The sequence below is a fragment of the Centroberyx gerrardi genome, chromosome 22 (genome assembly GCF_048128805.1).
Source record: "Centroberyx gerrardi isolate f3 chromosome 22, fCenGer3.hap1.cur.20231027, whole genome shotgun sequence".
Taxonomy (NCBI): Eukaryota; Metazoa; Chordata; class Actinopteri; order Beryciformes; family Berycidae; genus Centroberyx; species Centroberyx gerrardi.
Genome location: NC_136018.1, coordinates 24091979 through 24517777, shown reverse-complemented (window position 1 = coordinate 24517777; position 425799 = coordinate 24091979). Strand labels below are relative to the sequence as shown.

The following is a 425799-nucleotide window of genomic DNA, read 5'->3' as shown; positions in this document are numbered from 1 at the left end:
TTCTTTTACATAAAGTCATCTCCTGTGTTCATTGAGTGATTTAAATCAAACTCATAATTCAGTCCTTCAGATGAGACCTGTTGATGCTGTCTGTTATCTGGTGTTCCGTTCTCAATTCTCATTGAAGCTAACTCTAAATTATATTGATATCAGACACCATCAATAACTACTCACACTACAGCATCCAGCTAACTATGTTCCTTGAATGCATGTGGTGGATTGATTTATCATTCCAACATTTTACCATTGTTGAGAGTTACTAAGAAGCTGTGAGTTTTAATGTTTTTGTTAATGAATGGAATGTCTTTATGAGTTCTTGAGTGTAGTTATATGTAAAGCCACGATGGGTTTACATCAGACCTAAAGCCTTTTTTCTGACGGGTCTCTCACTGTCAATTTGTAAATAGACCCTATGTTTCTCTGTATTGTATATTTGTATGTAATTGCTTGGTCACACCACCAGGCTATGCTGATTGTGTCCTCACCGAACATCTTTGTAAGTATAAAACTAATGGAGGACTTGGATTACCTAATTTCATACTCTGTTACTGGGCTGCTAACACCCGCTGTGTTGGTGCAATCATTTTATCTCCTTTCCACTTAGTAAAGTATGCTATAGATACAATCCCATCATTCATAATACAGTTTAGATTTGGAAACAAATGAGGAAGTATCTCAAACTCAAGGCAGTGTCCTTCTTGTTACCCATATCATCAAACCCCTCTTTTACTCCCTCCACTCTGGATGGGACCTTTGATACTTGGAGAGATTTAGGGATACAGAATATTTGGGACTTATATATAGAAAGATCATTAGCATCTTTTCAGCAACTTCAAAGTTACAATTTACCAAAAAAACATTTCTTTAGATACCTTCAGATTAGAAATTATGTATGTTGGGCCAGGCCATGAGGTTGAACAAAAGAAAACTAGTTAAGACAATAGAGTCAGCATCTGCGGCCTAACAAGAGAATCAGAGGCCTGTCTAAAACATATTCTGTTCGGACATAACAGTGGTCATGTCCGCCATCTTGCCCTCTCTCTCTCTCTCTCATCTCTCTCTCTCCCACACACACACACACATACACACGCATACATACGTGCCATATGCTGTTTGTGCCTTTATGCTTGCTAGTTTAGACCTATAGTTATAGTTGTGTAATAGTTGTTGATTAACTGAAGTGTTATTGATTATTTATTAATATTGCTAAAGTTAAATAAACTCTGTTATACTTTTAAAGAGAAGTTGTCTATTATTTCTTGTGCATATGTGTTGCAATAACGGCTGGTTGTGAGGGCCTGTGTACGAATTCACCCTTCACTGTTCACTCATAAATGTACAGTGGTACTTAACCGCTGTCATTTGGGGGTGAACAGCCATTTTGAGACTATATTAAAGATTCGGTTATTGGTCCCTGATTCCAGGGTGGTGCCCCGTTAATATTGACTCCCGTCAATAATTTTATGAATATTAATAATTCCACAATTATTAGTTATTGATTGCTAATAACTAGGGCTGGGGCAACTCATCGACATCATCGATTACGGAAATACGTCGATTTGCATAACGTGTTGGCGCGTCGCAATGATGGCTGCGCCCGGTCAAAGCATGGATTCCCCCGGAGAACAAGCTGCAGCTAAAAAACCTCGCCCACGATCATCTAAAGTGTGGGAGTATTTTAGAGACCCAACAATGTGGTGCTCTGTAAGCTCTGCAAATTGGAAATGGCTTATCACAGCAGTACAACTGCTGTGCACGAACACTTGAAGCAAAAGCATCCCGGAGCGCTTTGTCAAGACGGCAGCAAGACAGCACCGTAAGTCCTGTTTACTTTTTGTCCCCACCCAAGCATGATATATTAGGATTATCAACACGCGGAACGTGTTTCTGTTAGTAGTAGTCACTTGAAATTGATTTTCTAAATGTTTCTTCATCGCCCCATGTTAAAAGTAATTTCTGCACCGCTGCTAACATAACGTTACACCATGCGTCATCTAACGTTGTTATTCGGCCGTTTTATATTTTCTGTTTACTTTAACAGCCATGTATGAGTGAGAAAATGGCTTAAACTAACGTTACAGACCGTTGTTACAGTCTGTGACTGTTGTTACAGTCTGTAAATCATTTCAATTATTTTCCTTCCCCCACACTGATCCAAAAATACATTTGCCAGTGATTATCTTAACTACATATTACTCCAGTGATGAAATAAATCCATGTCATAACCGTTTTAAGTCAAGTGCTTAAGTAAAAATACTGATTCTCCATGTTCAGGGAAAGGGTTGACATACAGTGATTAAATTAATCTTTGTGTCACAGCAATCCTTTTGAATTTGAGGTCCAGTATTTTTCTGATCAGGCATCTGACAAATAGGGTCTATTATTATTAATATCATAACAAAGCAGTGACGTGGAAATTAGACTAATTTTAAAATATGCCACTATTATCATTATTCTAATGTGCTTTATGTGTCTCTTTTTCAGGATGAGGCAAAGCAGTGTGGAGGACTTTTTCCACAAAAGGAACCCAAATCCATGCACACCCCAGATGGCTGCTGAGCTTTCTGACAGCATCGTACAGATGATCATCAAGGACATGAGATGAGGGGCAGGGAGAGAGAGAGAAGGAGGGAGAGAGATTGTGTGTATATGCTTGGGTGTGTGTGTTACTGAGAGTTGATTAAGAATGCACTAGTTTTAGTTATTCCTGTTAGAAATTTTTTTAAGTGTTACTCAAATTGCACTAATTTTACTGTAAGATGATTTTATGTTGGACTGCTAAACTCGAGGTTGCACAATGTTTTGGTATTCCTCCTGAAAGTGACTTGAATTTTACATCGTTTCATTTATTTGTTGTTGGATTGCTAAATGTAGATTGCACTATATTCCTTTTACTTGAATTGAACAAGCTCTTGCTTTAATTTTATTTTGGAGAGATTTTATGTTGGACTGTTTTTAAGAGAAGATGATTGAATAAAATATTGAAATATTAATGAGACAAGTTTTTGATATTTATTTTGGGTAAATTAATTGTTATATTAATCGAGTAATAAAAAAATAATCTTTAGAATAATCGATAAATTAGTCTATAGATTAATCGACTAATTGAAAAAAGAAACGTTAGATTAATCGCTAAAAAAATAATCGTTAGGTGCAGCCCTACTAATAACCAAACCTGCCCCTATCAAAGCCCAACATGTAAGAGTACATCTTCCCAACTTTGAGAACGCAAAGCCAGATGACCTGGACCATTGCTTAAAGCTGATTGCAGGATCAGACCATACAATATCCCATCTTTATGGTATGCTACAAGACATCTGTCATCCAGCTATAAATAACATAAAAGCAGAATGGGAAAAAGAATTAAGTTTCTAGATACCAGATGAGAGTCTGGAATATATACATACGTGATCAATTAATGCTTAATACAATTAAAGTCCTGCATAGACTACATTACTCAAGGGTAAAATTACATAAAATATTTCCGGAGGTCTCACCTCTTTTACGGAAAGTGTGATTCAGCTGAAGCTAATTTATCACATAGCTATGCCCTATGTACCAAAGTACAGGAGAATTTTAATGAGACCCGATTTTAATAATTCTAGGTATGTCTGAAGATCTAAGAAAATTCTGAGCGGCTCAATAGCCTATGGTCTGGTTACTGCAAAAAAGCTTATTCTGCTATTTTATTCTCGCTTTTGTTGGCTGTAATGAGGGAGAGTGGACTAAAAGCAGCTGTGCAGGCAGCATTTTCGGGGTACATAGAGAGCATGCGCCAGGTCTTGCAGCAGTCTCACCAGATGAACAAGAGAAGAGACAGAGGCTGTTCCGCTACAGACTGGAAGCTCATGCCATGACAGGCTCGGTGGTATTGGGTGAATCCGGTGCTGAGGAGGGACTAAGGCAGGAAGGAGAGTTGGTGGGAGAAGAAGGCGATAGCTGACATGACGGCGGCAGAGGAGAAAGAGACTCAGCTCTCCCACCCTCTCCTCCCCCATCAATGCAGCCAATTCGCCCTCTATGCAATCTATGAACTCTTCTCGTTCTCGATTCGCACGTGCAGCCCTCTCTCTCATTGCTCTGATGGCCAACTTCTTCCTTTCCCTCCTCACTTTGTTCCTTTCCCAGTTTGTTCCCACTGGGAAAGGAACAAAGTGAGGAGGGAAAGGATTCCTTCCTCACTTTGTTCCTTTCCCAGTTTGGCCTCCTCCGGGGTCCTTGACTGGCCTCTCTCCATACTATCTCAGGTAGGATGGAAGCAGTACACAGTCCAGTCTGGACCCATGCCCCATGTGCCCCACTTTCTCCAACAATGCACATCTGTATTTGTCACAATATCATTGTGCGTTTTTAATGTCAGTTAGTATATGATGGCTGCATCACTCTTTCAGTCTCAAAGTAGCTTCAACCCTGCTGCTCTCAAACATTGAAGACTTTGTGTCTTCCACAACTACAATTACAATTATAATGTTCCATTTGGCAGACGCTTTTATCCAAAGTGACATACACATGAGATTTTAAGCAAGGATCTAGTCAGGAGAGAGTAAGTGCCATAAAGCTAAGTTCTGGTCCGACAGGACAGAGGTACTACGAGGCAGTGCATAGAGGCAATGGATAGAGTGCATAGAGGCAGATAAAGAATTTATTTATTTATTTTTAGCAATTACACAGTCCATCAGGTGAGAAGGTGTTCGCTAAAGAGCTGGGTCTTTAGCCTTTTTTTAAAGATTGAGAGGGACTCTGCAGACATTCCAGAATAGTTGAAAAAAATGCAAATATAGCTATACTTGAAATTAGCTAAATCAACTGATTGACTAACTAGCTGTATTTAGGATTAATAGGAAAAAACTCCCTACTGTATAAGTGTAGTCATTCTTTTTTATACAGCCCTTTATCATAAGCATGGCTCAAAGGGCTTACATCATACACATCATATACATACTTCATCACTATATACTGTACAACATCAAATATACATACTATATAAACATCATATACTACATCATATAAATACGTCTATATCATGTACTACATCATGTACTACATCATGTGACGCCCACCAATGTGTGGTCACATTTGTGTTAATGTATTTTGTTTCCATGTGTAGTCAACATGTTTTCACAATATGTACGCTATGTACATTCTAGCTGGTAGCCAGCCGGGGGCAGTGTGACGCTTTACTTCGCTCTAGGACGGTCTTTTTGATGGGAGTGGCGCTTTACTTCGCTCTAGGATGGTCTTTACGACGGGATTGGCGCTTTACGGTGTCCTCTTTCTGCTGAGCATGGCTAAACGAACAGAAGTGAAGTTGCCCTGTCTCATTTATTTCTCCTGTTTGCAGAAATTATTATCTGTCTATTTGGTACCAGCCGGTACCTGTAACAGATTTTTGGGGGCTCGTCCGGGATCGGCACCACCTGCTGCATGGGAGCTGATCCAGTGATTGCTGAAACCTTGGACCGATGAGGAGCTGATGCTTCAGTCTGTGACACATGCAACAGGAGCAGCTGCTGTTGTAACAACTTGCACGACTGATGAAGAACCGAGCCAGGGTTGTATCCGCAACCTACTAATGACTAAGGGCAGAGACTGAACTGTAATACATGATACCTGCCATCCACTGAGAACAGAGACTGTGACTTTGGGTTTTGGACTGTGTGACCATACGTGAGGAATAGGGAAGAAGTAGTCATGTCGGACGGTGAGAGGAAAAGCCTGGTGTGGACCATCAGGAAGAGCCTTCTCTCTCTTTCATCTGATGAACTTTTCCAGATTGCCAAGAGTGTGGGTCCAGCGCCAGACAAGGACCAGTTGATGCTGGAAGTGGGAGATGAAGAAGGTTGCTTTGAGTATATTCAAGCTTTCATGTACAGTAAGTCTTTACTTGAGTCGGAAGATATGGGGATGGTTGAGTAGTTAATGTTGAAAGATAATGTTGATTTTGTGATACAGAGTCATGCTGACACCTCACATGATGGTACAGTTGGTAATGTTGAGTTATAACACACATTTCATAACCCTCAACCTATTGATGAAGACATCACAGGGAGCACAGTTAACACAGTTTCTAAGGGTACATCTAATATTGCTTCCACTGCTAACACCTCCACAATGATCATGGCTAATAATTTTAGCTCCACCCCAACCGTTGATTTGGTTTCTCCAGCCATAACTAATGTCGCCCAACCTATACCAGACACCGAGTTGAAGAGTATGCTTGCAAGCTACGAGGAGCTTAGTAACAAACTCAGTCAGTACATGGCTATCCCGACCCCACAGCCTGTGCTACCAACACCTCCACTGACAACGTCACTTAATCACGGCAACACACCACACATCAGCAGTCAGTCTGTACAGGCCACACATGCAAAACACGAGAATGTAGTCTCCCTAAGAGATCTTTCATACCTCCACCGCAGAGAATTTAAGATTCAAGGGGGTCAGATTGGTGGCCAAGGGTCAGACATCAGCTATAACAGTGCCTGCAGACAAATTGATGAGGGTTTAAAAGAACAGTTCAGCGAAGCAGAAATAATCAGAAGTGTGTTGAAGGCAGTTAAGCCAGGAAATTTCAAGGAGATGCTAATGAATAAAGATGACTTAACAGTAGAGGAGCTCAAGGGATTTCTCCAGTCCCACTTAGGGGGCCAAAGTAGCATGGAACTTTTCCAAGAACTAATGTGCACCAAACAAAATGATAGGGAGACCCCGCAACAGTTCCTATACCGAGTGATAGGACTAAAACAAAAGATCCTGCTCACCTCAAAACATGCTGGTACAGATGTGAAGTACAATGCAGACACAGTTCAAGATGTCTTCCTTCACACCGTTTACCAAGGCCTAGGGCACAAACATGATGACATCCGTCGAGAACTCAAACCACTACTCTCAGACTGCAAAGTACCTGATGAGATAATACTGAGGCATGTGATGAAGATAACAAGTGACGAGAATGAGAGACAGCGTAGGTTAGGCCAGGCCCCACGTCAAAGACAGGCAAATGTGCACAACGCTGAGCTTGAGGTTAACGCTACACATGGCTCAGGTACCAGGAGAGATAGGTCTGAGCAGAAGCCCACGTCAGACATAACAGCTCACAGAGAAAGTAGAGAAGCTTTCCAGCATAATTGAATCGATGACAGAGCCATTCCAGACACGACGGCAAGAACATATGTTTCAGGGGTACCCAGGTAGAATGCCACCCAGAAAAGACAGATTCTATGGCTGTCCAAATTGTATTGAAAAAAACATTCCGAACTGCCACCATTGTTTCTACTGCGGTGAAGAAGGCCACAGAGCGGTTGTCTCAAGAAACCAACACGTCAGGGAAACGGGAGCCGGTCTCTGCCAAGGGACACCCAGTGACCGGGCCTCAAGCGCTGTCCCAACCTGACAGTACCAACAGAAACAATCCTAGCCTAGAGGGCCTTAACACTAGAAATACTGGGTCAAATGACAACAAAACAGCTGGAGGGAAAAATAAACATAGGCCGGGAAAAATGTCACTTCCATCCTCTCTTGACCTACCAGTGACTAAAAATGAACAGGTCGCAAGGCTTGTAGGAAAAAAAACGCTCACCCAGTGTTATCTAAACGGTCTAGCCATGAGTGCTCTGCTTGATACTGGAGCTCAAGTCAGCATGATAGACAGGGAGTGGAAAGATAAGTACTTACCTGATACTGATATTAGACCACTCGCTGAAATCATTGAAGATGAGGAAGAGCTTGCAGTGTATGCTGTAAACGGAGACCCCCTTCCATTTGATGGCTGGGTCACTATCACCGTAAACTTACCTGGAAACGAGGACCCCAACCTGTCCATCAGTGTTCCTTTCCTTGTGAGCAGCTTCACCCTTGAACGCCCACTGCTAGGGTTCAACGTGCTTGAGGAAGTGATCCAGGGGCAACCAGAGAAACTGACCCCACTCCTCATCACTCTCCTGTGGAGCAATCTCAATACCTGCTGAAAAAGCAAAGACTCTTGTGAACCTCATTCAGACCGGCAAGCCCAAAGTGCAACAGGGAAATTTACGGACTGGCAGACAAGACATGGTCATCCCAGCAGGCCAAGTAGCTTGGTTGAAGTGCAAAGTCCCACCAAACATGGACCTGTCTGATCCTCGGGTATTGTTTGAGCCACGATTCACGACCAGCGCAACTGGATGTAGGAGAGGGCCTGTTGGAAGTTCAGAACCAGAGGAAACTGTATGTAGCCGTGCCTGTGGGAAATAATACAAAACACGCTATCACTCTGCCAAGAAAAACCGCCCTTGGCAGCATCCATCCCATCGAAAGAGTGATAGAGACAGACTCAACTGACAAACATAAGACCAATGTCAAAGTCAACAGTGTTGCTCCCCCTCCCAATGACACCAAGCAGACACTGTGGCAGCCTCCCATTGATGTCAGCCACCTAGACGAGGTGCAACAAGAGAAAGTTAAGAGAATGCTATCTGAGGAATCAGCCGCCTTTGCTCAAGACAGCGACGACATTGGAAGTATCCCTAGTTTGCAGATGTCGATCAGCCTCAAAGACGATGTTCCTGTACAGAGAACATATTCATCAGTGCCAAGACCATTGTTCAAAGAAGTAAAGGAGTACATTCAAGAGCTTATGGTAAAAGGCTGGATAGTGAAGTCAAAATCTCCATACGCTGCCCCAGTGGTATGCGTTCGAAAGAAAGATGGAACACTTTGCTTGTGTGTTGATTATCGCCTCTTGAACCAGAAAACTGTCCCAGATCGGCACCCCTTACCCAGGATACAGGACCTGATAGACACCCTCGGTGGATACTCCTGGTTCAGCATCTTGGACCAAGGCAAAGCGTACCATCAGGGCTTCATCGCAGAGGGTTCCAGACATGTCACTGCCTTCATAACTCCGTGGGGACTCCACGAGTGGGTTAGAATCCCATTTGGCCTTTCCAACACTCCCGCAGCATTCCAGCGGAGCATGGAGGAGATGCTTGGCTCCCTCATGGACGAATGCTGCATCCCTTACCTTGACGATGTTCTCTGCTATGCAAGGTCATTCGACGAGCACCTGGAAGGAGTCTGCAATGTCCCTAAGGCCCTCCAACGCCATGGAGTCAAGCTGAGGCCAGAGAAATGTGAACTCTTCCAGCGTGAAGTCAGATATGTGGGACGCCTCGTCTCCGCTGAAGGAGTAAAAATTGACCCGAAGGACCTGGAAGCTGTACACTCCCTTACCAGGAAAACACCGCAAACAGTTGGCGATATCAGGAGACTCACTGACTTCCTTGGCTATTATCGCTCCTACATCCAGGATTTCTCTAGGATAGCCAAACCCATCTATGAGCTACTTCAAACTAAACTGGGCATGCCGCAAGTCCAGACACATGCAGGAAAGGGCAGGGGCCCACAGCTGCCTTCCAGGACGTCAGTGGACTGGACAAACGAACAGCAGAAAGCACTTGAGAAGCTTGTCAACCTCCTCACTAATCCACCGGTGTTGGCATATCCTGACTTCAACCTGCCTTTAACGCTGCACACACATGCATCAGACCAGGGTCTCGGGGCTGTTCTTTATCAACATCAGGATGGCAAGTTGAGGGTCATTGGGTACGGTTCGAGGACGTTGACGCCAGCCGAAAGAAACTATCATCTGCACAGTGGAAAACTGGAGTTTCTTGCGTTAAAATGGGCTGTGTGTGAAAAGTTTAGGGATTACCTTTACTACGCCCCACACTTTACCATCTTCACTGACAACAACCCACTGACTTATGTCATGAGTACAGCAAAACTCAACGCAACGGGTCATCGATGGGTCGGAGAGCTGTCAGATTTCCAGTTTGACATAAAATACAGACCTGGAAAGTTGAACATTGACGCGGACACTCTGTCTCGGATCCCGTTGGACATAGACAGATATGTGGAAGCATGTACGGAGGAGCTATCGCAAGATGTGGTATGTGCCACGTGGGATGGATGTCGAGCAGCTAAACGGAAAGATGTGGCCTGGATTGCCGCTCTGCAGATTTCCTCTCAAAATGCCCACCCGCAGCCTTGCACAAGCTTACCCACTATTAGTCATGATGAGCTTGTGAGAGCACAGGAAGAGGACCAAGCTATCAGTGAGGTGATAAAGTTGAAAGAGTCAAATACAACGCTGACGGATGACATACGGAAGGCAGTTGGTGGTGTCACCCAGAAGATATTGCACGAGTGGAGCAAGCTACATTTGGAGGGGGGACTCCTTTACAGGCGAACAAGTGAGAGGAAACAGCTAGTCCTTCCTACAAAGTATAGGAGCCTAGCCCTGAGACATCTTCACAATGAGATGGGACATGTTGGGAGAGAGAGGCACCTCGCTAGGGAGAGGTTCTACTGGCCCTATATGGCAAAGGAAATAGATGAATATGTGACCCGGAAATGTCCTTGCATCAAATCAAAGACGCCAGTAATACATGTTCGAGCTCCCATGGGCAGTGTCACATCTAGTTCTCCCCTTGAGCTCGTCTGTATCGACTACCTACACCTAGAGACCAGTCGAGGAGGGTATGAGTATATCCTGGTGGTGGTTGATCATTTTACAAGATACGCGCAAGCATACGCTACTAAGAACAAGAGCGGGCGGACAGCTGCAGAGCGTATTTTCAATGATTTCATACCCCGCTTTGGGTACTCCTCCAAGTTGCATCATGACCAGGGCCGTGAGTTCGAGAACAGACTCTTCCAGACTCTCCAGCAGCTGTCAGGGGTTGGCCATTCAAGAACATCGCCATACCACCCGCAAGGGAACCCAGCTGAAAGGTTTAACCGCACGTTACTCCAGATGCTGAGAACACTGGCTAACAAAGAGAAAGAGCGCTGGAAAGACCATCTCCCCCATATTGTACATGCATACAATTGCACACGACATGAATCGACTGGGTACTCACCTTTCTATCTTCTTTACGGCCGTCACCCTCGCCTGCCTGTCGACCTGCTGTTTGGGTTAACCGACGACACAGAACCAGAACCAGTCTCAACTAAAGGGTATGCTGACAAGTGGGCTGGGAGAATGGATGAAGCATATCGAATAGCCAATGAGAACAGCAAACAGTCCAGTGCAAAAGGGAAGTCGTACTACGACCAGAAAGTGAAAGGAGCTGTGTTGCAGCCTGGCGATAGGGTTCTGGTGAGGAACCTTGGTGAGCGAGGAGGGCCCAGCAAGTTGAGGTCATACTGGGAAAAGGCCATTTACATGGTGAAAGAGCAGGTAGCTGAGAATCCAGTGTACATAGTCTATCCTGAATCTGGAGACAAGCAGAAGACCAGGACACTGCACCGTAACCTGCTACTTCTGCAGGTCACATTTGTGTTAATGTATTTTTGTAGTCAACATGTTTTCACAATATGTACGCTATGTACATTCTAGCTGGTAGCCAGCCGGAGGCAGTGTGGCGCTTTACTTCGCTCTAGGACAGTCTTTACGACGGGATTGGCGCTTTACGGTCGTCCTCTTTCTGCTGAGCGAGGCTAAACGAACAGAAGTGAAGTTGCCCTGTCTCATTTATTTCTCCTGTTTGCAGGTTTGTGAAGTAGTAATCTAAGTTAACTAACTAAGTTTTGCTATATAAACATGTTGCTTAATATCTGAGTAACCGGGAAATAGATTCTTGTAAGGATACATTGATGTGGTTGTGTGTAATTGAGTAGTTGGATTTTCTGGTGTGCCGTGTTCGTTATAAGATGGCGCCACGATAAACTTTGTTCTTGATATTCAAGTCACGTCAATCAGAGTTTTATTTCTGGCTCTGTGAACATTTGGGTTGACTTCATAATATTTTCCTAATGTGTTAGATTGTTAAAATGTTTAGGTAGATTTGAAAAGGTTAAAAGTAAAGTTAAAAGCTGTAAGCTCATATACTTAATGGCCATATACAAATAGTAGCAGTATGCTAGGTTTTATTTTAAGGTTACATGAGACAACCTAGAAGTGTAACAATTATTGTTATTATTTTATTTTGGTTGGCTGAACCAACAGAACTCATAACTCAGTAAATAGACTGAATGTTGAAATGTGGAAATAGACGTGTGTGACTCTGTATTTTATTTTTTAAGAGTATGTCTTTTTCATATGAGAGACACAGTATGACAATGCATAAATGAACATACTGAAACAATGTAGTAAAAGAAAAAGGTTTATATTGCATATGGTGAATAAACTTTTTCTGCTGAGCGAGGCTAAACGAACAGAAGTGAAGTTGCCCTGTCTCATTTATTTCTTCTGTTTGCAGAAATTATTATCTGTCTATTTGGTACCAGCCGATACCTGTAACATATACATACTAGAAATACATAATTTAGTACATCGTATATGTGACATATACTTCACTACATCATAAATGTACTACATATACATCATATAGGCTACCATATTACACACAAACACAATATTTTTTTTCCATTGTTTCTTGGGAATTTTTTTTGACCATTGGGTGGTTACTGGGTTGACCAGTGGGTTGTTGTATTGTAAGTTCAAGGCATTATCAAAGTTAGAAGAAGTTCGAAGCACACAGGACACTTTATGACCATTTTTGCCAGTGATATGACATTTATAATAATTGTTTGTGACATGTTAGTTTGTTTTGTGAAATGTTGTGTTTTGTGAATTGTTGTTGTGTTTTGTGAATTGTTGTTGTGTTTTGTGAATTGTTGTGTTTTGTGAAATAATGGAAACCCGCTGACTTTAAACAGCTAGGCTGCTTACAGCTTTACAGCTTTAAACCCGGACTGCTATCAGCAACTACTAGACACAGATAAACCAAGAATACCGAGCGGGAAACTTCTTTTATCTCCTTGTTCTTCTCTCATCAACAGTCGGCCGCCATGTTGCTTTACACGGGTGATACTAAACGCACCCATGATGCATTGCGCGAACAGCCAGAGCCGAGTGGAGTCGAAGTGCCGAACGGAGCGTCAATATAACGGTGTTGTCATGGTGAGTCCTGGTTTTTGCCAGTAGACTGTAACGACTGCAACTTTTGTCTATATCAGTGAATTGACAGTCGCTGTTGTGATGTTGAAGTTTACATTTTGAGGAATTGTAATATCCTGCTGTCCTTTGTGGTTTGAAATATAAATAATAATAATCGTTCTTCTCTCATCAACAGTCGGCCGCCATGTTGCTTTACACACTTCTTCTTGCAGCAGACTAGCCGCTTAGGCGTGTTGCTGCCTTCCACAGGAAGTCAAAATTACTACTCTTATGAGATTGAATGAGATTGAATCCATGGGTAAATTCTTCATGAAACTGATTCTATTCCTGTTTCAAACCCAGCTGACCTCCCATCACAGGGAAAAGTAAAAGACTCAGTATTAAAACACAAGAGAAAGTTTGCCTCATTTTCCAGATTGGCCTCTCTCCCACCAACACCCGAGGAATCCTTTCAATGCCAAAAGCTATAATATGTGCTGCTTAATAATTATGACACAATAAAGTATAAAAGTGAAAGTTAAACTATAAACAGCAAAACTGAAATTCAAAAGAGAAAAGATAAAACTGCAATTTGAAATAAAAAGTTAAATCTTAAACTTGTGAAAGCAGCAAATTCAATAGTAACACCAAAAATAAATATTTCTATAGAAATTTTAACAAAACATTAAAGCCCCTGGCAAGGCAATTCCGTGATTTTCTTGTAAATATGTAATTTGTGGTCTTGAATGCATATAAAAATAAAATATGAAAATTCAATTATACTCCGATCATTCTAAAAATCGATTTAACCAGCATTTTTCTGATACTTGATGTAAAGTGGGCGGAGTTATCTCAGGAGGTAGCCGACGTCGGCAATCTCCAACCAATCATAATTAGGAGAAAGCTGGCGTCATATACCGCATTCCCGCTATAATAAAATAACTCCTTCTCTTTGCGTCTGAGTAAATTCACCCTGCGTTTTGTTGTGCGACTAGCTAGCTAAATAATAATAATAATAATAATACATTTTATTTGAGGGCGCCTTTCAGGACACCCAAGGTCGCCTTACAATGCATAAAAAAAGAAACACACTCGAACAGGTAAAAACAGCGAAACATGGCAACAACACCAGCATAGCCAAAACAAGTGACATAGGGTGGGCAGACACGTATAGGAGGGGGAATAAAAACAGTAAAACTGTAAGGATAAAAGGGGAAACGCACAGTATGGTGAGGATTACAGTGAGTAGGCCAGTTTGAACAGGTGAGTTTTGAGGTGGGATCTGAATGCTGTTATGGTGTCAGACTGTCGAATGTGTGGGGGCAGGGAGTTCCAAAGCCTGGGAGCAGTGCAGCTGAAAGCCCTAGCACCCATGGTGCTGAGGCGGGGGGTGGGGATGGTCAGGAGACCAGCTGAGGATGAGCGCAAGGAGCGGGAGGGGATGTAATCCTGGAGGAGGTCAGAGAGATAAGTGGGGGCTAGGTTGTGGAGGGCTTTGAAGGTGAGCAGGAGGTTTTTATAGTCGATTCGGTATTGAACAGGGAGCCAGTGTAGTTGGATGAGAATGGGGGTGATGTGGTCGGATGAATTGGTGCGATTAATGATCCGGGCAGCCGAGTTCTGAATGATTTGAAGCCTGTTAAGCAGTTTGGTGGGAAGGCCAGAGAGAACAGCATTACAGTAGTCAATCCGGGATGTGACGAATGCATGGACCAAGACTTCAGTGCTGGATTGAGACAGGGATGGGTGGAGTCTGGAAATGTTGCGAAGGTGGAAGAAAGCAGTCTGGGTGATGTTTTTTATGTGAGGTGCAAAGGAAAGGGTGCTATCCAGAATGACACCGAGGCTCTTGACTTGGCTGGAGAGGGGTACAGGTAAGCCATCAATGATGATGTTTAGAGCTTTGGTGTTTTGGGCTTTGGAAAGGGTGGTTTTGGAGCCAATGAGCAGGGCCTCAGTTTTGCTGCCATTGAGCTTCAGAAAGTTCCTGCTCATCCAGCTCCTGATGTCCTGATGGTGGGTTTAGTGGAGATGTAGACCTGAGTATCATCAGCGTAGCAATGAAAGTGGACACCATGGTGACGGAAGATTGTGCCCAGGGGAAGGAGGTAGATGATGAATAGGAGTGGACCCAGTACTGACCCCTGGGGGACACCCAGTGGAACAGCAGAACACCTTGACCTGTGGTTCCTCAGTTAGACATACTGTTGTCTGTCAGTGAGATAAGACGAGAACCAGGAGAGTGCAACACCAGTAATCCCAATGTCAGCCAGGCGCTCCAGGAGTAGTGGGTGGGAGATGGTGTCGAAGGCAGCACTGAGGTCAAGGAGGATAAGGATGGTAAGCAGTCCAGAGTCAGCTGCACGGAGGAGGTTGTTGGTAATTTTAACCAGGGCTGTTTCAGTACTGTGTTTGGGGCGAAAACCAGATTGGAAGGGTTCATGGAGGTTGTTTGAGTCAAGGTGGGACTGAAGTTGAGCGGCAACCACCTTCTCAAGAGTTTTGGAAATGAAAGGAAGGTTGGAGATGGGCCTGTAATGGTTCAGGTCAGCACCGGGTTTTTTGAGGGTGGGTGTAATTGCAGCCATTTTGAGAGTGGGGGGTACAGTTCCAGAGGTGAGGGAGGAGTTAATTATTTTTGTGATCATGGGGGAAATGGATGGCAGACAGGCTTTGACGAGGGTAGTGGGGAGGGGATCAAGCTGACAGGTAGTGGATTTGGCTTTAAGGATGAGCTCAGAGATGGTGTGTTCCGTTGCTAGGGTGAAGTTGGAGAGGGAGCTGATGAGTGGTTGGCCCGTGGTAACCATCCAAGGTGGGTCCCCTGGGGAAGTGCATGACGAGGCCAGCTGTAGGTGGATGGTGTTGATTTTGGTGTCGAAGAATTGCAGAAAGGCAATGCAGTGGTCAGTGGAGATATTTAGAGGGAGGGGTCTAGGAGGCTGAAGTAGGTGGCTGACTGTCGAGAAGAGGGCTCTAGTGTTGCCTTTACCAGTACTGATGAGGTTGGAATAGTACGAGGATTTGGCAGTGGAGAGGGCGTTCTTATAGTGGCGTAGGTGTTCAACGTAGATTTGGATGTGCACTGAGAGTCCGGTCTTTTTGCACAGCCGCTCGAGTCGACGACCAGTGGTTTTAAGCTGGCGAAGGTCAGCGGTGTACCAGGGAGCGGTGTGGGCAAAGGAGACTGTGCGGGTATTCAGGGGGGCCAGGGCGTCAAGGGAAGAGGAGAGACAGTCATTGTAGTGACTCACCAAGTCAGCAGGGGAGGAGGATGGCGGAGGGCTGGGGTAGGAGTTAATGAGGGTGATGAGATCTGTGGGGTTGATGTGTTTAATGTTTCTGAAGGTGATGGTCCGTTGCTCTTTTACTTTGGATAAGGGGGCATAAACCTCAAAGAGCACAACTTTGTGGTCGGAGATGGGGAACTAGCATGTGACCTTTGTTATGTGTTGGGAAATTAACATGTTGTGTGATACCAAGACAGTCAAGGAGTGAAGTGAAATCATTGGCAAAAACACTGGAAGGGTCATCAATGTGGATGTTAAAGTCACCCAGGAGGATAACAGTAGGGGACATTGCACATACAGATGTTAATAACAATAAAAATTGAGTGAGAAAAACAGCGGAGGGCTTTGGTGGTCTGTAGATGGTAACAATAATGATGGGTTTAGAACCTGTGAGTTTTACAGCTAAACATTCAAAAGAGGAGTGATGGGGGACAGTGACAGCATTGACTTTGATGTTCTCACGATAGAGCACAGCAAGACCACCCCCCCTCCCGGTAGCACGGGGTATACTAATATAGACAAAGCCCGGTGGGACAGCTTCGTTAAGCTGGGAGAAGTCATTTGGCTGTTGCCAGGTCTCAGTGAGGCATAAAAAGTCAAGCTTTCTGTCCATAATAAGCTCATAAACCAGCAGGGCCTTACTGGTAAGAGATCGTACATTAAAAAGAGCCAGTTTTAAACAGTCAAGTGCCGCATAGGTGGCTGCCTTGGGCAGGGGGGATAACACACTGTGATTAACAGTACGGGTGGCAGTGCAAGGGGGGCAGGGCTCAGTGGACCAAAAAGAGCGAATGTTTGTGTTGCTGTTGTGTTGTGCGTATTGAAAGTTCCGACGAGATCCACGACGTACATATCTTGGTCATTTGAGAATGTCACAATGGGCAAGCAGAGCTGGAGGGGTCCTAAAGTGGGATCGGAGACGCAGCAGCTCCGTTGCAGAGTACTTCAGCGGCAGGGAGGTGCTCGTGACGGTGAAACACAGCGATCCATATGAAGAGTTTGATAATCCACATGATGGTGAGAAAAGTTTAAAACAGTGTAATCCAACAGTTTGATAATCCAGATGATGATGAGGGAGCTACAAATCCAGCGTGGCAGAGGCGGAGGAGTAGAGTGTATTGGCTGTAGCCACAAAGCTACACTCGGGGCGGGGAGACCAGACACACGCCGCCGGGCCACGCAACAGGTTAGCCGGCAGCACCATGCACGCGATAATCCACGGGAACGACTTGATACCCAGGAGAGCAGGCAGAAGAGCAGCAAACAGTCCCAATCAAGCGTGCATGACGAGGCACACCAGATCAGAGTATCCAGCCACAGAGAGCACAGAGGAGACCCGACAGTCCCATACAGGCAAGCCCTTACCGGCGAGGTTAGCTCCAGGCTACCGAGTGTCAGTCCCATACAGATGAGCCCTTTACCGGCGAGGTTAGCCGAGTGTCAGCACATAGCGCCAAGCACGCATAGAGACAGCCAGACTGTTAAACTGCAATTTCGGCGTCACAAGATGTCAGACCGGACAGGCTAAGCAGTTAATAACAGACAGATTTAAACAAATCAAACAAAACACAATAAATCACAGTGGAGGCGCGGCAGCAACTTGCCAGCGGTCCCTCCCCCGGAAGTGATCCACCATGGCTGCCTTACCTTGTCTGAACATCTATATATCTAACTATCTATCTATCTATCTGTCTGTCTGTCTGTCTGTCAGTCCGTCTGTCTGTCTCTCCTTGATCTCTCCACCTGCCTCTCTGTCTCCCTCTACCTGTTCCTCCTCTCTCCTTCCCCTCTCACTTGTTCACCCCTCGTTAGCCTCATCTCGCCCTCGTCAGTTGTCTGTGCTGTCTGTCCCTGATGCCCATCCTCGGATAAATTGAAACAAATGTCATTCTTTCCTATCCCAATCAGTGTTTCCTCTAGGATTTTTTTTAGCAGCGGGGGGAAAGGGTTTTGTTGTACCTGGGTGGTGCGCGCGGTCAGAGTGAATATCAATAGGTAATTAAAAAATATGAAATAAATTGACACTTGACTGCAAAACAAACTTTAGAACATTCTCCACTCTCCTCACTTTCTACCCTCTCTCCTGCTTTACTCTGCTCTCCTGCTCCACTCGCCTCCACTACTCCTGCCTGTCTACTTGTCTAATAAGGTTACATTTGAGAATGAGTAACGTTAGAATTCTCCCACATCACAAATATGTGATCATGCAACCAGTAAGAACATTAAAATATTGTAGTAGCCACCACTAACGTTACATATTTTAGAACCAGAAGGCATTTCTTTCCCTTCAAAACTTCGGGACATAGCTAAGAACCTTGAGCCCCTCCCTAGCTAAAGTAACGTTACCTGACTATCTTCCTCATCGACATCAGGCATCTTTCTCTTCTTGGAGAAATATTTTAACAAATTCATCTGAAAATGCAATCAGGGATATTTTAATACATTGCTTACATAAACATCGTTGGCAATTATTTTACCAACGTTTATTGAAGTAAGGCTGCATTCACACAGCATTTTTTTCCCAACTGCCAGCGCCCTTTTCTCATTAAAAGCAATGGGAAGCGGCCGCAAGGCGCACAAAAGGCGGCCGCTCCCGAAAAGCGCTGCAGCGGCGTTTTTTTCGTCAGAGCGGAGCGCTTTCAAAAGTTGAGAAATGTTCAACTTTTCAGAAAAGCGCCGGGTGACTTGAACCGCTTTTTCCCAGCCGACCAATCGCAATGACAGAGATGCTGGCCATTTCCCATAGCAACAACAAATATGGAGAAAGTGAAAGTGCATAATTGAATTTCCGTTACCGCAACAGCGATCTTAAAGGCAGTATGGATTATACCGGACATGTATTGGAAAAATCTGGTAAGCCTTTGCTTGTTGCACAACACTGTTTTGTCTGTTAGAAGTGCTAACCCGCAGGTTAGTGAGCTAGCAGCTGCTCAGCTAATGTCAGGTGACGTTGCCGTGATCCGCTTTTTATTTCTCCTCACAAAAACCGCTCCAGGCAGCGCTATTTCCACATCAAAAAACTCTATGTGTGAACGCAGCCTTTTAATCTACCTTTCTCTCTCTTCTTTCTTTTTCTCTTCTTTCTCTCTCTCCCTCTCACCTCGGCCAGGTGTCGCCACGTGTCGCCACTTCTGTATCCGTCATTTCAAATTAAAAGCCCTCTGCAGAGTCGTGTAATTGTGACTTCATGACATTTCATAAAATTCTGAAGCAGCGGCGGCAATAATTTTGCAGTGGCGGGCCGCCGCTGCAAAATGTATATAACAGAAACTCTGCCAATGAAAGAAGTGGAGCGATAGATCGCATTTCTGGTGAGTCGCGGCCACACCGGAGATATACATGAAAAAACCCACGTATGCAGCGCTCATTTCCCCCAAGACCACTTCAAAAACTTCACGGTGAAAGCTCTTGGTTTTCCAAGTGGTTTGCTCTGGTGGACGGAGCGGTTCCTTCTCTCCCTCCGCTTCAGTCTCTCCCTCTCCCGACATCAGACGGCGCTGGTCGGAGCCTGAAGCCAGAACATGCAAGTTGCTAGCCGGTTTCAAAATCCAATTCATTGTACTTTCAATCTAGCTCGCTAGTTAGCTCGCCTTACGTTTGGCTCAGCTTACTAACGTTAATTTTGCAAAATGTTCCATATGTCGTCACGGGTGGGGAGCATTTACATATTTGGGCAGATAATTGATAGCGCTAGGCCTACCTAAGTTGCTGTTGAATATGATTGTGCTATAATACTAGCTAAAATTTAGCTTTCCAGTGAGGCTAGTTAGCAGCTTGCTATCTAGCCTTTTGGTGACGACGAGCTAATCAAATTGTTAGTTTAGGTGGGCAGTTGTATTTCACCAACGTCTTGAGAAGGGTCCAGCTGCAGACCTCCCTCCAGAGGCCTCTTTCCAAGCCTCCTGCAACACGACATCTTTCGTGTAATAGTCTAAGAATCTGACTATGATGGATCGTGGTGGGGCTTGCTCCGCTCTCGGTTTGTCAGCGAGGGACCGGTGTGCTCTCTCTATGCAGATAGTTAAGTCTTCTGGCAGTTCTAGAGATTCCTTTAAGAGTTCAGTCACAAACCGTAGCATGTCATTTTTTTCTTTTCCCTCTGCAACTCCGTAAATCCGCAGGTTCTTATGCCTCGCTCTATTTTCCAAGTCCGAGCATTTCTCCGCTAGCTTAGCCTCTCTGTGTAGCAGGTACTTGATAGCCCTCTCGTGTCACATTCCTCTGTCCTCTGTTGAGCTCACTGTCCTCCATTTCCTTCGATTTCCCCTCCAGCTTTTCAGTTCGAGCAGTTAAATCTTTCATATTATCCTCCATTCTCGTTAGCCTCCGTTTAGTATCTTCTGAGGCCTCTTTGTGTTCTTTTCTCAGTTCACGGATCTTGGAGAGAATTAGCGATTCTTCCTTGTCAGACTCACCGCCATGTTGGGGGGAAAGGTGGGATGGTTTCTCTATCTGCTTTTGTTCGTCGCTCCTTCCCTTTTTCCCGCGTTAATTTACTCTATGTCGGCTGTTATGTTCAGTTAATCGTTAATACTTGAAAAGTAGCGTATGCCTCGATATCTATTTTATATATGGCTGGTTTAAAGAGGGTTTCTTGACGAGCGAGTTGGCTACACAGCTACCGCTATCATGGCGTCACCGGAAGTCGTGGGCTAAGTATTAATGATGTCTGATATCAAACCATTTAGAGTTAGTTTAAATGAGAATTTAAAGAATGGGCAGCAGATAACAGACAATATCAACCGGTCTCATCTGAAGGATTGCATTCCGAATTTGCTTGAATTTAAACCCACACAATGAACACAGAAGATAACTTTATGTGAAAGAATAGATTTATTTCTAACTAAGGCACACAACAATCAGTGAACTGAATCAGTGAAGTGCAACTAAACAAGCACATATGAGGTAGATATGACTGAAATGTGGTGGCGAATGAATAACATGAATAGAGGGAATAAAGGGGCGACAATATGACTACCTGAAAACACTGAACAAACTGAATAATCACTAGCAACAGAGCTATAAATCATTGCACAGACTTGCAGAGCGCTGAGCTGCTAATTATGGGGAGCCAATATGTGAATGAGATGTGATATGGAGTGTCATGTAATAGAGTAACTACGTGTAGTGCATGAATGATGCCCAGCAAACAATGACCATACATACACCACAGACGGAAGTCTGAAGGGAGACGAGGCACGCAGTCTTTCTAGTGTTATAGCGGGAAGAATCTCATTACAAATGCACAAAACTTTAGTTTTGACTCCCAGTTCTATGCAATATAATTCACCATCATAACATTAACATCATTACATTCAGTATTTTGATATTAAACATGGCTATCTAAGCCCCATGTAAAGATACAAAAATTGAATAGTATGTATAACTATTATATAAAACATCACAGTTACACACAAAATAAGAGACGTACATGAGACTTCACCACGATGTGATACCCAAGGTTTCATGAGTCGGTATCACAGATTTCTTCTGATTTGGGAAACATTCTGACCTTGGTGCTTATCAGAAACAAGGCTGTCGCTCTGTTTTAGGGTTGTTTACCGAGTCTGTTTCTTGGTATCATCTGTGAGGAGTGAGAATTAAGTAATTTACCAAGAGGTTAGTGGCCTCCTTTGGGATCCAACTACTTTACCCCCCCCCCCATCACACAAGATGCAGAGGGCCTTTCCAGATGTGGGATGACGATGATGAATTGGCTGCATTCACTACACAAGCACATACGTATACATGCACATCAGTATTGATTCAGGGCATTTCATTAACCATCTATGGTTAATTGTGGGAGTTAAGGGGCTTATGCACCTGTGCAACATGTCAAGTTGATTGTGATTTATAAAGGGAAAATTGCATGGCCGTATGCATATTATTTTTGTCTGTAGGCATTTTTTTCTTATGTGTGAACGTAACCTAAACCTAATAAATGAGGCCCCTGGTTTGGTGTTGTGACCTGAACACTTGAGCTTCCTGGATTGGTTGGACAGAGATAAGCTTGTTTCTCCTCCAGACAGTTGAGGCGCTCTTCAGCAGTTTAGATGCACCGGTGGTTGTTCAAGTCAGATGACCGAGAGAAATGTTTCTTACACCGGTCACACCAGTATGGTTTCTCTCCAGTGTGGGTACGCTGGTGTCGCCTGTATGTACTTGAAGCACTGAAACTCTTCCCACATTGGTCGCAGTGGTATGGTTTCTCTCCAGTGTGGATACGCTGGTGTCGCCTGTATGTACTTGAATCACTGAAACTCTTCCCACATTGGTCACAGTGGTATGGTTTCTCTCCAGTATGAATACGCTGGTGACGCTTGTAATTTTCTGAATGACTGAAACTCTTCCCACATTGGTCACACCAATATGGTTTCTCCCCTGTGTGGATATGCTTGTGTGCCTTATATTTACTTAACTCAATGAAACTCTTCCCACATAGGTCACACCAGTATGGTTTCTCTCCAGTGTGAATACGCTGGTGTCGCCTGTAATTATATGACTGACTGAAACTCTTCCCACATTGGTCACACCGGTAGAGTTTCTCTCCAGTGTGGGTACGCTGGTGTAAACTGTATGTACTTAAATAACAGAAACTCTTCCCACATTGGTCACAGTGGTATGGTTTCTCCCCACTGTGAATACGCTGGTGTCGCCTGTAATTATATGACCGAATGAAACGCCTCCCACATTGTTCACAGCAGAGTGGTTTCTCTCCAGTGTGGATACGCTGGTGTCTTGTTAGGTTACCTGGCTGACTGAAAGATTTCCCACACTGCTGACAGGAGTAAGGTTTCTCTCCTGAGTGAACTCTCTGATGATCCTTTAAGTATTGAAGTCTTGTGAATGCTTTGTCACACTGCTGACAGCGGTGACGTTTGGGTGCGTTGGCGTCTCTCTGTTTCATAGAGAAAGATATAAAGAAAGAGATCAGGACAGAGAGACAAACACACTATAAAGGGAGGGGGGTAGTGGAGCTAGCAAATTAGGGTTTTAACACTTAATTACTACTTCTGACATGATACTATCAGCTATGAAACCATATCATAACTGACAGCAGGGTTTCCCACACATAGAAAACTTTGTGGCGGCCCGCCACAATATCAGCACTGACCGCCACAATGTTTTTCTTTTTTTTCACTATTTAATTGTAGAACTGCGTGTAGCACATTGATTCGCTCACGCCCTAATGGCTCCACGCACTCTCTCTCTCGCTCCCTTTCTCTGTCTCTCGCTCTCTCTCTCGTTTGCTCTCTCTGTTGCTCACTCTCTCTCTCTCTCTGTGTCTCTCGCTCATTCACTCTCTTACCGGACCCGTCTGTTTGCCTCACATTACACACGCGGGCGTAAGGGATATTTTTTTTTCCATGCCAAGAAGACGGCCGGCTAAATTCCCGACAAGAACTAACAATTAACGTTACTCGGAATACAGCTGTGTTTCTGAGATTAGCACGCGGTCTAGCTGCTAGTCAGTGTTACATTAATATTACCTTTTTAACTCTGACTCTGAATGTTTGCTCCCCAATACAGATTAATATTGAAAAAAATTTCAAAGAAGGAAAAGGGCTCATCTTGAGGAGGAGCAGGGACAGTCTGGACCAGAGGAGCTGCTAAGCAGTAAAACAGAGTAAATAATGTAACAATGTTAAAGGCTAGTAATTTAACGATATAAAGATACAGGTGAGACTGACAGCACAGAGAGAGATTTCTCTGTAAAAGGGGCTTCATTTCTATTCTTCTGTACCTTGTAGACAAAAGCAAGCAACAAACTTTATATTTTGAAGTTATGTTATCTTTGACACAAAGTACTTTAGATATATACACAGGTTAGTTATTTGTTTGACAAATTGAACTATTTAAAATGGAGTACATTAGATTATGTCAGTCATCCAGGTATTGGGATCCTTTATTGATAATAGCCTACGTTTAGCTCATAGGTTTAGCTCAGCTATTAGCCTTTAGCCTACATATTGACAATATAAGAGAATACAAGAATAAAAAGGCACTCAACAACACCTGATTCCACTATTGAATTATATTAAATATTATATGCTTTCGTTGACATATTTCTGATAGTAGGACTTCAATCTCAGAGCTGATAGTATTCTTCTTCTTAGTCTTCCATGCCATTTTTATGAATGAAGCTTCCCGACAAATGGTGCCAGATGCCTAACCTTATATACTATTATTGGGACATCAAATATGCTAATTCACAATTCTCATGAACATGCGTTCATTTAGAACAGGTGGCATTCATCATGTTTACGCAGGTCATTTACGACAGTTTTCTGAAGATACGAGCGTTTGATGAATGTGTCGTGGCATACGCTGGCATGTATGAAAAAAGTACAAGAAATTTAAGATAAGAATACGAAAATGTTCTTGCATGAGGCCCGATATCTCCAGCAGGGAGCCTCTGTACTGACTCTGCCTTTTCCCATCATCGTCCTACTTCTAGGACCGCTACACTACCTCATGTTTCTTCTCAGGGGAACAGCAGACCAGGCATATTGCCTTATGTCTCTGGGAAGCGTCGACCTTCTCCAATTAGTTCTGACAATTCGATCCATATTCCCTGCATTCGCACACAATCAGTTAAGCCTGGCATTTCTGTAAGTTTTGCATTATTTAATGCCAGAACCCTGTCTAATAACACTTTTATCCTCAATGATTTAATCTCCTCTCACAAACTGGGCTTTATATTTCTGACGGAGACCTGCGAGCGAGTAAACATGTTAATTAAACTAGTAAACTTGCTACTTACTGTACCTCTTCACTTGTCTTTTGGAACATGTAACCTTCAGCGGGAGTAAAATGTAGAAAAGTGAGACTGGTAACCGGTGATACTTCTCCGTAAGTACGTTTAGCTCAGCTATTAGCTTTTATGCATGGTTTGTCCTTAGGGGCTTCCATAGTCCAGTAGCTTTGCTGTGTTTTATTTACAAATGTGTTGCGGTTTCTGTCACCCTCTAGTGGTCAGAAAATCACTTAGTGCAGCTTTAAGGAATATCGCAAAAATTAGATCAATGCTATCAGTTTGCTGCCTTAGCCAGGCAACGTTGGCTCAGTTTCAACTGGTCCAAAATGTAGCAGCTAGGCTTTTAACTAGGACTAACCTCAGGGCCCACATTACCCCTATTCTCGCCTCACTGCATTGGCTCCCAGTCAAGTTTAAAACAAGTGGCCAAAACCACGGGTGAATTTTGAAGCCAATAAGGAAGTGGCTGAAAGCTGCAATTCTTCTAACTTCCGCTAGATGCCGGCTCCAAAAGACTCCAAATCTCGCCCAACTCCATGCAAGTCAATGGCACCACAACCCAACTTTTCACTCAAAATATAAAGTCAATAAAGTTTTTTCGATGAGGTTTTGGTCTCAGTAGCTAATTTAACTTCTTCTAATATGTGTTCATATGGTGATTTTCAAAATAATCGCGTCATTAACGGGATACAACGGTTATAAAAACTCCATGCAACAAACCCATTTTTATAGGCTTGTGAAAAGTGGCTGTATGGGTCTCTTCTGATTCTTACGATTTGCATGCGTGTATGATTTTGTGTGTGTATGTTATAGGTTTACCCTTTTTATCATGAAGGTGTTTGTTTTATATATATATATATATATCTATATATATCTATATAGATATATATAGATATATATATGTTTTTACATCTTTCATGTATTTTCTTTCTTTTATCCTCTTGCTTTCTTTCTTTTATCATCTTGTTGTGAAGCGCTTTGTAAACTGTGTTTTAAAAAGTCGCTATATAAATAAAGCTTCACTTACTTACATAGAAAGAGAAAACCATGAGCAATCATATGTATTGTCAAATATCACATTAAGATATAAAAAGAGAAGCTAACAGGCTAAAGTTACCAACAGATTAACATCAGCGTTACAACAGTGATATTTTTTCTCACCTCTTCTGAAGAATTCATCTTGCCTCCTTAGCGGCGAACACCAAATTCATACAGTTGTCCTGAACCGAGACAAAATAGCCGACAACGTTCCTCTCCTCCTTCACCAGATGCTTCTCTTCCCACCAATCAGCTCTGACATCATCAAACAGAGACAGTCGGTAAGAGAGGGAACACCCACAGAAACGGCAATAATAATACAACTGCTAACAGTGATTGTAGGATCCAAGCAGCTATATGAAGACTTAAACCTATTGAGAAAATATTAAGGTTTCATTAGTGTTAACATCATGAGTTGTTTTGACCAGATATCTTCACAAACTCTCTTGGATATTGTGTCATATCTGAAATCCTCCACTTGTTCTCTTGATATCGTACCAACAAGGTTTTAAAAAGAGGTAATCAGAACTATCTGCCCACATATCCTTTTCATAATCAATTGCTCCCTGGCTACAGGGCTCTGTTCCACCATATTTTAAACCTGCACTAAGCGTTTTTCCGACCACTAGAGGGTGACAGAAACACATTTGTAAATAAACCCACAGCAAAGTTGCTGGACTACGGAGGCTCCAAAAGACAAACCTAGTGAAGGACTGTGCATAAAGGCTAATAGCTAAGATAAATGTACCTACGGAGAAGTGTCACCAGTTACCAGACTCACTTTGCCAGATTTTTGTCCCTTACATGTCCCACAATGACAAGTGAAGAGGTAGGTAGCAAGTTTACTAGTTGAACAAGGTTACTCGCTCGCTTCATCGATTCCGCCATTCCGAGAACTTTTTTCAGGAATGGGAGGGGGAGAGCGCAAATTTTAAACAGCGAGGGAGGAGACAAGCTAGTTTTGAAAAAATGAAAAGCTACTGAATGGGTCGGGAGGAGCTTCGAGTCAGTTTGAGTTTTGACAACAAGCTTTAGAAAAGAGGTGAAAACAACAACATAGCTGGCTCTCATGTGTGGCTATTTGTTTATATCATATCTGAAGGAAATCTCCACATAGCACACGTTAGTTTCAGGATTGGTTATAGGGTCTGAAATCACTTATTGCAGATTTAAACCTGTGCCGTGTTAGCAACTATCGACCTATCTCAAAAATTCTTGTCAAAAGTCCTAAAAAAAAAGTTGTTTATAATCAATTGACAAACTACATTTACAATTACAAAAAAACTGGGTAACGCTTTATTTTACAGCCCACTAATTACTGTAGTTACAGGGTAACAAAACGATAAGTCCGGGAATTAATGGGTAATAATTTTGTAATTGTGAGGTTCATAAGTAGGGATGGGAATTGATAAGATTTTATTGATACCAATGCCATTATCGATTCTGCTTATCGGTCCGGTTCTTTATCGATTCCCTTATTGATTCCTGATCAATTTTCTGTGTGGAAAAAAAAGTAGGCCTACACAAGTTTTCAGCGTCAACGCTGCTGTTTTATTATCTCTTGAGTCTGAACACAGTGTAGAATGTCTACCTAATAACATTTGAACATGTTAAAATAAATTACAATGCTCCTTTTCTTAAAATGATATAATTTGGAAAACAAATAAGATGGTTACCCTAAGATGTTTCAACATATTGCTGGTGTTTCCACCCTAGGCTGCGTTCACACAACGTTTTTTCCCCAACTGCCAGCGCCCTTTTCTCATTAAAAGTAATGGGAAGCGGCCACAAGGCACACAAAAGTATACTGGACATGTATTGGAAATATCTGGTAAGCCTTTGCTTGTTGTACAACACTGTTTTGTCTGTTAGAAGTGCTAACCAGCTGGTTAGTGAGCTAGCAGCTGCTCAGCTAATGTCAGGTGACGTTGCCGTGATCCGCTTCTTATTTCTCCTCACAAAAAGCGCTCCAGGTAGCACTTTTTCCACATCAAAAAACGCTATGTGTGAAAACAGAAATGATAATTTTACAGACATTACAAGTAGCACTGTTGTCATCTTTCTTCGTGAAATGAAGCCACGCTTTGGACCGTTTCTTCCTCTCCGCCATGACTCCTTCTTGTTGCACGTTTCCAGCAGCGTAGATGCAGAGTTTGATGTCATGACGCATGAGTTTTTGCAATGTGCATGCGCAACTGTCAGAAAAACATGCCGGCATCGATAAAAGGAATTGATAACCTCGGAGGCATACGATTCCGATGGATCAGACAATTTGGAATCGGTTCTCAACTGGAACCGGTTCCCACCGGTATGTGAGATAGTTTGCCCTTTTGTTGGCTTGTAATAGTGTAATACTACTGGGACAGCGGCTTCCGCGAGGTGCATGCCTTTCCCGGCAGGCATGCAGAATTCGGCATTACACCTGAACAACTGGTAAAGCAAAGCATTATGGGAAGGGCTAAAATCCTCTATTGTTCCGGACCATCGAACTGTAAAATTCATAGGTGGAACTTTAATAAAAATGTTTGAGTAACTCTGCTCTACTGTAAGAGTGAAGACATCAGAAGACAGATTTTAAAGGCCGTTTTAAAGTACTCTAATGAGTTACTGTTATTAAAGACTAACTTAGCAAAGTAACTACCGGTAGTTACTATTTAGGACAAGTAACGAAGCAAGGTGACTAGTTAGTTTCAAAAGTAACTTTCCTTTAAACTAATCTGTTGTTTTTTTTTATTCGCTTCTCTACCGGTAGCGAAAAATACATTTTTCTTCATTTAAAAGCAGTTTTTCCATTCCTCAGACTGCAGCCCATCAAATCAAAGTATTGCAACCAGTAGCAGAAAGCTTGTGTGTCCCGTCGATGTGTTCATATTGTTGAGTTCCTACCTGAAGCAGTCCGAGGGCCGTGAGCCTGAGCTGCTTCTTCATCAGAGGAAGACAAAGGCTTTTCCCTGGTCGCCAAGGCCTCTATCTGGCCTGGAGTCTTCTGGTTGGAGTTACTGGACGCTCTCCGCGGCGCTACAACAAGCACAACCGTGCACATCTACCGTAGGGCTAACACAGTAGTAGCCTAGCATAACACATCCGAGCTAAGACTGAACAAAGTTAGCACCGAGGACCTGGAAGAAACCCGCTGACTTTAAACGGCTGGACTACTTACAGCTTTACAGCTTTTAATCCGGACTGCTGTCAGGAACTAGCCTACTAGACACAGATAAACCAGGAATACCGAGTGGAAAACTACTTTTCTCTCTCTTCAGCATTCGTCCGCCATGTTGCTCTACACGCGCTTTCCGCTTCTTCTTCTTCTACTTTGTCTTTGAAACAGTCTATAGCCGCTTAGGCGTATTGCTGCCCTCTGCAGGAAGCCAAAGTTAGCACATTTATGAGATTAAATGCGTGGGTAAAGTTTGCATTAAGCTGATTAGAAGACTAAAAGATACCTTAATAAAAAAGTAGTACATCATATTACACTTTATCATAATGAAGTACATAACTGTATAGTGTTAATAGATATGTATGGTATATGATAGTGTGGTAAGCCCATCTCACGTAGTGTCTCCCAACAGAGGATCATGATGGAAAGCAAAGTGGTTCTACCGGTCTGTAAACACAGTCGCCCTGCTAGCGGCCCTTCTCACTATCTGTTCATTCAGTAGTTTCCCCTGTTCTGTTCTTTTTATTACTTGTCACTTTGATTTGAATGAAATGTTTCTGTTCCTATCGGGATCCTGTAGGAATGGTGACTCCAGACAGCTAATTGGTCAGGAGGCGGGCCTATGGGTACGACTTGGGCCCAATATGTTTGAGTTGAAAAAGAAAAAAGTTGCAAATAAAAAAACAATAATATAGCAACACAAAGCTCTGAAAATTGCAAAATATGTCAAAGTGCTAAAATGTGAAAGGCAAAGAAATCAGATTTGCTTCCAAACTCAGTCTTTGCAAACGTAATAAAAAAAATTAGTTTTCATGTCTTCAGTTTCACTCAGATTGCAATTCAATTCCTCATGAGACCGCAAGTCATCATTTTTGATGTGAACAGCAGATGGCGCTGAAGCGCGATTGCATTTCCTGGATTTTGGTTTGCGTTTCTGATTTTGCCTTTGCATTTCCTGGACAACGTTCAGGGGGCGGGGCTTTGGAGTGGTATGCTGCTCTTCAATTGGTCGGATCAGAGATGGATGGAGACCAGTGCAGTCATGTGCGTTCAGCCCCGACAAAACGTAGCAAAACGTTTATTTAAACGGAAACGGTGGTGCGTTGAACACCCTGTTGTGTTACGCAAGCGTTGCAACTATGGCAGCTGAGAGGGCCATTATTTGCATTCTTTTCGAAGAATGTTTGGAGCCTGATGAAATCGGTTTAAATACGTGTTTAATACTACAAAATACGCTCGATGTTACAGTCACTGCCCTTGCTGTCCAGAATAGCAGAGAACATCCCAGTCGAGTGAAGGGGTATGTGGAAACTGTGGTTCCTAATTATAGTGATCCAACATTTGCCTCGCATTTCAGGATGACAAGGCAAACATTTCAGGTGAAGGATAATCCACTTCTTACCTTCGAGACTGTGTTACGATCTATATGAGCTAATTATTTTATTATGAGTATTAGGCCTATCATTATTGCTGATCACTGTTGTTTTGATATGATATTGTTGTGGCAGACTCTATGGACATTATTCACCATAATCTGTGGTTTGGGTATGTTTAACACACGCAGTTGTATTGTGTGCTTCTCAGGGTTAAGGAGACACGGTCCCTTTAAGAAAGTCTGGTTTTCTGAGTGACGTCAGCTCAAAGTAGTGTTGTTGGTTTTTGGGCAGCGCGATGTAAATGGTCTTGCTCTGTGGGTTTCAAATAAATGACACACGAGTTGGTGTAGTCAACGAGAGAAGTTGTCCGTCTCCACATTCCTGCCACTTCTACACTGGTGACCCCGATGTTTGTCTGCTGGACGTTTCCAGTGACAGCTCTTCACAAACATGGCGACTAACGCAGTTTCCCTCAAACTGCCGGAGTTCTGGGAATCGTCAGCCTCAGCCTGGTTCGCCCAGACGGAAGCGCAGTTCGCACTTCGGGAGATCACCGCAGACGCCACAAGATACTTTTACCTGGTGTCAGCCCTTGGGAGTTCAACTGCATCCCGAGTGGTGAACCTCCTCAAAACTCCCCCGCAGCAGGATAAATATGAGACACTCAAAGCCCATCTGTTGAAAGCTTTTGAACTTTCCGACGCCGAGCGGGCTAGCCAGCTCTTCTCTCTGCAAGGCCTCGGCGACAGCAAGCCGTCTGAGCTCATGGACAGGATGCTGGATCTCCTGGGTGGGCACAAACCTGATTTCCTCTTCGTCCACCTGTTCCTGAGACAGCTGCCTTCCCAGGTATGGGCTGTCCTGGCCAACACTGCCATCACTGACCGCCGCGCTCTGGCCGAGGAGGCTGATAAATTTTTCCTGGCTGGTCAACAACACTGCACGGCCGCGCTGTTTCCCGCCCCAGCTCTTTCACCACTGCCTGGAGGCACAACGGTTGCCGCTGTAGCAACAGCTCCTCGTCGGCAGCAGGACCCCGGCCTGTGTTTTTACCACGCAAAGTTTGGGCCCAAAGCCAAGCGGTGCCGATCGCCATGCAGCTTCAGCGTGGCGGGAAACGCCAGGGCCGGCGCTCAGTATGGCCCTGAGCATCAGCCGAACAGGCAGGCTGCTGTTCATCCAGGACACCATCTCCAGACGGCGTTTCCTGTGCGACACGGGCACGCAGAGGAGTGTCCTGCCCGCATCAGGAGTGGACATCCTGGCCGGCGGACACGCCCCCCCCCATGGAAGCCGCTAACGGCAGCCCCATCCGCACCTACGGCATGAGGTACGTGGTGCTGTGTTTCGGCAGACAGAGGTTCAGCCTTAAGAATGCCGCACAGACCTTCCAGCGCCTCATGGACTCAGTGCTACGGGACCTGTCTTTACTTTTCGTCTATCTGGACGACATCCTCGTCACCAGCACCTCCAAAGCGGAAAACCTGTCCCACCTTCGGAATCTCTTCAAGCGGCTCAGCCAGCACGGGCTGATCGTCAACCCAGCCGAGTGCCAGTTCGGGCTGACCACCATCGACTTCCTTGGTCACCACATCACCGAAGACGGGGCAATCCCCCCCCCGTCGAAGGTGGACACCGTCACGACTTCTCGCGCCCGCTCACGGTAAAGTCCCTGCAGGAGTTCCTCGGCATGGTGAACTTTTACCCAAAGAACTTTTACCCCCCGAGCTCCTCGGCCTCTTCCTCGCCATTTGACATTTCTGTTTCCTGCTGGAGGGCCGCCAGTTCCCGGCTTTTGTAGACCACAAACCGCTGACGTTCACCATGGCTAAGGTGGCTGAACCGTGGTCCGCCCGCCAACAGCGGCAGCTCTCCTACATTTCGCAGTCCAGCACGGACATACAGCATGTCGCTGGCAAAGCCAACCTCGTCGCCGACTGCCTCTCCCGGGCCATCGTGGGGGCCATTCACTTGGGACTTGACTACGCTCGCATGGCAGCTGATCAGGCCGCCGACCCGGACGTGCAGGCTTACAGGATGGCTGTCACAGGGCTGCAGCTGGAGGACGTGGTTTTCGACGACGCCGGCACCACACTCCGATGTCTCCATGGGTCAGCCCTGGCCCGTCGTTCCCTCTGGGTGGAGAAGACGTGTGTTCGACGCCATCCATGGCCTCTCCCACCCAGGCAAAAAGCCATCTATAAAGCTGGTGGCGGCCAGGTTCGTCTGGCACGAGCTCAAAAAAGACGTGAGAGACTGGGCTGGCACCTGCGTGGAGTGCCAGCGCTCTAAGGTGCACGTCAACGTCAACGTGGACCTGGTGGGCCCCCTTCCCCCGTCCCATGGCTTCACTTACCTCCTCACCATGGTGGACAGGACCACTCGATGGCTGGAAGCCGTCCTGCTGTCGTCGACGACGTCCACCGAGGTGGCCCGGGCGTTCATCGGGTCCTGGGTCGCCTGGTTCAGCACCCCATCTGACCTCTCCTCTGACCGAGGCCCACAGTTTACGTCCAAGCTCTGGAACGCAGTCGCAGAGGGCCTGGGGGTGAAGCTCCACCGCACCACCGCACCACCGCACCACCGCACCACCGCACCACCGCACCACCGCACCACCGCACCACCGCGTACCACCCACAGGCCAACGGGTTGTGCGAGCGGTTTCATCGCTCCGTGAAGGCCGCTCTTCGGGCCAGCCTCAAGGACAGCAGCTGGGTCGACAGGCTCCCGTGGGTCATGCGGGGCCTCAGGACCGCCCCTAAAGAGGACCTCCAGTCCTCATCTGCCGAACTGGTTTACGGTCAGCCGCTGCGGGTCCCAGGGGATTTCGTCCCTAACACCACGGCTCCCTGGTCTGCAGCCCGCCAACGGGCCACGCTCCGGGACAACATCAGTGTTTCCGCACCGGTCCCCATTTCGCATCACGGCCTCCCACGGTCTCACATGCCCACAAGTCTGCAGTCGGCAGGGTACGTTTTCATCCGCCACAACACCCACCGTGGGCCCCTGCAACCTCCCTACGACGGCCCATTGCCTTTTTAATACGGCGGGGTTTATATACACGTCGCTGCTGATTGGGTAACACCTCTGACACACCCACCAAACGAGAGACAACGTACCTCAAAGCCCGTTGCACACATTGATGTATTAAACTATGGATGAGGCATTCAAAGATGGCGGCCCATTCATTCCAATGACAGTTGCTCACCCAGCGCATACGCCGAAAAAGTTTCTATGACTCCTACTTCCGTGTCCACAGCACCTGCGCAGTAGTGTTTTTCTTGGCCCCGCCTATCCCACATGAACGAGTCTAGTGGCGTTCACGTAGCGACCGTGACGACGGCGCGTTCATGTGCAGCTTTCTAGGTTCTAGGTTCTGATTGACTGTTGCTGCTGCAGACTCGGCTCTTCGGGGAAACCATCGTCCAGGTATGACTATCATTTATTCAATCACAGAACATTTGCTTTATTTGTAGAAATCTTACATCCGATGTGAAGTGATTCAGTCTGGATAAAGTTGAGCTAAGCTAACGTTGGTAATAACGGTTAGCATAACGAGACGGAGTCAGCTAACACATCCATGGGTTAACATCAAACAAGTTAACTTAGTTAAAGATAGAAATGTTCGCTAACGTTAGATCATAGACTAAACTTTGCATTTGTGATTTATGCTCCACTCGTGTTGCTCCACTTGTTGTGTTGAACGTTGTCTTGTGTTTCTCACAGGGAGTCAAGTTCATGCCACACATCGCTAACGTTAGCCAGGTCCATGTCAAGGGTTTACTCGTGCTTAACCAGGTGAGATTTATTTTGAACATAATTTAGAGCATTTTCGATGTGAGATGGTTCACATCGGCCACAGATAGTAATGACTTGGTAGCACCTTTTTCACCTCTACTAGAGCCAGTGCTTCACAAATTAAGTACTTTTCACCCTGTGCTGTAATCATCATCATGATGTATGCTAATTGTTTTCTGTAAGACACTGAGCTTACTGCAGTTTCTTCTGTTACAAAAACTCCTGCTCTTCAAGAACCACCTGACACTTCTCTGGAAAATGCTCCCAAAGAAATTAACTTATTTATGATGTGTTCTGGCCTTTTCACTAGTTTCTTTCTTTACTAGATTTCTTAACCCTTTGCTTTTACTTAATCTTACCTTGTACTGACATATTACAGCTGCCCTCTGTGGGCCGAGGCTGTCTAAATATCCACCTGTTATAAACTAGTGTTCCAGTTCAAAGATGATTGTGTTTTTGTTTTTTGTCTTGTAATGCTTGATACTCCTGAGAATGTTTCACCCATATAAAATGGAACATGTAGAATGGAACGTATTTTGAAATAAATGTTTACTTTACATATAACAGTTTGTCTTGGATCATCTCTTAAATAAGTCTTATTTGTCATCACTCTGTAGTCCATTGCCCTCAAATTACTTTTCTCCATCTTACCTTGGTTATTACATTTTACCAGCATTATGTTTTTCTAGTCACAAATATCAATATTATGTTACTAACAGTGTTTTTATTTATACAAATCTTACAGAATATACACTGATACATGTTTTGAATGTCTCTTCCTTGTGAGTAATTTCTGACAATATTGACTAAAGCCACACATCTAGACCACATAGTCCAAGTTAACCAACATGCTGTTGCCTCAGTGTAGAGATAGTATTACTTGTAGCCATTATTATTCTGCTGCATGTATTGATTTAATCCATGGGACTGAACTACACTGGATCAAAGGTGGGTCACCTCACAACATTTAGTCATGACATAAATATTAGTACTCTGATCAAACACAGTCCTATATAAACAGTGTATGAAGATAGGTTTGCATTATGCAACTTAGATGCAAGGTTTGCTAGTGAAAAAAAAAAATCTTAAATTATTATCATTGGGAATATTCTAGGTTCGTTTGGTGTCACACCAAGGTTTACTTGAGTTTGCAAGTGTTACACTATCTAGACTCTGTCATAGCAAAATTTCTATAAACTTGATCTCCCTATGCAGTGCCCAGAAACACACCTGGTTGGAAGAAGACTCAATTCCATTTACATAATAGACATTATCAGTAACTCAAGCAGGTTAACTCAAATTGGACATCTAAATATAAATTTACAGACAGTAAAAGAAATTAGAACAACCATCAAAACCCAAATACATTCATAACTTTAATAGGATAAAGAAAAGTACATAGGCCTAGTCTGTAAACTGAGAATTTCGAGATGTAAATAAATATATAATAGTAAGTAGGTGCATAGAACTGCTTATGCTACATGTAGCTGGTTAACTACAGCAATGTTATAACGTTAGCTAGCTAGCTTGCAAGTGACCTATTTAATCAAGAGAGAAACAAAAACAAAATAGAAACCATCCGTTATTGTTCTTAAGTCTTGCCTGTTAAACCTAAGTGTCGGCGGACGTGTAGGTTGAGTTTAATGTAATCTAGTTTGATCACATACAGCTAAAAGCCTCCGCTAACAATCAGCTAGCTGTCAACAGTGGAAGTAGAAGCGGTAAATGCGCACGGAGCGTTCCCGTGGCCTAGAGGCGCGTTCACGAAGCTCCAGAAAATACAGCTTGATACGGCTCTTGGTGGCTTCCAAAGAAAAATGGACCCAATTATTTAAAAATTGATAATTCAAAGAGTCGTTTTTGACTTTGAGTGATACCCAGAAAAATTTTCCCGGAGTTTTACAGCTGTTTCTTTCCCCATGTATGTCTATGAGAAAAAGTCTTTTTGGGCCCCATGGCGTCACGTGACTTGCAATACCGAGGCTACTACGCCAAAATCGCCGCACAGCCCAGAGCTCTTCCTGGGGGCTTGGTGCACACCGTTTTCAGATTGAACGTGCGTGGTCGACAAGGGCAGCAGGCGGCTGAGCGCGGGTGAGCTGAGGATCATTGTGTGTTTTAATACCATAATTGTGGAGCAGATTGGTGAGGACCATGAGGGAAAGGACGCGGAAGAAGACGACCAGCTGGGTGCAGAGCTAGGAGGAGGATTATCTGATATATTGTACTGTAATGCATACATTTGATAAACTATTGTGGTTTTACATATTGAGTATTTTTGTTATCTCAAATGTTATCTTATAAATTAATGTTTTCTGTGATATATACCATAGTATATGCACTTTTAGTATATGTGCTTTTAGCTTTTCCTAAATAAAATGTGTTTAATTCAACATATAAAATATAAATTTCAGTGTAGGTGTCTTGATTTCAAATTATAGTCAATGATGTCTAGCAGTTGTCAAGCTGTATAGAGAGGTGGCTATGTGAAATGTCCCAGAAGTTAGAATTTATATTCAATAAATATTACAATTTTGGAAAGTTTATACGCTCTTAAGTTTCTCTCTAATTTGAACATAAAATGGTGAAAGGTGGTAGTGCAACTAGTTTAGAGGGAACATTGGTTCCAATGTTCTCTGATGGCATTTTTCTCATTTTGCTTACAATTAGATTTATGGCAGTTTGCTTGATGTTTGGTCTCTATTAGAATGATAAATATTATGTGAAATTTGGATTTACACAGGCTGAGGTATGGGAAATGCAAAACCTTTCCATGTCCAAGTGAGGCCTGTGGCTGTGCGTAATGTTGTGCTGCAGACAGTCTGACAGTCACTTGATGACACTAACAGCTTGTATACATTCAACAAGTAGCCACGCAATGAATGGCTCCATTTTTCAAGTTCAAGTTCAAGTAGTTCATTGTCATATGCATTAAAAAAGCAGAGCATTCCAATGCAATGAAAAACTTGTGCTCTGACTACTCTCTGGATAAAATAAAAATATTGTATGTCAATCATACAACTATACAGTATATACAGTACTATACACACCATACATCATACGCAGAAACACGTTAACAGAACACATATCTATGATGATCTACCCACATACCCTATGTATATACACATACACAAACATCCAACTGTGTATACATACACGTATATACCGCTGCGGGTCCCAGGGGATTTCGTCCCTAACACCACGGCTCCCTGGTCTGCAGCCCGCCAACGGGCCACGCTCCGGGACAACATCAGTGTTTCCGCACCGGTCCCCATTTCGCATCACGGCCTCCCACGGTCTCACATGCCCACAAGTCTGCAGTCGGCAGGGTACGTTTTCATCCGCCACAACACCCACCGTGGGCCCCTGCAACCTCCCTACGACGGCCCATTGCCTTTTTAATACGGCGGGGTTTATATACACGTCGCTGCTGATTGGGTAACACCTCTGACACACCCACCAAACGAGAGACAACGTACCTCAAAGCCCGTTGCACACATTGATGTATTAAACTATGGATGAGGCATTCAAAGATGGCGGCCCATTCATTCCAATGACAGTTGCTCACCCAGCGCATACGCCGAAAAAGTTTCTATGACTCCTACTTCCGTGTCCACAGCACCTGCGCAGTAGTGTTTTTCTTGGCCCCGCCTATCCCACATGAACGAGTCTAGTGGCGTTCACGTAGCGACCGTGACGACGGCGCGTTCATGTGCAGCTTTCTAGGTTCTAGGTTCTGATTGACTGTTGCTGCTGCAGACTCGGCTCTTCGGGGAAACCATCGTCCAGGTATGACTATCATTTATTCAATCACAGAACATTTGCTTTATTTGTAGAAATCTTACATCCGATGTGAAGTGATTCAGTCTGGATAAAGTTGAGCTAAGCTAACGTTGGTAATAACGGTTAGCATAACGAGACGGAGTCAGCTAACACATCCATGGGTTAACATCAAACAAGTTAACTTAGTTAAAGATAGAAATGTTCGCTAACGTTAGATCATAGACTAAACTTTGCATTTGTGATTTATGCTCCACTCGTGTTGCTCCACTTGTTGTGTTGAACGTTGTCTTGTGTTTCTCACAGGGAGTCAAGTTCATGCCACACATCGCTAACGTTAGCCAGGTCCATGTCAAGGGTTTACTCGTGCTTAACCAGGTGAGATTTATTTTGAACATAATTTAGAGCATTTTCGATGTGAGATGGTTCACATCGGCCACAGATAGTAATGACTTGGTAGCACCTTTTTCACCTCTACTAGAGCCAGTGCTTCACAAATTAAGTACTTTTCACCCTGTGCTGTAATCATCATCATGATGTATGCTAATTGTTTTCTGTAAGACACTGAGCTTACTGCAGTTTCTTCTGTTACAAAAACTCCTGCTCTTCAAGAACCACCTGACACTTCTCTGGAAAATGCTCCCAAAGAAATTAACTTATTTATGATGTGTTCTGGCCTTTTCACTAGTTTCTTTCTTTACTAGATTTCTTAACCCTTTGCTTTTACTTAATCTTACCTTGTACTGACATATTACAGCTGCCCTCTGTGGGCCGAGGCTGTCTAAATATCCACCTGTTATAAACTAGTGTTCCAGTTCAAAGATGATTGTGTTTTTGTTTTTTGTCTTGTAATGCTTGATACTCCTGAGAATGTTTCACCCATATAAAATGGAACATGTAGAATGGAACGTATTTTGAAATAAATGTTTACTTTACATATAACAGTTTGTCTTGGATCATCTCTTAAATAAGTCTTATTTGTCATCACTCTGTAGTCCATTGCCCTCAAATTACTTTTCTCCATCTTACCTTGGAAACACGTTAACAGAACACATATCTATGATGATCTACCCACATACCCTATGTATATACACATACACAAACATCCAACTGTGTATACATACACGTATATACCCGTATATCACTACTCACTACTGGCTGTTAATGAGTCTTACTACATGCCTGTGGATAAAAGCTGTTTTTGAAACGTGTGTGCTTTTATAACCCTACCTAAATTCGTCTATCTTTTTCAACACATCCCTGTATTCATCCGTAAAAGTTTTTTTTGTCAAACTAGATAAGTGTGTTTCTTCATTTCTTTGGGGTAATGAACCGGTCTGCATCTGTAAAGAAACTCTACAGCTCCACAAAAGTCTGGGCGCTTCCCAACTTTCCACAATATTACTGGGCGAGTAATATAGAGAAAATGTTACATTGGCTAGACAGCAGTAGTGATGGCTCTGTGCTGTGCTCTCAGTTGCCTCTCCCTATCAACATGGTTAGTACTAACCCAATAGTCAATCAATCCATCAGAATCTGGACTCAATTCAGAAAGCATTTCGGCCTCCATAGATCCTCCACCCTAGCACCAGTATGTAACAACCACCTTTTTAAGCTATCAATTACAGACCCAACATTCTCTACATGGTCTAGTAAAGGCATAGTAACTACTGATGATCTCTATAACAAAGGGATCTTCTCCTCATTCGAAGAACTCTCACTAAAGTATGGCCTACCCATGTCAAACCTCTTCTGTTTCTTCCAAATTAGACATTTGTTCAAAAACAGTTCCCCCATTTCCCAAATCGTCCACCTGAAACCAACTTTGACACTGTTCTGACACTTGACCGACACTGTTCTGACACTTGACCCTAAGCGGTATGTCTATCATTTATGACTCTATTGACTCCATCAATCCAGGTCTTTCCCCTTGAACTAAAGAAACATGGGAACAGGAATTGAGAATGGAGATAACAGAAGACCAGTGGGACCGTATCCTCAACGGTGTCAACTCTTCTTCTATATGTGCAAGACACAGTTTATTGCATTGTAAAATAATACACAGAACTTACTACACGAACGCCAAACTGGCAAAAATATTTCCTAACATTAGTGACACATGTAACAGGTGTAACCAGTCACCTGCCAATCTTACTCATATGTTTTGGTCCTGCCCCAGAATACTGGGCAAAGATATTTGACACCCTACAGACCACATATAAATTGATCATCAACCTCAATCCCCTTGTAGCCATTTTTGGTATCTCCCCTGACAACACATCTATAGTAGTACAACGAGCCCTGGCCTTCACTACCCTGACCCTGCTGGCAAGACATCTCATACTGTTAAAATGGACACACATTTTGCCCCCCACACACAACAGATGGATCGCAGAGGTCTTGTCATGTATAAAACTGAAGAAAATAAGATTCTCACTGAAGGGCACACTGAAATCATTTCACAAAACATGGCAGCCCTTCTTGGATTGTCTGACAGTGGTGCCCAAGGGCTGAGGGAACTTGCATTATTCTTAAATGTTATTATTGTAATGGGTACTATACACCTATGAATGTATTTTTTATTATTTACTTATGTATTAATTATTTTTTGTTTGTTCTTAAATTTGTCTCGTGGTGTCCTGGGGGAGTTGGGTGGGGGGAGGACGGGTGTGGGGTGGGTCGGAGTGAGGGAAGACAAGGGGCAAAAGCACAGTCACTTTTCTGTCCTTGTTGAATTGCTGAAGATACTCTTGTCTAAATTCTGTGCGAAAAACAATAAACAGATTTAAAAAAAAAAAAAAAAAAAAGGAATCTTTTGAGTCTTCTAATCAGCTTAATGTAAACTTTACCCACGCATTTAATCTCATAAATGTGCTAACTTTGGGTTCCTGCAGAGGGCAGCAATACGCCTAAGCGGATATAGACTGTTTGAAAGAGGAGGAGGAAGAAGAAGAAGAAGAAGAAGAAGAAGAAGAAGAAGAAGAAGAAGAAGCGCGTGTAAAGCACCATGCCGGAGGAATGCTGAAGAGAGAGAAAAGTAGTTTTCCACTCGGTATTCCTGGTTTATCTGTGTCTAGCTGGCTAGTTCCTGACAGCAGTCCGGATTAAAAGCTGTAAAGCTGTAAGTAGTCCAGCCGTTTAAAGTCAGCGGGTTTCTTCCAGGTCCTCGGTGCTAACTTTGTTCAGTCTTAGCTCGGATGTGTTATGCTAGGCTACTACTGTGTTAGCCCTACGGTAGATGTGCACGGTTGTGCTTGTTGTAGCGCCGCGGAGAGCGTCCAGTAACTCCAACCAGAAGACTCCAGGCCAGATAGAGGCCTTGGTGACCAGGGAAAAGCCTTTGTCTTCCTCTGATGAAGAAGCAGCTCAGGCTCACGGCCCTCGGACTGCTTCAGGTAGGAACTCAACAATATGAACACATCGACGGGACACACAAGCTTTCTGCTACTGGTTGCAATACATGATAGTCTGCATTCTGGAAGAATAGAAAAACTTGTTTTAAGTAAAGAAAATGTTTCTTCACTGCAATAGAGAAGTCGCTAGCTATTTATTGGTTTATTATGAACAGTGTTGGGGAAAAGTTACTTTTGAAACTAACTACTCACTTTGCTTCGTTGCCCTACATCGTTACTTTACTATGTTAGTCTTTAATAACAGTAACTCATTAGAGTACTTTAAAACAGCCTTTAAAAACTGTCTTCTGATGTCTCCACTCTTACTATCTGAAAGAGGAAAGAGGGACGGAAGGAAGTTACTGCAGTGTTGAGGGTGGTGAGGTAGGAATGGATATCGTTTAGATTTTTTCCAATACCGGTGCTAAAAGGATACCATTAAAATGGTACCGGTGCCTGAACCTTTACCTTCTTTAATATAAAGCGTAAACAACAACATTAGAAATTAAACAATATATTAACTCTTAACTGTTTAAATTATATTTATAAATAAATACAAAATACTATTAACACATTTACATCATAAATAAGTCAACTACAATAATTTAACAGTAAGTAACAGTTACAATACTAATAATAAATAACAGCAACAGAAATACCAAGTGTAAACTTCTAGACTTCTACTTTTCTGCAAACTCTTCTACTCTCTTCTACTCCTCGTGACGTCAGCATTTGCTATTTATTGTGACATTCTAGTTTTTATCATTCTGCTTGTGGACGTGCTGCATTTCAACATTGTATTACAATGTTTACAATGAGCCCTGTCGTTTTTTCGGGTGTAATGCTCCTCCACTGGACTTTTCGCCTGCTTGCTTGGCTTTCTTCTTCCTCTGTGTAAAATTTAAATTGCGCCCTCGTGGTGGTAAATGATTCCAGCAAAAAATGAGAAAAAGCACATAGCCTACATTGTCGATTAATCAGTTAATATATTCTTGATCGATCAAATTCTTAAGCACCGCCTCAGTGCTGTGACCTGATGTGAAACTTTTACCTCCGCCAAGGAGGTAGCGTAATGTTTACACCCTCGCCTGTGTTTGTCCGTCTGTCTGTTAGCAGGATATCTCAAAAAGTTGGGCACGGATTTGCACAAAACTTGGTATGAAGGTTAGTTATGGGCCAAGAATAGGGTTGTCACGATACTAGAATTTCTAACTTCGATACAATACCCAGGAAAATATCGATATTTGATACCATTTTTTATAACACGGGGAAAAAATGACAACACATTAAAAGGCACAAAAATAGATTAAAAATCAATTTCCAATCTTTTTTTTTTTTTAAATATTGTTTTCATGTTAAAGTCTAATATATTCTAACATGAAAACAACAGACAGACGCACACACGCTTCTCCATAACGTAGGTCCAATACTCATTCAAAACTTTGCACTTACACAGTAGATTACCCCTGCTGTAGTCATGAGCCTATCAGAACGCTTTTAGCTTGTTGAAGCAACTCAGCAGGGCTAGAATTAGTGGATTGACAAAATGATTTTAAATCAGACATTTCAGCGTCCGGTCGAGCCTTCTGACCGGACCCGGGAAATGCATCTGAAAACCGGACGGTCCAGTCAAAAACCGGGCATCTGGCAACCCTACGTGATAACGTTAGCTAGCTCTATGTAGCTACCCTTTGGTTAGCTAGCTAAACTACAACGGCTAATGTGCAGGGTACGTTAACGTTTATGATAAATGTGCAGTGCTCAAATGCTTCAGAGATGAAACTGGAGCTTTCGCTAACCTCACAAAATTCTTTATAAAGACTGGGGTGTCGGTCCTTAAGGTGCTTCGGCAAGTTTGCTGTGTTACCCCCTTGGTCAGCACCACTCTGTAGCATTGTTTGCTGACTGAGGCAACAACCCAGCTGACTGCTAGTGAGAGGAGGGGCTGTGGGAAGCGGTGCGGGGTGTATGTGTGTGGCTAGTGGAGGCAGAGAAATAAAATGTTTGATTTTTCATTAAGAGAAAGCTGGTATCGATACTGTTGCAAATGAGTATTGTATCCGTTTCAAAGTTTTTAGTATTGATATTTATCTTAGTATTGATATTTTTGACAACCCTAGCCAATAAAGCACTGATTAACTTTTCATTTCATTTGGCCAAAAGGAGGCGTTGTGATGGGCGTGGCATATCTCCAAAAAGTGCATAAGTTCCTTGCCTGGTGTTGTCAGACATGGTGTAGGTCTGTGTTCTGCTGAGCACATTTTATAGTTAAAACAGTTTTTTTGTAATTGTAAATGTAGTCAATTGATTATGAACAACTTTTCTAGGATTTTTTACAGGAATGGCAGTTTTGAGATGGGGCGATAGTTGCTAAGAATAGATTGGTCAAGGCTATGTTTTTTAAGGTGTGGCTGCATCGGTGCAGGTTTAAAATATGGTGGAACAGAGTCTGTAGCCAAGAAAGGATATGTGGGCAGAGAGTTCTGATTACCTCTTTTTAAAACCTTGTTGGTAGGATATCAAGGGAACAGGTGGAGGAATTCATATGCAGTGTTTCCCACACATAGACTTTACTTGGGCGGGCCGCCCAGGTATATTAACAGCCGCCAAAGTATATTTGGCGACCCATTTTAGCATTTTTTATTTTTATTTTTTTATCCGTCCGAGAGAACGACGCCATCTGTGATCGATTAACTAGTGGACAATCTCCCCTCGCTCTAAGTTACCCCTCCAGGGTTTCCCACACATAGAAAACTTTGTGGTGGGACGCCACAATATCAGCACTGACCGCCATAAATTTTCTTTTTTTTCACTATTTAATCGTAGAACTGCGTGTAGCGCTTTGATTCGCTCAGCCCCTAATTGCTCCACGCGATCTCTCTCTCTCTCTCTCTTGTCTCTCGCTTTCTCTTTCTCTGTCTCTCTCTTGCTCTCTCTGTTGCTCCCCCCCCCCCCCCCCTCTCTCTCTGTTGCTCGGTCTCTCTCTCTCTCGCTCACTCGCTCTCTCACCGGACCCGTCTGTTCGCCTCCCACTGCACACGCGTGAGGGATATTTTTTTTCCATGCCAAGAAGACAGCCGACTGAATTCCCGAAAAGAAGAACTAACAATTAACGTTACTCGGAATACAGCTGAATTTCCGAGATTAGCACACTGTATAGCCTAGCTGCTAGTCAGTATCCACAGAGTGGACCGATAACGTTAATATTAACTTTTTAACTCTGAGTTAATATTAACTTTTTGACTCTGAATGTTTGCTCCCTCAATCCAGATTAATATTGAAAAATATTTTCAAAGAAGGAAAAGGACTGGTCCTGAGGAGGAGCAGGACAGTCTGGACCAGAGGAGCTGCTGAGCAGTAAAGTAGTAGAAGAGTAGATAATAATGTCAAAGGCTGTAATGTAATGATGTAAAGATACAGGAGAGACTGACAGCACAGAGAGATGTAGGGCAGAATAGCAGATTTATCTGTAAAAGGGGTCTCATTTCTATTCTTCACCTTGTAGACAAAGGCAACAACAAACAGAACAGTGTAGCACTGTTTATATTTTTAAGTTCTATTATCTTTGACACAAAGTACTTTAGATATCTACAGGTTAGTTATTTGTTTGACAAATGGAACTATTTAAAATGGAGGAGGCCTACATTAGATAATTTTTCAGCCATCCAGGTAATGGGATCCTTTATTGATATTAGCCCCCCCCCCCAACCCACCTACCACCACAAATGCATTCAAATTCTGTGGGAAACACTGATATGTGACACAATATCTAGAGAGTTTGTGAAGATATCTGCTCAAAACAACTCAATGATGTTAACACTAATTTCCTCAATAGGTTTAAGTCTTCATATAGCTGCTTGGATCCTACAATCACTGTTAGCAGCTGTATTATTATTGCTGTTTCTGTGGGTGTTCCCTCTCTTACCGACTGTCTCTGTTTGATGATGTCAGGCCTGATTGGTGGGAAGAGAAGCATCTGGCAGGAGAGGAGAGGAACGTTGCCGGCCATTTTGTCTCCGTTCAGGACAACTGTATGAATTTGGTGTTCGTCACTAAGGAGGCAAGATGAATTCTTCAGAAGAGGTGAGAAAAAATATCACTGTTGTAACGTTGATGTTAATCTATTGGTAACTTAGGCAAGGCAAGTTTATTTATATAGCATATTTCATACACAAAGGCAATTCAAAGTGCTTTACATAAATAAAATAAAAAATTAAGACATAGATAAAAAGACTGTGCAAGAAGATTAGAAAAGTGAAAAGTGCATTAAAATCACACTTAAAAGAAAATATAAAAGATAAAAATAAGTAAAAATATTCCAGTGCAGATGAGTGTTGCCCTAAATTACTTTAAAAGCCCTGGCGAACAGAAGCGGTTTAAGTCCTGATTTAAAAGATTCTAAAGTGGAGGCAGACCTCAGATTTTCTGGAAGTTTGTTCCAGGCATGAGGAGCATAAAAACTAAAAGCTGCTTCTCCATGCTTTGTTCTGACCCTGGGAACAGTAAGCAGACCAGTACCTGAAGACCAGAGGGGTCTGGCGGGTTCATAACATTGAAGGAGATCAGAAATGTATTTTGGCCCTAAACCATTAAGTGCTTTATAAACATGCAACTCAATTCTTTGGCACACAGGAAGCCAATGCAGTGATCTCAGCACTGGAGTGATGTGGTCCATTTTCTTAGTCCTGGTTAGAACCCTGGCAGCAGCATTCTGGATGAGCTGCAATTGTCTACAGATCTCTCTAAAAAAGCTATTAAAGACACTGTTACAATAGTCAAGCCTACTAAAAATAAATGCATGAACAAGTTTTTCAAGGTCCTGCTTGGGCATGAATTCTTTAATTCTTGCGATATTTTTAAGGTGATGGTAGGCACATTTTGTAATTGTCTTGATGTGGCTATTGAAGTTTAGGTCAGAGTCCATAACTACACAAGATTTCTGACTTGGTTTTTAGTCTTCAGTGAGAGGGATTCAAGGTGAGCAGTGACTTGACCCTGTCTCTCCTCTTTGGCACCAAAAACAATTATTTCAGTTTTATCTTTATTTAGTTGCAGAAAATTGTGGCACATCCAGTCATTGATTTGTTCAATGCACTTATTTAGTGAGTCTATTGGACCATAGTCATCTGTTGATAAAGCTATGTAGATCTGAGTGTCGCCTGCGTAATTATGATAGGAAATGTTGTTTTGCATAATTTTAGCTAGTGGCAGCATGTAGAGATTGAACAGAAGAGGCCCAAGGATCAACCCCTGGGCAACTCCACATGTCATTTTTGTTCGCTCAGATACGCAGTTACCAATAGGTACAAAGTAGTCATCTGTCTTGTAAGTAAGCTTTAAACCAGTTTAGGACTGTGCCAGACAAGCCTACCCATTTTTCCAGTCTGCCTACCAGTATGTCATGGTCTACTGTATCAAACACAGCGCTAAGGTCCAATAAAACTAGAACTGAGATTTTTCCGCAGTCCATATTAAAACGAATGTCATTTAAAACCTTTACTAGAGCGGTCTCAGTGCTGTGGTGGGAACGAAATCCCGATTGGAAGATATCAAGTGTATTGTTGGAGGTTAGGAAACCAGTGTTTCCTCTAGGTTTTTTTTTAGCAGCGGGGGGAAAGGGTTTTGTTGTACCTGGGCGGTGCGCGCGCGTAGTACGCCGGCGGTCGGAGTGAATATCAATAGGTAATTAAAAAATATGAAATAAACTGACACTTGACTGCAAAACAAACTTTAGAACATACTCCAACTCACACTTTCTGCCCGCTCTCCTGCTTCACTCTGCTCTCCTGCTCCACTCGCCTCCACTACTCCTGCCTGTCTACTTGTGTAATAAGGTTACATTTGAGAATGAGTAACGTTAGATAATTCTCTCACATCACAAATATTTGATCACGCAACCAGTAAGAACATTAAAATATTGTAGTAGCCACCACTAACGTTACATATTTTAGAACCAGAAGGCATTTCTTTCCCTTCAAAACTTCGGGGCATAGCTAAGAACCTTGAGCCCCTCCCTAGCTAAAGTAACGTTACCTGACTATCTTCCTCATCGACATCAGGCGTCTTTCTCTTCTTGGAGAAATATTTTAACACACTCATCTGAAAATGCAATCAGGAATATTTTAATACATAGCTTATACAAACATTGTTGGCAATTATTTTACCGACGTTTATTGAAGTAAGGCTGCGTTCACACATAACGTTTTTTCCCCAACTGCCAGCGCCCTTTTGTCATTAAAAGCAATGGGAAGCGGCCGCAAGGCACCCAAAAAAAGGCGGTCGCTCCCGAAAAGCGCTGCAGCCGGTGTTTTTTTCGTCAGAGCGGAGCGCTTTCAAAAGTTGAGAAATGTTCAACTTTTCAGAAAAGCGCCGGGTGACGTGAACCGCTTTTTCCCAGCCGACCAATCGCGATGACAGAGACGCTGGCAGTTTCCCATAGCAACAACAAATAGGGAGAAAGTGATAAGTGCCGGTGGAGAAATTGGACGTTGTAATAAGTGAATTTCCGTTACTGCAACGTCAGGTGACGTTGCCGTGATCCGCTTTTTATTTCTCCTCACAAAAAGCGTTCCAGGCAGCGCTATTTCCACATCAAAAAACGCTATGTGTGAACGCAGCCTTAATCTACCTTTCTCTCTCTTCTTCCTTTTTCTCTTCTTTCTCTCTCTCCCTCTCGCCTCGGCCGGGTGTCGCCACTTCCTGTATCCGTTGTTTCAAATTAAAAGCCCTCTGCAGAGTCGTGTAATTGCGACTTCATGACATTTCATAAAATTCTGAAGCAGCGGCGGCAATAATGTATATAACGGAAACTCTGGAAACTGTTAAGTTGTAGGAAGACAACCTTTTCAATTATTTTACTTAAAAACAGCAGATTCGATATGGGCCTGTAATTACTAATTATTGACGCATCAAGATTATTCTTTTTCAGAAGAGGCTTAATAACTGCAGTTTTCAAGGCCTTAGGAAATCACCTGATACAAGGGAACTGTTGACTATCTGCAGTAAATCTGATGCAATACAATCAAAGATATTCTTAAAAAGGCTTGAAAATCGAGGTGCTGACTTCTTGTCTAATCTTCTGAATCTTTTCAGTAAAAAAGGAGGCAAAGTCATTACATGACTGAGTGGAGAGCAGTTCAGGGGCTACTTTCACTTGGGGGTTAGTCAGCCTATCAACAGTGGAGAATAAGACGTGTGCATTATTAATATTTTTGTTGATGAGGTCAGAAAAAAATGATTGTCTAGCTCTCTTCAATTCCAAACTGTAGATGCGTAGTTTTTCTTTGTAAATGTCGTGATGAACCTTGAGTTTTGTTTTTCGCCACCTGCGTTCAGCTTTCCGGCACTCTGTTTTTTGGAGCTTTACTAATGTGGCATTTCTCTATGGTGTCTTTCTCTTACCAGAGATCGCTTTAACTTTTGCAGGTGCAATGGCATCAATGATATTTGTAATTTTCAAATTAAAATTATCCACAAAATCACTGACAGAGGCCAAAGTGAGAGCAGGTGACGTGGAGAAAGCCTGGATATATTATGTACTGGTGTTGTCTTGAGATTACATCTGTCCTGGTATGGATCTCAGCAGTGACAGCCATCTCAAAGAAAACACAGTAGTGATCAGAGAGAGCAACATCAGTAACCACAACCTTAGAGATATTAAGACCTTTTGACATAATTAAGTCCAGTGTGTGGCCCTTGCAGTGGGTGGGCCCTGACACATGCTGAATCGGTCCAAAATTGTCCAGAATAGAATGCAGTTCTCTGGCACTACTGTCCTTAGTGTTATCAATATGAATGTTAGAATGGAGGGGGAAGACGCATGCTCCTTATCAATGTTTTTGTCCTTCACATTTGTCCTTATTTCTTTCTCTGGCTTTCTTTGCATTTTTCCCAGCAACCCAGAGGAGGGATTTTGAAGTCCATGTATCGTGTTGGCCCTAGCACACGAGTCCCAGTCCAGTTTGGATGAATACCATCTTGTAAAAAAAGACTTTTTCGCTCCCAGAAAATGTTAAAATTGTCAATAAAGTTCACCCTGTGAGCAACACAAGCTGATGCCAGCCATGTGTTAAGACTGAGGAGCCTGCTGAAAGTTCCAGCTCCCCTGTTGAGTGTCGGGATGGGGTCTGAGATAAATGCCTGAACAGGCAGCTTGCCTAGCAACTCCATCAAGTGGGTGAAGTCCTCTTTCAGTAGTTCAGACCCATATGGTTTCCTGGGGAGAACATCATATGATCCCACGTGAACAACAATCTTCTTCACGTTATGTTGGCTGGAGAGGATCTCCGGTAGCAGCTCAGCAGCTCGGCTACTCGCCTGACCATAGCGTTAGGGAGAATGCAGTTGACCATCGTCGAGCTCGGGATATCTCTAGTTATTGAATCCCCGACAAGTAAAGTTTCACGAGCTGTAGCTTAGGTAGTGGCTTGATTGCGAGATTTTTCCCGACGATAGGTATTTGCCGACCTAGCATGGATAGCATGTGAATTAGCAGGCGGCATTTTCCGCCTGGGGGTAGCCGGCCGTGTTGAGTGCCTGGGGGTAGCATTAACATTAGCATCGGGACGAGTGCTGGCATTAGCTCTACGGCTTGTACTAGGCTGCATCCCTTGCATGGAAGTGCCGTCATTAGCATTAGCAGTCACTAGATCCGGCTCACTTTATTATTGTATTTTTTTTCACTGTATTTTGTAACTGTTTTCCAGTTGCAGTCCTGGTGGGGGAGTGTATTGGTTTTGGTCCTCTTGTTTTTGTTCTTATTTCCTCCTCTGCCCCTACGGCGGACAACGTCCAACCACAGCTCACCAGGAGTAGAGACTTTTGGTCTAGCACCCTTGCTGTGCCAACAGCCCATATCCGTGGCGAGTAGCAGTGGGGATGCCTCCGGGGCCAGTCGACATTGCGGCTCGGACATGGTGTCAGTCGGGTCTGTAGCGAGTGGTGGAGGGGATGCCTCCGCGGCTGGTCCATTTGCGGTTGGGTCAAGCCAGGGGAGAGTGTCGGCTAGGTCCGTAGTATGGGTCGTAGTGTCGGAGTCTGCACTTTTGCCAGATGTTTTTACGTGAGGAATGCAGGCTGAAGACTCAAACAGTGTGTCAATGAGCTGCTCATCCTGGTTTATTTGGTAATGTGTGAGAATCCTTCCTTCCACTTAAACAACAGTTAGCCTGTTAGCTTCTCTTTTTATATCTTTATGTGATATTTGACAATACATATGATTGCTCATGATTTTGTCTTTTCTATGTAAGTAAAGCTTTATTTATATAGCGAGTTTTTAAAACACAGTTTATAAAGCGCTTCACAACAAGAGGATAAAAGAAAGAAAATACATGAAAGATGTAAAAACAACTTTAAGAGAGGACAAACCTGTAAAAGCCAAAAATAAAATAATGCAATCATACACATATAGATAGATAGATATATAGATATAATCCTCTAATATTGGCCCGGGCCTTTATTTACCACAACTGCAGAGGGTACCAGGCCTTTATTGGAAGCAGGCTTATATTAGAGACAGGCCTTCATTTCTAATTCCCTGTTTGATGTATGTTTGAAGTATATTTGCTCATATTTTAGTATATAGTTTAGTATAAACAAAACCCCTTATGATAAAAAGGGCAAACAATAACATACACACATAAAATCAGACATGCACGCAAATCCTAACCAAAGAAGATACCCAAACAGCCACTTTTCACAAGAAGGCTAGCCTATAAAAATGGGTCATTCCATGTCAAATCAACCAAATTTCAGGAATTTCACCGGCTCAAACTTTTGATTTGGATCATTTTTCTCCTCCCAAATATTAAAGCTCTGATCATTATTTACTGAGTTTCCCCCAACTTGTAGAGGGTCAAAACGATAATTTTCACCTATGATTTGGAGCAAGTTTAGGAGTTTAAAAGCGACACTGAGAAAGGTAGCAGCTCCACTGTTATTCTTTTACATAAAGACTTGTAGGTAGACTACAAGATTCTGGCATTTTCTGCACTTTATTTTGTGATATGTGCTTATGGCAGTAGCTGAAAAATGAAAAAAAAAACATCACACGTTTTTTTTTTAAGAGTTAAAATGTTAATCACTCCAAATCTATCAAAGATACCTCAATATCCTTTTTACTTTCTCTCGTTTAAAATAAAAAATATCTTGGTGTCTATGCATTTGCAAGGCCCTGAGATAATGGCCTGTGAATATGCCTTAATTTTTTTTTTTTATGAAGGAAAAACATACATACATTTCCAAATTTTATATATTTTTATTTACTTCAGAACATCTTTATGGACACAAAAGACTAACTTCCTACCGTGTGTCAAACACCTTTGGAAACATGTCACATTTGACAGTTTCATTCTGGAGTCATATTCACAGACCATTTGTATGAGTGGTTCTTGCATGAGGCCCATTGTCCATTGTGGCCCATTGTGAAGCACGTGAATGAGAGAAAATGTTGGCCGAAAACCTAATTGCCCCAGAACTGTTAGGGTGCAGAAAAGTTGTCGCTATATGAGTCTCTCTCTCTCTCTCTCTCTCTCTCTCTCTCTCTCTCTCTCTCTCTCTCTCTCTCTCTCTCTCTCTCTCTCTCTCTCTCTCTCTCTCTCTCTCTCTCTCGTACATCAGCTACTGCTGTTCAGATCTGGATGAAATTAAAATGCTATGACATCATATTTATTGTGTAATGTGGAACATTACATGTGATACTACACAGTACATACCACAAGATATACATGTTGTGTCTTTGTTATGGTATGGTTTCATAGCTGATAGTATTATATGTCAGAAGTAGTAATTAAGTGTTAAACCTGTTTGCTAGCTCCACTATCCCCCCTCCCTTTATAGTGCGTTTGTCTCTCTGTCCTGATCTCTTTCTTTATATCTTTCTCTATGAAACAGCGAGACACCAACGGACCCAAACGTCACCGCTGTCAGCAGTGTGACAAAGCATTCACAAGACGTCAACACTTAGAGAACCATCAGAGAGTTCACACTGGAGAGAAACCCTACCGGTGTGACCAATGTGGGAAGAGTTTCTGTTATTTAAGTACATACAGTTTACACCAGCGTACCCACACTGGAGAGAAACCCTACCGGTGTGACCAATGTGGGAAGAGTTTCAGTCAGTCAGAAAATTACAGGCGACACCAACGTATTCACACTGGAGAGAAACCATACCACTGCGACCAATGTGGGAAGAGTTTCAGGGATTCAAGCGTATATAAGGCACACAAGCGTATCCACACTGGAGAGAAACCATACCACTGCGACCAATGTGGGAAGAGTTTCAGTGCTTCAAGTGTATACAGGCAACACCAGCGTATCCACACTGGAGAGAAACCATACCACTGCGACCAATGTGGCAAGACTTTCAGCCAGTCAAGTATATACAGGCGACACCAGCGTACCCACACTGGAGAGAAACCATACTGGTGTGACCAGTGTAAGAAACATTTCACTCGGTCATCTTACTTGAACAACCACCGGTGCATCTAAACTGCTGAAGAGCACCTCCACTGTCTGCAGGAGGAACAAGCTTCTCTCTGTCCAACCAACCCAGGAAGCTCAAGCATTCAGGGGCCTCATTTTTTTTTTTTTCATAAATGTATTTATTCATTTAACAGGTACAATGAAATACAATGTACATTAAGGACTCATTTAAAAAAAAAAAATTTCCCCACCCCTGGTCCCACATAGAATTTCTACGGATACAATAAAAAAGAATAAATAATAATAATAAAAAACAAAAACCAACCCTTCCTTCTTAACATAGTGGTTAAGTCAATGATAAAACAAAAGAACATGCCAAACGACAACACTGTAAATGATTTGAAATGTATTAACATGTATTGACAGAGTGTGCATCAATGGTGAGTGCTTCACTTGTCCTGTAGTGTCTTTAATTTAACTATGTAATTAATCATAGGGCCCCAAACAGACTCAAATTTTCCAGATGACCCCCTCAGGTTGTACTTAATTTTCTCCAGGTTTAAGAACATCATGAGGTCTTTGAGCCATAAAGATACTTTGGGGGCAAATGGTGACTTCCACTCCAACAATATTCTTCTACGTGCTAATAAGGATGCAAAGGCAATACTGTCGTTTGTTTTCCTCCTAATTATTTGATGACCTGGTAATACTCCAAAAATGGCCATTTCTGCACACAGTGTCAACACCATGTTTAAAGCCTCAGCAAGGTGTTTGAAAATAGCTGTCCAGTAACCTTGTAGATGAGGACAAGACCAAAACGTGTGTCGTGTTTGCTGGTGACATATGACATCTATTACAAGTATCTGTGACACTGGAATATATTTTGCAGAGTTTGGAGTTGGTAAAATAGATGCGATGGACAACCTTAAATTGTATCAGATTGAGCCTGGAACAAGACGTACTGTCATTCACTCGAACTAATGCACCATCCCAGTCATTGTCATCTATAACTTTACCAAGTTCATCTTCCCAATCTTTTTTGATTTTATCAAGAGAGGCCTCTGTGAGATGGGAGATTAAGGTGTATATTTTTGAGATGAGGACCTGGAAGTAAGAATAGATGAGATTTTGGGAGGTAAAATTCAGAGTTCACTGAAGCTACAGAAGACATTGTCAATGTAAAGGTCCCTTTGCCTGACAAGGCCTGACCTCTGCCATAGAGAAAAGGCCATATCAGTGCCGCGAGGGAGAAAGAGATGGTTATTGCGAATGGGACTGTGGTTAGACAATCCCTGGAGTCCAAAAGCACATCTAAATTGAAACCAGATTCTTAAAGTGGAAACAACAATTGGGTTACATGTAAACTGGGTTGGCCGAATGGGCAGTTTAGATGAAAGCAAAGCCAAAAGTGAAGTAGGACAAGATTTGGCTTCAAATTCACACCAACTTAATGTCGGTTCCTGGATCCAGAGTCATTTTGTGTATATTGGCTGCCTAATAATAGTTTCTTAGTTTAGGAAGCGCCAATCCACCAACAGATCTATGCCTTTGTAAAAACTCTCTCCTGATCCTGGGGGTCCTGCCTTTCCATAGAAAAGAGGAAATTAGTTTGTTTATTGTGCGAAAAAAGGATTTGGGTAAAATGACTGGCAGACATTGGAAAAGGTACAAAAAGCGTGGAAGCACATTCATTTTAATACAATTTACCCTCCCAGCAATAGTTATATGCAAACTATTCCACCTTTCCAGGTCCAATTTAAGCTTGTCAATTAAGGGTGGGAAATTGTTTTTGTAAAGATCTGATAATTGTCGACAGATATTCACACCTAAATACTTGAAATTGCTTCTAGACATCTTAAAGGGAAGTACTTATCAGGGATATGAAGGGCTAGATTGTTTACAGGAAAGCATTCACTCTTTAAAAAGTTCAATTTATAACCCAAAAAAGTTCCAAATCTGTTTAGCAATTCGATTGTCTGGGGCATGGTAGATATTGGGTCAGAAATAAACAATAATAAATCGTCAGCGTATAAAGAAAGTGTGTGTTCCGAACCACATCTGAGAATTCCTTGACTGAAACTGGCAGATTTAAGCGCGACAGATAAAGGTTCGATCGCCACGGCAAATAACAACGGGCTCAAAGGACACCCCTGGCGAGTTCCTCTACCAAGTGCGAAATATTGGGATTTCATCCCATTAGTCCTTACGGAAGCCTTAGGTGAAGAATATAAAAGTGTTATCCAGGATATAAATTTAGAACCAATGCAAAACCTCTTAAGGACCTCAAATAAATACTCCCACTCCACCCTATCGAATGCTTTCTCCGCATCCAAAGAGACCACCACTTCTGGTGTCTCAGTGGATGCTGGAGAGAAAAGAATATTGAGAAGGTGACGAATATTAGAGAAGGAGTGTCAGTTTTTCATAAACCCGGTTTGGTCTGGTGATATAATGTTTGGCATGACCGATTCAAGCCGTAGGGCTAATGCTTTAGCTAGAATTTTATAGTCCGCATTTAAAAGAGAGAGGGGGCGATAAGAGCTGCAATCAGAATTTTCTTTCCCTGGTTTTAATAGTAATGTTATTGAAGCCTCAGTGAGAGTTTGAGGCAAGGCTCCCCGGTCCAGAGAGTCACTGAACATTTTTAAAGGAGGGGGGGTTAATTTATCAATAAATTTTTTATAGAACTCTATTGGATAGCCATCTGGACCAGGGGCCTTGCCACTTTGTATTAGTTTAATCGAGTCTGCAATTTCACTAGGTTTTAGAGGTTGATCCATCTCACTCACATGAATAGGAGTTATGGATGGAAATTCCAGGTTGTCAAAAAACCTTATCATGTCTGTATCATCAGCAGGGGATTGTGAGGTATATAACTCAGAGTAGAATGTTTTAAAGGTTTCATTAATGACAGATGGGATTACTGTGAGTTCACCTGAGGGGGTCCTTATTTGTTTAATTTGCTGGGATGCCGATTGGCTCTTAATTTGGTGTGACAAAAGACGTCCTGCCTTCTCACCATGCTCATAAAGAAATCTGCACGATTGTAAAAGTAACTTTTCACTCTCTTGCGTTAAGAGTAAATTGTAGTCCATCTGAAGATTTTGCCTTTCTTTATCTAATTCAGGGGATGGAGACACTGACAACTTGCTGTCCAATTCTGTTATACTTTCCATAAGCTGTTCCTGTTTTTGTTTTTTCAATTTTGTTTTGCCTTGCAGAATAAGATATTATCTCTCCTCGGACTACCACATTTAATGTCTCCCAAAGTAGAGATGGGGATATGAGGTCAGAGTTATTAGTTATAAGGAAATCATCAATCAATTGTTTCACAGAATCTATCATCACTTAACAGTGTGCAATTCAATCTCCAGGGGGGGCGTGTTTTTTGTAAGAGTATGAACGAGAGGTCAGGTAACAATGGAGCGTGATCAGATATCACTATAGTTGAGTATTCCGTGCTATTGACAGCAGAGAGAAAGTAATTATCAATAAGAAAGTAATTGATTCTTGAAAATGTTTTATGGACCTGAGAGTAAAAAGAAAACTGTTTTTTATTAGGATAAAAAAACGCCATGGGTCCATACTTCCTATTTGGTTCATAAATGATGAAATGGCTTTGGCCATTTTAGAAGGGGAATCCCGTTTTCGACAAGACTTGTCTAACAATGGGTCCATTGCACAGTTAAGGTCACTACCTAAAATTAAATGGTGGGAGTTTAGATCAGATAAAAATGAGATTACCTTTCCAATGAATGCTTCATCATCCCAGTTGGGTGCATAGAGATTGACAAGAACAACAGCGACATTATTGAGGGAACCTGAAACTATCACAAAACGGCCCTGAGGGTCAGCTATAACATTAGTTGGGCTAAACTGTATTTTTTTATGTGTTTTAATGTGTATTATGCTGTACCCCTTGCTTTGCTACTAAAATTGGAGTGAAAGGTTTGGCCAACCCATGACGCCTTTAACCTATGATGATCCTTGGTGGTCAGATGAGTCTCTTGTAAGAAGGCAATTTCGGTTTTAAGATGTTTTAAGTGGGAAAATATTCTACCTCTCTTGACTGGGCATTAATCCCTTTAACATTCCAAGAGACAAATCTTAGACATGCTCCTCCATGTTTTGTTACATTAGCCATAATCAAACATTAGGGTATATGAAGAGGTAACATAGTGCCTTGTTGAAGGAAGGAGAGGGAAAAAAACAAAAATAACAAAGACAAAAACAAAAACAAACCTAAAAACACCCAAATTCCCCAAAAAGAAAACTCTCAGAACAGAGAACAAATAAACACACCTAAACATTCCTAAGCTTGTTCTAAGAACTAGAACTAGCAGCAGGACCCCAAAAACAGTGTCACTTCCGTATGACATAAACCTGTAACCTTTAACATTCCTGAGCAGACAGGGCTCCTGTATCTGCAAATATGTCTGTAATGTAAAATAAACAGTGCAACTTAATAGAGGGAATTAGCAGAGGGCAACAGCTCACCCACCACAACACCTGGATTACAAAAGAAGTAGCCTATGACAGCCATGCCTAGACCATACCAAACAGACAAATAAAAATGTTACAGTAGTAACTTCAAAGAAAAGGAAATTGCAATGCAACTGCTGACTGTCAAATATATCCATACCTCACACTGGTTCCACACCAGGTTGTTTAGTTGCAAACAAACTTGGAGAGACGTTAAAGACCATTGTCTTTCAGGCTCTGATGTCCGGGTATACTCTTAACTCGGAGCCGCGGCAATCCAGTTTGTGTTGCCTGGCCCATCTTAAAAATTTATCTTTCTCCTGGAAACGGAAGAATTTGACGATAAAAGCCCTCGGTTTCACCGCGCCGACATCTCCCGGTCTGGGACCGAGGGAGCGGTGGGCTCGCTCTATCTCCAGAGGGTTGTTGAAAACACCGGGACCCGTCACCCCCATTAGCAAATCGGACACAAACTTTGTCGGGTCCTGATCCTTCTCGCTTCCCTCGGGTATGTTAATTATCCTCAAATTAGAACGCCTGGACCTGTTTTCGAGGTCATCCACCCGTTCCAGGAGTACCGTGGTTTGAGACAGTAGAGATTTAATAACGGCTTCCATCTCGGTGAGTTTTTCGAAGTTTCCACCCACCAAAACTTCAGTTTTAGTGAGACGGTTGTTAAATGATGTCACTTGTTGTCCCAGTGAGTCAACCGACAGCTTCAGGGATTCTGTTGATTGTTGTATCAGGATAGCCATGTCGGCTGTGAAGCTATCATGCTGTTTACTGAGTAGAGCCTCCAGGTCGTTCTTGGGTCAGCGTTGCTCCCGCTGTCGGTAGGTAATCGTCCGCTGCCAGCCGAGGCGTTGGCGGCCATGTTAGCTAGCTTAGCCGAAATGCTCGAAGCTCGAGTTGCTGTTGTCGGCTGTTTCTGCTTTGAGTTGCTCATTGTGCCGCAGCACCCTTATATATAAGTGCAAAAATGTGAATCGGTCGAAGAAGTGCTGACAGTTTGCTAGATTTGGAAAGTATATGAAAAGTTTAACCGGAGCCCCCCGCTCACACGTCTGCTCACTGCCTCATCAAACCGTAAGTCAGGGGCCTCATTTATAAAACATTGCGTAGATTCCACATGTAAAAGGTTACATTCACACAAAAGAAGAAAGATACCTACGGACAAAAATAATCGGATTTACAAAACTGCATATGCATATGGCAACACAATTTTCCCTTTATAAATCACAATCAACTTGAAATGTTGCACACGTGCACAAGCCTCTTAACTCCCACAGTTAACCATAGAAGGTTAATGAAATGCCCTGAATGAATACTGATGTGCATGTAAATGTGCATCTGTAGTGAATGCACCCACATCATCATTGTCATCCCACATCTGGAAAGGTCCTCTGCATCCTGTGTGAGCCTCTTCCCTGATAACAGATCAGTATGCTGCTGTACAAAGGCAAACCGCAGTAACTACACTTTTGGTCAAAATTGAGTTAGGATCATATTTGGGCTCTGTACTTATTTGTGTACTTAGATTATTTATCTTGTGGCAAAGTGTCTGGGCTGAACTAATCACCATTTTAGAGAAAAAGGACTGTCAAATTTGCAATAACTACAAAATCCATGAGAAAACAAAGGCAGACCGCAGTATGGGAAGTTATTGCACTCTGGCTTGGTTTCACCGCGCTCCAGCTGCAGTTACTACGACTTCAAGCTATGCAGTAACGCACTATCCAGTGGAAAACTCATGGTGGAACTTGCATTAAAAAACAAATACCCAGATAATGGTAAGAAAACTGGCAAGCCAGCATTACATACATAAAATCCAGGCTAAGTTAACAGCACTGTCCTCTGCTGTTAAAGCAGAAATAGCCACCGGCTCACGTCATCTAATAGACTGAAAGAATTATCTGATTCCTACCTGCTCCCTTGGAGACGTGCTTGTAAATCCTCTCTGATATCTCAATGATAATCCTTCAGTCAGTTCAACACCCCGATTCATTCTTCTTGATTGGGACATTACCACACAACGTGGCTAGCTAACCCAGCTCAAACGTCCCTGCCAGCTATCCTAGCTGGCTAGTTAGCGCTAGTTTCAGTCAAGTCCGCGATCTGTCTTCTAAAATGTTTTTGAAGCGGGGGAAGAGGCAGCTGTCAGCTGGCATGGCTTGAAAATTGTGTCAACATTGAATTGATGATTATTATAATGCTGAGAGGAGCAGAAACTACACACATGATGCTGACTTACTGACTGGAAATGCCATGTAACCTATCAAAACATCACTGGCTCACCGTCAGTCTAAATGATGTGAGATGACTGATGAATCCAACCTGCAACTTGACAACACTCATATTCTCTTCTTTTAGCCCAGCTCCTACGCAGTAAATGTAGTTAATTTATTTTTATTCAATAATCATATTTATATTCTGATTCTGAAACCTGATTACTTCATTGATTAATTTTACAGATATAGGGCATTTCTGAATATATGTGACCATTATGTTATATTTAGTTTTCTATTCTGAATAAAATGGAAATATATTATTAATATTTTATATTACCCAGCACCTGCCCCACTCTTCCCCCACATCCCTCCTATATCTTGTTAATGAACTAGCTGGTTTCAAACAATTTCCATGAAACTGATAAAATAAAAAATAGTACAAATGCATAGATATTGGTAGTTACAGCACTTCTCCTTTGCATAATCCATACAGTTGCATCAGGTGGTACAAAGGCAAAGTGCAGTAACTGCATTCTAGGGGTCATAGGTCAAATTTATGGTCAGTGTTTATATATACAAAAATTTACTTTATAATAATACAATACTTGAGCACATTATCACTTGTCTACATATAACCGATTTTCCTGGACTTTGGATAAACTTTAAAGTGATTTTTCACAGTTTCACTGTTTGCGTAGTTACTGCACTTTGTAGGGCAGTATGGTGGGGGGTAAAGTGGTTGGATCCTAAAAGGAGGCCACGGACCTCTCTGTAAATTACTTGTCACCCCTCACAGGTGTCACCCCTAGTCACCCCTCACAGGTGGTACTATCACCACTACTACTACTATTACCCAGACTCGGTAAACAAGAGGATAATCTGCTTCATCTTCCAACTGGTGAAGTGTGCCTGCTACATCTGCCTGACAAACACACACACAAGCGCCTGTTCAGGGTGCGTGTCCCTTGCCTGCTACGACACCGCAACTCAGCTAACCCGCTAAATTCAACTCCGAACAATCATCGGATCTTAGCTGGTTCATATCTTCCATTGTCCCGATTTGTGCAATTGTGTATGTTGATTTCATTAGCGTATGCTCATCTATTCATGTTATTCATTCACCACATTTCAATCGTATATCTACCTCATATATGTTTGTTTAGTTGCTTCACTCATTATTGAGTGTCTTAGAAATAAATCTATTCTTTCACATAAAGTCCTCTCCTGTGGTCATTGTGTGGGTTTAAATTCAAGCAAGCTTGGAATTCATTCCTTCAGATGAGACCTGTTGATATTGTCTGTTATCTGGTGCCCATTCTTTAAATTCTCATTGAAGCTAACTCTAAATTGTTTGATATCAGATATCCTCAATACTTATCAGCACTACATTTGTCATTCAATTCTCTGTATGAGAAAATGGCAAAGCTGGAGCAAGATGGAAAAGAGAAATTTGTTTGGTGCCCTCAGTTCACCAACCAAAAAAAGTCCCAGCAGCAGTTTGATCTTTGTGCCAGGTGATGTCACCTTCCATAGAGTACAAGAGGTGGTGACACCACCTGGTACCACCAGCCAATAGCAGATAGCCAGTGCAGTACCCTGCTTTTCACCATTAGGTGTCAGGCTTCACCACAGATTTGGGTGGGGTTTAGTTACTCTTTAATGACAGGTGGCAGTAACTGGAGCATTGCGTGGGGTCTTTATTTGGTTTCCAAAGGAGAGTGATGTATATTGTATAGTTGTATGATTGACATATGGTATTTTATGTGATACAGTATGGTAGAGTTGTGAAGGGTTTTGGATATCATTTTGAGAATTCCATGTAGAACTCTGCTGGGTAGCTGTCTGGTCCAGGTGGTCATGAGATGAAGTGCTTTCCTAAGTTCTTCTGAGAGGAGTGGTTTGTCCAGGTTGTCTGATTGAGCTTTGGATAGTTTAGGTTGGGTCTTCTTCTGGTAAAGGTCAGGGGTGTAGAGGTTGGAAAAGAAAGATCTGAAAGTGTTGTTAATAATGGAGGTGTTTTGTGTAATGTTCCCAGAGGCATCTGTGACCTGAACCTTTCAATCACCAAAGGATCTTGGTGGTTTCTTCTAAAAATTATAATGGCACCTTGATCTATTGGCTCCTCTTTAAAGAAAGGAGCAGCCATTTCTTGAAATGACTTCATGAATGGGCTAAGTTTAAAAAGGCCTGATCATAATCCAGATAACTCTGACTAAACCTGCATTTTTGTAGGATTGAGGTTGAGGAGATTAAGTTGGTCTGGTGACAAGTTAGACAAAATTTTAAGTTTACTTCAAGGAACAGAAAATCCCGGGCGTATGTCAAATTAACATCAAAATTATCCAGCTAACTCAGTTATCCATGTTCATGGAATGAGGCCCTGGACATTAAATACAGCTGGGTTTACATCAGCCATAAGACAAACTAAAGCACAACTATAATGGAATCTATGAGTAATCAATCCAACTAAACTAGAACTGTAGATTATATAGATTGAATCCATCAGCAATTGGATCAGACTTTTAAGTCACTGGAGAAGAAAGCATTGATACTTATTTTTGTGTTTGTGTTTAGAAACACACACATTATTTGTTGAACCAAATGTTAGCTGTTCTCTGTAATTCCAACTATTCTAAATGAGATTACTTTTAATTTTGAATTTTTTGAAAACTTTTATCCAGGTAGCTCAGTGGTTTAAGGCGCGTTATATGTAACCAGGATGTCCTGTGTTTGAATCCGACCTGGGGTCTTTGTCGCACATCGTCTCTCTCCCTCTCTCTCTCTCTCTCTCTCTCTCTTTCTCTCTCTCCCAACCTTTCCTGTCTCTCTCTACTGTAAACTATTGAATAAAGGCTAAAAGAGGAAAAATCTATTCTATCTTTTACACCAGTGGTTCTGAACCTATTTTTACTAATGTTCCCTCTCTCTGATTTTTTTCAGCCAAGTACCACTTTCACCAGCACAAAACATTTGGGAACAAAGGAAAATGAATATAAATGAATGTGCATGTTATATGGCAGTATAAACAGGAACATTAAATGGGTGGTGCAATTATTTACAATTTAGAGGGATTCATGGGCTTGTGCTTAACATGATTTTTATCATTCTGGGTGGCAGGGAGGCAACTGCAGTGATCAGGCTCTTTTCCAGACAGAGTTTGTTTCTTTGCTTCGTTTGGTAACCCTTAATTTTACAGGTCCCTAACAACGTATGAACTATTCCTAACTAGACGTTAACAAAAAAAATAGTACACAGTAACGTGGCTGCATTTTTTGTAAATAATTATACAACATTTTTGCGTTCATATGTATTTACATGGTACCGGACCTGTAATATGAAGTGGGTCTATTTTCTACAATTCAATAGTAATTCATATGTATTTACATGGTACCGGACCTGTAATATGAAGCAGGTCTATTTTCTACAATTCAATAGTAATTCATATGTATTTACATAGTACCGGACCTGTATTATGAAGGGGGTGTAAGTGGACAATAATTCATACAATGTGACCATGTTTATTTTCTTTATTGGCATTTAGCCTAAATGGTACATTTAAACGGGACAGCATCTTACATTTCATACAGACCAGACCATAAAGTGCTGGGGGATCAATTTTACAGATTTTGGGGCTAATTCATGAAACTCAACAGTCAAACAGAATAGTGGCACGCAAATTCTGCACCACGGTAATATTCCCTGATTCATAAATTTACCACACAAAACCAAAAAAACCTCAAAACCAACAAGTTAATTAAGCTCTACATAAGCAACACCTGTCCGCCTGTGTGTCAGTGGGCAGCAGAGACACATTAGAACGGCAGATGAACCTCTTCCTCCTCAGTCACTCCTACTGCTGTAACTGCAATTTTGACCATAAACCGAATGTTTATCATGTCAATTACTGAAATTATAAATTGGCCGCTGGTGATTGTCAGCTGATGAAGATCTATCAAAACGTTGTAAGATAAATATATGGGAGCATTGGCAGCAGTGTGCAGCGTTCTCTTTCTTAAATACTTTGCTCTACTTCACTCCAACACCTGCTAAAATATTTATGGGATGTGCGTATGGTCATCTTCTCTTTTTTTATCATGATATACTGAATCAAATCAGATGGAAACTGGCATTCACAACCGCTATCACAGCCAGTGTGTGAGTCATATTTATTAAACATTTTCACGTTTCCAATGATAATTAATCCCCCAGGACACAATGTGACTTTATCTATTGATTTTTAAATAATTTACATTCATTTTCATTAGATAACATTCATTTTTACAATATACCGTCTGACTAGAGCAGGTGGTATTTTTTGCGGCGCGGTGTGCTTTTATGAATCGCTTTCCCAATATGTAAATGATCAAAAGGGGTGGAAGAACGGGGAAAACGGTAACGCAAATAACGTCCCAATATTTCACGTTTATGAATGAGGAAACACCCTACCGTGACGGTATCTGCCCCTAACGTCACGCTAAACCTGCCAGTAAGTTTTATGAATGAGCCGAACACCGAAGCTCCGAAGTGTGATTCAAACTCGGAAGTCCTTTCAACTGAACCACTGCTTCGGAGCGTGCTTCGTTATGGAAAATGTCACATGAATGATGACGTCCAAAGCAGACACAGCTTCATTCCCTCAGTGAATCACATGACTGCTTCCATTTGCCGAGTAGCGGGTTTGTCAGGTTTGAAATGTATTGGCAGCTTTCCCTATACAATGAACTGTAAGAATGAACAAATCATGGGTTGTAGTAGTAGCAGTGCTTAATTTGTAAATGATGAGGTCCCGGAACACCAAGTGGTCGGTGTTCCCGCAAGTCGGTCTGGAGGGAAAAGGTTCCGAAACATATCAAGACAACAAGCGCATTAGAGGCACGGTGGTACTCAGTGCAGCCATATAGCTTACTGTACACCAACAGCCTAAACATTACTAAATGACTGACTATATGACCTTAGAGCTCCAACTACTGGGGACCTATAACAATATTTGATTATTGCATAGGATACATAATGCTCATTTTGTCCAAAACAATGGGTTTTTACAAGCCTGCCCTTCAAGAAGTGGACTAAATATATAACCGCGCTGTGCACAACATAAAAATGCCTACATACTTGGCTATGAGACATCCTAATCATACATAAACACATCAAGGAAACTGCAATGGCTTCAACCATTTACCAGACAAATTCTGGCTCGAGTAGTTACGCATCAATATTCAATACAAATACTTTCATAGGATATCTATTTTGAATGTAGGAAACAATGTCAGCGAATAATAAAGTGACAGCAATAAAACATATCATGGTCATGCCATGCAGCTAGAAGTAGACCTAAATGCGACACTCAGCTGGACCGCACTGGTTTTGAAATGCCCACATTGATGTGAGGCTTACAGCCCTTCACGTCAACCAATTATATTACCAATTATTTCTGGACACTCAACATAACATTCGCAATTGCCCACATATTTAACTGTGGGACTTACAGGTCCGCACTCCAAATATTTTCTGTTTTAATCTATGCAAATATGAATTTAGATGTTATTGTCCCAGCAGAGAACTGTAACGAAAAAAAATTAGCCAATTCGGTTTTTGGAAGGGAGGGGAAAGGAAAAGTCAACTATTGGGATTATTACATGATTATTACAAAAAACCCAACTTTCATGCCACCAGAGGTGCTGGGTCCACGCAAATAAGTACCGGAATGCAGGTAGTCCAAAACCGCGAGGTGCCGGATCCTGTTCCGGCACCTCGCGTTTGGCACAAATTAAGCACTGAGTAGTAGGTATAGTTGTCGATGTGGAGAGTCGATTAGATTGCATTTATTTCTTTATCATGATGGAGCCAGAAAGAAACAGGACCTGCCATTCCCCAGCGTGGGAATACTTTGAAGTGATCCTAACAAGGTTGCCATATTACCCAAATGCCTTTGCCTTCCGGTTTAAGTGGTGGTGAGCAGATGTTGCAGTGAGTTACTCTCTCTTAAACCTTACCTTAAAAGTGGCTAATTAATGCACTTCATGGTGTATTCAAATCATGAAGTGAATCAGGGACACATTCTTGTCACATAAGCCTCAACATCACATTTCATGTTTGGCCAGTAAAATCGGTCTCTGGCTAGGCCCAGGACCCTTTCAGTTCCCATATGACGCATGTCATCATGGAGGTGCTTCAAGACAATAGACCGGTACTGATCAGGCAAGACAAGCTGACTTCTCTGGCTAGTTTTTCTGTATAGCAGACCATTTTTGAGGTGAAGTTTCTCCCACTGATGTCGAGGTTTCCTTGCAAGACCACTAACTCCCCTCCTGATTTCACCAGTCAGAGTATTGGTAGTCTCTTTCAGTCTGATGACTTGGCTGATGGCAGGATCTCCCTGCTGAGATTTCATGAGCTCATCATGGCTTATTGTTGGGAGCAGCTCTGATGACTGTGAGATTCTGCTAGTTGACCGACCCATCGGTGGCCAGTGGCATTTAGCTTAGCGATGCTCATCACATAGGTTAACAGATTGTTATCCGTATACACAATAAAGTGGGGCGCATAGAATAGATAATCTTGGAATTTCTCACATATAGCCCACCTTAAAGCCAGAAATTCAAGTTTGAGTGAGGGTTGTAATTTTGTTCTGCAGACGTCAGTGTTCTGGACCCGTATGCGATGACTCTGAGCTTACCTCCCTGCCGCTGGTATAGCCCAGTACCAAGCCCTCACTCTGATGTGTCTGTGTAACACAAAAGGGAGATTGAAGTCAGGGTAAGCAAGTACTGGTGGACTGGATAGCAAATGTATGAGCTGGTCTAGGATTCATTGGTGCTCTTCATTCCACTGTATAGGGGTCCTGAATGACAGCTGGGTCCCTTTTCCCTGTCTGGGCTGTGGCAGCACAGTGGCAGTGTTTTTCACCTGCAAGAGCTCATACATTGGCTTGGCAATCTTAGAGAAACCCTGTATGTACGTCCGATAATAGCTAAGGAACCCTAGTAGCTTACGCAATTCTCCTACAGTGTTTGGGGTTTTACCTCTCAAGGCCTGAATGGCTTCCACATCCTTGGGGTCAATCCGAACTCCATCAGCAGAGACCAGCCTTCCCACATAACTGACTTATTTCTGGAAGAGTTCACATTTGGATGGCCTGAGCTTAACGCCGTGGCGTTGAAGAGCCCTTAGGACGCGTGTCAATCCTTCAACATGATCTTCAAATGTCCTAGCATAGCAGAGGATGTTATCCAAGTATGGGATGCAGCAGTCATCTTGTAAGGAGTCGAGCATTTCCTCTAAGCTCCTCTGAAATGCAGCTGGAGCATTCGAAAGCCCAAAGGGGATGCGCACCCACTCGTACAAACCCCATGGAGTGATGAAGGCTATCATATGTCGCGGCCCCTCTGCAATGAAGCCTTGATGATAGGCTTTTCCTTGATCCAAAATTGAGAACCAGTTGTACCCCCCAAGCGTGTCAATAAGATCTTGAATACGTGGTAGGGGGTGTCTGTCTGGGACTGTCTTTTGGTTCAGAAGCCTGTAATCAAAACATAACCGCAAGCTCCTGTCCCAGGCGTCGTTTCCTCTCAATCTCCTAGCTTGTTGTTTGGTGACCTGCCTTAGGAGTGCCACATCGGTGTCTGTAGGGTCTTATAGGAGGGGCTTTAACTCTCACTTAATATCATCATGCTTCTCATTCAAACCCTGATAGACTGTGCGCAGGAACACATTCTGCACTGTTTGGGCCTCATACTTAATATCTGAGTCTGTCTGCCATGACGTAAATATCACCTTTTGTTTAAGCCCCATCATTCTGTAGAGAAACTGCTGTGGTGTTTCATGCTCGTGCTGTTTGGTGTTAATCAGTTCCTGGAACAGTTCAGTACTACTTTCGTAGAAAGCTCCTTAGCTCTGCTACTGTCTTTTCATCTTTGCTAGCAAGCATGTCCTTGAAGTTCCCAGGCTTGATGATACGAAACACTGCTCGGATGATTTTGCCCTCAGTGTGCTTTTCTCTCAGTCCTTGATTAATCTGTTTACTGATATTGCTGTAACTTATATCCGATGCATTATCGCCAATTTGTCCACCATGAATTTTAAATTCTTTCCTCTGCAGCAGAGGAAGGTCTTTGAGAGCGATCATGCTTTCAGTGGGGTGAGTGGAATGTTGGGAAGCTTTTGAATGAGGTGACTGCATGACCCGTCGCTGTGGGTGGGCCTTAGGGGGCCGGGCCCGCCCCCAAAAGTGCTAGTGCCCCCCCCCACTGGCGCCCAGATATAGTTTGAAAATTACTTTTTTTTTAAATTAATTATAGTATTTTTCTGTTAAAAAATTAAAAATATGTACTAACTTTATATTCCTTATAAATGAAGACATTAAAATAGAGAAACAATGGTGTGTTTTTGTTTGACGGGGTTCTGTTATGTGAGCAACAGCCTATCATGCGCGGCCGTACTGAAAAAGGAAGTTACGCCAATGTAGCGGTTACCGCGCAATTTCAGTTGGGAGTCGAGCCGAGCTGTTTTTCCCAGTAGGATTGCTCTTGCTATTTGCTTAACAATGGACATTACAGTGTTATCGATACTGTGCAAGGAGAGATGGATGCGCGTTTTGGAGAGCGCAGTAGCGAGCTCATTGGCGCGCTGGCTGTTTTGAACCCAGAGGCCGAAGATAATTTCATGGATCCATCGAAGGTAACCCCTCTCCTGAGATTAGCTGGCACTGAAATGGTTGAATCGGAATATGCTGTGGCTTGTGAGTTCCTGGTGAAGAAGATGACAGAGACCTCGATTCCCCCCAAAGATGGAAAATGGACAATAGCCAACATTTTCAGTACATTCCACCGTGCACTCCAGGCCATGCCGACTGTCATCACAGCTTATACCCTTGCCCTAACTTTGGGGGCCTCTACCGCAATGTGTGAAAACTCCTTTTCAACACTTAAAAACGTTTTCTCCGAGCATCAGCGTAGTATGTTGCACAAACGCAAGGCTCAGCTTATTCAGCTTGCCTTTGAAAAGGATCTTATACTCACAACTTCAAGGATGAATGGGAGGACATTTTGATGAGAAGATTCAACACTCAGAAACGCCGCCTTCAACTTTACTGAGACAGAGGGAGAACAAGAGAGCTCCATTAAGTTCAGATTGTGTGTGTGTGTGTGTGTGTGTGTGTCTGTCAGCACCCGCCGTGGTGTTTTTTTTTTTAAAGAGTGGTCGGCTGCGTTGCACTTCTGATGTTCTAGTTAAATGTTGTGTTTGGTGCTTTGCATATCCCTATGTTGACTGCTATAAATTATGACGACATGATATTAGCCTATAACGCGTCAGCATCCGCCGTGGTGCTTTTTCAATTCGAGAGATGTGGGCTGCTTTGCACTTCTGGTGTTATAGTTAATGTGTTGTCTAGTGCTTTGGGCTGGTCGTATTTGCTGTTGATGGTTTAACGTGATGATCGCATCGGTCATACTGTATCTTATTTGCAAGTGCACTGCGGTGCCAACCTCCCCCGTTTAGTCATTGTATCCCTGGCATCTATTCATTTTCTAAAGCCAATTGTTTACAAAACCTTGTAAGTACGCCTGGTTGGTGCCAATTTTCTAATGTGAATGTCTGCATTGTGAATGCGGCAGTTTTGTTGCCGCTCTCCACATTATAATCGTAACTTACTGCATTCGAATAATTTTAGTACATATTAAACATATCTGAGACCAATTTGGTTAGTATGCGACCTCAGTACAGTTATATGCGTCAGTGCTGCACGAATACAATAGCATATCGGATTATCAAAAATATTTAATAATAATTGTGCCCCCTCATGCAGTTCATATGCCCCCCTTAAGACTGAGCCTTGGCGACGGGTCTGGGGGGGGGGTTGTTCCTATATAATAAAAGGGGGGCCTGACAGAAAAAGTTTGGGAACCACTGATCTAACTCCAGCAAAGCTGTACTATCCATGTATGAACACGCATAATCGATACAGCCCCTTGGTCAGGTAACTGTGGGATGGCAGATGCAAACTGGAACAACTCGTCAGTAGAAAGGTGGAACAGCTTCTTCCTCTCTTTGTCTGCCATTGTGAACAGTAATCAGCCGCCCTCGGCCCTTGAAGTCACTCACTCTGGCAACAGTCAGACGCCCTGGACCCTCGAAGTCCCTCACTCTGATGGCGTGACACACCACAGGTTCAGGAATCACTGGATCGACGACCGTCTCCAACCATAGGTGGGGTTTCAGTCACTGAAACACTCCAATATTAGAAACCTTGTAGTTTCACAAGCGACAATAACTGACCATTATGGCTCATAATAAAACATTTGCTTCTTAGCAAGAAAAATATTACATAAATATATTCACAGAAGAAAACTAAATCACAAACAAAATAGCATAAATTGTGACCACACAATTTGTGTGCGTCACATGTGCGTGCAATGCAACTCTTGCACATTTGGAACTGTAGCTACAACAACAAAGACCCATGGAGCAACAATTAAATATATCGACATAACCTGTTTATTAACAATTTTATGAATATGGACATTAACACTTAAGAGTTCCCCAAAAAACAAACAATACAAATTAATATGATTAAAAAAGCAACAAAAAAACAAAACAAAACATAACATAACAGCATCTTGAGAAATAATACGTTTGAAAAATTTAAAATCTTGTATGAAAATGTGACAAAGTAGAAGCTACAAACATTTTCATTAATGTTCACATGTTAACAGTTCACAGTTGACCGGCTCTGGACATTGGGTTGCTTGTCTACTAAAAGACTAATTATTTTAAACTGGAAGGAACGTAAGCCAGCCTGCTTCTCTAGGGATTCGTGGCTGGAGGAATACCTGGACTTGCTGAATATGGAACGGGCAGCCTGCCTGTTAAAAGACTTTGACAAGGGCCTGGAGGACCACTGGGACACTGTCCGCAAGTTCCTTGTTTGACCATATAGTAAATAGTAACTGATTACACTCGCCCTAGCAATTAAGACTTGTTAAGTAACACAATATATATTATTAATATATATATTATACTTTATATATCTCAGGTACCTGTCTTCGCTTGAGAAGGCTTGTATAAAGAATGTATAAGAAAGAAAAGCCTGTCGAATGCTGTTGCGGGCTCTGGGTGTCACCCTTGCATCCCCCCCCCCCCCCCCCCCCCCCATGTTATCTTTATTTCTGTTTTGTTATGCAGTGTTGTCTTTTGTATTACCTTGTCTATTGCGTGTTTTGTATAATGATGAAAATGAACAATAAAACTCTTAATATATATTAAAAAAAAAAAAAAATCTCACGTTAACAGGAACTTTAACATAACAATATGTATTAAAGTCACACTGAAATGACAAATGACTTTTCACCTTTTTAGCTCATTCTAACCACCTATATTTACCTAATACACCTATTTTACAATCTGTGCCAAATTGATTTAAAAAAAAAAAAGTATTTTTATATCAAATTCTCATTACTTTAACCTCCTAGAAAATAGAAAATATTTAGTGGTGACTAAAAAAATCCAACCAATAATTTTCAAAAGGTTACATAAAAATCAGTCAAAATGTATTTGGAATCTCATTAAAATAGTTTGGACCACAAAGAAGTAACATTTCATTGAGTCTACACCAGTCACACCAGTATGGCTTCGCTCCAGTGTGAATGCGTTGATGTATTGTTAGGTGACCTGAGCAAGTGAAACTCCTCCCACATTGGTCACAGCATTGTGGTTTCTGTCCAGTGTGAATGCGTTGATGTCTTGTTAGGTTACTTGACTGACTGAAAGATTTCCCACACTGCTGACAGGAGTAAGGTTTCTCTCCTGTATGAACTCTCTGATGTTCCTTTAACATTTGAAGTCTTGTGAATACTTTGTCACACTGCTGACAGCGGTGACGTTTGGGTCTGTTGGTGTCTCTCTGTTCCATAGAGAAAGATATAAAGAAAGAGATCAGGACAGAGACAGAGTGTGTGTGGGGGGGGGTTGAGCTAGAGAATAGGTTTAACACTTAATTACTACCTCTGACAAAGTATTTTAAGATATGAAAGCATATGATAACAGACAAACATATATCTTGTTGTATGTACTGTGTAGTATCAGACTATCATAACATATCCCACATCATACAATAAATGGCATCATATTTTATTTCATCCAGACCTGGACAACAGCAGCAGCTGATGTACTGACATATCATGTATTGTAAAATATCTCATCATAAATGTATGAATAACTAAGCCAACAGGCTAATGTTACCAAAAGGAAGGAGGGAGAGAGAATAATTAGCAATCATATGTATTGACATACAGTATATCATATAAATAGACAAGCTAACAGGTTAATTTTAACAACAGATTGAAATTTTCTCACCTCTTCTGAAGAATTCCACACACCTTTCCTGAACTGAGACTGTGGTGGAAGTTTTCTGTAATAAAGAGACTTGGAGATGAGAAGTTGTCCTTCTGTTATCTTTATTGCTTGCAAGCAAGGCACCCAACGAGTGTGTGAGACAAAGAGCGAACCAATGTGTTTTGTTCACCCTTTTTATAATCATGTAGTAGAAACAGCTGAGTCATGCGATGTCCGACACATTCTTATACTTGAAACATTATGCGATTAGGGTGCATCTGTGCATAACAAAATCCAGTTCCTACCGGACACTCAAGGCCGTCTCTGGGCAGAACCTTTGTTTATCTCAAACTGGTGGAGAATGGGAAATTACTGAAGGCAGAGACAGCAATCAACTGAGGAATGAGATCGTGCTTAATACATAATGAATAGAATGGTATATAATGGTATAATATAATTTCCACAACAGAGACAAAATGGCTGACAATGTTGCTCTCCTCCACCAGATCTCTTCCTGCCAATCAGCTCTGACGTCATCAAATAGAGACCGTTGGTAAGACAGGGAATACCCACAAAAACAACAATAATTAAAGCTGCAAGCAGAGATGATCGGGCCCTCGCACTTCGCGCACGTCGGGGTGTGCCGCAGCCGCGGCATCGTTACTGGACACTGACCTGTCGACGCGGCTCAGAATTTTCAGTATATAACGTGTCATTTCCTGTGTTGCCAGTAGGTGGCGCTATGACTATAACTGAATATTGGCATGTCGATGTCTTCAGCCGGGACTCTCATCAAACATGTGAAGTTTGGGGCAGATTTGACCATGTACAGTGGAGTTACAAACCACTTCCTGTGTTGCCAGTAGGTGGCGCTATGACTATAACTGAATATTGGCCTGTGGATGTGTTCAGGCTGGGACACTCATCAAACATGTGAAGTTTGGGGCAGATGTGACCATGTACAGCCGACTTACAAACCACTTCCTGTGTTGGCAGTAGGTGGCGCTATGACTATAACTGAATATTGGCATGTAGATGTCTTCAGGCCGGGACTCTCATCAAACATGTGAAGTTTGGGGCAGATTTGACCATGTACAGTGGAGTTACAAACCACTTCCTGTTTTGCCAGTAGGTGGCGCTATGACTATAACTGAATATTGCCATGTCGATGTCTTGAGGCCATGACACTTAGCAAACATGTGAAGTTTGAGGCAGATTTGACCATGTACAGTCGAGTTACATAGCACTTCCTGTTTCGTGGCGAAACATGGAAATTCAACGCCTCGCCATGACCACGCCGTTGGACGAAAACTCAAGCTTATCATAACTTTTAATCGTCAAGGTCTGTTATATACGCTGAGCAAGTTTGAGGTGGATCCGATTAACCTCCTAGGAGGAGTTCGTTAAAGTATGACCCCTGTAAATGGCCAAAAATGCCACAATAAATGCAAAATGGCTGACTTCCTGTTGGGTTTAGGTCATGGCACCCATTGACCTTTTTTTTAAGTCTGGACATGATACATGTGACTACAAAATTTGGTACATGTAGGTGAAACGTACGGCGAGGGGTATTTAGTTGAAATTTTGTAGGGGGCGCTATTGAGCCATTTTGCCACACCCATGCGCAAGACCCATAAAATATTAAATTTTTCAGCACTTGTGAGGCATGTGCAAAGTTTGGTGAGCTTTCGAGCAGCTTTAGCCCCTCAAAAATGCGATTCACTGGAGAGAATAATAATAATAATTAAAGCTGCAAGCAGCGATGATCGGGCCCTCGCACTTCGCGCACGTCGGGGTGTGCCGCAGCCGCGGCATCGTTACTGGACACTGACCTGTCGACGCGGCTCAGAATTTTCAGTATATAACGTGTCATTTCCTGTGTTGCCAGTAGGTGGCGCTATGACTATAACTGAATATTGGCATGTCGATGTCTTCAGCCGGGACTCTCATCAAACATGTGAAGTTTGGGGCAGATTTGACCATGTACAGTGGAGTTACAAACCACTTCCTGTGTTGCCAGTAGGTGGCGCTATGACTATAACTGAATATTGGCCTGTGGATGTGTTCAGGCTGGGACACTCATCAAACATGTGAAGTTTGGGGCAGATGTGACCATGTACAGCCGACTTACAAACCACTTCCTGTGTTGGCAGTAGGTGGCGCTATGACTATAACTGAATATTGGCATGTAGATGTCTTCAGGCCGGGACTCTCATCAAACATGTGAAGTTTGGGGCAGATTTGACCATGTACAGTGGAGTTACAAACCACTTCCTGTTTTGCCAGTAGGTGGCGCTATGACTATAACTGAATATTGCCATGTCGATGTCTTGAGGCCATGACACTTAGCAAACATGTGAAGTTTGAGGCAGATTTGACCATGTACAGTCGAGTTACATAGCACTTCCTGTTTCGTGGCGAAACATGGAAATTCAACGCCTCGCCATGACCACGCCGTTGGACGAAAACTCAAGCTTATCATAACTTTTAATCGTCAAGGTCTGTTATATACGCTGAGCAAGTTTGAGGTGGATCCGATTAACCTCCTAGGAGGAGTTCGTTAAAGTATGACCCCTGTAAATGGCCAAAAATGCCACAATAAATGCAAAATGGCTGACTTCCTGTTGGGTTTAGGTCATGGCACCCATTGACCTTTTTTTTAAGTCTGGACATGATACATGTGACTACAAAATTTGGTACATGTAGGTGAAACGTACGGCGAGGGGTATTTAGTTGAAATTTTGTAGGGGGCGCTATTGAGCCATTTTGCCACACCCATGCGCAAGACCCATAAAATATTAAATTTTTCAGCACTTGTGAGGCATGTGCAAAGTTTGGTGAGCTTTCGAGCAGCTTTAGCCCCTCAAAAATGCGATTCACTGGAGAGAATAATAATAATAATTAAAGCTGCAAGCAGCGATGATCGGGCCCTCGCACTTCGCGCACGTCGGGGTGTGCCGCAGCCGCGGCATCGTTACTGGACACCGACCGGTCGATGCGGCTCTGAATTTTCAGTATAAAACATGTCATTTCCTTTTGCCAGTAGGTAGCGCTATGACTATGATTAAAAATTGGCCTGTAGATGTGTTCAGGCCGGGAGTCTCATCAAACATGTGAAGTTTGGGGCAGATTTGACCACGTACAGCCAAGTTACAAACCACTTCCTGTGTTGCCAGTAGGTGGCGCTATGACCATAACTGAATATTGGCCTGTCGATGTCTTCAGCCCAGGACTCTCATCAAATATGTGAAGTTTGGTGCAGATTTGACCATGTACAGTGGAGTTACAAACCACTTCCTGTGTTGCCAGTAGGTGGCGCTATGACTATAACTGAATATTGGCCTGTGGATGTTTTCAGGCCGGGAGTGTCATCAAATATGTGAAGTTTGGGGCAGATGTGACCATGTACAGTGGAGTTACAAAGCACTTCCTGTGTTGCCAGTAGGTGGCGCTATGACTATAACTGAATATTGGCCTGTGGATGTGTTCAGGCTGGGACTCTCATCAAACATGTGAAGTTTGGTGCAGATTTGACCATGTACAGTGGAATTACAAGCAACTTCCTGTGTTGCCAGTAGGTGGCGCTATGACTATGACTGAATATTGCCATGTAGATTTGTTCAGGCTGGGACTGTCATCAAACATGTGAAGTTTGGGGCAGATTTGACCACGTACAGCCGAGTTACAAGCCACTTCCTGTGTTGCCAGTAGGTGGCGCTATGACTGTGATTGAAAATTGGCATGTAGAAATGTTGAGGCCGGGACACTTATCAAACATGTGAAGTTTGGGGCAGATTTGACCATGTACAGTGGAGTTACAAACCACTTCCTGTTTTGCCAGTAGGTGGCGCTATGACTATAACTGAATATTGCCATGTCGATGTCTTGAGGCCATGACACTTAGCAAACATGTGAAGTTTGGGGCAGATTTGACCATGTACAGTCGAGTTACATAGCACTTCCTGTTTCGTGGCGAAACATGGAAATTCAACGCCTCGCCATGACCATGTCGTTGGACGAAAACTCAAGCTTATCATAACTTTTAATCGTCAAGGTCTGTTACATACGCTGAGCAAGTTTGAGGTGGATCCGATTAACCTCCTAGGAGGAGTTCGTTAAAGTATGACCCCTGTAAATGGCCAAAAATGCCACAATAAATGCAAAATGGCTGACTTCCTGTTGGGTTTAGGTCATGGCACCCATTGACCTTTTTTTTAAGTCTGGACATGATACATGTGCCTACAAAATTTGGTACATGTAGATGAAACGTACGGCGAGGGGTATTTAGTTGAAATTTTGTAGGGGGCGCTATTGAGCCATTTTGTCACACCCATGCGCAAGACCCATAAAATATTAAATTTTTCAGCACTTGTGAGGCATGTGCAAAGTTTGGTGAGCTTTCGAGCAGCTTTAGCCCCTCAAAAATGCGATTCACTGGAGAGAATAATAATAATAATAATAATAATAATAATAATTCCTTGAAATACAATAGGGCTTCGCACCGGTCGGTGCTCGGGCCCTAATTAAAGCTGCAAGCAGCGATGATCGGGCCCTCGCACTTCGCGCACGTCGGGGTGTGCCGCAGCCGCGGCATCGTTACTGGACACCGACCGGTCGATGCGGCTCTGAATTTTCAGTATAAAACATGTCATTTCCTTTTGCCAGTAGGTAGCGCTATGACTATGATTAAAAATTGGCCTGTAGATGTGTTCAGGCCGGGAGTCTCATCAAACATGTGAAGTTTGGGGCAGATTTGACCACGTACAGCCTAGTTACAAACCACTTCCTGTGTTGCCAGTAGGCGGCGCTATGACCATAACTGAATATTGGCATGTCGATGTCCTCAGCCCAGGACTCTCATCAAATATGTGAAGTTTGGTGCAGATTTGACCATGTACAGTGGAGTTACAAACCACTTCCTGTGTTGCCAGTAGGTGGCGCTATGACTATAACTGAATATTGGCCTGTGGATGTGTTCAGGCTGGGACACTCATCAAACATGTGAAGTTTGGGGCAGATGTGACCATGTACAGTGGAGTTACAAAGCACTTCCTGTGTTGCCAGTAGGTGGCGCTATGACTATAACTGAATATTGTCCTGTGGATGTGTTCAGGCTGGGACTCTCATCAAACATGTGAAGTTTGGGGCAGATGTGACCATGTACAGTGGAGTTACAAACCACTTCCTGTTTTGCCAGTAGGTGGCGCTATGACTATAACTGAATATTGGCATGTCGATGTCTTCAGCCCGGGACTCTCATCAAATATGTGAAGTTTGGTGCAGATTTGACCATGTACAGTGGAGTTACAAACCACTTCCTGTGTTACCAGTAGGTGGCGCTATGACTATAACTGAATATTGGCCTGTGGATGTGTTCAGGCTGGGACACTCATCAAACATGTGAAGTTTGGGGCAGATGTGACCATGTACAGTGGAGTTACAAAGCATTTCCTGTGTTGCCAGTAGGTGGCGCTATGGCTATAACTGAATATTGGCATGTCGATGTCTTCAGCCCGGGACTCTCATCACATATGTGAAGTTTGGTGCAGATTTGACCATGTACAGTGGAGTTACAAACCACTTCCTGTGTTACCAGTAGGTGGCGCTATGACTATAACTGAATATTGGCCTGTGGATGTGTTCAGGCTGGGACACTCATCAAACGTGTGAAGTTTGGGGCAGATGTGACCATGTACAGTGGAGTTACAAAGCACTTCCTGTGTTGCCAGTAGGTGGCGCTATGACTGTGATTGAAAATTGGCATGTAGAAATGTTGAGGCCGGGACACTTATCAAACATGTGAAGTTTGGGGCAGATGTGACCATGTACAGTGGAGTTACAAACCACTTCCTGTTTTGCCAGTAGGTGGCGCTATGACTATAACTGAATATTGCCATGTCGATGTCTTGAGGCCATGACACTTATCAAACATGTGAAGTTTGGGCCAGATTTGACCATGTACGGCCGAGTTACAAAGCACTTCCTGTTTCGTGGCGTAACATGGAAATTCGACGCCAGGCCACACCCACGCCGTTCGAGGAAAACTCAAGCATTTACCAATTTGTAATCGTCAAGGTGTGTTATATACGCTGAGCAAGTTTGAGGTGGATCCGATTAACCGTCTAGGAGGAGTTCGTTAAAGTATGACCCCTGTAAATGGCCAAAAATGCCACAATAAATTCAAAATGGCTGACTTCCTGTTGGGTTTAGGTCATGGCACCCATTGACCTTTTTTTTAAATCTGGACATGATACATGTGACTACAAAATTTGGTACATGTAGGTGAAACGTACGGCGAGGGGTATTTAGTTGAAATTTTGTAGGGGGCGCTATTGAGCCATTTTGCCACACCCATGCGCAAGACCCATAAAATATTAAATTTTTCAGCACTTGTGAGGCATGTGCAAAGTTTGGTGAGCTTTCGAGCAGCTTTAGCCCCTCAAAAATGCGATTCACTGGAGAGAATAATAATAATAATAATAATAATAATAATAATAATAATAATTCCTTGAAATACAATAGGGCTTCGCACCGGTTGGTGCTCGGGCCCTAACTAGGACTGCAAGCAGTCATGGACAGGGCCAACAGATGCAGCATAAGAGGAAAAAGAGAGTTACATCAAAAAAATACATTTACTCAGCATCACACAGAACTCAAACTCACAACCTTTGACACCAAGGGCAAGTCATGAATTTGTTGAGCAATCTGTTGGTGGTTTGAAGAGAGGAGGCGTCACACTATGACTAAGGCAGGGTGCATGATAAGATCTGTCCATCCACACAAAGGCAGATTTCAAACTAGTGTCAAATATTCAGTAGAGCCATTTTTGAAATCTATTTTGTGTATGAAAATATATTGGTGCCAGGCTGAGTCCTTGGGAGGCACTACGTGAGATGGGCTTACCTCACTATCATATACCACACATATCTATTACACCATGCAGTTAAGTACGCCATTATGATAAACTACTTTTTTTTAAATTAAGGAATCTTTTAGTCTTCTAATCAGTTTAATGTCAACTTTACCCACGCATTTAATCTCATAAATGTGCTAACTTTGGGTTCCTGCAGAGGTCAGCAATACGCCTAAGCGGTTACAGACTGTTTCAAAGACAAAGAAGAAGTAGAAGAAGCAGAAGCGCGTGTAAAGCAACATTGCGGACGAATGCTGAAGAGAGAGAAAAGTAGTTTTCCACTCGGTATTCCTGGTTTATCTGTGTCTAGTTGGCTAGTTCCTGACAGCAGTCCGGATTAAAAGCTGTAAAGCTGTAAGCAGTCTAGCCGTTTAAAGTCAGCGGGTTTCTTCCAGGTCCTCGGTGCTAACTTTGTTCAGTCTTAGCTCGGATGTGTTATGCTAGGCTACTACTGTGTTAGCCCTACGGTAGATGTGCATGGTTGTGCTTGTTGTAGCGCCGCGGAGAGCGTCCAGTAACTCCAACCAGAAGACTCCAGGCCAGATAGAGGCCTTGGTGACCAGGGAAAAGCCTTTGTCTTCCTCTGATGAAGAAGCAGCTCAGGCTCACGGCCCTCGGGCTGCTTCAGGTAGGAACTCAACAATATGAACACATCGACGGGACACACAAGCTTTCTGCTACTGGCTGCAACACTTTGATATGATAGTCTGCAGTCTGAGGAATGGAAAAACTTGTTTTAAGTAAAGAAAAAACAATTTTCACTGCCATAGCAAACTCGCTAGCTATTTATTGCTGTTTATAATGAACAGTGTTGTGGGAAAGTTACTTTTGAAACTAACTACTCACTTTGCTTCGTTTCCCTAAATAGTTACTTTACTATGTTAGTCTTTAATAACAGTAACTCATTAGAGTACTTTAAAACAGCCTTTAAAATCTGTCTTCTGATGTCTCCACTCTTACTATCTGAAAGAGGGTCTGAAGGAAAGTTACTGCAGTGTTGATTGTTCTATTGTCAAGTCAGCTGCATTTGAAGGCGATTGCATAGGTCTTCATCAACTTTCTGGAGTAAAGGTCGACTGTAGCGAGGAAGTTCTGCAGACTGAAGATGCTCTGAAAGCACTCTGAGACCATAAGCCGGGACATGTTGGAGGTGACAGCTTTGTTCTCTGATGTCTTGAGGGTGGTGAGGAGTAGGGATGGGTATCATTTAGATTTTTTCCGATACCGGTGCTAAAAGGATACTTTTAAAATGGTACCGGTGCCTGAACCGATACCTCCTTTAATATAAAGCGCAAACAACATCATTAAAGAACGCCATTTTTATTGCAAAGGCAGAAGAAATTGAACAATATATTAATTCTTAACTGTTTAAATTATATTTATAAATAAATACAAAACACTATTAACAAATTTACGTGATGAATAAAAGTCAACTACAATAGTTTAACAGTAAATAACAGTTACAATGCTAATAATAAATAACAGCAACAGAAATACCAAGTGCAAGACTTCTACTTCTCTACAAACATAATAGAATGAGACCAAGAATTGAACCTCGGGGTAGCCTACACCACAGCTCAGTTTGGCAGAGGAGGAAATGGAGCTACCTAATGCAACGGAGGAATGCCCGTCAGAGAGATATGATCTTAACCAATCTAGAGCGAAATCATTAATTCCTACATAATTCTTAAGGCGATGAAATGTTATGATCCACAGTGTCAAAAGCCACACTGAGGTTCAGCAGGACTAACATTGAGCAATGAGTGGCATCAGCAGCTAAGTGGAGGTGATTTGACACTCTGAGTAAAGCGGTCTCAGTGTTGTGACCCGATCTGAACCTTCTACCTCCGCCAAGGAGGTAGCCTACTGTTTTCACCCTTGCCTGTGTTTTTCCGTCCGCCTGTTAGCAGGCTATCTCAGAAAGTTGGGCACGGATTTGCACAAAACGTGGTATTAAGGTTGGTTATGGGTAGGGATGCAAATTTGAATACATTTCCGTAATCGATCGTCAGTCACATCAGATCGTCGGATTTAAAAATCCTGACTCCCAACAACGGACCTGTGTGTTTCCCACAGGCTGAAAATGTACTTTGTTTCGGGTTAATTACTTGTCTTTACATTGTGTCCAATGGAACCCAACTGGTGGAATATGCAATGAAGTCTCTGCACTGCACTCATGTTAACTTTCTGAGTGTTGAGCAGTGTTAGAGTTGTCCAATTAAAAAGTATCAAGCTACTCTTTACAAATACCGTTAACACATGCAACTTAGGAGAAAATGTTTTGTTTTTTTTCAGAATGGGAGACAGACTGTCAGGTTGAGTACAGTGCTGCAGCATCGCCACATGACAGACATGACGTGATGCGCACATTAGACGCATTACAGAGCGATTTAGATCAATTTCTATACATTGACTAACTTTTTATTTTATGCCGATATTGTGGCGCTGCGCCACAGCTTATGTATTGAAAACAATGGCACCATAATCTACTCGTTTATCTAAGAAGAGCATATCTACATGGTCACGGATGAGTCCAGTGTGCAGCCTGGTGACAGTCAGTCCAGCCGCTGAAACACACGCTCCGATGGAACAGCTGTCCAGAGGTCGGGAGGCAGAAATAGTGTCGCGCCAACTTTGTCAGCCAGGGGAATGCTTTCTCTTTCATTGTGCTTGTAGACGTGCTGTATTTCAACATTGTATTACAATCTTTACAATGAACACTGTGGTCTTTTCGGGTGTAATGCTCCTACACTGGACTTTTCGCCCGCTTGCTTGGCTTTCTTCTTCCTCTGTATAAGCGGTGAAAGTTAAATTGCGCCCTCGTGGTGGAAAATGATTTCAGCAAAAAATGAGAAATAGCACATGGCCATCATTGTCGATAAATCAGTTAATATATTCTTGATCGATCAAATTCTTAACAGTGATTAATCGATCGTCGATTAATCATTAACATCCCTAGTTATGGGCCAAGGAAGAACTGATTAACTTTTCATTTCAGTTGGCCAAAAGGGGGCGTGGTGATGGGTGTGGTTGCACCAAAAGGTGCATAACTTCCCTGCGAGGTGTTGTCAGACATGGTGTAGGTCTGTGCTCTGCGGAGCACATTTTCTAGTTAAAACTGTTTTTTTGTAATTGTAAATGTAGTTGGGCAATTGATTATAAACAACTTTTTCTAGGACTTTTGACAGGAATGGCAGTTTTGAGATGGGGCGATAGTTGCTAAGAATAGATTGGTCAAGTCTATGTTTTTTTAAGGTGTGGCTGCATCGGCGCAGGTTTAAAATATGGTGGAACAGAGTCTGTAGCCAGGGAGTGATTGATGATGGAAAGATATGTGGGCAGATAGTTCTGATTTCCTCTTTTTAAAACCTTGTTGGTAGGATATCAAGGGAACAAGTGGAGGAATTCATATGACACAATATCTAAGAGAGTTTGTGAAGATATCTGCTCAAAGCAACTCGATGTTAACACTAGATACCAGAAATTTGGTAGTCGATACCAATACCATTGAAATTCCACGATTCTCGATACCCAATTCGATACCACGGTAAAAAAAAAAATGTACTTGTACTTGTACAAGTACAAGTACACATGTACTTGTACATGTACTTCAACATACACTCCTTTATTTAAGAAAACTTTGAACATTACAAAAAGCAACAACATTGGCATGTAGCCTTCAAGTTATAAATAACAACAAACAACTATTAACATTACAAAAAAATGAATGGAAATAAGCCTTAAAGGATAAGGCTGGTATTTTTTAATGCATTGCTTACCTTCAACAAATCCTATGAAAATAACAAAATCAGCAATGATTTTGTTTTGCCAGCAAGTCTCGTCCATGTAGCCGGTGCCCAATGCAGCCATGTCCCAGCAGCCATAGAACTCCATTGTATTAAAAAAACGATTAAAAACACATCAGAGAGCCATGCCGTTGCTCTGGGCAACGTATTTCATCATCACGATGCACCGGGCCAGCCGACTTTTTCCCCAAACAACTTAATAAGCCGGCTGTAAAGACGTTTGCGATCTCAGGAAAGTAGTTCTGTAGCACCGAAAATAGTCCCCGGCGTAATGAAGAATTTGTTCCCATTTGAATTTGATTTGGTAATAACTACAACAGCCTGACTTTTCGTGGTAACAGTTTTTTAAAATTGAAACTATGTCTTTGTGAGCTGTATTTCAAGGTTTTTAGCTTACAATTGGAGCCAATGACTTCTGGGTTGACGGCTAAAAACGGTACATGGGAAGTCAGACAGTAACGGGAGTAGAGCAAACGCATTGTTGATTTTGTTATTTTCATAGGATTTGTTGACGGTAAGCAATGCATTAAAAAACACCAGCGTTATATTTATCATCTGCTGACTTTGCTCCTGTCTCCCCTGCTGACATCCTCCTCTGGCTGATACTGTGAAAAGAAAATTAGGGGATTTCAGTTATTAGGTATAGCTCAAAGAAAACAGCAGAGGCTGCTGCACACACAATGTACTCACACACACACACACACACACACACACACACACCTCTATATACTCAGTGTGCAAGCAGTCGTTTAAATTGACTAACATGGTGTCAGACCATTGGTGTGGAAATATTTATTTAAAACGTTAACGTTATATTTTGATGATGGACTGAACGGTAATGACTGTAGCCTACTATGAGCTATCGCTACGTTAGCCTAAACAAGATAATGTTAGCCTTAGCGTTTAGCCATTGCAAACGACGTGTGTGGAACATTGCTACAACAGATGCCAGCTGTCGTAAACAAAAATAACGGTAACATTTCAGGATAAGAACATTTTGACGACATGTTGAAACTCACTCACCTTGAATTCTTTGTATAAATCTTTGAGGTGCTTTCGACAAGTCGCGGCGGACCTGCTGTCGCTGTAGCCGCAATTGTCGCGATTGCACATGCTGTTGTTATTCTCCCGTGTCAGTAGGCGTTCCTTCTTCTTCTTCCTTTTGCGGTTAACGTCAGACTAGAACACTTGTAGGCGTATATGCTGCCCCCATCAGTTCCGGAAGAATCACATCTCCAGTACCTACGACATCTACGGTACCTACGGTACTGTAGAAAAACAAGTACCGTCACGTTTTCAGAATTTTGGCATCGACATGGTACCGAAATATCGGTTCTTGTGACATCCCTACTAATTGTGAAAAAGGCCCCTTCTTGAGGCTATTCTTGCCATTTTCCCCTTTATTCCCCCTACACTCTCTCTTCCCTCACTTGGACTATACCTCTCTCCACCCGGACTTTGAGTCAATCACAGCGCAGATTGTGGTTTATTCCAATCTTCCTCCGTCAGACTGAAGGTGGAAAGTTGTGTAGAAGGACACTCGTCAGTAACGTCAGACTTAATAATTGTAAATACGACCAATTATCACCTGGGGCCGTATCCACAAACATTCTGAGAGTCCTCTCAGAGAGCTCTTATCTTATCCTAAAACCTCTTAGTAAGGAGTCCTAGCTTAGGAGTGACTTAGGAAAGTTCTCAGAGCAACTCTGGGTACAAGAACTTTGAGGAGGTGTGGTTGACCCCGTATGATGCTCTCTTTTGGATGCTGTCATTGGTTGAGCAAGAAAAATCAACACGCCTCTTTTTGTCATCCAGAATGCACACAAGGAATCACAAGATAAATCACAATTTACTCGATATTAACGTGTGGTTTGCTTATGCTATCAAAAATAAAAGAAAATAGAGCTGATTGGACAAAATCTTTGAAAACCATACGAACAGTACTTTTTAATACTTGTACAGTCCGCACAGGTTGACGCATTCTGCCTTTATTTGGATGAATGCAGTAATGTTATTATACTTTACTAATTTCATGTTAAGATTTGGTGAAAATGGCTCAAGACTTAGTAGTATTAGTATACTTTATAGACTATATTGGCAAGCCTATATGAATAGGATTTTTGAACAAGAGTAGGCCTATATATTGCAGATGATGCGGACATATGTCCCCATCAGTGACCAGACAATACAGAGAAAACTCACTGTATCCATAGCTGCTGTTTTGTTGGTGCACGGTGCGCACATCCAGTGGGAATTAAATAGGTTGCTTCACAATATGAGTCTGTGAAGGAGCTGTGATTGTTTGTGTGATTATTCTACTATGTGGTTGCATAAAGCTAAATCATCACTGCTGCACGGTTTGCCTGTTGCTAAATATCTTAACATTGTGATAACTTTCACAATAATAATAGCATTAATGCGTCTTTTCTGCATCTTTTCCTCCTCTCCTTAAGAAACTCCTAAGCTCCTAAAAGTCCTCCTCTCTGTTCTTAACAGTTTTCCACCTTAGGAGCTCTCTTAAGGGCTAAGATGCTTTGTGAATAGTTTTTATCTTTACTAGGATTTAGTCTTAATTTTAAGGGGAAATTCTTAGAAAATGTCATCACTCTAAGAGTTTTCTTAGAATTTCACCACTAGGACTAACTCTTAGTACTAGGAAGCTTTGTGGATACGGCCCGTGGTGCGCAGTGTGTATAGAATAGTTGTATGGTATAACTTCAGTCACAGTTAATGTTAGTTAACTAACTAGTTTATTACTTGTGTTCGTACTAGCATTGTTAGCTCACCCAAATTCACATGCTAGTTCACTCCAATTCATAGCCACTATTAGTTGCATCTGTGTACAGTGAATTGTGACTGATTACATTACCCTTGTGTGTTCCCAAGTTAATTCCTCTCGGCTTTTAGTTTGTACTGTCGCGCGTGCCTTGAAGTATTACATAAGCCTCGCAACGCCCGTCAATCATCCTGGCCCGCGCATGCGCACTAGTCCCCAGACATCTCATCTCCTGAGCATGGTCCTGCTCATATATTTATTGGCCACTAGAGGGCATGAGTGCATCATCAATGCATAATGATCTGCTGTTACTGTCTGTTGGGAGATAATTTCAACATTTGAACTGACAATCAGTTCTGAATCACCCTGCTGCCTTTCTGTTGAGATTGCGTTGCATTTCTTTAAACTATGCACGTTTATTTGCAATCAAGTTCTTTACCTTTTGCTGTGCATTTTAATTCTATTAGTTGGTTACCAATGGTGTATATTCTTTATTCAAGTTACTTGTTCTGTATTCATTACCTTCTACCTACAGAACCATTGATACACCAAGCCAATTGCTATGTGCCAACAAAGTGTGGTTGTGGTGGTGGATTAATAGTTTGAAGTGAGATGGCATCTGAGTGATTCTAACCGATCACCTGCAGTGAGCTAGCCTTCCGACGCAGCAAAAGTCAGATAGAAGAGAATCAGCCATAGTCAGCTATTCCTTCATCACACTAATGGAACTTTAATATTTCCTCAATAGGTTTAAGTCTTCATATAGCTGCTTGGATCCTACAATCACTGTTAGCAGCTGTATTATTATTGCTGTTTCTGTGGGTGTTCCCTCTCTTACCGACTGTCTCTGTTTGATGATGTCAGGCCTGATTGGTGGGAAGAGAAGCATCTGGCGGGAGAGGAGAGGAACGTTGCCGGCCATTTTGTCTCCGTTCAGGACAACTGTGTTGAATTTGGTGTTCGTCACTAAGGAGGCAAGATGAATTCTTCAGAAGAGGTGAGAAAAAATTCACTGTTGTAACGTTGATGTTAATCTGTTGATAACTTTAGCCTGTTAGCTTCTCTTTTTATATCTTTATGTGATATTTGACAATAAATATGATTGCTCATGATTTTGTCTTTTCTATGTAAGTAAAGCTTTATTTATATAGCGAGTTTTTAAAACACAGTTTACAAAGCGCTTCACAACAAGATGATAAAAGAAAGAAAATACATGAGAGATGTAAAAACAACTTTAAGAGAGGACAAACCTGTAAAAGCCAAAAATAAAATAATGCAATCATACACATATATAAATATGTGTGTGTAAAGAGTGTTTTTATATATATGTATATATATATATATATGTACATATATATATATATATATATATATATATATATATGTATATATATATATATATATATATATATATATATATATATATATATGTATACACACATATATAAAACAAAGCCCCTTATGATAAAAACGGCAAACAATAACATACACACATAAAATCAGACATGCACGCAAATCCTAACCAAAGAAGAGACCCATATAGCCACTTTTCACAAGGCCAGCCTATAAATATGGGTCATTCTGTGTCAAATCAACCAAATTTCAGGAATATTATAACAAATACAGGATATTTTTCGCCTATGATTTGGAGCAAGTTTAGGAGTCTAAAAGCAACACTGAGAAAGGTAGCAGCTCCACTATTGTTCTTTTACATAGAGACTTGTAGGTAGACTACAAGATTCTGGCATTTTCGGCACTTTGTGATGTGTGCCTATGGCAGTAGCTGAAAAAAATAAAAATAAGAGTTTAAATGTTGATCACTCCAAATCTATCAAAGATACCTCAATATCCTTTTACTTTCTGGTTAAAAATAAAAATATCTTGGTGTCTATGCATTTGCAAGGCCCTGAGATAATGGCCTGTGAATATGCCCTCTTTTTTTTTTTTAATGAAGGAAAAAGATACATTTCCAAATTTTATATATATATTTTTTTTACTTCGCTATATGAATCTCTCTCTCTCTCTCTCTCTCTCTCTCTCTCTCTCTCTCTCTCACTCTCTCTCTCTCTTTGTTATGGTATGGTTTCATAGCTGATAGTATATGTCAGAAGTAGTAATTAAGTGTTAAACCTATTTGCTAGCTCCACTACTCCCCTCCCTTTTATAGTGTGTTTGTCTCTCTGTCCTGATCTCTTTCTTTATATCTTTCTCTATGAAACAGAGAGACACCAATGGACCCAAACGTCACCGCTGTCAGCAGTGTGACAAAGCATTCACAAGACGTCAACATTTAGAGAACCATCAGAGAGTTCACTCAGGGGAGAAACCTTACTCCTGTCAGCAGTGTGGGAAATCTTTCAGTGAGTCAGGTAACCTAAGAGCACACCAGCGCATCCACACTGGAGAGACATGCTACCGGTGTGACCAATGTGGGAAGAGTTTCAGTCATTCACATTATTACAGGAGGCACCAGCGCATTCACACTGGAGAGAAACCCTACCGGTGTGACCAATGTGGGAAGAGTTTCATTGATTCAAGGAGACATAAGGCACACAAGCTTATCCACACTGGAGAGAAACCATATTGGTGTGCCCAGTGTGGGAAGAGTTTCAGTGATTCAGAAAATTACAGGCGACACCAACGTATTCACTCTGGAGAGAAACCATACCACTGCGACCAATGTGGAAAGAGTTTCAGTGCTTCAAATGCATACAGGCAACACCAGCGTATCCACACTGGAGAGAAACCGTACTGGTGTGACCAGTGTAAGAAACACTTCGCTCGGTCATCTTACTTGAACAAGCACCAGTGCATCTAAACTGCTGAAGAGCGCCTCCACTGTCTGCAGGAGAAACAAGCTTCTCTCTGTCCAACCAACCGAGGAAGCTCAAGTGTTCAGGTCACAACACCAAACCAGGGGCCTCATTTATAAAACTGTGCGTAGATTCCACACACAAAAGGTTACATTCACACAAAATGAAGAATAATACCTACGGACAAAAATAATCTGATTTATAAAACTGTGCATACTCATACGGCAACGCAATTTTCCCTTTATAAATCAGAATCAACTTGAAATGTTGCGCACGTGCACAAGCCTCTTAACTCCCACAATTAACCATAGATGGTTAATGAAATGCCCTGAATGAATACTGATATGCATGTAAATACGTTTGTGTAGTGAATGCACCCACATCATCATTATCATCCCACATCTGGAAAGGCCCTCTGCATCCTGTGTGAGCCTCTTCCCTGATAACAGATCAGTATGGTGGGGGGGGTGAAGTAGTTTGATCCTAAAGGAGGCCACTGATATCTCTGTAAATTACTTAATTGTCACTTCTCACAGGTGGTACCAAGAAACAGACAACCACAGTAAACAACCATAAAACAACCATAAAACAACAAGACACAGCTTTGTTTCTGATAAGCCCCTAGGCGCAAGAGAGTCTGACATGACACACATCGGAATGTTTCCAAAATCAGAAGAAGTCTTTGATACAGACTCTTGGGTATCCAACCTTGGGTATCACATTGTGGTCGACTCTAATGTATATCTCTTTTTTTGTGTGTAACTGTGATGTTTTATATGGTAGTTATTCATACTATTCAATTTCTTCATCTTTACATGGGGCTTAGATAGCCGTGTTTAATATCAAAATGCTCAGGAACGTGCGCTGAATGTAATGATGTTATGACAGTGAATTATATTGCATAGATCTGAGTCAAAACTAAAGTTTCGTACATATGTAATGAGATTTTTGCCACTCTAACGCTAGACACACCAGCACACACACACACACCCTTACCTGTCATGACAAAACCACATACACACATTCGTAACACAGATTTCACACCTATGTGGTCAGATTTGCCTCAACATCAGCTCCACAAGCCAAGCAGAGAACACACACAAACGCCTGTTCAGTGTGTGTGTGTGTGTGTCCCTTGCCTGCTATGACACCGCTAGTCAGCTAACCCGCTAAATTCAACTCAGAATAATCATCGGACCTGCTGGTCGGCGTACGCCTTGAGAGACCAGCACATTACTCATCCAGAACCTCCAGAGTGGGTCAGCTTTGAGAGACCCACACAACACTCCGCCAACTCGCCAAGTGTGCAGCCTGTGCTCCCACCCTGCTGCGACCCTGCCGAGTTCAACTCCGAATCGTCGTTGGATCTTCATCACCTACCGGGGCCTGCTGAGCTGAGATTCTTCACAGGCTCCCAGACTCTGCGTGCCTCGTCTCCCTCCGGACCTCTGTCTGTGGCGCATGTATGGTCATTGTCTGCTGGGCATCATTCATGCACTCCACATAATTACTCCATTACATGACGCTCCATATCACATCTCATTCATTTAATGGGCTCCCTATAATTAGCAACTCAGTGCTCTGCAAATCTTTGCAGTCATTTATAGCTGTGAGTGATTATTCAGTTTGTTCAGTGATTTCAGATTATTGAGTCATATTGTTGCCCCTTTATTCTCATCTCTTAGCTGGTTCATATCTTCCATTTATGCAATTGTGTATGTTGATATCATTATCATATGCTCATCTATTCATGTTATTCATTCACCACATTTCAATCGTATATCCACCTCATATGTTTGTTTAGTTGCTTCACTGATTATTGAGTGTCTTGGTTAGAAATAAATCTATTCTTTCACATAAAGTCCTCTCCTGTGTTCATTGTGTGGGTTTAAATTCAAGCAAGCTTGGAATTCATTCCTTCAGATGAGACCTGTTGATATCTGGTGCCCCGTTCTTTAAATTCTCATTGAAACTAACTCTAAATTGTTTGATATCATCAATACTTGGCACACTACATCACCCCTACTAAATGCAGTCAAAGCTAGCTACTACTTTACCAGGCACAAATCAATATTGATGTCATCTACTCAAAATCCAAAAATGGTATTTTATGTCTACTTAGCTAAGGATAACATCTTGGGGTACGTTACCTCAGGGGTTCTCTTTTGCTTTGGTCCTCTTTTCCAAACACAGAGGGAAGGTACTGCTGTTGCCTTCAACATCCTTTTCTCCTTCCCCTCAAAGCAATTCTGCTTGCATGTCCTTCTCAAAGTCCGCCAGCATAATATTCAAGGAACATACCCAAAGACCTTTTCATTTCTTGCTGTGGTGTTCTCGTCATGTTTAAGGTTACTTATTGCTCTGATCCACCATTTGCAGCATTCAACGTCATTTGGAAACCGATGAAAACTCTCCTTCTCTCGACCACCTGTTGTCAGAATCGCATCAAGGTACAGCACAATTCGCAAGCATGTTTCTGGTCCTAGTCTTTGATAATTTTACTTTTTGGGCATTTTTGCCTTTAATAGAAAGTATATATCGAAAGACATGCGGCAAAGGTCAAAGGCCGGATTCAAACCCAGGGTGTCGTGGTGACATGGTATGCGCTTGGGCTGGTTTTGAAGGTTGGGCGCAATGCCTGCTGGTACATAAAGACGCTGTGGGACAGGCTCTCTGAGCAGGAAGGCTCAGATTTCTCTCTCAATATGATTAGCACCTAAGTGATTATAGTTTTAATAGAATGCATAGACCACCAGCACCGACTGGATGTCCACATAATTAGCTGCAAAATGTTCCTTTAATCTTAAGTCATGTGTGGGTCCCGTCCCTGCTCCTAGATGAGGGAAGATCACAAGTCCTACAGTGGACCCAGTCACTGCTTCTCCTGAGCCTGTGTCACAGTTCACTGATCGTGAGTGTGTAGTGATAGAAGAGGCCACTTTCCCAAAGATAGGAGACAAGGTAAATGTCCAATCTGAGGGAGGGAAACTTTGAACCTGAGAGCAGTTCCGATAGTGATGCCGATAGATAGATAGATACTTTATTGTCCTATAAGAGAAAAATTGGTTCCACCCTTTGTACAAAGCCTCACATACACATACCCACCACACAATATTCATACAAAACAGCAATACATTGACACAAGACATTCAATGCAATGAGTTCAGAGCTTCAATGGCAGAGGGGACAAAGCTTTTTTTAAAGCGGGCCCGTCTCCAGGTGAGGGACCTGCACCTGCGACCAGATGGAAGCAATGTGAAGAAAGGATTAAGGGGGTGAGTGGGGTCCTGAGTTATGGTTAGTGCTCTGCGTATTATGGCTTTGTTATTGAGGTCTGAGAGATTGGGGGCGGTGCGCGATGCGGGTGAGCCAGTTCCTATTAGTGACTGTTAACATGATGAAGAAACAGGGGGAGCAGTAGAGTAATATGGGCTGAATTATATTGTGTTGTAGTGTTGCAGTGCTTGAGGATGCTACTGAGCCAGAGGAGGCTGATTTGCCTGATGGTAAACTGGAGGTAGCTGTGCCATTTTCCTCCTGGCAGGCCAATGTGTGATTCCCAGGTTTTAGTTGGGATGGTTTTGTAGGCCTTAGGGAAGCAGGGAGTTTCCAACTTGTAGTACAGGATGCTGAATTACTAGCTACGTTTACATGCACATCAAAAATGCGATTAAGGCAATAATGGCAAGCAGAGCCCATGTAAACATCATACTCTATTATCTAAGATTATGATCTTTATTGAAGTAAGCATAATTGCAGTAACATATGTGGAGTACTTCGATTTTAATCGTATTAATAGACACTGTTAGGACATGTATACACCTTGGTGGCATTTCTTGAACTGTGGTCAAGTTGTGCATGTGTCCATGTTCTGTTCAGTTCAGTTCAGTCACTTTATTATCCCAGATGGGAAACTTGACTTGCAGTCAGGGGCACAAGATAAAAAACAACACAAGTACAAAAACAAAAACACAAAGTACAAAAACAAAAAGCACAAAAATGTTTCCTGTACATACAGTATACAGAACACAATAGTATAACAAAACAATCTCTAAAATGCAAAATTACATGTGTAGATTAAGCAGAGTTATTGCACAGGGAACAAAGGAGTTTTTACTTCTATTGCATTTGAACCGGGGTACTCTAAATCTACGGCCTGAGGGAAGAGTTTCAAACTCAAAGTGAAGGGGGTGGTTTGTGCAGTCTAATATAGACCTGGCCTTACGGAGAACCTGCTGGTCAAAGATTTTCCTATCTACATTAAAAGCATTTAACTTCCTAAGGAAGTACAAACGTTGCTGTCCCTTCTTACAGACCGCATCAGAATTTGTATCAAATTCTACAGTCATTGGTGTAAAGAATGTACAGCAAGGGGGACAGGACACAGCCCTGAGGAGAGCCAGTGGAAGAGGAGCGCCGTTCTGACAGAAAGCCATTCACTCTCACCCTCTGAGACCTACATGTTAAAAAATCTACAATCCAGCCCACAAAATTTACATCAAGATTAAAATAAATAAGCAATTTCCTAGCTAAAACATGTGGTTGGATAGTATTAAACGCAGATGAGAAATCCAAAAATAAAAGTCTAGCATGTGTGCCAGGACCTTCAAGGTGTTTATACAGGAAGATGAGTAATGTGATTGAGGCATCCTCTACTCCCATCCCAGCCCTATATGCAAACTGCATGGGGTCCAGAGCCTCCCCCACCATTTCCAACAGTTCCCTTTTGACCAGCCTTTCAAATGACTTCATGACCAGTGATGTCAATGCCACTGGTCTGAAGTCATTTAGCTCCTTAGGGGTTCTGCTTTTAGCCGCCGGGACAACAATCGACTCCTTCCATATCTTTGGAACCCTTCGCTGCTCCAGAGACATCCTAAATATATAACAGAACACTTCACAGAGCTGTTCTGAACAATACTTAAGCAGTCTTCCTGTGATACAATCCGGCCCTGGGCTCTTATTTATCTTATTTTTCTGAAATACTGCCTTAACATCCTGAGCATCAAACATCTGGTTTGACTTTGTAGGGGGGGCAGACTCTTTGCATATTTCCCTAAGTTCATCTACAAAATCATGGGTATCAAATCTTAAATAAAAAGTATTTAGTGCTTCAGCTAGGTCTTTGTTGCTATCATAGCCTGTAATGCTAACTTGCTTGTTTTCAGTTTTTTGCTGGCCTGTCATTTTCCTCATTCCGTCCCACGCTGCCTTCAAATTGTTGCTGCTTAAATTTTCCTCTAGCTTATTTTTATATTGTAACTTGGCCCTCTTTATTTCCGCTCTGACCTCTCTCCTTGCCTCTCAGGGATTTAGTAACCCATGGCTTGTTATTAGGGTACACTTTAACATGCTTCTTAGGAATGACAGTATCCTCACAAAATGTGTTTGTCTTCACCTTCTCCCTCTTAAGCGTTGGCCTATATACAGGGGTGAGGTAGATGGTGCTGTGGTCAGAGGAACCAAGGGGAGGGGCCTAGGAGAAGCCTTGTATACTCCTTTTATAGAACCATAACACAAGTCTAGAGTCTTATTTTTCCTAGTTGGGCAGGTGACGTACTGGTAAAGATTCAGGGATTTGTTCAGTTTGCAATTATTAAAATCTCCCATTACCAAGCACGGGGCATCAGGGGAAAGGGACTGGAGTCTTTGTGTCACTCTGTAGATGGTGTCAGCAGCAATTTGGGCATTTGCTTTTGGGTGTATATACACTACTGTCACAAATAACTGGGGGAACTCCCTGGGGAGATAAAATGGACAGACAGAGACAGACAACAATTCAATGTTGGCTGTGCATATGGACTCCCTGATGGTGACATTATTGCACAACTGCTGATTTATACATACACAGACTCCGCCTCCTTGGGATTTCCCTGTAGCATTCGTATCCCTGTCCAGCCTGACAGGCGCTCCGAAGCCGCTGATTGTCAGATCCGAGTCGGTGTCTGTAGACGTGAGCCATGGCTGCGGTCGAATAGTCAAAAAAATACGTCCTAACTCCTATTCCTAACCACTTTTCCTTGACCTCGTTGGAAAACGTCATGAGGTCAAGGAAAGATGTGAAGGAGAATTCATAAGGACTTAGGAAAAGACAACCGCGGTGCTAAGAGAATCCGACTGCACTTACACTAGGCTACGTAATTATGCGACGGCGGATGTTAATGACGTGGGTCTGCCGTGGTGAAACTACAATGTTCCGGAGATGGACTACTAAAAGCGCATCTTAGATACTTCACCCCGTGCGTTCTTACCGTGTTGTTTCATGCAGGCTATATAAACGTGGACAACCCAGTGAAAAATATTGCTTCATCACCAAGGTTGGAATTGAAATAAAAAAGGAATATAGGCTACCAGTCACACAAGTGAAACGAAATGGTTGTCACATTGAGAATGGTTGCTCACGCTCACCCTCCTGTCCACTCATATTTATCGACATGAATCCCAATTAGTATGATTGTATGAAAATTATTGTTAAATTCATGCAAGATAGGCATAACTTGTTAGGCCTACAAATCTGCTACTGTACATATCATCATTCTTAAGTTTCAAACATGTTGAATTAAAAACATAATCTGGCTAAAAACGTCTCATATCCCTTTTTCTTGAAAGACAGACTTCTGTGTTATGGTTAATATGCTGATTATGATCTGATTATAAGCCTATGCATATAATAGCTTAAGAACCACCACACAACTCAGTAAACACCTTGAAATGTTGACTTGATTGTGCTTTGAAGTTGTTATGGCTGATACAGGCCTTTATTAAGGCAAGGGTTTCAGCATCTGTGACTGAAGTAAAATTAATTAATGATATTCCTAAAGGCTGGCAATACAACAACGCTCAGAATGAAGAAATAACTAATGCAAACTGAGCATAGGTTACGCTACAACGTTAACTTCACTTTGATCATTTTACGACAGCAGCGTAACGTTCATAGTTCGCCTCTAAGGGTTTAACATATTGTTGACAGTTCAAAACATATAAGCATATTAGCAAGCTATGGCATGAGATGGAACATGCTTAATAAGCAATGGTAACTTGCTTGATGATCTGCGTCCCTTGTCGGTCATGATCGTTTGTTTTCGTGAACGGCCGAATGGTGCGTCGTTGCTGCCGCAAAGAATTGAGGGACGGCATTATCTCCTTTCCTTTCGTAAAGGATGGTCCAGTGTATCCTATGCTAAAGGAGCTAAGTAAGGAAGCATTGAAGCACCTTTCCTTAGCATGTAGAGAATTCGAACAGCTCTTATCATGGCTGCCACTTAGGTACTTCCGGGTCATTTCACTCAGTTAGGAACCTTCCTAAGCAAAAAAGACTATTCGACCGCAGCCCCTGTCTCACTGAAGGCCATAATGCAGGCATCTCTGTATTCGTGTAGATGGTTTGTGTTTGCCTGCAACTCGTCAGTCTTGTTTCTGAGCGACTGAACATTTGCAAGGATTATAGAGGGGAGCGGAATGCGCCTCAGTTTCTGACGTTTTAATCTAAGTCGGACGCCTCCTTTTCCCTCGTCTCCTCACCTTAGCGGAGTAAATTCTGTCTCGTTCATGAGTCTTGTGCCTAGAGATCTCCGTGTTTAAATCTTGGATGAAAAGCGGATCCATATGCATGTCCACACGGTTCGGGTCGTCCCATTGCATTAAGAATTCCCAAGAATATTGCCTTACCGGGTGGCGTGGATGAGGTTGGAAGCTCTGGGCGTGATAGAGCCATAAAGTCCATAGTATAACCACGTAAAGTATCTCCACGATGACTGTTTGCATAAACAGTCATAGACGGTCCAAAAAACATGGTAAAACAATCACGGCAAACAACTTTAGACGACAAAAACACACAGACACAAACACACCTGCTGCAGGTCGCTACAAGAGCAGTGCCCCCTTGGAAGTGTGGAAGTGGAAGGGAACTGTATAGTCTGTACTGGGCTAGATTAAGGGGTGATTCTTAACAATATCTGTCACCCACAACTGCTTGTAGGATATATTTGGGTCGATTAAATCCCTATATCCATCTGAAGGTGGCAGGACAGGTATGTATCCTCATCTGAAGCATTGCATTTTTTAGTTACAATAGAGATAGGCATGTGGCTGCCATAAGCAACATGATGTGGTAGAGCAGAATCAAAGCTGTAACTGTTTCCTGGGCCAGGAAACGAGTTACATTTTTCGCCCCAAAAAAATCTAATTTCCACAATTCTCTCAGGATAATCGAAATATATACTTAAGTCATGTAAATGGAATTATTATAGGGAGTTAGAGTCAGTTTATACAATCATGTAAACGGCTTAATCAGACTATTGCTTTAATTGCAGTATCAGCAATAGTTGTATTATTGTGTGTGTAGCCATTGACAGGGGAGAATGTATCCAAGTGGAATTAACATAATATTTAAAATGTCCAGTAGATGTCACTGGCCCCTATGAAATCCAGTTGGTGACGGTGTGCAAAGTATGGTAGGTATTGTATATGCATGGCACTGGGTTCAGAATTCAGACAGGCTACTACTATTGTCTATGTACTTACACGTTACTGTAATAAATACCTGAAATACCACTCTATGAATATATGCACTTAGCATTCAAAGAGAAAAGACCAGGACATTTAGGATTGATTAGCAAACAGACTGTTCACCTTTATCTTGAACTTTTAAATTGTAATTAATACTAAATACTCAGATCCCAAATTTTACTTCCTGTTCTCACCTTTTCCCAAGCTATATTAGTATTTGAACAGCAACATAAAAAATGGTCTGCAAATGTTTGTTGTATCATTTGATGAACACATATCTCCAAAACGTCAGTTTTGTCAAGAATGCCAAGAATACAGTACAATACAATACAATACTTTATTGTCCCTCAGAGGGAAATTTGTTTTCACAGCTTTGCAGGCCTCACATAAATACATATATGTGGTACACTCAAAATGTGTAATCACTTTTGTGTTTATTTTTGGAATTATTGTTTACATATTGTTATTATTATTATTGTTATTATTTTAAGTATTGTTGAGTACTTTATTTTTGCTGGTTGTAACAAGCAAAAGCATTTCAGTATTGAGGTTGAGACTCAAAGTAATTAATTTCACATTTGTTGCGAGACAAGCCTTAGTTTATTAGGAAAGAGAAGAGCGGAACCAATGAGCCGAGGTGGTGTCGCGCCCCGGTTTCCTAAGGTGAGGATGTTCGGCCCCCCTCCTCAGAGGAAAATTGGGAAGAGAAATGTGTGGTTCGTGTCTTCATTCCTTTGAACATTTCATCTGTGTTTTTCAGGTCAGTACACTGTGAAAATCACAAAGAGAACTACCTCCTAAAGCTAAACTTTATGTAGCACGAGTGTGATGAGTTTAACGGATTTGAGTGTTCAGCGTCAAGTTTAAAAGAAAAGAAGCATGAGAGTGTAGAGCTGCGTACGGCGGCATTGTTAGAAAATGGCGATTGTCACGTTGTGAGCGGAGCACATCATTAACATCAGTGTGTACATTGTATAGCGACATTTTCAATGCTGGGGTTCTGAACACCTGACAAATATTTTGAATAGGGTTATTTCTGTTGATAGGATGCTAATAAGATTTGTGAACAAGTTCATTGCAGAAATGTACTTAGTTAAAGTTTAAGGTGTGAATCCTCAATTTTGTGAGTTTGAATCGAACTGATACTGTATTTTGATTTAAGTAACATTCCCTATGTGATGTGTTGAATGTCTTTTAAATTACTAGTAAAAGTAGCTTAGAGTGAAAGTATGTTGATTTATGTTGCTCAGTGAATTAATAGTACATGTGAGGTGTAACGTGATGTAATTGCACTATATGATAGTAGCCATGGGACCAGCACAGATGCTGAAAAGATGCACTTGAACAAATAGTAATGTTCATTTGGTTAAAAGAGTGTGGTGGAACTGACAATGAGTTAAGAAGGAAGAAAAAAAAGAAAACATATTAATGTACCTTATTGAAAAGTAAGGACAGTGAACCAAACAATGGACATTGAAACAAAGAGACACTAGTGCACTAGGGAAAGTTTTGAATATTTATTTCATGTTTTCACAATTTTGTAATAAACAGGAAAATTGGGAAGAGAAATGTGTGGTTCGTGTCTTCATTCCTTTGAACATTTCATCTGTGTTTTTCAGGGAGCTGAACGACATTGAACCCAAATCATTTATTACTGTGGTGGTTTATTACCCGTAACATATACATATAACACACATAACATTCAGCGTGGCAGTTTGTTCAGTGCCTCGATAGCAGAGGGGACAAAGCTCTTTTTAAAACGGGCCCGTGTACCTGCGACCTGATGGGAGGAGTGAGAAGAGTAAATGAAATGAATTTCAGACTGTTTATCATGTGTTTTGAATAGGTTTCATGCGCCTAATAGCCATAAAACGTGCTCTGCTAATAAAGGATGTATACACTCTTAAGAAGGATGTGTCATTTTAACACATCTGTGTGTCTTCTTTGGGACAATACACACTTGTGTTACTTTTCAACACAAGATATGTTAATAATAACACATGTTGTGTTGCAATGTATTGTCATTAATGTTATGTTGAAAACTACCACAAGTGTGTTGTCCCAAAGAAGACACATAGATGTGTTATGACACATCCGTTTTAAGAGTGTACCTGCATTTAAAGTAAAAAAAACAACAACAACTAAAAAAACAATGACCTGAATTACACAAATGTCCATATCTCACTCTTCTGTGGGCACTATGCTTGAACAACAGGGGCAGAGGTGCAAGCATAAACATGTTCAAAGATTAATGCTAGAGGACAGACAACACACTTTCCATGGAAAATATGTTTGCAGACTGCAAAGTTAGATGAAATTATGTTTTAGCCATGGAGACCTTCATAATCCATCTGTGAGTTAAGGATCATTGTGAAATGGTCGATATGATTCATTCGCTGTGCAGAAAAATTGATGGAATGACACCCAGGGTCAGAGTCTTGACATGGTGTCCGTGAAGGCCTTAGTAATTAAGCTTTTTAAAGACACCTCGTTACCTGACTGCTTTCAACTCACCGTTCCTATGGAAACCTGAGCCGTCAGAGAAAGAGGCTCAGAGAGGTGAGAGGAGGGAGGTAAAAAGACAGAAAGGAGAGAGAGGAGAGGAGGGGTGGGAGGGTGGTGGTGGTGTGTGTGTGCGTGTGTGGGGGGAATTTGCAGTTGTCAGCTCTTTTGAAAAGCTCATCAAGAGAGACGGCCAGAGAATGAATGAAGAGAGAAGTGAGGTAACCCTTTTTGTTCACACACTTCTATTTACGCATTCATTCACCCATTCACTGTCACTCATTCACTGCCATTGACTCACCGATTCACTGTCATTCTTTTACTCACTCATTCACTGCCATTCACTCACTCATTCATTTATTCATTCACTGTCATGCATTCAGTGTTATTTCCTAATTCACTGCCATTCTTTCACTGTCATTCACTCATTCACTGCCATTCATTCACTCACTCATTCACTGTCATACATTACTTCATTCACTCATTCCCACACTTATTTACTATCATTCACTCACTCATTTACTCACCCATTCACTGTCATTCACTCACTCATTCATTTATCTGTTCACTGTCATGCATTCAGTGTCATTCATGCACTATCATTCACTCATTCACTGCCATTCATTCAATGTCATTCATTCACTCATTCACTATCATTCACTCATTCACTGCCATTCATTCAATGTCATTCACTATCATTCATTCATTCACTACCATTCATTCACTGTCATTCATTCACTCATTCACTATCATTCACTCATTCACTGCCATTCATTCAATGTCATTCATTCAGTCATTCACTATCATTCATTCTTTCACTGCCATTCATTCAATGTCATTCATTCAATCATTCACTATCATTCACTACCATTCATTCACTGTCATTCACTCATTCACTGCCATTCACCTAGAAAGTGTACCTTAACTTGACATTGACTTACTCATTCATTCCAGGCTCCACTCATCTTTCATATTAGCCCCATCATTATGCTGTTCTCTTCAACTGAACCTGAGTGTAGGAGGAAATTTCACTGCCTGATGTTGGTTTTAGTGATGAAAAACCTGAAAAATCTGCACAGTTAACTGCTTGTAATGCTGTCAGCTGGAGAGCTGTGTGTCACATCTCGCTGACCACGGCCGAGTGTTCATGCAAAATTCATTTCACAGGTATTTCATTTTTCTGACTGTATTTATTGGAAATTGGATGCAAATTGCATGGCATCCACATTGCATGCCCCCCCAATAAAACAATATAGCATTAACAAACTCTCTCTGTCTCTCTCCCTCTCCCCCACTCTTTCATACACACAAAAACAAGGTACCATGACACAGACATATGCACTCATCAACCCTGACAGATGGCGCTAGTGTCAAGACACACAGCTAGAAAGACATGCGCAAGAGAGAGAGAGAGAGGATGTAGGGGATCATCTTTCATTCAGACCTACTTTCATATTGAACACTACTCAACAGTAGGGACACAGATCCATGGTCAGCTCTGGTCCACTTTTTTCCCACGGCGTAGCCGAGGGCATCACAAGGCAAATTCAGGTCAGCTTCATCAGATGGCCTCTAGAGGGCGTTTTTGACTGTGAGATGCAGTGTTTCCCATACAGAGGCACAAAATCAAATCAAAAGTTTGTCAGTGTATAGCAATAGATCTAAATCGATCTCTAATGCGCCTGATGTGCGCATCACGTCATGTCTGTAATTTGGAGATATACAGACAGCAGACCAGCAGCACTGAACTCAATCCACAGTCTCCCGGTGTGAAAACAAAAGTGAAACTTAACATTCCACAGTCAGTAACGGGGATTTGCAGACAGTAACTCATCTTCGCTGAATACAAACTTTAACAGTAGGTGCCTTTAACGTTACCTTGTGGTATTTCAGTAACGTTAGTGGAATTAGGTAATTTAACTGTGTCGCAGTGCTTCAGTGCGACATGTGCCATGGGTACAGGATCTGTGCTTGCTATGTTTGTAGTAAGTAGCTCAGACAACAAGATTGATATATTAATCAGGGTATTATTTATAGTTGACTGAGGAAACCATCCATTAATGCATCAAGAATGTCATGCAAAACGTATCATGTGCTCCATTTTGTATAATAAAGTTACATTTTAAACTGGAAAAGCTACATGTTTCATGATCTCTGTATAGCTAAGGCTACTATTTAAAACTATCTTTAACTACAAGCTTGTGAGATAACTGTTACACCTGATCAACCAAGGCAAGATCAAAATAAGTTTGTTTTCAGTTACGTTATGCTGCTGTTATAAACAATTCTTTGAAAATTTTCTGACCTCTGTGCTGGCTGCCTGGATGGATAAACACTTGGCTCACTAACAAAGACCACACCACAATGAGTTATAATTAGACAATTTATTGATCGAACGAGGGGTTGAGAATGAAGTGATGAAACGAGGGTCAAGGGTGGAGGGATGAATCAGGGGTCAAGGCGAGGGGGTGAATCGAGGGGTCGAATATCAGCTCAAGGAACCCAGGGAATCGAGACTCAGGGTGGGGGCACTGTCTCGCTGATGGGAAGTCTTCTGGCTCCATCATCCCCCTGTGGTTCCTGTAGTGAGAGAGAGAAGAATGCGAAAGACAGAGAGAAAAAATGGGTTTGGGGGGGAGGGATCTGCGAACTGAGACCTACGAGAGAGAAAGGGTAATGGTTAGGCACGTTTAAATAGAGTGGAACAGGAAATTGAATGTGTTTGAGGCGTGGTCTTTGTTCCCGAACCTTAGTTATAATGATAATAATTTTGTTTAACAACATCTAGTGTTGAATCTTGACAGTTTTTCAATTTGTTAGTGTAAGTTACATTCTTAGAATTTAAATTTTTTAATTTTTAAGTATATTTGTCCCATACTTTGGATTCTGTGTAGTCTGAAATGTGCAGATAAATGTGCACAAACTACAACAAACTAACCGGTTCATGTCTGTAAATGTCCAAATTGACATGTACATTGACATTTTTCTACATAAACCGTAACATATACAGTACGTTGTCTAATTGACTCCAAAAGGACAATATAATACGACTGATTGACTGATTGATTGATTTAACGCACAATAAAGTCAAGAAGACTTATTTCCATTGTGGTCCTCGTTGTACAATGCAATGGTCAGCATGGGCAGGTCTTGACAATGCATGAATCACTTAAAACATAAAAAACATATTATACATTATATAAAGTAACACACTGAAAGAACACATTAATGATTGACTGTCAGCAACTCAGCAGCCATCCCTTCACTGCTCTTTTAAAATGGTTAGCAGTGGCAATTTCTTTGATATGGGATGGCAATAGATTCCATTCCAAATGATTTTTTAAATACTTGGGAACAGAGTCATTCATTACTCTGTGGGTAAGACCCAGCTTCAAATGTCTGACCCTGCTCTCAACTGACAAACATTTTAGTTCTGTGAACTGGGAGCTGTGCTGGCTCATTTCACAAACTAGGCTATGTTTGACTCCCAACCAACAAATTAACAAAGCTACTATTGCATGAGTGCAAGGTATCAGTTAAATGTTTACCACAATTAGTTCAGTCAGAGACACTTACGTCAAAGGAGTTTGGACCATTTATAGCACAAATGGTTATACAGTTGTGTTGGGCTTTGATAGGGGCAGGTTTGGTTATTAGCAATCAATAATTAATAATTGTGAAATTATTAATATTCATAAAATTATTGATGGGAGTCAATATTAACGGGGCACCACCCTGGAATCAGGGACCAATAACCGAATCTTTAATATTGTCTCAAAATGGCTGTTCACCCCCAAATGACAGTGTTTAAGTACCACCGTACATTTATGAGTGAACAGTGAAGGGTGAATTCGTACACAGGCCCTCACAACCAGCTGTTATTACAACACATATGCACAAGGAATCACAGACAACTTCTCTTTAAAACAAGGCCGTAGCCATGGAGTCAACACTGGGGGGGACCAAATCTGCCGGGGGGTCTGGGGGTCCCCCCCCCAGAAAAAATTCAAAATTTGAAAACTCATTTCCTGCCATTCTAAAATATTTAAAAATTCACTAACACATGGGATGAACTTTTTATTTATTTTTTACAATAATGTCTAATAGTGTATTGTATTACATTGCTCTGTTTTTTCTTTTTTCTTTTTTACCTTTTCTTGTTTCATTGAATGTAATGGCAGAGATTAGGGATTAATAAAGTACAACCATAACCATAATCATATAAACAGAAATCTATGCATTGTTATATGAAGACAAGTCCAGATATTGTGGCCAAGGTTTAGCAAATTGTTGTTTTTATTTACATATTTACAAGTAAACTTGGGTGGGCAGAAGGGGCGTTTTCTCCTCTCGTCCTATTTTCTCCTCTCCAGCCCTCTCTCCTCCTCTCCTCTGGTCCTATATTCTCCTCTCCTCTCCAGTCATCTCTTTTCCTCTCCTTTCCTCTGCTGTCTTCTCCTCTCCTCTCCAGGTCTCTCCTCCTCTCCCCTGCTCTCCAGTCATCTCTTCTCCTCTCCTCTCCTTTCCTCGGCTCTCCTCTCCTCTTCAGGTCTCTCCTCTTCTCTGCTCTCCAGTCATCTCTTCTCCTCTCCTCTCCTTTCCTCAGCTCTCCTCTCCTCTTCAGGTCTCTCCTCTTCTCTGCTCTCCAGTCATCTCTCTCTCTCTCTCTCCCTCTCTCTCTTTACTCTGAACGCACCAGAGTGAACATGAAATAAATATTATCAGTAAACAAGTGACTAGAAAGAACGTTGATACACATATGGGGGCCAACAGGAGTCTGTACATTAGGATTAGACTGTTGTGATGTCATTATTCGGTCTTAACCATCAATATTTGCTCCTTTTCTCACTCACCTCCATGTCACCTGCTCTCCCTGCCCTGTCAGCATCCTCTTGCTCTCTCTCTCCCTCTCTCTCTTTACTCTGAACGCACCAGAGTGAACATGAAAGAAATATTATCAGTATTCAAGTGGTGTTTCTTGCCATGATGTTCAGGAATGGATTACTAACCATTTCTGATCTGAATCGCAATGATTATTATATCAAGAAACATTGACTCATCTCTTGTACTACTGTATACTTCTATCATTTGACTGGTACTCATTTTCTCACTGCTCTCAACTTACTTTCCTTTTTTTCTGAGGCCCAAAAAACTGACGAATGTCACTGCCACCCTTCCTCTTGCTCATGATGACACTTACTGTGAATGAAAGATGACTGTAATAAAACTGCTTGCACTTTAATCAAACAAACACTAAAAATTCTATTTATCATAAGCAAGTACAGCTATACAGTATACTATACGAATATGCAATAAATGAAAGCTACTACTGTCTACATAAATTACACATGCAGCGCAACATAAATGATTGAAACTTTACTCAGACTTCACGTGGGCTTTCTGACAAATATAACGTAATAAAGACCTTAACGTTAGTTGAATACGCCTGTGAGCACCATTGTTGGTCGCTGGGTGAATGTGTGGCTAATTAACTTTGCAGAAGTGTGGAGATAGGTCTGGCTATGCGAGACTACTTTCCAGGTAACTTAGCTATGATAGCTAACGTTAGTGATGGTTGATTGATTAGCACTCGCAAATCGGCCCGTTTTCACCAAAAACGTTTGTTTCCAATCTCGGAACCCATCGTCTATCGGTCTGACGACGATTAGACTCTTACAAAATATTATTTATTTCCACAATTACAGTTCCAGCGCAAAATGACATTGATTGTACCTACCCACAGCGGTCGAGCACCGGCTTCTGCTGGGGTACGGCAACACCACTTGGACAAACCACACGCAGAACTGCAGTAATACTAGAACCGATAGTAATAATAATGGCAATTTGTTAAGTTTAGTTATGATTATGATTACATTTGCTAATGATTTGTGATGGCTGCTACCCTAGGTAGAGGGCACCGCCTTTAGTAGGCGGGCCATTGGAACTGATTAGCAGTCCATTCTCCTCATAAGGACAGGTGTGTCAGCCAGCCTTCCTTTGTTTGAGCCTGACAAAGGTTTGGTGTGTAGGGTACTTCTCCTTCTTCTGCAATACAGTTGATGCAGGTAATGCAAGTCTAAGATTGAGAATGAGAAATTGTAATATTTAGTTCATAGTCTTATATTGTTTTGGTGATTCAGATTTTAGGGTGGCTTTGTCCCTCGGTGATTCCTGTGTGGCCTGTGCTGTAGCCCAGTGGTTATGAGGTAGGCGGTGAGTTTATTATACCTGCCCCTCCATAACATTCATATATATGAATGTGTTACCAATATGCACATGTTCAATACTGTAGGTGTGTTCCTATATGGTGAGGATTCAGACTGGTCCCGTGCTGTAGGCCTTTGACAGACATTCCAGGCAGCGATAGGCCAGTCACCCTTTCCTGTGTCACACCAGGCATAGCCTACGCACCATGCAGGTAACCTATGGGTAGTGGTAACAGTAGGAGGATTAATCCCTCCAAGGTAATGTATAAACATCATCCCTCCAATATAGAGGATTGACACCTGCATTCTTTTCCCCTAGGATCCAGTGCCAGGCTGCTGTTTTGCCTAGTGTTGTTTTGCCTAATGTGGCTTTGTCTAGTGACTTATTTGATCAAGTGTTTTATTTGAACTGTTTTATCTGAATAGCATTGGAAATTATATGTTCTTACACTGTGTACGAGACCATTCCTGCTTTAGTGCTGGATTTTTATACTGTTGAAGACTGTTTGTATTGTTAAAAATAAGCTTGTCTATGAACCAACAATTTCCTAATGTACTAGACCTTGCATTTGTATATCTTTCTTTCTTTTGAGCAGAGGGAACGCGCTGCGGGGAGTAGACTGGGTCCTAGTTTGTGTTCACTGCATGCGGTGTGGTAAGCTTTCGGTATGGTGAGCTTTAAAGTTTGCAGTTAACCCTCTTCACCTAGCGTTCATTGGATCTGCCGTGTACTAGTGTGTCTTGGTGTATTGTGTACGTGGTGTGTCGTTATTGGGGTTGTAGTATCTCCCTGCGGTACGTGCCCTTGTCTCACTCTGCCCCCTAGTGGTGGCTTTCCTAAATTATTGCTCTCTGCTGTTACAACCTGCATCAGGCTAGTCGTATTTTATCCATATTTATGATTTGTAATAAAGAGATTATTGTCGGACTAACCTGTTTTCCTTTTAGTTTCTTTGCAGCAGTTTTCCTCTTTCCCTACAGCAAATTAAATAAACATTTTGTGTGTACCGAATGCACGTCTCCCGCTCTGTCTGTAACCTTTTAAATCTAATATTGTGGTAAGGCCCAAGTATTTGGTTGAGTCTGTACATCCTAGGCCATAGGTGGTACAGGACAATTTCCTATTTCTACTGGGCCCGGTCACAGATTATTTCGGACGGCGGTGCGTGGTTGCCTGTCATAGCATAGCAAAAAAAAAATTTTATTTATGTTTTTTCTATCAATATATTGGGGGGGACATTTTGAGCATATTTGAATATTGGGGGGAATGTGTCCCCCCCAATATATATTATAATTACGGCCTTGCCTTAAAAGTCAATAATCAATAACACTTCAGTTAATCAACAACTATTACACAACTATAACTATAGGTCTAAACTAGCAAGCATAAAGGCACAAACAGTTATGGCACATATGGATGTGTGTGTGTGTATGTGTGTGTGTGAGAGAGATGAGAGAGAGAGAACAAAGGGGCTTTGGAACCAAGATGGGGTTGGAGTTAGGCAGCTAAACCAACACCATCTAATCCTTAGGTAGCAATGAATGTGTAATGAGACCTGGGTGTGAGTATGTATGTGGTGGTTAGTAAGAGAAAGGGAAAATAGGGGGGAGCACTCAGGGTAAACCTAGAGGTTCTACTCGCCGTCTAGAGACACAACAATAGCCTTTTACCACACAGAAACTCGGGGTACGACTAGAAAATAGTACACCGGGTTACTGGTCTTTGAACTGGTAAAATGCAGTATATTGGCTTTATACGGTGGCTATTAACACAGATCCAAGCTCAGCGGCATGCAATTGAACACAATCAGCTTTACGTTAACACAATCAAATCAAGCAGCAAGCATAATGATTGAGGTATCTTCACACAGCATAATATGGACGCGGCGGTCCGATGTGCTTCCCAATAAGCACAATTATAGCTTCTGATCAGTCAAGCTTATTTAACACACCTATTCTAGTCTCTGCCCAGAACCAAAGCCTCTTACTTGGGAATCACTCTCGAGTGATTGATGTGTGTTTCAGTCCGTCTTATCGATCCGGTGGGTTCTCCCAGGCGGGTCGGCGGGACCGTTATCTCTCCGTGCACGGAACAACGGCCAGCTGGCTTTCCTCATTGGCAACAATAGATGTCAGCCAGGAGTCGACTTGATTGAAGAAACGCATCCTTACGTCGTCTTCTTGGAGGGAAGGAGTGTCCTTAGCTGTATTCTCTTCCAGTCCACTTCTGCAGGTCTGCTACCCACGGCAGTGCGTGTAAGGAGTTAGAATGCCGGATACACGAACAGCTAGTCTAATCCTTCTGGATCCAACAATGTTACAGCTAACACTAAACAGTCTGGGCTCATCCAGCGAGTTGAAGACTGCGCCTCGGCTAAACAAAAGAACAGTTTGAACGTTTCAAGTACCACCTTGTTAGCAACGAAGTCGCAAGGAAGGGGCGCAGCGTAAAGGTAGCTCTCGAATTTATACTCTTAAGGCCCTGACACACCAAACCGACGTCAAAGAACCAGCGGCGACGAAGGCCGACTGTTGCGTCGCCTCACGTCGCCTGCGTCTGGTCCAAAAAGTTGCACTTGAACACACTGCAAAGACTACAGCCGACGGCCAACTAGCACGTACGTTCTGCGCCTGCGTGAGGGGAAATAACCATATGTCTGATAAGAAGTTGCAAATGGCACTGGCATTGTCAGCCCTTGGTCTTTTGGTTGTGGAAGAAGAAAGGAAGAGGCGGAGGCGAAAAATAAGGAGAAACCGCACTAAATGGGTGAAATCATGAATAACGTTTTCGCTCGGCTCTTTCCTATTCAGTTCCACATGTTGAAGGAATTTATCAGTCCAATCAACCAGAGGCAAAACACGAACTACCTATCAGAGTGATCTCTCTCACCGACGGGCTCCGACGCCAATTCAACATGCTCAATTGGCCGAAAAGCCGCCGACAGGGTCCGACTAGTGCCGACGGTGTGGGACACACCGCAAAAACTAGGGACACCGACACTTACCGACGGCCCGACATTGGCCGACGGCCGACCGTCGGCCTGGTGTGTCAGGGCCTTTAGTGACGTCATGGGGACATCCCGGGGCTCGTCCGAGTCTCGTCCAATGAGAGACCGGAGGTTGGGTTCCAGCCAGTTCACACCTAAATGTGAACTTCAGGGCCTGTTGGATTTGTCCGAGTCTCGTCCAATGAGGGACTGGAGTTTAGATTCAAACCGGTTCACACCTAAGTGTGAATTCTAGGGCCTGCTGGAATCTATTGTTTGAGGCTTTTAAGTTTCCAGGTAGGCCACAGATTTAGGCTTTTAATTTTACAAGTAGGCCTTTCCTTTGTTTAACCACATGGCCTGGCCCAACAGTTGTATTTGGCAGAAAAGGCTCTGCTCTTGAGGATGCTCCCCAAATGAATCCAAGCAGCATTAGAGAGATTCTGCAAGGAGCGCAATAAACCCCCCAAGGCATAGCAGACATATTAATAATATGAAAACCAACATAAAACCAGATATAATTTGGAGATAGCTTGCACAAGCATCCTGTGTACAGATAATAGTAGGAGGAGGCTGGGGTGATGGAGGGAATTTGCATCGACTTGGGTCAACAGCAGCAGAGGCATGAATGATCAGCAATGTGAGCTGTCAGATAATAAAGACCGTCTCATTGACTTGTTTGAATGTGATTGGTGAAGAGAGTCAGCTGTTGGATTGGATATCAGCTGATAGTGTGCACGACTTCAGTGTTCTGCCTGAACTAACGTGATGCTCCATTTTAAGTATCAGCCTTATTACAGTTCAGTGTTAGCCCAATTATGTTAGCATAATTACACTTGCACTTTGATGGATTGGAGTCATAAAAATAATATTCACAACACAAAAACACTGTGTCTGCTGGACTGAAGCTATACCAACAACAGCTGTATGTTTGGCTTTCCAGCGGTGATGGGCTTTGCTGGTAGCAATAAAAGCTGCCTACGTCTGGTCCATATGCCCTTGTTTATCCTAAAGTCTATATAAAACATGGGAGCCATGAGGAAAGCTCTGTGGAGACACAGGTAGAAACTGTAATGTCTGGAAGCAACTTCAACAACACCCATTCAGCTGCAGACAGACAGCAGTTTACATGGTCCCCATACAAGATGATTACAGTAGTTTACATGGTGTCAAGTTGCTGCAATAGTACTTCACAGGAATAGATAGCACATAAAGTATTTCATAATTTTTCTGCATATTACAAAGTGCAGTGAGGAAGTTGGTAAGTAAAAATTCTTTGAGCCAGAATTCCGTCTTAGTTTTAACTACTGTAGGTATCTGCTGTTCCTATATTGTAATGCATTTGATGTGCAAATCCAGTTGCAGAACAGGATGGTGATGGCAGGGCCTGTTCTCCAACCCCTGCCTTGGATACTGAGGCCCAGATTCGCAGATTTGTGTAGAGAAGAGAGCGCTCTATCACAAATGACCTAACCAGAAAGCCATGCTATTCACTAAACATGTGCAGTGGAAAGTGTGATAATAAAGCATCTTTGTGCCTGTCATGGTCATGCATATGTAAATTATATATATATATCTTATTTTGCCAATAAAATATTTATTTTTAGGTGAGGCCACGCAAATCAAGATAACACCGAATTCACTAACACTTTGCAACACCAATTCCCAAGGAACTAGTGCCCTTCAGCCTCTTTCACCTCAGATCAACTCTCCACCACAACACCAAAATTACTCTGCACTGGAGACACAACTTTTTCAAATCAGAATGGATGTGCCAAGGTCCCCAATATCTTGTCAAAACTCAAGAATGTGGGCCAGTTTGGTGAAATACTTTTCACAAAATGAAGAAATGACTAAAAAGGTTAAGGACACTGATAGCTGCCAGTTGGGGCTCATGCAATGTATTTCTGCTATAAACTCCAATGGGTAGGTTGAAGGGAAATTACAGTTGTGCGACAGCAGATGTGTGTGAGAGAAATAATCTATATATAGAGAGACTAATGCTTAACAGGGTGGCTCTGTGACGCAGTCTATACACCCTGGTGGTTCACACCTCTGTGGAAGTGCAGAGCACCCAGACACCTGAGAAACACACTGACAGGATTTACTAATGAGGTCTCTTTGTAAAGCAGAATGGAGTTCATCTCCACTGAGCTGCAAGGAAAGCTAGAGCAGCTCTAGCCTGTCCCACTCAGCCTCTGTCAGAGAATTTGTTTTTCTGGGCAGCAGATACAGACTCCTGAAGGCCAAGATGAATAGAATGAAAAACTCCTACAATACATGTGCAATAAAATTGCTGAATTGCACTACGAAGGCTATGACTGATTAACTGATCAATTTATCTATTGATCAACTATTAGTATTGTTTTCTGCTGCTGTTGCCAGAAATAACAGCATCAGATCTCCGGTACTTGTTTGATGGTGACCTTACCAGTAGAGAGGCAAGTCAGGTGGCTACCAGCTTAACATTAGCATTTCAACCAAACCACAGCACATGTACAGTGCCTACATGACCATACTACACACTGATACCAAGGCTACAACAACAAAACCTTATGCCTCCAATTTCAGTGGTATTCATTTAATGTTGACCTGGTTCTCTGTGTGCTGAGCAAATTTCATGACCCAAGGACCTGTGAAAACAAATTCAAATCATATTCACTAATGTTGAAAATACATGGGCATCAAGTGGAAAATGAGTCTTCTAGAAAATTTGATCACATTACACCTGTTTTGACAAACCCTTCACTGGCTCCCAATTCAAGCCAGATCTGACTTCAAAGTGCTTCTGCTAACGTATAAATCATTACACAGGCTTGGGCGGTCATAATTATCTGACCTAATCATCCCTTATGTACCAAGGGCAGGAAATTAAGCTTGCCTGATTGTCCAAGGCGAGTGATTGAGTGAATGGGTGAGTTCAGAAAAGGGAAGTGATTCCTCACGTGAATTAAAAAGTGTATAAAAGATCAAACCATGTCTCAAACCATGTATTTCACACAAACATTGAGTCAAGGTGCCACTAAAATGTCAATGGCTCATTGCATACCAATGTATTGCTTGTGTGTCACTTCTTCCACACAAATGCAATGCAATCCAAATGCTTGTCGCTACCTGAGCCTGCCAATCAGAACTCTGCCCTGTTGCCATAGCAACAACACTCAAAGCTGAGGCGACAGACAGGCAGTAAGTTCTTTAGGTCACTGACAGAAGTAGACAACATAAACCGCAGCAGCACTACTAACGAACCTTAACTAAAAAAGAGGGGAGTAGGATACAATTTTAAAGCACGGTTAACTCTGCCAACGAAGTTGGAATGAGGTTTTTGCTTTCATCCCTGTCTGTTTGTCTGGCAATTTGTTGGAACATCACATTACTGTGATCACTGATCTAGTAATGAATATAGCCACAAACGGCAACTGTAGGGGTCCAAGCACAATATGCCAATATGACTGAAGATGACTTTTGAAAAAGAAGAAGAAGAAGGATTTGGAGGATATCAACATGTGGGATGTGGTCCACCCAGGTGATATTAAGGATTTTCTGGAGGTAGTGAATGTGAAAACCCTCCAGACGCCTGAGGTAAGAGCGGTATACTGTCCAGACCTCAGCACCATATAGTAGTGTGACGAGACACACCAAAAAGTTGGCCAAAAGCAGCTGAGGCTTTGTTGATGTGGGCCTCAATGTCCTCATCAACCAGGCAGGATGGAGTCAGAATGCTGCCAAGGTAGCAGAAACGGTCAACAACATTGAGAGGCGTACCAGCTATGGCGAATTGAAGAAGTTGAGTGGCTGGAGACTGCTGCTGGACAATTAGCTTGGTTTTTTGAGTGTTTACCTGAAGGCTGAGTGAGCGGTACACTGCAGACACAATGTCAAGTGCTTTTTGTATGGCTGAGGGGGAGTGACAGTCGTCTGCGTACTGCAGCTCATGGATGGTGGAGATGTTGCATTTGGTGAGAGCTTGCAGCTGTCAGAGATTGAAGAGACTGCCGTCAAGACAAAACTGTATCTGTATGCCATCATCAGGGATTTGTGGGAGAAGAGAGTGACTGCAGCTAGGAACAGGTTGAATATTACCGGAACTAGTACACAGCTCTGTTTAACCCCCACCTTCACTGGGAAGGACCGTGATTATATCCCACTGGCAAGGACTCTTGCTTCCATGCCATTGTGGAGTTGCTTGAGGTTGTTTAGAAACTGAGATGCAATTCAAATTTGTTCAGTAGTATCCACAGGATTGTTCAATCCACTGTATCGAAGGCCTTGTCACATCTATGAATGCAATCAATGTCAATGTATGAATGCAATCCTTGTTTTGTTCTCTGTGCTGCTCCTGGATTTGGCGGATGACAAAAATCATGTCAGATGTATTCCGGTCTTTTCTGAACCCAGCCTGAGACTCTGGAAGGATGTTATTGTTAATGTGTGTTGTAAGGCAGAGCAGCATGACACGTGCTAGCACTTTGCTAGTCACAGAGAGTAGAGAGATGCCACGACTGTTTCCACACACTGATTTGTCACCTTTCTTTTTATATATGGTGACAATGTCCTTCCACTCTTGAGGGATGGTTTCCTGTTGCCAGACCTGCAGGATGAAGTGATAAAGGCTCCTGGTAAGGAGGTAATCGCCATTCTGTAGAAGCTCAGCAGGAATTCCATCAGCGCCAGAGCTCTTGTTGTTTTTCAGGCTTCTTATAGCTGACAGAACTTCTGTGAGCTGTGGTGGTTCATCCAGTGAGAGGACCTTTGGGAGGTCTGAGTGAGTCCAGGGCTGATGTGTTGGAGGGGTTATTGTGGTTGAGGAGGTTGCTGAAATGCTTGGCCCAGTGCTCCAGGATCATGGTTTTCTCCTTGAGGAGCACTGAGCCATCTGCTGACTGAACAGGAGTGATGTTGCATTTCGGAGGGCCGTACAGGGTTTTGACAGCGGAGTAGAAAGCATAGGTGTTGTTTGTGTCAGCATGGCTATGGATTTCCTGAGCTTTTCTGAGCCACCACCCATTATGCTCTTTTTGTAAAGCACTTTTTATTTATATATTATTTATTTAACCTTTATTTAACCAGGTAATATCTCATTGAGATTAAAAGGAAATCTCTTTTACAAGAGCGACAAGAGGGCCGCATTGAACAGTTACATATAAGGACAACATAACAGCCTAACAAGAACAATAGTTAACACACACATACATATTCCATTAAAACAGGTGAAGAAGATTAATGGTGCTGTTGATTCACGAAAATAGAGCCCATCATGTTTCTCTTTGTCTTATGGGCAATGACAATGAGAAAGGGAAACACATGTTATTGTCGATTTTATTGTATTGCACGGTCCCCCCTGGTGAGGGATCACTCTTTGAATTGGGGCACCCAGGTTTCTTCCATTTTTTTTCCTAATAAGGTTTTCCCATCATAGGATGTGTGACTTGGTAGGGTTTAGATGTAGCATGTAACTTAATCTTCTGAATAGAAAAGGGATATTGATGGTCGTGTGTGATGTAAAGTAGTGTTGCTGATAACAAGGGGCAGGTGACAGCGAGTGTAGTGGACTTGGGTCTGCTGAGTCTGTTTCTGGTGGGATGCTGGAATACACTGTTGAGCCTTCTTGAGGTGTCGTGGGCCTAATTCAACGAAACAATGGTGAAGGATGGTGCCCACTTAATAACCCCAATGATTTGCCTACACTCACCCTGAAACTAGAGTAGGTACCTGGTGAATGTTGCTGCCTGTCTTATGGTGCTGTAGATTTATGACGGTGTAGCCTGATGTTTTCTATGGTACTCATTGGTATGGTAGAATACCATTCTGTTAAACTCTGTGTTGGGCCTCTATATGAATGCTCACCTTGGAGTATGGCACAAGGGATATTAATATCATATCCTGTGTATTGATAAATCCCTTTCTTCACTGAGGGTCTAAGGTTGGTGGTGCCAGTTAGGCTAGGCTAGGTAGGTTAGGTAGGCCTGTTATGTCTTTTCAGCATGCTATATTGTGTCTTGTGCTTTGTGTCCTTTGAGACATGCTTTGTGATGATGGGCTGTAATAAATAAACTAGGGCTGTGATTGTGTTTTTGTTTTTTTTTACACGCCGCAGCCGAGGGCAGAGGGCATCTGTGGCTGGGAGATGCAGTGTTTCCCATATATAAAATAAAAAGTTAGTCAATGTATAGAAATTGAACTAAATCGATCGCTAATGCGCCTGATGTACACATCATCATGTCTGTCATTTGGCAATGCACAGACCAGCAGACCGGTTTTGCAGTCAATCCGACAGTTGCCCCCGTTGTGAAAATGCAAGTGAAACACGTTTCAAACTCACATATGTTACAGGTCCTGAATGAAGCGCTGGGCACAAACTGGTGCAACACATTTATTTACAGGGGGGTTACCTGTGCAAACCATTTAACACAGTGGTCAGCAATGCTCATCATCTCTTCGAGGCACTAGCTCTATCTCTGACCTCTGAACTTCCCTGTATATACTTGAGCTTAGAGTCCTGCTTTACACATACACTCAATGGACTTCACTTATTTTAGCCATCTAGTACGCCATGCTACCAACATTTACATGTTTAGGCTGCACCTTGACATCTTCCACATAACACAGAAACAACACTGAACATATATATCAATAAACATATTTTAAGTTCCATAAATGTCTCTTGCTCAGCTAACTAATTCAGAACATCACATTACACATTAACCTCTATTTACAGGATGACCTAGCCAGTCTAACTAGCCCTGCTACCCATTATATCTGCTGGCAGGGAAATACAGTAAACCTAGCTTTCCAACCTATATTTCTACAGGCTTAACGTTACAGGTCTGACTTGGCTGGCTAACTCTCTGTATTCTAGCAATATTCTTACTTTTAAACGCTCTGAACACAAATAACATCATCTACAAGACACAGTAAATGCTATTAACAAAACATAAACATTTCACGGACTTTACCTAAACAAAATGGCCGCTAACGCTAACCCTTGCTAATCGCTAATTCTAACCGCTAGCGCGAGTTGCTAATGTTAATCGCTAGCGCGATTCACTAATACTTTCAGCACATACTCACATCCCGGCCCCACACATTCAAATTTCCTTTGTATCCAACCCCAAACCAATGTCCATAACACTTACACTTAAGAGTTTACTTTTGTCAGTTCTTACGTCTGTGCAAAACATTTAACACAGTGGTCAGCAATGCTCATCATCTCTTCGTGGCACTAGCTCTATCTCTGACCTCTGAACTTCCCTGTATGCCACGAAAGTGATGCGTGCTGACTGCTAAACTCAGAGCGCCCTCTGCTGCCCTTTTACTGTCCTAGCACAGACACATATAATAGTCTTTGGTTCTGCCACTGGCACAAATAACAATAAATCCTCACAATGTCTAGGCTATACTTTTTGAAATGGGAGGGGGGGGGGGGGGGGGGGGTACTACTATGCTTCAGTGTTTTGCTCTATAATATAGTCTGTTGAAACTCCTTATGGGCCACACATACATTGGTAACAGTATTTGTAAACAGTAACACGTCTGCTTCCCTACAAACTTTAACGGTAGGTAACATTATTACTTTTTGGTTGACCTTTGAGTATTACCTTTGAGTTTTAGGCAGAAGGTTTCAGCTGGCACTTGGACATGTAGCTTTTGTTATTATTTCAGTTAGTGCATATAAAGAAATATGCCTTTTAAGCTGAATTTTGATGGTTTTGATGGAAATTACTGATCCGTAGTTCACAGGGGAGAGTCTGTGTTTTCAGTTAAAAAGATGCCATTAAACAATAGTATTAAAATATACTTCCTTTGTGTTGATGCTACATTAATTTGGTAATTTAATGATTAATTTGGTCATTCTATGTTTAAATATCTATGATTATAAGCTCCAGTCTCAAGAAATAAAGGAGTGATTAATCGCGATTAATCGTTATGTATTAGTTATGTATTTTTGATCTATTCTATCTATTCACAGCCCTAAAATAAACTCTACTTGATTAGACTTTACCATTTGAGAAGCTGTAGATTCATCCTATTTGCCCAAATTAAATTCTGATATTGGTATGGTCACTGGTGGTAAAGCTTCTCCACACAGGAAGTGATGGATCCAAACTTAAGAGTGAAATCCAGTGTCTGCTAAACAGCAGTGAGCGAGCACTCCGTCCAGAGAAAGTTGGGCTCACCAACGTTAGATCTTTTGCCTCTCTGGTCCTTTTGGTATCCTTTGGTATAAAGCATCACATTCCAGCTGGGGTTGTGGTAGTTAACTAATCAGTCTACATCTTACAGGATTTCTGGGTATTGAAATTAAAAATGTTCAACTGTTACCTCTTGCTACCATTTAGAGTCATGGACAAGAAAAGTTGCCTAGTGCAGTTCTAACATTGATTGCAATGAAAAGTTCTAACAGTGTAAAGGCCACTTTGAACTAAAGTGCATTAAAACATGGTTTTGTTGTGAGAGAGGACTTGTATAACTATATCTGGGCCTATGAGTTCATGTTGGGCCTTGGCCAGATAGCATTTGCAATGACTTTTCTGGTTTGTTTTGGTCTACTTCAGTACCACATGGCTACGGTTTCCCACATAGGACAAACCAATGACTGTCAGAAAGTTTAGACAATCACAGCACAAAGTATTCAAAAGTCAGCATACTTCTGTGACTGAAAATGTACCTGCACCTACAATGCAATAAATCCTACCCATCTGGTAGTCCAAGCAGGTTAAAACAAACGCTATGAAGCTATGAATTATGTGCAACTGCTGTTTGATGCCGGTCTGGTTCATTTGTATGAACCTTCACTGGAATTTAGAAATGTGTTTATTTATACGTATATGTGCTTTTATATGTGTTCATGGTGTGTGCATGTGTGTCTGTACATGTACATTCGCTTGCTATGTATGTGTGTGTGTGTGTGCATGTGTGTTGAGGCAGAGTAAATATTTTGCTGAATGGGAAACAAGGCTGTTGTGATGCTTTGTGCATAGATGGATGACCAATTACAGTACATGATGACATCACTACACACATACACACACACACACACACACACACATACTGTACACACGGCTCATGTGCTCTGACACACTGTATGCACACACACACATGAATTCATCACAGTTGTGGAGAGAGTCTTGCACATAAATATTAATATAGCCTACAGCTGCCCTCAGAGAAACATTTACATTCATAATGCTAAGTTTTTGGAAAGGGAGAGAGAGATAGGTGGAAATATAGAGAGGTATTGGGAGGTAGAGAAGGAAAGATGAGAGAGAGAGGTAGAGAGGTGGAGAGAGAGATGACAAAGGGAGGTAGAGGTGGAATGAGAGGAAGCTGCTGAGAGGGGAGGAGTGGTAGAGAGACTAATCAACTGGCTTTAGCGTAGAAGTGGGGAGGGCCATACAGAAGACCACAGGGGAGAAAGAGAGAGAGCGGTTTCTATAATTTTTCCCTCCACATATCTGATTCTGAGGAAGCTGTGTATGGTTCAGTTAGGAGACAGAAAAATAAAGAAGTAAATGAGAGAGAGAGAGAGAGAGAGAGAGAGAGAGAGTGAGAGAGCTGTGTATTGTCAGTGCTCTTGCAGGATCACAGTGGCCTTGAAGGATGAAGAGCAGGGAGGAGGAGGAGGCGGGGGGCCAGCCTTCCTCCTGAACGCAGCAGGCAAAACCTCCACAGCACCGCCAGCCTCCACCAGGACTACCAGGGTTACAGCCCAGGGAGAGCAGTCTCTGGCTTCACCCCAGTAGGGAGCTCCTCTCCGGGGAGAGCTCTGAGGGAGAGAGCACTTTCCCCTCTCCAAACACACCTACTGACAGAGCGAGAAGAGAGGATTGTACATAAAAAGCTGAAATGACAGAGCCCACGTCAAAGAAACAGGGATTTAAAAAGTGTCGGAGTGCCACTTTCAGCATTGATGGCTTCAGCTTTACCATCGGTAAGAGGCTGTGTGTGTGTGTGCTGGTGTGGTTTGGTTTATTTATGTGTGTGTGCGTGTATGTGTGTGTGTGCGGTGTTTTGTAGGTGCCACTGTGTAGCTGAACAGATGGTGTTCTTTGCTCTTGTTTTATTATATTTGAAGTGTGTGTGCTCAGTCTGCTGGTATACATCTCACTTTATCCACTGTATCTGCAGCAGCTCTTTGACCCAACATCCTTTACATCATCTTTCAACTGCACTTTTTTTCTTTGCTTCAAAAGAAACAAAACTAAAACAAAAGATGCAGTAATTGTGTTGTGGAACAGTACTTTCAACATTTCCATACCGATGACTATTTCTGGTTTTATTAAATAGAAAGCGACAGAAAAGATTGGAGAGAGAGGATGTTGTCAGTTAGTACACAGTGTTCTCTGCAAAATTATGATTTAGTAAAATCTACTAGATTTGGTTATTTATTTTAACCAGTCTATATTCAAGGAATATTGACAGATCTCACGTTCATACTGGGAGCTGACCAGTACAAACATAGTCTTTTAATGTTGGTCAGTGGGAGATGCCCAGCACAACCACAGTTTCCAACAGCAGCTTTGGAGGGAGGAGAGAGTAGAGGTTGTGTACTTTAATAGTTACAGACAGTAGAGGTTGTGTACTTTGTGTACCAAGTGTGTACCAAGGACTAAATACATCTAAATGGATTGTGCGTGTACAGTATTAATACAGTATTAATTTTCCTTTTCCTTTTTAAAGCACCTGATTCCTTTATGTTTGTAGCATGTTAAACCCATATCTAGCATCATCATTCACTTCTGCCTGTCAGCTCCCTGTTTTCAGTTGGACATTGTGAGAAGGGAAATAATGACCATGATGCACTGGGGTGGACGTCTGTGTCCTCCAATCAGATCTCTCCATTTCAACCAAATGCAGTGTGATTGGCACAGTGCATATCTGTTGCATAATACTCTACACACTACATAGAAATGACTCACAAGCACTTTTTCATCTGCTTGTTATTTTATTTTATTTTTTTCAACCCCGCCCCAAGCGTTATTATGACTGTCAAATGGGAAGACATGGAACAGCTGAACACAGTGTTATTTTCCTCAATATGAGTTGAACAGAGTTATCACCGGCATCCATGTACAGAGGTTAATCTTAGGTTCAGGTTAATCTGTTTACATCAACCTTTAATACCCTGTGATTGAGTCTCCCTGTTGCCATGAGTAAACCAGTTAACAGAATATTACCCCTCCCTCTTTGACTGAGAAATAGCAGCTTATTTCTAATACAGGAGAAAGAAATCATGATCCCAATAGTATTTGTAATAGTAACTCATGGTGTCACTGACCTGCAGCAAGGCAGGTGCATTACCAAACGCATAACTTTATCTGGCCCAGGGGAGTCATTCTCCGTACATATGTAGCCTAATATGTAATTTGTGACCAATTATCTGATCATCTAAATAGGAGCAAGTTTTCTACTGAAACTGCCAATTGTTACTTTGTCGAATAAATCAAATCTAGTGCTGACAAAGTTGCCATGGTTGGTGCACTTGTGAACCATAATGGTCTTCTTTCAGAACTGTCAAAATGTACTTTCACTACTAATGCCTTGGCATGAATGTCATATTTAACCATTAGGATGCAGTGTACAAAAACTGGTGATAACAGCTCTTCTGTTGTTAATTGCTCGATTGGCGTTCCGCAGGAATACATTTTAGTACCTATTTTATTAAGTGTTCTTAGATGTTAATATTCAAATGTATGCAGATTACACCGTTATTTATATTCATGCCAAGACCAAAGAACAAGCAGCTACCAAATTAGCAAGAGTCTTGAACAGTGTCAGAACAGCTCACACACTCCTATTTAACCCTTAATGTGAGCAAAACTGTTTGCATGTATTTTACTACAAGGGACAATGAGCAGTGGAAAAGTGATAAAGGCCTGTGACAAAGTGGTCAGGAGGCCAACACTTGTCACGCATATATCTTCATTTCCCATTCTAATCTGTTTGTATTTATATATTCATTCAACATATTTATCTGTTTGTTTGGTTCCAATTCCTTAATCAGTAATCCATCACTATAACAAACCGTAAGACTGCTATACAGTAACTATCCTGGGTCTGTTTATGTTTAGTATTTTGCTGCATTGACATCTACACATTCTCTGATTAACTGGGGGAAAAGGTTACACAAATATGGTTTCAATTTACTTTCTATTTATCGTTTTTGCGTTACAGAGTAATTGTTGATTTGTACTAATTTTCATTTCATTTCAGTATCAAACCATACTTACCGCACTTCAGCCGCGGGAGTTCTGTTTGGGAAGGGGTCACCCAACTCCTGCCGCATAAATATGGTTTTGATTACCTCAGAGCTAGTATGAAGGAAGATACCATTTGTGTTTTATTTTTTTTCATTTTCTAAAGACTGGTTGTCTTGCTGTATGGGAACTGTTTTGGAATGAATGCTGTAATTCGAGTGTATGCTGAAAGGAGATTTAAAGGGACATTGTGTGAAGTATTCCATAATGGTAATAACACAACCTAGTAGAAATATAATTAAGTTAAACCTCCTGTCCTGTGGCCAGATGGAACAGTCCAGGCAGAGGACTCTGGGTAATTTACCTGGATATATAATCTTGTCTCTAGCCTTAGGAGGGGAAGGTTAGGCCATGCAGCTGTGTACATGTGCCTTATTTTGAGTTGACTTTATTTGTTCCTCAGTTTTCTTATGTTGCTGTAAGAAGATTTTGTTATTTTTCATTTCCATTCACCTATGTTTACATATGTAACGGGAGCACTTCTTTGGGTGTTATGAGGCTCAGGAACCAAATGGTTGCATTAGCATCTGTGGCGACTGTCAATATAACTCTATCTGACTCAGAAATTATAAGAATTCTGTCATTCAGATCTGTCTCTCAGATCTGCATGGCCGAATGGGCCAGGCCAGCGGCCGGCGGCCGTCCTGGAACAAGCGGCCGTTCTGGACTTCTCCAGAACTTCCAGATGGCCAATCCGTCTCTGCCTCCAACCACTTCCTGGATCCTTTGGCTGGGCAACACACTGGGCCACACAACGATTTAAATATCTGGGATTTGTTGTTGACTCCAACTTGTCCTGCAAATATCAAGTTAAAAAGCTCTGCAGAAACGTGAAACTTCATTAGAATAATTTAAAACACATTAGACACCAACTGTCTTTATCCGTTCACTATCGTCACTCCCTGCTCTCATTTGGCTAGCCAGGTTTATGCTTGCAGGGAGTGACGAGATCAGAGCCTAGATCTATATTTGCATTCGTTCTCTATAATCTGTTTACGTGAGTTGGCTGGCTGCACTGCAGATATAATCAATGTGTTTGGATGTATGTTGTATTGATTCAATCTTCTGTCTCTGAAACTGGGAGCGAAGCAGCCCCAGTTTGACTCCAATGGTCCAGTGGTTAGACAGCCCCTGTTGGCCTGTGTGTGTGTGTGTCTATGCCAGTCATGATGATGTCACATTCATCTACAATCTCTTCTCGTCCCCATAGTGACAGTAGTCAGCCAACACACACACACACACACACACACACACACACACACACACACACACCATCACCACCACCACCAAAGGTAGTCAGCTGCCCATGGTTTGTCTGGGGGGCTGGGGTAAATGTAGTTACCTGGTTGTGTGTGTGTGTGTGTGTGTGTGTGTGTGTGTGCGTATGTGCGCACGTGTGTGTTGTCAGTTGTTAGGGTGCTGAGCATAGGGAGTCATTATCACTAATGAAGTGGCCTCTCCCATCACTGTCACCCAAACACACACAGGCTGCTCTCTCTCTCTCTCTCTCTCTCTATGTCTCTGTCGTTCTCTCTCTCTCCTCCTCCTCCACTCTTTCTTGGCTTGTCTAATGGTTGGAGATCTCTGGATTTCTACCTAATTACCAGCCGCCCTCCCCCATCCCCCATCCCTCAACACACACACACACACACACACACACACACGCACACACACACACACACACACTTTAACAACCTAGGTAAGCTCCTGAGTCTCTTGGGTCGCTATGGTTGACTACATTTACCTCCTCTCTCTGTCTCTTACTCTCTCTCTCTCTCCCTCTCTCCATTTCCAGGGTTCCAGTTCCATCGTCTATAGGAAACCCAGTACCATATTGTAATGACATTTTTGATTACTTTACCAACAAAATCCATAATATTAACAGCATATGATACTAATTTATCATTAACTATTACATTTTTTCACAGCTTATTTGTGTTTTGCCTATGAGCAACTATAATTTCCTCATTTCCTCTTTGTCAACTTTTGTCTTTTGTATTTACTCCAAAGAAAATTAACATTGACTTTTAGGTATTAAGAAAAAAGTTGAACTTGATTTCACCCAAATCAACACAGTTTACTCCAATTGTTGTATCTGACTGTTTTGGGATTTATGTGACCAGATAAAACTATTGAAATCGTTTCGGATTTAAATACATTTCTCATTTACACAACTAATAAAACTAAGTAAGATATTTGAGATGTATTGGCATCATAAGCACAAATTGCATACATTTAAAATCACTCACTAAGGGTCCAAGCACCCTGAGGATTTTTCTTCTGCTACTTCTTTTTCCCATGGCGCAGCCGAGGGCATCACAAGCCAGATTCAGGTCAGTCAGTCACTCAGTCAAGTAACGCTTAGTGAGATGATGTGCTTCGTCAGATGGCCTCTAGAGGGCGTTTGTGACTGTGAGATGCAGTGTTTCCCATACAGAGGCACAAAATCAAAAGTTGGTCAGTGTGTAGAAATGGATCTAAATCGATCTCTAATGCGCCTGATGTCACATCACGTCATGTCTGTAATTTGGAGATGTACAGACAGCAGACCAGCAGCACTGAACTCAATCCACAGAGTCTCCCGGTGTGAAAACAAAAGTGAAACTTAACATTCCACAGTTAGTAACAGGGTTTGCAGACAGTAACTCGTCTGCGCTGCCCTACAAACTTTAACGGTAGGTGCCTTGAACGTTACCTTGTGGTATTTAAGTAACGTTAGTGGAGTTAGGTAATTTAACCATGTTGCAGTGCTTCAGTGCATAGAATTGAACACACGCGCCGTGGGTCGGTACAGGATCTGTGCTTGTTCTGCCTCAGAGACTGGTGGACAGGTTTTAAATCTCCCCCACTAGTCAGCCAAAAAAATACGTTGTTTGGCCAGATGATGGCACTTTACATTTTAGCCAATATCTCCTTAACCGGATGGTGTAGAGTCCAAATCCATTGCACATACTGGTATTAATTTCTGCCATAATTCTGCCAGTTTTTCTGACATTTTGAATTTTATGCAAAACTTATTTTTTGCTATTTCTCCCATAAAGTTGATTGAATCTCCATAAAATTTAAGTGAATTATGTTTTTCTGTGACAGTGTCCTTTGAAACAAATTTTAATGCATGTTGTTGACAACACTCCATGTTGTTGACAATTCAGTGTTACTGATGGCCGCTATGAAGATGGCGCCGGAGTAGGATTTTGCTGGCTTGTAAACACAACTCTCAAAGTTAACCCCTCCTCCCTGCAGTTAACCCAGTAAAAAAGTACAGTGAGGCAAAACGCCAAGCAGACAAGGCTTGTTCCAAAATGAGAGTGAATCTGGGGTTGGCTTTCACCCGTTGGAGGTTGAAGGAGAGGATTGGGATGAAGAGCGACACGGAGTTGGCATATTTTCTGTTGGAAATGTAGGTGCCGGTTAGCTTATCTATCAGCTTTTCAACTACAACGAAGCTACGCTAATGGTAGCTAGCTGCCAGCTCATGACACACACTAGCCCTGACCAGTTGCTCTGTTTTAGAGTTCAGGACCTGGCTAGCGGTCCTGAACTCTAAAACAGAGCGTGGCTTTTAGATATTAAATGATTCCGCAGTGGTTTTGGTTGCAGCTGGACACACCTGCTCCCAAAAGGTTGACGCCCAGAAACATCTCGAACATTCAGAAATAAGAAAATCCATGCAGAATGCAGGCTCTCTGCAGACACAGACGCTGTCACACACTACCAATGGGCCATAAGTAATGATTGAGTAGATCATTTTTGGATGAGTTTATGCTATTTCAAGGGGGAAAATCCTGCTCAGTATCTTGCAATAGGACCTATTGTTTTTTTTAATTTCTCCTACAAAGTTGACTCACAAATTTTACACACACCTTATTTGAACTGCCTGCATCATGCCTGTTACCGAATTTGGTATGTAACTGATGATGAATGAATAACGTTCATGTCTATGATGTGCAAACAGGAAGGGAGGCATAATTCCTAAATGCTTCATGCTAGAGCAATCAAATTTGGTGCATAGTTTTCAGATCACCCCCTACTCAGGCAAAAAAAAAATATATATATTAGCTGGTGGCGCTATTAGAAGCAACTTTTACATATTGGCCAATAACTCTTGAACGTATAGCCTAGGATAATTTCTTTTCTCAGATTCCTTCACTGAACATGACTCCATTGCACATACAAGGGCTGTCACTTTAACAAAAAATCGAATAAAATTTTTGTAGGAGAAATGTAGATGAAGTCGAAATTAATTTCAAAATTGAGTCAAAAATGTAAATTTTCAAGGCCAAATATTCAGTGGTCAATAATTAGTATACATTGTTATGACGTGCTATATTGTGAAGATGACGAATCAGAAACTACCATATGCCATAAGTTTACTTACTTAACCAACTGAGATACTTGGACTAGCCCTTGCCTGTTTTTTAAAAGATTGGACTACATTACTAGTAGCTATAAGTCCTACAGACAGTTCTTTGGACTTCATGGCAGAGTTTCTGCTCTAATGTGCACTCATCATCTGTGGGACCTCATAAAGACACATGTATTTCCCTCTAAATCATGTCCAGTCAGTTGAGTTGGCCACAGGTGGACTCAAACCAAGTTTATTGAAAGAAATCTCAAGGACATAGAATTCGGTTGCACCTTAACTCAGCTTGGAGTGCCACTGACTGCAAAGGGTTACTGACTAAAAACATTTCTGCTTTTCATTTTTAATTCATTTGTAAAAATGTGTAAAAAAAAAAAAAATCCAGTTTGTTGTAATGGATTATTGTGTGGAGATCAGTGACAAAAATCCTAATTTAATCCATTTTGAATTCAGGCTGTAACAAATCAAGGGGGTTGTACACTTTCTGAAGGCATTGTAGAACATTAATAGTATGACTGGAGGTGTTAATGTTGAGGTGAGCTGGAATGGAGGAGGCTAAAGAAAGATCCATGAAATACATAGTGGTCAATGTACTTTTAGAGCTCCATTGTATTTATAAATCAGTTAGTTGCTTTTGAATATTATTTTGATGCTACAAAGGAATATCCTGCTAAAAAAAATCTGTTTTATTGAAGCCAATATTGTGCACTTTCTACTCCTAAATACTTTATACTGTAATTTTCATTCAGTATCGCCTTCAGCTTTTGTCTGTATTCTATTAGCCTTCAGTTTTTGCTTTTTATCTGTTTTGACCTTCCTCCCACTCTGTCGTTTTTATGTTCTCTCTCTCTTTCTCTCTCCCACTCAGTGCATTTTTACTGCTTTACATCCTCTCATCCCATTCATTCCATTCTCCAGCCTTACTCACTGGTTCAGCTGAGTTCCACTGGTTTGTTCTAGTTCAACAGGTGGGATGTTGGGGAGGTAAAATACTCTTGTCTCTGGAATTATTGTGTGTGTATGTGCACGCGTGTGTGTGAACTGTCATGATGTGAATAAATTAAAGCCATCTACTTTCAACCCCCACTAAATGCCTTCCTTGCTCTGCCTTCCCACTCTCTATTTTGGAGTGAAGTGTATTAGGGTTCGACCGATATGGGTTTTTGAAGGCAGACACTGTTACCAAATTATTCTTATTGAAGCTGCCAATAGCTGATATTTTGCTCAGAGTATTCACTGCTTCCCCCAGAATTTTATTCTTGCCAGGGTGGAAAAGCCTCTGAAAGAGCATTTAGACCATGGGAAACTAAAACTCCCTATTGAAGATAAGAATAATTGTATGAGCCAAAAAGTCATAAATATGTATGTGTGTGTGTGTGTGTGTGTGTGTGTGTGTGTGTGTGTGTGTGTGTGTGTGTGTGTGTGTGTGCGTGTGTGTGTGTGTGTGTGTGTACTAATGGCTGTGAGAGAAAACTATAGGGTTTTATAGGTTGAGGGGATGGCTGGCAGGCACACAGTCCTTTGATCATAGGCATACTGTTCCTTTGTTTGAGATACGTTCATGAGCAGTGATTGCTTCAGTTTTTAAACTTTTGAAAGTACTTCATTTGGGATTTTGCATCTTTAAAGAACACTCTGGACATTCAAATCTCACCCATGCATAATGCCAGTCATTTCCCACTGTGCCTAAGGAATGCTATACATACTTTATTTGTAGTGTGCACTAACACAAAACTAATTTTACAAAGTGCTTTACAGCATAAGAAAAGGCAAAAATTGATCAAGGGAAAAGTACAAGTGAATAAATAAATATCAAGGTAGATACAAGTTTAAATTATAAAATTTTCATTTAGAAAAGGACTGTACATGGGTGCTAGAAAGTAAAAGAGAATAAGAGATAGATCAATAAAATGAAAGAGGCCATTATAAAAATTGGCAGTTACAAAAAGGCTTGTTCATAAAAAATTTTAAGAAGAGATTGAAAAGATAAAACCCAGTCACCTTTGGTCTTTAGCCTGGACTTTGGAATGTCCAGGAGCATGGGGCTGCGCAATGGCTCATGAGGAATGAAAAGGTCAGATACGTAGCTGGGGGCCAGACCGTAAAAGTTATCAGTAAAATCTTAAAATCAACTGTAAAACAAACTGGCAACCAATGTAGGGAGGCTAGTATGGGCGTAATATGTTCTTGACTCTTAGATTTGATTAAAAGTCAAGCGGCTGCATTTTGGCAACATTTGCCAATCTTTCAGTCAACAAATGCAACTCCTTCCTGTCATTCTTTCAGTCTAAAATAGAGACCATCGATAACAATTTGGGCACTCCTACATCTGTCCCCCCTTCTCTCAATTTTCGCCCTTTAACTAGCCAGTCCCTGTCTCAATTCTCCCCAGTCTCCCCTACGGACCTTTCCCACCTCATGATGGGAATGAAAACTTCCACCTGCACCCTGGACCCCATCCCCTCTAGTCTTATCAAGGCCTGTCTTCCCGCTATATGTCCGCTCATTACCACAAAGATCAGCTACTCCCTGACTACTGGCTCCATCCCTCTCACCCTCAAACTTGCTGCTGTCACCCCCATCCTTAAAAAACCTGGGCTCAACCCAGACATCCCCAACAATTACAGACCTATCTCCAACCTCCCCTTCCTGTCTAAAATACTGGAACGTGCAGTTGCTTCACAACTCAAAGCCCACCTATCTTCCAATAACCTGTATGAACCATTCCAATCCAGATTCAGATCCAAAGACAGCACAGAAACAGCCCTCCTTAAAGTCACAAATTACCTTCTCCTTTCCTCTGATGCCGGTTGCCTCACTATTCTCATCCTGCTTGACCTCAGTGCGGCATTTGACATGATCAACCACTCCATCCTCCTCACCCGCCTTGAAACCTCTTTCAAAATCACCGGCACTGCCCTCTCCTGGTTCAAATCCTATCTCTCCGACAGACACCAGTACATCAGCATCAACAACTGCAAATCCTCCACTGCTCCTCTCTCCCAAGGTGTTCCCCAAGGTTCAGTGCTTGGCCCCCTCCTGTTCATCCTCTATATGCTCCCCCTTGGCCACATAATCCCCTGTCATGGGCTTTAGTTCCACTGCTACGCCGACGACATCCAACTCTACATCTCCATTAAAGCAATCACCGCTGCCACTCACTCAACGCTGACCAACTGCATCACGGAAATAAAGTCCTGGCTCCAAACCAACTTCCTCAAATTGAACTGTGATAAATCTGATATCATCACCATTGGCCCTAAAGCTCTCATCAAATCCACCCACAACTTCTCCTTCACCATTGACAGCTCCACTGGGCTCACTTCCCCTCAAATCCGCAACCTTGGCATCGTCTTCGACCAAACCCTCTCTTTTGAACATGTCAATTACATAAGCAAAACAGCCTTCTTTCACCTCAGAAACACATTGCCCGTCTCTGTCCATCCCTCTCCTTCTCAGCCACGGAAACACTCATCCATGCATTCATTACCTCCAGATTGGATTACTGCAACAGCGTCCTCTATGGTACATCCTCCAAAATCCTCAGAAAACTTCAACACATCCAGAACTCCATGGCTCGTCTGCTCACTCATCACATCACCCCCGTCCTGCAAAACCTCCACTGGCTCCTTGTCCCACAACAAATTCATTTCAAACTCCTCCTCATCACCTATAACCCTCTCCACAACCTGGCTCCCCTCTATCTGACTGAGCTCCTTCACCGGCACACCCCCATCTGCAGCCTCCAGTCTACACAAATTGTAGATGGTAGAGAGAATTCTGTCTGAGACCAGAGTAGAAAGAGTTACAGTCAGCTTAAAATTATTAGAAGAAGAGCTGGTATCAACTCACAAGTACTACCCTCACTTCAAAATAGGAGGGAGGAGGCTGTTATGAATTTGATAAGGGACATGCAGAAACCGCAACATCCCCTGGATGATCTATTGCCACCAATGCGAGGCAACTGTACTGCCAGAACATTAAGAAACCAAAACAAACTGGCGGAGTTCAGGGCCAAAACAAACCGACTGAAAAATGTAACTCTGCATACCGGCTAGGCTAATTAATCAAGCATCTTAAAAGAGCTTGTCAATTTTTTTAAAGCAGGTGATGAGAATATAGTCTGTGTATACTTGCCTCCTTTTTGATCAACTGTGTAGGAAGTAACTATTTAAATCTATTTACTTATTTATGTTTTTGTTTTATCACTTTGAACAGCTCTCTAGAGCCTACATTGTCATGTTTTAAAATATAGTCGGTAGCTCCACTTATTCTTAGTAATCTTGTATGTAAACATACTTCTATTTTTTTTTTTTTTTTTTATCTTGTCTCGTGTACAAATGTGCCCTTTTTATGTTTATGTCTTATGATCTTAATGTTTTTGATGTAACATTCTGCGTCATTTTCAGTGTACCTTACTTCAAGCATGAATTAATAAAAGTCAAAGTCAAAGAGATGAAGGTATGGATAACCTTCTCAAGGTCTGTAAAGACCTTAAGGTAGGATAAGCTGCCGGAGTCACTGGGTTTTATGGGAACATAGATTTGTGTGTCATCTGCATAACAATGGAAGGAAATGTTATGATTAAGAATTATATAACCTAGAGGAAGCATATACAGTGAGAATAACAAGGGACCAAGGATTGACCCCTGGAGGACAATGCACAAAAGGTGTGCTGAGGAGGATGAGGCACTCCCTATTATAACAGAGACAGTTCTATTTGACACGTAAGACTGGAAACATTTAAGAGCATCATCTGTGACGCCAACCCAAATTTGAAGTCAATCAAGTAGAATGGCATGGTCTGTAGTGTCAAAAGCTGTGCTAAGATTGAAACAAATTAAAATTGAGCAGTCACTCAAGCCGCATCAGCCGCAAGGAGGAGCTCATTAGAGACTTTACTTAGAGCAGTTTCTGTGCTGTGAAGAGCTCTAAAACCTGACTGAAATTTCTCAAAGATGTTATTGTGTAGTCACTTCCTTCTCTAAAACCTCAGATAAAAAAAGATAGTTTTGAAATAGGCCTATAGTTGCGAAGAGTAAGAGAATGCAGATTGTTCTTTTCAGGACTGGTCAAGTAGGGACTGAGCCAGTGGTTAAGGAGCTGTTTAGAATTTTTAGAATGTTAGGACTAACTGTACCAAGGCCCTCTTTTAGGAAGTTAGCTGGGATAGTGTCTAGAGGGCAGGATGTGATTTTCATATGGGATATTGTTTTCTCCAACGCTGAGAGAGAAATAGGTTTACTGAGAGGTCATGGGGATCTAGCACCTGATATTATCGATCTTTTCTTTGAAATAATTTAAAAACTCCTCACACAGTTAGCTTTTAGCAATGATATCAGCAAAATATTTAGATGTGGTGTCCCTGACAGCATTCTGATAAACAGTTATTAGACTCTTCAAGATGTCTAAATGAATACGCAATTTATTAGCTCTCCATACCATGGCATAATAAGAGATAAGAGATCAGAGAATTCTTGAATAAAGTTATCAGTCAGTTTTGGAAGTCTGTAAACTAGAACACAAAGATTAGGGACCTTGCCACCAAAGAAGAAGCTGAAAATTTAAAAAGTGGAGAAATTGTCAAAAGAAATGGGAGAGCACTTGAAATTACTTTCATGGATAACTGCTAGACCACCACCACGCCCCTTTATCCTGGGCTGGTGGAAACATGAATAAATGAGAGGGGTGGCTTCATTTAAGGGTGCACAGTTATCCTGACCATGTTTCAGTAATCATAAAAAAATCTATGCTGTTGGACATAATGAAATCTTGGCAAATTGTTAGACAGGAATCTTACATTCAATAGAGCAACCTTGAAAGATTTGTTAGATGCAACAGGAAGAGTTACAGGGAGGCTCTTGATAGTAATTAGATTGTTTTTGTTAGCAGATACGGGTCTGAATGATGAGTTAGTTCTTACAGTTCTATAAGAGGAAAGGAGTGGTTCGATGGGCAGTTGGTCAGTGGGCACATAGTGTGGGAAGAAATCAGGCACAAGGCTTTTACTATTAGGGTTATCAGTGGCAGAATGTCAGTCCCTCAGCCTCGTCAAAGTTACTGACCAGGAGCATTTCCCTGTGGTTATGATGCAGAACATCCCTCTTGTATGCATGCTTCTGCCTCTAGAACAGGTCAAAATTGTCTTTGTAACGTAGACCAACAGCAGTGCAATAGTTCTGTATCCAAGTATGGAGAGGAGGCGGCTGAACCTCTCTGAGCCATGTCCATCAGTCAGGATAGGGCTCAACAATATGCAGTTCTTCCCAAGGCTCTCAAAAGTTGCCGTCAATACCTCAAAGTCATTCCTTTAAAGAGGAGCTAAACCCCAAAACCCAAATCTGTGTAAAGCCTGGCATCTAATGGTAAAAAGCATGCTACTGGCACCAAAGATCAGCCAGTAACTTCTTAGCATTTTTGATCAGCAAATAAGAACTTTTTTCTTGAGATTTTGACCACCACCCAGCAGCCCCTGGAGTCTGCCTCTGGCTGTGCTAATGTTGTGTTATTGGGGCATGGTCAGTGCTTACTCTTATGAGAGGATCATTCTCTCCAAGACAACTTGGGAACAAAATTTTCCATAAGGCCAAAAGTATCTACGTTTTGTTCCTGGATATTGGCCATTTACTTACATTCCTGAATAAATTATGCATAGTTTTCCAACCAGTGTTTCTAATGTTTTCTCAATGTTAAATTTTGTATTGTACATCTAAGGTAGGCACAAAATAGTAACATCTAGCTAATATAGCCCACATTAGCCTACATTAATAGTTCGCTCATACTTCTGTCAGCTGAGAAACATCTCAACGATCCGGTCTTTTTTGTCATACCACAACCTTGAGAGAGTTATTCATGCTTTTAATTGTCTCCTCCCGCCTGGACTACTGTAATTCTCTGTACTCCACCCTCAGTATCAAGGCCCTCTCCAGGCTACAACTGGTTCAAAACGCAGCAGCCAGAACATTGACGAAAACTAGGAAAAGGGATCACAGCTCTCTCACGGCTTCTCTACATTGGCTCCCAGTGAAATTCAGAATTGATTTTAAAATTCTAAATTAATTACTAATTAATTACTTTTAAAGCTCTTAATGGTTTAGAATGCATTTCCTTCAGTATCAACAGGGCCAGTTTATATATACAACTTTTCCTGAATCCAGTAGGGAGAATGCAAAAAACATCTCTCCCTTCAAGAAAGGATTTTAATGCACAATTGGGGCTCATTCATAAAACTTACCGGCAGTTTGGCGTGACGTTAGGGGCAGATCCCGTCATGGTAGGGTGTTTCTCATTCATAAATGTGAAATATAATATAATAAAATATAATCGTTATTAGCGTTATCGTTATCATACTTCCACCCCTTTTGATAATTTACATATTGTGAAAGCGATTCATAGAAGCACACCGCTGCAAAAAATACCACCTGTTCTAGTCAGATGGTATATTGTAGAAACAAATGTTAACTGATGAAAACAAATATGAATTATTAAAAAAAATCTATAGATAAAGTCACATTGTGTCCTAGCGCATTAATTATCATTGGAAACGTGAAAATGTTTAATAAATATGACTTGCACACTGGCTTTGCAATTATTAATTACCGCTCTGATTGCGGTTGTAAACGCCAGTTTCCATCTGATTTGATTCAGTTTATCATGATAAAAAAGAGAAGATGACCATGCGCACATCCCATAAACTTTTTAGCAGGTGCTGGAGTGAAGTAGAGCTGAAGTATTTAAGAAAGAGAACCCTGCACGCTGCTGCCAATGCTCCCATATATGTATCTTAGAACATTTTGATGGGTCTTCATCAGGTCATGATCACCACTGATCAATTTATAATTTCAGTAAGTGACATCATAAACATTTGCTTTATCATATCAATTCAAAACAGATATGGCATACAGTGAATGGTTTGCTTGGTAGGTCAAATAGTACAAGTCCTGTTAGTGTGGAGGTTGATGGAAAGATTAGAACAAAACCAGTAGACATTGCCAATTACTTTGCTGACTATTTTGAATCAAAGATAAATGATCTCAGGTCCAATATGAATAACAATGCCTCAAATGAATTACTGGTAGGTGAAGTAGACAAAAAGATTATGAAGGGGAAAAATTGCAGTTTTGTATTACCAGATATATCATTAGATGACATTGAGAAAATCTTGATTTCACTTCCTGATAATAAATCCCCAGGGTACGATCTTATTGACAACAAATTGTTGAAATCTGCAGCCCCATATATTGCTAGACCTGCAAAGTATCTATTTGATCTTTCTTTGCAACAAGGAAAGTTTCCCACAGAATGGAAACATGCAAAAATCTGCCCCATTCCTAAGGATGCTAAAATAGCTTTTACTGCACCCAACAGTCGCCCAATTAGCTTACTCTCCTCCTTAAGCAAAATTTTGGAAAGAGTAGTAAGTGATCACATTTGGAAATATATGGAAACTAATAACCTTCTAACCCATGCTCAACATGCATATCGTAAAAATCATTCTACTGAAACCGCTCTGTTACATATGACGGATGAGTGGCTAAGTGCCCTGGATCAAGGTAAACTTGTGTCGTTACTTCTTCTTGATTTCACTGCAGCGTTCGATTTGATAGATCACACAATTCTACTTAAAAAATTAATTCATTATGGCTTCAGTAAGAATGCTATTAATTGGATGAAATCTTATTTAAACGGTAGAAAGCAATCTATTTATGTTAATGGCTCCTTTTCTTCTCCACGTATGATTACCTGTGGCATCCCACAAGGGAGTTGCCTCGGACCATTGTTATTTATTATATACACAAATGATCTTCCCTTAGTGTTAGCCAACTCAAATGCACATATGTTTGCAGATGATACAACCCTAACCCATCACTGCAGTGGCAGATTCACAAACTCAGTTGCATGAATATTTATCAAATGATTTTAAATGTGTCATCAAATGGGTGGAAAACAATAAATTGGCATTAAATGTAAATAAAACGAAAAATATGATTATATGTACTACAAGAAAGAGGAAGAAATTGAAGCCATGGTATTTAACATATGGCAGTGTTCAAATTAAAGAGGTTACAGAAGTCAAATTATTGGGAGTTAAAATACAAAACAATCTCTCATGGACGGCTCATATTACAGATCTTTCTAAAAGAGTGATGAAAATGGCAGGAATGGTTGGACGAATTGCAAAGTTTTTATCTAAAGACATTCTAAAGGTAATATCTCATAGTCTAATCTACAGTCACATTAATTATTGCTGTGCAGTGTGGGGCAATGCAGCTCAGAGAGATATGAGGAGACTGCAGATCACACTTAACAAGGCAGCAAGAATGGTCTTAAGGTGTGGGTTTGAAAAAGGAGTGAGTGAACTACATATTACAATGGGACGGCCCACAGTAGTAGAGCATGTGAGACAACATTCTATAGTACTAATTTCAAAAATTCAAAAGTTTAAAAAGCCAGTTAGTATTAAGGACAAACTGCTATTAGTACGTGATAAACATCAAGTTAACATAAGAATAAGAGATAAAAATCATTATGTACTACCAAAAATAAAAACTGAAATGGGAAGACGGACTTTTATTTTCAGAACTGTTAAATTATGGAATTCATTACAATAACTCACTCAAGAACAGTACGGCGGTTGGATTGTTGATTGCAAGATTTCAAGATTTAAATGTAGTTATCATCACACTATTGTATTGCACTGTCAATAGGTTTGTAGAGTGAACACATGTAGATTAATATGTGTATATATGTAGGTCCATACGGGATAAGTGTCAATGTATGTAGGTTATATGTGTCATGCATGTATGTATATGATATATGTGTGTCAATAATTATGTGTTGTATAATATGAATTATTGTATGCTTAAATGTTTTTAATGTGGACTCTTGGAAGATTAGCCAATAGGCTAAAAGAGATCCAAATAAAATCAATAAAATCAAAATCAAATCATGGCCAACATTGCAATTACAGCACTGCATGAGGGGGAAGAGGTTTATCTGCCATTCTAACACGTCTCTGCTGCCCATTGACACACAGGCGTGGACAGGTGTTACATATGTAAAGCCTAATTAACATGTTGGTTTTGATTGGCTGTCACCTGGGCTACAGCTGAGGATAACACAGCGGTAATGTGGCACCTTCACGGTATTCACGGGTGTGGTAAATTTATGAATCAGGGAAAATTACTGGGGTGCAGATTTTATGAATGAGCCCCATTGTTGTTCTGGTTTTAGAGCATTTACTCCTGTAAATTAAAGTCTTTTCAAAACAACTTCTATTGTAGGGTCAAATAAGACATCATTCTACTCACCTAATCCAATGTTTATGCGTGTGTGTGTGTGTGTGTGTGTGTGTGTGAGTGTGTGTGCGACTCAGCGTGAGTGTGTGTGTTCCCTCCAGTCCTATGATCATTAGGTGTAAACACAGGCCATATTGGGAGGCATGGTGTAGCTTTGGTCTCAGCATATCGCCTTTATCACATCCAAATGTCAGAGCAACAGAAGGAAAGGCCATGACAAGGCTGATTTATTAGCAACCTGCTGGACAACGCTGTGATTAAAGACAGCCACATTCAAGCAGTGCTGAAGGCAGAAAAGGCAGAACACACACCTTCTGCATTTAGGCATTAACACTCCGATGCAGAGGGAGCAGACAGGATTCAGTATCTTGCTCAATTTCTTCAACAGAATACATGGTTGATGATGGACACATTGGTTGTTGCCAGTGATGTAGTATTCCACCCTAAATCACTGTCTTAAACATCAACGCTAAAAGTCATCTTTTGATGTCAGCCCCTCAGAATCAAAGAGCAAGGGCTTCTTTCTAGAGACGTGACATTTGACAATCATATGGGGAAGAGATACCAATTTCTCCACCGACAGTAGCCTCAATAGACCAGAATGCAATGCAGCCACAAGACATGTAGCCACCATCATAGACAGTCCCCAATGTTCACAAACTAGTTGGCTGGCTAGCTATATTTATATGGCCATACACCCAGGGGTGTCATTGGGCAGGATACACCAGAACGGCATCCAGGGAGTAAATTTGACGACGGAACGCGTGTTCTGGTTCTAACAAAATAAATACAGAGCAGCGCTGGTGGTTGTACCAGTTTTGGGTGCTTAAACAACTGGTTCGGTTCGTTTTTACATCAAACTTTGCTAGCTGGGCAGTGCTTGGACCTTTGGGACAATCACAGTGGTTAAAAATGGAAAACTCCACCCAACGGGGAAGCTGGGCCATTTAAACAAAAATTTGACAAGTGCAGACAGGTTAATCTGAGCGGCAGAGCAAGCAAGTTGTGGTGTGAAAATGTCGGGTTGTAGAAGTGGCAGGAATGTGGAGACGGACAACTTCTCTCGTTGACTACACCAACTCGTGTGTCATTTATTTGAAACCCACAGAGCAAGACAATTTACATCGCGCTGCCCAAAAACACAACAACACTACTTTGAGCTGACGTCACTCAGAAAACCAGACTTTCTTAAAGGGACCGTGTCTCCTTAACCCTGAGAAGCACACAATATAACTGCGTGTGTTAAACATACCCAAACCACAGATTATGGTGAATAATGTCCATAGAGTCTGCCACATACGTCCCCCCAGAATTCACCATAACAGAGAAAGTCAACGTGGAGGGGGACGGATAGCCCGGCCGCAACGGCTCCGCAGAATGGGAGCGGGGGCCTGGGTGCCCGCAGGAGGAGCCTTGGGGACCCTGCGGCGGCGTGGGGGCAGGATGGGGGGTGGAGGCAGGGCAGGGGGGCGCCCCCGCCGCGGGGGTAGGGCCAGGCCAACGGGTCGGTCCAAGTCCAGGTGAGCTGGTTTGAGGCGGTCCACAGAAACGTGCTCCGGCTTGCTGCCGACGTCCACCACGAAGTGCTTGTCCCTGGTCTCCAGGACGCGGAACGGGCCATCGTAGGGAGGTTGCAGGGGCCCACGGTGGGCGTCGTGGCGGATGACAACGTACCCTGCCAACTGCAGACTTGTGGGGATGTGAGACCGTGGGAGGCCGTGATGTGAAGTGGGGACCGGTGCGAAAACACTGGCGTTGTCCCGAAGCGTGGCCTGTTGGCGGGCTGCAGACCAGGGAGCCGTGGTGTTAGGGACGAAATCCCCTGGGACCCGCAGCGGCTGGCCGTAAACCAGTTCAGCAGATGAGGACTGGAGGTCCTCTTTAGGGGCGGTCCTGATGCCCAGCATGGTCGACCCAGCTGCTGTCCTTGAGGCTGGCCCGAAGAGCGGCCTTCATGGAGCGATGAAACCGCTCGCACAACCCGTTGGCCTGTGGGTGGTACGCGGTGGTGCGGTGGTGCAGTGGACCCCCAGGCCCTCTGCGACTGCGTTCCAGAGCTTGGACGTAAACTGTGGGCCTCGGTCAGAGGAGAGGTCAGATGGGGTACCGAACCAGGCGACCCAGGACCCGATGAACGCCCGGGCCACCTCGGTGGACGTCGTCGACGACAGCGGGACGGCTTCCGGCCATCGAGTGGTCCTGTCCACCATGGTGAGGAGGTAAGTGAAACCATGGGAGGGGGGAAGGGGGCCCACCAGGTCCACGTTGACGTGGTCAAACCTCCTTTCGGGCACCGGGAACTGCGCCAGGGGGGCTTTGGTGTGGCAGTGCACTTTAGAGCGCTGGCACTCCATGCAGGTGCCAGCCCAGTCTCTCACGTCTTTTTTGAGCCCGTGCCAGACAAACCTGGCCGCCACCAGCTTTATAGATCTTATAGATCTATAAATCTATCTTTATGGACGGCACACACGCCGTCTCCACCCAGAGGGAACGATGGGCCGGGGCTGACCCATGGATACGTCGCACAGGAGTGTGGTGCCGGCGTCATCGAAAACCACGTCCTCCAGCTGCAGCCCTGTGACAGCCGTCCTGTAAGCCTGCACGTCCGGGTCGGCGGCCTGATCAGCTGTCATGCGAGCGTAGTCAAGTCCCAAGTGAACGGCCCCCACGATGGCCCGGGAGAGGCAGTTGGCGACGAGGTTGGCTCCAAAATGTAGGAGAGCTGCCACTGTTGGCGGGCGGACCACGGTTCGGCCACCTTAGCCATGGCGAACGTCAGCAGTTCATATTTTCGGGTCATATTTTCAACCCAATGTGAGTGATAAAACAGTGTGTTCAAGTGAATTTAACTTGTAGTCAGGCAGAAATGTCATTGTCATTTCGACGTCGTTGGAACTGAAATTACTATTGTCTAAAGTTTGCTACCCAGCATGGCAATGAGAGTGAAGGAATATGTAGCTATCTATTGTTGTTTGATTGAGTGTAACATTAGCTACATATGTTGCAGTGGTGTATCATATATTATCTTTGAGTTAATCTGAATATAGTCATTTAAAAAGTGTCCTATAGACAGCCACCAGTCTCATAACTTCTGAATACATGCACTGCTTTATTTAAAGCTACACTAAGTGATTTTCCGACCACTAGAGGATGACAGAAACCGCAACACATTTAAATACATGTAAATAAACCCACAGCAAAACTGCTGGACTACGGAAGCCCCAAAAGACAAACCCGGTGAAGGACCATGCATAAAGGCTAATAGCTAATATAAACATACCTACGGAGAACTGTCACCAGTTACCAGTCGCTTCATCGATTCCGCCATTCCGAGATTTCAGGAATGGGAGGCGGAGAGTGCCGCTTTCAAACAGCGAGGGAGGAGACAAGCTAGTTTAAAAAAAAGGAAAAGCTACTGAATGGGTCGGGACGAGCTTCGTTTTGGTCCGAGTTTGACAACAAGCTTTAGAAAAGAGGTGAAAGCAAGCTGGCCTGCATGTGTGCCTATTTGTTTATGTCATTACGTCTCAAAAAAATCTCCACGTAGTACACGTTAGCTTCAGGATTGGTTATAGGGTCTGAAATCGCTTATTGCAGGTTTAACGGAGCCAAATAGAGGAAGGAGGATCAGCCTCAGGGAGTCAGGCCAGCAGTTGAAGTGACTAGATGATGTAACAAGTATTCCTTGCTATGTGTATTCTTGGTTTTGCTAAAGCTGTTGTTGGTGCCATCATATAAAAGTGATGCCCGGGGCGTCCTGGTGGGCTGAGGAGCTTATCATGTAAACATACCATTCTGGGTTCGGGTCCGGCCCAAGTCCTTTGTTGTATTTCATCCCCTTCTCTCTCCTTATCTTTCTCTGTAACAATAAAGGCAAAAAGTCAGTTGAGCCAGTTTTGAGGGAAGTGGCAGGAAATATTAGTGATACCCAGGTACGATTACCTTCAAACAGCGAAATGCTAGTAAAATATGAAACAAGTGAACTGTACTTTTTTTTAAAGGTAATGCCCATTCTATCAATATCAACAAGAGATTCAGGGACAAACAATTGACAATTGATCCGGTGCGCTTCAACCACTCTGTCGTTGAGGATAGGCAGGACTGGGGCAAACAAACAGCCCTGGACCCAGACCAGCCCGCCACAACCAGCATGCGGACAGTCCACAGTCCCTGGCAGGGTCACGATACCTTAATCTTACCTCACGATATACCAGCCAAGGTTATCATGATACCAAGTAGTATCATAATAGTATGATAAATAAAATAATAATAATAAAAGCAACATGCAAAAGTTTTCATTTTACAATTTTTACTTGGTGACAGTTCATATGATGTTGAAGAAATGTTCTGGAGTCAGAGGTTCATCTTGAATATATATTTATTGAAAGGAGAGTCTTGCAAGAGGAAGAGATGCGCACAGCAGGAGGCTACGTACACTTCTTCAAAGAGAAAGAAATTGAACCAGTCCTTTATGTATCTTCCAAGGATGTACAGAATGTGCTGACATTAAAACAGGTCACCAAAGTAGAGTATAAGCACGACATGTTATGTCTTAAGTTAGAGCTTCCATGGACATCTTGGAGACATCCAGGAGCCATTCTGACAACAAGACCTCTGGCATAGTAGGTTATGGCACAAGGGTTACAGTGAGGTGACCATACATTATGAAACCTTACATTCCCTGAGGTGACCCCAGTTCAGCTGTTAATACATATGTTGAATTTTCTTCCACATATGAGAAAATCATCTGAGAGAAATTCTGGACAAAGGAGAAACGCTCAGTAACAGGGATGTAAACAAACCTGTACAGAACATTGGAATAAGCTTTTTATGGACATGGACAATACTTGTAGGTCTGTTAAACTATGGGCACTTCGCCAGGTAACGACTACCCAAAGAAACACCCTGGAGCAATAGAACGATCTAGATAGATCAATAGCTCTAGCACATTTATTTGACTGACATTTTGACGGTGTGTGTCTCCCTCAGAGTCCACTGACAATGATCATTTATTGAGTGCTCCAGTGTGCTCCAGAAACCCCAGACCCCCACCTTAAATGTCCCAAACACTTCTAAAATGATATCAACGCCCTTGTCAACAGCAGTTACCATCAGGATAGTAAGTGTTTTAGTTATCTGTGTAACGTTATACAAAGGATATTTTAGATCATTAGGGGGTTTGTTTAACCTTAAAATAAAGTTAAAATTTCCCCCAAAAAATGCATTAAAATTAGGCATTTTGCAAAAAAAATATCCGCTCCCAGACCCCCTTATAGAGGTGGGTTCCTCCACTGAATTCTGGCCACTGACACCACTGCATACACATACCTTTGACTGAAATTTCCCAACCCTTCTCCGGGGGCTGTCCAAAGGCATTTTGGGAAATGTAGGAAATCACTAAGTAAAGTAGAAGTAGAGGAGGCAGGCTGAGAGAAACTGGGTTCACCAAAAACACACTTCACTTCAAAAAAACACTTGATCACAACATAACCTCTTTAATGGGCAGACGTATTGAGCAGAATATGGATGCAAGCTGCAATGAGAATGTCCAACCATATAAAAACAAATTAGCAAGAATAAAACAATAATTCAACAAAAATAAAACATGTAACATGTAGGGTCCTGCCTGGGGGCTTTACGACCTGATGTTAGGGTTACGTCGTCGGTATATCTTACTGATATTGGCCTTTTGTTTAAAATGGAATCTAATAGGACAGGATGCATAAGATGGATATGATGCAGTTTGACTGAATATATGTTTATTGTACAATTGAACATGCATGCATATGTTTTATTGTTATTATTATCATCCTGGGTTTCAATGGTGACTTTTAGTGTCCCAAGATCTAAATGCTGCTCCATAATTTTCCACCCTGGCAAGAATAAAATTCTGGGGAAACACTGAATACTAGGATTTTTTTGGCATGAAAATGGTCACATTTTATTGAATATCGGCTAGCGATAGCTTCAATCTAAACATATAAATATTGGCCTTGATAAACCCGTATAAATTGAACCCCAGTTGATGATGTTCCTTCTAGTTATATAGCAGGAAGCAGCAGATTGTTTTTATTTTTTTTTATTAGAGTCTTCAAATATACAACAAATTGGCAATGACAGTTCTTTCTATATCACCAGAGTAAGCTGAGTACAGTACATATGTGTCAAAGACAATAATCAAAAGGAAATAGAGAAAACAAAAACAAAACAAAGAGAAAAAAAATAGTAAATTAAAAGAAAAAAACAAAACAAATAACAATGTATACATTCCAGGGGATAAAATACTTTATACTGCGCAAATACAAAGTGTAATTTTTGGGCATTCATGCTTTTAATACATTTTAGAGATTTGGAAAATGTTACTACCGTAATTCGTTTTTAAAGGCTGTTAAACAGAGTTGTGTTTTGCAATATTTACATTTGTGTATAAAATATATTGCCAAAAATAATTAAATTATTCATTAAAAATTCTATATTTCTATCTTCTATAAACATTCCAAATTTGACATTTTCTAGTAGAAATGGTGCTAGATTTAATCCATGAATTCAAATTAGACCAAAAATTATGAGTAATATTACAGTGAAAAAATAAATGATCTGTTGTTTCTACCTCTATATTACAAAATTTACAAGAATTACAGTCTATATTCAATTTTAAGGAAGCAGCAGATAGCAGCAGAAGCAGTATTTGTGTATCTCATCAGCATCATGGTCCCATGTTGTCCTCTTCTCTTTGAGATGCTTATTAAAGATGTCTACTTTGTTTCATCAAATTGACTTTGCTGGAAAATACACCCATGTTATCAAACTTAATTACAAAGTGGAGCTGCAACAGAGAAGACTGTCCCATCCCCACTTATTGAGATGCTGTAAATTCACTCTATTTGCCCAAATTAAATTCTGGCATCATATGGACACTGTCAAGAAGTGATGAATCCAAACTTTAGAGTGAAATCCGAAAGTGTCTCCTAAACAGCAGTGAGCAAACGCTCCATCCAGAGAAAGCTGGACTCACCAATGTTAGATCTTTTGCCTCTCTTGTCCCTTTGGTATCCTTTGGTATAAAGCATCACAGACTAGCTGGGGCTGTGGCAGTTTACTGATGTCACCTTACAGAATTTCTAGGTATTGAAGGTCAAATTTTTCACACTTTTACCTCTCTCTGCCATTTGGAGTCGCCAACACACACAGCAGACCGCTGTGTGTGTGAAATTAAAGACAGCTTTAACTTCTTCACTTCACAGTCAGTCAGTCGGCTTTAAACATCCGACTGTCTACCAAAGGAGAAATGTTGTGAATAAAAGAAAATATTCTTTCCATCACCATCTCTCTCTTCCTTTTGACCATTTTTTTTTTTTTAAACTTCCCCTCTTGGGTTTTCTTTTTTCTTTTTTTTTTGTTATTATTTTTTTATTGAGTGAGTAAGGGTCTGAATACAATACATTCAATATTCAATATAACACACAACAAAACAGAACAAAATAAAAACAAAAACAGGGTTCCTTAAATTTTATGGATGCTGGGTGATTGTGATTTTGCGGCTTCACTCAATCTACAGAGCTTCGTAAATTGAGCTCCATATCTTGTGAAATTGTTTCTCTTTGTTGCTGTCCTCCGACATTGTCCTTTCAATACTCAAGTAATATTTCATTAATGTTTTCCATTTTTGAAGTGTAGGTGCTTCTTTATTTTTCCAGTTTTGCAATATTAGCTTCTTATAAACTAATGACGAAAAAATAATTTGCATTGCAATTTCCTCTTGGGTTTTCTATCTTAATCATTTCTCTAATCTGTCTTTTTCTAGTTGCCAATGAGGCTGGTGAGAGCAACCGCCGACCACTGGCTCGCTTTGCACGTGAGTTCATCCAACAGTTCATTTCCTAATGTTTACTGGGAACAACAGGAACATTTTATAGAGAAGCCATGTTACTGTTAATGTATCAGCTATTTACGTAATAATCCATTAACGTGATAATTTGCATTTACTAGTGTAATAATCCTGTTGTGGCGGACTCTATAGACATTATTCACCATAATCTGTGGTTTGGGTATGTTTAACACATGCAGTTATATTGTGTGCTTCTCAGAGAAGCACACAATATAGACACAATATAGACACGGTCCCTTTAAGAAAGTCTGGTTTTCTGAGTTTGACGTCAGCTTGACGTTGTTGTGTTTTTGAGCACGAGGTAAATTGTCTTGCTCTGTGGGTTAAAAATAAATGACACACGAGTTGGTGTAGTCAACGAGAGAAGTTGTCCATCTCCGCATTCCTGCCACTTCTACACTGTTATCATAATATATTTCCCATGAATGTAATAAAAGTTACCACCTGTTAATGTAACAACTTTTTCCCTGTTAGTATAATAGTAATTATTACATTATGGGCTTTATTCACCAAAGACCAACTTCCATACATATTCATCCCTTTTTTAGACATAGCATCACAGTTAATAACGAAATTTGTGAATGGGTGACTGTTGGATGGTTAGGTTACTGCATTTTTGAAAACCAAAAATTTCAGCCTTATTGTACTAAAAACCCAATAATGTTATAATTATTACATTAATAGGAAAAAACATGTATTAGATACCTTCTATTATTTGAATGGGAAATATATTAAATTCACAGGATTATATACACTATTATACTTATACACTATTAACTATAAATTCCTATTGTGTTAAAGGTTTATTACATTAATGGGAAGTTATTTCATTAACAGTTGTAACAAGTCTGCAGTTGACTGTGAAGGGAATTTGTTCAACTGTCTATGAAACACCATAATGCTTATCAGAGCAAAGGCAGTGTAGGTCAGCTGTATTAGTGCCAAATGTTCACTAGAGGGCAGCAGAGACCAGGTACTGAATGAGACTAGCACTGACCAAAACAGTGCTCCACAAATATCTCATACATCTGTAAACTATGGAGAGATATTTTTATTGGGGTTACCCTTGGATGGATACCTCCTATCCACTGGTTATTTGAGTTAACCTCATGACAGAGATAAAGAAAGACAGAGAAGGGCTATAACAGTAAGCAGGATTACTCACAGTAAACAACAACAATCAACAACAACCAATTAATTTGTAATTAATCGTCTAAATGTTAGTGTGTTGTAAAGTAGCCTACAGGTCTGTAGGAGTCCAGAAAAAAACAAGGAGACTTTTTCATGGACTATTGTTACTTTTTTTCAGTCTTGTATCTTCACAAATTGGCTTTTTTGGAATTGAGAAATCCTGGTTGTTTTCTGGACCTGGATTTCTGAGACTCCCAAATCTATAAAGGACCATATAAATCCTCTATAAAGGACCATATAAATCCTCAGTTTAGGTGAAAATGTGAAAATTACCAAAAATTGTGATAGCATGCATGCTGACAAATAGCATTGTCCTGTAGAGTCCTGCAATGATAGTAAAACTCATTATGGAATTAAATTGAAGTTATGAACTTTAATGTTATATGTATTCAGTATGAAATGGACATGAGGTAAGATGTTTGCTTAAGCTGTCTGTATTGAAACTGTCCAGGCTCCCAGTCCCAGAATGCCCTGTGGAACGCCGTGACGGCCGGCGTCGGCATCACTGAAAGGAGAGGAATCCTGATCGACCCGCGGAGCGCCGAAGAGATCCTGGCCGACGAGCTGCCGACCCCCGACGCACCTGACGCCATGGAGAAGACCGCTATCAGGTCTCACACACACACACACACACACACACACACACATGCACAGTACAGTACACAGAACCTTTGGCCCCTCCCACTTTGGAGGTGTGGCCCTCATTTTAAAGGGTCATGTTAAATTGGTTTGCGCCTACTACTGTCATTATGGTAGCTCAAAATAAATTCAAATCGACTCATTGGCTGTGGCTGTAATTTGTTTACAATCACCTGTTAATTTATTACAATCACCTGTTGTTTTCCTAGCAAGATGGCTGTGTGGTGAATACTATGAGAACAGAATACTATGAATATACTTGCATCTATTACTGTGATTACAGTGACTCAAAATCAATATATCCACGACTGTTGGTGTCCTGACAGTAGCGTGCAGCTGCAGTGATGTGAAGTTTGACTTTGAATAGGAGATTTGATGAATGTTGGCTAGCTATTTTATTGGCCATATGTTCTGCAGGGCTGCCAACTTTTCAGAAAACCTTGGAGTGAGATTCAATGGAAGTTGGGCGACTTTGCGCGCGAGACAAATTTTTTTGGGGCCCGTTCGGGGTCGCCACCACACGCCAAAGACATTTATTTTTATTCATTTTTGTACTTGAAGTAAAGAAACATGACTATTTACAGCCATTTCCCCAGTTTCATAACTTCTAATCCTTACCCCAACCATTAAAAAATGAACATAGAAATAAAACAGTTTTTGGCCACCAGAGGGATCATTGACCTGGTGGCCAAAGACCGCAACCTCAGTATTTTCAACAATGTGGACAGGATGGAGTCAGTGAGTGAGTGAGTGAGTGAGTGAGTGAGTGAGTGAGGGACATTCACTCTTCTAGGCCGGTCCCCAACACTACAGGGTCCAGCAAAAAATTGACTTTGTGAAAAGACAAGCCCAATAGTCTATTTTACATCAAACAACATGTACTGTAGTAGTTAGTGCCTGAATTGGACCAAAAAAGGTGCCAGTACCCTAATTCAGCAGTTGCATGACATGAGCATCGCATGTGTCTTGGACATATTTATATTTATACGCATATCTTGGTAATATATCCCACTTCAAATGTATTTTTGTATGTATTTCATTACATACAAATATAATATTGCATATATGCTACAATAAAACCAACTGAAAATGAAACAAGACTGCAGTCAGTTTAGCTGCAAAACAACTAGTCCTAACCTACCTTGCCATTTTAAAAAAATCAACACAGAAAAATGTGCTGAGTTAGTGCTGTAATAATATTGGAGAAAGATTACATCAGAGAAAGATTACATACTTACAAGCATACAGAAGACTGATGCAAATAGACAGAGGTCAATATTGTCTTTATATAACTGACGGACAGAGCTGTCTGTGCTTTTTGGAGGTAGTGGCAACAAAGCAATATTGACCTTTTGTTGTTGACAGTCATGATATAAGAAAACTAGCATTATGTAACTTGTTACGTACATTTATTCCTCCTTGGCGCAATAACATAGCTTTCATTTGTGCTTGCACAGCCTCTATTTTCTTTTCTCTCTCTATTGGCACCTGACCAGTAGTGTTGATTGGACATATTGGCGTTTGATTACCATGAATTTCTTCATGATTGACAGATTTGACACTTTAACTGCCCTGTGCTCCACTGACTGCTCTGCTCCATCAGATCAAGTGAAGAGGCATCACTTTGCTCACAATATAAATGTATTTATTTTTTTCTACACAATATCATTCCATTGTCGTTTTGCCCACAAAGTCCTGCATCAGAATATAAGCCATTATATTCTTTACAATCTGCCTTTGCGGGGCAAAACGTCAGTAGAATTGTTTTAATATTGCAGAAAACGTAATTACAAGAGGCGATTTAATTTAGGGCCAGAGTGACACCTCTTCACTTGATCTATGCAGCTATGTTTTCGGCTGCAGTTTGACTCACCGTGTGTGAGCGGAGCGCTGCCTTCAATCTGTAGGATGCTGTCTGCTTAAATGAAGCCCTGTCAAGTCTATGGCACACTTTTTTCATACGGAGATACTCTCTTCATTCAACAGGAGTACCAGGAGGTGGTGGTACGGAATAGAAGTAAGGGTAGTCATGTGGACAAAAATCAGAAGTGCCGGTACGCAATAAGAAGTAAGGGTAGTCATGTGGACAAAAATCAGAAGTACTGGTAGTACTCAGTACCGGTGAGTACCGGCCCATTTCAGGCACTGGTAGTAGTAGTAATACTGTTAGGCTAATACTCACCACCTGTCAGATTGTTTTTCGAATTCGAAGCCTCCGATGTAGAGCACTAGTGGATGTCCGAACTCTTTTCAAAGCAGGCTGTAAGTTCGCGGCAAAATAGCGCGTCAGCTGACATGCATTTTTTTTTTTTTTGATTTGACAGTGAGAAATAGGAGGTGTGGCGTGTGAAGAGGGTCATTTGCGTGAGTCTCACGCTCAATGCGAGAGAGTTGGCAGCTCTGTGTTCTGTCAGAACCACCATAGTTTAACAGCTGTACTTAGCCGGTCAGAAGCTTCAGTAGTGGTGTGTGGGATGTTAGGATCTGATGCCCTGCTGACCAAGACAACAGGAAACTAATACTGAAGTCTGGAATTTTACTCAGGAATTAGCTGAAGGAGAGCATCTCTACCTGACATCTTCAGCTTTGCAACATCAGAAAATTCGAACATGAGAAGGTCAGGGGCGGAAATCACGGGGGGGACAGGGGGGTCCGGACCCCCCCCTTCCTGGGACTAACAGAGAGTTGTCCCCCTCAATATATCATTGTAAACATAACTATATAATTTTAAATAATATAATAATATGCATTGAAAGCACTTGTGCTAATTATAGACGCAAAACAATGCGTTTTTAAGTTTCGAAAGATTGAGTCCCCCCCTCATATGCCTCACAGTGGTTTGGTCCACTGCCTACCTGACTCCCCAAACCCCCCCACACACACATATTAGCCCTCGGTACGAGTGTGTGTGGAGGATCTCTGGAAGTGTGTCAGTGGTGGCAGACCTCCAGTAAGTAGCTACTTTGCAAAGGTTAACTTAAAACAAAGGATGTGTCAGACATTTTTCTTTACTTCTACCACTCAATAGAATAAAACACATTCACAATTGTAACCAGACTACATTTTGTTCCGTTACCTCGCGGTTGAATCTCGTGCATCAGCGTGTTGGTACGGAGCCGCGTCTCCTCATGCATGTGTGTGTATGGAGGCAGGAGGTCTGTCCACTATTAAAATCATCATAACTCGCTGAATTTTCGACCGATTTTCAAGCGGTTTGGTTTGTTACAAATGCCAGACATGTATTTATGATACAGGATACTTGGTTAAATTAAAATGCGGGATTTCATACCAAAATACTTTATCTTTTGTAGATGGTAACAGTAATATTTCTATAATATAATATTTAAGATTAACTTACCCTATGTAATTAGGTTCTAAGTATATTATTTTTTTCTTACTGCATGTAAAATGGCTGCCACTATGTTATTTTGTTCATAATTTTGTTCATTTGTGAGACTTAATTAATAAAAAAAGACATAATTACAACAAACATGTTAAAATATAAGTAAGTTTCTGGCAGGCTTCATAGCGTTTTGGACTTTTACACATTGACAGCAAAACATTAGAGATCTGCTTTTTCGGGAAAACTAAATCTAATTAGGCATATATTAGCTTTAGTTCAGTTAATGGGTGTTGCATCTCACCTACTACTGTAAATAACCTGCATGCTGTGTGTGTGTGTGTGTGTGTGTGTGTGTGTGTCTATTTGTCAGCCAGGTCAGTTAAAATGGCAGAGAAAAGAAAAACAGACATCCGATCATTTTTCAGTGCACCGAAACGCCAAGTAGAAAGACCCCAGTAATATCAAAGGCAATTTGATAAAATCTTCATAAGAAAGGAATGAAGTGCTTATGGAAATGTTTCATAATGGACCTCTATATACATTTAATACAACAGTACTTTTGGCGGCACCTTTGGTGTCCCCTTCAGGAATTGCTCTTGAGAAATTTTTCTGTTTATTGTCCCCCCCAACAGTGAAATGAAATATCCGCCCTTGGAGAAGGTCAAAAACGGGCAGAAAAGTGTGTCCTAGTCTGTCCTATGTGTGTGGTTGTGTTAATGCATGACTGTTGAATCCATGCTCTTCTGTGGTTTGATTCCCAGCTGTTTTGAGCTGTCATTAAACTGTCCAGAACTTGTATTCTGGTGTGTGTGTAAATGAGACTGATCCTGATGAATGATATTACAATTCCAGATGCAGTCCTGTGTGTTTGAGTGCTGTGGCTTGCAGGTTCAAGCCCAGAGTGTGATACAGCAGATTTCAATATGAATATGTGACTGGCTCTGTTTTGTGTGTGTGTCAGTGTAACAACAAAAGTAGGTCTGTGATGGGCTCACTTGGCAAATACCATAGAACTAATTGCAATATGGATTGAAACATTTTCAATAATCAATCATAATCAAAAAATCCTGATCACCACTCCAGTTAACTCAGGCTTTGTCGCCCAGCGTCATCATCCATCTTCAGAGCATGCTAGCCAGAAACAGCAAGAGAATGGAACAAATGGTGATTGATTTTTATCCTCAAATTTATAATAGTAGACAGAGAGTTGCAGAGTGAAACAGAGAAAGAAAAATGGACAGAGACGAAGAGGGGAAGAGAAACATACAGAGAGAACCCTTGATTCTCTGTTATCGGTTGCTCTGAGTAGATTGGAGAATTGCGTTTTATTTTTCTCTCCATTCACTGCCATTGTATAGTGGAAAAGGTCTTAAAATCAAGCTTCTAGCACATAAATGAACGTGAACAAAGCAGATTCTGACAATATATAAAAAAACATCATTATCATCACAAATCATTTTATACTACTATTTGACTATTACTATTTGATTTGAACTGCTTATTTGTATTGCTTGGATGCTTATTGTCTGTTGCTTTGTGTCTGAATATTGCACTGGATGCTACTTATTATTTATAGTTTTGTGCTGTCTGTCTGCAATTTGCACTGCACCAACTTACTAAGCTACATTCCTTTTATGTGCATATATACCTGGCAACAATAAATCTGATCTCATTTTGAGGTACTGGCTCGAAATGAACGATTCACCAAAAGGACTCAGTCTGCCCAGTGCTAGTGGCTAAAAGTTTCAAAAGACGCGCTCGTTTTTGTGAACGCAATTGTGTGATGTATGCTATGCTATCAGAGCATGTGAGTGGAGCCCGAGCTCAGACCTCTCTGCTCTGCCCCACCCAGAATGCCCTACTTCTCCAGGCCACATGTTATTTACTGTATGCTAATGTTAAGATCACAGATAAGCAACCAACTGATGAATTCAAAATGGAATTTGCAAAATATTTCACCAAAGTATCAGAACACTGTCAGGACTGCCTGTGGAAAGAGTGCGATATGTTATTTTAGTAGTTGTAGTCTATTCCTTGTTTTCTCTGCAGTCACTGTATTGATATGTACTGTTGTATACAGTTAACACCGCTAGATGGCAGTCTAATGTAACAGACCAGAGCTGGTAACCGGATGTGGTGTTACGATGCAACTTCCAAGTAAAGTCATTCTGACTAGAGTACTTGGTGTGTAAGCCTCGTCAATACATGGTACCAGGAGGAACATAACAAAAAAAAGAATGGAAAAATTAATTCCATCTGTCAACCAGACGAGTTAAAGTTGACAGGTAACGTCAATGAGAACTGGAAAGCTTTCAAACAGTTTCGAGCTTTATACACTTGCTATCGGGCTAGAAGAGAATGAACGACGGAAAATAGCATTGCTGCTAACAGTAGCAGGCCGCAGCGCACTGGACGTGTACAACACGTTTGTCTTCACGGAAGAAGAAAAAGACAAGTACGAGGCGGTGATAGCAAAGTTTGAACAATACTGCACGCCGAGGAAAAATGAAACCTACGAGAGGTACGTCTTCAGAAATCGACTTCAGAAAGAGTCAGAATCGATAGAACAATATGTCACAGATTTAAGATTGAAAAGTCAATCATGCAACTTCGAGACGCTATGTGACTCCATGATACGGGATCAAATAGTAATTGGAGTACAAGACAGAAGAGTGAGGATGCATTTACTGAAAGAGACTGACCTCACTCTAGAAAAGGCAATTAAAATTTGCCAAGCGTCAGAAAGCGCAAAGGCGCAAATAAAGACTTTTTGTAATGAGAATGAGACTGCGGAAGTGGACGCAGTGCAGCATGCCAACACGAGGGCAACATCAAAGAGGATAGAGCCAAAGCTGAGACACGAGAGCAGGGGCTGCGAGAGGTGTGGCAACAGGCACGCACCAAAACAGTGCCCAGCTTTCGGAAAGGACTGCAGAAAATGCGGGGGAAGGAATCACTTCGCTAAATGCTGTTTCTCCAAGAAAAAAGTGCAGCTCGTGGAGAAGCTGAATGACAGCGAGGATGAGGAGACACCGTTCTTCGTGGAAACAATTGAGCTCGAGGAAAAGCTGAGTGACAGCGAGGATGAGGAGACACCGATCTATGTGGACTAGGGATGGTAAGATTCACCGATTCGCATCGGTGCACCGGCATAAAAGTTCAAGATGCGATTGCCCCGATTAAAAAAGTGTGCACCGGATACAATTTGGGATGAACTCGCGATACATCGGTAAAATCCGATTTATTTATATATAATTATTAGTAGAGGCCCTATGCCTTTATTATTTAGAAATGTGACCAATAATTTGTTACCAATAATTTGATATGTAGATTGAGTCCTCCTTTCTAAACTGTTTCTCAAGCACGCTCTCTCATCTCCACTGCTATCAGTGGCCGACGTCAGAGGTCAGAGGCTACTACGGAGGCCGAGGCGTGTCACATTAGAGATCAACATGGAGGAGGAAGAGGTACACAATCCACCGAAGAATACCTATAAATCAGGTGTTTGGCGACACTTCGGATTTTTCAAGAGAGACGGACAACTTGACAAGACGCATGCAATTTGCAATCTATGCCGTGCCGCTATAAAGTACACAGGCAGTACGACGAACTTAAACACTCACCTGAAGCGGCGACATGAGACGTCTGCCTCCCCCTCGGATTCAGCTCTGGCTAGCCCCAGTGGTACCGTTAGCAAGACTGGTGAGCAAAGTATCGCAACTTTTTTTCACGCCCCGCTGGCTAGCAGCTCCACCCGTTCTAAGACAATAACCGACGCCATCGCCTTCTTTATTTGTAAAGATATCCAACCTTACAGTGTTACAGAGAACGAGGGCTTCCAATACCTCCTCCACATTTTGGAGCCGAGGTACCACATACCAAATAGGAAGCTATTCACCGAGAAACAAATCCCTGTTCTATACGACAAAGTGAGACGAGAGATAGCTGAGTCGCTGAGCAATGCCCAAAGAGTTGCAATAACAGTTGATGGCTGGACGTCTTGCGCCACTGACTCGTATATCACGGTCACGGCACACTACATTGATGACGAGTGGGTTTTGCAAAACCACGTTCTACAGACCAGAGTGTTCAACGAGGCTCACACAGGGAATAATCTAGCGGTTTTACTGCAGGACGTTTGCCGCGAGTGGAACATCGAAGACAAGAACCCAGCGCTGGTCACGGATAACGCAAAAAACATGATAGTGGCTGGAGTTGGTGCAGAGATGGACCCACATGTGCGATGCATCGCACACACACTAAATCTGGCCTCGCAAAAATCTCTGAAGGTGGACAGGGTGTCAGAGCTTCTGGCCAAAGTGAGGAAGGTAGTAACTTTTTTTCACAGAAGCCCAAAAGCAACTGGAGCTCTACGTGAAATGCAGGCCCAGTTACACCTGCCCTTCCACAAGCTAGTCCATGATGTTTCCACAAGATGGAACAGTTCCCTTGACATGTTGGACCGTTTTTGGGAGCAGCAGCCTGCCGTGTTGAACACCCTGCTGTCAAGGAAAATAAAGAGGGGAGAAGGCATGGCCAGCCTGACAGAGGAAGACATGACACTGATCCAAGAGGTCATCAAATTGATGTCCCCTCTGAAAGTGGCAACCACACTCCTCAGTGAGGAAAAAAACCCCACCATCTCAATGATCTCCCCAATCCAGGCCAAACTGCAGAGGCATTTCCAGCCAGATGAGAGCGATCTACCGGTAATTTCCCAGATGAAGGAGCGATTCAGACAGGACTTTGATGGTCGCTACACATATCTCCAAGACCTCCTCCACTATGCCTCAGCGCTTGATCCACGCTTCAAAGACCTGGCTTTCCTGGATGACAACGACACTAAGGACATGATATTCATGAAGATAACAGCAGAGGTGGTGAAGATGGATGGAGAGGTAAGAATATACTTAGTATACTATAGCTAGTCTCTCTCTCTCTCTCTCTCTCTCTCTCTCTCTCTCTCTCTCTCTCTCTCTCTCTCTCTCTCTTTTATTTACCTGTGTCTTACTTAAATTATGTTTATTTGTTTAGTTTAAGGAAATCTAATAGCTAGTCTCTGGATTATACTGATTATTGTCAGGCAGGGGACAGTGACACACTGAATGAGGGCCAGGCAGCTGAAACAGAAGGTGACAGGAGCCCCCACAGAGAGGAAGAGACAGGTTTGTTTTGATAGGAACTGTGCCAAAAGTTATAAAACTATGTTGATTTGAAGATGCATGTGTTATTATTGTATCGTATTGTAAGTCATAATTTTTGTAGTATAGTATTGACTGACATAATTTTTCAGCACAACTGATAATCCCCTCTTCTCTTCTGTTCCACTCCCTAGATGATGTCCCTCCCAAGAAGAAGACGGCCTTGGACCAGATGTTCGGGGATTTCCTCACTGCAAGAGCACCGATGAAGACCACAAGGGAGAGAGCTAAGGAGGAAATCTTAAAGTACAGAGAGAGGGATTCTTTAGGTCTGAGTGGTGATGTGTTGCATTGGTGGAAAAAACAAGTGGATCTTCCACTGCTTTCAGCATTGGCAAAGAGCTACCTGTCCATCCCAGCAACAAGTGTGCCCTCTGAAAGAGTGTTTAGCACAGCTGGTGACATAGTTACAGCACAGCGCAGTTTGCTTCATCCTGATCATGTGGATCAACTAATATTCCTGAAGAAAAACCTTAAAGTAGGACATATGAGTTAAATTTAGTGAGGTGTTATGACAGCAGTGTCTACAGCAGCCTGTGACTGCCAATAATAGTTTACCTTTTTTTTTACATTTGTAAGAAGTTATGAAAAACCTGTTTGTGAAAGGTTATTTTTATTTTTTATTGTTCATATAGAAACCGCACCACTGCTTTCTGCTCACTGCTGAGTTAGCCTACCTGCTGAAAGAGTGTTAAGCACATCCGTCTGCTGGCAGTAGTTACGGCACATTGCACTATGTTAATTGTTATTTGCACATTGTTAATCCTGAGCATCCTTAAATTGTTTAACTGTTAATTGTGTGAGGTGTTATAAAAGTGTACTGTACTGTAAACTGGAGACAGAGAACACTACACTACAAAGGACTTGTGAAAAGGCCTGTTTGTGAAAGGTCCAAGTGTGTTTTTAGAGGTCAAAAAGACTGAGTCTAGTACTGAGTTGCAGTACTAGAGAAACAAATATGTAAAGTAAAATGGCACTTTTTTAGTTAATTTATGATTTGCTGCTTAAGAAATAAAATCAAACTCTCTGTACCATATTGAATTGCATAGCATCATTCTTTTGCATCGTGTTGAATCGCATCGTATCGTGCTGAATCGCATTGTGTTGAATCAAATCGTGTCGAATCGCACTGGATCGCAATAGGGGTGAATCGTATCGTATCGCATTGGTAGTTGCTTCATATGTATCTTTAATGTATCGGATCGTTGGCAATGCATCGAGATGCGTATCGCATCGGCCTCAGTGATGGAGATGCACATCCCTAATGTGGACTCAATTGAAGGACAGAGTGCTTCTTTTTTTTTTTTCAACTTTATGTTTAATGAGCAAAGTTAAACAAACACACATTCCAGTTGTTACAACATTTTCCTTTTAAATTCTACTAAATAAAAATCCAAAACTTGTAATCTGTGTAGATTTCCTTTACTTCCCTGTCCCCATTTTCCGTCATTTCCCCAACCCCATCAACTATTTATGCTCAACTCTGTCATCATTCATTCTCTCGACCAACCAGTCTGCATGCCACCTTCACCTCTACTTTCATCCACACACTTATTCAAACACACACCCCTACACATGCACATCTTCATCTCTACCCTCATCCCCTACCCTCCGCCTCCTCATCAACTCATCACTTCTATCTATGGGACAGTACCATCCAGAAACAATGTGTTTATAAAACCATTAATTACCCAATGAAAACAAAAAATAGAGAGAACAACAAAACAAACAGGCACAACAAACAAAAAATAAGTAACATACACACCAAAAATAATATAAAAACCATAATACTGACATTAGCAGCCGCAATTACCCATCACATCACCAGAAAGCTACTTGCAATATAAATTGATGAAATGCAAAAGTTTTCTAAGCATGACTAGCCTCATGCCTCCTCCATCACTTCTAGCCAAGGTGACCATCGGTCTGCGAATTGTGCATTTTGCAGTCTCAGCATGAAAGTTATTTTTTCCATTGTGTAAATTCCTTTAACTACTGACTGCCATGTGTCATAGGTTGGAGGGTCTTTCTTAAGCCAGCTCAATGTTATTGCTTTCTTGGCTGCTGCAAGAAGTACATGCAGTAAGTATATCTTTTTCCTGCTCATCACTGCTTCTGGGATGGCCCTAAGGATGACCAGCAATGGGTCCCTGGGTAGTTGAAAACCAAATATTTTATCAAGTAAATCAAATATCTCCCTCCAAAAGTTATCCAAGAAGGGGCACTTCTAAAATATATGTGTATGGTTTGCAGACTCCTCTCCACATTTCCTCCAACATGCACTCGTTTGACTGGGGTCTATTTTGGAAAGGATGTGAGAGGTTCTAAAGAATCTGTTAACTATTTTCCACTGGAACTCTCTTCATAAGTTTGCATTAGTGACTTTATGAATTTCTGAAGAAGTATTTTCCCAAACATCCTCACTAATTTCTAACTCAAGCTCCCCTTCCCATTTTTGTTTAATATGTAGGCTGTTTTCTTGTTTCATACTAGATAATGCTCTATATAGAATGGATATTGGTCTCTTTGTGTGCTTTCTGTCTTGAATCTTTATCAAGTATTGTTCAATAGGGGAATCAGATTTCTTAAGGTTATTCCAATTTGGATGTTTGAGCAAAAAACTTCTTATCTGAAGATATTTAAAAAAAATCTGATCTTGGCAGGTTAAATTCATTAGTCAACTGTTCAAATGTTTTTAATTCCTGATCCTCAATGAGCTGGTGGACAAAACTAAGATTTAGGTGTCTCCATCTTTTGTATCCCGCGTCCAATTTTAGGGGTATAAAACCTTTTAGATGAGCAATACTTGACAAAACTGATACATCACCAAGGAGACCAAAAGTCCGCTGCACCGCTCTCCATGCTATAAGAGTAATTTTTGACCATCTACCCAAGGTCTCTTCTAGGGCTTTATCCTCAGTGAATGGAGCATTTGATAAGGGCATTGGAGTACAGACTGACTTCTCAAGCTCCAGCCACCTTGTGTCCACCCTGTCCAAAATCCAGATGGTCAATGCCCTTAGTTGACAAGCCAACCAGTAGTGCCTAAGGTGAGGGAGTCCCCACCCTCCTTGTTGTTTAGATAACTGTAGAACTTTGTATCTTACACGCGGGCGCCTTCCCTGCCAAATAAACCTGGAGATGAGGCGATCTAAAATTGTAAACATATTTTTTGGTGGTGTGAGAGGCAGAGTTTTAAAAAGAAATAGCAGCCTAGGCAGCACATTCATCCTAATACTCTCTATTCTACCTGAAAGAGTAAGGGGTAGCACAGCCCACGAGATCAGCAGATATCTTATCAATTAATTTATTATAGTTTGCCTTATATAACTTATCTAAGTCTTGTGGTATAGTGGTGCCCAAGTATGTAATACCTTCCTTAGGCCACTTATACGAGAATGATGCTCTCATCTGGTGCGTGATAAGCGAGTTCAGAGTCAAAGCTTCTGTTTTATTAACATTGACTTTATATCCAGAAAGGTTTCCAAATTTGGCTAATCCATCAGTCTTGGGACTGAACTTAGAGGATCCGATATATAAACTAAAACGTCATCCGCGTATAGAGAAATTTTATGGATTTCATTGCCAATTTCTATCCCTTTGACAAGTGCCTCATCTCGTATCACCTGTGCCAATGGTTCGATCATTAACGCAAAAAGGAGCGGTGATAGCGGGCACCCCTGGCGTGTTCCTCTACCCAGGGGCGGAAATCACGGGGGGGACAGGGGGGTCCGGACCCCCCCTTCCTGGGACTAACAGAGAGTTGTCCCCCTCAATATATCATTGTAAACATAACTATATAATTTTAAATAATATAATAATATGCATTGAAAGCACTTGTGCTAATTATAGACGCAAAACAATGCGTTTTTAAGTTTCGAAAGATTGAGTCCCCCCCTCATATGCCTCACAGTGGTTTGGTCCACTGCCTACCTGACTCCCCAAACCCCCCCACACACACACATTAGCCCTCGGTACGAGTGTGTGTGGAGGATCTCTGGAAGTGTGTCAGTGGTGGCAGACCTCCAGTAAGTAGCTACTTTGCAAAGGTTAACTTAAAACAAAGGATGTGTCAGACATTTTTCTTTACTTCTACCACTCAATAGAATAAAACACATTCACAATTGTAACCAGACTACATTTTGTTCCGTTACCTCGCGGTTGAATCTCGTGCATCAGCGTGTTGGTACGGAGCCGCGTCTCCTCATGCATGTGTGTGTATGGAGGCAGGAGGTCTGTCCACTATTAAAATCATCATAACTCGCTGAATTTTCGACCGATTTTCAAGCGGTTTGGTTTGTTACAAATGCCAGACATGTATTTATGATACAGGATACTTGGTTAAATTAAAATGCGGGATTTCATACCAAAATACTTTATCTTTTGTAGATGGTAACAGTAATATTTCTATAATATAATATTTAAGATTAACTTACCCTATGTAATTAGGTTCTAAGTATATTATTTTTTTCTTACTGCATGTAAAATGGCTGCCACTATGTTATTTTGTTCATAATTTTGTTCATTTGTGAGACTTAATTAATAAAAAAGACATAATTACAACAAACATGTTAAAATATAAGTAAGTTTCTGGCAGGCTTCATAGCGTTCTGGACTTTTACACATTGACAGCAAAACATTAGAGATCTGCTTTTTCGGGAAAACTAAATCTAATTAGGCATATATTAGCTTTAGTTCAGTTAATGGGTGTTGCATCTCACCTACTACTGTAAATAACCTGCATGCTGTGTGTGTGTGTGTGTGTGTGTGTGTGTGTGTGTGTGTGTCTATTTGTCAGCCAGGTCAGTTAAAATGGCAGAGAAAAGAAAAACAGACATCCGATCATTTTTCAGTGCACCGAAACGCCAAGTAGAAAGACCCCAGTAATATCAAAGGCAATTTGATAAAATCTTCATAAGAAAGGAATGAAGTGCTTATGGAAATGTTTCATAATGGACCTCTATATACATTTAATACAACAGTACTTTTGGCGGCACCTTTGGTGTCCCCTTCAGGAATTGCTCTTGAGAAATTTTTCTGTTTATTGTCCCCCCCAACAGTGAAATGAAATATCCGCCCTTGCCTCTACCCAGACCAAAAGATTGAGACATATGTCCATTAACTCTGACCATGTTTTGAGGGGCAGTGTACAGTAACTGTATCCATCTGATGAAGTTTGGGCCAAATCCAAATTTATCTAAGGTTTAAATAGAAACGGCCAGGATACACGGTCAAATGCTTTTTCAGCGTCAACCGCTAATGCCATGCAGGGATCTGGGTAATTGCTACTATGCTCCATAACATTAAGCAGTCTGCGGATGTTATCTGGCAGATGGCGACCGACTATAAAGCCTGTCTGGTCTGGATGTATTAAAGTAATAATAACCGATCCCACTCGTTTAGCTAGTATAGAAGTTAGCAATTTACAGTCTGTATTTAAGAGTGCAATTGGCCTGTAGGAGGCGCAATCTGTGGGATCTTTATGTTCTTTAGGTATCACTGAGATTATCGCCTCCTTCCAGGCCAACGGCAGCTCTCCTTTCTCAAGAGCATGAGAGTATGCTCTCTCCAAGACTGGGCTGATGAGATCAATAAAGATCTTATAAAATTCATTAGTGTATCCATCTGTACCCGGACTTTTATTATTCTTTAGGCTTCTAATTGCATCTTCAATTTCCTCTTTAGTTATCAGTCTGTCTATAAACTCAGATGAAATAGGGTCTATTTTAGGTAGTTTGATGGATTTTAGATAGGAATCAATTATTTCTGGGTCGCTTTCAGTGTTTTTGTCTGAGTATAAATCTTTGTAGAATGCCGCAAAGGCTTCTGAAATTTCATTTGGTTTATATAGGAATGGTTTGTCTGAGTTGTTACTTTTGATTTTATGGACTGTTGTGAGACTGCATTGTTTCCACAACTGAGATGCCAAGAGGCGGCTAGCTCTACTCCCATGCTCGTAGTATTTTTGTTTCAAGAATCTTAAATTTCTTTCTATTTTTTCCGTCAGGAGATCGTCGAGTTCCTGTTTAGCCTCTTTAAGCTTGTGGCGATTTTCAGCGGATGTATTTTCTTTATGTTGTTTTTCGAGGTTATCTACTTTTTTTCCAGTTCTATACGTTTAGCTACCCTTGCCTTTTTTGAAATTGAAGCCAATTGGATTATTTTTCCCCTTAACACAGCCTTTGCCCCTTCCCAGAGTATGACTGGGGATATGTCCTCTTTATCATTAAATTCCAAATAAAGGGCAAACTCGTCTCTTAGAGTAGCCTGAAATGCCGGTATCCCCAACAGGGAGGTATTTAGCCTCCATCTACTAGAGGTAACCGCCCGTCCCACCTCCCAGACCATTGACACTGGCGCATGATCAGATAGGGTTATGTTATGGATTTGGCAGTCTAATGCTCTATATGATTCATTACTAGGCATAAAAAAGTAATCAATCCTGGAGTATATGAAGTGAGGGTGGGAGTAAAATGTATAATCTCGACCCCTTGGGTGTATATATCTCCAGACATCGATAAAACCAAACTCTTCACAACTATTTTTGAGAGCCCTACTCATTGTTGTTGGATGGACGTTTGAATTAGGGCTTTTATCTAGAAATGGGTTCAGCAAGCAATTGAAATCTCCTCCAATCAGTAATATGCCTTGTGCCTTCTCTAATACTAAGTCAAATATGGTTTTCATAAATTGTGGGCTATTGTCATTTGGGGCATACACGTTAAACATTGACACCCAAACTCCATTTATTGTACCATTAATCAACACATATTGTCCCTCTTTGTCCTTAAATGAAGAGTCAATACAGAATTGTAATGATCTATGTATCAAAATTGCTACACCTCTCCTGCGACCAGATATATGAGAGGAATAAAAAACTTGCGAGACCCATGATTTAGTCAGTTTCTTATGTTCAGCATCAGATAAATGCGTTTCTTGGAGGTAAGCAATATTACAATTCATCTGTTTAAGCTGGTCCAATATTTTCCTTCTTTTTGGGGGCTGTGCAAACCCTTTAGATTATATGTAACTACTTTACAGCCTGGGCTGCTGGTGTTAATGCTCAGTGATAGGGCTTTGCTGCCATCTATAGGCCGAACTTTGTCATAACTCTTTTGGTGCATTTCAGGTTGAATATAGTGACCGGGAGCACCGCGGCTACCAATCCTAAACATCTTACCCCATGGTGTGTATAGAACATATAACAATAGTAAAAGAGAAAAAAACACAACTATATACAGAACTGTGAAAGAAAATACAGCAACTTCCGACTTAATGACCCATGTACCAATGAGTCTTCTCTGCCAGCCACCCAGTGTTACCGCGTGTGGTCTACACTCATAAGTACCGATACCAAGGGCAGTAATAGAGTAAAATAGGAGTGTACAGAACATCTAGATGTCTGGGCCTAAAACTGTCTGATGTTAAGACAGTAACGCAGGTTTTCTAAGTTGTTAAAAAGAATTCCTTGCGTTAGTTTCCCCCCAAGAATCCCTCCCTGACTTCCCACTCTTTCATTACCACTGTAAATGATTTGTTAAATGTGAGTTTACAGTCCACGAGGTTGGCAGCCTGGTTATTGAGCAGCCATCAGGCAGGGGGCGGAAGCGGAAGTCCCGGACAGAGTGCTTCAGAGGACAAGTGGATAGCACACCTGGATGTGAACGGCACGGATGTTTCACTAAAACTGGACACAGGGGCGCAGGTAAACATCCTGCCCATGAAAGACTTTCACAGATTGGGAAAAAAGCCCAAGGTACATGACAAAAAGATAAATCTGAGGACATATGATGACTATGCCGACTAAGGGAGTGTGTAGAGTTAGCCTGTCTAGCAATGGAAAAAAAGTGAATGCTCTTTTTGTACTTGTTGAGGGAAATAGACAAGCTATACTGGGGTTGAAAACCTGTGAACGGCTAGGTCTAATAAAAAGAGTCCATGTCATAGATAAGGAGAAAGTGATATCTCGTGGACAAAAAGAGAACAAAGAGGCCACTCCAAATGGGGCTACACACAGTGACTGGGTTAAAGAATACAAGGAGGTGTTCAAAGGAATATGCCGCTTACCAGGCCAACATAAAATTAGGCTGAAGGAAAATGCAGTACCAACAACAACAGTCAAACACCCAGCAAGAAAAGTGCCTGTTGCACTAAAAAAAGAGACTGAGAGAGAAATTAGATTCTCCGATTGAGGAAGGAGTCATCAGGAAAATAGAAGAACCCACAGAATGGGTGAACTCCCATGTCATATTAGAGAAACCAGATGGAGATCTGAGATTTAAATGAAGGGATCCAACGTGAGCACTACAGACTACCAACAAAATCAGATATTTTTTTGTAGATTTTGTATTTATTTTAAATACGTTTTTTCTTTTCAAAATACGTGTTTTACCGCTGTATGGTGACGGGACTCGCTAAACTTGGTATCTCCCACCCCTACCTTAACCTCATTGGACCTCACGCCCGACTCATCAGCAGTACGGAGATGTGCTCCCGGTGGACAGCCACAATACCCACATGGGTTTGCGCCGTGTCCGGGCTCATATTCTTCACAGTCCCTACAGGAAAGACACCGGCTTCATGTATAAACGTTGCGCACGTACAAAAAGGTTGTGTACGCTGGTTTTCATGCACACGTCGGGATGTATAAAATGAACTTGACGTGAGAATGTGCGGGCCGTCCCGCAAACTTTAGACCGTGCGTACGCACATTTGTCTGGCTTTGTCAGTTGGAGACGCCAAACTACGAAGTAGTGAAACTCTACAAATGTTTCAAAATATCGTTTTCACTCAATTCACTGTGCTATGTCTATGAAGTAGTCTATGAAAAACCATAATTATTTCCGCTGATACACCATAATAGTTTGGTTATTTATGTGGATAATGTTTAACATTAGAAAGGCCAAAACCCATCTGGCATTGTCATTTTCAATTGTTAGTTCCTCCAACACTGGAGGAAAATGGTATTTTTTCCTCCTTCCATGACTTTTCCTAAATATGAGGGTTTTAAATGAATGTAAAAAGCCACTTAGGAAATAGATACAGGAACTCTTCTCTAAATCCTCTATATCGCGCGTTGGTTTGTGTGAATGCGCGTCTCTCTCTCCTCCGGCTCGCTTCAAGTAGGTCTGACTTATTGAACGCAATGAAAACCTAGTGAAACTCATTTCCCACAGATGACACCAGGCCCTACTCACAGTGCCAAAACCAAGATCGCCAGTAAACTGGACAGTTTTCTTTGTTTATGTGACATATAGATGTTAACGCACGTCAGGGACTGTACAGTTGCCGAGGCGCACAGAGATCCATGGCGCACAGGAGGCGAGGCGCACAGATCCATCTCTCCTGGGAAGAAAACGCAGTGTCGGGTGGGCAGATGCACTTGGAATAAGTCCTGGAACAACTGTGTGATGTCCAAACGATTTGTGTGTAGTACCTGCTCACACAAACCACCGAAGTTGTGCGCAGACTGCGGGACTGAACGGTAGGAAAGGAAAGGCCACCCGTGCGTAAAACAAAAAAAAAAATAGTGTAGAAAAAAATGCCACAAATTGCCATATTTGGAGCGTCAGTGCGGCGAACACTGGACATGTCACATTATATGGTTTTGTTTTAATCTGAATCAGTTCAATTGTGCAATTTTACCTTTATTTACAAAAACACTGCATGCATAAAAGCACATATTTGGAGAGGGGAGCACTGAACACAGGCACATTCACCATCGTTTTTGACAAGAAGGTGACATGAGGGGCGTATTTATAGTCATTTGCATAGTTAATTCTGGGAGGAGACAAGGCGGGGTGAGAGGCTCGTGCATGTGCGCTCAATTTCACGTTGATTGGGATGTATAAAGGAAAGGTGCGCAGGACCTGGCGTGCGCACGGTTTTATACATTTGAAAATTTCTGTGCGTACTACTTTTCAATTTTTGTGAGTACGCCATCTGTCAGTATGAAATTTACACAGTCTTTTATACATGAGGCCCCAAATTCCCCGTTTATCTTTCATTGCGTTTCAGATTCTCAGCGGCTGTCATACCCATAGTGCACGTTGGCTACGTTGGCAGTGAACGCACGCGCACCGCGAGGGGAACCGTCAGGGCCTATTATATTCTAAAAAATAATATTTAAAAAGTCATCAGTTCCTTATCAATTCATAATTTGACAATCAACATCTATGGTTGGAAAAGGCCAGCCTTTGCTTTTTATTTTCTCCAATACTACCTACCTTTGGTGTGAATATAATAAAATATGGTTATTTATGGTGGAGGGAGGGTCATGCATTTTCCCCCAGTCACTCAGGGAGGCTCAAGGAAAAATATTTGTAGCTCCGGGGAGGGTCAAGATAAAAAAAAAAGTCACACCCCAGCCACCCAACCCCCCCCCCCCCCCCCCCTCATAAATAACGAACAGTCCCTAATAGCCATCTCACAGAAACCACTGGGTGAAGCGCCACCGCGCATACAACGTTTAATGCTGCGACTCCAGAAATATGATCTGACATTTGAATTCAAGCCTGGCAAACACCTAGTAGTAGCCGACATATGTAAAAGACGTGCACGAGATGTACTATACTGGCCGTGCATACACAGAGACATTGAGACTTTGGCGCAGCGCTGTGAGATTTGCCAGCGCCACAGATATCAGCAACCCAAGGAGCCAATGAGACCACACGACAAACCACAGGAACCGTGGAGAAAGGTTGGAATGGGCAGGCACAACAGCAGAACAGGTAATTGCACACACAAAAGCCATATTCGCACACCACGGGATTCCAATGACTGTAATAAGTGACAATGGACCGCAATTCAGCAGTCAAGGCTTTAAAGACTTTGCGGAAAATTACAGGTTTGAGCATATAATATCAAGCCCTCTCTACCCGCAATCCAACGGGTTAGCGGAGAAAGGAGTACAAATCGTGAAACACATTCTGAAGAAAGCCACAGAAACCAGAGAAGACCCTTACCTGGCTATTCTCAATTACCGGGCTTCACCACTGGAAAATGGACTTACACGGCGGAAATGCTCATGAAACGAAAGCTAAGGACAAGGCTCCCATCAGCGAAACATCAGATGGAATGGAGTGCGCCGAGCTCTCCTACAGTGAGACAGACAGAATCCTACAACAGAACAGCCAAGCCGCTGAGCCCACTTGCACAGGAAGACATAGTGCGGGTAAGATGTGATGGACAGTGGGGACCGCTGGCTAAAGTGGTCAAGGAGACAACACCCAGGTCATATGAAGTGATCACAGAACACGGGAAAACAATGAGGTGAAACAGAAGACACCTACTGAAAGTGCCTCAGAAAGAAATCAGGGTCATGGACAGCAACACAAATGACATGACAATCCCAAGTCAAATCGTACAACCAGAAATGACAGACATACCTTACCAGAGACAGAGAAAAACAAGGATGGTGACGTATCACAGAGAGAATGTTCCAAGAGACAGATAGTGAGACCAAAGAGACTGATTGAAGAAATGTAAAGGTGTTGTGTATGTAAAAAAAAAAAAAAAGGGTTGAAATGTATATATGGTATACAGACTTAAGATGGTAAATGATTTTTGTTAAAGTTGGAAATATTTGTGAAAGATACACAGAGAATTTATGTTGTATTACCTTGTAAGAAAGGGCAGTATATTTAGGTTATAATGGTAACAACAGCTTTAAGTTCAGAGCTTATACAAGCTATTCTTTATTTGAAAAAAAGGGAGATGTATTGATATGTACTGTTGTATACAGTTAACACCGCTAAATGGCAGTCTAATGTAACAGACCAGAACTGGTAACCGGATGTGGTGTTACAATGCAACTTCCAAGTAAAGTCATTCTGACTAGAGTACTCGGTGTGTAAGCCTCGTCAATACAGTCACAAGTGTGCAATCTGCTCAGTTTAGGTTAGTCCTGCCCTGTATGGCAGTAGTCTTTAGTAGTTTATTTTTGCTGAGTCAATATAAAGAAACGAACAGTTATGGCTCGTTATCTTAACTGCAATGGGGTCCAATATCTCATCATTACAAGTTCTTGCACACCTGCGCAAGGAAGGCTTTGAATTGATACAACCACATAAGATTTATAGCCCATGTCTCTAACTAAACAAAAGTCATCAAAAATAGGCTATTATTACTACTACTATTATGATTCAAGCAATTTATGTCAAACACAATGAATTCAAGTCGGAGCGGAGAGGGGACTAGGGGCCTGGAGCGGTTGAGCTGAGTGTGCGCACAAGCCAAATATTGAGCGGAGGGGCAGACACTGATTTTAGTACTACTTTAGTCAGCTTCAAACGTAGTTTGCACAGTTACCTTGAGTTGTTCGTTTTCTTGCTGTTGGTTGGGCTGAGAAGTGTGTGTCTGTGAAACGCTGTCAGCTTGGTTGGCGGTCTTCAGCTTCGAGGTAGGTGGGTGCTTTGTGAGCATATAAAGCGATATGGGCTGTCTTTTCCTTCAGCTGTGGGCTGCACCCAGGTTCCTTGTGCTCCACCCTTTACTGCGCAAACTTGGGCAAACTCTGGCTCCAAAAAATGACAATGTAGCGGTGCCCATAAACACGATCTTCTGGCTCCAAAACGACCCTTCAGAAACCAATGGGTAATGTCACACTCACTATGTACATATATTTTACAGTCTATGGTCATAGCCGACATGCAGCCATGTTATCCTGTGTTGTGTTCATTGGATGTGGTGCAGGAGCTGGACGGGAGCCATATTTTCTGCTGTTCCATTCTTTTTATGCTGTTCCATTGTATTTTTGCCGGAGCCGCTTGCATCTGTGAAGTGCGGAAATACACTATTTTGACTTGTGGATGTATCTATACACATTGAAGAAAAATAAATAAAATGATTTCTTAATTTATTGCACCAAATTTTCAGTTTCCTGATTGAAACCAATGAATGAATAATGATACATACATATACTCACTATAAACTCAGTATAGAGTACCATAGACGTGCCCTCTATTTATTCCAAACAAATTGGAAATGTAAAACACATTGCTTCCTGTGTGCCAGTGGACTTTCTCCCATGGCGCAGCTGTGGTCATCACGAGGTAAATTCAGGTCAGGCAGTCAGTCAGTCTGGGACGCTTAGTGAGATGATGCGCTTCGTCAGATGGCCTCAGCCAGAGAATAACAGAGATAAGGAGGTCAGGTAAAATTATGGGATGGAAATGGCTGGTTATGCATCGTATCATGAGACATGAATCTCTGATCCCACAACTGCCTTTGACAATTGTTTTCTCTATAAATACACCATTAATTCCAGACTATATTTCTGTAGCTGTGATCAGGGAGGAACCTCTGGATGACAATGACTGGCCGATATTTGATATTTAATAAAAGGCCAATATCAGCCTGATATATTTGCAAACCAATACATCAGTATAACTCTGGTATTGTCTACCTGATGGGAGGAGCTGGGTATTTTAGGATATCAGTGGGGACTGCTATGATATACACTCACCGGTCACTTTATTAGGTACACTGCTCATTAACGTAAAAAGCCTGCTCCTCCAAAAAGTGAATGCATGACAGCCACTAGAGTTTACAGAGAATGGTGCAATAAACAAAAAACATCCAGTGAGTGGCAGTTCTGCAGCTGAAAACACCTTGTTAATGAGAGAGAATGGGAAAAATTGTTCAAGCTAACTGCAGCTAAATCTTTACAACAATGGTGTTAAATGGGCTATAGCAACAGATGACCAGCCGCTACTAGATAGGTGAAGTGTTTGGTGAGTGTACATATGTGATAAAAATGGGTTAACCTGTACTGTATTTTATCAGAACTTGTGTCATGAACACCAGAAACCAGTAAAAGAGGGAATAAATGTGCTGGAGAATGAATAAATGTACAAAGAAACAAACTAGGTAAACAAAACAAGGTAAATTGTCTTTGAGATTCAGGTAAGAAAGTATTTATTCTTTGATTTGTGTGGAATTGCCCTTTAATTTGACCCTAGGATTTCTTCTTAGCAGTGTCTGAAGAGAGGCAGAAAGCATTATGTCACAAGTCAAAGTTTGGGTTGAAATGGCGAGTGTTCCAGAACTCCTGCAAGGTGAAACTCAAACTCAGTTGGACACAGAGTTGCTTTCACCAACAACTGCAGAAAACACACTTGCTTCTGCTTGTTTTTTATGTACACTACTTTTACTCCTGAAACGTTACCATCAAACAGAACTACGAGGACAGGTGAGCTGAGCGCACCTCTTTAGCTTTGAGATAGAACAATGACACTTCAACATCAACTCTGTATTTGAGTATTTGAGGCCTGAAGTCCCAAAAGTGTGTGTGTGTGTGTGTGTGTGTGTGTGCGCTTCTGGAAGTGTTGTGGATGTAATTCAATGAAACGTGTGATGCCCGGGAGCATGTGTTCGCTAGTCCAGCTGATCAAGAGCTACCTGAGGATTGCTGGGCCTTCCTGAGAAGCGCCGACTGGCTCCTTCCCCACGTTGAACCCAGCGGGTCCCACAAGAGGAGCCTGGACGAGGCCCAGCGTGGGGTGGGAAGCTCCATTGAGGGAAGGCCGCTGAAGAGGCAGCGTTCAGAGGATGGGGACTCGTCCGAGGAGTGTGAGCCCTCAACATCTGGACTCAGCTCCTCTGGGAAGAGAAGCAGGAAGGAGTGCAACTGGGAGCAGGACGCCGCTAAGAGGAGATGGTCGGACGACAGTGATTCTGCAAAATACAATGCACTGTCACTTTATACACCATCTGTACTCCACCGGCTTAAAGTCTACACTTTAAGCTTCTTTTATTCAATTATCTACGCTGTATTGAGTTTTTGTTTTTAGTCTTAAGGTTTGTAGGATAATTTGGTATTGCAAAAAATAAAATTGTTTTGGATAGGTCTACAACCTGATTTGAACTGTGTGCTGTTTTCCTTCACAGAGATTACATCAAACTGTCACTTTTTTCAGGGAAAAAAGGGATAGCTGTATATCTATTCAGGTGGAAAAATGTTGGTTTTATATACCTCTTATGTTTCCCTCTGTTTCTGAATATAATATATATATATAATAAACATTACTGTATGTGGGAGATTGATTGCAAGAGATTGGACAGGATTCACATTTACGCTTTTACTGTTTGTACTGTAATTTGTTGACAGACCATGTCATTGCGATACAGAAAAGAAAAAGACAGGACTGTTTTGCAGCACTGCATAGCACAAAGGAAAAAAATACAAAATTAGAAATGTAAACATAGGAAACACCCCTTAGGCAGAACTGTACATGCAGCGCTGTATGGGGAATTATTCTTCTTCCCGGCTGTTGACCCTGTTCATTTCCTTGTTGTTCTTCCATTGTCAGACATTGTAACACTGTGTTGTGCTCTGTCTATATATGCGTGCCAATTGAAGGTTCATGAGATGCACCTCTAATTGAGAGCTATTTTAGAGAACTGGTTGATCATTGGTTGATCTAACGCTTCACACATTCCCCTTCATTAGTGAAAGTCAAGATTCACCTGAAAGAAATTCATCAATTCAGGACACATTTACAAAAAAAGTCTAATAGAAATATATAGAAAATATGCTTGACAGATTATGACAACTGGTTATACCATTTTGCATGTAATGACTTATGCAATGAACTAATGCCTAGATGTTTTGGGAGGTAAGATTCAACAGAGAACCAGTATAATACATTTTGATCAATACGACATAAGCAATTGATAATGTAGGAAACAGCATACAATTGTACATAATCATTTGCATGAATGTGCCAAAGCATTTGCAATTTGTTCAAAAGAATGAGAAATTGCTTTTATGATGTGCACAAGTGACTAGATGATGTGGAGGAGAATTTCAATTCTGATCTGAGAAATGTACCAAAGCGACTGAGAAAAACTGTAAATCAATACATGCAGCAGAATAATAATGGCTACAAGCAATACTATCTCTACACTGAGGCAACAGCATGTTGGTTAACTTGGACTATGTGGTCTAGATGTGTGGCTTTAGTCAATATTGTCAGAAATTACTCACATGGAAGAGACATTCAAAAAATGTATCAGTGTATATTCTGTAAGACTTGTATAAATAAAAACACTGTTAGTAACACAATATTGATATTTGTGACTACAAAAACATAATGCTGGTAAAATGTAATAACCAAGGTAAGATGGAGAAAAGTAATTTGAGGGCAATGGACTACAGAGTGATGACATATAAGACTTATTTAAGAGATGATCCAAGACAAACTGTTATATGTAAAGTAAACATTAATTTCAAAATACGTTCCATTCTACATGTTCCATTGGGGGTGAAACATTCTCAGGAGTATTAAGCATTACAAGACAGTCTCACATTTGAAGAAGACCAATCCAGTGACTAGAAAAAAACAATCATCTTTGAACTGGAACACTAGTTTATAACAGGTGGATATTTAGAGAGCCCCGGTCCACAGAGGGCAGCTGTAATATGTCAGTACAGGTAAGATTCAGTAAAAGCAAAGGGTTAAGAAATCTAGTGAAGAAAGAAAGAAACTAGTAAAAAGGCCAGAACACATCATAAATAAGTTAATTTCTTTGGGAGCATTTTCCAGAGACGTGTCAGGTGGTTCTTGAAGAGCAGGAGTTTCTGTAACAGAAGAAACTGCAGTAAGCTCAGTGTCTTACAGAAAACAATTGGCATACATCATCATAATGATTACAGCACTGGGTGAAAAGTACTTAATTTGTGAAGCACTGGCTCCAGTAGAGGTGAAAAGGGTGTTACCAAGTCATTACTATCTGTGACTGATGTGAACCATCTCACATCGAAAATGCTCTAAATTAAGTTCAAAATAAATCTCCTCACCTGGTTAAGCACGAGTAAACCCTTGACATGGACCTGGCTAGCGATTTGTGGCATGAACTTGACTCCCTGTGAGAAACACAAGATAACGTTCAACACAACAAGTGGAGCAACACGAGTGGAGCATAAATCACAAATGCAAAGTTTAGTCTATGATCTAGCGAACATTTCTATCTTTAACTAAGTTAACTTGTTTGATGTTAACCCATGGATGTGTTAGCTGACTCCGTCTCGTTATGCTAACCGTTATTAGTAATTTTATAATATGTCTGAGGAAAATGTTGATATTCCCAACGGCCTCATATTTTTCCTCTGTCATTATGCCTTTGCATTTCCTGCATTACGTTACCCGCTCGCTAGCTAGCTAAATTTTTAGCCTTGGTGGCTTCTAGACTACGGTGACCAGACGTCCCGGTTTGTCCGGGATTGTCCCGGTTTCAAGATGGGTGTCCCAAGTCCCGACAAATATCTGTAAAACACTAAAATGTCCCGGTTTTCAACATTCACTACCAAATTGTCCCGGTTTTCACCACAATTAAAATAATAACTTATTATTATTATATTATTATTATTATTATTATTATACTTGTTTTCAGCGCTTACATAGATGTTTATGATGTTCTGTCCCGCTCATTATTACCTAACCCAATCAAAAAACATAAACAATGCACCACGCGTCTGAATTCAACACTGATTTGTCTGTATGTGTCAATCAGTCAATGTGTTGTTGTCAAGGCTGTTGCTAGCGTATGACGCTTGTGGCTCTGTCTGACAGAATCTGTCAGTACGCTAACGGTTAGCTGTCATGCCGAAGAGAAAGTCGCTCTTTTCTAAAGACCTCCAGAAGGCTTACTCTTTTCTTCGTGAAGTAGCCGGCAACGAAAATGCTGCGTTCTGCACACACTGCAAGAGTACATTTTCGGTCGCGCACGGTGGAAATGCCGACATAAAAGATCATATTAAGATGGCCAAACATAAGCGGTGGCTACAAGCTAGTAGTAGCACCGTTGCGACCTACTTCAGCGGGGCAAACGCCGGTGACAGTGATCTGAAACTGGCAGCTCAGGAGGGGACCTTTGCCTAACGTTACCATCTGGTGAAACACAACCAGAGCTGAAAGGTATCTGACAATCAAAAAATATGTTATATTACACCAGTGCAATCCTTGTGTTTTGTGTTTACTAGTGTTATTATGCAGTTTTCAAATAAACTATGTTTTGGTGGATTTTTGGAGACAAAACATTTTTTGTTTGCTGAGGAGCTGTCCATGGTGTTGAAAGGTGCAGTCACTAGGTGTGCTAAGCGCTGAAATAATTGTCCCCCATCCTGATTAAAACGCCTATGGTGCGTGCATAAGCGCATACATGTGCGCATGCATGAACGTGTGCTACACTTAAGGGTCCCGGTTTGGGGGTTTGAAAATGTGGTCACCCTATTCTAGACGCAGCATTGCAGCGTTGCCTAGCAGCGGTGCTCTCACGACTTGAACGCCAAGCATATCGTGTACACGACTTCTCACGTCGTAACCACGAGCTCACGAGTTCCATATGAAGGCAGTAATAGTCCACTATAAGATACCCACAATGCACTACAAATTATAGTGAACAGACAGTGTACCCTACAATTTCTCCTGTATACCACAATGCAACGTGATCGTGTCTTACCGAAGAAGAAGCAGCAGCTAGCTAACATGTTAGCTAATAGAAACTGGTCTATTTACCGGTTGACAGCATTGGCAAATCAACAAAAGACGTATTAGACACCTCATTCGAGTTGCCTCCGTTTTGAACCAACAGCAGCAAAACTGCAGGAATCATCGTTACAGGTCAGCTAACTACTTTATCCACCAATACAGGAGGTGATATGAAAGCTTGTGCTAGTCATTAGCTCACAAGCTTGTTTACCAAACCAAAACAGCTTGCTGCCATTAGCAGACAGCACCAAAGTTGACAAAACCACACTTGCACATGATTAGAATTTCAACAATTTATTTGTAATTTAATGTTCAAAACAAAAAAAATGTTCAAAAAGTCCATTTCAACCTGCTGTCATGATGCTTGGTTTGTTTACGTGATGCTGGGCGCGTCCCGGTGCATCACACGAATATCCAGCGCATTTTTTTGACGCAATGATATTTACTGTAGTGTCCGAAATTTCGTTCGGTCGTTGCCCATATAGTTCACTATATGATAAACACTACATGGGGAATATTGAGTGAGGGAATGAGTGAACCATTCCGAATGCAGCTTAGGAGTCGTAGAAACTTTTTCGGCGTATGCGCTGGGTGAGCAACTTTCATTGGAATGAAAGTGCCGCCATCTTTGAATGCCTCATCTATAGTTTAATACATCCATGGTCCCCAATCTGCTCACTCCATGATAGCTAGGTTAGCTAGCTAACATTAGCTACATGAACGCTGAGGTAGGCCTACATGGCTGTGTGTAAAATTATGTGGTTTTGTAACTTTACCTTTGATTAAGTGAGTCCTGGAAATACTACAGGTTCTGATCTCCTGTCCCTTCAGTGCTCTGTGCCTTTCCTCGATCTCTCTGTAAACAACCGACAGTGAAGTTTGAGACTCAGCTGCAGGTATGGAAGCTCCGCCGCGGAGAGCGAGCGGCTTTTCAAAACAAAAGTGCCGTGGTTTGACAATTCACAATCTCACGGTTTATTTTTCAAGGTATACATTTTAAACTTGTAAAATGAACAGACTTGATCTGTGCACCAGCCGCAGTGCACAGTTCAAACAGCACCGGTCAACACAGCGAGAGGAGGGGAGGAGCAGGTACCTGTGAATCCCCACAGGCTGCTAAGGCACAAGACAACTGCCTGCATGGAATACAGACTAGTCTGCTGCGAGTTTGACACAGCGGGATTGATGGTCATTTTCGCATAGCTGTATGTCATATTTTCGTACCCGCATACTCTAACCCAGAAATGCGTAAATGGTACGCAAAATGCGTGCATGTTGGCAGGTCTGTATATTAAGGCTGGGTATTGGCAAAGACCTCACGATACGATACGTATCACGATACATGGGTCACGATACAATTGTATCACGATACATTGCGATACGATACATACTGCGATACATTGCAATACTCTACATAATTTACTGAAAATTTAAAAATAGAGCTGAAAATACAACTTGCTGTGTACCACCTGCAGGCCTGGAATTAAGTCATTTTTAGGGCAAGGCCACTTTGGCCTTTGATATATACAAATTTATTGGGACATCGAGGCCAAAATGTAGGGCACCAAGGCCAAAACCAATGGTTATTAAAATCCTTTTTTCAGTTCTTTTTCCTCAACAAAATAAATATCCTAATAGAAAAATTAAGTGCTGCAGTGTGATACAGCACATATGTAAGATGGCTCAGACTGCAAAATAAGTTACATGTTCAGTAACACACGATAATGTAAGTGTAACCCAGGTTATTTTCTGTAGCTACAAATTACAGATGTCCCCTAAACGCCTCATGCAGACTATCGGTAGACACTACAATTTACCAATGTTCCCTAAATGCCTCATATGCAGGCTATTGCTACAGCGTTTTTTCTGCTCTCAACCCGGTTAATTTTGCTATATTCTTCATTACAGCAGCTAATTACCCGCTGTACATTTAAACTTACACTAGTTCTGCTCAAGCACTCATAGCTCTCTCCTTCTTTTAGCGACTTTCTCGCTAATCCCAGTTGTTTACACGCTTTTCAGATCTGCTAGTTACTTAGCTTAGCAGTTAGCGATAGCTTAGCAGTTAGCGATGGCTTCTCTCTGTCCCTCTCAGTTTAATTAATAATTAGCTGTTAATGTTTACGTTAACGTTACACATATATTTGCGGGAGTGGGAGAAACCTCGTGCTACTGTTGATGTCCAGCGTGATGACAGAGACTCTGGGAAACGTGAGTTTGTTTATTTGCTGCGTCGCATGTAGTTTTAAATAAGGAAATCCGCAACTTTCTTTTAAGGGCACAATGGCCAGTTCAAAACAGGGCATGCCAAACTGGCCGTGTGGATAGTTAATTTTAGAAGGGGCATTACGGCCACACTCCGGGGCATCCACGGCACTGGCCGTTTGGCCGTGGTATACGTTAATTCCTGCCCTGCACCTGGGTAGTCTAATATGTACATCACATTATATTGATAACTCAGCGGACAAATTGAGTCAAAACTATTTAATTCAAAGGGATTTGAGGGAAATTTAAGGACATTTTAAATCCGTTTAAAACATGAATAATTTTATTTTAATGTATCGATACGAGGGGCTGGAAAATCGATACAGTATCGTGGAAACAAATATTGCAATACTCAGCTGTATCAATTTTTTTGCACAGCCCTACTATGGTTAGTAACCATAAGTAGCCAGAGGTATCAGCACATACAGGGTCTGTAGTCAAGTTATTCCATCACTGATAGCCAGGTAGCATACCGGTAAATAGCGTTACTCACCAACTGCTATCAGTTTCAGAAGTGGCTCTGGGATACTTTGGTTTTAAATGTTGGTGTAGTGCTGTTGTGGAAGTCCATCCTATTCTACAGAGGTTTTTACTCTATTGTATTTTTGGCTTTAGAGCTGAAAAATTCTTGGACTTTGTTTTGAAACCTGTGGTGTCATGGTACATTTCTTTTGTTAATGTCTCACAGGTCCGGTTGTATTTTCAGCATCTTCAATTAGTGAAACGTGTACTTTGCCTGTCTGCTGCATGTTGATCAGCTAGCTTTTAAGCACTGCTGCCACCAAGCGCTTTTTTTTTTTTTTTTGCATTGCATCAGTAGCTGTGGTTACATGAGAGATTTTTTTTCATTCTGAATGAAATCATTCCGAAGGAAGATTGCCACGTAAGTGTTTAAATGAGCGCTAAATATAATGATCGCGTTAAGATGTGCATTTACATGCTCCACAGTATGTAATCAGAATAAAAGTTTCTGACGTGCAAAACACTGAATCCAGCACTCGAGCATGGGCTTACATTTTTAAAAGATGGAGCTGCGTCGGGTGCTTGGCACCGTTATTTCTTTACTGCTGTACTTTCTGATGAAGCAACATATGACTCCTTAAGTGTCAGAAAAATAAATTTTGTTTTGCCCCCACAATGATTGGGTCCATTTGTAATTTTCGCCGCTGTAAACCGAAACTGGCCCAGATAGGCGGAGTAAGGACTTGATATAAAAACGCGCTCGGCAGTTAGCAAGCACATCCATTCAAATTCTCCCGGAAAAAAGTAAACGTAATTGACGTTACAAATGCGTGAGCATGTGCAGAAAGAGGCAAGATATTCCAACCAAAGAAAGTGATCGGAATGAGTATTTACATGACATTTTATCCATCGACCAGATTATGAAAGGGTTATACCGCCCCTCTCAAACGGAATTGAGGTGATTGAGGTGTTTATATGAGGCATTTTTATTCTGATTGGGTTACTATTCTGATTAAAAGGCTCCATGTAAACACAGCTACTGACTGTATTGACTAAGGGTGCTCTGATCAGGATTTTTTGGGGGCCGATCACTGATCACCGATCGCTGGAAGCAGTATCGCCCGATACCGATCACGGGGTCTATTTGAAGCCTTCTATTCATCGTGTAGCATTATTTATTTATTTAACTATTCTTAACAACATTGTATATTAAGTATTAAAATTAAGAGATGAGAAAATATCATGAATTGACAACTGTTTATTGGCAGGCAACATGTGCAACATATTCCACTCTCTCTCTTAGAGACACAACTTAAACCATAGCAGCCTACGCTTGGTTATTGGGAGCAGCTTCGAGCTTAACAAATATAGCTTTCCTGTGGATTAAAATAAATAACATTTTATAAAATATAAATTAGAATAAAAGCTAAATGTGCACAACACACCCAGTTAGAACAATAAATTATATATGGGCCTACTGAGGCAACAAAAATAAATTCCAAAAGACGGAAAACACAGGGCCTTTATCAATTTACTCCAACTTTAAAGACTATAAAAACTGCAACATAACAAAATATTTTTCAATATTAATCTGGATTGAGGGAGCTACAGTGAGGGAGCTACAGTGAGGGAGTCCTACAGTGCACCTACAGTAGCCTATATACAGCTAATCTGCTAGTCTTGGAAACCCAGCTATATTCCGAATAACGTTAATAACCCTTAGTTCTTTTTTTTGGGAATTCAGCCGGTCGTCTTCTTGGCATGGAAAAAAAAATATCCCTCACGCCCGCGTGTGCAACGGGAGGCGAGACGGGTCCGGCGAGAGAGAGAGTGAGCGAGCGAGACAGAGCGAGAGAGAGAGAGAGAGAGTGAGCAAGACAGAGAGCGAGAGAGAGTGCGACACACACGCACACACAGAGAGAGAGAGAGAGAGAGAGAGAGAGACAGACCGCACAAAGAGACTACTTCTGTTTGGATCTCTTCCCAACTCGTCTCTCCCTAACATTTTTGCAAATTTATTGTCTTTTTCAGACACCTGGTAGAACTGCCAGACTGGTGAAGCCATTTTAGCGGCGCGTAGAGAAATTGTCTCGCGTGTTTTGCGTCATCTGATTGGCGCTTCTCATCGGCCTTTATAGAGACCACCGATCAAACTATTTAGAATGAATATCGGCCGATAACGATTGGTGGCCGATCGATCGGAGCACCCTTAGTATTGACTGTATATAGTCCTGATACAGCCTGAAAATGTAAAATTATCTGATAAAAATCCACGTCAACGAATTTAGTCGATTAGGTCAACTAATCGCTTCAGCCCTATGTTATATGAACTGGCTATAGGTTGAATCACTGGTGTGTCCTATCAATCAGTGATAGGGAGTCGCAAAACAGACATTTATTTAGATGAAAATGTCAGTGATTATTTAATGACCCAAACTAGAGCCTCTCCACTGCCTTCAAAGCTGCAGTGCTATCAGCTTTTAAGCGTTTTACTGGGAAGCCACTGAAGGAGGTGCACACAGTAAAGCACACATACACAAAAACACATTTGCAGCGTGAACACATACACACTCCTGCATACACATATTCACAAATGATATTCACCACACACACATGCACGCACGCTAGGATAAGAGGCTCCCTGTATGTCTACTGGAAATGTCACCTCAGTAGGGACATGGAAGCTGCTCCATGTCTGAAGATGAAAAGACACACATACACACACGTCTGTGTGTGTGTGTGTGTGTATATGTGTGTGCGCACTAGACAGCATATTTGTAGACATCCTTGAGGAAATTAATCATAGAAAGCAAACCTAAGGGTACTACATGTATAAACTAAGGGTGATACACAGTATGTCAGTGTGATTGTATGACAGCCGTATCAAAGGTGTAAATTGTGTCCTGTTGAGTAAAAGTTTTTTTTTCATGAAAAGTCCAGTTAATATGCCTTAATAGACCATTTTTCTGTTGATAAACACTGATGATGTCACAAGCCTGTGATCACAGAGTGGAGGCAGAAAGCGCCTACAGTACAGTAATGTTAGCATACACATTCGTAAGCAGCTAGGTATTCGTAACAAACTATCTGAATGTAAATATTGAACAATGAATGATCTTTCATGAGTATGTGCTCTCACTTGGACCAAAGGACTGCGAGGGTTACCTTAATGTTAAGTAACGGCGTAAAATTACCGGATCCGGCGCTGACTGAATGGGTGGATGATGTGACCCGCTGGCCTGGCACTGAATAGCCTGACACCCATTTGGTGGAGAAACCAAGTTGTGAGCTTAGAATTATAAGGTTCTACCTGCCTTCAGGATAGTTCTGAGATATTGAGCTTCAAAGTTTCCAGCATCCATTGACTTAAATGGAGATGGGTCATTTTGATTTAGAAATTACAGACTAAAAAAACATTTTCAAAAAAAATAACAGGCACTCATAGAATAGGTTTATGTGACTAAATCAGTTTTAACAAAAGAGTCAGATAGAACCTCATAATTCCAAGTGTGTACGCCACTGTTTCCCCCTATCATTTTTTGTTACAGCGGGGGTATTGTCGCTCTGTCTGCCACCACACGTCGCTGTTTGTCACTTCGATCATGAAGGTGCATGTCGGCAGAAATACATTTGATTAAAAAATCTTGGCGCTGCTGCTCGATGACAATACAAACACTATAGAACACTATGGGAAAACAGTATAATATAGCCCTGTATAAGGGTTACTACTAATACTGGACTGTACTCCAAAAAATGAAAGGCATATAAATCTTCAGATGCGTACAATTATGGCCACGTTCAGGATATAAGATATAAGGATATAGCTGATTAATTTTGTGTGCTTGCTTCCAACATGCTGCCTATCCAGCCACAGGTGGACAGTCCAGCATGTACAAAGTATGGATGATAAAACTTGTTTACAACGAAAACAACATTTATATGCGTTTCGCACTTGTACTGCACTTTGTAGGCGTGACCAACTTCCATTGGAATGAATGGGCTGCCATCTTTGAATACCTCATCCATAGTTTAATACATCCATGCTGACAATAGGGTAAGTAGTTAAAGGAAAACACAGGTGTAATTTTACTTTTTTTCTATCGCCTTTTAAGGGTCTGTGTAATTTCAGTACGACTGAACGGTAGTTGGCTGCCAGTATATTGACCAGAACTGGTAAAGCAAAGCATTATGGGAAGGGCTAAAAAGGCCTATTCATGTGAATATGCAGCTATCAGATGTTTTTGTGGTTACCTCCGTCAAGGAGGTTATGTTTTCGGTGCCGTTTGTTTGTTTGTCTGTTTGTTTGTCTGTTTGTTTGTCTGTTAGCAGGATTACGGAAAAACTACTGGCCCGATTTTCATGAAACTTCGTGGAAGGGTGTAGCATGGGCCAAGGAAGAACCCATTAAATTTTGGAGCGAATCCGGATCCGACTCACGAACAAGCAATAATAGCACGAACCTTGGCGGAGGTCTGCAGTTTTTAAATGAATTTAGTTCCAACATCTCCTGATACCATAGCTTTCATGACCACTTACTGACAATTTTTTCCTGACACATCTTCCCTCCAGCATTATAGCTAACCACACCTGGCCAACACTTACTTAAAATGGGTAACAAGCATGCAACAAGCATTTGTATACTAAATCAACGAACAGTCTGGGTCACTTTGGACAGATAATTAAAATATATATTTCTCCAAATCAATTCAGTTATTAGAGAGTGAGAGAAGACGTGCCCCACATTTCTCCACATTTCTAATATTTTACATTGATAATATTTCCTTAATTTGAGAAAGTTAAAATCTTTAGATTTCTGTACTTTAGACTTCTGTAGAAAATTCCTGAGGATTCAATTTCCGCTGCCTTGCAGTTGCTTGTGAATTTCAGTTATTCGTGACCCTAAAGCCTGACTCGATGCCATTGTAACATCACTCAGAAGGTTCACCCTCTAGTTTGCCTATACAGACGAGCGCCTGTGTATTCTGATAGTAAGCATCAAGTGCAAGGTGGCATTTTTTTCCAGGAGAAAAAAAAAAGTCAAATTGACTAAGAAAAAAATAAATAAATAAACAACACGGTGGGCCTGTACAGGATCTGTGCTTGTGTTGTTGTTTTTTCCTCACACGCTTTTAGCTGTTGCTGGTTAATTATTTTTGTTGGTGCATATAATGAAATGACCTTTCTTTTTTGCCTATTGCCTTCTAAGCTGATCTAGCCTTTGATGGCCCTTGATGGCCTTGATGGTTTTGAAATTCAGATGGCACTTGAACATGTAGCTTTTATTTCAGTTAGTGCATATAAAGAAATATGCCCTTCAAGCAAGATTTCAATGGTTATGATGGAAATGACTGATCTGTAATTCACAGGGAAGAGTCTGTTTTCAATTAAAAAGATGCCATTAAACTATAGTATTTGATTTCAAATATTTCCTTTGTGTTGATTCTACATTAATTTGGTGATTTAGTGATTTATTTGGTGATACTACATTTAAATATCTATGATTGCAAGCTTGCGATTAATCGCAAATAATCACAGCAAATTGTGTGATTAATTAGTTGTTGTTGTGATTGACAGCCCTAGTACTAATTTCTATACAATAAGATTGAGGACATCACCAGAAGACATATTTTAAAGTCATGTTTTTAAGTAGGTAACTTAAAAATACTGTAATGAGTTTTAATATAGACTAACTTAGTAAAGTAACCAAGTCTCGCTCAAGTCTTGCGAGAGTTGAGTTGTTGCAGGAAGTTACACACAGACCGGATCAAGCGAAAGGTAATGAAAAACGTTTCATTTCTCTGTAGGATCCTTTCCATAATGTTGTCAGACACTTATAATAACAATCTGAGCCTATCAGTGGCAAAAAGAAGCACTTTTAGTGGACGTACATTGACGGTTCACATTTCCCCCGTCGGATTACATTGCAGCTCGTTTCGCGGCTGCCGGCTGAAGCGGTCTTGCTCAATACTGGACCAATTTCAAAAATTGTTGTCCCCATTAGTTACTTAGACACAAAAAGTTGGGAAAATAGGGTCCAGGTTGAAAAATACCGAAGTTACCCTTTAAGGTTAGGCAACTAAAACAACAACAGTGGTGCCACGGGACTGATGTCCCCCACTCATTAGCCTGACCAATACTGTCTTGGACCGGGTGGTCCCACATTTGAAATTTTATGATTTGTTCTCAAAGCATACTATTTTAAACAACGTTGTACAGTTGGTCATGGTACACTTTTGGTGGCAGATTTGGACAGTTCAGGTCAATGATACCTCGGAACCTGTAGTCCCATGATTGGTGGAGTAATCACATTTGTCCTTTAAAACCACTTAGACCCCAGCCAAAAATCAGGAAAAAAACGCCTCAAATGACATACCCAAAATGAATCAGGAATAGCTTCTCAACTGTAAGGCCTATAAGCCTTACAGTTCTGGCCTCCTTTGATGGGTAAGAATCTAGAGAATTATTTTCCTGATGCGCATCAAGTTTAAAAAACCTTACAAGAAGACAGACAAAACCACTCACATTCATACCTAAGGGCAGTTTAGAGTCTCTAATCTACCTGGCTTGTATGTATTTGAAGTGTGGGAGGAAACCCATGTGAACACAGGGAGAACACGCACACTCAACACAGAATGAACCAAGGTCGAGATTTGAACCAAGGACCTTCTTGCTGTGACGCGACAGTGCTAAAGACTGAACCACCGTGACTCCCTGCTTGGAGTACTACTACTTGGATATTCTAATTCTAATAGATTGATATGACATAAAAGACAAAGGAGTACAGTCTATAACAGCAAGCTGAGGCTGTAGCTATGTATGAACATAGTGACATCTGAAGGAGCAAGCTAATAGTCTTCTTTGGACTCCAGGCTTTGAGATGTAATTCTGAAGTAACTCAAATCCTACGCTAGTGTAAACTAAATAGCCTTAGTTTGAGTCTCAGGGTTCTTGGCTGAGGAGGGCTGAGTCACTCAGCTGGTAAATCTCGCTTTTGAGGGACGTTGGATGAAGTTCAGTCAATTAACCACTGTTAAGTGACACCATTGTCCTGTCCTCCCCTTGCATTGTCCCTGCTCTCAACGTTTGACAAATGAAGTGCACCCCAGAGAGTCTCTGCTTCCACCTGGCCAGTAACTTTACCAGACCCACACACAAACACACACACACACACATGCATGGATGCACACACACACACACACACACACACACAAATTTGCACAGTGGGGTCTGGACTTTTCAATGTAGAGGGGAACCATTAATGGCGATGATGTTGCTCTCCATTAGACATTTGAACCCAGTGCACACCAAGCTGCTACTAGCTTGCCAGGCTTGGAGAGCAATTCAGGATTAAAATTTCAATAATAGATGAGAGGAGTGGTCTGTAATGAGTTTGTCTACCACCTATGTCCTTTTACTTTCCTCCTCAGCTCTAGTAGTAGCCTTGAATGAACGAGTAGCCTTCGCACGGCTTGCAATGTCCAGTGTGGTTTTGATGTTATTCAGGCACAATCCAAAAAAAGGCTTCATTCTAAACTTTGTACATACCCATTTTGAGAAAAAAAATGTTTCTTATAATTCATCACTATTTAAATTTTTTTTGCTAATTTATAGGCAAAGATCTTGAAATAACAAATAACATAAATGTGACTAACCCTAACCCAGCAATGTTTTTATCCAAACATAGGATTTCTCATCATGGAATGATACTATAGTCACCCACATATGGAGATTTTTTCCTATCTTTAATCAAGAGCGTGGTCTTTCAATTTGAGAGCATGATTTATTGATTTCACGTTCAGATTTTGTAATGCTTTCCCTCAAACCCTGTCCTCGCACTCAAATATCTCCTGCTTGCACTTAGATTTGCTCTGCTTCTGCTCAAACTGTATGCTTGCACTCAGATATAATGTTGCTTGCACACAGATTTCCTGCGCTCCAGCTTCAGCCCTTCTCCTCGCACTCAGGCTGCTTCTGTGCGCTCGTGAAACGTCTGCTCTCGGATTTCTGCTCTGCTCTCGGATTTTTTGTGCAACAACCCTGTCAAAATTCCCCAACCAATAGAATGCCAGGTGTAGTGTTGACCAATGAAATGATCCCTGCCTCGTTGCGGGTGTGTTCGCTTTACTTCTTAGAGCATCCCGTACGGGCGGTTACTGTTTAACCGGGTTCATCCACTCCCACCCTCCGGGGCTTTATTAAATACGACTTTTGGAATAAAAGGACAGTTAATGTATATACCAGCGCCTGTACTTTTTCTTTTACTATAATAGCTACATAAAATAGTAGCCGTATAGCACACCGGCCTCCCGTCGGTGTGCTAGAGGAGAAAACAACGTCACCTTCATGACTCAGGAGCGGGAGTCTTGCGGATCACTGGCCAATATGGACCGCCAAAGTCAAGGACCTCAAGTAAGTTTTTTATTTTAATGGTGCTATTACTTCCTTCAAATTGAATTGGTTAAGTCATATTTGCGGCATAAGAATACATCCATGATAATATGCTTGGCTTTCAAGTGTTGTACGTTATGGGAACATTGTTGCTAGGCAACTAACAACAAAATGGACGCCGCCGTGTTTCATTTTTTCTCCTGTATTTTAGTGTTTAGGAATGGGAAAAGTACCAACAGCAAAAGTAACCAGCTAACACATTAAGACAGTAGAAAACAAAAGTAAATTCAATGAGCAACTACATTTTAAAAACGCAATTGGTGTGTTGTGTATATATCCTTCTCTTCAAATGATGTTTACCGTTGCTGTGTCAAAGTCTGCTCTATCAGAAAGGTTTCACATATTGGAAATACGGTAAACACGTCCCCACTTGCAGGTATCATATTCATATCTGTAACATATCTACAATTAAATCAGTTACATTGCCTATTAATGACTTCTAAATGATTTTCAAAGCATTAGTAAATGATTTATTAAAAATTAATGAAGCCATTAATTAATGCTTATAAACCCAGTCAAACCCAGAGAAATTATGAGTAGCTAAATGTGTATCTCAATCTCCAGTAATCACGCTGTAGCATTAACTGAGATTGGAATAAATTGGAATAATATCTGTGACACAATTTAAGGATTTCCTCAGCTTTAACAGTAACAGACCCCTCGTTCAACTGGAAAGCTAGTGCTTAATGTCTGCAATGTAACTGATTTAATTGTAGATATGTTACAGATATGATACCTGCAAGTGGGGACGTGTTTACCGTATTTCCAATATGTGAAACCTTTCTGATAGAGCAGACTTTGACACAGCAACGGTAAACATCATTTGAAGAGAAGGATATATACACAACACACCAATTGCGTTTTTAAAATGTAGTTGCTCATTGAATTTACTTTTGTTTTCTACTGTCTTAATGTGTTAGCTGGTTACTTTTGCTGTTGGTACTTTTCCCATTCCTAAACACTAAAATACAGGAGAAAAAATGAAACACGGCGGCGTCCATTTTGTTGTTAGTTGCCTAGCAACAATGTTCCCATAACGTACAACACTTGAAAGCCAAGCATATTATCATGGATGTATTCTTATGCCGCAAATATGACTTAACCAATTCAATTTGAAGGAAGTAATAGCACCATTAAAATAAAAAACTTACTTGAGGTCCTTGACTTTGGCGGTCCATATTGGCCAGTGATCCGCAAGACTCCCGCTCCTGAGTCATGAAGGTGACGTTGTTTTCTCCTCTAGCACACCGACGGGAGGCCGGTGTGCTATACGGCTACTATTTTATGTAGCTATTATAGTAAAAGAAAAAGTACAGGCGCTGGTATATACATTAACTGTCCTTTTATTCCAAAAGTCGTATTTAATAAAGCCCCGGAGGGTGGGAGTGGATGAACCCGGTTAAACAGTAACCGCCCGTACGGGATGCTCTAAGAAGTAAAGCGAACACACCCGCAACGAGGCAGGGATCATTTCATTGGTCAACACTACACCTGGCATTCTATTGGTTGGGGAATTTTGATAGGGTTGTTGCACAAAAATCCGAGAGCAGAGCAGAAATCCGAGAGCAGAGCAGAAATCCGAGAGCAGACGTTTCACGAGCGTACAGAAGCAGCCTGAGTGCGAGGAGAAGGGCTGAAGCTGGAGCGCAGGAAATCTGTGTGCAAGCAACATTATATCTGAGTGCAAGCATACAGTTTGAGCAGAAGCAGAGCAAATCTAAGTGCAAGCAGGAGATATTTGAGTGCGAGTACAGGGTTTGAGGGAAAGCATTACAAAATCTGAACGTGAAATCAATAAATCATGCTCTCAAATTGAAAGACCACGCTCTTGATTAAAGATAGGAAAAAATCTCCATACCCACAGGGCATGGTGACTGATGTCTGGTAATTTTGTGGCCAGCAGCACCGCAGTTGGAATCAAGGTGGGATTAGGAGGAATACATTATCAGTAGTTGTAGTGGGGCCTGGTGTCAGCCATCACCAATCAAATCACCTATTTTTCTCTCCTTTAAATGCTGTGTGCTCTGCGCAATGGTGCTCTGACAATTTCATGATAGAGTACAGTCTGGAGTGGATTTGCCACCAATGCTTCTACAGAGAGGAAACTGATGTCCTTCTGTTAGAGGTGCAGAATCGCCACAAGCATATATACCGCACCTTAAATTAAATTGGGAGGAGACACGTTTGGTTACCGTATTGCCCTGGTCCTAGGAGGTCCTGGTGCTCAACGTAGAAATTGGTTCAGTGATATTAGGCAAAGAGCCAAACAGAAGTTGGTGACAAACTCATCGGCCAACGTATTATCCACAAAAAGGTTTGGTAAACTGTTGAATATGATCTGTTCATGTGCGCATGAACTGAATAAATAGCACAGAACGCAGCAGAACACGCAAAGCCTGGTAATTCTTGACACCAAAATTGCACCATGCTGCTTGATTGCTACTGACATACCCCCTACTGCGCCTCTCCTCCGACTTCGGTGCAGTCAACTTCATGGTGAGTCACCAAAGTACCAAACGGTTACAGGCAAGAGACAAACCTATGTGGGGTCAACGAAAATGCCCCTTCGCCGGTGCAAAGCCCTACAATGCACAATCATGAAAATAGAATGTCTAGCGTTGTTTTACGTCTCTCTGGTTTGTTCAGGTATCTCTGTCTTGATGTTTTCCTGGTTTTGTTTGGTTGTGCTAATGGGGGCTTGGCCTGGTTTCACTTATGAATTATTCTCTAATGATCAGTAACTGTTTTTATTATGGCCCATTTGTGAAAGCCGGTTTGCTTTAGTCTGTCTGGTAATATGAACACTAATTTTCCTGTGCTTTGTCTCTGTCAACACAACTCCATCTCTCATTCCTTCCTCTCTCTTTCAACTACTTCTCCCCCCCTTATTTGGTTCCATGTTTTTCTTTGCTCACATCACTCACTTTCACCAATATTATTTGTGACACCAAATAACAGACATATTTATATTAAAGCTGTTGTAGGCAACTTTGGAGAAGTGAGAAATGAAGGAATACAACAAAAAAATCCACCCCCTCCCTCTCTGCTCCCTCCCTCCACCCCGTAACTCCTCCCTCCAAATGAGGCTCAGGTGGGTCCATGCATGTACATGCCTGTCAAAGCCTGCCTGTCAAGCAAACTTAATAAATTCCAAATCTTTTAGCTCAATTTAGTTATTTAGTTGTAACTAAAACATTTGCCAGCAAAAACATTTTTTGTCAGCATAGATTACCCATTGCAGTTACAAACACACATTGTGATACAGACCTTGGTTGAGCGAGGTTTACTCTACACTGGAGAGAGAGCGAAGTCTTGGGAAACTTGATAAATTACAAACCTTTTATGCAATCTCTGCTAGCTCAGTCTAGTTGTTAATTAAATATTTGCTGGCAAAAAAATATTTTTTGTCTCACATAGATTAGCTACCACACTTGCAAAGCCATAGCTACCTAGAGTGACCTCAATGTGGCTCCTTCGTGATGAACATGTTTTGTGAGGTGGGGAAAATAACTTAATATAACGCAGTGTTATTCCAGTCCCAATATTCAGTTTGGATTATGGCTGTTTCACCTCATCTCTTCTGTGGATATATTTGTTTTTTCTCAGTCTCCCTGCAGTCTGCAGGGAGGTCAGGACTAGACAGTCAGACCAGGCAGTAGGTACGCCTCCTTGCAGAGAGCTTGAATGATTGGTTCATGCCTACTGGGAGCGGTGAGATTTTTGAGAGCCTAAATACAGAGGCAGGGACTTTCACAGAGGCCTAATCTTCTCTCAGATCATTTGAGAAAAGGTGTTATGATTTTTTTGCTCCAAATAATACAAAAAGAAAATTGCCTACCCAAGCTTTAATGAGTGTTAAAGGTGCACTAGGCAAGATTTCTTATCAGCCTGAATCACCAAGTATGGCTGCAGCAGAGAAAAGCATCCCATCCCCATTAATTGAGATTCACCCTATTTGGCCAGATTAAATCCTGGTGTTGGTGTGGCCACTGGTGGGAAATCATCTTCACACGGGAAGTAATGAATCCAAATTTAAGAGTGAAATCCAAAACTTGTCTTTTGAAGGTCTATAATATTTCAGGTGATCAATGCTGTGTTTCCATTGAACACATTGTAAAGCCAATGCCACACACTCTTATCTGCCACGCAGGTGGAAATATCAGTTCCAATCCAATCCAAGAAGACCCATCTTTAACAGCACGAAACTGTGTCCTGACTACTGCTGGAAGAAAAACTCCCCAATAACTCTCCAATAAACTTTCCAGGACAGAAATAGCTTTATTTTTAGATTGATGGCCATGTATTTTTGGAAATTATATGTTGCATGTTGAATTCGTGGAAATTTAATATTGATGGGGGAATTCGGTTAAACACAGAGTAAATACAATCTTTAAGGTCAAAACTGGCGTTAGAAGGTTTTTATGCAACATCGGTAGGCTATGATGCGGTTATTGGCATTTCACTTGACTAAGTTACTGAAATGTGATAGGAGAGTCCCTCTAGAAGCATGGACACAAAATGATTAATAAGCAAGTTTCTTTGGTTTGATTTATTTCGCCATTCAGTCTACTTATTTCACATTTCTGTGTTCTTACTAGTTACATGATTAGTTCTAATTATGATCTCTTGTAATGCTGAGTATAGGACCCACATGCAGAGATGACTCAGAGGCAGAAGTAGTTTTAGTTTTTTATATAGACTAAGCAAGAAAATACAACAAACCACCATAACTACTGCCAACAGGGCAGAACTAACTATGGACTGTGCTTGTAGCAAACACGCCACAGCAAGAAGGCATACAAGCAAAACCTATACTAAACTGAAGAATAAACTGGCAGATGATCTCTCTGTCACACAAAGAGAGGCAGGCAAAAACAGGCGTTGTCTGACATAATGAACTCCAAGACTCCGCAACAATGGTCTGGAACACATACAGTTATATAGCACACAAAGTAGGTGCAAACAATCACAAGCCGATCAGGATGGAGCTTACTATTGGCTGTGATCTCCCGCCGGCGGCGAACCTGCATGCCTGCGGGAAACTCCCGTCCAGCAATCGTGTCACTTGTGTATACCAATGTCTTGATTAGTCCAGTTGCCTTATAAAACAGGAGGATCTGACTTTGTGGATGGACTCAGTGTCTACCTGGCTATTGTCCATACTCTGGTTAAGGTTAGGTTAGTCAGTTTCCATGAACCTTTGATACCCTATGATTGAGTCTCCCTGTGGCCATTAATAAACCAGTTAACAGAATATTGCCCACTCCCCCAACTGAGCAATAGAGGGGAAAGAAACAATGTTTTTGTTGACATCAAAATGTACCCATAAAGCTGTGTAAATTTGAGTTTAACAGGCAGTGAAAACCAAAAGTGAAGATGTTTCCATGCCATAGTCACTTGTTTAATATGGGAGTCAGCCAGGCATCTTAACTAGGTTTCTCATAATCAGAGTATGATTTTACAGGGTTATTCTAAACGCAATTATGATGTTTACATGCAGTGACCCAGAACCAGGTTTCTTGACAAGCCCAGTTAAGAATGAAATTCTCCATGCATGTAAACATGGTCATTGGCATTTATGAAGGTCAAGGTCAGCTGCTGTCTCTCCATTGCCAATAGAATGGTTTATTTGAACTGGCTTTAAACTTTGAACTTATAAGATTAGTGCACAAGTTATGACCAGTCTTGCCGCAAGTGTGAAACAGAGATTTAGTGTGCTTGAGCAAGAAAAGAAGATGGAAAGTTAACTCCTTCAGAATGAATGACTACACAGGCGCACATTAGTTTTAGGTTATTTGACACAGTCACAGACTTGCTTGCTGCTGCTCTTTAAAATGCTCAGACTGCCATAAACTGTTAGAGAAGATTGCTTTACTTAAAACCAGAATTTTCCCATTGAAAAGTGACAGAGAACTTCACGACAGACTTCCAATATCTTCGATCAGAGAGTTAGCACAGCCTAGAATTCAGGTTCAGAGTGCCAGTGAAGTGCTAGCCCTGAATGATTCCATAACCTTCCCAAAACTTGGTGAACCTGAACCAATTCTGCTTTTCTTTCTTTGAAGAATTTGCTAGTTAATGCCCATTATTTCCACTGACTTTGGCTGTTTAGTCGACTGGTGACCGACAGCAAGAGTGCTGAAGATCTTTTTTGTTATATTGGACACCTTTGGACTGTCTCAGCATGTGGAAGGGCCAACCCACAGTCAACTTTGGACCTGATTATCACTAAGGGTCTCAACTTTTCAAATGCTGTTGCAATTGACCTTGCCTTATCTGATCACTTCTGTGTGTTTTTTGATATGTCTATTACACCTGACAAACATATTAGAAACTGTTAAAAAACGGTTTGTCAATGAGAATACTAGCGCACTGTTCATGGAGGCTATTGCTTTGTCACCAACCCTTACTTCAACCGCTGTTAATGATCTTCTAGATAATTCAAGTCCTAAAATTGAACAGAACACATATTGGTGTAATTATGGATTCATATTTCCACATCAAATTAATAACAAAATCAGCCCATTATCTTAAAATATAGCAATAATTGGAGGATTCATGTCCAAAAAAGATGATCATCATAAAGCTCATCATCGCCTTTATCTCTAGTAGGTTAGACTTTTGTAATGGTTCTTTATTCTCTCTTCTTATAAACTTTATTATATTTACTTAAATATATACTATATTTTTTTGTTTTTATTTATCTTATTCTGTATTTCCATCTATATTTCTTCTTCTAATGGCTTACCTTGTGTAAAGCACTACATAAATAAACTTGACTTGCCTTGCCTTGCTGTGATGATACATTTTTATTGTTCAATTTCTCACATTCTTGCCACAAGCCCATTTATATTAGTGGTTAAAATGGATATCAATTTCATCACTGATTAACATTTTTCCTTCTTCCAAAGTCAAGTCATTGTGTTAACATGAGTTGCGGGAATCAACGCTCCCATTCATCTAGCCTGCCAGCACTACAAATCCTGTGTCTCACTCACAGTAGCTATAGGCTGGACAAATACATTCACACCCACACACGCACATACACAAAGACATGAACAAATTTTAAGAATCACACAGCTCAGACGTACACTGTATTGGAAATGTTGGACTCACCTGGTCAAATTGGTGCTGTACAAAGGCTAAGCTGGCCCTTAAAGTCCCCCTGCCCTGCACTTCAAGTAGCCTACAGAGGAAAAAGAGTAGAGAGGCTTGGTGAAAGAATCTATCTTCTTGGCACTTGAAAAGAAATTTGCTTTGTTCACATGGTGGCCATATCTGATTTATGTCATACTCTACACCATTATCCTTGGCTATGACTATAGCAGCTGGATTTATGTTAATCGATAATGTTAAGTAATGTTAGCAGTCAGCAACGTTAGATTTATCACCAAACCACCTTGGTCAAATTCTTTCCAATTGTCAGCATTAACAGCCTTTATCTAGTATTATTAAAAGCTAACATTATTCTTCATATCCGTAGTAGTGCTTCTTTGGCAACATTAGCTGGTTAAAACTGCTACTGTTAAAAAAGTTGAAGGCTACAGCTTGCACAACTAGACCTAGTTGGTTTAGAGAGAAATCTAACATAGCTGACTGCTAACATTAGCTAACATTATGGTATGGTATGCTATCACTAGCTCCACCTTTATGAAATTAAAATAAGGTACATCAAAGTACATCAAACTGTACATGTTCAGGGCATTAAACTGTACATGCATACCAACTTTGGTGCTTTTACATAAATCTGATTGATTTGGCCTATTTTGTCTGGTCTATTGAAACACATTAAAAGCCATGAGAAGTGGTGCATGTTTGTGAGCGCGTGTGTGTGTATGTGATAATAATAGTAAATATGAGTAATAAGACCCTGCGCATTGCCAGACAACCTGGCTGCTCTTTGATTCTCTCTGCCATGGCCCCCTAAACCCCCCTTCCTCTATCTCTCTCTCTACTCCACAATCCTCACATTTAGGAGGCGGAGCGTCAAGGATCCCTCCCTCCTCTGTCTCTCTCTCTTTCTCTCTGTGTCTCTCTCTAGGCGCTCAGTACCAGCTGAGCCTCGGACAAACAGAGTCTGGATAGCGGAGCTCCAACAGGGAAATCCAAGCTGCTGCTCCGCCAAGAGAGAGGTAGAGAGACATAGAGAAACAGAGAGAGAGAGAGGGATGTGGAGGGCAGGAGGCGCTTATCTGTCACTGTGATGGAGGAGGGATAAGGAGGCTGAGAGGAGGATCAGGGAGAAGGAAACAAACTGGTCAAGCTGAGGAATAAACTGGTCAGGGTGAGAAACAAACTGGTCAGGCTGCTAGAGAAACTGGTCAGGCTGAGAAATAAAGTGGTCAGGGTGAGAAGGTTGCTCAATGTCTTTCTGCCTGGTGGATTTCTTTGACATGGACTCACCTACCAAGGAGATTGAGGACTTTGAGAGCAACTCGCTCAAGTATCTGCAACCGGATCAGATTGAGAAGATCTGGCTGAGGCTCCGAGGACTGTGAGTATTTTTACAAATTTTACTTTGCATTGTTTTAAGAGTGTACTCCATGGGTGTCAATTCACTAAACATAAGTCCCTGCATCTAATATCATTTACCACCAAAACTTCCAAACCTACTGATATCCACTAAATTTATGACTGATGACTGACTTATTATTTGGTCAGTGTGATAAATTATTTGTTGTAGGGACTGACAAGATATTATTATTTGACCAATGTGATAAATTGTTACATGTACGTCACCAAACTATGAGCTCAGAGGGAACATTTTCAGAAAATTACTACCAAATAAATTTCTAGTGATTTTTGCTTGATCTTTGATTTCTTTTATAATGATAATAGATCAAACAGGATAAGGCATGAGCTCCATGACTTGTCATATTTATTTGACGCCCATGTTGTACATTCTCATATCATGTTGTCATTCCCAAAGTGTTGTGGTTTGGTGTACTGGGAGTGTTTGTTGGACTGAAACTTTGTGCCTGTGTTTAACTTCAAGATGACAGCTCTCTATTCAATCCTCTGGGTGTGGGTGGGATGAATTTAAAATTCCTTCAAACGGTCACGTTCAAAAACATTGAGGGGATTTGGCTTTTGTAATCCAAAATGTGTTTCCTCTGACACGGTCAGCGCTGACCCAAATAGCGGAGCCAGAATCTGAGGATGTTTATCAGTGTTAGTCTCCTGAGAAGTGTTGTGGTTTATCACTCCAAAACAAGAAGAAAAAAAAAAGAAGGAAACCACACATATCCAAAGTGCTTGTCCCTCTTTTAATGTTTATCCATTTGCCGTGCTTGTAAAGTGAGTTAATAAATCACTCCATACTCCCTTTTACCTCCCTTTAATTTTCCTCCCATTTCTCATAATTACTCTTTTTTTGTACACTTTGAAACGAAAAGATAAATCTTTCCTATATCCATTGTGTTTGTTCCTACTCCTGTTCCCTGTTGCCCTGCCTGGGCCAGCATTAGCTTCTGTTTACTGTCAGACCGCCCACTGGCCTTCAACTGATCCCAGAGGGAAAGTTCAGAAGGCAATCACATTAATGTAGCATAAAGCAGTGAACACACACACACTCAACATATGGATGTGTGGTTTAGACACACACACACACACACACACACACACACACATCATTTCCATGTGTAAAGAGACATACAGTACATAGAGGACAGAAGACACACACACACACATACACACACACACACACACACGTGAGCATAATTCTTACTTAAGTATGCCTTCCCTCCCCACAAGTAGACAACACTGAATACAAATAAAGTGTGGAAATAACACCATCCTGCCTATCCTACTGTCTTCTCCAAATAGTGAAAACCTGCTGAGAGGCAGCTGTGACCTTGCTTTTGACCTTCTGAGAACCCCCCCCTGACACCCCCCCCCCCCCCCCCCCCCCCCGGCTGTGTTGTGAGGGATTGTGGGACAGCAATGACGTTTCGGCATCAGTTTTGACAGAGCGCCCAGCACACAGATCATGTTTACATGATCTTTTAATATAGAGGACGGTTTACAACAGCTGCACACACACACACACACACACACACACACACACAGCAACATACAAATGCATATATGCAGGCACATGCATATCCATACATGCAATCATTCACACACACACTGTATAAACACATGTAGTCATCCTATATATGTAATATACTATGTGTATATAAACATACACATACACCCATGTAAGACCACACGCACACACCCAAAGCCACTCATGCACACAAAGGCATTCTTTTAAAAATGGACGTATACACACACACACACACACACACACACACACACACACACATCAAAGCAGCAGTGGTTTATCTTGTGATGAGGTGGTAGATTCTACTGTCTCTCCTCCAGCATCCTCCTCCTCCCCTCCTCTCCCTTAGAGGAAGGGGAAAGAGACACTAGACATTAATTTATTAATAACAGGTAAAAGATCTGAAATATCAAAATATCATCACTGTAGAGTGTGACCCTGTTTAATTGAATGGACAGTCTGTATAAGGATGACACACTGGCTGATCTGAGCGTGGTAACCTGCAATCTAAGAGAAATAAAGAAAGAAAGACAGAGGGAGAAAGTAATAGAAGATGACAGGTAGCAGGTAGCTGATGCAAAATGCATCAATCTGGTGCAACTTGACATGAACATACATAGGTGTAAATGAAGCAGCATGGTAAACACTTTGAGCAGCAGTCTGTACAGGCCTACAGTGATGTATTATAGTGTGCTGTCTGTCTTATCTGTTGCTGTTTCTCTTCTCACTCTGAATTCTTCTCTTACCTCCTCTTATTTCTCTCTGTCCTCTTGTCCTCTCTTTTGTTAATTTCAGGTTGTGCAAAGGATAAACAGAGAGACACAGTTATCAATGAATATATAAAACTTTAAAGGCCATATATGATATACAGTATGTGCATCTGTCTCTTTACTGTAAAAAAGAAAGAAAGATCAAATCCAATCCTAATCCAAAGAGTTATATTTAATCAAAGGTTATATCTTTTTTCTTCTTACCGATGCTTTTACGCATGCGCCATCCGTTCACAAAACAGTGAGATTATGACATTCAAGACAAATCTGGTTTACAGCAGTCCCATACATGAATTTGTCATTATTGTATCACCTGTGAACAGTCATGCTGATGGTTATATCGGAGAATACAATGTTTTGACAATATTTCAAATGTATTAATAAAACGGTTGCTGGCAGAGATGGTTGCCCCCTACTTGCGTGAGTTGTCGTAAATAACAAAGTTCTGTCGTAGCGTAAACTTGAAAGCATGATTGGCGGATTTTCTTTATGAGATACAAAGGTGTGTCGATTGGCCACTTTCACTACCGACACGTTTCACTTTGTCGGAGCCGCCATATTCAGCGTTACGGATTCTCTCATTCAAAGCTAATACAGTGCACTGTCTCTACATATAATACTGTCTCTGGCTTAGCGCTAGTTTAGGGTGACCAGATTTTCAAACCCCCAAACCGGGACCCTTAAGTGTACTGCATGTTCATGCACGCGCACATGTATGTGCTTATGCACGCACCATAGGCGTTTTCATCAGGATGGGGGACAATTATTTCAGTGCTTAGCACACCTAGGGACTGCACCTTTCCACTCCATGGACAGTGCCTCAGCTAACGAAAAATTATGTTTTGTCTCCAAAAATCCACCAAAACATAGTTTTGGTGGAATAGTGCACTACTACAACTTAATAACTCAAGCCCTGCGATGCTAACGTTACATCCTCAACAAAGACTAAGCTCACTTACAACAAAGAAGTGTAACACCTAAACCTAAATCAAACAATTGAATGTTGTAAAATGACACAACTTACCTTATCAGGAAACCGGGGAACTTGAAATGAATCTGCAACTTGCAAAAAAAAGAGTACAAACTGATGTTTCTAAACAGTTCCTCCTGGGAATGACGCCAAAATGCTGCAGTAGTTCAGCAAGCATACAGCACAAAGTGAGACAATGGCTGCATCATCCTGTAATCGTTGCTGTATCTGACAAAACGCTGTGTGTCAGTCTGTTTTTGTGAATTGTATATCATTGGAGCATTTCTCTGCTATTCATTTTCCTCTGCTGTTTTTAATACCTCCTCCTTTCTGTTCCTGTTAGAAGCAAAAATGTTAATTGAGGGTTATGAAATGGTCTCTGGAGATAGCACTTTATTCTCAACAAGGCGCTTCTCATAATTGCATGCCTTTTCATCTCTGCCGGCTCATTGCAGTAAAAGTACAAGTTTGTGAATGTGACACTCCAGTACTTTCTGCAAAGCCATCCATTAGCATTCCACTGTCAAATTGATCAGTTAGAAGTTGCCTGCTTAAACCCATAGCTTGTTTGCTGTGATTAAATCAGTTAAATATATCTTCCACCATGAAATTTTTGTTATGTTACTGTAATCAAGCTGCCTTAAACAACAACAGTCATCCGCTGTAGCAGCTGCACTGATATAATCCTAACATCTAGCATGTATATTAGTTGAATGTACAACAAGGTCACAAAATAATCATCTTTACATGTGGCCATCTAACCTCGGGGAATTAAAATGTAACCACTGACGTCAATGTTTGGTGGTCTGTAGATATAAATCTGTTAATGGATTAACAAAATCTTACTATGTGGATGATGGGAGGGGAGATGGATGGATGGATGATATATGGATGGACGACAGATGATGGAGAAGGGATGGATGTGCCTATGGAGAGAGGAATGAATGGATGGATAAATAGATTTGAATCAATTCATTTGAAAAATTAAAGCTGCTAGATGATGTTGCCAAACTGATCAGTATCCCTCTTCTGTTCTGCAGGAGGAAATACAAGAAGACATCCCAAAGGTAAGGCTGGACGACCAAGTGGATTACTAGCCTGCTCCTTCAGATGTCAGCATCTCATACAAAGCTCATCTGATAACGACCCTGACATAAGCAATAAAACAGTGTCAACATTTCCATTGAGTTTTTTTAATAAATCTGATCCTCTATTGCTCGGGAAATAGTCTTTTCTGTTGCCCTCCCCCTCTACAGAGAGGTCAGAGGTCAGGCTCAGATACAGAACAACACCTGCGGAGCTGGTAGGGATTCAGTTTCTTGCTCAAGGACACTTCAGCAGGGTGGGCGTTTGAACCCGGCTCCTCTGATTGAAGGACGGTCTCTCTAACCACTAGGACACCCTACAATCTCAGTTTGCTGTTGTAGGCTACTCTATCCATCATTTGTCTTTTATCTGTCTATCAGAATTACAAAAATGTTATTTGCAACTACAATAAATATACAGGAATCTGCTGACAACTAACACAGTGACAGAAACTATTCCTTACAAAAAACCCACATGTGAATTGAAAGCGCATGTGCTTTTTGGACACATGTTGGTTTAACTTCGTGAAATTTCCCATTGACATTTTCACCTGCAAATTGTCTCTTTGGATGTGTGAAGTTTTCACATGTGAAACAAATATTGACAGATCTAATGGCAGGTGAAAATGTGAAAAAAAAAGTTCACATGGCAAAAAACCCCACTTCATCCAGAAATTGAACTTTTTTTTTACAGTAAAAACTGTCACATGATGTCAGAATATAACTGAGAAAAATTGTTCACATGCGAAAATGTGTCCAGAAAGCACATGTGCTTTGAATTCACATGTGGGTTTTCACATGTGACTTTTCTGTAAGTGTAACACATGACAAAAAACATATTTTTACCGGCAAATATATTTTACTTGCTGGAGATTTTTTTATGTCACCTGATCGAACTAAAGCCTCCCATTGCAGTTAAGGTTAGGGCTAAGTTCATGGTTATGTTTAGGCAACTAATACAACTTGGCAGATGTTAGGGAAAGGCTTTGGCCATGGTTCAATAAAAAAACTTTATCTAAAAAAATCTTCTTGGTAGAACCTTGAAATCAAACCTGGGTGGTCAGAATTGAAAGCAAATGCATATGCCCGTCCACCACCCCAACCACAATATTATTTATAGTCATACCTCCTTCATGTAACCCTTTCGTGGTGGGAACACGTATACAGTATTTGCATATTAAGACTTTGTGCTTATTTCATGAACTTTCAGGAGCTCAGGCTGAGTGCACACACGTCCAGCAGCTTCCTAGAGCCCTGTCCAAGGTAACACCCCATTTATCACAAGGGGTTCAAAGCCACCAGTTTGGAACATTGACATATGAGCAGTACATAAAAATGGCTACTGTAGAAGAATGTGTACTTTTATACATACAATACTTTTTTATAAAAGTTGAAGAGGTATGTGCGCCCTTTAAACAGGCAAGAATGCAAGATAGGGAATATTATTCTCTTGATTTGCTTGTCGGCATGTATTGGTGATGAGGTGTCACAAATATGCATGTATGCCCGCACCAGTTGAGCCAGTGTCTCTTGTGACTGAGCCACTGCTATTTTTGTGTTTATACTATAGACTGTAAAAAAAGATGGACGTAGTGAGTGTGACATCACCCATAGGTTTCTGAAGGGCCGTTTTGAAGTCAAAAGTTGGGGTTCATGTCATGTTGACATTATTTGGAGCCGAAGCAGCCAGAGCGAAGCCGGGGGTTGACCGCAGTGGCATCTGCTATTGATCCGTAATCGGTGACCTGTCAATCACTCGGAAAACAACCCTGTTTTATAACTGTTATATCCGGTTAATGACGCAATTATTTTGAAAATTTGCATATGGACACATATTAGAAGAAGTGAAATTAGCTACTGAGACTCTAGTAGTTCACTCTTGTTGAAAAAATGTATTGACTTTATATTTTGAGTGAGAAGTTGGATTGTGGTCCCACTGACTTGCGTGGAGTTGGGCGGGATTTGGGGTCTTTTTGGAGCCAGCATCGAGCGGATATTAGAGGAATTGCAGCTTTCAGCCACTTCCTTATTGGCTGCAAAATTCACCCGTGGTTTTGGCCGCTTGGTTTATACTGCAAATGACTAATTCTTAGTTTTTCATGTTTCATTTAACAGTATTTGCATGAAGCGCCTCTAGTGGAAAGACAAACAATTGCAACATGTGCTGGTGTCATGTTACAAAATTTGGACCACGCATTTTCTACTGGAAAAAAGTTACTCATTACTTTTCATAAAAGTAATGAATTACTTTACTTATTACTACTGGAGAAAAGTAAAAAAGACTGCACACATACCTTACCTTACTACTGACCATTTTCCAAAGCATACCATAGTTTTTTTTAGATGTTTGAATCAAGGGCGGATATTTCATTTCACTGTTGGGGGGGACAATAAACAGAAAAATTTCTCAAGAGCAATTCCTGAAGGGGACACCAAAGGTGCCGCCAAAAGTACTGTTGTATTAAATGTATATAGAGGTCCATTATGAAACATTTCCATAAGCACTTCATTCCTTTCTTATGAAGATTTTATCAAATTGCCTTTGATATTACTGGGGTCTTTCTACTTGGCGTTTCGGTGCACTGAAAAATGATCGGATGTCTGTTTTTCTTTTCTCTGCCATTTTAACTGACCTGGCTGACAAATAGACACACACACACACACACACACACACACACACATACACACATACACACACACACACAGCATGCAGGTTATTTACAGTAGTAGGTGAGATGCAACACCCATTAACTGAACTAAAGCTAATATATGCCTAATTAGATTTAGTTTTCCCGAAAAAGCAGATCTCTAATGTTTTGCTGTCAATGTGTAAAAGTCCAGAACGCTATGAAGCCTGCCAGAAACTTACTTATATTTTAACATGTTTGTTGTAATTATGTCTTTTTTATTAATTAAGTCTCACAAATGAACAAAATTATGAACAAAATAACATAGTGGCAGCCATTTTACATGCAGTAAGAAAAAAATAATATACTTAGAACCTAATTACATAGGGTAAGTTAATCTTAAATATTATATTATAGAAATATTACTGTTACCATCTACAAAAGATAAAGTATTTTGGTATGAAATCCCGCATTTTAATTTAACCAAGTATCCTGTATCATAAATACATGTCTGGCATTTGTAACAAACCAAACCGCTTGAAAATCGGTCGAAAATTCAGCGAGTTATGATGATTTTAATAGTGGACAGACCTCCTGCCTCCATACACACACATGCATGAGGAGACGCGGCTCCGTACCAACACGCTGATGCACGAGATTCAACCGCGAGGTAACGGAACAAAATGTAGTCTGGTTACAATTGTGAATGTGTTTTATTCTATTGAGTGGTAGAAGTAAAGAAAAATGTCTGACACATCCTTTGTTTTAAGTTAACCTTTGCAAAGTAGCTACTTACTGGAGGTCTGCCACCACTGACACACTTCCAGAGATCCTCCACACACACTCGTACCGAGGGCTAATGTGTGTGTGTGGGGGGGTTTGGGGAGTCAGGTAGGCAGTGGACCAAACCACTGTGAGGCATATGAGGGGGGGACTCAATCTTTCGAAACTTAAAAACGCATTGTTTTGCGTCTATAATTAGCACAAGTGCTTTCAATGCATATTATTATATTATTTAAAATTATATAGTTATGTTTACAATGATATATTGAGGGGGACAACTCTCTGTTAGTCCCAGGAAGGGGGGGTCCGGACCCCCCTGTCCCCCCCGTGATTTCCGCCCCTGGTTTGAATGTGTTTTTCCTACCTCTCAGGCAGCCATTAGTTTCCATTCATTTCATCACGGTACGAAAATCAACTTGCAGAGACTTGAAACTTGCTTGAGATAGGTAATCCATCAGTGAAGATCCTGCCTGGGTTTATTCTTGTCAGTTCCTTTGCGTGGTAATTTAGTTGAATGCACACATTGATTTGAAAAGTCTACAGATCTTCTGGTGCGTTCACGTGCTGGTGGGAAGCTCCGAGCCAACAGTGAGTATTTACCACTTGTTGGCTCGTTTATGTGCGCTCTACTCGTAATTACGATTATTTCTGAAATAACTTGAAGGCAGGATAAGACAAGGGGAATCTTTCATAGATATTACCCCAATAAAAAGGTTAAAATGTAACACAAGTAACAACCTCTTTTAGATCGGTAACTGTAATGTCATGATTGAAATGGGAACAGTAATTTTACTACTTAAAATGTGTTTGCTATTTTCATTGTTTTTGCGTGTAAAGCACATTGAGTTTTCCTGTGAATGAAATGTGCTATACAAATAAAGTATGACTTGACTATGTAACGGGCCTAAGTGTCTGGGTAGAGTGTTGTGGGCTTTAATGGGATGGGGAGAAAATGTCTTTGCTAGAGCAGCTGCCACTTTGCCAGAGACATGGAATGATTGGCTGTGCTGCACTGTGTCATTTGCATAAACACATGCGATTGGACAAGGTGCTGCAGTTGTAGGACCCTCACATACTAGAGTGACTCCTGCCTGCTTCTGACAGCTCGCTCTCACAGTTGCAATCAGATGAAAGACGAGTTGTGCCCGAGACTAATGTGGGTCTTGGCTTGCGTCCACAAAACAGTAAAACCATTGAAGCTGCATTCTTTTTGACTAATTTTATGTCTATTTTACCGATCCCCTAAACAAGGGCAAGGCATGTCATTAAAATGAGCTAACCATCCAGCCTTAGAGCTGCTGCAAGTTCTCATTTTCTCACTTTAAGGTCAATGCTAGTCGCTTACAATTACTGCATAATGTACACACTGTACACTAAAGCGTACCGGAGACACAGAGATGATTTTGGTAAGGTGACCAATGGGACAAACTCCCCAAAAGTCCGGAGGCCAGATGCATAAAACTGCGTAGATTCAATGCACAAAATTGAAAACATGTATACGCATTCTCAATTATAAAACCCTGCTTACATTGTGTTCATGCATTGTTCTGTTTCATAAATCTCTGTCATCGTGAAACTCACACCATTAGCCATAAAAGGATGTCAACACACCTAGTTTGGACATAAATACCAATCATCAGCATGGGCCAGAAAATCACTCTTTCTCTTGTTAGTCTTGCATTTGCAACGTCCTGTGCCAAAATAGCCATTGTATGGCACAGCCATTACACACAGCTATATATTATATATATTATTATAGCCATAATAGCCAATTGATTAGAAACACATGAGTAGTTCTACTTTATGATCCACATTACTGATTTGGTTGACAACTCACACTAGAATAAAAATATGAAACTCCTTTGAGACTTAATAGGCTACTATGGTGTGCTAAAAAGATCCTTAAAAGTCCTTAAAGTATCCTTTATTCTGTCCTTTATTTAACCACTAAGCTACAGATAGATATACAGTATATTTCTCTCCCACCCACACATTTATGTGCCTACACATAATAATTTTTGTGTACTTGTAATTTTACTTCAGTATGTTTGACTGAAATATTGTGCTTTGCTACATTTTAAACTGCATCCCTTCCAGCCTATGAATTTTGTCTCCATAGGTATTGCATCAGAAACTGGCCAATCATAAATTCTGCATAAAATCTGCATCAAACCTGTACAAGCATGTAGAGGCCTTGTGAGCGTGTGTGTGAGTGTGTGTGTGTGTGTGAGAGAGAGAAACTTCCCAGTGCTGTCGATGACCTTGGTCATGCTCATATCCTCTCTCCCTCCCTCTCTCTCTCTCTCTCTCTCTCTCTCTCTCTCTCTCTCTCTCTCTCTCTCTCTCTCTCTCTTTCTCTCTCTCTCTCTCTCTCTCTCTCTCTGTCTCTCCCTCTCTCTGCCTCTCTCTCTCATACATAAACCAGATGAATAGACTGGGATCCAGACTGCTGACGTTGTCCAGAGACCAGATAGAGGAAGTGCATTGACCAAGTGTCCAGTTCTTGGCTGCAGCCAGTCTCATGCATCATGTTGCTTTAAGTTGAGGTGTTTAAAAGAAGCCTTTATGCTAAACCTGCCTGGCTGTTTGCTTCCTATTTCACAAATTCAAACAACTTTTGGGACTTCTGGGAAATGAGAGGATAATCCTACTAACACAGTCGTAATTAGTCTCTAGAGGCTTTAGTGTTCTAGTGTTGTCCTCGTCCTCGTAAAAAACGCTCAAATTTTATAAGCATCCAGTTTGGAAATCTATGGCTGAGGACAAGAAGAAACGGAAATAAAAGGAGGAATATAGTTTCCCATTAATCAATGGACAGGAGCTTTTGCTGTGAAAACCAGAACAGAAAAACATACTTCAGTTAAACTCTTTTACTTGTTTCATTTCTCTGTGTTGGGACACTATCAGACTAACCAGTCAGCCAAGAAATTAACAGAGGGACTCACTCCAGTACCAGTGAAGTGCAACAACTTAAAAACATCAATATATATTCAGTCTAGAACAAATGAGAGGAAAAACAATATGTAAAGTTAGAATATTCTGTATATATGTTGTAATTTATACATATTGTTTTTCCTCATTCCTCATTTCCTCATACATTTTTCCTACATTTGTGGTATATTTTCATATTGTACATATTCCTTTGTCTTGTTAAGTTGTTCTGCTACTACTGCTGTTATTTTGCACTCCTTCCTAATGCTGTATCTTTTCATCACATCTTGTCATACTACTACATATTACAGTGTCTGGGTGAAAAAAAGAGAGCAGAGTTTCCAGAATGAGCTTTTCCGTAGATGACTGCAGGCTGAGGAAATGCCAACATGAGCTAATAGACAGTGTTCTTATCACAATACTGAAACTGTACTTTGGTACCTGCCCAGAGTGTCACAGTTTCATTTCTGCGATTATGAAAAAGAGGATTATCCGCACACTGGATTAAAGCCCCTTTCTAAATACTGTTTTTGTGTAAATAAATGCCTTTTTAGAAGGCTTTATTTTGGCGAGTGTGGATTTTATACGAAGTGGCGACAGGAAATTATAAAGCTGCAAAATAGAGAACCGGTTCTGGAAAAACTCTAGTATAGGGCTGTTTGTCAAACCAGGTACAGCACTAGTGTGCAACACTACAGACAGGACAAAAACCTGACATGATCCAGGATCCGTGGGACTGATCAGTGTCAGGTTATGGAATTCACTCTGTTGGCTGTCTGTCTTTATGTGTTTTTGCCTTTTGAAATGTGTGCCTGTATCTCTAATGTTCTCCTGCCTGTCTGCTAATTCCTCAGTTTGTCTGTGTTTCTGTGTAGCTCCATGTCTCTGTCTCTACCTGTCTTATATCTGTCTGTGTCTCAGGGAGGCTGACACAGTGCAGTCTGTGTTGGTTGATGAGAGTTTTCCTCTGTGGTTCAACACTCATTCAGAGTGACAGACAACAACATGACTTTACCTCACTGTGTGCTGTTAAGCCATGTGTTGAATGCTGATTCTGGCATGTTCAAGCCAGTAGTCCATCTGCTTTTTCTACTGTCAATTCTACCAGTCCTTGTTTTCTTTGATTCTGTCTCCATCTTTGGTGCTATGTGGTCATTAGTGTTGTGGGTAACATTTATATAGTTCAATGTTGATACAGGATTGCATAAGCCCCCAAAACAGCAGACCTAAGCCACCAAAACGTGTGCTGCAATTACATGCTGCTTCCTTGGCATGGAGAGTAATACCATGATCAATATGGAACAGTGGAGCCTGCCTATGTTATGTTTGCCTGGGCCCGCTTGGCCGAATGGCTTATTTATCTGGTAACCTATCTATAGCCTAACGGCTAACCAATGTAACAACATCATACAGGCAGTGGACAAAATAACACAAACAACACATGAAAACGGACTGTAATTAAATCACAATTACAAAGACAGCTATCCAGTCCAGTCATGTTAAGTTGAATACCGGCAATATGCGTCAACTTTAAAAGAGCTCAGAGACAGTCACCACTTTTATATATGAGTTTTCAAAGCAACATAAGGCAACCAACAGAGATCCAAAGAGGCCAAATAGTCATAGAGCGTTCACAAAAACTGTAAAATGATGAATGAAAGGTTTGCAAAATCCTGACAACATGCCAAACACAGACAAACTGCATTGGCAAAGAGGAACAGTGGTGGCAAGTTGAAGTTCACTGACAGGGATACTGAACTGAACTGTACTGAGCTTTATGGCAGGGCTGCCATTTAGAAACCACTTCCAAAATGCATAACCTGGTGTAAGGAACATAAAACCTGGAGCCCTGAGCAATGTAAAAAAGTAGTGTGGTCTGATGAGTCTTTCAGCCTTTTTCCTCCATCCAGAGGAGTTGGTGTTTGGAGAAAGACAAAGGAAGCCTTCAATCCGCAATGTCTTTTGCCAACTGTTAAACATCGTGGTGGATTTATCACACTTTTTTCTTCAGGGTGTGAAGTGTAAAACATTGAACGTTATTGACATTGAATGCTACTGACCATAACATCATTCATCATTCATTTCCATATTTGCTGGGTGTGATCATCAGCTGACAGGTTCACACTCTCCTCCGTCAGCCTTGATTCTTCTGCTCAGAGGTTTTCAAGTCTGAGTTGTTCTTTTATCTTTCAGCCTTGTTCTCTTTCTTTCTATCCTACTGCTCTATCGATCGTCTCTCTCGCTCAGGCTCCAGCTTCTCATTCTGGACTCCTCTTGATTGTGTTATCACTTAGCTATTGATTAGGAGCCAGGGCCAATTGTCCCTCTTTCCTTGCGGTTGGCTGTTATTTGTCTCCTCAGGAGGTAAGATTTAACTGAAATTAGAGAGAAGAGTGGAGTTCTGGGACTGCTTTGTGCTTTTTGGTTGGTTTCAAACTTCTGGTCCACTGTTGAGTCAAACTATTGATCAGTAGATAGAAAAGGCTTTGGGAAACATTTCATTTTTACTTAGTGATAGACTGACTTTTAATCTGTGTCCATGTGTAGCTGACATGAAAAAATACAATCCTGGAAACTCCTAGTAGATGGTTCAGTCATCTACTATCAGCTTTGGAAGTACCAAATAGTGAGTGATGGACAAACGACAGTGCCAAGACAGCAAGATAAGCAAAAAAGATTCATATGTCAATCATAATAGTAGAGATACAAGATACAACATTTGTTATCCCAAAGGAAATTCAGTTTGCAAGGCCAGCAGAGCAAACAGCATGCATCATACAGATTAGTGGAATAGTGGTCACTAATTAAAGGTGGTATGTGTAACATTGTTAACCATCAGTATATCATTGTAAAATTGTGATACCTAAGTATAATTAGTATAAAAAACTGAGACCATGGTGGTGACGATTGGTAGCTTCTATCTCATGCTAGTGGTATTGCTAGTGCTTTTGTTTCTCAAAATTAAGACCACATTTCCCATAAACCCTTCTGCTTCCTGTTGCAAAAAAGATCTTTGCCTCTTCAGTCAAATGTTTTCTTCTTTTGCTTTCCTGTTGAGGATAAAACATGTAGTGATCATCACCAGCCTTTCAGTCCCTCCACCATCTGCCATTGCCAGAAAACTCCGTTTTGTGCCGTAAAGCAATTCCTTTTGTGCTGTAAAGCAATCCAGCAGATTTCCCGACCTGGTGGCACACAATGCAAAATGCAGTGTAAATCTTCCAGTGATGGTCTCGTTTGTGTACAGTAGTTAATGTTTCAAAATTAATGTGGCAATGATTTATTGGTGTTAAAATACTACATGTAGCACCTTTAACAATGATAAGCTCACAAGAAACTGTTTAAAAACATCAGCTGGACACAATGGGCCACATTCACGAAACTTTTCTTAAACTCTTCTTCCTTTTGTTCTTGAGAAAATTGCCTATGAAAAAACGTGGGATTTACAAAACATGTGCAACCCCTTGATTTGTGTGTGCCCGCAGGCGTATCTGATGATGAATGGCAATTGTTCGTAAATTGTATGTGTGTGTTTGTTGAGGTTGCTTAGCATAGGTAGATGCCCTTGCAACCCCATAAAAGGCCTGCTGAATTCACTAATAGAAAGGTGGAGAAACCAGAGACCCAATAAGAAAAACTTTTCAAACTCTGAAATAGAAGTGATGTTGTCGGGAGTGAGTGAAAAAAGAAATACAACTTTTTGAAAATAAAAGCAGTCGAACAAACAGCAATCGAACAAAAAAAAAGCTAAGCTACTAACACTGGGTGTCCTGGTGGCTCAATGGTTTAAGGCGCATAGTATACCACATCAATGTGACGTCCTGGACCCCTACTTTAGTCCACATTAGGGCCACGGACCACCAGTTCATGAGAGTTTGTCTCTTGGACCCAAATCTGAGAATAGTTTTATTGTTAGATATGATTTTGTCCAGAATTCCATGACTATCTGTATTGTAGTTTCATAATTTCAAGTTTCACAATTCATCAATTTTCTGGGGACCCCCTGGTTGAAAAGAACCAGAATTATGCTTTACAGCTCATCACTGCAATTTTGGGGAAAAACTGTGTTGTTTGATGCAATGTTGTTTGGAGGGCAGATATAGCTAGAGCTGTTCAGATGTCCATGCTGAGTGACGGCTTGCCAGCCCCGAAGGCTACAGACAGCCAGGACCTGATGTGCCATTGCAATGTGCCAAACAGAGACGACTTAGTGCATCTGAGGACGCGCTCAACGTCAGAAACATCATACCTCAGCCCAGAGGGAATGCTGCTGTATGACGCTTTTAACCTTTATTTATCTAGGGAAAGTCAACAGAGCTTCATGCTTCTTTTCACCAACACCCGAAATCATATTCATACTAACCCTAACCTCCACACATTCATACTCTGTGTTCCCAGTACAACCACAGTCTTTTACTGTGACCACTGAGTAGCTCCACTGCACCAACTCTGATTGATTGATTGATTGATTTTATTTATGGATTAGTAAACAAAAAACAAAACAAAAAATCCAAAGGATAACATGTTAAAGTGAAAAACACTTATTTCCAACATGGTCCCAAGATGTTAAAAGACAAAGAAAACACAAGGAAGCACAAGACATTGAACATAAAAACTAAACAAACACAATCCTGAAAAACCAAAAACACATCACCACCATTACAAGATAAAAAATAACTCCTACATCAGAAAAACAAGGACATCTAAAGTAACAATGTCATTGCAGATTTCATTATAAATCTGTTACCCTGTTCCATAAAAAAGTCCTAACCTGACTTCTATAAGCCCCTCTCATATTTAAAAACTTGACGTGTAACAGAAGGCTGTTCCACAACATGGCACCAGTATAAAAAAAGGAACTTCTAGCTACATTATTCACTCGAGGCACTTGACATGAACGCACACTGGCCCTGGTATTATAGTTATGCTGAGTATGGACCATTGTTATTTGAGAACACAAGTACTGAGGAGCATACCCATTGATAATATTGTACATATGATGCAGCTTCTGTTGTTCTACTCTGAGCTGTACTGGCAGCAGTCCTACCCTTCTGAATTCATCACTACCAACATGAGTTCGAGGGGATGCATTTAATAAATACCGAATAATATTATTTTGCATCACCTGCAGTTTGTTCCTGAGTTTAGCTGTCAAACCACTGTACCAAGCAGAACATGCATAATCGAAATGACACTGTATCAATGATGACACGAGAAGTTTCTTAACAGAAAAGTCGAAAAGCCTTGTTCTGCGAAACAGGAACTTGAGTTTGCTGGCACACTTAGATAATATTTTAGCAGCAATAGATTCACAGGAGAGTGACTGCTCCAATATTATTCCTAAATATGAGACACTTGTCTGAGATACAATTTCAGCTCCATTACAAAAGACTTTCAACATATTTGTTCCTGACAGCTTCTTCTTAGTTCCAAACAGGATTGACTCGGTTTTGCCCAAATGTATTGAGAGCTTGTTATCTATGAGCCACTCTCTTACACTTTCTAATTCATTACTAAGAGTGTTTTCAATCTCACTGACATTATTCCCAGATACCAGTAACGCAGAATCATCAGCATACAATAAAAGCTTGCATTTCACAGGCGCTGGCATATCATTTATATACATAAGAAATAAAAGAGGCCCTAAAATAGAGCCTTGTGGCACCCCACATGTAATATCCTGAGGTTCTGATATAACCCCTTCAACATCACAGACTTGAGTTCTTCCTGTAAGATAAGAAGTGAACCATTTTACAGCAGTATGTCTAAAACCCATGCACTGTAGTTTTGATAACAGTATAGTATGATTCACTGTGTCAAAGGCTTTTTGCAAATCAAGCAAGATCATGCCAACATACTTTCCTTCATCAAAGTTTTGTCTAATAAAGTCAAACAGATGAATAAGACAGGTTTCAGTAGAGTATGCTGCTCTAAAACCAGACTGAAGCTCATACAACAATTTTTTTTTGACTAAATACTCCTCAACCTGCTCAAACACAAGACGTTCAAAAACCTTAGACATGGATGTTAAAATTGATACTGGCCTATAATTTCCAACATCTGATTTACTATTCTTCTTAAAAAGGGGAACAACCCTTGCCCTTTTCAGTTCACATGGGAATTTACCCTGACTTATAGATAAATTTACTATATGAGTAATCACACTAGAAATTACACTGGCACTATCCCTCAGAAATCTGGCTGGAATAAGATCCAATCCAGTTGCTTTGTTTGTGGGTAATGCGGATAGACACGTCCTTACCCTTTCCACTGAAACAGGACTTATCTCAAATACATCAGGAACAACATTTTTATCTTTGTAGAAAGAGTTCACAAATGATAGGCCATATCTCCCTGAGCCACAAGGTAATTTAGTAACCAAACTAGCAGCAATGGTTGTAATAAAATTATTAAAATAACTAGCAACCTTCCATTTATTAAAACACATCTTATCCTCAATGACTAGTCCAATATTGCCAGATTTTGTTTTGGACTTTCCTGTGGAGCCCATTTCGTTAAGTACTTTCCATAATTTTTTGGGCTGGTGTGAATTTTCAGCAATAGCATCCTCATAAAATTTGGACTTTGATTTCTCTGTCTTATATCTGGCTTGATTTCTAAAATGAATATATTTATCATAATCAGTAGGCAATTTTGACTTCTTGAACTTTCTAAAATATAAATCTCGTTGTCTAATAAGATCTAAAATATCTGTAGTCATCCAATTTCCACTTCTCTGTTTAATTCTAGTCTCCTTCATTGGAGCAACAGCATCAAGTGCAGCTATAAAATGCTCTTTAAAAAGGGTCCAAGCCTTATCAACATCATTGCTACCCAAAACATCAGCCCAATCCCTCTCAGAAAGCCTATGTTCAAATCCCTCAACTGAGTAATGTTTAGTACATCTGGACCTAATAGAGCGGTGATTTCCAGTATTTATCTGTGATTTAAATATCTTACGAGTGCAAAAAATTACTTTATGATCACTTAAGGCAATATCAAGGACGCCTGATTGGGAGATTTTTTCACACTCTGAGACCAATATCAGGTCCAATATGGACTGGCTATTTACAGACACTCTAGTAGGTTCAGTAATTAGTTGTTGCAAACCAAACACTTTACAGAAGTTTGAAAATGATTTAACTAAACAACTCTTACTAGGAGGCAATAGCAAGTTTGTATTAAAATCACCCAATATAATACATTCCTTCTCCATGCATACATTACTCCTAATACAAGACATCTCTAAAAGTTCATAAAAGTCTGTTTGCTTAGGAGGTCTGTAACAGACACCAATAATAATGGGTTTAGTCTTGAGAAGCAGCAGCTCAATCCATGCCGTTTCCAAGCCCTCCACCTGGAGGTCGGCTCGCGGATTGAATGTTAGATCACTCCTTATAAACAAGCATACCCCACCTCCATTTCTGTTGCGATCACGCCAGTAGACGGAGTAACCGGTGAGCTCAATTTCTGCGTCTTGAATGGAGCTATCAAGCCATGTCTCGGACACTGCGACCACAGCAGCTTTATAAGTAACTGCAAGGTGCTTGATCTCCTCAAGCTTAGGCAACAAGCTCCTTGCATTTATATGAATAAAGTGAAGTCCTCTCCGATTAAATAACTCTGGGTTCAGTGCCTTGCTCAAGGATCCTTTGGCAGTACTTATGGAAGGAGAGGCGAGTGTTTCACATTCCCCATCCCATCCGGGATTTGAACCTTGCCTTTTCCCAGTTAGGTTTATGTATGTAGGAAATTCAGTATTGCTCATGGCCTCAAATCACCATCATTCTATTTTCTGTGAATTAACAAAGCAGAGACAATTGTTTTTGGGCTGATCCTCTGCCTTGTGTGAGATCTCCAATATGAAGCCGCATGATGAAAAAAAAAAAATACAATTACCCAAATCATTCACAATCTCTATTGTCTGCAACTATGAAAATGAACAACCTCTACTGTCCCTAACTATAAAGGCATAAAACACTCCTACGTACACTACCAGTCAAAAGTTTGGACACACCACATTTTTCTTTATTTGTACTAGTTTCCACATTTTAGAATAATAGTATAGCCATCAAAACTATGAAATAACACAAATGGAATTATGCAGTGACCAAAAAATGTTAAACAAATCAAAACTATCTTATATTTTAGATTCTTTAAAGTAGCCGCCCTTTGCCTTGATGGAAATTCATTCATAGGCATCAACTTCACTATATATATTTGTCTAAGAAATTTCAAGCATTTAAGCAGAAGCCTTTAGATCAAAATGGCTTTAAGATAATGAAAAACATAGTACATTCAATCAGGTGTGTCCAAACATTTGACTGGTAGTGTATATTCTTTAGATAAAGAAATTTGAGAACAAAACTTAAAATAATCTACTTAGGTTCTTCTAAACCTGAAGGATGTAATTGTGTTTGTGTTGTCATTTCCAGAGGCTAAAAAGCCCCAGTTGTCTTCAGCTCCAGAAAACAGCAGTGTACCAGAGGGTTATCTTCTCACGCCGGGCAGAATAGTGTTCATTGTGACTCTATTGGATGATCTAATTAATATGGACTTAGCCCTCCCACTCCCCTAATTGATCTGTTTCTTGGATGTGGTGGAATAGATGTGACCGGCCAGATGCTTTGGTTTTTCAACACTTGTCAGGGATCTCTCTGTTTTCTTTTACTCTCTGTTGCTTCCCTGTCCCTCAGTCACTTCCTCTCTCTCTTTCCAAACGCGCACACATACACACTTCTTTCACCATATTTTATCATGTGAAACCTGCTGCAAGACAGCTGGCTGAGTGAGTTTAACTTTCTCATTTCTGTATCTGCTTTGGCTTCAAAGTCTTAAACCATTTCACTGGTTTTGTTGACTTTACAATCACATACCACTACTTTATAGCAAATGAGAGAAGACAAAGGGAATAAAAAAATCAGTCTGTTTCATCAAACAGTTTAGTGCTGGATTATTTAAAGACTAAAGCTACATCGTGCCTTAGTAACAGTAACAGATAGCTCAGTAACAGATAAAAGCAGATTTAAAGATTTTTTTAAAGCTCTTTCCCTTCGATGTCTGTCTGCTCAGTCAGGTTTTAGTGGTGTTATGCTGCAGATGATTAAAGCCCTGTTTCAACTATAACTTGTAGATAGATTACTGTTTATGGTATTACTACTTTATTGTACAGTAGAAAGTGACAGGAGAAAAATATGTAAGTATATGTAAATGCTATATTCCCATATTGCACATGTTCTTCATTTGTTTTTTCTTTGTCCTAGTAAGTTCTGCTACTGGAATCCATACCTTAGTAGTTGGGTAGTAACATGCAATGATTTTTGCAATGTGCAGTGCTCAGGGCAATTACAATACATTTTCTTCTTTTTCTCCACTACAAGTGTCTGCAGCTCAGTCAGAAACCTTAAGTCCTACAGCAACCATATTTGGCAGGTGGGCTCCTATGGCCCCTCCACTACTCAGGCAACAAAAACTACATCAATTGGCCACATGGTGGCACTATAACAAGCAACTTTACGTTTTGGCCAATAACTCCTGAGCCGTTTGTCATAGAAAGAAGATTATTGTGTCCCTAGATACTCTGGACAGTGCTGAGTCCAACCCACATGTCGCTTACAATATCCATGATATTGTATTTTCCACCATTTTGAATTTTGAATTTATTTTATTTTTCCTCCTAGGCCGTTCATCTGATTCACAGAAAACCATGTGGACCATCTTGGGACCATCCTCTATAAAAGTTGCATAAAGATAATTGATAGGCCAAATGGTTTGTCTTTTATCAACCAATGAACTTTTAACGGAACACAGCCTAACAGAAAATTGGCCATTCATCAAAGGCTTGGCTCAGACCGGATGTGTAGATTTTGCACATGAGTCGCAGCTGAGCAGGCCAGTAGCTCTCCTGCTCTACGGGAAACAGCTGTAGGCCACTTACATTGTGCTCCAATAGCCACCAAAGCCTCATCTTTTTAACTGTTGGCCTTTTAACTGTTGGCCTTGTAGACACAGTGTTGACAGCTCACTGTACTTTTCCACATCAGGGATTAAGTTTATATTGTCCATCTTCTTCACTTTCCCCTTTTCTTCACAGACTCGTGTATCAAAGCAGTCACGCTTATTTTTTATTTTTTCTTGTGATCAGACAATCATTAGGAAAGCCTATATGGGACCTAAACCTCTCTCTCTCTCTTTCTCCCTCTCTCTCTCTCTCTGGCCAAAAGCCCCTACCCACTACCACTTCACCACCAAGTGTCACTCCAAATCAAGTTACACTCGCAGCTGTGGAGGGCCTTCTAATGAAGGGGGAGGGTAGAAATACATTGACAAACTGTGGGACGCCCTCGCCACTCTACCGGAAGAATTGGAAGCAGCCGAGAGACGCCCTGCTTGTGTGGCTGTTTTGCTGTTTCAAATTTTACGAGAGGCAAGGATAACTGCAACTGGCCCTGTAAACGCATAACAAAACCATGAGAATGAGATATGAAGTAAATAGGACTTTTTTCCCATGGCACAGCTGAGGGCATCACAAGGCAAATTCAGGTCATGCAGTCAGTCAGTCAGTCAGGCAACGCTTAGTGAGATGTCGCTTCATGAGATGGCCTCTAGAGGGCGTCTTTGACTAAGAGATCGCCTATGGGCTAAATGACACATTCAGTCCCATACTGATAATGCCATATTGGATCTCACACATTGAGTTACACTCTCCGCTGTCATTTATGCAATGTAATTTACAGACATCCACATCTTCTGCTGTCCTGCAAACGGTAATGGTAGGTAATGTTATTACCTGTGGTATGTGCTGTTGGTGGAAAAGGTAATTTAACCGATAAATGTGTCGTGCTAGCCGAGCATTGCTCCCACACACACCGAGCCCTGCCTTTAATTTACATACTGTACATCCACGTCTTCCGTTGCCCTATAAACTTTAATGTTAGGTAATGTGGTATCTAAGTGACTTTAGTCGAATTATTTAACCGATATACGTGTCGTACTGCTTCAGTACTGCATTGAATTGAATTGAACACATGCGCCGTGGGTCTGTACAAGATCTGCGCTTGTTTATTTTTATATATGCATATAGAAGTCAAGTGGAAGAAGAGATACAGAAGAGCCATATAAATGTATGTAAATGCCTAACTGTACAACAATGTCACATCCATATTCTATATCTGATCATTCCAACTCTTTCTTGAAGCTCTAGCTGCTTATATTGAATGAAATATTCAAATACAAGACACCATGTTTTTATGGCTGCACCATTACATCAAATGGAAAAAATCTAGATGTTTGTGCATCATTTTATACACATTTCCCTGTAATTCAGCATGACATATTTGGTGTCTTTGGAAAACTTGATATCTTGACTAGAATTTAAAATAAAGTTCTGTGGGTTTGAACAAAGCTTGGCCGTGCAACCTGCATTTGTAATGATGGACCCAGTGGCCGGGGCGGCAGGGAGGAAGAGGTTAAAATGCCATGCTGCAACTGGGCTGCAACAAGTTTCCATATGCAAATGTTACATATGTATGTGTGTAGTTCAGGCACAAATGTGGTTCAGTGTGTTGTCTGTAACAGCCACAAGGGGTCAGATAGGCTAACTGTGAATATGTGAGTGAGTTACTTTACAGGTCCATGCGGTGCCTCGCATCTAAAAATTAGATGAGGGAAATTGATGAAGGCCTAGATTTACGTTTGTGTTCCCAGGCCATAATAGTTGCTTCTCCATGTAGTGTCTCTCGCAATTTTGGCAGTTAAACGCTCCTTTTAGCTTATAGCTCCTCAGGTGATCAGTTAGCAATGCCACTTTCAATCTGAAAAGGGCACCAACAAAAGCAACAACAAAATATAATAAACACTTATCAATCAATCAACAATTGATTGATTGATAACAATATCACCAAATTATTAATAGTGGAAACATAAAACCGCTATATACGATTATCTAGGTTTAATTGTACTGCCTTATATTGTAACTAAAAAAAATGTTGAATGGGATATCTTTCCAAACAAATTATTGTTTTTGGAGGGACATTAGAGGGTATAAAAACCAACATGGTTTTTGCCATAACATAACATGGCGGAGGGGTGGAACAGTGGTGGTGGAGGGGCGGTAATGGGATAGTGGTGATGGGGGATTGTCATTATTTTGCTGCCTGATTGCAGCTTGTTAATTGATCTCTTCAGACATAGAAAGGCCCAGTCTGTACCTGTTAATTAGTTAGCGCACAGGCAAGTGTGTGTGTGTGTGTGTGTGTGTGTGTGTGATAAGTGTTTGTGTGTGTGACGGAGAGAAGTATGGATAATTGCACAAGCTAAACACATCCAGTCAGCAGGGCTCTTGCTTCATTTACGCTGAGATGGACAGTTGACACGATGTGATCAGTGCAATTAAACAGTCACATTTGGCTGCTTGTTGTTTGTGTGTTTGTTTGTTTCCTGGTGTTTGGTGTAGCTGTCTGTAGACCCACCCACAGTCTTTTCCATCTGGGCACTGGACGTGTTAATTATGTAGTAGAATAGAAGGCAAATCAAGGGCTTTGGTAATCCATTAGAGAGAGAGAGAGAGAGAATTGAAAATTGAGTTTTGTCTGTTTGATTTTGATTGTTGTCCCTTTCTATCTATTTACTCTTTCAAGAGTTCTTCTCTTTCCAATATTGCTATCAACTGAATTGAATTGCAAAATGTAACTGAACTAGTAACATTACTGAACTGCTTGTTGTTGATCATTGTTGATATTCATTAGATTACTATTTATTCATTATTAACTATTAGTCAATTTTGCAATCTTACCCCATTTGAAATACTGTACTGCTTTGGCAACATAGGTGTTTCTTTTTCCCTGTCATGCCAGTAAAGCATATTTGAATTTGAAGTTGAGAGAGAGAGAGAGAGAGAGAGAGAGAGAGAGAGAGAGAGAGAGAGAGAGAGAGAGAGAGAGAGAGAGAGAGAGAGAGAGATCAAACTTTGGAGTGTATGCCTCCTCACCCTGTCCATTTATTCCTTCACACCACCCACCAGAGTCACTTCATAAACGTAAAAACTGGGAGTATGTGTGTGCATGTTGTACTCACTGTGTGTGTGTGTGTGTGTGTGTGTGTGTGTGTGTGAGAGAGAGTGTGTGCACACGCGCTGGTCTGAGTGTGATAGCAGCAGGAACCTGGAGAGGAAGATGGAGATTTTCTCTCTCCTCCATCCTCCTATATTCCCTCTCTCTCTCCTCCATCTCTCTATCTCTCTTTCTAACTGGTGATTTATGTGGCAATGGAAGCTGCTGTGTTGCCTCCAGCAGCTCAGGTATTTCTGTGAGGAACCAACAAGCAACCGTTGCAGCTGCATTCGAGGAAATCACCACCCAGCAAACTGGCTGGGATGTTGAACATTTCCCATCTGATAGGCCAAATTAATGTGTTGCTTGCCTAAAGATTTCCCTTCCGCCTTCATCTTGTCTAATGTGTGATCTATTAGCTGAAGGTGGGTCAGTCTGACATATTTTGTAGACGAGGTGGAATGTACATGAATCTTTCACATTCACGTAAAAGCACCAAAAGTGTTCTACATGTACAGTTTTCACATTTTCAGAATTGGAGCCATTGCAGAAATGGTACTGGACAGTTGTGGCGGCCATTTTCTATACTGCATTACCAACAAATGAGTTCTCCTCTATATCTGCTGAACTGGCCATGATTGGATTGGAAAAAAATTTCTCCACCTATGCTTTAATGGCGAAGGAATGCAATGACATTGAAATCTTAGGAGAACCGAGAACATTTTACTGCCTGTGACAATCAGGCATATGGGAAAATAGCAATGTTTTTGGTTCTCTTAGAATTGCACTGTCTTTGTATTTCTTTGCACTGTAGTAACTGTACCCACACCATCATTGTCATCTCACATCTGGAAAGGCCCTGTGCATTTTGTGTGAGCCTCCTCCCTGACAACAGATCAGTATGGTGGGGAAGACTGTGAGATTGAAAGGAAAGGGCACTGACCTCAACGTGAATTACCTCATTTCCACCCCTAAGAGCTGGTATCAAGGAACAGACCTGGTAAATAACCATAAAACTTCAACACTCAGCCCTGTCTTTGTTAATCCCCAAGGAGACAGAGAGTCTGAGATGAGACACATTGGAATGTGTCCAAAATCAGGAGAAGTCTTTTATACAGACTCATGAAACCTTGGGTATCACATTGTGGTGGACTCTAATGTATATGTCTAATTTTATGTGTAACTGTGATGTTTTATATAATAGTTATTTGCATTATTCAATTTCTTTATCTTTACATGGGGCTTAGATAGCCATGTTTGATATTAAAGTGTTCAGGAATTTGTGCTGAGTTTAATAATGTTAATGTTACGACGGCCAATTATATTGGATAGATCTGGGAACCAAAATTAGGGTTTCATGCATATGTAATGAGCCGTAACACTAGACATGCCAGCCCACGCACACACCCCACATGGGGGATTTCATGCACTTTACGTGGTTGCGACACGTGTGCTAACAGAGTCCGACGACAACTTTGTTCCACAGTTTGTCTCCAAAGATGGACTCAACCGCATCATCATCACAAGCCAAGTGGAAAGCCTGTTTCATCCGAAACAGTGAAGAGAGCCTTGCTGCCTTGCCTGCCTGCCTGACAAATACACACACACGCCAGCACGTGTGTCTGTGTGTCCTCCCTGCTACAACCTCGCTATCAGCTATCCTGCTGAGTTTAACTCTAAAGAATCATCGGAACCTCCAGAGTGGGTCGGCGTTAGCCTTGAGAGACCCACAACCCTGTCCAGAAGCCTGCGTGCTCCAGCCTGCGTGCTTCACTCTGTTGCGGCCTGCTGAGATCAACTGAACAGACGTCGGATCTTCAACCTCCAGCACCTCGTCGAGCCGAGACTTCTCACAGACTCCCGGCCTCAACGTGCTTCATCTCCCTCCAGACCTCCGCTGGTGTCGTATGTACTGATCATTGTCCGCTGGGCATCATATCATACATCACACATAGCTATTCCATTACATTCACACTTCACACACATATTACACACTTCATTACAGCTTCTTGTAGTTATATAGTAACTAGTCCGTTATTCAAAGATTCATCTAAGTCAGTTTTCCAGATAGTTATACTGTCGCCCCTTTATTATTGCTATCGTTGCTGACTCATGTCTTCCACTGCTCATCTTCCATGATTGTGTCTGCTGAAATGTTTGTTTAATTATCAGTATTGCATATTCACATGATCATCTATTCCTATTGCCATTGATTCATCACAATTCATAGGTATACCTCTTCTATATACTGTACTATATTCACTTGCATTTACCTGATTATTGAGTGTGCTTTAGTTTAGTAATAAATATATTATTTTGCATAAAGTCACCTCCTGTGCTTATTGTGTGGGTTTAAATTCAAACATGCCAAGAACTCGCTCCTTCAGATGAGACCTGTTGATGCTGTCTGTTATCTGGTGCCCCATTCTTAATTCTCATTGAAGCTAACTCTAAATTATATTGATATCAGACACCATTAATACCTACCACCACTACAGCACATTGTCATTGTTGGTCTTGCTTGTCTCCAGAGTTTGAGGATGACTTGCAGAAACCAAAAAGACCTCTGACGAGACCTCTGACGACAGGCTCAGTAAATGGCAAACGTATTACTCTGCTCCACCAGAACCACCAGAGGCAACACTCGTACTATAAAAGACTTTTGATTAAAACTTCAGGCCCTGCCTGTTGGGGCCTGAAGTCTGTCTGGGGAACAAAATAAAAAGATTGGTTGCTTATTTCTTTTTTTATTTCTGTTGAGGCGGGGTGAAGGAGATAAATGATTTGTGAAACTTTCTTTGTGGGGCGTTATTTGGGGCCGAATAGGAATGAACTGTCACTGATTGCTAGATTTGAAGTTTTTTTTTTGTTTTTTGTTTTTTTTTGTTTTGGAGATTGAATACACTTCATTGCCTGGTACAACAGGATTATTAGGCTGACATTTGGAGTAACTGAAGCATCAGTTACTTCAGTAGTGCTGATGTGCATAAGACTTGTTAGCCTAAAAAAACAAGCCTGTGAGCCTGTTAGAAGCAGAGGTAAACTTTTCTTATACTCTAGATGAAATGAATCATTTAGATTTGCGTAAAAAGCACAAAAATTGGTGTGCATTTCTCTACTTCTCTACTGTACTCTACTCAGTTCTCTACTCCACTCTATTCTCTACTCTACTCTTCTCTACTATGTTCTCCACACTGCTCTGTTCTCTACTCTGCTCTGTTGTCAACTCTGCTGTGTTCTCTTCTCTACTCTACTCAGTTCAATTCAACACACTTTATTGTCATAAGAACAATATTGCCAAAGCATCTCTAAGAACAGTGAGCTAAAAAAGATACAATTCATCTAACAACAGAGTAAAGAGTGGATACATTACTAAATAAGACAAAATCAATTCAGGCAAGAGCATTCAGATAATAAAATAAACAGATCAGAGAATCAGTTGTTGTTGTTGTTGTTGTTGTTGTTTTTTTTACCTTCTTCTAGTTTGGTGAAGTTGGGGATTAACAATTAAAAGTATTCTACTCTGATATGATTATACTTGTCACATTTTTAGGAGTTTCAACCTTACCTACCTTATAATCTAGCCAATTTTAGACATCAGAAATTCGCTTACAACTGAGGCATCTAAGATCTTTTTAAATGCAATGATTTTTTCTCACTTTTCTTACTGTATGTCGTGTTGGTCTCAGGCAAACAAGACAACCTTAAAGTTGAGTCTCTTCATAAACAAGCCCTGAAAATATTTGACAGGAAACCATGACAATATCACCACTGCCGCATAATCTCTCGATATAATATGTTAAACTTTGAAAATTCAATCATGTATTCAGATATCCGTATGGTGTTCAAAATAATCCACAATGCCGCTCCCCCACCCTTGAAGATCTCTGTCCAACTCTGCTCCGAGAACACACAGAGTGTAGAGTTCCCAAAAGAGGCTCTGCCTATGCTCAATCCTCCTTTTCATTTAAAGCCATAAAGGAATGGAACAAACTTCCCACTGACCTGAAAATCTGTACAGATCTCCACACTCTCACGTGAAGCTAAGAAATGGATTGTAAATAACCAATCATGCCTACATTAGTCTACTACTTTGCTACTACTAATTTATTATTCAAAGTAGCATAATGTGATCTCACATATTGTGCAGTGTGTGTATGAAATGTGGTGATGTGACTAGATGTGATTTTTTGTACTTCAACATGTACTTTGTAATTTATTATATTGTTTGTGCTGTATTTTATGTCGACCTGCCCTGGGACTGCAGATGGAAATTAGCAAATAGCTATAATCTGGTGCAAAGCATCTTTTCTCTTTTCTGAGATCAATGTTCTCTTTTGCACATGGTCCCTGACAAATAAACTTAATAAACTAAACTAAACTAAACCTGTTGTGCAGCAACCAGATATTATTTCCTCTTTTGGTAGCCAGGACTTCTTGTGTTGGCCTTTTTCTATGGACAGACTGTGGTCACTAAGTCTGTATCTGGTCAGGATCTGTCACTGCCTTGGATTTCTTACAGTGAAAAGATATTCTGACAATTTGTATTCACGGTTTAGGGCCAGATACCAATTAAGTTGTGTTGTGTTTGATTTGTCCAGTGTTCCAGATAGACATCTTTTCTTTGTTGAATAATTTGGTTTACTCTGATTGGTGGTTTTGAAGCAGTGCTGGTCTGAGCTGGGTAAGGGGCTGTGTGTAAGACTGGAGGGGCAGTGCTGTCTTGTGGACGGCTGGAGGGACTGGGGTGTTCCTCTGGCTGGCTGCTGGGGCCAGTCTATGGAGGACTGGAGTGACTTGGGTGTGGCTGTTCCTGGCTGTTCGGGCCAGTCTGTGAGACTGTATCTCTGTTTTGGTTTTGGAGGGGCTACTCTGTAGCTCATATGCTGGGCAGCTGCTTCAGACTGGAGATAGGTGTGCCCCTCTGTTTCCTTCTCTTTCACTTGACATAGTTCAGATTGAAGAGCTTTGTTTGCTCAAAGAAGCTCGCTCACATTTTCTCTTAACTGTCTAATATCAGCATGGATTTTCCCTTTAAACATTTTATTGTTCAGCTGTTTGAGTGTGTCTGCCTCTGAGAGTTTCTCCTGAATGCGCTGCACTGATACTGGTGTTCTGAGTGTGTGAGTTCTGGTCGAGCAGGCTGGTAGGGGACAGCTAGAGGCTGTGTGGGCATGGGAGGTTGGAGCTGTAGTGGTGGAGGTTGAAGGCTGTGGAGTTGAGTCTGAGATAGGTAGGTACTGCTTTAAGAGGCACAGTGGCCTTTTTTCCTGAGAGCAACAGTTTTCAGTCTGTCAAAGTCTCCTTGTTGCCTTTCTAAAGAAGCCCCCAACTGTTTTTTTCTCCTTTCCACATTGGTGGTTCAGGTGCTCAACTCTAATACCTCAATATCATACCAGGTAGGTGCTAGGTGTCTTGTCTTCCCATCTGAGGCCAGGATCTGGACAATAGCTTTGCTCCTGCTCAAGCACTTGTTCAATCATTTTGTGCCTGGATCCCTACCTGGTAGGAGACAGTGATCAGCAGGTGTGCAGGTAGATTCAGCTCTGTCTGAGCTGTGGCCAGTTCTCTTCGCCTTTTCCAGCTGAATGAGAAGCTTCTCAACACATCTTCTTGTACACTCCAACAGTTCGGTCGGCCCTTGGGTCCCTCATGCTTCTCTCTGTGACATCACACATTTTGAAAAATAAATATTTTAGTGGGTATCCACTGTTTCCACTGTACATTGCTCTGTAATTGCAGTGAGCAGTTTTAGAATTTTGAAGACAACTCTCGTCCTGAATTGACTGAATGGGAAGTAAATTCAAAACTCTGCACACTGTTGTTTGGTAATTTCATGGCCAGTGGCATGCAGCACACCTGCTTTGCAGTTGGAAACGGGGTGGGATTAGGAGGACTACATTATCAGTAGGTGTGGTAGGGGCTGGCTTCACCATGACCAATCATACTACCTCTTTTCCTTCCCTTTACAGTAAAAGCAGTGCACTCTGTGGATCCACCACAAAAGAGGGGAAAAAAAGAGGAAACTGATGTCCTTACGCGGGACGTACAGAATCGCCACGAGCGATTGTGTGTGTGTGTGTGTGTGTGTGTGTGTAGCGTGTCACTCTTTTTCTTCTCTTGTTCGTGGTTTCTGATCTGATTCTAGTGGTTCAGTTCCAAACCAGTTCCAGTCCCAGCTGAGAATTGCAAATAAAACATGCTTGTTTCTACCAGTGTATGTGTGTACCTTCATTAACATAACTTTACTTTGGAACGAATTGAGAAGTAGCCAGTATAGCTACTATAATTTAGCTATTGCTCATTATATCCAATAATGCTTTGATTGTTCTTTGTTTTTGTGTTTTGTGTTGTATGTCAGGTTATTGTTATTTTGTCTTCCATCAAGGACCACGATGGAAATTTGTGTTAAAGCTACAATATGCAGCTTTTCTCCTTGGGGCAGTACGCATTGTTAGTCCCGCCCTCCTCCCCCTCAGTTGGTCAACTTCCCGCCCCAGCACTTCAACTAGCCTGAGGTTGAGGTAACCAGCGTCTGTAAAGCCTCCACAGGTGTTGAATAACACTGTGAAAGCAGCAAATCTGCAGTAAAAAAGCAACGCTGATGTTAACCGTGTTTTTTAACATTTACCTTCGATGTTCCTTCTTTTCTTACTGCTTTCCTGCATTTTTGTTGTGAAAGGAGAGATTTAGGCATGAACACAGACTGATAATGTAGAATATATACTGTATATGTATGTATTTTTCTAATTTTCCAAAGCAAATCAAATGTCCAGCTCAAACTGTCCACCAGCACCCACCATCTGCTACTGCAGCCTATATTCGCAATTCTCTGACATTCAAATGTTTTTCTCCACTTTGAGTTCCAACACAGAGCAAAACTTTTGTCTCTCATAGTTGCATTACCATAAATAGACTCAGGACACACCAAGTTTTCCACTAAAACCCCCTCCAACACCCACCCCAAGTTGAAATCCTGATGAAACTTTGGGGAATGGTGCATCCACTGTGTTTCAGCATTTCCATAATTACACTCATTGGCCCAAAGAGGGGTACTGTAATTGCAGGTCAAAACAAGGTGACATATTTTATAGTGATCGGCATCATTGGGTGGGCGACAACATGTACTGCTGCCTTGTTACCTTTAGTTTAACAGGTTTTTTTGCATTTACAAGATGCCGAAATGCCGAAAGAAGGGCAACATTCACAGCTTGTGCAGGTGAAATAAAAACCCCAAGAGGTTGATAAAAATATCTCACCTCCAAACAGAGAAACAAAGAAAAAAAAATCAAGAACAGAACTGAATGGCATAGTGGAAACTAAAGGAAAATAAAACTCATTAAAGCCAAAAATGCCATAGCAAAAATGTGTAAATGACAAGTAAGGGGAATAAAACAAATTTAAAAAGTACTACATGAGAGCCAGCTGCTGGCCTCTAGATGAATACTTAACAAACTGGGCACATGAAAACCATGTATGGCATCCTACTAAGGACACATGTTCATGTACATGATGACTCCAGGGTTGCAGGAATATTTGTTCCATCTGTTGTTGGTGCTGTAATCTCTGACTCTTGACCTCCTTCCTATTGGTTGCTTGCAATAATGTAGGAGTTTAAGCTTAATCTGATGTTGCACTCATTGTTCTTTGGATGAGAGTATCAGCTAAATGCATAAAATGTATATGTGTAATGTAGGGGTTGCATAGACTAGTTGACTAGTCAATGTATTGCCCTTAATACAACAAGTCGACACTGCCAGCTGAGGTCGACTAGTCATTGACCACATTACACACACTACCAGTATGGTGGCTGCAGAAAAGACAGCCGGTGGCGACTCTTGGTGTATGGAGCCCCTAAGGGGACATGGGGGAGAAAAAAATAGATGGAGGAGAAAAAAATCAAACCATTTAAGGTGTATGTTTTGGTTAAAACTTTTCTCCTTATAGTCTTGTTTCTGCTCAGATGCAGCCTATTGCTTTGATGCTGTATTGTAGGTCGATGCCAAACAACTTTATTCCAGTACGTTTCTCCAAGTCATTGCTATATTGTTGTTAATATAATAGGCCTATTATTGTCTATATGCCAGCACAGAGATCGTATCAGTACAAGTTGTTCATTGTTGCACAACTCCTGTTTTTTTTTCGTGATGACGTCATTAACGTCGACTGCCTTGATAGAAATGTTGACATAAAAAATTCTGGAGTCGTGCAACCCCTAGTGGTTGCACTAAGACCTACATCTTAGTCTATGGATGAGGACTATGGATCAGTCTCCAGCCATTTGTTCATCTCAGACAACAATGATGTGATTGTGATGAGACCTGGGGGAATGATGCATCTCACTACTGTGCTGCTACCGTATAAGTTTAACTTATTTCCGGTGGCTATTATATCACATAATAACTGAAATTGGAAGGTCCTTAATACAGAATGAGATGTGATGTTGCTATTATTTATTAGCAATTTGTAATCAGCTGCAGTGCAGGTCAGTGGAGTTGAAAACCATGTATGTGAAAAAACAGCAAGTCGTGTTATAATCAAGTTGCAAAGCAGCTACACTTCATCAAATCAAATCCCATTTTATCTATATAGCATATTTCATACAACAATATAACCCAGGCTGCTTTAGAAACATGGTTAAAACAGTTCAGGGTCGTGAAAAAGATGGAAACAAGATAATATCATAAAGGGATGTAAAGCTTAAAAATGTAAAAAAAAGTTTTTTGTTTTTTTTTATTGTTATTTTTCAAAGACACAGGTTCATCCCCTCTGACTTTCCCTAGCACTGAAAAGTGTTTTGGATAAAGGAACCAATAACATGAAGGTTCAGTAAAAGAGGATCTGAGGCAACAACAACAACAACAGCTTTCGACAACAGCAGTGTGTGCGTACGTGTGCGTGTGTGTGATGTCCTTGCTGAAACCTTTCGCTCCTCGGGGCTTTATCTTGGTTGGTTGGTCAACTTTGACGTCAGATTTTTGACACTGTCCTGCACAGTAGCAGCTAACACCCTTCTTCTGTCTAGCGTCCCTCAGGACACCAGGAGGCCATTCGCCATTCTTGCTCTGCTGGATCTACGCAGTTTCCACTTTTGTGCTTTTTTTGGGGGGTGGGGTGGGGGGGGTGTTGTTTCCACATTGCGTCTGATTCCCTTTGACACTAAACCCCCGAGGCGGTTTCATCACTTAACAAGCACATTAATATATCGGTTATTTTGGGGCTTTACCTATGCGTTTTTTTCCAGGAGTATTTAATCACACAGAGGACAGCTAGAATGCATTCAGATGAGGCACGCTCACAATTATTTAGTGACTCCAGGTTTCAGTGAATAGTGATGGTAACACTTTCTATGAAGCCTGTATCTATAATACATTATAATCATACTTATAACACATTATAAAGCCATCATAATGCATAGTATAGTAAGCATAGTTATAATGATGCATAGACAGTTATGTTTTATAATATTACTCATAATTTGTTATAAAGCTTTTTCATAATAATAATCATGCATCATAACACTTTATAATTACAGCCAAAGATCATAGTGTATTATAATACCCATAGGTGTGATACATTATAAACATTGTGGATAACGAGCAACACAACTGTCATAATGCATTATAATCACTGAAGATACACCTTATAATATGGTTAAAGTAAGGTTAAGTAAAAAAGTAAAATAATTGGATTCCCATTTGTATTTATTTTTATTGTGTATGCATGATTATAACTATACTTATAATGCATTATGATGGCATTATAATGTGTTGTAAGTATGATTATAATATATTATAGACACAGGCTTAATAAAGTGTTACCATAGTGATCAATGGGAAGCTGATGCATGCTGAAGAGGTGTAAGAGGAGGATTAAAAACATTATGGGTGGGAAGCAGACTGTGTTGTTGTCTTCTGCATGTGTGTGTGTGTGTGTGTGTGTGTGTGTGTGTGCTGTGGAGACATCAAAGAGATGTGAAATTAAACTAAAGCTTTGGGTTACCTCTACCTCTACCAGCTAACCTTGATCACAGACAGACATGCAGATAGACAGATGGCAACTGTAAGACATTAACGTGCAGAGATGCGAATAAGATGGGAAGAGAGTGAGAGGCTGAAATGAAGGGAATAGGGGAGCGAAAGGAGAGAGAGAAGAGACAGAACAACAGTGGTGTCTGAGGTCAACAGGCTGCATCCCATCTATTTCCATACAGGAGACTGTGACAAGAAGCATCGCATCAATTAGCCGCCTGCAAATGAAATTCTCACACACCGAACTGCAAAATACACTTCGATGCCATCTCACATTCTCTCTCTCTGCTTCTCTCTCTCTCTCTCTCTCTCTCTCTCTCTCTCTCTCTCTCTTTCTCTCCTCTCTAATTGGGGTGTGTGCTTAGTGAAGGTTGAGAGGAATAGACAAAGTCAACCGCGACTGTGATGAGACCAGAGAGCTTGGCTGTTTCCAGAGCTCTAATTCTGGCTATTTAACATCAGCCTGATGAATAGGAAAAAGACTATGACTGCCTACATACTGAACTACATATCTATAATGCATCATATCGGCACTCACAAATAATATGAATCCACTCATAATTCAGACTGACATAAATCTACATAACTACTATGAATTTATGTCATAACATCATAGTAAGTAGTATGTGGGTAGGGTCTTTCAAGGGGGCGGGACACACACACCCCACTTGATATTGGATTCAATGAGATATGATCATATAGCCTAGGCCTAATTAATATTAACACTTTTTTTTTAAATTCAGTCTTATTTATCTAAAAACATTAGATCATCATTATAATCATTATACCTGATCCCACTCATTGTATGGGCTGGCTATGCTAATATTAGCATAACATATAGGCTATAGTAGCTAGCTTGGTGCCACTGAGGGATCTGTAACTATCTGTAACGTTTCTTTTTATTTATTTATTTAATTTTTTTATTTAATTTTTTACAGGATGAATTATATTTGTCACTGATTGTGAATTTTTGGTCAAACACTTTGGCCACACTGACAGTAGAACTTTGTTACAATATACGGATCCATATTTACACAGTAGATGTTGTAGATGTCATCTGAGAAATTAAATTAGTATCACATTGTATTCAACCAAGGAATTACAGTATGGGTGGGTCTGTCGTGACATCTCCCTTAGAGCATAGGTTCCCAAACTTTTCAGCCCCCGGCCCCCAAAATAACGGTGCCAGAGACTCGCGACCCCCACTATCCCCGGAGGTGGTTGAAGCATACAAACGTTCGCGCACACACGCACTAATAGGCCTAGGCTATTCAAACACGGGCATAACGACAACACAAAAGAACACAATAGCCTAACAACCATAATATTAATTTATATAGTAATTTAATTTAGTAATGTTAAACTTACCTAATGAGATGGGTGGGCACTATGCTTGGAGCACAACAAGTCCAGTCTGGGTTGAATGAAACGCTGTTTTTAAGGTTCGATCGCATGACAGTTCAACCAGTGCGTCCTCCAGGTCGGATGACAGGTGTTATACGGTCGTTACAGTGAATGGTGATCTTATCCAGTCATATTGTTCCGGAGCTCTTTCCTCTGGGAAATACTTGTTAAAGCATGCCAGGAGGGCTTGAAGGTGGGTAGTGATAGACTTCTTCACTGTGTTAACACTCAGTTCATTTTCCTCCATGAATTCATCCAGCTCAGGAAACATATCAATCCTACCCATTTCAACTCGCGCAGTCCAACGTTCGACTTTCCTCATGAATGCGTGGATTTTATCATTCATCGACAGGATGCTTGTGTTTTCACCTTGCAATGACATATTAAGTCCATTCAGTTTATCAAATATGCAAGATAAATACGCTAGCCTTGTTAACCAGTCAGGGTCAGTCAGGTGGTCAGCGAGCTGGGACCCATTCTCCATCAGAAATAAGCGCACCTCATCCCACAGCTCATACAGGCGGGTGAGAACATTTCCTCACGAAAGCCACCTCACCTCAGTATGGAACAGCAGGCCCTCATGCTCCGAGCCCAGTTCGTTGCAGAGAGTGGCAAACAGCCTGGTGTTGAGTGGACGCGTTTTTATGTAGTTGACCATTTTTATCGCAGTGTCAAGAACACTTTTAAGCTCTGGGTCGAGTGTTTTGCTTGCAAGAGCTTCTTTGTGTATAATACAGTGGGTGAAATTTACGTGAGGCGCCACTTGTAAGACTCTTGCTTTCAGTCCTTTCTTTTTCCCCAGCATCGCCCCAGCACCGTCTGTACAAACACCGATGCACTCGTCCCAAGACAGTCCCTCTTCTTTTAGTTTGTTGTCAAGTTTTGTGAAAATGTCCTCGCCTGTGCACTTTCCATCCAGCGCTGTGCAAATAAGCATGTCCTCCTCAAGTTTTCCGTCAAAACTGTATCTGACGAATACAAGCAGCTGGGCATAGTTTGATATATCTGTGGATTCATCTAACTGTAAAGCATATTTCCCTTTTTTCACTCTGTCAATCAGCTGACACTTTATGTCCTGGGCTAAGTCGGTGATGCGCCGGGCAATGGTGCCGTTAGACAGCGGCACTGATTCTAGCTCACGGGCCAGTTTATCCCCATGCATAGCCCGACTTATAGCTATAGCAGCGGGTTTGATTAGGGTTTCCCCGATTGTGTGTGGCTTTTTTGCCTGTGCAATTAAGTATGCCACCTCATATGATGCCTTTTGAGCTTTGGCAGGGATTGTTGTTTGTTTTGTTAGGACTTTCTTTTGGCCTAGCAACTCTCGCTCCTTTCGGCGGAAAAAGTCTACTGGTTTCGCAGCAAGGGAGGAGTGCTTGGTTTTCAAGTGTCGTAGCATTTTTACGGGCTTTAGGCTTTCATGTGCAAGCACCTCAGTGCACACGACACATTGGGGATGTTGTACATTGTTGACAACGACGCATGTGAATCCATACTGGATATATTCCTCTTGATACTTTCGACACTTGGAGGAAGGCTGGTCCGACTGCTGATGGATGTCCTTACCCACACAGCGGTCTCCTCCCGTACCAGAGGTCGATGGCCTTTCTGACGGTGGAACTGCTTCTCCGCTCTCCTCTGCTGGCCTCTCTGCTTTGTCTTTGATTGGTATTAACCAACGTTTCATTTTGACGAAAATAATATGCTAGGCTTAAGCCTTTTGATTTGAGCTAGTTAGCTACGTTCGCAATGTTTCCTTTGGTGCCGCAAATGACCTCAACGATGCTGTCGCTAATCTGTCGTAATCACCTCAAGGGTCGCGTGGGGACAAAGAAAATCGGTAGGCTGATGACATATTTTTTTATCTGCATTGTATTATTTTAAATTTAAATACTGTTTTTACCTTTCGTAACAATTATGGTTAAAATAGGCTATTGTTAATCGTTTTTAAATTGTATTTCACACATTCTGGAACTCATCTCGTGACCCCCCATTGGTGTCTCGTGACCCCCCGGGGGGTCGCGACCCCCACTTTGGGAACCACTGCCTTAGAGGTGCATGTGTATTGTATGTGTGTAAGAGAGAGACATCTCCATTCATTAAGCAAGTTGTCATGGTGACGTTAATGAGTTTGTTATCTGGACAAACGCTCAGCCGTCACTTCCTGCATTTCCCTCTTTCCCATCTCCTCCCCTTACCTTTGTCTCCTCTCCATCCTCGCCTATTCCCTCTGCTCATCCTGCCTACCCCTCTCTCCTTCAGCTTTCCCTCCCGCCATCCTCCCATCCTTCTTCCCTGCCCCATTATCAGACTGTTGTGGTAGTAGAAGTCATACACACCAGTCAGACATTTAATGGAGTCGTATCAAACCAAATCTGTCTTCTGTCTTTTCTTTCTCTCGTTTCCTTCTCTCTCTCGTTGAACCAACTCCACAGCTATGGAGGAACATCAGCTGATTTAATCAACACCTCTGTAGGAAAATAATCTGTTTCACCTCGGGCTACAGTCCTACAGCACATTGGGAATTGAAAATTGTATTTTTTAAATTTTTTTACAATTTTTAAACTCGTGTGTCCCTGTGACACTTCCCATGGGTCTGGATTACATATTGGATTGAGAAATTGATTCAATAAGACTAATAAACCAAATACTAAGTCGTCTGTCAAACATGCTAAGATGTAGCCTGGTAAGACCATCCTGATCACGTGACCTCACATTCTGTTTCGCTCCACGGATCAGTCTGGACTTCCAGCCGCCCGCATTGATTTCAGTGGGCGGGAGTACTTGCCTTGACAGACAAACTCCTTCAGCCAATCAGCGAATCCAAATTCAAATCCAGTCGGAAGAACGGCAAAAACGTCTTTTCCGCCGAGAAACTCCGCTAGTGCATACTCTTGTTCTTGTTTAATTGTTGTTATTGAGTCTATATCTGCAATAACTGCACTTATGGCTGTGTTTACTCTACTAACGTTAACGTTACCGCTCGTTGCTTCGGGAGACGCCATTACTGTTTTGCCAGCGGCGGCCTGGATTTCATATCATCAACTACGACGCAGTCCCTGATTGGCCCGGTTACATTGTAATTTCAGGAAATCGATGTGGGCGGCTGTAAGTCCAGACTGATCCGTGGAGCGAAACAGAATGTGAGGTCATGTGATCAGGATGGTCTTACCAGGCTAGCTAGTTCGTAAATATTACTAAATATAAATAATAATATAATAATAATAAATCATCTAATGGCGGAAATCTCAGATCCGCATCAACAACAAAATAGAATCAGTTGTTCCTTGGTCCAAGGTCGATCTGTCCACCAAATTTAATGGAAAAGTTGATGAGTAAGACTAGATACAAGACAAAATTACTTGCAAAACTTTACATTTTTTGTAGTGCAGATCATGTGTGTAAGAGAATTTGTGTATGTGACGTAGTTTGTACAGTGTACTGTATGAATCCCATTAGATGCTAGACAGAGCAGCTTAGCAGCTAGCTGAAAGGCCAGATTAGTGGCTTTATACAGACACACACACACACACACATACACACACCTACACACACACACACACACACACAGAACTACGTTCCCAATTAGACCAAGCCTTTAAACACTACATATACAGATGCACACACACTTGAAAATGAACTGCAATCCTATCACTGCATGAGATAACTCTTACAAAAATGTCACATGTGAAAACCCACATCTAATTTTTTAAGCACATGCGCTTTTTGGACACTTTGGTTTTCATATGTGAACATTTTACATGTGAGAATGAAATTTGCATGACGTAGTGTTAGAATACAATGTGAAAAAACTGTTCACACATGAAAACCAAAATGTATCCAAAAAGCACCTGTGCTTTGAATTCACATGGTTTGGGGTACTGTAGGGTACTGAACTGGCCATGTGCTATTGGCTGGTCTTTGGTGCCAGGTGATGTCACCCTCTATATAGTACAACAGGTGGTGACATCACCTGGCACAAAGACCAGCCAATAGCAGATGAGCAATGCAGTACCCTACTTTTCACCATTAGGTGTCAGGCTTCACCACAGATTTGGGTTTGGGGTTTAGTTACTCTTTAAGTATCTGTAACCCATGAATTTACGTTTTCTTATTTCTCAATGAATTTTGTAGTATATACATTAATTAATTGCTTTTTTTAATTTTGCATGATTATCAATGCTGTTCCGGCAACATCAGGGTGGAAATAGAAGGAATGATGTATGTGTGTGTGCGTATGTCTGTGCCCAGCCTGGGGACGTCATATTTAACACACATCTGACGACAGATCAGCAAAGATGCAAGCTGTGACTGCGTGGCATTCTGGTCTCTTTTCTGCTCCTGTGGGTGGAGAAATTGGTCTCTCTGCCTCTTCTACAATGGATTTCTCCCTGTATGATTGTTTTTTTAACACGTTAGAGGGAAAGCATCCGATGGGAAACACCTTCCTGTGTAAAGTGTGTTGTGGTCGACTGCCACAGAGTGCAAAGGTCAGGAGTCATTCATGGGGGAGCTGGGTGCTAAAGTGTCTGGGGTCGTGTCGTCTTTTTAACAGTGTAGTTAAAGTAGAGGCTGCCAGGTTGGACCGAGGACAGGGTGTGAATGCAGGGACAGAGAAACACCATTACAGCTCATCCTCATGGGACAGGAGAAGGGTTTCAAACTACTATCTAGCCTGCTTGGATGCCCCTCTGGATGGTTCACATCCTCCTTTTCCTCTCCTTCACCTCATCCCTCCATCGCTGTCACTTTAGAGATGGCTTAAGGTTAGGGTCGTGTCTAGAGCACCTCCTCCTTTTCTCGAGCTCTTTCTTTCCCTCCCCTAATACCTCCTTTTCCTCAGCGTCTTTCTTCTCCCTCGTCTTTTTTCTTCTCTCTCCTCTTCCTCTCTGTTCTTCCTCCTCTTCATCCTCCTTCTACCCTCCTCTATGCCTCCTCCTCTCCTCTCCTCTCCTGTCCCCTCCTCTTCTCCCATCTCTTATCGTCAAGGTCAACACCAGATAAGACTACAAATCCCAATTAACTGCTAAAGGCTTATAGACTTGAATATACGTCCAGTGGTATTGACAGGAAACATAATTTCTTTGTGTGTGTATGTGTGTGTACGTGCGTGTGTGCACGTGGAGGGAAAAGCATAAATTAACGCTTTTCTCAAAATATAATAGATTTTTGTTGATAATGGTGGTTGTTTGATCACTGACTGGAGGTCAGAGTTTACTGTTGTTTTTACACACACACACACACACGCGCGCATGCACACACACACACACACACACACACACACACACACACACACACCAGCATTCATAATCGCACACTATGTTCATGGCACCACACATGGCATGGGGAAGCATTGGGGGGCAATGCCTGTCCAAATAAGCTTTTGTGCCCCCCTATGCAATAGAATATTATTTCATGTATAGGCTACAAAATGTATTGTTTATTACATTTGGACCATTGTTTATTACGTTTATTATTTATTACATTTGGACCTGATCCTCCATTGCAAACTCCACTGGAGGATCTCGGCTGTGAAAAACCCAACCAGGAGAAATGGGACAAGTATCAGGAAAAAACGCTCATTTGTAAGTAGCTGGTATAATGGGAGAGACTCTATGGTGTTTGTCTGGATGATGATAACCACTCATAAGGTTGGATGCTATAACAGCAGAGCCAAATAGCAAAGCAATACATAGTTCTACTTTAATAAGTAACTACAAATGTAACATTTTCATATATCTAGACCCATGTAAAAAGATTGCTCATTTGCTAATTTAAGTTTAAGGTATCAGTGAGGTGTCGTTGCCTATTATAGCAGTGTTTTTATTCTGACTCTTATTTACCACTCAAAAGTGACATTCCCAAACAAGATTCCACCCTGAATAACACAACCATGTGCTCTTGGCACACACACACACGCACATTTAAATCCGACAGAATGAGCAACCATTGTATTTTAGCAGATCATTGGCTGCTTGTGCTTGTGTTTTAAACACTGCGGTTTTAAATTAAATTATCAACGCACCACGGTCATTCGAACAGACATTGCGTAGCCTATATATATCGGTAAAATCAGGTTGGAGACCACAAAAGCTGGTCAATATATATAAATATATATGATAAAATGTTAAATAGTAATAAATCAATACAACAGCTTCGTGAGAACCTTTTCCAAACTATGGGCCTAGGCTACTACCAGGTAAATTAGCAGCATTAAGCTCATGATGTTTTACTTCTGCCATGGTGTGGGTGTGTGGGTGTGTGCGTGTGTGTCTCATACTATGTGTGTTTGGAGCAGTTGCGCAGATACAAGCATACATTTGATGCAGTATTAAATAAAGAGGAGGGTAAATGACCTCCAATCAGTGATCATAATAGGACAAACAGCAACAAAAATCAATTATATTTTCAGAAAAGCTTTAATTTTTGCTTTTTTGCCTTAAAAGACCCTATCCTTATTTAGCTGATATCAGTTTGATACTACTTACTATGATGTACACTATGAATTTATGTCTTTAAAATGTACCTCTGACTAAAAAGGTGGTAAACGCTATTCTACAAATAAAAAGGCTGGGGAAACTGAGTTTAGGTGGTTCACACTCCACTACAGGTATCCCTAGGTATAACCACTATTTCCTTACCTGATTTGAAAATCTAACACCATTGGTTTCTACAGAAAGTGTTTAGGAAGAGTCATGGAGGGAAAGCGTTTTTCTGAAGCTGAGATATTTCAATTCCGTCAGTTGAGGCCGTGGGCTTTATACTGTTCTGAGACTGAGGTGTTAAATGTCAGGATTCACTTCTGCTTGATGTGCTACTGCTGTGTTTCCCAGGCAAGTGCCGTGTAGTTAGCATGCATACACAGTCCCAAGGTCATGGAAGTGTAAGAGCATGCAAACACACACGCACACATGCTCACGCTGCAGAGCAGTGCAGTGGAAAAGATGAATGATTTCCCCTGCAATCTGATGAGTCATCAGCTTCAATAGTGCATGCTATTTGTCAGCAGCAGTTGCACTCCCACACACACACACACACGTATATATATCCACACACATGTATGTAGTGCACACGCGCACACACACACGCACACACACGCACACACACACACACACACACACACACACATACAGGTCCACACACAGACAGAGAATATCTATTCATATAAAATCAATAAGGGTCACCGCCACACTGATCGGTAACTTTTTGAGACATTTGATCACTTCAAAATGCTCTCTGGAAATTTCTATTCTTCATAAATTACAAACTTGATCCTCTATACAAGCGAGTGAGCAAGTTTTAAATTACAATTCAATGTCTTCATTGAATGTTTCACACAGTACCTGGTTCTATACATGAAATAGCAATTAAAGGAATAGTTCACCCAAAAATTAAAATCGGGTGAGTGTTTTTTCTTCATACAACTTACCTGGAGTTCTCCAGGCTCGCTGCTGGAGGAGCTTCTTCCAGTGAATGGGGCTCTATGAGTCGAAAAAAATGTAATTTGATCCATTATTTCATGAAAATCCGAGTCGATTGCCATTGCATGTACTTCCGCATTACCAAACCTCGCGAGGCCACCCTGGCCGCGCAAGGTTTGTGTGTGCGATAGTGTGCGACCTCCATCTCGTGAGGTTTGGTAATGCGGAAGAAGATGTACTGCCGATCGACTCTGATTTTCATGAAATAATGGATCAAATAATTTTTTTTTCGACTCATAGAGTGATCGTCAGGCGTCAGAAGACTTTGATTATACTACACAAGCTTTATGGAGTAATTTTATGGACATTTATTGCCCTTTTTGAAGCAGAACGTCCGGCTCCCCATTCACTGGAAGAAGCTCCTCCAGCAGCGAGCCTGGAGAACTCCAGGTAAATTGTATGAAGAAAAAACACTCGCCCGAGTTTGTACTGGCATGAGAATGAGTAGATAATGACTGAATTTTAATTTTTGGGTGAATTATGCCTTTAAGATGGGTGTCATATTTGTATGAAAAATGGATGTCATTATTATGCCCATAAAAAAAATCTTGACAGGTATAGGCTATTTTAGTTTACCAGCCCTTGGCATGTGAGCCATAAAGTTAATTTCAGACACCACATGTATGGATTATTATGTCATTAGTCTCCATACCACATTCCATAAGTAGGTGTATCAGAACAGGCTGGCCAGTGATGCTGCGCTTAGTTCATTCTATTCAAAATATTACTGCAAAGCTAATTAAACCCACAGTGAGTCTTTATTAAAAGAGCACTATTTTCAGGTGCCGCTGTACATACCATGTTTCATGATTTTGAAGAAGTGGTGTTGTGACTATGAGCACGTTTGTTTATAACAAATAGTATAGTATTTATCAGCAGCATGTATTTGTCTACAGCATATATCAATATTAACTATTATAATGAATACATATGAGCAATACAAAAACAAGAAAAAATAACACTGCTGCCAAGGAGTGCTAGAGAGTATTGCTAGGGGAATATTACAGATAGTGATAAGCTTATTTATTTACGCATTGACAGTGACCCGACTACCCAGCTGACTACTTTTCATTGATATAGTATTGTGTTGTCACATTGAGGCTGCTGCCTTGGAATATGGGTGCAATCTATTTTACAAATCAATCTCAGGAATCCAGGAATTTCTGTGCTAAACATGCAACGGTAAATTTCATTCACTATTGATAACTACTGTACAGTGAATCAATGTAAGCTACCTGCTATTTGGCAGAATCCCTCTTTTATAGGCAGAGTGGGCAAATGAACTGGAGACACTACAAAAGCATCGCAGTAGTTCTCTGAGAGTGAGAACCACCTTGCAAATAGCGCTGTAAACTGTACGTTTGCTGAAGTTCTCCCCACTGCCAATGGCATACAAATATGTGTCAGTAGCAAAAAAGGGCAATACATCAGTCTGCTGCACAGTGATGGCACAGCTACGATGAGTCGCATCAGCGATATAAGGCTCTGGAAACTTGCACAGGTAGGCCATTCCTTCTGCAGAGAATCTATATCTCTGATATAATAAATCATCAGGCAAAGCCAACAGGATCCCTGTGAGGAGCCCTTCTTATGCTGCATTCCATTGTACTCGGAACTCTGAGAAAAACGACCTCTGACACGGAAAAGTGCAACAGAACGGTCGTTCCAGTCGGAGTTCCCAGTCAGAAATTAGGGCAAGATCCATTCCGCCCTAGTTCTCCGACATTCCGAATTCCCTTTGCATCAATTTGTACTTAATAAAACTTGATTTTAGCCTACTTGATATGTAGTTTTTGTGTTATGAAAATGTGTTGTAACAACTTTGTACTTTCCATTTGTAACGTAATTCAGTTGACTTGTGCTTCATTACTAGATAGAAATCTTTGCTAGTATGAACTAGCCTACTAGTTAAGTATTAGCTAACATTCACGTTAGTGGGCAAAGGGTGTTGCGTCCATGTTTTCCCGAGCAGACGCACTGGAACGTATTTAGATCGGCAGTCGGTACTACCAACTCAGAACTATCAACTTCCGACTTCCAATAGAATGCAGAATTACTAACTGTGCAGCCAAGTCCACCGGATCATCGAGGAGTGGTGATGCCATTTTTCCTAGCCAGGATTTTATGTGATTGGGTCCGATAGCCTGAAGATAACCTGGTCCGGAGCAGGTTAGGTGTGCAGGGTACATCACCATGTTTAAGTTACCATGGTGATGAACCCTGCGTAAAAGTGAACCACTGTTGTGAGACCCAAAAGCCAGGGTTTGACCCAAAGTTAGCTTGCTAGCCGACTTATCTGGCTTCGTGAGACAGTGCCCCTGGGCAGCTCCCAATGTCCAACAATGAAAACATTCTTAGACACATCAGCACAAGGACATGATAGCAATTCTGGCAAGCAGAAAGGCAAAAAGGGGATGAACCCGGTTACTCGAACCCAGCACTCAGATATAATGTTGCTTGCACAGATTTCCTGCGCTCCAGCTTCAGCCCTTCTCCTTGCACTCAGGCTGCTTCTGTGCGCTCGTGAAACGTCTGCTCTCAGATTTCTGCTCTGCTCTCGGATTTTTTGTGCAACAACCCTGTCAGAATTCCCCAACCAATAGAATGCCAGGTGTAGTGTTGACCAATGAAATGATCCCTGCCTCGTTGCGGGCGCGTTCGCTTTACTTCTTAGAGCGTCCCGTACGGGCGGTTACTGTTTAACGGGGTTCATCCACTCCCGCCCTCCGGGGCTTTATTAAATACGACTTTTGAAATAAAAGGACAGTTAATGTATATACCAGCACCCGTACTTTTTCTTTTACTATAATAGCTACATAAAATAGTAGCCGTATAGCACACCGGCCTCCTGTCGGTGTGCTAGAGGAGAAAACAACGTCACCTTCATGACTCAGGAGCGGGCACCTACACCTGGCATTCTATTGGTTGGGGAATTTTGACAGGGTTGTTGTACAAAAAATCTGAGAGCAGAGCAGAAATGTGAGAGCAGACGTTTCATGAGCGCACAGAAGCAGCCTGAGTGCAAGGAGAAGGGCTGAAGCTGGAGCGCAGGAAATCTGTGCAAGCAACATTATATCTGAGTGCAAGAATACAGTTTGAGCAGAAGCAGAGCAAATCTAAGCGCAAGCAAGGGCTATTTGAGTGCGAGGGCAGGGTTTGAGGGAAAGCATTACAAAATCTGAACGTGAAATCAATAAATTATGCTCTAAAAATTGAAAGACCACGCTCTTGAATAAAGATAGGAAAAAAGCTCCATACTATGAACTTGCCTGCACCTAAGTGGGAGGGGAGGTGCAGTAGGGGGTGTGTCAGAAACGATCAAGCACTGCAATGCAATTCTGGTGTCAAAGATTATGGGGATTTTGCCCACCTGCTCAGAAGGCGCAGTGTGTTCGATACTATCTTCGTGGCTTTAACAAGTGATGTGCGCATGACCCCATTCAAAAGCTTACCAACCGTTTTCATGTCGCGCCATGCACATTTGACTACACTTTGCACCATGTGCCATTGATTCACAAAAATAGGGCACTATATCACAACACACACGCACGCGCACACGCACACACACACACATCATAGACACATACTGGTTGCTGGTTCCCCACACAGTGCAGATAAGACTGAGATGCTGCATGTCAATGGAGTGACTTGTACTCTCTGTTTCCATTTCCCTCTCTCATTCAGAGGGAGATGGTGTTTTCATAGCATCTTGTCTGTCTGTCCTCAGATATATAGACCTTTTTCACAAACATGGCTGCCATACTTCCGCAGGTTATAGCTCGGTTCACACCATTGCTAGCAATGTTAAAAAGCCAACTTGCTGTCGCCCATAACTCTGTCTGTGATCACTTATTTTGTGTTTCAACATAATGTATAACACAATACAGGTGTTGTCACTGACATATCTTTCTGTTTCTGTTGTTAGACGACTGCACCACTATAAAAAAAAGTGATTTGATCGAGGGTCACAAAATGCTAACAGTACAGAAATTAACGTTAGCCTTGGTTAGCCAGTTAGCATTTTGTGACCCTTGATCAAAGTTACTTGCGCAGTCGTCTGACAATATATGTATGTATATAGGCTAGTGTTAGATAACTTCTGATTGGTGGGGCTGACTACAGACTAAGGTTAAATAACGTCTGATTGGTGAAGCTGGCTACAGGCTACTATTACATTACTTCTGATTGGTGGAGCTGACTGAAAAAATAAAAATCTGAGACATTGAGGCAGTGATAAAAATTGGCTTCAGACTGTGCTTAAGGAATGGATATAGCACAGGCTGTATTTATTTCTATATACAGTATATCTGAGTTTTCTGCATCTATATCTATATGCAGTATATCTGCTTTCTTATCTAATTTTTATGGCAGTGGTGGGATGGGGTGGGGTTGGGACATCTGAGAGCGTAAAGAAATGGATTTACCATTTCACTTCCCATTTCCCCCATCCAAACCTGTGTGGCCTGAGTAGATGTTAAAGGAACTGGGTCAAACCTGTTCCCATGTGTGCTTCACACACACACACACACACACACACACACACACACACACACACACACACACACACACTGACGATACCTATGTTCCTATTAGTCACACTTTAACACACAGACTGTTAGTCACATTTTCACACTTTGATGCACTTGCAGTGACAAATCTCGTTTTTTTCATGTCTGAGTAGAGGATGGACTGTATGCAAAACACACACACACACACACGCACACACACACAGGCATATTTCTATTTAAAGAGGCCGTCATACACATTGGTGATAGTATATCTTTACTAAAATTTTTCAATACAACACAATAATATTTACAAATCCTGCATTTACACACAGACACACATACACACACACACACACACACACCTCATCCAGATTACATGGACCATTCAAGATGAAATAAGAATGAAGTGTGTTTAGGTGTTCAAGTACATGGCAAATCAGTGCATGTTTGTGAGGAGAAAAATTGGTAACAATCACACGCGTACTTCTGAATCATGTAATTTAAACATACATCATAATTATTTTACATTCTTAAATGGTTGAGAAAGGTCTCCTTGATTTTTTGTCAAATGTGTGATGCCATCAGTTTAGCCTAGATGTGGGGAATTATTGTAAGTTGGCAATGCACAGTTGATGTACTTGGGTTTGATACTTTGAGCTGCTATACTGGTCAGCTTCAAAGACAGGTGGCGAGCTTGAAACTAAGCCTAAACTGGTTTTCATTTGTTTGGATTATCATTTCGTTGCATGCTTTTTTAGCCCCGCGACAGCAGGGGCTCTATGGATCACAATGTCGGTCGTTTAGTCGGTCGCTCTGTTCACCACTGTTGGTCACGTGGGTGAAAGTGTGCTGCAGCGAGTTAGATTGCAGACTCTCAATCAGGAGACCTGTGTTTGATTCCCGGTGTGTTACACTCTTAGTCTTGTTGGATTAACAACTGACTGTACAACTGATCAACTGCTTTTACTCTGTTTCTATCCTTTCATGTGCTTTGGAAGGGAGGAATAAATAATATAATGTGTGTGTGTGTGTGTGTGTGTCCTGTTTGTGTCATTGTTTCTATCTGTTATCTGCGTCAGTTCTGTGACAGTTTAGTTCATGCTACCTCTCCCAGACAAACACACTGACCTAAAGACAGACAGACATGTAGTGTTTACAGTTATTCAGGCCACTTTCCCCCTCTCTCTCTCTCTCTCTCTCTCTCGCTCTCTCTCTCTCTCTTTTGCCCCACCCTTCTCTTTCATCAACTCAGTTGCTGTGGTGAATATCTGTCAATCAGCATCACTCTGCAGGAGCGATGGTGCTGCTGTTTTAACAAGGTCATTGGGAGACTGGCCAGAATACGCTGACCCTGTTATCCTGGCTGGGAGTTAGGTTAATGGTTTTGGATGGGTCTCAACAAAGCATGAAATACCCGTTTAGAAATCTCGATGCTCTTTTGACTCCTGATTCCACTCTGGGAAATTGTATCCTTTGTCAAGCTTATCAAATAGCATTATGGTTGGCTGGTGTGAGGCGGTACCTGTTACAGGACCAAATGAAATCTGACTGCTCATTGTAATGTCTGAGAAGCTCCAGGTAATGAGACATGACTTCACAAGGCAATTAACCCTGCTTTCAGCAGAGCACATCCTCTTCTGAAACAATAGACAATGCTGTATTTGCAATTTGATTCCAGAAAACTTCATAATTTATCCCTATCTCAGTTGGATTACTCTGAACTGAAAACGTATCTAATTTAATCTATTTTATAACTAGCAGCAGTCTGTTTACCATTTCTAATTATTCTAGATCTTTGCTGTCTTTATTTTTTATTTTTTCTAACTTTATTATTTGTACCGTCTTCCTTTTCTTTTTAATTAAATTGTTTTTATTGCTCTTAGTTGCACCCGGTGTTTTGTTATTACTTTTTTAAACTTCTTTATTTTATCTGTAATTTTTCTTTTTACAATGTCTTTTTATTTGTTTTTAATTTATTGCTAAATTGTGAAGCACTTTGAGCTGCATTTTATGTTTGAAAAGTGCTATATAAATAAAGTTTATTATTGTCATTAATAATATTGTGTCACAAAAAAAGTCAAATGAGTTTCAAGTGATACTCATAATTGTGTGAAAAGTAGTCTATAGATTCAATGTCTGGGCTAGGGTTAAACTTAGGGTTGGGGTTAATGTTAGAAATAGGGTCAGCTTAGGGTTGGTTAGGTTTAAAATAGAGTCAGGTTTGGGTTAGGGTTAGATTTATGGGTTAGGCCACCTTTTTCATATCAGGGACCCCCTAATTTACACAATAGAGCCACAGACCCCTAACTTGATAAGATTTTGTCTCTCGGACCCAAATTTGAGAATATTTTTATTGCTAGATATGATTTTGTCCAGAATTCCAAGACTGTATTGTAGTTAGATAACAGTGAAACTATGATCAAAATAGTCATTCTTCTACATTCTCTAATTGTGTTAACTTCTTGTAAATGAAAGAATGCTGAAGTTTAACAATTCATCAATTTGCTGGTGACCCCCTGGAACCCCCTCAAGGACCCCTGGTGGTCCCCGGACCCCACGTTGAGAACCACTGGGTTAGGCTAAGGTCAGGGTTAGGGTTAAATAGTCTGAGTTCCACCACATAGGCAAGTGACACTTTATTGAACATCTATTTTTTGACACTTGATAGTTTGTTCAGTATCAACATAGACTATCCAACAAGTCCCACAATTCCAGGGTCCTTTTTTATGTTCTAAACTCTATCATTATCCCCTCCTCAAGCAACAATACCGAGGCTTCCCGAGAACAGTGTGACTCATTTCATGATAAAAATGAGAACATCAGACACCAGATTTCCCCCAGTAGCTGGGATCTATCAGTCTCACCAGTTTGGCGTTCCTCTCTCAGCAGCTTTGAGCCTATTTCCCTTCCCACTCTAATGGATACCTTTAATCAAATGAAATCCTCATCTTGCCCCCTTGGACATTATTCCCACTAAATTCCTCAAAGAGGTCGTATAGGCTCAGTTGGCCCACACATTTCACATATAAATACTTCACTGTCCTGTGGTAACGTTGACCCCTTTTTTAAACACGCCATGGTCCAGCCTCTCCTAAAGAAACCCAATCTCAGTCCCCATGACCTCAATAATTTCAGACCTATCTCCAAACTGCCCTTCTTGTTCAAAGTCACAGAAAAAATATTTCATTACAGCTACTGTCATTCATGAATTCCATTAACACTTTGGAAAATTTCAATTGGGTTTCAGAGCTGGTTTCACAGCACTGAGACCGCTCTCCTTAGGATGACTAACAACCTCCTGTTTGCTGCTGACAGAAGTGATGGCTCAGTCCTAATTGTGCTATACCTTAGTGCTGCTTTTGACACTGTTGACCGCAGCATTCTGATCAATTGTTTGGAGAATTGGGTTGAGCACATTGATACTGCTCTGTTGTTACTGGCCTCCTCTGCCTCGGCACATCTCAATTGTGGCATTCCCCAAGGGTCGATCCGAGACCCCTTGTTCTCAATTTATATACTCCCTCTTGGTGATATAATGTGTAAATAACATCCATTTGCATTGTTATGCTGATGACATCTAACTTTATGTACCCATAAACCCAGGTAACTTTGGACTTTGTGACTTTGGAACAGCCTGCCTGAGGAACTCAGGCTAGCAGAGTCTGTGTGTCATCTTTCAAATCCCTACTTAAAACCTCCTTTAATAGAAAAGCCTTTTTCTAATTGTCTTACTTCACCCTTCACTCCCGGCTCTGATTTTATATGGCTTTGTGGTAATTGTTTCTGACGTTTGATTTTATTACCTCTGGTTTACTTCCGTGTCTATGTAAAGCACTTTGTAACTTTGTTTTGAAAAGTGCTGTATAAGTGAAGTTATTATTATTATTATTATTATTCAGTGACCTCACTTCGCTCACTTGTGACCAAAGCCAGCCACAAACTGTGCTTCAGTAAAATTAGTCTGTGCTTCAGTAAAACTAAACTGTGCTTCAATAAAACTCAGCTGTGCTTCAGTAAAACCAAACTGCCTCAGTTAAACTCAACTGTACTTTAGTAAAACTAAACTGTGCCTCAGTAAAACTAATCTGTGCTTCTACAAACTCAGAGTGAGTAAAAATACAACACGTTTGAGACACAAATACGTTCATTTTTCTCAAGTTCAATTCATTTTTTTCCTGATACTGAGGTTGACATGCCTTCCTGTCTCCCCCCAAAGCTACGCCTAGAGAGAGTAACTTTCAGAGACTCCATCAGCATAACAGCTGCGTCTATGGATATTTCTGCAGACTGTATTGCTACACTCAAATGTAATCTCAGCCAAAAGGTCACGCGAGAAAATTAAAATGGAGAATAACTCAGTACACAGTATTTCATCTGACAGAGCCTTGGTCTCAAAAGAGATTTTACCATCTTTAGACTAGAGATAGTCTGTGCTTTTGCTGCCTCTATGACCTTGCCCAAAACAGCACAGAACTGTTCTTAGCCATAGTTTCCAAGAGAGCTGAGGACCTCCAACATGGCCACCAGAGGGTGTGCTATGTTACCTGGCAGCCTTTTATTCCCATAATGCATGACTATCCATGCTTCATTGGTCAGATTTTGGTATCTGGTTGGTTGATTATTGGTACTTGGGTGCTGTTGGTTGTATTTGTCTGTACCTTGTGCCAGCTTTATCGCTGTTGTATCCATAATCACAGTAAACAACATCCTCTTGGATGTCATTTCCATATTAAGAAGTGAAAACTGCAAATGTTCTGTCGAAGTGAAATATGGCCTTTCAACTTCAGCAACGGTAATTTTGATTTGTGTTTCTCCAGCGTGTATTAAGATGGCACTGTTCTGCCATAAGCTGAATATTCATCTGCGAGCACACCCTATGGACATATGAAAAGGATGCTTTTGAACATCTGATCTAAACATGACTAGACACACACAGAGTTGCTCTCTTTTCTTGAACTCTCACTACAAGAATAATATAATAGCGATTCTTTCATCCCAAAATGAGATATTCACCATTTGAAAAAAAAGTTATTGACAGCGCAGCAATAAACCAAATGATGGTTCACAGGATAGTAGGGAACTTAATTCCATGGTTGACAAAATGCTATCCTCTAGATAGATATTGAATAATGAACTTCAGGTATTGATTTTTCCCCCAAACTGAATATATGGCATTGTGGAAAATGAAGTAGTCATGATCATGTTTATGTTTTGCAGGTTGCGATGTCTGGTCAAGCAGCTGGAGAGGGGCGAGGCATCAGTGGTGGACCTGAAGAAGAACCTGGAGTATGCCGCTTCGGTCCTCGAATCCGTCTACATCGAAGAGACCAGGTAAGAATCTTTCAACTCAATTCCGTTTTTCCCACGGCACGTCATGCGGTCAGCTCCAACACCGCCCCCGATGCATGGGTGACCTGTCAATCACTAGGCAAACACAACCTGATCCGATATATCCTTTTAATGGCACAATTATTTAGAAAATTGCCATAAGGACACACATTAGAAGAAGTGAAATTAGCTATTGAGGCCATAACCTCTTCTGGAAAAATGATTGACTTTATATTTTTAGCTTTTAGCTTTCAGTTGTGGTCCCATTACCTTGCATGGAGTTAGGCGGGGTTTGTCGGCATTCCAAGATAATAAAAATCCAAATTATCAGTTATATTTTCATAGTAATACATTCAACTCTACTTATGAAAAGCAAGTTATGTCTGCTGCAGTTCATTTATGGTTGATTTTAGACTCATAAATAAAAATTATTTTGAATGTGGGTAGAAAGTTGTAGAAAGGAGTTCCATTCTTCTGATTTGACGTGAACGTGGCATAATGAACTAGGTCGAATACTGTAGTAAGGAACATAGTGGGTGGGGGGTGGGGGTATGTCATCGGTGGTATCGACTCTTGCCTTATCTCAGGTGATTAGTTGAATTAGACCCGTACCACCTCCAGAAGACTCAACGGGAAGTTCTGGCGTCCCAGAACCCCCCATATCCACTCTCACGCTCCATTCATGTCATATGGGAAAGGCGGTAGATATGAGCTTCCTAATAGAAGATACTAGGTTGGGATGGGGGTGGGGGGTTGAAGCGATATAGTCTGTAGCGATAAGTGATAAAGGCTCCAGACACAATCCTCCTTTCAACTTGATTTAGGCTCTAATGGGGGGGGGGGGGGGGGGGGATGAATGGGAGTGGATGGAGGGGAATTTAATTCCCCTCATCTCTCTCTCCTTATCTTTCATTCTCTTCATTCTCCCCTCTCTCTGTTTCTCTCTCTCTATCTCTCTCTCTCTCTCTCTCTCTCACACACACACACACACACACACACACACTCGCTGGCCCAGATTCCAGCTGATCGGGTTATATAAGACAGGATGCATGTGGACACTGCTGGAATTATGGGGCACTAGAATAGTATGTGTGTGTGTGTGTGTGTGTGTGTAGACTCGTATGTGTACACACACACACATGCACTCAGCATGCATGTGTTACAATGCAGCTTCTTATTGTCCTATATCTTTCTATGTTGTAACTGTTGCCTATTGGTCACATCTCTGCATCCCTCCCTCCCCCTCTATCCCTCTCTCTATATCTTTGTATATCCATCCATCCATCCCTCCCTCCTTCTTTTGCCCCAACTATCCCTCCATCTCTCCCCCTGAATTCCATTTATTCATCCCCTCCTCTCCATTCCTTCTCCTCCACCCTTTATCTTTACATCCCTTCCACCACCCCTCTTCTCCCTCTCTTCCACTCGTCCCTCCTTCCCTCCATTCCATCCATCCCGCCCTCCCCCTTCTCCCTCTCCATCACACCTGTCCTCCCCCATTTTTTTCTATTCTTCCCCTCCCTCATCCATCTCCATCCCCCTTATTCCCTCTCCTCATTCTTCTTTCCCTCCCTGTCTCCCCTCCCGCATCCCTCCTTCCCTCTGCACCTCCATAACACCCCCATTTCTCCATCCCTCTCCTCACTCCATCTTTCCCTCTCTCCTTCTCATCCCACCTTCCCTCTCCCCCCCTTATTGCTCTCTCCGTCCTTCCTTTCCCTCCATCCATCCCCTCCCCATCTATCCCTCAACCCCTCCTCTCTTCCGCTCATCTATCCTTCCCTCCCCTCCTCACCATCACGTCTTCTCTCCCCCATTTCTCTATCCTTTACCTCCCCTCCCCCTCCATCATCATTCCTCCCCCCCCTCTCTCCTTGCAGGCGATTGGTGGACACGGAGGATGAGTTGAGTGACATCCAGTCGGACTCGGTGCCGTCGGAGGTTCGTGATTGGCTGGCTTCCACCTTCACACGGCAGATGGGCCTGATGCTGCGACGCACTGAGGAGAAACCACGCTTCCGCAGCATTGTCCATGCTGTGCAGGCCGGCATCTTTGTGGAGAGGTTTGGTCTGGTTTAGTTTGGTTTGATTTTGTTTAGTATAGTCCACACCATGCAGGCTGGGATCTTCGTTGAGATGTTTGATATAATTCAGTCCGGTTTGCTTTGGTTTGCTTAAGTGTGGTGTAGTGTGCTTTAGTTTCGTTTAGGTTTCACAGCATTGTCCATGCTGTGCAGGCCGGCGTCTTCGGTGAGAGGTTTGGTTTTGTTTACTTTAGCATTGTCCAGGTTTTGCAGGCTAGCATCTTGATTGAGAGGTTTTGATTTGGTTTATTTTATTTTGGTTTAGTTCAGTTCGGTTTGGTTTAGTGTAGCACTGTCCATGCCATGCAAATTAGCAACTTTATGAAGAGGTTTAGTTTGGGTTCCACAGCATTGTCCACGCTGTGCAAGCTAGCATCTTCATCAAGAGATTCACCATCTACAAGAGTTTTAGTTTAGTTTAAATTAGCTTAGTTTAATTGTAATGCACTCCAGTGCAGTTTCACTAGCTTCATGAATTTGTTTGGAGTCAAGTGACATTTTCTTGAAATAAAAAATGAAAGCATATTTCCAGTTGATTCGCAATGGAAACCAGCACATGGGCAGCATATCCTGGTAACCGACCGTTTTGCAGATCATTTTGTTTGACCATGGAGGGGAGATTATCACAGTGATATCCCAAAATACATTCAAAGACGGACCACTCTGAGGAGAATCCCTTATCACTTAGATGTCAGGAAATTCAATCTGTTTGAAAGACCCATCCGTCTTCCTCACAGAGGGGTAAATCCATCAGGCTGATAAACACTCAGAAAGCAAGGTCCATCCCCCTGTCGCCAGGCCTTTTCCCTGTTTGTGCCACTGAAAGGTTGCTGTATATTAACAGCAAAATGGATTTCAGTCCATTTGTAAGCCTACTGTTAATAACCATATTAACAAAGCTAGGCTAATATGAAAAAATTCATAGGGAATTCTATTCAATTGGAAACGTTTAGCTGATTAATTAAAGTGATAAATTATGATATAAAGACCCATGAGCGCACATTTTCTGTTACTGGAGCGGCCTTAATATAGCATAATATAGCAAATTCCCATATTCTGCAGTAGAACAGACTCAAATAATTTTCATGCTATTGCTGGCCTGCCAAACATCATAGGCGCAATAGTCTGTGCGCATCTCACATTTCCCACATTTAAATCGCAAAAAATGACACAACACACCACGAACATTCAATTAATCTGTAACACCAACCTAAACCTCCTAAATGTGGTTTCCTGCTGGCCAGGAGGGAGCCACGACTCGTTGGTGCTGCAGAACAGCAGGGTGGTCGTGTGTCTTGACCAGTGTGCTGCTGGAGAGGTCATTGGATGTTTAGATACCACAGGAAGAAAGCTCCTGTTAAGAGCTACAGTCAAAACCAACATTATTATTATATAGCCTAAGGTCTGAACTTACCATCTGATGGAGATGCTGCTTGAATGAAACCAGAATCTAACTCCGCTGATGACTGGACACCTGACAAAAGGTTTGGGGGAATAATAGGACAAACTGCGTTGTCCTATTATTCCCCCAAACCTTTTGACAGTGACCTGTCCTCCACCTGTAGATAATAAACTGTGCCTATTAATTCATGGTGTGTGTTTCTGATGTTGCAGCATTGACAGCATCAGTAATTGCTTGCCATGTTTTTTTTTTTCTTGGTTGCTGTCACTCCACCACTTACACTTTTTTTTTTATATATACTTTTTTTATTGTCATCATAACTTTGCAAGCATAATACATGTTAGTGGAGACCAGTGTGTGAGGAAAAAAAAAAAAGAGCCATTATACTGAATACAAAGAGGATTAGAATAACTCTAACCGCTTACACTTTTAAAACATTTTTTTTTCAGAATTCAGATGTCTATAGCATCACCTTTTAATATATTTGGCCCATCACTGCTAGCTACCAGAGTCAAGCCTTGGCAGCTAACTAGTATCTTACTAACTTCCCTGCTAAATTCAAGCAGTTGTTATAGTTGTGTTATGTAAAATTTGATAACTAATAGGTCTATCTGTCTAAGTCCTCACTTATGTCTTGAAGTAACGCTAGTTTTATAAATATGTAAATCTTCTGGGAAGAGTTTCCCACCCTTTCAAAATGGCCGCCGTGTGAATAAGGTCAATTCTCCGGCCTTCCAGTAGTGCTTTCCATTTGCACACGACCTTTCAGTCAGCAGGCCTTTTATGGAGTTGCCAGGGCGTCTACCTATGCTAATGAGCATCAACAGGCACACGCATCCAATTTCTGAACAAGTGGCATTCATCATCAGATACATCTAGGATGTGCAAAAACCGAGTCTGCGCATGTTTCATGAATCCCACGTTGGTTTTTCGTAGGCATGTTTCTTAAGAACAAAAGTAAGACAAATTTGAGGCCTATTTAATATTTGGGATATCTGTACAGGTAGCAAAGTCCATCAGTCTGTTATTGGTGGAAGGACTTTGTCAAGTGCGTTCCTGTTTCTCAACTACGTCAACGTTTTTCGCCAGTCAACAGTGCGTAGTCTCATGTGGGTTGCCGTGGAATTTCCCTTCAGGGATAATACATTTTTACTAAACCAGATTAACAGCATTTCATTGTCTATTTTGCAAATTAGGTTCTTACAGCTAGATTTATGGTAATATAAATAGTCATTGCCTAACCCAAGTCGCAAAACAGATAAAACTTCAGCAGCAACGCACAGAAATCACAAGAAATTTCTTGTAGGTGTTCTACCTTAGTGAAATGTTCGAATAATTTAGACAGCTGTCATCCGTGGAGGTAAATATGCATGTGCAAGGACGTTCCAATTGACAGGACACGGTTCACTCGCTTCCTCTCCTCCTCGTGTCTTCTTCTCGTTTCCCCATGACCTCTCCCCGAGGAGGAGACGCGGGGCGAGGACAAATCTGTAGTGTAATACCTCCTCCTCACAGAACTTGAGTGGATAGAACGGCCCTTCCACTGTCATGGTAATTTGGCTAGTACAGCATAAAATGACGATTATGGTGACAACACAAGTCTGGGCATTAAGGCTGTAAAGTGTGTCACACTTGCTTGAGAACTGAGCAGATGAGTCTTTTAGCAAACTGTCAAAACTCAGCTGAAAGCTAACGTTAGCGACGAGGCTAACGTAGCTTTATCAAAAACTGTACTTCTCTCTCTAGCTCTTCTAGTCAACATTAGCATGTTAGCAATCCATGGCAGCAAGGAGACAGAGAAGCTGCTGTGGTTCTTGCTGTAAAACCTCTCACCTTAGTGACTTGCAGTAAGTCAGTTCATATGGAAGCTAGTCCAACGGTTCGCATAAAAATGGCCGCCACTCCGACCGTCCTGGAACGTTGATTTGAATGGGAGGAACCGTGCTATTCATTCAAGTTCTGTGCTCCTCCTTCACTTAATCCTTTTGTGGTGGAAAACCTTTTCTCACACTTTTCGTGCATGGAGCATGCACCATGCTCATTTCACGTAATTTTGAGAGCGCAGGTAGGGTATTTCAGAAGTATTTCCTGGAGCCCTTTCTCATGACATTTCATCCTCTAATGTCATTGGAGGGGAAGACTAATGAGCCGTGAGAGATGGTGGACATGCCAAACCAAGTGCAACATATAGAATATATCTTGTCTATGTCAGCTTGGGAGAATACACAGTGTATTCTCCTTCTACATCCTGGATATTTCTATCCAGAAATTTCTAGTGCATAAATGTCTCTGTTTCAGCATGTCTTCAGACATGATTTTGCTGTATTGGTATGTCTTATTTTCGTTGTTTCACTGTAAATATTCTATATTCCAACTCTTAAGCCTTCATTTCATAGGTAATGGATTCTGATTCTTCGTTTTTCAATGTCTTGAGATTTGAAAGAAGGTCTCCATATTTGAACATGATTATGATGTGAATCATTTTTTTTTTTTTTTACAAAACTAGACAGTGTAGTGCATGCTGGGGTTGGTATGGTGTCGATGTCTGTGTCGGTGTGTGTTGACGATTGTTGTTGTGTGTTAGTGTGTGTCTATGTGTGTCTTGATGTGTGTTATCTCTGTGACAGGATGTACAGACGGACCTCCAACATGGTTGGCCTCAGTTACCCTCCCAACGTCATCACTGTACTCAAGGTATTAACGTGTTTGTGTGTGTGTGTGTGTGTGAGTGAGTGTGTGCGAGGGCATATAGTGTGTTACAGATACATACATAAGCCAAATATTATTGGATTCTATTTAAATCTGCCTCAAAATTTCAGGCTGTGCAACTCCATTTACAATACTTTTTTTTTTCTTTTCTTAAGTACATTTTTGGAGTTTTAAATTTTTTAATGCAATGTCATACAATGTGTGTGTTTGCTAATACTGTGTTGACCTGGTAGTGTGTTGTTGTTGGATGTTACATTGATGCTTCATGACGTGTTATCTCACCATACAACTTTCCATCTGATGGAGGAATTAGTATAATCTGGTGCTCACTGTCTCTCTCTCTCTCATCTCTCTGTCTCTCTCTCTACACGTCTCTCTGTCTCTCCCTCTCTCTCTCTCTTCATGTCTCTCTCTGTCTCTTGACCTCACCTCACCTCACCTACATCCCCCCTCCCTTTATAACTGCACAACCCTAAATGTGTCCGTCAGAGCACACACAACATAAGAATTACACGTCATATCAAAACAGCTGTATACCATAGAGCTGTATATCAATTTTGGTAAGGAAAAACAAATACCTAAACTAGTGATAGCTCTAAAATCTAGAGGATCCAGGTTGTGGAAGTGTTGTCATTTAGTCAACCAAGGACTTAGTCATAATGAAATTAAAAATGAATTTTTTACCTTGTTATCTAAATCTCCATATCGTAACATACACCTATTTAACAAAAAAAAGCACAAGTTTTATGTTCTCATACTTTCATGTCAAAATTTATTTTTGTGGTTACTTCATGGTGCACCACCAGTAGAGAAATAAAAACTCAAACCAATAATAGTATCACAGTTTTTCCAACAACCCCCCCTCCTCCCCTCCCATCATATAAAACCTGTAACTTCACAACTTTCAGTTGTAGTGTCAACATGGTACATTTAAAAAATATATAATTTGGCCTCATACCAGGGACAAAATCTTCCTCCTCTCCTTCATCCTCAGCTTCCTGAACTCTGAGGGGCGAATTCACAAAAGGATGTGATATTTCGATATTTCAGATATTTCGAAGGAGAATATCACTTGTTGATTTAACTGAGAATTGAATTGAATTGACCTTGCAAATGTCTCTGCAACAATTCCACCTTTGTGTGACCTAAAAAATAAAATTGTCTGTAAATACAGTCTGTAAATAATATTTAGGGCCCGAGCACCGACCGGTGCGAGGACCTATTGTAATGCAAGGAATTATTAGGGCCCGAGCACCGACCGGTGCGAGGACCTATTGTAATGCAAGGAATTATTATTAGGGCCCGAGCACCGTCCGGTGCGAGGACCTATTGTATTTCAAGGAATTATTATTATTATTATTATTATTATTTTTCTTTGTAAAAAAAAAACGCATTTTTGAAGGGCTAAACGTGCTCGGAAAGTTGCGAAACTTTGCACACACGTCAGAAGTGGTGAAAAATTACATATTTTATGGGTCTTGCGCATGGGTTTGGCTAAATGGCTCAATAGCGCCCCCTACAAAATTTCAAAAAAATACTCATCGCTCTACGTTTCACCTACATGTACCAAATTTGGTAGGCACATGTATCATGTCCAGACCTACAAAAAACATCAATACGTGCCATGACCTAAACCCAACAGGAAGTCAGCCATTTTGAATTGATTGTGCCATTTTTGTGCGTTTTTGGCCATTTACAGGGTTCATACTTTAACGAACTCCTCCTAGACGGTTAATCGGATCAACCTCAAACTTGCGCAGCGTATATAACAGACCTTGACGATGAAAAATTGTTAAAAGCTTGAGTTTTCCTCGAACGGCGTGGGCGTGGCGAGGCGTCGAATTTCCATGTTTCGCCACGAAACAGGAAGTGCTATGTAACTCCACTGTACATGGTCAAATCTGCCCCAAATTTCACATGTTTGATAAGTGTCACAGTCTGAACACATCTAAAGGCCAATATTCAGTTATAGTCATGGGCGGGGCGTCGCATTTCCATGTTTCGCCACGAAACAGGAAGTGGTTTGTAACTCCACTGTACATGGTCAAGTCTGCCCCAAACTTCACATGTTTGCTAAGTGTCACAGTCTGAACACATCTAAAGGCCAATATTCAGTTATAGTCATGGGCGGGGCGTCGAATTTCCATGTTTCGCCACGAAACAGGAAGTGGTTTGTAACTCCACTGTACATGGTCAAATCTGCCCCAAACTTCACATGTTTGCTAAGTGTCACAGTCTGAACACATCTAAAGGCCAATATTCAGTTATAGTCATGGGCGGGGCGTCGCATTTCCATGTTTCGCCACGAAACAGGAAGTGGTATGTAACTCCGCTGGACGTGGTCAAATCTGGCCCAAACTTCACATGTTTGCTAAGTGTCACAGTCTGAACACATCTAAAGGCCAATATTCAGTTATAGTCATAGCGCCACCTACTGGCAAAACAGGAAGTGGTTTGTATCTTGGCTGTACGTGGTCAAATCTGCCCCAAACTTCACATTTTTTATGAGAGTCCTGGCCTCAACATTTCTACATGCCAATATTCTGTTATAGTCATAGCGCCACCTACTGGCAACACAGGAAATGGCTTGTAACTCAGCTGTACGTGGTCTAATCTGACCCAAACTTCACATGTTTGATGACAGTCCCAGTCTGAACAAATCTACATGGCAATATTTAGTCATAGTCATAGCGCCACCTACTGGCAAAACAGGAAGTGGTTTGTAACTCGGCTGTACGTGGTCAAATCTGCCCCAAACTTCACATGTTTGCTAAGTGTCCCAGCCTGAACACATCCACAGGCCAATATTCAGTTATAGACATAGCGCCACCTACTGGCAACACAGGAAATGACACGTTATATACAGAAAATCAGAGCCGCGTCTACAGGTCGGTGACCAGCAACGACGCCGCGGCTGCGGCACACCCCGACATGCGCGAAGTGCGAGGGCCCGATCATCGCTGCTTGCAGCTTTAATTATTATTATTTTTAACTCCAATGAATCGCATTTTTGAGGGCCTAAACGTGCTGGAAAAGTTGCGAAACTTTGCACACACGTCAGAAGTGGTGAAAAATTACATATTTTATGGGTCTTGCGCATGGGTTTGGCTAAATGGCTCAATAGCGCCCCCTACAAAATTTCAAAAAAATACTCATCGCTCTACGTTTCACCTACATGTACCAAATTTGGTAGGCACATGTATCATGTCCAGACCTACAAAAAACATCAATACGTGCCATGACCTAAACCCAACAGGAAGTCAGCCATTTTGAATTGATTGTGCCATTTTTGTGCGTTTTTGGCCATTTACAGGGGTCATACTTTAACGAACTCCTCCTAGACGGTTCATCGGATCCATCTCAAACTTGCTCAGCGTACATAACAGACCTTGACGATCAAAAGTTATTAAAAGCTTGAGTTTTCCTCCAACGGTGTGGGCGTGGCGTGGCATCGAATTTCCATGTTTCGCCATGAAACAGGAAGTGCCTGTAACTCCACCGTACATGCTCACATCTGCCCCAAACTTCACATGTTTGATAAGTGTCCCGGCCTCAACATTTCTACATGCCGATTTTCAATCACTGTCAGAGCGCCACCTACTGGCAACACAGGAAGTGCTTTGTAACTCGGCTGTACGTGGTCACATCTGCCCCAAACTTCACATGTTTGCTAAGTGTCATGGCCTCAAGACATCGACATGGCAATATTAATTTATAGTCATAGCGCCACCTGCTGGCAATACAGGAAGTGCTTTGTAACTCCACTGTACATGGTCACATCTGCCCCAAACTTCACATGTTTGATGAGTGTCCCAGCCTGAACACATCCACAGGCCAATATTCAGTTATAGTCATAGTGCCACCTACTGGCAACACAGGAAGTGGTTTGTAACGCCACTGTACATGCTCAAATCTGCACCAAACTTCACATATTTGATGAGAGTCCCGGGCTGAAGACATCGACATGCCAATATTCAGTTATGGTCATAGCGCCACCTGCTGGCAACACAGGAAGTGGTTTGTAACTCGGCTGTACGTGGTCAAATCTGCCCCAAACTTCACATGTTTGATGAGACTCCCGGCCTGAACACATCTACAGGCCAATTTTCAATCATAGTCATAGCGCCACCTACTGGCAAAAGGAAATGACTTGTTTTATACTGAAAATTCAGAGCCGCGTCGACCGGTCGGTGTCCAGTAATGATGCCGCGGCTGCGGCACACCCCGACGTGCGCGGAGTGCGAGGGCCCGATCATCGCTGCTTGCAGCTTTAATTTGACATTATTATTAGGCTACTATAGAACTTTAACACAGATTGCTTCACAAACAAAAGCAAATAAATCAGTACAACCAAACAATCAGTACAACTCAATTTCTCACTCTGAAAATATTTTAACTTATCTCACTAGTCAGCACAGTGGGCCTTATTTTGGCCTAAAGATCCAGCACCATGGACAGCCCCGCTCAAACTCATTTATTACCTCCGCCAAGGAGGTTATGATTTCGGTGCCGTTTGTTTGTGTGTTTGTTTGTTTGTTTGTCTGTCTGTCAGCAGGATTACGGAAAAACTACTGGCCCGATTTTCATGAAACTTCGTGGAAGGGTGTAGCATGGGCCAAGGAAGAACCCATTAAATTTTGGAGCGGATCCATATATTGGTTGCGCTTGCACATTTGCATATCATAGAAGACTGGATTGGCCTTGGCGGAGGTCTGCGCTCTCCGAGTGCCCTTCTAGTTTATTTTGGGATGCAGTGAGATGCAATGACAAACAAAGGATGCAGTGACAGGACGCAATTGTGTCATGAAAAATAAATGAATAAAGCTCCCCTACATTCTCCTTTGTTCTCCGCTTCAAATCATGGCATCTTCTTTTGCAGTCTGAAGGTGTGCGTTTGGAAACACCAACAGCACTGACAGACTGGGATATTAAATCCCAAATATGGTTTCTCACAGTCCCGGTTAAATTTCTTGCCTGAAGTTCTGAGGAATGCCTCTTTCTGCCATTGTCCTGCCTACTGTGTTCTTGGCGCAAAGGCAACATTTATACTTTGCCACATTGATAATTGCAATCAGATGCAAAACAGGTGCAAATTGCACTCAGTTGCAACAGGTTATGGGCGTGTTTGCGCTGGCATATCATTAGCGCAATATCTTTTGTGAATCGGTCCTTGAGACGGAGCAAATAGCGGTTGCAAATGATACGCAATTCATGGTGCTATTAGCGGCCGCAATCCATTCTTTGTGAATTCGCCCTGAGGGTTTGGTCCACTGCTGCTCAAATAACGGGTAGATGGAGGTGTTGGAGGAGACCAATGGTCATTACAGTAGAATACGTAAGAGTCATTTTCCATGTTTGTTATGGTCCAGCCACACAGTATATTGGCAAAGCAATAGTTCTCACTTCCATCTTCACTGAAAATAGCATTAGGCAGACGAGAAGACTGCTTCTTTTTTCCCACGGTGCGCCATGGGCAGAAAATGGTAATTTCAGGTCTCTTGCTCAGTCACTACTTAGTCAGTCACTCACTGAGGGGTGAGTTAATAAAGTTAGCCTAAGGATTTAAATCATTTTAAGTATGGAATACCATGGTTATCAATATTAAAATGGTGTTCCATGGTTACCAATATTAAAATGGTGTTTCATTTCTAAAGTTAAACAAAGACAAATTTTACTGACTGACAGAGCCGACTACAACGCCCAAGAACATCTGTATCCTATTGTTCTCACTTAAGGTCAGGTAGTCAGTCAGTCAGTCAGTCAGACAGGGACGCTTAGTGAGATGATGCGCTTCGTTGGATGGCCTCTAGGGGGCGTCTTTGACTGTGAGATGCAGTATTTCCCATACAGAGGCACAAAATCAAGTTGGTCAGTGTAAAGAAATTGATCTAAATCGATCTCTAATGCGCCTGATGTGCGCATCACGTCATGTCTGTCATGTGGAGATGCACAGATAGCAGACCAGCAGCATTGTATTCAATCCACAGAGTCTGCTGCTGTGAAAGCAAAAGTGAAACTTTTGCATAGAATTGAACACATGCGTCGTGGGTCTGTACAGGATCTGTGCTTGTTTGGCTGGCAGTCAATGAGAAGTCTCACATTCATACCAATATTTTATTTGATTTACCGAGTCTTCTATGATACGTACTGGTTCCTCCCACTCCAAATTTCCATCAAAGCTCATTGAAGAAGTCCGACAGCAGCACTTCCAATGTCCGGCTAGTTGTCTTTTTCCCCTCCCGCACTCTTTCAAGCCTATGCACCAAAACAAGTGGCTTCTGTAAATGATCAAAGTACAGGCTACAGTGAGCCACAGTACCACTGTCAATAATCGCCATGTAAGCATTGCAAGCTTAAGACATCTCACTTTGAAACCCACTCTTTTGGGAAATAGTGCATTGTTTAATTTTTTTTGTTCATTTGGGTTTTTGAGTTTCAGTACGTATGTAACCTGTATACTGAATACTGGAAATTGACTCCAAGACGATAACCGATGTCTGGAGAAACATTAGCAGTTGACTAGCCACTGCTAATATTGGCTGGCCATCTGCTAATATTGGCTAGCCAAATGCTAATGTGTCTCTCTCGGGCAGAGAGGAAACAGGGAGTGGGCAGGTGTCTTCCAGACATCGGTTACCGTCTTCGCCGGGGTGCGAGGGCCAAAACTGACAAAAACACCTTTGCACTCTGCTCACAAAAATGAGCATATTTCAAAAACTAAAAGATGTACATAGTTCAAATACATTTGTGTGAGTTGAGTGTTGAGAAATATTTTGGTCATGTTACTTACATTTACAATTTCTGTGGCTAAATATGTTTAGTGTGTGTATTTGGCAAATTTGCGATTTTTTATTTATGGCACAATTTCAAATTTTTTTCCAGTTATTATGGTTTATTGATTGACATAGCCTTAGCTTTGGTTGTGCAGATTTTAGGGATACGAAACATTTGAAGATAGTTACAAAAATGACATCACATTAAGCAAAAATATATGTATGTATATACATATATTTGTACAAATATATATGTACTCTGTATTGCAGAGTATAAAGGGTTAATCTGTGGATCCGGGCTGCCTCTTGCCTCAACAGTAGAGAATCCTGGCAGGTTAGCCTCAATAAAATGTGTGGCCACTGGATAGGTTTCATTTGTACACCTTATCGTACTACGCTGTTCAGCTATTCGTACCTTTAATTGTATTTTTGTCTTTCCGACATAAGCCAATCTGCAAGGACAAGTAATCAAATAGATAACAAATTTGGACGAGCATGAGATGACTCCAAGAATAGGGAATTTTTGTCCAGAAAGAGACTGTTTAAAGTAATTACACTTGTATGTGCTATTGCACTGAGCACAAGAATTACATCTGTAATTACCATCTAGTATTGGAGCAAGTAAACGTTGTGAGGAATCAACCTGGGGAGCCAAATCAGAACTGACTGTCTTTAAGGTTCGGGCAATGAGACAAGTACAAAGATAACCACAGGCCAGCTCTGTAAAAAGATTACCAAGGGACTTATCAGACTTAAGTATGTACCAATGTTTGTTTATGACCTTTTTAAAATGTTGTGCACATTTGGAAAATTTTGTAGTGAAAATAACAGAATGACTTTTCTGTGGAAAAGTTTGAATCTTAGTAGCCTCTTTGCCTCAATCTAGAAATCTCTGTCATGTTGCGGTTGAAGTCGACTGTTTTTTTGCAGATCCTCTTGATTCTACACAGTTGACTATATGGTAAACTATTTTTTAGAGGAAGAGGATGATGACTGTCAGTTTTTAACAAACTATTACAGCCTGTGGGTTTCTTATAGAGGTCTGTGTATAACAGATTATCGCTATCTCGGATAATCAAGTGATCAAGAATGCTGAGCATGTATTTAAAAACTAAAAGAAAGCAATCAGCTGATCCTTGAAGTGGGACCATCAAGCCAGCACATTGTTTTTTTGTTGTTGTTTTTTTGAGAGAAAACCAAACCAGGGATCATTTAATGTGACAAAAAAGAGTATGTCTGACCAAACTGAATGGCATAACATAAATGCAGCACATGAAGATAAAAACCAAGAGGTAATGGTAGTAGCCTACATTTATTATATGCATAGAGTAGATAATGATGCTTGAAAACATTATGGATAATTGTGGTTATTTTCAACCTGGGCCCCCAAAACAAAAGCTATTGTTCAACCGCTGTACATTCCTGTGTTACAGTTGCTTTTCTGGGTTTCATTCTTAGGTATATCCCTGTTACTTTATGGTATTTAATTTCTCATAGTGAAGGGAAATTCCACTTCCCTTCCACTGCCTTCCCACCCTGAGTGGGCAACTCCATACCTCAGTGTCCTCCCCAACCTAACAGACTCAATGTCCCAGAATGCCACAGGGCCCAGGGAAAGCCAGTGTCGGGCGACAGAGATGGAGAGCCAAGGGAAAGTTACAATTTCATGATGTAAATGTTTAATGTGGAGCCATCAGCTCAGCAAGACACATTACAAGCCTGACTTCAACAGAGGGAGGACAGAGAGTATTGAGTGAGAAAGTGAGTGATAGAGAGTGGGAAAGAGAAGGAATGTGTATAAGAGAGGGAGAACAATCATTCAATAAATCCCTTGTGTGGCTGGATATGGACGTTCTGTTCTCTCCTTTTATTGCCAAGAAGGTTTATTCTCCAGCCTTGAACAAGTGAAGTATTACGTAATTTCAATCAGGAAGACTACTTATCATTCACTCATGCTTTTCTTTACCCAATCAGACTTGGTGAACACTTTCCCTCTTTTCCAGAGAACCAATCAGAGTTAGCCGTCACTTCCCTCTCTTTTTCAAAGAGCCAATCGTCTAATTGACGGGAGTATATACACGTCACCTAATATGCTATTGCCCTTCTCTCAGATCTATACCGTATGCTGCTGTCATTCCAGTCACTGTGCTTACCTTCGTCCCTCCACCACCCCATCACCACCAACGTCCAGGCTCCAGAGGAACTCCCCGGGGGGACATCCTAATTCCTACGTCTATCCCGGATGTACTCCTAACTTCACGAATGGGAGGAGTTCCTCCATCGAGCTTACGCCAAAGTTTACATCTTGTTTTATGTCATGAATAAACTTTTCATTCGAGCATTCATCCTAGTCTCTCCTGATTGAACTACAGGCTACTACAGTCTACAGTCTCTCTCGCGATGTTAGACGTTTACACACATGCAACAACAATAAAATATGACTGCAGCCATGATTATGTGTGAAAAAAATGCTACTGTGCAGTTGTATTATTAAAGTAATCAGTGACATTTTCTATGATTTCTTTGGCTAATTACGAACGAACAGCGTTAATTTCAGTACGCAGTTTACATGAAAGACTGTCTCTCTTCCTGTGATGCTCACTGAGTCAGTTTTGGCCAACACTGTTCAGAGATTTTGATGGCCGTCATTAGCATAGTCATGTTGGAGTCCATCGATTCTTGCGGACCTTTCTCAGGCGAGTCTGATGCTTCGTGGTTTGGACTGGAGGTTCCGAGGCATTTCTAAGAAGCGACAAGAGGGTTCCAAAGACAACAAAAACTTCAAATGTCTACTACTTTAGATACTCATTAGTCCACTTACTAAATCGAGGACACCCAGTCAACGTTTCACAATTTGCATTAACCTCGATGACAACTGCAAAACACCGAAGATGGAGACAAAATTTAAAAAAATGCCGCAGTAATAACCACTGGAACTCCTGGTTTACCACTTATGGTTTAACACATTATGGTATTACAAACATTTATAATTTGTGTTGGTTTGACTACTTTATCATTTACTCATAGTGTTATTCTTAACTATTCTTAATGGGGTGTTGCCAGGTGGTTTAGGGGTATCCGTCTGGTTATCCCATATCGAAATCTGATAGGTTTGCATCCACAAATCAATTCCACAACCTTCAGCCATGTTCTCCCATTGTCCTACTGACCTCTGAAAGACAAACATCCTGGAGATTCAAACACTCTGAGTAAAAAAAATAGCTTGACACACAGAGGTTCATTTGCCCGACATTGCTGACAAACATTTATATGCCAATGAATAATGGTTTGTGTGTGTGTCTGTGTCTGTGTCTGTTCCAGCATGTAGACACATGGTCCTTTGATGTGTTTGCACTGAATGATGCCAGTGGAGACCACGCACTGAAATTTATCTTCTATGAGCTCCTCACCAGATATGACTTAATCAATCGCTTCAAGGTACGCCACCGAACAGGGACCGCTCTCATTCTCCCTCTCATTTCCTTTATCTGTCACTCCAGACGAGTGTGTGTGTGTGTTTGTGTGTGTGTGTGTGTGTGTGTGTGTTCACACAAGTGTGATTATTCCATTTCCAAAGACGTTTTATTGGATCTGGGTCATTGGGGTTGTGTGTCTGCAGGGAAATTAGATGGTCATCAGTTTGATAAGTGAATGGTAATGAAAACTCCTCCTCCTCGGTAGAGTCAAAGAAGAAAAGGGATTTATTGTTTCAAGAGGTTACACAGGACTAAGTGGGATGCTTTGGTCTCACCTGCACTGTGCAATATGAACATAATATGAAACGCAATGATTAAAAATTGCATTACTTGCTCAAAAGAGGGATTAACAGCAGGTGTAGTTAGGGATAGGGTTGACTAAGGTGTAGGGTAGGCCAGGGTCACACAGGTAACACTTTTTACTATCATTAGTAACTCAGTGATGATCAAAACATACATGGACAAACATAGTCCCTTTAAATGAAACTCATATCTAGCATGAAACTGGATGTGATATCAATAGTGACTTATGCTGTGTTCCAGAGATGTTGGAAATTCTGACTTCCTATAATATAATATGTAATGGAATGGCCCTTTAAGTTGGAATACCAACGTGGAAATGTTTTGTTACAAATCTTAATGCAATGACTTCTCATTCACCATTAATCTAATAACAATTTGCAGCTAATAATGTAATAATCCTGTTAACTAAATAAATGTCCCATTAGTCTAATAAAAGTTACCTACTAATAATGTAATAACTTTTTTCCTGTTAATATTGTCAGGTTTTATTACATTAACGGGAAGGTTTAAAAATGTTTTCAAAAATTAAAAATAACTGAACTGATAATGTAATCATGAAAGTGGATGAATATCCTTCTGTAACTGCATCACAGTTGTGTATTAATTTTTGACTGTTACTACATTATCAGTTCAGTTACTACAGTTTTGAAAACTATAAATGTCAACTTTCCTGTGAATTTAATAAAATCCAATAATGTAATAATTATCACGCTGAAAAAGTTATCTTAATGGTAGGTACCTTTCATTACATTAATGGAAAGTTATTACATTACCAGTTGTAATATCATAAATTTGAAATGTAAACTTTAGTTGCTGACGTTGCCAAATACCACTGACATAACATTAGCTGTTGCATGGGGAATAGGATATTACATTGGGCAAATTATTAGGAATTACTACCTACCAGCTGGGAATTTCCCACTTCCAACTTTGAATGGAACACAGTCAGAGGCAATATTTCAACTTTATTTCTAACTGTATTGAAAGTATTACAACTGACCCCGGTCTATACTATATGATCTTGTCAGCTCCAGGCTCAGAGATGTATGTGGACTTAGGGATGGAGAGTCGACTCCAAAAGAGTCGATTCTCGATTCCATCACATTGATTTCTGAGAGTCGATTCTACTAATAAACGGAATCGGAGTCGACTCCTGATTCTGGAATCGTAGAAACTGTTTCATTTAAATTAATTTGTAATGAATTCATTCTGATTTGGGCCTATCTATACTAATCTGTGTTTGAATGCCTTGGTCTGATCCATTTCACAACAAGTGGGGAGGGGGGAGGGAGAAATTCAAGGCTCATTGGTTGAATACCAACCGGCATAAAACTTCAATTTTTGTGTTGATTTTCATTTGGAATCGGAATTGATTTAGAATCGATTCCATCAATTCCATTACAAGGAGTCGGAGTCGGAATCGACTCCAAAAAATGTTGAATCATCCATCCCTATGTGAACTTACTTTTTACCTAAGTGTGTCCTTGCTTTATTCTTCACCAGACCATGAAAGTCTGTTTGCAAAAGACATTAGACTCAAGGGTAAAAAAGAAAAGAAAAGAAAACTTGAAAAAGGCAAGCCAAGGCATTCTTCTTTTGTGTGCAAAAATTTTAAAAAGTTGAAAAATAAAGGCTTTCCTAACTTTTGCACGCAAAAGAAGAGTGCCTTGACTCCAATGACCACCCAAAAAAATCTTAACACTGCAATGCAGGCATTTGTCATGGTGTTTCTGTGCTGTGCTCCCTTTCTCCCAGATCCCTATCTCTGCCCTTGTGTCGTTTGTGGAGGCCTTGGAGGTGGGTTACAGCAAACACAAGAACCCCTACCACAACCTGATGCATGCCGCCGATGTCACACAGACCGTCCACTACCTGCTCCTCAAGACTGGTGTGGTGGTAAGTCTCGTTTTTGCTTCATGCTTATGGAAAATGCACACAGAAAAAACATTCACATTAATTCATAAATGCATTGAACTGATAATATCAGAAAGATATTTAGGCCCCAATTTCATAAAATGATGCAGGTAGGAGTTATGGATGACTACAGACGTTGTCTCAACTTTCATTTTGGCGCTATGTTTACAAGGGTTTTCAATGTTGGTGCAGGCAATCATATCAACATCTGTTCAAATCTATTGGCTCTATATGGCTCACCATACAGCAGGACAGAAGAACCACACTAGTACAGTAAATAACTAGGCTTTTGTTGAATTGATTATGAATTCTATTCAAAGGATTAAAGCAGACAAAAGGGTTTGGCTGTAAGTTCCCACATGTATCTGTGCAGATGGAGCTAATGCAGAAGTTCCACTTTCTAAAGTATTAAACTGCTGCTGCTCTGCTGCTCTTTGCCCTCGGTCTGCAGTGTGCAAATGCTCTGGCCCGTAAATGGTATAGCAGCTGGATTTTATTGGTCCGACAGCCGCATGGATCTTCATAGCTGTCTGGCTGTTGGATCACTGCCGGAAGAGATAGCTTGTTTTAGCTCTTAACAGCGCTCTCATTCCACAGCAGTCGGTAAAGATGTCACCGTGTTTTATGAAGCGCCGTAATTATTAACCGTTATCAACACTGGCCGAAGCACATGTGCCTGTTAGAGCCGAAACAAGCTTTAGCCATAAAAACTAGACAGAACGAAGGCTTGCGTTCAATATAAATTGGAATTATGTCTAACAGGCTTGAGTACTAGAATGATCAAAACAAGGCCTGCTAAGATATGAAACCTCTGAAAGCAAGTTTGAGATTTCACTTTTCAAGTGTTACAAGAAACTGTACTGGTACTGCAGCTAGCAGATTCTTACCAGTCGCAAGCTGCCATCATGGTTTCTTCTGCAGAGCGGACATTTTGGAATAATTGACGCAGTCTGCTGGAGAAAATAATCCAATGTAGGTCTTGTAAAACACAATTTGTACTGGCTCTGTGAAAATGTCACCTTGTGGCTTCTCAAAAATAGCCACAAGTTATAGTTCTAAAGAACAGCTAACTTCCTTACACGCCAATACATTTGATCTTGCATGAAAAAAGGTGGGAAATGACTGGGCAGTGTGAACATGCCACTTTCTGTTACCCTGATAATGCATCAGCTGCAACCTCTGAATGCTGTTTGTCCACTTGAAAACACAGCAGTAAATTACCTCTTTCACCTCCTGTATTCTCTCCCTGCATCTCTCTGTTTTTCTTCATCTCTTTTTTGTCCTCTATCTCTTTCTCTCTCTTTCTCTTTCTCTCTCTTACACACATACAGCACTGGCTGAATGAGTTGGAGATCTTTGCCATGATCTTTGCGGCTGCCATCCACGACTATGAACACACAGGAACCACCAATAACTTCCATATTCAGACAAGGTAATGTCCTCCAACTAGCATAAAAGCAGACAGAATGACATGAAAATTGGCTGAGGGGAGTGAAAGCGCGACGGAGCCCTAGCCTTTACCCTCATGCATTCTAAGCAGAAGATTAAATGTCATCTTAACTCAAATGCCACAAGACAATGAGAAAAGTTGACCAAGGTTGAAATGAAAGCGCTCTCAAAACTTCCACGTCCTCCAAGTGTAACACGATGAAAAGAGTCACAGCTAAGTCAACGATTCTTCTTTGCATATGGAAACTCGCCATGTGGTATATTGTATGTTTGTTTGGGATTTGCAGGTCAGACACAGCCATCTTGTACAACGACCGAGCTGTCCTGGAGAACCACCATGTGAGCGCCGCCTACCGCCTCCTACAGGACGATGATGAAATGAACATCCTCTACAATCTATCCAAAGACGACTGGAGGTGAGAGGCTACCAGAGAACTTGAATGGATAGAATTGTCCTTCCACTGTTTGCCATGGTAATTTGGCTGAACAGATGTGTCTGTTGCACGAGTGCTTAGCAAATTGTCAAAACTCAGTGGAAAGCTGACGTTAGCGACGAGGTTAGCATAGCATTATCAAAGACCTGTGATTCTCTCGCTAGCTCCTCTCGTCAAACTCAGCATTAGCAAACCTAGCTGGTAAGCATCAACTTCAGCCCCTTAAATGATATAAACTAACATATCTAAGCTTACCTTTAGTGAAGAAGAAAAGTTAGCATTCGCTAACTTCAAACAGCTAACGAACATTGTCTGAAACAGATTAACTCAAATATAAACACTTCCTGCACAGATGTCAAAACTTTTGAGCTACTTAAAAAGACAGCAGCGGTTTGTAAAAGAGTGGCATGAGTGGCAACTCCATTCAGCTGCAAAGTCAGTTTTCCTCTGCTTTAGTCCTTGCTGTAAAACCTCTGGCCTCAGCGACTTGCCATAAGTCGGTTTGTGTTTATACGGAAGCAAGCCGATGTTCACATAAAAATGGCCGCCACTCCGACCATCCAGGAACATTGATTTGAATGGGAAAGACCGTTCTACCCATTCAAGCTCTGTGGAGGATGCATTTTCCATATCCGTCCACTTGCAATGGAACAAAGATGAACTCAGTTAAGCTGTGTCTGGAAAACCTATCATGGTAATGGAAAAACAACATTTCCCTAAACTGACACTAAATTTCTGTTTTCTTTTGACCTGTCTCCGCTCTCCACCTTTTATCCCTCCACCACTTCCTCTCTCCTTCAGAGAATTGCGAGCGCTGGTGGTGGAGATGGTGTTGGCCACTGACATGTCCTGCCACTTCCAGCAGGTGAAAGCTATGAAGAACTTCCTGCAGCAACCTGAGGCGTGAGTACTGGTCTGTACTTTCAACATTAACCTGCTCCATGATGATTAAAGTCAGTATTCCTTTGTTCAATAACGCTGTGTGTAGAAGATCTGCCATATTTATATATTTTTTTCGGTTACTTGAATTGTAATTTAACATCTGTGGTATGTATTAAGTGTGAATGTCATGACCCAATACTTTTTCTAGATACCTGGTTTTCTCATAATAGCAATAAAAGCAATAATCTAGGCTAAGTACTCACATAGAAGTGTATTGGTATCGACCTTCTAAAACCCATATCGGTTGAACTCTACAGCCCACAATATTTTGTTGAATTAGGTCCATGACAGAAGACTCAGTAGTATGGATGGATGGCCCATATCTATACAGAAAGGAAATAATAAACTCGTGAAGCACTTCTCTTGAACTGTATTAGACAAACTACAGTTTTGGATGGATGAATGATTTCCAGGCCTCTCTGCGTCCTGTCTCCAGGATAGACAAGCCCAAAGCTTTATCTCTGCTGCTGCACACTGCGGACATCAGCCACCCAGCCAAACACTGGGACCTCCACCACCGCTGGACCACCTCCCTCCTGGAGGAGTTCTTCAGACAGGTAGACAAACTTCATATTCAATCAGGCCCGCATTATAATGCCATGGGCCTCGGGGCTACAGCTGTTTCCAGGCCCCCACCCCGACCCAAGGCCCCATCACAACTCAATAACAATAGGCCAATATCAACTCAACTGTAAAGTATCTAGATTACTTACAATAATGCATCCACACAATCATTGACTGAATGCTGGACTTGTATCACACAATGTCAGCAAAACCCACCACATCATTTCATTGTAAGTTTACAGTAGGCCTGTAGTTAAGAATACTTGTCATACAAAAGGCACAGGCTGTGACAAAATCAAAGATCTTTAAAAAAAAAAAGATAGAATACTGCAATGGCAAAATGTGTCGATATATATTTCTCATAACCAATGTGCATCTGACTTGCTCACAAACGCTCTCTCCATCTCTCTCTTCCTCACTCTCTCTTACACACACACACACACGTGCACACCATGCTTGGGCCAATATTTTGTGAATATCGCAATATTTCCTGCGATATTGAATGTACACACCCCCCCCCCCCCCCCAAATGTTCACCATGTGTTGCTTAGATCACAATTGCACAAGATTTTAAAAACTAAAAACCTATAATCTAGTAAAAAAACAATAGTAATCACACCTGAAGTGAAAAATGTGTCTTTTTAATTCAAGTGGGTTCCCTCAGCCCATTTTTCTGGAAATAGCAGGAATGAGCAAATTATACCACATGGCCATTACATTGTTTCCTCCAATGTTTGAATAGTAAGATCAAATTTCTAGGCTGTTAATTATAGCCTAGAAATTTGATGTAATTTGAAAGAAATAAAATAAAATACCCCCCCCAAAAAAAAAAACACCCAAAGACCCAATTCAACTTCTATGGTTGATCCACACAAGCATGTTATAGCGATGGGCCTAAGAGCTTTCATGCTCAATGACTAGCGTTCTCATTCTCACCAAATAACCGGCAGACACAACAGAATATGCATCCCTTTGAAGGTGAGTATAGTAACCAGTCGCGAGTCACAGCTTTGCCACTGACACGTTTTTGGGTAAACAAGCTTCTCTTTCGGTACTTGTATTGTTGCTCTGATGCTGAAAAGTCAGTATTCCAATGCTGACACTGTAACCCTTTTATAACCCAAAAGTCCTGTACATCCTCTGTGATTTTTCCCCAGCATCCCAGTTCTGTGCTGGTGTATGCAAGGGCTGGGGCTGATGGGTCTGGAACTGAAACTGATAGCGAGTCTGGAGCAAAGGGCAGGTGGGGTTGGGGCTGGAGCCGGGGCAGAGAATGGAACTGATGGGTGTCAGGCAGGGAACAGCTCCGGTTACAGGCGGGATTAGACTGAGGCTTAATATGAGGGGTTAGGGTTAGGATGATAAATGTATAATCCAACAATTTAATCCTAATCTTGTTGATTCCTCATTCCTAAATCCATTTACTACTACTCCACAGCAATCCTATTATTCTGCTACTCAGATCTCAGCCCTGAAAACTAGTAGTGAGTTAACAAAAACACTTTGGTGAGAGAGAATTTGTTATGGTTATGGGGCAGAAAGTAACTTACAAGGAAAACCAATGTACCTGCAAAGAAGTTGTTATTGTATTTATGTCACAAGTGCATATTATGATATGATAGTATATGATATGATATTATATTATATTGTAGAACAAGGATGCTAGGAGGAGGTGGTCACCCCATTCAAACAGTGAGACTATGCCCTAACAGAGATTCAACAGTGGGATATCTGTCTGTTACCAAGGCTTAATAAATTCCCTGCTCAGTTCTGAGAAAATGAAATTAAAGTGTGTGGGTGCTGGTCTTCCTAGAAGTAAAGCCTTGATTTGTGTGATTTATAGACGAGCAGCTGTAAGTTTCTAATCATTGGCTTTTCTAGGTGGCGGTCGACTAATCATAGTAATAGAAATGTCAGGCACAATAAATGACTGTGTGCAACTAATCATCTTTTAACTTTAAACATTCTGGATTCAAATGGGCCTGCAATGCTGCTTAACTTCTGGGTGACCATAATCTGGAAGAGAGAGGAAAAGTGTAGTCCTAAACAGCATTGCCTGAAGTTCCTCTAAGTTAGTTATGAGCACTTTTGTGTCCGGTTCAGTTGCTCAGAAGCTGTGCAGTTAACCAGTCTCCTCAGGGCTGATCTGAATAATCCAGGGTGATATAAATCCTCCACCTCCATCCATGCAATTTGGCAGTTCAGACGGTCAACAAAGTGGAATTAGAGAACGGGTGGAGGTGTTCTAAATTGGAACAGGCCTCAATAGCAGCTGGTCCTATCAAAATGCAGTCAGTTATTTGGTGTGTTGTCAGCTTGCCATCACACAGCACAGCTAATAGCTCTGACCTTGTGACCCGGGCTGCCCAGTAGAAGGCATGTTTGTTGGCAGACTTCCCTGCATGAAAGTTGTCTGTTGTCAAATGATCAGCTGATGTTCTGCATCAGTATTAGTTTAGGAAAGCCCTCAGGAGGTCTAAGCAGAAAGGCCTTAACAGTCTGGCCCCAAAGGCTTCTTAAAACACATTTTTGAAACAGGTTTTTCTATAATTTGTTTTGACCTATTTTATTATTCCGTAAACCTGTTTTAACTCATGTCTGGTGTCTTGTTAGCTTTTATTTACTTAATTATTTTGTGCCGGTTACTCCCCCTAACCGGCACTAATAACTTAAACTCTTGACTATGTTGCACATGGATTTTACATACCTCTGGACTATATCCTTGGACTTATCCAAATTTGCATTTATTATTTGCATTTATTTGCACTGTCTCTTATTTTATATTTATGTACATTTATGTATTTTTTTTGTTTTATTACCTCTTTTTTTATTACCTTTCTTGTACTTGACTTTGTTCTGCATTTCTGGCATTGCTGCTGTGGCACCCGAATTTCTCCCAGGGGATCAATAAAGTGCAATCATATCTTATTTTATCTTACACAGCACACAGGGCATCAGTCAGGATGCTGCTATTCTTTCTTATACCTGATTGAAAATAGAGGGAGGGAAATATGTAAATTGTCAGTGCATGTGATTTATCAACATAAAAGGCTCGTAATTATCTTCTGATTGAGCACACAATTTAAGGACTAGGAAAAGCACATCTTAAAACACGTTATTTAATAATTAGGAAATGCACGTCTTTAGAACACACTGTTTAACAACTAGGAAAAGAGAATATAAAAAAATATATATAGAAAGGCATGGCTGCGATGGTAGTAGCTTGGTGGATGCATCATCAAAGAATGTCACGGAAATAGTCTGAACTACTAAAGCAGTAGTCTGAGGTTTATAGATAGATAGATAGATAGATAGATAGATAGATAGATAGATAGATAGATGTACTTTATTAATGGGTTTATTAATGGGTGTCACCCAGCAACAACAAAACAATAACAAATACAAACAATCCCACACAGCAGGAAAAAGAAGGCAACAGGTATATAAAAAACATACATAAAAGTCACTATCTAATTATCATCCATTGGATGCAAACAGGCTACAACCATATCCTCCTCCTTTAGATCTTCCAATCAGCTTCTGTCACCTTGCTGAAGGTCTGACATCCAAGACTTCCAATTCAGCTGCTAAACAGCGTTGCATTCATGTGCCATTTTGTCAGAAAATCAAACCCAGAAGACATGCAATAAACAAACATGGATGTCCTGCTGCTAAACAAGCTAATTTGATGAACTTCATTCAAACAAATGTTAGGTTAGTCTGGCTTAGTAATAAAGGTGCATGGGTTTTCTTACTGTTGACTGACACAAAACTTTGACACATTTTTTCACCTTGTTGAGAAGGTTAAAGCTCACCATTGCATCATAACTTGAAAACCCGACTTAATCCGATTTAATCACCCCACTCTCCAAGTAGGAAATTTGTTTTTCCGATATATTCGATAGCAAATGAATGCACAGTTAATCTAATGCCATTGACATGTAACCTAATTCATAGGTCCTTTGTTTAATGGCTTTCTTGGTCCTTATATTTGCGGGTTCACATTTCTAGTGATTTATCAGCTCTGTGCTCATTTGCCCAATCTTAGTAAATACCTTGCAGGACTAATTAAGCCCGCACTTACTACTGCACTGCATCTCAAGTTGCACCAATATTAGTCGATCTATGCTAGTAGAGCCATGTCAGTAGGCCCATTTTAATAGATGTATGTTAAAATGTATGCACTATGAAACCAAACCCCTTAATTTTATCCCTGAAATTAATGAATCCCTTAATTTCTCCATTACATAAACATGAATTATCCATTAAAAATAACATAGCTTTAAAAAAGTAAGGGTTAGTATCATGGATTTATAAGGGATTATTCAGTTGAGTTGATTCACAGAGACACTAGTAATTAAGGGATTTCCCATGCCCTTTGTACATGGTTTACAGGGTTATTAAGTGGAAATTAATGGAAAAGTTCCTGTCTCCCTGAATTTTTCATTAAATTAGAAAGTAAGGAGTCTAGATTAAGCAGGTGTTTAAGGAGGTTTCGATGGGTTCTCCTCCATTAATTACTCCCTTAATTCATCTTTAAGGGGATTTTGCATGAATTAATGGGTGAATTATTGTAAATGAATGAAAATATAAGGATATTTTAAGGGATTACTGGTTTGTAGAGATTAGTTATTCAATCTATGTTAGTATATCCAGGTCTTAGCATGTGCTTACAACATCCTGGATTCAAATCAGACCTTTGTCCCATCTTATTGTCTCTCCTGTCCTGTTCCTCTCCATTGTATGCTCCAAAACGATAAACACTACAAATAAATACCTGAAAGAAAAGCTACTAAGCGACTACTAAGGTTTGGCTGCGCTGACAGAACCTTTCGATGTTGCATTTGTTTCCAGGGGGATAAAGAAGCAGACCTGGGCCTGCCTTTCTCTCCTCTCTGTGACCGCAAGTCCACCATGGTGGCCCAGTCCCAGATAGGTAAGCTACACAAATATTACTAATGCTGGTCAGTATGGGATTTACTAGCCTTTAACTTAAGTTTTAAAACAGTCTAGAGTTGAACTTGCACCGGTCAGACTTCTAGTCAGTTTAGCCTACAATGAGCCCATCAAAACTGCTTCTGTCAGATCAAAACCACCAAAAGAAAGAATAGAATTCTTATTTCTGATGATTTTGCTGAGAACATTAAGGTCCGTTCACATTTGCACTTCTGCAAAGAAAATTGGAATGATGGAAGTTGATCTTGGGACAGCAACAAAACACTTATTTGACTGAGATTGTTTCAGAGAAGTTTCAGAGAAGACTGTATTGCTTCGCTCTCGTCTCAGATCATTTACCGACGCCAGCTGAAGACACATTTCCTGTTATTAATCAGGACAGCCAGTAGGTAGAAAATGATTGTTAATCTCTTGATAGCAGAGGCATGGCTCCTGTTTCCTGCAGGGTTCATAGACTTCATCGTGGAGCCGACCTTCACCGTGCTGACGGACATGACAGAGAAGATTGTGACGCCGCTCATTGATGAGGCATCACGCTCCGGACTGGCGGGCTTCAGACGCTCCAGGTGACACGAAGTTGACCTTTTCGCACACACACACACACTGCTGCTAATCCTCCTATCATTGTGTGTGTTGATGCCAGTGCCGATGATAAGTGATTGGATAATACTGAGATTATCCTCGGACACAAAGAGGCAGAAATCCCTCTTCGAGGCTTAGCTTAACCGTGTGTAACTATCAGGATTCAGACATCATACCAGTCCTCTCATAGCTAGTCAAGCTTATACCGTTACACTTCCTCTTCTCCCTAAGCTTTGACTTTTAGTAAGTTTATTCATTTGCAAATATAACATTTATGAAAGATGAGAAAAAATAGATTGTGCAATTGAGAAAATACAGAACCCTGAAGGGCTTATAAAGATCCGGCCGCCAACCTGTCTACATATATCTCTATATCACTGTCAGGAGGATTAAGATAAGAAGATGAAAAACAGAAGACAAAACAGTCACTGTGTGTTCTAAGCAGTTTGTTGAAACACTAAGGTGTTTATGACTGAACTTTATATGTTTACGTATGCATGTATTTACTAGTATGTGCATATGTGCATGTATGTGTATTTTTGTGTCGACGCGTGTTCCTCTGTTCCTATGTCAGCCTCCTAGCGGTAATTCCAAATATATGGGACATATGGGAGGTTTTTGGTAGGCTCCGATATTTCACACTTGGCATCACAAATTAAGGAAGTGTGTCAACACAGAAGGCAGCAAATCCACCAATGCTGGTTTCCTCTGTTCCTCGAAGTCTTTCAGAAAGAGATCATAGTATAGGTTGATTGCTACTTTAATAACAATACTTTATGATAACAAGAAAGAGCATCACAACAATTGACCTTACAATCTCCAACTTGGATGTGGGCATTCCAGTGAGTTAAACACGTGAACGCTTCTATGTTGTAGCAACGAGATGTCCACTTCGTCCGATATTACGTGATTGCAGCAATGATACGCGTTTAGAACTGACACTGATAATTAACAGATATCAAATAACAGAATAAATACAGATACATTCATAGATGGATGCAAACACACTGACACATTCTGACTCAAGTTTCTACCTTTTCTGGCACAGATTAGGGTCACACTTTACTTGGATAGTCCAATGTTGATACTCAACTTCCTATCAAGTGACTATAATGTGTTGCTAAAAACTCTTCTGGGTTTCAAGTGATATTCATAATTGTGTGAAAAGTAGTCTATAGATATTCAATGTCTGGGCCAGGGTTAAACTTGGTTTAGGCTAAGGTTAGGGTTACATAGTCTGTAGAGATGCACCAAATAGGCAAGCGACACTATGCTGAACATCTAGTTTTTGTCAACGGATAATTGGTTAAGTATCAACATTTGGACTATGCAAATAAAGTGTTAGATTAGAAGCACATATTGAGCATTCATCTGTTCCACAGTAAATAGAACCTCCCTAAATAATGATTGAATTGTCATGTGATTCATTCTGACTCTGTCTAGACTTAATACTAAAGGTAATTGATTCTGACTGTGCCTCAGTTTAGACTCAAGATTAACTGTGGTTGATTCTGACTGCACATCAGTTTAGACTAAAGACTAAAGGTGATTAATTCTGACTGCACATCAGTTTAGACTCAAGACTAAAGGTAATTGATTCTGACTGCACATCAGTTTAGACTCAAGACTAAAGGTGATTCATTCTGACTGTCTCTCAGTCTAGACTTCAGACTAAAGGTAATTGATTCTGACTGTGCCTCAGTTTAGATCCAATCTAGAGGTGATTGATTCTGACAGTCCCCAGTCTAGATTCAAGACTAGTTTTACCATCAGAGGTCCTAGATTGTGGAATGACCTGCTTGAGGAACTCAAGCTGAATCAGTATCATCTTTTTAATCTCTTCTTAAGACTAATTTCCATAGACTTGTTTTTAACTTAATCATTTATCTCAATGTCTTTTACTTTTTATTCGTTCATATCCTTTTTATTTCTTGTTGTCCCTTGTTTTTATTCCATATATTGCACTATTCATGGGCACATTTCCTAGAAGAGCAGAGGAAAAAAATACACATGCCAATATTAAGCAGGTACCGGACAGAATGCAAAGCACAGAAGAAAAGTAGATCGTTTTCAGCTTGAAACATCACTTGTATAGGTGTTAATAAAGTCATATATCTTGTGTGTCGCTGAATGTGTGCTCATTTGCATATGTGCATGTGTGTTTGTGTGTACGTTGTCCACTAGTCTGAACAGCATTAGCGGCAGCGATGGAAAGCGTTCCAGTATAAAGAGTACTGGATCGGACAGCAGTGGGACCCTCAACTGTTCCCTGACCACAGTGGACTTCAGAAGCTTCAAGACTACGTGGAACCAAGAAGTTCATCACAACAGAGAGAAGTGGAAGGCTCAGGCAGCCCAAGGTATACTGACCTATTACTATGCTCCACCTTACTGGAGCCTTTCCAAACTTTTTTACAGGTAATTTGATGGTCTTTTTCACTCTTGATACATTATGTAATGAGAGAGGCAGCCCTATGTAGCATGTTAGCTAGGCTGAAGATGATGACACCATCTTGCATGTTACTAGCTCCACTCCACTTACTAGATTACAGTCTGCCTTTGATTCTGTCCAGATATCTCTCATTAATCTCAAACTTGTTTTAAATTATAACGGTAACACTTTACAATAAGGGTACATTAATTAAGGGTTAGTTAATGCTTAATAAGCATTAACTAACCCTTAATTAACAGTTAACTAATGTGTCTGGTAATCATTTACTAACGGTGTTCATGTTAACTAAGGTATTAATTTATACATTATTTAATAGTCATCTTTATAAACTATTAAATAATGTATAAATTAATACCTTAGTTAACATGAACACCATTAGTAAATTACACATTAGTTAACTGTTAATTAAGGGTTAGTTAATGCTTATTAAGCATTAACTAACCCTTAACTTAGTGTACCCTTATTGTAAAGTGTTACCATTATAACAAGACAAAATATATGTTACTGACAATGACCCGAACTGCAAATACTGCTAATCTTAGCATCCATACACTTAATGGTACCCAAATTGGACTTACAAACATACAAATGTAAACTCTTTTAAAAGGACTGGAATTTGGCTAGATAGCAAATTGTCTTTCAAGACCCAGGTTGAACACCTTGCTCAAAAACTGAAAATTAGATTTTTGTATCAAAACAAAACATATTTCTCTTTTGAAAACAGGAAAATCATTGTAGAATCCACCGTCATGTCAGTATTTGCTTATGATGACATTCTGTACTTGCATTCTACCCATTTTACCATTTATTATCATCAGTTTTATCACAGGAGATACATTTCACACTGTGCATTGTATGAAAAAGTAGCATGGTCCTCTCTAACAAAAAGAAGGGAATTTCACTGTACTGTATTTATCTATAAGGCTCCACTGTTGAAACTACCCCACAATCTCTCATCACTACTTGCTTTTAAATCCAGTAACTATGGTACCAGGTCACAGGACTGGCTAGTCTTAGATACTCCAAGCACAAATACTAAACTTGGCAAGAATGGTTTCCAGTACTACAGACCTTATAAATGGAATGAATTACAAAGGACATTGAAATCTCAATTTCTAGTCCCCCTGAGTGATTTTAAAGCTTTAATTTCTGATATTTTCTATTACGCTTGTGACCGTTTCTTATGGTTTGTCTCTGTATGTTGACAGACTGTTGACAGTAACGTGTGACTGAATTGTCTGTCATTTTTTAACAGTTTTTGTTGTTCTTAGATTGCAGTATACTTTGGTTATGATACCATTACATAGCTACCTCTCCTGACATCCTGTCACGAAGCCAAGAAAGACCCTCTGCCATTAGACTCAACTTGGAGCTGAGTATAGTGGGTCCGGGAGGGGCGCCCTCAGAGCAAAACAACCAACCAAAACAATTGTGTTGTTGTAATTCCTTGCCCAGCCACAAGAGACCTGTTCTCAGGGGCTTTAAGTTTCGATTTGTCACTTTGTGTGGAGAAGATTTTCCACCAGTGTCCATACACCAGAATTTAATTTGAGAAAAAGGATGAACGTACAGCATCTCAATTAGAGGAGGTGGGATGCTCTTTTCTGCTGCTGCCCCACATTGTGCCTTAGGGCAGTGGTTCTCAAACCTTTTCTGTCATGCCCCCCTTTGGAGGAAGAAAAATCTTCATGCCCCCCGCCCCAACAAAATGGTGACAAAATGGGCCAAGTTTAACTTTAAATAACATCAAAAATTAAATAACATCAAGATCATGAATATTCCTTTCACCTTTCTTTCAGTAATTTATGTTGTGCAAATAAAAAAAGCAACTTCCACTTCAACTTTATCAAACCACTTTTTGTGACATTTGTCACTAGACAAGCTCCATCAGTCTGTGTGCGTTTTCAAAAATAGAGAAAAATAAAATAAAATTTGCACTTTGCTAGAACGATAACAATAAAGTTCAATCTGTGCAAAAAAAAAAAGAACAAATGCAGATATTTGGCAAGAAAGATGAGCAAGTCAATTTGTGAGAGCTCAAGTCTTATCACTGCATTAGTGGCTGCAATGAGCCTGTTTTGCACTGCTAACCTAACCCTTGGTTTTTGGTTGATTACCGTCGCACTTTGTCTTGTTTGTCTCGGAAGCATCACCTGTTTTTCTTTTCGTCCCTGTCAAATATCTCTCCATTCTGTAAACCTACAGACTCTCTGTCTGAATGAACACCATTGCTAACGTGAAAGCACGGTTTGTTTATTGTTCCGCCGTGAAAAAGATTCCGATGTCAAAACATTAGTTCCGCACTACATTTTCCCCCCTGGTCACGCGCGCCCCCCCTGTCATGCCTCTGTGCCCTCCAGGGGGGGGCGCACCACACGCTTTGAGAAACGCTGCCTTAGGGTAAGATGACTGGATTTTTACATAAAACATCCAAGAAGGCAATTTGCTCCCTGCTAAAAGAACAGGTGAACATGATTGACTCCAAACGGGTATTTAAATAAGTGACAAATTCCTGTAGTTGTTCTTCTGAACCAGACCATATCAGAAGGACATCATCACTATATTTTCCCCAATGCTTAATGTACTGCACAAAACAGTGCAGTACCATCCTTCTTCAAATTCCCCATGAATAAATTTGCCAATTGGGAGCCATTGCTGACCTCATGACTGTGCCTTGACCCCTGTAGTTGCAAAAAGTAGCTGGATTCAAACATTAAATTGTTTTTCTTCAAGACTAAATCCGCTAGAGTTAATGTAGCCTCTGTTGATGTGAAACAGTCCTCTCTTCCATCTCAATGTTTCTTCAGGGCTGCAAGGTCTAAATCATACGTTATATTGGTGTAAAGACATATCAAGTGTCACCAGTAGGTCTGTCTCATTTATCGGAGTTAGTAGTCTTATTTGCTGTAGTGACATCTGATGTATCATTCAAAAAAGATGGGAGGGTTTTAACCATTGACAACTGAGACAAAATGTCTTGTCTATATTGAGAGATGTGTTGCACCACCACAGCTGCCTTTCTCTGGATTTTGATCACCAAATCATCTCTAGACAGTAAGGATTTCGGTGTCTTATTTTCATCTTTGGTGAGGTTAGGGTGTATTTTGTAACCTCTTGGATTATTTTGTTGTTCTTTAAAAAGTTTTGTCCATATCTCTTTCTACCAGTCTACAAAGGGTGTAGACCAGAATTTCCATTCAAGTTCTGTGTTGTAGACTTGTTTGCCAGGTTGTCATGATTTTAAAGTTCTCCTCACCACATTAAATAATTCTACAGTTTTTGGGACTGATGATCTATGACTATTTGACCTCTTTGGATCTCTGTTGGTTGCCTCATGTTGCTCACATTATATAACTGACATAAAAGTGGTGATGGTCACAGCTCTTTTAAAGGATAAGTTGATGATGTTGGTGATTTTGGACCAATATATAATTTGTCTCTTACATACCTGTAGTACTTCGACCCATAGAGAATATTGGCTCCCAAGCCTTTTGCTGCTAACAATCAGCCCAAACAGGGTATGTCTTTATTTGCATATGTGCATGTCTGTGTGTTTGTGACTGATGTGTATGTGTTCTCCCGCCAGACCTGGAGGAGAACGGCATGAAAGAGACAGAGGAGGCTAGCCAGGAGGAGAAGGAGAGGAAAGAGGAGAAAGGTTCAGGGATGACAGACGACAACGACAAAACAGGAGGGGAAGAGACGGCGCAGGACAAGAAGACAGATGGGGAGGAGGGAGAGGAGGAGGTGGAGGAAGGCAAGAAGGAGCAAGTAGAGGAGCAGCCCAAAGAGGAGGAAGGAGACAAGGATCCAGGAGGGGCTGCAGGCTCCATGTTGGAACCAGGCCCAAAGCACACAGACACCAAGGAGCCTGAGAACCACACAGACAAGCAGCAGGTTCAGAATGGTACGTAGCCTACCAACTATTCATTTAGTAGGCTGCTGTAGACACACATACAAAAACAATGACGTGGCTTTACTGAGGTACAAATCTTTCCAGCATTACACACGTCATGACCTTTATGCCATTTCACTTTTGAGAGAATCTATAACTTATCTGTTGCACATCCAGTGTAATGTCCCTGTGTTCATACTGCTTCTCTGGTGGTTTTATTGTTAATGAACGCCCTCAACTGGTGTGAAACGCACATGAAAAGGATATCAATAAACCAAGAAAAGGATTTTGTTCATAGTGGATTTTTTTTTTCTAAACCAGAATATATGCAATTCTAAAAACTATCACTATTCATTTTTTTAAAGGGGAAGGTTTACACTATATACATATATACCCACAGATATCGATAATAATGATATCAGTCAAGATGAGTGATGATAATAAAAAGAAGGGTAAACTATGACATGAAGTCGGTGATCACCGTAAGGAAAGCTACCACCAATATAAAGTCTTTGTCTTTATAAACTTTTGGAAAAGCATGTTTCTCCTTAAAGGTCCCTGTTGTCATATAACTGACATCAGTTTGATAGTAATTACCATGTTGTATATTCAGACTATAAAATGGTAAAGTGTGTTTAGGTGGGATTACCCTGCACGACAAGATAAACAGTATTCATATAGCAGACATGCCCAGGAAAGTCATTGAACGTTGAATGTGTTAATTTTGGTTTAAATTTGGTTGAGAACTAGAGACAAACATTGGTATCAGATATAGGGCCAGAACCAAGATGAAATAGACTCTTGGTATCAGAGAATTTCCTCAGTACAAAAATAAAACACTAAAAGTCAAGACACTTAAATACCACTTGAATATATGGGTTTATATCTACTGACCTCAAAGTAATGGTTTATATACATATCACATACTGAAGGATTTCCAATGCCAGGTAAGTGTTTTTTTTTTGTTTTTTTGTTTTTATTTGTGCTTCCTGCTTGGGTTTTGTTTTCTGGAGGTCCTGTTTTTGGTGACGTAGTTTTGTTTGACTCTCAGGAGAAGTTGCTGAGGAGTTAGACTCCCACATCACTGATGATGAGAGTGAGACTGAGACCTCATCTGAAGGTAAACCAGGATTCACTGTACTCTAACGCCACAGACTGGACAACTAGCACACATTTACATGGGAACTAATCAGTGGATCTCTTTTAAAAGAAATTTTTGGTGAATTTCAGACTATTTGCAAAATAAATTAAGTATTTGCACATTACAAGTAGATTTGGTGGCCACCTTTTTGGCAATGCTTGACAATACTATAGTGGTGCGTTTCATCTCTGGATAGTGCTAGAATCCACTGATAGACTCCTTTTCATCACCAAGGTTTTGAAAAGCAAAGCCACTATGAATCCTCCTGGCAATGTGTGCTAGTTCACTGTGTCTCGCACACAAAAACGCCTTTCATCAAGCAACCTTCACCTGCTCTCCTCCCTCACAAATCCTTTTACTCCTTCATCCCTCCCTCATCTCTCCTCTCTCTTGAGTCCCTCCCTCCTGTTGCCATGGTGACAGTGCTTCTCACAGCAGCTTCTGATCCTAAGAGATGACTTTTGTCATCCCTGTTTTGTCCCCTTACACCACGGGCTTTATCCCTCACAAGTCTATGTTTTCTGTCACAGTCAATCACGGCATTCTCAAAGAGCCCCACTCAGCCACACTGTGCCTATGAGCTTTGTGCCCTCGGCAACTCCATCAAGATTATCTCTATCCAGACCAATCACTGCTGCCAATAAGTGAAAATATAGAGGCCCAGACTCACTAAAGGTTTGCGCAGGGAAGAGCGTGCGCTATGTCAGCAAAAGGACCAAATCAGAATGCCAGGCTATTCACTCACAAAGAGTGTGCAAAGAGTGGAAAGCTTGACTAACTCTGCTGGCAAAAAAAAACAAAAAAAAAAAACAGCTTATTTGTGCCTGTCATGGTCATGCATATGCAAACTATGTGTAAATCTCATAATTTTGCCCACATAATATTTATTTGAAGCCAAGGCCAACTCCTCTTAATTGTTGCAGCACATATAAGATCCTTTGAAAGGAGGCATAAAGACTTTGTGCAAAGAGTTTGGCCATTCAGAAGGGCTGATATCATTGCTTCTTGTGTTTTACATAGGCTAGACATGGCCATCAAACAGACTGGGGGGGTCTGGCACTCTTTAGTTTCTAGATCAGATCAGAGAGCACTCCAATTATAAAGGGTCTTTAGGGGGCAAGGGTGCCAGCTTTGGTGGATTAGTCAATTGGTGATGAAGGGGCTATTTGAAGACTTCTTTGCACCACAACTTGATTTGCATGAAGTTCTTACAGAATTAGGTGAAAACTCTGCGCTCTTAGCTCGCAACGCAGTCTTAGTGAATCTGGAGTTGCTAACTTGTGATTGTTTCTGAGGACACAATCTCCCCCCCTGCTGTCATACCAGTAATTCTCCAATAATCTTCACTTTTCCCTCATGTAGCAAATCCCAAAGCAGCCTGCATGGATTTCTATTCACTGCCCTCATGGATCTGTTTTTACTTTCCCATCAAACTCAAGAGTGGCTGCGCCATAACAAGAACACTCTTCTTCCTTTCATAATAATTAGCTGGACTTGTGCTGCACTGGCTGTAAATATTCCTGTACGGATTTTCCGTCAGCATCAAAGATTGGATGAGCTCTCCTGGCTCTTTAGTGGCCTCTAAGGTTACTTCTCTGTATAAATGACAAATTTGGAAGACGTTTGTTCCAAAATGAGAAGTCCGCAATTTGAAAAAATCTTGATTCCTATTCTTAAAAATGCATTTCTGACAAGTAAAACTCATAAATCTCATGTTGTTGAGTCTGTTAGTTATCTAAACACATTTAATTTCCAACTAGATACATTTTGAGGATGCAATTATCTATATTTTGAAATATTGATTAACAAATGTTGGGGAGCAATTCCTTTTCCACAAAGCTTATACAGCATTTTAGAATAAAATTTTCATATTTGCACTAATAAGAGCAAGAGAATGGTAACGTGGCCAGTGCAGTACAGGTCAGCTTGTAGGTAGAGCGATGTATTTAGACAGTTTAAAGTGTGCCATATTCCCTCTTCTCCAACAGATTCAGAGGAGGACGAGGACCGAAGCGATCATGACAAGCCTCCTGTGTCCCTAACAGCAGCTGCTGCCTCCATGCCTGACACAGACTAACCTCTTCTTCATTTCCCTCAACAAACACTCCATTACATGAGGAGGCGCTTCTCTCTCTAGCTCTGCTCTTATTATTGGTCTAGATTGCCATCTGGTGGACACTTGGATTTCCATGTCATTTGGGTTCATCTCTCTCCCTTTATTCAGTGGAGTTGCACTGTGGTTTTTCCATTTTCCTTTTTTCTATTTTTGAATCATTGCCTAAAATGGATGTTTATGAATTCTTAATGCCATGGGTCCCCACTGTGACCACTTGTAAAGCACCCAAAACCTTTAAGCTGACGAATCAAGTCCATCCCTGAAGCCTGTGTGGTTGACCGATGTTATCATTGGGGTGCGTTTGATTTGCAGTCTCGTTCCTCTCTTAACTGCCACAACTTCTGCCATGTCCTGAGGTGGAAAGTGAAGCCCAGGACTAGTGCAGGTACCTGTCTGGTGGTCAGGGCAGGGCTCAGAGGCCCAGCCTGGTCCCTGAGAGCCTATGGGTGTCCCCACGTCCCCTAATTCCCCCCAGGTCAGGCTGGGTTATAATGCTGGCCCGCCCTTCTCAACCCAGAGGGGAGGTCTTCAGTCTGTGAGAGAGAAACCAAGTATTAAGACATGGACATAAGACAGACCCAGGTCTGGTATGTATGTGACAAGAATCATGTGCTGAGATCTAATGTAAACAACTTCTCATGAATGTAGAATTGATTTTTTTTTTTTCATTTTATTAGGATTATTTACTATCAAACATTTAATAACAACGTAGCTGTTTGTAAGGAAAGAATGAATGAATGAATGGATTACTGAATCAGTGAATGAGTTGCTACTTTTTCCAATTCTAAATATTGTCTATTGTATAGAATCTGTGTTGTATGATGGAAGATTGTTCAAGCTGTGTACCCTTTAAAATCACATTTCAGTTTGCAACAAAGTTGCACTGTTGCTCCAACGTACAGCACACATTTTTATGGTTTGAATTCAATCTAGAGCAGAGCTGCTTTGCCAATGGTTGACAAGGGCACAAAACCCGTGTTAGATATTGATATTTTTGGATTGAAGCTGTGACAGCGAATATTTTGTGCCAATATTAAACATCTTAAAATTTTCCAAGCTGAAAATGTCCAAGTATTCAGTGTTCCTCGCAGAGTTTTATTCTTGTGAGAGTGAAAAAGCCTCTGAAACTGCATTTAGACCATCATGGGACACTAAAACTCTCCACTGAAACCCAGACTAATGCAATTATTTTATTATTAGCAGCTCTTTAAAGCAATATGCCACTTAGTTTTAACATGGGGGTTATTCAACACTTGATTTTTCTGAAAACCAGAATATAAACTACGCACCAAGATTGGATGCAGCTGGACAAGTTGGTAGTGTTCAGATTTTTGCTTCCCATTTATTTGAATGAGGCCACGAAAATAGACTGAAAACATTTAACACGTTGGTGAACAGATTCAACAACAGATCTTGCTACTGTGATTTTCAATTGACTGTGGGTCCAACGTTTTAGAACATAATTTTGCCAAATAGCATTTTTATTGATAGAGGACAACGTAGCGGAGGGATACCATTTAGGAGAGATAGTTCCAGTTTGGGACCCAGATCTACTTTTATTTTTAAATACTAATTTTAGTGTAAAGCAAGAATAGAAATACAAAATGACGAAAGACCCAAGATTGCTTTATTGTCTTAAAAGTGTGATCTGTTGTTGAATCTGTTCGAACGTGTTAAATGTCAGTTTTCAGGCTATTTTCATGGCCTTGTTCAAATGAATGGGAAGTAAAAATCAGAACGCTACAAACTCGTCCAGCTGCATCTGATCTTGGTGAGTAGTTTATATTCTGGTTTTCATGCCAGTCAAGTGCCAAATAACCCCCATGTTAAAGGGATAGTTCAGTATTTTGAACCCTGGGCCCAAATAACATGTTTTCCGTCATGATCCCTATTAGTAGAAACCATAGCTTCGCTAGCCGCCTGCTTCGCCCGTCTAGCACCGGGCGGCCCCCTCCTACTCTACTGCAATAGAAACCTAGGGGCATACGCAACAGTCTTTGAAAACTATGATAAACGTTGTTTTGCTAAACACAATGCTCACAGTGTAATCATACTGGTGTCAGTAAGTTATCTTGAAAAAATTGTAAAAAACTGAGCTTTCTGCCAATAGTTATGTTCTATTTGGATAGGAACTACCTTCTAAGCCGGTGTAAGCGTCCATGAGAATACCGAACTATCCCTTTAAAACTACGTGGATTATTGCTTTAAATGAACAATTAAATTAATAAATAAAATGTATATAGAAAATCAAATTTCATTGCAGGTTTACATACTGTTTTTATACAGCTGTGGTCAAGGAATGAAACCCTTTTTGAAACCGTATTTGTACAAGTAAGAGAAGAGAATAGCAACATGAGACCGTTATAACCCTACTTGAAACCCAGTCTATTTACATACAGGGATAGAACATGATCAATACTTTATTTGAAATATTATTCATAAGGCAACATAAGAACTTTATTAGCACTTTGTGAGTGTGTTAAAATCATGATAATCAGAACTTGATGTTCTATTACTCAATTGGCAAAATCTGAATACTTTCTGGTGACACTGTATAGCGAAGAACAATCTCAGGACCTGATAATACTAGATTCATAATGTATTATACTGTATTTAATTTTCTGAAGTGATTATAATCCAAGAATAGTGCTTATACACTCACAATATGCTTATAATGTACTCATGATGCCTACCAACACATTTCAAGTAAAATAGTTACCAAAAAAATAATTTTGTTAATGTCCAGAACTCCAAAAGACTAGTTACTGTATTTATGGTTCTGATACTAATCAGATGTGTCCTATGTGTGTGTTAAAATCATCAATGTTAACAGAGGATTGGCTTGTGAATGCATTCATTAGCTTTGACTTTCCATTATTGTCTTGTTCTTTTTAAGTTGCTAGCAAATTGAACCTTTTGGTTGTTAAGATCAGTTGTATGTTTTTAATTTTTTTTCAGAAAATTGCATAAAATCTAAATTTTGAACTTGTTCAACTGCAGTCCGCCTGAAGGTACTTTGTCCACATTTGCCTGTCAGAATCTTTTAATTACTTTTCTTCCATTTCTTACTTACATAAAAAACAAAAAGGTTTTAATTGCTTCTGCATCTATGCCTCCATTTCATCTTTGCCTTGACTGTTTTAAAGAACTAGCTTAAGGTCAAACATAATGTACACAATTTTACTTAACAACTTAACAAAACCCTAACAACTGTCAGGTATGGAAACCTTGGAAAAAAATTCAGCACTGCAGTTGTGAATATTGTTTTGCTATTGTACTTACCAGCATGCTTGAACGGTATTTTTTTTTGTTTTTTGTTGTTGTCTGTTGATTTTCAAACATAATTTATACACACACCTGTAAAAGATGTAGAAGGTAAAGGCTGTTATAGAGGAAAAAAATATGAATCGATATAAGGAGTTCTTTAGTTCTTTGATCCAAAATGGCCTCCTGAGACACTGTGTAGAAATTTCCTGTGGCCTTGACCAGAGATAGAAAATGACAGACTTCAGAAACAAAATCTCAAGAGTAGATCTGTAGATGTTTCATATTCTGTTGTCCTGTTTTGCTCTGAAGAATTTAATGCCTTAAACTGTGTAGATAAATTACTTTCTCTGTCTGGATTTGTCTCTATCCTGCTAGCACACAAGCTTCCCTGACATCTAGCTTGATGCTAATTGGCTGATCAGTGTTTAGTGATTGTTGATCCTGTGTGACCAGTATCCCTTTTTATGATTTGGCGATGTCAATTGTTTTTGATTTGTATATGATAATGAGGGATAGGGTCTGCATTTTTGATGGTTTGTCTGTTTCAGACCATGCCACATTTATTTTGTTCTTCAAATTCAGCATTAACCTTGTACCCACCAGTCACAGTAGGCTACATAGACTCAAGGTGGACTTCACCTTTGGCAAACACACACATAAATCTTTAGTATGCGTAGATACCAGAGGTGTGAGCAAGTCAACTTTGCTCCCAAGTCAGTCTCAAGTCTTGAGGCACAAGTCTCAAGTCAAGTTACCAAGTCTAAATGTAGAACACCAAGTCAATTCCAAGTCATTAATTTTTTTTTTAACCTTTATTTATTCAGGGGAGTTTCACTGAGAGCAATGCTCTCTTTTTCAGGAACACCCAGATCACATTCACACCTGGAAGCTGACCAGTACAACCACAGTCTGATCTGCTGGCCACTGAGCAGCTCCACTGGAGCGGTTGGGGTTAAGGGCCTTGCTCAAGGGCACCTCAGTGGTGGTAATGAGGGAGGGGCAAGCGCTGCTTTTCACTTTTCCCCACCCAGATTTATCCTGCCGGTCCGGGGGATTGAACCGACGACCTTCCGGTCACAAGCTCGCTTCTCTAACCTTTAGGCCACCACTGCCTAATGTCAAGTCTCAAGTCTAAATGTAGAACAGCAAGTCAAGTCAGAACAAATCAAGAGTCCAGTATCTATTTAATATCTTATAGAAAACTAAATATCTATGACTTTTCAATGCAATATGGTTTTAATAGGATAAAAACTTGGTAAGAGCATCATGAGTTTGATTTCTAGAATCAGTTTCAACTTCAATAAATTTAATCATTCCATACAAATTCAGAAAACAGAATTTAAATTCAGTCGTCTGCTGGAACAAATCTCATCACTTTCAATCTAAGTCATTTACACAAACACAAGATCTCAAGTCAAGACTTTAGTCAAAGTCAAGTCCCAAGTCACCAGAACCCAGAAAAGTCAAGTCAAGTTTCAAGCAATTAAAACTGTGACTCAAGTCTGACTCGAGTCCAAGTCATGTGACTCGAGTCCCCACCTCTGGTAGATACAGATACAGTCATTTAAGCCCTATTCGCACAGTACTAATATTACCTATGGATGCCCAGTGATTGGTAATAGCTGTGAGATGGAGGCAGTTGTGGAATCCGTGGTCTTTAAATTTTCTGGTCCTTCTCCCTAGCCTCTCTCAATTGTTCTATTTGCCACAATTTATTAATATTTTTAACCGTTTTATTCACTGTCATTTTCATATTGTCATTCATGTGTTTTTTGTGTATCTCGTTTACTATGTAAAGCATTTTTTAGTATTTAGAAAAGCACAATACAAATAAAATGTATTATTATTATGATTATAGAGCAAGCTTTTGAATGCATTTTCAGTGCAAACGCCAAGTTTTACTTTGCTGAAGTGATGAGCTGTGAAATCTTGACTTTACTGGTAATTTAGTGTGATGGCATTTAACAAAACGCAGAGCTTGGGGGATTATTTGATGTCCCCAGACTCCCTACATAATACTAGTCCCATGCGAATAGGGCTATAGACTGCTTTTACACAGGGTTAGGGTTAGGGAACAGAAAAAACAAAAAAACACAAAAAGCCTAGTTTAGCCGGACCGCAAATGCAGCCTGTGGGGAACATTGTCTGTCAGGAACGGGAACATTTGACCCATGACTTTCCATGAGAAGATCCATGCTGCACCACACTGTGCTACACATTTTATGTTCCTGTAGTAATGCAGCCATAGACATGCACATACACAGACCATATGCATATGCTAAATATGTCCTGCTCTATCCTCTTAGTCTATACATCTTCCATCAGTGTTTTTCTTTGGGAATACCAGGCTGGTCTGAGGCCTGGACTAAGACTCATCAGACAACAGCACCACTTACTGGTGTCAACCTCCCATGTTCAAAATTCAGCCCCAGATCAAAGTTCAGTGTTCACCATATTCAGCGTCTTATTTTTGTTTCAAAGCCATATTTTTTTCTAGTTCTTGTCTCTTGAAGCCATAAAATGGCTTGATTTTATAGCAAGCCTGAACAGTATCTAAAGCTGAAGCACTGAATCCACAGTTTTGGTAAATTGTGAATTCAGTGAAATCACATTGGCATTATCACTTTTGTTTTTTTGTTTGTTTTTTTTTTTTAGATAAGATCATACACACACAAACATTCACACACCATGGGATAACTATGTTTGCCTGTGGTCATGTTGGTTCTGAAGCTCCGTTATTTATTGCACTGTTGTGACAATAAACCTGCACTCAAAGGGCTCAGATGACGGCTCCGTGTCTTTACTGGGATAATGTCAATTTAAAGTCTGTTTCTATAACTAACTGAAGTATATGGGGAACTAATATTGACAGTTTGAGATATGGGTTATAAACTGAAAGTGGTCAATGGTGCAATATCCAATTGTGAACCCAATTTTAAGCATTTAATAATAAACATAAAACATGTACAGCACCTTATTGACTAAATCTGAAACTAAACAAGGTCCAACAATAAAAGAATAGATTAAGATAAAAGACTGAAGTTGTTTCTCTGTCTCTTCCAGATTCTGAGGAGGGCTGTCATCTGATTCATTACTACAAGAGACCCAGCTACTGTGCCAACTCCTACCGGCTGCTGAGGTCAAAGGTCGCTGAGGTGCGGCCCATCGATGCCAGGGGAAAAGCCAGGAGGCTGCAGCACATCTCCTTACGTCGGGGAAAGTGACCTCATGTGACATCATAAGAGACCGACACAAACATAATAGACCTTTATTCACATGGCAGCCAAATTTGATTCATGGCATACGTTATGGCACCGAATTAGATAGAAATAAAGGAAAACCTGTCTTTGGACAAAACAAATTGAAATATATGCCAAAATTGTCCTTGGATATTGTTGAGAGATGAGATGAGCAGAGCTGGAGGTCCAAATCAAAAACTACAGCAACTGGATTGATATTGATCCATAACATTAGCTAATGTAGGCAGTCAGTAATGTAATGTCAATTTAGAATACCCACAAAGGCACCAAATTTGAAGATGCAGGGTTTGTGCCTGACAGCAAAAACAATGTACAGTAAAAAAAAAAAAAAAAGAAGTCAAATACAAAAATCATTACTTATATGCACACAGCACATGAATTAACTGGGAAACAGAAAAGGCAACCACATACAGCAACAGGTAGTAATTTAAAACAGAAAAAAATAAACATCATACATACATAAGAAATGTATAAGGATGGTCATGGAAAGCATGAGCAGTTAGTTTTAAGATGGGAAAATAGAGTAGATTTGACCTTAAAAACCTTAAAAATAAATGCTGATTTTTGGAACAGAAAAGAAAAGCTGATCTGAATGTCTAAACAATGCTTTAAATAATAGGGGTAATTGAAATGAATACTTAAAAATGAATGTTCTGCAGGATGTAAACTTTCACCACTGAAACTCAAGCATCACCTTGGTTTCAAAACAGATATAAAACAGATGTAACCACAACCAGTTGGCTACTGCCCAAAATTTTTATCCCAACTTGAACATACCAGAATAATTTGGGAAACAAAATTGAATAGAAGCACTGGGTCAATTTACATAATTTTCTGTTGCCAAATAGTCAAATATCACGTCATATATTATAAGCTATCACCTTAGTGCTCAGTGAGGCACAACATAATATTAATACACAGTAATATTGTGTGCTTACAATACCTCTATAGACAACAAAAGTTACTTCTATTTAGTCTCCATACACTGTAGGAGGCCTGTTCAGTACATCAAACATAAGACAGTGATGAGTCTGGTAGGGGCATCTTAGAACAAATCTGCAAATGTTATTGTAAACTACATTAAAAGGTTGGAGTTGTGTATTTGTGGTATTTTGATAGACAATATCACCATAGTCCAATAGGCAGTAATAACTGCAACAAGTTTTTTTTTCCTAACATTCAGAGTAAAGCTCACCTGGTTCCAGACTCCTGAATCGTGTCAGATTTTGTCGAGCAATTCAGAGAGTCTGGTGTTGCTCTAGTCAACGGTGTGTTCTAGAAACAGTCGAACCGATCAGTGCACTTGTGGAGGGGACTATTTGTTCATCATCGGCCGAATACATCAGTTACTCGTGATTGGTTTTGGGAGAATCAACCCCCACACACAGAAAACAGCTAACAAGGAGGCAATCTCAGGCTGAATAATGGAGTGGTAACGAAATGGCCATTCAGTCTGAATATCAGGCTAGAGTAAAGCAGTCTTAGAACGATAAAGAACACTAAATTTACTACAATTTTCTTCAGTGTGAGGCCTAAATTATAGTTCTGAATCTATCCGCAGACCCAAATACATCAGAGAATTAACTTTATCCAGTGGATAAAGTGTCGATATCCTAGTAATCCAGGAAGCGGTGGGTGCTCCACCGTACACATAGTTTTGTCACTACAGGTAGAAAATGTTGCATGCACCAGGATACAGTAAGCAGTATCTTACCTTTGTGTGTATCTGTAGGGGCTGTTGACAAATACTAGAGGGAGCGACATGTGCCTGTAGAGGAAACTCAATTCCTGCCCTGCAGTACTATAGATGGGAAGGGCATTGAAGGATGTGTCACATGCAAACTTGTTAATTCTTGGAATTAATCATGGAATGGAATCAGGAAGGCCGAACACATACTAGTGACTTGACGTATGGTCTGGCTCTATGTTGGGGTTGGGGGATTAATGCAATGCTCCCTGCATTTTATTTATCATGTAGCCTACTATGTATTCTATGCATTATGCTGCAGCAGGGAGCATGCAAGTCAAACTGTATTGCCATCTCTATTTGCACAAATGGTTAAGCTATGACGTGAGTGATTCCTGACAGAAATAGAGTTAATAGTTGAGATGATACAGTTAAAAGAGTCAGAGGGGAAAGAAGGTGGTATATATGATTCCAGTAGTCAAATATTTATTCTCATGAAGAATTATCTTTACAAAAAAGACACTCAAAATTAATTGGGTCAACTTAGGTGTAATCCTCTCAGACACCAAGTTAGAAGAGACATATATTGCCACTCCTCCACCTCTAGTACATCTATCAACTCTATACAACACATAATGTGGGAGTTTGATGTCATTGACAGTGATTTTACTGCTAAGCCATGTTTCGGAAAGTGTGATAATATTAGGTTTATAATCGTCAACCCAAGTTCTAAATAAACCAATTTTAGGGACAAGGTTCCTGACATGAATATGTAAGATCTTTAATCCTTTAAGCATTATCCAGTTTGGAAGTAAAGATGTATCTTATTTAGAATAGGGCAACTGCAATGCTTAATGTGGAGAACAAGCAGATCCATAAATACACAAATAAAGAAAAAAGACACAACAACAATTGGTCAAAAGCCATATAGACAAGCAAAGGCAAAACAAAACACAAGCTCACCCAAACCAATGCCCCTATCAATTAGAAAGTCTCTGTGAACAAGGCTCAAATAAAATAATAAAGATAATAATTTTTAAAAAATGATTTTGTAAAGGGCAACTAGTATATGCTCTCATGCAGACTAAGAAGTAGCAACAAAAAAAAGTGAGAAAGAAAAAAAAGTCAGTATAATTATAGAATGTGATGAAAATTAAGTGTCATTAGCAAGCAATAAAAATGTCTATTTCGTCAAGCGCTAAAGGATATGAAGCATCATGTTTGCATATTATTAATACTAAAGATAAAGGCTGTTGAAGGTTAATAAAAAGACCTAATTGGTTTGGAGATAGGCCTAAAAATAAGGTACCTGACTGATTTGGATATTCTCCAGCTCTGCTCATTTCTCCACTATAACCAAGTAATATGGTGCATAATAATAATATCGGTGCATATTTACATTTTTTTAGTCCAAACACTGCTTGAATTTGTCTGTTTCCATCTGGTAGTTTTTTCCCAACCCAAGCATGGTGTAAATCAAACATGGCCACCATGTGAACCATGGGAATAGTCCTTGTCATATGTAATATTGTCATATTAACATTGAATAGTGTCCCGTGTTTCATGCTTTGTGTGTACATCCATGTTGAAAATGGTGTAATTGTACATTTCTGGAGTATGTCATGTAGTCATGCTATGCCTTAACGCTGTCCTCACTACTGTATGACCTGTCTAGCAGTTTTTACATTTCAGTTTGTGCAACTAATTGTGAATCAAGTGTCACCCATGAACTAAAACAATTGCCTTCTGTCATAAAACTATTTCTCACTTTATTCTTTGTCCCAATAGAATGAGAGTGGGAAATTTGCAACAGAAACACTGTGAAACCCATTTGTTCAAAGAGACATTTAATGAACTTGTGCAGATAAAACATTCATGAAAACAGAGAAAAGCAACGTTGACTAAAGGCTTTGAATCCTCTAATCCTTTACATCCTTCTCATCATCCTCTAAGTGGATCATCTGCTTCTCTCCCTTCATCATTCTCACTCCTAAAAGGAAGGAAAACCACACATTTTTAGCTTAAAACAGCTTTAAAAGAAGGATTATAATTTCTCATTGACGTTTGAATGAAGAGGCCTTTTTGTCTTGGAGACCACCACACACAAACATACACTTCCAATTTAGCGTGCACGAGTAAATGTGTTTGATTGTGGATTGAAACCATATATGACACTGTGGTTTATGCTTGCCAGTGTGTGTGTGTTGACCTGGTATATGTGGAGGGGAGTTGAGGACGGGTGTGTCTTTCCTGCGAGGTTTCTTCAGCTGGTCTTCCTCCAGATGCTCTGGGACAACAGCCTCCTCCTCATCCTCCTTCATCACCCCTGACTTCCTGTCCACCGGGCTCTCTAGTGCCTCCTGATCTGTAACACGGCAGGACAAATGTACAATTATTATGGACTGGTAAAGAAAAGATCCCACTGAGCACTAGGCGTGATTTCAACATTGTTTCTATGCTTTAATGGATCATTTTGGCTATATGTATAGACCTGTTTTAGACCAAGCAGTAAATACATTAATGAATAAATATCTGTAAATATCAAAAATATGCACCAGAGAAGTCCATATGTACAAGATAATGATTTATTTTTGTCATATACCCCAGAATCTGCCTTGGTTTGGTTACATATACCTGACTTTTAGCCCAGAGAAAGTTAAGTTAGAAATTATTGTATATCTAAAAATGCTTAGAATAATGACTTAATAAAATGTCAGAAGTAGGATATTGTGCAAAAATAATTTAAATTGCTATTGCTCAAACTGTTTGAGCAGAGACTTTGGTATGAGGAACCAACTGCCATAAAACGCTAAAGAAGAAGAAGAATGAAGTTTGAGGAAGCACATTGCACGTGCACGTTCTTTTGCCGGCTGCAGTACCGCCAGTCGGCGGTGTTCTTTTCCCTGCACCAGCATCAACAGATTTCAAAGAAATCAGAAAATAGGACGAGAAAATCTGCACTTTTGGTATTCTTTTTATCCATAAGTTGTCTAACTTCATTGACTTGATTGCAAGTTGCATGACGCAATTTGAGTTGTCCATGCCATGTGCTAGCAAAGAATGCTCGCTAGCTAGTGAACATTAAGGTTTGGGTTAAGGTTATGTCAACTAAAACAACTTGGTTAAGGTTAGAGAAAGGGTTTGGTCATGGTTAGATAAGAAAAATATTTGCTAAAAAGGAAAATGCGACAGTAGAAATGTCCTTCTTAAATGCTGGGAATTGAACTCAGGTTGTTGGCATTAAAAGCAAATGCATACGCTCATCCACCACCCTGACCACAAAGCCCTTACTTTCCACCATGCTACTTCAATGTGACACTACTTCCTGTTTACAGTCATGTCTCCCCTACGTAACCGTTTTGTGCTTGGAATATGTCATTTTAAAACTTTATGTGCCACCAAAACATAATTTGGTGTTAACAAGTCGCGTTCATTCCACAGTTTTCTGTGAGATCGTGTTGGATTTTTGAGTGAAGTGCTTGCAAATGCTTGATTTTTTTAGCGCTTCAAACTCAGTAGTATCTTAAACTATGAGCCCTCAATGTCAGAGGTGTCCTCACCATTTTTTTCATGTTCTAAGTAAAAAGTAATTGTTTTTCTTTGGAAGTTTTTGCATTCTCCATTTTTCGTTTTATTTGATTTTGTATTTATTTTTAATAATTTTCCCTTTAGCTATTTTGTTAGAATATGACTCTATGTCCTCACTATTTTTTCATGTTCTAAGTAAAAAATAAAAGAAGTGAGGCTAACACTGTGTGAAAACTTGACCGTTATTCCATGTTTACACATTTATACTTAAGTGTTGAACATCCATTGGTTAAATGTCTAGGCTAAAATCTGGTAAAATAGGATTGAAACGTTAAAAATTAGTAGACATCTACATCATATCTTAGTTGTCGATTGAACGGTTTCTAATCATATACATAGTTGTTGAAATGACATGGAAAGAACACCTAAGCTAAGACGTAGATGACTACTGAACTTTCATTTTTAAACCCCATGTAACCTTAATTTAGCCTAGATGGCTATGAACCATCTGGCTAATCAATTTAAAATTGCTCAGTGGGGACCTCAATAAATAATCTTAGGAAGTTATGCATGTTAGCACAGGTGGAAGTTACAAATTACATTTAGTCTCATTAGTAGAGAGTGATTATTGCTATTTATTTGCTTACATTCACAGCAGTGGTTGAAGACCAATAATCGATTCCAATAAGTCAGCACATTTATCAATCACAATTTACTTTGAAAACACCCCAAAACAATAGGTAGTAAAGCAAATAAATCACTGTTGATGTGATTACCAAGGTAAAAACGATGCTTGCAGATCACTGGCCTCCATTGTTGGTGCTACTGGTAAGTTCTTATGTACGGAGCCCGGGAGTGGCCATTGGGAGAGAAAAAAAGTTATATCGAGTCCACGATTTACTGTAACGTGCGCACGTTTTAGTCCATTCATGCGCACGAGATACAATTTGTTCCCTCGATTTCATTAAACTGTGCAGTTTAAGAAAAAATGCAACTTAAAAGGTATCTTTTAGGTATTGCAGATATGCCTAGTAAGGATTTGGTATGTTAATATCCATTGTCTGTTTACACTGAATAGGCATATCCCCCAAATATTGCAACATATTTAGCCACTTAACCTTCAGGCCATGTAAACACAATCAGGAGGCTGCAACACACCCAGGGCAGCGCCACATTTAAACATAATCACCAATATGTGCACTGACTCTTTATAAGCTCGTGAAGAGCGCATGTATTATATATCGAGAGCACGATATCACTATTTCGAGGGCACGTTTTGGCAATTTGCACGTAAAGAGGAAATCGAGGGAACGAATTGTATCTCGTGCGCACGAATAAACCAAAACAAGGGCTCATTTTAACCAGATCGAGGGAACGAATTGTATCTTACATTACAGTAAATCGTGGCCACGACATAAATAATTTTTCTCCCGATGGCCACTCCCGGGCTCCGTACTTATGTACTATTTTTAGGAGGGAAACAATTTTATTGGAGCTTAAATATTATTTTACTACGTGATCATCGTATTGGATAGTGATACAGTGTGTAAGCTAGCATCAAGATGCACTAGCTATTCTTTGATAGCAAAACAAAATACAGCTAAAATTAGCATGAGAATGTATCGTTTCGTCATTTCTCTGTAGGATATTATCCTAATCAAACCTCCAAAGTTGGGAAATCCAGCAATGTTGATGGCAGTATGATCACACTCTTGGAATGATTTTGTAATGACATTAAAGGCCAAATCATAATTCAGATGTAAACAAAAGGAGAATCCCACCGACAGAAACCCAAAGCACATTTGAAACAATTTTCCTATTCTCAGACTGGCCAACAGAGATAAAAGCACCAGCTGTACGCAACAGCTGAAGGAGTTTTTATGTATTTTTCCATTTTTCATTATCAGTATTTCAATATTTTGTTTTCCTTCAAATAAAAAGTTTGTTTATGTTTGCAATGTTTGTAGATATTGATGTAATGGGTTGTAATGGGTATCCCAAAAATAAAATTGTGAAAAAAATCACAGATTGGGTATTTAACTTGGCCTAAAAAGTTTGTAATTATATATTTTCAGTACAAAATGGCTGAATGAATAGGCTCTTGAATGCAAATTTTTCAAACTTTTCTCCCAGGGCAGCATGTCCCTAGACCCCCGTAGCTATCACACACATCAGCACCCCTGTAGTGTTTGCATCCCTGCATCAATCCAGCTACATTATTATTGGTTTGTGCTAGCCTGGTTGTTGTCTAGCCAGTTCGCTAACCTTGCTAGCTAGTTACAATTATTTTACAATTTCCCATTTGGTAGACACTTCTATCCAAAGCGAAACAAAACATCAATGTAGTAATGTTATTTGAATAATGGGGATGGATATTTTCAGGGTTTTCTTTTTTTATTACAGGTGGAATAATGACATGAATTTCAGAAATGTATTTTGTAATGGTCAACATAGTCTATAAATAACTGCAATATCACAAATTCAACTCTGTCCTCGCGTCCTCTTTGCATTGCAGGGGATCATATCGAACAATATCTGTTTTTAACTCAGTAACTTCAACTCCCAAGTACATTTTGAATGAGTTACTTTTTACTTTTGCTATGAATCTTTTACCATTCATTTTACTTATGCCCAAGTAAAATTTCAGCAAAGTAACAGTACATTTAACAGATATACAGAGAGAGGGTTTCCATCAAATGCTTTGGCAATATTGTTATTGTAACAAACATACTGAAGAACGAGCAAGACAGAGATAGACAACGTGACTCGGACTGCTGTCTTGCCATCTGTCAGCATCCGTAGAGGAAAGTCCTGCTTCAACACCCCCCTCCCCACCACCACCCCTCCACCCCCCAATCACTCTTTCTCTTTGTTGTCTTCTGTAACCCTCTCGCCCTTCTTCCCTCTCCCTATGCCTTTCATTATTTCTCTCACTGACTTTGTCTAATTCTGTCATCTCTCTCTACTTTTTTCAATTACATTTAAAAGTGCTTTATTGGGATTGTAACCAGATTCAATTAGCATCCATGACAGTGTGCCATTAAACATCTAGTGCAATGATTTCAACTGATGATTTCTAACACAATGAGCGTCTTTTTTTTCTTTTTTTTTTTCAGTTTCTGATGGTTAGATAGTATAAAGCTTTGCCTAGCTTTTGACTAGTTTGGCAAGAAGCTGGCTGGCTATTGACTATGGGGCACCTCATTAACTATGCATACTGTTGACCAATCAGAGCATTCATTAAAACCTGGATGTAGGTGACATAATTTATGACAATTGCTGACAGTTTTAATGATTTGGGGACTTTACTTTAACAAGGTCCTTTAAGTTATACCATGGAATTGAGAACTTTTAAAAACAAATGGTTCAGTAATATCAATTGAATTAATCAATGAATCAATAGGCAACAAATATAATGGAGTGTTTCATTTGGAGAAAGGATTTCAAAATTAAATATATCTCTTCTTAAGAATCATATCTATAGACCTGCTTTTATGTAATGATTTATCTCAATCTGTCTTTTATTGTTCTGATGTGTTCCCGTCCATTTTATTTCATTTGGCCCCATGATTTACTTCCTTGATTTATTCCATATGTTGTGCTATTTCTGCTGTTTTAATGTGAAGCACTGTGTAAAGGTTTATACTTTTTATATTATTATTATTATTATTATTATTAGTAGTAGTAGTAGTAGTAGCAGTAGTAGTAGTATTAAATTGTTCCCTATTACTTTGAATCTAGGAAGATAAGTTTCAGGTCTTTGTGCTCACAGTGTTTGCTGTCCTGTGTTGTCAGTCGATGTTCAGGCTCCAGGGTCGACCTCATACATCCAGTCGTCATCTCTGAGGCCCTCAGGGCTTCTTCTGTCCACAGATCACATAACACACACACACACACACACACACACACACGCACACACACGCACACACATTCATAATCCATTATTCATGACTGGACCTTATGGCACTAACAGAAGATAAAGCACTTTGTGTGTGTGTCTCAGTGAGATTTTTGCTTTACTTTTTGAAGAAACAGCCTCCACATACACTTAGATTGGTGAGATTTTCACATTCTAATGGCAGCTCTCTGTCTGTAAGACATTCATCATAGCATGCAAGCTTTTACCTCTGAGGTTTTTACCACAGAACTAAAAGTGTAGCCAGTGGAGCGATAGCCTACAGTGTGTTTTATCATTTTTTCACAGATTGTAGTTGTCGAGTTCAACATTAGTAAGTCCATGCAAGAACTGTGTTGCCTCCATGCACTTCTTGGATACTGAAATTATTTAAAAAAGCTCTGGTTTGCATGAGAATGACAAAAGCATTCTGACATTCTGAGACAAACAAGAACATGGTACATAAAAGAGAAACAGAGGGAATAAGAGCTGTGAGGTAAAAGGAGGAGTGATGGCAGAAATCTCTTAAAATAACCTTACATTTACATTACACATTACATTAATTCACCCCTTAATTCATGCAAAATCCCCTTAAAATGAGTTAAAGGAGTCATTACCTTAAACACCCCTTAATGTTTGACTGCTTATTTCTAATTGAATTTAAAATTCAGGGAGACAGGAACTTTACATTAATAACTCAAAAGGCAAAAAAAAAACAAAAAAAACTTTCTAGTGTCTCCAAGAACCAACCCATGAATATATCCCTTAAAAACCCATGATACTAACCTTACTTTTTTAAAGCTATGTCATTTTTAATGGATAATTAATGTTTATGTAATGAGAAATTAAGGACATCTCAGGGATAAAATTAAGGGGTTTGGTTTCGTAGTGAAATGTGGCAAGAAGTAATAGAGAAGGAAACAAAGAGAGAGACCAAGAGAGAGGAAGATTGAGGAGGGCAAGATGAGACATAAAGTGAGAGTTTGAAAGAAAGAAAGAAACCAACCAACAATCAGAAATAAAGAAACAAAGTGTATTCTTACCTTAGCCTCAGCAGTGTGTCAGACAGGCAGATCGGAGCAGTGTGGCCTCAGCCAAGCCTGGCTCGCTGGGTTATGAACCTCGGAGGAGGAGCATCCTCTCTCCTCTCCTTAGCTGCTGTTGTCACGGTGACAAAGGGGGGGGGAGTGGAGTTGCTTCTGAATATCAATAGACTTCTAATTACCTCCTCTCAACAGATTGATCAACTATATGGAGAGCCAATGAGGGAGAGGTTGGTTTGTGTGTGTGTGTGTGTGTGTGTGTGTGGGGGGGGGGGGGGGCTGTGGGGGGGGGGGTTATGAAAGACGGAGTGATAGGGTGAATGAATACATACAGGACAAACAAAGAAAGGGAATAAAATACAAGTGATAATAAAGGATGTGTGCTTTGGAAAAGGATTTTGCAAAGTCCGAATAGAGGAGTTTTGGTAACAGTTGAAATATATGATCATCACTCACATATCACCATCACCACACGATTTCATATTTCATAGGGTGAAGAGAAATTCACCCTACTACTAGGCGAATTAGGCAAGTGTGGGCAGAGCTTAAAGCAGACAGTGAAGGATATGTCTGAAGCATAGACTGTAAAAAAAAAAGATGGACATAGTGAGTGTGATGTCACCCATAGGTTTCTGAAGGGCCGCTTTGACGCCAAAAGATTGGGTTTACAATCGCCGCCATGTTGACATTTTTTGGAGCCAGCGCAGCCAAAGCGAGCCTGAAGGTTGTCCGCAGAGCTGTAGCTCTGCCTACTATTGGCCCATAATTGGTGACCTGTCCATCACGGGACAGGTGACCTGTCAATCACTAGGAAAACAACCCCGTTATATATCCATTATATCCCGTTAATGACGCAATTATTTTGAAAATCACCATAGGGACGCACATTAGAAGAAGTGAAATTAGCTACTGAGTCCATAACCTCTTGTCGAAAAAGAGGTCCTAGCGGATGTTAAAGGAATTGCTGCTTGCCGTGTTGGCAAGCAGCAATTCTGGCAAAGGCAATTCAAAATTTACCCGTGGTTTTCGTCGCTTGGTCTGAAGCAGCAATGGAAGCCAATCGGTGGATCTGGCAAAGAAGGAATCTCACTGACTGGGGGCACAAAGCTGCAAATGTAGTGTTGTAAGGTTTGAACATGTTTGACATTGATTGTTATGTTGCCTTGTTAGCTTGTGCTCAGACTGAGCTCAGACGAAAAACGTCAAATGAAAACGACTTCTTAACAGCAAATTACGTGTTGGTGGAACGTTAAGTGTTAAATTTACGTATTCCCAGCACGAAGCGGTTAAATGAAGGAGACATGACTATAAACAAACAGGAAGCAGTGTCACATTGAAGTAGCATGGTGGCCAGTATGGCCAGGCCATGGAGGTTGGGGTGGTGGACAGGCGTATGCGTTTGCCTTCGATGCCGGCGACCGGAATTCGATTCCCAGTCTTTTCAAAGGACATTTCAACCATGAGTCACATTTTAACAAACGTTTTTCTTATCTAACCATGACCAAGCCCTTTTCCTAACCTTAACCAAGTTGTTTTAGTTGCCTAACCATAACCTTAACCCAAACCTTAACCAAGTTGTTTTACTTGGCTAAACTTAACCGTTAACCAACCTTTGAGACGTAGTTCAATTTGTGGCAGAGAAATGTATTTAAATTCGTGGCAGAGCACGTATATGTGTCCACAGCAAGTAAATCGCCATTTTGGAGTTTGTGTTCATTTAATGTATTTGTGTGAGATCATGTTGCTTGTGCTTGTCTATCTGACAAAGTGGTTGGTAGTACCATGGTTGATCTGCTTTGTTTTTGGCATGGTTGCTAGTATATTGATTCTTTAGAATAATGTTGCCTTGTTAGCTTTTGGTTATCTGTTGCTTGGTGACTGATATAATTTTTGCAGGTAGCGTGGTTGCTGATTCTTAAAAGGTTGATATGTTGGCTTGCGTATACAGTTTGGTTTCTGATCTACTGAGTAGGCTGTCTCAATCCAGCAGACTCAGCCGTCCCATTAGCCTGTTGTAGGCAAATTCAATAGCAAGTTAAAAAATATTGAGTAATGTTGGGAACTAGGAATAAACCTAAATTTAGGTACAATGTAGTGAAAGCGACTTTAGCTGTATTTGTGTCGAACCATCTGGAGGTGTTGTAGGCCAAATTGAATGAAACATCTGTGATAGGAGTTGCCCACTTGATAACTCCAGTCATACCCACATTCACACACTCAACCTTGTAACATTTACCTTAGGTGGCTGGTGAATGGTGCTGACTGTCTGATGGTCCTGTAGATGTATGACGGCATAGTCACATGTCCTTTATAGTCACTATTATGTACTTCATTCTTTTGACATCTGAATTGGGCTTCTGTATGCATGCTCACCTTGGATTATGGCACAAAGGATTGCAGCGTCAGATGCTGCGTATTGGTAAATTGCCCCATAAAGTAATCATTTTGCAAATTGTGTTTATTATATTATGCTCTGATTATAATATTTAGCACACGCTCACAATGTGCTTATAATGCACTTATAATGCCTATGATGCTTTATGAGCACCACTTCAAGTTACCAGAGTTTGTATGGCCTTGGTTTCTTCCCTTCTTGGTTGTCTTGTTTGAAATGGTGAATAAAATGAATCTCTGGCACTGTGCTCTGGTTACGTACCATGCAGACTTTACCTGCTACTTCATGAGATGGAACTTTGTCAAGTCATCCTATCATTAAAATTAGAGTGTACAGTAAATAATAGAGCCGAATGAAGGTTCTAAACATGCACAACCAACAATTTCAACACTAGAACATGATAAGTAGAAAGTATAAAAAGGTAATAAGAATGTGTGCAAAGTAACGGCAGTAGGGCTTATTGATACAAAGAAAAAAGAATGAATATTTGTGATGAGAATATACCAAAAATATAAAATATGCACAGTATGCAAAAGTAAAAAAAAATAATAATAAAATAATTCAGCATTGGATACAAAAGACAATAAAATAAGAGGACGGACTAAAAAACATGGTTTTGAAGTGCATTAAACATAACAGAATAAAATAGATAAAGTAGAGATAAATACAAAGTAAAATATACTAAAAAAAAAATACTCACCTAGATTGTAAGAACATCAGGAAATCCTGCATTTGCATCAGCTTTTCAGGTAAACCCACATACAACACTGAATGTACAAAATATTAAGGACACTTATTCTTTTCATTGAGTACACTCATGAGGTGAAACCAGGCTCTTTAATTTTAATAGGTGATATATGGGTATTGGTATATGAGTTTACTGGGTGTATGGGAGCAACAAATTCTTTTTGTGATGAAGCTATCACTGGCCATGTTCTTTCTATGATAAATAAATTACACAACCATTGTTTGCTACTTACAAATAAAACACTCATGATGTTCCAATCGACCAAAAGCCTTTTGATGTCTTGATGAGAGATTATACTGAGACAAATGGTAGTTCCTGCTTCACGGTGAAGTGTGTACCGTACCTTGCTGTTGCTATTGTTCCAAACCTTCCCTACACTATGAGAGGGTTTTAGTGTTATTGGACAATAAAAGACTATCCATACAGAACATGAACATACAAGAACTTCTATTGTCCAGTGTACATGATTTAAGTGTTTTAAGTATCAATCATAGAATGTATAACACAGCTACTGGATGTACGTGAAATAAAATTGCGAGGTGAAATGAGACGACTGGAGTGGCATTCATTTTGGTTTATCCCATATCCACGAATGAGCATAACCCTGGTCAGTAACATGTAATTAATAACCTGTAGCCAGTAACATGTAATCAATAACTTATATCCAGTAACGTGATCAATAATCTGTAGTCAGTCGGGTATTCAGTCTGTATTCATTTCCACTTCCCAGGATGGAGGATTGTATAGATGGAGTAGGCGCAGCCAACTTTGTCCAACATAGACTTGTTAAACCTGATGTCAGACCAACCAATCCTGAAACTAATGTGTGCTATTTGGAGATTTCATTGATTGCTTGATAGCTTGTTGTCAAATTCGGAATGAAGCTGCTCCTGGACAATTCAGTAGCTTTTCATTTTTTTGAACTCCCTCCCATTCCTGAAAAAAATACTCGTAATGGCAGAGTCGATGAAGCGAGAACTTGTTAAACTAGTAAACTTGCTACCTACCTCTTCACTTGTCATTGTGGGACATGTAAAATTCAGCAGGAGAAAAATCTGGCTAAGTGAGACTGTAACCGCCAACACTTCTCCGTAGGTACATTTAGCTTAGCTAGTAGCCTTTACGCACGGTGCTGACCCAAGAAGAGTCTGCAGGCTTTCATTCCAACCAGACACTACAACAGCTGATTTCACTAAATAGTTAAAGGTTAGAAGTTTTTGGTTGGAACAAAAACCTGCAGACACTTGGGTCATAATGGCACATGACTGAAAACCAATGTTGTGTTTTTGTACTGTATTTGTATGTCCTCTAAGGTATTCATAGTATTCTGTTACATCACCACATGGCCATTTTGGTAGGAAAATAACAGAGAGATAACACCAACCATTAATCTGTAGCTCAGCCAACCATTGACCTGTAATATTCACATAGGCTTGTCGATACCTTAGTGAGAGCATCTTCTTATTATGAAGGAGGCTCTTTGAGAGAAGGTTTCTGCCCAGTGGTGAGTACATGTTTGAAGTACAGTATACAGAGCTATAGGACTGGAGCAGTTGTCCAAACTCTGTGCTGATACACCATGATGGAGAGCAGGCTGAAGTTAGCATTGGTGATAACCAATTGAATTTCCTTTCTTTTGAGATTTTTGACAAATGCTAACTCTTAATTTCAAACATAGTTTTTTGTGGTTGATATAGTTGCCTTGTTCTCGTTAGTTTTCAGTTGGTGCCAGTCCCCTTTTCCAAATGATTAGCATTTCACTACTGACAATCAATATTAAAAATAACTGAAGGATGAAAATTCACAAAGCTGTGAATGCATTTTATTTCATGGAACCAAACGTAGTATAGCTAGAAAGCCATCACAGACCATTTTTGCCATTTTTTGCACATCCCATTCATATTTTCCATAGGGATTTTGGACTGCACACCAAATGGCAGAAGTGCTAACTTAACAGCCTTTTCAGATTTCACCCCTTTCTCTACATATATATATATATATATATAGATATATACATCTATATTTCTGTGCACTGTGTTCACTTGTGAGAGTGGTTCTGTCTGAAATGTTGTCGATTGTACTATATAGAGGGCATCTTCCCAAATGTCTTTCTCAGTCCTGACATTTATATCAAGGTTTGTGTTTCTATGATGGACATGATTCTCTAATAAACCAGTTAAATTGTGTTGTGTATTTTATTGTTGTAATACACAGCTATGATTTCAGCCAAGCTTCCAGAAACTGTCATTAAATTGTCTCTGTCTCATTAATTGGCTACAAAATCTCTCTTTGAATTGAAAATATATTGCTTTAGCTAACTGTATACCTGTAAAAATGGCATGCCATATCAATTTATAAGATTTCTTACTGTAAATATATGTAAAATGTGTTGTTTTTAAACAATAAAAATGCATTTCTCACACTCATTCACCAAAAGAGCATAATATTATTTTGAGCTGCCCACAATATTTTCATTCATGACATTTTCATCAAATGTGTGAGGTTTGCCATCGTGGGTGACTCACAGCTCAAAGACAGACAGACACACGCATAGATTCTGAAGTGGCTGCTGTTGTCAGATTGCATCCTATATTTGGATATCACCAACACAATAAGGATGACCCTTCAGACTACTTAACATTATCAGTAGGATGTCATCTGAGCTGAATGGGACAACAGCAATGTGCTGCTATAAATATTTACAGGAATAATATTAATTCCATGGATATGGTAAAACATTAGGCATTATAATGTCTTTATATTATTATAATATATTATCCTGACATGTTTTGGGCATTACGTCATAGACACCAGCATGTTGTATTGTTCTAAGGTTTACTATAGTGGCTTTATTCATCCAAACCATTGCAGTCCATAGAAAGACCTAATATGTATTTATATCTACATCAATAACTTATGTTATATTTATATAATATATATTTAACTAACCTGGTAAATTATTACAAACAGCATATCCTATACAATCACAATGTCATTTCACGTGTCTGGTTGTTGCTCTGACCACTCATTCTTCAAATGAATACAGGAATACATTGACATTTTGAACATATTTTTGAAGTCTGCTGGTTTTCTTCCCCCGTTACAACGTGTTAACAAAATGATGGTTTGTTAGCATTGTTAGCATTCCATGAAGCTACTGGTGATTCTACTCAGTGGGGAATGCTAACAATGCTAACAAGCCATTTTTACTGCAGCAGATGGTCAAATGCTGTAAACATTTTCAGATAAGGAAAAAAATAAATACAAAATCTCAAGGTATTCCGAAAGGCATAGCCTTCAGGAAATGGAAGACTTCAGACAACAGGTCCTCTTCAACCAGACGTTAAGAGCGGCAAGCATAGCATCTGAAATAGGAGACGTTAAAAGAGTCAATTAACAGTGGTGTAAAATGTACAAATGCTTCACATAAAGGAATACTATGGAGGACTTTACTTTTCAAAATATTTTTAAATAACCACTAGGGGTGGGTGATATGGGCAAAAAATAATATCTTGATATTTTCTGTCATTTTAACAATGACGATATTTGACGATATTTTCAGCTTTCATAAAAAGGCAAGCGATGTTGAACCACATCTGGGTATTAAATCATCCATTTGTTTATCATTCACCATTAACACTCATAGTTGTAAGCTACTGGAAAATTACAGCAAGATAGCACACGTGCAGCCTCAAATGCCAAACTTTTCCCCATGGCGCAGCCGAGGGCATTTAGGCCCAGATCTACTAACATGTCGCAATTCCAGGCGCAGCGCAAAAGCAATTGCGGATGAAATTGGTACCGCCAGTGCCAGGTATTTACAAAAGTAGGGCACACAAATGAGCGGAGGTGCAGATAATTAATTAGAATTGTGACTGCGCAAATATAAGGGCCAAACAATGCGCACAATAGCCCATTTGTGGCCACATAATGATGGGCAAAAGAAGCTTAAATTTCTCCCCTGTGGAGCTGGAAGTGTTGGTGGCAGAGAAAACCACAAAGAACTGCAAACAAGACATGTTTTACCAGCGCGTAAAAAGTCATTCTGGAATGACAAAATAAAGTGAAAGCAGTTGGGCACCACAAGCGCGATTTAGGGTTAGGTAAAAAGCACTGGTATGTTATGAGGAGGTGAGCTAAAATGCTTAGCACAAATAAAGCCAAATAAAGCCAAGGAGCAGCCTTAACTCCCTTGGGGGAGCAAGTGCAGGAGAGCCTGACTGAGACGTAGGTGCCAGGTGTGGGAGGGATGGAGACCTGGTGAAGGTATGGTTACATGTAGCTGGAGAAGCCACACACACGCCTCTCCACTGTTGTGACAGTTATTACGCACACGTTTTAGCTGCATTGTTTTCATCAAGGCAATGTCGTGGAGACATTGGCTTATATAGGATAGCACTTTATTGACCCCCTTGGGGAAACTAAGGGAAAAAAAATTATGAGAGAGGGGGGGTCCAGCAGCAGCCGACAGCGTTCAGCCAACTCCTCTGGAATATCGAGAGGAGCCATATAATAGAAGGCGGTGTCTTTCCAACATTGAATGGATGGGACACCAGCTGTCTTTGCCAGACTATTTTAGTGGCAGTGTGTCCGTTGGACACGGCCAATAAAGTGTTCTTGTGAGTGACAACCGCAGACGCCCCATCCTCACTGAGTAATAAGTGTCAGCAAAACCAGAGAAGAGCCTGCTTTTCGTCTTTGTATATTTAGGTAATAGTCTGTATATTGAGTATGCATTCTGCTACTCTGCCAATGAGCCTTAAATGGTCAGCATATTCGTTTAAACCTAATTGGAATTATAATAGGGATGCGATCTAATGAGCGCATGTTATGCTGTGTAGATGATTGTGTCAGTTTGATCTTGGAGCCGGTTCCAGAGCCAGTCTTGGTGGAGCCATCCTGTGCGCAAAATGATAAGACATGCTTTTCCCTGGTTTTAAATTCTGTAGATTCTTTAGTAGATCCGGGTCTAAGAGGCATATTCGGGTCAGATATCAATACTTAAACACTTTGTGGGATGGCCAATAGAGGGTGACTTTGGCTAAGAGATGCAGTGTTTCCAACACATAGACATTCATACATCTGTGGCCGGCACAAAATAATAAGTTGGTCAATGTACAGAAATTAATCTAAATCGATCCCTAATGCTCCAAATGTCACATCACACCATGTCTGTCATTTGGAGATGCACAGACAGCAGACCAGCAGTGATCCACAGACAAAAAAAAAGTGAAACTTAACATTCCACCATTCTTCTGCTGCCCTACAAACTTTAACCGTAGGTAATAATTAGACGATAAAACGATACACTCAACCCACGATACAATATGTGTCCCGATACAATTTTCATGATACGATATTCACACTCAGCGCCGTCGCTAGTGGGGTGAAAGGTGGTGTCGATTTTAGGGGCCCACAACAATTCCAGAAAGATGTATGAATTAATGTATTCTATAGATCCTGCAAAGGCATTTGATACTTAAGAATAAAAAAATAATAAACCCACAAATAATGCAATATGAAAGTAGTTTTCATTTTCCAATTCATGCCACCCCTCCCCCTCCAAAAAATGGTTTGATCCTCTGCTGCCAATTTGGAAACTGATAGAGGGCAGAAGTCGGGGTCTGCGCCACAGGACAGACAGCATCATGTCAGGCAAAAAACATGAATCAGCAGGTCCAAAAAGAAAAAAAAGGAAGGAGAAGGAGGCCAGGAGCAGTGCAGGGGCGCAGCTCATCCCCTCATTCTTTTCTAAGAAAGGTGAGTTTATCAAGCAAGATTAGCAGACTGAGGCTAACTAAGACAGGCTGGTTAGGCTGCTGGCTAATGTTTGCTAACTTAACTAACTTGTCAACTACCGGCAAGGCTGTCTCCTGTCCCGTTTAATATGAAATCGTTACTAATGAAGAGCTAGATGTTGCGTTCCTTAATGAGGCAAAATGGACTGAGATTTGTTCTGTAGTTGTCTATTTAGGGATGAAAGTGAGACTTAACACTATAATGGAACGGGTAAAATGGGTAAATTTGATAGAAAACGCTACTCTCTCTCCCTCTCTCTCTCTCTCTCTTTCTCTCTGACAGTGTGTGTGACCGCATTGGTTACAGAGTTGCGAACATATTGCCTATTATGGCGATGAAATTTTTGTTTTCATAACTATTTTATTTTGTGTATTTAGTAATTATGCAAAAAAAACAAAAAACAAACATGTCTTCATTGTTTTCCCAAGTTGTATTGTCGGAGGGCCGGTCAAATGGACATTTCATCATCGGAAGTAGGAAGTTCCCAAGTTTCCAGCTGTCTTGAGCATAGCATGGCTCATAGGTGTAGCTACCTACACCACATTTCTTCAAATCAGTGTAGTGTGCTCTCCATGCAGCTCACTTTTCTAGGCAAAGGTGTATTTCCCTACTTTTGAAAGTAGCTGCTACTTGATCCCATAGACGTCCTACTACAATTGACGTAAGCTACCTGTTCCCATTCCTTTAAACTCCATGCAGAGACATAATAATGGCATCCACAAGTTCGTCTGACCAAACTATCCCTTTAAGGTAAAAATCTCACAGGCCAGTGAATGAATTGAAGCTGCCTTGTTGCTAACTCACCTTTTACTCCAACGAGTCCGTGTTCACAGAATGACGCAAAGACTCCTTCAGCTGGAAAACAGGACACATTTTTTTGTTTTAAAGTTAAGCTGCACACTGCAACAGAACACCTGTGTCTTTCAAATGTCCATTCCTTGTGCCTTTTTACTGCAAAAAAATAGAGCATCACTTCCATTTAAAAAAAAACCCCAATTCATTTCAGGGAGTGGCACAGTGCAGCAGTAGCTAACTGTTCACAGTGTATGTGGTAAAAAGTGGTACTTCAGCAATGGCTCCATCTCTAATTCATTATCACTCCATAATGTGGGTGATGCCTAGCCTACCGACGTTACCATGTAATTTAGAAGACAGTGTGAGACAGATCTAGCCACCCTGTCTGATAGTTGGCCTGTATTAATTCAGGCCTGACAAGATAGATGATGCAAGAGACAGGTGCAGCACCCCTGAACCATAAAATCAGTGGAAGTTATGGTATAATTTGTGTTAATACAGCTATAATCTGTAATTGGAAGGCACAAGTGAATGTACAGAGTCTAATTGCAGAGATTGATGACCAACATGTTAACATTTGAAAATTTTAACGCCAGGGGGACCCCAATTTTTATATATATATACACTGCCCATTAAAAGTTTGGGGACACCTTGTCTTTTCTAAATTTTCAAAGTAGTATTTGATTTTCTCTGTTATTTTTCAATGAAGAAGTAAGGGAAAAAAATGCCTACAATGCTTTTGTTAATAGCCATTTACTAATACTTTGGATATGTATATTCAACACTCAGCTTCATGTTCATCAGTGTCCTGCAAGAGGCAGGCAAAGAAAAACTGACTGTTCACATGAAGGAAGTGTGTGCAGCAGTTACAGCTGCTAAGGAGGTTTTTTGATCAGCGTATAGTTTCATTGTTTTAGTGTTATCATCACAAATATTTGCATGTATGATTGTTTTTTATCAAACTAAATCTAGTTAGTCGTTAATGGGGTTAAGTTATTGCAAACCCACAAAGAAAACATGCTAATTTATTAAGCATTTTCAAAAGCTAGGTGTCCCCAAACTTTTGACGGGCAGTGTATATAAAAATTAGACCACATACATTAGACCACAGACCCCCATTCAATGAGATTTTTTCCCAAAGGAACTCCATCTGAGAAGATGTTTGTTGTTAGATATGATTTGGTGTAACTGTCTATACTGTAGGATTGATCACGTCTGATCCAAATGGTCATTCTTACACATTCTGTCCAAGTGCTAACTTCTAGAAAGCTTTGCTGGGGGCCTCCTGGAACCCTCTAAAGGACCCGTGGAGGTCCCTGGACCCCAGTTTGGGAATCTGTGGTCTACACTAGCTACAAGATATGCGCAAGACCTACAAGCTGATATCTACTGGCCAGCAACCCAGAAGGTAAGAGTCATTAATCTTACAATCTGAGGTGATTTCCAGGTTGATACATACATGTAATTATAATAAAGGAGGCTTTTGATCTACAGGAATCAGATTTAGTTTTAAACCTGTCCTGCATGCCACCAAAATCTCTGACCTGGTGGGATGACAGGTTACCAAAATTCTGTCCAATAAACAAGATACTTGTGAGTCAGACTTTTGTTTACAAGCCCTGGTTTGCTTGCAATTGGGCAGTGTGAACCAAAAAGTCAACTTTTCCACTTGTGGTTCAAACCAAAGAAAACCAACTGTAGGTGTGATCGCACCCTAAGTCTCGTCTGGCAGGCAAGGGTAGATGATTCCTCATTTTGTACACTGCAAAAAATTACAAGTTTTATTTTAAATCGTTTCCAGACCTATCAAGCTCATTTTATATTTTTAGTCAAATTATCTCACTGCACTGGCAGATAATCCTGCTGGTTTCATTCAGTTTCACTTGATTCATGCCAATATGACTTCTTTCAAGAAATCATCATAAAACAATAAAGAAAAGCTTGAAACAAGAAAGTTTCTCCAAGACAATTTCACTTTTACCAAGTAAATGTCACGAAACAAGCATAGGCGTGTTTAAAGGCAAGGCACGGGGTGGCACCGCCCCCCCCGCAATATGATTGGCCCCCCCTGGTGCCCCCCCCAATGCCATTGGATCAGAGCGCAGTCAATCTTGCTCCTTGATTTGCTATGCGGAAGACAACAGTACCACGTCTGTCACGGCTGCTGTCAGAAGACAGGAGAGACTTTTTCAGCATCAACACCACGTCTCTGTTCATTGTATGCAGGCTTTCCCATACATAGACAACTTTGTGGCGGCCCGCCACAATATCAGCACTGACCGCCACAATTATTATTTTTTTTTACTATTTAATTGTAGAGCTGCGTGTAGCGCATTGATTCGCTCAGCCCCTACTTGCTCCGTGCGCTCTCTCTCTCTTGCTCTGTTTCTGTCTCTCGCTCTCTCGCTCTCTTTCTCTCTGTCACTCGGTCGGTCTCGCTCTCTCTCTCTCTCTCTCTCTCGCTCTCTCGCTCTCTTTCTCTGTGTCACTCAGTCGGTCTCGGTCTCTGTCTCTCTCTCTCTCGTTCTCTCTCTCTCTCTCAACGGACGGACCCATCTGTGCACTTCCCATTACACACGCGGTTTGCTCCCTCAATCCAGATTAATACTGAAAAATATTTTCAAAGAAGGAAAATGACTCGTCCTGAGGAGGAGCAGGGACAGTCTGGACCAGAGGAGCTGCTGAGCAGTAAAACAGAGCAGATAATGAGCACAGAGAGATGTAGCATGGCAGAGAAGCAGATTTCTCTGTAAAAGGGGCCTCATTTCTATTCTTCTGTACCTTGTAGACAAAAGCAAGCAACAAACAGAACAGTGTAGCACTGTTTATATTTTTAAGTTATGTTATCTTTGACACAAAGTACTTGAAAGGGAGCACTTTAGATATATACAGGTTAGTTATTCATTTGACAAATGGAACTATTTAAAATGGAGTACATTAGATCATTTTTCAGTCATCCAGGTAATGGGATCCTTTATAGATAATAGCCTATATATTGACAATATAAGAGAATACAAGAATAAAAACATCATCCCCCAGCAATGTGTAAATATTAATGGCTACTGACTTAATGGTTTGTATTTATTTTTTTTAGGGAGAATTTAGTGAAAAAATAAATAATGAAAAGGGGACAGGATAAAGACTTCTTTATCCAAAAGAAGAAACCATGTCAGACAGATAGTGCAGGTCAGAGCCAACCTGCAACCAGTCAGAGCCAAACTTGCAGCCAGGGACCTGCTACCACAGGTCAGAGCCAGCCTGAGAGGGCCAGTCAGGGCCACACCAGCAACCAGGGATCTTGCAGCAACAGGTGAAAGTCAGAGCAGAGTCTGTTACACCTTTGATGTGTGTTTTTTTTTTCTTTTCACAACCTGCCTCCCATATGGAATAAGATATACTGGTTGTAGAGTTTTACAAGATTCTTATATTTTCAACATGAAACTTGTATGAAATGTATGTGGTGGTAGAGAATACAAGAATCCTAGTCATTTCTTATATCAAATTTGACTTATAAATAAGTCTTATAAATACTTATGAACTTATAGTCTTATAAATACGCTGTATTTATTTCTGATAGAATTTTTGGATTTTCCATGGGCCCCCCATGACTAGTTCTTGGTCGTCGTCCCCCCCCCCCCCCGCCCCCCCCGCCCCCGGCCCCCCCATTAAAAAAATCCTGGAAACGTCCCTGGAAACAAGTTACATTTTCCTGAAAAAAAAAAAAAAAGTCTAATTTGTTGAAACCAGTAAAATTATCTGCCAGAGCAGTAAGATGATTTCACTAAAAAAAAAATATGCTAAAATGAGCTTGATAAGTCTGGATACAAGATGAAATAACTTAACAAGTTTGTCAGTTTTTGCAGTGTATATATGACCTGTAGGAAAACAATTCTCTTACTCTCTGGAGGAAGCCCACAAAGTCCAGCTTGTCTGCCTTAGTGGGAGAGCAGCCCAGGCCCTCGCAGACGGCCTCCGACCCAGGAAGCGAATGTCTGGAGGACTCCAAGTCCCAGGTGCCCCGGGAAGGGAGGCGGTCACTGGGCACATCGCCCAGTGGGAGCCAGGGCAGCAGGCAGCACTGAGTGGCTACTGTCCTGCTGGTAGATGAGGTGGGCGTGGCTCCAGGTGGGAGGAGTCTGAGTTGAGAGCAGAGCAGAGACTGCTCATCCAACAGCCTGTGCATCTTCTACTCGGCAACAGCAAAAAAAAAAAAAAATCAGAATATAGATTATAAAACTGATCGTCAGAAAAAAAAGAAAGACAATCCATCTTCTACTGAGCAACAACAGGAAAAATGATCAGAAAATAGATATAATAGATATAAGACTGATCACCCTTTAAAAAAATATAATGCATCTTCTACTCAACAACAGTAAAAAATCACCAGAAAATAAATTATAAAACTGATGATCAGTAAACAACACAATAAAAGTATATCTTATCTTAGTATTTCATTGATTGATTTATTGACAAGTTCATGTTTGTTGGAGTCACTTATTCACTTATTCATTCATTCACTCAATTTTAGTAGGACAACGGATAATGCGACACATGCAGGATAATGTAATAATTGGTCAAAATGTAATAAGTTGTCCCTTAAAGGTCCCATATGGTGTGAAACAGGATTTCCCTTGCCTCTTTGATTATAAAGGAGTTGGATGTGCTATCTAAACATGGTGAAAGTATCAAAACGCACGGTAGCCAACTAAATCCACACAATCCATATTAGAAAAGCGAGCCTCTAAACAAGCCGTTTGGACTTCCGTATCTTTGTGGCATCACAAAGGTTCGCTCATTATCATTTTTGTAAGAAATAATAGACTAACAAAGTGTTTTTTTCAAAGCGGTTGACATTGTTTATTACCGGAGAGTTTTTCCTTCCTGTTGCTGTCTGTAGCTGTGGTGTCTCACGTATCTTTGTGGCATCACAAAGGTTCGCTCATTATCATTTTTGTAAGAAATAATAGACTAACAAAGTGTTTTTTTCAAAGCGGTTGACATTGTTTATTACCGGAGAGTTTTTCCTTCCTGTTGCTGTCTGTAGCTGTGGTGTCTCACGTTTCACTCTTGAAACGGTTAGCCAATCAGAACAGAGGGGTCGTTAATATTAATGAGCCTTAAAGACACAGCAACAGAAACAGCCTGTTCTTGGTAAGGCTCAGAGAGATGCTGGAAAATGAACGTGTAAAAATGGATTGAGAGTGTTTTTGGTACATGACACCACACACACAGCTTTTAATGGACCTCAAGACATAAAATAAAACACTGGAAAGTGTAGTATATGGGACCTTTAAAATGGGCTGAAAATGTAATAAAAACTATTAATGTATAAAGAAATTGCTGGATAATGTAATAACAGACATTATTTATATATTTAGATAGATATTTAGATATTTTTTGTGATAATATATCTTATGTCTTTAACCTGAAAGTGTTATATTCTAATAAACGGTGTCACATTTTGTTAAATTATTACATTACATTGTGCTGATGGCATTCAGTTTCTGTTCAGATTTGATTAATTGTTACCGAGGTTAAAAATAGGGACTGTGTGTGTGTGTGTGTGTGTGTGTGTGTGTGTACGCTACCATTTTGAAGCTGTCGTCATAGTGGTGGGCAAGTTCATTCAGCTGCAGCTCCAGTTCTCCAGCCTCCTGTTTCACTGCTCTCCTCAGTTCTGCTATGTCTCGAACCTCCTCCCTGCACACACACACACACACACACACAATCACATCAAACCTCCATCACATTTTCCGCTTCCTTTTTGTATCGGCAGGCTTTATGTATTTTTTTTCTGTCTTGGCCTGTTTCAATTCATGTCTGACTTTTTCATTGTTTCTTATTGGCTTTCAAGCATTTATGTAAAAAATGTTTTACTAGTACTACAAAATAAAGTTTATCATCGTTATCATTACTATTTCAAGTAAATGTTTTACTGTTGTAAGCAGACAACACTGAGCCCAGCAGATGTCACAACATTTTTTGATTCAAAAAACGGCCCTGTACAAACAACCACCCATCAAATCTTGTGTGTCTCGCCTGTTAAGATTGTGCTTGTGTGTGTGTGTGTGTGTGTGTGCGTGTGCGTGTGTGTGTGTGTGTGTGTGTGGTGTGTGTGTGTGTGTGGGGGTGGGGGGGTGGGGGGGTGAGCACACTCATACAGTGACAGAGAGAGAGAGAGAGAGAAAGAGAAAGAGTGTTTTGCAATATATTACCTTACAACACTGTAGAGTTTACCACAAACAAACCAGTTTTTTTCATATGCCTGTATACATGGCAATAGCCTAACATTATACCGTTGTCCTGCTGTGCATCATTTTGATGCTCATGACTCCATGGAAACAGCACTTGTGCTGTTTGCCAAAACCAACAATAAACAGTATATGATGGTGTTTATATGCCAGACCTGTTTTTATATCCCAGCTAGCTGCTGACAACTATATATAGTATATACTAGTATATACTTATATACTTGTTGTCAGCAGCATAATAATATACATGCCTAGAAGTACAGTACTGTGCAAAAGTCTTAGGCACCCTAGATTTTTTATATACATTTTGTCTTAGATGTTTATTTGTTTTCTGCATCAGTGTGTCAGTAGACTGCTGTTTATTGTAAATTTTTGATATTTAGAAACTTTTCATTTCATTATTTTTGAAAGCATCTACGCTTTATGGATTTTTTTTACATGTGCCTAAGACTTTTGCACAGCACTGTATATTTGTGTATATGCTTGAATATGTTTGTATGTATCTATTTATGTATCTATCTGTGTCATTGTCAGATAGAGCATTGTAAACTGAGTCCTGTAACTGTCATGTTTGGATAGAACATTGTAAACTGAAGCCTGTACCTGTCATGGTCAGATAGAGCATTGTAAACTGAAGCCTGGTCTTCAGAGAGCTGCTCCTCCATGTTGCTCAGCACAGAGCGAAACCGCCGCAGACAGAGCATCATCCCCTCCAACTCATCCAGGGAATACTGAAGAGAAGAGTTGCGTTTCAAAATCAGATATCTAACACTGCTGTTGCCTGTTAGGAATAGGAAACTTTTGTCACAATTTACAGCCCCCAGGCTAGACAGCTAGCTAAAGGCAGCATTGTGTTGCGTGAATGAGGCTTTGCTTCCAGATAAACATATTATCAAGGTCTGGAACTCGGTGTCCTCATATGTGGCTCCGGCGTTGACTCTATATAAGCTATATTTCTATGAACCACAAATCAACTGGGACAACTGTAAGGAATTCTATAGATTTAGGCCTATCAGTGGCTAAATTATGGTTATGACAAGAGAGTGGATGTTGAGTTAAGGTTGGCATTAAAATAGCATTTATATTATGATGTGTAACTTGTTACATGACTGAGGTGGCACTATTGAAGTGTCTCTATACAAGGGAAATGAAACAACCTTTTATCTTTTTTTATTTAAAGCTAAGTATCTTACTTACTGCCCAATATATATTCACCACACAGTAAATCTGGGTGTAATTTACATCATCACAAGGCTGTCATTGAATTAAACTTTGGCGAGAGAAAATACAGGAAAGGAGAGTGGAAGACAGAATAAAGAGAAAGCTCCACAAATGCAAATGAGACATTGATATGTAAATCCTGTCCTGGCTATGAAAGGCAACAACGACAGTAACATGACAACAAATATGATGTTCACATCAACAAGAAAAGGAGGGTGCACACATCATGACTCACTGGTTACCTATTTAGGACTGATTTTACTGATCACTTTTAAAGCGTGGTTGCTCAGTCTCTACACTATATGACAGACCTTTTAATGCCCTATGAGCCAAAGTCTAGGCTGAAGACTAAAAGTTACCAGGATCAGCCTATTCACTGCACAAAACCTGCAGCTGGTGATGTTACCTCTAGAAGCTATGAAATATCTAGAACATTTGATTTGAACAATAATATTGATAATGTTTGGTAATTTGATAAGCAAAGGTTAGAAAAGTGGGCTATGACTGGAAGGGTGATGGTTTGAATCCCCAGACCAGCTTGAGAAAATCTGGGCAAAGGAAATTAATGAGAGGCTCTCTCCCCTTCGTGCTGAAGTGTTCTTCAACATTAAAATCAATTTCCAACTACTCAGTGGAGCTGCTCAGTGACCAACATTAGAAGACTGTGGTTGTACTGGCCAGCTCCCAGTAGCCAAGAGTAGAAGACTGTGGTTGTGCTGGGCTCCCAGTGGCCAACATTGTTAGAGTGTGGTTGTACTGGGCAGCTCCCAGTATGAATGTGTGTAACTCAACCTGGTCTCATACGATTTTGTGAAATAAGCACCAATGCTATGGACATGAATAATGTGAAGATTATGTTCCGCCACCATGAATTGGATTATGTGACAATAGCATGATTTGGACATGCCATTTTCACTTGTTTGTCACGAGAAAAGGTTAGCTAACGGTTAAGTTTAGGCAACTAAAACAACTCTGGTTAAGGTTTGGGTTAAGGTTAAGGTTAGGCAACTTAAACAACTTTATGTAAGGTTAGGGTTAAGGTCAGGGTTAGGTTTAGGCAACTAAAACAATTTGATTAAGGTTAGGGAAAGGTTTTGGTCAAGGCTAGATTGGAAAAATTTAGGTAAAAATTAAAACTTTTGAAACCAAATCTTATTGGTATAACTTGGGAATTGAACCCAGGTCGTCGAAGTTGAAGACAAATGTTAATGCCATCCACCATCCCAACTACCACACCTGTACTTTCCATCACGCTATTTCAATGTCAGACTACTACCTGTTTCTAGTCTTGCCTCCATCACGTAATCCTTTCATGGTGGGAAAATGTATTTTTCTCACTTTTCATGCACAGAGCGTGTATTTGCATTTTAAGACATTAAGAAATTAGACTGGTCTACAAATGTGAAGCAGGGCGTTGTTTTCCTGAACAAATAAAGGTAAATAAAGAATTGCTGTGGAGAGTGATGTATTACTCACAGGAAAGTTTCCCACAGTATGCTGTTTGTTGTGACTATTCTGAGTACAGCAGGTACATTGATGGTCACAGGAGCAGCAGCAGGCCATGTTGGTCATCAGATTGCCCTCCCAAAGCCTCTCCTCATCTTCATCTTCACCCCTGTCCACCTCCTCATCCTCATCAGGCCACAACCCTGTGTCCAGGGAGACTGACTTTGACCTGAAACTTCCGACCGATCCAGGGAGACTGTCGCGAGACTGCCAGTCGCTAGACAGTAAGGGGAAGGATGGGGAGGAAGAGAAGATTACTGCAGGTCTTTGTGTCATTTCTGAGGCGCCTGTCGAGATGGTCACTTGGTTTGGAAGAGTATGAAGACCTCTGTACGGCATCTTCTTGGTGAGTGCGTTTTGTTGAATCTTTTGGTCTGTCCAGGACTGGATGGCTCGAAGGGGGGTAGAGGTGTCCAAAGCGAGAACACTGGGGAGGAGGGTGGGTTTAGAGTCAGTGATGCAGGGAACATCCTTCCTGTGGACAATATGGGACACAGAATGGGAAGATGGAGATGAGGGCATCTGCACAGAAACAGACCGGCTTGATCTGAGCCTGCCCAGTCCGTTGAGGTCCACCAGGGTTGGAGAGGAGGAGGATGGAGCTGGAGTCAAGGAGGGGTGTGTATCCGAGGAGGCACTCTGGGACATGAAGAAAGCAGCATTTGTTGATGAGGCCGGGGCAGAGTCTAGAGTTGTAGAAGAAGGGGTGTCAAAGCTGCCTGATTCCTCTAGCACAGGGGACGGAGTGGAAACCTCGATGGGTTCTGCCCAGTAGACATGCCCATCGGAGTCCAGCTCCCGACAAATAGCATCCACATCGCCATATTCACCATCACCCTCCGAGCCATCCACTGAGGTTTCAAACACCAAATCTAAGCTCTCAATCTCTATCGGACCACCAGACACTTTTGGTTCCAGTTCTGTTGTGCTGTTTGTTTCTGGACCCTCATCATGTGAAACAAAATAACTTTTTTGTGGTTCACTTTCTGTTTCATCAATTCCCGCTTGAGCGACTTTTCTAGACTCTTCCTCTTTGGTTTCAGCTGGAAACTCATCATGCAAACCACAAGAGTGGACCTGTGGCTCTGTTTCTGTTTCGTAATGTGCTGCTTCAGAGACTGACCTAGAATCTACTGACAAAACTACAGAACAGTCTGTATCTGAGCTGTAAACAACAGTCTCTTGAGTCTGCACAGTGTCATTATGTCTCTCACCCTCTCCCTCTCTCCTTCCATCCCTCTGAAGGTTATCCTCTGAGCCCAAAGCGAGGTCATCCATCTTAGCTTTAATAACATTTTGGACAGGAGACTCTGGAGCAGAGTCTGTATTATGATCATGATGACGAGATCCATCCTGCTGGGTGACAGACTGTTCTGTCAGGTCTGGGATCCTTCCAACAACTGGATCTGTCAAACCGTCTGGACCAGGAGAGGTTGAAGGTAGGGAGGACAGTACTGAATGCTGGCAAATTAGAGAGGGAGAGGTAGGAGAGAGGCAGGAGAGTTTAGGAAGATCCTCCTCAAACTTAAAGGAGGCAGAAGGGAGAGTAGATGGAGGTGAGGGATCTTCCTCATGCAAATGAGAGGAAAGAGAGAGGGAGGTGAGCAGAGGTGTTGCTTCCTCTTCCATTTGTGTCTCAATGTGTGGATGAGAGAGGCCTACGCCATCTGAGTCTGGAAACAGGGAAGAGAGAGGAGAGACCTCACTCATCTCTGTTTGAGTGTCTTCTGGACTCCCTAAGGGGGAGTGAAAACAGGGGGGGCAATGAAAATCGGGAGAGGGAGAGGGAGGTGAGGTGGGAGGAGGGAGTGTTGGAGATGGGAAGCTGGCTTTGTCGTCTAACTCAGGACAGAGAGCAGAGAGGGATGGGTGAGGAGAGGCCTCACTCCCCTCTGTTTGTGTGTTCTCTGGACTCCCTATGGGGGAGTCAGTTTGTGGGACAGACGTGGCAATGGAGGCAAAGGAGGGTGGACAATGAGAAGCAGGAGAGGGAGAGTGAGAAGGAAGTGAGGTCAGAGGAGGGGTGGTTGGAAATGGAGAGTCGGTTTTGCCTTCTAACTCAGGAGAGAAAGTAGAGAGGGACAGGCGTGGAGCATCCTCCTCTGTTTGCATCTCCTCTGGCCCTCCATAAAGCAAGGCGGGTTGTGGGAGGTATATCGAACCAGAGGAGGAGGGGGAGGTGAGATGGGAGGAACTAGTAGGAGAGGGAGAGTTAAAGGACGCAGGAGAAGGGAGAGTTGAGGATTGGGAGTGAACCATGTCTTCTAACTCAGGTGAGGAAGAATGAGGAGGAGGGGAATCAAACACCAGTGCAGAGGAGGCAGGAGAGTTAGTGGGAGGTTGGAGGAGATCCTGCTCTGGTGAAGGCTCCTTCTCTGGACTTTCCAAGGGTGAGTCGGATTTTGGGAGACACAAAGAGGTGGGGGAGACTGATGTCTCAATACCAGATAAGGTCAGAGAGGAGGAGGGAAGGGGTGAGGGAGAGGTGGGAGAGTGAGGAGCAGAAGAGGGCTCCCTCACAGTGATCTGGCTGTCAGTGCTGCCTCCTGACAGGCATGACAGAGCCTGCAACAAGAAAAACACAGTGGAGATAGTCAGCAGCAAATCTCAGTAGGCTTCACTGTAAAGGTGAAACAATTTAAATTGATATTACATTTTAGGCATTAAGCTGATTCTCTCATCCAGAGCGAGTTGCAATGAGGTCAAGAGTAAAATACGCTTCAATTCCTAAATCACCAACATTACAAGCAACCAATAAGGATTTTAATATTGAATATTAAAAATGTATATTCAACAATTAACAACATCTATATCAGTTACATTTTTGTATGTTTGGTTGCTGTGACTTGCCCCAAAGCAAGATAATCTCACTTTCTGCACATATTTTTGCAGCACTTCTGGTCCACATTTGTTTGCATTTTATGTAATTTCATGAGGAAGGATTGGACACCCTCTTCCTGGCCTTTTTTTCTCCCTTGATCCCCAACCCTCATTATGTCATTCTTGTTTTGTCTTCCTTTTCAACTGGATGTGGCTGCTATTCTCCTCTGTTCATCTGTCTCACTCCCCTGCTGTTCTTTGTTCATCCTTCTTACTCCTTCTCTCTGCTGTTCTCTGCTCACCTGTATCATTCCTCTCTGCTACTCTCAGTTAATCTGTCTCAATCCTTTTTCTGTCATTCTCTCTTCATCTGTTTCACTCCTCTCCGCTGTACATCAACTTGGACAAGAGTTCGTTTATATTACATCCTCATACTATAGATTCATCAGTAGATACAGAGAAATAATCTGTTAATATTATTTAGGCTGTGTCATATTAAGATCTGTTGCTAGAAACCCTCACTTGGCTTGTGTGCCATTAATATTACCCTGTTCTGCTGTTTGCTTCTGTCATCATGTGAAACAAAATAACTTTTTTGCGGTTCACTTTCTGTTTCATCCATTTCCACTTTTCAGAGACTTTACTACACTCTTCCTGTTTGGTTTCAGCTGGAAACTCATCATGCAAACCTGTGGCTCTGTTTCTGTTTTGTAATGTTTTTTGGTTTTTTTTGTAATGTGTTTTTTTGGGGGGGGTTTTTAACTGTGTGCTGCAAAATGAATTGCCCCAGCGGGGATAATAAAGATTTCTCTACTCTAATGTGCTACTTGAGAAACTGATCTAGAACCTACTGACAGAACTACAGAACAGTCTGTATCTGATCTGTAAACAACAGCCTCTTGAGTTTTTCTGGCTTGTGTGCTATTAATACTACCCTGTTCTGCTATTTGCTTTTTTTATGGTTCACTTTCTGTTTCATCTATTTCCACTTGAGAGACTTGTGTGCCATTAATACTACCCTTTAAGGATAAAATAGCGAGCCTCTAACAGGATACCGTATTACTGAGAGGACGATTCTCACTGAAGCAGTCTTGGTTTGTGATTGGGGGAATGGAACCTTATAGTACCAAGCTGAAATGTACATTCAGAGATTAAGAATATGTGGATAACTCAATTGTGATTAAAAAACAAACATCAGATAGAACCTTAGAATTCCAAGCAGGACTTTTGAACCCATAGTGCAATAGTACAAAACACTTGGGTTGTGTGGTACAAGCTGTTTAAAGAAATTTGATTTTATGCTGTTTTTGAAGCTAGGCAAGCTTAAATACCATCTGACAATCAAGATCATTGGCTGACAGAAAGCATGAGCAGTTCATTGGATGACAAAAGTATTTATTGTCATCCAATGAACAATGTGTCTGTCTTGGCTGACAGAAAGCCTGAGCAGTTCATTGGATGACAATAGTATTTATTGTCATCCAATGAACTGCTCGGGCTTTCTGTCAGCCAATGATCTTGATTGTCAGATGGTATTAAACTTGCCTAGCTGATATGTCTCCTTGCTGTCATTTTGCCCCTCCACCATCCCACCATCACCAGCGTCAAGACCCTGTCTGGTTCCCCAGGGGGGATCATCAGAAGTTCATTGATTTACCCCCTATAAATTATTCCTGCGACGGGGTCAATGCCAAAGCTCCTGTCTTATATATTTTAATAAATATCTGGCTTTGTGCATCATCTTTTGTGTCTTCCCTGATTGAAGTTCAATAGCTGAGATGGAACTACAGGGGCTTATTCGCGATGTGATTGGTGGTTCTCGAGCTTTCAATGGAGTTTTGACTGCCATTAGAATGATTACCGTAAACAAATGAGACAATCGCCAAGAGGATTGTCAGCTTCCACCTACCTCTACACTGAATTTTACATTGTGTGCCACCCAGTCAGTTTTAATGGGAAATCTACTGGGTTGGATTTATGGTGTCGGTGAATTATCTGATTGGCTACCATATGTGTTCAGGTTCTTCGATTTCTCCGCCTGAGGATGACATTTTAATAGGCCAAACATTTGCCTGATCTAAACACACTGATATGGTAAATACACTGATACAGAATGCTCATCAATGGCATTAAGTGATGCTGTTGCTTTCATGAACTCGTAAAGAAAATAATCATAGAACAAAAAAATACTTAAGAAGAAAGTGCTTTGAGACTTGGCGCAGACTAGACAAGTTTCTCTTTTTTTATGCAGTAAATGGTTGGACTTCAAATGTGTCAAAGTTTTACAGCAATCAGAAGGTGACACGTCATTCTAAGGTGGACAAATCAAAGGAACTACACCTATGGTAACCTAAGGTAGCCGAACAGACAATCCACCAGCAACGGCACAAGGGGAGATTGCTTTACGGCACAAAACAGGAAGAGGGCCAAAGCAGAGTTTCTTTCAGAGTTTCTGCCAATAGCAGATGGTGGAAGGAGTGAAAGGCAGATGGAAAAATCACTTTGAACATGTTTATCCTCTTCAGTAAAGCAAATGACGCCAGAGAGGGGGAGGGGGGACAGGAAGCAACAGGGAAATGTGGTTTTAATTTTGAGAAACGCCAGCATTAACAATACCACTGTTGTGAGATAGAGGCTACCAATCATCTCAACCATGGTCTCATTTGTTTACAGTAATTATAGCCAGTTACCCCAATTCATTTGCCAATCATATATTGATGTTTAAAAATGAAACACATAGCACCGTTGAGAAATAACATCCAGGGAGAAAAGGTAGAACCTGTTTTCTTGTTAAAACAGACTGTTGTCATGACTATTTTATTGAATGTAACTACATGAAAGTTGGTGGATGATATGGCAGTGGATAAAAGAGTGCGAGCACTAAGTGACAGTGAATGAGGAGACCTTGATGAGTTCAGGTCCTGGTGAGGCCTGCTGAGGGAGGGAAGGGATGAAGGGCTCTTCCAGGAAACCACTGCTGTCTGACTGGCAGCTATTGGTCCTCATTACACCCCATACTGTCCAGGTAAAGAGACGATGAATGAAAGGGGAAACAGAGGGAAGAAAGGAGGCAGTATTACAAACATTCCAAAACACTATCCATTTTGTTGGTTTTTATCGCTCAATATTTAAAAATCTGGAATGATGCTCAAAAATGCTATTGTCTTGTAAGCAAAGGTCTTAAGATGGCCAGTAACATCACTAATATCCCATTGTGAGTTTGCAGGCAATTCCATTGTGAATTTGTAATGCGGGCAATTATGTCATGAGAGAAGGTGTCTTATTTCTCAAATGGTGGATATTTCATTTTGGAGCTCCTCATTTGCACTGTAATGTATAGCTCCTGCACTTGTGCCAAAAGAGAGAGCATAGCATAGGAACACCAAAGCGAGAAAACCAACAACTGCTTCTTCGCACATTACCAATATAGGAAAAGCACATGACCGTATTGAAACCCAGCTATTAGATGCGAAATTGTGAGACAAAAGTATGACTGGAGGAAAGTCGAGCTCACCTGTTCATGTCCAGATAGGAAACCTATGACATGCTCTGTTTACTCAGCCTGCAGCCATCCTATTATGAAAATGACCAAAGCCTATAATGACTAACTTTGCATTTCTGCACCACGGCAGATTGACCCAAGCTGTTGAAACTGTATGCAACATTGAGTGCTGTCAATTTCAAAAATGCCAGCCCATGAATTATGGCCAAAGCTCTCTTCCAAGTAGACCAAATAAGTAAGCTTATGTTTATAAAAGGGGAAACAGAGAGAGGATATGGCAGAAAGAGATAAAATGATGAAAAAGAAGGAGAAAGGAAACACGGTTGAGGGAGGGGGGTGGAGGGAGAGGGAATCCAATTTTGTATATAGAATAGAGAGACTGTTTAAACAGGCAGTGCTTTAACACTTGAGTCATGAGTGAAGCATCCACCCCAGAATACGTTATGTGTCATTATTTTCTTTGATATGCAGACTATGGAGAGACAGCTGAGACACTGGTCTTCCCTGGCTGGCTACTGTTTCAGATCTGTGATGCAAACTTAACTTAAACAGCTGTCCAGTAATAGACATTTAACAAGGGCAGTAGTTGGGCAGAACATATTTACAGCTAACATTTTCTTCACATGAGAATATTTTCATACTGATAGTGCAGTACAACATCAGCAGAGGGTGCTGCTGTAACATTGAAATAAGTAAGAAAAAACAAGTACAAAACATTGATGACATTTATACGGTCTATTGTATGGTATAGGTCCGTCTTCTGTCATTGCTCAAATGCCTAACATTTTAACTCTTTGAAATAAATATAGGTTTTAATGCTTTATGGCCTACCTGTATCTGCTCCTCCTGTGTAGCTCCCAGTGATACTGCTATCATCAAAACTGTGTATCTGGAATGAGACACCAGGATATGATGTTTAATAATCCCTGTGGGGAAAATGGGCCATGGCAGTAGCTAGTAATAGCATACAGCACGGTAAAATAGGAAAAATGAGAATCCAAATAAGAATAGAAAAGAGGGTCACATGAACGAAAACCAACAATTACTCTAGAACATATTAAATAGAAATGTATGAATGAAAGGATATGACAAAGCATAAGACAAACGGTTTCAGTTACCCCCACAACTGTTGCTAGTGTTAGTGTCACTGTTACTGTTGCTAGCGTTAGTGTCACTGTTACTGTTGCTAGTTTTAGTGTTAGTGTCATTGTTACTGTTACTGTTGCTAGTGTTACTGTTGCTAGCATTAGTGTCACTGTTACTGTTGCTAGTTTTAGTGTTAGTGTCACTGTTACTGTTACTGTTGCTAGTTTTAGTGTTAGTGTCATTGTTACTGTTACTGTTGCTAGTGTTAGTGTCACTGTTACTGTTTCTAGTTTTAGTGTTAGTGTCATTGTTACTGTTACTGTTACTGTTGCTAGTGTTAGTGTCACTGTTACTGTTTCTAGTTTTAGTGTTAGTGTCACTGTTACTGTTGCTAGTGGTAGTGTTGCTAGTGTTAGTGTCACTGTTGCTGTTTCTAGTTTTAGTGTTAGTGTCATTGTTACTGTTACTGTTGCTAGTGTTAGTGTCACTGTTACTGTTTCTAGTTTTAGTGTTAGTGTCACTGTTACTGTTACTGTTGCTAGTGTTAGTGTTGCTAGTGTTAGTGTCACTGTTACTGTTACTGTTGCTGGTGTTAGTGTTGCTAGTGTTAGTGTCACTGTTACTGTTACTGTTGCTAGTGTTAGTGTTGCTAGTGTTAGTGTCACTGCTACTGTTGCTAGTGTTAGTGTTAGTGTCACTGTTACTGTTGCTAGTGTTAGTGTTAGTGTCACTGTTACTGTTACTGTTGCTAGTGTTAGTGTCACTTTTACTGTTACTGTTACTAGTGTTAGTGTTAGTGTCACTGTTACTGTTGCTAGTGTTAGTGTCACTTTTACTGTTACTGTTACTAGTGTTAGTGTCACTCTTAATGTTGCTGTTGTTACTGTTACTGTTGCTAGTGTTAGTGTCACTTACTGTTGCTAGTGTTAATAATAATAATAATAATAATAATAGTAATAATAATAGTAATAATAATAATCTTTATTTATATAGCACTTTTCAAAACAAAGTTACAAAGTGCTGCACAAACAAAATAAAATCACAAAGTGCTTCACAATCAAGAGAGATAAAAGAACAAAGGACAGAACAATAGATCAGTGAGGTGAAAGTGATAAAAGAAAAATATACATAATAAGAATAAAATACTAAAAAGATAAAAAAAGTAAAAAGCAGAAAGGTATGTTAAACAGATCCAGCCATAGGGATAACAGCAAATGGAATAAAATAACAGGCAAGGCAACAGGGTTAAGAAATGAGTACAAGTAAAAGGTTATAAAAAATGCTTGACGATAAAAGAAGAGATTTAAAAGATGACACTAGTGTTGCTGTTACTGTTGCTAGTGTTAGTGTCACTCTTAATGTTGCTGTTGTTGTTACCATTGACATCACTGTTACTGTTACTGCCACTATTACTGTCACTGTTAATGTTTTTTTTTTTTTTTACTCACTGACTTGCTACTACGAACATTTCATTTGCCATTGGAGTTAAACCTACCTCTTCCATTTCAAATGATTCTCTAGCCTGCCCTGGGCTCCTCTTCCTCTGTATGGCAGTGGGGGGTGTCAGGGGGTGACCTTCCTTCAGTGGCCCCGGTCTGAGTGCTCCCTCCTGGGCTACGAAAAAAGCCACCTGAGGCTGGGGCTGAGTGTCGGGACCCGGTCCTTGTTCCTCTGCCAGAGGGCTAAGACATATAGTCTCCTGGAGACCTGGCTTCACTCTCTTCACGGGGGTTTTCTTGTCTCCGAGGCTGGTTAGAGGCTGCGACGGCTGGGGTGCAGCGCTGGGATAGGTGGCGGCCTGGGTGGTCGGGTCCTGGGTGTTTTGGTTGTGAGTTTGGCTGAGAGATTTCTTTGAGGCTCGTCGGAACAGCATGCCCATACGGCGTCTCCTCTCCCGGGCCTCGGCAGGCAGCATCGGTGCTCCCGGGGAGGAGGGGGAGGAGGAAGCTCCCACTAAGGAGGAGAAGGCTGTGGTGACCTGCTGCAGAACCTCTAGTTGTCTAAAACGATCTGACAGAGGGAGGGAGGAGAGGGAAGATAAGGAAAACATTTTGACACCCAAATCGGAGCATGTAAAGTAGATGGATCATGGAATCAATAGCTCATTGACACCTATAAAAGGTGATAAACTATACATGGAAGACCAGTGTGCATGGCATCTTCCAGCTAACCGAGAGGACAGTACACTTACTTTGAAATTCCAGAAGCACGTTACACTTTTTAATAATATTATTATTTTGATCCACAAAATATGATCTCATGTGTCAATGCCTGGTCTAAGAAATAGAGGGTCTCTATAAATGACAAGAACACTTCTTAGGGAATATACATTTAAAGGAAACAGTTGATGTCAATGTGAGCCAGTAACTACAGAGTGAACCCAAACACATAACATATTGTGGGTTTAAAAAAGATGTTTGAGCTGAAAATTATGAGATATAACTCGCACGAGAAGAAAAGATCCTTGTATGCTCAGATCAGACTTTTTCCAACATTCAGAGAAGGGCTTTGTTTATTAAAGTTAATGGGGAAATTGATTTTCTGTCTTAAAACTAGGGCTGGATATTTGACAACAAAACATTATTTGCAGATTATTATAACTTATTATAACTGCGGCCTTTCTTACCTTGCCTGGGTCATTCAAAGCTCATTTTTATGTTAATTATACAATGTGTCTTGGATTAGAACACTTATGTGGCATGATTCATTCATTCATTCATTCATTCATTCACTCACTCACTCACAGGTTGTGGCCGATGGTTTAAGAAATGACTTTGAAACTGGAGAGTCACCGGTGTGATCCCCACATGAGGCATATGTCCAAAGTCTCCTGGAGCAGGCAGGCAGTTCTTTAGCTCACTGACAGAAGTAGCTGGCTAACATAAACAACACCAGCAGCAGCACTGCAAACCAACCTCATCCAAAAACCAAATGTACCACCACCACCTCCGGAAAAGAATCCAGTGTTCAAATCCAGCCAAATCTTTCCTGTCTCTCTCTACTTTGAATCTAATCTAATAAAGACAAAAATGACAAAAAACTAACCAGAGAAAAAGAGTAAGGGTGTTTGTGGAACACTGGTAGGGACTGGCTATGTACAAATGAACCCTCTATGTGGTGCTCCATTATAACTGTAATATAATGTGTATCATTTTAAAGCATTATTCACCTTGATAAACATACTGTACTGTGCCAGTATGGGGACTGTGTGACACAGTTATGAAGTGTAAAAAACATTCTAAACATTACATACATATGTATCATATATCAATTGCTTAAAGTGCCTTTGCATACACATACACAGCCATAACACTCGTCATACTGCCTTTTCATTCACTTAACATACAAATTGGTTGACTCACTGCTCACGTCTGGATTCTCCAGGTCCAGCCGGTTCTTCTGGGCCTCCAGAAACACTTGGAGGCTTATTCCTCTTGCCTGAGACTGGTGATTGATGAATCGAGCCGGGATGCGTCCGGAGATGTCGGGCTCGTCGCAGCCAAAGCCCAGGTCCAGCAGAACCTCTTCTGGGTCGTCATTCCACAGGTTGAGAACGTCCATCACACTGGGAAATGGGGAGGAGGGATGGAACATGAGCTCACCGCAGGTTAGCTCATGACAATGCAAATCAATGTCAAGCGTGAGTGTGTGCTGGCCAGCGTCTAACCTGAGTGGTCCAGAGTGGGCAGAAGCTGCAGAGCTGAAGCTGTTCCACCTGGTAAGAGCTGGACTCGACCTTGTCCACCTGAGCAGAAACCACACACCATCATGGATCATGGATTCACACACACGCACACACACCTCTGAGTTTGGATGCTCTGACATGGTTTTGCCGTATTTGTGGTTGGTTAAACATCACATCTGTTCCTACAATGATCTATGTCTCTACCCCTACCCCAGACTGTCTGGAAGTCTTGTCTCCATATGTAAACACTGTAAACTTTTTCCCATACTTCCCATATTGTACTTAAAGCTGCACTAGGCAAGACTGTCATGTAAAATCCACCTGTTTTATCAGCCAAAATCACAAAGCGGGGCTGTAACAGAGAAGAGCATCCCATCCCCACTAACCGTAGATTTACCCTATTTGCCCAAATTCAATTCTGGTGGGAAATCTTCCACACAGGAAGTGATGAATCATAACTTAAGAGTGAAATGCAAAGTGTCTCTCAAACAGCAGCGAGCGAGAACTTGAATGGATAGAACAGTCTTTCCCATTCAAATCAGAGTTCCAGGATGGTCGGAGCGGTGGCCATTTTTATGTGTATTGTTGACCTAGCTTCCATATAACCCAATTTACGGCAAGGTGCTGAGGTGAGAAGTTTTGCAGCAAGGGTCAAAGGAGCTTCTCTGTCTCTAATATGATAATAGATTGCTAATATGCTAATGTTGACTAGAAGAGCTAGAGAGAGAAGTGCAATCTTTGATAATGCTACGTTAACCTCGTCACTAACGTTAGCTTTCAGTTGAGTTTTGACAGTTTGCTAAAAGACTCATCTGCACAGTTCTCAAGCAAGTGTGACACACTTTACGGCCTTAATGCCCAGACTTGCATTGTCACCATAGCAATTAACCCTTAAAATTCCATAATCACCATTTTATGCTGTATGTGGAAGGACCGTTCTATCCACTGCAGTTCTGTGGCTGAATCTCTTCACCATCTCCACCTCACCACACACTAATAAGTAAACATTTAGTTTAGTGGCATCAACTTATAGGATTTCTGGGTAATGAAGTCCTTCAAATATTCAAAATTTTTGAATATTTGAAAAAAACAAAAAAACAAAAACAGTGACTTCCCACTGCCTCTTGGGGCCACCAAAATGCAGTTTGCATATAGCCCCATTTTGCTATATTCCTATTTATATTCTATTTTTCTTTGCTGTATCCTACTACTATTTGCTGCTGCAATGGTCTAATTTGCTAAACTTTATTGATCCCCAAGGAGAAACCGAGATAGTAACCCTGCAGACAAAACAAAGAGATCCACAACACTTTAAAAAAAACAGAAATACATACACACAGACTCTACAATCATTCATTGAAGGTGTCGTACAGAGGGTGACCCTCGTCTTGCATTTTACCCTGTGACCCTGGAATGATATTTAATGATAATTTCAATGCTAGCCAAATAATCTTTTGAGTTAAATCCTGTCGATTACGCTCCATTTAACTTAAATCGCAAGCGTTTCGCTACTCTTGTGAACATTCCACTGAACTCACTCATAGACTTTTGCTGAAGGAGAGGTCACATGGAACTTATGCCTTGTAGAAAAGTGGAATCCAGCCACAACGTAAAATTACAACTGTTCTATACTTACATTTTGCTCTTCATCTTTCTTGATCCAAACCCCCTCTGACCTCTCTTCCCTGTGCTTTTATCCTCAACTCCTTTTCTTTGGACTGATTCATATTTTCTGTACAGCTGTGTAGCATTGTCATAACTTTCCTGTAATCCTTTCCCTTTCTATGCAAACTATGCCCTGGGTTCTGTGTGGAGGGGAGGGAGCTGATCTTTATTTGCATGGTAAATATGACTTGGCTGGTACATGGCTATCTATCTGTCCAAGCACATAAGCTGTCCATCACAGTTTATAACAACAACTGTCAATTAAAGACAAACTGCAGTAGTAGCTAGCTTCACAGCAGCTTGGTCTGAGCTGTTTAAATCTACTGCAGTCTACAGACACAACATATTCATTCTAAAAGAGTGCTGGCTGATGTAACACTGAACCACAGAGATGAAAAAGAGGAGCATGATTCAGGACTTATGAAAATTTGACCACTCATCTCAATATTTATTATTGCATCCACAAAAAAGAGCTTAAAGCCATCTTAAAGCGACAATTATGTTTCTTACTCCAAAGAGTTATATATTTATTTTAAGTTTTGATATGAGTAACATTCTTTGAATTAATGGTTCAACTTTAATGGTGAACCAGTAGAAGCAGCTGGGAACTCACAGTTCATTTAACAGGGATATGTTTGGTGCAGCTCTTGCACAGGTTACCACTTGTTGGATAATCTTGATTATGTTATGGTTATGGTTCTTTGTGCCAGGCTTTATGAAACTTCCTGGTTAATAAATACATTAATAAGTAAATGAATAAGTAAGTCAATAAATAAATAACACAGAAACTATTATTATTATTATTAGTAGTAGTAGTAGTAATAGTAGCAGTAGTAGTACTAGTATCACATATGTAACTACTATAATTTATTAAAATGTATTATTATATAGAATAAATGTAATATAAAAGAATATAATATTGAAATTACTATATTATTGTTAATATTAAAAATAATCTATTGAGCACTATGCATTTTTGTTCACAGGATCTGCGTCAGACGGGGTTTTTAGGACACAGACAGACAGAATATTAGCAAATATTTAACAGTTTCAAGGAGCAAAAAACATATTTTGAAATGTCTCAAAGTCCTATTTCCTAGTAGTTGTTTGGTAAATAAATTTGACAGTTTCCAACTCTATGCTTGACAGTTTCCAACTCTAGTGTATTGTGATGGACTATGTTTTTAAGTTTCGATGTTGATATGTTCATTCACAACTGCATTTCCTACGACTAATATCTGGCAGCTGTGTTAGACTGAATTCCATCACTGCCTGAGATTGTAAGGCTTTATCCTCACGCTACATAACCGGCTGCTTGACTCCATAACAGTTTGACAGGAGATGAGAACAAGAAGGAGAGAGCCATGCTTACCGCAGAAACTCCTGGACGGTCTTCACTCCCTGTTTACCATATAAAGACGCTGCAGGGGAGAAAAGCAGTGTTATCTGGACGCGGAACCAAACTGGGGGGGAATATTTGGAGCCATAAATGACAGAAACGGAGAGGAAAAACATCAGCGAGAGAAAAGAGACAGAAGGAAAAGAGGAAGAGAGAGAGCGTGGGGAAACATCTCCTTGATTTTCTGTGGGTGAAAAACATCAAGTCAGCACATCCTGTCCAGGGCTGGTGTCAAGACTCCACTTGCTATATTAGGCAAGTGTTTCTCACTGTCTCTCTCCCCTCTCTCTCCCTCCCTCTCTCCCTTCCTCCAGAGGGTGTTTGGGTTTTGGCAGTCGTTTCTACCTCCCTCTCCTAGGCTGTGACTCCATTTGACGCTGGCATGGTGTCAAGGACAAAGTGGTCTTTCTCCCTCTGCACTGGCATACCTTGTGTTTTTATTTCATGCACAGACCATTTCTGTCAAAAGCCTGTCGAAACACTCGGGACCCTCTATCTTCTTATCCCAGCCGGTATCTCTCTAAGAGCTTTGCGAGCTTCCCTTAAAAAGGCAAACGCAAAAAAACCTGTTCCTTGCCAGGCTGGTAATGGCTGGTGGCTGGGTTTTGTTCTGTTCTGGTCCACTGTGCTCTGATCTCATTTAAGTGCCGTGTCATTCGCTCTTACATAAGAGAGGTTAGTGATGCAAAGATAGGGTGGCATTGGAGGATACAAAGGGAGCGCCTGCTGTCAAACCACAGAGATAAGGCATTCTTGTGAACTGACATCTAAGATTGTGGCGTCGGCTGTTGAACTTATGGAGCCTGAGGAAATTTTGGCAGCGCAAGTTGCTTTTATTGAACCTGAGAAGCTCTTATTCTCTTTGCTCTTGCAACAGAGAGGACGCCAACAACATTTTGGACTGATGCATCCAACTTATATCGTCCGAACTTTGTTCTCCTTGCATGCAAAAATTCACTTTAATAGAAGTAACTGTGTCCACATGTCGATGAATAAAGGAGGCACATCTTCCAAAAGTCAGGAACAAAAACTGCATGAAGAAGACCTGTTTAGGTTGAAACGATGTGCCACTTTTATTCATTGACACGTGGACACAATTACTTCTATGACTTTTTTGCATGCAAGGAAGCCCTGACCCTGTTTTTTTCTTGTTGCTCTGCCATTTTTGTGCCCCTACTCTTTCCAAACTACCTTTGAGTACAGTACTAACCTGCAACATTTTCATATAAATAAATGACAAAGACAAAGAAAAGAGCGCCACCTACAGAAACTCAAATGTCATCAACAGACAATCCAAGGAAAAAGACATCACAGTACTGGCCGCACTGTTTAACTGATGTGATCTCTGGAAGTGCAGTGCAAAAACACCATAGCAATGAGTGCTCAGCAACAAAGATGGAGACAAAATGAAATAAAAAAGAGGATCTTGCGGATTACCACTTTAAAACATAAAACACAACAGCAGCGAGAGAGAGAGAGAGAGAGAGAGAGAGAGAGGGGAGGGACTGGTGAGGATCACCTCGTTCTGTTTGTATTACTGTAGGTCTCAGCTGTGTTATGCCAATGACGTGCACAGCGTTCCTCATCCACATTTAGAGCCTGCTTGGTTTAACTCTCCTTGTCTCTCTGACAGATCCATCCCTGGCCTTAAACACTCCCTCACTCTTCTTTTCATCCCTCCATCCTCGAGCCCTGCTAGATAGCCGCTAAGAGGTAAACAGAGCTGCTTAACAAGCTCCACACTATAGCAGCTGATTTCACTGATTAGTTGGTCCTCTGTGTGTTAAAGTCATAAGGAAAAGGCATTTCGACATCTTCCATAATTCAATGTATTTGTAGCTGAAACAGGATGTGGGCGGGACATAACGCAAGGAGGAACTGTTTAAAAGTGTGTGTGTGTGTGTGTGTGTGTGTGTGTGTGTATGTGTGTGTGTGTGTGTGGTGGGGGGGGTTGGGGGGGCCTCTTCAATTCTGGCTTCTTGAAAATGAATGAGATTTAAAATAACATTTGTGTGTTTAGATAATCTTTTGCTGTCATTATGACATTGGTTGTCTGTAATACTTTATAATGATCGGTCATAAGCCATTTATAAGCTATTACTTAATAATGAACTAATAATAAACAAATCATTTATACATGTATTTAAGTGATTAATTAGTTAATTAATTAATAAATAAGTTATGTTAAATAAACATTCACAAATTATTTATAGGTGTTTTTTAACATTGTGCAACATCATCATTTGTACAACATTAACTAATGTTAGTTAATGTGTAGTAAAATATTTACAATTATTTTAAGTATTGATGAAACGTATTAACCATGCATAATATGATCCTTGATAATCCATTTCTGTACTGCTTGTTAATAATTTACATAATTTAATTAAAAATCTATTAATCGTTTGTAGACGATTTTGCAGCCCCTACTCTAAAGTTCAAACTATTTATGGACTATCCTTTTCCAAGTGTTTCTCACTTGTTATAAATGATCTGTAAATGTATTCATGAATCATTTACTAGTCACATACAAAACTTTTTGCAGCCCCTAATCACAAGTTTAAACTATTCACCATAAACAAATATCTATTGAAGTTTATAAGTTGTTTGTGATCTATTTGCAAGTGTTTCTCACATATTATAAATGGCTCAAGGGCGGGGCTTGCCAGGTCTATTGCTCCATCCGAAATTTGCATAGCACTGGCACAGCTGCCCCAAGCATTTCCTTACAAGTTGACATTTTCATAATCATTTTTTATAATTCAGATAGTCATAACAACCAGACAACAATTCCTCTATAATTGAGATCATGTGTAAAACAGAACACTGTCATAAAATATGTAACATAGTTACTGCCATCTCGACACTAAACAGAACTGGCACAAAGCAACTGCCTCATTTGAAACACACAATGCCAGTGCCGGGCATAAGTATTCCATGAATGAGAGTTCAATATTAGAAAAGAAGCCAGTTCAAAAATAAGCAATGCTTTGAGTGATAGATATTTAAAAACAGTGAGAGGAAACAAGGAATCCATGGAGCTTCATTGTGCTTCACAGCATACCAAACAGTTGCATACAGAGCACAAAGAGGGCACAAACAGGGGCAACTTGAATGAACTTTTACAGGTTATAGGCAAGTTTGACAAAACTGTTGCAAATATCAGACAATTCTATAAATGTGAAGTATGCTCAACGTGACACATAGAACGAGTTAACTAACATGACTGCAAATATGTTTAGGGTTAATAAGTAAGTAGTGAAATAGAAGAAACTGGGCTGTTTGCATCGATGGTCGTTGAAAGTAAAGGCCAAAACACACTGCCGCCGCAGCACATATGACACGAGTCATGTGCCGCCGCTAGCACCAATAGGAAGCGTCGCGCTGCAGCGCATCAACAGGAAGACGACCGACCACACACAGCGTGGGACAAAAAAAAAAGTTTTTTCAGGGGCGGCGACGCTGGAAATAGGACAGTGGCATGAAGTGTCGCGGGGCGGTGCGTCGATGCGCGCCTAGCCGCCGCCGGTGTGAGGGTTGTACATAGAAAATAATAGGGGCGGCTGTTTTGGCGCACGCCGTATGGCGGCAGTGTGTTTTGGCCTTAAGGGAGCGGGGGTGCAATTGTTGGGGGTTGTGTTTTACAGTTTGACAAACATATTGGTTAAAAGTTGTTCGAACAGGATTTTCTTGCTATAAATTTACATTTTCATTTTACTGTTACTTTTTTATATCTTTGCTTGCTCATCGCTTGGTCCAGTTTAGACACAAAGAAAGAAATGTCTCCGAAAGCTGTCTATGAGACAGAAAATGGTTTAATATTCTTAAGTAATGTTTATAGATTGTTATGTGCGGCCACTTTAGATTAGGGCTGCAAAAAGCTTTTTAAATGACTAGTAAGTGATTCATGAGAACATTTACGGATCATTTATAACAGGTGAGAAACAGTTGCAAAACGATAGTAACTTATGAACTTCAATAGATATTTGTACATGGTGATTAGTTTCAACTTTAGATTAGGGTCTGCAAAAAGGTTTTTAAATAACTAGTAAATGATTCATTAATATATTTACATGTCATTCATAACAGGTGAGAAACACATTGGAAAAGGGCAGTCCACAAATAAAACTTCTACAAATAACAAATGATTTAGCAATCATTAGAAAATATTTGTTAATTATTAACTTTATTAACAAATGGCTTATCTAGGATCATACTATACGTTGTTAGTGCTTTTCATCAATTCTTAAAACATTTACAAATATTTTACTACACATTAACTAGCTTTAGTGAATGTTGTATGAATTATTTACAAAAACATCTATAAATATTTTGTGAATGTTTAATTAACATAATAGCTAATTATTTATGAATTATTTAAAAACATGTATAAATTATTATTATGTAGTTAATTATTAAGTAAAGCTTAGAAATGGCTTACGACTGATCATTATTATAAAGTGTTACTGCATTTTCTTATGCAGAACAAGACGATGTCAACGGCAGAGGAGGCTGGTATCTGCTATGTTGTTGAAGAGGCTGAAACCTCTTTATTTGTTTGTTGTTCTCTGCTCTTCCTGTCACAACTTGTGATGTCAAAGCCTTGTCACGTGTGAATGACGGGGAAAACAATACTTGAAATCTGATCTGACCGGTGAGACCGAGTTGCATTTTCAGAGATGAGATTTGAATTGCATTTCAAGTGGGTTATCTCCCTCCTGAAAAGATTGGATTATGTGTTTTTTTGCTGTTTAGGCTTTTAAGAAAATCTGATTTGAGCTGCTGCCTGTCAGAATTTAGCTATGGGCCTCAATGATCGATGATTGAGAACCACTGACTTAAATCATTCCCCTGTGTCCTGGGAACTGTCAGTAAGGAGTACAGAGGCAAAACAGTCCGCCAATACTTCACCTCAGTATAAATACACAAAACATCCTTGCAACAACTTTTTCTCCTCTCTGTATACTGGATGGTGTTAGAAGTCTAAGCACACTTGTAGATAAATAATTTGGGCAAGAACTGAGCATGTGCGAGTGAGAACGCTTGGCTGTAATGTGGTACGGTAGACTGAAACAAAATGCGGGACTTTTAAATATTGAACGCTGCTTCAAAAACCTGTCAACAGGTGTTCGTTTTTGTTTTTGCTGAGATCATTTCTAGCCGACTGACAGGTACCTGCTCTGTTTATGGAGGACGGAACACCAAGCCCTTCTCCAGGTGACTTATACACAGGTGAAGGCATAAGGATCAAATCCTCACACTAGTCTGCTAAATGCTATATCTGAGATTTGGACAGCCCAGGAAATTCTCATCTTTGCTACCACAAATGACCTCAAACACTATGACTGTGGTTGAAGCCATAAATGAAAAACTTAAAAAACTGGACATACTGGTTTCATTACAAGGCGATGTTAAGGAATTGAAAGATACAACAAAATTCACTGTTGATCTAGTACAGCAGACGCATGACGAAACCAAGGTGCTGAAAGGAAAGGTGAAACTTACAGTCAGCGGTAAACTATGTCTCTAATGAGAATTTCAAACTTAAAGAAAAAAATGCTGGATCTTACAACCTTATCCACGAGAGACAATTTAATTTTCAGAGGGATCCCTGAGATGAAGGAAGAAAACATGGAGGACACTGTTAAAGAGTAACTGAATCCCAAACCCAAATCTGTGGTGAAGCCTGACACCTAATGGTGAAAAGTAGGGTACTGGTTTGGCAATCTGCTATTGGCTGATCTTTGGTGCCAGGTGATATCACCGCTATATAGTACAACAGGTGGGGACATCGCCTGGCACCAAAGACCAGCCAATAGCAGATTACCAGTGCAGTACCCTACTTTTCACCAGTAGATGTCAGGCTTTACCACAAATTTGGGTGGGGTTTAGTTACTCTTTAAAGCCTTCTTTTCCAAAGTATTACTGTTGGATAATGACGATGAGCAGCAGAGGTGTTGTGGATGGCTCCTACAATGACGCAATACTCAAGAAAGGACATCGAGCGATTGTGGAAGTTTGAGCACTTTAAACATAAAGAGTCGACTCATGCACACGGACAAAGGCAGACAAACCCTCCACCAGAGATTGTGGATAGGAGGAACAAACTTTATCCCGTGCACAGAGAAAACAAGCTAAAGGGAAGCAGCGTAAGATTAATCGTTGACAAATTATATATTTACGGCAAGCTCTATACGGATAAAGACATTACCCCTTGGCTATTCCCGCCCTCCGATAACATTTCTGTTACCTCAATGGCTGCTGAGATTTCAAGGTTTCTAAACAAGCAGTCCGGTCCGTACAGGACCTATTGGACAGCAACCTGTGATGTAGCTAACGTTAGCCACACAAGCTAGCTAGCTTACGTTTCTTGTTGATGCAACATAGCAAACGTTAGCTTGTCACAGTTTTGCTGCACATAAATATCTGTCAAGCGATATGCTCACAAACAACCTGTTGCTAGTAAGTGGCTAAACATTATTGGGTGCAGTTGGTTAGCATGAGCTGCTAGACCTCTGGGTTAGCCTATAGCATAGCATCGCTAGCTTTTGATTCCATCTTTTACTTGTCTTGCTGTATAATAGTTCTGTAACTCTGTGGGATGTTCTAAACATTGATAACAGTATGTGTGTATGTGTGTATATATGTACATGCATATATGTTTATATATGTGATTGCGTATATCAGTCTGACCTCTTTTTTTGTTCTTAAGTGGGCTGTGGTCTTCATTCTGTAAAGTTAATATATTTTGTTCTACAGTTGCTATGTACATAGTTTTTTTTCTTTCTTTCTTTATGTTTTTACCTGTTTATGTTGCTGTTCTATTGTTTGGTCTTGTTGCTGTATTGTTATTTTTCTCTAATAAAAAATATATTTTAAAAAAAAGCCATTTGGATGTTTTGCAAAACTGCAGAACCTGTGTGCTACAGTCTGTCTGTAAAGCATTCCTGCTGAGAATGGCACCATACAAGTCCAGGCCAGGAGGCTGTTTACCTTCTACACCCAGGGCTAGGTCATCCTCGCTGCTGGGGTTTCTCCTCAGAGGCTCTGCAGTGGACCAAGGACACAACAACATAGGACTTAGAACAGCAAGAAGAAAACATCACAACATCACAACAAACAACATGACTTTTGTGCAGGCTTGTCTCACAAAATGCTGTGAAATGAGTGCAATGTCTCAAAATGCAAATAACATGCTCTATGCACAAAACGTGAGAGAAATCTGTTTCCCCCCCAGGAGATACGACTATAAAACAGGCAGTAGTTTGACACTGATCTAGTACTCAACTCCAGCAACCAATTCCCAACTCAAGTTTTCTACTGTGAGTGAAGTTTTAATTTTCAGATAAAGTTTTTCTTATTTAACCATGACTAAAAACTTAACCTAACCTTTATCAAATTGTTTTAGTTGCCTAAACTTAACCAAACTTTTAGTTGCCTATAGCCTTAACCCTAACCAATGTTGTTTTACTTGCTTATAACCTTTTCACATGGCAAACAGGTGAAAATGGCTTGTCCAAGTCATGCTACTGTCACATTATCCTTTCATGGTGGAAGAACACAATGTTCTCACAATTCGTGTCCATGACATATAATATATGTTTCAGAATTTGTCCTCATTTCACAAAATTTGGTGAAATTGCGCAGCTTTTAAGCCTAGATTCTTGAGACATTACAACCAAGTGATGATATGTTTTTGTCATTCTCCAGTACCCAGCATCACTGCAGTTTGAGCCCTATATGGAAGACTCTATACTAAAACATACAGAATTATTTGGGGAAAAAATGAAGCTCCACTCAGGCCTCCCAACAGTGGCTGAATCTGTTTGTCCACCATGCAAACTTGAAACAGCAGAATTCACTGAGCAGGCGAAGTGGACAAAGGCAGTCTTATCCTGGGTGACATAACAGCCAAGCAGGGCCGATTCACTGGAGGGTGAGGGGGGAAGAGAGCGGAGGCGTAAGGAGCAAGTTGCCGTTCCCATGGTTTTCTCAGCCATCATTTGCATGCCGTTTGAATTGGCTGGCCTCGGGGTGGGGTGTCGGGGAGGTGGTGGCGGTCACACAATACACACCGCTCAGCAACAATGCCAGTAAATTAATCCAAGTGTGGCCTTTCATTCGACGGTGCTGGATTTACTTTCAATTCCGTCAATTCAGGAAGTGGATTTTAAATTCAGTCTTAAGGAGGACGGGTGAAGGTGTAAAAATGCTCTTCATAACATTCTACTCATAACTAAAAATGAGGAGAACTAAAAACTAGTGAGACAACAACCTATTTCAGGACATTAAAAGGGATTTCATAAAGCACCAATGATGTCCCTCACTATGAACCAGCAAGAATGATTTACATTAGCCACACTCTAAAGTAACTCTGTATTTCACTGCACATCAGCTGTGTGACCTTTACCAAAGAACTTAGGCATTTTCTCTTACTCACCGGTGATCTATGACACAATACATACAGCCAAGAATGTGTTCCTCATTTTCCACTGTGCAGTTTAGCCAAGCTCTTGCCAGTCACGTTCTAACTTGACTACAGTCATTCTTTACTTCATTCCAGCCATTGTTTGAAAGCTCTCACCAGGCTACTTTACATTAAGTACTCTGAGTCAAAGAGACATTGTACTCACCATCACAGGCAATTGGATCGTACATAAAATTACATCAAATAAAATGCTAAAATAATGTTGAAGTAGGACAGAGGCAACAATGATCTTTCTGGTTTAAAAGCAAGAAAGTGAAGCATTTCCATGGGACGTACCTGCAGCTTCCCTTGGTAGCACATGCTTTGCATCCTCCCTGCAAGCACAGGTCACATTTTATTAGAAGGTGGGACCGAGGACGAGAAATCACACACACACACACACACACACACACACACACACACACACACACCAATGTATATGTATACCAATGGGCTCCTGGACTCGTCTTTTAAATCACTTCTTAAAATGCACTTTTATAAACTTGCTTTTACATAATTGTTCTTCTGTGTTGTTTATTATTTTTCCTTTTATCTTATTTCATCTATGAATTTATTTTTCTTCCTTTTCATGTATTTTATCTTGCTTGTGCTCTTTTATCTCCTCATTATGTATTCTAGTTTTGTTTTTATTCCTTCCTTCCTTAAGCCGTCCTGGTGGGGGATCCCTCTTTGGACTTGGCCCACCCAAGGTGTCTTTCTTTTTTTTCTTTTTTTTCCTAATAAGGTTTTCCTTGAGGGTCTAAGGCTGGTGGTGCTAGGTAGGTTAGGCTAAAATAGGTAGGCTGTTATGTCTTGCTAAATCTGCAGTTTGTATGCTTTGTTCTTCTTCCTTGTGTTTGTCCTATAGCATTCTGTTCTATGGTTGATTGTTGATCAGATCTAGTTAGGCTCATTCTCTGTAAAGTCCTTTGAGACTTGCTTGTGATAAAAAGCTATATAAATAAACAAACAAACTGTAAAGCACTTTGTAAATTCTGCTTTTTTAAATATTTTTTTATATTTGTATATGTATTATTATTGTTGTTGTTGTTGTTGTTGTTGTTGTTGTTGTTGTTGTTGTTGTTGTTGTTGTTGTTCCATATGGTGTCTTGGTATAAACTGTGAAACCATCATCTTACATGAAATCTTACTTGAAATCATCTTACCTAACAGTAAGTAAAGCTCTCAGGTCAGTAGTGCTGCGATTGACATGAGAGCTCAGGGGATTTTCCCTCAGCATCACTAATCCTCACAGACTGAATATCACTGCTGAGCTATGAAAAGTGGATTAGTCCATTTTTTTTTTAATCTTTAAAGTTGTACTAGTCAAGATTTTAATTTACTAATTTACTTTTTATTTAAAAATAAAAATACATTTTTTGCGGAAAGCGGTACATCTTTTGCCTCACTCCTTTGGTAGAACATATCACAAATTAGTGTAATTCTTATACAATTTCATTACCAGAATGATGTAACCGCAAAAGTATACTGGCATTGTCAGAAAATAAGAATACTTTTATCAGCTCCAAGGGTGACTTTTAGAGGTGCAGTGCTTCCATTAGTTAACAGTCTGTGTTTCCATTTTGATACTCACTCAGTGTCGGCGGTGGTAAGCCACTCTCTGACACTGTCCTGGCTTGAATTTCCTGTGGTTGACATGATAAAACAAATTATAATGACTCCTGTGATAATCAACCACCGACACTGCATGACTATACACATGGTGACGCAACAAGAAGTGACAAAAGCAGGAAGCTGCCACTGAGATCTGACCGTTGAACTGCAGCAAAGTCACTTTTGACAGGCTTCATTCCAAAATGCTAGATATCCATTCTGGGGAGACGTTGTCATGCGATGCTATTACAAAAAAATATTATTGCATCCTGTCAATATTACTATTCTGTATGTAAATGGTAGCTAATAACCTCAGTAATGTTTCATAGTGAGTTTTACTTGCAATAAGTGAAATATTTTTAAAATGGTGGTGTTTTGTAGGCTACTAAAACTTTTCATTTACTGTAAACATCCTGCACCCAGCTACTAATAATATTGCATGAGACAAAATCTAGTCTGAACAAGGAAGATATTTACATGCAGTATCTCACTGTAGTCTAATTACCCAGTGATGTAGTGGTAAACAAAAAGGAGGGGAAGCTATAATCTCCAGTTGGTGATCATAAGGCAAACAACCACCAATATAGTAACAAAAGTGATTCATATGTTCAGAAACGCATTCATTCATGTTTCTTTTTCCATTAAAAGACCCAGTCCTCATGGAACTTACATCAGTTTGATACTACTTACTATGATGTATACTAGGAATTTACTTACTAAAGATTTATGTACTAATAAAATAGTAGGTAAACTGAACTTTGTTGAAGGACTCTAATCCAACTGCGGGAACGAAAGCTTACCTCACTATGGAATACTGCTGAGGTTATTAGCCATTTTAAGACGTTTACGTATGTGACCGTAATACTTTAGAAGATGTTATTATCCCTACTGAGCCACGGTCCTCCGGTAGTGATTTTACTAACACGGATTGAGCATTTCGGGAATCCTTCATTTCGGTACGGATCTTGGCCTGACGATGCTGAAGCGTCCCTGCCGTAGGTTCCATACCGTGAGCCTCCCCGTCTTGAGCCGGCTCGAGTAGCTCCACGTTGCTCCAGTGGACCCTGGATGCCACCAGGTTGGCCCTCTTCTCCGCAGCTCCTTCAGAGGCCATGGCAAGAAGCTGGAGTCGTGGGAATAATACAGATGTTCAGCACATCCACTGAGACTGACAGACAACACCCATCCTGAGCCCAGGACACTGAACAACACACTCAAAATGCATATACAGCCATGCATGCACATGACACATCCTATTCCTGCAGTGAAACACCTACCTGTATTATGATCCCACTGACCCAGATAACTCCTGCTTATACATTGTCCCACTTGGAACGCAACCAACAGCAGCTTAGCTCATCCCTGCAGTGAGAAGCCTCTCTGAAGATGCCTACAAGACAAGAGGTTGACTTGAAATTCCTCCAGAGCGGAGACAGACAGGCGGAGCAAAAAGCAAACAGGAGTTATCATTCAGCTCTCTTCCCACTCAGTAAACATGTCAGAGCGGAGAGGGAGGGAGATGCAAATGACTCGGTCTGACTTCTCAGCCCTACAAGGAAATATGACTTCCTGGCTGACTTGTTAAAAGGCTTTCATAGCTTCCTGCTCCACTTTTTATCAGTGTAAAGCAGCTCTGTCTCTCTCTCTCTCTGTGGCCAGCGGGGGAAGACACTTTTCAGGAACTGTCTTGATGTTCCTGTCTCAGTAGTTTTACATTTGAGCAGAATAGAGGTCACACATTTATAAACAAGGGAGAGAAAGTGCTAGAAAGAGACAAAGACAAAGGATTGTGCAAAATCGTTTTTCTATTCAGTTTAGCGCTATTTGCATAGCACTTTTCCCATGCCACTTAACAGGTTTTGCAGCTTTATTTTAAAATGCTGTACTTTAAAAAATAGAGGGGGCAAATGAGGTGAAAGAGTAGTATTAAAGGAATTAATGTTGTATACTCTGTGCAGGGAATGTGAGCATGTAAAGTATGTGGTTTTGTGTGTGTGTGTGTGTGTGTGTGTGTGTGTGTGTGTGTGTGTGTGTGTGTGTGTGTGTGTGTGTGTGACAATATTTAGTTGAGCCAGTAAAGTCTGCTTGTCCTCATAGGAGTTTTATGGTTCTACGTAGATCCTTGCCCCCCCAACAAGAACCCCTTTGGAACCTTTATTGTAGGGCCTACAGTACAAGCTAACTAAAACATTTTTTTTTTCCACTCAACTGACATAACTTTTTCATATGAGAGAGAGAGTTAACAATTATGTTGTTCTGTGATCTCTCCTCACCAGAAAGCAACCTAGACTAAAATTTACCACATAATGCTAAGATTGAAATACAAATTGTACTTTTTTTTAGGTATTTAACAGGGTATTAAGTAAATTAAGACTTTTATATACCTCTATTGGGGACTAGTCGAATTTCAGCATGGACAGGTCTCTGACACAGCTTACGCTGGCCTGTAATGGAGGAGAAAAGCCACATTTTCACAATAGAGAGGAGTAAGCTAAGCTAAGCTAAGCTAATTAGAGCAGGGATCCAACAGAAACGTCTAGTGAAGAGGTAATATATCACCATGCTAAATAGTGGAATAGTAATATTGCTTTATCGTTTGCTTTTTTGGATTTAGAACGAGGCTTTTTTGCCTTAGAAACTCCAATGGGTGGGGTTTTGTTACAAAAAGAAAGTGGGTTTTGAAAGCCAAAACTTTCAGCAATTGTTGAGTCATTGCTATTCATCACCAACCCTATCAACCATCGCAGATATATTATGGTCAGTTTGGGAGATGGCATAGTATAAACCTTACTTATTGGTCCCTAAAATAAAGAGGAATAGAGAAAAAGGAAAAGTATGCTAACCAAGTTAGGATAAGCCGACTGAATGGAAGCATTACTTTCTGTCTGCAGGGTGGTTCAGCTCCCCTGCTGTGTCTGCTATCTCTGCAGTCCCATTACTTTGCATTACTGTTACAGACAGCAGGCCTCCGGCTGTCCAGGTCCAGGAAGAGGTGAGCTGATAGGCTGCCATTAAAATGCAAATCCTTCCTTTTCCAAGGATAGGTTTTTGAGATCAGGTTATACGTGTCCTTAGAAAAGAGAAACAGTAAATATATGGGCAGAGCAAAGCAGAAATAGTCATTGTGTAATAGCCTACAACAAATTTATGAAATTATACCCTTTTTGTCTAACCTCCAGACTGTGTCCTGGGTGTCTAGAGAGTGAGGTTGGTGTTTGGCAGCAAAACAAAGACAGAGATATTAAGTGAGTCAGTCACTTTAGTTTTTATCTGTTAAATGTTCTCACGTTTGACCAAGAGAAAAGAAACCGAAACATCAACTCAACATCTTACATTAGGAATTGGTGACGCCTCCACTAGATGCAGTATACTTTTGTACCACTAGATGTCTCTCAAAGACAAATCTGGAAGGGCAGACCAGCCACAAAGAAGGACTTGGGAATCACTATCACTTGCCTCTACAAACACAATAAAGTAATTAGTCTGGTGGCATCGTTGCAGATTGACAACTTACAACATAACCCATTGTAGCTTTAAATAGTGACACCTGGTACAGGCCTAACCATAAACCTAACCCTAACCTGGTACTTAAATACAATGCAAGGGGGCAGCATAGGACATATAATCCATACTGTAGTAGACTATGTCTCTAACACTCTACATATATACATTACTATTCAGTGTCTATACATTCAAGCACATACAGTATGGTTGCAGATCTGTGGTGTTCAATAGTGCATTGGCCCAGTGTACTATGGTTAGGTGGGACTGAATGAGATGCCATTATGATGTATATTTTGAGCATTATAAGATAATATAAGATAAGATAAGATAAGATAAGATAGCACTTTATTAATCCCCTTGGGGAAATTCAGGTTATTATATATTATATACATTATAGAGAAGACATAATTCCTGAGGCTGAAGTGGTGTAATGTGCCACGTCTGAAGCAGGGACGTGCAGAGAGATCTTCAGGGGCAGGTGCTCAAATGAAAAAAAGGGGCATCTACAGTGTCAAACATAATCTCTGTGTATTAGGAGTGCTGCAATGCGGTGTTGTTATATTCCTTTACTTTACTCATCTGTTATATTTGCTTCCATCTCTTGTATTTGTCTCACTGTCCTCTTCTTTCTCCCCCTCGTCTCTCTGCATTTCTGTCTGCCTGTGCTAAATATTAAATACAATTCAAAAAATATATATGTCTTAGTGATTAATCCTATATTATCTTATTATATTTCTATCATAATAGTACATTGGACAGATTTTTTAAGAGAAAGTCACTTAATCTATCCCCAGTCTGCCTCACACCTGTTGTCATGAGTCCCTCTAGCTGCATTCCGCTTTACTTTCTCTTTTACTTTCGCCCTTCTTGCTTTGCTCCACGGGGGGGTCCACATGTGAGAAGGACAGAGAAAGGGGCAATGCACTGTGCAAACAATCTCATTTGTGTTTTGCAGTTGCTCAAATAGTTTTGCTTGTATCGCTACAATTGATTAACTATTCTAAAATGCCTAAAATAATACATTTATATTGGAAGAGGCATTGTTGTTTCTAATATACCTGAACCATCTATTAATAAGGGTTAGAAAAAAGTAGTGCAAGTAGTGAGTAATGCAAGATTTTGCATGGCACTCTGAAAGATCCTTGTTTTTTTTTTATTATTTTGTCTCTATTTTTGGTGCTTAGCACTCATTGCTGTGGTGCTTTTTTATTATATTTCCATCTTCGGTGCTGAGCGCTCATTGCTGTGAAACTTTCTTTCATTTGTCTCCATCTTTGGTGCTAAGTGCTTATCACCTGCCAAACAAACAGTGTGTCCAATACTGTTTCCTTGGATATTCTGTTGATGAAGTTTGAGTTTCTGTAGGTGGCACTCTCTTCTTTGTCTGTTCAGCCATGGTGGCTATCACTACTGATGCTAACTACCCAGTTCTTCTTCTATTTATTCCAAATAACCTGGAAACATAAAGCGCATCACTTCCTGTGCCCCAGAAGATTAATTCCAGGAAAGACCTACCAGAACTATTTAGAGCAGCAAATGTAAAAGCTTTTGTGAACTGGTTGGGGGTGGGGGGTGGCTTTATTTTTGTGCTTTCTCATGTCTTTTTCATATTTTTTTCACAAAAATTAGTGAAACTCAAAATTATAATTAGAAAAACCTTTCATTGTAAAACTTTATTCTTTGTCAAAATGCAATCTAATGCTCTCAAAAACTATAATGAATCAGTAATGAATCAGTAGCTAACCTACAGGTTTATTATTACCACTTTCTATTACAATTTATTAATTGTAGCTTACAGCGCTTACAGCGTCACACTACAGCCCTACAGTTGGTTTCTCCAGTTTAGCTACAGCTATAGTAACTATAGCCAGAATAACAACTTGATGTGATTATGTTTTGGGTAACACTTTATTTGAATAGTCCTATCAAGTGACAAAAAATCAAATGTGAAACAAAGTGTCACTTGCCTATTTGGTGCATCTCCACACTATGTAACCCTAACCTTAGCCTAACTAACCATAACCTGACCCTATTTCTAACATTAACCACAACCCTAAGTTTAACCTTGGCCCAGACATTAAATATCTATAGACTACGTTTCACACACTACGTTTTATGAGTATCTCTTGAAACTCAGTAGACTTTGTAGTGACACATTATTATTATATTATTATTAATCCGCTAATAGGAGTAAGTGAATAATACATTAGGCTACTGTAATGACACTAAAGGTACGTTTTCACGGGCCATCATTGGATCATTGTCGCGCTGCTTCCCAATATTGGCCACTAGACGGGCATGCCACTGAAATAGTGGAGGCAGTGTCCCGATAAATGATTGGCAAGTGCTCTCCTTCCCAGAAACATAAAGAACAATTTCCTCCCAAAAATGATTAGATATATAAATATTCAAACCCAATGTAATGTTTTCCTTTTATTTCAAACTTTGGACGAACAGTAGCTGTGTACATGCTGGTTTGTAGCCTAGTCACTTTCATCTGCCATGGACCGAAGGCTGCACCTGATTGGACAAACACACAACTTGTTGGGCTGTCCTTGGTTTCTGTCTCTGGTTTTCAAACTGGAAAACAAGGCGACTTGTTCGGAAACTTTCCAATAGTCCACAGAACACCGAAATCTGTTTCTGAAAATATGTGAGGTGAGAAATAGGTCATGCAGATGCTGAATCTTGATTCATTTTAGATCTACAAAGGCTAGTTTAAAACTTTGTTCCAGAGGTTTGGGAGTTTAGAGAGGCTACTTGACCTCTACTTTATGCAAATATGGAGGGGCCAATGTGACATGCCGCCTCTGGAAACTTGCTGCGTCGCTACCAGAATAAATTGCACAGCTACTTACATCAAAAATGAAAGGAAAGCGCAGACATGATGCCCCTCACCAGATTTGGACATGAATATATTGTTTCTGAGTTACTGTAATGACTGAATTTAGCTGCAATAAGCTACATTTTCTGACCACTAGAGGGTGACAGAGACTGCAACAAATTTGTAAATAAAGCCTGCACTACTTACACTTAAAACTGCACTACGGAGGCCAACCAAAGACAAACATTGCAAAGCACCGTGCATAAAGGCTAATAGCTAAGCTAAACTTTCCTAAAATCTCCACATAGCACACTTTAATTTCAGGATTGGTTATAAGGTCTGATATCGCTTATTGCAGGTTTAATATTTTCCTTTCAAATGAGGTCCAGTAGGTGGGCAGAAGTCTGTGGTCCCCTCTAGTCTGGTACCAGCAGTGGGGGTTGGCACTGTAACCTGAGATCTGAAGACTGAGGCATGGACAGCAGAGGAAGGCTGGTATAAAGAGAAGGAGTTAACATAATTTGTTAGTGTGGTGGGGACTCTCTGAAAGTCTTATAACTAGTCAGTGAAGCATCTGCTGCTCTGTATGAGAGTTTTTGTTGGCAAAGTTTGGTCCTGTATTATGAGCTGGTGTTTCTGATGGTCATGTTGAGCTGGGTTTTAGCCAAGCAGTTTTCCTCTCTGACTCTCTTCTCTATTGCTCTGATGTCCCTCCATTTCCCAAGTTCTTCAGTTAACGTGTCTTAGAAATGTTCTACTGCATAATGGTTTCCTTTCGGCAGGTTATAGCAGTATAGTATGAATGTCTCATCTGACGGTCAGTCTCTGGACTCCAATTCCAGATTGTGGTTTGGAAGGTTTGGCTGCCTTCACTTTCTCTCTTTATGAATTCAAGTTGCCCAGAATGAAGATTGCAGAGTTGGGATGTTTGGTTTCCAAATGTTTCCCACAGGAGAACTCCAAAATTTGGGATACAAGCCAGCAGGCATAGTGTTCCTAATATTCAGAAGCTCATGCTGACTGAAACACATAAGTCGTAATTCATAACAAGCATGTTTATGATTTCAAATTACCATCACTAATATGTAATAATAATAATAATTGATTACATTTATATAGCGCTTTTCTAAGTACTCAATACTCAAAGCGCTTCACATATCCTGGGGGAGGGTATGAGTTGACCTGGGTGATGCACGGCAGCCAGTTTGCACCAGAATGCTCACCACACATCAGCTATCTCAGTGGAGAGTAGAGGACTGAAAGAGCCAATTAGGTAACGAGGGATGATTAGGTGGCCATGATGGAAGGAAGGCCTGTTTTGGGAATTTTGCCAGGGCACCGGGGTTACACCCCTACTCTTGCGATGAGTGCCGATGGGATGTTTATTGACCACAGAGTCAGGACCTCGGTTTAACGTCACCATCTCAACGAAGGATGGTGCTCACTCACAGGACAGAGTCCCTGTGTCCTGCCCTGGGGCATTGGGGATATTATTCATGAGACCAGAGGGAAGAGCACCTCCTACTAGTCCTCCAACACCACTTCCAGCACCAGGTGTTCTCCCATCCAAGGACTAACCACAGCCAGACCTGCTTAGCTTCCCAGACAAGCTAGCGATGTGATGCAGGAGCTATGGTGCTGGCAAATGTACAAAGCAAAGAACATGCAGATTTTGTTCAATTGATTTTTTCAGATTTTGAAGTTCAATTGTAAAGGCCTGTGAGGGACTCAAGGGCTCAAGGCTCTTGAGCCAGAGTGTTCATCTTTTCCAGCTTGTCTCTCATCTGGACCACATAGGAGACAATATTAACAGGCTCCCCCCCTCCTCTTCCCTGCTCTCCCTCCCAAGTGTCTCAGCAAGGTCAAAGGTCCCCTTTACCTCATGACCACACAACAGTTCGAAAGGGACAAATCCAGTGGAGGCCTGGGGAACCTCTCTGTAGGCAAAGAGGAGGTATGGAAGCCATTGGTCTCAGTCTGAGCCTGTAGTGCTGATGAACTTGCGCAGCATCTGTTTGAGCGTCTGGTTGAAGCGTTCTGTCAAGCCATCGGTTTGTGGATGGTATGGCGTGGTTCGCAGGCTCTTAATGCAGCAACTATTATATAGTTGATACACCTGATTCAGCAACTTAGACATGAAATTAGTGCCTTGGTCAGTGAGTATCTCACGGGGGAAACCTACTCTAGAGAAAAACTGCACAAGACAAAAGGCAACAGATTTGGCTTTGATGGACTTTAGTGGGAAGCAGGGACGGACTGGGACAAGAAAATGGCCCTGGACTTTTTGACCCAGACCGGCCCACATCCAGCCTGCCTATATTCCACACCATCCCCACCCCATTGACGCATACATGAATACAGCAAGACTTAGTGTCACTACTTGTACAGTATATATAAATTAGTGCTACATACGGTTTGTCGCCAGCAGACCACCACTGTGAGGATACCACAACAGATACAGGCTGCTATATTGTGCATTTAGTGCATCATGATAAAGGGCTATATTTTAAATGGTGATATAATCTATATCAATACAGATTAAATCAGTCACGGATTGCCATTTTTATCACTTTAATTTGGTAACTTTAAACAATAAATATTAAAATTAACCAACACCAGGTAACAATAAATTGTAATAAACTATAACGTCTAATAACAATAAACTATGAACAATTAATAGGTGGAGTAAAGGGGTGGGCATGTAGAGAGAGGCTGAGCCCAGTGTCCTTTACCTCCCTTCAGGATGGGGGAAGGTGTAGAGAGAGGCACTGAGCCTCTTGATGCCATTTATCATCGGCAATGGAAATGCTGCTTGTGCTTGCACAACTGAAAAGGTCAGTCATTTTTGCCTTATTATGCCTCAGCTTCACAGTCCTTTATTTTTTTATCCCTCAATTTCTCTGCCCAACCTTTTCGTTTTTTGGAAGGATTCCTTTCCATATTGTTACATTCTTCTACTGCTGTGTGATCGCGCTGATCGGCTCATCTGATGCTCCGTTCGCGAGGGGTGGGGGCATCGCTCACTCACCGCTCTCTCTCTCTCTCTCTCTCTCTCAGTCATTGCCCAGCACCACAGGGAATGGAAGGTTGTCATTCAAAAGGTAAGTCTATCCTCGCACCTTGATATAGACATCAGCTGTAGGGTAGGGCTTCTCATCCCCATGCACACAACAGATGGGGATGACTTAATCAGTGTGCACCACATGAGGTGGTATATACTGTCTGTTCACAAAGGTCTTGGAGCTGCCTGTGTCAATGAGGGCCCTGAGCACTTGACCATTGATTTCTACCGAAGTCTCCCTCCTAGGCTTTTCTAGCGCTAACCCAGGTTCTTGGCTTAGCCTAGGTACAAAGCACATTTGGGTCAACTTAACTGGGTTCTTTGGGCACATCAGTTTGGTGTGTCCTTCTTGGCCACAGAGGTAGCAAATGGACACTTTGCTAGATGGTCTGAATGGTGCATTAACTGGCTGGATCTCCCTTACAGGGGCCTTACCCACACCTGCGGCTGGTTTCGGGTTGCTTTGAGGGGCACCAGGTCTACGGGTGTCCTTTGCAGCCTTCCAGGAACTTTAGCTCCATGGCTGGCTCCTCCTCCGGGCAGCCACAAACACATCAGCCAGCATTGCTGCTTCTGCTGCGGACCCAGGGTCACGTTCCTTGACCCAAACCTGCAGCTCAGGAGACAACATTTGCAGAAATTGTTCAAGCACAATAGCACCAATATCCTCAATGGTTTTACCTCTTGGCTGAATCCACTTCCCATATAGCTCCTTTAATCTCACATACAGCTCTTTTGGGGATTCATCCGGCTCCACATCCACAGAACGGAACCGCAGCCTATAGGTCTCTGGGTTGATGTCATATTTTTTAAGGATAGAAGTTTTAACCTTGTCATAGTCAAGGGAATCATCAATGTCCATATGTACGTAAGCACTTCTAGCCTTACCAGTCAATAGGGCTATGAGATGGAAAGCCCAGTCAGCCCTGGCTCACCGACAGGCCACTGCAATCCACTCAAATGTTATTAGAAAGTGCTCAACATCATCAGAGTCTGTAAGTTTCTCTAATTTTGGTTCCCGAGAGAACTGGGACTGACCTGACCAGGCTTCCTCTCGGTAGGTGGTCCCAGGTTCTGGAACAGTTCTTGGAGAAGAATGGATGGCATCTGGGCTTGAAGCTTCAGGTCGATGAGGATCCTGCTCTGTTACTAGCAGATCTGGAGCTGGGGAGGTTCGGGCCTGTACCTCCAGCTGAAGAAGGTTAAACTGGTGCTTCAATTCCTTGAACCGCTGCTCTTGGCGTGCAGCCTCTTGACTGAGTCGGGCCTCACAGGCTTGCTGCTGCCCCATATGGGCACGGAGGAGCTCCGGTAGCTCCTTCATCCGATTGTGTTTCCAACTCATCTGGCACCTCTGGCTCTGACTGTGGCTCCCGACCTCCTTGTGTCCGACCTCCCCTTCCAGCTCTTCCTCCTCGTATCATGGTATCATTGTCCAGGAGGATTTGGCAAGAAAAAAGGAAAAAGAAAAAAAATCTACCTGTGCCCTTACTGGCTGATCCCACCGCTGCCACCATATGTGAGGGACCGAACCAAAGACACAGGGAATCACAGGTAGACTGGATTGTTTAGGGGTTTTTATTTACCCAAAATATTTACAAATTAGGAGGGTAACAAAACCAATGATAATATTCAAGAAATGAGTAGATACAAAATCAAATAAGTCTGGCCAAAACAACTGAGGTCAACAGAACCTAATTACAGCTTAACATAAACACAACTGAACTGAATAGACTGACCTGCATAAATGAGACATGAGGGAACATATATAGTGACTAGCCAAACTAAAATGATACATGAGGGGAGAAAAACAAACAGACAACAAATTAGGTATTTAAATATTCAGCTACCTAATTTGACAAACTAATATTAGTTAAAGGATAAGGCTGGTGTTTTTTAATGCATTGCTTACCGTCAACAAATCCTATGAAAATAACAAAATCAGCAATGATTTTGTTTTGCCAACAAGTCTCGTCCATGTAGCCGGTGCCCAATGAAGCCATGTCCCAGCAGCCATAGAACTCCATTGTATTAAAAAAACGATTAAAAACACGTCAAAGAGCCATGCCGTTGCTCTGGGCAGCATATTTCATCATCGCAATGCACCGGGCCAGACAACTTTTTCCTCAAACCACTTAATAAGCTGGCTGTAGACACGTTTGCAATCTCAGGTAAGTAGTTCCGTAGCACCGAAAATAGTCCCCGGCATAATGAAGAATTTGTTCCCATTTGAATTTGATTTGGTAATAACTACAACAGCCTGACTTTTCGTGGTAACAGTTAGCGATTTTTAAAATTGAAACTATGTCTTTGTGAGCTGTATTTCAAGGTTTTTAGCTTACAATTGGAGCCAATGACTTGACGGCTGTTGGAAATGTAGTGTATAACAGAAATTACTAATGAACTGAAAAGAATAGGTAAAATGTGGTGTAGGCTTAACTTAATGTGTGGCGGGAGATGCAGCCATCACAAGGCCAAATATTTAACCAGTAAAGATGACAGCTTGATTGTCCTGCAACTTATTTCGTTTTTTGTTTTGGTTTTTTTGACTGATAGTCAGTGTAAATGATTTATATGTACATCCTCAAGGTGTAGAGGAATAGATGAACTAATTTGTATTTTAGAGGATGTATATCAACTTTTTTGTGAATATGTCTCCTCTTCATCCAAAGTAGAAAGCATGAATAATTGACTAATCTCCCGTCAATCATATAAATGTACATACATCATTGAGATGGAGCTTGTATAAGTGTGACTATGCGGTGCTGTAATATGTTGAGGTTTAATGATATGCATTCTCACCAGGATGTAGGGAGATGGGAGCTGTTAATCTTGGCACACATCTGCAGCCATTTGTTCAGCTTTCTAACAGTATTATAGGATCTGTCTTATACATTATTTTGTATTTAAATCAGCCTTATATCAGATTAAAATTATTCAGCGCAAGTACACTTCAACAGCAATATAGAAGGCAAAGCATTTTGTAAATTGTAGTTTTCATGTAAATTGTGTCTTTGTATAAAAAAGTCTCAGTGGCCCTTTTGTTCCTCATTTAAAAACACCATTTTGTTATACATATTCATCGCTTTTATTAGAATACCAAATGCCTTCAAAGATGTGGGTGGTGATGCTCATAGGCCGTATGTGTTTAGGTTTTGTCTTGCATGCTGTTTTGTCCCTGGTGTCCCAGCAGAGTTGGGTTACCATGCTTTTGTCTGACAGCCAAGGACAACTGTTGGACAGCGGTAGGAATTGAACACTAGGGGTGGGCGATACCGCAAAATTTGGTTTCGATCCGATACCAAGTAATACAGGGCCAGAATCGCCGATATCGATATCGATACCGATACCGATACCGATACCGATACTTTTTATTATTAAAAGCGGCTTATGTACTTTCATGTACGGGAGAGCAGTGTGTCATGATTTATGAGGTGAATGTATCATGAATAGGCTAAATCTGAATACATTTTCATGACCACTAAATTATTTGCCAAAGGTTAGCAATCATTGTAAGGTGAGTGATAGAATTTCTACCTGCCACCTGTGAGACCTGGGTTTGATTCCCAACTGAAGCATGTATGTAGCAAGCAAAGCAAAAAAAAATTGGCTTCATTCATTTACGTAGCACTTTGTAAAAAAGTGCTACATAAACGAATGATGCCAGTTTTTTTTGCTTTCCACTGTTAATTACTTAATCACATGCATGTTAAAACACAGGACAGTTTTTAAAGGCAAATAACAAAAATATTGTTTTTATTATTGTAAATTGAATGTGCAAACATGAAAAAAAAAATGTGAATAAACAAAGTGCACACAATTATTTTTGGAGAACAATGAATGTTTTAAAACTTTCACAACTTTTATAAATAAGCAAAGTGCAAATAACTAAACAAAAGCACAAACTACCCTCAACCATTCTTCTTTCCTTCAGTTAGAGCAATGGTTCTCAGGGTGCGCGCCGTGGCGCGCTGCGCGTGCGCGACGCATATGTTTGTTGTTTGAGTGCACACGACACGACAACAGCAGTGGAGAAGCAAAGAGTGCATGCACTAAGATGTGTTCACGACAACGGAACGTTGTTTGCACAGACAGTTCTACTCTTTGATGAAATGGGTACAACGTAGAAGAGAGAAACTGAAACTGGTATCGATCCTATTGACGCTAGAATCGATCTTCAAAAACGAGACGTAGTATCTGTAGTATCGATATTTTGGGATCGATCCGCCCACCCCTATTGAACATGCTCAGTTACGATCTATAGCCATGTTATGTCGAAATCTTGTATTAAGGCAGTCCAACTCACCAGGTTATAATTCCATTTATTTGAGCCTCACAGTGCTATGTTTTCATAGCATAGTCAGTTAAATGTACATTTTTTTTTATGTCCCGTACATAATTATCTGTGGGGGTTTGATAGGGTTATTGATCAATAACAATGACTTATTAGCCAGCTGCTGAGATTAATGGCTTTCAAAACTCACTTTCCGGCCTGTACTCTGGTTTGGAACAAAATTCCCCACCCACTGGAGTTTAAAGACGCTCTCAACCCCCCACCCAACAGTTTAATGATAAAGGACAGTGCTACAAGTGAGTGACCAGCGTCGCAACACATTGAACACATTTGAATTTGCATTGCGATTCATAGGGGTCTGGACGCAAGCCTATTCACTGGCAGTTATTTCGGACAGATACTGTACCTGATTGGATGGCCAACTTATGATGAGTGTTATCAAAATGGCAAAAAGGAGCAAGGTACATTTTGCGATTTTGTTAGTCCTTATCAAATTTAATGGCATTTATGAAGCAATTAGGAACAATTAGCATGTTTAAAACCTCAGAAGTAGGTGGGCCATGCTCTGAGGCGTTTCCAGATTACGGCAATCTGCTTTGCTACTGTGATTGGTCAAAGATTTTGATAACTGACATTTAACACCAACCAATTGGTTGGGGCGAGAAATTACATCACCGAGTCGTGAATAGGCTTGCGTCCAGACCCGTATGAATCACCATGCAAATTAAAAAAGTGTGAAAGACTGCAATTCATGGGGGCTTGACACCAGGCAATAAAAAATCCTCATTCTCAAGCCAAAAAAGGAAATGACAAAACAGTTTTATTATTCCAGTATTTTGCATAGTAATATATTACCTCCTCACCAGATGTTTCTGTTGGATCTCTCTTCTAATTAGCTAGCTTACTCCTTTCTATTTTGAAAATGTGACTTTATTATTTATGCCCAATACAGGCCACTGTAAGGAGTGCCAGACACCTGCCAATATTATTGAAATTCCTTGGTTGGCAATAGAGGCCGATAAAGTCCTAGAATACTTATTGCCGCTTTAGAATGGTCAAAGCCTTTCATGTGCTGCTGCCTCCTAGCCAGGTCTCCTACTTTTTGATGGCAGTGGGACTAACCTGGATAAATAAAGATCAAATAAATGCAAACAAATCAACACACAATCTGGGAGCCCAACATAATATTAAGTCTCTGGACAGAGTTAGTATACACTCACAATGAAACAGGCAGGTTGTGAAATTCAACCACCAGTGACAAATTTCCATATGATGTCTGGCGGGAGATGGAGAAACCAAAATGTACAGCCTGTCTGTGGGCGGCTCATACAGTCTTCAGGGAATCTGTCAGCTTATATGGAGATTTCAGCCTAAGACTTAGCATCACTAGTTTTCACCAAGGGCATATTAGGAATCCAGCTAACACCGAGCTTCTGCCTGCACTCTGGTTCTATAGAGGCTGTAATTGGAAGTTGTCATTTTGCATCATTTTTGTATGCCATCATCTGCCAGATCATCTCCACCATTTGGTGTGTAGTTCACAATTCCTATGGGCTTTTCAAAAAATGCCCAAAATAAAGACTGTGTTGAACAGAAATCCACAAGATATACTACATATTGTTCCAGGGGTTAAACTACATCCAATAACATCAACTTTGTGAGTTTTAATCTTTTAGTTACTTTAATATTAGTTTAGTTAGTACAATAACACTGATGCATTGCTTTGACACAGACGTCATGAGCAACTTTATTTACCACTCATCTGGTCCTAACTGTGTTATTCATTCAAATTATTATTTTCATAGCATTGCATTGAACAGCTATTATAGTTGTTATTATTCATATATAGTTATTTGTTGCCTTGTTCTTGTTAGTTGTTAGTTCTATTACAATTGTTGTGTTTTCCTGTGTTGCTAGCTACTGGCTAAAAACTGTTGTGGTCCCCTTTCCAAAATGATTAGCATTTTGCTTGCAACAATCGATATAAAAAGTAAATTCACAAAGGTGATTTATGTCATGGAACAAAACGTAATATAGCTAGTAAGCCTCTGTGTAGCACAGACTTTATTTTTGCAAATTCCATTCATATTTTCCACAGGGATTTTGGACACACACCAAATGGGAGAAATGCCAACTTTACAGCCTACAAAATGGCAGCAGACTTTGCCTCTTTATATGAAAGCTCTGGTGGTTCACCGGCAATATTTGTCGATGTAGCACATCATCCTTAGTTGGTCTTTGCACCACTGGAGGGTTCATCCAGGGCAGGGGCTGTCTTTTCTGACTCCAGTTAATATCATTTGACAGTTGTTTTTTTATTATGAGCAATGAGAGACTCACAACCTGAGCTTACATGACAAGCTGGGGTTGAATCTCTTCCTATCTTCCATTAGTGAAGAAATAAAATGCTTGGAGAGGACTGTCCTTTCTCCTTAAATAAGACAAAGTAGCTGACTCTGGCCTGGGAATAGTGTAGTAAAGGGAGGAGGAACATGGAGGACTCTCACCTCTCTCTCAGGGAATATAGAGTTGGCCCTTAGAGCCTGAAAATGAAATTACAAAATATGTATGGTGGTGTTATAGTCTGCCACCACCAGTTATGTTGGCATGCTGGCAGCCAGACTCTACCAGAAGATACTTTGACATGGTAAAGGACTGCAAGTCTTTCACGTGAAATAAGACCCTGAACTTTCTTCCTGCTCCGCATTGTTCCAGATTGGGGCCAAAGGCTGCTCAGAAGAGGCTACGGTGTGCACAGCTTGTCTGTGGGTGGCGTGTACAGGCACCCATGGGAGTCGGTAGGGGGTTGGGCAGGGTGCAGGGGGCCGAGTCCATGACTAATCGGCACCCACGAGCAGGCCGCCAGATGGGCCTATCGGATCATCTGTGGCCCAGGAAGACAGCCAACGGCCAGCCAATCAGAGCAAAGAACGACAAAGATAAAACTGCGGGCAGCATGCTGTTGTTACATAAATTTTTTGTTGTTTGCTTATTTTTTGGTTATTTTTTACTGTGCCAAAGCTGCCATGTTTGGTGTGTGTGTGTGTGTGTGTGTGTGTGTGTGTGTGTGGGGGGGGGGGGGTACATGTGTCTTGAGTTATGTTAGTGGCCGTTGAACATTATACAACAGCTACAGTTGATTGTTGTGGTAACTCATTTGGTAATGTCTGATACTAATATGTCTGTGACTAGGAATTTGATTCCCACTGGACCATATTAAACATGTGGATTCTCTGTACTGCTCAGTATCTAGACTAAATGTAAACTGTTAAAAATAATCCTTGCTTTTTATGGTGACACGGCTTTTACAATACAATCATCAGACAAATATCAGAAAATAACACTCGGATTAATGTCATGTACAGTTGTATAGTTAAAGTAACATAAAGTGTTCAACCACCTAAAGTTTTTGCACATTTATTCTATCATGCTGGGATTATAATACTCATAATGCACTAACAATGTGCTTATAATGTGCTTATAATGCCTTATGAGCACCACTTCAACTACTTTCTACATTTAAAAACAGATTTTGCATCACATCAGTATCCACCAACGCTAGCTGTGAAGGTATATTGTATAAACCAACGGTGCACAGGTACTTTATTGTGTCAGGGCTGAATATGAACAATTTGTTCTACAATGCTCACCATTTAAAAAAAACACCTACACCCACAAACAATTGCAGGCATGAAAATAATCCTCACTATTGAATATTATTGAAGGTATTAGCTTGGTATTGGCTGACACTTGAAGTTTAGTACTGGGAATCAGTATTGGCAGTGAGAGCATGGTATCAGTGAATCCATTTGGCAGTATGGAGCTCATTCAGCTCCACAGTAAAGCCTGTCCAGTTCCCCAGCTCACAAAGGACGATGTAAACGTGTTTATCTACAACAGAAGAAGAAAGGTGAGAGGAGAAACCTAAACATTAGGCTCTTATTTTCCTTTGAAATTACAGAGAGGATAAAGGAGGGGGGGAGAAAGACAGAGAACAAGAGAGAGAGAGAAAGAGAGAGAGAGAGAGAGAGAGAGAGAGAGAGAGGGAGGCAAATATGAAATTATGAACTAAGTGGGGACAGCTGTCTGTTAAGGACCAAGGACATTTAATCCAAGCCTCAGAGGAACCAGTGGGTTAAAGAGTCCAAACAACATTTCCACCTCTCTCTCTCCCCCTCGGTCCTCCCTCTCCAGCAGGGCAGACAGAGGTGAAATTAGTAACATCGACTCAGTCATTAGTGGAACCAGGTGGTATACAGTGTTTTAAATTGAAGAAAGTGTTCATTGTTAAACTGGTATAACTGTTAACTGGTATGAATGCTAAAGGGTCAAGACATTGTTCGTGAGGAACATAATGTGGAATCAAAGGATTTATGTGTTGATGCACAGTGTCTAATTCCCCTCCTGCTCCTGCCTTGGGACAATTCAGTAACCTGGCTGAGAACTTTGTCATCGTAGAATTTATGATCATTGGATATCCAAGTTCTCAAATCGTGACCCTTGTTCTTCTAAAACTCCACCCTGCCCCCACGTGGGGCGCAATCACATGTCAAAGCACAACTTTAATTCTCTTTACAACAACCTACTGTTAGTTGGGATGCGCCTAGCTAGCATAGTTTCCCCTTGTGCAAGCTAGTTAGTTATGGCAGTTATGGCTACGGTAGACTTGTACGGCTTTTGTAGGCTATGTAAGACGAACATGAGAATATAACCGCATCCAAACACATTGGTGTACTGCTAGTAGCCACCATTTTCTCCACTTCTCATAGGGTTGGCGAGCCCATAAAGTGAGAGGCTTTACAAAGTGAGTTGACAATACTCCTTTATTACTCCTACTTTAAAGTGATGTTGAACTTTGGTAGTATCTTGGGTTATGTAGCTTCCTGGCCATATAACCCCAAAATCAACACTTCTCTGTGATCTTTTGCCCCGGGGCTCCAGTAGAGACATTTTTTTTTTTTATCTCTCCATTCACTGCCATTGTATGGCGAAACATCTCAAAATCATGCTTCTAAGCAGATTCTGACAATATCTAAAAAAAACACAAGGCATTCTGCTGATTTTTTATGTTATTAAAGTGTAACATCGAAATCCGGTCGGAAGAATTTCAGCGTTACACTTGTTCAAACTGAAAGGTTTAACGACATAAAGAAAGCAATTCACACAAAATAAAATCAGTAGAATGACTCATTTTTTAAATATATTTTGGAGTAGAGACTAGAGCTAAAGACAGTTTACTGTGTCACAGTAACCATTTGGAAACAAATCTACCATATCAAACTATTCTTTTATATGAAGAATGTTACTGAATGGATCTACAGCCACACCACAAATATCTTTCTCAGATATCTCTCCTGGTTGTTATATATTTAGACATTATTTGCACATAGCTTATTCTTCAATGGATGCAGCCACATTTGATTGATAGGACATTTGTGACACAAGTGCAAAGACTCTATATACAATTTTAGAAAAATATTACTTGAAAACAGTTTCATTTTGGCGCTATATTTAAACAAGTTTTCAATGTTGGTGCAGGTCGTATAAACATCTATTCAACATTAACATGTTGGCAGGGATATTATAAGCATCTATATACACCTACACATCTCTTTATTATCTACAACCTCCTTCTCGTTCCCTCACATGGCAGGCAGATCTTTCTTTACAGCAACAGCACTCTCCAAACAGTGTGTGTGCACTCAGGCTCACTGGCTTCTTGGCAGTCATTAAATGCAATAGCAAGCTGTGCCATTTGCATGTTTAGATCTGCCCTACCCAGAAGATACTCAGTTTAACACGGATCATTAACCAGCTCTATTAGAGAGCAAGACTTCTAATAACACCAAAGAATCAGCATCACCCTGAAAGATGGAGACAGAACATGTGTCAATGTGTGTGTGTATGTAATAATAATAATAAAATGTATTTATATCTGTAACACTTATCTAAAAGCAGAGTTTAAAAGGGCTTTACAGGAAGGCAATTGGTTAAAAGAAAAAAAAGTGAAACAACACAAGATGAAAAGTGGGCAACCTAAAAAACAAGTCTATAAAGTATATTTTAAGCAGTGATTTAAAAGGTGATGCTGAATTAGCAGCCACTGCCACAGTCTTGGAGCCCTGATGGCAAAAACACAATCGCTGTGTGTGTGTGTGTGTGTGTGTGTGTTTCTTAAAATTTTGTGTGTGTCTGCATGTGTACCTCAAGTGGGATAGAGATGTGTAATGTGTGTGTGTATGATATAGGTCAGGGGTTCTCAACCTTTTCTACTTCAAGGCCCACCTATTCATACTTGTAACGGGCCAGGGCCCATTAAAAAAAAAATATCTCAAATTATTTTGGCTAATCTATTCTATTCTAATAATCTAATCATCTATTCCAAGTGTATAATGAACTACAACAACACCACTCCCTGTTATACAGGCGGGAGCCCTCGAATTAAATAAATACAATAAAACAAAAAAATTGTATGGGTGTGCCAGAAGCCAACATAAAACCATAAAAGCAGGGCATTCTCAGTCAAAAGGGATTTATTATACAAAAGAAATAGAAAATACAAAATGAGTGTTTTTACACCTGTCTTTAGGCCTACTCAACAAGTTACTCAACCAAGCATAATTCAAAAGAGTCGGGACCCCCAACAACGGACATATTTCCCACAGGCTGAACATGTACTTTCTTTAGGGTTAATTACTTTAAATTGTCTTTACATTGTGTCCAACGGAACCCAACTGGTGGAATATGCAATGAAGTCTCTGCACTGCACTCATGTTAACTTTCTGAGTGTTGAGCAGCGCTAGAATTGTCCGATTGAAAAGTAACAAGTTACTCTTTACCGTTACAACACATTTTTTTAAGAACGTTTTCAGAACGGGAGACGGACTGTCAGGTTGAGTACAGAGCTACTGCATCGCCAAATGACAGACATGACGTGATGCGCACATTAGATGCATTACAGAGCAATTTAGATCAACTTCTATACATTGATTAACTGTTTATGTTGTGCCGGCCATGCCAATATTGTGGCGCTGCCACAGTTTATGTATTGGAAACTATGGCACGACAATCTACTGGTTTATTTAAGAATAAGAGCGTATCTACGTGGTCAGGGATGAGTCCAGTGCACAGCCTGGTGACAGTCAGTCCATCCACTGAAACACATGCAAAAAGTGAGCTTCAACTTGAAAACATTTTGCGGCCCACTAGAGGGCGCTCACGGCCCACACATGGGCCGCGGCCCAGTGGTTGAGAAACACCGATATAGGTGATTGCACTTCTGCTCTTCATACTCTATTAATGCTGGTGGGGGTTGGTCCTGGTTGTGTTAGGGGGGTTGTTCTCGTGGACCCAAATGCAGACACGGACAGTAGGTAGGAGAGAAAGGAAAAAGGTTTATTGGAGGTTGGAATTGGGTGTAGTAGGATGAAGGCAGCAGGTCAGAGTAGAGATGATCCGGACTGGGCTGGCTGACAAGCAGATGAGCTGGCAGGTTAGCAGGCGAGCGAACAGGCTGGCTGGAGCTCGGGTAGATGTGTGGCGGGAAGCTGAGAGACTGGCAGGTGTGGCGTGGGCAGGCGGAGAGACTCACTGGGAAATCCTGGACACAGGAGAGATAGGATCAAACGTACAGAACTAGGTACACAGGAATTGTCCAGACATGAAAATGCAGAGCGACCGAGAGTGTGTCTACCACGGAGTTGGTGGAACAATCTGGCGCCGGATGGAAGGCAAGCCGGGGTAGATATACTGGTGGTGATGATAGGAAGCAGGTGAGCAGACGAGCAGACCGGTGATGAGCTGATTGCAGGCAGCTGAGCTGGGAGCCAGGAGAACAGGGAAGGGAGGAAAGACCAAGGGCAGGCACAAGGGCTAGGACCAAGAGGGCAGACCATGACAGTACCCTCCCCTCAAGGGACGGCTCCTGACGTCCCACCAAGCTGATCAGGAACACCGAGCAGGGTGGGTGGAGGGGGCCTGGAGGAGGGATTTGGAGGCAAGTGGCCCGGGGGCAGGACAAGGGCGGAGCAGAAAACCTCAGGCGGACGGCCTGGGGGCCGGACAGAGGCCAAACAGGAAGCCTCAGGCGGACGGCCTGGAGGCAGGACAGAGGCCGAACAGGAAACCTCAGGCGGACGGCCTGGAGGCTGGACAGAGGCTGAACAGAAAACCTCAGGCAGACGGCCTGGAGGCAGGGCAGGAGGGCAGTGCAGGTCTGGACGATGGTCTGGATACTGGCGACGAAGATGGAGCAGCTCCGGAAATCGACCTGGAAGCTGGCGACGTAGGAGAAGCAGCTCTGGAAGACGAGCTGGAGGACGACCAGAGTGGCGGAGCAGCTCTGGAGGACGACCAGAGTGGCGGAGCAGCTCTGGAGGACGGGCAGGAGGACGACCAGAGTGGCGGAGCAGCTCTGGAGGACGACCAGAGTGGCGAAGCAGCTCTGGAGGACGACCAGAGTGGCAGAGCAGCTCTGGAGGACGACCAGAGTGGCAGAGCAGCTCTGGAGGACGACCAGAGTGGCGGAGCAGCTCTGGAGGACGAGCCGGAGGATGACCGGAGTGGCGGAGCAGCTCTGGAGGACGAGCAGGAGGACGACCAGAGTGGCGGAGCAGCTCTGGAGGACGAGCAGGAGGACGACCAGAGTGGCGGAGCAGCTCTGGAGGACGAGCAGGAGGACGACCACACAGGCGGAGTCGCCCAGGAGGATGACCTGGAGACGGCGACGCAGGCGGGACCGCGCAGGAGGTCGACGACGTAGGCGGGACCGCTCAGGAGGTCGGCAACGTAGGCTGGGCCACACAGGAGGTCCATGACGATGGCTGGGCCGCTCAGGAGATCGACGACGATGGCTGAACCGCTCAGGAGGTCGACGACGATGCTGGAGGTCAGGAAATGCAGCAAGCACCAGAAGATTCGGCTGCAGGTCGGGGCAGGTTGCGGGATCAGCTTCCAGCGTCTGGAGTTCTGGACCGGAGCCTGGCGGCAGGAGTGCAGGACTGGAGTCCAGAGACTGGAGTACAGGAGCAGAGGCCGGAGACTGGAATGCAGGAGCAGAGGCCGGAGACTGGAATGCAGGAGCAGAGGCTGGAGACTGGAATGCAGGAGCAGAGGCTGGAGACCGGAGACTGGAGTGCAGGGCCGGAGGCCGGAGACTGGAGTGCAGGGCCGGAGGCCAGAGACTGGAGTGCAGGGCCGGAGGCCAGAGACTGGAGTGCAGGGCCGGAGGCCGAAGACTGGAGTGCAGGGCCGGAGGCCGAAGACTGGAGTGCAGGGCCGGAAGCCGGAGACTGGAGTACAGGACCGGAAGCCGGAGACTGGAGTGCAGGGCCGGAGGCCGGAGACTGGAGTGCAGGGCCGGCAACCGGCAGCTGGAGAGCAGGGCCGGCAACCGGCGGCTGGAGAGCAGGGCCGGCACCAGTGCTACAGGAGTCACTGGAGACATAGAAATTGTCGGTGTCACTGGAGTAGTCAGTGTCACTGGAGTCGACGGTGTCATCGGAGTCACTGGAGTCGACGGTGTCATCGGAGTCACTGGAGTCGACGGTGTCATCGGAGTCACTGGAATCACAAGAGTCACTGGAATCACAAGAGTCACTGGAGCTGACCAGAGACTGGAATGCAGGACCGGAGTCCTGCAGTGGGCATCGGCGAAGATGGCCGATGGGGAATAGTAGGGCGTCGGCAAATGCGGCCGACGGTTGGGAATCTGGCCGGATGACGGCAGGCATGGCCGGAGGAGCCAGAGGAACAGGAGGCTTCTGGAACCCAGCCACAGGAGACTGCAGCAGAACTGGTACTGAAGACTGCTGCAATTCAGGCTCAGCGGATTGCTGCAACACAGGAACAGAAGACAGTTGCAGTCCAGGAACAGAAGGTTCCAACAGCTCAGAAACAGAAGGCTCATGCGGCATAGGAACAGGGGACCGCCGCAGCTCGAGGACTGGGAGCTTACGCGGCGCAGGAGCAGGGGACTGCTGCAGCTCAGCAGGAACAAGAGATTGCTGCAGCTCAGCAGGGACAGGAGACCGCCGCAGCTCGGGGACCGGGAGCTTTCGCGGCGCAGGAGCAGGGGATTGCTGCAGCTCAGCAGGGGCAGGAGATTGCTGCAGCTCAGCAGGGGCAGGAGATTGCTGCAGCTCAGCAGGGGCAGGAGATTGCTGCAGCTCAGCAGGGGCAGGAGACCGCCGCAGCTCGGGGACCGGGAGCTTCCGCGGCACAGGAACAGGGGATTGCTGCAGCTCAGCAGGGACAGGAGATTGCTGCAGCTCAGCAGGGGCAGGAGATTGCGGCAGCTCAGCAGGGACAGTCTGGACTTTAGTAGTGGCGCTGGGGAACGGAGACTCTGTAGCGCTGGGCAGCGGAGACTCTGTGGCGCTGGGCAGCGGAGGCTCTATAGCGCTGGGCAGCGGAGGCTCTGTGGCGCTGGGCTGCTGAGAGAGCCAGTGGCGTCGGGAGCCATGGGGACCTCGCCTCCTTTTGGAGACTCCACGGTTCCCCGTGAAAAAGGCAAGGCGAGTCCCTTCATAGGGTGACCACTGGACGTCAGGGTGGCTCCACAGCTGATCCAAATTAGTCTCAGGGAATGCAGAATCAGGACAGGTAGGAAGTGGGCTAGCCGGCTCAGGACAGGCAGGTTGCAGACTCACAAACCCGAGCCTAACCGACTGGAGTGCAGGCTGGTTGCGAGCAGTCCGGGGTGCAGGCTGGTTGCGAGCAGTCCGAGGAGCAGGCTGAAGGCTAGCAGGCCCAAGGCTAGCAGACTGGGACTTGGGCTGGTAGCTCGGCTGCTGCTGGGGCCTGGGCTGGTAGCTAGGCTGCTGCTGCGGCCTAGGCTTGGGCTGATGGCCGGTTGCTAGCAGACAAGGCTGCTTGACGGGCTAAGTAAGCAGGCAGGGAAAGGGGCTGAAACCCCCCAGAGCTTTCTTCCACTGCCGGGACACGAGAGGGTTGGGGCTTGAGTGCGCTGGGGACTGAGAGCGCAGGCGAGACAGGCAAGCGGACAGGGAAAGGGGCTGAAACCCCCTGGAACCTTCTTCCTCTGCCGGGACACGAGAGGCTAGGGGCTTGAGTGCGTTGGGGAGCAGGCTGAGACTCAGGGCGAGATGCAGGCTGGAGTCTAGGATGCAGGTGTCTATCATGCTGGTGGTTAGCAGGCTGTGAAGCAGGCTGACGGCTAGGAGGCAAAGAGACTGGCTGGTGACTAGCAGGCCCAGCACACGAGGCTACTAGATAGGCAGCCGGGGACGTAGGAGAGCCAGGCAAAAGGCATGGTAAATCAGGAGCAGGAAACACAGGCAGGGAACCAGCCGGAGCCGAAACAGAATCCGCAGTGTAAGAGTTCACAATCTCTTTTAGATTAGGCAGTAGTTCCAGCAGCCACAGCTTGGAGGAGAGAGTGCGAAGAGCCAAAGAAAAAGCCGCATTCTTCTGCTTAACGCTGGAGGTCTGTTGGCAGTAGGCAGCGAATCGCTCCACAGCAAACAAAATTTCCTTTACCTCTTTCTGTATGTCTGCTGGGTCCATACTGGCCAGATTGTTCTGTTAGGGGGTTGTTCTCGTGGACCCAAATGCAGACACGGACAGTTGGTAGGAGAGAAAGGAAAAAGGTTTATTGGAGGTTGGAATTGGGTGTAGTAGGATGAAGGCAGCAGGTCAGAGTAGAGGAGATGATCCGGACTGGGCTGGCTGACAAGCAGATGAGCTGGCGGGTTAGCAGGTGAGCGAACAGGCTGGCTGGAGCTCGGGTAGATGTGTGGCGGGCAGGCGGACAGGCAGGAAAGCTGAGAGACTGGCAGGTGTGGCGTGGGCAGACGGAGAGACTCACTGGGAAATCCTGGACACAGGAGAGATAGGATCAAACGTACAGAACTAGGTACACAGGAGTTGTCCAGACATGAAAATGCAGGGCGACCGAGCGTGTGTCTACCACGGAGTTGGTGGAACAATCTGGCGCCGGATGGAAGGCAAGCCGGGGTAGATATACTGGTGGTGATGATAGGAAGCAGGTGAGCAGACGAGCAGACCGGTGATGAGCTGATTGCAGGCAGCTGAGCTGGGAGCCAGGAGAACAGGGAAGGGAGGAAAGACCAAGGGCAGGCACAAGGGCTAGGACCAAGAGGGCAGACCATGACAGGTTGAACAATTCTTACATCTGAATCCAAAGACCAGGAATCCATCCAAAGCAATATTTCCCACAGTGCCTCGACGCTGTACAACGGGTGGGGGTGTGTTGGGGGGTATATTTTAATTTAGACAATTAGATTGGCCTTGGAGCAGGAGTTTGACGGTACATGATGGAATGAGTTTCCTAGAGCAGCAGCTGGGGTCCACACCAGCCATAACCTGCCTCCAACATGGCTGCATGCCTCTACAGCTAGACCAGTGGTTACAGTCACGTCCCCTTTTGAGTTTTTTCACACACACCCACCTTCCCCAGTCGTAATAATAACCATTTATATTGTAGTTACAATAAATGTATTTCCTAAGAAAAACAAAAGACAGGATTGTTGAGAAACACAGACCTAGGGGCGGTGTAGGGTTTAACACCGGGTAACGGGCTCCCAGGAATTCCCACCCAAACTGTTTCCCGTTTCCTGAGAAATAAAATAACAAGAAAACGAGAAACCATTCCTTTTTTCATTAGCTAATGTGGGCATTTTTATTTTAAAGCTGCAATAAGCAATTTTTCTGACCACTAGAGGGCGACAGAAACCGCAACACATTTGTAAATAACACACATCAAAGCCACTGCACTACGGAGGCCTACGAAGGACAAATGGAAGGATAAATGCTAACAGCTAAGCTAACTGCTGAGAAGTCTCACCGGTTATCAGTCTCACTTTCTCCCGCTGAAGGTTACATGTCCCAGAATTGAAGAGGTAGGTAGCAAGTTTAACAGGTTTACTCGCTTGCTTCATCGATTCTGCCATTACAACAATTTTTTCAGGAATGGGAGGGGGTGAACACCACTTTCAAACAGAGATTGAGGTTCCAAGCTAGTTTTAAAAAAATGAAAAGCTACTGAATGGAGTGGGAGGAGTTTTGTTACGGAGCAGAATTTGACAACAAGCTTTAAAAAAGATGTGAACACAGCAACATAGCTGGCCTGCGTGTGTGGATATTGGTTTATATCATTATGTCTCAAGGAAATCTCCACATAGCACATTAGTTTCAGGATTGGTTGTAAGGTCTGATATTGCTTATTGCAGGTTTAATTAAAACATGTACAACAGCATGTGCCTGCGCAGAACACACTGAAAGTTTCCCGTAATTAATCAACACAAGGCACCATAAATTCAAAGCATGCCTTGTTTAGAAATTACGGGGTTTAACGATTAGTTTATGAAGAATTGTCAAACATCAATTTCATGTTGTTGGCTGTTCTTGCAGCAGACAGATCACAGGCAATAACATTCCACGCAGCTATAGCGGATTCATCCTGCGCATCCCAAATTCAGATTATGTGCATTCTAATATTGATTAATAACATAATTGGTGTATTTTTATCATAATAATAACACCAAATACACTAAATGTGTAAGGGTATGGATATTGGGAACCCTAGGTTTAATGGATATTTCTCCTTGTTTTATTTAGTCCTGCCTATTGAAAACAACCAATTCGTCTTGACTAGTAGCTTATGCCTTAAAAGCAAGTCCAGTTCCTGGGATTCCCGGGACAACATGATTCTGCTCCCTTGATGGAAATCGTTGTATTTTCATTTTTTTGCCGAACCGAGCCTTTCTGTACCTGAATGTCCTGTATCTGCGACCTGAGGGAAGGAGAGTGAAGGAGCAGTGGAGGGGGTGCTCAGGGTCATTTATAATTGTCCATGCTTTCCGTGTCAGGGCTGAGGAGGTAAAGTCGTGCAGATTGGGGGTGGGGAGACCAATTATTTTAGCAGCTGTATGTGGGATTTTAAGGAATTTGTTCCGGTTTGTAACATTAAGCATACTGAAGAAACAGATGGATCCATATAATGATATGGCGGTATAGGAGAAGGAGTAAGTGGGGTTGAACAAATAGATTATGATGTTGTTTGTTTGTGAAAAGATTAGCTAATGGTTACGTTTAGGCAGGTAAACCAACTTTGGTTAAGGTTAGGGTAAGGTTTAGTCAATGAAAACAATGAGGTTAAGGTTAGGGTAATATTTTGGTCATGGTTTAATAAGAAAAACTTTTGCCAGATCATTACTTTCCACCACGCTGTTTCAATGTCAAACAATTGTCTGTTTCTACTAGTGCCTCCTTCACGTAATCCTTTCATGGTGGGGAAACGTATTTCTCTCACTTTTCCTGCACGGAGCACATTTTTGCATTTTAAGACATCATGTTAATTTCACAAAATTTCAGACCAGACCAGACTCTGTGTCTCTCTCTCCATGTCTCTCTCTCTGTCTCTCTGCCCTCAGTCAGTTTGTTCATGTAGATTAGCTGCTAGCAGGACAGTTGAAGGTGATTTGCACCCTGGTGTGCAGCAGTCCGGCTCTTCAGGTTGGAAACATTGACCTTCAGTGATTCTGTCCTTTTCACACTCCCAAGACTGAGGAAACGCTGACAAATACTTGCTGCTTCATTCCAACGGCGCACAGCTAACATTTGAATGTAATGAAGATGGGAAATTTTGTGGTCCATTCTGGACCAATGTTCCCTCTAATATGATAGTTTGGTGACAGTCCCTATGTCTAATAATTTATCACACTGACCAAATAATTATATCTTGCCAGCCTTCAAAAGCCCACTTCGGTTGAACCCTAATCAATTTATTATTTGCTGCTGCAACAACTCAATTTCCCCACAGGGATCAATAAAGTTTCATCTTATCTTAATGCTTGAGGTACATCTTAACAATGATGTACTGAAGGATACAGGCAGCACTAGGAACAAAGCTAGAAGAAGTTAAAGGAAAAGCTAGATTTCCCAGAATGCCTTTCGACATCCCCCTGAGAACTGGACCTACCGTGTGTAGGTCAAGAGAGCAATAAGAACGGGAATAGCCATAGTAACGGTGAGAGCAAGTTTCCAGTCGAGAAAAACCATTGACCTTTGGTGCGTTTGTGTATTTGGAAATTCCAGCAACACTTGCAGTACAAATATTTATTAGTCAAAACCAATGTGTTTTCGGCTCGTGGCCTTTGTCAGGGTTTGTACATGTGTTTGTGTGTTTGCCTGTGAGTGACTTAGTGAGTGTTATTCTCTCTGTGTGTGTGTGTGTGTGTGTGTGTGTGTGTGTGTTGGAAGAGGAAGCTGGCTTGCCTGCCCAATTACCCACCCTGAGGTCCAGTCTAGCCAGTGAGCAGCCGGCCCAGTCAGCAGGTAACATGGAGATGAATAGAATAGAATAGAATAGAGAAGCTGCAGATGTGGTGGATGAAGGGCCCCAAAGACTTCAGGACTCTGCTCTATGATTCAATCTCTGTACTTGATTATTCCTTTTCAGGGTGAGTGGGGTCTGGAGTCTATCCCAACATGCATTGGGGTGGAAGGCAGGGAGACACACTGGACAGGTCTCCTGTCCATCACAGGGCTAGCACAGATAGACAGTCATTCCCATTCATACTTATTTAATTTAAAGTCTCCAATCCACCTGACTGGGAACTCCACAAAGAAAGCTGCTCTTTTCTAGCAACGCCCTGCTTCACATTCATACAGTTCCACACATTTATACTGGGAGCTGCCTAGTACAACCACAGTCTTCTACTGTCGACCACTGAGCAGCTCCACTGGAGCAGCTATGGGTTCAGTGCCTTGCTCAAGGCAACCTTGACAGTAGTTGTTAAGGGAGGGGAGAGAGTTACTCCTTCTCTTTCTCCACCCACACGTTGCATCAAAGGGAAGGGTTAAGCTTTTGTTTGTCTGCCTGACTTTAATCTATTAATTATTTCTCTGGAATAATGATGGCTATAATTTATTATTTGTGGTGGTAAAGACACCTTCACTGAACATATCTGAAAGTTATTCCCCATGGCACCAATACCTCCTACTAATGTGAGCCATTTGCATTTGGATTTAGAACAACATCACATGAATAATTTCCACCTCCATATTTCCAGAGCATTATCAGGCGAGGGGTGTGACACCTGGGTCCTCACTGTTTGCCAAACTTCTACTGTTGGTTCATTGTTTTTTTTTACCTCAAAGTTTTCAATTTCAGACACTTCAGAATTTTTTCACACTTCCGTTGAGACGTTAAATAATAAATTCAAGTTGTCAGACTGTTACTGTTACCGGTTAGTTGCCTTTTCTCCCCACCCGCTCTCTTTCAAGCCTATGCACTGAGATAAATGGCTTCTGTAAATAAGTACATGCTACAGTGAGCCACAGAAACACTGTCAATGATCGCCATGTAGCATCACAAACAAAGACATCACACTTTCAAACCCGCTCTTTGACGAAGAAGTACATTCTTGAGCGAGCCGTTCATTCGGAACTCAAAAACCCGAAAAACTTGATTCATTTTGAGGTACTGACTCGATATGAACGATTCACCAAAAGACTTGTTCTGCCCAGCACTAGCTTGAACAAGTGGAAACAAATCTGACTAAAGCGTTAACATGCCATAATAAATCGAAAGACTGAGCAGAAATCTAGATATGTTAACCGGGTTATGCTTACTCTGATTATGGCCTTATCCCGATTAAGATGATCAGATAAAGGTGTTCATGACAACTTCAGTAGTCTGGGTATTAAATGCCTTAATCGGGTTAAGATCAAATTATTCGTGTGCATGTAAACGTACTTAATGAAAGAACACCTCTGCTGCCACTAATAGCAGAGAGTGTGAGCCCAGCTTCGTGGTGTGAACAGCACTCGTCTTCATTTAAAGAATGGCCTCCCCGTCACTCTGTCTTTAAGAGCGGGTATGTGATAATGAAGTCAGCCTGTGTAGGATTGCTAAAAACAGAAGCTGATAGCTGCTCTCTCCCCCGCCGCTGCTTTCAATTACACTGCCTTTTCATTTCACAGCAGTGTCTGTGTGTGCGAGGTCGGGGGCCTTTTTTCACCCGCAATGTGAGTACAGGGGCTATTTTGGGGGTGTGCTTGCATACGTGTGTGTGTGTTAAATTTTTTATGTTGAAATGGGATGGGGCCTCCTCTTTCTCTCCTCTCTGCCGCACAATGATTTATTGCCCAAAAAAAGACCAGAGAACTAATTAACAGAGTAATTAATTAATAAAAATTTGCATATTTGCATTTGCAATTAGTGCAGTGAAGTGATTAGTCTGAGATGGGGAGTTTGACTCTTCAGATGTTGGTGTGTCTACTGGACCAGAAAGACCCACGCCAGCTGAGGCATCCAGGGAGGCGGGGGCTAAGCACCAGAATGCACTATACTATGTCTGCTGCTGTGTGTGTGTGTGTGTGTGTGTGTGTGTGTGTGTGTGTTTGTGTTGGGGGTTGGGAGGGTGCAAGTGAGGTAGAGTGTGGATGTGGGTGTGGATGTGGATGCGAGTGGGATTGATATGGAGGGTAAATGTGTGTGTTAATTGCGGGTGGATGCGGGTGGGATGGATATGGAGGGTAAGTGTGTGTGTTAATTGTGTCTACGTTCGTTGTGAGAGTGTGTGTATGTGTGTGTTGAGTGTGTGTACATTGGTCATGAGTGTGTTTCCAGTTCAGCAACATAGATCCAGTGCTGTCCTTTGGAAACAGAAGGATTTCTAAACAGTAACACCAACAATACTTTCTGCAGTCTAAAAGGATATTGAATTGGTATTGAAAAGATGTTATAAAACACTGAGATGAGTTTCCTATAGAGGTCATTGATTACTTACAGTAATATCCCTTTAAAGCATAATTTTCTGCCAATATTTATTTAAAAAATGATCTGAGGTCCCCTCCCCAACTGGTGGATGTTCAAGCAGCTAATCCTGGCAACAGCCCAATCTTTTGGTTTAATGATATGATAATTGGTAGATCAGACAAGAAACACTTTGTGATCTTTCATTCACTGTATTTCAAGGAAGCAGTTTGCATCAGATCAGGAGCTCCAGAAATCTAAAAACTCACCCTGCAGTTTGTAATTAATGTGACATTTTGGTTTTTTGGACAAAGCGACAGCTAGCAATGAGATTATGTTATGTGTAGCATGCAAGAGTACGAGTCATGTGTGATTTGATTGGTTTATTTATGTGACAACTTGACTACGGAAGATGGTTTTGTGTGGTTTAAAAACCCTCTTGAGGAAGAGTATACAAAATTGATTAATGTATTTATGTAATTAACTAATGTAATCAAAAATAGACAACTGTGGATCTAAACACTAATGTTAATGCTAAAAGTGAATAGTTGATGCCGTGGGTACCTGGCAACCCATGGCCAACAATGTAAAGAATCCCTTGGAATGCAATAATATTGGCAAAAATTATGCATAAGGTAAACAAGCAGATTATCACCGATCGTCAACAATATTCCATCACTAGTTCACCCTTAAAACCTTTATCAGCACAGTCATTGAAAAATTTGCAAAGGTGAAATCTTCAAAAATGAATTTGTAGAGTTGGTGCAACATGGCAGATTTGGAAAAAAATGTTGATGTTGCAGTGATATGAAGGCACTGCATAACTTAATGTGAATTGGTAAATAAACACACCAAATTCCGGCCACACACTCATGTTGTTGTTTACACAGGTCACTGGGAATTAGCGCTGCATTTTCTCTGGCATGATAGTTGTGAGTTTTAACTGTAATTTTAGTATGTTAACAAAGTTATTTTTGCCATTTTAGACCTATAACATGGTTGGGTAGACATAGATCTCAACTATTGCTTGCGCCCATATGAAAGGCAAGCTCTGGCCCTGCTAATTAGGTGTATTTGTTTCCAAATGTAGGTTACTGTGTCTTGTCTTTAGCCCTAGTCTCTACTCCAAAACATTCTGAGATGTAGCTTGAGAAGAGTCAGCTCAGTTAACCTGAACATGCAACAACTAGCCCCTATTAGCCCCAATAGGCACTGTAATACTACTATTACTACTACTAATAACAATACATTTTATCTATAAGCACCTTTCACATCACCCAAGGACACTGTACATTGAATCATTAAAATAAAAAAAAGAATAAAGTACCAAAGTAACAGTAAACTAATAAAATGAAAATACAAAGCAGAAAATATACAATTGCATAGACACGATTTTAAAAATTACATTATGAAGGACAATTAGTCAGACATAGAAATGTCTAGCCTTAACCTAAAAGTGACACACCTGCCAGGTGTCTTTTTAGTTGCTGTTTAAATGACGCAACAGAAGAATTCAATTTGTAAGTTCAGAAATGTGATCAGCTTTTCTCAGCCACTGTTGCCAAGAGCTGAAGACCTCCAATATGGCCGCCAGCGGTCCGTCACCTGAAAGCCCTTTATAAGGCATTTTCCTAAATGCCTGATTTCCCCTACGTGGAATAATGGGAATGTTCTCAGTTTTCTTAAAATTGCAATGTAATTGTTAACACATTACCATTGAATTCTCCATTACATGACATTCTGAACAGTTTATGTTTTCCTTAGCGCTAATGACCATCAAAACACACTGTCATTGCCACTTCAATAGATACGGAGGAGAACCCATTTGCTGGTAATACAGGAAAGACAAATGGCTGCCACAGCTGGTCAGTACCATTTTTGCAAAGTCTCTTATTCTGAAAATGTTCAGAGCATCAAACTGCGCACACAGACCAATTTTGGTACTTTTTACGCAAATCTAGTCTATTTAGCCTACACTCATCGTCGGTCATTTGAAATCAATCCAAGTGTCATTTTTTTTTTATTAACATGCCAATACTGATTGAAGCTGTTAGATCTACAGTATGATGGACAAACAGTCTGACATGAGAAAACTGCATATCTGCACCAAGCTTAACTGTGCATGCATACCAATTCTGGTGTTTTTATGCAACACAACATCATGTGACTGAATGAGCTGCACCACTCAGGCTTTCATCTAGAAACTCAAATTAATCTACTGGGAAGAGACTGGCACTGCATCCCAGTGCAGGAGCCAGACTGGGGAGACTGGGAGAGAGGCATGGAGAGAGAGAAAGAGAGAGAGAGTGGGCGAGAGATATAGAGCTACAGAGAGAGAGCCGTCCCCGGAGAGCCAACCTGCCAGGTGACGTCAGCAGCAGATGGCATCAATGTCTTTTCTCCTGAAAGAAGAGGAGAGACCGAGGAGAGACAGAGGAGAGGAAGGAGGGAGGAGGAGGAGAAGGACTGATATCTGCTATCGAAATCCTGTCTCTGGGAAGCTGCTGGAAGATGATGTCTGGAATTAAACACTAAAACCAGGTGAGAAGCTCATGAAACAACCCACTGAAGGAAGGACATTTATAATGAAAATGTATAATACCTTGTCTCTCTGATCATAATATAATAGGTAGGTAGGTAGATAGTCTAAGAGGTGGACTGGTCAATATTAACAATAATAATAATTATTATAATTATAATAATATATATATATTAATAATAATAATAATAAAAATGATAATAGGTAGATAGTCAAGGGAAGTGGACAGGTCACTAGTCTACAGTAAATGTTTATAATAAGTCTTATTTGTCTTTATTATTCTTATGTTTTCTTATTTGGTCCATATTAAATTCTTCTTTGCTGTATTACTATTTGCTGTATTACTAGTACTATTACTATTACTGTATCCAATTACTTTTGCTGCTGCAACTACCCAACTTCCCTACAAGATCAATAAAGTTTAATCTTATGTTATGTTACGTTACATTATGTTACGTTATCTAAATAATAGATAGATATTCTTAGGGGTGGACTGGCCACTGTTCGTCTAATTGATAATAATCATCATCATCATCATCATCATCATAATCATAATCATAATAATGACAGTATCCAATATGTAGATGGTCTGAGAGGTGGACTGATCACTATTCGCTTAATTGGCCCATTAGGTAAAGACAGGTGGAAATTAGACCTATCTAATCCATTTTACATATCCATGAATAGTCTCGTTTTTAATGTTAATAAAAACATTCCAATATGTCTGTCCTCCGGAATAGGCTATTTGTTTTTCAGACCGTGCAGACCTCTTATTATATCTCATATGGACCCATTAATTTCTCTGTCTCCCCACATAGGACGACATGCTGACTTTAACATTTGACGAGCCGCCCTCCAACCTGCCGGCCAACCCGTTCAGGACCAGCTGGCCCAGCAAGCCCCCAGTCAAACCAGTCAAACCGGAGCACAGCAGAGCCCTGGAAGACGCGCTCGAGTCCGGGAGGGAGGACGAGGAGAGGGATGGCGAGGAGGAGGAGGAGGAGGAGGAGGAGGAGGAAGCAGAGACCGGTCTGAGACGGAGGGGTCCTCGGAAGAAGAAGCTGAGCCAAGCCCGGCTGGACCGGGTCCGACTGCGGCGCATCGAGGCCAACACGCGCGAGAGGAACCGGATGCACGGTCTGAATAACGCGCTGGACAGCCTGAGGAAAGTGGTTCCTTGCTACTCCAAGACCCAAAAGCTGTCCAAGATAGAGACCCTCCGCCTGGCCAAGAACTATATCTGGGCCCTCAGTGAGATCCTGAGCACCGGGAAGAGGCCGGACCTGCTCAGCTTCGTCCAGACGCTGTGTAAGGGTCTCTCCCAGCCCACCACCAACCTGGTGGCCGGCTGTCTGCAGCTCAACGCCCGCAGCTTCATCCCGGAGCCCGGCGGGGAGTCCTTCTCCCTGTACCCTGCTTACCACCACCACGGAGCCGAGGCGGTGGGCTCCAGCTCGGCGGACAGCAGCAGGCCCCTGCGGCCCTACGGCTCCCACAGCGGCCCCTACGAGGCTCTGTACGAGAGCCCGTCTCCGGACTGCTCCAGTCCGCTGGACGGAGGGGCCCTCAGCCCCCCCATCAACTTCAGCGGAATTTTCTCCCTGAAACACGAGGAGCCGGCTGACTATCGGAGCTGCCACTACGGCCTCCGCTACTGCTCCCTCAGCCAGGGCCCCTCCGCAGACATCGGTCCCTACGACATCCACCTCCGGGGCCAGTTTTACCCGGTGCAGGACGAATTAAACACGCCTTTCCATAATTAATGAACCAGAGAGAGAGATGTTGATTAGAAAGCAGCCTAATCAGCCCTCTGAGAAGGAAAAAAACCATTTATTATTTAGGACAGTGTGCATTTTTGGGGGCCGCTTGGTTGCGGGCCATCTGATGTGCGATCATTAATTCATCTTAATTGAATGCTAATTGTCTGGAGACCAAACGCGTTTTGTCGTGGAATGCTGTGGGCCACGAAGAACAACATGTACTGTGGTAGAAACACACACACACACACACAGGAGGCTCACCATAATTCGTCCTAATTTGCTTACTTAAAGCTGATATTGTTGCCATATAACTGACCAGACAGCAATACAATAATAAAAGGCAAAGGGAACTATGCAATACTGACCAGCCAGAAGCATCAAATCAATGAAAAGAGGTTGAAAACACACAGACCAGTTTCCCTTTCTGTTCAGGCTGTCTGTTGAATTTTATAATGCTGAACAATCGATTTACTTTCATCTCTGAGTGAAAACGAACAATTGTCAGATAGGCTTGACGGTTTTTTTTTCTTCTGCGGTGTCTGATTTTGTGTAAATTGTGGAGTGGAGTATCAACTGAAAATATGTACAGATAACTTAATAATTAAAGATTAATGTTTGTATATAAGGGGGAGCTGAAATAATTCCCGACAGTATTTATACCAACACGTTTCATTGAATTGAAGTTAAGGGGAAGCTCTTCATTTACTGGCCTGAAGTTTCATACATGATTAAATAAAAAGAAAAGTGTTTTTTTTTTTTACCGAATGAAGCAATTCAGAACAAATGCACAAATATTCCGATTTTCAGCCTTCTAATTTTCTAATCAAATCATATGCAACATGTTTTGCTGCAGTTAGGCCGATAGAGGAATTTGCTGTTGAAATGTGATATTGATATTTCATTATCAATTTCGTCCTCAATGAGTGTAGCGGTGCTGCTCCTGTTTCCCTCTTATTTTTTTTGTTCACGAAAATGTCTTGCCTTAATTTGAATTGTATCTGACACACATGAATTATGCAATGCCATGTATGTTTCTAAATGTGGCTTTTTGGCAAATTGTGATCCGCGGTGAGGTGAATTTCTGGGGATGGTCTGTCTACACTATACTTTTGCTTCTCTTCAACTTTGTCACCACATTGTTTTATACAACAAATAAAATCTAAATTAAAACAAAAAACGTATATATAGCTTATATAGCCTATTTTCTTTTGGTTGTGAAAACATGTTGATTATTTAGGATAATTTGGAAGAATAGACCAATAGTCATTATGAATCGGCTGTTGTCAATACAAAAATAGATTTTAAATGTTTCTTTTAATCAGCTATTGAAATGCAATTGATGAAATTGTGAACTGGCTATTTGCGCATCAAATCAAATTTATATTACCCGCGTGAGCGTGTGCGTGCGTGTGTGTGGCGCTGGTCCAGAGCGTCCATGTGTCTCTGTGTTGTCATCCAGACATCAGCAAGTCCAGGATCAATCTCCTGATTAAAAAATATCAAGAAGTCACAACAAATTCTATTTTGTAAGAACCATTTATTCATCCAGTCATTCTTTCATTCATGAAAAGGCAACATTTATTTTCGAACCATACCAGCGTTTTATTAGTGTCAATAAACTGAAAATCAAGTCAAAGCTCCTCCAATACGTTACTAACCGCAAAAACGATTTCACTACAGGAAATGATGACAGGATCAAACCAAACCAAGAAGACAAAGAATAATGAGGAAATATGATCAGTATGCAGTTTAAAATTCTATGTCAACTAAGCCTCTAATTTCGTATTGCTAGCTACTATCCTTGGCAGCCACTTGTATTAAAATGGTGCTATAAATGTAATAACTACAGTATATGGGAGTCACTCATTTTTCTAAATATCTAGCCTATTGCCAGAAGCAAACATGTCCAATGTATTTACAATACACAAGCAACAAATGCAAAAATGTCTCCTGTAAAAATGAACAGGCAAAAACATTTATATACTTTTGGACAGAATTATATTCTACATTATGTATATTTTGTATATCAATTTAATCATAATAGGAGGTACATATTATCTTCTAATTCTCAAATAAATAAAATCAGAAATGGAACATTGTTTAAAAAATATTTTTGTGAGGAGCCTTCAACTTCCACCCCAGGGATCTTAGAGGAGACCGTTTAGATACCCACATTCCTCCAGCGCGGAGCTTCAGAATCCAGGCCATAATTCTATAAAAAGGAAAGCTCACCTCTAGTTTCCTGTCGCCTATATGAAAATCATACCTGTTAAAGTAAGCGCTGTGTCCGATAAGCTGGTAATGGCTGATTAGCTGGTGGGAAGGAAAGTGTCAGCTCATTGCCACTGAAGTGCTATTTCACACTCTTCTCATCCATATGCACTTCACTGTCTGACAGGGTGACAGCTAGCGCTTCACTCTTAACACCTTTAATATGTCACTTACGTCGACATTAGCTGCGAGGTGGCATCTTCTCAAGAGTCAAATAGAATCAACACACCCTATGAAATAAAACCTCACCCTCTGTTCTTGATTCTTGCATCATGGGAATGTCAAGTTAAAGGAACCCCCCCCCCCCCCAGATCCTGTTAGATATCAATTTGTGATGTTCAGTGCATCCCAGGAGTTATTTTGTGATGAAGTGTTGTAATCTACTCTTTTGGTGTAGGCTACTCACTTTCCCTCAACCTGCCTCGTCCACTTCTGCTTCAGTTAGTGATTTCCTGCATTTCCCAGGATGCTTTTGACAACCTCCAGAGAAGGGGCATGAACTTGTTGCTTTCAATCAAAGGTGGACATATAAATAGCTTGAAAGTGTGTTCATTCAGCTGTGAGGTATACACTGAGAGAGAGATAGTGATAGCAAAGTAAGAGCAAGAGAGTGGAGTCAGTGGAGAAGTTGGTCTCTCTGCCTCTTCTATGATGGATTTCTCCCTGTATGATTGAAATCAAAGCAAAATGGCGGCTCTAGAAAGAAGAAAGAGGGACTGACACCAAAGCCTGATGTTTTAGATTGCTGAAACATTTTCTACTATCAAACTCCATTGTAGCTGCTGGAAATATCTTGATGTGGCGTCACGTAATCTACATTTGGCCAGTTATCCACGGGAATAAGAATACACCACCAAACAACAACCAGAAATTCAAGGTACATGGCCAACAGCTGTTGTATTTTTGGGTGGATTCTTCCTTTAAGGCAGTGGTATACTTAAAATTAATTCAAACTTGCCTGAAATAGAAATACACACTAGGGCTTGTGTGTGAAGGATTCAACGAGTTCAGCCAACAAGCCAATGTTTTGACTTTGCTTTTTGATGCAAACGTGTCCTTTTGTCCGTACAAACCTGCCAAAATTTAGTATACTGTGGCCTTTAGACACACCCCATGTTCCTGGTCCTGTACAGTAGGCTACAACTCATTTTTCTCAGTCTAATTTTTAAGGCTTACTCCGACAATATACACTGTCGGAACAGACAATATCCTTACAGCCATGCATGGTTGATACAGCAACTTTGAGCTATGATAGACGTTTATCAGGGAGTTGTCCTGGCTGGAAACCATGATTAGGTAGGAACCAGGGCACAAGGAGCGCTGAAAAACTCAATTAAATATGGACGTGGATGTTTATCGATTAAATTATAAATGATTAGACGTAGGTCACCAAACTATCAACTTAGAGGGAACATTGGTCCTGAATGCTCCCTGATGGAATATTTTTATATTTGTCTTCCAAATAAATTTCTGGCAATCTTTACTTGATCTTTGCTCTCTATTATAATGATAAAAACCACAAGATCAAATTTGGGCTAGGTATAAGGTATGTTTGTATACTTTGTCATGTTTGCAGAATTGCTATTTAATTTCTTCATGTGGGGGTGGTTGACTGGTAAAGAGTAGCTAAACCCCAAACCTAAATGTGTTGAGGCCTGTCATTTAATGGTGAAAAGTATGGTACTGAACTGGCCATCTGCTATTGGCTGGTCTTTGGTCAACACCTGTTGTCCCCTATAGAACTTACTCTTTAAGTAGGCTTAGGGAAACATCCACTCTCTGTACCTCTATGGTTTTGAATCTCTTCATGCTTGGTTGTCATACTTTACTGTACTATACTATACTCTTTTCCTTCCCGTTCATCGTCCCTGTTAGCTTTAAATAGGATCCATACAGCCTGACAAGGACTGCAGCTAATGCTACTGTGTGTTCTCTGAGTTCACCTGCGAGACTCCGCAGTTATGTTTATTTATGTCTCTATAATCTCACCATGTGTTCACACTGTGAGCAACTTGGAGGCTCCGATTACATCTATGTAGTGGTCTGCAAAGTTTTGAACAGGCAAATCATGTATTATTCGCTGCTCTGGTATTTCCTTTCATAACGATACATTGTTTTGATAAGTTAACTTAGTTAGCTAGCAAGCACTAATTGGGTAGTATTAATGAAAAAAAACAAAAAAAACAAACAAAATAAAACAAAATTGGAGACTTCAGAGCTTACCATCGACCTCAACGATAGATGCAACTGCTCTCCAAACATTGTTTTTGAGTTTATTCATGTAGTCTTTCAAATGGCTGCAGTCAACTTCTGGTCCATTTTGCACTTGCCAGACAGAACTATTACTCATGAAACAAAATCACATTGGTGGGGAAACAAGGAAGCGCGGAAATCTGATTGGCTGTTGATGGCTGATGAACGCGGGAAGTTCACCAGCTTTTCTCAGCCAACAAGTTTGTTGACCATCCACACATCGACCAAGTTTCCCTGGTCGCTTAGCTCTGTAGGAAATTAATGGACTTCAGCTCTGTAGACTAATTTCAAGTCAAGCCAAGTCAAATCAAATTTATTTATAAAGCAGATTTAAAAACAACTCACGTTGACCAAAGTGCTGTACAAACCAGAGCAGATGGTAAAATCACAAAAAAAGACTAAAAACAAAAACACCCACATAAGCGTCAATACACACAGCGCATGGGTACAAATCGACAAATCGATTCACTGGCATATGCACATATCAAACCACATCAGGAGGATCCAAACGCTAAAGAATAAAAGTATGTTTTGAGCCTGGACTTGAAGGAATCAATGGAGGGGGCAGATCTGATAGAGAGGGGGATGCTATTCCACAGTCTAGGGGCTGCAACAGCAAAGGCGCGGTCACCCCTGAGCTTAAGTTTAGAACACGGGACAGCCAGGAGCCCCAAGTCAGACGACCTGAGGGACCTGGAGGTGGAGTAAGGGGTTAAGAGGTCTGTGATATAAGAGGGAGCCTGCCCATTCAGGGCTTTAAAGACAAACAGGAGAACCTTGAAATCAATTCTGAACCGCACTGGAAGCCAGTGGAGAGAGGCCAGAATAGGGCTAATATGGTCTCTCTTCTGGGTACCCGTCAGGAGCCTGGCAGCGGCGTTCTGGACCAGTTGCAGGTGGGACAGGGACAACTGACTAATTCCAGTATAAAGGGAATTGCAATAGTCTAAGCGAGAGGATACGAAGGCATGGATGACCTTCTCAAGATCTTTGAATGAGAGAAAAGACTTGATTTTGGCAATAGTGCGAAGCTGGAAGAAACTGGCTTTTACTACTGCATTGACCTGCTTGTCAAACTTAAAGGCGGAGTCAAATATCACACCAAGGTTTTTGACATAGGGTTTAACAAGAGTGGACAGGTTGCCTAGGCTGTTGGCGATCAATTTGATGGAGTCAGGGGGGCCGAATAGGACAACTTCAGACTTGCTTTCATTCAGCTGCAGGAAGTTTTGAGCCATCCAACACTTGATATCCTCAAGGCAGTCCATGAGACTGTTTAGATTGCACTGGTCGTTTGGTTTCAGGGGGAGATAGAGCTGTGTATCAAGCTAGAGATAGAGCTGTGTATCATTTCAGACTCAGATGAACATATTTTTAGTTAAATTTGTGGCCAAGCCATTTTCCTCTTCTGATAAAAAACAAATAAAACAAAACAAAACAAACAAAAAAGGTAAATTTCTGAAAGATTTACATACTCAGAATCTCACTGAATTGGGGCACCACAAATATAAGTCTTTTCACTCTCTTTAATTAATGGAAGCTCAGTTGCCACCACATTTTGGGTTTTTCGGGAGGTTTTTTGACTGAATGAAAAAAATGATTCTGTTTTGATCTTGGACTTTAAACAAACACTCTCTTTGTTGATCAGCATTTGTTTATCGTGGTGACAGTCACCAAAATAAATTTTTTTGAGCTGTAAACATGGTTATGTGTTCTATATAGTGAATAGCATTAATTTTGTACTAAATTTCAACATTTCAAGTCTTGCATCCGCTTCTAGGGGCAGAAAATCATTGTGGTACTGCCCTCTATGGGCTGAAACTTTCAACCGTGTTGCACTTCTGGCAGCGTCAAATGCTTTGTGATCAGAAAATTGTTACCGCCCCTAAGTAGAGATTCGTTCTCACCAACATGATCTCATAAAAAGTTGTGAGCACAAACTCTGAAATGCAGATTTACATGCCGTGGACACAAATTGTGTGAAAATTACGTTCCTCCACGACAAATTGGATTCTGTGGCAACAGCACAAATTGGACGATATTTTCAGCTAAATGTTGGCTAACACGTAAAACAACTTTGGTTATGGTTTTGGTTAGGCTACTGAAACAACTTGGTTAAGGTTAGGGAAAGGCTTTGGCCATGGTTAAATAAGAAAAACTTAACCTCTTCAACCCTCCTGCCCGAAATGACATGCCCCAAATGAATCATGAATAGCTCCTCAACCATAAGGCCTATATGCATATTTCTGGTCTCCTTTGATAGGTAAGAAGAAGAAGAATATGAATCCAGTGTAAGTAAACCTATATCTATTACCATTCCAGAGTAAATGGAGATGCAGTAAAGGAAAAAATAATATTTTCATCCTCGCCTAGTATATAATCTAAATTTAAAAGGCAATATCACCATTATAACCAAGATCCCATAGATAATGATGCAATTGAATGTCTTCTCCTACTCTTTGACTACAACTGTAACTGTAAATTTGATGAAAATACACTAAAATACAACATTTATGATACAATTTATAAAGATATACTCAGGCGGTCTCCATGTTTTGGCCATGTTTACTGTTTACATGTTGACTGTTTACTGGGAATTTTACTTCAAAACACTATTTATTTCAATATAGCCATGTTACAAATAACATAAATCTCCCAAAAACATTGAAATAGTAATAAAAAAAATGAATATTGATCAATATTCAATATTCATATATGGGCCACAGAGCTCCATTCTATACAGGCAGATTTATGGAGATCGCTGGGGTCTTTCCTCACACGTGACCTATCGTTGTTTTCAGCTCAGTCAGAGGAAGAGAACGGTATAAGGCTCATTGGTGTCAGTACTTCGATACAGCCACCAGATGGCGACGAAAGCTTGAGCTCCCTCCATAGAGCTCCATAGAGTCTGGACCAAAATGGCTGGTGAGTCAGAAACAGTCTCAAACTTACGGTAGAAAAAACCAATGGGGAGACAAAATTCTTTTTGATCATAATGGTCATAATGTAATAATGGTCATTGGCTAATCTGCGTCCTGAACATTGATGAGCAATACTGTATTCTGGTCAATGTTTATGGATTTAATAACCTAACTCAAAATAGACAGTTAATTTCAGATGTTTCTGTCGCCATTGAAAACCTTAAGCTTACCTATCCAACTGCAAATGTAATTATGGGGGGTGATTTCAACATGGTTAATGACAAATGGCTTGATAGATATCCTCCCAAATGTCAATACAGTTCTTATAACCCTATCCTATCTGATTTCTGTAGCACTCACGACGTATTGGATCCTTGGCGCCTTAAATATCCGGACACCAAGCAATATTCCTGGTTCAAACCAAATAATGCAGCAAAGTCAAGAATAGACTTCTGGTTAATTTCTTTCTCTGTGATGGACTTTGTCTCTGACTGCTGTATGTCAGCAGCTCCTCTCACAGATCACTCTGTTATTAAGTTGATTTTTAAACCCCCTGGTGTTTGCTGCAGAAACAAAGGGTACTGGAAATTCAACTCTAGTTCACTAAAATGCCAATCCTTTTATGATGGCATTAAAACCATAATCTCTAATGTGATGACTGATGAATCTGTGACATCCTATATTTCTAAATGGGAATTCTTGAAATTTAAAATTCGGGAATATTCTATACATTTTGGAAAATCGCTCACCAGGAGTAACAAATTATCAGAAGTTAACATCATTAAAGAAATAAACACCTGCTGCAGTAAGACATCACCTACTGACGACAATAAACAGAAATTACAAACTCTGCAAACTAAACTTGATGGAATCTATCTTAGAAAAGCTGAAGAGGCCTACATAAGATCCAGGGCAAAATGGATAGAGGAAGGGGAAAGAAGCACATCATATTTCTGTCGATTAGAAAAGAGAAGGCAGGAGAGAAACTCAATCAAAGCCTTATTGATTCATGGCCAAGTAAATACAGATCCAGCTTTGATTGCCAAGGAAATAGTTTCTTTCTATAGTAAATTATATTCCTCAGCCTTTTCTATTGATGATGCTGACTCTTTCTTCAACCATATCAAAGATCTTATTCCCCGCATAGACAATGAGGTCGCAGAGTTGTGTGATGCTGATATTACTTCTAATGAGCTGGATAAAGCAGTAGAGAGTTTGTACTTAGACAAATCTCCAGGTAGTGATGGTCTTACAGCAAATTTCTATAGACATTTTTGGGACTTAATAAAGGATCCATTCTTTCATATGTTAAAAGAAGCAACTGAGAGTATGACATTTCCTTCTACTATGAAACAAGGTATAATAACTTTAATTCCCAAGCCTGGCAAGGACCCCAAAATATTAGATAATCTTAGACCAATCACATTATTGAACAACGACTACAAAATTGTAACCCTTATTTATGCTAATAGATTAAAAAAGAATCTACATAAAATTATAAATTATTCCCAATCTGGTTTTATGAAGGGTAGATCCATTCACAACAATATTCGCTTAATAACCTTTTAGATTACAGACATTTAATAGAAGATGATGGTTTTATTTTATTTCTTGACTTTTATAAAGCATTTGATTCAATTGAGCACCCGTTTATTTTCCACTGTTTAAGGTTATTAGGTTTTGGGGATAAATTTCAAAACATTATTGGATCTCTTTATGAAAATACAAATAGTTCAATCTCTTTACCAGGAGGTACATCACCCCGATTTACAATCAAACGTGGGGTTAAACAAGGCTGTCCTATTTCTCCATTTCTCTTTATAATAGCTACAGAAATGCTCTCTATCTTTATTAAAAATTCTAACATCGCTCCGTTAGATGTACTTGGGAAACCAGTAATCATTAGCCAGTTAGCAGATGATACAACCATCTTTATGAAGCAGCTAACTGCAGTCCCAAAGATATTACAATTGATTCACACTTTCTCCAAAGCCTCTGGTCTAAAGCTAAATTTGAACAAGTGTGAGTTAATGCCAATTCATCAAAGTCATTTAACGGAGGCATACAACATTCCTATAAAATCCACTGTTAAATACTTGGGCATACATCTAAAGATTCAACTGAAAGTGAAAATATGAATGTGTGGAAGGTAATAGATGAATGCCAAACTAGACTTAACTCATGGTTATTGAGAGACATTAGCTTATTGAGTTGAATCTTTTTGACTAAAATGGAAAGCATCTCAAGGTGTATCTACCCGGCATACTCAATTGCTATTCCTAATAGAGCAATTAAAAAAATCAATCAGGTTAATTTTGATTATATTTGGAAAAGGAAAATCCACTATGTTAAGAGAGCAGAGATGACCAAAGAATTTAAAGATGGAGGCCTACAAGCTATCGATTTTGATTTTATGAATGGAACCTTGAAAATTAATTGGTTAAAATCTTTTCTGAACAACAATAACTTTTGGTACCATATCCCAAGAGAAATATTCAAGAAATTGGGAGGTATAGAATTTTTACTTAAATGTGATTTCACTATTCAAAGACCAATTAAATGAACCCTTTTTCACCAGCAGGTCATTTTATATTGGAAACTCTTATACAATCATAATTTCACCCCACACAATACACCAATATGGAATAATAGATATATTAAAACAAATCATTGTACAACAAGGACTGGATGGAGAAAGGTATTTGGTCGGTGATTCACTTAGTTGATAGTAGTGGCTTTGTCATGTCATATGAGAATTTCTGCCTTAGATATGATTTAATTGGAAATCGTAACATATTTAAATCCATAACTCAAGCCATCCCCAACTCTATTATATGTTTAATTAAAGGAATTTTAACCAATTCTACTCCTATCACCCCTTGTCTCCCGCAACTTTTAGTTGGAGGCTGTGACTTTAATAAAGTCAAAATCCCAAACAAAACAATTAGAAATATGTTTAATAACATCTCATATAGTATCTTATAGAAACTCAATTTCACAAATCTATTCGAAAAGTACTATTAACATGTTACGAACTAAATATTTAAAATTCCCCATAACTCCCAAAGCAAAAGAAATCCATTTTAAAATTTTAAATGGAGTGTATCCATCCAGTGAATTGTTACGACAACGATTTGGAATTGAAACCAATAATTGTGTATTTTGTGATGATACTGAAACTACTGATCATTTATTTTTCCAATGTATGTATTCTGAAGCTTTATGGCTTGATGTACATGACTGGCTTTACCCAAAGGTTTTTCAAATTGAAAACTTTTCTCAAAAGGACATTGCTTATGGACTTGTCATGGACAATAGAAAAGATGACTTTCTGGTTAATAACATTCTTATTCTTGGAAAATTTTATATACACAAATCAAAGTATATGAAAGTTTAGTGTATTTCATAATGAGTTTCTTTCTTACATAAAAGCCCTTATTAAGTTATGAAAAATAAAAATGCAATGACACTTTTTAGTATAATAGAAGAATATGATTTACAAAAAAAGCCCTAGCCCTTTAAGTTTTCTTTTTGTTACATTTAATATTATTTCAATCTCTTGTCTGTTTTGATTTGTCTTTTTTCTGTCTTTTTGGTATGCACCTGATCCTATTGGATATTGTGAAGATTTCAAAGCCATGATGTTTGTACATGGAATTTGTTCAATAAAAAAATAAAAAAAAACTTACGGTAGAAACGTGAGTAACTAAAATCTGCCGTTTTTGGCAAAAATAACATAAGCCTTGGTGAAATATTTTGGCAAGAACCTAGATTTTTGTCAGTATAACTGTAAAATGTGAATTTTGACTGCTACTTTTCCCCGGAAATGGTGGACATGTAACGTTCCAATTCGTGCTGCGTTTAGGGTCATTGGAAAGCTCGGAATTTCTACTTTCCAGCGATACCAAGCATGTTATTGTAGACTGACAAGAAAATTATCCCGGATCTTTTGATCACAACTTGCTCTTATATTTACGAAGTTTATATTTGTACGACTTCATTGTTAAAATACTTTGTAATAAGACATAGTTTGGTCAACATACAATTGGTTTACAGATTCTGAAAGCTGAAGACCCCATGTTTTCAAAACAGTATAACATTCATATATTCTATAAATAGACTTCATCTTCCATTGCGATTTTGCTGCAAGATGACTCAGCTGACCCCGCGACCGGGGGCGCTCGTTAAGAACTTAAGCTAAAAAGCTAAAAATACAAATTTGACTCTGGGTAGAAATTTCATTCGTACAAGCTGGGAATTGAACCCCAGTCGCTGGAACACAGAATTTTAACACTTTACGTACCACCAACATGTAATTTGGTGTTAATAAATTAATTAATAATAATAATTGATAATTGATAATAATTAATAAATTAGTTAATTTGACATATTTGTATGAGATGAGGTCGGTTCTCACTCCCCACCCCACTTTTTTGCACATTTCAAAATTGTGACAGAATGACAGAGGTGCAGACACTGCTGTTAAGTGTGTTTGCATAACCCCCGTTTACTATATTCTTATTTATATTCTAATTTCCTTTGCTGTATCTTATCACTATTTGCTGCTATGACCCAATTTCCCCAATGGGAATCATTAAAGTGGTAATCCTGGAGTTCTTAAGGTTTTTATTTGGTGCTCATTGCTGTGGTGTTGCATTAGCACTTGTAAATCAAACAGTGTGTCCAGTACTGTGATGTATTTTTCCATGGATTTTCTGTTGATGAAGATTGCGTTTCTGTAGGTGGCGCTCTTTTCTTTGACTGTTCAGCCATGGTGGCTATCGCTGCTAATACTAACTACCAGTTCTTCTTCTATTTATAACAAACCGAAACTGTAAAACGCATCACTTCCTGTGCACCAGAGGATCTGCCAGACAGACCAGGTGTTGAGAACAGCAAATGTAAAAGCTTTCATGAACTGGCTATAGGTTGACTATAGCCAGTTATATACTATGTACTATTGTGTATACTGCAACTAGTGATAAAGCAAAAAAGACATTTTCAAAATCTTATCTTAAAACAAAGTTGAAGAGTTAGAAAAACAGTGAAGCCTTTAGAAGCTTATAAATATCAGAATGACAGCGTACTTAACAAGGACATTACTTGTACTGTAGAGAGCTGTTGCTTGTTAATAGTGGCTAACAAGCTTGGGCAGCATAATGGGGTTAACAAACCAACAGACACCTGAGTACCTCCAGGAGCATCTTAATAAATGAATAGCCTGTTAATGACAACCTCCCTGTAATTAGCAGTGAAAAATGTCCCACTCTCTAATGTTGATTTATCTAGGCTGGGTGAAGCTACAGCCGGGCGGCATCTGACTCTCCCTGTCACACACTCACTCACTCTCTCAATGTCTAGCGCTTCTCTGAATCACATACTCTTGGAAAAAAAGTGCTATGTAGAAACATAATGGGTTCTTCAGATTGTCTTCATGGGGAACCCCTTTTCATTTCTAGGCGTAACCCTCTGCAGTAAGTTCCACCTAGAACCTTTATGAATGGTTCTTCTTAGAAGTGTCTGAAAATGGTTCCACCTAGACACTATATATAAACCCATCGTCCTGGAACCCAGGGTTCCAGGACGATCCAGGACGTCCAGGACGTCCTGGAACCCAGGGTTCCAGGACTCCATTCTTCCTAGAACCCAAAATGGAGGGTTATTTTAGGAACGCTATATGGAGGTTTCTTCCAGGAACCTTTAATTGAGGGTTCTTTATAGAACCTTTAAGCATTTCTCGGGTGCAGTAAATTCAAATTAGTGAAAAAAACAGCAGCAATTATACCCATCAGCAAAGAACCCTTTTTTCTATGAGTGCACACACTCATATACACATACATATACAAGCACACACTCTTTCTGTTTCCTCTCCCTCTGTCACCATTCCCAAAATCCTGCCACAAGTCCCGGGGCGCAGATGGTGTGGGATGCAAAATTTCCCCCATTAAATTCCTAATAATCTGCTTTTGGATGAGACGAGTGTTGTGGCGCCTGGCAGTGGGATTCTGGTTTTAATTAGAAGATTTAAGGAGCTAAACCCCTCAGAACAGCGGCCCTCAGAGAGGTGGGTGCAGGTGATGCTCCAAAACTGAAGTTGCACTGCGCTAACAGCCAACAATTTATTTGCATTTGAGATTGGAGTCGCTTTGGCACGCATTCTGCTCTCGCTTGGCCCCTGAAGAACTCCCCCTATTTCTGCGCTTGGCACCCTCCCACATTTTGTTTTGGCAGTGGTGGAGGATGATTCCAATGTGTGGGGTTGGGGCGGCTAGGCCGTCCTGTAAAGATTTTGCAATAAACGCTGGGAATTGACCGGTGTGTGTGTGTGTGTGTTGGGTTGTGTTGGGACTGTAACTATAATCCTCAGATTATGTAATCCGAATACAGAAATAACTTTAATGAGACCAATTTCACTTATGTACAGCAGTGGGGGGAGTAGTTACAGAGGGATGGACAATTACTTTTTCAGGGGTTATATCTTTGAATTAAAGCCACAAGTAAAAAACAATGGGTGTCACAATTTCAATAGTGGAGTTGAACAAGTGAAAACCCCACATGACTGAAGTTACAAATCACAAGAGTGAATATAAGAATCACCATCTGAAGCAACAATAACAGTAGCTAAAAATAGGCAAGTCAACATGGAGTTGCCTATTGATAAGAATTGCCTTATAAATAAAGACAGAGTGATTGAGTCTACAGATGGACAATGCAGGCCAACCAACCCGAGCATCCAGGAAGCAATGGTAAGTCAGGGCTTTATAATTTGTAATGAACCGCATGAATGCTCCATGGTAGACAGTATCTAAAGCATGAAGGCATTGAGAAGATGCATGCATAAGTATATAACATTGCCATAGTCAAGCACAGACATTAAAGTAGCCAGAACCAGACTCCTTTTAGCCTCAAAAGAGAAGTAAGACTTATTTCTAAAATAAAAATCCAAATTCAGCTTTAGTTTTTTCATAAGTTGCTGAATGTGAGGCTTAATAGAGAGAGAATCATCAATTAAGATTCCTAGATATTTGTACACAGACACAGACTCAACTCAATAAATACTGTATTTAAAATGAACTTTATCTAAATATTACAAGGTACTCCCAGTAAAGAAGACGGCACCACTTTTAAGCCGGAATGTGTCAATTTTCCGTTTTATGGACTATAGCTGGCAGAAGCATCTTGCTTTGGTTTGTCTGTTGGCATGGGTTGTGATTGACAGAAGGCAGGTCCTAACGTATCCGCAGAGATTCTTAGCTATTGGTTGAAACTGTTATTTTATAGAGGAAAACGAGTGTGTCAGCTTGTGTGTTTTTCTTCTCTATTCCATAAAATGCTTAATAAAATACTATTTGCAAAAGAAATAGAGGAAAACGAGTAGCAGAAAGCGGAAGTAAGCCCCCCAGCGCTCACGGTGTTCTTAAATGCGCGCATTAATATGAAACGATGACCAGAACATATTTCAAAATGTTAAAATGTCTTTTCAAAGTGTGTTTGGCAGCCTCTCGTTCACAGTGATGGATTACCCTTACTGACCAAATTGGAAGTCTCCAGAGTTGTTTTCTATACTGAACTGAATGGGAGTGAATGGGACTGAGAGGTTTAAAAATGTCTTTAATTGTGGTGTATGCTCACAACTGTTCCAATTAACATTAAACAGATGGAAAATATAAAAAATGAAAAAAAAAACTCAAATCAGAGTGGAATTGTCCTTTAAGCAGGGCAACATGGCTGAAAGCATTGAGTTTTGGTAGATTGTCCTGTTGGTCAATTTAGCCGTTAAGTAATGAAAACATAGACAGCAAAATCATCCAAGTGTCCCTGGTACATCATTGGTTTAATGCTAACAGCATAGTGTATGCTAAAGTGTTAGCATGGAGATTTGCACTGAGCACATGCTTCCAGTGAGCTCTGGGGTTATAAATTCTAATTTTGAGGTTTGAAGCCAACTCTTGTCTCTCTCCTCTCCTGAAAAGAAACAGGTGTTTTATAAGTAAAATGTACTTTTAAGATTTAACAGTACAGCACCACAAGAGAACAGGAAATTACCAAAATATAAAAATATGTCTTTACAATTTTTGTTTATATATCACAGAGGAAGCAGGTGCCAGCAGATCCAGGCCTACTGCCAGATATGCAGGTAAATGTAACATTTTAAAATATATGTTTTGATGATCTTTCAAATTCAGTTTAGAACTAACAATAGTAAGTTATAGTACATCACTCTATAGTTATATAATTTTGCCTTTATTCTGGTATGTAATTCCAACTTTATATAATCTACATACATCTCCAAGCCCACTGGCAAACTCTAGTTATTTTTACTATTGAGTAATGTAAAAGTTAAATTGATGTTTTTTAATAATTTTTTAGCCAGAGTAAGGAAAGGAAACGTGGAGTAGCTCCGGGCAATGGTGGATGGCTTGGAAGTTCATAGAGGTTCAGAAGTTCATAGAACCCTCCTCTCGAGAATTTGCAGCTCTGATGAAGAGAGAACATGAAAGGGACGAGGAGGAGCGGAAGGAGCGGCAGACCAGGATCATGCTGATGCAGGCCCTAAAGCTCTTTCTGCAAACACAAACACAAACTGTAGCAACATATTCACATCGCCACAAAATGTTCATCACCACCAGTTCTCAAATCCTCACCGATATGATGAGCCTCGCAGCTCAACACCCCACAACATGAAGCCTCATGACTTCATATCTAGAACAGCTGGGAGACTGAGTAGCATAGACAATGTCATATTTTGTCAGAGATCCTAATCCTAGGACATTTGCTCTTGACCATTTTAAATTGTGTTTATGTCTGTTTTAGCTGTATGTTGAAAAGTTGCTATGACATTTTGCTGTTGATAATACTGTAATGCCTGGCCTCAGGGAGAAACCTCACTCACTCACTCACTCACTCACTCACTCACTCACTCACTCACTCACTCACTCACTCACAGTTAGCCGTTAGTAGGCATGGCAATGTCTACAGACAATACACTGAGTAGGATCATTCACTCGCCTGCTCTGCAACATTGCTGAACTGTGTAGGCTGCTTCGAGTCTATGACACTATGTGTCCTTGTGTTTAAATCTTTAATGACACAGTATTCTATCTATACTATTACTGATACATGTTAAAATCAAATTTGCTTCTTAGCTTTGGAATAGCTTATCCTAACATTTGAAACAATGGAGCATTATGATTTTGCTGTTAAGACTATCTTGAATAAAGGTTTATCTCAGGGAGACTGTCTATTCATTTAACTGGTATTATACTACTATTCGTTTAACCTACCTAGAAGTACTGTGTGGATATTCAGTGCTTCCTCCTTGGTGTCTGGTGTATCCTCATCAGCCAGTTGGTGGTGTGCCCCTGTTTCCTCCTCACCACCAGGTACGGCTTCTACTGGCCATTCGCAGAAATCATGCTGCACAACATAGTTTACAACCACAGGAGAAACTGCCTTGATGGTGTGCTCATTCCTGTGCTTTAAACTCCGCCATCTTCTTTGTAGTAGTCCAAAAGCCATCTCCACTGCCATCCTGCTTTGACTCAACTTGTACCCAAGGTGCCTCTGAGCATCTGTCAACTGACCATTGTTGGAGTAGGGCTTCTGGGTCCAACTGAGTAGGGGGCAGGCTTGATCAGTTAGGACGAATAAAGGTATGTCAACCAGTGATGGACTTTGCTGGGATGGCTGGAAATAATGTGCCTTCCTCTCCCTCTCTGAAGAGTCCTGAGTTGGCAAAAACTCGGGCATCATGTACCTGCCCAGCCAGTGTAAACATCGCTGAAGATCCCCTCCTGGTCTACAAAAGCTTGCATTACAATAGAGTAATATCCCTTGTGGTTGCAGTAAGATGTTCCCTTGGGACCTTCAGGGCGATCTATTGATATATGAGTGCCATCGAGACACCCAATGACTTGGGGAAATCCCCACTGGTTGTAGAAGTTATGTACAATTTGCTGAGCCTCATCTATTGTGGTGGGAACACGGAGAAAGTGCGGTAGCAGGTGACGGCGGACAACTGTGCAGAACTCCTGTGTAATCTGATGCTTGGTTGATCTCCCAAAACCTACGAGATGTGCTATTGTCCAGTATTCAACTAACATACCCAAACGGCACAATGCACCTGCCACTTGATGCTGCGTTTTTTCTAAGATGTGTTTCTCCTTTTCTCCAAGTGAGGTGCTAATAAATCACGGAGATGGAGATAAGTGCTGTGAGACTCAGATTTTCTATTCAATCTGTCTCCTCCCATCTCAGTTGCTCCCACCAGTTCTGTGGCCTTTGGTGACCCAAATGTTGCGGTCCACAAGGAGTGCATCCCTCATAAGTATCAGGTTCATGAGGTGGAGAAAGAGAATATGACGCCGCTGTCAGCATCAGTTTATCAAAATCTTACAGATAAATTGATGCCTCTTGTTACTGGTGTCAAGGAAATTGAAAACACAGGTGATGGTAGCCGCCATATTGGCCTGAAGTAAACGTTCTTATTGGTACAGACAGTAAGTTATAGCCATCGTGAGATCTGAGTGAATTGACTCCTCTTACCCATATGTACACAGTCTAGTCATTGTGCTCTAATGTGTATAATACATATGTGCATCCACTCTCATTCATAAATTTGGTTGTCACTATCAAATTCTGGCAGTGTGGAGGTAGCCATAGTGTATGCTCCAGTGTTAACAAGTCATAAACACGTGTGTGTGTGTGTGTGTGTGTGTGTGTGTGTGTGTGTGTGTGTGTGTGTGTGTGCGTGTATGTGCATATACTGCATCTGTGCATATCATAGCATAAAGCATCTCAAAACATACAAATAAGACTCTTTGACCCAGTATAGGATTTTATGAAATCTCCTACCACATAGTGTCCATCTGAAGGCCTGCACTCCAACAAGTGCACTGGTGCCTTGTGGAATGAGAACAATCCACCTCATCTATCTGCCAGCCCATTAGTATGAAGAGAGAACTGGACATTAAATATGTACGAACTCTTCCTATCTAGACAAATTACATGAAGTTTGTCTGCTCTTGACTCGGGCTAATCAGGGCCACATTAGGAGCCATTTGGAATGGCATGTCACACAATGAGGCCATTTATTTTACCAGCTAATACGGAAATCCAAAAAATGCTAATGACCTCAAAGGGCCTGAAAATACCATTACTTACTTTCTCCACCCATTTAGCATAAAAAATAAGTATTTAACATTAAAGTCATAGTCTCTTAATTTTCTCTGAATTTATCTGAATATTGCTTTTTCTACAATACTTGGTCTATATGAGAATAGTTCATTTGCAATATATAGTAGATATTGGTATCCACAAAGAGTGAACTCCTCATTGTAGAGAACAATGCCACAGAAAAGTATAATTTATTTCAGAAACTTTTGTAGATTTTAACTTTAAAATTCATGATAATCTGGGAAATCTGCATTAACACCAAACAGGCAGCCAATAATTTTAAGAAATATCTCAAAAAAAAGTTATTTATATCCTTCTTTTACCTGGAAAAGGTTATTCGCACTTACAGTATCTCTCATGTCAAGCAGCCAGGCATTTGAACCAGAACTAAGAGGAGAGGTGACATTATAGGATTTAGAATTGATTTTAAGATTTTATTGATGACTTTGAAAGCAATAAATGGCTTGGCCCCATCTTTTATCATGGAGCTTTTAATTTGTACAGAAGCATAGCATTAGATTACATATCATACTCAGCTGACTTAAGCTGTTCTGAAGTCTAGATTAAAGGCAAAATATGATGGCGCATTTGTGATCAGAACCTCTGCCTGAAGAGTTGAGGATGCCATTAGAAAACTTTGTCTTCTTTTAAGATGCAATTGAAAAGTGTTTTGTATAAACTTGTATTCAACTGATAACTTCTTAGTGATGCTATAGCACTATTGTCAAGTTGTTGGTTGGGAGTCCGTTCCAGAATTTTGCTAAAGCCAACCGGCCATTTTTACTCTATGTAGTGTGACATAGTGGAAGACAGCAGAATTGATGTAGGCAACATTGTACAATGTCCCAACATTAAAGGTGTAAAACAGGATTTCCCTTGCCTCTGATTATGAAGGAGTTGATGTGCTATCTAAACATCCGGAAAGTATCAAAACGCACGTCGCCAACTAAATCCACACAATCCATATTAGAAAAGCAAGCCTCTAAACGAGCCGTTTGGACTTCCGTAACTTTGTGGCGTCACAAAGGTTCGCTCATTATCATTTTTGTAAGAAAATAGACTAACAATGCGTTTTTTTGAGCGGTTGTGAACAGTTGAGCGGTTGTGATTGTTTTTTACTGGAGAGTTTTCCCTACCTCTCCTGTCTGTAGCTGCTGTGTCTGTGGTGTGTCATGTTTCACTCTTGAAACGGTTAGCCAATCAGAACAGAGGGGTCGTAAATATTAATCAGCCCTAACGAAACAGCAACAGAAACAGCCTGTTCTTGTTAAGGCTCAGAGAGATGCTGGAAAATGAACGTGTAAAAATGAATTGAGTGTTTTTGGTACATGACACCAAACACACAGCTTTGAATGGACCTCAAGACATAAAATAAAACACTGTAAAGTCTAGAATATGGGACCTTTAAAGTGATGCTGAACTTTGAACTTTGATATAACCTGAAAATCGGCGCTTCTCTGTTATCAGTTGCTCCAGGGCTCCATGAGAGACGATTGGAGAATAACGTTTTTTTTTCTCTCCCCATTCACTGCCACTGTATAGAGGAACAGGTCTCAAAATCACACTAATAGCACATAAACGAACGTGAACAAAGAAGATTTTGACAATATATAAAAAAAACTCTAGTCCTGACGTTCAATTGCAGGTACGTGAATCGCTGTCTTTATGTTTATTAAACTTTTCAGTTTGAACAAGTGTAACACCGAAATCCGGTCAGAGGAAACTTGCTGATGGAACAAAGAAATTGCAAATAGGCGAAAAAAGTAGGAGACAGGACTTTGACAAAGCAGATTCTGCCAATATATAAAAAACAAGTTTACAATTTTTGGTAAATGTACTATTTTCTTGGTTCTATTGGCATAAGTTTCCTCCAAAGCCATGAGTAGTGCAGTGTCCTGCCCTGGATTTGGAGTTTGGTTGGCATGGCTGCTCTCTGCTGTCTCCCTGACCCTGACTCTCTCAATCTCTTGATTGATATTGATATTGGAATTCACTTGTCTCATATTTTGCTAGCATTTCCTTGTTTAAAGGTGATCGTACCTGGCTATCACGAATATTTTCTGCCACTTCCCTCAAAAGTGGCTCAACTTCCTCCTGCTATAGGAAACATGTTTGTGCATCTGCACCAAAAAAAACAAAATAGTGGGATATAATTGTAAAGCAGACAGTTAGGCTAGTAAAGATAATTAGAACACAGCCTACAACATGTTTTCAGACTCTCACTGGCTTTGAGAGTTTGCATTCTAAGATTGCTGCTAATCATCTCACACTATGGGAGCCTGGCCAAATTTGTCAAAATTTGCAGTCTGAAGTTGGATCAGGGGGAAACAAATTGAGTGTCAACCATGTTCACACTATCGTATCAGGGCCAGGGTGCCAAAATCTATCTAGACTGGGCCAGACACTCAATTAATCAATCTTGAAAACTAAAAAACTAAATGCAATATCACTATCACCACTGTCACAGTAAAAAGCCCGTTCTTGGGGTCCTCATGGAGCTCTCTCTGCTTCTCGTTAGAGTCAGGTGTTAAATCAAAAGGAGGTATTGGTGTCTTCGATCATAAACTTATCTTTTAGTATTACCATTTAAAAGAATCTCACCTTTTTATTGGAGGATGGCTTCTCATCCTCATGCTTTTTCTCCCTCAGGCTTTAACATCTTTGAGGAGTCATTGACTGGGTTTACATGGACAGCAATAATTCACTATTAACCGGATTCATATAATATTTTCTGTGAGGAACTTCATTTGTGCAGTGTACAGACAAGACAAATAGGACAATCACAAAACAATCATGACACAGACATCAACATAATAGATAGTCCTTGTATCTATACTATACTAAACTATAATTAAAAATACTAAAACAAAACTAAAAAACAACAACCTAAGAACAACCCATAATTTACTCCTCACTCTCCTCCATGATCTCCACTTCAATCCCCTCATCAGCAGAGAATTTACCAAAGTGCAAATTGCAACTTCTCCAACAGCACATCTTCATGGACTAAATATGAACTGCATGAGCTATTACAAGGTATTCCACTGCTGGAGGCTGTTGATCACAACAGGCAGAACTGAGGCATATTCTGCTGACAAACAAAATGATTTCTAAGTAACAAATGCAAGTAAAATGTACAATTCTGAGGAGTCCTCAGCCCAGCCCTGTTCGTGGGCTGGGCCACTCTTCTTCTCCTTTACTTGCCACGATGCCCCCGGTGGGCTGGGCTAAAAGCTTCCTGGCCAGAGCCTGAGCCTTGGCACAGCAGAAAGCATTTAACCTCGAGTCATTTGTCAGACATCATTTGTCAGGCCAGAAGCTTGTTCACAAGGCCAACCAATGCTCCTTCATTATGTCTCAAAATGTGTTGTTCCCTGTAATGCAAAAATTGTGCAAAGTATCAAAATATTCAAACTATTGTGACGGAGATGATATCTTTGTGAGTGTGTGTATGTGCATATGTGCCTGCGTGCACATGGGCCGTTGTGAAGGGAGGATGTCTGTGTGTGGGCTGGGGATAGTGTGTGTGCCCATTTTGAAGTGTGTGGCACCAAAAGACAAAGACCAAATGGTCTCTTGGCAGTCGACCTAAATCTGTGATCTGCAGCTCACTGTGGGAGAGCAGCCCGCTTGGAATAACTCTGCCTGGGAGAAACAAGCCATTATGAAGAAAACATTACATTACATTTTATCAGTTTACCACAGGAGTTGTACATCACATAACAATCGAATACTTCTGCAGTACATCCGTCCACTGTGCCATCAAACATCCTGTATTGTTATTTCTCCAAACACAATTATTGTTTCATTGTAGCTTAGGGGGGTGTCCAAACAACTTTTAGTCACTTAATACATTTTCACAACTCTTGTCCAATCCAGTGGATTGTATTTCCCATCCCATCCTATTCCCAACATTGCAATATAATTGCCCTCCCATCCCACTCTGACCCCAGGCTCTACTGTGGACATCCAATATGGCTGCCAAAAGCTGTGTTCAATCACATGATAGCCCTGTATTGGTTTGTACTTGTATCAGAATGGCTGGTTTCACGTTGGGGGAGGCAAGAGATTTTGTTTTAATTGTTTACCAGAAATAATTACTAATAATTTAAATATGAAGGAAATCATATGGTTACATTGCCAATAATATAGAGATAATCAATAAGGTCAATGAAGTTAAGATCCAGTGTAATTCATATAATTTGCAAAATAATCAAATGCAGCCATAGAGTACAAATTAATGAAAGAGAAGGGGATCTCTCCAAGTGGCTGGCTACACATACACATACACACACGCGCGCGTGCACACACACACACACACACACACACACACACAGTTTATCTGATTGTATGTTCAGCTGGTTTGGGGGTTTAGTTATTCTTTAAGCTCAGTGTATTGGTATCACGGTGTAGGAAGGATGTTACAGTATGCAGGATGGGGGTCATGTGACTTTTATTTACAAGCCCTGGTTCACTTGTAATCACTTGTGTTGCATTTTTCTAATTGGTTCATTTACACAAAGTCAACTTTTCAACTATGATTTGGACCAAAGAAACCCCCCCCAAGTGCTGTGTGTGTGTGTGTGTGTGTGTCTGTGTGTGTGTGTGTGTGTGTGTGTGTGTGTGTGTGTGTGTGTGTGTATGTGTGTGTGTGTGTGTGTGTTGCTGGTGTGTGTGCCAGAGGATGACAGGCAGACCGGGGTTGTCATTTGGTCAGGATCCAACAAAGTGTCAGTGTCAGGTGGAGCATGTATCACCAGCTGGAGATGTGTGTGTGTGTGTGTGTGTGACAGGTGCAGGGTTGATGGTATTTAAAGACGATGATTCTTAAAAAAGCAAGAAGGAAAGAAAAAATGAGGAGCCAGAGGTTTACAGTATTATATTATATTATATTATATTATATTATATTATATTATATACAGCTACATGGTACACCCCATGTTTGATTCTTTGACACACAACTTGGATATACCAACACTGATACATTGCAAGTTTTGAATCACAGAAACATGTAAGTGTAGGTTCTGTATTTGAAGTGCTACTTTGATCATGATTAAGCTTGTACTGAGAAAAAACTTCACATGTACTACTGTACTAGTAGTAGTAGTCGTATCGACAGATGAGTATGCAGAGACCAGCATAGAGTATTAAGCGTTCCTCCTAAAAGTCAGATCTGCCAATTATTTCCTCTTGCTCAAAGGCACAGCATGGCGCTGTGAAAACAACAGCAACAAAACAAGCTACACTTGTCAATTATTTTCTTATGCGGACAAAAATCTTTAAAGTCACGCTGAAGATTCGCTTAGATGGTTTTAAAAAAAAGGGGGGGGGATATAAAAGATGGAGAGAAGGGTGGAAAAAAAACAAGTGAGAGGAGTAAACAAGGCGGGCAGGTGTTGGGGATGCAAATGAAAGGCAGCACAGATGGCACCGGGCTCCATCACTCACTCTCTGGATAACACATAGAGGTAATCTAATTCCTCAGTGGCTTACGGCCCCGCACTCCACTACTCTCCTCCCACCGCGATCGCCATCAAACAGGGTGTGGCGTGGCACTACTCCGGGGGATAAATGGAACGCCCTCAAACCTCTGAGAGAGAGAGAGAGAGAAAGAGAGAGATGACAACATTTAACAGTGTCACGCCGGAGAGTCTAGTGGCTAGACTGGAAACGAGCCAGCGTGCTGTTCCTCAAATGCTTTTTAAGTCCTTTAAGTCCCCGCCCCAACCCCCGAGCCCCCCTGTTGTGGTCTGGGTTTGAATTCACGGCAAGGAACGGAGAACAGGAAGCTTTTGGAGATGCATGTGGGATCCAGTAAGCTTCAATACAAACTGCCACATGCATCAGGATGGGCCTAACACCGCAGAGAGCAAGGGGGACAGTATTGATAGTGAGAGCAAAGTCATGAGAATCTATGGGACTGTGTGTCAGGAAGTGAAGGCCTTTCAGAGACATACTGGATGATCAGTAGACACACACACTAAGATTCGAGCAATATGGGTTTTTGAAGGCTGATACCAATACTGACATTTTTATATTGAATCTGCTGATGGCCACGCTTTAAATTTGACCAATTCCATGCCAAAAAAATTAATCTGTCCAGTGTTTCCCCCAGAATTGTCAGGGTGGAAAAGCCTCTGAAACAGCATTTTTTTAACAAAAGCCCATCTAGGGACAAACATTGCAAATGAACTTAGGCTAAATGTTATGATCTGTGACATCAAACGATTTTTTCAAAAAATGTCCTATGTCTATGTATCTGTCCCTACTCAAATGAACATAGAAATGAAAATGTAGACCATCGTGGGACACCAAAACATTGACACCCAGACTGGGATACATTACTGCCTTTAAATGAAGAATTAATTTACCAAAAAAAACACATAACTCATCAATTCAATGAAACATTAAAATTTGCAAATATAATCAAATGTCATGTCAGGTTATGTAGCTGTGGTCAGGGAGGAACATCCATCATATCAGAGGTGGATGACACTGACTGGCTGATATCTTATTTCTAATAATATGGCAGTCTAACCCTAACACAAACACACACACACACACACACACACACACACACACACAGTGTTAGGGGGTGGGGCAGAAAGGGAGATGGTTGATTGCAGGAATGTAGCTGGTGTCCTCGGGCTGTGCTGTGCCAGTCTGCCAGTCTGTGCCGTCACACCTTACCGCCTTTTAAGATTGCCCTGCAGAGAGAGAGAGTGTGTGTGTGTGTGTGTGTGCGTGCGTGTGCGTGTGTGTGTGTGTACGTGTGTGTGTGTGTGTGTGTGTGTGACAGCCAGCCTCCACCCGCTGTTCCTGCCATCTCCAAACCCTTGAAATCTCCAAGTCAGGGCCGGTTGCCAGCATGTATACCCAGGAGAGTGCTGGCAGAGGGGGTTGGGCAGCCAGGACCGGCCCCTCATCATTCACATCCTCTCCTAACAAGAGATATTTCTGTATTTTCAAGTTAATTCATTAAGGTACTGTATAAGTACCAGCTAACCTCTCTCTCTCTCTTTCTCTTTCTGTCTTTCCTTTTTTCAGTTCCTCCCATCTTCATCGACAAATGGTAGCGGATGGCGAGATGTAAATGAGATAGTTATTACAGCAGCGTTCATCAAGCCGGCGCTGGAGCGACTTCAATGGCTTGATGAATATGCATGCAAATTTGTTAATTAAGTTAATTATTCGGCTGAAAATTCATTTGTCTTGCCGAGAAACTCTCTCCTGCAATGGCTTTTAGCGTGTTTCAGTCATTAGTCACTCGCCATGCTATTTAAAAAACACTTTGGTCCACTTTTTTTTTTTTTGTTAAGAGAAGAAAAGAAAAAGGAAAGTTTCACAGGGCCAGAAATGGAGCTGGTGGTGGATGGGTGAGGGAGGTTGGAGTGGGTGGGGGTTGAATGCATGAGTGATGGAATTAGAAGGAAATATATAGTATTTTGCTGATATGGGTGGAGTTTTTGGGTCTTTGGTGTCTCATTGCTGTGTTTTTTTTTTTTATTATTTGGTCTCCATCTTTGGTGCTAAGCGCTCATTGCTGTGGTGCACTTCCCAGAGATCACCTGTCAATCAAACAGTGTGTCCAGTACTGTGACATATTTTTCTTTGGATTTTCTGTTGATGCAGTTTGAGTTTCTCTTTTCTTTGTCTGTTCAGCCATGGTGGATATCGCTTCTCATGCTGCTCAAATCACTACGCAGTTCCTCTTCAATTTATTCCAAACAAACTGGAAATGTAAAACGCATCACTTCCTGTGAACCAAAGGAATTTTCCCAGGAAAGAGCTACCAGACACCGGATGTTTAGAACAGCAAATGTAAAAGCTTTCATGAACTGGATATAGGTTGAATCACTATTTTGTGATAGCAATCAGATAGAGAGTAGCAGAACAGACATTTATTTACATGTCCTGGATCATTACTTTATTATAGTGTGTAGACTACATGGCAACACCTTTGGACTGGGGGAGTAAATTAACTGTAATCCAGACTGTTCCATCACTGTTCATCAGCATAGCAATGCTTTATTTGGTAGCACTGATATATTTGTACCAGGTAAGTATACTGTAATAGGTGGTAACAACAAGTAATTACCTATGTTTAGTACCGTATGTATGTTTTTTAATATTTTATTACCAGGTCCTTATATATACCAAAGGTACCATGTTCTGACAACTTACCAAGTGAAACTGGACTGTAAAATAAAGTCAGGTTTGTTCCCATGTTAGTAAGTAAAATAATTTACAGTTAACTGCGTTCACAGCAATTTCACTGGTGTCAAGCTAGCCAGAATAAAACATATTTGATTTTACGTATAGATTTACATTGCCAGGTGCAGTAGAGGGCTCGGACAGACCCACAACGTTTTGTGTGTGCTATTTTTCCCACCAACACAGAGGGAGAAACTTCATAGTTAAAATGATAATACTTTTTTTCCCCCCTTTTCTTCTCTAGTCTAGGTACAAACCTCAGTTGTTTTTAATATGATGAAATTAAATTGCTTCTTTTTACTGCCCAGTTTACATTTACTAAACTGTTAATTATTTTACTTTGCATGATACATTATAAATCTAAAGAAAATTGTAATAAGGGTTAAAAGTGGTTTCCTTTTACAGTCCAGTTTCACCTTACTGGATAAATTTTAATGTTTTACCTATACATTTGAAGAACATACTAATGGTATAAGGTAAGGACTTTGTAATAACATATATGTAATACCACCTATTACAGTATACTTACCTAATACATACACATCTATATTTTTACTATGTTCATTCATGGTACTCACTACGGGTAATTACCTTTTTTTGTACCAATAATTACTGTATACCTAGTAAATAAATACTAGGTAATTAGTGCACTGTAAAAGGTGCTACCCTTTATTTTCTTGTAGTTGTTTTACTGTGCTGACCTCTAGAGGAAAATACCACAAATCTCATGATCTGGGTGAGTTACACTTGGGTGGAATTGTACAAAAAAAAAAATACTATATATATATATATATATACAAATATATATACAAAATATGGGATTAGATTTAAAAACAAAAAAATATAGTAGGAGGATTAGAACACACCGATTAGAATACAAATTGTATTCTAATCCTTTAGTATTAACAAATCAAAAGAAAAAATATAATCACAAATTCTTTTTTTTTTTTTCAATCTTGAAAAAAAAAAAATCTTGAAAAAAACATAATAAGCTCTTTAACAAATTATATTAATACATTTGGGCCATGTTTTTAGAATAAAAGATCACACATAAACATTTTTCTGAACATTTTCTGAATGGAAGAATATCATTTTTTATTTTTTTCAAGAGGAAAATAGCTGATCCATGGTGTCATTTGTTTTCACTAACGGTGCCAGTAATTCTGGAGGACAGACTATTATAAATCATGCCTGTTTAATGTGGTGGGATGCAAACACCAGAAATTCAGGGTAAAATGAGATGTTTGCAATTGATTTAATCCAGTGTCTCATCGAATCTAAGGAGCTCTATTCCAAGTAGTATTTTGAAAGAAAATCATTACCTAAAGTCTATCATTACATTTCTATAGTATATTAATATCACAACAATATTTAATAACAAGAATCCAGTGTGTAAGTGTTATCATTTATAGTTTTGTCAACCAAGGACTTAAATAAGCTACTACCGTTTTTTTTTTTTTCTTTCAATCCTTTTGTAAGCATAGGTGTCACTTATTTTGAATGGTGTAGTCCAGGACTGTATCTCTTTTGGAAGGACACTGATCAGTAGTTTTATATGATGCATGGATCACTGAGTGATGAGCAGCTCTATAGGAAATATATCTATTCTTTTACATCCAACAGAGTTATTGTGCCCGTGGAGTTTGTTTGTGTGTTTTGCATGTCCGTCCACCATGATATGTTCCCAACTGTGAAACAAAATCCCAGAAAGCTTTAGCAAAGCTGTGGGGCAAAATTAATCAATCTTGACCTTCAATGACCTTTGGATTTATGCACTTCTCTGCTCTGCCTTGTTTTGCATAATTATGTTTTAATATGCAAAAATATTAAATTCCAAGTGTATCTGACACTGACACACTGAGCTATTAAAGACAACTTTTCTAAGAATAATATTTAAACTTTGTAATCAGCCAATATGATCCCAGACATTTGGAGACTATTTGGAGATGAATTAAATTATATACCCCTGAGATGCTGCACATCTGCCTCCTTGACAAACACATCTGTCTCCAGAAGAATCTTTGAAGTTGTTCTGATCAATTATGACTGAAGGAAGGCAAATGTTGAAGAGTGAGGAATGTGATATTCACCAGTGCCTGAATTGGACCAAAAACGGTGCCAGTACCCTAATTCAGCAGTTGCATAACATGAGCATCGCATGTGTCTTGGACATATTTATATTTATACGCATATCTTGGTAATATATCCCACTTCAAATGTATTTTTGTATGCATTTCATTACATACAAATATAATATTGCATATATGCTACAATAAAACCAACTGAAAATGAAACAAGACTGCAGTCAGTTTAGCTGCAAAACAACTAGTCCTAACCTACCTTGCCATTTAAAAAAAAATCAACACAGAAAAATGTGCTGAGTTAGTGCTGTAATAATATTGGAGAAAGATTACATCAGAGAAAGATTACATACTTACAAGCATACAGAAGACTGATGCAAATAGACAGAGGTCAATATTGTCTTTATATAACTGACGGACAGAGCTGTCTGTGCTTTTTGGAGGTAGTGGCAACAAAGCAATATTGACCTTTTGTTGTTGACAGTCATGATATAAGAAAACTAGCATTATGTAACTTGTTACGTACATTTATTCTTCCTTGGCGCAATAACATAGCTTTCATTTGTGCTTGCACATCCTCTATTTTCTTTTCTCTCTCTATTGGCACCTGACCAGTAGTGTTGATTGGACATATTGGCGTTTGATTACCATGAATTTCTTCATGATTGACAGATTTGACACTTTAACGGCCCTGTGCTCCACTGACTGCTCTGCTCCATCAGATCAAGTGAAGAGGCATCACTCTGCTCACAATATAAATGTATTTATTTTTTCTACACAATATTATTCCATTGTCGTTTTGCCCACAAAGTCCTGCATCAGAATATAAGCCATTATATTCTTTACAATCTGCCTTTGCGGGGCAAAACGTCAGTAGAATGGTTTTAATATTGCAGAACACATAATTACAAGAGGCTATTTAATTTAGGGCCAGAGTGACACCTCTTCACTTGATCTATGCAGCTTTGTTTTCGGCTGCAGTTTGACTCACCGTGTGTGAGCGGAGCGCTGCCTTCAATCTGTAGGATGCTATGATATTCACACTTATGTGAATATCAACTGCCCTATATTTTCCCTTCTGCAGCCGTTGATTCTGGTTTAGTCATTATCAGCCTGCATTTATTTAGGATGTAGTGGAAAGTGAACTGACATAAACTTTGTCCACCATTTAATGTGCAGAACAGAGTTTTGCACCTTTGTAGTCCATAGTACATCCATAGTACACATCATAGAATAAAACTTATGTAAGTTATATGAGGATAGGTATTTTAAAGACACTGGGCAGTGTTTAAAAGTGGATTGGGAAAAGGCCAAATGGGGCCTTGTGTGCCGCTGCACACAGCTGGAGCTATGCAGGTCGTGGAGGATTCCAAGCAGCTGTCCAGCGAGGCACAGCTCAATGGCTATCGGCCTCAATGGCTATCGGCCTGGACAATTCAAACACCACCTATATTTTCCATGGGCTGAGCCCACTGGAGGTTGATATTTCTAAATAAAATGACTCTTGCCCTATTGCAAATGTAATGTTGTTGTCCTTCCATGACTTTTCCTACAGTATTTGGACATCAAACGCCGCTGTTGATGGAGATGTGAAATAAAATGGACTCAGAACAAACACCAAGCATCGCGAGCGGCACGGTACGCCCATTGGCTCGCTGTGCCCACAGTGGCGAGCGCTCAGCGAACAGGTGTCTATAAAGCAGTAGCGCATGGAACGTGGGGACGCCGCTTGGCCATGGAACACGGGCAACCAATGAGGGCTTGTGTGCTGGCTGACGCGCATAAGAAAAAGCTAGAGAGAGACTTGAGTACAAATAATTTGGGGTCTGCTTGGGATGGAATGCACACAATCACTGGAGCTAAAGCAAAAAGCAGTAGGAGGGTGGATATGGATAGGTCCAAATCTGATAAGCAGCTGGCACAGGTTCAGGATTATGCAAATGAAAATGAAGCTCTGAGGTTGGAAACTGCGGTGACTTGTCCCCCCGCCCCATTTTTTTTTTTTGATGAACAAAGTGTGATCAGGACCTTCCAGCGTAGCAAAGTCAGGAAGGGTCCAGGGCCAGATAGGATAGGTGGTCGTCTGCTCAAGTCATGTGCTAAGCAGCTAGGCCCTGTCTTCTGTAACATATTTCAAATGTCACTTAAACAACAGACAGTGCCTAAACTATGGAAGCAGGCCACAGTTGTTCCCATAGCAAAAGTCAAACACCCCAAGGTCCTTAATGATTTTAGGCCAGTTGCCCTTACGTCCCAAGTAATGAAATGCTTTGAGAAACTAGTGAAAGAGGAGTTGGTGTCAACAACCCAAAATCTCCTGGACCCATTGCAGTTTGCTTACAGGGCCAATCGAGGGGTGGAAGACGCAACTGCCACACTGCTAAATATGGTGTTCAAGCATTTGGAGGGCTCTAAGACACATGCTTTTTATTGATTTTTCATCTGCTTTTAATACAATCCAGCCCCATATTTTAGCTAATAAACTTATTGCAAATTTTAATCTAGATTTGAATATGGTGGGATGGATTTTAGACTTTTTAACCCAGAGAACCCAGAGGGTAAAAGTCAATGGCTGCCTCTCTGAACTGCTGGTGTCCTCTACTGGATCTCCACAGGGGTGTGGCCCTGTTGTATATCCTGTACACAAATGACTGCTGTAGCCAGTACGAAAACAGACACATTGTGAAGTTTGCTGACAATTCTGTTATTGTCAGCTTACTGGAGGAGGAAGAGACAGGCCATGGTCCGGTTGTTGATGATTTTGTTGCTTGGTGTGATGCTGCCTTTTTACAGCTTAATGTAACCAAAACCAAGGAGATGTCCATTGATTTTAGCGGGAAACCCCTGGCTCCTATACATATCACCATCAAGGTCCAGGTGGTGGAGAGTGTCGAGACATATAAGTATCTGGGAACTGTCATTGACAGCACACTGTGCTTTGACACAAATACTGATGTCTTATGTAAGAAGGGTCAACAACGCTTGTTTTGCTTGAGGAAACTGAGGTCTTTCAATGTTGACAAGACACTAATGACCATGTTTTACAAATCTTTTATTCAGTCAGTATTGTGTTTTTCTATGATTTGTTGGTTCGGAAATCTAAGTGTGAAAAGTAAAAACGCTCTTAGCCGGATTGTGAAGCACTGCAGCAAAGTTATAGGAGTCAGTCAGGCTGGTCTGCCCAAATTATTCAAGAGACAAGCCCTGCAGAAAGCCCAGGCCATCCTTCTTGATGTTGACCACCCACTACACTCAGAGTTCCAGACTCTCCCCTCAGGTACCCGTTTCAAGGTACCGAGGATTAAAACAAACAGATACAAGCACTCATTTGTTCCAACAGCTATTAGCTTGTTAAATAGATAGGCACTCGCACTTTGCTGTAGTAATGCTTTACTGAAATGCACTTTACTTTACCCTAGACTACAACCCACTGCGATGTGTGTTTGATTATGTCTTTTTTAACTTCTGTATTGTTCTTTGTGTTGTCTATTGGTGTGTTGCTTTTGGCCTGCGAAACAATTGCCCTCTGGGATCATAATAAAGTTGAACTGAACTGAACTGAACTTGTGAGCTCTGCAGGTCCATCGAGGCTTCCAAGCAGCCTATTGACAGCCACGACAATCCACACAGCACCTGTATTTTCAATGGCTGCTGAGGCCGCTAGGCGTTGACGTTTCCTGATGATTCTTCCCCTACTGCAAATGCAGGCGAATGCTGTTGTCCTTCCATGACTTTTCCTACAGTATTTGGACATGAAATGCTGCTGTTGATGGAGATGTGATGAAAAAAAAAAAAAAACTGGACTTGAAAAGTTCCACTCCTGTCTGTTGTCGCAATAATTTTTAGTGATTTACTGATTTAATGTTGTATTTATTTAGTCATTTATTTGGTAATTTATTGAATTTGTGTTGGCAGAGCCGTTTCTAGCTTGTTGGGGGCCCTATGCAAAATCTTGTTTGGGGGGGCCCCCCGCTATTTCAAGCACTCATTAATACACATCAAATCTGCATCAACACAAATTCCATATGCATATAAATCAGACCGAATGCTGCATTTTTTATGGGGGTAAATCAATGTCAAAATCATTGTAAATGCACAGACTATGAGTCACAAATATATATTACAATTTGTAAACACAAAACACGATCTACAAATAGATTCGAAATCCACAAACAAACTCTTCATGATCCACAAATATAAAACACGATCCACAAATAGATTCAAAATCCACAAACAAACACATCATGATCCACAAATTCAGTGACTTGTACTTGAAAACCAGAATTTGAATGAATGCAAAATGATTTGTCTGCGCGTGTGGGTCGTATTCTATTTGTAGATTGTTTCGCATTTGTTTTCAGAATTTTGACAGTACTGTTCCGCTGTTTTTGGGTGTAACCAATCTACAAATGCACTCTTCACAATTTGCAAACAAACACAGTCTAACTTGTATTTTCAAACCACTGTTTCAAGACACGCGTACAAATTCTGTGCAATGCTCAGCGTTCAAGTGTCAAATCTGTGTTTGTGGATCACAGTGTATTTGTGGATCGCTTCGCATTTGTCTACAAATAGTTTTGACACTGTTTTACCGCGGAGAGTGTGAATACGATCCACAAATGTAGTCAGCCAATCAGGGGTATTGCTTGCTATGTGATGTCACAACGCCTCAATAAGCCTTTCAAAATAAAAGCATGAGCTGAAACGTGTCAGAACACCGTGGTAACACTGTGGTAACGGGGAAACGGTGTGTTAATATTCTGTATTCATTACAGATTAATTGTTTTTATTTCATGGCGTGGGATCATTCTGTTCATATGGAAATGTCCTAGCTAGTTGGGTCTAGGCTCAGGTCTTCTTAATGTTAGCCTCAAGCACTGATATCTACCCTGCATCTAGCTTCATTTCTGGGATTATGTTATGGACTCTCTCTAACACACTGATGTACAATACGGTTGCTGCTCAGGACAATAAGGCCATCCAGTGAGTGATGAGAACAGCCCAAGCCGCCACAGAAACTTTGCTCCCATCCAGGACATTTAAGCCAAACACTGCACCAGAAGAGCCCGCAACACAATCAAGGATAAACATGCCAAGCTTTTATCACCACACTTTAATGAAGCTGATCTCATGTTAAATTAAGTTATGTAAGGTAGTACAGGCAAAATTGTCTTTTCCCTCAGCTATCACTGCGTTTCTGCCCATTATTTTGTCCCGTTTGCTCCGTCACCAGCCGCAGCATATTCACCACACACTGGCAGCTGACCCGGTATACCCTTATGTGTTTCATATGTATGTGCTTTTTGCAAGAGTAATGTACTTCCTAAAGATACCCCATCAATTTTATTAGTGCTCTAAGTGTAGTGTGCATTTGTCCAGCAGGTGGCACGTACTTTGTGTGAGTCAAGGGCGCCAGCGCATGCCTCTGCTCTTCAGGGAGTAGGCCGTTAGAACCGCAAGAGACAAGCTACCAACTAGAGAGTTTGTGCTTAGCCTATGTATTATAAGTACCTACCTACCTTTCAGGGGTTCAGGCAATAAACCAAACAGCCATCCAACTCAAAATATGATGTTTGTGTGACCTCATTCTTATCTGCATCATAAGTGCTGTGGTCAGACGTCCAGAGCTGGGTTCCAGGGCTATCACGTTATCTAGGCTACTTAGTAATAACAATCAATGATCCCAAATCTAACATTGCATTTAATTGTTTCCCCTCTTAGTGGAGGTTTTAAGTCTCAGGATAGAATAAAAACTGAACCAGTTCAAGGATATAAACCGAACTAGTTTAAGCTTCATCCTGAAGACCCAAATCTATCAAGAAATCAAATCAAATCAAACTTTATTTATATAGCACATTTCATACACAGAGGCAACACAATGCGCTTCACAGAAAAAAAAATCCTATCACTAATTTTCCAGAGGGAAGCAAAAAACCAGTTCACCCATTTAAGCCAATATAGGAGAACTGTAAAAAAAATCTTCCCTATAGAAATAGTCGACCAGAACACATTGATTAGGGTGAGAAAAACAAGTTTGCCCTGGGTCTATGATTATACAGACTTATAGGTACTTACTCAAACCGAAATGGAAAAAAGAGTCAAAGGGCCATACTTGGAGAATTGCAAAACTTCAAGTCTGCATTATAGGGGCACAAAGTCTTAAAATCTGCTACTGATGCCACCTCCATACCAGTGAACTATTTTGAAGGGTATGCAGGCAAAAGCTTTTACTGAGAAAACGTGTTAGTTCCATAGAATTTCTTAACAGCAGTGGCATTTGGTTTGGAACAAGATGAAAATACATGTATTTTGCTTCACACACAGATGGTGGATGAAGGAAGATACAATTAAGCAATTAACATCCTATCATGCTCTGTGGCATGTATAAAAATTGCTGAGCAGGCCCAGTTGACCTCGATTTTGGATCAAGATGGCAAGAGGAAAAGATCTAAGTGACTTTGAAAGAGGGTTCATTATTGGGGCACGGATGGCAGGAGCTTCAGTCACAAAGACTGCTCAACTGGCTAGTGTTTCAATAGGAACAGTGACTGAAGTGACATCTGCATTTAGATCTCTGGGAAAGACGTCAGTACATAGGGTAGGAAATTGTGGTCGAAAGTGCACATTCGATGACCGTGATGCTCGTGCATTAGTGCAATATGTAAGGAAAAACAGAAGAGCAACTCTTCCTCAGGTGACTGAGAACGTCAATGCAGGACGTGATCAGACCGTGTCAGCAAGAACAGTCCATCGACAACTGCATAGAGAGGGATATTATGGTAGGGTTGCAGTGCATAAACCCCTCATTACAAAGACGAATGCACATCTGAGAGTTCAGTGGTGCAAAAACCATAGGCACTGGTCTACAGAGATGTGGAATAAAGTGATATGAGTCATCCTTCACCATATTCTCGACAAGTGGGCAAGTGCATGTGTGGTGTACACCAAGAGAACGGTACAGGCCCGAATGCTTGACCCCTACAGTGAGGCTCTGTTATGCTGTGGGGAGCATTTTCCTGGCGTGGTTTGGTACACTTGTCTCCTTAGAGGGAAGGGTCACTGCAAATCAATACAAAGTTATTCTGAGTGATCACCTTTATTCTATGATGAAACATTTCTATCCTGATGGGAGTGGTCTCTTCCAGGATGACAATGCCCCCATCCACAGGCCACGAGGGGTCACTGAATGGTTTGATGAGTATGAAAATTATGTGAATCATATGCTATGGCCTTCACAGTCACCAGATCTCAACCCAGTTGAACACCTATGGGAGATATTGGACCAACGTGTTAGACAGCGCTCTCCACCACCATCATCAAAACACCAAATGAGGGAATATCTTTTGGAAGAATGGTGTGCCATCCCTCCAGTAGAGTTACAGAGACTTGTAAAATCTATGCCAAGGCGCATTGAAGCTGTTCTGGCGGCTCGTGGTGGCCCAACACCTTACTTAGACACTTTATGTTGGTTTTTCATTTAATTTGTCACCCGTCTGTATACCCATTGTTGACATGTAGGTCCACTTTATTTGTAGGCTGTTTGATGGGGGTATGTGTAGTCTATCTCACCACATCACATTATATGGAATCAACCTAGATTGCCATTTTTTTCCAAAAAAAGATTTTATTTTCCACAACTTGCATGTCACAAATTACTGTATAAACTGCATTAACATTTGAAAGATTAAGTTACGAAACCTCTTTTTCTCAGATTCAAGTTTTTATATTTCATACATTATTACCGTTGAGCCCCAGAAATCTAACTGGCGTTGGCATAGCCCCTTGCCCCCCTCTCCGCAGTTGGTCCACTCCACCCTCTTACTAAGAACTGAAGTTTTCCAGCTCGTTTTTAGCCCACGGCAGCGCAGCCCCTCCTTGCAGTTGTGCTTGACACCAGTACCACCCAGTTTCAGAGGCTTTTCCTGCCTGACAAGAGCAAAATTCTGGGGGAAACACTGAATCCTTTTCGGATTGTTTTGGTATGGAAATGGTCAAATTCAAAGATACTGGCACAAAATGTCTGTTATTACTACTGTTACAGCCATTTATAGCCTACTGCGCAATGCGCTGACTTTCTCCCCTAAGTGTATAGTGTAGGTATAATTGCACCTTTTGTACTTTATGTTGATGTCCCTTTGATGTACTTTGTGTTGATGTCCCTTGAATGTGGCTGGTGTAACAGTGCAATTTCCCCTCGGGGATTAATAAAGTACCTACCTACCTACCTAGTTAATTCCATTGACCCCTAAATAAAGTACAATGTATTTCACATGGTGTAAAATTACTTTGTGGCCTCCACAAAGAGGGGAAACAATTAAAAGCAAGGTTAGGTTTGGGATCATCAATTGATTGTTATTACTAAGTAGCCTAGATAACGTGATAGCCCTGGAACCCAGCTCTGGATGTCTGACCACAGCGCTTATGATGCAGATAAGAATGAGGTCATACAAACATCATATTTTGAGTTGGATGGCTGTTTGGTTTATTGCCTGAACCCCTGAAAGGTAGGTAGGTACTTATAATACATAGGCTAAGCACAAACTCTCTAGTTGGTAGCTTGTCTCTTGCGGTTCTAACGGCCTACTCCCTGAAGAGCAGAGGCATGCGCTGGCGCCCTTGACTCACACAAAGTACGTGCCACCTGCTGGACAAATGCACACTACACTTAGAGCACTAATAAAATTGATGGGGTATCTTTAGGAAGTACATTACTCTTGCAAAAAGCACATACATATGAAACAGGTACTTGTATCTGGTGTTTGTGGGTCTGCTGAGGAAGATGATGATGGACCTGGTGCCCCCTGACAAGCAGAGAGGTCTGGCTGTGCTGAGGCTGGTCCTCCAAAGTATTTCAGAAGTGCTCCTGCAGACATAAAGTTTCTAGGTGAATGAACATATTTTATCATAATTATTACTCATATTGTAATACTGTTGAAATCCAAAACCTGTTCGTTGGTAAAATTACATTAGTGACTAGTAACTGGAAGAATAGTGACTAGTCAATAGAAAATAAGCACTAGTGCCTAATTTTAGTGACTAGTGCATTTTAAGGATTAAATGTTAAAACGGCTTGCCATAGTTACTGTAGTTTAAAAATTTCCCCTTGAGTAGCTTTAAAAATACCTTTTCCATACTGTAGGACAATTAATTAAATATTTAATATATATATAATTAAATGTTAGGCCTACACAGAGGCGTTGTTAGGATCTTGAAACATTGGGGGCTTAGCCCAGTCCAGAAATCTTTAGATTTTCACCTGATAATTGCACCATTTTCAAGTAGTAAAATGAAAATAAGATGTCAGACACTGTGCTCTACCAAAAGGTTCCGGTCAGGTGCGTAGGCTGGCTTTCACAACATGAAATCAAAATAAACAAAATGAGTGCAATCTGAGTTCTCATTCAACTTCGTTATTATTTTTATTTTCAACAGCAGGAGTAAAAACCCTAAGAAAAAATAAGAGCCTTGATGTTGATGAAGCAGTCATATGCTAGATTGTATGTTGCCAATGCTTTGTTCAATTTTGAAAATTGACCAACCCTGGTCTCATAGCTTCTACTTCTATTGTGTGACAAGGGCTCCTTTTGAACTGTGACAAATTTGAACTGTGACAAACTGTGTTAACTCTGTCTTGTCTATCTGATACTCTCCTCTTCTTCACCTCTACAGTAGCTCTTTTGGTGTCTCATCTGTCTGTCGCATTCCTCATCTCCTCTGCTCTCTCCTCCTGTTCTCTTCTCCTCTCTCCTGTCCTGGTCATAAAAAGGATGCAATCAGCATATGCCAACTAAAATCTAACCAAATCTCTCATTTTTTGATGTGATGATTAGATCATAAACACATGTTATTTATCAATTTATTTTATACATAGACTTAACCAATTATTTGAACACACCAACCAATATCAGATTATACAAAAGCAAACCATTAATGCACTATTCCATCCCATAGGGGCTAAATAGTCATCAATGCTCATTATTCCATATGGACTGACAGTCACACAACACAGCAACACTATTGGATGCCAGCTACAGGCCAATATTCAATGCAGCAACAGATGTACATCAATCAGCATTCTATTGCTATTTATTACTTACTGCAGTGTAATCAGTGGATTCTGTGCTCTCTCCATCTGATAACATCTATCTTCACGGCCTCATCCCTTCCTCTGTTGTGCTCTTGTTGCTCTTTCAAGTTCTCTCTCTCTCTCTCTCTCTCTCTCTCTCTAAATAAATAATATTAATATTATAATAATAACAATAGTAATAATAATAATCATAATAATAAGTGATTATAAGCAGCCTACCTTGCTGCTGGCAATGGAAGCATGTAATGACCTGTTGCTAGCTTGACATTTCTGCTTGCTATTGAAAGTGAACTATGGTAGCCTGGTAGCTACCTAGCTAGCTACCCATCTGAGTGGAATACATGTTTCAATCACCAAATCAGTTGCAGAGATGCATATGCTTCATACATATGCTTCAGGGGAAACTAATTATGGCTTGAAGACTTATCAGTTGGATTCTACAAAGGCAAAGTAAGGTTCATCCCACTTTCTTTCTATGCTTAGCCCATGTTCCACATTAATATCACAGTGAGTGCAGGCTAGCTAGACCAGTGGTTCTCAAACTGTGTGCCGGCGCACACTGGTGTGCCTTGGGAGCTGGCCAGGTGTACTTTGGAATTAGTCTTATTTATGATGATTTACATAGATAATCATATGTAAAGGTGTGCCTTGGAGATACTTGTTTTCATAAATGGTGTGCCTTGTGACAAAAAGGTTTGAGAACCACTGAGCTAGACTAGCTAGCTAACTAAAGAGCCCTCTTCTACGGAAGCGTATTGCATTCACTTGAGAAAAAAAAAATTCTGCCCTGTTTTTCTGAATTAACAAGATAATTATCTCAGAATTCTGAGAAAAGTTTTCATGAAAAAAAAAAATTCTGCCCTGTTTTTCTGAATTAACAAGATAATTATCTCAGAATTCTGAGAAAAGTTTTCCTGGAAAAAAAAAAATCTGCTCTGTTTTTCTGAATTAACGAGATAGCCTACCTCAAAATCCTAAGAGAAGCTCTCATTCCTACTTGAGAGCTCGATTTCATGGAAGCAAACATGTCCCGCCTGTTTAGTTTAATCCAGTTTTATTTTGCTTTTGGTTTGAAACATTGGGAGATACTTGTGTCTTTAAGTAATATAGATGGTATTGTTATTAGTTTGTCGACTATGCGCAGGCACCTCAGGACTTTGCGGTTGTTCAGACGGAAAGCCCATTCTGATCTGCTGGACATTGCAGCGTTTCTCCAGGATCAGTTGAACCAATAAGGCATGCTTCACGGATATAAGATGATGCATCTGAAATGCATTCAGGCTGGCTACGTGGTGACTCAAGAGACAATCATGCAATTGCTGAAAATACTGGATCCCCACGGAGTGCAACTGAGGCGCCGGAATTGCCTTCGGCGACGTTTGTATCAGAATCCAGGCCCAAACTTTTTATGGCATGTAGATTCCTATGATAAACTCAAACCATATGGGATCTGCATCAATGGTGCAATAGACGGTTTTTCACAAATGGTGATATGGCTACATGCATACTCAACAAGTAGTGATCCCAAGGTCATCGCTGGATACTTTATTGATGAGGTGCTATCAAGGAATGGGACTGCTACCCGAATTCGATCAGACCTAGGGACAGAGAACTGTTACGTGGAGCAGATGCAGATGTTCATGAGACATGATCATATGGACGAATTTTCGAGAAGATGCTGATTTGTATGGCTCAAGCAATCATAACCAACGGATAGGTGGGGATTTTTAAGGAAGCAACATGCACAGTTCTGGATCAACGTCTTTCAAGATTTAAAAGATTCTGACTACTTCTCTGGTGACTTCCTAGACAAAAGTCTGATACAATTCACGTCTTGAAATAATCGAGGTAAGAAATTTGTAACTTTATTGCTTTAGAAATGTATAACTCAAAGTTGTGATATGTTATTTTATGTTGTTTTTGTCCATAGTGCCCTATGCCATAATTCTGTGGCATGCAGCTCAATTATTTGATTTCGTAGGTCTAACACCTGTTCCATACTAGAAGCAAACGAGTAACCCAACGAAGTAGCCCTGGAAAGTGTCTTGATAAGATCCGACAGCTTCATAGTCACAAAAATGGGAATCATTTTGCAGAGTGGGAATCTACTTGTTTTGTGCACTAGGCTATTCCCATCTCTTTCCTGAAAAAAAATGGGTGAACACCTATCTATGGCATTGGCAGGTAAGGTTAATTATTGGATTTAAATCTTTGCAATTTCTACCCATGCGTCTTTTTTTTGTTCAGGTCGTTGTAACTTGTGCTAGAAATAGAGAAAAATAAGTAAACTCCCCCAAAAATGTATCCCCCTCATAGTGATTTATGCTGCTTCACCCATAGACCATATAAAATATCTAAAATAAAAATAGCCTATTTAAAAAAACCTAAGTAAAGGGCTGCAACGTGAGAATATATGGAGGACCGGAACTGCCAAAATCAAAAATAAATAAAGAAATAAATAAATGACTCAATAAATAAATAAATTCCCCTATTTATTTATATTTCTGTTTTAATTTGCTTCTGTATTTATTTACCTTTGTATTAATTCCCCTATTTATTTATACTTCTGTTTTAATTTGCTTCTGTATTTATTTACCTTTGTATTAATTCCCCTATTTATTTATACTTCTGTTTTAATTTGCTTCTGTATTTATTTACCTTTGTATTAATTCCCCTATTTATTTATACTTCTGTTTTAATTTGCTTCTGTATTTATTTCACCGCAAACATTTCACTTCTAACGCCAAATGAATGGAAGGGAGTTACTGGCTGATGAGATGTAACATTTCATGTTCTGTCTTTGCACCTAGTCTGGCAACTCTAGTCTTGTAATCAGCTGGGGTTGTGGCAAAAAATAACTAGAAAACCTGAACAACGAGACTACAATAAATGCTACCTTTCTCGAGGTTGTAATGTCCTATTTTTTCTTGAGACTGTGTTTAGAATCAACTACATAGTAATTATTGAGGCTGTAGTTTGTGGTAATGTTACTGGATTGCAGTATATTGTAAGGCGTAGGTATTACTCATGATGCAATATCCTAAAAAATATTTGAGATAATTGGTTGCATTAAACATTGCTATTCCCTGCTATGAGGCCAGCACATCTCAGACAGTCATTAAATAAATATACAAATGTTATAACAAAGTATAAACTATAGTATAAAATAATTTATGAATCAGAATTGCACATTTTGCTACATACCAATGTATATTCTTTTGTAATGGAACAACTGATGACTTCTGTGTTTCTGTTGCTCCACAGATTACATCGATGAGTTGATGGACCTCATCTTTGATCACGTCTTCCAGGACCCTGCACCTTATGTGAGCCAGGTTTTGAAGATCCCCGTCCCAGAAGACCCGTGCGCCCAGTCTGACAGGCCGTCATTGCAGCCACGTGTCTCAGTTCAATCAAGAGGCAGTCTGAACCCGACGTAGCTGGCAGCATCAGGGAGCTCACAGCATATGCACAGCACCACACACACTGGTATCACTACTCTGACCCTGCGACCTAGAAAGCCCCGGCACTAGCTGACAAAGGATCTGTAGGCTAGACACTGAGAAGAGGGTACACATACTGTCAATATATTTCATTTGAATACTTAGTCTCTTTTTTTGTTGTTTTGGTTATCTGGCATGAGGTCAGGTTGTAGTTGGGTGTTTTCCACGAATACATAACAGATAACTAAAAACATCAAATTATAAATCATTTTGGTGATTGATACTGCACTACTTTACTACACTGCAGTAACTGCTACAGTGGAACACTCCCCTGTGTACACTCACAGATGTAGATTTTGTAACATAACAGCACTCCATTATGGTCCTGCATAAGCAGTGTTATGTTTTTACATGTGCCTTTTTTATGCTTTTTCTAAAATAAAATAATTGTATTCTGTATGAACAGTCAGTGTTGTGGTTACTTATTGGTTTCACATTTACTTTACATGGGTGTGTAAAGGGAAAAACGTATATAATCCCACACACACTGTCTACACTTATATGGTGCTTGATATGATATGATTTCAATGACTGAAATGTAATGAAGCACCAAGCAAGTGTAGACAGTGTGTGGGATTATATTACTTATTCAGTAACTTTTGTCCTATGCCCGTCACTAAAAGACTTTTAGGTGTGCTGAAGTTTTTTCTACATGGATGTGTAATAAAGTATAACAACACAGTTCTTTTACTCAAATTTATTGTCATGTAAAGTATTATCCAAAGTCACATGTTCAAATCAATTCATGCACAGAATGCATAAAAGAAACTTACTGCTCTATACCTCTAAGCTGTAAGGGCCCATAGTCTGCTTTATAAATGTTCATTGCATTCTGTAGTGAGAACACATTCAAACATACAGGCTGCAGACCAGGATGATCAACATGCATGTAGGTGGATCCTGAAGCTGATTCATTCTTCTGGTAACCTAAGGAATGAGAAAGGGTAACTTATTGAATTTTGCTAGCTTCATAAGAACATTACACTGATAATTACATTTATCTATATTATATGTTTATTATTTAGCACAGACAATTTAGAGTAGATGTGAGTACTGTACAAACTTATGTACAGGACAAACAAAGGCGTCAACTCTAAAAGAGGTAAGATGTTATGTACAGGGGGAATGACCAGCAGGCCTCCATGAGATGCAATGGTTGAATATTACAGCTATAGTTCTAAAACTGTTGAGCTAGCATTATAGCTGAATAACACTGGCATAAATTACGACAGTCATATGTCCAAATGGCAGAAAGCATGGGGCATAACCATATGTTTGCCGGTGTCGTGACTATATTTGTATCCCCTGAAGAGGAGTTCTTCTTTCGCACACATCACACATCAATTTGATGTATTTGAACGTAATAACTACATAATGTCTGGTGTGTATCACTAGCCAGTACAACGGCAATTGTAAGACACTTCATGGAATAAAATTACAGCAGCTATCCAAGTAACGTTAGCCAGCGAAAAGCTACCGACACCTACTGTGTTGACTAGACAGCCTCAAACCACCGGCACCAGTGAACGTCAGGCTAAAAATGAATCAAACAAACCATGCGGTACAGTTACCGTGCGAGACACTCCGGCAGGTAACGTTAGATATCGTTTTTATGGGATACAAATTTGTCCACTATGGCTATCCAGAAATACCACATAGCTGACGCAACCACATACACACGCATGGTGAGAAAGTACGAACAACACACTGAAATTTCAACCTACCGTTCAGAGACATCCTGCTGTAACCGTGTCTGTAAAACTTCGGCAGTTGCCTCCTCTTGTTCGGTTGACAGATTCCGCCTCAAAAATGTACGGTTTTACATGTTGTGTCACAGAGTTTTCTTCTACAAGGAGCTGCCATGTTGGTTAACACTTCTCCTTCCTAGCCTGGCCACCTGCTGGCCACCAGTGTGGGAGCAAGGCATGTATAGTCGATCTAGGCACTCTGATGTCGATCAACCAATAGGCAAAAAGTTGACCCCATGAGACACAGCCCCCTCATTTGCATAATGAAGCAGAAACGCATAAAGAAATGTAAATGTAAAAATAGAACACAGAAATAAATACCTTTGGGGAAATAAATCGGGGGAAAATGCAAAGGGAAAATATAATACAGACATAAATACAGAAATAAATAAAATGAAAAGAATTAATAAATAAAATGGAATATTAAATGGGAAAGTAAATAAATAGGGGAATTTGGTGCATTTAATGGCATACCGTATTTCCTCTAATAGTGGCCTGTACTCAATTAAAAGCCGGGTCTCCGATAATGGCTGGGGGCGTGGTCGACACGAACAAATAAAGGCCGGCCTCAAATACAGGCCGGGGGAAAAAAACAACGGTGGATACCGGTAAACTCCTGGTGCCTGTTATATAATGAAACTGTAGTTTGTAGTAACGTACAAGTGCCACAAGATGGCAGTAGCTACATTTGAAGTACCATATTGGACCCGTGCAAGTGTCAGTGACTGAATTTTCCACAACACAGAGAGCGAACATGGCACCCACCAGACGAAAATTTGATGTCAAATTCAAAGAGAGAGTTTTGCAGTATGCCAAGGAAAATTCAGGAGAGAAAGCTGCAAGGCACTTTGACATTGACCCGAAAAGAATTAGGTACTGGAAAAAACAGAAGAGTGAACTGCTGTTAGCTGCCAAGGGGAGAACACGGCTAGCTGGAGGCGGAAGGAAGAAAGTTAGCTCGGAGCTAGAGGGTAGGCTTTCAGAGTGGATTTACTCAATGCGGGACAAACATAACCGAGTATCAAGAACAATGATACAAAATAAAGCGAAGGAGATCTACCCTTCAGTGAGTGATGGAGGCAAGATGTTTGTGGCTAGCAGGGGTTGGCTACAAAAATTTCTACAGCGCAACAACCTCTCACTTCGACGTTGCACCACCATGGCACAGAAAGACCCAGATCTACTCACTGAGAAACTTGTTTCGTTTGTTGACTACGTTGGCAAGGCTGTCAGTGCTAAAAGGATTTTAGAGAAGGACATCATTGCAATGGACGAGACTGCAGTTTGGTTTGATATGGTGTCTCCCACTACTATTGATACACGAGGTGTGAAGAGTGTGGCTCTGAAAACCACGGGACACGACAAAAGTCATCTCACCGTTGTCCTCGCTGCCAAGGCCGACGGCACCAAACTCAAGCCGTATATCGTCTTCAAAGGGGCGATTCGTGAAGTGAAGGCAATGCAGCAGCAGATCTCCAGCGCAGTGATCGCCACTTCTGTGAACGGCTGGATGAATGATACTCTCACCGCACATTGGCTACAGTCCGTGGTAGGAAAATTCAACTTCACCCCGCGGCTCCTGGTGTGGGACTCATACCGCTGCCACATCAGTGCCGCCACCAAAGCTGAACTGAAATGTGACTACAATATCACAACAGTGGTTATCCCAGGAGGCTGCACTAAATATATCCAAGCCCCCGATGTGATGTGGAACCAGCCCTTCAAGCAGAGTCTGCATAATGCCTACGATCAGTGGATGGCTGGGGACACAGATAAGCATTACACAGCCGGAGGTGGTAACTTAAAAGCCCCCGCCCGCCGCCTGCTTGTGGACTGGGTGGTTGCCACCTGGGACAAACTGGACAAGGATATGATCAGAAAGTCTTTCAGAGTTTGTGGACAGTCTGGGAAAACTGATGGGAGCGAAGACGACCTCATCCTCTGCTTCAGGGAGGGACAGCCCTGCGCCGCCGGACGGGAGGCTCTCACCCAGCTCCGACAGCGGAGCCAGGAGAACAGGTGCCAAGCAGCCCAGGATGAGGAAGATGAAGAGGAGCTGTTTAACAATGAACTTGTTGTTCTCGATGATGAGAAGGACAGTGAGGATGGTGATTTTGAGGAGGAGGAGGATAGTGACCACCTGTAATTGCACTGTTTCATTTGTCAAGGTAAGCTGCGATGATATTAATATTTAGGCAATATCCTATTTTTTGAGTTGATTTTGCTTGCAGCTGAATCTGACCGCTTTAACGTTTGACTGTGCTGTAAACTGGCTATTAATGTTTATATCCGGAGTACCCGGTACCTCAGATTTGTTTTGTTATTATGTGACACTGGGCATATTTGCCCTCCGGTACTTCACACAAGTTAAATTGAAATGTTTGTGTAATGTTTCACAATAAAAGTCATGAAATGAAGGGATTATGTCCATGGGCTTTTAATTTTATTAACAGCATAATGCAGTAACAAACATTTAACAGTAAAGTCTAGAAGAGCCGCACTATTAAATTATTTTATCCCCATTCAAGTTAGCAGAAGTTAGCCCGCTCGGCCGGCGGAAGTCTCTGGAGCATGCCGTCGTCGATTACCGTAATTATCGGTAATGCATTGCAGTAACAAAAAAACGTCTACCTAACGTACCCCAACAGAAGCAGATCAGAAAACTTCATACTAAAATATGAGCAAATATACTTATCAAACAGAGGGAATTAGAAATAAAGGCCTGTCTCTAATATAAGCCTGCTTCCAATAAAGGCCTGGTACCCTCTGCAGTTGAGGTAAATAAAGGCCCGGGCCACTATTAGAGGAAATACGGTATTTATTTATTCATTGAGTCATTTATTTATTTCTTTATTAGGGGTCCTAGCACGTAGTGCTGGGAACCCTATTGTAATTGTTACGATTATTAGGGGTCCTAGCACGTAGTGCTGGGAACCCTATTGTAATTGTTACGATTATTAGGGGTCCTAGCACGTAGTGCTGGGAACCCTATTGTAATTGTTCCGATTATTAGGGGTCCTAGCACGTAGTGCTGGGAACCCTATTGTAATTGTTCCGATTATTATTATTATTATTATTCTTCCCGTGCCCTAAAAGTATCTGGACCTCAGAAACCATAAGCCCCACAGCACCCAAACTTTCCACATAGGTTGGAAATCTCACCCACTACTCAGGAAACAAAAATTACCCCAATCTACCTGATGGTGGCGCTATAACAGCCTACTTCACGTTTTGGTCCATAACTCCTGAACCGTGAGTCATAGAATCTAAATTCCTCTACTCCTGGATTCCTTGGATCATTACGCATCTACCCAGATAGGCCACGCCCATTTCCGTCTGACTAGATTTTCCGCCATTTTGAATTTTCTCAAAAACCTATTTTTGCGAACTCCTCCTAAACCGTTGAGGCAATCATCTCCAAATTTGCCATGCATCATCTCTGGACTCTCATGATTTAAAAACATTAAAAGATATTTGATATTCCATACCGTTCTGATATAATTAGCTTCCAAAGTTTAGTCAGAGGTTGTGGGCGGGGTCTATTTTACACAAATTGCCATAACTCATGAGTGCATTGTGCTACCTTCACCAAATTTTGTACACTTGTGCAGATGTCTACTCTGAGGTATAAACCAGAATGTCCTGTCATTTTGCCCATAGGGGGCGCTACAGCAACATTTTAGATTTTAAATGCTCATAATTCAGTCACTATAAATCATAGAAACACAATTCTTTTTTTCCTGTATTCCTTAGGTGAAGCCACATCATATTCATAGGCCCCGCCCACTGCCGCCATATTACACTTTCCGCCATTTTGGATTTTCTCAAAAACCTATTTTGGCGAACTCCTCCAACACCGTTGAACCTATCTACTCCAAATTTGGTATGCATCATCTCTGGACTCCCATGATTAAAAAACATTAAAAGATATTGGCTGCTCCATATCGTTTGGCCGCAATATGCCAATCAATTTCATGCCATGGCACATATTTGACAAAACGAGCCATAACCCATGATTGCTTTGTGCTAACTTCACTGAATCTGGTACACTTGTGCACATATCTACTCTGAGGAAATGTGCCATATTTGGTGTCTATATCTCCCATTTAACCCAGAGGTCACCAGATGCTAGGACCCCGTCATTGCCGCTTGCGGCTATATTTATTATTATTTTTCTTATTCTTCCTGTGCCCTAAAAGTATCTGGACCTCAGAAACCATAAGCCCCACAGAAGCCAAATTTTCCACATAGGTTGGAAATCTCACCCACTACTCAGGAAACAAAAATTACCCCAATCTACCTGATGGTGGCGCTATAACAGCCTACTTCACGTTTTGGTCCATAACTTCTGAACCGTGAGTCATAGAATCAAAATTCCTCTTCTCCTGTATTCCTTGGGTCATTACGCATCTACCCAGATAGGCCACGCCCATTTCCGTCTGACTAGATTTTCCGCCATTTTGAATTTTCTCAAAAACCTATTTTTGCGAACTCCTCCTAGACCGTTGAGGCAATCATCTCCAAATTTGCCATGCATCATCTCTGGACTCTCATGATTAAAAAACATTAAAAGATATTTGATATTCCATACCGTTCTGATATAATTAGCTTCCAAAGTTTAGTCAGAGGTTGTGGGCGGGGTCTATTTTACA

General features: G+C 41.1%; 6 protein-coding genes across 6 annotated transcripts; 3 read left to right on the top strand and 3 right to left on the bottom strand.

Annotated features, from left to right (window-relative positions):
• Nucleotides 1-22143: 22143 nt before the first annotated feature.
• Nucleotides 22144-31801, bottom strand: LOC139913258 (uncharacterized). The gene is made up of 3 exons (XM_078291307.1): nucleotides 31595-31801; nucleotides 22668-23110; nucleotides 22144-22595 (listed from the first exon to the last, which is right to left on the bottom strand). The coding sequence occupies exons 1-3, from the start codon at nucleotides 31799-31801 to the stop codon at nucleotides 22262-22264; spliced, it is 984 nt and encodes a 327-aa protein (XP_078147433.1). The 3' UTR covers nucleotides 22144-22261.
• Nucleotides 31802-36293: 4492 nt separating this feature from the next.
• Nucleotides 36294-88285, top strand: LOC139913262 (uncharacterized). The gene is made up of 4 exons (XM_078291306.1): nucleotides 36294-36433; nucleotides 37560-37668; nucleotides 52402-52988; nucleotides 87691-88285. The coding sequence occupies exons 1-4, from the start codon at nucleotides 36294-36296 to the stop codon at nucleotides 88283-88285; spliced, it is 1431 nt and encodes a 476-aa protein (XP_078147432.1).
• Nucleotides 88286-118329: 30044 nt separating this feature from the next.
• On the top strand, nucleotides 118330-288027 carry pde1ca (phosphodiesterase 1C, calmodulin-dependent a). Its single transcript, XM_078291305.1, has 19 exons — nucleotides 118330-118414; nucleotides 143206-143256; nucleotides 144932-145091; nucleotides 244234-244347; nucleotides 246225-246407; nucleotides 250458-250524; nucleotides 260634-260750; nucleotides 262847-262987; nucleotides 264337-264437; nucleotides 264742-264870; nucleotides 265690-265791; nucleotides 266267-266387; nucleotides 271249-271330; nucleotides 271796-271916; nucleotides 274117-274292; nucleotides 277971-277985; nucleotides 278076-278291; nucleotides 279331-279399; nucleotides 287867-288027. Exons 1-19 carry the CDS (start codon nucleotides 118330-118332, stop codon nucleotides 288025-288027), a joined length of 2211 nt encoding a protein of 736 aa, XP_078147431.1.
• A 3642-nt stretch (nucleotides 288028-291669) lies between these two features.
• Nucleotides 291670-297118, bottom strand: ppp1r17 (protein phosphatase 1 regulatory subunit 17). Its single transcript, XM_071899397.1, has 3 exons — nucleotides 297049-297118; nucleotides 291960-292115; nucleotides 291670-291740 (listed from the first exon to the last, which is right to left on the bottom strand). The coding sequence occupies exons 1-3, from the start codon at nucleotides 297116-297118 to the stop codon at nucleotides 291670-291672; spliced, it is 297 nt and encodes a 98-aa protein (XP_071755498.1).
• A 6388-nt stretch (nucleotides 297119-303506) lies between these two features.
• itprid1 (ITPR interacting domain containing 1) lies at nucleotides 303507-342283 on the bottom strand. The gene is made up of 14 exons (XM_071899398.2): nucleotides 342178-342283; nucleotides 338082-338135; nucleotides 331062-331110; nucleotides 328007-328084; nucleotides 327702-327904; nucleotides 325835-326349; nucleotides 324085-324142; nucleotides 322656-322768; nucleotides 316902-319496; nucleotides 314808-314935; nucleotides 313542-313653; nucleotides 311852-312139; nucleotides 307963-308013; nucleotides 303507-304724 (listed from the first exon to the last, which is right to left on the bottom strand). Exons 1-13 carry the CDS (start codon nucleotides 342281-342283, stop codon nucleotides 307966-307968), a joined length of 4347 nt encoding a protein of 1448 aa, XP_071755499.2. The 3' UTR covers nucleotides 303507-304724; nucleotides 307963-307965.
• Nucleotides 342284-375958: 33675 nt separating this feature from the next.
• neurod6a (neuronal differentiation 6a) lies at nucleotides 375959-376897 on the top strand. Its single transcript, XM_071899399.1, has one exon. The coding sequence runs from the start codon at nucleotides 375959-375961 to the stop codon at nucleotides 376895-376897; it is 939 nt and encodes a 312-aa protein (XP_071755500.1).
• The last annotated feature ends 48902 nt before the right edge of the window (nucleotides 376898-425799 follow it).

What these genes read in the sequence shown, in the direction of transcription:
- LOC139913258 (XM_078291307.1), bottom strand. Translation starts at nt 31,801, where the DNA reads ATGTCCACTCCTGATGCGGGCAGGACACTCCTCTGCGTGCCCGTGTCG. An exon ending in TTGGGCCCAAACTTTGCGTG is followed by an intron (nt 23,111 to 31,594) that starts GTAAAAACACAG and finishes TCTATGAAACAG; the next exon opens with AGAGACGCCAACGCACCCAA. An exon ending in ATTCACACTGGAGAGAAACC is followed by an intron (nt 22,596 to 22,667) that starts ATACTGGTGTGA and finishes GCATATCCACAC; the next exon opens with AGGGGAGAAACCATATTGGT.
- LOC139913262 (XM_078291306.1), top strand. Translation starts at nt 36,294, where the DNA reads ATGGCGTCACGTGACTTGCAATACCGAGGCTACTACGCCAAAATCGCC. An exon ending in CAGCAGGCGGCTGAGCGCGG is followed by an intron (nt 36,434 to 37,559) that starts GTGAGCTGAGGA and finishes CCTGGTCTGCAG; the next exon opens with CCCGCCAACGGGCCACGCTC. An exon ending in ACAAGTCTGCAGTCGGCAGG is followed by an intron (nt 37,669 to 52,401) that starts GTACGTTTTCAT and finishes TCTATGAAACAG; the next exon opens with CGAGACACCAACGGACCCAA.
- pde1ca (XM_078291305.1), top strand. Translation starts at nt 118,330, where the DNA reads ATGACAGAGCCCACGTCAAAGAAACAGGGATTTAAAAAGTGTCGGAGT. An exon ending in TCCTCAAGACTGGTGTGGTG is followed by an intron (nt 262,988 to 264,336) that starts GTAAGTCTCGTT and finishes ACACACATACAG; the next exon opens with CACTGGCTGAATGAGTTGGA. An exon ending in GCGGGCTTCAGACGCTCCAG is followed by an intron (nt 271,917 to 274,116) that starts GTGACACGAAGT and finishes GTTGTCCACTAG; the next exon opens with TCTGAACAGCATTAGCGGCA.
- ppp1r17 (XM_071899397.1), bottom strand. Translation starts at nt 297,118, where the DNA reads ATGACGACTGGATGTATGAGGTCGACCCTGGAGCCTGAACATCGACTG. An exon ending in AACACAGGACAGCAAACACT is followed by an intron (nt 292,116 to 297,048) that starts GTGAGCACAAAG and finishes GCCGTGTTACAG; the next exon opens with ATCAGGAGGCACTAGAGAGC. An exon ending in CTCCCCTCCACATATACCAG is followed by an intron (nt 291,741 to 291,959) that starts GTCAACACACAC and finishes CCTTCCTTTTAG; the next exon opens with GAGTGAGAATGATGAAGGGA.
- itprid1 (XM_071899398.2), bottom strand. Translation starts at nt 342,283, where the DNA reads ATGGCCTCTGAAGGAGCTGCGGAGAAGAGGGCCAACCTGGTGGCATCC. An exon ending in ACCGTCCAGGAGTTTCTGCG is followed by an intron (nt 328,085 to 331,061) that starts GTAAGCATGGCT and finishes GTTTCTGCTCAG; the next exon opens with GTGGACAAGGTCGAGTCCAG. An exon ending in GCTCTATCTGACCATGACAG is followed by an intron (nt 313,654 to 314,807) that starts GTACAGGCTTCA and finishes GTGTGTGTGCAG; the next exon opens with GGAGGAGGTTCGAGACATAG.
- neurod6a (XM_071899399.1), top strand. Translation starts at nt 375,959, where the DNA reads ATGCTGACTTTAACATTTGACGAGCCGCCCTCCAACCTGCCGGCCAAC.